Raw genomic sequence first — 576,716 nt, forward strand, 5'->3', positions numbered from 1 at the left:
TGTGTTGCTCTGTCAGGTCACAGGTTCAAACATGATTCCCAGAAGTTTGAATTGAGATATATACTATAACTCAAAACAATTCAACATTCCATCTCTTACAGTGGACTTTGTTTTGATGTAGAGTCTCCTTTCTTTTACCCAAATAACCCAAATAAGGACCCCTGAACCTATATGAATTTGTCAAAAAAGAAAGAAAATAAGAAGAACAGATTGCTCCACTCAAGACTTGTAAGAAACATGTTTAGCTCAAGCACACTTGGGTGTCATCCCAGACTGTGGCAAAAGCTTGAGAAATGTTCATACAGAAGTAAGTGGAATTTTTTCCTTTAACTATTACCTTTAAATGGAAAAAATATATTTGCAATAAAATAAGCAACATGAAATATCTTTACTATGAGGCACAGCTGTTTTAGATATGGGTCAGAAAGACAGATATTGTCCAAATTGCCTGATATTGTTAACAATTCAAATTGTACAAATCAGACTCTGTGAGCAAGAAGTTCTAAATAATCTATAACCAGAACTGAAGAATCTACTGCTGCTGTAGGTGAAGACATAGCAATACATTACAAAGATTTTTTTAAGTTGCTTTAAATATAGTTCTCAAACGATAGTGTCACTGGAGTAATGCTTAAACCCCAGACTATGGAAGGCATACTCTAAAAGGTTAATGACAACATTAACATCATTGACCATCTGTATTCCCAGTGCATAATACAATGACCACCATACAAAAGTTCTCAATAAATGTTTGAGGGATAGATGGGTAAAGAAACAAGCAGAACACTATTATCTGTGATTTAAATTAAAAGAGACCTCAGCCACTTTTTATTCTAATAAAACATATAAGAAACTTATTAGTGTATTCTGTGTCTCTTATATTTACTTGGTTATTATAAGAATGGTTCATGGAGAAAAAATAAGGATTTTGAGTAAAACACAAAATATGAAAAGCACTCCAACAAATCTTTTGAAAAGAGTAGTTACAAATGTTCAATATAGATAAATTTTCCTTTTCTTTAACATACAATAGGATCATTTTAATATGTAGAATATATATAAGAAGCCTGAAGCCATATCAAGGAACTAAATTTTCTCAGCGTTCTGAAAGTGAATACCATGCCAGCTTCTGATTTTTGCCAATTTGAGATTAATCACTATCCTCTTTTCTAATATTATCATTAGATATGCCCATTTTCTCTATATTAATTATGTACAGAAAAGCAGAGAGCTTTTCCAACTCTATAACTTTGCAAATCACCCATTGGCCAAGTGGTACAGGTATCACCTTACGAGACCTGGATAGAGGTGGGCAGTCCTTGGGCTTCCCACAGGTCAGGGAACCCTGATTGCTCTTCGAGCAGATGAGGGGGGGGGGGACTTGATCGGGGGAGGGGGAGGGAAATGCGAAGCGGTTGTGGGGACGAGGCAGAAATCCTTAATAAATAAATAAATTAAAAAAAACATGAACAAATATGTAACAAAAGAAAATGAGAACACAAAAAGTATAAAAATGAACTTAATGATTATATAGTATGAAGATTTAAGATTTATGTGTTGAAGTGACCTATGTTCTATTCAATTTACTAGGCCTTTTGTGCCTTCTCTATCATTGTTTCTCAAATTCCAATGATAGAGCTTACAAATATCTGCCCCTGGGAAAATTACTTAGTGAACAACAGATCGTCTATCTCTTGTACTGAGAAAAATAATCTTTTGAACCTGTGTTCTCTCCCTGAGGTGTGTCAGTAGTGCTATTTCTTTTTACCTGAGGCAGCATTTAATTATTGATTCTCCATGCATATGTCCTGAAAGTGTTTATTAAACTGAGGTTAGGGACATAGTTCTTTCCACCTCAATGCACAAAGTTATAAGACGACCTACTAGGGAGGGGTAATGAAAAAAGTGATTAAGTTTCTGGACTGTTACATAGAAATAGATAAAAATAGTATGGTATGCATGATTTAAAATTGGTGAGGGTAGGCTTTCAGTGTGAAGAAATCGTTTCAAGTTATTAATCATATTTGTGTGACAGTGAAAGTGAAAGGCTTTAATTAAACACAATTAATAATATGCCCTTAGAAAACTCTTTCTAAAATAAATCTGGTATCAAATAATCTATGGGAGGTGTGATGTGATTCTTCTATATTCCTCCATCATAAGAAAGTACTTGTGGACAGAAAAGGTTGCCAGGCACTTGTACAAATTACTAAAGTAGACTGGGGACTCAGTGACCATCTTTTCAACATGGTTCTCATGCAAGTGTGCTTGTAACCAACAGACTAGATGACATGAACTTTTAGAAGGAGAAAGTTTTTTTTTATTTTCATTTGATGATTATCAAGTTTGTTTCAACCAAAACAAACAAATAAACAAACAAAGAACAAAAACAGCAACAACAAAACCAAAACCAAACCAAACAAAATGTGCTCAAAAACAGAAATAAAATGAATTGTTCCTTCGATTGAAGAAATTTGTATGTCTCTTTCTAAAACATTTCAAACTTTATTCCAAAAAACACTCAGAGATAAAAGCCACTCTTTCTCTCACTGCTTCTGCTTCTAGCACTGCACATTTCAAAAAAGAGAAAATAAAATGGATATTGCACTGTTGCTTCAGTAAAGAGCTATTATTTACTGGTGCTCGTTTTAAAATGTTTTTATTGCTTTTTAAAGTGGTCAAGATGACACTTTTAAAACCCGCAATTCTGTTTGACCTGAATATTGAACCATTCCAGACACTACTTGAAAGGTCTCTGTAGGCCACTGTGGCTCCATGCACAGTAATAATCAATACCACTTAGACAATGTATTGGGTGCATACTAGGTGCCAGGAACTGCTAGGCAATTTATATATGTTATCTCATTTAATTCTCTCAGTAACCTACAAAGTTATTACATATATTGCACTGGTAAATGAGTGCACTGACTAAAAGAAGTATATGAAACTTAGTCCCATAACTAATTTTTCCTAGCACTGAATTATGAATTTGGGCCTGATGGAGGAAGGTCATTGGCTAATAAAGGAACTGCGTTGGCCCATTTTATTGGTTAGAGGATAGGTGGGAGGAGTAAACAGAACAGAACGCTGGGAGGAAGAGGAAGTGAGCTCAGATGCCACAGCTCTCCTCTCTGGAGCAGACGCCAGACAGAGACGCCATGCCCCAATGGGCTGGTATCTCAGCGGGGATAGGCTGGAGGAGTGGGAGGACCTCCCGTAACATGGGCCTGTCAACTTTCTGCCTCTGCACTATACTTTTCTAATTTTTGAGAAATCTGACTGAGTTCAAATAAGAGTATGAAACTTACATGTCTTTTGAAAGGAATACATTTCCTCTTTTCATCCGATTGATAAATTTTGACATAGTGCAAAGTTTGGGGACGAGAATTGCTTAGACCTAGATTTGGACTTTACCTTTGAAACTTGGGCGCTATGTGAACAAGTCAACTTACCAACCACCCCTGAATTTCAGTTTTGTGTCTAATTTTGTACTTCCCTGACAAATACTTGAGAGGAACAATTTGATTTTTTTTTAAAGTATATGGTTCCCAGTTTTAGAGGTTTCAACCTGTGTTTGGTGGCTTCCATTGTTTCTGAGACTGTACTGAAACAGAATATCATAGGAGAAGAGTATGGAGTAGAAATATTAGTTACCTGTGGTGGTTAGGAAACAGAAAGAGGAAAGAACTAATGGCAAAATGCAATTTCCAAGAACATGCTCCCTGTGACCCCTTCATCATAAAGCGATTAACATCTCAAACATAATAATACCAGCTGTGTACCAATTCTTCAACACAGGAGCACTTAATGGTATAATAGTTGCAAAGTCCCTCTTCTATGAAGTACTTTAGAAGTGTTGTGAAGATAAAGGAGATCAGGAGAGTTAAAACATATATCAAGGAACTGGGGAGGTAGTCAGAAGTTAAATGTACTTGTAGATCTTTCAGCAGACATAGGCATGGTTCTCAGTATGCTCACAGTGTTTTGTAACCATTTGTAACTCTAGCTTCAAATAGTCCCACACACTCAAATGGCATCATTTTGTACATCATGCTTATGGTGCACAGACATGCATGTAAACAAAACAGCCATACATAGGAAATTTTAAAAGGTCAAAAAATCAAAATGATAAATAATGTGTAGAAGATATTCAAGAAATATTAGCAGCATTATTAATAGGGTTTTCCAAGTTTATTCACACATACATATATAGATATAAATATGACTCCTGATTACATGTAATCTGATTCACATGGTAATGAATATGGAGACTTCCCAACATAATTCTTTAAAGACTCTGAAAGAACAATACTCCACTTCATATGAAACAACAAAACAAAACAAAACAAAAAAAACAGGACAGCTTAAACAATTTTGTAAAGTAAAGGAATTTCCAGTGGTACCATCATCTCTGATTTCAAGCTCTATTACAGAGCAATAGTAATAAAACCACATGTTATTGGCATAAAAACAGACAGGTGAATCATGGGAATTGCATTGGATATCTAGATGTAAATTCATATCACCTGATTTTTGACAAAGAAATTAAAATTATGCAATGGAAAAAAGAAGGCATCTTCAACAAATGGTGCTGGCACAACTGGATGTCAGCATGTAGAAGAGTGAAAATACATCGATATCTGTCACCTCACAAAATTCAAATACAAGTGAATTAAAGACCACAACATAAATCTAAATACACTAGACGTGATAGAAGACAATGTGGTAAATATCTTTGAAAGCATTGGCACAGGAGAAAACTTCCTGAAAAGAACAATAGCATAGGAACTAAGATTAACAACTAAGAAATGGAACCTCAAGAAATTAAAAAGCTCTGAAGGCAGAGGACACCTTCATTATGATAAAATAGCAGCTTACAATGGGAAAAATATTCATCAATCCCACATGTGACAAAGAACTCATTTCCAAAGTATATAAGAAAGTTAAGAATTTAGAGATCAAAAAAAAAAGAACAAACCAATTAAAAAATGGGGTGCAGAACTAAACAGAGAATTCTCAACATAGGAATGTTAAAGGGCTGAGAAACAAAGAAATGTTCAACATCATTAGCCATCAGGGAAATGCAATTCAAAGCAATCCTAAGATTCCATCATACACTTGTCAGAACGGGTAAGACCAAAAACACAAGTAGTTACTCCTTGAGAAGGAGTGGATCTCCTTAGTACAAAGCTAAGTCAATAAAAGCATATGCTTTATATATTTTGATGTCAGTTAAAGTGATGCATATTTAGAAATGGGTAAAGATTATCAGCCCCATGCTTGGTACAATTCATTTGACAATAATTCCCTTGATATGAAATTCCACATATAACAAATGGCCATTATAATGAGAAATTTAACTTCTAAGCTCCTCTTAAATTTGTTTCAATCTTTGTCACACAATGTTTGAAAGCTAGTACTGTAAAATATGCTTCATAGTTTTATTTTAGAAATGGTTATATTCCCAGCAAAATTGCAGGTAAATGCACATATCTTTATTTTCTTTAATTTAAGGTTAGCTTTTGATCAGGAATTGTGGTTAGGAGAAATATCAACAACTTGTAATGATTTTAAAAAGATTTTTTTTAACCAGTGTTCATGGAATAGTAGCCACATGCACCTTTTTTCCTCTGATGTTTAGAAAGAATCCTACTTGATATGAATTTGGATAAAGGAATTTGAAGTTAGTAAATGTTAATAAAATTCCCTTTGAGATTGAGTGCTTTTCTTTGGTTATTGTTTTGTTGGTTTTTCCTTCCCAATATACATTCTTCTACCTGTTCTTAAAGAGACTGCATTGTTAGTTGAAAATGATTAATTTCTACTAGTGGCAAAAAAAAATGCATTTCAATCTACCACTATGTCTTGGGTTAATTTGCTAAACTTTCATAAACTTCATTGTGAAAGAACTTAATTTGTTTCCCTTATGAGAACATTTAATCACATTAACTTATCATAAACCAAAAGCACTTAAATGCATGTGTGCTATGCCAAGAGAATTATGGAGAGGTATTTTTCTGCCACCTGAGTGTTCACACTTAAAGAGTAAATACAACAATATGTGGATTGCTGCAAGTGATAGGATGATTCAAGATCCCAAACTGTGATGATAGAATCTGAGTATCAGACTAAAACAAAAATACCTCTGTCACACTATAAAGGTTTTACACTTGAAAACTTTATAGTGTTTATGAGTTACAGAAGTTGCTTCGTAGAACTTTTGGGGTCGCTTATGTAAATTATCACATCATCAGCAAATAGTGAGAGTTTGACTTTTTTTCCTATTTGTATCTTCTTGATCTCCCTTTGGGGTCTTATTCCTCTAGCTAAGACCTCAAGAAGTATATTGAAAAAAAATATAGAGAGTATGTTTCTTGTATCCCTCCTCTGTCCAATATTTTATCATGAAGGGATTTTGTATTTTGTTAAAAGCTTTTTCGGCATCTAATGAGATGTTTGTGTGGTTTGTATTTTTCAGTTTCTTTATGGTGGATTATGTTGACAGATTTTCATACGTTGAACCATCCTGTATCTCTGGGATGAATCCAACTTGATCATTGTGGATGATGTTTCTGATGTGTTCTTGGATTCAATTTTCCAGTATTTTATTTAGTATTTTTGCATCAATATTCATGAGTGAGATTGGTCTCTAATTCTCTTTCTTAGTAATGTCTTTCTCTGGTTTGAATATCAGTGTAATTGTAGCCAAATAAAAAGAGTTTGGCAATGTCCCTTCTGCTTCTATTGTGTGGAATAATTTGAGGAGTATTGGTATTAGTTCTTCTTTGAAAATCTTGTAGAAATCTAAGCTGAAACCATCTGGTCCTGGGCTTTTTTGGTTGGGAGACTTTAGATGACTGTTTCTATTTCTTCAGCAGTTATAGGTCTATTTAACTTGTTTATCTGGTCTTGATTTAATTTTAGTATGTGATATTTATCCAAAAAGTTGTCCATTTCCTTTAAGTTTTCCAATTGTGTGGAGTATAGGCTTTCAAAATATGACCTGATGATTCTCTGTATTTCTTCCATGTCTGTTATTATGTCCCTCTTTTCATTTCTGATTTTGTTAATTTGGATATTCTCTCTCTGCCTTTTGGTTAGTTTGGATAAAGGTTTGTCCATTTTGTTGTTTTTCTCAAAGAACCAACTCTTTGTCTCATTGATTCTTTGTATTGCTTTCTTTGCTTCTATTAATAGATTTCAGCTCTCAATTTGATTGTTTCTTGCAATCTAGTTCTCTTGAATTAGTTAATTTTATTGGACCTCTAAATAATCCCAGCTATCATGGCATGTGTGCCCAAATTTGCCCAAAGCAGGAAAATGCTGCATGGAAGCATTATGTCGGCCTACTTAAAGATTTTGGACTTTGATGTGTTCATAGGAACACGGAAAATGCTCAATTGTGTGTACCTATCAGAATAAAAATGATTGTAACACATCCACATATATACAAAAGCTAACTTCAAGACAGATCGAGCTAAATTAGCCTCATGTATTCATCTTCCCTGTGATTATTATTTCATCATTCATTTAAAAATAAAATAATAGTAAAATACTGCTTTTTCTTGTTTCATAGTAAATTTTCACCATTTGCACTGATTCATTCTCAGCTTCTCATTCACTCCTCCAAATGTAACTAACCAGATACTTTCTACCTGACAGATCTCTGATCTGAAATTTTAATAAGCTTCATGTTTATTGAAGTCCATACAAACAAAAATAGTTGAAAATCTTTAATGAGGATTTTAACCTTTTGAAACCTGGTAGGACCTTTAATTTCAGAACAGAAAAATCACAATTCTCAGACAGACATTTGACCTACAAGGTAGCTACATTAGTATGAAAACAGCAACCTCTTGCTTTCACTAGGTGTCAGGAACCCCTTCATATAAATATACGAGAGTACAACATGCACATGTTTAGACCAGTGTTTCAGTCAAGCTGCCCGGTAGAAAAAGGTGAATGCTTGAAAACATGAGCCATGAGTTGCTAAAACAGAACATGTGAGGAAATGAATCATTTGTGTTAAGCACAGCAATTTAGGATTTAATGGTACCAGAACAAGATAATTGTTTCATTAAATAATGACACTTAAGAGAAATGCCAATATTAGGTTAGCCAAAATGGAGAAAATTAAAAAAGTACTTTTCCCCCTCCATGTTTCACTCTAAAAGTTTACTTCCTTCAGATCTCTGCTGAGATGTCATCTCATCAATAAGTTTATACACTGTTTAATATGCTCTAATCCCCAATGATGTTGGTTTTGCCTTATGGCACCGATTATTTCATCACATTATATTTTACTGGTTTGTTTATTTATTGTATGTCTCTCTTTACCCTTATAGGATCAAAGACCCGTGGGAGCATGCTCTTTCCTCTACTTGTTTGTGCATACCTTATTTTCACAACACTGACAGTCACATAATGGATGCTTAATATATGTTTCTTGAATGATGTGATGAATGACCATCAAGAAATTACTGTAAACTTAAACTTGCTAAAAAGTTCAATTTGGAATTATTAATTAAAATCAATTTAAAATAAGTATAATATAAATCAAATATATTCAAAGTAAATTATTTTATAGTATTCATGTTCTAATATTATTTTCTTTATTTGAAAAAATATTCTTATTAGTTCATAAGGCACTGATTTTCAACTTGTGTGTAGCAACTTCTGGTGCGGGATAATTGTCTATATTATATCAATTATGTTTTAAATAAATGTTGATTGGCCAGGCAGGAAGTATAGGCAGGTCAACCAGACAGGAAGTAGAGGTGGAACAAAGATAACAGGAGTATTTTGGGAATCAGGAAGCACCCTCTGCACTCCTGCCCAGAGCACCAAAGAAGCAGGATGTGAGCTGCCACTCTGAGAAAGGTACCCAGCCATGTGGCTAACATAGATAAGAGCAATGGGTTAATATAAGCTACAAGAGCTACTAAGTAGCATAAGCTAATGGGTCAATCAGTTATAACCTAATGTAGACTCTCTGTGTGATTTTCTTTGGGGGCTTGCCAGCTGTGGGGTACCAGGCCAGACACAAACCCTAACAAGCAGGCCCTTCATGTTACAAAACTCCACAGGGACAAATATCCTGCATATCAAACATTTACATTCCTATTCATAACAATAGTGTAATTATAGTTATGAAGTAACAAGGAAATAGTTTTATGGTTGGTGATCAAAATAAAATGAAAAACTGTGTTAAAGGGTTGTAGCATTAGGAAAGTTGAGAATAATTGTCCTAAGAGACAAAGTCTTTATATTAACATTTAATGACATCTGAGATAATTAATTTTAAGTAATAATGCCAAATTTAATTCTCATATCATACATCAAGATAATGAAGTCTGTCATTGATAACACTACAACTTACTAGTATTTTGGTAATTAATTTCAGTTTTTGTTTCTGTTCTGAGAAGTTGTATAATAGTTAGGGGAAAATGGGTGAAAATACATCAGTGCTTCACTCAGTCATCATCAAATATGATTCATCATGTGGTAGACAGAAACTAATACCGAGACCCAAAACTGAGAATCTTCAGGCAATAAGAGATTTTGGACCACTTAGTCCTAAACGGGACGTCTTTATCAAGCCATACATCCTCATGCTTCAGGGAATTATGCAAAAGAAGGGGTAGAAAGATTGTAAGAACCACAGGGGATGGATGACACCAAGGAAACATTCTCTTCCAAACCCAACAGAAGTAATGCACATAAAAACCCACAGAGTCTATGACAGCAATTACAGAGCCTGCTCAGGTTCCATCCACATGGGGTTCCTGCACTGAGATCGGAAAATGGATATGAGCTCCCATCCCTAATTAAGAAGCTATCTCCAATTGACATCCACAGACAAAAAAATAATAATTTTCCCCAATGGAGTCTAATTGAGTATATTAACCCTACTTAAGGATAGGTCCCATGCCCAGCATTTTATAATCATGATTTGTTTGGTTTTTGTCTGGGAGAAAGAAAGGATTGATGGGGAGCTGATGAGGAGGGGTAGAGAGGGTCTGAAAAGAGATAGGGGAAGGGAAATGCAATTTTTTTCAATAAAAACTAAAATAAAATAATGATAAAATTGGACAAGTGAAGTTAGGGCATGGATATGCAGATATTTTTAAATATCCAAACTGCCTTTGGAAGTACATTTTAAAATTTTTATTTGAGTTATGATAGAATGTTATCAGAGATGAATTTCCTAAAGATAATCTCAGGGTAACATTTTCTTCCCTCTTCATTCCCAGGGTTAGTGTTATATATCAGAAATTCTTACAAAGGAAAACATTTAATTGAGGTGCAGCTTACAATTTCAGAGGTTCAGTCCATTATCATCATGATTGGGCATGGTGGTGTGCATGCAGACATGGTACTGGAGAGGTAGCTGAAAGTCCTACATCTTGCAGACAACAGGAAGTAATCTGTCTTTCTGGGCATGACTTGAGCATATAGAAGACCTTAAAACCGGCCTCCACAGTGACACACTTCCTCCAACAAGACTATACCTACGGTTGCCATGATGGGTCTGGAGAGATGACTCAGTGGTTAAGAGCACCGCCTGCTCTTCCAAAGGTCCTGAGTTCAATTCCCAGCAACCACATGGTGGCTCACAACCATCTGTATTGAGATCTGGTGCCCTCTTCCAGCCTGCCGGCAGAACACTGAGAATACTGTATACATAATAAATAAATAAATCTTAAAAAAAGAAAAAAAAAGAAATTCTTTGACAAATGCAATATATAATTTAAATACAAGAAGTCATATTATGCTAATAAATAGTTTTGCTTGTCTAATGATTTTGCTTTTAGAGCTAGAGGCTTTGCCTGAAAACATGCAGTATTGTCAAATAACCCTAAAGATGTAAAAATTAGTGAATGGTATATGTTAGTTTCAGAAGAAATTCTGTAGCAACGTAGGGGCTATATATTGGACATGCTTTCTAAGGATGTGGTCATCAATGTCAGCTGTTTTTGAGAGAATTAAAGAAATATGATGGTTAAAAAGACATTGGCCCTTTATATATTTTTCTTAGGGTTCACCTTGTTACTTAGCTTCTCTAGGATCATGAACTATAGGCTCAATATCCTTTGTTTATAGCTAGTATTCACTTATGAGTGAGTACATACCATATTCATCTTTTCGATTGGGGTTACCTCACTCAGGATAGTATTTTCTAGTTCCTTCCATTTGCATGCAAATTTCAAGATGTCATTGTTTTTTTTCTTCTGCTGAATAGCACTCTAATGTGTAAATGTGTCACATTTTCTTTATCTATTCTTCGGTTGAGGGGCATTTAGGTTCTTTCCAGGTTCTAGCTATGCAAATAATGTTGCTATAACCATAGTTGAACAAATCCATTTGTAGTATCATTGAGCATCTTTTGGGTATATGCCCAAGAATGGTATTGCTGGATCCTGAGGTAGGTTGATTCCCAATTTTCTGAGAAACCACCATACTGATTTCCAAAGTGGTTGTACAAATTTGTATTCCCAACAGCCATGGATGAGTGTTCCTCTTACTCCACATTCTCTTCAGCATAAGCTATCATTGCTGTTTTTGATCTTAGCCATTCTGACAGGCATAAGATGGTATCGCAGAGTTGTTTTGATTTGAATTTCCCTGAGAGCTAAGGATGATGAGTATTTCCTTAAGTGTCTTTTGGCCATTTGATGCAGAGAGGAGGAGCTTGGTCCTGCCTCAGCTTGATTCACACAGTAGGCCTTACCCTATCTGAATGGAGATGGAGAAGTAGATGAGGGGGATATAAGGAAGGCAAGTGGGGGCTGAGAAGGAGAGGAGGGAGGAGAAACTGTGGTTTGGTGTATAAAATTAAAGAAAAATGATAAAGAAATTAATCAATGACATGATGCAGTTGTCTATTCACATGTCCTTCCTTATAGTGCTGCATAATAGTAGTCCTAAGTATTACGAGATGCAATTAAGAGTATATCAGTACACGGAAATTCCATTATCATTAGTGTTACCTCTTGGGAAATAAATCAGAATAACATCTTACATGAAAAGTGCAACGGTGAATCAGCTGTTTAATTTGAATTCACTTTTAGTAATTGATGATCATCTCAGTGTCTGTTTTTATGAGTATATGAGTATAAACAATTTTCTCTTTGTACACTAACAACTTGTTCCTCAGAATATATATATATATATATATATATATATATATATATATATATATATATGGCGGGGTAGTGGGGGTGGGGTGAGTATGATGTGATTGTAGGATTTGTTGTTTAATCATTATTATCTTGAAATTTAATAAAATTTATTAATTTAGAACATTTACCATGCAATCATCACTATCTCATATGAGCCAGCCTTAAAATAGCTCAGTGTATATAAATGTACTTAGTTAAATACTTTCTCATGCTTTAAAATTGAAGTGGTGAATATTTCTAAGTCTTACAGTTTCATGTCCCTTGTAAAACAGCTTAGATGTCTCTGCCCTTTCAGCTTCACTGTCTACAAGCTACATCTCTCTCAGTCTGTTTCTCCTTCCTATGTACATATCTCCTTGGCATATACCCCATGTCTCTGACTTGTCCAAAATCTTGGGGTCTCCAATACAATTCAAGATTCAGTTTGATAGCATTACATAGTGGCTTCGCAAAGTCTCGTGCCCTTTCAGGGACTTCAATGTAGAGAATTCACTGACATACATTGCCTGATCTCAATGGTATCTTTAACCATAGAAGGAAATTCTGTAATTATTTTATTCAGGTAACCCCTAGGATTCCAATGCTAGAGCCACATGAAAGACACTTCAAGTTTAGCTGCCTGTTTGAGATGGAGATGGTCTCCCTTGAATCACATTAGCTGTAGCTCTCATATGTTATTGTGTTTTATGAACAGAAATTTCCTTAGAAGGAGAGGAGGGAGGAGAAACTATGGTTTGGTGTATAAAATTAAAGAAAAATGATAAAGAAATTAATCAAGGACATGATGCAGTTGTCTATTCACATGTCCTTCCATATAGAAATTTCCTTAGGCCTTTTTCTTTCACAAACTGGAAATTTAGTTGGGTAGGAACTGATCCAAATGGCCACCCTCCTTTTATTCTATTTTAGATCAGGCTTTTGCTTAGTGTCCATATCTTCTTCAGAGCAAACCTTGGTTCCAATGATATAATTTCTGGTGCTCCTTGACTCTTCAAACAATATGTTTTATATTTCTTCATCAGTTTCTTCTTTCATTATAGAATTGCATAAGAGTGATTATTATTAACCACCTGACAGAATCAATGTTAGGTGGTCATAAAATCTTCTACTAATGGTATTAGTCCGTTACTTTTTTGCAGGATAGTTATTCTTTATTTTACATCTAATATCCACTTATGGGTGAATACATATGTTTGTCTTTCTGGGTCTGGGTTAACTTAGGATAATTTTTTTTCTAGTTTCATCCATTTGCATTAAAATTTTCTAGTGTTTTTGTTTTTAACAGTTGACTAATATTCCATATGTAAATGTATCATACTTTTTTGGTGTTTTTGAGACAGGGTTTCTCTGTAGCTTTGGAGCCTGTCCTGGAACTAGCTCTGTAGACCAGGCTGGTCTCAAACTCACAGAGATCCGACTGCCTCTGCCTCCCAAGTGTTGGGATTAAAGGCATGCACCACCAACACCCAGCCTCATATTTTCTTTATGCATCCCTTAGTTGAGGGGCATCTATGTTTTTTCAGGGTTCTGGCTATTACAAATAAAACTACCATTAACACAGTTGATCCAGTGTTCTTATGGGAATTGAGCACCTTTGAGTGGTATAGCTAGGTCTTGTGGTAAGTTGATTCCTAGTTCTCTCAGGAACCTCCACACTGACTTCCAAAGTACAAGCTTCACACTCCCACCAGCAATGTAGGAGTGTACCCCTTCCTCCATATCCTCTCCAGCAAGAGTAGTCCCTTCTGATTTTGATCTTAGACATTCTGGCAGATGTATGATGGAATCTCAGAGTTGTTTGGATTTGCATTTCCCTCATGACAAAGTATAATGAACATTTCTTTAAGTGTTTCTCTGCCATTTGAGATTCTTTTGTTGAGAATACTGTATAGAACTGTACCCCCATTTTAATTGGATTATTTGGTTTGTTGATATCTAATTTCTTGAATTCATTATGTTTTAGAAATCAGCCCTTGATTAGATGTTGAGTTGGTAAAGATTCTATCCAATTCTGTAGATTAACATTTTGTCCTATTGATAGTGCCCTTTACCATACAGAAACTTTCAGTTCCATGAAGTCCCATTTATTAATTGTTGATCTTAGCATCTGTGCTATTGGTGTTCCATTCATAAAGTAGTTACATTGCCAATGCATTCAAGGCTACTCCCCACTTTCTTTCCCACCATGTTCATTGTAACTGGATTTACATATGGGTTTTCTATTCAATTTCATTGATCCACCTGTCTGTTTTTATGCCAATACCATGCAGTTTTTATTACTGTAACTCTATAGTAGAGCTTAAAATCAGGGAAGGTGATTCCTCTGAAAGTTCTCTTCTTGCACAGAGCTGTTTAAAGATATCTTCGGATTTTTCTTTTTCCATATGAAGTTGAGTATTTTTCCTTCAAGGTCTGTAAAGAACTATGTTGGGATTTTGATGGGTATTACATTGAGTCTGTAGACTGCTTTTGGCAAAATTACCACTTTTACTAATTTAATCCTACCTATCAATGTGAATGAGAGAGCTTTCCACCTTCTGGTATCTTCTTCAAATTCTTTCTTCAAAGACATGAAGCTCCTGTTATTTAGGTCTTTTGCTTGCTTGGTTAGAGTTACACCAATATGCTTTATATTATTTGAAGCTATTGCAGAGGTTGTTGATTTTCTGATTTCTTTCTCAGCAAATTTATTATTTGTATAAAGGATGGATATTAAATTTTAAGTTAATCTTGTATCCAGCCATTTGACTAAATTTTTTTTATCAGCTATAGGAGTTCCCTAGTAGGGTTTTTTAAATTGTTTATCCTTTTATATTATCTATCAATAATAATACTTTCACTTCCTCCTTTCCAATTTATAACACCTCAATTTCCGTTAGTCGTTTTATTATCCTTGCTCAAACTTCAAGTTCTATACTGAATAGATAAGTAGAAAGTGGACAACCATGACTTATAACTGATTTTAGTGGAATTGCTTTGAGTTTCTTTCAATTTAATATGATGTTGGCAACTGGCTTGCTGTATATTGTCTTTATTATGTTTAAGTATGTCTCTTGTATATCTGATCTCTCCAAGACTTTTATCAAGAAAGGGTGTTAAATTTTCTCAAAGGCTTTTTCGCCATCTAATGAAATAATCTCTTACACAGTGCCTATATTGTAGAATGCATTGACAGATTTTATATGATGAACCATCTCTGCATGTCAGGGATAAAATTACTTGGTCATGGTGGATGATATTTTTGATGTGTTCTTGAATTTAGTTCGCCAGTATCTTATTGATTATTTTTGTGTCAAAGTTAATGAGGGAGAATGATCTGTAATTCTCTTTCTTAGTTGCATCTTTGTGTGGATTGGGTATCTTGGTAACTGTAGCTTCATAAAAAGAATTTGGCAATATCCCTTCTATTTTTATTGTGTGGATCAATTTGAGTAGTATTAGTACTACATTTTCTTTGAAATATTGGTAAAATTCTGCACTGAAACCATTTGGTACTGGGCTTCTTTTGGTTGAAAGTCATTTGATGACTGCTTCTATTTTTCTAGGAGTTATAGGTCTATTTAAATTGCTTATCAGGTCTTATCCAAATTTTGGAATGTGGTACCTATCCAGAAAATTGTCTATTTCTTTTACATTATCTATTTTCTGGAGTACAAGTTTTCAAAGTATGTCATAATGACTTTTTTAGAGTCTGCTGAACTGTCCCCTTTTTTATTTCTGACTTTGTTGATTTGGATATTCTCCCTTGTAGCAGCAGGATGCTTGTTCATCCTGGCTGCCCAGAACTAAAATAATCACACAGAAACTGTATTATTTAAATCACCATCTCTATCTTCTTATTGGCAAACTTTTACATATTAATTTAATCAATCTCCATTAACCTGTGTATCACAAGGTCGAAGCATATGAGCAAATTTTCAGCACATCTGTTTCCAGTGGCAGCTTCATGGCTTCTCTCTGACTCTGCCTCCTTTCTCCCAGCATTCAGTTTAGTTTTCCCCACCTCGTTCTTTTCCCCTATACCTCTGCTATAGGACCAAATCAGTTCCTTTATTAATCAATGGTATTCACAGCATACAGAGGAAAATCCCACAGCTCTTCCCCTTTTCTGTTTAAATTTAAAAAAAAAGGTTTTGAAATTTAATCACGGTAAAATTACATATACAAAACAAATATCAAGCAAGAATTACAGCTACAATATTTATATATACTTTATCTTTTATCATAACTAAGGAAAACTATAACTATAAATTCTTTAACTCCATCAAAGACTCCAGAAAGATATAATATTACCCAAGTAAACAATAAGTACATTGTAAGCAACGTCCAAAACTTTAGAATTGACAGAGACATCTTACTGCCTAGAGAGTGACCCAAAGTTCTTCTGTACCATTGGGGCATCCATCTTCAGCCTACAGACCCATAATATCCAGAAAAGTTTTCCACAAAGCAGGAAATTTCAAAGAGAGTTCCTTCTATATTGGCAGTTTTTCAGTCACTTTTTTCTGTATCCTGCTGAATGTCTAGCAGACTCTTACATGAAACAGGAATCTCAAAGGATCATCTCATCTTTAGGCAAGTTCAGCAGTCATTTATCTGTGGGTCCTGCATTTCCAGTTCCTCAAGCAGTGCAGAGAAGAGCAGTTTCTTGCCCAAATGACTAAATAACTCCATGAGGAGCCTCTTTGATCCCCATCTTCCTCTTGAAGTAGCTTGGTGCTGCCAGGAGCAGATGTGTCTCATAGTGATGAAAAGCCTAATTGCTTAAAACACTTTAAATACCATATTCTGTAGTCTTTGGAAGATTTAAAGAATATCCATCCATCTGAAATACATCTCTGTACATCTAGAAAATCTAACTAACATGACTACAAACTTGACTATAATAGATGACTCTCTATTTACCTTATTTCTTAATTATACATTACATTTTTAAGTGAGCTGCACAAACACAATACCTTAATCACGAGCAGAAATATGTATGCACACTTTAACAAAACTGACCTTAAATTTGTATCAATAAACCAACATCCATGTCAATGAAAATATTTATATCATACCCCCCTTTAAATGTAAATAAACATTTATGGACAATATTTGGGAATATGGGCATATATTAGGTGAAACGATTTTTGATGCGTGTTCAAGGCAATCTTTCAGAGGGTCCTTGTCTATCAAAATAAATTAATCTAGAAACGATCCACAAGTTTTCATCTTATTTGGAAACAAAAGAAGAAATTCTTTGTCAAAGCAACATTTTCTTAGACTCAAATTTTGAATTAAAGATACCTTTGAAATATATATATATATATATATATATATATATATATATATATATATATATGTTGGCTTAGCTTTGCAGTGCCTGGATTCAAATGTCTCTCTGCAGTCAAAAAATTCAAAGAAAATACAATAATATAAATAATCCAGATTCTGTGAATTTACCATCTTTATGTGGCTTGTTTTACTCTGTTACTTTTTCTACAAGTTTAATATTTACTTTAATCTATGACTATCTGTTTTCTCTCTCTCTCTCTCTCTGTCTCTCTCTCTCCCCAAAGACTTTATTTTATTTTTTAAAAAAGCAACATTTACTTCTTTTTATAACTTTCTGTACTTTTTTCTTCTCTCTCTCAAGCCCAGGTACATTTATCCAACACTGTGACCCATTTAGAGGTCTTTTATATCTGAATCTGTCCTATTGTGTATCTGAAATTCTTTTCCGTCTTGAAGAGCTTTTAAAATGGTAAGCAACTTGGTTAAAGGGGCTCTGGATGCTGGCTTCAATTCTCTCTCCACTTTTAAAATGATGGAGGTACCATTATTGGCAGCTCTGGGAACACCAGATAGGAGCCGTGCTCAGCATTTTAACTCTGGGAATGAGCATGCAGCACATAAACCCTTTTCATCTGAGTAATAACTAGATATACCATGCAGAGCATTGTATGACCTGGAAATATCTCTGTGTGTATGATCTCCAGCCTGTACACTCCCAGCAGTTCTGATTCTGCTGCGTGCCCACATGGGGTGGGCACTGAGCTGTGGCCATGGTCTCAGCTACTTTCCCATGCAGGCATACAAGCATTCAGGCCCAAAAACTCCATTCAAATGCTCCATAATGGACCTACAGAAAGAGTCAGAGCTCACACTCCCAGCATGGCCAAGAAAGCAGGCATTTCAAAACCAACACTTTTTTTTATTATTATTATTTTGCTACCGTTGAATCAGGAGAATCTCTCTTAAAGGAGCTGTGTAACACATCCAGCAAACAGTAAGAAGCTTTGTACTTTGTGTCTAGAGTTCTTTTTAAGTTCTCTCAGGTTTTAAGTGGATTTTAGTCAGCCATGTTGGCACCTATTTGCAACAGCAGGCCTCTTGTTCTTCCCTGCCACCTAGAACCAAAATCATTACACAAAACTGTGCTGTTTAAATCATTGGTTGGACCATTATCTCTAGTTTCTTGTTGGATAAATCATATATTAATTTAACCCATCTCTATTAATCTGCGCATCACCACGAGGTTGTGGCCTACCGGCAAAGTTTCAACGCATCTGTCTCCAGCAGCAGCTCCATGGTTTCTCTCTGACTCTGTCTCCTTTCTCCCAGTATTCAGTTTAGTTTTCCACCACCTAGCTCTCTTCCCCTATAGCCCTGCTATAGGCCCAAAGCAGTTCCATTATTAACCAATGATATTTACAACATACAGAGGGGAATCCCACATCAATTCCTCTGTCTTCTTTTAGTTAGTTTGAAATAGGGTTATCTACTTTCTTGATATTTTCAAGGAACTATCTCTTTGTTTCATTGATTCTTTGTATTGTTCTCTTTGTTTCTATTTTAGTGATTTAAATCCTCAGTTTAATTATTTCCTGCCATCTATACCTCTTAGGTATGTCTGCTTTTTTTTTTTTTTTTTTTTTTTTTTGTTCTAGAGCTTTCAGGTATGCTGTTAAGTCACTAGTATTGGATCTCTCCAAATTTTTCATGAAGGCCTTTAGTTCTATAAAGTTTCTTCTTAGCTCTGATTTTCTTGTGTCCCACGAATTTGTGTATGTTATAAATTAATTTTCATTGAATTTCATGAACTCTTTAAATTCTGTTATTATTTTTTTCTTTGACCCAGTGGTCACTCAGTAGAGAATTATTAAATTGCCAAGAGTTTGTAGGTTTTCTATTGTTTCTTTTTTATTTAAATCCAGCATTAATCCATGGCTTTCTGATAAGATACAGGGGGTTGTTTCAAATTTTTGTATCTGTTGAGACTTGCTTTGTGGCTGAGTGTATGTTCAAGTTTTGAAGAAGGTTCCCTGAGGTGTTGAAAAGAATATGTCTTCTTTCAAGTTGGTTAAAATGTTTTGTAAATATCTGCTAGGTCCATTGAGTAATAATATCTGTTAGTTCTTTATTTCTCTGTCTAGTTTCTGTCTGGATGATCTGTCCATTGATGAGAGTCTCCTATTATTATTGTGTGGGTTTCTATGTGTGATTTAAGATTTAGTTATATTCTTTTCCAAATACGTGTATCCTTGCAATTGTCATGTTGATGCTCAGAATTGAGACATCAACTTAGAGGATTTTTTTCCTTAGATGAATATGAAATGTCCTTTTCAATTTATTTTGATTAATTTCATTTGGAAATCTATTTTGTTAGATATTAGAATAGACAAGTTGGCTTGTTTCTTAGGTCTATTTGATTGGAAAATCTTTTTCAAATCCTTCACACTGAGGTAATGTTTATCTTTGATGTTGAGGTGTATTTCCTGTATGCAGCACAATGATGGTTCCTGTTTTCCTATTCATTTTATTAGCCCTTATCTTTTATTAACAAATTTATTTTGATGCATATGAATTATCAGTGATTGTTAATTCCTGCTATTTTGGTGGTTGTGGTGGTGGTGGTGGTGGTGTGTGTATGTGTGTATGTGTGTGTGTGTGTGTGTGTGTGTGTGTGATTCCCTTATTTGGATTTTGATGTTGTAGGATTATCTATGTTCTTTGTTTTAGTAGGTGTATTTAGCTTCCTGGGGCTGGAGAATTTCCTTTTAGTACCTTCTATAGGGGTTGATTTTTGGGTAAATATTGTTTAAATTTGACTTTGTCATGAAATATCTAGTTTTCTCGATATATAGTGATTGACAGTTTTGCTGGACATAATAGTCTATAGTCTGTGCTGGCATCAATGATCTTAGAGGATGTAAAACATCAGTCAAGGCCCTTGTGTATTTTAGCATCCCATTGAGAAGTCATTCCGATTCTAATAGGTATGCCTTGATATGTTACTTGGTCATGTTCTCTTGCTGCTTTTAATAGTCCATTGTTTTGTATGTTTGGCATTTTGTTTATTAGGTGATAAGGGGTTTTTCTTTCCTGAGTCAATTCATTTTGTGTTCTGTGAGCTTCCTGTACCTTTATTAGCATGTCTTTATTTAGGTCGGAAAAGTTTTCTTCTATGATTTTATTAAGTGTATTCTCTTGGGTTTGGAGCTAGATTTCTTCTTATATTCCTATTATTTTATGTTTGATCTTTTCATGTTGTCCCAGATTTTCTGGATGTTCTATATTAGGATTGGTTTTTTAGATTTAACATTTTCTTTAACTGATAGAAATATTTCCTTTCTTATGTCTTCAGCACCTGAGATTCTCTCTTCCATGTCTTGAGTTCTTTTGGTGGTACTTGTAACTGAAGTTCATGCTCACTTACCCAGATTTTCTATTTCTAGGATTACATCCATTTGTGTTTTCATTATTGTTTTTATTTACATTTTCAGGTCAAATTGTTTCCTTTATCTGATTGTTTCATTTATTTATTTATTTATTTGCTTTTTTTCATGGACTTATTGTTTTCTTCCAATTTTTGCTTGTCTTTTCCTCAATTACTTCAAGGAATTTATTTATATTCTCTATAAAACACCTGTACAATCTTTATAAAGCAATTTTAAGCTCAATTTCTTTGGCTTCAGCTGTGTCAGGTTGTTCAGATCTTGATGATATAGAATTGCTGGGTTCTAAAGATGCCATATATCTCTTTGTTATTGATTCTTTTCTTAAACCAAGACAACTTATAAAATATTTATTTATGTTTATTGCTCCAGAGGGATAAGAGTCCATTATCACCAACATGACAGCATTCAGGAATGGTACTGAAGTCAAAGCTAAGATTCACATATAGAAAATGGAGAAAATGGAATATATACACATTAGAGTACTACTCAGCAGTAAAAAACAATGACTTCTCAAATTTTGCATGCAAATGGATGGAAATAGAAAATACTATCCTGAGTGAGGTAACCCAGACCCAAAAAGATGAACATGGGATGTACTCACTCATAATTGGTTTCTAGCCATAAATAAAGGTCAGTGAGTCTATAATTTGATATCCTAAAGAAGCTAAATAAGAAGGTGAACCCAAAGAAAACCATGTAGCTATCCTCCTGGTTATGGGAAGTAGACAAGATTGCCAGGCAAAAAATCGGGATCTTAAGGGTGGGGTGGGAGGGGGGTAAGGGGAGATGGGGAGAGAAAAGTGAGAAGGGTAGGATGGGGAGAACTTGGGGCAACGGGATGATTGGGATAAAGGAAGGTTGGATAGGGGAGCAGGGAAGCACATATCTTAATTAAGGGAGCCATCTTAGGGTTGGGAAGAGACTTGGACCTAGAGGGGCTTCCAGGTGCCCAAGACGAGGTCCCCAGTTAGTTCCTGGGACAGCTGAAGATAGGGAATCTGAAATGATCCTATCCTATAGCCATACTGATGAATATTTTGCATATCACCATAGAACATTCATCTGGCGATGGATGGAGATAGAGACAGAGACCCACACTGGAGCACTGGACTGAACTCCCAAAGTCCCAATGAGGAACAGAAGGAGGAAGAAGATGAGCAAGGAAGTCAGGACCAAGAGGGGTGCACCCACCCACGGAGACAGTGGGGCTGATCTATTGGGAGCTCACCAAGGCCAGCTGGACTGTGACTGAAAAAGCAGGGGATAAAACCGGACTCTCTGAATATGGCGGACAATGAGGGCTGCTGAGAAGCCAAGGATAATGGCACCGGGTTTTGATCCTATTTCATGTTCTGGCTTTGTGGGAGCCGAGCCAGTTTGGATGTTCACCTTCCTAGGCCAGGATGGAGGGGGGAGGACTTTGGACTTTCCACAGGGCAGGGAACCCTGACTGCTCTTCAGACTTGAGAGGGAGGGGGAGAGGAGTGGGGGAAGGGGGAGAGGAGTGGGAGGCTGGGAGGAGGCGGAAATTTTTTTTTCTCAATAAAAATAAATAAATAAATAAAAGAGAAAATTCACTGTGGATGAGCAGTTTTTGAATCCTTAAGAATGGAGCGAGTAACATACATCATTCAACTGGACTAACTCTCTTATATCTTTCCAAACAGCCACCAACTAAATATCAAATCCTTAAATGACCCACTAATGTGGGAGTATTTTATTTAAACTATCACACAGTGTAATAATAAATAACCTATTTATAGTTAAGTATTCCAGTTTCTTATTCTTGGTATGTGGCCATTATTTGTATTCTGTACTGTGAGCAGTAAATCATATGGAAGATGGCTAGATGTAGAATTCCAGGATCCAAAATAATTTTATACTTTATTGTTTCTCAAGGACTTAAAAGAAATTTATTATACATCTACCTCTGGAAAATAAACATATTACCATGATAATCCCTCATTGATCTATCACTTTCAAGTACATCTAATGATATCATCCCAGGTCTTTTTACTCTGGTGAGTCACCAAAAAGGAGTTTGTATATGTACAGATATCTTGCTAGAGGTCAGGAGTAAATCTGGAAAACACTAAAGGGATTTTATTATTTGAGTCCCATCTCTGGAAGCTCTTCTCATTTGCTTACGAAATGGTCTTGATCACTTGTACTTAATGCCTGTCTCATAGTAGTATGAAGTTATATTAAAAGTAATCATTTAAAAAATTATTTTCTATAAAAATAAGAAATTTTTGTTGTTGAGCGTTAAAACATAGCAAATATAGCATGTTCCCTTCTCTTCTGCTTGCCAGCCAGAGACTATGGCATATTCTACAGTGGCATATAACATTTAAAAACATATGATTCTAAATCAGATAGACATGGTTTGAATTCTAGCTTTCCAACTATAGGCTTATGTCCTTAGGCAGTGTTTTCAATAGGGGTGAATGTGTTCCTTGCACCATCCTGGAAGTATATAGAAATACCTGACATATTTTAGGTTAAAATAGCAGGTGGGTACCAGTATTTCTACAGAGTAGAATTATAATTAGAGTATATCCTGCAGGTAGCAGGATACCAGGGCACTTAAGCTTCGGGGCTTCCGAAGCTGAGATAGAGAGCCTTGACAAAGTTTGCGATGGGTCTTTGGGAGTGCTTATTGATAGACTGTCTGCAGTGTTTGATTTGGCTGTGATTGAAGCTTCAAAGTAATCCATTCAAATCCATGGCCCAATTTCTCAGTGTCCAAAAAGAGTATGAGTTGTTCTTCAAGGTGTTCTATAGAATTGAACCTGAGGTGAACTATTAGGATATAGGCAACACCACTCTTGGCTTGTTTGCATGTACGTGCCCTGGGAATTCTTGTGTATTCTAAGGGCCCCAATGACCCTCTTCAGTATAAGCTCCCAGATGCCTTAGTTTAGGTTCAATCAGAACCTCTTCTGTCTCTTGGCAAAAGTATAGAACAAAAAAGAAACATTGCCACGAAGGCAAGAGGGTCATAGGAATAAAAGACAGTATGATCCCTGCTTTCCATAGGCCTGTAAATTCAAGGATTCTTTGACAAAGGAAAGTAATGACTGTGGGCAGATTGCTATGATCCTTACAGTTTTTAAACTAAAATTAATCAAATTGCAAGATGTTTTATTTTATGAAGTCACACTGATGAAGACAGCATGATACTGATACAAAGACAGAGATGTGGATGAATAGAATGGAAAGAAACATGGGATGAAGTCTACACAATAGGAATAATTGCTGATTTTCATCAAATGTGTTAGTAAACAAAAATTTTAAAGACATAAATAGGTCCCAAAAACATAAAATTTAATTGTTTAATATCATTTTTCTTGAGGGAAATGCAAATAAAAACAACAGAGATAGCATTTACTCAAGCTATGATGAGCATTATGAATTTTAAAAAATAACACATGATAGCAAAAAAGTGGAGCAAGGAAAACATCTGTACAATATTGGTGGTAGTATAAATCTGCTTGGCTATTATGGAGAAATATAACTTTCCTTCAACTCTAAACTAAAACTGGAAGTTCTATATGGTCCTGATAATTTATGTCTGGCATCTACTTAAAGAAAATTAAAACTAAATACCAAAAATGTTATACATTGTCATTATTACTTCATTATTATTCACAGTAACTGTAATATGAAACCAGCACTTATGTCCAATGGCAGATGAAGAGATAACATAAATGAGGTATACATGTACAATGGTTTGTTATTTAGCTATAGAGAAGAATGAAAAGCCTATTACTATCTTAACTCCCAATTAAATTCCCTAGCTAAGATAGTATTATCTGCAATATTTTCAAGCTGACAACTCTGTACCCTAGCTTTACTTTATGTACACCTTGTGGTGACATTAGACCCACCCTGATAGGACAAAGCAATCTCTTTGGTTAAAAATGGTTTATTTGGAATTTTAATTCCATTCAAAACAACTTTTTGGCATCTAACAATAAATATACATGTCTATGTTTGAGAATATTGATATTTTCATGGACAATTACTATTACTACTACATCTTCTTCTAACAATCATGTAAGTGACAATTAAAGTGTTTCATTCCAGAGTAGATTCAAGTGAGCAACCATCATTGGATGACAAATTCATTTTCTAAATTTTTTTTTTTTTTTGATTTTTCGAGACAAGGTTTCTATGTGGTTTTGGAGCCTGTCCTGGAACTAGCTCTTGTAGACCAGGCTGGTCTCGAACTCACAGAGATCCGCCTGCCTCTGCCTCCCGAGTGCTAAAGAATTTATTGTAATTATTTCATTATGTGTATGTGGGGTAGGCATAAGTACAGGTCACTATGAATTCACAAGGAGGCCAGAGGCATTAGATCCTGTAGATCTGGAGTTACAGACAACTTGAGAGTGATTATGGGTCTTGGGATGTTATGTGAGGCCACTTGTTCATTTACTGGCTGCCCAGACTCCTGTAATAATCACACAGAAATTATATTGTTTGCAATACTGTTTGGACAATAGCTTAACCATATTGTTAGCTAGCTCTTCCACCTAGAATTAACCCATTTCCATTATCTTCTATTTTACTGCAAGCTTCATCGCCTACCAGCAAGGTTCCAGCTGGCAGCTTGCATCTTTCCCCTCTGGCAGCTACATGGAGTCTCTGACTCTGCCTTCTTTCTCTAAGCATTCAGTTTAATTTTCCCTACCTAGCTCTACTGTGCCCTATCACAATCAATAAAAGCAACACATATACAGAAGGATCTTTCCAAACAATTTCTACTTTTCTGTTTAAATAAAAACGGTTTTAATTTTAACATAGTAAAATTACATATAACAAAACAGGTAGCAAGCAAGAATTACAGTTACAATATTTATATGTACTTTATCTTTTATCATTACTAAGGAAAACTTTAACTAAAACCGTCTATTCTTCAACTCTATCAAAGACTCCAGAAGGATATAATATTACTTAAGTAAATGGGAAGCATATTGTAAGCAACTTCCTGTTGGCATATTTGGTTGGTACGATAAATAACCAGAAGAGCCCAAGAACAACAGTTATAATTTAATAATTGAAAAGGGGGGAACTCAATGCTACAAGAATGGGAGGTCTGAAATCCAAAATGGTCCGGCAAGCACGGCATAGGGAGAGAGAGAGAGAGAGAGAGAGAGAGAGAGAGAGAGAGAGAGAGCTTGTGCCTGCATCTCCTGTTTTTCTACCTGGGCTCCAGGAAGCCACACTCTAACCAGATGTGATTGGTTGAGCTTGCCCATCATCTCCCCCTTTTGTCTAAACAAGATGGATCCAAACCCAATGCAACTACATAAATAGGAACAGATGCTAAATATAAAATTAAAGGAATAAACAACATTAAGCAAAGAACACATAACAAAACTTTTACTAAGCAGTCTATTTCAAGGAGTCTAAATAATGTATTGAAATTAAATTTAGCTAAATCATGAAGAGGCTAACTACAATTATCTAATCTTCAACTCCATCAAGGGAAGCAATATTACTTGAGAAAACAGGAAGCACCATCAAGAAACTTCTAAAATGGGCAACAAATGACAGAGACAACCGACTACCTGGGCAATCACCCAAAGTCTCATTGGCAACGTTGAGGCAACCAACTTTGACTAAGGCCTAATGTAAGTGACATACCACTTTTAAAGGCAAGAAACTTTTTAAAACTATCTTACCCAGTCTTGGCAGGATATGACAGTCCTGTTTTATCCATTCATGGATAATCTGTATCTCTGTTAGCAGTTGAGGTATGGGCATTTCTTTGCCCACAGGCCAGCTCTGCCAAGAAGAAAGGCTCCAGGTGGAGTGTCTTTGGTGCACAACATTCTCTCAGCAGTAGATTGTTGTTGCCAGGAGTGATTGTATCTCACTACCACAGAGCTCTAGGTTATATTAAAGGCCATTTTCTACAGCTCTTTGAAGAGGTTGACGATTATACTATCTATACTGAATATAATCTCTATGTATCTAAAGAACCTGATTAGCCTAAATATAAATATGACAAACATATATGGCGATTGATCTATAATTCTCAATACCGATCTTACTTAAAGACTAAGACAGTAAACAACTGTGTAATAAATAAGAACAATGACCTTCCAATGTAAACAATGTTTAAGTATTTTGATCATAGGTAGTAGTGTACACTGCAATATGGCAAATATATATGTCAATACACAAACAATGTTTCAAACAGAGATAGAAGCATACATGCATACCATATTTAATATAATTTAACTTTGTATCAAAATACAAGAATTGATACCAACATAATTGTCTAAAAACAATAACTTACAAATACCAATCTATTATCCCATCATACAATCATCCCTCTTCTTTTTAGAAGACCCCTGAGCCTATAAAATTCCTGCCCCTACCCTCAACTATATAACAATTATAACCAACCCCTATTTGATGTCCCTAAACCTGACTGCAAACTTTGCTGGGAGAGGGAACATCGTCCTCTACATTCATTGTATGCAAAACCCACTCCTCCAAGTGTGCTGATCTGATCTTTAAAGGCCCCAGGATCCTTTTTCACTCTGTGCTGGCATTCTCATAAGCTAAAGATTCAATTATTATACGTCTAGCTTCTAGGTCAGTTATCCCTATTTGTATGGCCCTAGTTAGTCTTTGCAAAAATTCACTAAAGGGTTCTCTCTGACCCTGCTTAACCCTGAGATATGATTCCATTCGCTTTCCTTGGTCCTGAATCCTGTCCCAAGCCTTTAAAGCTGCTGTGTATATACATATAGGGAGTGGTCAACCTAAAGAGCTTGGTCCTGAGGATCAGAGTAAAGTCTGTCACCTAGAATTTGATCTAGGGAAATCTCAGTTCCTTTTGCTCTTTCCTTTTGTTCTAAAATTCTCACTTCCTCTTTAAGAGGTCATCTCCAATGCAATTGTGGCCCACTTTCTAGGAAAGCTGAAATTAACTGAGCCCAATCATGCAATGTGGTTTTGTTACTGAAAGCCCAGGTTTTGACCATCTCTCTAACAAAGGACAAATGTATTCTGTAAGTCACAATAGCTTGTTTAATTTCTTTTAAATCACTCATACGTATGGACTCCCGTGTATATTCCTTGATAACCTTAGGGTATTTGGAGACAGCTACTTTTTCTGACATTATTACTGGAAAGGCAGGTAGAACTCTGGGGAAGCTATCCCAGAGAGTTTTACGCACTGATGAAGTTAAATTTTGCCTTCTTGTTGTTTGTTCCTGATCATCAAATTCAATAATTTCCCCAAACATTACAAATCTGTTTACCATTGCCTTCTGCAAGGGCTGGATCTCCTGTCCAGTATTCTATTCTAATGCCCTCACTGAGGATTTTAAGGTATGAAGTCTGTCCATTAGAGATAATATCTCATCCTTGGACATAATCCTCATGGCATGTATATTACCTTCTTGGAGGGACATTCTATCAGTCAATCTGCCATACCCCTTTGACAGAGTCCAGTTAATACATTCAGCGGTGTGAATCCTCTCAAATAATGTTTCAGCAGCCATTTCATGCACTGGATTTTATGTGCCAAATCAGGCATTTCCTTCTGCAGAGCACTGAATCTTTCCTTAAATTAATTACTATTAGACTACCTTTTCCAAAATTAGCTCAGTTGACCAAGTCATATTAAACAAAGATCTAGTCTCCTCCTTGAGAACTCCAATCTCGTTCTTGAAGAGGTTGGCATCAATCTGAATTGTTTTTAAAATTGCCTCAGCCGAATGAAAATTGTTAGTTAAGATGGTCGTGCCCTTCCTTAGATTTTCAACTTCTTTTCTAAGAATCCCAGATTCAGTCTGTAAAGACTGCATCATTTTTCTATTGTCAAGCCATATTATGAAAAAACTATAGAATACAAGAAAAAGGGTGAATCCTAGAAATAGCCATGTAAAATGGATGTCATATGCATCTTGTAAGACCTCACACACGGTATAAGTGAAAAGGCTATGGAAACCTTGGATAGTTAGATTGTCTGACATATTTCCCTTTTTAAATTTAAAATAATCTTACCTGTGGTTCAATCAGGCTCCAGAGCCTCAGGCCATTTATGCGTACTGCAGCCGCAGATGTAGACTACCCCTTCGGCGGCTTCCCTCAGCTCACTCCTGGCAGCTGCTGAATCCAAGTCCTTAGTTTTATATGGCTGAATGAAAACGAAAAAAACTGAAAAATATACTCAAATCAAGAAGTTAAAATCACAGACTGTGTGCTCTATGAATATGTTCGGCTGTTCAATAGTTTTTCGCTTTGGCGGAGCAGCAGCGGTGGCTGGACCCAAAGCCTATGGTATGGTGTGGGACAGGGCACATGCACCTGGAAGTGCTTGGGGTCCGGTGCTTGCAGAGGCTGCCAGGAGTGAGCTGGAGGGAAGCCGCAGTGGCCCCAAGTTCAGGCAACAAGGTGTTGGCATATTCGGTTGGTACAATAAAAAAACAGACCAGCTCAAGAACAACAGTTATAATTTAATAATTGAAAAAGGAGGGAACTCATGCTATAAGAGTGGGAGGTCCAAAATCCAAAATGGTCCAGCGAGCACCGCAGGGGTTGGGGGAGGGAGAGAAAGAGCCTACATCTCCGGGTTTTTCTACCTGGGCTTTTGGCAGCCACAGCCAAACCAGATGTGATTAGTTAAGCTTCCCCATCAACTTCCTGATGTGGGAGTCCCCTTTGTGTGTAGTGATTTCCATTAAGGAATAAAGAAACTGCCTTAGTGTTGAAGGAGCTGCGGGTTGCATTCCTGCTGCCCTGCTCCCAGCCGCCTGGCTAGTTTATGCCCCGAAATAACAACACACAAACTGTATTCATGTAAACACTGCCTGGCCCATTTCTATTAATGTGTGTAGCACTGAGGTGTGCTTACTGGAAAGATTCTAGCCTATGTCTTTCCTGGGTTGGAGCTTCATCGTTTCTGCCCCAGAGAGGAGAGGAAATAGCATCTGAGCTCACTTCCTCTTCCTCCCAGCATTCTGTTCTGTTTACTCCGCCTACCTAATTTTCTGTCCTATCAGGTCCAAGGCAGTTTCTTTATTTAACCAATGACCTTCCTCCATCACCTTAGCCTGTTGATAGATAGAACAGAACATATTCAGGGAAGACAGAGCTGAATTCTGTGAGGAAGAAGGTAGATTCAGGGAGATGCCATGGATCTGCCACCAGAGATAGACATTCCAAATCTTTACCAGTAAGCCACTGCCATGTGGGGTTATACAAATTAATAGAAATTGGTAATATTAAGATGTAAGAATTAGCCAATAAGAAGCTGGGGCTAATGGGCCAAGCAGTGATTTAATTAAAACAGTTTCTGTGTGATAATTTCTGTTCTGGGAGGCCAGGACTAACAAGCAGGCCTAGTGATGTGGGAGTTCCCTCCATGTGTGGTGATTTCCATTAATGAATAAAGAAACTTCATTGGCCTATTGATAGGGCAGAACTTAGGTAGGTGGAGAAGACAGAACTGAATTATGGAAGGAAGAAGGCAGAGTAAGGGAGATGCCATGGATCCACCGCCAGAGATAGATGTGCTGAAACTTGCTGATAGACCATGATCTTATGGTGGTTTAAAGATTAATATAAATGGGTTAAATTAAGCTGTAAGAGTTAGCCAATAAGAAGCTAGAGTGAATGGGCCAAGCAGTGATTTAATTAATACAGTTACTGTGTGGTTATTTTGGGGCTAAGCTAGCTGAGTGGGGAGACGAACAAGCGGGCCTTCCTCCTACAACTTCAAAAACTCTAGAAACATCTCTCTGCCTGAACAATCATCCAAAGTTCGTCTGTAGCATTTCAGATACCCATCTTCAAACTACTGGCCAATAGTATCTGGCAGTCTTTTCCATGAAGTAGGAAATTTAAAAGAGTTCTGCCTATATTGGCATTTGTTAGTCACCTTTATTTGTGTCTTGCAGAATGTCTGGAAGATTATTTCATGAAGTAATAACCCCAAAGGACTGTCTCACCTTCTTTAGGCAACTTCAACAGTTATTTTTTTTTCTGGGTCATGAATACCAAGTTCATAAAGCATAACATCATACAGTCCAAACAAGAGCAGTTGCTTGCCCAAATGTCTAACAAACTCCATAAGGAGTCTTTTACAAGTCCATCATCCTCTTGAAGTAGATTGGTACTGCCAGGAACAAATCTGTCTCACTTTCATAAAAAGAATAAATTCTTAAAACAGTTTAATACCATATTCTGTAGTCTTTGAAAGGTTTGAAGAATGCTTATCCATCTGAAACACATATCTGTACATATAGAAAGTCTAACATGACTACAAGCTAAACTATCTATTAACCTGTATTTCTTAATTATACATTTCATTTTTAAAGGAGCTGAAAAACACAATACATGAAGGAAGAGCAGAAATATACATATGATAAAAGTGACCTAAAATTTCTATCAATAGACCAAAACTATCCATCCCAATGCAAATCTCAATAGCATAACCCCCTTTAAATGTAAACAAACTTTTATAAACAGTCATTTAGGGAATTTTGGCATAGTATTCTTCAAACTGTTTCCTGCTTTTTGTTGGGCAAAGTAACTTTTTAAGATGTTTATAATGACCTTTCAGGGGTTTTCGATCCATCAAACCAAATTAGTAAGGAAGGATTCTGTAATGGCGTAAACAAATGCAGACAGATTGTAACTATATATATATATATATATATATATATATATATATATATATAGTTTTAATGTAGAAATAGACTTACAGAACCACCGTTCCCGCGGAGACCAGGAAAGCAGAAGAGACAGCTCGGAGCTTGCTCGCCAAATTTATAGGCAGACATTAGCCCTAGGCGAACACGGCCCTTACGGGGCGGGACTTATGCCTACAGGATTCCACAGGTCCTCATGCTCTGTGGAAACAAAAGAAGAACCACTTTTCCAAAGCAACGTATCATTAGACCCAAATTTTGAAATAAAGATATTAAAATATAAAGGTGGGTTTAGCTTCCAGTCCATACAATGAAGTGTCTCTTTTTGTTTAGCTCCGTCATAGACAAAAATTTCAAAGTAAATATAATAAAATACATGATATAGACTTTTTGTGTATTTTCAATCTTTATATGGCTTATTTTTCTTTACTCCTTTTAATCTATGACTGACTGTACTCTGTCTCTTTAAAGACTTCATTTTATTTTGTTAAGAAACTATTTGCTTCTTTTTATAACTATACTCTTTTTCTTCTCTCTCTCAAGTCTACATACATTTATCCAACACTATGAACCATTTAGAAGTCTTTTTTCATCTAAATCTCCATTATTGTGTCTTATTGTGTATCTATAATCATTTTCTGACCAGTATCACCTTGTTATGCCAAGTGGTAGTGACTAGAGCTAACAAGGCCCTGCTTGCTTGCTCCACCTAGTCCAACATGATGGAAGCATGTTTGCTGCCTCGGAGAGCCATGCACATTGCCTCATTTTTAGGCACTCAGAGGGTCTATGTTGCCATTAAGTAAGCTGTAGCACTCTGCTCACAAAACCTTTTTAAATTCCCCATTACTAGACCCCCTGAAAGAATAATTGCTGTTTGCGCAAGCAAACTAGGATGCCACCATTTTGAAACCACACATCATTTTGTTTTATTTTTTACTTTTCTGCTATCACTGAATCAGAAAGACCTCTCTTAAGGAAGCTTCTGCATGCTTCCAGCCAAAACCAAAAATGCAGCTAAACATTGTTTTGTGTGTGTGTGTGTGAGTGTGTGTGTGTGTGTGTGTGTGTCCACAATAACTTTCCAAGCTTTCTCAGGTTTTACGGGGATGTAGTCAGACATATTGGTGTGTCAATCTGTTGGGAAACCCCTTTGGATCCTTAGACAGATAACTATTGAGACTTCTCCCTAAAATAACATAGTTCATGGAGTTATTTGAAAGAACATCAGACAAAAAAACATCACAATTGTACATAGATTTCTGAGCCACTAAAATTGTCCTCTAACTAACTATTCACATCTCACAACTGTTAAATGGTGGACAATTTGTTATACAATAATAGATAATCTACAATATTGTATAATATAGTATAATAAGGTTCTTGAAATTATTGTCTTTGTTTGAATATTTTGCCAACTTTTTTTTGGCTACAGTTCATTAAAAACAGACACTCCATGAATTTGAAGATGTGCAAATTGCAGATTATATTCATGTTATCTAAATCAATAGCTAAAATGAGCTTTTTGTTGCTTTTATAATAAAAAACTCTAATGGGCTACATTCACAGTATTCCTATTCCTATTATAATAAAAAAGCCACTCTTTTTTATTATAAACAGATACTCAAATATGATTACAGTATATAAAGTTTATTAGTCAGAAGAAAAGACATGTTAGCCCAACTATACCACAATGACTCTAATTTTATTGAAATTATGTACAATGAACTGAAATTTTAGTTCTTAGAATCAAATTAATGTGTTGTTAGTTATACTTCTATTTTTTATAAACTAATTTTTTGTATGAAACACAGAGTGATAGGTGAAATTACTATAATAAATTAAGAGATGAATTATCATTTAATGCTTTTGATATATTGAAACATATATTTATAGATTATTTGATTTTAGCTAAAAAACATTTTAATTTGTTAAACTGTAGAGATAATGAGTGACGCTAATTGTCCTGGATAAATCCCAAATCAAGACTATGGGATAAATGTTTGAAATATCACCACTTCAATAAACCTGTGATTTATTCCATGACTTTTTCAGGCCAAATTCTTCTTAAAAGTTTTTCAAGTTTTTCTGGTTACATTTGAGGAGAAAATATTTTGATTAATAAATGGAAACTTGTATTCTTGAATTGTGTTTTGAATGTTCTTCCATGCAATAATTATAGCATCTATATACCTACATTTACTAGGTATTATATTTCCACTTTGTAGAAGGAAAAGAAACAAGCAATTGGTTATTTTTTTTTTAATTTATTTATTTATTAAGGATTTCTGCCTCGTCCCCACAACCGCTTCCCATTTCCCTCCCCCTCCCCCCGATCAAGTCCCCCTCCCTCATCTGCTCGAAGAGCAATCAGGGTTCCCTGACCTGTGGGAAGCCCAAGGACTGCCCACCTCTATCCAGGTCTCGTACGGTGAGCATTCAAACTGCCTAGGCTCCCACAAAGCCAGTACGTGCAGTAGGATCAAAAACCCACTGCAATTGTTCTTGAATTCTCAGTATTCCTCATTGTCCGCTATGTTCAGCTAGTCCGGATTTATCCCATGCTTTTTCAGACCTAGGCCAGCTGGCCTATCATACAACAAAAGTATATGCTCAACTGTGTTCATGGCAGCATTGTTTGTAATAGCCAGAACCTGGAAACAACCTAGATGCCCTTCAACGGAAGAATGGATGAAGAAAGTATGCAATATATACATATTAGAGTATTACTCAGCAGTAAAAAACAAGGACTTCTTGAATTTTGCATACAAATGGATGGAAATAGAAAACACTATCCTGAGTGAGGTAAGCCAGACCCAAAAAGAGGAACATGGGATGTACTCACTCATATTGGGTTTCTAGCCATAAATAAAGGACATTGAGCTTATAATTCATGTTCCTAGAGAAGCTAAATAAGGCGAATCCAAAGACAAACACATAGGCATCCTCAGGAATATTAACCTTCATCAGGCGATGAAAGGAGACAGAGACAGAGACCCACACGGGAGCACCGGACAGAAATCTCAAGGTCCAAATCAGGAGCAGAAGGAGACGGAGCACGAGCAAGGAACTCAGGACCACAAGGGGTGCACCCACACACTAAGCAATTGGTTATTTAAGACAATTGGTAATGTCCAGTCCTAGGAATCAAATCCTTTAGTACAATATATTAGATAAAATTTACAAAGTGAGGTAGTCTTAATCCAAAGATTTAGCACTTCAAGTAGCAAGTAAGATACATATCTATATCCATGCATATATTGAGAGATACACAGAATTGATAGATATTGATTGATGATAGATACATACAGATATATATATATATATATATATATACATAGATAGATAGATAGATAGATAGATAGATAGATAGATAGATGAATTATAGAGATATAAAGATATGCATGATAGGTATAGATATTTAGAAGTGCTATGGATTGAATTATGTATATATTCTCACCCTAAATTCCAGAATTCTAATAGGTCTGAATTGGAAATTGATTGCTATGTTAGTCACATTTTTCATCTCTGAAACAAAATATATAAAGAATCATTTAAAGGGATATGGGATTTACTTCCAATTATAGTTTGAAAGTACATAATGCATCATAGCAGGCAATAAACATGGATATCATGACAGTTAGATGCTTCTTGCATCTCAAACTTTCCTAATGTGCACAATCTGAAAAAAACAGCACTAACAACTATGGACCAACTATTAAGACACAAAACTTGTGGGGAATATTTTCCATTGAAACTATAACATTTAGAAGTACTTATTTCTGCCAGGCGATGGTGGCGCACACCTTTATTCCCAGCACCCGGGAGGCAGAGGCAGGCGGATCTCTGTGAGTTCGAGGTCAGCCTGGTCTACAAAGGGAGTTCCAGGACAGGCTCCAAAGCTACAGAGAAACCCTGTCTCGAAAAACCAAAAAAAAAAAAAAAAAAAAAAGAAGTACTTATTTCTGATGTAGCTCATTAGGATGAATCCATTAGCATAAGTAGTAGTCCAATATTACTGTTGTACCTATAAAGACAGAAAATTTGAAGACAGAAACATAATTCAGTGAAAAAATATGTCAATAGACAAGCGAAACACAAACTATAGAAAAACCTAAGAGAAAGATATGAAATAGGTGTTTCTTTCTTAGTCATTAGAAATAACCAACTATTTCAATGTAAAGTTTTACCTAAACAGTGGTTCGATCCATCTGATAGAATCAAAATTTGAAGAGGGTGGTAGGTTTATATATTCAATTTATCCAGTGTCACCCTCCATTTTCTCACCACCATAAATTAAATAGCTCTAATTCATAATGATGTTTGGCCTCATCACAAACCCAGAACAGTGTTGCCAACTGACCATAGACTAAAACTGTTACTACAATAAAGCTTTAAACGATTGCACTGTTTTTCTCATTTACGCTGTCACAAAAGTATGCGAGAAAAATTTACACAACTGTTTTCCATGGCATAAGAAGGTTTATTCAAATTAGTGGTTCTTTGTATTACTTATCAAATACAAAGGAAAAGTAATTTAATTATGCAAATGATTATGTAGTATTTATGAAAAGTTGCTCAAATTCCATGAATTTTTCTAATTCAAAGCAGAAACTATTACTTCAGAATAACACATAAAGGTAATATTAGAGGACCCCCAATCTAGTCACACTTTACCAAGTGTTTTATGCTTTTTTTTATTTGTAAACTCATTTGAACAAAGTCTTATAAAGTTATGTATTGTAACAGAGGTTTACTTCTTTAGTTGTGATTATCTCAAACTCATTGAACCTCAAGTATCCATTCATAAGATTCATTTCCTTATTGAGAAAAGCCAATTTAACAGTGACCATAGCCTTCTACTTGCAGCTCCTACTAAGGATAAAACCTTCTTAATCCTTACTTCCCCCCCCCCTACAGTATCAGAAAAAAAGATAAAACCATTCAATTTAATATACATTCTACAATTTGTTCTTTCTATAATTCACATGCTTTTAGTCACTCAAGGTGGTGTAGTTATTTAACATTTTTTTCCCTTTTTAGGGACCTACCATACAGCTCCCAAATAAATACACAGAGACATATTCTTATGAATGCCTGGCCTTATCTTGGTTTATTTCTAGCCAGTTTTTTATCTTAAATTATCTTTAAATTAAACTTGAATAACTGAGCTTTTTCCTTTCTCTATTTGTGCATATCTTCTATATCTTTCTTATGTTGTATCTAGTTGTGTGGCTGTGTGATTGGCCTACAGCATTCTCCTCTCCTTCTTTTCTTACTCCTCCTTTTTTTCATTTTCCATTGTATTTATTCTGTCTGCCTGTCAGCTCCAGCTTTCCCTCTTCTGCCTAGAATATTGGGCATACAGTTATTTATTAGACCAATCAGGTGTTTCAAACAGGAAAATTAATACATTTTTAGAGAATTAAACAATTCAACACACAAGAATTCAACACATCTTTGTATCATTAAACATGTTTCATAGCATAAACAAATATACCATATCCTTATCTAATATTCCATACCAAGGCTATCTTCCATCTTTGATGTCTATGTCTTCTTACCATAATAAATGATTCTACTTAATTTGAAAGTTCAAATATTTTCCAGCCTGAGAGAAAATTTACTTGATTTTATATATTTTATTTTCAGTACAATTGAACTTAATTTCCTACCATAATCAAATACTTTATTAATAGTTCATAATCAGAGTATATAATATCATGTTTCTTATGCTTTACTCAGTATAAAGTGTTAAGGTACTAACTAGGAATAGACATATAAAAATCAAAGTATGTGGTCTTTCTATTCTACTGAACAATTGATGAATTTGGCCCTGCCAATCAATACCATTTTTCTTCAAAATCTCTGGTCTGGCCTCAAATTCACAGAGATCCGCCTGTTTCTTCCTCCTGAGTGCTGGGATTAAAGGCTTTCGCCACCACCGCCCGGCTCAAAATCTCTGGTCTGATATACAGTAAAAGAAAAGTAGATATTCTCATATACCAGTAGTGAAAAATGAAGAAAAAATATAAAAGCAACTGAAATTTCCATGAATAGGTGTTTGAGTAAAACTAATTTCTAGTATATAAAGAAACCAATCATTGAAAGCTGTGTATAGCAGAAATAGTACACTGAAGTTTTGTGTACACCATTATATACAAAAGGCATTGATCAAATACCAAAGAGAGAAATTAGAGATATCTATTTTACATATGGTGATGGCATAATTGAAGCACCTTTTAATTTCACTTTTTTCTTTAAATGGATCATGCAGGCAATTCCCTTAAAACATATAACACTAGTCCCTTTTCTTATATATATTCCTATAATCTCTCCATGGTGTTGGATGCCATTTTGTATACAATGAATATGTTTTATTACCATTGGTCAATAACGAAGCTACTTTGGCCTATGGCAAGATAGAATATAGTCATGGTGGAAATCAAAACAGATACAAGGAAAAAGAAAACAGAATATGGGAGACATCCGAGGCCACTGGGGAAGCAAGATGTGAAGGAAAAAACCATAACCCTCATGGTAAAATATAGAAAAACAGAAATAGGTTAATTTAAATTGTAAGAGCTAGTTAATAATATTCTGAACTAATAGGTCAAACAGTTAATAATTGATATTAAGCCTCAGAGTGGTTATTTTGGAGCTGGTAGGTGGGATAGAACCCTCTAGTTACAAATGGTGTACCAATGTGAGACTTTGGAGTTATGCAAATGATTATGCAGTATCTACGTAAAGTTGCTCAGATTTCATGAATTTTCCTGACTCTTAGGATACAAACAAATGCAAAGCAGAAACAATTACTTCAGAAGAACATATAAAGGTAATACTAGAGGAATCCCCAATATAGTCATACTTTACTATGGAAATAGGGCCTAAGAAAGCTTTTAAAAGTTCTAAATGCACGTAAATGGAGCTGTACTGGGCTTCCTAGTTTCATGGTCTCACGCCAGCAGCAGCACAGTGACATGTTGTCAAACAGCTACCTATAAGATGGTGTTAGGCAGCAGCCACCAAGAGCTAGGTGGCATGGCAGGTTTTTACAGTCTCACATAAGCATTGGTACAGAGAGGTTAATCAGCCAAGAGCTGTGTGGTGGATTTAACTTTTGTTCATATAGACAAAAAACTTCTGTGGACCGACTGCATTCTACCTGATGACAGTATGGACAGGTGGCTAAGCATGATGCTCATTGCTACCTCCACCATTTTGAAAAGTCATAAAGGGCAGAACCAGCAGTCAAAGTAGCTGCTTTAGTCCTAGTCATTTACCTAGCCCACTTACCAGTTTAAAATAGTGATCAAAAAATTACAAATACATAATAAAGACAAATTCAGACAAAATAACCCTATTCAGGTAACAGTGTGTTTTAAAAAATGTACGTAGGCTTAGGAGAGAGAGGAAAAGTGGTATAAATCATTATGAAAAGGAGTAGTTTTAACAAATAAAACAAAATCTTTAAAGATAAAGTAAAAGTAATATTAAAAGCCATATGGAAAATACCCAGAGTCTGAATTATGTATACTATTCTGTTTTCTTTGATTTTTGACTGTTAATAAAGTAACTGCAGAGAAACATTTGATTGTAGGAGCTGCTAAGCTAAACGAAGATAATGGTATCTTGACATAAAAAAAAAAATTGGGACTAAGTATATATTACTTTGGAAAAGAGGTTTTGCTTTTGTTTACACCAAAGATGAAAAGCTACAGATTTCTTACAGGCTAATATGGTTTGATCAAGTAAAAGGCTCTGAGAGTTCTCTATGGGTATAAAGGTCCAGGGGATCCAATATTCAGAACAGCTTAAAGACAGCTGACTGATATGACACAGGATTTAATTGTAATTATAAATTTTCTCAGGATTCTCATAAGAGTACCAACACCTCTAATCAGCAAGAAGTAGTATAGAAAACTATGTCCAAATTACTCAGTATTTATATTTTTGTTCCCATTTAAAGGGGGCATTGTTATAAATGACTAATGGTCATAGTCAATCTCCTTCTAAAGGAAAAAGAGGGATATGATACAAAAATGATGAAAAAAAGGTAGATTATTAAATCTACTTTAATACAAAAATACATCTGTTGATCTCAAAATACATTACATTGATATGGATTTTGATTTATTGATACAAATTTAAGGTAAATTTTGTTATTATATATATATATATATATATATATATATATATATACTTGTTTAAGGTATTATGGTTGTACAGCTCATTTAAAAAATTGACATATATTTAAGAAATACAAATTAATAGTCATCTATAATAGTTAAAATTATAGACATGCTAGTTAGGTTTTCTTAATATGCAAAGATATATTTCAAATAAATAGGTAATCTTCAAAAATTTCAAAGACCTTCAAATTATTGCATTTAAAATGCTTTAAGAACTTAGACTTGTCTTGAAAGTGAGACAAATCTGTTTCTAGCAGTGCCAAATTAGTTCAAGAGGATTATGGGTATTGAAAAAGCTGGTTATGTAGTTTGTATAGTTTGTTGCAAGGCTTGCCATTTAGCCGAGAACCTGCTCTTGCCTAGAAAGCTTGATTGTATGCAGCATAAACTGCAGATGCAGGACCCACTGAAAAATGACTGTGAAACTTGCCTAAACAAGATGGGACAGTCCTTCAGGGTTCCTGCTTCATGGAAGATTCTGCCAGATATTCTACATGATATAGACAGAAATGACTGACAAACTGCCAATATAGGTCAGACAGTCTTTAAAATTTCCTGCTTCATTGAAAAGTCTGCCATATAACATGGCCTTATCTATAGGCAGAAGATGGATGCCCCAACATTACAGAAGAACTTTGCATGACTGTCTCAACAGTCAGATGTCTCTGTAATTCCTAGAGTTTTGGAAATTCCTTGTAATGCACTTCATGTTTACTTAGGTAACATACCCTTCTGGGGTCTTGAATAGAGTTGAAGACTAGATAGTTATAATTATAGTTTTCTTTATTTATAATTATTGACTAATTAAATATAAAACTTTACTCACACAAATATAGGATAGATGATAGAATATTTTCTTTAGTTTTGTTAAATACAAATAAAATAACTATAATTGTTGCAGGATATATGTTTTGTTGTATGCAATTTTATAAAGATAAAGTTTGAACCTTCCTTTTTAATTAGACAAAAAATGGGGATGATATGGGAAGTCTCTCTGTATGCTGTCAATATGTTTTATTAGAATTGGTGAATAAAACAGTTCTTTGGTCTATGGCAGGACAGAATATAGCTAGGTGGGAAAAAACGATAAAGGCAAAAGAAAGCAGAATCTGATAGATGCAAGCAGCCACTGGGACTTGAATAACTAAATGCTTCTACAGTAGGGAATTTTCTCAACCCTTGATGGAGAAGAAAATAAAGTCCAGTTTCTGTTTCCAGCACGGGACTCATCATCAAGTTGGTATAAACTATGCACAGGTCAGAGAAACCACAAGGCACCTGCCAATGTAAACAAGTTTCTCATGTAAAGAACCTCCTCAGGTTAGACTAAAGTTTCATCTGGGCCATGAATAAGGTAAAAGGTGTACTCCATGAGGCACACAGTCAAAACCCACCTTTGGGCCATATTAGTCACTAGGGTAGCGAAACACAATTAAGATGACTGCTCTTAAAACATTACGCTCTTAAATAATAATGAAGAATTTAACATATTATTTCAATATGTAAATTAATAATATATCCATATATACAACTTCAATAGTGTCATATGACAGAGTTCTAGATTTTTGCTGTATGTTATATTGATATTTAAGTATACTGAACTGTGTACTTAATAATTGAGCTTGCAAAAAATGTAACATTCCATGTAAGGGTACTTGGAAAAGCCCCAAGACCCCAAAAGACAAATATTGCTTGGCTTATCTCATAGAGTAAATGTACATTTTTAAAGCAGAGAAAGACATGAGAGTATAAGGAGACCAATGAGAGCATAAAACAAATAAATGAGAGAGTGATTATAATCAGTGTACATTGTATGTAGAAGAGCAAGGTCATAACAAAATTCATTATTTTTGAATAATCAATATACTAATAAAATTTTTAAAGTGGGCTATTAAAGTCATATGTATCATCTGTGCTTCTATAGGTATATGCATAGTATTTAAGAAATGATTTATACCAAAATGGTAAAATAATGTCATAGTTTTGTGCATTCATATATATGAAACTAAATGGACATATAAACAATAAGATTTCTTGAAATTTTCTTGAAGTTTATTTATCTTTTACTATGTTTCCAAATTTTTATTTTAATTTTTATTAATTTTTTATTTTATTTTATATATCAATCACAGTTTATCCCCACTCTTCTCCAGTTCCATACCCCTACCTCCTTTCTACCCCCATCCAATTCTCAGAGAGGGCAAGGCCTCACATAAGAGTCAGCAAAGCCTGGTAGATCAAGTTGAGGCACTACTAAGCTTCTCCCCTTCCTAATTTTTCTGAAGTGGAATTATGCTACATTTAAAACAAACAACAAAATTGATTTGACATCAGAATTTGCATCATGTCACCTTTGTTCTCAAATATAAGAAATCAAAGAAAACAGCCCTCATCAGAAGACAAAACTACTACAGTTGAGAATCAGACTTCATTTAAAGCATGGATTTATCAAAAAACTGCACATATTTTTGAATTACTTTCACTGTTCTTTGTTTTTGTAAGCACAACTTCTACTAGAGTTGAGGATCAGACTTCATTTAAAGCATGGATTTATCAAAAACTTGCACATATTTTAAAATTACTTCTACACTTCTTTCTTTGTTTATGTAAACACAATTTTCTCATCTATAAGGGATCTCAAAACACAAAGAGCTTTATTGTTTTTCTCTGGTTTTGCTCAAAGGCAACTGAGAAGCATTTTCCACACCCATACATCAAACAGCACACTACAGATGCCTCACAAAATCTGCCCCTATTAAAGACACTTCCTTTGATACTGATTTTACTAGATATAGAAATATAATTAGACATTATATACTAATAGTTTTAATGGTTATCAACTTAATAAAATTTAAAATTCCCTATGGGAACAGATGGTTGTGCATGTCTGTGGTAGAATATCTATGTATGTTAGGTCAATTCTATGGAAAAATTGTAGTATTAGGAGTGGTGGGCTACGTCTCCACCAGCCAGCTAGTTTATACCCAAAATAACCACACAGAAATTGTATTAATTAAACACTGTCTGTCCCATTATTTCTAGCCTCTTATCGGCTAACTCTCACATCCTGCTTTTACTCATTTCTGTTAATTTGTGTGTCACCATGGGATCGTGGCTTACCGGGAAAGATTCAGTATGTCTGACCTGGTGGCTGGCTCCATGGAGGCTCTCTCTGTCTGACTTCTTCCCAGAATCATGTTCTGTCTACTCTGCCCACCTAATTTTCTGTCCTATCAAAAGGCCAAGGGAGTCTCTTTATTTAAACAATGAAAGTAACACATATACAGAAGTTTTTTTTTCTGTTTAAACATTTCCCCTTTTTCTGTTTAAACACAAAAGAAAGGCTTTCATTTTAACATAGTAAAATTACATATAACAAAACAGTTATAAAGCAAGAATTACAGTTACAATATTTATACCTATTTTATCTTTTATCATAACTAAGGAAAACTATAACTATCCATTCTTCAACTCCATCAGATACTCCAGAAGGATATAATATTACCCAAGTAAACAACTTGCAAAACTCTAAAAATGACAGAGACATTTCACCAAAGATGATCCTAAATTCTGGAGATGTCATTATACAGATAGAGTTCCAGGGAGAATGTAAGCTAAGAACAAGCATTGTTTGCTCTCTACTTTCTGATTTTGAGTGTAATATATGTAATATAGACAACTCCTGGTTTTCTTTCCTTGTCTTCTTTGCTCTGATGGACTATATCCCTAGAACTGTTATCTAAAATAGATCCACAATTAGAAGAGCAAATTAGGTACATTTATTTTGCTAAACCTGACCATGTGCTTCTCAGGCCTTTGGGCCTGGTTTTCAGCAGAATGCAAAGGACTTTAAAACATTGATGTATTAGTTATGGCTAACGTTGTGACGAACCATCATACTAAAAATCAATCTGGGCATTCAATTCTGCTTACATTTTCAAGTAACACTCTGTTTTAGGGCTTTCTATTGCTATGAATTGACATCATAATCATAGCAACATTTAATTGGGGCTGGCTTACAATTGTCCAGAATTGTCATGGTGGCATGCTGTGAGATGGTTCTGAAGAGTCAGTGAGAGTTCTATTTCCCAGTCCTCAGGCAGCAAAAAGAGAGAGTAAGCCAATGAGCCTGGGCTAAGCTTCTGAAGCCTCATAACCTGCTCACAGTGACACACTTCCTCCAACAAGGCCATACCTATTTTAACCAGGACATATTTCCTAATATTTTCAAATAATGTCATTTCCTGTGAGCCTATAGGAGCCATTTTCATGCAAAACACCATCACTGAAAGAAGTTGTGATAAGAATTCATATAGTATAGAAATGTAGAGGCAGGAGCTGGTGCAGAAGCCATGGAGAACTGCTTCTTATTGACTTGCTCTTAGTGGCTTGGTCGGCCTGCTTTCTTATAGAACTTAAGACCAGTAGCCCGTGATCAGAACTCAGGACTACCAACATTAATCACTAATTAAGGAAAGGACCTATAGTCTTGCCTAGATGAAAATTTTATGGAGTTATTTTCTCAGTTGAGGTTCCCTTCTCTCAGATGACTCTGGATTGTGTCAAATTGACATAAAAACAAGCCACAATCCTTTCTTTTAAAACCCTAGCATGGTGGAGAGAATGCTTTTTTGGTGGTTTGGTCTTGATTTGGTTTACTATTTTCTTGTTCTAGCTTGATTTTTCTTCCTTGGACTAGTAAAGTTATTTGTGCCATTGTATATTGGATCTATGTAACTAGTTTTTTAAAGTTATAGTAGTTCACAGTTAGGAGATTGCCTAAGTCTCAAAAGCTGCTCTCTACATACACTTTTAACAGTGCTGAAAGTGTTAAAAATAATGGGTACTTTTGAAGATGGAGTGAATAGTTTTGCATTGTGATATGACAATGAAACTTGGAACAAGGGATGTTGCAATGTTATGTCTTAAAGATCATTATATTTTTGTGTCAAGTTGATGGGAGGCATCATTGTGATGATTAATCTCAGGACCTATTGTAATAATATATAGAATCACCCAGGAGGTGGGCCTTTGGTCATGACTGGTGTAGGGTTGTTATGTTTAGGTTAATTAATGTGAGAATAAAAGCCCAATGTGGGTAGTGTCATTTTATAAGTTGTGGCCCACACTGAAAAAAAAATAAAAGTGAGAACATCACTAATGTAATAGTAGCATATAGAGGTTATGAGGTCCTTGTGATCACATATAGCACTGGGGGAAACAGGAATAATAAATATACATTCTTTTCTCTTCAATAAAAGACATGTATACATGTTTCTGCCTGGAAAGATGGGAATGGATATAATTAATAACTTTGTGATTTTTGCTATCTGTAGGGCCAAGGTATCACCTGAATCCCTCAGAGGTTCCAGATATTCCCTAGACTCCTGAGCATTGTTTCCCAGTCAGTAGAACCTATTCTTATGAAAGAAGTAACAGGTACTTTGCAAAAGACATGTGCATTGCAAAGGAGTTTTGACATAGTTATGCCTTAAGCTTCATTGTGATAAATTGTCACAGGAAACTTTTTTGAGAGATTGTACTATGTTTAAATATGTTAAAAATAAACTGTTCAGGGAGGAAATTTGAACCAATACCAGCTAATAAAGTCATGTTGAACTTTATTTCCTTTTTGCCTCATGAGGATTATTTCATTGCCAGCCATGGTGTTTGCAGGTATTCTTTCCCAACACACACACACACACACACACACAGAGAGAGAGAGAGAGAGAGAGAGAGAGAGAGAGAGAGAGAGAGAACTGTTTCATGAGGCATAGTCCCAGACTGTAAAATGAAAATAGAAAAAGGGAAAAAGCAAGCTATCTACAAGAATCTACTGTTTTCTGCTTCCTGAGTATAAGTGTGCTATTATGAGTCATTTGTTGGTTGTACCACCATGCCTTTCCAATTTTATGTACTGGAAATGTAGCCTCCTTATGTTGATCTTGTCAACATTTTTAATCACAGCAATGAGACAAATGTTAACGGTGAAAATTTAAATGACAGCTTTAAAGTGATGCCACACCTGCCTAGACTGCAATAGAAGGCATGTACGTGACATGAAACAGTGAAGAAATGAGTAAGGGGATAGAATGGGGACAAATGTTGCTCATTTTTCTCCACTTTTACACAACAGAGAATTTTATGTCCTTAGTTGTGAAGCTACCAAAGCATTCCCACTTGTGTCTAGCCTCTTCACCTTTACAATCTTGCTCAGAGAAATACTAATATTCCTCTTCATCCCTGTCATCTTTTTAAATGCCTTTATAACAACAGTTCCTTTTTATTTTAATTTTTTTTATTTTACTTACCAACCTCAGTTTCCCTACCTCCCCTTCTCCCGCTCTCCCACTCTTCTCCCCTTCCCAGCCCCTTCCACTCCTCAGAGGGCATAAGGCCTCTTTGGGGAATCAAGAAAGTCTGGCATACCAAGTTGACGCATGACCAAGCCCTTCCCCACTGTATCAAGGTTGAGCAAGGCATCCCACCATAGGGAATGGGCTCCAAAAAGCCAGTTTTTGGATCTGGGATAAATTCTGGTCCCACAGTCAGGGACTTCTGCAACAGATCAAGCCGTATAATGTCACCCACATTCAGAGGGTTTAGTTCAATCCTATGAAGGCTCCTCAACTGTCAGACCAGAGGACGTGAGCTCCCTCTAGCTTAGATTAGCTGTCTTTGCAGTTTCCCCATCATGATCTTCACCTCCCTTGCTCATGTGATACCTCTTCCTTCTCTTCAACTGAACTCCAGGAGTCAATCCCAGTGCTTGGTTTGGGTAACTGCATCTGCTTCCTTCAATTACTGGATGTAGGCTCTATGGTGACAATTAGGGTACTCACTAATCTGATTATAGTGGAAGGCCAGATCAGACAGCCTCTCCAACATTGCTATGAGTCTTAGCTGGGGTTTCAATTTGTTCCTTATGGAAATGATCATTCCACAATCTAATTCTTTTTCATCTTTCTCTTCCACCATTTCTACCCTTTAAACTCCATTTAAACATTTTAAATCATCATCATTTTTAAAGACAATAAAAGCATGGGCATGTGTGTATATTTGAAAATGCAGGGGACATTAAGTAAAGTGGGCAATATATGACAATGTCTACACTGCTGCTTCAAAAATTAGTGATTGTTTCCCATTAGAACACCTCCTTTTCCTATTTATCATACCTCAGATGCTAAACATATCTTTGAGAAAATTTAAAATTTTAAACTGACAGAATCATTTTCATTGTTTATCATCTCATACTTATTGGAAGAATGTAAATAAAAATTTCCTTTGTGTGAAGTGAGATCTATGCTACCAGCCTACATTTGGCTTTCTATAGTTTTGAACCTGTTGAAGGAATAATTATAGAAGTATAATAGCATAAAAGAATATTGAAAAAGATAAATTATGAGTCATGATACCTAATTTACCCATTACTCCATGCCAGAAACCTAGGAAAAGGCAAGTCTAAGAGAAGAATGTCTATTTGACATATGTAGGAATGACATCAAGGGTTTCAGGAAGTCCAGTATTATCAGTCACTCCTTTCTTCCTTTTTCTCAGAAACAGCAGTTTCCCACCTCCAAATTATTATGATTTGGACAGTGAGAAATATCAGAGAAAATAGTTGTTGATTGTACTCAAGCACCACAACCCATTTGATTCTTATATTTTCTAAAAGGACTATCTAATAGTGAATAAGATTGAAACTAGGCAACCATGCATGCTATTTACTAGTAATTAGCATCAGAAAACACCTTGACATTAGATCTTAGTAAACATTGAAGGATGACACTAAAAAGAAATCCCACACTAGCTCAGAACTGAGTAAAATAAAGGGTTATTTATGTAGGGGTAGACTGACAGTGCACAGTCCTCTGCACAAATCTCGCAGCCTGAAGAGAGAAGAGGAATGAACACTTTACATGGCATTTATAGTATAAGAGACCATCCTCAAGTGGGCTGGTAACTGAAAGGCTGCTGGGTGAAGGATCTTCTACAGCAAAACTTGATGGAATCCTTCAGGGAACTTAAGGATACCATCGGTTTGGACTTAGCAAGAGATAAACTCCCATTGCTAGCTATATTCTGACTTTTACTTTCCTGGAAGCCTTTATCTTTTGGGAGCAAAGTATCTGTTGATGGGATCCAAGAAGAATGGTTCTCCATACACTAGTTCTATTTTTCATTCAATTAACCCCGACCAGAGAGGCGCCATCCATGTAAAGCAGCATGGTGTTCCTATGATGCTTTCCATCCACTGTTAACTGGAGAGAGATTTAAGATAGGGGCAGTTGTTGAATTAAGGGCAGACTATATATATTGAGGTACTTTTTTTCAGGTCAACCCATGCCGGCAGGCAAGTGAGTAGCCAGGAAAATATCTGTGACTGATGTGAGAGGTCCTTCTGTCTTGGTTAATGAATAAAGAAACTGCCTTGGACTGTTATTAGGGCAGAACTTTGGTAGGCAGGGGGAAGACAGATCTGAATGCTGGGAGGAAGAAAGGCAGAATCAGAGCGAGATTCCATGAATCTGCCACTAGAGAAAGACATGTTGCCAAGTCATAGCCAGTAAGCCACTGTCACATGGTGATACACAGATTAATAGAAATGGGTTAAAAAAAAGATGTAAGAGTTAGCCAATAGGAAGTTAGAGCTAAAGGGCCAAGCAGTAATTTAATTAATACAGTTTTGTGTGGTTATTTCAAGGCTAAGCTGCAGCCTCTCCCTGCAACATGTGACTGGAGAGAGAAGAAATGGACAGAAGTCCAAAAAGCATCACCTGTATTTTTGTGAGGACACTTTTATGATGTTGTTTCTGATTATATGTTGCACTTGGGGCCAAGAAAAAGAACCGAGGTAAGTCCATTCATTAAAGACTTTTGAATTTTGACCCTAGAAATGACTGCAAATATGGACCTGGGCTTTTTTTTTATAAGCAAAAAATGCATGCCAGTCTATTTTTTCTAAACAATACTCTCACCTGTCATCTAAGCAAGCTCACCACAAACAATCATGATGTACTGACCAGAAAATACCATAAAGGTCATTTCCTAGCAAAGACTAAACACTGGCAAGTGTTTCATGAATTGCATGAAATTTATCAAATTTGTTATTAGTACTACATCTCTGCCTCTCTCAACAAGTTCATTCTTTATGATCAAAAAATATTTCATTCTCCATCTCCCATCATAATAAGCACCAAAGAATTTCCTCTTTCTCGATTGATCATGCTTCTTGACTTAAGCCAATGTGAGTCACATTCCATTATAATAAGGTGTTTCATTGTTTGTTTTTTCTCTTAGGGAACATTCTAAAGGAATATGTTCACCTTCTTGAGCAACAAAAAATTTAGTAGTCCTGAGACAAAATAAACAGGACCTTCCCATTAAATGTAGAATGCAAAAAGAAGCAAGCATAAACACAGCAATTGTTTAAGATGTCTTCATTTTCAAGGAAAAGCGGTATTACAAATTTAACAGTGTTTTTAATTGTGCTATCATATGGCTGCCTCCAGTCAAATGTATGCTTTTTTTAAGAAAAGAAAATTAATAAGAGAAAAGAATAGTTTAAAAAAGCTTCATGAGTTGAGCTGCTTAGGGATGTCATATAATCGGGAACAGCTGTACCAACTCCACCATCTCATCTGCAAAATAGTGAAAAATAAAAAAAAAATCACAATTTAAAAGGTGGATGTGACACTTCAAAATAGTTCTTTTTATCTCAAGTAAGTTAATATAATAAAATATAAACATTGCCATATTTGTATGCATGTGTGCCTTCCCATAATGAGGAAAAGTAGTTAATTAGGAAAATAGGAAAATGGACTTTACATTTTACTCTATACATTTTTACATTTAACTTTTCTGGAAGGTGTAGTTGGATCAGAAGAGGGAGTGAATGTTAAGAAATTGGTTTTCTCTTTGGAGTGTTTCTATTACTCACCTTTCTGAAATCAATACGGTGGTTTTGGGTGAAAATCTTTCCTCTCAAGTTGAGCACACACCTTTGCACATTTAAAGCAGCCTTTGCACCATGAGCGATTCACAGCTTTACATAATGAGCAGACCCAATTCGCTGGAGTATATGAGAGGGGTTTCTCCTGTTGTTTGGTTTCAAAGGATTTTTCCCCTTGAGCTTGCTTGAATTCAAAGGCCTTTACCCCTTGAGGTTGCTTGAATTCCAAGGCCATTACTCCTTGGGGTTGCATGGATTCAAAGGTCATTACTTCTTGAGGTTGGGTGGAATCAAAGGCCATTACTCTTTGAGGTTGCATGGATTCAAAGGCCTGTACCCCTTGAGGTTGAATGGATTCAAAGACTCTTACCCATTGAGGTTGCATGTATTCTTGAGGTTGCTTGATATTTTGCTTTGGAGGCAGTTGTTTGGAGGGGCATTTATTCATAGAATAACTTTTACTTTTTCTCAGGGGGCTGGCTTGGAAACTATTTGGCTCTTCTTTCTGGCCCTGGCTCTTGCCAGTCCCCTCACCTTTCTCCAAACTAGGGCTTGCGTCAGTAGCCAGGGTTGTCATCTGCTGAAATGTGTTTATGTTATCTTCTCCCAGGGCAGCTGTGCCCTGGGATGTCTTTGGGTCCTCTTTATGTTCACTGATAAGACAGCTTACCAAGTCTGGCCTCTTCAGAAGAATTCCTGGATATTTTTTCAGGGTTGGGCTTGTTTTGTTCACCTGAGTAACTGTTTCCTGAAGAGTTACTGAATCTTCTTTAGTGCTATGGCTGACGCTATCTTTTAAGCCACCCACCTTCTTGGGATTCCCTGGATATTTCTTCTTGGTGCAGCTAGTTTCATTTTTCTGGGAAGTCATCCCCTGAAGCATTACTTGTTCTTCCTTTATGCTGTGATTACTGTTGACCTCGAGTGCAGTGGTTACCTGCTCCTTCACTGGATTTTTCTTTTCAGTGGCAACCTTCATCTGGGATGTGACATGACTTTCCTTGTGGTTGTTGTTGCTGCTGTCCCCATGGGGTGGTGTGCCATGGGGTTTCTTTGAACCTTCTTCCCAGTGGCTTACACTGTTTCCCAGATGACTTACATCCTGGAGGTTCTCAGGATATTCGTTATGCCTATGGAAAGTTTGGCCACAAGTAGAAGCTGTTGCTTCCCGTGACCCCATTGAAACCCACATGCCAGGTGGGTAGATTGCTGCAGGAGCTATCTGAGGTACAACTGTAGCCATGGCTGCTGTTGTTGCTCCTGATTCCATCACTAATGGGTGTGGCACAGGTGTTGAATATGGGAATGGCAAGGGAATTCTAGTATTGAGTGGTAGTGGATGTGGCACAGGCATTCGAAGAAAGAGTGGCACTGATGGACCAGGAAGTCCTGGCAAATAAGACAAGACCGGTGGGACAGGCATCTGGGCCTCCAAACTGGGCATGTTTTGGGCCTCTCTAGATCGCCACTCTTCCTGCTCTTCTTCCTCAAAAGACCACACTGATGCACTACCCTGTTGCATTTTAGGTTCAGGCACATCAGGCAAGGCAGACCTCTCTGCTTGGAGCAGCCTCCCACGCAGTATTTCACGCTCATCCATTGCCTCTTGTAACGCAGTCTGTGTAGAAACAAGTTGAGATGCTGCCTGGTCCCTCTCCTCTCGCAACCTCTGTAGTTCAGAGGCCAGAGTCCAGGAAGCTGTTTCACGCTCTCCCACCTGTTCCTGTAGCCTCCCAACTCTACGTGCCTGCTGCTCACGTTGCCTAGCACCTACTCTCACACTCAATGCCAAAGCACTCCAGGTACAAGCCCTCTTTAGGGAACGTGGCACTTTCGGGTCAACAAGGATAGTATGAAGGTGGTCTTCTATCTCATTCCAAGACCGAGATCGAAAGGACATATAGAATTCTGGACCCCCTCCATTCATAAGGACTTCATTGTTAATGAATCTGATTACTTCAGTATGGTGGAAGCCACTGTTGTGGTCTCCAAATTCAAGTGCCATGACTTTTGCAGTTTAGCCAATTAATACTCTCATGTACCTCCACTATGGTTACTGACACAGCTGCCACACATGTGGCTTAACTGCTTCCCCCTCCCCTCCAGTTTCAGTCCTACTTCAGTCCATGTCGAATCTTTGTTTCCTCGTTTACTTCCTTCCTCCTCTTCTTACTTCTCCATAAAACAGAGAAGCTGATCCTCTCACAAAGTCCTCTGTACTCAGCTGTGACTGCCTACTGCCGGGTAGTTAAGGAACATTCCACAGGATACCTCACAAAGGGTAAACAACTAAGTCATGCCACATGGCATGCTGGGAAATGTCATTCATCCTTAAACTACCTAAAAGAAGCGCAGGGAAGGCAGATACTGTGAGTACTGTAGTGAACGCAGAAAAGAAGGCATGAAAGAAGGTCTTCTAGAAGACCATAAGCTAGTGAATAAAATGAGGTCTTCAGTAACATACCTGTTGCTGATAAGCAAGACAGAATTTCTATACTGGGTAACAGATGAGGAAAGAGCTAGAGGAACTGGGCTATAGGCATAGCTAGGTAACAATTTCAAGTCTTCTTGTATCATGACAATGATACAATATGGGCTTTCCCCTTTCTTTTTTTTTAATGTGTATTGTTTTTGTTTTGTTAAACCAAAATTGGTATAGGAGAGAAGGTTCAGGGATGCATTGTCAGAGATATGAAACAGAGAACTGGGCTTGCAAAGGTGGCATCAAGACTAGAAAATGTGGGAGTAGTGGGAACCAGATTATTACATAAGAAGAATTGGGAAGAAGTTTGGGGACACTAAAAATCCCAAAAAGGGTTCAAGATTTTTAAAGGGACTGCTGATGAACACCATTTCCCATACTGAGTAGGTAAGGAAGAGAAAGCAAGGAGGAAGTAGTCTAGGAAGACTAAAGACAGAAAGCTACAACCAAGGTACATGTCCATATTCCATGAAAGGGAAGAGGAAATTTCAGAGCTTCTCCTTTCAAAATTAAAATTCTCTTATGCAACATTTGCATCTAAAGTGAAGAACATTGGGTATCTGAAGTTTCTTTTTTTTAATTTATTTATTTATTAAAGATTTCTGTCTCTTCCCAGCCACCGCCTCCCATTTCACTCCCCCTCCCCTAATTAAGCCCCCCCCCTCAGCCCGAAAAGCAATCAGGGTTCCCTGTCCTGTGGGAAGTCCAAGGAACCCCCCACCTCCATCCAGGTCTAGTAAGGTGAGCATCCAAACTGCCTAGGCTCCCACAAAGCCAGTACGTGCAGTAGGATCAGAAACCCAGTGCCATTGTTCTTGAGTTCTCAGTAGTCCTCATTGTCCGTTATGTTCAGAGAGTCCGGTTTTATCCCATGCTTTTCCAGACCCAGGCCAGCTGGTCTTGGTGAGTTCCCAGTAGAACATCCCCATTGTCTCAGTGTGTGGGTGCACCCCTCATGGTCCTGAGTTCCTTGCTCGTGCTCTCTCTCCTTCTGCTCCTGATTTGGACCTTGAGAATTCAGTCCTGTGCTCCAATGTGGGTCTCTGTCTCTGTCTCCTTTCGTCGCTTGCTGAAGGTTAATATTCAGGAGGATGCCTATATGTTTTTCTTTGGGTTCTCCTTATTTAGCTTCTCTAGGATCACTAATTATAGGCTCAATGTCCTTGGTTTATGGCTAGAAACCAAATATGAGTGAGTACATCCCATGTTCCTCTTTCTGAAACCTTCTGTGGGCAATTAAAAACTAAGGATAAGAGCTTTTCTATTTTCGAGTGGAAGGATGGAGTCATTCCTTGGTCAACTCTTGTGTAGTTCATATATCAGTCCCTCTCATGAAAAAAAAAAAGAATCTTCTGTTTTCCAATTTAATACTAATTTCTCCATCTGCAATTTTAATACCTGGCTTTCCCACTTCTCAAACTCAAACCATATATTATATCTCTACTGATAATATCTTTTTCACTCTCTTTCATTCTACCAGCCTCTTTCACAATATCATTTGAGCGTACATAAGTTTATCATATACTATTATAATATTCTAGGCTTCATTTTTCTGTTCCTAAATTTCCTACTATATAACCACAGAGAATATCAAAAAGGTATATCAGTGGCTTTTCCTGCACAATAATCAAAGGTTCCCAATATTCAGTTCTTCCAATGTGATCTTTCTGAAGCATTGATAAAGAGAAAGAAAAAAGACTAAAAATGAGCTGCCAGGAAGAATGAAAATCAATAGAACCTACTACTCCCTTATTAAAATCACTGTTTACCACATTTTTCTAAAACAGGGACTCTATTAATTAAAATAAAGTTCATTTGAATCAATGACTTGATAACTGGACTACTACTAAGTAACTGTTAGTCAGGTAATATATACTGTATTTATATTTTAGACAAAGGGGTGATTCATGTCCCCAGTAGAATGATGCAGAATGGTTTGGGATTTCATCACATTGTTCAGAAGAAAGCGGAAATTTTTACAAGATTCCCGGGCAAAAGTTGGGAGCATGGGGGTGAGGGTAGGGGTGAGGGTGGGGAAAGGGGGGAGGGGTAGAGAGAAGGGAAAAGGGAAATACTGGAGAGTGCTTGGGGGAGTGGGAGGATGGAGATGAAGGAAGGACAGATATAGGAGTAGGGAAGAAGATATTTATATTAAGGGAACCATTTTAAGGTTGGCAAGAGACTTAGCTCTAGAGGGGATCCCAGGTGTCCATGGGGATATCCCCAGCTAGGTCCTTGGGCAGCAGAGTAGAGGGTGCTTGAACTGGCCTTGCCCCACTATCACACTGATGATTATTTTGAATATCATCATAGAGTCTTCATCCGGCAACAGATGGAGATATAGACAAAGTCCCTCATCAGAACAATGGACTGAGCCCCCAAGGTCCAGTTGAAGAGCAGAAGGAGGGAGAAGATAAACGAGGAAGTCTTGACTGTGAGGGGTCGGTTCACCCATTGAAACATTGTGTCTGTTGTAATGGGAACTCATCAGATCCAGCTGGACCAGGACTGAATGAGCATGAGATCAAATCGGACTCTCTGAAAGTGGCTTTAAATGGGAGATGACTGAGAAGCCATTGATAAAGGCACTGCGACTTCTTTCTACTGCATGGATTGGCTTTTTGGGACTCTAGTCTATTTGTCTATTTGGATGCAAATCTTCCTGGGACTGGAAGTGGAGGGGTTATGGACTTCCCACAGGGCAGGGTTCCCCATCCTCTCTTAAGTAGGGAGGGGGAGGGAGGAGGGGGAGTGGGTGAGCGGGAGGGGAATGGGAGGAGGGGAGGAAGTGAAAATTTTTTGAATGGAAAAATAAATTTAAAAAAAAGGAAAAAAAATTAAAAAATGTCATTACATGAAATACTTTTGTAGGTGGAGGCTGTTCGTTAATTCCTGACTGCTAAGCCACAAAATAATTACACAAAACTGTATTAATTAATTCACTGTTTGTCCAGTCACTTAGCTGTATTGCTAGCTAGCTCTTATATCTTAAATTAAGCCATTTTTATTAATCTGTGTATCGCCATGTGGCTGTGATTTACTGTGTAAAATTCTGTCTGGCATCTATCTCCAGTGGGGCTACATGGCTTCTCACTGTCTCTGCATTTTCTCTCTCTCTCTCTCTCTCTCTCTCTCTCTCTCTCTATATATATATATATATATATATATATATATATATATATATATATCTTTTCCAGCCTGGTTACACTCTGTTAAGCCATTGGCTTAAAGCAGCTTCTTTATTAACCAATGGTATACATAGGGGAATTCCACATCACCTCCACTTTTCTGTCTAAATAGCAAAGGAAGGTTTTAACTTGTCATAATAAAATTACATATTACAAAACAGGTATCAAGCAAGAATTACAGTTACAATATTTATATCTACTTTATCTTTTATTATAACTAAGGAAAACTACAACTATATCTATACTTCAACTTCATCAAAGACTTCAGAAGGATATAATATTACCTAAATTACAGCTGTAAGCAGCTTCCAAAACTCTAAAATTGACAGAGACATCTCACTGCCTGGACAGTCACCCAACATTCTTCTGTAATATTGGGTCATCCAATATTCACCCTACATGCCTATACTATCTGGCAGACTTTTCCAAGAAGCAGGAACCCCAAAGATCTGTTCTGCCTTGTAATGGCAAAGTCCATCAGTTTCTTTCTTCTGTAACCTGAAGAATGTCTGGTAGGCTCTTTTATGAAGCAGGAACACTGAAAAATTGTCTCACCTTTAGGAAAGTTCACTTATCATTTTTCTATGGGTCCTTCATGACCACTCTATACAACATAACATCAAGCAGTCCAGGCAATTGTAGTTTCTTGCCTGAATAGCTAGCAAATTTCATAAGGAGCATCTTCAATTCCCATTATCTTCTTGAAGTAGATTGGTGCTCCCAGGAAATGTGTCTCATTATTATGAAAAGTCCTCAGTTCTTAAACATTTTAAATGTCATATTCTGTAGATCTTTGAAAGGTTTGAAGAATAACTATCCTTGTAAAATTTATTTCTGTACATTTAGAAAACTTAACTAACATGACTACAAGCTTGACAATTACAGATGACTAACCAGTAATCTATTTCTAAATTGTACATCACAGTTTTAAATGAGCTGCACAAATACAAAACCTTAAGAGCAGAAACGTGCATATATGTATATATATACAACAACATTGATATTAAATTTTATCAATAAGCCAATGCAAAGTATCCATCTTTATAGCATATCCCTCTTTAAATGTAAAGAAACGCTTATGAACAATCATTTAGGGAATTTGGGTGTAGTTCCTTCCAAACTACTTTCTGCTTTTTGTTGGGTGAGGTAATTTGGGGGGGGGGTTCATAGAAACCTTTTGGGGGTTCTTAGTCCATCAAACCACATTATCCTGGAAGTAATACACAGGTTCTCATTTTCTGTGGAAATGAAATAACCTCATTTCCAAAGCAACTAATCCTTAGACTCACATTTTGAAGTCAAGATACCTTTGAAAATATATGTTGATTTAGCTTAGCAGCCCATGCAATGAAATGTCTCTCTGTACTTAGCTCCTTCACAGTCAAAAAATTTAAAGAAAACACAATAACATACATAATGCAAACTTTTGTGTGTATTACATTTTTATGTGACATATATTTATTATTCTTTTACTTTTTCTACAAGTTTACTTTGTATTTTTAAGGCCTTTGTTTATTTTTTTAAAAACCATTTATTTCTTTTTATAACTCTCTATACTTTTTTCCTCTCTCTTTCAAACCTACACACTGTAATTCACTTAGAGATATTTTTCAACTGAATTTGTCTTTATTGTGTATCAGTAATCCTTTTCTTACCAGGACCACTTTTTAAAGCATAAGCAGCATGGCTAGAACTAAGGCAGCTTTGCTTTGTGGCTCTACCCGGTCCATCATGGCAGAGGCATATTCACATGCTTCTGAGACAACTTGGTGGGATCTGTCCTCACCACCTTAGCTCTGGGAAGCACTGTGCAGCATATTCTGTTAAGCCATTGGCTGAAAGCAGCCTTTCTATTAATCAATGGTATACAGAAGGGAATCCTACATCATAGTTCTGGTGACATAACATTAAGTAACTATCATGATAGTCTACTTGAAGGATTCAAGATGTATATGCTGTGGGATTATGCTCTTCTACACAGTAAAGATATGCCACTCATTTTGGATTAATTAAACTCTGATTGGCTAGCAACAAGGCAGGAGGTATAAGCAGGGCAATAAAACTAGGAGTATTCTGGGAAGAGAAAAGACAGAAATGCAGTAGCATGCCAGATGCAGAGGAAGAAATGTGAGAATGCCTTATTGAGAAAAGGTACCAAGCCACATGGCTAAGGTAAGAATTATAGGTTAACTTAAGTTGTAAGAATTAGTTAGAAATAAGCCAAACAATAAGACAAACAGTTTATAATTAATAAAATCCTCTGTGTGTTTATTGGGGACTGAAGAGCTATGGGGCTGGGCAGGACAGAAACTTCTTTTTATATGTATATATAGTAAAGGCTATATACAATAATGAATATACCTAATAGACTACTACTGCCTTAAAGCCACCTATTTTAATGACCATTCTTCATAGTTCTAGTGTATTGTGTTTTGCAAAGAGTCATTTTCTAATCTACTACTTCTTATTCTGTTGATTCTCAATATTCATTATCAATGAGATAGAAATATTACAGTCATCTTCATTAGGTATACTTTAATTGACAGAAAATTAGGATACAGCCATGTTTCCTATCTATGGTCTTATACTTGTTCTTTACAATGACAAAAATTATGAGCTCTATTGATGCATTTAATTAACTTAATTTATTTGTTTTGATATTGATTGATTAATTTAATATTAGTCCATTAATCAAGATAGGCCATTGTACAAATGGTCACATGAGTAAATGTTGCCATTAATACAATGGAAATAATATTCTGTCTATCCATTATATAAATTAGTAATGCCCATAAGAAATCTTCAATTAATAAATGTTAAATATGTGCAACTGAAAAAATTATCTAAATTGCCTTAGCTTTTCAACTAGTATAAAAGTATGAAACTTAGAAATGCCAATGCTTGTCATTCTTTATTCATGCCTTATTACCTCTTGAATTGCTACTCAATGTTTAATTTACTGAACTATACATACTTTATCCAGTAGTCTAGCTGAATTAATCTTGCTGCATTCATACAATTCTGCCTAAGTATAAGTTTAAAGATGAATTGTCAACATTTTAATACTGAACATCTACACTGTATTTGGTATTGAAAATCACACTCCATTGCCTGAAATTCTCTACTCTTTACTTTATGAGCATTTAATATTTTGACTATTATTTTTTATTTTGGTAAGAGCTATTTTTCTTGCTTTAGTTAAATAGATATTGGTGCTCCCTGGATTTTATATTTTCCACTCTTTATTTTATATCTTTTATCAGGTGGTCAAATTTACATTAAAGCTTCCTAATATTGCTCCTGCAATGCTTACTCAAATACTGTGTCTCTAAACTCAGTCTCTTATGCAAGTTTAAGATTTGTATTATATAATGAATTTTCTAAATGCCTCACAAAACCTTAATGAATAAAACTGAACTTATAACATCTTCCTCTCTTCTTGGGGTTATTTACTATTCCTTGTCATCATCTGTTCAGTTATCCAAACTAGAAATTTTAAAGCAAATGAAATTGTTCTGTCCTTCCTTTCCCCTCTGTCTACTTGGGCACTATGTCATTTGTCAATTTGGCCTTTCATTGATTTTTTATTTAGGCTACAATTTCCTAAAAGCAACTGTCATAATTTCTTAGTACCATAAATTCATGGTTATTCTACCAACTTCATTTATTTCCTTTTGAAATTATTTTATAAAAAATGTCTAGATTAACCTATTTTCAAAATTTTATGTAAGTGTTATGCTTAAAATTTCCATTGCTCTTTATGTAATAATACCTAAACTCTTTATTTCAATAGGATGTCCTAATAGCACTGACAATCTCATTTTTATCCATTCCTCTACCTTTATTCAAGAAATTTCGAGCTATTTCTAGTCCCTCTCATATATTTTATTGTTTCTCGTTTATTTAGCTACCTTTACACTTTCTCTTTTGCCTGGATCTAAGAACTCTTCACAGAGTTATTTTTTAAAGATTTTTATTTGCAAAACAAAAGATTTAAAGCTAAGATCTAAATATGAAAGGGAACATAAGGTGTTTATCTTTCTGGGCATGAGTTATTTCACTCAGCAGTTTTTTCTACTTCCATTGTTTACCTGAAAATGTCATGATTTAATTTTATTTCTTTTTTTTATTGAAAAGAAAAAATAATTCTGCCTCCTCCCAGCCTCCCATTTCCCTCCCCCTCCTACCACCCCTCTCCCCCTCCCCACATTATTCTTCTCCTCCCTCTGCAGTCCAAAGAGCAGTCAGGGTTCCCTGCCCCATGGAAAATCCAAGGTCCTCCCCCCTCCATCCAGGTCTAGGAAGGTGAACATCCAAACTGGTTAGACTCCCACAAAGCCAGAACATGAAGTAGGATCAAAACCCAGTGCCATTGTCCTTGGCTTCTCAGCAGCACTCATTGTCCGCCATGTTCAAAGGGTCCGGTTTTATCCCTTGCTTTTTCAGTCACAGACCAGCTGGCCTTGGTGAGCTCCCAATAGATCAGCCCCACTGTCTCAGTGGGTGGGTGCACCCCTTGTGGTCCTGACTTCCTTGCTCATGTTTTCCCTCCTTCTGCTCCTCATTGGGACCTTGGGAGCTCAGTCTGGTGCTCCAGTGTGGGTCTCTGTCTCTATTTCCATCCATTGCCAGATGAAAGTTCTATGGGGATATGCAAGATATTCATCAGTAAGGCTATAGGATAGGTTCATTTCAGGTTCCCTATCCTCAGCTTCCCGGATAACTAACTGGGGATATCGCACGGAGCACCTGGGAGCCACTCTAGGTTCAAGTCTCTTGCCAACCCTAATGTGGCTCCCTTAACTAAGATATGTGCTTCCCTGCTCCCCTATCCAACCCTCCTATATCCCAATCATCCCGTTTCCCCAAGTTCCTCCCATCCTCCCCTTCTCACTTTTCTCTCCCCCTCTCCCCTTAACCCCATCCTGCCTCTGGTCGACTTCTCTGCTTTTATGCCAGTACCATGCTGGGATCATTACTGTAGCTCTGTAATAGAGTTTGAAGTCAGGGATGGTAATGCCTCCAGAAGTTCCTTTATTGTATAGGATTGTTTTGGCTATCCTGGGTTTTTTGTTTTTCCATGTAAAGTTGATTATTGTCCTCTCAAGATCTGTGAAGAATTTTGATGGGCCCTTGATGGGGATTGCATTGAATCTAAAAATTGCCTTTGGTGGAATTGCCATTTTTACTATGTTGATCCTCACAATTCAAGAGCAAGGTAGATCCTTCCATTTTCTCGTATCTTCTTCAATTTCTTTCTTCAATGCCTTAAAGTTCTTGTCAAATAGATCTTTCACTTCCTTGGTTAGAGTTACCCCAAGATATTTTATGCTGTTTGTGGCTATTGTGAAAGGTGATGCTTCTCTGATTTCCCTCTCTGCTTCCATATTATTTGTGTATAAGAGGGCGACTGATTTTTTGGAGTTGATCTTGTATCCTACCACATTACTAAAGGTGTTTATCAGCTGTAGGAGTTCTTTGGTGGAGCTTTTGGGGTTGCTTATGTGCACTCTGATATCATCTGCAAATAACAAAATTTTAACTTCTTCCTTTCCAATTCGGATCCCGTTGATCCCCTTATGTTGTCTTATTGCTATTGCTAAAACATTAAGTACTATAATAAAGAGGTATGGAGAGAGTGGACAGCCTTGTCGTGTTCCTTATTTTAGTGGGATGGCTTTGAGTTTCTCTCTGTTTAATTTGATGTTAGCTGTTGGCTTGCTGTAAATAGCTTTTATTATATTTAGGTATGACCATTGTATCCCTAATCTCTCCAAAACTTTTATCATAAAGGGATGTTGAATTTTGTCAAATGCTTTTTCAGCATCTAATGAAATGATCATATGGATTTTTTCTTTCAGTTTATTTATATGATGAATTACATTGATAGATTTTTGTATGTTGAACCAGCCCTGCATCTCTGGGATGAAGCTTACTTGGTCATAATGGATAATTTTTCTAATGTGTTCTTGGATACGGTTTGCCAGTATTTTGTTGAAGATTTTGTCAACGATGTTCATGAGTGAGATTGGCCTGTAATTCTCTTTCTTGGTGGAGTCTTTGTGTGGTATTGGTATCAGAGTAACTGTAGCTTCATAAAAGGAATTTGGCAATGACTCTTCAGTTTCTATATTGTGAAAAACTTTAAGGAGTATAGGTATTAGGTCTTCTTGGAAGATCTGGTAGAATTCCGCATTGAAACTATCTGGTCCTGGGCTTTTTTTTGGTGGGGAGGTTTTTGATAACAGCTTCTAATTCTTTGCGATTAACAGGTCTATTTAGATTGGTCACCTGGTCCTGGTTTAACTTTGTTAAATGGTATTTATCTAAAAAAAGCATGTATTTCTTTTACATTTTCCAGTTTTGTGGCATACAGGCTTTTGTAGTAAGATCTAATGATTCTCTGAATTTCCTCTGTGTCTGTGGTAATGTCCCCCTTTTCATTTCTGATCTTATTAAATTGCATATTCTCTCTCTGCCGTTTGATTAGCTTGGATAGGGGTTTATCAATCTTGTTGATTTTCTCCAGGAACCAGATTTTTGTTTCATTGATCCTTTGGACTGTTTTCTGTGTTTCTATTTTGTTGATTTCAGCCCTCAGTTTGATTATTTCCAGTCTTCTACTCCTCCTAGGTGAGTCTGCTTCTTTTTTTCTAGAGCTTTCAGGTGTGCTGTTAAGTCTCCTATGTGTGCTTTCTCTGTTTTCTGTAAGTGGGCACTTAGGACTGCTTTCTTAGTGTCCCATAAGTTTGAGTAGGTTGTTTCTTTATTTTCATTGCATTCAAGGAAGACTTTAATTTCTTTATTTGTTCCTTAATCCAGCTATGGTTCAGTAGTTGACTGTTCAGTTTCCATGAGTTTGTAGGCTATCTAGAGGTAGGATTGTTGTTGAGTTCTAACTTTAATTCATGGTGATCTGATAAGACACAAGTGATTACTAATATTTTTTTGTAACTGTAGAAGTTTGCGTTGTTACCAAGCATGTGGTCAATTTTCAAGAGGGTTCCATGATCTGCAGAGAAGAAGGTATCTTCTTTCTTATTTGGGACGAATGTTCTATAGATATCTGTTAATTCCATTTGATTCATTACCTTCATTAATTCTCCGGTTTGTCTGTTAGGTTTCTGTCTGATTGATCTGTCCATTGGTGATAGAGGAGTGTTGAAGTCTCCTACTATTAGTGTGTGTGGTTTGATGGCTCCCTTGAGTTTTAGTTATGTTTCTTTTACGTATGTGGGTTATTTTATATTAATGGCATAGATATTCCTGATTGAGACTTCATCCTGATGAATTGTTCTTGTTATGAGTATAAAATGTCCCCCTCCATCTCATCTGATTGATTTAAGTTTCAAGTCAACTTTGTTAAAAATTAGTATGGCCACACCTGCTTTTTTCTTGGGTTCATTTGCTTGATAAGTCTTTTCCCAGCCCTTTACTCTGAGTAGGTGCCTGTCTGAGTTATTGTGGTCATTGTTGGACTCTTTGGTTAGTGATTTTGCTTCTATTACTTTCTGTAAGGCTGGATTTGTGGCCTCGTATTGTTTAAATCTGTTTTTATCCTGGAAAATTTTGTTTTCTCCTTTTATAGTGAACGAAAGCTTGGCTGGGTATAGTAGTCTGGGCTTGCATCCATGGTCACTTAGTTTTTGCAGTACATCTATCCAGGACCTTCGTGCTTTCATGGTTTCCAAAGAGAAGTCAGGTGTAAGTCTGATAGGTTTACCTTTATAAGTAACTTGGCCTTTTTCCTTTGCAGCTCTTAATATTCTTTCCTTATTCTGTATGCTTTGTGTTTTGATTATTATGTGGCGAGGGGATTTCTTTTTTTTTTTATTCAGCCTATTCGGTGTTCTGCATGCTTCTTGAATCTTCATAGGTGTATCTTTCTTTAGGTTGGGAAAGTTTTCTACTATAATTTAATTAAATATATTTTCTGGACCGTTGAGCTGCACTTCTTCTCCTTCTTCTACTCCTATAATTCTTAGGTTTGGTCTTTTTTTTTGTGTCCCGTATTTCCTGAAAATTTTGTGATGAGAGTTTGTTGGACTTGCTGTTTTCTTTGATCAGTGTGTTTATTTTCTCTATGGTGTCTTCAGAATCTGAGATTCTTTCTTCTATCTCTTGTATTCTGTTGGTTTTGCTTGTTTTTGTAGTCTTTATTCATTTATCTAGAGTTTCCATGTCCAGCCGGCCCTCCGTTTGTGTTTTCTTCTTTGCCTCCATTTCAGTTTTCAAGTCTTGAACTGTTTCCAGTATCTGTTTGTTTGTTTTTCCTTGGTTGATAAGGGTATCATTCACTGATTTATTCAAGTCTTCAAACTTTCTGTTATACTTCTCATCCATTTCTTTAAGGGCATTATTTACATGCTGTTTAAGGGCATCAATCACTTTCATAAAGTCAGTTTTTTCTACTTCATCTTGATTAAGGTGTTCATGTCCACATGTTGTGAGGTCGCTGGTTTCTGGTGGTTTCATGTTGTTTTTGAGATTTTGGGTGAATTCCTGCATTGGTGCCTGCTCAAATATCTTCCTCTGAATGCTCCCCTATGGATCTTCTTTTAGAGGATCAGGTCTCCTTGCCTAATGATGTATCTTCCCAGTGATGGCAGTCCCCAGTGATCGCTCTCCGGGCGCTCCAGTGATTTCTTTCCTGGTGCCAAGATCAGATCTCCTTGCTGGTTGGGTAGCTCGTAAACAAAGCACCTCCCTTGCTTGCTGCAGGCAGGCTATTGAAACAAAGGACCCCACCCCTCCCCCCCGTGCATGCTCGGTTGCCCAAAGGATTCGGTCCCAGCGCCCAGAGAGACTGAGCTGGGAGAAGTTATGTGCCCAAAGAGTGAAGAGAGGCCGAAGGGGGGAGGGTTCTGGATGCAAGCTGGGTGGAATAGGAAGAGAGAGGCAGAATGGGGGGGGGGCGTATAAGCACTGCAGGAAGGCCAGGAAGTATAGGGGGAATGAGGACCATCTCAGTTCCGAGACCCTGGGCTCCTGCCGCGGGTCAGAAACTAACCCCACTGATGGCTCTACTGGTGCCGAGGATTTAATTTTCTTTTATAACTGAATAATCGTCTATTATATATGTATGCTACATTTTTCTTCTCTGTGCATCTTTTGATGGATATATAGACTGATTTGATTTTCTAGTTATTGTGAATAAAGCAACACTGAACATAGATGTAAAAGTGATTCGGTAGGAGGATGTAAATTCCATTGTGTATATGCCCAGGTATAAGATACATGAGTCATATGGCAGCTCTAATTATGGATTTTGAGAAACTTACTGACTGATTCTCAAAGTGAATTTTCCTGTTTACATTCCAGAAAAACAATTTATATATGAGTTCCCTTCCCCCAATGTCAGCATTTATGTTATTTGTATTGTCAAATATGGTTATTCTGAGTGGAGTGAGATATCTTAAGGTAGTTTTAATTTGCATTTTCCTGATAAATAAAAGGCTATTGAGCACTTTTTAAATTGTTTCCTAACCATGTACAATTTTTCTTTTGAGAATTTTTTGTTCCCTTCCATAACTCATTTTAATTGTTTATTTTATTTTTTACTTTTACTAAAGATAAATTCTTCTCTCACATAATGTATCATGATGACAGTTTCCCTTCTCTCTAATGCTCTCACTTCTTCCTCAATTTCTCTCCTATCCAGATTCACTGCCTTTCTTTCCCTTCTTAGAAAAGAACAGGCTTCTAAGTGATACCAACAAAATATTACAAGTAACATATAAAATTAAACAGAGCCATCACATGTGATTTTGGCAAGCCAAACCAACAGAGAGAAAGAACCTAAGAACAAGTACATGAATCCTAGACCAACTCATTCACACACATTCAGTAGTCCCATAAAAATACTAAACTGAATGCCATTATGTATATTTATACCTATTTACATATGCATATGTGTGTATATATAATATAAAATGCAGAGGACATGTTGCAGACATGTGTCAGCCCTCTGTGTGTTACTTTAGTCTCTGTAAGTTCATATGATTGATCAGTTCTTATACTCTTTCTCCTTCCTTTTCAGTAGGTTTCCCTGACCACTGACTGGGCAAATTTTATGGAGATATCTTATTTACTCCTGTGTATTTCAAGGCATATCTATCTATCTATCTATCTATCTAGCTAGCTAGCTAGCTATCTAGCTATCATCTATCTACCTATCTCTATCTCTATCTCTATCTCTCTCATCCGAATGTCCGGCTCTTTGTTTCTGTATGTATTCCCATCTGCGACAGGAAGAAATTTCTTGATTCTGTCTGAATAAGGCACAGGTATAACAGTATATTTTTAGGAGTCATGGTTTTTTTTTTTTTACATTTTTTAGAACAGATTTGATGTTTATGCTAGTTTTCTGAGCTGTTTGCTTTCTAATTCTTGGTCATCTAAGCTGTATTAGGTATGTGTTCTATCTTTCTTATGGAATGGGTCTTAAGTCATGTCAGATATTGATTGGTTTTATCTGCAAGTTTTGTTCCAACATTACCCTAGCATATTTTTCAGGCAGAACAGATTGTATATCAAAGGTTTTGATACTAGGTGGGAGTTTATGTTTATCTTTTGGTAGCCTGAATAGTAATTCCCATACCAAATAAAGTAGAACATAGTAATGAAGGTTCTGTGTAGGCACCAGCTTACCCTCTCCATATTCAATGAGTTGTGTGGGTGTTGTCTTCAGAATGGCTAAGATCAATATCACAAGTGACAGCTTGTGCTGTGAGGATCTGGAATAAGGGAATACTTCTCTATTCCTTGTGGGAGTGCAAACTTGTACAGCCACTATGGAAATCAGTGTAGCAGTTCCTCAGAAAGTTGAGAATCAATCTACCTTAATACCCGAGCTATACCTCTCCTGGGTATATACCCAAAGAGCACTTCATTCTACTGCAACAAGTATACTTGTTCAATCATGTTCATTGCTGTTCTATTCATAATAGCCAGAAAGTGGAAATAGCCTAGATGTTCCTCAACAAAAGAATATATTAAGAGAATGTGATAAATTTACACAATGATATGTACTCACTCATAAGTAGAGTCTAGCCATAAACAAAGGACACTGAGCCTATAGTTCACGATCACAGAGAAACTAAATAAGAAGGTGAACCCAAAGAAAAAAATGTATATATATTTATCCTCCTGGGTATTGGAAGCAGACAAGATCACCCAGCAGAAGTTGGGAACACGGGGGTGAGGGTGAGTTTGTGAGAAGGGGAGAGAGATGGGAGAAGGGGAGGATTTGTGAGAGCTTGGGGGAATGGGATGGTTGAGATGGAAGAAGGGTGGATATGGGAGCAGGGAAGAAGATATCTTAACTAAGGGAGCCATTTTAGGGTTGGCTCTAGAGGGGTTCCCAGGTGTTCAAGGGGATTTCCCCAGCTAGGTCCTTGGGTAGCAGAGGAGAGGATGCCTGAACTGGCCTCTTCCCATAGCCACACTGATGAATATCTTGCATATCACCATTGCTCATTATTCTTAGCCATCAAGGAAATACAAATGAAAATAACTTTCAGATAACCATGTTATCCAATCAGAATGACTAAGAACAAAAACACCAAATGGCAAATTATACTGGGGAGGATGTAGAGTAAGGGGAGCAATCCTCCATTGTTGGTGAGAGTACAAACTTGTACAGCCATTTTTGAAATCAAAATGGTGGTTTCTCCTAAATTTGGGAATCATTCTACCTCAAGAACCAGCAATATGACTCTTGAGCATATACCCAAAAGATGCATACTCATACCACAAGGACACCTGCTCAACTATGTTTTTAGCAGCTCTATTCATAATAGCCATAACCTGGAAAAATGTGGATTTCCACTCAACCAAAAAAAGATAGATAAAGAAAATGTAGTACATTTACACAATTGTCTATTGCTCCTCAGTAAAAAATATCCAATGACACCTTCAAATGGATGAAACTAGAAAAACCATCCCGAGTGAGGTAAGTCAGACCTATGTAAACAAACATGGTATGTTTGACATTAGACATGGATATTAGACATTAAAAAAAATGATAACCATACTACAATCCACAACCCCAGAGAAGCAAGATAACAAGGAGAAACCTAAGAAGGACACACATGGAGGACCCCAGGAAGGGGAAATAGTTAAGATATCCTGGGTAAACTAGGAAGGGGGTAGAATGCAGGGATGGGGGATGGGAACATGAGGGATCTAGAAGGCCGAGTTGGGGAGGTATGGAAGGGGAAAGAAGTGAAAGAGATATCTTGATAGAGAAAGTCATTAAAGAGTTAAGGTAAACCTGGTGCTAGAAAAACTCCCAGAAGCACAGAACGATGACCCCAGCTAAAACTTTTAGCAATATTGAAGAGGGTAACTGAACTGGCCTTCCCCTATAATGATATTAGTGACTACCCTGATTATCATCATAGAACCTACATCCAGTAGTGGATAGAAGGAGATACAATGATTCATAACCAAGCATTGGGCTAAGCTCCTTAAATTGAAGAGAGGAAGGAGAGATCATATGAGCAAAAGAGGTCAAGATCAATGGGGAAAACCACAGAAACAGTTGGTCCCAACTAGTGGGCACTCACAGACTCTGGACTGACAGCTGGGGAACCTGTATTAGACTAAAATGGGCCATCCAAATGTGGATGGCAGTTATGTGGCTTGATTTGCTGTAGGAGAACCATGGAAGTAGGACTAGGACTTATCCTGGATGCACAAACTGGATTTTTGGAGCCTATTCCTTATGGTGGGATACCTTGCTCAGCCTTGATACAAGGGCAAGGGACTTGGTCCTTCCTCAACTTGGTGTGCCAGACTTTGTTGATTCCACAAGGGAAGTGGCTATACCTCCTTTGAAGAGTGGATGTAGGTGGGAAAGAGGTTATGTAGGGGTCAGGAGAAGGGAAGAAAGGGGGAACTTTTGTTGGTATGTAAAATGGAAAAACATAAATAAAAAATTAAAACCCACTAGTTGGTAAACAAATATCAAAATTAAATAAAATACTTTAAAAAATAGAGTCCAAATCAAATTATATTGCATGGAAAAACAATGTTGCTCATAAGAGACATGGATTATTAAGTAAAAACTCACAGTATAAGGTTGCAGAATCCTCCAAAATCACACAAGTTATTGGGTTTGTCCCTGGTTATCCACCATGATTACAAAATAAATCCCTATTGCTAGTGATATCAAATAAACTAGCTCTAGGACATGGCAAAAATAGTCTCAGACCAAGCTGGAAGTAACATGACTATTACCTAACTTTCAAAGTTTGAGAAGGTGCTATGCAGGATACTGGGATAGAAAAGACATCAGTGGGTTTATCCAGTCCTGGATCTTGTATGATGTAATACGGGTCTACTTAGAAAGATGTGCTTACTATTGCAATAGTGATGCAACTGTTTTTCAGTAAATTCCACTTTCTGATTGGGTTTGAAGTAACTTCCTGCCTAGTACTGTAAATAATCTTGGCCAAAACATGAGACTATCATAAACCCTAGGGTAAAACCTCATATTCAGTCTTATTAAATGGTCATGCTACCAATAAATTTATGTTTACTATAAAGTTTATACTCATAGAGCTAAAATGCCTTAAGCCTTGATGGGAGAAGCATCATTTTGCAAAGGACAGCAGTCCATGAAGAGATGCATTTCTGATCAAATGCTAAGAATAAGAGAATGAGCACATAGCCTTAAAGAAGGACAACTATATTAACAACAACAACAGCAATAAACCTTTGAAAATACCATGTAAGAGTAAGCAGAAAGAATATAAGGGGCAGAAATGGGAAGGAATGACATTTAACTCGTCTCCCCACATTATAGACAATTAGAGTGATGATTGTGTCTGTCATTGTCCCTTCATACTTTTAATTTGGAATTTTTCTATCACAAAGACTTTAGTATTAATAATCAACTTGGAAGATGTATCATGAGTTAAATATACTGAACATATATTTAGGAAACATTCTATATCTATGTCACATTTAGTCTCAGCATTTATCTGTATGATACACCAAAATTTTCATATGCCTATCTAGAGATATTTTTACCCATCATCATGATATTTTCAATCTTTTTATAGAATTTATGTGTTCAAGAATCATTTTGGAAACAACAAAACGTTGATTTCTTTGTGAATTAACCCAGGCCTGGCTGTAGTGGCACACGCCTTTAATCCCAACACTGGGAAGGCAGAGACACGTGGATTTCTGTGAGTTTGAGATTAGTCTGGTCTACAAGAGCTAGTTCCAGGACAGACTTCAAAACTAGAGAGAAACCCTATCCTGAAAATATATATAAAAAAAAAAAAACTAAGCAAAACATTGTAATCATATTGCTAGTGTCGAGGTGGCAAAGAGACAAAGAATAGAAAGATACAAGAAAATAATGACTGACTCCTAGACAGTGTTATTTGTCTTATTTAAAATGTTCATATTCTCTGGATATATACTGGTAATATTTAATATATTTTTTAAATTGATTAATATGTGGAATATCTGGTTAAAACAAAAACTAGAAATTTCCAGGATATCCAATTTGGAAAACTGTAATTTGGGGAATGAACTGAGACAGGATATGTCTTTTATTACCATTTTCTCATAAGAATATAATAATATCATTGGGCTTAGGAAACACTGGTAGATAACACCTTTGAAATAGGATATACTACATGCAAAATAGATTATGAAGAGTATCACAAATAAGTGATACTGAAAAAATATCCTTATTCCTTTACTCAAATTCTGATATCTAATTAGTTTTGTGTATATTTTTTCTAAAACTCATCTATGTGAAAGAATATAAATTTTATGACATGATGTGACCTTATCCCACAAATTTTCTCAGATAATCCAAGCACATGTGCCACTTTCCCATTATGTAGCAACTATCATAGTAAATATTCTTCATAATTGATTTTTCCTTAGACATTTGATTTCATTCCTTCATCAGAAACTTTTGACACTTATTTCTTTTCTTTCTGATGTTATAGACAGAGCACAGAGATTTGCACTTGCCAGAAATAATTTAAGCCACTAAGCTAAATCGTCACCACTAAATTTACTTTTCTATTTAAGGAGGTTTCAAATCTCAAAATTTTCTTTGAATAATGATTGTTTTATTCATTTATCCTTTTGTAGGTATAGGTCAATATTTACAGAACAGTATTTGAATGTAAAGAGTCATAAAACTAATTAGAGGAGTGAGTAGAGTAAGTGCTGAGTAAGAGTAAATGGGAAAAAAATCTTATTCATGCTAGAACTTTGTTCATTTATTTTACATAGCGACCACAGTTTCTCCTCTCTCCTCTACTCCTATTCCCTTCCCCTGCCTCCAATTGTCTCCCCTCCAGATTCAGTCCTCCTCAGTCTCCAATCCGAAAACAATACAAAGAAACAATGTGACAAAGAGTTGGTTCTTTAATAAAGTCAACAAAATATACACACTTTTATTCAATCTAATCAAAAGAGAGAGAATATGAAAATTAACAAAATCAGAAACAAAAAGGGGAACATAACAACAGACATGAAGGAAATCTATACTTTGAAAATCTATCCTTCACAAAATTGGAAAACTTAAAGGAATGGACGATTTTCTGATTAATTATCACTTACCAAAATTAAATCAAGACCAGATAAACATATTAAATGAATAAAGAAGGTTTGATACATTTATACAATAGAGTACAAAGCAGAAAAAAATGACATCTTTAAATTTGCAGGCAAATAGATGGATCTAGAATATATAATATTGAGTGAGGTAACCCAGACTCAAAAAGACAAACATGATATATACTCACTCATATTGGTTTTAACACATAAAGCAAAGCAAAGCAAGCCTATAATTCACAATCCCAGAAAACCTAGACCTCAAAGATTATCCTAAGAGATACATACAAATATCTAATCTATAAAGCAAGTATAAAAAGACAGGACGTCCTGAGTAAATTGGGAGCATGGGGACTATGGGAGAAGGTAGAAATGCTACAACTCCTAAGCCTTCCCAAACTGTTCAAATGTGAATTAACCCAGCATTCAAATATATGAGCATATGAGGGCCTTTCTCATTCAGACCACCAAATTCAATTCCATAGCTACCACTGGCATGTATCTATATATTAATACAAAATGCACTTGGCTTAGCTTTAGAAGTTCCCCATCTTTCACAGTCTCAATACTGTTGAGACTCAACATCCAAAATCTCTTCTGACATTCAAAGCAAATTTTAATTGTAACCTCTATGAATGTAAAACACAAGTTACATACTTGCAGTATGCAATAGCACAGATTATACATTATAATTCCAAAATGAAAAAAATAATGTGAGCATACTGAGGAAATACAGGATGAAAGGAAAATCAAAACCCAGCAGGGCAATTTCCAAATCCCTCATCTCCATGTCACATAGATGACTGTATCATCCCAGCTTTTCTGTCTGCAAAAATTAGTTTTCTCCTGGTTTTGTTCAATACCACATATACTTCTCTCCCTGGCAGACATTCTATGGTTCTGCCACCCCAACATTTTTGGTGCTCCAAAACAATCAAGGCTTCACTTTCATAGCTTCATGAAATAAATGGTTTATGGGTCACCATGCAGACATTCCCCTACTATAGACCTGGCCTCAAACTGGCTTTGTTTAATCAGGAAGGATGGTTTCACAACCATTTTGTTCCTGTGTTCTTTCTGACCCTAAAGACATAATACTATGGCTTAGGCTGCAAGTTCTGCTGTTTGCTTAGGATGATTCTTAGCTTCTTCCTTGAATAACATTTTAATAACCTTTGATTTATTATTGTTTTTTAGAAAAAGATAATGCCTTTGGCCTTTTCCTTTTATAAGTTGCATGATAGTCCTGTAGTCAGATTGATGAATATCTTAAATGTCTCCACAGAAACTTCATCCAGCAACTGATGGAAACAGAGGAAGAGACCCTCAGCAGAGCACTGGGCTCAGCTCCCAAAGTCCAGTTGAAGAATGGGAGGAGTGAAAATATGAGCAAAGATGTCAAGATCATGATGGAGACACCTACTAAAACAGTCTACCTGAACTAATGAGAGTTCACCAACTCCAGCTGAACAAGGAAGGAACCAGCATAGGTTCAAACTAGTCCCTCTGAATGTGGGTGAGAGTTGTATGGCTGGGTCAGACTGTAGGGCCACTGGCAGTGGCAGCAAGACTTATCCCTACTGCTTGTAATGGGCTTTAGGGAACCTATTCTCTTTGGATAGATACATTGCTCAGCCTAGATATAGTGGGGGTGGGGCTTGGACCTTTCCCTAAGCAATGTGCCTTACCCACTCTGAGGATCGGTTGTGGGTTGTTGTTGAGCTTCGGGCCGCTTTCCTGCCGCCTGGCTCCTGGCCGCCAGCTAGCTTATGCCCCCAAATAATTACACGGAAACTGTATTCTTTTAAACACTGCCTGGCTCATTAGTTCCAGTCTCTTATTGGCTAGCTCTTACATATTGATCTAACCCATTTCTAATATTCTGTGTAGCACCACGAGCTGGCTTACCAGAAAAGATCTGAACCGTGTCTATCTAGAGTGGGAGAATCATGGTGACTCCCTGACTCGGCTTCTTTCTCCAAGCGTTCTGTTCTGTCTACTCTGCCTACCTAATTTTCTGTCCTATAGAGGGCCAAGCAGTTTTCTTTATTAATTAACCAATGAAAACAAAAGATAAATACAAGATCCACCTCCATCAGTGGGTGGGTGTGATAGATAGAGGGAATGGGAGGAAGAGAGGGAGAGGAAACTGGGATTGGTATGTAAAATGAAAAAAATAAGATAGTTTGTTTTCTTTTTTAAAAAATAAAATAAATTTAAAGGAGAGTAAATAAGATTTCATGATTGTCTTATCTTAGGGCACCCCTCTTTTTATTACATTTCACTCCAGGCCTCTTCTTATCACTTTCAGCCTAATCCTGGCTCTAATATTACATTTCTTTGTGTTCTTTTTCTCTTCAAAATGTACCTTTTTTATTTCTTTTTTCCCTACTTGCTATTTTTCATTATAGATTTATATAAGGGTGATCACTAATAACCACAAAACAGAATCAATATTAGGCTAGCTTGAAATACCCTCTCTCAAAGAAATAGGCCCAAAACACTTCAGTTTAGTCTCACTCAGATTGTCAAAGAAATTAGTAAAAAAGTTCTTCAATTCATTCTTATATGGCTTCTTAGAAAACAGTAAAAGACATTCTTTGCAAAAGTATCACCAGAACGATCTTTAGCATAGTTTCTAAAATTGTTCCTCTTTGAAACCTCCTGATCTGGGCCTCCATATTCTCAGCACTACTGTCTTCCAAGGTCCTACTAAGATGGCCTGTTGAACCTTACTTACAATATTCAACAGATTTCCTGGTTCAAAATTCTCAAACTCTTCCATAATTCTTCAAATAATAATACAGTCAGGTCTGTCAGAGAAATATGCCATTCCCTGATACTGGCTTCTCTATTAGTTACTTTTGTTGTGCTGTTAAGAGACACCATGACACTGACTGCATAATGTCTAGTGATGGTTGTTCCCTGGGGAAAGGGAAGCCCATGAGGCAGAGAAGTTTAGGTGAGTGGGAAGGATGAGAAGAGCTGCAGGTACTTAGTGAACCTGGAAGTCAGCAGACATTTTACTAAGCTAATAGGCACCAGAGTTAACCATTTGTACTGAGTTTCTTTTGGATGACATTAAAGATGTTTTCTTGATGATAATGGGAAAATAATTTCTGTAAGTGCTTTTTAGCTGAAATTGGGGTGTGAATGTCAGGTCCAATGAAGACTGGAAGAGTAGAGAGGAATGTAGGCTGAGGAACATCTGTTCAGGTTCTGCAGGAAAATGTGGGCCTGGTGAAATACAGGCAGCTTAAAGCAGTCTGGAAGTACTGTTACAAGTCAGAGGTTCAGTCTGGTTGGGAATTCCTTAAGCTTTCAATTAAATGAAATACAGTGTAATAGAAGGATATTGGACTTTGCTACTATTTGAATATGAAGACACACCCCCAGCTCTAAAAGCTCATATTTTGACCTTTTGGTACTAAACTGTTGTTGCTACTTGGGGAGAGCTGGAAACTATAGGAAATGAGCCCTAGCTGATATCGATAGGTCACTGTTTGGAGGTCTTGGGTTTACCTCATTCTCAGCCTCTTTCTGTTTAATTCTCTATTTTATGTTTCAATTTTTAGCTTCTTGTCAGACATGAGCAAAAGCATTTCCGGTTTATTATGCTGATAAAAATTCTATATTGCTTGAGCATGTTGACTCCTAAATACTAGATTTATAGTTAATTACAACAAATTAATAATCTATTAAATTATACATTTCAGTACAGAAAGCAGAATTTCTTGGTGTAAAGCAAAAATTCACTATTCACTATTTTTCTTTTTTCTGAATACCAAAACTTTCCAAGATATGAACATTTTCATCATAGCAAATGCATTGACTACAGGTCAAGATTAAATACTAAATTTCAACACCAAACTTCATTTCACTTTACTGAGTCTAAATTTAACTCATCTCTGAATTATAAATTTGTCGTGGGGAAATTTTCTCCTGGGTTAGGAAGGTAAACTAGGCAATATCTTCCCTCCTCCTAAGTTCCCAAACACAAAGTTAAACTTCATCTAAACTATCTTGAGAAAGAAATCAATGTGGTTATGAATAGAGAATTTTCAACAAGATCATTTGTGATCCCAAAGCAGCCTTACTACAACATCTTCATTTGGTTTTCCGTATAGCAGCATGAATTGCCACTCTCCAGTTTTTGTTAGTCTATAAATTATAGCCTCTCCCTAATACCATGAGGTTATAAGTACTTAGGTTGGGAGAAGTGGCTGAATACTCAGGTGATGGTGCCATAACCCTCTTTCTCTTTCTGCAATGAAACATAAATACCAACAAGCTCAGATATGATAATCTTTAACAAGCAGGCAGAGGTAATCTCCCCAAAATGAAGACTCAGAGAATAATGCTGTGCAACACTAATGAATTGTGAAGTTCTCAGAGAAAAAGGGCACACATATTAAAACTTCTACAAAATTTATGGACATCAACAAACACACCTCATACAGACTTCAAATTGCTTAAACACATTGGGTAAATATGTGATATTTATATTAAAATACTGAATTTCCTTTAACACTAAAGTTCTACAGTTGTGTCTGTCCTGTGATATTGAAACCTCTTATCAAAACAAAATAAGGATTTTTGTTTTGTTGAACATTATGGGTTTCCTGTGTCTACTTTAAAAAAAACACATCTTGTAGGTAAAAGGTTAGGATAAAATAATGAGATTACTAAATGAGGAATTAGTAGAATTTACCACCAACATTTAGAAAGCAGTTCGATTTGTGTAGTGTTTCAGAAGTAATCTAAGGCTATCCAATGCGATTTTCTATCAAAGTGAAGTATTATTGACCATTGGTGCTTAGCTCATTTTTCCAACCCTCACGACAAAAAGTAGTTGTAGATTTAATGCTTCATTCATCTTTATAATAAATGTTATTGATTACTCATTACATACCTAGCACTGTGTTAGGCACTAAAAGAAAACAGACATAATAAAACACATTCAAGTTCCCAAGGGGCTCTTGCCTAATGGGAGAAATAACCTCAGAAGCAGATAATTAAAATACAATGTACTAAATTCTGTACAAGTGATTTCTTTAATATTCTATTGGAGCAGTGGTGTAGGATTACTTAATTCTACTCAAGAGTGTCATAAAAAGATTAATGGAGAAGTACTAAGGCTAAATATTCAAGCCAGATTTTCCAAAGAAGTCAAGACAAAGAAGGGAACTTATAAGCACAAGATGTATAAGTGAAAATAGTTTTTCCCCTGCTTTTCAGGAAATTACTAACTTTCCTGTGTTACATTTAACATTACAAATAAGAAATTAGTATGGAAACAAGGAATTTTAGATTTTCTTAATGGATTCTAGAAACAGCATTTATATATTTTCTCTCTTTCTGCATCTCTTACTACTCTCTATATCTGTATCTAGTCTCTCCCTCACTTTCTCTTTTATTAAAAGTGCTGCGATACAACCCAAGGTCATGTATTCAATGGGTACGTACCCTGCCACTAAGTGATTATTTCATAATATTTTTATTATTTCATAATTTTTTATTCTATTAATGTATACTTGGTATATAAAACTACTCACAAATGAAAGACAAATCAGGTTGTTTCTCTGGAATGATTTCAACATTCAATGGTTTTGTTGATTGTTTTCTTGCTTACTTTTTATCCAATACTTTTTTAAAGAATAAACAGGGATCTTTTATCCTAAGTGAATATAACTTATAAATAGAACAAACTTCAGGGAATTGATTTACTTCTTCATTGGTTCTGTAAAAAGACTTCCCATTGAGTTTCTTTAATAATTTTTGTTTATTTTTTTGCATAGAACATATTTTGACCATATGCTTTTCTTTCCTAAAAGAATTTAATTTGGGGCCTGCCTGATGCAAGAGTACTTATTTGATCAAATAAGCCCTATAAAATTGTGTGCTTAGTTTTTATTTTTTCATTCTTAACTTTTTAAAAATTAGGTTTCTTTAATTACCATACATAGTAATGAGTTTCATTATATCTTTATTGATCAATCTCCCCCAGCTTCTCTCTTTTGTCATTCTTCCTACTTCCCCATAGTCTTGCTTCATGGATTCTCTTTTTAATTGCCCCCCCCCCCGTTGTTCGTCCCAGCTGCCCAAAACCAAAATAATCACACAGAAACTGTATTAATTAAAACACTGTTTGGCCCATTATCTCTAGCTACTTATTGGCTAACTCTTACATCTTAATTTAACCCATTTTTATTTATCTCTCTATATATCACCATGAGGTCATGGCCTACCAGCAAAGTTTCTGCATGTCTAGATCTGGTGGAGGACCCAGGGAATCTCTCTTACTCTGCTCTTCTTTCTCCCAGCATTCAGTGTAGTCTTCCCCACCTACTTAAATTCTGCCTTATCAGCAGGCCAAGGCAGTTGTTTCTTTATTCACTAATGGTAATCACAGCACACAGACAGTGCTCCCACATCACCTTCCCTTTTCTGTTTAAATAAAAAGGAAGGTTTTAACTATAACATAGTAAAATTACATATAACAGGTATCAAGCAATAATTACAGTTACAATATTTATATATACTTTATTTTTTATCATAACTAAGGAAAGCTATAACTATAGCTATCTATCTGTTCTTTAAATCCATCGAAGACTCCAGAAAGATATAATGTTGTCTAAGTAAACAGGAAGCACATTGTAAGCAACTTCCAAAACTCTAGAAATGACAGAGACATCTTGCTGCCTGAATAGTCACCCAAAGTTCTTCTGTATTGTTGGGGTATCTATCTTTAGCCTACATGCCCATAGTATTCAGTAGACATTTTGCTATGAAGCAGGAAGTTTCAAAGACAGTTCAGCCACTTTCTTCTGTATCCTGCAGAATGTCTAGCAGACTTTTTCATAAAGCAAGAACCCCAAAGTATCATCTCACCTTTAGGAAAGTTCAGCAGTCATTTCTCTGTGGGTCCTGCATGTCCAGTGAAGCAATCCAGACAAGGGCAGTTTCTTGTCAAAATAACTAACCAATTCCATAAGGAGCCTCTTCAATGCCCACCATCCTTTTGAAGTAGTTTGGTGCTGCCAAGAACAGATGTGTCTCACTATCACAAAAAGCCTTAAGTTCTTAAACATTTTAAATGCCATATTCTATAGTTTTTGAAAGATTTGATGAATGCCTATCCATCTGAAATTGATCTCTATACATCTAGAAAATCGAACTAACATGACTACAAGCTTGACTATTATAGGTAATTATCTATTAACTTATATATCTGAATTATACACTACATTTTAAATAAACTACACAATCACAATACCTTAATCAAGAGCAGAAATATACAAATAACAAAATGACCTTAAATTTGTATCAAGAAACCAAGATTTATACCAATGCAAATCTCTATAGCTTATCCCCCTTTAAATATAAACAAACAATTATAAATAATATTTTGGAATATAGGCATAGTTCTGTCCATACTACTTTACTTGTTTCAGGGCACTATTAATCAAGTCTTTCATGGTGTATCTTGTGTGTTTGGTTCTTCTCGTTCAGCAGCTGGGCAAAGTATTCTCTTTGGGAGGTGTTTACAGCCTCCTTTCAGGGAGTCTTGTTCCATAAAACCATATTAGTCTGGAAGCAATCCACAGGTTCTCATCTTCTGTGGAAACATGAGAAGAACCTCTTTTCCAAAGCAACATATTCTTAGACCTAAATTTGGAAATCATGATACCTTTATAATATGCAAGCTGGTTTAGAATAGCAGCCCATGCAATGGCATGTCTCTCTGTACTTAGCTCCTTCACAGTCAAAAAATTAAAAAAAAAAACACAATAATATACATAATCCAGATTCTCTGTGAATTTTCTATTTTTACATCGCTTTGTTTTCTTATTCCTTTTAATCTATGACTATCTGTACTCTGTCTCTTTGAAGACACTAACATTTTTTTTTAAAGTGTTAACTTTATTTTATGATTGTCTATACTCTTTTTCTTCCTTCTTCCAAGCCTAAATATATTTATCCAACACTATGACTCATCTGGATTTGTCTTAATTCCATATCTGTAATTCTTTACTCTCTTGAAGAGCTTTTGAAATGGTAAGCAGCTTGGTTGCAGCCACTCTGGATGCTGGATCCACTTCTCTCCACTTTTAATAGATTTACTGCTAGCTATAGGGCTGCCAGGGAGGAGCTGTGCTCAACACTCCAACCCCAAGAATGAGCATGCTCTGCATAAACACTTTTTATCTGAGTAACAGCCGAATCTTCTATGCAGAACACTGTGCAGCCTGGATACATCTCTGTGTATGGCAGCAGGTATCTGCCATGGTCTCCTGCCTGAAAAAGCATAGTAGACCTGAACAGAATGCTGGGAGGAAGAAGGCAGAGTCATGGAGATGCCATGGATCTGCTGCCATGCTGAAACTTTCCTGGTAGTCCACTACCTCAGGCTGATATACAGCTTAATAGAAATGTGTGAAATTAATATGTAAGAATTAGCCAATAAGAAGTTAGAGCTAATGGGCCAAGCAATGATTTAATTAATACAATTTCTGGGATTATTTTAGGTATAAGCTAGCTGGGTGGCCGGGAAGAACAAGCAGCCCCCTCTCTTGGGAGACCGTCCCTCTTCTCAAACTTCTCCTCCTTTAACTGTCTTTTTTTCTAATTTTATGACTTATACACACATATACATACACACATATATGTATGTATGTATGTGTGTATATATATATATATATATTTGCCAGGTTTCTTTCCTGCCCAATCCTTGTTCTGCTCAGTTTCTGCAGTCATTAAGTCCCAAAGAAATCACACAGAGGTATACATTAAATATAAACTGATTGGCCCATTAGCTCAGGCTTTTTATTAACTCTTATAACTTACATTAGCCCATTATTCTTGTCTAAGCTATCCACAAGTTTCAGTACCTTTTTTTCAGCTAGGCAATCATATCTTGCTTCTTCTGTAGTGAGCTGAGCAATGGGCTTCCTTCTTCTCAAAACTCTCCTGTTCTCCTTGACCCACCTCTACTTCCTGTCTAGTTGTCCTGCCTATACATCTTGCCTGGCTACTGGCCTATCAGCGTTTATTTAAAATACATTTGACAGAATATAGACAATGGTCCCACACCATATATATGTCCATGTGCATGTATAAACATACAGAACATACACACATATATATTTAGTATGTAAACAAAAATTAAAATATCATATCTACATTTGAGAGAAAATGTGATACTTAACTTTCTGAGTTTAGGATAACCTAACTTACTATTTCCAAGTTCTCATCATTTTCTTAAAAGTACAATGACTTTTTTTCAAGGTTATATAAAATATCATTTGTTAAGCATATGCAGTACATTTCCTTTATCTCTCCATAGATATGTAGACTAATTCCATGTCTTTGCTTTTGTGAATAATATACCATTAAACACAGATATGCAGGTACCACCGTGGTAGTATTTAGAGTTCTTTAAGTATACTCTTGGGAATGATTTATCTGAATTATCTAGTAATTCGATTTTTAGTTGTTGATTTTTTTATATATAGCCGTCTGTTTAGTTACAGAGTAACTGAGTCAGGTTATATTTGCTCCAGCAATGAATAAGACTATATATTTTTCTATTACCTTCACTAAATTTGTTGCCAATTAGTTCAACATTCTTTGTTAGGATATCAGTTCTGAGTGGGAGGAGATGAAATAATCGAGGATTCTCTTCTGTATATGTGCTGCTTTTGTTATTAATGAAAAAAAAGAAGCTTCTTTGGCCTGAGATAGGGCAGAAAAGAGTGAGGCAGGGAAACTAAACTGTTTGTTTGGAGAATGAAGGTGAAGTCAGTGAGACACCATGTAACCATAGGAGAAGACAGACTGGCCCTGGAAACTTATCGGTAAACCATGAGCTTCATAGTAAAATATAAAATAATAGAAATAGGCTAATTTAAGATGTAAGACTTAGCTAGAAATATTCATATGCTAATAGGCCAAGCACTATTGTAATTAATATAGTTTCTAAGTGGTTATTTCAGATCTGGGCAGCCAGGAAACTAACAAGCACTCTCTGCCTAAAATGAAATACCCAAGTAATTTTAATTTTATTTTTTCAGACGGCAAAGGATGTTGTATACTATTACAGTTGTTCTGTGGACAGATTTTTCTTTTCTGTTTCTTTTATAATTTTATTTTTAAATCTATCTTTTTATTTTACCTACCAATCATACTTCCTACTCCTTTCCCTCTTCCCATTTCCTACAAATTTCCCCCTACCCAAACCCCTATCCACTGCTTAGAGAAGGTAAGCCTCATTGCTTTGAGGAAGGACCAAGTCCCACCCTAATATGTTTAGGCTGAGCAAGGAATCCCTCCAAAGAGAATGAGTTCCAAAAAGCTAGTACAAGCAGTAGGGATATATCCTGTTCCCAATGCCAGTGTTCCTGCAGTCTGATCTAGCCATAAAATGTCACCAACATTCAGAAGGCCTAGTTTGGTCATATGCTTGTTCCTTACCTGTCCAGCCAGAGTTGGTAAACTCCCATTAGCTTACATAAGCTATTTCAGCGAGACAATCACATCTTGCTTCTTCTGTGGTGGGCTCACAACTGCTGAGCAATGGGCTTCCTTCTTCCCAGAATTCTCCTGTTCTCCTTGACCCACCTCTACTTCCTATCTGGTTGTCCTAAGTATACTTCCTGCCTGGCTACTTACTGGACAATCAGCATTTATTTAAAATATAATTGACAGAAAATAAACAATTTTCTTAATCTCTCTGCTCATATTCTCACTCCTCTCATGATTCAACTACACTTTGGGAGCTCAGCCCAGTGCTCTGCTGCTGGTCTCTGTCTCTGCTGCCACTAATTGCTGGATGAAGGTTCTGTTCTGACATTTAAGATAGTCATCAGTCTTTCTAAAGAGGAAGGTCAGTTCAGGCCTCTCTATAAGTGCTTGGATTCTTATCTGGAGGCATCCTTGTAGAATCCTGGGAATTTCTCAACTGCCAGATTTCTTTTTTTTTTTTTAATTTTTTTTATTGAAAAGAAATTTCTGCCTCCTCCCAGCCTCCCATTTCCCTCCCGCTCCTCCCACTTCTCTCCCACTCCCCCCACTCCTCTCCCCCTCCCTCTCCAGTCAGAAGAGCAGTCAGAGTTCCCTGCCCTGTGGAAAGTCCAAGGTCCTCCCTCCTCCATCCAGGTCTAAGAAGGTGAGCATCCAAACTGGCTTGTCTCCCACAAAGCCAGAACATAAAGTAGGATCAAAACCCAGTGCCTTTGCTAGCCTCAAAATGGCTCCCTCAATCAAGATTTCTCTTTCATTGCTCTACTTTTCTGTCCTTCTCTCATCTTGACTATTCAATTCAGTTCCCTCAAGTTCTTCTCCCACCTCCTGTTCTCCCCTCCTCCCCCCTTCTGCCCTCCATTTTCCTCCACCACATACTGCTGATTTTCTCAGGATATCATGTCTATTTATTCTTTTCAGGGGATCTATATATGTTTCTCTTAGGGCTCTTCATGTTAATAGCTTCTCTGAGCTCATGGATTATGGGCTCATTATCCTTTGCTTTACAGTTAGTATCCAGTTATGAGTGAGAGGGTACCATGCTCATTTTTCTGGGTCTGGGTTACCACACTCAGGGTGTTTTTTTTTCTAGTTCCACCCATTTACATGCAAATTTCCAGATGCCATTGCTTTTTACCACTGAGTAGTACCCTGTTGTGTAAATATACCTAATTTTCTTTATTCATTCTTCCGTAGAGGGGCATATAGGTTTTTGCCAGGTTCTGGCTATTACAAATAATGTGCTATGAACATAATTGAACAAATGTCCTTGTATAAGGATTGAGGATACTTTGGGTATATGCCCATGAGTGGTTTTTCTGGGTTGTGAGGTAGGATGACACCCAATTTTCTGAGAAACCTGCATTCCATTTTCCAGAGTGGTTGTACAGGTTTACATTCCCATCAGCATTGAAGGAGTGTTTTCCTTACTCCATATCCTCTTCAGCATAAGCTATTATTGATGTTGTTGATCTTAGCCATTCTGAAAAGTGTAAGATGGTATATCAGAGTTGTGTTTTGATTTGCATTTTCCCAATGGCTAAGGATCTTGAACATTCCTTTAAGTGTCTTTTGGCCATTTGAGGTTTTTCTGTTGAGAATTCTCTCTTTAGATTTATACCCAATTTTTAATAGTATTATTTGATATTTTGTTGTCTAATTTCTTGATTTCTTTATATATTTTGGAGATCAGTCCTTTGTCTGATAAAGGGTTGGTGAAGATATATTCCCATTTAGTAGGCTAGCTTTTTTTGTCTTATAGACTGTGTCCTTTGTTTTACTGAAGCTTCTCAGTTTCACGAGGTCCAATTTACTTATCACTGCTCTCACTGTCTGAGCTACTGATTTTATATTTAGAAAATGGTCTTCTGTGCCCATGCATTAAAGTCTATTTCCCACCTCAGATTCAGTTTTCTCTGTCATATTGAGGGCTTTAACTCATTTGGAATTGAGTTTTGTACATGGGGATAGATATAGATCTGTTTTCATTCTTCTACATGTTGACATCCTGTTATGTCAGCACCATTTGTTGAAGATGCTTTCTTTTTTCCATTGTATAATTTTAGCTTCTTTGTCAAAAAATGGGCGCCCATAGGTGTGTGTGAATTAATATCCAGGCTCTTCAATTTTATTCCATTGGTCAACCTTTCTGTTTTTATACCAATACCAGGCTGTTTTCATTACTGTAGCTCTATAATAGAGCTTAATGTCAGAGATGTTGATATCTCCAGAAGTTTCTTTACTATCCATGATTGTTTTGGCTATCCTGTAATTATTGTTTTTCTATATGAAGCTAAGTATTTTTATTTCACGTATTCTGTAGAATTGTTTTGGGATTTTGATGGGGATTGCATTCAATCTATAGATTGCTACTGGTAGGGTTGTCATTTTTGTTATGTTGATCTTACCTATCCAAGAGCATGGGAGATTTTTCCGTCTTGTTATCTTCTTCAAATTATTTCTTCAGAGGCTCAAAGTTATGGTCATACAGGTTTTTAAAAAATATTTTTTTATTAAAATTTCCACCTCCTCCCCTCCTCCCATGTCCCTGTCCCTCCCACTACTCCCCTTTCCCCTTCCTATCCAGTCCAAAGAGCAGTCAGGGTTCCCTGCCCTGTGGGAAGTCCAAGGTCCTCCCCCTTCCATCCAGGTCTAGGAAAGTGAGCATTCAAACAGACTAGGCTCCCATAAAGCCAGTACATATGGTAGAATCAAAACTCATTGCCACTGTCCTTGGCTTCTCAGTTAGCCGTCATTATCAGCCACGTTCAGAGAATCCAGTTTGATCACATGCTCCATCAGTCCCAGTCCAGCTGGCCTTGGTGAGCTCCCATTAGATCAGCCCCATTGTCTCAGTGGGTGGGCACACCCCTCACAGTCCTGACTTCCATGCTCATTTTCTCCCTCCTTCTGCTGGTCATTTGGACCTTGGGAGCTCAGTCCAGTGGTCCAGTGTGGGTCTCTGTCTCTATCTCCTTCCATAGCCAGATGAAGTTTTTATGGTGATATGCAAGATATTCATCAGTGTGGCTGTAGGATAGGGCCAGTTCAGCTGCCCTCTTCTCAGCTGCCCAAGGAACAAGCTGGGGACATCTCCTTGGACACCTGGGAACCTCTCTAGAGTCAAGTCTCTTGCAAACCCTAAAATGGCTCCCCTAATTAATATATATACTTCCCTGCTCCCATATCCAACCTTCCTCCATCCCAACCATCCCATTCCCCCAAGCTCCCCCCAGCCTCCCCTTCTCACTTCTCTCTCCCCATCTCCTCTTACTCCCACCCCACCCCCACTGCCATAATTTTTTTGCCTGGCAGTCTTGTCTACTTCCAATATCCTGGAGGATACCTATATGTTTTTCTTTGGGTTCACCTTCTTATTTAGCTTCTCTAGGATCACAAATTATAGGCTCAAGGTCTTTTATTTATGGCTAGAATCCACTTATGAGCGAGTACATACCATATTCATATTTTTGGGTCTGGGTTACCTCACTCAGGATAGTGTTTTCTATTTCCATCATTTGCATGCAAAATTCAAAATAGCATTGTTTTTTTTTTTAACCACTGAGTAGTACTCTAATGTGTATATATTCCACACTTTCTTCATCCATTCTTCCATTGAGGGGCATCTAGGTTGTTGCTAGGTTCTGGCTATTACAAATAATGCTGCTATGAACATATTGAACAAATGCTTTTGTAGTATGATAGGGCATCTCTTTTATATATTTGCAAGAGTGGTATTGCTGTATCCTGGGGTAGGTTAATCCCGAATTCCCTGAGAAACCGCCACACTGATTTCCAAAGTAGTTGTACATGTTTGCATTCCCACCAGCAATGGATGAGTGTTCCCTTTCTTCTACATCCTCTCCAGCAAAGGCTATCATTGGTGTTTTTGATTTTAGACATATGGTCAGTTTACAACAAAGTTCTTCCTTTCACCCTGTTTCCAGGTACAGGGCTGTACTTTCAGGGCTGAAGCCTCGGTTAATTCTTCATTGTGCTCAGGGATCAACCGGCATCAGAACTGTTGGCTGAATTAGTTTGTTGATTTTGTTAGGCACATGACTAGCCTTTTAGAAAGGGCTAATGGCTCCAAAAATAGTTTCTGGGCATTGGATCATTTTTCCCTTTAAGCATTTTTATTTGTGCTTTTTTTAATTTACCTCACTGTAATTTTCCAAATTTAAAGCAATATTAATAGTTCAGTAGAAGGAAAACTGTAAAATATGTAGTCACAATGATCCAAGTAGATTTGGAAACTAAATTTCCATTTTTCCAGATATGTTTTCACTTGTCAGCAGCTCACATGACGTCATATATATAAATACTTCATTTACTTCAGTAGATACTCCTTTTGTCTGATAACTTGGAAATTTGCTAATTAAATAAACAATCTAACTAAATTTGATGTTAAAAAAACAAAAAATTCTTTTAAGAACTTTCTATAAACATCATTAGTTTACTTTTATATTTGGGCATTTCATTTTTTATTTTTATTGGAATATTTTGTACATGTCAATGGTAATTACATCATTTGCACTCTGCACTCTTCTCTCTCTTCATCCAAATTCTCCATTATCTTCCAATCTCTCTTTAATTCATGACCTCCTCTTTTTTTTTTTTTTTTGGTTTTTCAAGACTGGGTTTCTCTGTGGCTTTGGAGCCTGTCCTGGAACTAGCTTTTTAGACCAGGCTGGTCTCGAACTCACAGAGATCTGCCTGCCTTTGCCACCCGAGTGCTGGGATTAAAGGCGTGCACCACCATCGCCCGGCTTGATGACCTCTTCTTTTAAAATTATTATTGATTCTAACACACAGAGAGAGGCACACATACATACATACACCAATACACACACATGCTAGATAACCCCTTTAGTGTTACTCATATATCTGCAATATCTGCATATAGGGCTGACTATCTAAGATTGGATAATATATCACAGGTTTCAGCCCTAGAAAAGATTCCTGTATGTTGACCTAGTTTTCTGATCCTACCCAGTTCCCAAAGTTGTTAAGTCTCAAAGAATCACACAGAGGTCTACATTAGTTATAAACTGATTGACCTAGTAGCTTAGATTTCTTATTAACTCTTATAACTTATATTAGCCCATTATTCTTGTCTTTGTTAGTTACGTGGATCAGTACCTTATTCAACATGGCAGTCACATCTTGCTTCTTCTATGGCTGGGTCAGTACTGCAGACTAGGACTTCATTCTTCCCAGAATTCTCCTGTTCTCATTGACCTGCCTTTACCTCCTGTCTGGTTTTCCTGCCTATACTGCCTGCCTGGCTACTGGCCAATCAGTGTTTATTTAAAGTATAATTGACAGAATACCGACCATTGTCCACATCACCTGTAACTCTTCAATTATAGGTGTTGTCATGTGAAATGTCCTCATAACATGTTAATATGTCAACTGGTGTCATTTTTATGCAGTTGAATTTCATGTTTATAACTCTCCTATCATGTCTAAAAGACACTATCATGTCTAAAAGATATTATCTTGAAAAAATCCTCTTTATTATCTTCTGAAATTCTTTCAGTGTCCTCTTCTAAAATTTTCCTTGAATCTTGGGTGAAGGGATGGCATTGCAGACCAGTCAGTTGAGATTATACCCACAACAGGAATCAACAGCAGAAGTTCAACAGTATTACTTTTTATCAACAAAAATGCTAATATGTAGTTTGGATCACTCAGAGTACTATAACATTTTTTCTAATATATTGAATCTCTATTACTCTAATGGAAGAAAGCATCACAAGTTCGTTTGCATGGTTTTTATGTTATTTTGATTTATTACAGATATATTGGGAACAATTAATATCCAAATATGCACTCCATATCTTTCTGTAATCCTTGTTTCCTAAACTTCTTTTAAACAAATTTAAGAGTCTCATATTATTTACTCTAAAATTCTCATATATGAAATTATAATCATACACTAAAAAAATGACCTCTCACATTTCTTGACTGGGAGATATGATAATATCAGACTGTTTTCTGAGAATGATTTCTTTCTTTCTTTCTTTCTTTCTTTCTTTCTTTCTTTCTTTCTTTTGGTTTCTCCAGACAGGGTTTCTCTATAGCTTTGGAGCCTGTCCTGGTACTAGCTCTTATAGACCAGGCTGGCCTCAAACTCACAGAGATCCACCTGTCTCTGTCTCCCAAGTGCTGAAATTAAAGGGCATGCACCACCACCACCTGACATTTTCTTTCTTGATTTTACTCCTTAGCTGTACTCTAGTCACATATTCATTCACAAATATTAACATAATTTCTTCAACTTAACTATCATTTCTTTATTTTACTCTAAAAAAAAAAACTACCAAAATAACCAATTGAGAAAATAAATCTGAACACTGTACTTGAAGTAATGATACTAGATATTGATTCAGGTTGTGGTTTCACATTAAGGAATGATTTTAATGCCTGCATGTATCTATATAGACATACAAAAGATGTAGTATTGTTTTTATACAAGTGAACACGTTAACACTATTTTTAAAATGTTTCATTGAGAATCCAAAGATAAAGAATAGGACGAAAGCTCGCGGCACCAGCCTGGGACGGGGAGCTCAGAGGTTCCTTGACCCCCTCTCCTTCTTGGGCTCTCTGCAGGGCCTCTACTCCCTGCATACTGCCTCTTTCTTCCTAGCCCACCCAGTTTCCATCCAGAACCCTCCCCACTTCGGCCCCACCACCCTCTTTTGGCACATAACATCATCCAGCCCAGCCTGTCTGGGCCCTGGGTCCGAATCCTCGGGGCAACCAAGCAGGCGGGAGTTCCTTTGTTTCTATGGCCTGCCTGCACCAAGCAGGGTAGGCGCTTTGTTTGCGAGCTGCCCAACCAGCACGGAGACCTTATCTCTCGGCGCCAGGAGAGTCAACGTTGGGGAGAGCCAGCGTTGGGTAGGCAAGGAGACCTGAGCCAGTAAAAGAAGATACATAAGGGATCATTTGGAAGAAGAGATGGGCAGACACCAAGGCAAGAATTTGCCCAACAAGCTGAAAAGCAACATGAAGCCAGAAGAAACCATCGACCTCACAACGGGAGGACATGAACACCTTAATCAAGAAGAAGTAGAAAAGATTGACTTCATGAAAGTGATTGACACCTTAATGAGCATGCAAAAAACACCCTTATAGAAATGGATGAGAAATATAACTGAAATTTTGAAGAATTGAATAAATCAGTGAATGATACCGTAGAAAACCAAGGAAATACAATCAAACAGATAATGGAAAAAGTTCAAGACTTAAAACTGAAATGGAGGCAAAGAAGAAAACACAAACAGAGGGCCAGCTGGACATGGAAAATTTAAGTAAACAGAGTCTACAGAAACAAGCATAACCAACAGAATACAAGAGTTAGAAAAAAGAATCTCAGATTCGGAAGATACCATAGAAAAAATAAACACACTGATCAAAGAAAACAGCAAGTCCAACAAACTCTCATCACAAAACATTGAGGAAATATGGGACACAATAAAAAGACCAAACCTAAGAATAATAGGAGTAGAAGAAGGAGAAGAAGTGCAGCTCAATGGTCCAGAAAATGTATTTAATAAAATTATAGAAGAAAACTTTCCCAACCTAAAGAAAGATATACCTATGAAGGTTTAAGAAGCATACAGAACACCGAATAGGCTGGATCAAAAAAAAAAAATCCCCTCGCCATATAATTATTAAAACACAAAGCATACGGAATAAGGAAAGAATATTAAGAGCTGCAAAGGAAAAAGGCCAAATTACTTTTAAAGGTAAACCTATCAGACTTACACCTGACTTCTGCATGGAAACCATGAAAGCCAGAAGGTCCTGGATAGATATACTGCAGAAACTGAGAGACCATGGATGCAAGCCCAGATTACTATACCCAGCCAAGCTTTCATTCACTATAAATGGAGAAAATAAAATTTTCCAGGATAAAAACAAATTTAAACAATATGCAGCCACAAATACAGCCTTACAGAAAGTAATAGAAGGAAAATCACTAACCAAGGAGTCCAACAATGACCACAATAACTCAGACATCTAGTGATGGAGGAAGGTCATTGGTTAAATAAAAAGAAACTGCTTGGCTCTCATTGGTTAGAGATAGATGGGAAGAGTAAACAGAACAGAATGCTGGAAGGAAGAGGAAGTGAGCTCAGACTCCACAGCTCTCCTCTCAGGAGCAGACGCCTCAGAGAAATGCCATGCTCCACTTTCCCGGGCAGACACACACGATGAAGCAAGCCACCAGGTTAGACATGCTGAACCTTTCCTGGTAAGATCGGTGCTCACAGATTATTAGAGATGGGTTGATTGGGATGTGAGAATTAGCCTGTAAGGGCTAGAGCTAAAGGGCCAAGCAGTGTCTAAAAGAATACAGTTTGTGTGTTGTTATTTCGGGGCGTAAGCTAGCCGAGCAGGCGGCTGGGGTGCTGGGAATGCAGCCCCGTCGCTCCTATTTCAACAAATGACGCCCACGTGGAGAACTGAATCCACTGAAAGCCTGAGAAAGCTTGGGAAAGAGAAGAGCATATTGTCTTGGTAGCTGCAATTTAATAGAGGCTTCCAGACTCAGCTTTAGCTGCAAAACCCTGCAGCTCATTAAGAGGTCCTGCCACGAAACACTTAAAAGGTGTTGACGAAAAGCTGAACACATGCTTTTCGGTTTTCAGCCGTAGCAGGAAAAAAGCTGTGCCATTTAAAAATGCCGGATTTCTGGGCTGTCCTGCCAGGGCAAACTCTGACTCTTTGGGGCAGGAGGGCCGGCAACGGAGAGAGGACTTGAGTGTTGTCTGTTGTAGCTCACTTGCTGGCAGGGACCTTGAAATGCCATAGAGTTGTGGCAGTAAACATGGCTACAGTGTGTATATCCGCCATGAGGCTGGAAAGCTAAGGAATGGACTGGATCTAGCTGGCAAAGCCACGCCTTTAATCCTACTGATATTGCTTGGTAAATTAAAGACTCATGTGGTCAGAAAAAGAGAGACATACAGTAAAGAGAGATTCAAAGACAAAGAAAATTTTTAAATGGTTTACAGTGTGTTAAAAGTATATGCAGACTAAAAGTTGAAGTTCTTAAAGTAAAAAACAAAAAAAAGGAAGAGAGTTGTTGTGTGTGGTACACACCTTTAATCCCAACACTTGGGAGGCACAGGGAGATAGACCTCTGTGACTTCAAGGTGTGGTAGCACACGCCTTTAATCCCAGTGCCTAGAAGGCAGAGGCAAACAGATCTCTGTGATTTCAAGCTGTAGTAGTTTACACCTTTAATCCCAATGCCTGGGAGGCAGAGACAGGCAGATCTCTGAGTGTTTAAGGACAGCCTGGTCTACAGAGTTATTCCAGGTCAATGATATAGGCTCAAAAAGCAAAAAGTTAACCTAGGAAGGTCACAGCTTAGATTCTTAAGTGCCTAGTGATTTAAAGGCGCAAATCAAAAGTGCTCCTGGATAATAAAAAATTGCAGATTCACAATAGGACAGATTCAGACCACTAAATGAGTCACACTGTTGGATGAATGTACGTAGGCTTGGGAGAGAGAAGGAAAAGAATATAGAGAATAAACTTAATGGTTTAAAAAAAAGGTAAAGTTTTTAAAGAGACAGAGTACAGATAGTTAAGAGATTAAAAGAAATAAAGAAAAATAAGCCACGTAAAAATGGAAAATTCACAGAGAGTCTGGATTATGTACATTGTGTTTTCTTTAAAATTATTGACTATGAAGGTGCTAAGTACAGAGAGACATTTCATTATATGGGCTGCCAAGTGGAACCAGAACGGATATCATGAGGGTATGATTTCAGAATTTGGGTCTAAGGATATCATGCTTTGGAGAGGGTCTTCTTTTGTTTTCACAGAGGACCAGACCCTGTGGATTGCATCTATCCCGATTTGGTATGATGGACCACGCCCTCCTGAAGGGTTGCAGTGAACATCTTCAGAAAATTGCTTCGCTCAACTGCCAACTGAGATGAAACTAGCACACAGGTTATACCATGAAAGACCTAATTAATGATGCCCCCATCCAGCAGGAAGCAGTTTGGAGAGAAAAAACTGCGCCCATGTTCCCAAATATGGTTTATAAATGTTCTTTTACATTTAAAGGGGGATATGATAGAGATATGAATAATTTACATTGATATGGATTTTGTTTTAGTGATTTAAATTTAAGGTCAATTTTGTTATATGTATATGTGTTTCTGATCTTGATTAAGGAACTGTGATTGTGTAGTTCATTTAAAAATGTAATGTATAATTAGAAATATAGATTGTTAATAGGTAATCATAATAGTCAAGTTTGTAGTCATGTTAGTTACGATTTTCTAGATGTACAAAGATATATTTTAGATAGGCATTCTTCATATCTTTCAAAGATTATAGAATATGGCATTTTAAATGTTTTAATGACTTAGGACTTTTCATGACAATGAGACACTCTGCTCCTGGCAGCACCAATCTACTTCAAGAGGAAGATGGGCATCGAAGAGGCTCGTTATGGAGTTTGATAGCCATTTGGGAAAGAAACTGCTCTTGCCTGGACTATTGCATAAACTGGACGCAGAGAACCCACAGAGAGAGGACTACTGAACTTGCCTAAGGTGAGATGATCTTTCGGGATTCCTGATTCATGAAAGAGTCTGCGAGACATTCTGCAGGACACAACAGATAGTGACTGAACTGACTTTGAATTTTCCTGCTTTATGGAAATGTCTGCTGGATAGCAGGGGCCTGAAGGCTGAAGATGGATGCCCCAACAATACAGAGGAACTTTGGGTGACTGTCCAGGCAGCGAGATGTCTCTGTCATTTCTAGAGTTTTAAAAGTTGCTTTTTTCTTGTTTGCTTAGGTAGTATTGTATCTTTCTGGAGTCTTTGATGGAGTTAAAAATAGTTAGTTATAGTTATAGTTTTCCTTAGTTATGATAAAGATTATTGTAACTTTTACTAGATAACTGTTTTGTTATATGTAATTTTGCTATGTTAAAGTTAAAGCTTTTTGTTTTTGTTTAAACTGAAAAAGGGGAAATGATGGAGGAAGGTCATTGGCTAATAAAGGAACTGCCTTGGCCCATTTTATTGGTTAGAAGATAGGTGGGAGGTGTAAACAGAACAGAACACTGGGAGGAAGAGGAAGTGAGGTCAGAGTCTCGACAGCTCTCCTCTCGGGAGCAGACGCCTGAGAGAGACGCCATGCCCCGCTCCCGGTATGAAGCTCTGAACCAGGATGGACATAGGCTAGAATCTTCCCGGTAAGCGCACCTTGGGGTGCTACACACAGATGATTTGAAATGGGCTAAATTAATACATGAGAATTAGCCTAGAAGAGAATGGGCCAAGCAGTGTTTAAATGAATACAGTTTTTGTGTTGTTATTTCGGGGCATAAGCTAGGCAGGTGGCCGGGGTGCTGGGAACGCAGCCCTGCCGCCTCCCTTATTACTACAATGGAGAGAGTCGACAACCTTGTCTTGTTCCTGATTTCAGTTGGATTGCTTGGAGTTTGTCTCCATATAGTTTGCTGTTGGCAGTTGACTTGCTATACATTGCCTTTATTATATTTAGGTATGTTCCTTATATCCCTGCTCTCTCCAAACCTTTATCATGAAGGGATGTTTTATTTCATTGAAAGATTTTTTAAGCATTGAATGAGATGATCTTGTATTTATTATTTTACAGTTTGTTTATATGGTGGATTATGTTGACAGATTTTATATGTTGAACCATCCTTGCATCTCTGGGATGAATCCAACTTTATCATTATGGATGATGTTTGTGATGTGTTCTTGGATACAATTTGCCAGTATTTTATTGAGTATTTTTGCATCAATCTTCATGAGTGAAATTGGTTTGTAATTCTTTTTCTTTATAATATCTTTATGTGGTATCAGTATCAGGGTAATTGTAGCCTCATAAAAAGATTTTTGCAATGTTCTTTCTATTTCTATTGTATGGAACAATTTGAGGATTATTGGAATTAGTTCTTCTTTAAAAATCTTGTGGAATTCTGAGCTGAAGCTGTCTGGTCTTATGCTTTTTTGTTTGGAAGGCTTTTGATGACTATTTCTATTGCTTTCACAGTTATTGGTCTGTTTAATTTCCTTCTCTGGTCTTGATTTGAGTAAGTAATATTTATCCAGAAACTTGTTAATTTATTTTAAGTTTTCCAATTTTGTGGAATACAGGTTTTCAAATATGACTTAATGAGTCTCTGGATTTCCTCCATGTCTATTGTTATGTCCCCCTTTTCTTTTCTGATTTTGTTACTTTGAATATTCTCTCTATGCCTTTGGTTAGTTTGGATAAAGATTTGCCTATTTTGTTGATTATCTTAAAGAACCAACTCTTTGTCTCATTGATTCTTTGTATTGTCTGCTTTGTTTCTATTTTGTTGATTTCAGCTCTCAATTTGATTATTTCCTGCCATCTATTTCTCTCGAGTTAGTTTGCTTCTTTTTGTTCTAGAGTTTTCACATATTCTCTAAATTCACTAATGTGGGATTTTCCCAGCATCCCAGCTTATTTATGTAGCCATTTAGTACTATGAACTTTCCTGTTAACACTGCTTTTATTGTATCCCAAAAATTTGGGTTAGTTGTGTGGTCATTTTCATTGAATTTTAGGAAGTCTTTAATTTATTTCTCTTTTTCTTCCTTGACCCATTGGTGATTCAGGTGAGCATTGTTTAGTTTCCATGTGTTTGTAGGCTCTCTTAAATTAGTGTTGCTATTGAATTCTAGTTTTAAGCCATGGTGATCCTATAAGCTGCAAGGGGTTATTCCAATTCTTTTGCATCTGTTGAGGTTTGTTTTGTTACCTAGTATGTGGTCAATTTTTAGAAAGTTACATGAGGTGCTGAGGAGAAGATATACTCTTTTAAATTTGGTTGAAATATTCTATACATTCTGTGAAGTCCATTTGATTCATAACATCTGTTAGTTCACTTACGTCTCTGCTAAATTTTTGTCTGAAAAACCTGTCCAGTGGTGAGTGTAGAGTGTTAAAGTCTCCCACTGTACGTGTCTTTGGTTTAATGATGTGGGATTCCCCTCTGTATGCTGTGAATACCATTGGCTAATAAAGAAACTTGCTTGCTCTGATAGGATAGAACAGAGCTATGTGGGAAAAACTTAACTGAATGCTGGTAGAAAGGAGGCAGATTCAGAGAGAAGCCATGGAGCCCTCCTAGACACAAATACCAGATGGAATTTTACCTGATAAGCCACAACCGCATGGTTACTAGAAGTAGGTTAAATAAGAAGTTAGAGTTAATGGGCCAAGTAATGATTTAATTAATACAGTTTCTTTGTGGTTATTTCAGGAGTCTGGGCAGCTGGGAAATAAACAAGTGGCCTCCTTACAGCAAATTGGTGCCAATGCGGCCAACTAAATCACAGTTGAAACCTGAGAGAGTTTGGGAAAAAAAATAGGCAAAAAACAAATCAAAGCAAAAAAGTTAAGCATGGCTTAATGCCATGGGTTTTTTTTAAGAGAGGTTTTCCTGATTCAGCAGTAGCAGAAAAAAAAATCCATGCTTCTTTGAAACTGCAGCTTGATGGGCCTGGGCCATGCTGCCAGCACAAACTTTAGCTCTTTCAGGAGACAGAGTATTTACATGGGGTTTGTGGGCAGACTGCTGCAACTTGCTTAGTGGCAACATAGACACACTTTGTGTCTGAAAATGGGGCAATGTACATGGCTCTCAAAGGCAATAAATATCTACAACATTCTGGACAATGTGGAGCAAGCAGTCACGGCTGTATTTCCCTTGGCAATTCTGCCATTTAAGTTCATAAGAAGGGCTTAGCATTTTAAGAAGCACTTCCGGACAGAAAGGGCTTACAGATACACAATAGGACAGATTCAGACATAAAAAAACTCTAAACAAGTCACAGTGTGTTTAAAAATATACATAGACCTGGGAGAGAGAAAAATAGAGTCTAGAGAGTTATAAAAAGAAGTAAATATTTTTTGAAAAAGATAAATGTCTTTAATGAGACTGAGTACAGACAGTCATAAATTAAAGGAATAAAGAAAATGAAATAAATATTGAAAAGTAATAGAATTAAAATGCTTAAGCCACAAAAGTTGGAATATACACAGAGTGTCTGGATTGTATATATTGTTGTGTTTTCTTTGAATTTTTTGACTGTGAAGGAGCTAAGTAACCAACATGTATACTTCCTGTCTTCAAAATTTGAGTCTAAGGTTATCTTGCTTTGGAAAAGAGTTTTTCTTTTGTTTCCAGAGACGATGAGAACCTGTGGATTGTTTCCAGAATAATGTGGTTTGATTGACCAATATCCCCTGAAAGGTCACTGTGAACACCCCCAAGAATTACTTTGCCCAATAGAAAGCAGGAAGCAGTTTGGAGAGAGCTATGTCCACATTCCCAAATAATGCTTATAAATATTTGTTAACAATTAAAGGAGGATATGCTATAGAAGTTTGCATTAGTATGGATCTTGGTTTATTGAAACAAATTTAATGTTAATTTTTTAAACTGTACATATGTATTTCTGATTTTAATTCAGGTATTATCATTGCCCAGCTCATTTAAAATGTAATGTATAATTAAGAAATATAGGTTAATAGAAAATCATATATAACAGTCAATCTTCTAGCCACACTAGTCAGGTTTTCTAGATATATAGGGATATATTTCAATTAGATAAGTGTTCTTCAAACCTTTCAAAGACCTATGGAATAAAGCATTTAAATGTTTTAAGAACTTGGGACTTTTTATGACAGCAAGACAGAACAGCTCCTGGAAGCACCAAACTATTACAAGAAGAAAATGGGAACTAAAGATGTTCTTTATGGCATTGGTTAGCCATTTGGGTAAGAAACTGCTCTTGTATGGACTGCTTGTTGCTGTGCTGTATGAACTGGAAGTGCAGGACCTGCAGGGAAATGATGGCTGAACTTGTTTGTGGTGAGATGATCTTTCAAGGTTCCTGCTTCATGAAAGAGTCTGCTAGATATTCTGCAGGACACAGAAAAAAAAGGTACTGACAAAGTATCAATATAGATGGAACTTTCTTTGAATTTTCCTGCTTCATAGGAAATTCTACCAGATGCTATGGGCCTATAGGCTAAAGAAGGATGCCACAATGATACAGAAGAAATTTGGGTGACTTTCCAGGCAGTGAGATGTCTCTGTCAACTCCAGAGTTTTGGAAGTTGCTTACAATGTAATTCCTGTTTACTTAGTTAATATCATATCCTTCTGAAGTCTTTGATGGAGTTGAGGAATAGTTACAATTATAGTTTTCCTTAGTTATAATGAAAGATAAAGTAGATATAAATATTGTAAATGTAATTCCTGCTTGATATCTGTTTTGTTATATGTAATTTTACTATGTTAAAGATAAAACCTTACTTTTTATTTAAACAGGAAAGGGGAGGTGATGTGGGATCCCCCTCTGTATTCTGTGAATACCTTTAGTTAACAAAGAAACTGGCATGGTATGATAGGGTAAAACAGAGTTAGGTGGGGAAAGCTAAACCGAATGCTGAAAAAAATGAGGTAGAGTCAGATAGAAGCCATGTACCTCTGTCAGAGATGGACAATATAACTTTACCTGGTAAGCCACAGCCACATGGTAATATCCAGATTACTAGAAATGAGTAAAATTAATATGTAAGTGTTAGCCAATAAGTTATGGCTAATGGGCCAAGCAGTGATTTAATTAATACAGTTTGTTTGTGGTTATTTTTGGAGTATGGGTAGTCAGGAAACAAACAAGCTGTATCCTTACTACAGTTAAATGTATGATTTAAGCTTTAGAAATGTTTCTTTTACATATGAGGGAGCCCTTGTATTTGGGGCATAGATGTTCAGTATTGAGATTTCCTCTTGATGGATTTTTACTGTGACTAATATGAAATGTCCTACTTTGTCACTTTTGATTGATTTTAGTTTGAAGTCTATTTTGTTAAATATTAAAATAGCTACACCAGCTTGTTTCTTGGGTCCTGTGAATTGGAATAATTTTTCAACTCTTTACTCTGGGGCTGTCTGTCTTTGAGGTTACAATATTTATATCTACTTTACCTTTTATCATTACAAAGAAAAACTATAACTATAACTATAAATTCTTCAACTCCATCAAAGATTCCAGAACGATATATAACATTACCTAAGTAAACAGGAAGTACATTGTAAGTAACTTCTAAAACTCTAGAATTGACAAAACATGTCACACAATGTTCTTCTCTACCATTGGGGCATCCAATCTTCAGCCCATAAGCCCATAGGATTCAGCAGACTTTTGCATGAAGGAGGAAATTTCAAAGATAGTCCAGTCACTTTCTTCTGTATCCTCCAGAATGTCTCACAGAATCATTCATGAAGCAGGAACCCCAAAGAACTATCTCACCTTTAGGCATGTTCAGCAGTCATTTCTCTGTGGATCCTGCACAGGTTTTCTGCTGCTTTTAAAGCATAAGAGACCACATCCAAGTGGGCTGGTATCTTAAAGGCTATTGGCTGTAGGAACTGACTATGCTCCCATAGCACCTCTCCTTTTTTTTTAAATAAGAGAGTTCCAAATCTAATACAAAACAATATACACCAGGAACAGATATTGAGTATAATTAGAATTACAACAAGCATAAACAATATTAGCAAGGAACATATGATAAATGTTTTAATAAATACTCTATCCTATGTAGTCTAAGTCTTGTATGGGAAATGGCTTGGCTAGATCATAAGAGTACAGTAACTATGACTATCTAATCTTCAGTCCCATTGAAGGCCTGAGAAGGGAGACAATATTACTTGAGCAGACAGGAAGTACAAATAAGTAGCCTCCAAAGTGAGTAATATATGACAGTGACAATTAGCTACCTGAGCAATCACCCAAAATCTTGTTTTGCAACATTGAAGGAAACAACATTGGCTAAGGCCTAACATAACTGACAGATCATTTTTCAAAGGCAGGAAAATATTAAAAACTGTCTTACCCTGTCTTGGCAAGAATTGTATACTATGTAACTTGTCAGTGGTTGAGGCATTGTGAATTTCTTGGGCAAAACCCTGTTTTGCCAAGAAGAAAACATGCTCTAAGTGGAGTGTGTTTGGTACTCAACATTCTCTCAGCAATAGATTGGTGCTGTCACTATTACAATTACCCCCCTTTTTTTGAAGAAACATAGTTTCACCCCAACCTTCTATCTAGTACAAGTAATAATCAAGAGCCCCTAAACAGTGTTCCGAACCATATGGGAAAACTTTTTTGGGATGGGGGCATCGTCTTCTAGATTGCTTCCCACTGTCATGGAGGTGATGTTCTCTTAATGGGATTCTGAAAAAAATTAAGTGGTGGTTAAGTTACAAGATTACTGTCTAGTATCTTTGCAAACAATTTCCAAGCAGTCAGTAGGGATTTTATTTTCAAAGTTCTCATTTGGTACCATTTCAGCAGCTGGCACCCAAAATTAGCAGTCTTATAGTAGTGTTGTCAGCATAACAATGTCGTCTCAACTAAGTGGAATTGTTGCTGTGGGGCCCCATCTTCTTCTGGAAACTTCAATGATTACTGCAGGAAAAGGATCTGTAGGGAAATCTATAGTTTGTCATGGAAAACTTAAACATCATTCATATAAACATACATACAATGAAAAATATGATATTGACCAAAATAGGCATAGAGAAAGTAAATTCCCTGCAAGTCTGGTTGGTCAGTCACTAAAACCCTACTTATCCAATTAACCAGGAAGAAAGAATATAGGAGACAACTGGTAGAAGAATAACTCTGTTCCTTAATGGTCTTGTGAGTATGTGTGTCTATTGCTCTTAAAAGAAGTTTAGATACAAAAGTCTTGTTCTCTTCTATTCTAAATTCTAACTTCATTTTAAAGATATATTATGAAACAGATATGGTAAGGTCTCCTGTGTCTTGGTTATTGTCCTACTCATGGCTGACAGAATAGTTACTGATGACTGGTAGAATAAATGAATGAATAAAATGAGTCATCTCAGGCTATTATTTAAATCACAAGGCCCCTAAAATTTCCTTATGTAAAAAAGTAGGAATAATATGTACTTTACATTACTAACTTGACATCCTTATCTCAAGTGTACTTTATGTGGCACTACCACATTAATTTTCTAATGCACATTATATACAACCCTATCACTGACTACATTTATTTCACTGTTGTATAATTATCTCTTTTCTTGTCTAATTTTTCTCAGTGGATTATGGATTTGTAGAAGACTGATACTTGACATTTAAATTGTATCCCCAGAGCAAGTAATGTGAAAAACATATAGCAGGCCTCAATGCATGCTTAGTGAATGAATAAATCTGCCTAGGTCATTGAAATGGTTAAAATGAAAGTAGCTATTACAGCTATTAAGTATCTGAGTATCAAATTTGCTATCTTTATATTTAAGGTTGGCCCACTGAGAAGGGTCTTACTCTGTTATTAAACTGCATAATGTTAAAAGTTAGCTTTTCATAGAAAATTAATTCTTCAGAGTATGTTAATTGTGTCAGTAGATTTGGGGCACAAGCAAAAGAAATAGAAAGCTAAGTAACTGTTCTATCAATTTAGTCAATATTGACAGCTATTCTATAGCACCCATGCAGTTTATTTTTTTATTTAAATAGTATAGACAATTGTTTCAAATCTGAAAAGAAATAATAGACCTGCATTTGTTCCCCATGTGACATAAAATTGGTTGTTGTGACAAGCAAGATTAGAGCTTATATAAAATACTAGTTCCAAAGTACTAGTTTTTTAAGCATCATGAGGACCTATTTATAAGTCATTTTACCTGTGTAAAAGCTACATGCCATGCAGCTTGAAGGGAACACTATTGAAGATTATAGCTATCAATGGAGGACAGTAAATAATTTAAAATTTTCTTTCACCAGTAAACATTATTGACAGTTGTACATCAACAAATTTAAAACTTTCTGGGTTACATTTATCCTACTAATAAAAAGCCAAAATTGTTAGAGACAGTATGTGATGTGGTATGCCATACTGTATACTGTAAATATACTTTATTACCATTGGTTAATAAAGAAACTGAATGGTTCTGAGTCTATGCATTAATCCCTACCTTCTGCAATTAGAAATATCTCTGACAAAGGTTGAGAGCAGCACATATTTATTATTATAAACATAAATATATAGACCTCGCTTTAAGAACATTACTATTTAGCAAAACAACATCAATAGACTTTCTTCTAAGACCTATGTTTTCTATAGCCATGGATTTTAACCATGTTTACAGGACTAGGAATAGATTTTTCTTGATGAGATGACCACAAATTAAGTAAAGAAAGAAGTATATTGTCCCAATAAACATACTTGACACTATTATATTAGTGCATATACCTTACCTAGCAGATCCTTAGTGTAGCATGCTAGGTCCATCTTAAGGAAAGTTTACTTATGTCATTTTTTCCACCAATAGTCAGTTATAGCACCTCCCATCACTAATGAATTAGTTGTCAGGGAAGAAGCTTCGACTTTAATTACAAATTGATTTCTCTAAGTCCTGCTATAAAAATTCATGGTGTAGTTATGAACTTACCACCTATTTATGGTGGGAAACTAACAACAATGTCAATGATAAAAGTGGGGTGTCTCTGACTAGCCTGGTCAGTGACTAGTCAAGAAGTTACCGGTGCTTGATTGAGATTTTAGTTAATAATCAATGTCTTCTTCTGGGAACAGCATTGTTTAACCATGAGGGATACCTCTGTTCAGTCTTTTTTAAAAGGAACTTTAAAATTACCTAAAAAGGTTAATAGACTTTATAATTCTTTTTATAAATCCTTAATTTTGTTTGACCAACTTTTACCCTTTCCTTCCTCTATCACTGTTTCCTACCCCACTAAAACTCTTAGATCCCAGTATTACCTCCTCTATTATTTCATGTTATATGATGTGCTCTATTGTCATTTTATTATTTTTTTCCTGGGGCTTCAAGATCTTAAGTTCTCATGTAGCTTCTTCATGGATACTTCTTTCTGATTATGGTGGAGCACAATGATAATATATTCTAAATAGGCAGAGACAAAATAACCAGTAGACTATTTTTAATCTGACAAAAGGAAATAACTATATCTTAGCATACACCAGTGTTACCATTGTTAAAATCTTATATCAGTGCTTTGAAGAACATAAAATAGAGCTTTGAGGAATATGATAGTTATCAAGCTACATTTTCATAAATGTGGTCATTATCTGTGGCAAAATTGATAAAGACTCAAAAGTAAAATTTAGTGGTATGACAGTAAGTTTTGATACAGATGATATTGGTATTAAGACAAAAAGAGAATTGAAAGTCCATTCTCAATCACATTCTGCAATTTAACTGGCCACTCAGTCACAAGAGATCTATTACATTCTTCTTCAGCCTGCTAAGAAAAGAATGAAAACATCTTTATGTTGTTTTCTTCAGAGACATTTGGTCTTGAATAACTTGAAATAAATTTATTTTGGAGTAGAAGAAAACTACTGGAGTATGATTTGCAAAAAAGAAATAACCATTAGGGTTCAAATAATTGTGATGGAAATATACAACTTTGTCAGAAGTGAGCATATGACCCTAGAATTTCATTTATGACCTGACAGTAAGGGGCTTAGAAGACTTCACTCTATCTTAAAGAATGAAATATCTCAATTAACTGAAAGACAAATTATTGTTTCACTTGGCAGAAAAGTGGTATCATGGAGAAAATAGTAAAATAAGTAAGGAAATGTAGTAATATGAGTGGCAATGCTGCGTCCCTGGCACCCCGGCCACCCACATGGCTACCTCTAGCTTATGCCCCGAAATAATTACACAGACACTATATTCTTTTAATCACTGCTTGGCCCTTTAGCCCTAACCCTTACTGGCTAATTCTGATATTCCAATCAACCCATCTCTAATAATCTGTGAGCACCGGTCTTAGGACCAGTCTTACCGGGAAGATTCTAGCCTAAGTCCATCCTGGGTTGGAGCTTAATCGCATGCATCTTCCCTGGAGCGGGGAGCATGGCATCTCTCTGAGGTATCTGCTCCCGAGAGGAGAGCTGTGGAGTCTGAGCTCACTTCCTCTTCCTCCCAGCGTTCTGTTCTGTTCTGTTTACTCCTCCCACCTATCTTCTAACCAATGAGGGCCAAGCAGTTTCTTTTTATTTAACCAATGACCTTCCTCCATCAAAGAAATGGAAATCTATCTCTCTGTGCCTCCCAAGTGTTGGGATTAAAGGTGTGTACCACACACAACAACTCTCTTCCTTTTTTTTGTTTTTTACTTTAAGAACTTCAACTTTTAGTCTGCATATACTTTTAACACACTGTAAACCATTTAAAATTTTTCTTTGTCTTTGAATCTCTCTTTACTGTATATCTCTCTTTTTCTGACCACATGAGTCTTTAATTTACCAAGCAATTTCAGTAGGATTAAAGGCGTGGCTTTGCCAGCTAGATCCAGTCCATTCCTTGGCTTTCCAGCCTCATGGCGGATATACACGCTGTAGCCATGTTTACTGCCACAACTCTATGGCATTTCAAGGTCCCTGCCAGCAAGTGAGCTACAACAGACAACACTCAAGTCCTCTCTCCGTAGCTGGCCCTCCTGCCCCAAAGAGTCAGAGTTTGCCCTGGCAGGACAGCCCAGAAAGCCGGCATTTTAAATGGCGCAGCTTTTTTCCTGCTACGGCTGAAAACCGAAAAGCATGCTTTCAGCTTTTCGTCAACACCATTTAAGTGTTTCGTGGCAGGACCTCTTAATGAGCTGCAGGGTTTTGCAGCTAAAGCTGAGTCATCTCTTAGATGAGAGAAGCTTGCTTGCCTCTAGCAAGGAGAGTGCCACAAATGCTTTAAAGCCAGAGTTCACGCTGGCAGCACAGCCCCAAGAAGCTGTGCTTTAAAATGACACAGCGTTTTTTCTGCTGCTGTTGCCGAATCAGGAAATCTCTCTACAGCACGCCACCAACAAACAGCAAAAATCTGTGTTAAACTCTCTCTCCCTTATTTTTAAGCCTTCTCAGGTTTTTTAAGTGGGTTTAGTCCATCATGTCGGGTGCCATTTGTTGAAATAAGAGCGGCAGGGCTGTGTTCGCAGCACCCCGGCCGCCTACTAGCTTATGCCCTGAAATAACAACATACAAATTGTACTCATTTAAACACTGCTTGGCCCATTTCTATCTAGCCTCTTCTAGGCTAATTCTCACATATTAATTTAGCCCATTTCTAATCATCTGCATAGCACAGCTAGGGGCGCTTACCGGGAAGATTCTAGCCTAAGTCCATCCTGGGTCAGAGCTTCATCATGTGCATCTTCCCTGGAGCAGGGAGCATGGCATCTCTCTGAGGCATCTGCTCCCAAGAGGAGAGCTGTGGAGTCTGAGCTCACTTCCTCTTCCTCCCAGCGTTCTGTTCTGTTCTGTTTACTCCTCCCACCTATCTTCTAACCAATGAGGGCCAAGCAGTTTCTTTTTATTTAACCAATGACCTTCCTCCATCAAAGAAATGGAAATCTGGGGAAAAACGGAAAGTAAACTACATATCAAGAAAAATAGAAAGGAAGCTTGCTTTTGGTATATTTTTGAATTAACAAGTGTCTGAATTTGTGTAATAATTGGCAAAGAACCCTCATTTTTTAGACAGACCTAGTCTAGCTTTGAAATACTATATCAACCAATACCTTTGTCATAGCCCTCCAATCAGCAGGGGCACTAAAGATATAGCACCATCCAAACTGACGGTAGAAATGTCTAAGACTGAAAATAACTGAGGGAAGAGAAGTATCTGTTTTGAAAAGGTCAATTGGACACAATCTTTCCTTCCGGTATATTGATTTTATTATATTTAGGTGTGTTCCTTGTGTCCCTGATATCTCCAATACTTTTATCATGAAGGGATATTGGATTTTGTCAAGGGATTTTTCAGGATCTCATGAGATGATCATGTGGTTCTTCTTTTTTATTTTGTTTAATTGGAGGGTTACACTGAGATATTTTCATATGTGAAACAACCACTGATTCTCTGGAGTAAAATCCTCTTGATTATGGTAGATAATCTTTTAGATATGTTCTTGGATTCAGTTTGCCAGTATTTTATTGCATATTTTTGCATTAATGTTCATGAATGAAATTGGTATGTAATTCTCTCTTTTTGTTGAGTTCTTGTGAGATTTATATATCAGAATAACTGTGGCCACAGAAGAAGCATTTGGGAATGTTCCTTTTGTTCTATCTTCTGGAGTAATTTGATAAATACCCATATTAGTTCTTCTTTGAATGTGTGGTAAAATTCTGACCTAAAACAATATGGTCCTGGGCATTTATTGATTAGCAGATTTTAATAATTACCTTTATTTTCTTAGGGCTTATATGTCTGTTTAAATTGTTTATCTGATCTTGGTTTAATTTTAGTATGTGGTATATAAATATAATAAAAGCAATATACAGCAAATAATAGTCAACATCAAATTAAATGTAGAGAAAACTCAAAGAATTCCACAAAAATCAGGAATAAGGCCAGACTGTCTAATCACTCATGTATATGCAATATAGTACTCAAATTTCTAGCTAGAGAAATACTACAATAAAAGGAGATTAAGAGGATATAAATTTGAAGGGACGAAGTCAAAGTATCACTATTTGCAGATGACATGATAATATGCATAACTGAACCAAAATTTCTACTTGTGAACTCTTAAGGCTGATAACCACCTTTAGTGAAGTAGAAATACATAAGATTGACAAAAAATCAGTAATTCTCTTAAATACAAATGATAAAGGTGCTGAGAAAAAATCATGGAAATATCAACCTTCACAATAGCCACACAAACGTTAATATCTTGGGGTGACTCAAATCAAGCAAGTAAAAGACTTGTATGACAAGAGATTCAAATCTTTGAAGAAATAAATTGGAGAAGATAGCAGAAGAAATGATCTTCCATGTTCATGGATAAGTAGTATTAACATAGTAAAAATGGCTATTTTACCAAAAGCAATCTATAGATTCAGTGCAATCCCCAAAATTCAATACAATTCTTTACAGACCTTGAAAGAACAATACTCAATTTTATATGGAAAAAATGAGGATAGCTAAAACAATCCTCTACAATAAAAGAACTTCTGTAGGTATTACCATCTCTGATCTCAAGTTCTTTTACAGAACAATAGTAATTAAAACAGCATGGTATTGACATAAAGACAGAGAATTTGATCACAAGAATCAAATCAATGACCCAGATATAAACTCATACAGCTAGATACTTGATTTTTGACAAAGAAGCCAAAATTATACAATTGGGAAAGAGCATCTTCAACATAATGGTACTGATACAATTGGGTGTTAGCATGAGGAAGATGCAAATATATCCATATCTATTACCTTGCACAAAACTCAAGTCTAAATGCAACAAAAATACATTAATCCAGTTATGCTGAACTGGATTCAAGAGAAAGTGGAAAATAATCTTGAACATATTGTCACAGGAGACAACTTCTTGAAAAGAACACAAGCAGCACAGACACTGAGATAGACAATAAATGTAATGTCATGAAACTGAAAAGTTTCTGTAAGCCAAAACACACTGTCAATAGGACCAAATGGTAGCTTACACATTGAGAAAATATTTTCACCAACCCCACATATAACCAAGGGCTGATCTCCAAAATATGTAAAGAACTCAAGAAACTAGATATCAAAAACAAATAATCCAATTAAAAATGGAGTACAAATCTAAACAGAAAATTCTCAACAGAGGAATCTCAAATGGCTGTGAAGCACATAAAGAAATATTCAACATTCTTAGTCATCAGCGAAATGCTAATCAAAATGACTCTGAGAATCCATCTTATACCAGTCAGAATGACTAAGATCAACAACACAAATGACAGCTTATGCTGGAGAAAATGTGGAACAAGGGCAATATTCCTCCATTGTTAGTGGTAGTGCAAACTTGTATAGCCACTTTGAAAATCAATATGGCAGTTTTCCAAAAGAATTGGATTCCATATACCTCATGAAAGTCTTTAAAGAGACAGAGTACAGACAGTCATAGATTAAAGTAGGAAAGATAATAAATATTAAGAAGGAATAGAGTAAAAACTAATAAGCCATTAAAGATGTAGAATACACAGAGAATCTGAATTATGTATAATTTGTGTCTTCACTGACCCTGAAGGAGCTAAGTACATGGAAACATTTGATAGCATGGGCTGCTAAGCTAAATCAGCATAGATATTCTAAAGCTTTCTTGACATCAAAATGTTGGAAAAGGTCACTTGTTAGTTCCTGGCTGCCCAGCTAGCTTAGACTCGAATAATAACACAGAAGCTGCATTTCAGTGGGACCTCCAGGTGGGAGCCATGCTCAGTACTTTAACTCTGATAATGAGCATGTAGCACATAAACACTTTTTATCTGAGTAATAGCTAAATCTGCCATGCAGAGCACTGTTACGCCTGGATATATCTCTGTGTATGACAGCCATAATCTGCCATGTTTTCCTATCTGTGAATGCCTAGTAGACCTGATTCCGCTGCCTGCCCAGGCGGGGAGCACTGAGCCCCGGGCATGTTCTCAGCTATTTTCCTCCTGACCCTGAGTGGGCATACAAACACCTAGGCCCACAAATGCCATTTAAATGCTCCATAGCCAGAATTTGAGCTGGCAGCATGGCCCAGGAAGCTGCAATTTATTTTTTATTTTTTTTTTAATTTATTTATTTATTAAGTATTTCTGCCTCCTCCCCGCCACCGCCTCCCATTTCCCTCCCCCGATCAAGTCCCCCTCCCTCGTCAGCTCGAAGAGCAATCAGGGTTCCCTGACTTGTGGTGGAGAGGTTTAATGAGGCTGCACTTTAAAACCATGCAGCTTTTTTTTTGCCACTGCTGAATAAGAAAAACCTCTCTTAAAGGAGCCATGCCTCTGCTTGCTACAAGCAAACTGAGCCCACCCAAGAAAATGCTAACACCAAACCATGCTTAACTCTGTTCTTTTGTGTCTAGAATTACTTTTTTAGTTTTTTTTAGGTTTTTATGTGGATGTAGTTCCCCACATTAAGTGCCAATCTGTTGGAGGAGGTTGCTTGTTCGTCCCAACCACCGAGAACCAAAATAACCACACAGAAACAATATTAATTAAAACACTGCTTGTCCCATTGGCTCTAACATTTTTATTGGCTAACTATTACATCTTAATTTAACACTTTTCTAGTAATGTGTGCATCACCACGAGTTTGTGGCTTACCATCAAAGTTTCAGCACTCTGTCTCCAGTGGCAGCTCCATGGCTTCTCTCTGACACTGCCTCCTTTCTCCTAGCACTCAGCTTAATTTTCCCCACCTATCTCTGTTTTCCTATAGCTCTGCTATAGGCCCAAAGCAGTTTCTATATTTATTAATGGTATTCAAGCATACAGAGTGAAATCCCACATCATCAAAATTTGAGTATAAGGATATGTTGGTTTAGAAAAGAGGTTCTTCTTTTGTTTTACAGAGGATGAGAACCTGTGGCTTAATTCCAGGTTAATGTGGTTTGATGACCCAAGATGCCCTGAGACATCACTGTGAACACTCTCAAAAAATTACTTTGCCCAATAAACAGCAGGAAAAGGTTGAGCATAACTACACCCATATTCCCAAATATTGTTTGTAAAGGTTTCTTTACATTTTAAAGGGGGATATGCTATAGAGATGGATATTTTGCATTGATCTAGATCTTAGTTCATTGAGAAAAATTTTAGGTCAATTGTGTTATATGTATATTTCTGCTCTTGATTAAGTTATTATGTTTGTGCAGTTCATTTAAAAATGTAATGTATAATTAAGAAATATAGGTTAATAGATAATCATCTATAATAGTCAATATTGTAGTCTTATTAGGTTTTCTAGATACATCAAGATATATTTATGTTAGGTATTGTTCAAATCTTTCAGAGACCTTCAGAATATGGCATTTAAACATTTTAAAAACTTAGGACTTATTATGACAATGAGACATATCTGCTCCTGGCAGCACCAATTACTTCAAGAGAAAGATGGGCATCAAAGAGTCTTATGGTATTGGTTAGCCATTTGAGCAAGAAATTGCTCTTGACTGGACTGCTTGATGAACTAGACATACATGAACCACCGAGAAATGAATGCTGAACTTGCCTAAAAGTGAGACAATCTTTCAGGGTTCCTACTTTATGAAAGAGTCTTCTAATCATTTTGCAGGACATAGAATAAAGTTACTAATAAACTTCCAGTAAAGGGGGAACTGTCTTTGAAATTTCCTGATTGATGGAAAAGTCTTCTGGATACTATGAGCCTGTAGGCTGAAGATGGATGCCTCCCAACGTACAGAATAATGTTGGGTTACTGTCCAGACAGCAAGATGTCTCTGTCAATTCTCCAGTTTTGAAAGTTGTTTACAATGCATTTCCTGTTTACTTAGGTTATATTATATCCTTCTGGAGTCTTTGATGGAGTTGAAGAATAGATACAGTTTTCCTTAGTTATGATAAAGATAAAGTAAATATAAATATTGTAACTGCAATTCTTGCTTGATACCAATTTTGTTATATGTAATTTTACTGTTAAAGTTAAATCTTTCCTATTTGTTTAAAGAGAAATGGGGAAATGGTGTGGGAGGTCCATCTGTCTATGTATTGCTTTTAATGGTTAATGAATAAAGAACTGCTTTGAGCCTATGGCAAGGGCAGAATAGAACTAGGCTGGAAAACTAACTGAATGCTGCGTGAAAGAAAAGCAAAGTCAGGGAAAATACATGGAGCCTCTGAAGACAGGTGCTGAGAACTTTTCCCATCAAGCCACAGCCTTGTGACAATACACAGATTGATAGAAATGGGTCAAATTAATATGTAAGTTAGCCAATAAGAAGCTACAGCTAATGGGCCAAGCAGTAATTTAATTAATACAGGTTCTCTGTGATTATTTCTGGGCTAAGTGGCTAGGAACTAACTAGCAGCCTCCTTACAAAAACCCAGAGGTTCCACACCTGCGAATATACCCAAAGAATTTTCAGTCATACTACAAGGACACTTGATTAACTACGTTCATAGCAGTTTCATTTATAATAGTGTGATGGAAGAGGGTCATCTGTCTGTGTGTTACTTTCATTGGTTAATAAAGAAACTGCCTTGGCCCTTTGATAGGACAGAAAATTAGATAGGTGGAATAGACAGAACAGAATGCTGGGAAGAAGGCAATGAGGCAGATGCCATAGCTCTCCTCTAAGAGATGGATGAAGTTAAGATCCTTCCCGGTAAGCCACCACCTCGTGGTGCTACACAGATTACTAAATATGGGTTAATCAAGATGTGAGAGCTAGCCAGTAAGATGCTAGAGCTAATGGACCAAGCAATGTTTAAAAGAATGCAGTTTCTGTGTAGTTATTTTGCCTAAAGCTAGCCAGTGGCTGGGAGCCAGGCAGTGGGAAGTGGCCCGCTGCTCCTTCTACAATGGTCAGAACCCGGAAATAACCTAGATGGTCCTCAATGAAGATTGGATAAGTAAAATGAGGTACATTTACACAATAGTTTATTGTTCAGATTTTAAAAACAAAGGATGACATCAGGAAATTAAAAGGCAAATATATGGAACTAGAAAAGAATCATTCTGAAAAAAAAAATAACCAAGACCCAGAAAGACAAACATGGTATGTACTCACTCATAAGTGGATACCAACTGTAAAAAATAATCATGCTACAATGCATAGGCCCTGAGAGGTTAAGCAATAAGGAGAAAGGGGGAGGGGAGGGGACCACATGGATCTCCCTGAATAAGGAAAATAGAAAAAAAAAACCTGCGTCAACTGGGGGTGGATGGGAATGAGACTTTGAGGGATCACGTTGGAGGTGGGTGGAGGGGTACTATAAGAAATGACTGGAAAGGTGGAAGGAACTTTTCAGGGTCAGCCTGATACAAGGAAACTCCCACAAATCTACAAGGGTGTCCTCAGATAAGAATTCTTTGCTGCATGGTGGTTGCACACACCTTTAATCCCAGTACTCTGGAGGCAAAAGCAGGCAGATCACTATGAGTTCGATGCCAGCCTGATCTACAAAAGCTACTTCCAGGACAGACTCCAGAGCTGCAGAGAAACTCCATCTTGAAAAAACACAAAAAAAGAATCTTAGCAAAACTGGATATGTAGCCAGAAATGGTCATTTTCTATAATCAGATTGGTGGCTACATCAACTCTCATCAGAGAGCATTCACTGAGTAACGGATGGAAACAAATGTAGAGATCCAAAGTCATACATTAGACTGAGTTTGGAAGGAAGGAAGGAAGGAAGGAAGGAAGGAAGGAAGGAAGGAAGGGAGGGATGAAGGAAGGAAGAAAGGATTGCAGGATCCAGAGTGGTCAAAAACATCAAAAGAAAACTCACAGAAGCAGCTAACACGGCTCATAGGAATTCAGAGTCTTAATTAATGATCAGTCTGCATGGAATTGACCTAATCCCTTACATATATGTGACAGCTCCATACCTTGGTCATTTTTGGTACACCTAACAAGGGAAATAGAGGCTGTCCCTAATACTTTGACTGACCCTTGAGAAGCTATTCCTGATATTTGATTATCTTGCCCAGCCTAAATACAAGGGGAGATGCTTAGTCCTATCTCAACTTGATATGCCATATGTTGCTAATACCACTTTCTGAATAGTAACAGAAGCGGAGTGAATGGGGAGAACAGGCATGAGGTAAGGTGAAGAACTGGGAGGAAAAGAGGGATGGGAAACTGGTTTGGATGTGAACTAATTAAATTAAAAATACATTATCCAAAATAAAGACAAAATATCTTTTGATGTTCATTTAATTTTGAACTTTAACTTATAGGATGCAATATTTTTAGCAGATTATTTTTATTACTTTATAAATAATACCATTCAAAATTTCCACGTCCTCCCATCCTCCCACTTCTCTCCTGCTCCTCCACTTAACCTCTCCCCACACCCCCCAGTCCTAAGAAAGGGCAGGGTACCCTGCCCTGTGGGAAGTCCAAGGCCTTCCCCCTCCATTCAGGCTTAAGTGGGTGTGCATCCAAATAGAATAGAATCCCTAAAAAGCCAGTACATGCAGTAGGGACAAATTCCAGTGCCATTATCATTGGCTTCTCAGTCTGCCCCAATTGTTAGCCACAATCAGAGGGTCCAGTTTGAACCCATGTTCTTTCAGTACCAGTCCAGGTGGATTTGGTGAGCTCCCATTAGCTCAGGGACACTGTCTCAGTGGGTGGACCAACTCCTCCTGTTCCTGACTTTATTGTTCATATTCTCCCTCCTTCTGCTCTTCAACTGGACCTTGGGAGCTAAGTGAAGTGCTCCAATGTGGGTCTCTGTCTCTATCGCCATCTGTTGCCCAAAGAAGTTTCTATAGTGATATTCAAGGTCGTCATCAGTCTGACTATAGGACAAGGCCAGTTCAGGCACCCTCTCCTCCAGGGTCCAAGATGGGGACATCCCCAAGGACACCTGGGAACCCCTCTAGAGTCAGGCCATTGCTAATCTTCTGGCTCCCTTAATTAAGATATCTTCTTCCCTGCTCCCATATTTGTCCTTCTTCCAAATCAACCATCCCACTCCCCCAAGATCTCCCCCAAACTTCCTTTCCCCCCTCTCCCCCTCTCGCCTTCCCCCTAGCCCACCCACACCCCATGCTCCCAACTTTTGCCTGGTGATCTTGTCTGCTTCCAATTTCCAAGAGGATCTATGTATGTTTTTCTTTGGGTTCACCTTATTACTTAGCTTCTCGAGGATTGCGAACTATAGGCTCAATGTCCTTTGTTTATGGATAGAATCCACTAATGAGTGAGTACATAACATATTCATATTTTTGGGTCTGAGTTCTTTCACTCAGAATAGTGTTTTCTATTTCCATCCATTTGCATGCAAAATTCAAGATGGCATTGTTTTTTACCACTGAGTGTAGATGTGCCACACTTTCTTTATTCATTCTTCCATTGAAGGGCATCTAGGTTGTTTCCAGGTTCTGGCTATTACAAATAATGCTGCTATGAACATAGTTGAACAAATCCTTTTGTAGTATGATTGGATATCTCTTGGGTATATTCCCAAAAGCGGTGTTGCTGGATTCTGAAATAAATTGACTCCCAATTTTCTGAGAAACCACCACAATGATTTCAAAAGTGGTTGCACAAGTTTGCATTCCCACCATCAATATATGAGTGTTCCCAATACTTAGTATCTTCTTCAGTATAGGCTATCATTGATATTTTTGATTTTAGCCATTCTGACAGATGTAAGATAGTATCTCAAAGTTGTTTTGATTTGCATTTCCCTGATAGCTAAGGAAGTTGAACATGTCCTTAAGTATATTTTGCCCATTTGAAATTCTTCTGTTGAGAATTTTCTGACCAATTCAGTACCCCATTTTTAAATTGGGTAAATTTGAATTTTAATGTCTAGTTTCTTGAGTTCTTTATATATTTTGGAGATCAGACTTTTGTCTGATGTGGGGTTGGTGAAGATCTTCTCCCATGCAGTAGGTTGCCTTTTGGTCTTAATGACTGTATCCTTTGCTTTACAAAAGTTTCTCAGTTTCAAAAGGTCCCATTTATTCATGGTTGCTCTTATTGTCTGTGCTGCTGGAGTTATATGTAGGAAGTGGTCTCCTGTGCCAATGTGTTGCAGACTACTTCCCACTTTCTCTTCTATAAGGGTCAGTGTGGTCAGATTTATATGGAGGTCTTTAATCCATTTGGACTTGAGTTTAGTGCATGGTGATAGATATGGATCTATTTTCATTCTTCTAAGGATTGACATCCAGTTATGCCAGCACACATATTAAAGATGTTTTCTTTCTTCCATTGTATAATTTTAGTATCTTTGTCAAAAATCAGGTGGTCATAGGTTTGTGGATTAATATCCAGGTCTTCAATTTGATTCCATTGATCAACATCGCTGTTTTTAAGCCAAAAACAAGCTGTGTTCATTACTGTTGCTCTGTAATAGGGTTTGATGTCAGGGATGGCAATGTCTTTGGAAGTTCCTTTATTGTATAGAATTGTTTTGGCTATCCTGAGATTTTTGTTTTTCCATATAAGGTTGATTATTGTTCTCTCAAGTTATGTGAAGAATTTTGTTGGGATTTTGATGGGGATTGTATTGAATCTATAGATTGCCTTTGGGAGAACTGCCATTTTTACTGTTTATCCTACCAATCCCAGAGCATGGGAGATGCTTCCAGTTTCTGATATCCTCTTCAATTTCTTTTTTTTTCTTTTTTTAATTTATTTTTTATTGAAAATTTCCACCTCCTCCCCTCCTCCCACTTCCCTCACTTACCCCTACCCATCCCTCTCCATTCCAAGGAGCAATCAGGGTTCCCTACCCTATGAGAAGTCCAAGGTCCTCCCTGCTTTCCCCAGGTCCAGGAAGGTGAGCATCCAAACAAACTAGGCTCCAACAAAGGCCGTCCATGCAGTAGAATCCAAACCCAGTGCCATTGTCCTTGGCATCTCAGTCAGCCTCCACCATCAGCCACATTCAGAAAGTCCAGTTTGATCTCATGCTCCATCAGTTCCAGTCCAACTTGCCTTGATGATCTCCCATTAGATCAGTCCCACTGTCTCAGTGGGTGGAAACACCCCTTGGGGTCCTGACTTCCTTGCTCATGTTCTCCCTCCTTTTTCTCATCATATGAACCTTGGGAGCTCAGTCCAGTGCTCCAATGTGGGTCTCTGTCTCTATCTCCATCCATCGCCATATGAAGATTCTATGGCAATATGGAAGATATTCATCAGTGTGGCTATAGGATAAGGCCAGTTCAGGCACCCTCTCCTCTGCTGCCCAAGGAACATCTCCTTGGACACTTGGGAACCCCTCCAGAGTCAAGTCTCTTGCTTACTCTAAAATGGCTTTCTTAATTAAGATATCTACTTCCCTTTATTCAAAGATTTAAAGTTCTTTTCAAATAGATCTTTAACTTCCTTGGTTCGAGTTACCCCAAGATACATTATGCAATTTGTGGCTACATGAAAGGTTATGTTTCCCTGATTTCCTTCTCTGCTTCTTTATCCTTTGTGTATAGGAGTGCTACTGATTTTTTTGAGTTGATCTCGTATCCTGCCACTTCACTGAAGGTATTTGTAAGCTATAGGAGTTCTCTGGTAGAAGTTTTGGGGTCACTTATGTACACCATTAGATCATCTGCAAATAATAAAAGTTTGACTTCTTTCTTTCCAATTTGAATCCCCTTGATGCTATTATGTTGTCTCATTGTGATGGAGGAAGGTCATTGGTTAAAAAATAAAGAAACTGCTTGACCCTGATAGGTTAGAACATAGATGGGTGGAGTAAACAGAACAGAATGCTGGGAGGAAGAGGAAGTGAGCTCAGACGCCATGCTCCCCTCTCCCGGGCAGACACGATGAAGCTCCGACCCAGAATGGACTTAGGCTAGAATCTTCCCGGTCAGCGCACCTTGGGGTGCTAAACACATTATTAGAAATGGGCTAGTCCAGGTGCGAGAGTTAGCCGAGAAGAAGCTAGATATAATGGGCCAAGCAGTGTTTAAAAGAATACAGTGTCCGTGTAATTATTTCGGGGCATAAGCTAGCAGGCGGCCAGGATCCAAGCTGTGGGAAGAGGCCCACAGCTCTTACTACATCATTGCTAATGCTAGATCTTCAAGCATTATATTGAAGAGATACGGAGAGAGTGGACAGCCTGGTCTTGTTCTAGATTTTAGGGGAATGGCTTTGAGTTTTGAGTTTCACTTTATCTAATTTGATGTTAGCTTTCAGCTTGCTGTTTATTGCTTTTATTATATTTATGTATGAGCCTTGTATCCCTAATCTCTCCAAGACCTTTATCATAAAGCAGTGTTGAATTTTGTCAAATGATTTTTCAGCATCTAATGAAATGATCTTTTTTTTTCTTTCAGTTTATTTATATGATGGATTACATTGATAGATTTCATATGTTGAACCAGCCCTGCATCTCAGGGATGAAGCCTACTTGATCATAATGGATAATTTTTTTATGTGTTCTTGGATTCAGTTTGCCAGTATTTTATGGAGAAATTTTGCATTGATGTTCATGAGTGAGACTGGTCTGTAATTCTCTTTCTTGGTTGAGTCTTTGTGTGGTTTTGGTGTCAGGGTAACTGTAACCTCATAAAAAGAGTTTGACAATGATTCTTCTCCTTCTATTATGTGGAACACACTAAGCAATATAGGTATTAACTCTTCTTGGAAGTTTTGGTAGCATTCTGTACTAAAAGCATCTGCTTTTTTTTAATATGGTATTGATCCAAAAAGTCCATTTCTTTTTCATTTTTCAATTTTGTTGCATACAGGCTTTTGTAGTAAGACCTAATGATTCTCTGAATTTCTTCAGTATCTGTTTTTATGTCCCCCTTTTCATTTCTGATCTTGTTAATTTCTGTGCCTTTTGATTAGTTTGGATGGGGGTTTGTCAATCTTGTTGATTTTCTCGAAGAACCAGCACTTTGTTTTATTGATTTTTGGATTGCTTTCTGTGTTTCCATTTTGTTGATTTCAGCTCTCGGTTTGATTATTTCCAGTCTTCTACTCCTCCTGGGTATGTCTACTACTTTTTTTTTCTAGAGATTTCAGGTGTGCTGTTAAGTCTCTAATGTGAACTTTCTCTGTTTTCTTTATGAGGGCACTTAGTGCTATGAACTTTCCTCTTAGCACTACTTTCATAGTGTCCCATAGGTTTGGGTGTGTTGTATCTTTATTTTCATAGGACTCAAGGAAGACTTTAATTTCTTTCTTTTTTTATTGATAAAAGGAAAAAAAAGTTTCTCCCTCCTCCCAGCCTCCCATTTCCCTCCCCCTCCTCCCATCCTTCTTCCTCTCCCCCCACGTCTCTCCCCCTCCCTCTCCAGTTCAAAGAACAGTCTGGGTTCCCTGCCTTGACCCAGGGATGGTTCAGTAGTTGACTGTTCAGTTTCCATGAGTTTGTAGGCTTTCTGGGGGTAGAATTATTGTTAAATTCTAACTTTATTCCATGGTGATCCAATAAGACACAGGTGGTTACTACAATTTTTTATATATGTGGAGGTTTGCTTTGTTACTGAGTATGTGGTCAATTTTCAAGAAGGTTCCATGAGATTCTGAGAAGAAGATATATTCTTTCCTGTTTGTCTGGAATGTTCAATAGATGTCTGTTAAGTCCATTTGATTCATTACATCTATTAGTTCTCTTACTTCTATGTTAAGTTTCTGTCTGGTTGACCTGTCCATTGTGAAAGAGGAGTGTGGAAATTTCCTACTATTAGTGTGTAGTGTTTGATGTGTGATTTGAGTTCTAGTAATATTTCTTTTACATATCTGGGTGCTTTTATATTAGGGAAATAGATATTCAGGATTGAGACTTCATCTTGGTGAACTGTTCCTGTTATGAGTATAAAGTGTCCTTCTCCATCTCTTCTGATTGCTTTTAGTTTGAAATCAATTTTGTTACATATCTACATACCACAACAGCTTGTTTCTTAGGTCTGTTTGTTTGGAAAACCTATTCCCAACCCTTTACTCTGAGGTAGTATCTGTCTGTGAGGTTGATGTGTGTTTGTTGTAAAGAGCAGAATTTTGGATCCTGTTTCCATATCCATTCTCTTAATCTGTGCCTTTTTATAGGTAAATTGAGTCCATTTATATTGTGATATTAATGACTAATGGTTGTTAACTCTGGTTATTTTTGGCTAGTAGTGTTTGTGTGTTTCGCTTCTTTGTGATGTGTTGGTGTAGGGTTGCCAGATGTCTGAGCTATTGTGGGTGCTGTTGACTTCCTTGAGTTGAGGATTTCCTTCTAGTACTTTCTGTAAGGCTGGGTTTGTGAATACATATTGTTTAAATCTGTTTTTGTCATGGAATATCTTGTTTTTTCCCTTGATGGTAAAAGAAAGCTTTGCTGGGTATAGTAGTCTGGGCTTGCATCCATGGTCTCTTAACATCTGCAGTACATCTATTTAAGACCTTCTATGCCCAATCATACTATAAAAGCATTTGTTGAACTATGTTCATAGCAGCATTATTTGTAATTGCTAGATCCTGGAAACAACCTAGATGACCCTCAATGGAAGAATGGATAAAGAAAGTGTGGAATATATATACATTAGAGTACTACTCAGTGGTAAAAATTAATGACATCTTGAATTTTGCATGCAAATGGATGGAAATAGAAAACACTATCCTGAGTGAGATTACCCAGACCCAAAAAGATGAATATGGTATGTACTCATTCATTAGTGGACTTTAGTCACATACAAAGGACATTAAGCCTATATTTTGCAAGCCTAGAGAAGTCAAATAACATGGTGAGGTCAAAGAAAAACATATATAGATCCTCCTGGAAATTGGAAGCAAACAAGATTGCTGGACAAAAGTTTTGAGCATGGTGGTGGGGGTGGGGATAGTGTTGGAGCAGGGAAGAAGATATCTACATTAGAGGAACCATTTTAGGGTTTGCAGGAGACTTGGCTCTAGAGGGGATCGCAGGTGTTCATGGGGATTTAACCAGATAGGTCCTTGGGCAGCAGAGGGGAAGGTGCCAGAAATGGCCTTACCCCACTACCACACTGATGATTATCTTGAATATCACCACAGAATCTTCATCTGGAGACGGATGGAGATAGAGACCCTCATCAGAGGAACAGACTAAGCCCCCAAGGTCCAGTTGTAGAGCAGAAGGAGGGAAAGATGAGCAAGGAAGTCTGGACCTTGTGAGGGGTTGAGTGAGATAGACACTGAGACAGTGTTCTCAGTGAGACAGATACTGAGACGGTGTTCTAAAGGGAGCTCATTAAATCCAAATGGACTGGGACTGAATGAGCATGCAAACAAACCAGACTCTCTGAGTGTGGCTGAAAATAGGGGTTGGCAGAGAAGCCATTGATAAAGGTACTGGGACTTGGTTCTACTGCATGTACTGCCTTTTTGGGACCCTAGTCTATTTGGGTGCAATGCTTCCTAGGCCTGAATATAGGGGGGGAGGGCCATGGACTTCCCACAGGGCAGTGTTCCCTGCCCTCTCTTAAGGAGGGAGGGGGAGGGAGGATGGGGAGTGGGGGAGTGGGAGGTGAAGGGGAGGAGGGGAGGAAGTATACATTTTTTAATTTATTTATTTATTAAGGATTTCTGCCTCCTCCCCGCAACCGCTTCCCATTTCCCTCCCCCTCCCCCGATCAAGTCCCCCTCCCTCATCTGCTTGAAGATCAATCAGGGTTCCCTGACCTGTGGGAAGCCCAAGGACTGCCCACCTCTATCCAGGTCTCGTAAGGTGAGCATCCAAATTGCCTAGGCTCCCACAAAGCCAGTACGTGCAGTAGGATCAAAAACCCACTGCGATTGTTCTTGAGTTCTCAGTATTCCTCATTGTCCGCTATGTTCAGCTAGTCCGGATTTATCCCATGCTTTTTCAGACCTAGGCCAGCTGGCCTTGGTGAGTTCCCGATAGAACATCCCCATTGTCTCAGTGTGTGGGTGCACCCCTCGTGGTCCTGAGTTCCTTCCTCGTGCTCCGTCTCCTTCTGCTCCTGATTTGGACCTTGAGATTTCTGTCCGGTGCTCCCATGTGGGTCTCTGTCTCTGTCTCCTTTCATCGCCTGATGAAGGTTAATATTCATGAGGATGCCTATGTGTTTGTCTTTGGATTCACCTTCTTATTTAGCTTCTCTAGGAACATGAATTATAAGCTCAATGTCCTTTTTGAATGGAAAAATAAATTAAAAAAAAGACCTTCTGGCTTTCATGCTTTCCATTGAGAAGTCAGGTGTAATTCTAATAGGTTTACCTTTATATGTTACTTGACCTCTTTTCTTTGCAGCTTTTCATATTATTTCTTTATTCTGTATGTTTTGTGTTTTGATTATTATATAGTGAGGTTTTTTTTTTGATCCAATATATTTGGTGTTTTTTATGCTTCTCGTACCTTCATAGGAATAGCCTTCTTTTAGATGGGACTTCTATAATTTTGTTGAATATATTTTCTGGGACATTAAGCTGGAATTCTTCTCCTTCTTCTACCCCTATTATTCTTAGATTTCATTTTTTTCATGGTGTCCCATAATTCATGGATGTTCGTGTTAAGAATTGGTTGGATTTACTTTTTTCTTTGATCAATGGATCTATTTCCTCTATAGTATCTTCAGCACCCGAGATTCTTTCTTCTCTCTCTTGCATTCTGTTGGTTATATTTGTCTCTGTAGTTCCTATTTGTTTACCCAGATTTTCCCTTTCCAGCCATCCCTTAGTTTGTGGGTTTTTTTATTGCCTCCATTTCGGTCTTGAACTGTTTCCTTTACCTGTTTGATTGCTTTTTCTTGGTTTTCTTGAGTATCTTTGAGGAATTTATTATTTTCTTCTTACTTATTGTTTGTCTTCACTTCCATTTCTTTTAGGGAGTTTTTCACTTCCTATTTATGGGTCACCATCATTTTCATAGGGTTACATTTAAAGTCAATTTCTTCTACTTTTTCTGGGCTAGGATGTGTTCAAGTCTTTCTGTTGCATGTTCACTGGATTCTGGTGTTATCATGTTGCTTTTCAGGATGTTTGAGGAATTATTGCATTGGAGACTGCCCATCTCTTCCTTCAAATGAGGCCAGCAGAGTCTTGGCTTCTTGGTCCAATCTTGGCTGTGGCTGATTGTGTACTTGGGAGTTTTTCTTGGTCTGCCCTCTTTTAGGTCCCCTAAGCACTGGAGGAGGTTCTCAGATCCCCTCTGCCCTGAAGCCGGCTGTTGGGAGATTCAAGGACCTTGCAAATGAAAAGGCAGCCAAGCTTGGGTGGTAGGGTGAAATGGTACAAAGAGGCCCCAGCAGCAGGAACATGCCCATCTGGTCCTCCCAACCCATCAGCCATGAAACAGGCTGTGTTTGGGGATCCAAGGTCATTGCAGATGAAAAAAGACAGGCTTGAGGGGCAGGGTGAAATAGGGTAAAGAAAGCCAGCAGCAGGGAACTCACTCTGCTGGATGGTCAGAAAAGCTTAGGGAATTGGAAGGGGGGTGGATTCAGTACCCCTGGGACTGTCTGACTGTGTGGCCACTTACTCACCTCCCCGTATTCCCTCAGTGATGCAATAATTTTGAATAAATGTGTCTAATAAGTACAATAAAAACCATACCATCAACTCTCAGATTTATTTTAGTTTTATGGAAGTAGAAGTAGATTTTAATACAGACTTTTCTCAAATGATAATGATAACTTCTAGCAAAAATGATGTAAACCTACAATATTCAAATAATCACCCATATAATTTTTTACACCTTACTTTATGTATTCTACAATTAAGGAACTCATTATTTTAAGGTTTGAAATAAATATCTGGCATTGGTTCCCCAAACTTAGGAAAGTGTTCATTTTTTTTTAAGGAAGCATCTATTCTGAAATGGTCCCAACCATCTTTTAAATTGTTATGAAGAAGACTGTAGCAAAGTAGTGGCTTGTCTCTCTGTGAACCTGTGCAGAATCTCTACAAATAACTAGGGAAAAAAGTATTATACTTGGCTCTTGGAAAAATTCCCTTGTAATAGTCAAAATTGTGAGATTATTTTTAACAAAACTGTGTTTTTTAGATGGAAAAGAGAACAGGTGGCTTAAAGAGGAAAGTATTTTAGCTTATGAAAGGGACGAAGCCTCTCTAAATCTGTAAATAGCATCTTGTCTTCTAGTTGTTCATTTCTAAAAATTTGAATGCTTTTGGCTATAAAAATATTATACTTAACAATTTTGAAATATGCTTTCAGGAATGCATATTTGATTTTAAAATATCTTAACACTGAGAATATCATTGTGAATTATACGATTTTCCCTATTTAATTTCATTTGTTGCTGTGGGCTCTGAAGAAAAAGATTTTAGTGAAATAAAGGTTAATAATAACTTCACTTTAACCTTGATTATTTTTCTTTCTTTTTTCCTTTTACTCATTTTTAAACTGGTTAATTGTACTTCATGCCCCTTAAATTAGGACACCAATGACACTTTTTTTCCAATTAGGAGTAAAAACCTTTTTTGATCCTTTGACTCTTTATGAGATGAAATTATATTTTTCAGACTAACATGCATGACAACATAATTCTCTATACTTATTAATATTCAAATTTGCTGCTTTAATGTGATGAACCAGAAGAGGTGTAATGTCATCTGCTTATCTAACACATTAATAACTGTCATTAATATGAAGAGTCCAAAAATAGCTTGGAGACATATTCTGGACCCTTTTACATTAAGTGAGCACTTACTAAAATTTTGACACTTTCAATTATCAAATGCATATTAATTGATTTAATACTAAAAAGAGTTCAATGATTTGGAAATTATGTATATAATGACTATTTTAATTATTAATTATTAATAAAAACATGGGAGTCAGATATGGGGTTAAAACTTGATTGATCAGAGAAGCAAGCAGTGATAATCTCTCTCCTTCCTTTCTCCATCCAAACTGGCCATGAATCTTTCTAACCCCTTCTTACTACTTCCTGGGTTTCCCTATATATGTCCTGGGTACTCCAACTCTATGGTTGATTCTGCTCGGTTAGTAGCCGCCTCTGCGCTCTCATTCATTGGCAGTCTCAGGAGGGTCAGAATGTGATCAAAATATCCCACAGCATTCCCCCCATTTTGTCTAAAATATAAACCAGAAATGCTTCAACTCTAACACAGTAAAACCATATACAATAAGAACAATTACCAGGTTAGAATTCCAGTCACAATTCCCAATCTATTTGCATTTGATAAATTCAGAGAAAATACTTCATAATCTATTCTATCTTGGTGAGTCATAAGTTTTATATGTAATTTATTTTCTCTCCTAACTTTTATTACCAACTCAAAGCTCTCTTTAGATCTCAAAGTATTTTATTAGATAAACATATTGATCTTTTATGTTTCTCACCCTTATATATTTTAAACTTCTTTTGGGAGATTCTTTTTCAAATTTGGTAACAAGGAAAACTGTAACTATAGTTGGGTTACTTTTACTTTAGCCCCATACTGGAATACCAAAATGTTGTTGGTTTTTTATTCTTTTACTCTTTGCTCTTTGGGGGCTGGCCATTCAGCTCCCAAATAGATGCACACAGAGTCTTATTCTGTTTTATAAATGTCCAGTATTAGATTGGCTTATTTCTAGCCCAATTCTTAGCATAAATTATCTCATCTACCTTTTGCTTCTGGGTTTTTCCTTTTTTTTAAATTTTTGTATGCCTTTCTTTACTTCTTTCTCTGTGGCTTGGTGTACAGTTGGGTGGCCAGACCTTGATGTTCTCCTATCCATGTTCTCTTGTTCCTCCTTTTCTTCTTCTAGATTTCTCCTTTCATTTATATGCTGTGCCTGCCATCCCTGACTATTCTTTCTCCTGCCTTGTTATTGGCTGTTCAGTTCTTTATAAGATCATCAAGTGTTGAGGCAGGCAAAGAGTCACAGCTTCACAGAGTTAAACAAATGCAACATTAACAAAAGCAACACATTTTACATTGTTGAACAAATGTTCTACAGCATAAATAAATGTAACACACATTAAAATAATATTCTACATTTTCTTCATTTTTCTCTAAATAAAAAGAAAGGTTTTAAATTTAACATAGTAAAACTATATACAACAGAACATTTATCAAGTAAGAATTAATTTACAGACTGAGGAGTTCCATCTGGATGGAACCAGAGAGGATCTCGCTCCGCCTGCCAGGTTTGTTCCTTTTGTCCCCAGATCATCGGGCTACCAGGCAGCCCTGTTTAGGTACTGAGGAGTTCCATCTGGACGGGTGAGTGTGTGCTTTCCAGGGGCAGACTGTCCCGGAAGAGAGCACAGGCCCCCCTCCCCCAGCTACTTCTGCAGGGCTGTCTTTCTTACACACGACCCCCCCCCCCCCAAGCCTGCGTTTTCTGCTAGGTCCTCTGCTCAGGAACAGTTTTCTGCTCCTACACTAAGGCTACCCGCCCAGAGCGGGGAGTGCCTGCCTACCGAGCAGGCCTCAAGGACCCCCCGAAAGGGAGCCCGGGCACCTTTAGTTTGTGCTCCAGGGGTGCCTCTGCACTCCTGGATCTCGTCCCGCCTGCCCGTTTTTTTCCTTTTGTCCCCGGATCATCGGGCTACCAGGTGGCCCTGTTTAGGTACTGAGGAGTTCCATCTGGACGGGTGAGTGTGTGCAATCCAGGGGAGGATTGACCAGGAAGAAAGCACAGGCCCCCCTCCCCCAGCTACTTCTGCAGGGCTGTCTTTCTAACACCCCCCCCACACACACACACAAGCCTGCATTATCTGCTAGGTCCTTTGCTTAGGAACAGTTTTCTGCTCCTACACTAAGGCTACCCACCCAGAGAGGTGAGTGCCTGCCTACCGAGCAGGCCTCAAGGAGCCACCCCCCCCCCAGAAAGGGAGCACAGGCACCTTCAGCTTGCGCAGCAGGGTGTCCTGTGTTCTACTTGTCCCCTCCATACCTCCCAAGTTCCCCCTTTTGTCCTCAAGTCATTGGACTACCAAGCGTCCATGTTTTGGTGCTGAGGAGTTCCATCTAGACTAGACGGAAACGGTTCCTCCTTCTACACTGACGAGATACACTCAGAGATTCACTCACAGCAAAGACTGGACCAAGACACCAGGCCTCTGCTGGCTCCATTTGAAGGAAGATATGGGAAGGCGCCAAGGCAAGAATTCCTCCAACAATCTGTAAGGCAACATGACATCACCAAAATCTAGAGATCCCGAAATAAGAAAAATTATACACCCTATTCTAGAAGAATTAGAAGAAATCGACTCAAAAGTGAATTATATGAAAATAATAGAAGACCTTAAACAGGAGTTGAAAAACTGCCATAAACAATTAGAGATCACAAACAAAAAGGTAGAGGAAATGAATACATCACTCAAAGATACCGAAGAAAACCAAGAGAAACAAAAAAAAGCAATCAAACAGGTAAGGGAAGTGGTTCAAGACATGAAGAATGAAATGGAAGTAATGAAGAAAACACAAACCAAGGGAAGGATGGAGATGGAAAATCTGGGTAAATAAACAGGAACTACAGAGACAAGTACTACCAACAGATTACAAGAGATAGAAGAAAGAATATCAGAAACTGAAGATACCATAGAGAAAATAAACACACTGATCAAAGAAAACAGCAAAGCCATCAAATTCTCATCACAAAACATTCAGGAAATCTGGGACACAATAAAAAGACCAAACCAAAGAATAATTGGTATAGAAGAAGGAGAAGAAGTGCAGCTCAATGGTCCAGAAAACATATTTAATAAAATTATGGAAGAAAACTTTCCCAACCTAAAGAAGCATATTCCTTTGAAGGTTCAAGAAGCACACAGAACACCAAATAGACTGGACCAAAAAAAAAAAAAAATCTCCTCGCCATATAATAATCAAAACACAAAACATACAGAATAAAGAAAGAATATTAAGAGCTGCAAAAGAAAAAGGCCAAGTTACTTATAAAGGTAAACCTATCAGACTTACACCTGATTTCCCTATGGCAACAATGAATGCCAGAAGGTCCTGGATAGATGTACTGCAGAAACTAAGAGACCATGGATGCAAGCCCAGACTACTATACCCAGCCAAGCTTTCATTCAATATAAATGGAGAAAACAAAATTTTCCAGGATAAAAACAAATTTAAACAGTACATAGCCACAAATCCAGCCTTACAGAAAGTAATAGAAGGAAAATCACAAACCAAGGAATCCAACAATGACCACAATAACTCAAACATCTAGAGACACTTCACCAGCACAACTCAAAGAAAGGAAACACACAAACTCGACTACTAAAAAAGTGACCAGATTTAAAACCACTGGTCATTAGTATCACTTAATGTCAATGGGCTCAACTCACCTATAAAAAGGCACAGGCTAACAGATTGGATACGAAAACAGGATCCAACATTCTGCTGTTTACAAGGAACACACCTTAACCACAAAGACAGGTACCTACTCAGAGTAAAGGGATGGGAAAAGGCTTATCAAGCAAATGGATCTAAGAAACAAGCAGGTGTGGCCATACTAATTTCTAACAAAGTTAACTTCAAACTCAAATGAATCATAAGAGATGGAGAGGGACATTTTATACTCATAACAGGAACAATTCATCAGAACAAAGTCTCAATCCTGAATATCTATGCCTCTAATATAAAAGCACCCACGTACGTAAAAAAAACTTTAATAAAACTCAAGACTGCCATCAAACCGCACACAATAATAGTAGGAGACTTCAACACTCCTCTCTCACCAATGGACAGACCAATCCGACAAAAACCTAACAGAGAAATAAGAGAATTAATGGAGGAAATGAATCAAATTGAATTAACAGACATCTATAGAACATTCCTGCCAAATAGGAAAGAATATACGTTCTTCTCTGCAGCTCATGGAACCTTCTCGAAAATTGACCACATACTCGGTAACAAAGCAAACTTCCACGGTTAAAAAAAAATATTCATAACCTCCTGTGTCTTATCAGATCACCATGGATTAAAGTTAGAATTCAACAACAATGCTACCCCAAGAAAGCCTACAAACTCATGGAAACTGAACAGTCAACTACTAAATCACACCTGAATCAAAGAAGAAATAAAGAAAGAAATTAAAGGCTTCCGGGAATTCAATGAAAATAAAGAAACAACCTACTCGAACTTATGGGACACTATGAAAGCAGTGCTAAGAGGAATGTTCATCGCACTAAGTGCCCACTTAAAGAAAACAGAAAAAGCACACATTGGAGACTTAACAGCACACCTGAAAGCTCTAGAAAAAAAAAAGAAACAGACTCACCTAGGAGGAGTAGAAGACTGGAAATAATCAAACTGAGGGCTGAAATCAACAAAATAGAAACACAGAAAATAATCCAAAGAATCAATGAAACAAAAAGCTGGTTCCTGGAGAATATCAACAAGATTGATAAACCCCTATCCAAACAAGTCAAAAGGCAGAGAGAGAATATGCAAATTAATAGGATCGGAAATGAAAAGGGGACATAACCAAAGACACAGAGGAAATTCAGAGAATCATTAGATCTTACTAAAAAAATCCTGCATGCCACAAAACTGGAAAATGTAAAAGAAATGGACACTTTTTTAGATAAATACCATATACCAAAGTTAAAGCAGGGCCAGGTGAATGACCTAAATAGATCTGTTAGTTGCGAAGAATTAGAAGCTGTTATCAAAAACCTCCCTACTAAAAAAAGCCCAGGACCAGATGGTTTCAATGCGGAATTCTACCAGAACATCCGAGAAGAGCTAATACCTATACTCCTTAATGTATATTACAATATAAAAACAGAAGAGTCATTGCCAAATTACTTTTATGAAGCTACAGTCACTCTGATACCAAAACCGCACAAAGACTCAACCAAGAAAGAGAATTACAGGCCAATCTCACTCATGAACATCAATGCAAAAATCCTCAACAAAATACTGGCAAACCGTATCCAAGAACACATTAGGAAAATTATCCATTATGACCAAGTAGGCTTTATCCCAGAGATGCAGGGCTGGTTCAACATACGAAAATCTATCAATGTAATCCAGCATATAAATAAACTGAAAGAAAAAAAATCATATGATCATTTCATTAGATGCTGAAAAAGCATTTGAAAAAATCCAACATCCCTTTATGATAAAAGTATTGGAGAGATTAGGGATACAATGGTCATACCTAAATATAATAAAAGCAATATACAGCAAGCCAACAGCTAACATCAAATTAAATGGAGAGAAACTCAAAGCCATCCCACTAAACTCAGGAACACAACAAGGCTGTCAACTCTCTCCATACCTCTTCAATATAGTGCTTGAAGTTCTAGCAATAGCAATAAGACAACATAATGGGATCAAGGGGATTCAAATTGGAAAGGAAGAAGTTAAACATTCATTATTTGCAGATGATATGATAGTCTACATAAGCGACACCCAAAACTCCACCAAAGAACATTTACATCTGATAAACACCTTTAGTAATGTGGCAGGATACAAGATCAACTCCAAAAAATCAGTCGCCCTCTTATACACAAAGGATATGGAAGCAGAGAGGGAAATCAGAGAAGCTTCACCTTTCATGATAGCCACAAACAGCATAAAATATCTTGGGGTAACTCTAACCAAGGAAATAAAAGATCAATTTGACAAGAACTTTAAGGCATTGAAGAAAGAAATTGAAGAGGATACCAGAAATTGGATGGACCTCCCCTGCTCTTAGATTGGGTGATCAACATAGTAAAAATGGCAATTCTGCCAAAGGAAATTTATAGATTCAATACAATCCCCATCAAGGTCCCATCAAACTTCTTCACAGATCTTGAGAGGACAATAATCAACTTTATATGGAAAAACAAAAAACCCAGGATAGCCAAAACAATCCTATTCAATGAAGGATCTTCTGGAGGCATTACCATCCCTGACTTCAAACTCTATTACAGAGCTACAGTAATGAAAACAGTGTGGTACTGGCATAAAAACAGAGAACTCAACCAATGGAATCGTAGAGAAGACCCGGATTTTAACCCACAAACCTATGAACACCTCATTTTTGATAAAGGAGCTAAAAGTATACAATGGAAGAAAGAAAGCGTCTTCAACAAATGGTGCTGGCACAACTAGATGTCAACCTGTAGAAGAATGAAAATAGACCCATATCTATCACCATGCACAAAACTCAAGTCCAAATGGATTAAAGACCTCACTATCAGTCCGAACACACTGAACCTGACAGAAGAGAAAGTGGGAAATACCCTACAACAGATGGGCACAGGAGATCGCTTTCTAGGTATAACCCCAGCAGCGCAGACATTAAGGGCAACATTGAATAAATGGGACCTACTAAAACTGAGAAGCTTCTGTAAAGCAAAGGACACTGTCACTAAGACAAGAAGAAAACCTACTGACTGGGAGAAGATCTTTACCAACCCCGCAACAGACAAAGGTCTGATCTCCAAAATATATAGAGAACTCAAGAAACTAGACTTTAAAATGCTAAGTAACCCAATTAAAAAATGGGGCACTGAACTGAACAGAGAATTCTCATCAGAAGAAGTTCAATTGGCTAAAATACACTTAAGGTCATGCTCAACCTCCTTAGCTATCAGGGAAATGCAAATCAAAACAACTTTGAGATATCATCTTACACCTGTCAGAATGGCTAAAATCAAAAACCCCAATGATAGCCTTTACTGGAGAGGTTGTGGAGGAAGGGGTACACTCATCCATTGCTAGTGGGAATGCAATCTTGTGCAACCACTTTGTAAATCAGTGTTTCAGTTTCTCAGTAAATTTGGGATCAACCTACCCCTGGACCCAGCCATACCACCTTGAGAATATACCCAAGAGATGCCCGATCATATGACAAAAGCATTTGTTCAACTATTTTCATAGCAGTATTATTTGTAATAGCCAAATCCTGGAAACAACCTAGATGTCCTTCAATGGAAGAATGGATGAAGAAAGTGTGGAATATATACACAGTAGAGTACTACGCTGTGGTAAAAACCAATGACTTCTCGAATTTTGCATGCAAATGGATGGAAATAGAAAACACTATCCTGTGTGAGGTAATCCAGACCCCAAAAGATGAACATGGGATGTACTCACTCATAATTGGTTTCTAGCCATAAATAAGGGTCATGAAGTCTACAATTGGTGAACCTAAAGAAGCTTAATAAGAAGGTGAACCCAATAAAAAACATATAGTTATCCTCTTGCCTATGGGAATTAGACAAAATTACCGGGGAGAAAAGTGGGTTCTTGGGGGTGGTGTGGGTTGGGGGTAAGGGGAGATGGGGAGAGAAAAGTGAGAAAGGGAGGATGGGGGGAACTTGGGGAAACAGGATGATTGGGATAAAGGAAGGCTGGATAGGGGAGCACGGAAGCACAATTCTTAGTTAAGAGAGCCACCTTAGGGTTGGCAAGAGACTTGAACCTAGAGTGGCTCCCAGGAGCCCAAGGCAATGTCCCATGTTAGTTCCTTGGGCAGCTGAGGATAGGGAACCTGAAATGACCCTATCCTATAGCAATACTGATGAATATCATGCATATCACCCTAGAACCTTCATCTGGTGATGAATGGAGATAGAGACAGAGACCCACACTGGAGCACCGGACTGAGCTCCCAAGGTCCCAATGAGTAGCAGGATGGAGAACATGAGCAAGGAAGTCAGGACCACGAGGGGTGCACCCACCCACTGAGACAGTGGGGCTGATCTATTGGGAGCTCACCAAGGCCAGCTGGTCTATGACTGAAAAAGCATAGGATAAAACTGGACTCTCTGAACATGGCGAACAATGAGTGCTGATGAAAAGCCAAGGACAATGGCACGGGGTTTTGATCCTACTTCATGTTCTGGCTTTGTGGGAGCCTAGCCAGTTTTGATGTTCACCTTGCTAGACATGGACGGAGGGGGGAGGACCTTGAACTTTCCACAGGGCAGGGAACCCTGACTGCTCTTTGCACTGGAGAGGGAGGCGGACAGGAGTGTGGGGAGGGCGAGAAGAGTGGGAGGAGTGGGAGGCAAATGGGAGGATGGGGAAACTTTTTTTTCCTTTTCTCTATAAAAAATGTTAAAAAATGTTTTAAAAAGAATTAATTTACAATATTCAGTCCATTTACATTTAGCAAATTCAGAGAAAATACTACATTCCCTATCTTAGATTAGTGAATACAAAGTTTTATACCTAACTTACTTTTTTTTTCATAATTAAAGAAAACTGAAAGTGTAACTATCTAGAATTCAACTCCATCCAAGACCTCAGAAGTAGTTAATATTAACCAGGTAAACAAGAAGTACATAACAAGCAACTTCCAAAAGTCTAGAAATGACAGGGACATCTAGCTGCCTGGACAGTCACCCAAAGTTTCTCTGCAACATTGGGACATTAGTCTTCAGACCACCAGCCTAAACTCTCTGGCAGACTTTTCCCTGAAGCAAGAAATTTGCAGAACTATCCTGTCTTGTATTGGCTAGGTTCATTAGTCACTTACCCTTCTATATTGCATGCCCAGTTTTGATAGTATACTGTTAGCAGTTGAGGCAAGGACAATTTCTTGCCCAAATGGCTAGCTTTACAAGAATGAAAGCAAATTTTATACAGAGGTTCTTATATGACCTTCATCCTTTTTTGAAGTTGTTCAGTGCTGTTATGAGTAGAGACATGTCATACAAGGCTTTATGTTATTAAACCATTTTACATATCATATCCTCTAGGTCTCTGAATGTTTGAAGATCATCTACCTATTTAAAATATATGTCTGCTTAACTTTGGCAACACCTTACATGACTATATGTTTAGTTGTAATAGACGACCTTTCTTTCTGTATTTATTTCTGTTGTCTGAGGTGATGACATATTTAGCAGACCCTAAGAAAACCGAGATAATCGGTCAAGTACTGGAAGCGTAACTGTTGTCTAATCTCAGTGTTATGGGAAAGTAGAGAATTTACCTGAGGTCCTGAGTAAAGTAGTCTACCTATAAGGCTGTACTATCTTAGCAGTTCACTTTGAAGTTGTCCTGAGTAGTTTGTAATCCAAAGCTAATCTTTAGGTAATATTTCTTGGCTTATTGGCATTATCATCATCCAGGTGGATTCATCATTGTGGGACCCCATCATTCTTTTGGATACTTCAAAGGTCATTGCTAGGAAGCACATGATTTAGTGAAAAAAGCAGGTGGATTCATCATTGTGGGACCTCATCATTCTTTTGGATACTTCAAAGGTCATTGTTAGAAATGGACATGATTCACTGAAAAAAGCTTAAATATTTTAAATGTTATATGCAGTAGATCTTAGAGAGGCTAAAAGACATCTCTTATAGAACATAATATTTGTTTAACTAAGTAAAGATATGTTACTTTACTTGTATTGAAGTACAATTATTTAACTAGGTAAAGCTATGTTGTATCTATTTAGTTATACAAATGTGTGTTGATTTTTGTTTAATATTATATTTGTATAACTAGGTAAAGTTTGTTGCTGTTTCACCTTGCCTTTCTAAAACACCTGATTGGACTAATAAAATGCTATGTGGCCAAAAGATAGGCACAGGAAGTATAGGCAGACCTGCCAAGCAGAGAGAAAGTGGAGCTAGCCAGCAATCCAGAGGCCAGTCAACCTGGTCCCAGCCAGCAGGAGGCCAGACATCCAAATGTGGAGGAAGTAGGTAAGCTGGATGGATAGCATGTAGATAAGATAAACAAGCCTTGAAACATAAATGAATCGAAATGTGTTCATTTCAGTTTTTAAAAAGTCTAACTACAAAAGAAAAGCCTAAATTAAGGCCAAGCATTTATAATGAACAAGTCTGTGTATTGTTATTTGGGAGCCTATGGTCCAAGAAAGCCTACTACTGACCACAATTGACTAAATACACCCGTGATAAACAAGCCTAATTTGTAGTTGACTGTTTCTGACTCAAGCCTAAAATCATGTACAGGAAATTAGATGAAGCCTATTTCTAGAATGAATTAGTACTCTATACTATCATAAATATCCCAACAGAAAGTGTAAATTCCTATATAATAAAAATGTTATGAAATAGTATTTATACCTTACAAAAAGTTTTAAAGAGTCAAAATAAAACAAAAAGATTATGAGATTTGTGGCAGTAGAATAGTCCCTGAATCTTAGTTTTTCTTCTGTCCCACACCAGGTGGTTCTTTTGACATGAGACAGAGATTTTGGATTTTCTTTTAACAAGCTTGCTTGGGTTTAGACAAGGAGAGAACTATAATCTAACTCCAAAGCCATGTTTCGATTTTAATTGAATTGGTGCTACAAAAGACTATTTGCCATACATATGTGTAAAGAAAACAGAAAAAAAATATTTGTGAAGATTTATTAAATTTTATCCTGTTGTAAATGATATATAACATTAGGCCATTTACTCTTGGAGGGATATGATATTTTTTTCTTGATGAATCATCCTTCTTTTAATATCCTTAGTTGGCTGCTTTTATTTTCCTGGAAAGACAAAAACAAATTCCTGGCACAATCCTAACTTTGGGGACTTTCCTACTTTGTAGATTGTATCTGATCAAATGAAGGGCATTTGGTATTTTTATAAATTAGTTCAGCTTGCAGGGTCATGTTGTTTGATCAACTATCACCTCTCCTAATCAAGGGAGTCTTTCCTGTTCAAATCTAATCTTTGTCGATCTTGATGTTGTTCATAGCTTTTCTTCTCCTGTGGGATAAAAGCAAAACCTTTCCCCAATATAACACCTATCCTGCTTTCCATTATGAGATAAATACAGCTTTTAAATATACAGACTGATGTGATTCAGCAGTTTTTTCTACTATCAAATATCTCTCCACATATTTCATTCCTTTTTCATTAACATTTAAAACTTTTAAAATTTAAAGTTAATAAAAGATTGTGTAATCTTTCTCTGGGGTCTTTAGTACCCAATTCTGCTTATTAATCATACCATTTAAGATATGGTTGGAAATTCTATAACAGCTTGTCCTGTAAGTTTTTTGTAGCATACTATAATATATGCTTTATATTGTAAAACATATTATATAAACCATATATGTGAATATATATACATATACATATATGTAAAACATATATGTAGGAGAACTACCTGCTTGTTCATCCTGGCTGCCCAGCTAGCTTAGCCCTGAAATAATCACACAGAAATAGTATTCATTAAAACATTGCTTGGCTTGTCAGCTCTAACATCTTATTGGCTAACACTTATATTAATTTAACCCATTTCTGTTAATCTCTATATTGCCACGTGGCTATGACCTACCCGGTAAAATTCCCAGCATCTGTTTCCTGCAGCTCCACAGCTTCTTCATAACTTTCCCCCAGCATGCCATTTAGTGTCCCCAGCCTACCTAAGTTCTTCCCTATAAACAGGCTAAGGCAGTTTCTCTGTTCATTGACTATTGACAGTAACACATAGACAGAAGGACCTCCCACACCACATATATGAAAAAAAACTTCTCCATTTTACTAGTGACATATACATTGTGAGTCTTAATTTGTACCTGTATACCCATTATGACCATAACTTCTAATAAATATGGGATTACATAATCAGCCTTTTCAGAACTCAAAGCAGTTGCACATTGAAATCCTTTATTTGTGGTATGGTGCACATCCTTTACTTTTCCAAACATTGCAAAATGAAACATATCCATTTGTTGAATTTCATTTCTTTGAGTGCTCTTTGGGAGACTTCTTGCAGGTAGTGGATTTTTATTATCCAAAAAATAGGTAGTACACTTTCTTATAATTTTCTTGACTTTTTGTGAAGTGATAGAAAAACTTTTCTTCAAGCCTTTGCTAATAACGTGGTGTTTTCTATGAAAATTTGAGTCTTCCAGCACATTTTCTGACAATAGCTGATCAATTTCATCATTACCTGGTACTTGAAGACCTGCATACTCAAGAAGAGTGGGGGAGTCTTCTGTTTAGGTTAGCTCTAGAAAAAAACTTGTTTCCAGGAAAAGCTTGCCTACATTCACTTTTCAAATGACCTTGTTTACCACAATTAAAACATGAACATTTTGAATTTTTCTTAAAATTTCAAATAATTACTTCTCCTATCAAAGCAGCATCAAAAATATAAGATTTGATATCAGCTGTATTTCTAACCCATTCATCTATTGATGCTGACCTTGCCTTTAAAAGCCTAATCAGCCTTTTGCATTCTGAATTAGATTTTCAAAAGCCAAAATTTCAACTAATACTTGTCTAACTTCTGCTTCTGATATCATTCATTTTACAACTGAGGTCAGTCTTCATTTAAAAAAAATCAGTGAATGTTTCCTTAGGGCTTTGTATAATTTTAGTAAATGACTCAATCCTCTTTCTGGATTCTTCAACCCTGCCCCAAATGCTCAAAGCTGCAATATGACATAGTGCCAAGGTATGATCATCAAATCTAAACTGTCTTTGCAAATCAGCATACTTGTTTTCAATGAGAGATTGATATTGGGAAGATTTTATACTCTAGCCGTATCTCATTCTATGATCTTAGCTTCCTCTTTCCACCATATTTACGATTGTAACTGAGGATTAGGCTCCAATATTGCTGTTGCTAAATCTTTGCAGGCTTGTAGAAAAATTTTGTTCTCAGTTGCCCATAAATTTAACATCTGTTTCACATAAAGTGAATGTGTACAATATGAAATGACTGATTCTTTAAATCATTTCAAATCTAAAACTTCAACATGATTCCAGTTAAATTTTAAATAGCCATGGGGATGTCTATCATTGGTCTTTATTCCTGTGTTGTAACTGCATAAACTAAAGTTGTTTTTCTAACAAACTTTGAGCTACTCTTCTTTAATTTTGTAATGTGATGATGTGGTAGATATTACTCTAAATTCCTCTCCTAGTATATTAATATTTTTCTTATTTTCAATAGTAGGTCTTCCTTAGGTTTGCATCTTATCAGTCATTTTTTTATTATTTTCACCAAGAAGTCTTTCTAGGGAACATATTTTATCAGTAGCAAGTCTTCTAAGGCTTCTATCTTAGCAATAATATGTCTTTCTTAAGTTTGTATCTTATCAGCCAAATTTTCACATTTAGGACTGGTATCAAACCACTTTTTTAAATGAAGAAATATTATTTACCAAACTTACAGTAATTATAATCAGTACTATTATGTCAATAACAGCTAAGTGGTTTTTTCCTTTATTTATTTGTTTCTATTTTCAAGCCATCCACAGTAGCACTAAACTTCCTGCATTGTAATTTTTATGATTAACATGAGAAAGATTTCCCATTTTTTAAAAAAAAACTAATTTCACCTTTAAGAATTCCCAAGTATCTCACATTGACAGCGATGGCAAAGCTTTGCAAGGGTAATCAGCTATGTTTGTGGCACTTGACTATGGGTGGAGGGTAGGGATGCCAGGCTAACTGTGACTGCTCAACATGGCTGGGAAGAGGACCTAAGTTGTGCATAGCTGTGCCACTCAGGAACTTGCAGTATTGGCATCAACAAGAAAAGCATGATTCCTGAACAAGTGTGAGTAGGTGTCAAGTCAGCCAAGCTGGCTTGGGTTGGTGACCCAGGGAAGGGGCTTCAGGGAATGCCCATGTGGCAGGAAGTGGTACATGGGTGGCTAACCCCAGCAGTTTGGGACCAGAGGTAGGCAGCACCTGGGGGCTTCTGTCCTGTGGAGGACCTGTGCAAAGGAAGACAAAACCCACCACAGTGGTGGCTGCAGAAAAGTTGTGGGATAACTGCCTTTACATACTTTAAGAATGTCATGCATTGGACACCAGATGTACTGATTATCTAAATTATTTTGCTATTAATGAAAATTTGGGAATCAGATAAGGGGTTTAAACGTGATTGATCAGAGGAGTGAAGTAGACCTGACCAGTGATGATCTTTCTCTCTTCTTCCTCTATTCAAACTGGCCATGAATCTTTCTAACCCTTTCTTGCTATTCCTGTGTCTCTGTATGTGTCCTGGGTCCTCCAAAACCTCTGTCTGATTCTGGTAAAATAGTAGTTAAAATTGCCTTCTGATTCAATATAAAATTTATTGTTGGTTTCAGTAGTAGAGTGTCAGAGTGTGATCAAAGTATTCCACAGCATATTTATAGTAAACAACATGACTAAATATGCTCAACCTACTTTATGATTTCAAACTTCTGTTTGTCCTATGGATATATGTTGCCATGAAAATGGAAATCTGTAAATGATGCTTTATAACTTAATTATTATACTATGTACACAGTTACTTAGTATCTTTTTTGCATATATATACATTTAAATATTAATATATATATATAATTCATTCAAATATCAAAAGTTTTCTCTTGATAACAATATTATATGTGGTTTCCACTTTGATTGTTACACATTGTGTTATGGCTTGAACCTAAGTCTGACATTACAATATTAAGAATTTCGTTAAAGTCTTGATAAGTATATACTTCCTCAAAATATAATATTTCAAAAATAGAAAAATACAAGGCTAGATGAGTTATTGATATGGTTTCAATTAGTGCTCAGATTATCTCTAAGGTACATTTATTTCATAGTCAAATGTTTAGGAGATAAGTCAAAGTTTCTTTTCTTTGAATAAGCCAAATGATCATATACACAATCCACTTCTTTTGGTTTATTTCTACTCTTTTAAAATAAGCTTAACATAGTCAAACCATTTATACAAAAATAGAATCTGCCAACTCTTTTCTAGAACATGTCCTCACAAGATACAATAAAACTACAGGTGTATATCATATCAAGGCTCAATGAGGCAAAACAGAAAGAGAAAAAAAAGTTCCAAGCACAGTTAAAAGAGTCAGAGACAGCCCCTCTCTCATTGTCAGAATCTTTTGTATGTTAGAGACTAATTTAAATAAAGAAACCAAACAAGGTAATCAAAATTTTTTGGAGCAAGATAATATACATAATTTTTAACAGGCATCCCAATGATTCTAATTACCATTGTCTTTTGTGTAGGGTTGAGGCCTTGTGGACTTCCTATGTTCATTATGGCATGCCTACTGTTGGTGTCCTTGTTCAGCTCATGTTTAGACAGTCTTGTTGGTGATACTTTATGGGATTAGGTTCTGACATTCCTGGGAACCTAATCTCACAGAAAAACTCCCTGATTCGTTGACTCTCAAAATTTTTCTGTTCTGTCTTCACAATGATACCCAAGCCTTAGGTATGGGAGAGGTTTTGTAGGTTTAGCTTTTGAAACTGGACTCTGAAAGTCTGCATTCTTTGAATATGTATTTATTCATTTTAATTGGCAAATAATATTATGCATATTTATTTAAAATATTTGGTGATTCAATCTATGTTGTTATTATAGAAAGATTCAATCAGGCTAATTAACCTAACTTTTACCTTACCAATTTAGAATTACAGATAAATTATATGAGAAGTAATAGGTTTCTGAAATAAAGGAAATAAAAAACTAATTACATAAGAAACATTTTCCCTTTCATTTTGCATTGATTTACAATGATAGTTATTCTAAAATTGTGCTTTGTAATAAAATAAACGTATCTCCATGGGAAAAAAAAAGAAACATTTTCCCAGGAATAATGAAAGACACCTAAATTTTCTGCTTTTCAAGAGAATGAGATAGGACAACCACTTGAGCCCAAGAATTCAAAGTCATCTTGGATAACAAAGTAAGATCCCTTTGCAATAACATCAGCAAAAATGAATTGTTTTAATAAATACATCTAAAATCTATCCAGTGTTTTTGGAGATTCTAATTTTAAAATTTTTTTTGACAGTGAATTTTAGCTATGTCTCATACACACTTTCTTGAACTAAAACCTTCCATTTAGGCAATCCCCCATCCTACTTTGATTGTGTATAGTTTACAAAAACCATTTAATATTAAAGTGGATTTTGCTAGATAAGAATATTAAAGGCACCTGTACACTATTTTTTAATAACTTGTTACATGATTGATAAAATCCTTAGGCTGAAAATGAAATGAAGTTTTCTATTTTCCTCTGTGATGTGAAATTAAGTCCTTTAAAAGAACCCACTTGCCAGGCAGTGATGGCACACATCTTTAAACCCAGCTCTTAGGAGGCAGAGAAAGGTAGGTCTCTATGAGTTTGAGGCCATCCTGGTTTACAGAGTGAATTCTAGAACAGCCAAGGCTGTTATCAGACAAAAAGAACCCACTCAATTGGAAAATTCTAAACAGGTTTATCTGAAGCTAATATGAATAATGAGTAGTAGCCATGGTATAGCCTAAATCATGTGTTGTCTTGAAATTGTCTCTGCTATAGAGATTGTTGCATTAATCTTGTATTCAGTCTTACTCAAGTTCACAGGACATGGAATGCATGCAAATTATTGCTATGCTAAATACATAGACATGAGCTTACTAAAGGGTGCATTTCCAGCACCTGGTTCTCAAAACCAGCATCATAAAATAAATAAAATATAAAAACAAAGTTTGGGGCTGGAGAGATGGCTCATTAGTTAAGAGCATTGCGTGCTCTTCCAAAAGACACGAGTTCGATTCCCAGCAACCACATGGTGGTCTGGTGGCCTCTTCTGGCCTAAAGGCATATATGCAAACAGAATAGTGTATCCATAATAAATAAATAAATATTAAAAAAAAACAAAGTTAGATCTCTTTTATGAATTTTTTCTAACATTCTTCTCAGTGAATGATGTCTGAATGTAGCAATTCATTTTCCAAAGACTTTTATTCTATTAAAGAGTACAGAATTTCTACAGTTGAACACTCAGAGTATTAAAATATGGAGAATAATCATATTTATATTGACTGTCAATTTGAAAAAAAATATAGAATCAACTACTAGATGAGCAACTGGATACTCCTGTTAAGGATTATCTAGATTAGGTTAATTGAAATGAGAGGATCCCACCCTAACTGCACAAACAAAAACAAAATGGTAAAAGGGAACTAAGCAACAGCATTTATCTCTCATTGCTTCCTGACTTGGATACAGTGTAACAAGCTACCTCAAGTTCCTGCCTCCAGTATTGTTGTGTGATATTTTGATTGTGATACTTTGATTGAAAAAGTTTGCTTGGAGTCAGAGGTTTGGAGGACTACAGGGAGAGGAGACAGGAAGTACTAAGCTGTGGTTGAGAGAGGATCTTAACCCTGTTTGAACTGAGGAATGTGAAGAGACACAAAACAACTAGTTTCCTCTAATCTTTCAAGTTCTTACCCCAATATTTGGCTCCTACTTTGTTAGGAAATTAGATTAATACTTCACAGGATTTCCCTATCATGTTGGAAATATGACACCCTTGAACTGAAAATCCCCCCCGAAACTTACTTTCCTTTAGTTTCTTTGGTCATGTATTTTGACATAAAATTTATTAAAGTAACTAATACAAGAACAGAAAAGGTTGTGTATGACTCCAGTTCAGACATTTAATTTGTAAAAGCCATAGAATCACAAAGAGTTCAAGGCTATATAGCTAATTCAAGGCCAGCTCAGGATACTTACGACTCTATCAAAAACAAAACAAATCCATATATTATAATCTTAATAAACAGAGTTTTAGGTCATAATTCATTTCTCCATTCCTGGTAGTCACATTCAAAGATGGCTTTTAAAATAGAACACCAAATTACCATGATATTAGTAATCACAAATGAATATAACGAGCAAAGCATTAACAATCAGAATCAACAAGCTGAAGACAGAAGATCACAATGATGTTAATAAGAAGTTAAAAACTTAGTTAACTCTACTCTCAAGAAGATAGAAGTTTTTTGGCTTTGAAAATGGAGAGGTTTTTGCAAAGAAAAAAAGATAACTATTTTGACACTGCCTACTTTATGACACATTTTGTGCCACTAAAGACTTAAATACAAGATCAACATTTCTGTACCCAAAATAATCCTACTAATAGAATAGAGAGAGGTGCATTGGTAGAATTTGGAGAAGTTCATTCCATTCAAATAAAAGACATATTGGACATTAAAAATCACTTCAATTGTTGAAGAACAAGCAAGACTTTTATCTCATTCTGTTATTGTCATCCCTTTGCTCATGATAGTGCAGTAGAGGTTTTCAAATAGAAGGGCTAGATTTCAACAAGAATTATAAGCAATTTTTAAACTTATCAGCAAATCTTTCCTTGACCAAAACTTACTTCGTCCAAACTAGATTTTGCTTAGTATTTATGTGTGCCTAGAGGGTAATAAGCACTATAAGTGCAATGAATAAAATAAAATACATTTGGCCATATATTCTGACACCTAAGTCTTTCCAAGGGATCTGGAGAAAAAAACGTTGTTAAGCAGGTGCTTTGATGTTTTTAGTCTACTAACTGCATAACTGCTAAAACAGGTTAGTACCTTAGTGGCCTCCCTAAGCTTCTAATGCACTCTGAAGGAGAAACTTCTTGGGAATATTAACCTCTAAATCACATGCAATGTTTGATCCAGTGCTAAAGAAATAGTGGAAGTATATGTTAGATATAGAATGAATAGTGTCATACAAAAAATACCAGAAACTATACAAAGTCACATTTCCAAAAACAAGGCACAGAATGTAAGGTGTATGAAATATTTATTTTCTTCACAGTAAAAATTAATAGATCTATTAAGGATGTGTTTCTTTTCCTCTGCTGTATGTCATATTGAAGGTAGAAGTTACAAAATAATCCAACACTAGCTCAGAATTGCATATAATAAAGGGTTATTTATTTAGGGGTAGACTCACAGATCACACCATTCTGCATGAACAGGGAACAGAAACCTAAACTAGAAGCCAGGAGAGAGAACAAAAGCACACTTTACAATAGCATTTATAGTATAAGAGGCCATGCCCAAGTGACTGGTATTGTAAAGGCTACTAGCTGAAGAAATCCCTGCAGCACATCCCACTTTAGTTTAAATAAAAATGTTCTAAGCTGAATACAAAAGTATATGTAATAAGAACAAATATCAAGCATAAAATTTAAAATTACAACAAGAATAAACAATATAAAGCAAGGAACATATGCTAAATGTTTCAATAATCACACTATCCTTAAGAGTCTAAGTCTTGTATTAAAATTATGTGTCTAAATAATAAGAGAAAAATAACTACAACTATCTAATTTGCAAGCCCATTGAAGGTCTGAGAAAGGAGATAATATTACTTGTGTTGGAAGGAAGTGCAATTAAGCAGTATCTAAAATGTGTGCAGTAGAGGACAGAGACAACTGTCTACCTAAGAATTCACCCAGTCTCATTTGCAATGTTGAAGCAACCTTGACTAATGCCTAGAGTAACTGACCAACTATTTTTGAGACAAGAAAAAATTCAGAATTCTATTACCTTGTCTTGGCAAGGTTTGGCAGTATTTTTTCTTGTATTCTTGTATCCTACTTGTCCTGTCCAGACCTTGTGCATTTTGTCAATGGTCAATGCATGGACAGATCCTTGCACAAAGGCCAGTTTTGCCAAGAAGAAAATAAGCTCCAAGTGAAATGTCTTCAATGCTCAACATTCTCTCTGGACTACATCAGTGCTGCCATGAGCAATCATGTCTTAAGTCAACAGAACTCTAAGTTACTTAAATGCCTGTAGTAATAGGAACGGACGGGCTGCGTCCCCAACACCACAGCCACCTGATAGCTTATGCCCGAAATAACAATACACAAACTGTATTCATTTAAACACTGCTGGGCCCATTTCTATCTAGCCTCTTCTAGGCTAACTCTCGCACCTGGAATAGCCCATTTCTAATATTCTATGTAGCACAGCTAGGTGCGTTTACCGGGAAGATTCTAGCCTACATCCATCCTACCACTCCTCTCCACCTCCCCCAAATCCTCGCCCCCTCCCTCTCCAGTCTGAAGAGCAGTCAGGGTTCCCTGCCCTGTGGAAAGTCCAAAGCCCCCAACCCCAAATTATAGACTCCCTGACCATTATTTATAGCTAGAAGCCAATGATGAGTGAGTACATCCCATGTTCATCATTTTGGGTCTGGGTTACCTCACTCAGGATAGAGTTTTCTATCTCCATCCATTTGAATGCAAAATTCTAGATGTCATTGTTTTTAACCGCTGAGTAGTACTCTAATTTGTATATATTCCACACTTTCTTCATCCATTTTTCCATTGAAGGACATCTAAGTTGTTTCCAGGATTTGGCTATTACACATAATACTGCTATGAAAATAGTTGAACAAATGCCCTTGTCATATGACCAGGAATCTGTTGGGTATATTCCCAAGATTGGTATTGCTGGGTCCAGGGGTAGGTTGATCCCAAATTTACTGAGAAACCGCCACATTGCTATCCAAAGTGGTTGCAAGACTTTGCATTCCCACCAGCAATGGATGAGGGTACCCCTTCCTCCACAACCTCTCCAGTAAAGGCTATCATTGGGGTTTTTGATTTTAGCCATTCTGACAGGTGTAAGATGATATCTCAAAGTTGTTTTGATTTGCATTTCCCTGATAGCTAAGGAGGTTGAGCATGACCTTAAGTGTCTTTTGGCCATTTGAACTTCTGTTGAGAATTCTCTGTTCAGTTCAGTGCCCCATTTTTTAATTGGGTTACTTAGCATTTTAAAGTCTAGTTTCTGTAGTTCTTTAAATATTTTGGAGATAAGAACATTGTCTGTTGCGGGGTTGATGAAGATCTTCTCCCAGTCAGTGGGCTTAATTTTTGTTTTAGTGACAGTGTCCTTTGCTTTACAGAAGCTTCTCAGTTTCAGTAGGTCCCATTTATTCAATGTTGCCCATAATGTCTGTGCTTCTGGGGTTATACATAGGAAGCGATTGCCTGTGCCCATCTGTTGAAGGGTACTTCCCACTTTCTCTTCTATCAGGTTCAGTGTGTTCAGATTGATATTGAGGTCTTTGATCCATTTAGACTTGAGTTTGGGCATGATGATAGATATGGGTCTATTTTCATTCTTCTACAAGTTGACATCCAGTTGTACCAGCACCATTTGTTGAAGATGCTTTCTTTTTCCCATTGTATACTTTTAGCTCCTTTATCGAAAATGAGGTGTTCATAGGTTTGTGGGTTAAATCCGGGTCTTCTATACGATTCCATTGGTCGACTTCTCTGCTTTTATGCCAGTACCACACTGTTTTCATTACTGTCACTCTGTAATAGAGTTTGAAGTCAGGGATGGTAATGCCTCTAGAAGTTCCTTTATTGTATAAGTTTGTTTTGGCTATCCTGGGTTTTCTGTTTTTCCATATAAAGTTGATTATAATCCTCTCAAGATCTTTGAAGAATTTTGATGGGACCTTGAGGGGGATTGCATTGAATCTATAAATTGCCATTGGTAGAATTGCTATTTTTACTAAGTTGATCCTCCCAATCCAAGACCAAGAGAAGTCCTTCCATTTTCTGGTATCCTCTTCAATTTCTTTCTTCAATGCCTTAAAGTTCTTGTCAAATAGATCTTTTATTTCCTTGGTTAGAGTTACCCCAAGATGTTTTATGCTATTTGTGGCTATCATGAAAGGTGATGCTTCTCTGATTTCCTTCTATGCTTCCATATCCTTTGTGTATAGGAGGGCTACTGCTTTTTTGGAGTTGATCTTGTATCCTGCCACATTACTAAAGGTGTTTATCAGCTGTAGGAGTTCTTTGGTGGAGTTTTTGAGGTCACTTATGTACACTATCATATCATCTGCAAGTAATGAAAGTTTAAACTCTTCCTTTCCAATTTGAATCCCCTTGTTCCCCTTATGTTGTCTAATGGCTATTGCTAAAACTTCAAGCACTATATTGAAGAGGTATGGAGAGAGTGGACAGCCTTGTTGTGTTCCTGATTTTAGAGGGATGGCTTTTAGTTTCTCTCCGTTTAGTTTGATGTTAGCTGTAGGTTTGCTGTAAATAGTTTTATTATATTTAGGTATGACCCTTGTATCCCTAACCTCTCCAAGACTTTTATCATAAAGGGATGTTAAATTTTTTCAAAAGATTTTTCAGCATCTAATTTAATGATCATATGTTATTTTTCTTTCAGTTTATTTATATGATGGATTACATTGATAGATTTTCGTATGTTGAACCAGCCCTGCATCTCTGGGATGAAGCCTACTTGATCATAATGGTAATTTTTCTAATGTGTTCTTGGATACGGTTTGCCAGTAATTTGTTGAGGATTTTTGCATCAATGTTCATGATTGAGATTGGCCTGTAATTCTCTTTCTTAGTGGAGTCGTTGTGTGGTTCTGGTATTAGAGTGACTGTAGCTTCATAAAAGTAATTTGGCAATAACTCTTCTGTTTCTATATTGTGAAATATATTAAGGAGAATAGGTATTAGGTCTTCTCGGAAGTTCTGGTAGAATTCCACATTGAAACCATCTGGTCCTGGGCTTTTTTTTTTGGTAGGGAGTTTTTTGATAACAGCTTCTAATTCTTCATGACTAACAGGTCTATTTAGATTGTTCACCTGGTCCTGGTTTAACTTTGGTATATGGTATTTCTCTAAAAACGTGTACATTTCTTTTACATTTTCCAGTTTTTTTGCATACAGGCTTTTGTAGAAAGATCTAATGATTCTTTGAATTTCCTCTGTGTCTGTGGTTATGTCCCCCTTTTCATTTCTGATCCTATTAATTTGCATATTCTCTTTCTGGTGTTTGATTAGTTTGGATAGGGGTTTATCAATCTTGTTGATTTTCTCCAGGATCCAGCCTTTTGTTTCATTGATTTTTGGACTGTTTTCTGTGTTTCTATTTTGTTGATTTTACCCCTCAGTTTGAATATTTCCAGTCTTCTACTTCTCCTAGGCGAGTCTGCTTCTTTTTTTTTCTAGAGCTTTCTGGTGGGCTGTTAAGTCTCCAATTTGTGCTTTATCTGTTTTCTTTAAGTGGGCACTTTGTGCTATGAACTTTCCTCTCAGGACTGCTTTCATAGTGTCCCATAAGTTTGAGTAGGTTGTTTCTTTATTTTCATTGAATTCCAGGAAGCCTTTAATTTCTTTCTTTATTTCTTCTTTGATTCAGGTGTGGTTCAGTAGTTGACTTTCAGTTTCCATGAGTTTGTAGGCTTTCTGGGGGTAGCATTGTTGTTGAATTCTAACTTTAATCCATGGTGATCTGATAAGACACAGGAGGTTACGAATATTTTTTTGTAACTGTGGAAGTTTGCTTTGTTACCAAGTATGTGGTCAATTTTCGAGAAGGTTCCATGAGCTGCAGAGAAAAAGGTATATTCTTTCCTATTTGGGTGGAATGTTCTATAGATGTCTTTTAAGTCCTTTTGATTCAATACCTCCATTAATTCTCTTATTTCTGTGTTAGATTTCTGACTGATTGACCTGTCCATTGGTGAGAGAGGAGTGTTGAAGTCTCCTACTATTAGTGTGTGCAGTTTGATGGCAGCCTTGAGTTTTAGTAATGTTTATTTACGTACGTGGGTGCTTTTATTTTAGGGGCATAGATATTCAGGATTGAGACTTCATCCTGATGAATTGTTCTTGTTATGAGTATAAAATGTCCCTCTCCATCTCTTCTGATTCATTTAAGTTTGAAGTCAACTTTGTTAGAAATTAGTATGGCCACACCTGCTTGTTTCTTAGGTCCATTTGCTTGATAAACCTTTTCCCATCCCTTTACTCTGAGTAGGTGCCTCTCTTTGTGGTTCAGGTTTGTTTCTTGTAAACAGCAGAATGTTGGATCCTGTTTTCGTATCCAATCTCTTAGCCTATTCCTTTTTATAGGTGAGTTGAGTCCATTGACATTAAGTGATATTAATGACCAGTGGTTGTTAACTCAGGTCACTGTTTTTGTAGTCGATTTTATGTGTTTCCCTTCTTTGAGTTTTGCTGGTGAAGGGTCTCTAGATATTTGAGTTATTGTGGTCATTGTTGGACTCCTTGGTTTGTGATTTTCCTTCTATTACTTTTTGTAAGGTTGGATTTGTGGCTACGTACTGTTTAAATTTGTTTTTATCCTGGAAAATTTTGTTTTCTCCATTTATAGTGAACAAAAGCTTGGCTGGATATAGTAGTCTGGGCTTGCATCTATGTTCTCTTAGTTTCTGCAGTACATCTATCTAGGACCTTCTGGATTTCATGGTTTCCATAGAGAAGTCAGGTATAAGTCTGATAGGTTTACCTTTATATGTAACTTGACCTTTTTCTTTCAGCTCTTAATAGTCTTTCTTTATTCTGTATGTTTTGTGTTTTGATTATTATATAGCGAGGAGATTTTTTTTTTGGTCCAGGCTATTCAGTGTTCTGTATGCTTCTTGAACCTTCAAAGGAATATTTTTTTTTCTTTTGGTTGGGTATGTTTTCTTCTATAATTTTATTAAATAATATTTTCTGGACTGTTGAGCTGTACTTCCTCTCCTTCTATCCCAATTATTCTTAATTTTGTTCTTTTTATTGTGTCCCAGATTTCCTATACCTATATAACTTAAAGACTAAGATTTCATATTAGAATATTAAATAATATTTAAACATTTGTACAGCAATTGAAGACAAAGATCTCAAAATGTATACAAATATCTTGTTCAGATGTAGAATTGTATAATGCATTATGATAGATTTATTTTAAAATTGTTTCAATATGCAAAATGTCTTAAACACAGGTAGCAACATGCATGCATACAATCTGACATAATAACTTTACATAGGCATACAAATATTGTAAACAAAAACATGAGTTTACTCAATGTAACAAATATAATTTGGACTTACATCAATATATAAGAATCTATACCTATATAATTTTCCCATAAATAATAACTCCCAAGTATTCACTCTATTACTATTATTATTAATGTGAGTAATCTCACACTAATAGACCTATTATCCCATCTAATTTCCCTTTTTTCAAAAAGAGATCCCTGAGCCAACATTATTTCTACCCTAAGCCCTAACCCTATATCAATTATAATCAACCCCTAATTGATATACCTAACCCTGAGGACAAACTTTGTTGGGAGAGGGGATGTCATCTTCTAGAATTACTTCCAGCTGTCCCGGGAGCAATGTTCTTTTTTGTGGGATCCTGTAAAAGTAAAATAATAGGTAAGTTTTAAGATTATTATCTGGTATGATTTCAAATAATCTCTGAATACTTGATAGGGTTTTTCTGAGGTTCCTACTTGGAGTCCTTGCTAGAATAATGTAAAAAAAAGTGCACCATTTCTGCTAACTAAGTTGGAACCATCTTGACCAGCTGGACTTTTATGAGGTTCCTATTTGGAGTCAAAACCTTGTAAGTAGTAGTACCATTTCAGCTAATCAAGTTGGAAACATCTTGAGCAGCAGGTACCCAAAACTGGTCTTATTGTAGTGTTATCAGCATCATGACATCGTATCAACCCAGTGGAGTCATTGTTGTGGGGCCCCATCTTCTTTCTGGGAACATCAAAGATTACTGCAGGAAAATCTATTCTTCATTGTGGAAAACTTAAACATTATTCATATAGACTTGTATTCAATGAAAGATACAATATATACAAAATAGGTACGGAGAAAAGTAAAATTTTCTTAAGATCTTTCTTCTTTCTGTCCAGTATCAGATGGCTCCTGATATGAGATAAAAACCCTAAATTTTTTAACAACGTGCTTGGATTTAGAGAAGGGTAACCATTGTCCACTCCAAAGCTACCATTGAAATCAAGTGATTTTATATTTTTACTGGGTATTAGGTATTTTTATATGTGTACAGAGAATTTACATATTTTACCATGCAGATGACCTGTCCTTATAATTCATATTCCTCTTTGTTCAGTGATCCTTTCTGGGTAGTTATCTTTTCCAATTAGGCATCCAAAATCCCAGGGTCGCTTGACTTTTCAAAGATGTGTATTTTCCTGCAATGACAATAATACAACCCTGCCCCCACCCTCATCAGGTTTCCATACCATCTGTATGATTTTTACCTCTGTGAATGAGCTGTTATTTCTCTATCTCAAGAAGTTTCTCCTTTTCCAATCAAATCTTTATTAGTTTGATGGTATCCATATCTTTTCTTCTTCTGTAGAAACAATAACAAAGCCCCCTCCTCAACATAGCACATCTCCTAGTCTCCATTCTGAGGTCAACACATCCTTGAAACACACAGCCTGATTTAATTCAGAAGTGTTTTCTATTATCCAATGTCTCTCTACTGTAGTTTCCTTTCTCATTAGCATTAAGAAAATTCAAGGTTAAAAAAGCATTATGAAATCTATTTCTCATGGTATTTTTTATGCCTTTCTGTTTGTTTAACATGTCCTTTATAGTTCAGTTTGTTCTTTCTATTACTGCCTGACCTGTAGGATTGTTTGTATACCTGTAATATGTTTTATATTATAATAAGCAAAAACTGATTCATTTTCTTAGACACATATGCTGGACCATTGTCTGTCATTATTTATGCAGGTATGTCCATGATGGTCATATCTTCTAATAAATATATGATTACTTAATCAGCCTTTTCTGGGTTCAAGACAGTTGACAATTGAAAACCTGAATAAGTGTCAATGGCGTGGCTTATATATTTTAATTTTCCAAATTCTGCAAAGTGGAACACATTCACCTGTCATATTTCATTCCTTTTAGTACCCTTTGGGTTACTCCCTGCAGGTAAAGGTAGTTGGTCATAGAAAGATCAAGTAGGACATTTCTTTATAATCTCCTAAGCTTGTTTCCATGTAATTGAAAACTCTTTAAAACTTTGCTACTGATATGATGTTTCTTATGAAATCTTGTAGCCTTTAGCACACTTACAATCAATAACAGGTCAATTTCTGTAATATCTTGAGCTAGATGACCTGACAGACGCAGATGGGTTCAGATGTCTGTTATGTATATAAGAGAAAGCCTGTTTCTGATTATATCCTGTACCTGGGTGAATAACGAGGTCAATTCTGTATCATCTGGTATAAATCCAGTGGTTTCAATATGCAAGAAAACTTTGTATATTGAGAATTAGTAACTATATTGAGAAGTTCTTCAAAACCCCTTAGTACCATGAAAATAGTATATAGTTCTACCTTTTTGGACAGAATTAAATCTTCTGTTTTGTATCCTGTCTTTCCTGATTTATTTGTATTAGTATAAGTTGTACAGGATCATCATGTACAATTTGTGGAAGAATTCAAGTAGTTCTCTTTATAAGTTCTGTTGCTTTTGGGATAGTTGCTGTTAATCTGCCCTAAAAAAATTATCACATGCTCTTTTCCATGGTTCATTGTCTTCCCATAATTTTTTAATTTCATCAGTAGTAAACAGCACTATAATCTCTGCTGGGTCTATAACTGCTAGTTAGTGAAATCTCAATCTTCCTTTTATAATTAATTCAGAGAACTTTTCCACATAAGTTTTTAAATTTTTAACTGGTTTATGTGTTTAAAAGATCCATTCTAAGATAATATATTTCCTCTGCATTAAAATTCCTGTAGGGGATATTCTGGAAGGCAATATGACCAGAATGCAATTAAGATTTGAATTCACTTGATCCACATGTGCATCCTGTTAATTCTCTGGGACTATTTAAGTCTCTGTCACCATCTAAGGTTTTGTTTAAATAAATTATTAGATCAGGTGTTATCCCAACAGCCAGTCATAGATTGGAAATGTTTCTTAACAATCTTTGAAAGTAATTAAGAGTCCTTAATCAGTCTTTTTTAATTTGTGTTTTTTGGTGTGTCCTAATTTTCTGCAAACCCATTTTATAACCTCAGAATTTGACTGAATCTCCTTTTGTAAATTTTCAGGAGCAATTTGTAATCCCCATTTAGTCAAAAAAAACAAGTTTACTTCTTTAAATGTTCTTTTGAATGTACCTGCATTTGAATCAGATGAGAAAATGTCATCCATGTAATGGTAAATTATAGACTCAGAAAATTGATTACCTATTATTTCCAATGACTGACTTACAAAGTATTGGCACAGGGTGGGGCTATCGAGCATTTCTTGTGGTAGGATAGTCCATTGGTATCTCCTAGTAAGCTAAAATTTATTATAAGTAGGCACTGTGAAGGCAAATTTTTCTCTCTCCTTTTCTTGTAAAGGTATAGTAAAAAAAAAACAATCTTTTATATCAATAACTATAAGAGGTCATCCTTTTGATAATAGAGAAGGCAGAGGAGTTCCCATTTGCAGAGGGCCCAGAGGTTGAATTAGCTTATTGACAGCTCTTAGACCTGTCAACACTCTACATTTATCCCAGCTAGCTCAGTCTATAGATCTTGAGACACTTAATCTCAAGATCACGGGTTCAACCCCACATTGGGTGCCAGATGAAGATGGAAGTTACAAAATAATTCACACTAGCTCAGAATTGCATATAATAAATGATTTTTATTTAGGGATAGACTCACAGATTACAGTCCTCTGCATAAATGGGGGAAAGGAAACAAACCCAGAAAACATGAAAGAAAGAGAGAGAGAGAAATAGCACAATTTACATCACATTTATAGTATAAGAGGCCATGCCCAAGTGTTGTGGGTAAGGGCTACTGGCTGAAAGAATTTCTAAAGCATCATATAATAGCTTATGTCATTGCAGATCAATATTCTTGTTAGATTGTAAATATATATATATATATATATATATATATATATACATGTATATATATATATATATTTACAATATAAATATATATCATCCAATTTTATCTTAGGGGAAATAGTAGGTGTTTAGATTTTATTCACTTACCTTTGATAGGTTTTATTCTTATAGCAACATGGCTTTTATTTAGATAAAATAAGGAAAAAAGAAATCAACAATTTTGCCAGGTAGAATGACCACTGTTAACATTAATTTCACTTCTAGTTCTATTTATTTTTCAGTACAGAAAAATGATATTTTAATGCATGTTTTATTGTTATGAACAGGCATTAATTGGGATGTGTCATGATAGTTGATATAGATTGTTCCATTTAATACTTTCACGTGTTCTCCAGCCCTCATGTATAAACAAATCATCTCTCCATTTGATTGCATGGAAATATGCTAATATAAATATTTATGTATATGGTAAAACAAATCTCTCTTCATGCTATGGTAAAATCTGAAGTTTGTATTTAAATCATGCATTAGTTAATAAAATGATAAATAAAATAAAATGATCTCTAATGTGCACTCATCTTGTTCAAAAAGCAGTAGTGCTATAAATGGGTTTTCATAAAAAAGACTCATTGCTCATCTTACATAGGCCATTGAGTCTGAATTTTAGCTCTCAGTGTTTAAATAATTGAATACTTTGCTTAGGAAAGAATAAATAAATAAAAGGTAAAAGAAAGAAGGAAAGAGGAAAGTGAATGGAGAGGAGGTTGTTTTACTTTTAGCAAGAGAAAATATATATTATTTCTAATATACAAAAAGTATTTGGTTCAAACTATATTCTGATTTATAAAATAGTTTTAGATGCATACATGACACATTAAATCAGTGGGGCAATTCAAAAGATATATTTGAGTGGAGATGACTTTTAATTAAGGGAGGAAAATAACTAGGCATAATATTCAACAAAAAATGTACTTTCAGTTTTCTATTCTATAAATATTTTTACTATCTTTTCATATACAAGCATTGTATTTTATTTGCTAATTTTTTAAAAGATTCTAAAAATCTATTATTCATTGACACATGAGGAAATTATACAAGGAAGAAACTCTCAAATGAATAAAGGAATGACCAAAGTATTTTGCATTTCATCATAATCTTTACCCAGCCATTCCATTTCTCTAGTGAATATAGCCCAAACCTCAGAACCATAATCTATAAAGTTACAACCTATGATATCTTCTACTTTTCCAGAAAAGTTCTATGTGTGAGCACTCTGTGCATCTAGATCTATTTATGTTTTTGATTTTGGAATTTTAAAAATCCATTATCCCTATGAACTATCCTTTTTGAGTTACCCACATTGAAAATTTTTTTAAACAATGCTTCTACCACATTCTACATTCTTCATTTAAAGGACACACTGTTCTTCCCCAATGCATTTTTCAGGGCTTTTACTGGCAAAGAATTTCTCACTGATTTCATATTTTAGAAAGCAATTTACAGGAAATTCATACACCATCAGAGTATTCTGGGAATGTGTCATATCAATTTGTTCAAATGTTTCTATATCATGTATATAATTGTAGATATAGATATAGATATCATAGACGTTTAATATGTAATATAATTCTGTGTTAACATAAAATATTTTCCAATGTATTTTTCAACCATACTTGGTTTTCATCATACCCCTTCCTTCTCTTACCTTCTGTAGGATCCTTATTTCTTCCCATTAAATGCTCCCTTTATATTTTTCATTCTTCTCCCACCCCTTCATCCTCCCTTTTTATTTTCTTGGTTTCCTCATTTACTGCAGATGATATAGTCACATCTTTAGAGCCACAAGTAAGAAAGAAAATATAATTTATATCTTTCTCAGTATTGTTTAATTCAATCACTGTTGTAGTTTCTATTTCTAGCCATTTTCTTGAAAATTTATAATTTAGTTTTTCTTTACTATGAAATAGAATTTCACTGTTTACATGTACTACATTTTCAATATCTACTCAACAATTGGTAAACATTTACTTCCTTCCTTTTTCCGAGCTATTATTAGTAGAACAGAAATTAATGTGTTAGATCAAGCATTCATGGAGTACCATGCAAAGTAATTTGTGTACATGACAAAGAATAGTATAGCTGAGTCATATATGTTACATGTGTTTTTGAATTTTTGAGAATTAACCACACTTATTTCCAGATTAGCTAAACCAGTTTGCAATTCTACCACATCGTTCTGTGGTTTTAGTTGTTTTTTTTTTCTATGTTTTCTTAGCTTTCTCACTGGGGCTTGACAAAATCTTAAAGTATTATTGATTTAATTCTCCCTAAATGCTAAAAGAGCTAAATCATTTTTATTATTGCAAATTCTATGTTAATATTTATTTTGTTTTGTTTTCTTAAGTCTGGGTTTTGAATTCTAAATATATTCTAGTTATTGATACTTAAAATATTAAATTAAAAAGCATATTTAAATAAATCAATAATTAAAATTAAATACTAATTTACCCAGCGTCAGTACTGGAAAATAAGATATCATTTAATTTTTTTTGGCTATCAAAGGCCTTATCCTTTATTTTTTTTTTAGTTTTTTATTAAAAATTTCCACCTCCTCCCTGCCTCCCATTTCCCTCCCCCTCCCCTGACTCCTCTCCCCTTCCCTTTCCAGTCCAAAGAGCAGTCAGCGTTCCCTGCCCTGTGGGAAGTCCAAGGTCCCCCCCTCCATCCAGGTCTAGGAAGGTGAGCATCCAAACAGGCTAGGCTCCCACAAAGCCAGTACATGCAGTGGAATCAAAACCCAGTGCCATTGTCCTTGGGTTCTCTTCAGCCCTCATGAAGCAGTGCTAAGAGGAAAGTTCATAGCACTAAGTGCCCACTTAAAGAACATGGAGGAAGCACACATTGGAGACTTAACAGCCCACCTGAAAGCTCTAGAAAAAAAAAAGAAGCAGACTCACCTAGGAGGAGTAGAAGACTGGAAATAATCAAACTGAGGGCTGAAATCAACAAAATAGAAACACAGAAAACAAACCAAAGAATCAAAGAAACAAAAAGCTGGTTCCTGGAGAAAATCAACAAGATAGATAAATCCCTATCCAAACTAATCAAGTGGCAGAGAGAGAACACACAAATTAATAGGATCAGAAATGAAAAGGGGGACATAACCACAGACACAGAGGAAATTCAGAGAATTATTAGATCTTACTACAAAAGCCTGTATACCACAAAATTGGAAAATGTAAAAGAAATGTGATGGAGGAAGGTCATAGGTTCAAAAAATGAAGAAACTGTTTGGCCCTGATAGGTTAGAACATAGGTAGGTGGAGTAAACAGAACAGATTGCTGGGAGGAAGAGGAAGTGAGCTCAGATGCGATGAAGCTCTGTCCCAGGAAGGACTTAGGCTAGAATCTTTCCAGTAAGTGCACCTTGGTGCTACACAGGCAGTGTTTAAAAGAATACCGTTTGTGTGTTGTCATTTTGGGGCATAAGTTAGCCAGGTGGCTGGGAGCCGGGCTGTGGGAAGAGGCCTGAAGCTCACTCAACAGAAATGGACATTTATTTATTTATTTATTTATTTAGGATTTCTGCCTCCTCCCCGCAACCACTTCCCATTTCCCTCCCCCACCCCCGATCAAGTCCCCCTCCCTCATCTGCTACTGCACATACTGGCTTTGGGGGAGCCTAGGCAGTTTGGATGCTCACCTTACGATACCTGGATAGAGGTGGGCCGTCCTTAGAAATGGACATTTTTTTTTAGATAAGTACCATATACCAAATTTAAACCAGGACCAGGTGAACAATCTAAATAGACCTGTTAGTCACGAAGAATTAAAAGCTGTTATTTAAAACCTCCCTACAAAAAAAAAAAATAACAGGACCAGATAGTTTCAATGTAGAATTCTACCAGAACTTCCAAGAAGACCTAATACCTATACTCCTTAATGTATTTCACAATATAGAAACAGAAGAGTTATTGCCAAATTCCTTTTATGAAACCACAGTTACCTTGATACCAGAACCACACAAGGACTCAACCAAGAAAGAGAATTATAGGCCAATCTCACTCATGAACATCGATGCAAAAAACATCTCAATAAAATACTGGCAAACTGAATCCAAGAACACATTAGAAAAATTATCCATTCTGATCAAGTAGGCTTCATTCCTGAGATGCAGGGCTGATTCAACATACAAAATTCTATCAATGTAATCCATCATATAAATAAACTGAAGGAAAAAAAATTATGACTATTTCATTAGATGCTGAAAAAGCATTTGACAAAATTGAACACCCCTTAATGATAAAGGTCTTGGATAGATTAGGGATACAAGGGTCATACCTAAATATAATAAAAACTATTTACAGCAAGCCGGCAGCTAACATCAAATTAAATGGAGAGAAACTCAAAGCCATCCCACTAAACTCAGGAACAAGACAAGGCTGTCGACTCTCTCCATTCCTCTTCAATATAGTGCTTGGAGTTCTAGCAGTAGCAATAAGACAACATAAAGAGATCAAGGGGATTCAAATTGGAAAGGAAGAAGCCATTTAAATTTTCTGATGGTGCTTAAGACCAGTTGTTTTAGGGTTTAAATATCAGACAGAATTAAGTTCCAAGGACAAGTTCAAAGATATTACAATCTCATGTTGAACAAAAAGGCTGGACTATGTTATAATGAAAGAGAATTCATACATTTATCCTTTAATAGAAGCATTATATCTTCATTTATCTGGAAATGAAAAATTCAAATTTTTGTAAATCAACCTGGAATATGGAATATTTCTGTGTTCCTGAGGATTTCAATCACATAACAGCGGAAATATTGTGCAATAAAGACACATATTCATTTCAAGTACTATCAGATAGTGACTAATTATTTATTTCTCCATCATATGAAACTTACACAAGTTTGTGAAAAAACTACCAACATAGAAGAAAATAAAACTCACCATAATCTCATAAGCCAAAGGTAAGTATTACTGAGATTGTACACAAAAATCTATCAAATTTCTACAAAAGGGATAAACAAGATTTCAGTAGTAAGTACTTTACATATTATATTGCATTTTTCTCTTGTTTTATTTTAACAATGCAAATTCAAAGAAACATTTTTAACTCATAAACCATGTAAAAGTAGACTTTGGGTTAAGCTTTGTCCATAGTCTGTCAGCTGTTAATGCTTATTTAGTGAATATATCTAACAACATTTTTATTTCAAATACTACTTTCCATACAAGCTTATTAAATATATAAAAAACATTCAAATAGCAGTATTTTATAATTTTTTCATTATCAAAGTTTACCAAGTTTTATTTTGACTCATTTTTTTAAACTGTTCCAATGCTAGACACATTTAAACTCTGCCTCTTCTCAGCAAACCAATTTCAGAAAGTTATTTTTATGATTTTATATTTATGTAATTTATACACATAATTTTAGTATTTATTCACCTAATTAGCCTATAATTATGTTATGTTTGTCATTTTTAAGTATACATATAATAATCTTACTACATTCAGCACAATTTTCATTCAGTGGTTTATTTTTAAAATATCTCAAAAACTTACCCCTTCCTTTGGCAATGACAGTTCTAGATATATAAATTGTGATAAGATATTCTAAACTATTTCAGAAAGCCTTTGTTTGACCATACTCCATCTAAAATTAGTATAAAATGAGTATATGTTACCAAGTACATTATCTTTTCATATTGTTTGTCATATTTTATATCAGAAAAAATTTTCAGACTATAGTATATATTCTTCAATTTAGAAGGTTTATATGGTGGCACATGTATATAAGTCAAGTACTTTTGAAACCATAACAGAGGTACATTCTGAAGTTCGAGGCCATCCTTGGAAAATTAGCACATTCCAGTCTAGTCTGTGCTAGAGAGTGAGAGTGTGTCTTAAATAAACAATCAATAGACCAAATCTTTTTTCTTTCATAAGAACAACATGGCCTGCTAAAAATCACATTATAAATTTGTATCATATTCAGATACAAAATATTTTTTCTGTTAATCACTAAATAAAAAGTAGTGTACCTATAATGAGTTATGGGCACCCAAGTTGTGCTTTATAAAAATAATAAATAATTATAAACTTTCATGCAGTTTTATATTGTAGGAACCCCTGTCCCTTCAATTTTCTCCAATTCAGTGTTGCCTTATGGAATATTTAGTATGAGTTTGAATATGTTCATTAACATATTGTATTAATCATGTTGTCAGATTACTCTGGATTATAGCTCTCTAGAACATATACTATACCATTTTTTTTCTTCAGACTGTGATAACTGATAGAAATCTTTATTCATTATAGTTATTTAAATAATATCCCCTTTGCACTCTTTACTCTTTATTTCCTCTATATACAGGTCTGGCATATTCATCAGCACAATGTATGCATTTTGTATTCTAACAGTGATCAGAAGTGAAAAGTATATTGGCTATTTATGATAGTGATTCAACAATTTTTTAACCCTTTCTTGTATCTCCTTTCCCAAGAAGATTAATGAAAGAAAATGGGGTTGAAAAATGGGATACAAAAGCTTAAGAAGTCGTTCTTCAGGCATGAAACTAACAATGGTGCTTCATTGTGTTGTTTCCTTTAACTAATGACAAATCTCCCTCAATGTTGACTACTCCATGATCCTCACAAAAAGTATTTAGAAATATAGTTATCCAGATTTTCAGAAAAATTCCCAGACTGCATCTCCAAGGATAATTGGATGGTTCTCATTGACATGATCTGGTATACCACATTATAAAATAATAAATAATTTTCAACATTTAATACATTTTCCTCATTCTAGTATTATATTGTATATATATAACATATTCTTTTCTTAATATTTTTAATATATATTTTAATTGTTAAGTTAGCATTGTATATATTTGTGAAGGGCAGCATAGTATGCTTTCTATTCTGTTGAGTATTTTATTGGAATACATTCAGTGTATACAGTAATTCTTGATTCACAAAAAAAAATTTCTGTGAGGTTTCAGTATTTAACAGTTACTCTTAATAGGAATTTAGTGCTTTTTTTAAATAAATATTTTTCTTTTCCCACTCTCCCAGTCAGTATTAATGTGACAGGCATGATAATGATCCTAGAAAGATGTCCATATTGTAACTTTTAGAGGCTATAAATACATTACTTTATTATCTGAGGAACTTTATAGACTTCTTTAATATTAAGAAAAAGGGGATGACATTAAAGATGCTTTTAAAATCCATATGGAAACCTACTACATATGAGATTCATTGGAATTTGTCTGCATAGGTAATAATGTTCCTTAGAGAAGCATATGTGTTTTAAATGAACAAAGTATCAAACGGCCATCTAAATCCTTATCTTTATGTTGATACGTTAGTCTAACTTCCAGATCTTATGAGAAAAGTTTCTTTATCTAGTGGATTGAAGTTAACACAGAACCTGATAATTGTTCTGTATACATAGAATAAGTGTCTGTTGTAGTAGGAGGAAGACACTTGTTTGTCCCAGCCACCCAGAACACAGAAGCTATATTAATTAAATCAATGCTTGGCCCATTAGCTCTAACTTCTTATTGGCTAACTCTTACATATTAATTTAACCATTTCTATTAATCTGTATATTGCCACGTGGCAGTGGCTTACTGGGTAAAGTTCTATCTGGCTCCGGTGGGACTACACGGTTTCTCTCTGACTCCACCTCCTTTCTCCCAGCATTCAGCCTAGTTTTCCCCATCTAACCAAGTTCTGCCCTGCGATAGGTCCTATAGGGATTCACCTCTGTATGCTGTGATTACCATTAATGAATAAAAAAACTGCTTTGGACCTAAAGCAATGTTACTCATTCTCCATGATATTCTCCCCCACTTGTGTCCCAAAGGCACTATAATCTTTATAGCCATAAGCCAAAATAGATATTTTCTTCTTATGCTTATTGAGATATTTTTCTTAGCACAGCAAAAAGCTAACCTAGCACATTTAATTAACATCTGTATTTGACCTCTCTTCTACAAGTCTAAGTTTTTGTTGTTGTTGTTGTTGTTCAAGCCATTACTAAAATCTATTATACATTTGATATAATATCAATAAAAACCCAATTCTGCTCATCTATTTCCAAATTATTTTTTACTCTATTGTCTAATTTTTCCCTCAAGGACTAATGCAACACAAAACCATAAAAATTATAAAACAGGAAATAAGTTAATACATATGTAATAGGAGAAAAACATATCAAGAATAGGAATATATAATTAAATATAAAGGAGAGAATAATTCAAGCAAACATCCTGTTAGTGTATATGTTACAGTTTGCTCTTAACTTTGTAGAACCTAATGAGAAAAGGAAATATCATCACTTATATAACCCATCCTTTCTTTACTTTCAATGTCTAATAGTTCTTTACTGTCTCAGAAGAAATTAAATTTCAGTTGAAACTGGCACAACTTGAGAATCTCCCACAAATGGGTTAATATGTATTATGGAATGCTACCATCCACAAATCCAAAGCCTACACTAAATTATATGATTTGTGTTATATTTCAATGAATATAGCTTTGTTTATGGCTTTCCAAATCAATACACCTGTAACCTAAGTTATAGACTATCATAATTACTTTTGAACCATAGGATCTTGTGTTTGACATTGTCAAAGTTGCCAGTCTTAATTGCAGAACGAAATTTGTTCATTTAGTAAATTTATTTTCCCATAAATAGCTAGATTCTTTTAGTCTCCCCAGAATAAAATTCCTTTCTTTCTGTGTACTATCAAAGGTAGAAAATTCTTTATAGTATTGTAAAAGAGATTCTAGGTAAGGGAAAATACAGATGAGATTAAGACTAAAGAAATGTGTGTTAACTGTTCATTGGAAAAACTATTTTTATGTCAGAAGAATCATACTGTGTTCTCAGCCAGGTACATAATTCTGTCCTATGCTCTTCTGTTAAAAGACTGACAACAGATTGGCTTCAGATTCCAAAAGATCTTTGATTCTATATCATATTTATCTCCCCTCTGAATACACAAATCCTTACATAAAATAAGATATTAAGACAGCAGAATAGGAATTCATGATAGTGCAACTGAAAAATGGTTTAGGTGTTTTCTTTTAATTTATAATACTAGGCATGATTTCTTTGTTTTTGATTGTACTGTTTGATAGCAGAAAATGCATAGTCTTTATTGAATACTTAAATTGTAGTGATATGCTGTCTGTTTCAATGCTGTAAACCAATGAAATATTTAAATGTTGGAAATTGATAAAAAAAAGTTATAAGTTATCTTTTAGAATGTGAAGTTAAATTTTCATATGCAGGGAGTTCCTTTATTCTCTAATTAAAACAATACATTCTATTGTTTAATATTCTGGATGACAAATAGCACATCATCCAAACATATGGAGAAATCACTAGGCTTTACAATGAGATTTTAAAAGAAAAATAAGTTACCAAAAGTCAAAGAGATGAAGTCAAACAGATGGGACAAAACATTACAGATCAGAATAGAAAAAAATGTTGAAAATAAAGCTGAGCAATAGTAGTAAAGCAATATTCATTTTCAATATTTTAAGTCATATTTGTATTATTAGACTCTGACATGTGTTACATACATATTTCATCATGTTATGTGCTAAGTAATAAAGAAAAATAGAGTTTCATATAGGTTGACCTGATTGTCAAATAGCAATTGAAACAAACACATAGACAAGAAGAGAACTTTGAAAATTTGAATCCACAACAATGATTTCAGGAGGAAAACTGAAAGAAAATGTACCATGCAGACTCTTGTAACCCTGTAGCCTATGCCAATGCCCTCCACCTTCTAGAGATACCCTAGGTTATTTGTATAAAATGCAATAGAATTCTTTTTATTCCCTTTGTTTTGTAGTCAATGTTTTTAGCCTTGCCTTAGTAGAATCACATACTTTTGGATTGCTTAATGTATAAGGAAATCTGTGTGAGGCCTGAATAATGAAAATATACATGATTTGTTTTAAAAATATGATTCTTAAGTTTCCTGAAATGCTCTATAATGATATGTGACTCTACATTTATCTTTTTCTTTTCTTCAAAAATTTTATGAATGAATACAGTGTATGACAATAACATTCACCTTAGCTCCAGCCATAATTCCCAGAACATCTCTATCCCAACTTCCATATATATAATGTATATATGTTTGTATATTCACATACTCGTGTGTTTGTGTGTGTGTGTGTGTGTGTGTGTGTGTGTGTGTGTGTGTGTGTGTTTGTAGGTTTACTTTAGTCATGACCATACATGCAAGGTCTGTGGTGGTCATTTACTGGAGAATAAGCAACCTACCAGTGGCCATCTTCCTAAAGAAAAGTGACTCATTCTCCCCCATGAGTCCTTCTGTCATCCATACTGGAAACTTGAACTGGCTTGATTATATGCAGTTCTTGAGGCAATAAGCTACAGTGAGTGATTTTATGTGTGCCAAAGCAATGGCATACCCAGAGTACAGAATTTCAATGAGCTCCTCCCCATTTTCTGGCTCCTACATTCCTTCTACCCCCTTGTGTTCTCTGAGCCTTTGGTGGGAAATGGGGAGCAAGTTGATAGAGATGTTACATATAATGCTAAGTACTCAGAGTCAATTAGTCTCAGTATTTTGAGCACTTATGATTCTCTGTATTAACCATTATCAACTGCTTTAAGAAGTTTCTCTTACCAAGGTTGAGAGCAGTACAAAATTACATATATAAACATAAATATTTAGAAAGCAGTTTGACAACATGGTCATTTAGAATATCAACATTAAGTTTCTTCCCAAGGGCCTAGGACCTCTGTAGCAATGGGTTTTAGACATGCTTACAGAAGTATGCATCCATTTATTCCTGTGGAACAAGCTGTAATCTAATCAAGATTGTAGTTAGATTATCTTTATCACCATAAACAGTACTGTCACTGCTGAACCTGTGGACAGGTATATACTATATCGTGTAGTTCCAATGTTGAGTCATATCACTGGTCTTTTCTCCCATCACATTCCACATAAACCTTCAAGCATGATGAAAGCTAGCCAACCGGGATAACGTTCCTTATTAAGTTCAGGTTAGATTTATCTGTGTCCTAAAACAAAAGGTGGTGGCGTTTTCATAAATAGTTGACCATATTCTTATAATGAGCAACCCAGAGCAATGTCAGTGTCAATGATTTGTTTCAGGTGCCTCAAACGTCTCTCTGATCAATAACAAGTAAGAAGGTTAAACTGTTCACAGCAATAAAATTTTCATATAATAAGTCATTTTTTCTAAGCGTACCATCATTCATGCATGTGAGATTCCTTTGTTCAAACACACTTCTTAAAATTGTATTTTAATTACCTTATAAACTATTATGTTTTCATAAGGATTTTACATATTTATAGTTTTAATTTACCTGCTCCCCTCCCTTCCTCTTTCTACCATTCCCTCTATCTCTCCCAAAACCTTAAAAACCAATATTTCTCCAGATTCTTTCATATTACAAGAGATGCACTACTCCTATTATTTTTGTTATTACTTTGGTAGTGAGATCAAAGGTTTCTACACAGCTTTTCAAACACACTTCAGTTTTCTCTACTTTCACTTCACCTATATTTTTCCACTTCCCCTTATTTAATGGATACCCTCAATGGCTAATTTCTGATTTTTATTAGCTTCCACATGTACTCCAGATTAAATACACAAGACATTAAATTTTAAACCCAAATATAATATATATGTATACACACAAGCATATATATATATGCATATCTATATATGTATGCATATATATGTATATATATGCATATATATATGTGTGTGTGTGATATATATATATCAGTGTATGCATATATATATGCATATATATATATATTTCCAGCTATTTACCTAAAATTTTCATCATATTTCAACCTCCATTGAAAGTTGAAAGTCTCAGACCTTTCTTCACAGATAGCAAAAAACAATCTCAAATTTTCAGTCGAGATTTAAATTGACTGAGGGTTGCTTAAACAACACTGAACAAAAAGAATACTGAATGGCATAACACTATAGCAGATTTCAAATGACACTATAGTACTCATATAATATATTAACATAGTATGAGTACAAAATAGAGAAAAAGATTAGTAGAACAGAGGACTTAAATATAATGGCATAACTATAACTATCTAATTCTTGACAATTATGTCAAAAGTATTCATTGGAGAGAAGATAGCATCTTTCACAAATGGATCTTGGAGTCATGGAGTTCAGAGTTCCGTATGTCTAAATAAACCTTAAAATTAGATCCTTGTCTTTCACATAAGACCTGATAACCTCACACTGCTAGAGGAAAAACTAAGGAGTATACTTCAATTTATACTTATGAATAAGGACTTTCTGAGTAAGATTCCAATAACATAGAAAATAGAACCAACAATTCCCAAACAGGATCTCACAAAGCTAAAAGTCTTCTGTACACAAAGGAAATTGTCAATTTTGTGACACAATAAAAAAGACAACTAAAAATCCCTAAATATCCAGAAAACAGATCTGTTTAGGAAAAATGGATGAAACATAACAGAAAATTCTCAAAATAAAAAATAAAAATACCTAGTAAACATGTAGAAAAATTCAATATCCTTAGCTATCAAGGAAATTGAAGTTAAAACAATTCTGAGATTTTACCTTATCATAGTCAAAATGATGAGGTTCAAGAAAACAACCAACAACCTCTGCTGACAAGGGTGTGGAAAAAAGGAAACCCTCATTCTCTGTTGGTAGGATTATAAGCTGGATGAGACATGCTGGATATCAGTGCAGAAAATTCTAGAAAAGCTAAATATAATTTTGTCATATGACCCAGAGAAACTACTCCATGATATATGCCAAATAGATTCAACATCCTACTACAAAGATACTTGCTCAGTCATGTCTGTTACTACTCTTTTCATATTAAGTAGGTACTGGAAACAACATAAATGTCCTTCAAGTGAAAAATCAGTAATAAAAATGTCACACATATACACAATGCAATATTGCCCAGCTATCAAGAACTATGGGTACATTTCTAGGATTAAGGAACACAAGTCTTTCTTATATTCCTGAAAGAATATGATGCCCTATAGCTTTTAATATTATTAAATATCCACAGACTGCAGGAGCTCCTTCTGATCCTTCAGCCAGTAGCCTTTAAGATACCATCCTACTTGAGCATGGTCTCTTTTGCTTTAAAAAAACTTCAGGCTATTAGACTCTGTTCCTGGTCACATAGAGAGCTGTTGTCTAGGACAATGATATGTAAGTTTTCCCCTTAAATAAATAACCCTTTTATTAATCATAATTCCAAACGGGTGTGGGATTGTTTTGTGACTTATGTCTACATCCACATATTCATAAATTTCATTTGGTTTTAATATAGAATTATTATGATTCTCACACTGGCAAAAAATTGAAGGCCATCATAACATATATGTATATATACATACATAAATATAATGTGATATATTGCATTACTTTTATATAAGCATCTATCCTTGTAAAACTTACAATTCTCATGACTATATATATATACATATATATATACATATGCATATATATATATATATATGCAATATTAAGTTTCCACTAGTTGAAATTCCTGTTATACCTACTTTTTTAAAAAAATCCACACAAAAATCCAGAAAATATAGGACATTATGAAAAGACCAAGTGTATGAATAAAATAGATAGAGGAAGGAGAAGAAATCCTTTAAAGACACGGAAAATATTTTTAAAATACCATAGAAGAAAATTTCCTCAATCTAAAGAAAGAGATTTCTATCAAGTTACAAAAAAATGCAAACAGAGCACCAAATAGAAAGGACCACACAAGAAATTCTCCAGTCACATTCTATTCTAAATATTTAATCTAGAGAACAAAGACATTGTATGTAAAAAGCTGCAGTAGATAAAAGAACAAGTCACATATACAGGCCATTAGAACAGCAACTGAATTTTTAATGGAGTTTCTAAAAGCCAGAATGCCCTGGATGTATGTTCTACAACAACCACAGATGCCATTCCAAAATATTACACTTAGTAGAACTATCAGTCACATCACAATCGATGGAAAAAAAAAATCCGTGATTGGATGGGTTTTGGGAGCAACAAACAATAAATGGGACCGAAACTGAAAATCTTCTATAAAGCAAAGGATATAGTAAATAAGAGAAAACAACAGTCTACAAAATTGGAAAATATCTTCTCCGACACCACATCTGACAGGGGACTGATCTTCAAAATATATAGAGAACTCAAGAAATTAGACATCAAAATAGAAAATAATCCAATTAAAAAATTGGGTACAGAGCTAAACAGAGAATTCTCAGAAGAATCTCAAATGACTAAAAGATATTTAAGGAATTTCTCAACATCCTCTGACATCAGGGAAATGCAATTTAAAATGATTCTGAGATACCATCTTACAACTGTCAGAATAGCTAAAATAAAAAGTACTGAGGGCAGCTTATGTTGGAGAGAATGTATAGTCAGGGCATCACACCTCCACTGCTGGTGGGATTGCAAACTTGCACAACCACTTTGGAAATCTGTATGATGGTTTCTCAGAAAACAGGGAATCGATCTACCTTAAGACTCAGCATTACCATTCCTGGACATATACCCAAAGGATGCTCAATCATACCAACAAGAACACTTGCTCAACAATATTCACAGTAGCATTATTCATAATAGCCAGAACCTGGAAACAACCTATATGCCACTTTACAGAAGAATAGATAGAGAAAATGTGGTACATTTACACAATGGAATATTACTCAGCTGAAAAATCCTATAATATCATGAAATTTGCAGGCAAATGGATGGAACTAGAAAAAAAAACATCCTGAGTAAAGTAGCCCTGAATCAGAAAAACAAATATGCTATGTACTCACTCATAAGTGGATATTAGATGTGAGGCAAATGATAACCAGAATACAACTCACAGCTCCAGAAAAGCTATATAACAAGGAATATCCTAAGAGGGACACATAGATTTCCCAGAGAAGGGGAAATAGATGAAATCTCCTGAGTAAACTTGAGGCAAGGAGGGAGATAAAAGGGAGGAGATAAGAGATGAGAACATGAGGGAATGGGATGGTCAAGGGGGGTGAGGGATGGAATGGGAGTACAATGAAAGAGAGATCTTGATAGAGACAGCCACTATAGGGTTAGTGTGAAACTGTATTCATTTATACACTGCCTGGCCCATTATATTTAACCTCTCCTTGGCTAATTCTCACTTCTTGATTAACCCATTTCTAATAATCCGTGTAGCACCACGAGATGGTGGCTTACTGGGAAAGATCCTAACCTATGTCAATCTCAGGCCAGAGCTTCATGGCGTCTGCTTGACTGCTTCTTTCTCCCAGAATTCTGTTCTGTCTACTCCATCCACCTAAGGGCTGGCCTATCAAAAGGCCAAGGCAGTTTCTTTATTAACCAATGAAAGTAACACATATACGGATGACCCTCCTACACCAATGGTTCTAGGAAAAATCCCATGAATCCACAAGGATTACGCTAGATAAGACTTTTAGTAATAGTGGGGAGGGAGCCCAAACTGGCTTCTTCTGTAATCAGATTGGTGAATATTCCAACTATCATCATAGAGCCTTCATCCAACAACTGACTTGAAGAGATCTGCAACCAAGTACCAGGCCAAACACTGGGAATTCAATCAAATAAAGGATGGAGGGAATATATGAGCAAGGGAGGTTAGGATCAGGATGGAGAAATCTACAGAGACTGCTGAACCAAGCTTGTGAAAACTCAGGAACTCTAGACCGACAGATATGAAACCTCCATAGAACCAAACTATGCCCTCCATATGTGGGAGACAGTGGTGAAGCTTAGACTATCTGTGAGGCACCAGGCAGTAGGAAAAGAATCTATCCCTGGTACATTAGCTAACTTATTGTGGCCCATTCCATATGGCAGGATGCCATGCTCAGCCTTAATGCAGGGTGAGGAGGGGTTTGGCCCTGCCCTAACTTAATGTGCCAGACATTGTTGACTTCCCATGAGAACTCTTACCCTTTGGGAAAAGTGAATGGCAGATGGGCTGGAGAGAAGTGGAGAAGGGAAAAGGAGAGGTAAGGAGAGAACTGTAGATGGAAAATAAATGAAATTAAAAGGGGGGAAATATTCCAAGATAAATTCACATTTAAAAAAAAAATCTGTCCACCAATCCAGTTCAGAAGAACATACCAGAAGCAAAACTTTAGTCTGAAGGAAAGTTTAACTACACCTAAGAGGACACAAGTAATAAATCAAAGAATAACAAATCAAAACAGAGGAAATCCTACGCCATGACAATAAAATAACAGCAATCAATAAACACTTCTCATAATAACTCAACATTAACGGTCTCAATTTCCCCAATAAAAGGACATGGTCTAACAGATTAGATTATGAAATGGGATCCATATTTCTGATGATTCTGAGACAATCCCTTTACCTTCGAGAAAAGACATCACTCTAAGGTATAAAAATAGATAAATATTCCAAATAAATTGACCAAGAAGCAATTAGGTGGATCAGTTTTAGTATCTGACAAAATAGATTTCAATCCAAAATTAATCCGAACAGATAGAGAAGGATACTGCATAGTCATCCAAGGGAAAAAAAAAACCAAAAGGATATTTCAATTTTAAGTATTTATGTACCAAAGGACACCCAAATTCATAAAGAAAACTACTGCAGCTAAAACCACATATTGACCCTCACACAGTAATAAAGGAATAGTCAGTCAAAACAAAGCAGATGTTACATTTTTGGTTTTCTGTAAGCTTTTTATTTTATTTTTGTATTTTCTCTACTATTATTTGATTTGATTTCTTGTTGCTTTGTTTTTGTTTGTGTTTTTGGAGACAGAATGAGCAGAAGAATATGAAGCTATGTAAGTAGGGATGTGGGGCAGAGATGGGAGAAGTTACATAAGGGGAAACACAAGATAGAAATGCACTGTAAAATAAAAACTTAAATAAAAGGTAGTCATTGTTTAAATTTTGGTGTTGATTTTTTCTTGGTATCACTGAAAACTCAAATCAATTTTTATATATATTTTGTGCTCCTAAATGTAGATTGCTATTTATTTTTTTTAATATTTAATTATTAGATTATTATTATTAATTGGAAAGTAAAATGATGCTCTGTTGTTTTCAATGTGTTTCATGTAAGTTGAAAAACAGCACAGCATCATTTTGCTTTCCAATTAATAATAATAATTTATTTTCAATAAAAAGAAGCAAGAAATTAATTATTAAGAATATAAATTTGAATGATATTTATTAAGCAAAGTGTATGTGATTTTAGTCAAACACATTAAGTACACAATATACAGTTTCTTAAAAGAAATTTATGCTAAAATGAGAAAAGTTGATATGTTGAAATTTTATTATAATACTTAATTTTAAATACTCATTAAACATAGTCATTCTATTCTTTCTGATGATGGTTTATATTTCGCTCTAAATTTTTTACTGCAACTTATGCAAGGTTCAAAAAACTGGCAGTTTATATGTTTATCAGTTCATTTAAGTTAATCGTAATCTTTATGTCTCCTGTCCCTTCCCTCAAGCAACACTGCTTATGAGTATTCAAACATAGGTGCTTACCAGAATGTGGTGAGCTCAGAGCAAAGTATCCTCTGTTCTGAGGGAAATAACAGTATGAATAATTAGCATGAGTAACATCTTCGCATTAAAAAGGCAGTACACATAGTCTTTGATCATACTCATTATTTTAGAATTGGCAGAACTTTTCCAATTTTAATCTTCCTGCCACCCCTCTTGTATATAGAAGATATAATCATTTATCTCTTTATTCTTAATTCTTGACATCACATAAGGTGTTAATATTTTCTTCAAGGGTCATAATAGTTTCTGGTAAATCATAAAACTGATGTTCTGGGAAGAATTGCTGTAATTGCTGTTCTAACAGTTTTCTTTGTGCCGTTGTATCTGTGGAATAAAGAAAAGGAAATTTCCCTTTACTAATTGTCTTTCCTTCTCCTTTGAGTGCCAATTTCATTTTGTGTAACTATTTTAAAACTATTCTTTAGAAAATGATTTCTGTCATTCTTTACAATATCAAATTCTTGTGGGATTCATTATACATTATTTCTACTGCTGCCTTTTTTATTTGACACACAAATGTTTTCTTTTCCAATCTCTATGTATTTGCAATGTTTATACTCTCTACTGAAGAATACATATGCTTATCTTTTAATCCTAAACTCCTTATAAACTCACTTCAATTCCAAAGAATAAAAACTAATTTTAAACATGCTCCATGCTCATAGAAATGCTATTATTGGGGAAGTAGCTATTAGAACCAACCTAACTTGACCTTGAGACACCTCAGCCAGCCTGCACCAGAAGAGCTAGAGGTAAAAGCCCTCCCCCCAACTCAGCACTTGAGATGAGATCACCATCATAATCATTTATGTGTTTGGCTTCTCTCCAACCGCTTAGGCTCATGGATTGTGGGCTTATAGTAGTCCCCTCCACTGCCATAGCAATATACCACAGACTGGATGGCTTCAGCAGTCTACATTTGTTTTTTACATTTCTATAAACTAGCGGTCCATGTTGAATGTGCAAATTCTGCTTTTTGGTGACAGCTGTCAAACACACAAATGATTTTTCTTATATAGTCCTTATATAGCTATTCCTCAGCACATGCAAACATGCATATGCACAGAGAGAGACAGACAGAGAGATAGAGACAGAGAGAGACAGAGAGAACAACTCAAAAAGACACCAGTCAGGAGGAGATGGGGGAAGTAAAATGCATGATCAGAATATTTTGTATTAGTTTTTCTATAAAATTAATAAGAAATATGAAAATAATATTAGATTATAAACTCACCCTTGTGACCTCATTTAACTTTTATAGTACTGTTAATTGTAAGATTTATTTCTTTTCAGGTATTTATGTATTTGTGTATGTGTATGTGTGTGTGCATGTGTGTGTGTGTTAGTATGGGATATGGATGCCCACATAGGAGGTCAGAAAAGGGTGTAAAATCTCCTTGAACTAGAGTTCCAGAACTTGTTAGCTGCCACATGTGAATGCTGAAGACTGAACTCTGGCCCTTTCTACAGCAAGAACTTTTAACTGCTTAGTCTTCTCTCAAGTCACTTCAAAACATCCTAAAAGCCTGTATCTCCAAATTCATTCATTTTGAGGGCTAAAACTTCAATATATGAATTTTGGGAAATGTAATTCAGTCCACACCAAATAAATCCATTCTAATTGCCATTTCTCTAATTTGTGGATAGTGGCTAATGTTGGTTATTCATAATTGTCACCTTGATGAGATTTAGAAACACCATGGTAACTATGGTGGTTTGAATGAAAATGGTCCTCATAGGTTCACAGAAAGTGACACTCTTAGGAAGTGTGGCCTTGTTGGAGGAAGTGTGCCAATGGAGTTGGGCTTTGAGCTTTCAAGAGTTTAAGCTAGGCCCAGTGTTTCTGTCTCTCTCTCTTCCTGATGCCTGTCTATGCAGATGTAGAACTCTCAGCTCTTTCTTTGGCATCATATGTGCCTGTGGGCCACAAATGATGCTTCCTTCTGTGACAACAATTAACTCAACCTCTGAACCTGTGAACATCTCCAATTAAATGTTTTCCTTTATAAGAGATGCTGTGCTTATGCTGTCTCTTCACAACAATAGAAGCCCTAACTAAGACAGTAACAAACTTGTAGACATATCTGTTACAGATTTCTTACTGGATTGAGGTAGGAAGATCCATCCTAAAAGTGAGTGATGTCATTCAGTGGTATGGGACCTTGACCTGATAAAACAAGGAAATGACAAGTAGTTCATTGTTATATATTACCTTTAAATATGTAAAATTCTTCCATAATATCATATTTTGCACACTTAGTCTGGAGCTACTGGTGTTTTATGGGGAAAGAAATAAAAACTTTTGGATGCATGACCTAGCTAGAGGAAATTGATCACATTGGATGTGTTCTTAAAAGTTATGCCCAGGCGTCGGTCCCTTAATCTCTCCCTATTTCATGTCTGCCATTAAGTGAACAGTTTCTACCACATGTGCAAACCAGCATAATGTACTGACTTCACTACAGGCATAGATATATTAATACAAGAAACCATGGGCAGAACCTTCTCAAACAGTGATCTAAGTCCTCCCTCCATTTCAATGATTCTATGAGGTATTATATAACCCCACATTGAAAACAAGGACTAACACATTCAATTTATTAAATAAAATGAAGTGCTTTTATCATTGAAAGTGAATAAACATGAAGAACAGAAGTCGGTCACTCAAAAAACCATCACCAGATTTTTAAAAATTATTTTTCATGACTCTCACTGCTTTAATATATTATTCTTCCAAAGTCATCACTTGGGTGACTTTTAAGTCACCTAAATGTACCATATGGTACATTTCCTTGCACTAAACTTTTATGTAACAAAATAAACATCTCCCAGTTTTTATGATATATTTTTTCAAGTCAATATTTGAATTCTTTTAACTATAAAGTTTTATAAAAACTTAGAATTTTTGAGGGACAGTGAGTAGACTATGTAAGAAAATCTATTTGTTGTGGGGATAAAAGAATCCTCTAAAGAATGCTGTATACCAGTGAATCCCACAGACAGAATTGAAATTGTTATCTCTGGGGCAGAACAGCTCACATAGCCATAGGCAAAATTCTGTGGATCCATCTGAGCAGCCTTATTTGATGAGATTGTATGTTGCTGGAGATTTGTCTTTACTTCCAAATGTGCCTAACTTATCTTTCCCTTGTGCTTTCAGTGGAAATTCTCCAGAGGGAATAGCAGTGACTTAAAAATACGTACCAGCCACATTCTCTTTTCCAGATTTTGTGGCAATTTGCTGTAATTAATAGAAGAGCTCAATTTTCAAAATACCCTAAATTTACATTCAAAATAAACTAAAAACTTTTAGTTTTGTGAGTTTGTAACTAATGTAACCTTCTGAAACCCAGAATCTGATATCTGTCACAAAATCTAAAATGAAGTCTCAGTGCTAAGTGCTGCAATCAAATCGCTGTTTAATACTGAAAGATGAAAATAATTACTTTCCAGATAATTGTGTCTTGTCCTTTATAATTTATTCTGAGACAGAGTCTCAAACATTCTAGACAAACCATTGATACACTATGTAATAGATGATAACTTAAACTTCTCATTCTTCTGTCTCCAGCACCCAGGTTTGGGGATGAGAATTATGAGACATTATACCCGGTATGTGCTATATAGAAAATGAAACTCAAGGCCTTGTGCATACTAAGTAAGCTCATTACTAATCAAGCTAAATCTCCAGCCCCTGAATCCTTTATTTTATACATTTTTGAATAAAATAAAGAATATATATGAAATATACATTATTTGTCAATATATAAAGACTACTATACCAAATACTTAGTATGTAAGGATTTATTTTGCTTTTTAATATTTTCAATATTTATTTTAAAATAATGCATAATTCCATATTTGTAAAAATTGACAACATAGATGAAATCATATCTTTATAATCCTAAAATCTTAAGAAGATTACTGTTAATATTTTAGAAATTGTTTCAAATATTTTGATAAATTTTCATGCAGTTGAAATTATACTTATATAAGTTTTATCACTTTATTTATATTATACTATAATCACCACTTGGGTTATTTAAAAATATTTCTAAACAATATTAAATGTCTAAATAATATCTTTATATGCTTTAAGTATAGCTTTAGAATTATCTTGGTGTTGGGTCTGTGTAATGTTGATGTGTGATGTTTTTATTTTTGTTTATAATAATGTTAATATTTTAAGGAAAATAAATTCTAAAAATGACATCATACTTTTTTATTTGTTACAGTAGATAACACTGCAACAATCATCTTTCTTTAAAAATATATTTTGTAGATTTTTATGTGTAGGAGTGTTTTCTTACATGAATGTAAGCACACCATTGTTGTGCCTAGGACACTCAAGGTCAAAAAGGATTTTAACCAACCTAGAACTGGAGTTACAGATAGCTCTGAGCCATTATGTGAGTGGTGGAAGCCAAACCTGTGTTCCCTGGAAAAGCAAAAGTATCTGAACCAGTGAGTCATATTTTCAGCCCCTAACATCTTTATACTAAAATTATTGAACAAATATCTCACCATTTCTAAAACTAAGTTTATGTATAGTTTGTAGATTAATAAATTATTTTGAGAAACAAGAAAACATTTATTGATACTGGACATGAGATCTACCGTTGAAATATGTTGACATCTTGCAAACAAAAAAAAAAAAATAAAAGGTTATTAAATCATCCTTGGTTTGATGAAAGACTCTGAGAATCTGATACATATCCTTTCTTTCAAAACCTGTGATAGTATTTGCCCCTAATATAAGATAAAATGATATTTTAAAAATAAACTCAAATTGTGAAAAGAAAAAAAAATGTCTCCAGGAAAAGAAATTACTAAAAGATATACCTTTGAATACTTTAAATTTTATATAGTAATGAAATCACATGATATTTGATGGGCACAAACCCAGAAAACAGTCACAAAATTATGTAGTATAGAAATTTGAATCTGAATTTATATGGCTTTTCCATATAAACTTGTGCCTCAGACTTCTCCAAGATTCTTCCAACTAAAATCATTTCACAACAAAAATAAAATTATCCTTTCTCAGAAATCCCAGTTCCTCCACTTCAAAGTCATGTGAGCAAAATCCCAAAAGTAACCTAGTAATGTTTATAAGTAAACAAAAATTCTATCTGTACATAAATGAAATCATGTTTATACTTCTTTAGTAAGCAGAGAAGTTTCTCTGAAAGGTTGCAAATTATATAGAGTTGCTGTTATTTATTATCCTATTTCAAAAAACAAGATGAAAAAGAAAAAAAAAAAACTTTAGTTACATGTCATCCACGCCTCCAAAATAACAGAAGCTCCTACATATCACAATGACTATGAACGAAAACAAAGACAAGCATGGCATAAAATGTCTAAGAGTGGAGTAGTGCCACAAAGAGCTTAGCAGTAACCCAACAGCACTCTAATTGGATTCAAGATACATTCAACAAGAGGGGAAATATGACTGGGACTAGAAACCTAGCCAATACTCTGCACTAGTGAAGCTGTGGATCCCAGAGGACGAATCACAAATCACCATATTACCAAACTAGGACAATCCCTAACAACAATCTAAACATTTGTTCACAGATAAGTGTTGTTTTCATTTCTTATAGAGATAATTTCTCTTTGCAGCAGATGGAGACCATAAGAGAAAACCACAATCAAATGAAATATGGAGTTGTGGAACCCAGTCTCAGTTTATGCTTCTACAAATCACATTACACCTACAGCTCAGGGAACATTGCAGATAGGGGGAATAAAAGATTACAAGAGTTACAGGCCCAGGAAGTTTGCCCTGAGAATGTGTCTACTATGAATATTAGAAACTCCAGCCACAAAGTCTCACAAACCTGGCTGTCAAAACATGGCCTGCATAAAGATGACACCCAATCAACATGACAAAGAGAATGAGGCAAAACCCATAAGGCCTCAGACTTACACATAGAACTATGGGAAACTAATAAATGGTAAATGGGAGAAATAATCTTCTCCATGGAAGAGTATGGCAATTGGTTATCCAATACCAAATAGGCAACCTTGAAAACGTACATACAGGTAACATTACATAGAGCAGGCAATATTTTGAAATACATATGCATGTACATACATGTACGTATATATTTATATTGTACATCTTAAGTATTTAAGTACATAGATACTTTTTTATTTATTTTACATTCCAACTCATCCTCAAGTAGAAAAGTATACAATATAACTTATTTAAGCTAACTCTAACTTGAAGCAATTTTAAACTATATTAAAACTCAGAGCATTGTGATATTACTCAATATCAATATTTTATTTTACCCCATAGTTAATAAAAAATTTTGTTGTTTTTATTAATTATTGTCAAAGTAAAGAACAATATTGATGTAAACATAATATACATAAAAGTGTCCAAGTTTATATGTATCAACATACATGTATCATCACTTTATATTTGATCATATTACTTTATGTTTTCTATTTTCAAAGTAGTAGAAAAAATTTTGAAGCATTGACTATATTGATATTTATAACTACATGTTTATGTATATATAAATATGATATAATTTTGAGCATAATAACCATTATATATTTTAATATAACCTATTAGCATGACCGTAGCAAATAATATAACATGGGTTTTCATAATGCCAATGAGAACATAGAATCATTTCCAGAATCATAGATTACAGGATGACTCTATCTATAAAACTATAAAGTCTGAGAATGAGTAATCTCTTTTATAAATGATTCCATCTAAAGAAAAGTAATTTTCAAAATGTCCAGATCAGTTCCTCCAACTTCCATTAAAAGGAACCCTGTCTCATTAAAAGTTCCACGGTGTTCATATTAAGTCATGTGCAGCAGTGAAAGGAAATCAATGGCTACTTAGACATTACAATGTTTTCTTTCTTTTGAAGTTTTGTAGCTTAACCTCAAACTTATGGTAAATAAAAGGCATGCCCCATGGGAAAATAATGATAGATGCTTTAATATGGCAATAAGGATCACAAGTAAAAGTAAAAAGAGCCATGTCTTAGTAAGTGAACACATCGAAGTTTTAATTTTCATACCAACATTTAGTACATTCTATCTCAACTCTACTGAGTATTTTCCTCTACATAAAGAGATTCATGTAATACTTTTGAGTATATTCCTGCAACTGTATCAATCATCTTAACACAGACTTCTTATACATTTGTCAAAAAAAGACATAAGATCTGAAGAAATGAAATTAGTGTTTTAGGCAGAGAGGGTATACACCATATCTGTTCCACCTTTTTTGAGAGAGATATGTAGCTCAACCTTCATGTTAGGGAGAAGAAAATTATAACCTACTAGTTATAAGTAAAAGGAACTTGTGTGGTTAATTAGAATTAATATGTACTAAACTGTCCTAAACTTAGAATGAAATAGTGCCTTAACACATTCTTCAAAGAAAAAGAGAAGGAATTTAAATTCACCAAGGAGGTCATTACTTTGTTTTTTAAGAGCTCTTGCTTACATTCCAAAATGAAAGATATCAAATTTTTACTCAACTTTGGTGCAGCAGAATTGTCTGTATTCTGTCAGTCGTGTTTTAAATAAATGCTGTCTGGCCAGGTAGGAAGTATAGGTGGGTCAACCAGACAGGAAGTAGAGGCAGAGCAATGAGAACAGGAGAATTCTGGGAAGAAGGAAGCCCATTCCTCCCAGTCCGGCCCAGACTACTGAAGAAGCAGGATGTGATCTGCCTTGCTGAAAAAGGTGGCTAACACCATGTGGCTAACATAGATAAGAATAATGGGTTGATAAAGGTTATAAGAGCTAATAAGAAGATTGAACTAATGGGCCAATCAGTTTATAACTTATGGAGACCTCTGTGTGATTTTTTGTGGACTTGCTGGCATGGGAACAGGGCAGGACAGAAACCCCCACAAGCAGCAACTTCTCCAGTTACAGAATGGTGCCCAAATGGACATCTGCATGAAAAAAAAGTATGACACAGCTTGGGAAGTAATTCTAGAACAAAATAACAGCATTAAACATGGCTTCTTGGTAGCAGCAATTTCTCGGGTCTCCAATGCTTGCTAGAGGCAAGCAAGAACTCTCGTTTAAGAGAGGCTTTTAGGAGGTCCTACCACAAAATATTTACATTCTGTTGATGACAAGCTGACTGCATGCTTTTTGGTTTTCAGCTGTAGCAGGAAATAACTCACGCTGTTTTAAAATTCTGGTTTTGTGGGCTGTCCTGCCAGGGCAAACTCTGACTCTTTCAGGCAGGCCCTCCAACTATGGAGAATTTAAGGGTGGTTTGTGAGCACACTGCTGCAACTTGCTTGCTGGCAGCGACCTTGAAATGCTGTAGATTTGTGGCAATAAACATGTCTCTGGCCAGTACATCCACCATGAGGCTAAAATCACAGAAAGCTAAGAAATAGGCTGGAGCCAGCCATCAAAGCCATAGCTTTAATCATCTCCATATTGCTCAGTAAATTAAAGACTCATGTAGTCAGAAAAAGAGAGATATACAATAAAGAGAGATTCAAAGGAAAAAAAAACTCTAAATGGTTTACTGTGTGTTAAATATATATGCAGGGTAAAGGTTAAAGTACTTAAAATAAAAAAGAAAAAAGAGAGTAGTTGAGTGTGGTGGTAGACGTCTTTAATCCCAACGCTTGTGAGGCAGAGGCAGAGGCAGAGAGACTTCTTTGAATTCAAGGTGGGGTGGTGCACACCTTTAATCCCAGCACTTGGGAGGGAGAGATAGCCAGATCTCTGTGAGTTCAAAGACAGCCTGGTCTACAGAGTGAGTTCTAGGACAAAGATACACAGAGAACCTGTCTTAAAAGCTAAAAGTACAATCCTATACAATAAAAGTACTTCTGGAGACATTACTATCCTGACTTCAAACTCTATTATAGAGCTATAATAATAAAAAAACAGCTCGGTATTGGCATAAAAACAGATATGTTGACCAACAGAATTAAATTGAAGACCTGGATAATAATCCACAAACCTATGAACACCTGATTTTCAACAAAGGAGATAAAATTTTACAATGGAAAAAATAAAATATCTTTAACAAATGTTGCTGGCATAACTGGATGTCAACCTGTAGAATGAAAATATATCCATATCTATCACCATGCAGAAAACTCAAGTCCAAATGGATTAAAGACCTCAATATAAATCTGGCCACACTGAACCTGATAGAAGAGAAAGTGAGAAGTAGTCTGCAACACATTGGCACAGGAGACCACTTTCTACGTATAACCCCAGTAGCACAGACAATAAGAGCAACAATGAATAAATGGGACCTCCTGAAACTGAGAAGCTTCTGTAAAGCAAAAGACACTGTCACTAAGACAAAAAGGCAATCTACTGAATGGGAGAAGATTTTTACCTACTCCACATCAGACAAAGGTCTGATCTCCAAAATATATAAAGAACTCAAGAAACTAGACATTAAAATTCTGAATAACCCAATTAAAAAATGTGGTACTAAACTGAACAGAGAATTCTCAACAGAAGTTCAAATGGCCAAAAGATACTTAAGGTCATGTTCAATGTTCTTAGCAATCAGGGAAATGCAAATCAAAACAACTTTGAGATACCATCTTATACCTGTCAAAATGGCTAAAATCAAAAACACCAATGCTGGACAGGATGTGGAGTAAGGGGAACACTCATTCATTACTGGTGGGAATGCAAACTTGTGCAACCACTTTGGAAATCAATGTGGCAGTTTCTCAGAAAACTGGGAGTCAACCTACCTCAGGATCCAGCAATTTCACTCTTGGGAATATACCCAAGAGATGCCCAATCATACTACAAAACCATTTGTTCAACTATGTTCATAGCAGCATTATTTGTAATAGCCAGGACCTGGAAACAACCTAGATGCCCCTCAATGGAAGAATAGATAAAGAAAGTTTGGCACATATACACATTAGAGTTTTACTCAATGGTGTAAAACCATGACATCTTGAATTTTACATGCAAATGGATGGAAATAGAAAACACTTTACTGAGTGGGAAAACCCAGACCCCTAAATATGAATATGGCGTGCACTCACTCTTTAGTTGATTCTAGCCATAAACAAAGGACATTAAGCCTATAGGTCATGATCCAGGAAGAGCTAAATAAGAAGGTGAACCCAAAGAAAAACATATATTTATCCTCCTTGATATTGGAAGTAGACAAGATCACCAGGAAAAAGTTGGGAGCACTGGGGTGTGGGTGGGGTGGGAGGAAAGGAGGGTGAGAAGAGAAAAGTAAGAAGGGAAGGATTGGGAAGAGCTTGGGGGAATTGGGAGGTTGAGATGGAGGAAGGGTGGATATGGGAGCAGGGAGGAAGATATCTACATTAAGGGAGCCATTTTAGGTTTGGCAAGAAACTTGGCTCTAAAGGGGTTCCCAGGTGTCCAAGGGGATGTCCCCAGCTAGGTCCTTGGGCAGCAGAATAGAAGGTTACTGAATTGGTCTTGTCCTATAGGCACACCGATGAATATCTTGCATATCACCATAGAACCTTCATCCAACAATGGATGGAGATAGAGACAGAGACCCTCACTGGAGCACTGGACTGAGCTCCCAAGGTCCAGATGAAGAGCAGAAGGATAACATGTGCAAAAAAGTCAGGACTGTGAGGGGTGTGTCCACTCACTGAGACAGTGTGACAGATCTAATTGGAGCTCACCAAGGCCAGCTGGACTATAACTGAACGAGCATGTGATCAGACTGAACTCTCTGAATGTGGCTGACAATGAGGGCTGACTGAGAAGCCAATGATAATGGCACTGTGTTTTGATTCTACTGCATGTACTGGCCTTTTGGGAGCCTAGCCTGTTTGGATGCACGCCTTCCTAGACCTGGATGGAGGGGGGAGGGCCTTGGACTTCTCACAGGACAAGATACCCTGACTTCTCTTAGGACTGGAGAGGGAGGGGGAGGGCATTTGGGAGGAGTTGGAGGAGTTAGAAATTTTTGATAAATTAATAAACTAAAATAAAAATAAATGAAATAAAAGAAATTGAGTTTAAAGTAAAGCCACATAAAGATTGAAAACACACAGAGAATCTGGATACTGTATGTTGTTATTCTCTCTTTCAATTGTTTGTATGCTGAGGTAGGAACAACAGCTGCTAAAGATACTTGCTTATAAGTGCTGCTTATCCAAGATAGGTATTTTGGTATTTTGAAAATACCTTGACATCAAAATTGAAGTCATAAGGTGTGTTTACTGTAGAGAAGAGATTTTGCTTTTGTTTCCACAGGAAATGAGAGGCTGTGCATTCATTCAGAGTTAAGAAAGAAAAATCAGATTTGATCAAGGAAGACCACCTGAGAAATCTCCAGTAGGAACAGATGGCCAGGATGTCAGAGTTCTACATCCAGAACAGATTCAAGATGCTGCCTGAAATGATCAAGCCTCACAGGATACTCCAGTCAGGACTTGATCATAAGTCTGAATTTTCTTTAGGTACCTATAAGATTATAAGCACCCCCAAACACCCGGAAGTAGCCTGGAATATTATGCCCATATTCCCCCAAAATGGACTATGGATATTTTTCTTTGTTTAAAAAAATAGGGAAAGTGGTGTGGGAGAATTATCTGTACTCTGCCAATCATGTTTTTAATAAACGCTGATTGGCCAGGCAGAGAGTATAGTCAGATCAATCAGACAGAAAGTAGAGGCTAGGGGATGAGAACAGGAGAATTCTGGGAAGAAGGAAGTCCATTACTCCCAGTCCTGCCCAGATCACCAAAGAAGCAGGATGTGATCTACCCCACTGAAAAAGGTACTGAGCTATGTGGCTAACATAGATAAGAATAATTTGTTGATATAAGCTATAAGAGTTAATAATGTAGACCTCTGTGTGATTCTTTTGGGGATAAATGGCTGTGGGAACAGGGCAGGAAAGAAACCCCAGCAAGCAGGACCTAATCCTACACAACTTTATAGTAATATTTAACATGAGTATTTTGTTTAACTCCCATATCTTCCAGTTGGTAATTTGTATTAGGGACTCAAGATCTTGCATATTTGATTGCCTCTTCTTTAGAAGGAAAACAGTAGTGCTGACTTCTATGGTAATATAAAAAAGTAAATAAAATTACCTAAAATTAAAAATACACTTATAGGATAATATCAACTTTCAATTTTGGTCTTTAAATGTAGCCCAGGCTGATCTTCAATATGTAATATTCTGCTTCAACTTGTTGAGATTTTGAGCAATATCACAATGCCAGTTCCACTAGGTTTTTTAATAAATAATACTTCCCTTATATGTCTCCTTTTTTCTCTTTACATTTCCTTTTACCTTTCTAAGTACTGACACTTTCCAGAGAAATTTTTAAAAAGGTTGAAGAATAACATATTGAACTTATCCACAGGGAGAGTGATAGTGAATTTGCAGATTAGTTCAGTTACTCTCAAGCACATAATCTTTGGAAAATTAATAAAATTGCCCTGAGCTTCAATGTTCACATTCGTATAATGAGGGTCAAATCATACCCCTTTGGATTTTTTAGAAAATTTGGTTGAATTGTATATTCTTTATATAGTTATCACCTTTCTCAAAAAATGTTACCAATTATTATTTTCAACAATGCATCATGCTCATATTTTCAATAATGAATCATGCTCATATTTTTATGTCAGAAATTTGATCTGCTCAATATAAGTTTCAGAGAATATTTTAATAACTATTGAAAATATGGACTAACAGAGATTGCCTAACCTAGAAACACAATAGAAAGAGATTCTAATGATGCTCTTTCAAATTGAAATGAGAGCCAAACTCTCCACTACTTAAAAAATTATATATGTATATATATATATATATATATATATATATATATATATATATATATAGTGATGAGTTGATTTAGTGTTGTTCATATATATATATATACTTAGGGGGTGTAGAACCTGATATTAGATAACCCAAGTAGTGAGTTCATCCATGAGGGAGATTAATTCCCCCTCTCTCAGGAGTCACCTTCTATAACTCTTAATCTATGGATGAGACCTTGTGGGATTTCCCTCAATGGTATTTGTATACCAACTGTTCTAATCTTGTTTAGACAATTACATGGTTCAGAATTCACTTATGCAGCCTTCCTGACATATCTAGACAATACAAACACACAGCAGACTTTCTGGTCCTCATTTTTAAGTATATCTTCCCCTTCTGTGATGTTTCCTGAGTTTTATGTGTGTTAGTTATTGGTAATAGATTTATCAACTGGAGTTTGGCATCCTATGGTCAGTATAGCTCTCTGCATTTTGACCAGTTCTGATTTTCTGTAATGATCTATGTATGTTGCAAAATGAAGCTTCTCTTTTGACAGTTGGGAGCCTGTCTTTGTTATGGTTTCTATTGCTGTGATAAAACACTATGACCCTAAGCACTTTGGGGAGGAAAGGATTTAATTACTTACAATTCCACATCACTGTCTATGATCAAAGGAATCCATAGCAGGAAGTCAGAAGTGAAAACCTCGAAGCAGGAACTAATTCAGAAGCCATGGGACAATGCTGATTGCAAATTTGTTCTCATGTCTTAATAATTTTGTTTTCTTACATTCCCCAACACTACTTACCCAGCGCTAGTGATACTCCCACATTAATCACTAGTTAAGAAAAGGCACGACAGTTTTCCTCCTGGCCAACCATTTGAATGCATTTTCTCAACTGTGGGTTCCTCTTCTTTAGTAACTCTATTGTGTATCGAGTTGACCAAAAACGAACAAGCAAACAAAAATAATAAAAGCAGACAGTTATACCTGCCTGTGTATAAAGTCTATATATAGGCGGTGTTGCTATATGCCTTTAATCCCAGCACTTGGAAGGCAGAGGCAGGCAGATTTCTGAATTAGAGGCCAACCTGGTTTACAAGAGCTAGTTCCAGGACAGTTAGGGCTGTTACACATAGAAACATGTCTCAAAAAAAGTCTATTTAGAAGACAATTATGAATTATGCTAGTTTAAAAATTTGCAGAAGTAGATTTTTCTTTTACTCTTAACAACTAGTGGTAGGCTCATAGGGAGAAGGCCTTGGGTCCAATTAAATAGTCACTGGTTATCACCAAAATCAGAGTACCATGATTGCATCTTTGAGAAAGTATTTGTGGGTTGTTCATTATTGTTGCATTAAATCTTAGCAGTAGGTAGATTTGATTGATTTTTCTCCATTGGCAAATTGCATAGCATATTTCAGTATTAAGTCATTTAGTTTTCAGGTAAGAGGCTTCCAAGTTACATCCAGCTTGATTCTACCAAGACCTCACAATGCATGCTGTCTTCAGCAATAGGAATTTACCTTAAACTACCTGGATGGGAACAAGGGCAAAAACAATAACTAATATGGAAGGTACGGCTTAAAGAAAGCATTGAAGGAATCATGTTGGAAAAGGCTGCTAGTTAGTTCCCAGCCACTTAACCCCAAAACAGTCACACAGAAACTATATAAATCACTGCGTGGCCCATTAGCTTTAGCTTCTTATTGACTAACTCTTACATATAAATTTATCCCATCTTCATTAATCTGTGTATTGTCACATGGCAGTGGGCTTACTGGGTAAAGTTCAGGTGTCTGTCTCCAGCGAGGCTACATGGTTTCTCTCTGACTCTGCCTCCTTTCTCCCAACATTCAGTTTAGTTGTCCCTACCCATCTACATTCTGCCCTATCAGGCAAAGCCAGTTTCTTTATTCATTAATAGTAATCATAGCACATAGAGAGAAATCCCACATCAGAATAGAGCTTATTAAACAGTAGGACCTACTTTATTAAAAGGACAGAAAAACGATGCCAGGACATCAGGAATGCTAGAGTGGAAGTGTTTGCATAACCTGGTGATTCTTTGTTATTCTATTAGGAGCCAGAATTGCTTAGGCTCTAGTCGTTAGTTTTGTCTCTCTGCAAATAGAACTCATCCTTGTGAAAGAGACTTTATGTACTTTGTGTCCTCCCTCAGTAGAATCCATTCTTGTGCTCACTACAAATGCTTCCTCTGTAGGCCCAAGCCTAAGCTCTGTTTCCCAGTCAATAAAACTCATTCTTTTTTTTTATTCATTCAGGATTTTTTTATTTATTTTACATACCAACCACAGTCCCCCTCTTCCTGCTCCTTCCCTCTGCCTCCTTTCTTCTCCCCCCCATCCATTCACCCTCAGTCTCCATTCAGATGGGCTAAGGCCTCCCATGACAAAGATCTCAGGAACTTTGCTCTAGTGAGGTATTTTGCCAGAAAATTTCAATATAGACATCCCTGGAGCTTTGTTATAAGAATCGTCACTCAGATATCTTACCCCCAAAGTTGTACTATGTTTATATGTGCAATAAAATTAAACCATGGGATGATCCTTTCTCAGAATTTTGATCCAGTCTGACTGGCCCAAGTCAAGCTATATTGAGTTTTCACTGTTACATATTCATGATTTGTTTCCCTGCCGACTGTGATACCTGCAGGGATACCCACCACCCCCAGCAAATTTATATAGCCACAGGGGATTGTATTATTTTGTGTTTGCCTAAATTTAAATTCATTTATGACTGTTGGTGTGATAAACCACAAGAGCTATAAACAATCAAACAGAACCTCCATTTTTCTCAAGTACAACATTAAAACACACCTTTGAACATGATAGAAGAGAAAGTGGGAAGTACTCTACAACCTATGGACACAGGAGATCACTTCCTACGTATAACCCCAGCAGCACAGACATTAAGGGCAACGTTGAATAAATAGAACCTCCTGAAACTGAGAAGCTTCTGTAAAGCAAAGGATACTGTCACTAAGACAAAAAGCAACCCACTGATTGAGATCATTTTTAAAAAGTCCCTATGCTTGTGAAAGTTTTTGAAATTTAGTAAGTTATACAATGTGGAATTGTTGAGTGTTTTTTAAATGTAATATGAACATATTTATTAGGATGCTCAAGAATGAACAACATTATTTTCACTCTCTTCAAGTAACAGAGAATACATTTGACCCATGTTGAGGGAGGAAAGGGATAGGGCTCTCAAACTGGGTGTCAAACAGCCCCACAAGAAATCCCCATTCAACGAAGGGCAGAATGTCCCTGATAGCATTGTCTCTGCTCTAAGTTCCAGCCCCGGTATTCTTTATTCCAACTATCTGTCCTTGTCACTCTTCAAGATCCAGGCAGTCAAACTCAGGCTGCCTATGAGTCTGCAGACCATCCCTTTGAATTGTTACTGCCTTGATACCCTCAGTAGGGAATGGGGTGAGAGTAGAAGGTTACGCATATCAAAAACACAACATTAATAAATGGCACTTGGATGTAGGTTTAACATTATCAGATTTTCTCTTCAAATGACTGTGGGCGGCGGGGGGGGGGGGGGGCTGCCTCCCAAAGAAAAATCTTCAGTCATGATAGCATATATGGATGTCTCCTATGCATAGGCGTGAAGGACCAGTGTTACTGTCATCTTGTCCTGCACAGAGGAGTGAGTTTTCAGATGAAAGTAGACACTATCCTTGGCTTAGGTGTTTCCTGGTTCTTCCCACTGTTAAACTGTGATGTTCTGTCTCTCACCTGCCTTAGATATCATTCCACTTAGATTAAGTGAAACAGATTTAAAAAATGGTAGGAGAGGATGGAGAGATGGGACAGAACAACCCTGTAAGATTATAAAAAAAATACAAAAACCAGATGTAGTACAACATTTATAATGGAAACTCGCTGAAAACACTACATGCTAACAGATGGTATGATACAGAGTAGGGTGGGAGCAGACAGGAAGGGCAGAGCCACAGGCCTACACCAGGAGCCTTTCAATAGACTGCTGGATGGACTGGATCTGCTGCTTCAGCTGAGAGCCTTCTTTGATGGTAACTGAACAGACGATGACAGGTCTGGAGACCCCACAGGCCCGTCCTAGGGCCTGCTTGGAGCACACAAATACATAGGGGACAGTCTTGTCTTCACACAGCAGTGGGAGGTGCAGGATGATCTCCAAGGGCTTAGTGTCTGCTGCCATCACGATGAACTCAGAGATGCCTTTGTTGAGGGTTTTGGTGGCTTCATTGGCTCCTTTCCAAAGCTGCTTGTAGTTGCACGACTGCTGAACAAGGTCCAGCAGCTTCTTGGTGAGGTGGGCATCTGCAAGGGGATAGGCCTTCGGGTTCACATCAGCCTCTGTCATGGCTGTGGTGCGCCGGCCTCGCCGCTGGTCGAGAACAGCCAAGCTCCAACAGACCAAAAGCACCGCATGGAAAGACTTGTTGAGTGTTTTGAATGGATATAATTACATCATCAAATTCTAAAATTTTAGATACCTAATAAGATAGAACATCAATGTGAAAAAGATATAGAGCCAAAGAATCAGCATTTAAATTCTAACTTTTTTCCAACAAGCTAGTAAATTTTATATTAAAATTAATTAATTTTTATCTTTTTCCTCATTTACTGAGAAATTTTCAAGGTCAACACAATCATTTTCAGATGTGACATAGACATCAAAATGACCAGAGTGAGGTTTTGAAAAATATTTTTCCAGTTTGAGACCTATGAATGATGGCTTTTATTTACCAAGTTCTATGAGAGTCAAAACAAGAGGTATTGCCATTTGAAAATCTTCACGGGTGGGAGAAATGGAGATTGGCTTGGCCATTTATAAGATAATTTAAGAATACAGCATAGAGTTGACCCAAATAATGGCAACTGTTCTAGTGAAAGGATCAAAATCACATGAATATGTTAGGCTAGAAAACTGCTATATTCAGTACTATTGTGGGAATAAAACACAAGTAGATCCTGGTATGTATCATTTACCCCTGGTAAATTATTGAATTTTCTCATATTACTCCTTCAGAAAATGATCACTTAAATTCAGAATAATCTAACTGATCTCAAAGTGGAACATCCTGCTACAATTTGTTTAAACCCAACAAACTTTATAATTACTAAAAACAGCAAAAGCCTCTGGTGACTAATCTTCAGAAAACAAAAACAATCTAGTAAATGTAATATTTTATATTTTTCTTTGTAAAGAAATAGCATTTTTACATTATACTATGAAGACTCCAGAGCAGCAACGTAATTTTCAGAACACCATGAGACAGAAAGCTATGTAGGAGCGAGACAGAGACTGCTGAGGGTTCAGATATGAATCTGGCACCTTCAAGGGAGTAGACCTAAGTCAGGACCCCTATGGGTCTGGGCATGAGTCTAGGAACTCCCAGGAACTAGGCCTGAGCCAGGACCTTTATGGGTCTGGGAAACCAAAGGGAACAGGCAGGAACCTGGAACCTCTGTGGGTCCAAGCATGAGTCTGGGACATCTGGGGGACTAAGCCTGAACCAGGTCCTGTGGGGTTCTGGGTGAACCTGAGCCTGGGAACTCCGAGGCAGTAAACCAGAGCCAGAAACCTTTGCAGGATCAACTCTAAGCCAGGGACATCTGCGGGAGGGGATCCAGATGAGTATTTACAGAAACAGGTCAAAGTGGGTAACCTAGGCCAAAGTAGGCCTTGGACTCCAAGGAAGCAGAGCAAAGCACAGGAGAGTACTGTGCTATCTCCAGGAACAAGGAGTAACCAATAAAGTAACTAGAACTGTGGCATTGACTGTACCATAAGGAACAACAATCTGAGCTTTGGATTCACTGCACCTACAAGATTAATCAACAGGATCTCAGACAGCCCCAAGCAAACCTATTAGAGGAAAAGATGAGTGGAAAAGGTAATAACGAACACTTGCAGCCCCACGAAGAGCAACACAACACCAGTAAAACCCAAAGACCCTACAACAGTAAGACCTGAACAACCAAATACGGATGAAGCAGAAAAAAAATTACCTAAAAAATAACTTCAAGAGAATGTTTGAAACTCTTAAAGAGGAAATGAGAATTTCCCTTAAAGAAATGAAGGAAAAGACAAAGAAAAAAATTGTAAGACAGCAAATCACTCAAAGAAAACCAAGAAAAGAGGAATCAAACATATGAAAGAAACTATTTAGGACTTGAAAACTGAAACAGAGACAATAATGAAAACACAAGCCAAAAGAATTATAGAAACAGAAATCATGAGAAAATGGTCAGAAACCACAAATGCAGGCATGAACAGCAGAATTCAAGAGATAGAAGAGAAAATCTCAAGCTCTGAAAATACAATAGAGGAAATAGACTCATCAGTTAAAAAAAAACACAAAATCTAACAAAAGCTTAACCTAAACTATCCAGAAAATATGTGACACAATGAAAAGGCAAATTTAAGAAAAATAGGTATAGAAGAAGGAGAAGTTCAATTCAAAAGCTCAGAAAATAAATTTGACAAAATCAACCTAAAGAAAAATAAGCCTATGAAGATACAATAAGCTTACAGAACACCAAATAGACTGGATCCAAAAATGTCCTCTCACCACATGATAATCAAAACACTAAACATACAGAGTAAGAAAGTATATTAAGAGCTGCAAAGGAAAAAGGCCAGATAACATATAAAGGTAGACCTATCAGAATTACACCTGGTTTCTCATTGGAGACAATGAAAGCCAGAAGGTCGTGGTCAAGCATTATGCAAATATTAAGAGACCCCAGATGCCAGCCCAGACCACTATACACAGCAAAACTTTCAATCACCATAGAAGGACAAAACAAGATATTCTATGACAAAATTAGATTTCACCAATACCTAGTCACAATCCCAGCTCTACACAAAACACTAGAAGGGAAACCCCAACCCAGAAGTGAAAAGGGGGAAGTAACAACAGACATGGAGAAAATATAAAGAATCATCAGGTTATATTTTGAAAACCTGTACTCTACAAAATTGGAAAACTTAAAGGAAATGGACAACTTTCTGGATAAATATAACTTACCAAAATTAAATCAAGACTAGATAAGCAAATTAAACAGACCTATAACTGCTGAAGAAATAGAATCAGTCATCAAAAGTCTCCCAACCAAAATAAGCCCAGGACCAGATGGCTTCAGCTCAGAATTCTATAAGACTTTCAAAGTAGAACCAATAACAATACTCCTCAAATTATTCTACACAATAGAAACAGAAGGGATATTGCCAAACTCTTTTTATGAGACTACAATTACCCTGATAACCAAATAACAGAAAGACAATACTAAGAAAGAGAATTACAGACCAATTTGACTCATGAAGATTGATGCAAAATTACTAAATAAAATATTGGCAAATTTAATCAAAGAATACATCAGAACCACCATTCACCATGATCAAGTCAGCTTCATCCCTGAGATGCAGGGATGGTTCAACATACAAACATCTGTCAACGTAATCCATCATATAAACCAACTGAAAAATAAAAACCACATGATTATCTCATTAGTGCCAAAAAATGCTTGTGACAAAATGCAACATCCCTTCATGATAAAGGTCTTGGAGAGAGCAGGGTTACAAGGAACATACCTAAACATAGTAAAGCCAATATACAGCAAGCCAACAGCCAACATCAAACTACACAGAGAGAAACTCCCTGTGATTCCACTGAAATCAGGAACAAGACAAGGTTGTCTACCCTCTCCATTCTATTCAATATATTTCTTGAGGTCCTAGCTAGAGCAATAAAACACCAAATGAGATCAAGGGGATACAAATTGGAAAGGAAGAAGTCAAAATCTCACTGTTTTGCTAATGATATGATAGTTTACATTAGCGACCCCCAAAATTCTACCAAGGAACTTCTACAACTCATAAACACTTTCAGTAATGTAGCAGGATACAAGATTAACTCAAAAAAATCAGTAGCCCTCCTGTACACAGATGATAAAAGGGCTGGGAAAGAAATCAGAGAAACAACACTCTCCACAATAGCCACAAATAGCATAAAACATCTCAGAGTAACTCTAATCAAACAAGTGAAAGACTTGTTTGACAAGAACTTTAAATCTTTGAAGAAAGAAATTGAAGAAGACACCAGAAAGTGAAAAGATCTCCCATGCTCTTGGGCAAAATTTTTTTATTTATTTATTTATTCCTCCTCCTCCCAGCCTCCCATTTCCCTCCCCCTCCTCCCACCCTCTCCCCCTCCTCCCACCCTTCTCCCCCTCCCCCCACTCCTCTCCCACTCCCTCTCCAGTCCATAGAGCAGTCAGGGTTTTCTGCCCTGTGGTAAGTCCTAGGTCCTCTGATGGAGGAAGGTCATTGACTAATAAAGGCACTGCCCTGGCCCATTTTATTGGTTAGAGGATAGGTGGGAGGAGTAAACAGAACAAAATGCTGGGAGGAAGAGGAAGTGAGCTCGGAGACTCGACCGCTCCTCGCGGGAGCAGACGCCTGAGAGAGACGCCATGCCCTGCTCCCGGGATGAAGCTCGGACCCAGGATGGACTAGGCTAGAATCTCCCCGGTAAGCACACCTTGGGGTGCTACACACAGATGATAAGGAATGGGCTAAATTAATATGTGAGAATTAGCCTAGAAGAGAATGGGCCAAGCAGTGATTAAAAGAATACAGTTTGTGTGTTGTTATTTCGGAGCATAAGCTAGCCATGTGGGCGGCCGGGTGGGGGGACGCAGCCGTGCCGCCCCATATTACTACAGTCCTCCCCCCTCCATCCATATCTAGGAAGGTGAACATCCAAACTGGCTAGGCTCCCACCAAGCCAGCACATTAAGCAGGATCAAAACCCCGTGCCATTGTCCTTTGCATTTCATCAGCCCTCATTGTTCGCCATGTTCAGAGAGTCCAGTTTTTTTTCTTCTTTTAATTTATTTATTTATTAAAGATTTCTGTCTCTTACCCGCCACCGCCTCCCATTTCCCTCCCCTCTCCCAATTAAGTCCCCCCCCCTCAGCCTGAAAAGCAATCAGGGTTCCCTGTCCTGTGGGAAGTTCAAGGAACCCCCACCTCCATCCAGGTCTAGTAAGTTGAGCATCCAAACTGCCTAGGCTCACACAAAGCCAGTGCGAGAGTCCAATTTTATCCCATGCTTTTTCAGTCACAGTCCAGCTGGCCTTGCTGAGCTCCCAATAGATCGGCTCCACTGTCTCAGTGGGTGGGTGCACCCCTCGTGGTCCCGAATTCTTTGCTCATGTTCTCCCTCCTTCTACTCCTCATTGGGACCTTGGGAGCTCAGTCCAGTGCTCCAGTGTGGGTCTCTGTCTCTATCTCCATCCATCACCAGATGAAGGTTCTATGATGATATGCAAGATATTCTTCAGTATTAATATAGGATAGGGTCATTTCATGTTCCCTATCCTCAGGTGCCCAAGGAACTAACTGGGGACATTGCCTTGGGCTCCTGGGAGCCACTCTAGGTTCAAGTCTCTTGCCAACTCTACCGTGGCTCCCTTTACTAAGAATTGTGGTTCCATGCTCCCCTGTCCAACCTTCCTTTATCCCAATCCTCCTGTTTCCCCAAGACCCCCCCCTCCTTCCCTTCTAACTTTTCTCTCCCATCTCCCCTTACCCACATCCCACCCCACCCCCAAGATTCCAATTTTCTCCCCCGTAATTTTGTCTACTTCCCTTAGCCAAGAGGAAAACTATATGTTTTTCCTTGGGTTCACCGTCTTATTTAGCTTCTTTAGATTCACCTATTGTAGACTCTGTGACCCTTCTTTATGGCTAGAAGCCAATTATGAGTGAGTACATCCCATGTTCATCTTTTTGGGTCTGGGATACATCACTCAAGATAGTGTTTTCTATTTCCATCCTTTTGCATGCAAAATTCGAGAAGTCGTTGTTTTTTACCGCAGTGTAGTACTCTAATGTGTAGATATCCCATACTTTCTTCATTCATTCTTCCATTGAAGGGCATCTAGGTTGTTTCCAGGTTCTGGCTATTACAAATAATACTGCTATGAACATAGTTGAACAAATGCCTTTGTCATATGATAGGGCACCTCTTGGGTATATTCCCAAGAGTGGTATTGCTGGGTCCAGGGGTAGGTTGATCCGGAATTTCCTGAGAAACCGAAACAATGACTTCCACAGTGGTTGCACAAGATTGCATTCCCACCAGCAATGGATGAGGGTACCCCTTCCTCCACAGCCTCTCCAGCAAAGGCTATCCTTGGTGATTTTGATTTTAGCCATTCTGACAGGTGTAAGATGATATCTCAAAGTTGTTTTGATTTGCGTTTCCCTGATCGCTAAGGAAGTTGAGCACGACCTTAAGTGTCTTTTGGCCATTTGAACTTCTTCTGTTGAGAATTCTCTGTTCAGTTCAGTGCCCCATTTTTTTTAATTGGGTTACTTAGCATTTTAAAGTCTAGTTTCTTGAGTTCTCTATATATTTTGGAGATCAGACCTTTGTCTGTTGCGGGGTTGGTGAAGATCTTCTCCCAGTCAGTAGGTTGCCTTTGTGTCTTAGTGACAGTGTCCTTTGCTTTACAGAAGCTTCTCAGTTTTAGTAGGTCCCATTTATTCAATGTTGCCCTTAATGTCTGTGCTTCTGGGGTTATACATAGGAAGCGATCTCCTGCGTCCATCTGTGGTAGGGTATTTTCCACTTTCTCAGAAGAGTTCATTGTGTTCGGGCTGATATTGAGGTCTTTAATCCACTTGGACTTGAGTTTTGTGCACGGTGATAGATATGGGTCTATTTTCATTCTTCTACAGGTTGACATCCAGTTGTGCCAGCACCATTTGTTGAAGATGCTTTCTTTCTTCCATTGTATACTTTTAGCTCCTTTATCAAAAACGAGGTGTTCATAGGTTTGTGGGATAAAATCTGGGTCTTCTATAAGATTCCATTGGTCGACTTCTCTGTTTTTATGCCAGTACCACACTGTTTTCATTACTGTAGCTCTGTAATAGAGTTTGAAGTCAGGGATGTTAATGCCTCCAGAAGATACTTTATTGTATAGGAATGTTTTGGCTATCCTGGGTTTTTTGTTTTTCCATATAAAGTTGATTATTGTCCACTCCAGATCTGTGAAGAATTTTGATGGGTTCTTGATGGGGATTGCATTGAATCTATAAATTGCCTTTGGTAGAATTGCCATTTTTACTATGTTGATCCTCCAATCCAAGAGCAAGGGAGGTCCATCCATTTTTTGGTATCCTCTTCAATTTCTTTCTTCAATGCCTTAAAGTTCTTGTCAAATAGATCTTTCACTTCCTTGGTTTGATTTACCCCAAGATATTTTATGCTGTTTGTGGCTCTTGTGAATGGTGAAGCTTCTCTGATTTCCCTCTCTGCTTCCATATCCTTTGTGTATAAGAGGGCGACTGATTTTTTGGAGTTGATCTTGTATCCTGCCACATTACCAAAGCTGTTTATCAGCTGTAAAAGTTCTTTGGTGGAGTTTTGGGGGTCGCTTAAGTACACTATCATATCATCTGCAAATAACGAAAGTTTAACTTCTTCGTTTCCAATTCAAATCCCCTTGATCCCATTATGTTGTCTTATTGCTATTGCTAGAACTTCAAGCACTATATTGAAGAGGTATGGCGAGAGTGGACAGGCTTGTCGTGTTCCTGAGTTTATTGGGATGGCTTTGAGTTTCTCTCCGTTTAATTTGATGTTAGCTGTCGGTTTGCTCTATATAGTTTTATTATATTTAGGTATGACCCTTGTATCCCTAACCTCTCCAAGACTTTTAACATAAATGGATGTTGAATTTTGTCGAATGCTTTTTCAGCATCTAATGAAATGATCATATGATTTTTTTTCTTTCAGTTTATTTATATGCTGGATTACATTGATAGATTTTCTTATGTTGAACCAGCCCTGCATCTCAGGAATGAAGCCTACTTGATCATAATGGATAATTTTTCAGATGTGTTCTTGGATTCGGTTTGCCAGTGTTTTGTTGAGGATTTTTGCGTCGATGTTCCTGAGTGAGATTGGCCTGTAATTCTTTTTCCTGGTTGAGTCTTTGTGTGGTTTTGGTATAAGAGTAACTGTAGCTTCATAAAAGGAATTAAGTAATGACCCTTCTGTTTCTCTATTGTGGAATACATTAAGGAGTATAGGTATTAGCTCTTCTTGGAAGTTCTGGTAGAATTCCGCATTGAAACCATCTGGTTCTGGGCTTTTTTTAGTAGCGAGGTTTTTGAAAACAGCTTCTAATTCTTCGTGACCAACAGGTCTATTTAGATTGTTCACCTGGTCCTGGTGTAACTTTTGCATATGGTATTTCTCTAAAAAAGTGTCCATTTCTTTTACATTTTCCAGTTTTGTGTTATACAGGCTTTTGTAATAAGATCTAATGATTCTCTGAATTTCCTCTGTGTCTGTGGTTATGTCCCCCTTTTCATTTCTGATCTTATTAATTTGCGTATTCTCTCTCTGCCGTTTGATTAGTTTGGATATTGGTTTATCAATCTTGTTGATTTTCTCCATGAACCTGCTTTTTGTTTCATTGATTCTTTGGATTGCTTTCTGTGTTTCTATTTTGTTGATTTCAGCCCTCAGTTTGATTATTTCCAGTCTTCTACTCCCCCTAGGTGAGTCTGCTTCTTTTTTTTTTCTAGAGCTTTCAGGTGGGCTGTTAAGTCTCCAATATGTGCTTTCTCTGTTTTCTTTAAGTGGGCACTTAGTGCGATGAACTTTCCTCTTAGCACTGCTTTCAAAGTGTCCCATAAGTTCGAGTATGTTGTTTCTTTATTTTCATTGAATTCCAGGAAGACTATAATTTCTTTCTTTATTTCTTCTTTGATTCAGGTGTGGTTCAGTAGTTGACTGTTCAGTTTCCTTGAGTTTGTAGGCTTTCTGGGGGTAGCATTGTTGTTGAATTTTAACTTTAATCCATGGTGATCTGATAAGACACAGGAGGTTATGAATATTTTTTTTGTAACTGTGGAAGTTTGCTTTGTTACCGAGTATGTGGTCAATTTTCGAGAAGGTTCCATGAGCTGCAGAGAAGAAGGTATTTTCTCTCCTATTTGGGTGGAATAATCTATAGATGTCTGTTAAGTCCATTTGCTTCATTACCTCCATTAATTCTCTAATTTCTCTGTTAGGTTACTGTTTTATTTACCTGTCCATTGGTGAGAGAGGAGTGTTGAAGTCTCCTACTATTAGTGTATGTGGTTTGATGGCTGCCTTGAGTTTTAGTAATGTTTCTTTTACGTACGTGGGCGCTTTTATATTAGGGGCGTAGATATTCAGGATTGAGACTTCTTCCTGATGAATTGTTCCTGTTATGAGTATAAAATGTCCTTCTCCATCTCTTCTGATTGATTTAAGTTTGAAGTCAACTTTGTTAGAAATTAGTATGGCCACACCTGCTTGTTTCTTAGGTCCATTTGCTTGATAAGCCTTTTCCCAGCCCTTTACTCTGAGTAGGTGCCTGTCTTTGTGGTTGAGGTGTGTTTCTTGTAAACAGCAGAATGTTGGATCCGGTTTTTGTATCCAATCTCTTAGCCTGTGCCTTTTTATAGGTGAGTTGAGCCCATTAACATTAAGTGATATTAATGATCAGTGGTTGTTAACTCTGATCACTTTTTTAGTAGTAGGCGGTATCCAGGAGTGCACAGGAAGCCTGGTGCCGGAGCTGAAGGTGCCCAGGCTCCCTTACAGGGGACCCTGAGGCCTGCCAGGTAGGCAGGCACTCACCACTCTGGGTGGGTATCCTTAGTGTAGGAGCTTAAAACTGTACTTGAGCACTGGTCCTAGCATGCAGCAGGGGAGGGTTGGGGAGGGGTGCTGGGGAGGCTGGGTCGTGTGAAAGAAAGACAGCCCTGCAGAAGGAGCTGGGGGAGGCTGGTTTGTTCTCTCTTCCGGGACAGTCAGCCCCTGGATAGCACACACTCACCCGTCCAGATGGGATTCCTCAGCAACTCCCCAGCAAAATTTTTCACAGACCTTGAAAGAACAGTATTCAAATTCATATGGAAAAGAAAAAAAAAAACTCAGGATAGCCAAAAACAATCTTGCACAATAAAAGAACTTCTGGAGGCATCACAATCTCTGACTTCAAACTCTACTACAGAGCTACCATACTGAAAACAGCCTGGTATTGCCATAAGAACAGACAGGAGGACAAATGAGCCAAATAAAGGACCCAGATATTAATCCACACTCCTTCGAGCACCTGATTTTTGACAAAGAAACAACAAATATCAAATGGAAAAAAACATATTTAACAAATGGTGCAGGCATAACTTGATATCAATATGTAGAAGAATGAAAATAGACCTATATCTATCACCATGCACAAAACTCAAGTCCAAATGGATCAAGACCTCAACATAAAGCTAGCTACAATGAACCTTATAGAAGAGGAAGTGGGAAGTAAACTTAAATGCATTGGCATAGAAGACCACTTCCTAAATATAATCCCAGCAGCACAGACACTGGGAGAAACAATTAATTATTGGGACCTCCTGAAACTGAAGATCTTCTATAAAGCAAAGGATACAGTCAACAAGACAAAATGGCATCCTACAGAATGGGAAAAGATCTTCACTAACACCACATCAGACAGAAATCTGATCTCCAAAATATATAAAGAACTCACAAAATTTTTCATCAAAAGAATTCATAATCCAATTTAAAAATGAAGTACAGACAGAGAGAAAGAAAAAAGGAAGGAAGGAAAGAAAGAAGAAAGAGAGAGAGAGAGAGAGAGAGAGAGGTGGAAAGAAAGTAAATTCGAGCTATGTAGACACACATATAGACACACACACACACACACACACACACACACAGAGAGAGAGAGAGAGAGAGAGAGAGAGAGAGAGAGAGAGAGAGAGAGAGGTTGTTTCAATATAGTAAAATTGGGCCATTAAAAGAAAGTACGTATATTTCCTGTGCACTTAGCCTTATTTGAATGCTTTACATATCATGTAATTTTAAGGAACCCACAAACTGGAAGTCTGAATGCATAGATACTATTCTAATATTATTACATTCTACATCTGAATTCAATCACCTACCACCTATCACCTACCATCTACTTCTCTAAGCCTGAATTTCACAACTGAGCATAGAACACTGACATTCTACGATTTAATAGCAGATCCCATAGTTTCTCTGGAACAATGGTGTTTAAATTTTCATTCAATGTCATAATATGCAAGACATTGATTCAGTGAAACAAATTATGATTTTTGTTTGCTACTCTCCCTTGCTTTTTTTCATGCTTTCTACCCACTATAGCAGCAAAAATTATAAGGATAATAAAACTAATAAAAATTGGAAGTATTTTTGTTCAGTATCTAAACTCAGATAATCCAGATTTTCAAATTAATTAATTAATCTGTATTATTGAGAGTACACATGTGAACAGTCAGTGATTCCAAGTTTCCACTGAGAAGAAGGTGTTTAGTTACATGCAGAAGTAGCACAAACACCATGGTCTAATGATAACAGGTTTACACTTGGAGACTCTCCCCCAAAATATGAAATACTTATTCTCATTAACAGAAATAGCTTGTTTCCCAGTATATTCAACTCACCACCTGTTACAACATGGATTACTTAAAAAATACAAAGCTATGTGAAGATTTCTTTTTCCTCATTATCAAAGACCTCCATTCAGCGGGCTAATCAAAGAGAAGAGTATGGAAAAGCACCATTGAGACATAAACTTAGTAAGTGTAACCAAGATTTATTCAAAGTTACTACCAGAGAGACAGGAAAGAAGTAAATTAATCTGCACCCCTGCAAGAGATTTTAAAAATGAGCAAAATGATTGATTAAAAAAAAATCTCCCACTCAAAAAGACTATTTGAACAAAAGCAGCACTCGAACAAGATGAAACAGAATACCCCAGGCAGAATAGAAATGGTTTTCCTAGGAAAGCTGATGTTCCCCAAAGAAGGAAACTCCCCAGAAACAAATAACAAAGATAAAGGCATAAAGAATCAAAGTGAACATTAAGAATATTAAATTCTACTACATGAACAAAGTGTTTGATGCATAAACAAGCACCATAAGAAAGCACTCTATCAAGCAGAGTATTTTCCCTGGAAACACTTACAATGAGCAGTCAAAGAGACACACATGCCCACTCAGAATTCAACACTCTGCTGTTTTATTATTATTTGGATACATACCATAGGACTATATTGCAAGTAAAACAAAGTCTCCAAAAATATTTGCACATGTGTATACAAACACACACACACACACACACACACACACACACACACATACATATATTAGTATGTAGTACTGGGATTAGTGGAATATAATTAAATATTTGCATACAAAAGATGTACTTTGCATATATACTGCATGTTCATCTACTATCCATCCCCATTGACATTTTATCCCACTCTTGTTGCCTTAGCTATCTTTTTGGTTTACTTTCATGTCATATATACATACATGACTTTAGGCCTCTCTAAATTTTATTATTAAAAGACTTACAAATAAATAAAAGCATTACATACCAAAATTAATCAAACCCAAATAATATGCATGTCAACAAACTTCTATACAGTTAAGATGGGCATTAAGAGTAGAAGCTAAAGAGTTTATATCATTTTCCATGACTGTAAAATTTAGGAACCACAAAGGGAAGAAAATACATTATATTGTCTTTCTGACATTGCTTTAATTCACTTGCTATCTCCAGTTATATTGATTTTCTTGAAATAATATTGTCTTTTTTAGTGAGACAAAAAGTACTATATATATATAAAATTTAAAATAATATATTATATATATAAATATATATATATTAAAATAATATATATAAAATATAAAATAATTAAGAAAATTATATATATATATATAATTTTCTTAATTATTTTACTATTTTTCTGTTGTTGGATATGTAGAGATTTTTTACATGAGTCAGTATTGCAAATAGAGTTGTAATAAACACTGATGTGCATGTACCTCTGTCATACTTTGGCATGGAATCTTTGGAGTAAACATCTTAAAGTGGTGGAGCTAGACCTTGTTGAAGGTTTCCTGTTAAACTTTCCAGAAAATCTGCATCGATTTTCATAGTGTCAGGGCAAATTTGTATCTAATCAGTAATATATAAAGGCTACTTTTTATCTATATATTCCCTTGCATTTGTTTCTGGTTTTTTATAATGGATAATCTGACCAGTGTGAAATTTCCATATCACTGGGATTTCAATTTGTGTTTCTTGGATGGCTGGTGAATGTAACATGAGGGCCTGCTTGTTGGGGTTTCTGTCCTATCCAGTTCCCAGAATCCATAAATCCCAACAAAAATCACACAGAGGTCTATATAAGTCATAAATTGATTGGCCCATTAGCTCAGGTTTCTTATTAACTCTTATACCTTATATTAGCCCATTATGCCAGTATATGTTAGCCACATGGCTTGGTACCTTTCTCAGCAGGGTAGGTCACATCTTCCTTTTTCTGTGTCTGGGCAGGACTGTGGAGAAAGCGTCCCTCTTCCCAGAATTATCTGGTTCTCACTGACCCACCCCTAGTTACTGTCTGGTTGTCCTTCCTATATTTCCTGCCTAGCTACTGGCCAATCAGCATTTATTTAAAGTATAATTGACAAAATATAGAAAATTGTCCCATACGACTTAAAAAAAAGAGGGGGAAGTGGTGCGGGACAATTGTCTATATTCTAGAAGAATTAATATTGTAAAAGTATTTAACATACCAGAGACAAGCTACATATTTGATGTTATTTCAATCAAAACCTTTGTATCATTATTATAAAAGTTAAATATATGCAAAAATATATATTGTGTTAATCAGGTTCTCTAAGGGAACAAAACTGAAAGAATGAATATAAATATATGATTTGTTAGGAGAGAGAGATGACAGCAGGAGGCAGATTACAATAATCAGAATATAGTAATATATCATATATGAAATTGCAAATAACAAGTTATTAAGATGTAGAATATGCACAAGACAAGCACATTGATCAATATAATAGAATAGAGTACCCAGATACAAACCCACAAATGTATAGCCACTTGATATCCAAATAAGATGCCGAAATTTGTATTCCAGAAAACAGTCTCTTCAACAAATGCTTTTGAGAATACTGAATTATCAGCATAAAGAACAAAATAAATGTTTGTATTATTCACTCTTTACAAATCAACTTCAATTTGATCCAATGCATTAATGTAAGACATGAAACTGAATTTGTTAAAGAATAAGCATGGGGAAACACTTCAAAGTATCATCAGAAGAAAGAAATTCCTAAATAAGACCCTGGTCCCTCAAGGAGTAATGTTAATTATTGGTAATTCAAATCTCACAAATTAAAAAAGCTTATACACAACAATGGAAATACCTAATTGAATGATGATAAAAAATGGCTGTTTTATTATTCTTAGAAATAACATATCTCCCAATAGCTGTTATGAAAATATTCCTCAAAATTGTGAATTATGTTTCATATTATGTGAATATATATTAATGATTTCATATTATAGCATTGCATTGTAAAAACATAAAGGGGAAACTAGAAAAGGAGGACTAAATGTAAAGGGGCACAGGAAAGCAGGGTAAAAGAGAGAATATGATGAGGAACAACTAACACTAAGTTCTTTTGAAAAGAATACAAAAAAAACCTAAGATATGTTTATATTTGAAAAGATTTTAAATGGATTTACCATATATGTGTGTATACATATATATGAAAAATTCTATAAAGACAAATACTCAAATATAATAATGACCATATTTAGATAATAAGACTATGAATGGTGTACTTTTGCAACTTTTTATCTTCATTTTTTAGTTTTTCTACAATGGATCAATAATTATTTTAATATTTATTTCAAAATATGCATAAATCATTTTTTTAAAAATCATTCTTATGTTTTAAGAAAAAGATCTAACTTAAGGTAGATTTTTATAATGTTTTCCTATATCCAAAAGACTCTATATCATACTACAGTGAGACTTGCTTACCTATGCTCATTGTTATTCCATTTCAAACAGCCAGAAAATAAAAACAACCTAAGTGTTTACCAACAGATGAATACATAATAAATGCATGCTACACTTCTTTAATAGAATGTTACTCGGCAGCTAAACAATGAAAGTATAAAAATTTCATGTAAATGGATTGAGCTAGGAATAATCATCCCGAATGACATAACCCAGATCTCCTCCCCTGAAAAAAGAGAGATATATTGCATGTTTGGTCTTAAATGTGAACATGAGCTCTTAAGCTTTAAATATGTGTATTTTGATCTGAATAACCACAGAGTATATGTAGCTAGTAAGTGAACATAGGAAAGGCAACTTCTAAGGAAAGGAAAATAGAAAATTGCATTGTAAAATCATAAAGGAGAAACTAGAATAGGAGGATTAAATGGGAAGGAGGAAAAAAGAGCACAGTAAAAGAGGGAATATGATAAGGAACAACTCACACTAAGGCATTTTGAAAAAAAAATAAAAAAACTTAAGATATGTACATATTTGAAAGGATTTTAAATGGAGTTACCAGATAATGTGCGAGACAAAGATGTTCCATTTAGACATCTTTGCAACTAACTAAAACCTCCAGTGCCAACAATGGGTTACATTTTGTTGAGTCATTAATCAAAAGGGTTCTAAGACACACCTGCAAACATTATAGGCCATTGCCAAGGCTATTTATTGCTTTCCCCAAGCTGTAAACAAGGACATATTGTTGGAGAGGATACTGACTGATACTAAATCTGTCATTATTGCATATTTGTAATTATTTTCTGACCAGGAACACCATTTTTTTAAATGCTAAGTAATCAAGGCTAGGCCCAACTCTTCAGCCTTATCTTTTGGCTCCCACTTGTTAAACATGGTGGAGGTATTTTCAGCTCTGTGAGCCATGTTTATTGCCCCAGCTCAAGGAATGCAGTGTGCTTTATATCATCACTAAGCAATTTGTAACAAGCTTCTCACATTCCCCATTTAAGTACTCCATAGCACTATCTCCCAAAAGAGCCAGACGCAGTCATGCTGTAAGCATGGACCAAGAAGCCTTTTCTTAAAGAAGCTGTGCAGTTTTAGCTGCTAACACTGTCAAGGAGCCCTCTCTTAAAGGATTTGTGCCTCTACTCACCAACCGCAAACATAGCCTATCTGAAAAAAGTGCAGCTACCAAGAAGTTGTATTTGTTTTGGGGGTCTAGAAGCCCTTTTCTTAAATATCTCTCTTAGATCTTCTGTAAATCTATGGTGGGTGCCATTTTGTAAACAGAGACTACTCACTTGTTTCCAGGTCACCCAGACATAAGTAATCACACAGAAGCTATATTAATTAAAACAGTTTGAATAATAGCTTAGGTGTATTCTGCTGTAGAACATCTTACAGGTAGTGGTTATCCGCCCACTGGGGTGTGGCCTCTTATACTATATAAGCCCATACAGAGCATTCATCTGCTCTCTTTTCTGCCCACTCTGTTCTGGTTGTGGATTTTGGTTTGTGATCTTCGTTAAAGCAGAGGATTCAGATTTGTGAGTCTACCCCTAAATAAATAACCATTTATTTCTCAATTCTGAGCTAGTGTGGGATTTCTTTTAAGCATCATTTTTCATTTGGTGCCCATACGGATTCGGATTCCTTGCCTACCAGGAGTCCATGGCCCAGACATTCTCCCAAACCTGCCTGCTTGGCTTTTTTTTTTTTTATAAGAATCTCCACCAGAGCAGAGTTTACTGTGTGTGACAACTTGGAAATTTCCCAAGCACGGGCAAGACTGCTACATTCCCTGGAGCGGTTCCTTTCTGTGTGGTGACTTGTACAGCTTCTTGATTCTGTTCCCTGCCTGTAAGTTTTGAGTTTCTTGCTCCGTGTATGGAAATGACTTAATTGCTTTTAATTTGTTAAGCAAAGCATATTTCTCAGTATGTAACCAGGACCAAGGCAGAAAACTAAAGTGGCTCAGAAACTAAAGCAGCCCAGGATCATGCCTGTCACCATTGCTTCTAGTCTCAACTCTGCAGCCACAACTTCTGCTGGAAAATAATGATTGCAGTTTACAGGATCACATAACAGGTAATTAATAAATCAATATGGCAGACTTCATTAATATTGCAACTTTTAGTAACTTTTTTGCTAATACTATGGATTGTATTTTGCAAGTTGTATATGGGTATGGTGATACTTCAATTTATTGGATATTGAGATTCAGTTTTCTTCTCCATATTCTATCATTACAAAAGAATATGGCACTTTTAGGAATGATACAATATTTTCAGACTAATAAGGAACAGCTAGTTGACAGGATTAACACCAACGAAAATCAAAAGTTACCTAAAAAAATAATACTATAACAGACAAATTTGACTCCATATCCAAAGGTACTAAGAAGTTAACTAAAAGAATTTATACTGTTGAATTTGACAATCAAAATTTGTTAAAAAAAAAAAAGTTCTGATAATAGGCAGAAAGACTGTCTATCCAGGATGGCAATCTGCACACTAATCAAGTAATGTCCAAGGATGATATGTTATCTTTAAAGGATAAACTTTAGACCTTGAAATCACATGTGCAGAATGAGGACCAAAGGCTAGGTGCCTCAATAAAATCACTAGAAATATATACAAGCCAGGATATTCAAGTTTTACAAAAGACAATAGTAAAAAGATTTGAAATAGGGCTGGAGAGATGGCTCAGAGGTTAAGAGCACTGGCTGCTCTTCCAGAGGTCCTGAGTTCAATTCCCAGCAACCACATGGTAGCTCACAACCATCTGTACTGAGATCTGGCGCCCTCCTCTGGCGTGTGGGAATACATCGAGGCAGAATGTTGTATACATAATAAATAAATCTTTAAAAAAATTTGAAATAATTGAGGAAATTATTAGAGATGATGAACAGGGAAAGAAGGCACAAGGACAGGATTCAACATTGCCAGTAGCTGTCAGAGATGACTTACCAGGGTTTTAGCATCCTACCCTGTAATCTACTCTGACAAAGCAGCAATCTCTAAAGGCCCAAAAGGATCCAAAGAAGGTAGATGGATACCTATAGGAATGAATGTTCTAAAAAAAATTAAGCAAGCTGTTGTAACTTATGGCTTACATTCTGTATTTGTTAAGGAGATGATAAAGACTTGGGCTTCTAGCATCAAAGCAACACCACATGATTTTTCTTCACTATACCTTTGAAAGAAAAGGATAGAGAAAAATATGCCTTCAAAGTGCCTACTTATAATAATTCTCAACCTACTAGGAGATATGAATGGACTATCCTCTCACAGGGAATGCTCAATAACCTCTGATTGTGTCAATGCTTTGTCAGCCAACCATTGGAAATAATACATAAGCAATTTCCTAAGTCTATAATTTATCATTACATGGTTGACATTTTGCTATCTGATTCAAACATGGATACTTTAGAAAGAATGTTTGAGGAAGTAAAGAAAGTTTTGCCAAAATGAGGATTACAAATTGCTCCTGAAAAATGCAGAGAGGAGAATCTGTCAATTACCTAGGTTATAAAATACATTTGCAGAAAATTAGGACACAAAAGGCACAAATTATGAAAGGATGGTGGAGAACTCTTAATGACTTTCAAAGATTGTCACGAGATATTTCCAGTCTTCAACTGGCTGTTGTGATAATGTCTAATCTAATAATTCATTTAAAATTAAACCTTAGATGGCGATAAAGACATGAATAGTCCCAGAGAATTAACAGCTGAAACAGAAACGGAATTGACAATTGTTGAGAAAAAAAATTACAGGAGGCACAAGTGGATAGGTTGAATCCAAATCTTAATTGTATTCTAGTTATATTGTTTTCCAGAATTTCATCTACAGGAATTTTAATGCAGAGGGATGATATTATATTAGAATGGATCTTTTTACCACAAACCAAGTAAAAATTTAAAACTTATGTGGAAAAGGTCTCTGAATTAATTATAAAAGGTAAATTGAGACTTCATCGATTAGACCCAGCAGAGATTATAGTCCATTTCACTACTGATGAAATAAAAATGTTATGGGAAAACAATAAACCATGGCAAAGAGCTTGTGATAAATTTTTGGGAGAAATTAATAGCGACTCTTCCAAAAGTAATAGACTTAACCTTATTAAGAGTATTTCTTGGATTCTTCCCTGAACTGTATGTGATGATCCAATAAATGTATTCTGTACACTTTATACTGATGCAAACAAATCAGGGAAGGCAGAATAATAAATCAGAAGAATTAAGTAAGGTGGAACAAAGCCCTTATAATTCTGCCAAAAGGCAGAATTATATGCTATCCTCACGGTGCTAAGGGATTTAAAACAATCTCTTAATATAGTTACTGATTCACAATATGCAGAAAGTTATCTTACATATTGAAACTGCTGAATTTATACCAAATGATACAGAATTGACTTCATTATTTATTCAGGTGCAAGACAAAATAAGGAATAGACTTTGTCTTATATACATAACACACATTAGATTCCATACAGGTCTGCCAGGTCCTCTATCACAATGTAATGTAGAAATTGACCAATTATTGATTGGAAGCATGTTACAGGCCTCAGAATTTCATAAAAAAAATCATGTCAAGAGCAAAGGTTTAAAGAAAGTTTTCTATTACATGGCAGTAAGCTAAGGAGATTATAAAGAGATGCCCTACTTGCTCTTTCTATAACCAAATACTGATACCTGCAGGAAGTAATCCAAAGGGTACTCAAAGGAATGAAATATGGCAGATGGAGGTGTTCGATTTTACAGAATTTGGAAAATTAAAATATGTACACCACACCATTCACACTTATTCAGGTTTTCAGTCAGCAACTGCTTTAAGCTCAGAAAAGGCTGATTCAGTAATCACACATTTATTAAAAGTTATGGCCATCACAAGTATACCTACACAAATAAAGGCAGATAATGGTCCATCATATGTCTTTAGAAAAATGAAATGCATTTTTGCTTATTATAATATTAAGTATATTACAGGTATACCACACAATCCTACAGGTCAGGCAGTCATAGAAAGATCAAAGTGGACTATAAAGAATATGTTAAACAAACAGGGGTAGAAAATACCCCCCATAATGGATTACGTGATGCTTTATTAACCTTAAATTTTCTTAACGCTAATGGGAAAGGGACAACAGCAACAGAGAGACATTGGATAATAGAAAAGTCTTCTGAATTAAATCAGCCAGTTTGCTTCAAGGATGTGTTTATCTCACAATGGAAGCCAGGAGATGTGCTACATTGGGTAAGGGGTTTTGCTCTTGTTTCCACAGGAAAAGAAAAACTATGGCTACAATCAAAATTATTATTAATAAAGGTTCAGTTTGAAAAAGAGAATCCTCTTGAAAAAGAGAAATGACAGTTCATCCATAACAGTGACAATCAAACAGGTGGTAGGGAAACCTCAAAAGCATTGGGGCAGGGTTCTGTTCTTTACAGCAAAATACACATCTTCAAAAAATCAAGAGACCCTGGATTTTGGATGTTGACAGAAGGAAAAATAACTGTACAATAAGGATCATCAAGAAAAAGAAATATAACTTGTAAGGACAGGTAATCTATCTACATATCTATCTATATCTATATATATATATATATATATATATATATATATATATATATAGAGAGAGAGAGAGAGAGAGAGAGAGAGAGAGCTGCTTTTATATTTGGACAATTGCTCTGTCTATCTCTACATCCAAGCATGTTGTTCTAAGAAATATTCAAAGTTTCTGTCTCATGTCAAGAGCTGTCTGCTATGGGACAGAAAGAAAAAAGAATTATGAAAATATTTTACTTTTCTTCATACTTATTTTTGTCTCTATTGTATCTTTCATTGAATATACATGTCTCCATATGTCTATATAAATAATGTTTAAGTTTTCTACAATGATCAATGAATTTTCTTGCAGTGATCTTTGAAGATTCTGGGAAAAAGATGGCATCCCAAAACAACAAATCCACCTGGATGATATGATGTGATGCTGAGAGCACTACTGTAAGACCTGTTTTGGGTACCAACTCCTCAAGATGGTTCCACTTGGTTATCTGAAATGGGGCACTTTTTTACAACATTCTGTCAAGAACTCCAAATAGGAACCTCAGCAAATCCCTACCAAATACTCAGAGACTATTTGCAATTACACCAGACAGCAATCTTGAAACTTAACCATCATTTTACTTTTACAGGATCCTATAGAAAGGACATTGCCCCCATAACAGCTAGAAGTAATTCTAGAAGATGATGTCCCCTCTCCCCATGAAGTTTGACCTCATGGCTAGGTGTTGATGAAGTGAGTGGGGCTGCTTTTTGCTGCCCTGCTAGCTTACACCCGAAATAATCATACAGAAATTGTATTAAGTTATTGCCTGGCCCATTATCTCTAGCCTCTTATTCGCTAACATATTAGTTTAACATATTAGTTTATTGGATAACATATTAATTTAACCAATTTCCGTTAATGTGTATCGCCACTTGATTGTTGCTTACCAGCATGAGTCTAACCAGTGTCCGTCTCAGGCAGGAGAACTATGGTTTCTGCCACTTTGCCCTTCTTCCCAGAATTCTGTTCTGTCTACTCTGCCCACCTAAGTACTACCCTAACAAAATGCCAAGGCAGTTTCTTTATTCAACCAATGAATGCAATACATAAACAGAAGAACTTCCTACATCAGTTAGGGACATCATTTAGGAGTTGATGATAATTTGTATAGAATTGAGGGTTTGGGGGGAATTTTGTAGGCTCAGGGATCTCTTTGAAAAAAAGGAAAAATTGGATCAATAGTAGATTAGTGTGAGCTTAGAGACACTAATAATAATAATGAGCAATAGAGTGAATACTTGTGAGTTATTATTTATAGGTAATTTATATTGATATAGATTCTTGTATATTAATACAAAAATATATTTGCTCATCCTTAATGAGAACATGTATATCAAACCATTCACCCTAAAACTAGGAATCATCAGAAAATATGAATCAGGATATAGGAGCTAGAAGTGATCAATAGCACCAAGTAAACAGTGTCTTCCAGATATAACACAGCAGCTACAAATATGAGTTTTTAGTGATTAAAACAGCATATGCAAGGTATGTATCAGCTATAGTCAGATTAAATTCTAGCATATGGTGCAGGGCACAAAATACTACTACTATCAGAGGGGTAATTAACATCTGATAACTGTTGGGAGAAGGAGAGTCCATTTTATTTGATGATGATAACAGTAACCTGATGACACATTGAGTCAGTCCCTATTCCCAAAACAAGCTTAACAACAAAAATTGGACTCAAAGAAGAAAGAGAAATTAAATAAAAATAAGGAACCTACATATGGGCTTGAAAATGTGGGAGCTGAAGGATATGGTTATCACAGAGAGGGAGAGAAGAATATGTTCAAAATATATTTTATATAATTCTCAAAGATTAATAAAATATTATTTAACATAAATAAATTATTCATCCCTATTTAAAAATATACATATGATATTTGTCATTGTTTCTATTTATAAAATTTACATCATTTATGGTTGCACATATATTGAACCATGCCTGCATTGCTCATAAAAGGAAACCTTGTTCTATTGAAGGCTTTTGTTCATTCCCAGTTGACCATAGCAAAAATAACCACAGAGAAACTGTATTAATTCAATCACTGCTTGACCTATTAGCTCTAATTTCTTATTGGCTAGCTCTTACATCTTAATTTAACCCATATCTATTAATCTGTGTATCCACGTAGCTGTGGCTTACCAATAAGTTTTGGGTACATCTGTTCCTGGCAGCAGCTACAAGGCATCTCTTGAAACTGTTACCTTTCTCATAGCATTCAGTTTAGTTTTCACCACTTACCCTATTCTGCCTTGACAGGCCCAAGACAGATTCTTTATTAACCAAAAGTATTCACAGCAAATAGAGGAAAATCCCACATCACCTCTCCTTTTCTGTTTAAATAAAAAGGAAGGTTTTAACTTTAACATAGTAAATTTCCATATAACAAAAACAGGTATCAAACAAGACTTACATTATCAATATTTATATCTACTTTATCTATTATTATATGTAAGGAAAAATTATAACTATCTATTCTTCAACTCTATCAGAGACTCCAGAGGAATATGTTAAGTAAGTAATATGAAGTGCGTTGTAAGCAACTTCCAAAACTGGAGAATTGATAGAGATATCTTGCTGTCTGGACAATCACCCAAAGTTCTTTTGTATCTTTGGAGCATCCATCTTCAGCTACAGTCCCATAGTATCTAACAAACTTTTCCACAAAGCAAGAAATTTGAAGATCTGTTCTGTCTTGTAATGGCAAAGTCCCTCAATTGCTTTCTTATGTGTCATGCAGAATGTCTGGCAGACCCTTTCATGTAGCAGGAGCCCTGAAGGACCTTCTCAGTTTTAGGCAAATTCAGTAGTCATTTCTCTGTCAGCCTTGCATGTCTACTTCATACAGCATAGCATCAAGCAGTCCAGGCAAGTTTCTTCCCCAAATGGCTAACCAGTGCCATAAGGAGCCTCTTTGGTGCCCATCATCCTCTTTATATAATTGGTGCCTCTAGGAGCAGATGTGTCTCATTGCCATGAAAAGTCCTAAGTTCTCAAACATTTTAAATGCCATATTCTGTAGTCTTTGAAAGATTTGAAGAATACCTATCTAACTGAAATATATCTTTATAAATCTAGAAAACCTACCTAATATGACTATAAACCTGAATATTATAGATGATTATCTATTAACCTGTATTTCTTAACTGTCCATTACATTTTTAAATGAGCTGTACAGAACACAATTTCATAATTAAAAGCAGAAATATAATTATAACAAAATTAACCTAAAATTTGTATCATTAAAACAAGATCCATATCAATACAAAGTATTCATCTGTATAGCATATCTTCCTTTAAATGTAAACAAATGCTTTTAAACAGTATTTGGCAATTTGGGCATAGTTCTCTCCAAACTGCTTCCTGCTTTTTGTTGGGAGAATTAAGTTTGGGGGTGTTCACAGTGACCTTTCGGTGGGTCTTGGTCCATCAAACCACATTAGTCTGGAAGAATTCACAGGTTCTCATCCTCTGTGGAAACAAAAGAAGAACCACTTTTTTAAAACAACATATCCTTAGACTCAAATTTTGAAGTCAAGAAACCTTTAAAATATATATGTTGGTTACTTAGTTCCTTCACAGTCAAAAAATTCAAAGAAAATACAGTAATATACATAATCCAGACTCTGTATATTCCATCTTTATGTGGTTTATTTTTCTTATTTTATTACTTTTTCTGAAAGTTTAATATTTACTTTATTATCTTTAATCCTTTAATCTATGACTCTCTATACTCTTTATTTTACATTTCTTGTCCTTTTACTCTTTTTCTTCTTTCTCCCAAGCCTACGTACATTTTTAAAACACACTATGACTCTTTGAGAGGTTTTTTTATGTCAGAATCTGTCATGTTGTATATCTGAAATTCTTTTCTGACCAAAAGTACCCTTTTTAAAATCCTAAATGGGCATATCTAACGCCAACACAACCCTGCCTGCTTGATCTGCCCAGTTCAACCTGGCAAAGACATATTTTTGCCTCTGAGAGCCATTCTCTCTGTCTCAGATCCAGGGTCTGGTCACAGCTGGTGTGTGCTGCCATTAAACAAGTTGTAGCACTCTGCTCACAAATCCCATTTAAATGCTCCATATCCAGACCTTCTGAAAGAGTCAGAGTTTGTACTGGTGAACCAGGAAGCTGCTGTTTTTTAAAGAAGCCACACAGGTTTTACTGTACCTCACTTGCAAACAAAGCTTATCTGAAAAAAAAAATGCTATTACCAAGAAGCTGCCCTTGGCGCCTGTTTTTGTGGGTCTAGAAGCCTTTTAAAAAAAAAAAACTTTCTTAGACTTTACATGGAAATTCTTGCCCCATTCTGGAATGCCAATCTGTTATTGGAGGCTGTTTGTTCATTTCCAACCACACAGACCAGAAATAACCACACAGAACCTGTATTAATTAAATCACTGCTTGGCCTATCAGTTCTAATTTCTTAATGGCTAGGTCTTATATTTTAATTTAACCTATTTCTATTAATTTCTGTCTTGTCACATAGGTGTGGCTTACTGGCAAGATCCTGGCATGCTTGTTCCTGGCAGTGACTACATGGCATCTCCTGAATCTGCCTTCTTTTTCCCAGCATTCACTTTAGTTTTCCCCACCTAACTCTATTCTGCCATGCCTGGCTCAAGACAGATTCTTCATTAACCAATGTTATTCACAGCATACAGAAGGGAATCCCACATCAACCTTGATCAATCAATAAATCAATATCCATCAATCAATCAATAAAAAGCAAAATTTATATGGCAATCAAAATGAATAAATAATACATATCCCCATAGAGTAATGCAAAATCCAGTCAAGGAGAGTTTTGACAGAGAACAACACTATTTGATACCAATGTTATGACAGGTGATTAATACCAGAAACCGAGGTAAAACATATATTTTCTCCATATGTAATTCAGATACAACCTCTTCATTCTGTTATCAGTTTAATGTCTTTAATTTTGGTATTTTTCAGCCTTTCTATACTATGGCAAAATACCTAAAAAGGCCAATTTATTGGAGGAAAGATTTATTTTGGCTATATATTCCAGATGATTCAATCTATGACTATTCAAGCTCATATCTTTGATTCTGATATAAATCCAAACATAACTACAAGGACTGAATATTTGAGCAAAAACAGTTTCCTTTATGCCAGCTTGAATGGTTTCCCACATTTCAACTTGGAAACTGTATGAGGAAGGAGTTCAGAACAAAATATGCATACTTGGAAGACAAACCCCCAGTTACTTATTCCTTCTAACCAGTTCTGTTGGTGAAGTTAGTATTTCAACAACAAATCACACTTCAGTGATTGTCTGCACCAGCAAAAGACCAACCTTGTAACACCTTGAGCTTTTGAGGAAGATGCTTCATATAAAGAAAAAAAAAAAACCTGTCTTACCCATGCTTAGCTTTTCCTCTTGGACCATGTTTACTCATTGGGTAAACCATCCTGTCTATGTGAATATAAGATATAAATATATGTACATACTCAAAACTGACAGTCAAGCAAAGTTACTTAGTTGGTGAAACTAATACAATATTAATATTCATATTAACAGTTGACTGTTAATCTGTTCATAGATAAGCTTGACTTCAGGTAATATTCCAAGCCAGTGACATTTTCTTTGATACCTTCTTTCTGTTTTCACATTTAACCTTTGAGACTTTCAAAAATACCCCCAGGGCAAAATATTTCTTCAAGAGTTCCCATGTCTTCCTTTACCCTGTATCTTTTTAAAAGCAGATACATTTTGTTGACTGTTGAAATGATATTTAGACTTGCTATTTATTGATCCATTAAATATGATTAGGATGCTTGACATTTTTATATAATATGTCACTTAATGTTCATACTCTTGAAAAATTTTTATTTCCTTCCATCTTTTCAGATAAGGAAAATAAAACTCAATAAAATGAACCTGAATGATATACCTCAGCGAGTAAAGGTAAAGGTTTTACTTAAGAAAACTTTTGTCTCCCCTTATTTTATTTTGTTTTGTCATGTTTGACTGTGGTCTCTTCAAGACTTGTTTTTTTTCAGAAGAAGAAATGTAGGAGTAGTGAGCCTAAGGAACTGGGGGCATGTTGTGGGGAAGCTGGGAGGAATGGCAGAGGGAAAACTGTGCTCCAGATGTATTGAATGAGAGCAGAGTCTATTTTCAATAAAAGATATAAAAATTCAAAATGTTATAAAACATCTTGGCATATATTTTTCATAATGGATTATTGGAAAATGCAAACTGCTTATTTTATTTATTGGATTTCTAGCACTAAAAATGAGTGAACATGGGACTTTTTATAATTCTAAGATCACATTGAGTGGATGACTATTGTCCCTTTCTATATGTGTAAACAGGGTGCTTTCTTGATGTCTGATGCCCCTCTGTATGCTGTGAATATGTTTTATTATGATTAGTTAATAATTAAGCTTCTTTGGCCTATGGTAGGGCAGAATATAGCTAATTAGAAAATCCAAACAGATACAAGGGTAAAGAAGACTGCTGAAGAGACACCAGCATTCACCAGAGAAGTAACATGCCAGAAAATTACAAGGAAGCCACGGGCCACATGGCAGTACACAGAGAAATAGAAATGAGTTAATTTCAATAGGTAGAACTAGCCAGTAAGAAGTCTGAACCATTATCGAAACCGTTTCTAATTAATATTAAGCCTCATAGTGTTTATTCAGGAACTGGGTTGGAGAGAAACCTCCAGTTATACTGTCCATTTTTTTTACCTGTTATATCTTTTCACTACACCTTTCAGTTTCTTTTATGGTACACTTGTTGATTGCTTAGATTATTCATTCATTCATTTATATTCTTGGACTCAATAAATATTAAAAGCCAAATGCTATGGAATGCAACATTCAAAAAGAAATATTTTTTAACCTCAGTACTAGAAGACACTTAGAAATGATTTCTCTTAGTACCTGGAAAATTCAGAAAGAGCTATTCCTTTCATATATATGTACAGGAAAATGATATAAAATTAGATATATATATATATATATATGACATAAATCTATTTATAACATTTTGCTGTAAAATAATTTAAATCATATGAGAATAATGCTTTGTTTTCAAAAAGACATATGAATTGATATTTTTTAAAAAAGTCTACAAGCAAAGACTATAACTTAGAATGTATTCTTCTGCAAAGAATTACATTTGGAACTGCAGAAAATGTTCATACCAATATGATTTATTGAGTTCTAAACATTTGGAAAAGAAAATTGATGAGATTGCATTAGAAAATAAAGGAACAACTCCCTCACTTCTTCATAAACTTTAAAACACACATCTCTTTACTTAAAGATGAGCAACGGGACTGCTATTTTCCAAGTCATTCAGCCTTTAAACAAATCAATCTCACTGAAAACCATTGAGACTCAAAGATATTGAATGTTACAGCAAAGATACCAATGAATGCAGAGTTTACAGTAACAGATCTGCAGGAACACATTAAGACTATTTCTTTGACATATCACTTTTAGTAAATGCCCTATTCAGAAAATCACTTAACTCTGTCCATTTAACAATCCATTCCCTGTCTTTCCTTTTGAAAAAGCATTGACATATGCCCTTATTTCGGTAAGTGGTGTCATAAAGCTTAATTTCAATCACTAGATTCAGCAGCTTACAAAATTTGTACCCTTTCAATTTTGTAGTGAGAAAAAATATATTTGCATATGTATTTTTTTGCTAACAGGGAAAGGGGTGATGAGGTAAAGGTTTAAGTTCAGAATTGTGGTTGTTTTGCAAGGTTAATTATCTTAATCATTTTTTCCGTTTATTTATTTATTAAAGATTTCTGTCTCTTCCCTGCCACCGCCTCCCATTTCCCTCCCCCTCCCCCAATCAAGTTCCCTTCCCTTGTCTGCCCATAGAGCTATCAGGGTCCCTGCCCTGTCGGAAGTCCAAGGACCACCCACCTTCATCCAGGTCTAGTAAGGTGAGCATCCAAAGTGCCTAGGCTCCCACAAAGCCAGTACGTACAGTAGGATCAAAAACCCATTGCCATTGTTCTTGACAATTTTTAAAAAAGTGATTTTGGCTACATTTTGTAGATATAATAGATGGTTCACAGCATATTTTATGTTAATGTTTTTGATAATATGTAATCCTAAATTATTAGAATAACAAAATATGTTATATACATTCAAGTATAATTCATCTTTATTTTAAGAATAATTTGACATTTTGCTTTATTTAAATAGTGTAGTGTTTTACTAGATCCTCAACATACACTATCTAGATATATAATTTATTTTAAGTATAAGACAGAAAGTTGTCTTTCACGAATATGAAACTCAAATGTGAATATTTTTTGCATTAATTGATTTGGTGCTATAACAAACAACCACAAGTACATAGACATGAAACAATAAACTTTTATTCTCTTACAGTCCTAGAAAATTCTGAGAATACCTTTATGAAATTTTATATAAGGATGCTGTAATGTCATGCTCCTGTCAGATCTGTAATAATAAAAATCCCTTGCCATGTACTTCTCATGGACTTCAATTTTCATTACCCTGAACTGTGTCATAGCCATATGACACATAGCCATAATCTCTGTCTCCATAGCCATAATGGTTTCTGATGATCCATGTGTCATATTTTTTCTGCTACTCTCTTATAAAACTACGTATGTGTGCTTCATCAGGTAAACCCCACCTCAAGATCTTTTCAGAAAAAGTCTTTTATTAACATATTAGGTAATATTCGTAGGCTCCAGAAACTAGGTCATGAATATCTATTGACTTTATCATTCAGTCTGAGCTACCTTTTTAAGGTACATAGAAAGCTAAATTATGACTTCTATAAGCCATAAGCACTTTTACTTTTGTATCTCTTCCATAAAAATGAATTTACAAATATATTTTATGTGTTGGATTAAAAGTTCAACAGTTAAGAGCATATACTTCTCTCTTTTTATTGAATGTTTTTCATACAAGATATTCTGATTAGAGTTTTCCCTCCTTCATCAGCTCCCACATTCTCCTCGCCTTCACCCAACTCCATACTTTCTTTTTCTTTCTCTTTATAAAACAGGAAACAAAATCAAACAGGAAAAAAAATCAAAACAAAATTTAATAAACACACACACACACAAAACCTTAAAAACACAAATTCAGAAACTATAATATACAAGCAAAAGATCAGTAAGGTAAAAAAAATGCTCAAACAAAGCATTATAAGGAAAAATATCCCCAGAAACTATCATTAAATCCATTTTGTATTGGCCATGTATTGCTGGACATGGGGCATGCCCTTAGATGTGAGATGTATACCCAGTGAGACTCCACTAAGGAAAACTATTTTTTTTTCCTTTGTGAGCAGTTGACACTTGGAGATAAATTCTTGGTTAAGGAGAATAGACACTTATGTATACTTCCCTTCTCAATGTTGTTACCTGAATCTTGTTCAGGCCCTATGCATACTTCAACCCCCTCTGTGATTTCATATGTGCATCAGTCCTTTTTTTTTCTAAAAGTCACTCTTTCTACCTCCCTCTCTCTTACATACACACACACTGAGTTTTCAAAGGACATGAGTTCAATTCCCAGGTCCTAAATATCTAAATTTGTGGACTCACAACTGCCTTTTTACTCCAGGGCCAGAAGATCCATCATCTTCTTCTGACCTATTCAGGCATCTGCATTCATGGCCAATTATCCACAAACAGATCATGTGTACTTATTCTCATACAGACACACATGCAGATACATAATTTATAAGATAAAATTTCATTAGAGATGGGACTCCATATCCACTTCCCTTTCTCAGTGCTGGCATCCTATTTGGCTTGAACCTGTGCTGGTCTTGTATGTAATACAGCCATAATTTCTACAAGTTCATGTGTGCAATATTCCTCTTGTGTCAGGAAAACAGGTTCCTTGCAGTAGTTTAAGTGTAATTGACCCTAATAGGGAGTGGCACTACTGGAAGGTATAGCTTTATTAGAGTGGTTATAGCCTTGTTGGAGGAAATTTGTCTCTCTGGGGTCAGGCTTTGAGTTTTCCTATGCTCCTGTTCTCAGGATACCACCCAATGTCTCAGCCAACTTCCTGTTGCCTGCAAGATGTAGGACTCTCAGTTGCTCCTCTACCATGTCTACCTGCATGTTGCCATGTTCCCTGCCATGATGATAATGGACTGAACTTCTGAAACTGTACGCATGCCTCCCCCAATTAAATGTTTTTATTTTTTAAAGTTGCCAGGGTCAAGGTGTCTTCACACAACAATAGAAATGCTAATTAAGACAGAAGTTTGTACCAGGGACATAGGTATTGCAGTGATAGGTCTGACCATGCTTTTGTTTGGTGTATGATGGACTTAGGGTTAGGAAAGCTGTGAAATTCTTTAAGTGCTGCTTAATGGGACATACTAGTAGGAGCATGGAAGACTGAGACTCACTATGGTTCAGAGAAGAATGTTACTACATAGCCTAAAAGTTGGTCTAATGATATTTTGGTGAAGAAATTGACTGCTTAATGCCCTTGTCAAAAGAGACTGCCTGAGGCTAAAGTGGAGAGTTTTGGATTAATTCCTGTGGCAAAAGAAATCTCAAAACAGCCTAGTATAGACTCTGTTGTGTAGGTATTAGACTTAACTCAAATAAAAATTTTAAAGAAAAGGAGCAAGTCATGAAAGTAAAATACAAAATGCACAAGTTGTGGAGAAAAGGAGCACCAGGAAGTAGAATGGATCTAAATCATGTGTTCAAGGAAATAAACAGATTAGGAAAACAACTAAAGGGAGTGGTGATCCTAGAACAAGATCTCACCCAGCTTAGTTTCCAGCTTGTAAAAGGTGACTAAAAGAATGTTTAGAGCCAGGTGTGAGGTGTGGTAGTGAACCCTTCTAATCTTCGTAACTGGAAGACAGAGGCTGAGACTGACCTGTTCTAGAGATACGGTTTCCGGATAGTCAAGAATAGGCAGTGAAGGACAGAAAATTGGCAAAGACATAATTGAATTGAGGTGCCATGTTACAGGCCCAGTAAACAACACAACTTGGCAGCATTGTCCATTGGTTTTGGCTTTACAGTTAAGGTAGAAGAAATGGGTTTAAAAATACCACCAGGGCATGGGCATGGGGATCACAATTGTTAGTAAAGAATAGGAAGACATGAATAAAATAGCAAAACAGAAACATAGGATAGTATTGGGAGGAAGTTCCAGTGAATAATGAAATTTTCTGCATTTAATTTTTCATATACTTTTATACCCCAACACAAAAGGGGGAAGAAGCCAACAAAAAATGACAATTCAAGGACAGATAATTGCTTCAACACTTTGAGCCATCAAGCCATTAATCCATTCTATAGCATTCTGTTGTTTAGGCAGGCAGTGAACCCACCTTAGACCAAATAACCTGAAGGCAGCCACTCCCTCAGTCAAATCTCCTGTTACAAAAGAAGAAGCACGAATGCTTATGTATCTTGACGTTCTGTCAGGATGGAGTGGATATACCTGTATGTGCCATTTTAATGTCAAAAGAACCAAGTAACCACATCCTGGGTCAAAATGTGTAGTCACACTTACTGTAAACAATTTTAACCAACCACAGACTCTGTTACCATAAGGCAAGGTGGAGCTAGGCTCACAGTTTTGGGCTTCCACAGGTTATCGAATTTGCCTCTGTGCTTAATGAAAGACAGTGAGGTCAAACGTGTCAATGGTGTCCTTAAATGGAGGCCTAATAGAGAGGCTGTTGAATGAAGCTGTGAAGTTGAAACCTGGATTGCCTTGGAGAACCAAGATATGAGAGATGCAGATGTAACATGCCTTCCACGGAAAGCTGCTCACAGGGAGTGGAAGCAGTTCAAGAGAAAGAAATGTGTTGTAGTCAATAAAGCTGAATAGAATTGGAGGAGATCTGAAGGTTGTTTTGACATCAGATATAGAGATGCAGAGGTTTGAGTTTGCTCAACTGGTTTTCAGTCTTGCTTTTGTCCAGTATTTCCTCACTATGCTTACTTTCCTGTGTTTTGCAATGGTATTGTATATCTTGTGACATTATATGTTGGAAATATATATATATTAATTTTGACTTCACAGGGGATTACATTTAAGATAATTCATGAATCTCAAAAGAGACTTTGAATTTTGGAGTTTTAAACATTGTTGAGATTGTAGACTATGGGAAATTTTGAGGTTGAGGAAAATCCACTTTGCATTATGGTATTGTTCTAAGATTATGGGGACCAGGAAGTGGAATGTGGTAGTTTGGGTTTTATTGAACCTCATAAACTCATAAGGATTGGTACTATTAGAAGTGACTGCCCTGTTGGAGGAAATGTACCACTATGATGGCACAGTGATTTCCTATCCTCAGGATAATACTAAGTACCTTAGTTGACTTTCACTTGCCTGCAAATATAGGACCCTCAGCTACTCGTCTACCACTATGTATGCCTGCATACTCTCTGGGCTCCTGCTATGATGATAATGGACTGAACCTCTGAAACTGTGAGCAAGCCCCCCAATTAATTGTGTTCTTTATAAGACTTTCTGTGGTCATCATGCCTTTGCACATGAATAGACACCCTAACAGATATCATTCATTACCTCTTGCTCTTATAATCTTTCTGCCTCCTCTTCTACATAGATATCCTAAGTCTTAAAATAAGGAATTTGATAAAAACATCTTTTTTTAGGACTGGCTACTTCAAAAGTCTTTTCTGAACGTTGTCCAGTTGTTGGTCTCTGTGTTCATTCCTATTTACATCAAGAAGTAGCTTCTCTGGTAAGGTTTGGGAACGGTACTGATCTATGAGAATATGAGTACATTAATAGGAACTATTTTATTGCTATGTTATTTTAGCAGAATTAGAGTAAAATGCTTTCCCCTTCACCTATAACCTATCTAGTCTCATGTTCTTGCCCCCTTTAGCAGTATTATGTATGAGTTCCATCTCACTGAGTGAGCCTTAAATCTATTTTTTAAAAAAGGTAGTTGGTTATACTTCTGTGACATTTATTCCACTATTTCACTCATACATCTTTCAGGTAAGTTGGTATTGTAAGTCAAAAATTTGTAGCTTGGTGATATTGATTACCTCTCTTTCTACCCTGGCAATATGCTAATTAACTTCTAGTACCATGAATCAGTTCTCTCTAGTGGAGAATCACTGGATTTATAAACCACACCCAATGACAGGCCCCCATGCCCAAGAGTATTTGGTCAATACAAAACAAATACGTTTTTTGTGGAGTGTTTTTTAAAACTTATTTTGACATCGTTTGTCCTATTGATATTTTCTCTATTGTAATTTTCATTTTGAGGTTTTGTGAGTTTTTTTTTTATTTCTTGCTTTGTTGTGTTTCTTCTTGTGAGAGATGAAAGAGAGAGGGAGACAGAACATGAAATTGGGTAATAGAGAGGTGTGTAAGTTCTGAGAAGAGTTGATGGAGTGGGATAAACATGATCAAAACAAATTATATGCAAAATGCTAAATGAAATTATTAAATAGTTAAAATAAAATCTTAGTAATATGCATCTTATACTTGCATTTATATCAAATTAATTATTATATACTCGTTGTTATCTAGAATATTTATTCATTGTTACCACATTCATTATTCTTTTGGTTTTAAAATGATAACACTTTCATGAATTGCAAATTATTATAGACAATAGCTGCTGTGTTTAAGGACCAAGTTAGTTCTACATATAAAAAATGAATAAAGGTTAGTATCATCAAAGCAATGTATAAAATTTAGAAACTACACAAGCACAAGAGAGAATTAAAATTTCTACATATAATTCTTAATTTTTCTTAGACTTTCAAAAATCTGGGCTCTATGATTTCCTATAACAGAGCCTTTAAAATGGGAAAAACGAATGTCTTCATTGTGGTCTATGCCTTCAAAAGCTCCTAAAAGAGAAATAATTTTCAAGATCTTTTGAAATGTGGTAAAATGGTTGCATTATGTCATCTCCCTGTAGACTCTGTGAGTAGTAACTCACAGTTGAAGGTTGGGGCTAAGACATAAGTAAGACTAATAATTTTGAACTAAATCACACAGCTTCTGTGTGGCCTGGTCAGACATCAATTTATGTATTTCAAATTATGCTTCTCAACAATAATGCAATTCTACTGTCAAGCAGCTTATAATTGTTAGCACAGTCCATTTGTGGTTTACAAAACTATATTTCCTTTGGCAATATTAGAAGATTGAAAAATAGGACAAATTTTTATTGTCAGTGTTATGAAAGATTATAGTAATCAAAAATAAATTACAGCTAGGGTAGCTAAGAGCAAATCAAAATTTTGTTTCTCTCCTTTAGTAAGGAAATTGTTTATGTTTGTTTACTGTTTTCCAACTAGGAATTCTATAGCCATCTATTTTCTGAAACATACTTTATTTAACAAACTAAATTTAATTGTTTTAATAATTTATATTATACAACAGATGATATTTGGTGCAACATTTTATTAATTTTAAGACAGTTTTACATATACATAGAGTTAAATGGTTATTTTTTATATTATTTCATTTATTTTTCAGAGATAAGAATGCATAATTTTGGAAATGTGCAATTAGAGAAACAAATATATTTTAAAGTGTACTTATGATTATTAATATGTTATTTGGAGCACTGGACTGAGCTCCCAAAGTCCCAATGAGGAACAGAAGGAGGGAGAACATGAGCAAAGAAGTCAGGACCACAAGGGGTGCACCCACCCACTGAGACAGTGGGGCTGATCTATTGGGAGCTCACCAAGGCCAGCTGGACTGTGACTGAAAAAGCATGGGATAAAACCGGACTCTCTGAATATGGCAGACAATGAGGGCTGCTGAGAAGCCAAGGACAATGGCACTGGGTTTTGATCCTACTACATGTTCTGGCTTTGTGGGAGCCTAGCCGGTTTGGATGTTCACCTTCCTAGACCAGGACGGAGGGGGGAGGACTTTGGACTTTCCACAGGGCAGGGAACCCTGACTGCTCTTCAGACTTGAGAGGGAGGGGTAGAGGAGTGGGGGGAGAGGGAGAGGAGTGGGGGGATGGGGAGAGGAGTGGGGGGAGGGGGGGAGGAGGGGGAGGCTGGGAGGAGGCGGAAATTTTTTTTTCTCAATAAAAAAAGGAAAAAAAAGAAAAAAAATAAATAAAATGTGCAGTTAGATAGGCAAATGTATTTTAAAGTGTACTTATGATTATTAATATGTTATTTTGAAAGTTGAATTAAATATTTCAGTGTTTTAAGTTTCACATATTTCTGAAACTATAGTAATAACAGCAGTGGTTAAATTATTGAACTTATACACATTATTTCATTGATTGCTCATGCAAAAACACTTACATAGGTATTTTTATTATTTTACAGATAAAGGCACTGATATACATACAACATTTGAAAATTTTCTCCATGATAGCACAGCTAGTAATTAATAAACATTTTAAATTTAAATTATTTATATGTAATCAGAGTCCAATTGTGTAATAACTACCATACCATCTATTTCTCCATTCTTTCATCTACTCTAAAATCTGATTTTGAAGTAAATACCAACAGGTGTAAAATACATTTGATGACTAAAAGCTATCGTTCAAATTCAATTCTTGACAGAAGTGTGTGACATGAATTAATTATAGAAAACACTGGCCACATTAACTAGTTTTCAGTTCGATAGTGTGTTCATTTCAGTATACTGAAGAACATGGTGAAAAAAATGTCAATATGTTAATATCATTGTGGATAAAGCTAGTACTTTTTCTTGGTATGAATCCATATATTTAGTCATTGGCATTAGTTACCTTAAAAATACTGGAAGGTGAGAGATATTGGTCTATTTTCATTCTCCTACACGTTGACATCCAGTTATGCCAGCACCACTTGTTAAATATGCTTTCTTTTATTTTCCCATTTGCTATTTGTTGCTTCTTTATCAAAAATCAGGTGCCTGGAGGAGTGTGGATTGATATCCATGTCTTCTAATCAGTTCCATTGGTCCTCCTGTCTGTTCTAATGACAATACCAGGCTGTTTTCAGTACTGTACCTCTGTAGTAGAGTTTGAAGTCAGAGATTGTGATGCCTCCAGAAGTTCTTTTATTGTACAGGATTGTTTTGGCTATCCTGGGTTTTTTTTTTTTTTTTTTGCTTTTCCATATGAAGTTAAGTATCATTCTTTCAAGGTCTTTGAAAAATTTTCCTGGGATTTTGATGGGCAATGCATTGAATCTGTAGATTGCTATTGGTAAGATTGCCATTTTTACTATATTAATTCTGCCTACCAAAGAGCATGGGAGATCTTTCCACTCTCTGGTGTTTTCTTCAATTTCTTTCTTCAAAGATTTAAAGTTCTTGTCATATAAGTCTTCCACTTGTTTGATTAGAGTTACTCTGAGATATTTTATGCTATTTGTGGCTATTGTGAAGGGTGTTGTTTCTCTGATTTCTTTCCCAGCCCTTTTATCATCTGTGTACAGGAAGGTTACTGATTTTTTTTTTAGTTAATCTTGTATCCTGCTACATTACTGAAAGTGTTAATGAGTTGTAGAAGTTCCTTGGTAGAACTTTTGGGATCACTAGAGTAAACTATCATATAATCAGCAAACAGTGAGAGTTTGACTTATTTTTTTTTTCCAATTTGTATCCCCTTGATCTCTTTTTGGTGTTTTATTGCTCTAGCTAGGACTTCAAGAACTATATTAAATAGATATGGAGAGAGTGGACAACCTTGTCTTGGTCCTGATTTCAGTAGAATCACAGGGAGTGCCTCTCCATTTAGTTTGATGTTGGCTGTTGGCTTGCTGTATATTGGCTTTATTATGTTTAGGTATGTTCCTTGTATCCCTGCTCTCTCCAATACCTTTATCCTGAAAGGATGTTGTATTTTGTCAAAAGCTTTTTTGGCATCTAATGAGATGATCATACTATTTTTTTTCAGAAAAATAATATGGGAAGATATCAAGAGTGGTTGGGCAGGAAGATTGAATAACCTATAACAAAATCATTGAGTATACAATGAAGAGAATAAAACACTCTGTCCCTCACAAGAGGGGAGAGTGATGTCCCATTGTAGTCAAAGAATAATATTAACAGGCAAATGAGCTATAAGTTTAATGGTAAGCAGTGTGATTTTTGTTGCTATTTTACAGAAGCAGATTTATGCTACTACATCATACCTGGAACAGCAAGTTACTACCGATATTATATCAAAATTAACACTATGTACATGGACATTTGAAACAATCCAGACATTCATCAACTTATCCTCTTCCACTCTTTTACTCTGCCCAAACTAACAAATCATATCCATAGTATAAAATCTTTGAATTTGACTTTGTCTCATGCATGGATTTAGATGCTTCCATTAATATGATAGAATACCTAAGACAAATGATTTTAGGAGAAAAGACTTTCTTCTGCCTCACAGTTGTCAAGGTTTCAACTATTGGCAGTTGATTCCTCTGCTTTAGAACCTCTAACAAGATAGTTTAAACATAGTGAAGACATGAGAGAGAGAAAATTGCTTATTTAATCTTATCTAGCAGACAAAGAGGAAATGCTTAGGTACCCAATACCCATTTCGAAGACATTGGCTCTGTGGCTTAATATTTTCCACTCTTCTCTATCTCCTAGTGGGATCATATACTTCAGACCAAGCCTGAATTTAGCACATGATCTTTGAGGTACATTTAAAAACAATCACATAAAAGTTTTGTGAAAAGAACAAAAACCTCTTGTTGGATATTTCAATATGTGTCTCAGCAATTGTATCAGTCATGAAGCAGAGGCAGAAGGAGGGTGAGTTCTATGGTAGTCCGGGATGTATATTAAGAATCTATATAATACAAGGAGGGGTTGAGTTATGACTTTGCAGAAAAGCACTTGCAACACAAGTTTGAGGACCAGAGTTAAGATAAATAATATGCAGAAAAAAAGCTGGGTGGGCCTGCCAATTAACCTATAAATCTGTTGTACAGAAACTAGAAACAGGGAATTCATAGGAAGAAGCTGGTTAGTTAGACTAGCCAAATTGACAACTGTCAGATATAAGTGAGAGACCTTGTCTCAATATATAAAGTAGGAGAAATTAAGGAAGATGTCTGACATCAACTTCTCGTGCCCATATACTGGTGTGGGACAATGGTCTGTATTCTGTCAATTATGTTTTGAATAAACACTGATTGGCCAGTAGCCAGGAAGGAAGGAGAGGTGGGTCAGTGAGAACAGAAGAATTCTTTTTTTGTTGTTCTATTTATTTATTTATTAAAGATTTCTGCCTGCCACCGCCTCTCATTTCCCTCCCCCTCCCCCAATCAAGTCTCCCTCCCTCGTCAGCCCAAAGAGCAATCAGGGTTCCCTGCCTTGTGGGAAGTCCAAGGACCACCTACCTCCATCCAGGTCTAGTAAGGTGAGCATCCAAAGTGCCTAGGCTCCCACAAAGCCAGTACGTGCAGTAGGATCAAAACCCAGTGCCATTGTTCTTGAGTTCTCAGTAGTGATCATTGTCCGCTATGTTCAGCGAGTCCGGTTTTATCCCATGCTTTTTCAGACCCAGGCCAACTGGCCTTGGTGATTTCCAGATAGAACATCCCCATTGTCTCAGTGTGTGGGTGCACTCCTCGCAGTCCTGAGTTCCTTGCTCGTGCTCTCTCTCCTTCGGAATCAGGAGATTTGGACCTTGGGATTTCAGTCCAGTGTTCCAGTGTGGGTCTCTGTCTCTGTCTCCTTTCATCGCCTGATGAAGGTTAATATTCAGGAGGATGCCTATATGTTTTTCTTTGGGTTCACCTTCTTATTTAGCTTCTCTAGGATCATGAATTATAGGCTCAATGTCCTTTATTTATGGCTAAGAAGAAGGAAATCCTAGTCTGCAGGTGTGACCCAGCCACAGAAGAAGCAAGATGTGCCTGTTTCACCCAATAAGGAACCAAGCCATGTGGATAACTCTGAAAGAATCATGGGCTAATGTAAGTTATTAGAATTAGTTAATACACCCCCTGTCTCCCTCCCTCCCTCCCTTCTTGGGTGGCATAGTGCCTCCCTGCTCAGCCTGCTAGGGCGCTGGGACCAAACCCGAACCGGGAGGACAAAGGGGTGGCCAGTAGCTCCTTTGTTCCCATAGACTGCCCGCAGCGAGCAGGGTGGGCCCTTTGTTCGTGAGCCAACCAAGCAGCGCTGAAGTTTCGATCTGGGCACTGAGTGAAACATCATTTTGGTGAGTGAGTGCTCCAGCAGCTGGGAACATACCTCAGCCCGCCCACACTTCCTGCCCATCCTACAGGGGCTATACTGCCCTTACCTGCTCTCTCTTCCTATCCCATTCAGCTTACATCCAGATCCCCCCACCCCCTGTCTCCCTCCCTCCCTCCCTTCTTGGGTGGCACAGCACCTCCCTGCTCAGCCTGCTAGGGCGCTGGGACCGAACCCGAACCTGGAGGACAAAGGGGTGGCCAGTAGCTCCTTTGTTCCCATAGCCTGCCCGCAGCGAGCAGGGTGGGCCCTTTGTTCGCGAGCTAACCAAGCAGCACGAAGTTTCGATCTGGGCACCGAGTGAAACATCATTGTGGTACATCAGTGGGCAAGAAGACCTGATCCTGTAAAAGAAGATCCAAAGGGGAGTATTGGGAGGAAGAGATGGGCAGACACCAATGCAGGAATTCTCCCAACAATCTGAAAAACAACACGAAAACACCAGAAGCCAGTGACTTCACAACAGAAGGACATGAACACCTTAATCAAGAAGAAGTAGAAAAAACTGACTTCATGAAAGTGACTGACACCCTGAAACAGCATATAAAAAACACCCTTATAGAAATGGATGAGAAATATAACAGAAAGTTCGAGGAATTGAGTAAATCAGTGAATGATACCCTAGGAAACCAAGGAAAAACAATCAAGCAGAAAATGGAAACAGTTCATGACTTGAAAACTGAAATGGAGGCAAAGAAGAAAACACAAACAAAGGGCCGGCTGGACATGGAAAATCTAGGTAAACGATTAGAGACTACAGAATCAAGCATAACCAGCAGAATACAAGAGATAGAAGAAAGAATCTCAGATTCTGAGGATAACATAGAGAAAATAAACGCTCTGATCAAAGAAAACAGCAAGTCCAACAAACTCTCATCACAAAACATTCAGGAAATATGGGACACAATAAAAAGACCAAACCTAAGAATAATTGGAGTAGAAGAAGGAGAAGAAGTGCAGCTCAACGGTACAGAAAATATACTTAATAAAATTATAGAAGAAAACTTTCCCAACCTGAAGACAGATGTACCTATGAAAGTTCAAGAAGCATACAGAACACCAAATAGGCTGGATCAAAAGAAAACATCCCCTCTCCATATAATAATCAAAACACAAAATATACATAATAAAGAAAGAATATTAAGAGCCGCAAAGGAAAAAGGCCAAGTTACTTATAAAGGTAAACCTATCAGATTTACACCTGACTTCTCTATGGAAACCATGAAAGCCAGAAGGTCCTGGATAGATGTACTCCAAAAACTAAGAGACCACGGATGCAAGCCCAGACTACTACATCCAGCCAAACTTTCGTTCACTATAAATGGAGAAAACAGTTTTCCAGGATAAAAACAAATTTAAACAATACGTAGCCACAAATCCAGCATTACAGAAAATAATAGAAGGAAAATCACTAACCAAGGGGTCCAACAATGACCACAATAACTCAGACATCTAGAGACCCTTCACCAGCGCAAATCAAAGAAGGAAAACACACAAACCCTACTACTAAAAAAGTGACCGGAGTTAACAACCACTGGTCATTAATATCACTTAATATCAATGGGCTCAACTCACCTATAAAAAGGCACAGGCTAAGAGATTGGATAAGAAAACAGGATCCAACATTCTGCTGTCTACAAGAAACACACCTCAACCACAAAGACAGGCACCTACTCAGAGTAAAGGGCTGGGAAAAGGCTTATCAAGCAAATGGACCTAAGAAACAAGCAGGTGTGGCCATACTAATTTCTAACAAAGTTGACTTCAAACTTAAATCAATCAGAAGATCTGGAGAGGGACATTTTATACTCATAACAGGAACAATTCATCAGGAAGAAGTCTCAATCCTGAATATCTATGCCCCTAATATAAAAGCGCCCACGTACGTAAAAGAAACATTACTAAAACTCAAGGCAGCCATCAAACCACATACACTAATAGTAGGAGACTTCAACACTCCTCTCTCACCAATGGACAGGTCAATCAGACAGAAACCTAACCGAGAAATTAGAGGATTAATGGAGGTAATGAAGCAAATGGACTTAACAGACATCTATAGATTATTCCACCCAAAGAGGAAAGAATATACCTTCTTCTCTGCAGCTCATGGAACCTTCTCGAAAATAGACCACATACTCGTTAACAAAGCTAAATTACACAGTTACAAAAAAATATTAGTAAGCCCCTGTGTCTTATCAGATCACCATGGATTAAAGTTAGAATTCAACAACAATGCTACCCCCAGAAAGCCTACAAACTCATGGAAACTGAACAGTCAACTACTGAACCATACCTGGATTAAGGAAGAAATAAAGAAAGAAATTAAAGTCTTCCTTGAATTCAATGAAAATAAAGAAACAACATCCTCGAACTTATGGGACACTATGAAAGCAGTCCTGAGAGGAAAGTTCATAGCACTAAGTGCCCACCTAAAGAAAACAGAGAAAGCACATATTGGAGACTTAACAGCCCACTTGAAAGCTCTAGAAAAAAAAAAAAGAAGCAGACTCACCTAGGAGGAGTAGAAGACTGGAAATAATCAAACCGAGGGCTGAAATCAACAAAATAGAAACACAGAAAACAATCCAAAGAATCAATGAAACAAAAAGTTGGTTCCTGGAGAAAATCAACAAGATTGATAAACCCCTATCCAAACTAATCAAACGACAGAGAGAGAACACGCAAATTAATAAGATCAGAAATGAAAAGGGGGACATAACCACAGACACAGAGGAAATTCAGAGAGTCATTAGATCTTACTACAAAAGCCTGTATGCCACAAAACTGGAAAATGTAAAAGAAATGGACGCTTTTTTAGATAAATACCATTTATGAAAACTAAACCAGGAACAGGTGAACAATCTAAACACACCTGTCAGTCGCGAAGAATTAGAAGCTGTTATCAAAAACCTCCCTACCAAAAAAAGCCCAGGACCAGATGGTTTCAATGCAGAATTCTACCAGAACTTCCAAGAAGACCTAATACCTATACTCCTTAATGTATTTCACAATATTGAAACAGAAGGGTCATTACCAAATTCCTTTTATGAAGCCACAATTACTCTGATACCAAAACCACTCAAAGACTCAACCAGGAAAGAGAACTACAGGCCAATCTCACTCATGAATATCAACACAAAAATCCTCAACAAAATACTGGCAAATCGAATCCAAGAACACATCTGAAAAATTATCCATTATGATCAAGTAGGCTTCATTCCTGAGATGCAGGGATGGTTCAACATACGAAAATCTATCAATGTATTCCAGCATATAAATAAACTGAAAGAAAAAAACCATATGATCATTTCATTAGATGCTGAAAAAGCATTTGACAAAATTCAACATCCATTTATGTTAAAAGTCTTGGAGAGATTAGGGATACAAGGGTCATACCTAAATATAATAAAAGCTATATACAGCAAGCCGACAGCTAACATCAAATTAAACGGAGAGAAACTCAAAGCCATCCCACTTAACTCAGGAACACGACAAGCCTGTCAACTCTCACCATACCTCTTCAATATAGTGCTTGAAGTTCTAGCAATAGCAATAAGACAACATAATGGGATCAAGGGGATTCGAATTGGAAAGGAAGAAGTTAAACTTTCATTATTTGCAGATGATATGATAGTGTACATAAGCGACCCCCAAAACTCCACCAAAGAACTTTTACAGCTGATAAACAGCTTTAGTAATGTGGCAGGATACAAGATCAACTCCAAAAAATCATTCGCCCTCTTATACACAAAGGATATGGAAGCAGAGAGGGAAATCAGAGAAGCTTCACCATTCACAAGAGCCACAAACAGCATAAAATATCTTGGGGTAACTCTAACCAAGGAAGTGAAAGATCTATTTGACAAGAACTTTAAGGCATTGAAGAAAGAAATTGAAGAGGATACCAAAAAAATGGATGGACCTCCCTTACTCTTGGATTGGGAGGATCAACACAGTAAAAATGGCAATTCTACCAAAGGCAATTTATAGATTCAATGCAATCCCCATCAAGATCCCATCAAAATTATTCACAGATCTGGAGAGGACAACAATCAACTTTATATGGAAAAACAAAAAACCCAGGATAGCCATAACAATCCTATACAATAAAGGATCTTCTGGAGGCATTAACATCCCTGACTTCAAACTCTATTACAGAGCTACAGTAATGAAAACAGTGTGGTACTGAAATAAAAACAGAGAAGTCGACCAATGGAATCGTATAGAAGACCCGGATTTTATCCCACAAACCTATGAACACCTCATTTTCGATAAAGGAGCTAAAAATATACAATGGAAGAAAGAAAGCATCTTCAACAAATGGTGCTGGCACAACTGGATGTCAACCTGTAGAAGAATGAAAATAGACCCATATCTATCACCGTGCACAAAACTCAAGTCCAAATGGATTAAAGACCTCAATATCAGCCCGAACACACTGAACCTGATAGAAGAGAAAGTGGGAAATACCCTACAACAGATGGGCACAGGAGATCGCTTCCTATGTATAACCCCAGAAGCACAGACATTAAGGGCAACATTGAATAAATGGGACCTACTAAAACTGAGAAGCTTGTGTAAAGCAAAGGACATTGTCACTAAGACACAAAGGCAACCTAGTGACTGGGAGAAGATCTTCACCAACCCCGCAACAGACAAAGGTCTGATCTCCAAAATATATAGAGAACTCAAGAAACTAGACTTTAAAATGCTAAGTAACCCAATTAAAAAAAATGGGGCACTGAACTGAACAGAGAATTCTCAACAGAAGTTCAAATGGCCAAAAGACACTTAAGGTCGTGCTCAACTTCCTTAGCAATCAGGGAAATGCAAATCAAAACAACTTTGAGATATCATCTTACACCTGTCAGAATGGCTAAAGTCAAAAACACCAAGGATAACCTTTGCTGGAGAGGCTGTGGAGGAATGGGTACCCTCATCCATTGCTGGTGGGAATGCAATCTTGTGCAACCACTGTGGAAGTCAGTGTTTCGGTTTATCAGGAAATTCGGGATCATCTTACCCCTGGACCCAGCAATACCACTCTTGGGAATATACCCAAGAGATGCTCTATCATATAACAAAAGCATTTGTTCAACTATGTTCATAGCAGTATTATTTGTAATAGCCAGAACCTGGAAACAACCTAGATGCCCTTCAATGGAAGAATGGATGAAGAAAGTATGGGATATCTACACATTAGAGTACTGCGCTGCGGTAAAAAACAATGACGTCTCGAATTTTGCATTCAAATGGATGGAAATAGAAAACACTATCCTGAGTGAGGTGTCCCAGACCCAAAAAGATGAACATGGGATGTACTCACTCATAATTGGTTTCTAGCCATAAATAAGGGCCACGGAGTCTACAATAGGTGAACCTAAAGAAGCTAAGTAAGAAGGTGAACCCATGGAAAAACATACAGTTATCCTCTTGGCTAAGGGTAGTAGACCAAATTGCCGGGGAGAAAATGGGATCTTGGGGGTGGGGTGGGATGGGGGTAAGGGGAGATAGGGAGAAAAAAGTTAGAAGGGAAGGAGGGGGGACCTGGAGAAACAGGAGAATTGGGATAAAGGAAAGGTGGATAGGGGAGCACGGAACCACAATTCTTAGTTAAGGGAGCCACTTTAGGGTGGGCAAAAGACTTGACCCTAGAGGGGCTCCCAAGTGCCCAAGATGAGGTTCCCAGTTAGTTCCTTGGGCAGCTGAGGATTGGGAACCTGAAATGACCCTATCCTAGAGCAATACTGACGAAAATCTTGCATATCATCATAGAATCTTCATCTGTTGATGGATAGAGATAGAGACAGAGACCCACACAGGAGCACTGGACTGAGCTCCCAAGGTCCCAATGAGGAGCAGAAGGAGGGAGAACATGAGCAAAGAAGTCGGGACCACGAGGCGTGCATCCACCCACTGAGACAGTGGAGCTGATCTACACGGAGTTCACCAAGGCCAGCTGGACGGTGACCGAAAAAGCATCGGATAAAACCGGACTCTCTTAACATGGCGAACAATGAGGGCTGATGAGACACCAAGGACAATCGCACAGGGTTTTGATCCTACTTAATGTGCTGGCTTTGTGGGAGCCTAGCCAGTTTGGATGTTCACCTTCCTAGGGAACCCGGACTGCTCTGTGAACTGGAGAGGGAGGGGGAGAGGAGTGGGGGGAGGGGGAGAAGGGTGGGAGGAGGGAGAGAAGGGTGGGAGGAGGGGGAGGGAAATGGGAGGCTGGGAGTATTTGGAAACTTGTTTTTTTGTTTATGTTTTTTTTTCTTCTTTTCTCAATAAAAAAAAAGAAAAAAAAAGAATTAGTTAATAGAAGCCTGAGCTACTGGGCCAATTAGTTTATGATTAATGTAGACCTTGTGTGCTTTCTTTTGGACTTAACAACTGTGGGAACTGGGCAGGACAGCAACCTCAGTCAACAGAATAGCGCCCATGTGAACAACTGTATCCACATAAAGACTGAGAGAGCTTGGGAAGTAATTCTAGAAAGAAAAGAACAGAGTTAAACACAGCTTATTGATAGCAGCATTTTCTCAGGTGGGCTCTGGTTGCTAGAGGCAAGTGCTCTCATTTAAGAGAGGCTTCCTGACTCAACTTTAGATGTAAAACATTGCAGCTCTTTTAAAAGATCCTGCCACAAAGCACTTTCATAATGTTGATGAGAAGCTCACCACATGCTTTTGGTTTTCAGCCATAGCAGGAAAAAAGCTGCAACGTTTTAAAGTGCCAGCTTTCTGGGTCAGCCTGCCAGTAGAAATTCTGACTCTTTCAGGCAGGAGATCTGACTACAGAACATTTGAATGTGGTTTTTGAGCAGACTGCTTGGTGGCAGGGACCTTGAAATGCCATAGAGTTGTGGGAATAAACAATACTACATTCTCCACAATAAAAGCAAGATGTGACTGCCTCATTGAATATGGTACCAAGCCATGTGGCTAACCCAGACAATAATTATGGGCTATTGTAAGTTATAAGAATTAGTTATAAGAAGCCTGAGCTACTGGGCCAATCAGTTTTTAATTAATGTAGACCTCTGTGTGATTTCCTTGGGACTTAACAACTGTGGAAACTGGGCAGAAGAGAGACCTCAGTCAACAATATACCAGTACATACCAGAACAAATATATGCATACACCCATATATCTGTGCCTATATAAATGCAAGATACACACATACACACACACACATTCTAAATATATACATACAACACACACACACACACACATAAAACAGATAGAGAAACAAAATTCTATTTACTAATTTATCTCAAGCCCCAAATCAGAAGATAAGCCTTGTACATGAAAGTATACCAGGAGATTCATCACTGCATATTTTCCTTATTTATTATTATTCTGTACTAGTGAGAAAAATATCCTCCCCAGATGCATCAGTAGGTTTGAAAAGAGAATGCATTTGATAAAAGTGTAACTTATTTCAGGATTTTAATTTGTTATATTTGATTGTGAATCTGTGCAATCACAAGTTTTACTATTCATTCTTCAGTCCACCATATTTTCTTTCCATCCTTGATTTTATTGGTCTGTCAATGATATGTACTAGCATTAGTCATAGTAATAATAATAGGTGAATATCATAAGAGTGAGGTTTTGTTTATATTGTGTAAATCTTGCTCTAACAAAGGTATGGTGAAGTCTTCAAATATCAATGACTAAAAAGTTAAGAATACTCTACATTTTATCTTCATATTTCTAAGATTAATATTGAAATATCCGAGACAAAAATGATTCACTTTAGGAACACAATGTCATAGTTTTAGCTTATTTCTAATATTTTCCTCACATACTTTCTTGAATTTTCAAGTCACTTTTATCTTGAATTTCCTCTTCTGTTGATTTTTTAATGTGTATATTCTCAGAAGTGTTATAATCTGCATCAAGATGTTCTATTATATCCATTAAATGTTCATAAAAGCTAGATTAAATGAGAAGTGTTTAATTATTGTTTTTTACAACATCTTCACTGGGCACATATTGGTCTATGTCATGCTTCTTAACACGTCTTACAAACTGCTGTCTCTAGAAATATTTACATTATGATGTATAACATAAGCAAAATTACATTTACGAAATAAGAGTAAAAATAATTTTATGGTTGGGCTCGCAACAACATGAGGAACAGAACTGAAGTTTCTTAGCATTAGAAAGTTTGAGAATAACTGGTCTATCTTAACATTATAAGAACCATGGGAACTGAGGCAAATGGAATGCACTTTTCATTGGCAAAAAATGTTCCACAAAGTGTCTATTCTGCTTATTTCTCTTTTATTAATTGGATTTTTTGAGGGTTTTTTGGTATACACAAAAGCTGCAATAAAAGTAAAATATCTTAACAAAAACTTAACTAATAATATTAAACATTGTTGTAATGCCTTTTTAAAATGCGAAGAAAGAATTATTTTTAAAAAATAAATAATCAAAGGACTTGCCATATCAAAGCATTGGCAAATTCAATACTGTCAATATAACCATACAACCAAAAGTATCATGACGGTTTAATGCAAACTTCTTCAAAAAATTTAATTCTATTATTTAGAAAATTAGAAAATTAGCCTAAAATTAATGTAGAAACATAAAAGACCTTAAAGAGTCAAAACAAAAATGCTGGTAGTATCAAAATGCCTGACTCAAAGATATAGTATATACCCACAGAAAAAAAATGTCCTTGTACTGGCACAAAAACAGATAAATAGATCAATGAAATAATTTTTAAAACAAGTTCTAAGGCCATTGATTTACAGAAACTTGAATCTAGACAAACTGGATATAAGTCTTCTTAGCAGGTGATAATGTAGATTAATTGTATCTCTATCTCTCTCATTATAAAAATTCACCTAAAAATGAAACAGTGGCCTTAATGTAAGATTCAATATTCTGAATTTTTAGAAAACAAACAATTATATCCATACACAATGTCTATCCATATGCGTATCTATTGATACACAATGTCCTCCTGAAAAGACCTCCAATAACAATGGAAATAAAGGCAAAAAATTGACTAATGAAATTTCTTTTTTTTTGAAAACAGATTCTTCTTTTATATAGTACATCCTGATCACCACTTCCTCTACCTCTACTCCTCCTAGTTCTCCGCTCCAGATCCACTCCCAATCTATTTCCTCTTCAAAAAAAGCAGGCCTCCAAAAGACAACTAAGTGTGACAAAACAAACACAATAAGACAAGACAAAAGCACTCATATTGAGTATGGACAAGGCAACCCAATAGAAGGAAAAGAGTCCCAAGAGGAGGCAAATGAGTCAGAGAAACACCAGCTCCCACACTTATGAGTCCCATGAAAACACCAAGGTAACAACAGTCCTAGCATTTACACAGAGGACCTAGTGCAGACCAATGTAGATCCCATGCTTGCCTCTTCAGTCTATGTGAGCCCATATGAGCCCCTTTATTTAATTCAGTGAGACATGTTCTCCAGGTGTTCTTCATTATCTCTAATCATTACTATCTTTCCTCTCACTGTTTCACGGGAATCCTCAGTCTCCAAGAGGAAGGATGCAAAAGAGACATCCAATTTAGATTCTGCAAAATGTCTGGGTGGGTCTCAGTACTCTCTCCCATCTGCCATCAGTAGAAACCTCTCTGATGACAACTATGGCACCAATCTATTAGTATAACAGAGGATCCTTAGGAATCATTTTATTTATTTGTTTGTTTGTTTGTTTATTGTTAGCAGTTGTGTTTGGTGCTACCCTAGGTCTCTGGGCTATCCAGTCTCCAGTTTCTTGCCATCCAGGCAGTGTAGGACATGGGCCTCAAGTTAAATATTGATTGGCCTCTTGCATAAGTTCTGATTCACTATTGTTCCACCACATCTTGCATGGACCACAGATTGTAGGTGGAGGGTTTTGTGGATAAGATTGTGTCTAGGTTTCCCTTTCAGTAGCCTTCAGAGTACCTTCTCACACCAAAGAGACTGAAGAGTACTGGTGAAGATTCCATGCATGTACCTGCTTGATCTCTCTTCCTTCAATGAGCTGTGTGGATGTTGTCATCAGCCTTGGAACCCTGTAGTCAGTTTTCAGAGCACAATCTTCTCTACTAGCATTAGCTGGGGTTGTTTAGGGACTTCCACAGTAACCTCATGGCCAGCAAGTCAAAGGAATATAACCAAGTTCCACCACTTACCTGACTAAAAAATACAGACAGTTCAGACTTTCAATACACTATTGCTAGGACTTTTAGCATTCTTCATCCTTGTAGATTCATGGGAGTTTCCTTTGCACCAGGTTTCTACCTGTCATGATGTCATTTTAAACAGCTGATTAATACTTCATTCTGTCAATGTTTTTTCCCACATTTTCTTTACTCATTCTTCAGTTAAGGTGCATCTATGTTGTTTCCATTTTATCTCTATTATGAATAAAAACAAAATAAACATAGTTCAGAAAATGTCTTTGAGGTAGGATGAAATGGCTTTTTTTTCCATTTTTTTATTGAGAAAAGGAGAAAAAAAAACAAGTTTCCACCTCCTCCCAGCCTCCCATTTCTCTCCCCCTCCTCCCACCCTTCTCCCCCTCGCCCCATTCCTCTCCCCCTCCCTCTCCAGTCCAAAGAGCAGTCAGGGTTCCCTGCCCTGTGGTAGCCTAGCCAGTTTGGAAATGGCTTTTGAGTATATGAAATTACCAATTTTCTGATGATTTGCCATATTGGTTTCCATAGTGAATATACCAGTTTGCAGTCCCATCAGCAATGGAGGAGTGTTTCCCTTGTTCCATATCCTCTCCATCATGAATTGTCACTTTTGGTATTGATCTTAGCCATTCTGACAGGTGTAAGATGAAATCTCAAATCTCAAAGTCATTTGATTTGCATTTCCCTGATTGCTAAGGATGTTATAAATTTCTGCAAGTGTTTCTCAGACACTAGAGAGATTCCTCTATTTAGAATTCTCTATTTAGATCTGAGTCCCATTTTTAATTGGATTATGTTTTCTGATATCTAAATTCTTGAGTTCTTTATATATTTTTGTATATTAGACCTCTATTGGATGTTGAGTTGAAAAAATATTTGTTCCATTTAGTAGGTTGTCCATTTGTCTAATTGAGAGTTTCCTTCAACTTACAGAAGCTTTTTGGCTTCATAAGGTCCCATTTCCTGTCTATCTTAGTGTTTGTGCTATCACTGTTCTGTTCAAATGTTGTGTCCTGTACCAATACATTCAAAGTTGTTCCCCACTTTCTCTTCTCTCAAGTTCAGTGTGTCTGGATTTATGTCGAGGTCTTTGATCCACTTGGACTTGAGTTTTGTGCAGGATGTTAAATGTGGATCTATTTGCATTTTCTACATTCTTCAGACATTCAGTTTGACCAGCATGAGTTCTCAAAGATAATTTATTGTTTTCAGTGTATATTTCTGACTTCTTGCTCAAAATTCAAGTGTCCATAGGTGTGTGGATTTATGTGTTGGTCTTCAATTCAATTTCATTGATCAATGTGTTTGTTTCTATGCCAATATCATACAATTTTAATCGCCATAACTCTGTAGTATGACTATAAATCAGGAATGGTGAGACCTCCTTTAGTTATTTTATTACTCAGAATTGTTTTAGCCATCCTGGGATTTTTGTTTTACCATATGTAATGCACCATATAATAAACTTAAAGTATAAAAAAATTATGATAATCTCATTAGAAGCTGAAAATGCCTTTGACAAAATTAAATACCTCTTTTGAAAAAGTTCTGGAGATACTAGGGATTAAAGGGACATACCTAAAAATAATAAAGGCAATTTACAGCAAGCTGATGATTGCCAATAGCAAATTAAATGGAGAGAAGCCCAAAGCAATTCCACTAAAATTAGGAACAAAACATGTTTGTCTACTCTCCCCATAGCTATTCAATATAGTATTCAAAGTTTTAGCTTGAAAAATAATGCAAGAAAGGAATGCAAATTTGGAAGGGAGAATTCAAAGGATTGTTATGTGTAGATGATATGATAGTATACATAAGTGATGCTAAAAATTCCAGCATAGAACTCCTACAGCTGATAAACAACTTAGCCAATTGGTGGGGTAAAAGCATAACTCAAATAAGTCAGTAGACCTCCTATATACAAATGACAAATATACTGAAATAGTAACCAGTGAAACAAAGCTCTTCAAACAACATCAAATAATATTAAATATCTTGAGGTAACTCTAATCAAAGAAGTGAAAGACTTGTATAATAAAAACACCAAGTCTTTGAAGAAAGAAATTGAAAAATATATCAGAATATTGAAAAATCTGCTATTCTCATGATGGATTGGTAGTGTTAACATAGGGAAAGTGGCCATCCTACCAAGTACTACAGATCTTCATCAAAATTCCAACACAATTCTTTGCAGGTCTTGAAAGTACACATGGGATTTCATTAATTCAAATTTGTCCAACATGACAACTAGCCAACAGAACAAATGACATAAGAAGGAAAATCTTTGTCAACTGTTCATCTTACAGGGGATTTATATCCACAGCATGCAAGGTCAGATTATCTCAGTTATTCCTAAATCACAAAATTCAAATAGAAAGAAATGGGAAATTCTGTCTGGGCCTCAATTCCTTACATTTCACATGGAAAATTTCAGAATGAGTATTGATTTTCTGTTTTCAAATTCTAATAACAAAGCATGACATTAGCTACATTATTATATTTCAATTGCCTTCCCTGTGGACCTTTGTTGAGAGAGGGACTTTAGGATTGTGTGTCTGGTTGGAAGAACATAAATGAGTTCTGATGGTAGAGTGGATAACATAAAAACAGCTACATCTTTCAAAAGTTTACCCTAGTCAGTGGCTGACATATGACCTTACATCCCTGAAACTTCCTTAAAACCTTGCAGTTGGCTTAGTAGCTTTGGGTGTCTCTTCCAGGCAGGTCAAGTAGGGTGGGGAGACTCTTTTCTCTCCAACAGTTATTTACTGCTTATATAACCTTGATGAGTGATCTTGTGAATTTTGTAAATTTCACCATTCCAAGACATGTAAGATTGTAAGGTAGGTTCATGGATTCCTACATGAATGCATTAACTTCTAAAATATCAAAATCATAAAATAATTCATGGGAAAATTACTAAACTGTCATAAAGTGAGTTTAAGTTGTTTTTTAAAATAATTAATTTTAAATGCACATACAATCTGGAAACTTTTTTAAAGTCACAAATATATTTACTTCCTTTCAACTTAAGTGTCCTGTGACATTTGCTGCCTAAAAGAAGATATTTTTCCTTGCCAAATCTCTATAGCCTTGAGAGCTGTCCCTGAGTGTATTGGTAGTGATAGAAGCTGTTTTATACCTGTCATTGTCCCTTCCTATTCAGGCCTTTTCCTTTCCCCCTCTTCTTTCTTACTGATATTTAAAGTTAATGAGATTTATAGGAGATACCTCAGTTGAAAAAATTTTTAAAAATCAGTAAGGTAACATCTTTTTATATCAAAATTCTTATGACTTAGAGTCATGATACGGTTTATGATGAAAGTATTAAGAGTTGTCGAACCTCTTGGGATGCATGTAATTCTAAGACATCATTGACAGTAATCTGGGGAGTAGTCTAATCAAAATTATCATAGTGAGGATTAAGAACAGGTTTAAAGATTTACTCCTGTTAAGGGATTCTTCAATGTTAGATATTTGCCTTTTTAAAAACTTCCTCAATACATGTAACCATTACTTACTATATGTTTATATTCTATTTATATTTCATAAAAAGGAACAAAAGTTTATCTGAGACAAGGTGGACAATGGTAATGTTTGATTGGTGTTCCTATTCTTAGGGAAATAAAATAAACAGGACTAGGACATCATATTTACAATTGAGAAAAAAAACTAAATGAAAAACTTAACTCTAGTGAGGTGAACTTCGAACCTCAGGGTGTGCAGTAATATGAAGCATCATGTATGTCAATGTAATTATTGCAGTTATGAAACATGATCCAGTTTAATTCACATTTATTCAGAATGGACAATGGTTCGGAAATGTAAAGTTTCCACTTTAAAGATGTTAAAAAATCATTACTATATTAGATTCATGTTTCTGAAACATTTTGGACATTGGGTTCAGGCCCAGAGGAATTTTGAAATCAAAATTGACAGTACATGTTTAAGTATCATAACCACTCTGCAATTATGCTTAGCTGCTATATTCTTATCCAATAACTCCACAATCTAGGAACTTGTGTGTGTATTGAGATTCCTATGGAAGTTATAGCATTAATGAAATTGGTTTTTAAATTTCCCTAGGCTCAACCTAGACATTAAGAATATAAATTTAAATTAAGAGAGAAGAACTAGTAGCTCTGAATGCTAACACTCAAATCACATCCATATTCATTTACATTTTACACAGACATCAGCGAAACAATTTCTCTTCCTTTCCTCCAAAGAAATTATATTGATAATTTTGGCACGCTCCCTGTGCTGGATCAACATGGAATGCAGTATCCATACATTACTTAGAATACAAGTCTATCGAAGGTTAATGCTTTATAGTTTGTTTGTTTACAAGGCAATTTTATAAAATGAATTTAAGATGTCTATTTGTGGGTTTAAGAAGATTTGAGGGTTTAATATATATTTAATGAACAATCACTTGTTAGTGATACATATGTAAATATCATATATAACAAAGGATTTAGAAAGTATATAGTAAAAGTAACTATACATAGTAATGTAGCTAGTAGAAACTTGCCAACCCCCACACTATTCTAGGATGTTCTGCAATGACCAGAAATAAGGATTATGCATTTCTTAATGTGAGCTTACTCTATGTTCTTCCTTCCTTCCTTCCTTCCTTCCTTCCTACCTTCCTTCCTACTACCTTCCTTCAAACTGCCAACTATTTAGTGGTTTTTTATATACATTTTATTTTTTTTAAAAAAAAAAAAAACAACTATCTTTTGGATTTCAGTCTGATGTTCCAATTTGGGTCTCTGTCTCTGCTTTCATCGACCGATGAAAGTTAATCTCTAGGAGGATGACTCTATGTCTTTCTTTGGGTTCACCATCTTATTTAGCTTCTCTAGGATTACGAATTATAGGCTGTCCTTTATTTATGGCTAGAAACCAAATATGAGTGAGTACATCCCAAGGTCCAAATCAGGAGCAGAAGGCGAGAGAGCAGGAGCAAGGAACTCAGGACCGCGAGGGGTGCACCCACATACTGAGACAATGGGGATGATCTATGGGGAACTCAACAAGGCCAGCTGGACTGGGTCTGAAAAAGCATGGGACAAAACTGGACTCGCTGAACATAGCAGACAATGAGGACTGCTGAGAAGTCAAAATCAATGACACTGGTTTTTGATCCTACTTCACGTATTGGCTTTGTTGGAGCCTAGGCACTTTGGATGCTCACCTTACTAGACCTGGAAGGAGGTGGGAGGTCCTTGGACTTCCCACAAGGCAGGGAACCCAGACTGCTCTTCTAGCTGATGAGGGAGGGGACTTGATTGGGGGAGGGGGAGGGATATGGGAGGCGGTGGAAGGGAGGAGGCAGAAATCTTTAATAAATAAATTAAAAAATTAAAAAAAATAAAAAACCTATCTTTTCTCATTTTATATACCAATCTGGTTCTCACTCCCTCCCCTCCTCTCGTTCTCTCCACCTTCCCCTACCTCACTCCGACATCCTCTCCTTAAAGAGGGTAAGGCTTGCCATGGGGAGTTAACAGAGTCTAGCACATTGCTTTGAGGCAGGCCCTTGCCACTATATCTAGTCTGAGAAAGGTATCCCTCCAAAGATAATGGGTTTCAAAAAGCCAGTACAAGCAGTAGGGATAAATCCTGGTCTCTCTGACAGTGACCCTACAGTCTGCCCCAGCAACACAACTGTCACCCACATTCAGAAGTGCTAATTTGGTCCTACGCTGGTTCACTAGCTGTCAGGCCAGAGTTGGTGGACTCCCACTAGCTCAGGTAAGCTGTTTCAGTGGGTAAGTCCTATCATGGTCTTGACCTCTTTGCTCATATTCTCACTCCTCCCACTCTTCGACTGGACTTTGGGAGCTCAGCCCACTGTGGATTTCTGCCTCTGCTTCAATCAGTTTTTGGATGAAGGTTCTGTGATGACATTTAAGATAGTCATCAATCTGACTTCAGGGCAAGGCCAGTTCAGACACCCTCTCCATTATTACTTAGGGTCTTAACTGGGGTCATCCTTGTGGATTCCTGGGAATTTCTCTACTGCCAGATTTCTTGCTAGCCCCATAATGGCTCCCACAATCAAGAAAGATATCTTTTTCCTTTCTGTCTGCCTCTGTCCTTACCCACCTCAACCATCCTGTTACCTCAAGTTCTCCTCTCACTTCCTCTTCTTCACTTCTCCTCCCCTGCTACTCTGTCTTTTTCCCCCACCCCCATGCTCCCAATTTTCTCAGGAAATCTTGTTATATATGTTCTATATATGTTTCTCTAGGGTTATTCTTGTTACTTAGCTTCTCTGGGCTTATAGAATATGGGCTTATTATCCTTTGCTTTACATTTAGTATTCACTTATGAATGAGTACATACCATGCTCATCTTTCAGGGTCTGGGTTACCTCACTCAGGATAGTTTTTCTTTTAACCCACCCACTACCTCCTTTTCTCCCCATCCCCCACCTCCATCTTTCTAAACCTTGCAACCATTGGATTTCTCTTATTTATTTTCACTTTTTGTACCATCCCTCAACTAGCTTTTTAAAGTTTGGGTGTGAGATAGTGGAATTCCCTACAACTTTTAATACTGCCTTTCTTTTTTCAAAGATTCTCAAATCATTGTATTTGGTTTTAAAATGATTGTATATGAAACATGGACTCCCTATGTAATTCAAGGTGTTGTCTCACAATCTGCCTCCCAAGTGCTGGAAATTCAGGCCTGAAATACTGTGACTTTAATTTATCAGTTTAATTTGCAGGATGTTATTTCTCAGCAATCATTTTCTTTTTTATTAAGATTTTTTAATATAATCTTTATCATTTTGCATAGCTATCCCCTTTCCCATTCTGTCCCCTCTTCCTGCTTCCTCCACCTTTCTCCCCACCCCACCTACCCATCCATCTACTCCTCAGAAAGAATAAGACTTCCCATGGGGAGTCAATAAAGTCTGACACTTCATTCAAGGCCCTCCTTCCTATATCTAGGCTGAACAAGGCAACTCTCCAAAAAGAATGGGCTCCTAGATATCAGGTCAAAAACTGGGGATAAATCTTGGTCACACAGCCAGTGGTCCCACAGACTGTGCAAGCCTCAAAACTCTTCCACACATTCAATGGGCCTTATTTGGTCCTATTACCCACTTATGAGTGAATGAATACCATATTTGTCTATCTGTGTCTGAGTTACTTTACTCAGGATGTTTTTTCCCTAGTTCTATCCATTTTCATGCAAATTTCAAGATGTCATTGTTTTTTTTTACCTCTGGGTAGTACTCCATTGTGAAAATGTACCACATTTTCTTTATTCATTCTTCAGTTGAGGGACATCTAGGTTGTTTCCAGGTTCTGGCTGTTATGAATAATGCTGCTATGGACACAGTTGTTCAGCATCCTTAGCCATCAAGGAAATACAAATCGAAAAGACTCTTGAGATACTATCCTACACTGGTGAATGACTAAGATCCAAAACACCAATGAAAGCTTATAATTAGAGAGGTTGTGGAGAAAGAGGAACACTCCCCAACTGATGGCAAGAGTGCAAACTTGTACAGCTACTTTGGAAATCAGTATGGTGGTTTCTGACAAAATTGGGATCCATCTATCTCAGGACCCAACAATACTATTCTTAGGTATATGCCCAAAGGATGCACACTCATACCACAAGGACATTTGCTCACTTAATTTTTTGGGAGTTAGCTTTCTCCATCCTCCTTGCTTTTCGCCACACTGGCATACCCTTCCCAGATTAAGCATTTCTGACCTGTCTATTCTGACTCACTATTTTCAACTTACCTATAATCTATTATTGCTTCCACCCTGATTGTGTCCCCCATCACCCTCTTTGCTGTTTCCCACTTTTCCTCCAAGTTAAGTAACAAAACAATAGTTTCAAGTGTAGAATCTAAATAGGAGACAGAGAGAAAATGTGGTGTCTTCTTATTTTTATATTAAAATAAGGGCCAGAGTTATCTTACTAAGCATCATTTTCCCAGTTCTGTCACACATAGACAAGATTTTGTACCATTGTGTACTTTTAGCTCCTTTGTCGAAAATCAGGTGTTCATAAGTTTGTGGGTTAATAACCTGGTCTTCTATTTGATTCCATTGGTTGACTTCTGTGTTTTATGCCAATACCACACTGTTTTCATTATTGTAGCTCTGTAATAGAGTTTAAAGTCAAGGGTGGTAATGTCTCCAGAAGTTCCTTTAATGTATAGGGTTGTTTTGGCTATCCTGGGTTTTTTTTTTTTTTGGTTTTTCCATATAAAGTTGATTAGTGTACTCTCAAGGTATGTGATGAATTTTGTTGGGATTTTAATGGAGATTGCATTGAATTTATAGATTGCCTTTGGTAGAATTGCCATTTTTACCATGTGGATCCTACCCTTCCAAGAGCATGGGAGATCCTTCCATTTTCTGGTGTCATCTTCAATTCCTTTTTTCAATGCCTTAAAGTTCTTGCCAAATAAATCTTTCACTTCCTTGGTTAGAGTTACACCAAGATACTTTATGCTATCTGTGGCTATCATAAAAGGTGAATTCTCGCTGCTTCTCTGTCTTTTGTGTATAGGAGGGCTACTGGTTTTTGAGTTGATCTTGCAACCTGCCACATCACTGAAGGTATTTATCAGCTGTAGGAGTTCTTTGTTAGAGTTTTTGGGGTCACTAACATACACTATCATATCATCTGCAAATAACGAAAGTTTGACTTCTTCCTTTCCTATTCGAATCCCCTTGATCTCCTTATGTTGTCTTATTGCTTTTGCTAGAACTTCAAGCACTATGTTGAAGAGATATGGTGAGAGCCTTGTCTTGTTCTTCAATATAAAACCGACCACATTGAACCTGATAGAAGAGAAAGTGGGAAGTAGACTACAACACATGGGCACAGGAGACTACTTTCTATAGATAATCCCAGTAGCACAGACAATAAGGGCAACATTGAATAAATGGGACCTCCTATAACTGAGAGGCTTCTGTAAAGCAAAGGACACTGTAATTAAGAGAAAAAGGCATCCTACGGAATGGGAGGGGATCTTCACCAACCCCGCAACAGACAAAGGTCTGACCTTCAAAATATATAAAGAACTCAAGAAACTAGACTTTAAAATGCTAATTAACCCAATTAAAAAAAATGGGGCACTGAACTGAACAAAGAATTCTCAACAGAAGAAGTTCAAATGGCCAAGAGACTTAAGGTCATGTTTAACTTCCTAAGCAATCAGGGAAATGCAAATCAAAACAACTTTGAGATACCATCGTACACCTGTCAAAATGGCTAAAATCATAAACACCAAGGATAGCCTTTGCTGGAGAGGCTGTGGAGGAAGGGGTACCCTCATCCATTGCTGGTGGGAATGCAATCTTGTGCAACCACTTTGGAAATCAGTGTTTCGGTTTCTCAGGAAATTCTGGATCAACCTACCCCTGGACCCAGCAATACCACTCTTGGGAATATACCCAAGAGATGCCCTATCATATGATAAAAGCATTTGTTCAGCTTTGCTGGAGAGGATGTGGAATAAGGGGAACACTCATCCATTGCTGGTGGTAATGCAAACTTGTGAAACCACTTTGGAAATCAGTGTGGCTATTTATCCGAAAATCCTGGATCAACTTACCTCAGGATCCAGCAATACCACTCTTGGGAATATACCCAAGAGATGCCCTATCATAGTACAAAAGCATTTGTTCAACTATGTTCATAGTAGCATTATTTGTAATAGCCAGAACCTGGAAACAACCTAGATGCCCCTCAATGGAAGAATGAATAAAGAAAGTGTGGAATATATATGCATTAGGGTACTACTCAGCAGTAAAAAACAATGGCATCTTGAATTTTGCATGCAAATGGATGGAAATAGAAAACACTATCCTGAGCGAGATAACCCAGACTCAAAAAGATGAATATAGTATGTACTCACTCATTTGTGGACTCTAGCCTTTAACCAAGGTCATTAAGCCTATAGTTCACAAGCCCAGAGAAGCCAAATAACAAGGTGAACCCAAAGAAAAATATTTATAGATACTCCTGGAAATTGGAAGCAAACAAGATTGCAGGGCAAAAGTTGTGAGCATGAGGGTCGGGACAGGGATGAGGGTAATGTTGGGGGAAATGGGAGAGGAGGAGAGGGAAGGGAGAAAGGAAGGACTGACAACAGCTTGGGGGAGTGGGAGGGTGGAGATGGAGGACGGGTGGATATAGGAGCAGGGAAGAAGGTACCTACATTAAGAGATCCATTTTAGGGTTGGCATGAGACTTGGCTCTAGAGGGAATCCCAGGTGTTCATGGGGATGTCCCCAGCTAGGTCTTTGGACAGCAAAGGAAAGGTTACCTGAACGGTCCTTGCCCCACTATCACGCTGATTTTCTTAAATATTACCATAGAACCTTAGTCTGGATGGAGATAGAGACAGAGACCCTCATCAGAGCAACAGACTGAGCTCCCAAGGTCCAGTTGAAAGGCAGAAGGAGGGAGAAGACAAGCAATGAAGTCAGGACAGTGAGGGGTTGATCCACCAACTGAAGCAGTGTGCCTGTTCTAATGGGAGCTCACCAAATCTAGCTAGACAGGGTCTGAATGAGCATGTGATCAAATCGGACTCACTGATTGTGGATGACAATGGGGCCTGACTGAGAAGCCATTGACAAAGACACTATTACTTGTTTTTTGGCATGTCCTGGCTTTTTGGACCCTAGTGTATATGGATTCACAGCTCCCTAGGCCTAGATGTAGGAGGGAGAGCCTAGGATTTCCCATAGGGCAGGGTTCCTGCCCTCTCTCAAGCAGGGTTGGAGAGGGAAGAGGGGGTGTGGGGGAGTGGGAGGGAATTGAGAGGAGGGAAGGAAGTGTAAATAATTGAATGGAAAAAAAGATATGAATTTGTCTTTCTTTATAGATAGCTAATATTCCATTTTGAATATATGCCACATATTTTATCCATTTATCCATTAATGAGCATCTAGACTGATTATATTTCTTTGCTATAGTGAATAAAGCGACAATTAATGTGAATGTGCAAGTATCTCTGTATCAGGTTGTAGACAAGTGGGTATGTGCTCAAGTGAAAAACCTTATTATAATTCAGCTAATACAAAAATTCAACCTTTACAAAAGAGTTCTAATGTGATTACCCTGCATAGGTGGACAATGTGACTCTTAAAAGACTCAATTTATTGAATGAAACTCACAATACTGTAACACGGAGGGTCCTGTTTTTTGGGGGTTTTTGTCCTGTCCTGTCCTGTCCTGTCCAGTTCCCACAGCTGTTTAGCCCCAAAGAAAATCACACAGAGATCTCCATAAGTTATAAAACTGATTGGCCCATTAGCTCAGGCTTTTTATTAGCTCTTATGACTTATATTAACCCATTATTTTGATTTATGTTAGCTATGTGGCTCAGTACCTTTTTCAGTTGAGCAGATCACATCCTGCTTCTTCAGAGTCTGGGCAAGAGTGGGAGATATCAACTTCCTTCTTCCCAAAATTTTCCTGTTCTCATTGCATCATTTTTACTTTCTGTCTGGTTTTTTCACCTATACTTTCTGCCTGGCCAATAAGTGTTTATTTAAAACATGATTGAAGGAATATAGACAATTCTTTAGCTCCCAGAGTTTATTGGCCAAAGAAACCTATGAGGTTTTTCAATCAACACAAAGTATTGGTGTTGCCCTTGGTTACCCATCATGACTACACAGTAAGATCTTATTGCTGAAAATATCACTCAGTTTAGATGTAGAACATTTAAATAAAAATCTTAAATCAACTGGGAAACTTCCTTCCTGCTAACTAGGTTTCATAGTGCTACAAAGAATTATTTAGGCTGGTAGGGGAAAAATTATATCAATGGTCTTACTCAAAACTGGACCATTCATTATTTAATACCTACCTAGCAGGCAAACTATGCCTACTGAGGCACTAGTGGCATAACTGTTATAAGGTGACTACTTACTTATCAGATTTGAGGACTGTTGTGCAGCAAGCAATTTTTTTAACCTGCTTTTGTAATATTGATCAAAAGTCCATGGCAGAGGAGATTATAGGAACTAAGGTGGAACCTGCTAGTGATTTTGGCTTTTCTTCTTAATGCTCATGCTGTTATATTATATTATAATTATGTTTATAACTGCACACCTAGTTTGTTCTCGGTCACATTCAGAAAGCTTTTTACAGTGGATAGCAGTGGTAGAGAGATGCATAACTTGTCAAAATGCTGAGACAGGGTACTCAGCCCTAATCGAGACTAATACATTAACTCCCACATTAGCAATGTTCAGGAAACATCAAGGAAGACAAGGTAGAAAGAACCTGAGAGCTGGAGAATGGGGAGGACTGCTGTTGAACGTTACCTTTTGGACATGCTATGTCTATAGCAATCATGAACACAGAGCAACTGTGGTTACCTGCCCAAGACCTACACAAGATCAAAACAGTCTTATCCTGGCACAGATGAGGCAGATAATCTCCAGGCACTAGTCCATACTGAGGAGATATTTATAGTTGATATTTGGGGAGGGAACATCATTCTTATTGAAGATGTGGTTTCCCTTGCTCCAATGAATGGCCCCACATCTATGCACACTTAAGCAACAATAACTGGAGTTAGTAGGTTATAAAGAAAAAGACAGAAAGCTGTGAGAATTTTCAAGATAAATCACAGCTTGATATGATTATGTTTTATTATATATGCATGGAATCCCACAAAATAAGTAAAAATGTAATTGCAGATTAGAGCACTTTGGGGCTCCTTGGTCAAGAAGATAGTCTGTAGTTGTTCCTTCTCTCCTTGCTCTTTGGGGGTCCACAACCCACCTTCAAATAAATACATGAAGAGTTATTCTTACTTATGAATGACCAGACTTAGCTTGGCTTGTTCTAGCCATATTTTCTAAAATTATCCCATCTACTTTTTGCCTCTGGGCATTTACCATTCTCTATTCTATATACCTTTTTCCTTCTTATTCTGTGTCGGGTTATGTGATTGGGTGTGTTGCTGAGTGGCTGGCCTCTAGTATACTCCTTTGCTTTTTCCTCTCTCTTTCTTCTCTTCCTTCTTCTCTTAATCATTGTCTCAGTCTGCCAGCCCCATCTACTTCTCTCTCCTGCTGAGTTATTTGCCATTCAGCTCTTTGGCAAAATAACACAACCTTACAGAATTAAAAAAGTATGCAACATAAAATAAGGCAACACATCTTCACATCAGTAAGTAAATATTCCATGACATAAATGAATATAACAAATCTTTAACTGATATTCCACAACAGTAATCAGTATAGAACTGTAATAGAAAATAGAAGTAAAATTTATCTAGCAATTGGCTACATTTCAAGGATGTTTCAATTAAAAAAAACATTTTATTCAATAGAAGAAGGTTGTTTAGGTCAATGAGAAGCAGCATATCATATGTGTCTTAGTTCAGGGTCTTTCGTTCAAAATAAGGATAATAATTCCTCATTTTCCACATAAAAGTTTCCTACCTAATTTTCTGTGACATGCTTTTATAGACTCTCTTGTCAGACATAAATTTTAATCCCTAGTATTACACACACACACACACACACACACACACACAGAGAGAGAGAGAGAGAGAGAGAGAGAGAGAGAGAGAGAGAGAGAGAAAGAGAGAGGGGGAGAGAGAGAAAGAGGAAGACAGAGAGACAGTCAGACAGACACACACACACACAAACACACACACACACACACACACACACACCTTTATTCTGTGAAATGCAAGCTCATCCCTAAATTTGACTTATCTCATAAAACAACCTAAATCCATAAGTCATTTTTCTTTAGCGGTTCTGAAAGAAAAGCAAAGGCCTTTATAGCATTCTAAATGCTAAGACAATTTTATATAAAGTTCATATAGGTAAAAGAAGTAACAAAATATCTTTTTTCATTTTTTTAAATAAAGGGAGGTGAGAAAGAAAGATTTCATATCTGAGATATACCAAAAACTTCATGAATTCTGGTATTTTATCTCACATCTGTAATCCTAGCCTATGAGGAAAGAGGATTTCTGAGAGTTTGTGACTATCCTTGGTTATGTAGAAAAATCATATCTTAAAAAGTAACAGAGAAAGAACAATGGGTAGCAATATCATGAAGCAATATAACACAGCTTTGTATTACTTCAAGAAAACTCACACAAACCAGTATAACAGAACTGAAAATATAATGAAAAATGAGATACATAAAATTATGGTAACTTTGCTCATGAAAATGTGCTTATAACTGAGGAAAGTATCTACGTTTCATAAAATACAATAAGCAAATCAAATGTAGGAAAATACTCTGAACATAAAATTGATACAATTAAGGGAAATAAACTTTAAATTATGATTTCTAATAGTATTAAAGATAATGGAAGAAACATAAATATTGTAAAGGAATTATGGGGTAGTAAGTTATCATTCTAAAAATTACCAAACCCATTTTCCAAGTTGGAAAATATTGGCAGATTTGAAAATAGTGATTCATTGACTGAGAAAATATCTGCAACACATGAAAATAAAGGGATAATATACCAAATATCAAACTTCTGTAAAATCTATAAGAAAATAGTAGATCCTTAAGTAAAGACAAACTAAGTAGATACAACATTTCAAAATTACTAGCAATCAAGTTAATAATGTACATTAAAGCACCAATGAAAATTTTTATCAGTTTAATTTAGCATGTATGATGCAATATGTTCTATATGGAGTAAGTAGACAGTGGATAGCCTCTTAATGAAGTTTATTTAAAGTGATACGTAATAATATCTAGTGTATAATATTTAATCTACCAAATCAAATCTCAGAAAGTATTCTAAAATGTGCAAGTAAATGCACAAGGATTTATATTGAAATATGTTATTTTTTTACAATATTCTGGTTATTTATGTCACCATTATCTCTAATAGAAAATAAATGAAAATATGCTTCACCTGAATCTGAAGATAAAAGAATTTCATTACAGCCATAGGGAAAAATATTATGCAGCTCTTTGTAAAGTAAGGCAGATCTAAAGTTATTTGTGCATCATTTTGGTATATATTTAAGTAGAAAGGTTTGAGATCATGTATATAACCAGATTTATTGTAATTAAGGATATTTGTGAGACAAAAATATACAATACGTGCATAGAACTGAATTTACAGAAATATACACTACCCTGTTATAAGGACACAAAACTAAGAATTGAAGAATTGTACCACTGTAGGAAAGAGAATGACTTAATTATTCTATGAGTCCATTACTTTTTGTCTGAAAAATGGTGGTGATATTACTCCTTTCAAAAACTTACTGTGAGGAATTAATAAAATAATGGGTATAAGGTACTTAGAAGGAAACCTGTCAGGAGATCTGAGATTACTATGTAACAGCTTGTAATTGGTATTTGTTTAAATACTTTTTTAATTTTATTTTTTTAAAAACAAAAAATCGTTGTCCATTTTACATACCAATCCCAGTTTCCGATCCCTCCCCTCTTCCAATTCCATCCACTTTTCCCTCCAGCCCAACCCCCATCCACTCCTCAGAGAGGGTAAGGCTTTGTGGAAGGTCCAAATCCTTCCCTACTATATCTAGGCTGAGCAAAGTATTCATTGAATTTCTATGTCATAAACAAGAAAAGGATGAGAAACTAAAATAAGTAGGGAACTAAAATGCATCAAAATTCAAAAAGGTTGAAAAGATGAAAATTTTGCTGTTGTTGAATTTATATCATAAGCTGATGTAGGTGAGTCTTCTTCTTGTGTTGCTTTCATTGGTTAATTAATAAAGAAACTGCTTGACCTGATAGGTCAGAACATAGGTGGGTGGAGTAGACAGAACAGAATGCTGGGAAGAAGGGAAGTGAGTCAGTCGCCATGCTTCTCCTACCAAAGACAGACAGTGGTTAGAATCTTCCCAGTAAGCCACCACTTTGTGGTGCTACACAGATTATTAGCAATGGGTTAACCAAGATGTGAGAGTTAGCCAATAAGAGGCTAGAACTAATGGGCCAGGAAGTGTTTAAATGAATACAGTTTCTGTGCAATTATTCTGGGGTTAAGCTTTCTGTGAAGGAGCCAACCTGGACGAAAAGCGGGCCCGCTCGCCTCTTCACTACAATAAGCCACTTAAACAGTAATTCAGAATACATAAATTGTGGCATTGGTAAAAAGTAAAACACCACTTTAGTGTTTTGTTGCTTGTCTTCCAAAGAATTAAAATAACTTTTTTTCATTTAAATCTGAGTAAGTCCTGTAATAATATTTCACCAAGTAAATATGGCAGAAAAAAAACACTGTATTATGAAGATTAGGACTTCAGAGGCCATGTGGCTTCTATATTTGCTCATTTGTTATAATACCCTGATGACATCATATTGGGAAATTTTATGTAACTTACAAATTATAAAGGACCATGTAGATCATAACCAAAGCAAAGAAAACTAATAACTAGAGGCTATTTTCAGACATGACTGTGAGGGCACCTTGTGCCTTTCAATCTGGCTAATCATATAACATACATAATTTTATCAAGGAAATAATGGAATAAATGCTAGCATAACTCACACAGGCATGAAAACTAATAAATTGATGTTGCATAATCAGAAATTGTCAGGGTTATTTTATATACAATAGTCAATAGTTGATGCAGAAGATATGCAACCTCATGGATAAAGACCACAAGGAGAGAGTGGTCTACTACCCCAGTGTTACAATCACTGCATTTGACATATTAGGTACCATGAGGCCCTGGGGGGAGAATGCACATCTACTTGACCCTTAAACTGAATGTTAGTACTTTTGTGAGCCCAGACAATAGTAATAGAAATAACTTACATGTAACTCATAGTAGTTTGAGAAATGGCAGAATGTTGATTGAAGCTTCTTACCCGTGAAGAAATGTGTTGAGTAGCAATACGTAATTGGTATCATATAAAACAATCCTAGAAGTTGGTCACTGGTGGTGTATACCTCTAATCCCAAATACTCAGGAGGCAGAGGCAGGCTGTGAGGTGATCTCTGTGAGTTCCCAGCCAGCCCAGTTTACAATATGAGTTCCAGGACAGGTTCCAAAGCTACACAGAGAAGCATTGTCTCAAAAACAAAACAAAACCAATCCTAGAGACAAAATTGCTTATATGTGTTTTGTGCTTCAAAGTTTCATGAACTGCAATCTTGATCTGCAGAGTAGATCTGTTGGAAAGTAATTAGGAACCTTTATCCAGTGAAGTTTAATATGTGTATTTAGGTCATTATGTATATTGCTCTTGGAAGGAACTGCTGCAGTTGTCTTGGGATGCTGGTTAGGTCTCTTCTCTAGAAAGATTGCAATAAAAGAGCCTCTTCTCCCTGAGTGGTATTCTGTTTTCCTGTATTGACATGAGATCTCTCCTCTCTTGTATATACTTCCATTAGGATACCATGAGGTCTTCAGTATATATGTTTTCAGTGTCCAAAACTGTGGGTAATAAGAAGCTTGAGCTAATAATCCAACCATTTTATAATAAATGTAGGCCTCTGTGTGTTTCTTTGGGATTGAGTCTGCTGAGGGACTGGATAGGACAGAAACCTCTGTCAACAAGTTTTATCTTTTATGTAGTCTTTCCCTTGGCATTGACTAAATGTTAAATCAAGGCATACTATTTTATAGAAAATTTGCAATGTAGTGCAGGCAACGTAGATATTTTATTCATTCAAATTTAACTCAACTGTATATATATATATATATATATATATATATATATATATATATATATACATAATGTGTACATATATTTCCCAATTATAAATATTGTTCATATTATTTCATATTCATATGAAATATTCATATTCATATTATTTGCTCTTTTGCATATTAAATAAAGTGTTTCATCCAAAACTTTTCTTCATCTATTTCTACACACCCTACCATGTATAACCACAACAGTTATAAGCACATATCTCTGACTTCCTGATGTTATATGTACAATAAAGAGAAATAAAGATTTAAATATGACACAAAACAGAATGGGAAAATGTCCCAGAATGGAAAAATTGCTTCAGTAGTTCAGAGGAGAGTGATTATAGAGAAACCTAAAGGGACTCTAAGAGAATCTGAAAGATCATATTTTGAGACCATAGAGAGATGTTGAAGGAGCTGTGGGCTGCATTCCTGCCAACCGGCTCCCGGCCACCTGGCTAGTTTATGCCCAGAAATAATTACATGGAAACTGTATTATTTTAAACACTGCTTGACCCATTAGTTCTAGCCTCCTAATGGCTAATTCTCACATCTTGCCTAACCCATATTTAGTAATCTGTGTAGCACCAGTCTTACCTGGAAAGATTCAGCATGTCTGACCTGGCGGCTTGCTTCATCGCATCTGCCCTGGAGAGGAGTGGCATAGAGTCTGCCTCACTTCCTCCCAGCATTATGTTCTGTTTACTCCACCTACCTATGTTCTAACCTATCAGGCCAAGCAGTTTCTTTATTGATTAACCAATGAAATCAACAGATTGATATATGACACTCCCACAGCAGAGAGAGGTTTGAAACAAGAATTATAGAAAATGTTCAATTGAAATTGAGCATGACTTGATTGACTTTTGGAAAGATAATATCATGTCTACCTTTATTCCCCATTATTCTTTGGGAAAATTCAAAAATCTTTTTCATGATCCCTAAAGCTTAAGTGGGATGCTTTCTTTCTAAATCTCTTGGCTCATGTTATGTTATTTGTTCTTATATACTATTTACACACTCATTATACTATAAATATACAAGCTGTTATTGTAATCTGTGGTGGTGTCCTAGTAGTTTTATATGAATTAAAACTGATCTACATTTTTTTTTTGGTTTCTTGAGACAGGGTTTCTCTGTAGCTTTGGAGCCTGTAGTGGAACTAGCTCTTGTAGACCAGGCTGTCCTAGAACTCACAGAGATCCACCTGCTTTTGCCTCCTGAGTGCTGGGATTAAAGGCATACACCACCACCTCCCAGCTAAAACTGACCTACTTTTTCAGAATGATAACAATAATGTTTAGAATTAACTGTACTATAGAATTAATTGTGCCAACCTGTTGCCAGTAGACAATAATATAAACAAGGGTAGGGATATATATACTTTGATTACAACCATCCCTTTCTTAGTACATAGGACTCAATAGGCCCACACTAGGTTTTATGTAATTTTCTGCTTGGTGAAAAATATAATGAGAGAATGAAGACATATATGGGGAGTCTATTGTCTTATTATGAAAAAAATTATTCATGTTTACTGTGCTGTGTAGAAAGTGTAAGGACATACTTCTAATTTTTCATGTAAAATGCCTTTTTCCATTGCTAGGATTGAATTTAGGGCTTCACATATGGTAGGCAAATGGTCTAGAATTGAACTGTAATTCCAGTCCTAAAATGCCTCTTTTTAATTGTGTTTATAATAGGCTGTTCCGATAATTGTTAACATGCAATAGCAACTACTAATGTGTATGACTGTAAAATCTTCTTATGGCCATATTAAGAATGTGTTTCCGAAGCACTAAATGCTTTAGATACTTCAATATAAATTAATAGTTTCCTGTAAGTCAATCATGGTAATAACTTACTTAAAAGGTTATGATGATGAGGTCACAAAGTTAGAGAGAAGTTCAAGTGCATTTAAATGCCAAGAGAACAATCCTAATTGTTCTGAACTCTTTTAAGATTCTTTTTTTCAAGAGTAATTTCATCTCTCAAACAGAAATCATTGTACATTTTGAATTTATTTTCCTTTTTCATTAACTATGATAGTCAAAAAGTGCCAGAGTAATATTTCTAAAAGTATTTCCAATATAAAGACAAACACTAGCAGTTCTGAAAGGGAAGGCACTACATTATATTTATGAGGGAACAAATTACTGTTACAGCTATATTTGTTTACATACATCAACTTAAAATGCAAGTGGATTTCATATAAAATAGAGACCAGAGAAAATTCTCTCAACTGTCTATAATTTTTAATTTAAGCAGTTATTTGAATCCATTATAGTAATAATACAAAAGAATTGCTATTGCACCCTGTTGGGAAGACTTGGTGTCTGAAAGTTATGATTAATCTGCATTAGGCCTACATTTTATTTTCAGAATAAGGTCCAGCAACATTGGTAGATCTTTTATAATGAAGGATATTTTGTATGAATATATACTTCATTGAGAAGGGCTTGTTATATGGAATATAATGTAACTTTCTGCAGCCCTCTATTTTTCATGCATTTTGCTTCTCATTGCCCTACTGACCAGAAAAGTGACTACACAGGTTCCATTTAGATGCTAAGTAGAAATAGGTATGGAGATGACATTAATTGGCTTTCCAATTGTTCTCCTCAGCCTTACTACAGTGTGTGAAAAGTATCTTTATTTGACTGTTGTGAACAGTTGTATCCAGAATTTTGGCTCTCAACTGCTAACATTCAGATTCTAGTGAGCTTCCTCCAATCTGGAATGTGGCTGCTTTTCCCAGTAGAGACCAAAGCTGACCACAAATGGGCAATCTCTAGCAACAAGTTGGTGCCTTACAATTTTTGAGACCTGTTTATGGTAGCTCTTTGGGAGAAGCCTTCAGCTACCATTCCTATTTCCAGGCATTTCAGTAATAAGTTAAATTCTAGCAGCACTCCTAACCTCTGGAAACTGATCTCTGCATGGTATGGTTATCAACAGCAATAATGGTTCACCACAACAAATATATATTGAAAGTACACCTTTGAAAATATCTTCCCATTAGCCAAGCAACCAAATAAAACTCCTTCATTTCAGATGGCACACATTGATTTTCTTTATGTAATTGTTATTGACTTAAGTCTTCTAATATTATTGTACTTATGCTCTTACTTATGAGGGTACTTAGAAACAAGATTGAAATAAGTGAAATTTCCATTGTGCAGTCTTTTCACAGAATGAAACCTATAGATTAAATGTACATTTTAAAAATCAAAGCCAAAATATCTATATTATACTCAAAAACACTGTTCTTCTAGGTATGTGGTAATAACCACTGAAATATGCATGTTGATTAGTGAATTTGTGAATTTACTCCTCTGTGAACACCTCTTAGCTTCTTTAAGTCAGTGTCTTTGTTATTCATAGTGCTGTCACAGTACCTGAGTTTCTGTAGATGCTACATAATCACAAGAGAAATTAAAATTATGTTGTTGTTCTCTTGCAATACTACAACTCCCAGCGTTCCCCTGGGGACACATTTCCCAGAAGCCTTTGCATCCTCCGTTAAAAGCAAGGACAAGCCACGAGTTCGCCCCTTTTTTGCCCCTTCCTTCCGCTTTCCCTAGTGTGTCTGCACGGTTTCCCTTACCTTGTTATCCTTCCCCCTCCCATTAAAAGTGTACCACGTGGGACCGCTGCGTGTCTGTGTCTTTTCCTCGCGTAACCCTCGTCTAACCCGCAGGAATTAAGAACAACATTTTGGTGCCGTGACTCGGAATTAAGAACAACATTGTGGTGCTGCCGCCTCGACCCGGAGACCTCTCCGTCCGGTGCCCGAGGCTTTTGCCTCTAGGTTTCACCGACAAGGTCTAAAGAACCGACAGCCTTCGCTCACCGCCACATGTTCCCCACGGCCATTTCCACCGCTTCATCCTGATCCGTGAGTTACCCTGGGTTGACTTCCTTCCCCCTGGGGCGTTCAAAGACTGTCCGGCCGGCTTTCTTTGTGCACCCCGGGCTAGGGTTAGGTTGCTAACCTGCCTCCCCCGGTTTTTTGCCCTCGGCTGAAACGCTCAGTCCACGCACCCGGAGTTTGGTGCTCTGGGCTTTTTCTCTTTTTTTCTTTTCTTCCTTTTTTTCTAACTTTTTCCTGTCCCCTTCGGGCCGCTCCTTGCGGCGCCTTCAGGCCATACGCAGGCCCTAAAGAGTTAGCACGCCCCAAGAACGCCCGGGACGCCAGCGCTCTTGGCTTGCCGTGTTCACGGTAATTGTCTCCTCCCAGCCGGGGCTTTTTCTCCCCCCATATGGTAGCTGGGTTTGGGCCAGTTACCTTTTGCGGACAGACTTCATTTCAGTCATGGGCTCTGTAACCAACCCCCACATCTGGAAGGCTGGTGCAATGCCATCCCTCCAGGGACCCTCTGCTCCCGCCGCTGCTATGGATCCCGCGGACAAACCTCAAACCCCCTGCCTCCACACACCCCCCACCGCGCCTCGAGGGGCCACTCGCTCTCGCTCCGCCCAGCTGAGCGACAGCGGCAGCTCACCCATTACCGTTCCTTCTCCGAACCAGCCTCACCCCACTTCTCCCGCAACAGGTCGTGCGTGTCTTCTGATTCTTCCCTGTCTCCTCTCCGCCACAGGCCACACAGGCAGCTTAAAGCGTCTCCTCCCTGTCCTATGCCTCCCCCTCGATCTTCCAAAGCCCCTCTAGGCTCCCATTGTCACTAACCACCACTCTCCCTTTGTTACACCTAAGGATATCAGGCTCCTAAAAGCTACAGCAGCCTCCTGTCAGATCTGCCAAAAGTCAGATCCCAGGACCAAATATTCACTTAACCGTTTATCTCCACAGCTCAAGATAATCCTTCATACACGGTGACTCAAACCGGACCCTGTACTCTTAAGTTCCAAAGGACGCCGGATTCAGCCCCCCCCCCACTACAGTCTAAGGAAAACAATGGTCCCGATCCGTCGCTGTGTTAACATACCCTCCCTTCTTTAAATTCATAAATAACCGTCTAGCTGTCGTTACAGGTACCCCCATCAAATACGGAGTCAAGTGGTAAGCAGATTCTCCTCTACAAAGCTCTTTAACGTAACAGGCCAGCCGCTGACTGCAGCAGTGGCCCCTGAAATGTTAAGAGATGTATGGTTAGAATCTATTTCTTTTAAGACAGTTTCCTTAAGCTCCGGGATGCCAGCCCAATGGATCAAACACAAAGGAATAAGTATCACTTAATTTTTTTTTATCATTCTTAACCCCGGACATCCTAAGACCCCCTCACCTGGATCTCCTCCCCCCCTCACCCCAGCTCCCCCCCAAAAAATCCCCCCCTTCTTTTAATTTTTTTCTTTTACTAATGCAACTTTTGCCTTCCAGCATCTTAATGATGATCCAGCTACTCAGGAAAATCCACACAGATTTCTTCAATCAGCCGCCTCAGACGACAGCCAGGACTTCAAACATCAGTGACCAACTACACCAGCCAGCAACCCTGGACATCATTGACCAACTACACCAGCCAGCAACCCTGGACATCAGTGACCAACTACACCAGCGACCACAAACGCCAATGGGACATTGCCAAGGTAATCGGACATTCCCTGGACCCCTCAATGCCCAAAGCCAGCAGGAAGCAGCCATGAGAGACTGGACTACGCCCCTATTCCCTACCCTTTAAGGTCCCCCAAATTTTTTTAATCAAACCAAAAGGGTGAAATGTTGTTCTCTTGCAACACTACAACTCCCAGTGTTCCCCTGGGGACACATTTCCCAGAAGCCTTTGCATCCTCCGTTAAAAGCAAGGACAAGCCACGAGTTCGCCCCTTTTTTTGCCCCTTCCTTCCGCTTCCCCTAGTGTGTCTGCACGGTTTCCCTTACCTTGTTATCCTTCCCCCTCCCATTAAAAGTGTACCACGTGGGACCGCCACTTGTCTGTGTCTTTTCCTCGCGTAACCCTCGTCTAACCCGCAGGAATTAAGAACAACATATGTAATTACAATAGTTTCAGGAATAAACATAAAGGTGAATGAGTACATGAGTATTGCCTTTGTTCAATCCATATTTTTTTAATGAAAATAAGCTCTTTTCTCATACAATATATTCTGATTATAATTTCCCCTACCTTTGCACCTCCCTATTCCTTCCAAACTCCTCTCTCCTTTAGATCCATATCTTGTCTCTCTTTTTAAAAAAGAATAGCCTTCTAAGAGATAATGACCAAAAATGACAAAATAAAATAAAATTAGATGAATGGAAACAATATCATAACCAAGTAGGACATGGCAACTCAACAGGAGAAAAAGAATCCCAAGAGCAGAGCGGGCACAAGAGTCAGAGACACACTCGTTTACACAGCCAAGAGTCCCATTAGCATATTAAGTTAATAGAAATAATATATACACAGAAGATGTGTCATGTTCCCTTGATGGCTGCTTCAGTTTTTGTGAGCTCATTTGCATCTTTCTTAGTTGATTCAGAGGACTTTGTTCTCCTTCCTGGTGTCCTCCATCACCTCTGTGTCTTATAAATTTTCTGACTCCCTGTGGGATTCACTGAGTTCTGAAGGAAGGGATTTGATGGAGACATTCAATTTAGATTCTCTATGCGTAATGTATGGTGGTTGGTCTCTGCATCTGTTCCCATCTACTGCCAGTGGAAACATCTCTGGTGATGACTAGATAAGAGACTGATCTATGAGTAGAGCAGAGTATTATTAGGAATCATTTTATTGATTTTTCCAGATCAGTAGTATTTGGTTTTACCCTAGGTCTCTGTGATATCTAGTCTCTGGTTCTTGGTTACCCAAGCAGCATCAGGTATGGGTTTCTTCTCATGGAATGAGCTTTAAGTCAATAAGACATTGGTTGGCTACTACCACAAGTTTTGTGCCACCATTGCTTTTGCATATTTTGCAGAAAGGACAGATTATATATCAAAGGTTTTATGGCTGGATTAATGTTTATGTTTCTCTTTCAGTAGCCTGTAGAGTACCATCACACACCAAAAAGACAAAACATAAAGGTGAAGACTTTGTTTAGGCACTGCCTTGACATCTCCATGCTTAATTTGTTGTGTGGGTATTGTCCTTGGCAATGGACTCTGCTGTCAGTGTGTGGACAGCAACTATTTGTTTTAGCAACAGCGTGGGTTCTTTGGGGATTTCCACGGGATGCCCTTGCCCAAAAACGGTTGTAGAATATTATGCTAACTATGTGAAGATGTGTTACATCTCTTTATGCTGCAGAATATTACTTTGTGTAAAAGCATATTATTTGTTTATGCTGCATTTGTTTAATGATCTGAGAATATGTGTTTAATTATGAAAAGATAGGCTACATTGCCTAATGCACTTGATTGGTCTACTAAAGAGCTGAAAAGCCATTATCTAGGCAGGAGAAAGGATACCTGGGACTGGCAGGGAAAAAGAATAAATGAGAGAAAAAGGAATGAATGAGAGAAGGAGGAGGACAGAATGAGAGATACATCTCGGGCCAGAAGCCAGGAAGATGCCAGCCAGCCAGCCAGAGAGAAGCAGTGCAAGTAAGATATACAGAAGTAAGAAAGGTAATAAGTTCTGAGGCAAAAGCTAGATGAAGAGAAACAGGTTAATTTAATTTAAATAGCTAGCCAAAAACATGCCTAAATTAGGCCAAATATTCAAAACTAATAATAAGTCTCTGTGTTAATTTGGGAGTTTGTCAATGGACCAAAAGAAAAGGTTTGGTACAAACAACCTAGTCTCTAGTCAATCTAGTCTTGAACGGGAAACCTTGCCAGTCTCTAAGATATAGCAAGTTGGAACTCCATATCCCCCATTACTAGGAGTCCTCATTAGGATCACCTTCACAGATTCCAGGAAGTTTCCACTGTACTAGCTTTCCACAAAAAACACAAATGCTTCCACACACAATTCCAGCCATCTCTCCTGTCAGTCTCTTCTTTCACCACATTCCCCCAAACTGGATCCCCAAATCCAGTCCCTGCCTGCCCCGAGTCTGCCCATGAAATTTATTCTATTTTGCCCTCCAAGACAGATCCATGAGTCCTCCTTGTCACCTCTTCTTTACCTAAGTTGCCTGGGACTATGGATTGTATGTTGTTTACAATTTTTTTAACAGTTAATATCCCCTTATAAGTGAATACATACCATATTTATCTTTCTGGATCTGTGCTACCTCACCAAGGATGAATTTTTCTCAGTCCATTGATGGACCTGCAAACTCCATGATGTTATTTTTTTTGAATAGCTGAGTAACACTCCATTGTGTATTTATACCACAATTTGTTTATCCATTCTTCTGTTGAGAGACATCTCGGTTGTTTCTACACTCTGGATATTATGAATCGAGCCACTGTGAACATAACTGAACAACTGTCCCTGTTGTAGGATGGAGAGTCCTTTCAAGAAACCAAAAGTGATATACCGGGTTCTTGAGGTAGATTCATTCCCACCTTTCTAAGGAACAACCATATTGATTTTCATAGTGGTTATACATGTCACTTCCACCAGCAATGGAGGAGTGTTTCCCTTGTTCCTCATTCTCATCAGCATGCACTGTCACTTGTGTATTTTATCTTAACCATTTTGACAGATGTAAGATGGAATCTCAAAATAGCCTTGTTTTGTATGTCCCTGATGGCTAAGGATATTGAACATTTCTGTGTTTCTTAGCTATTGGATATTCTGCTATTAAGAATTCTCTAGTTAGATCTATACACTAATTTTAATTGAGTTATTTGTTTTTCTGATATCTAATTTATTGAGTTCATTATATATGTTGGATATCAGTCTTCTATTGGGTATAGAGTTAGTAAAATCTTTTACCATTCTGTAGGTTGACACTTTGTTCAACTGACAGTGTCTTTTGATTTATGGAAACTTTTCAGTTTCATGTGATGCCATTTATTAATTATTGATTTTAGTTCCTACTCTATCAGTGTCCTGTTCAGAATGTTGCCTCCTGTGCCAAGGTGTTCAAGGCTGTAACTCACTAGCTTATCAAAATCAGTGTGTCTGCTTTTATGTTAAGTTCTTTGATCCACCTGAAGTTGAGTTTTGTGCAAGCGATAGATAAGGACCTATTTGTGTTCTCCACATACTGATATTCAGTTATACAAGCACCATTTCTAATAGATGTTTTTTTTTTACTTTTTATTTAAATTTTTTAATTGTATTTCTGGCTTCTTCTTCAAAAATCAGGTGTCCATAGGTGTGTGGTGTTAGGTCAAGGTCTTCACTTCATTTTCATTGATCAGCATGTCAATTTTTATGTCAAAGCCATGCAGGTTTTATTATTATATCTCTGTAGTCATTGAAATTGGGAATGATGAGAACTTCTGCAGTTCTTTTACTGCTCAGTGGCAAATTTAAATTTAGGAAGTAGCAACAAAAACAATTTTATAATGGGGGTCATCACAACATGAGAAAATTATAGAGTTGCAACTTTAGGAATATTGAGAACCACTCTTTAAAGTCATAGGTTTTATGGATGGGTTTCTATCCCAGTCCTACCTCTGACAGTTGCTGTGGAATATTTCTTTACACTGTGGGAAGATATGTCCTCATGATTGGCTTAACAAAAAGATCAATGGCCAATAGCCATGCAGGAGATATAGCAGGGAGAACTCTGGGAAGAAGAAGGATAGAGTCACCAGCAAGACAGAAAGAAAGCAGGATGGGGAAAACAGAGTAAAAATTACTGAACTACATAAAATAACATATATTAAAATATATGGGCAATTTAATTTGTAAAAACTGGTTAGGAGCAAGCCTGAACTATTGGCCGAACTTTCATAATTAATAATAAAGTTCTCTGTTGTTGCCTATCCTCCTGAAACTTTGGTGAAACTCTGAAACACAGCTTGCTCCAATACTGAGGGGAATTAAAATTTAAGTGAACAGCCACATGGTGAGATGCCCCACTCTCTAGGACCTCCACAGTGGGCAAAAACCCCAGGTCCTCCCCAAACTCCCTTGGCTTTTCTAGCCAGCCAGCAAGGAGTTTCTTGCAGCTAGGCTCCCCCAAAACCCAAACCCATTTACTGGACCCTGCAAGCTACTAGCCACACCCTGCCTAAGTGCTATAATACTAAGAGGACCAAGAAATTGCTAAAACATTGAGGGGATTAAGAGAGAGCACCAGGACAGCAAACCAGGAGAGAAGACCAAGAAAGGAGGCTTAGAGAGACCTCAGAGGATTTCTGAGACAGATATTGACAGTACAGAACAGATCAAGAAAGACTCCCAAGCACTCAGACAGCCACTACAAGAATTGAACCAAGACATTTGACAAAATCCAACACCCTTTCATGATAGAGGTCTTGGAGAGATCAGGGATACAAGGAACATATCTAAACGTAATGAAAGCAATATATAGCAGATGACAACCAACATCAAATTAAATGGATAGAAATTCAAAGAGATTCCACTAAAATCAGGAGCAAGACAAGGCTGTCCACTCTCTCCATATCTTTTCAACAAAGTTTTTGAAGTTTTAGCAATAGCAGTAAGAAAAAAAAAAGATCAAAAGGATTCAAATATCAAACTTTTGTTATTTGCAGATGATATGATAGTGTATAGCTGATAAATACCTTCAGTGATGTGGCAGGATACAAGATCAACTCAAAAAAAAAAAATCAGTAGTCCTTCTATACACAAATGGTAAAGACGCTGAGAGGGAAATCAGAGAAACATCACCTTTCAAAATAGCCATAATAACATGAAATATCTTGGAGTAACACTAACTAACGAAGTGAAAGGCCTATTTGACAAGAGCGTTAAGTCTTTGAAGAAAGAAATTGAAGAAGATACCCCAAAATGGAAATATTCTCCATTCTCTTGAATAGGTAGGGTCAACATAGTGTAAAAATGGCAATCCTACCAAAAGCAATCTATAGATACAATGCAATCCCCATCAAAACTCCAACTCAATTCTTCAAAGACCTTAAAAGAACAATAATCAACTTCATATGGAAAAACAAAAATCCTAGGATAGCTAAAACAATCCTGTACAGTAAAGGAACTTCTAGAGGCATCAACATCCCTGACATTAAGCTCTATTACAGAGCTATAGTCACAAAAACAGCTTGTTATTGTCATAAAAACAGAGAGGTTAACCAATGGAATTAAATCAAAGACCCAGATATTAATCCACACACTTCTAAACACCTGATTTTGGACAAAGAAGCTAAAATTATACAATGGAAAAAAGAAAGCATCTTTAAAAAATGATGCTGGCATAACTGGATGTCAACATGTAGAACAATGAAAATGATCAATATATATCCATGTGCAAAACTCAAATCCAAATACGCTGAACCTGATAGAAGAGAAAGTGGGAAGTAGACTTCAATGCATGGGCACAGGAGACCACTTTCTAAATATAACCCCAATAGCACAGACACTGAGAGCAACAATAAGTAAACGGGACCTCCTGAAACTGAGAAGCATTTGTAAAGCAAAAGGCACAGTCAATAATACAAAAAAGTAGCCTACTGAATGGGAAAAGATGTTCAACAACCAAACATCAGACAAAGGTCTGATCTCCAAAATATATAAAGTACTCAAGAAATTTGACATTAAAATTCTAAATAACTCAATTAAAAAAATGAGTTACGGAACTAAAAGAATTTTCTCAATAGAAAATATCAAATGGCCAAAATATACTAGAATTGTTCAACATCCTTAGGTATCAAGGAAATGCAAATCAAAACCACTCTGAGATACCATTTTACACATTTCAGAATGGCTAAGATCAAAAACACTAATGATAGCTTATGTTGGAGAAGATGTGGAATAAGGGGAACACTCATCCATTGCTAGTGGAAATGTAAATTTGTACAACCACTTTGTAAATCAGTATGGCAGTTTCTCAGAAAATTGGGAATCAACCTACTTCAGGATCCAGCAATAACACTCTTGGGCATATTCCCAAAAGATGCTCAATCATACTACAAATGCATTTGTTCATTATTTGTAATAGCCAGAACCTGGAAACAACCTAGATGCCCCTCAACCAAAAAATGAATAAAAAAAGTGGCACATTTACACATTATAGTACTACTTAGGAGTAAAAATAATGACATTTTGGATTTTGCATGCAAATGAATGGAATTAGAAAACAGTATCCTGAGTGAGGTAATCCGGACCCAAATATATGAATATGGTATATACTCACTCATAAGTAGATTCTAGCTACAAACAAAGGACATTGAGTCTATAGTTCATGATCCTAGAGAAGCTAAGTTATAAGGTGAACCCAAAGAAAAACATATAGACCCACCTGGAAATTGGAAATAGACTAGATTGCCTGAGAAAATTGGGAGCAAGAGGGTGGGAGGATAAGGGAGGATAGAATGGGAAGAGGAAGGGAGAAGGAGAGGGTTGAGGAGAATTTGGGGAAATGGGCTAGTGGAGATGGGAGGAAGGATAGAGATGAGAGCAAAGGAAGCGATATCTTGTTTGAGGGAGCCATTATAAGATTAACAGAAACCAGGCTCTAGAGAAATTCCCAGGAATCCACAAGGATGACCCTGCCTAAGACCCTAACCAATAGAGAAGAGGGGGCCTGATCTTGACTTTCCCTGTAATCAGACTGATGATTATCTTAAATATCACCATAGTACGTTCATCCAGCAACTAATGGAAACAGAGGGAGAGACCCACATCGGAACACTGGACTGAGCTCCCAATGTCCAGTTGAAGAGTGGACATAATGAGAATATGATCAAAGAGGTCAAGACCATGATGGGTACACCCACTGAAACAGTTTACCTGAGCTAATAGAAGCTCACCAACTCCAGCCAGACTGGGAAGGAACAAGAATAGGACCAAACTAGTTCCTCTGAATATGGTTGACAGTTGCATGGTTGGGGCAGACTGAGAGGCCACTAGCAGTGGCACCAGGATTTATTACTACTGCGTGTACTGGCTTTTTGAGGTCCTATTGTCTTTGGATGGATACTTTGCTCAGCCTAGATATAGTAGGAAGGGCCTTAGACCTTCCACAAAGCAATGTTCCTTACCCTCTCTGAGGATTAGATGGGGGTGGGGTGGGAAGTTTGTGGAGGGAATGAAAGGAGGGGAGGAAGTGGAAACTTGGATTGCTATTTTTTTAAAAATATCTAATACATTTTCAAAAATTAGTGGAATCTAGGACATTGACCTTGTTGCTAAGAAAGAAAATAAAAATAGTTTGGTGAGAAAAAAAAAAAAAACAACAAACAAAATCTCCATGTCATTTTTTGTGTGCTGGCCGCCCAAAGAAAAATCTACTTATAGAAAGGCTTGCCTGGTTACAGAAGACAGTTCAGTTTCCATATCCTCCATTACCAGGAGTTTATCAGTCAACCTTATAGATCCCAGAGAGTTTCCACTACACTAAGTTTCCACATAGCCCTCCCCTAATGCCCTCTAATTTCACTCTTCTCTCCCTACACTCTCTTCCTCTATCTCCTCACACCTGCTCCCTCCTATTCTCATCTTGACATGCCTGCAGTTCACCTGCAAAATCTATTCTATTTCCCCTTTCTAGGGAGATCCATGCATATTCCCTTGAGACCTCCTTGAGTGTGTGGATTGTAGGATGATTATCCTTTACTTTATAGCTAACATTCACTTGTGAGTCCATAACATGTTTGTCTTTCTAATTTTGGATTACTTCACTCAAGATGATGTTTTGCCTGAAATTTTTATGGTATCATCCTTTAAACGATTAAGTAATCCTCCATTATCAAAATGTACCACATTTTCTCTACTCATTCTTTGACTGAGGGGTATCTCGGCTGTTTCTAGTTACTGGATATTATGAATAAAGCCACTAGGAAAATAGCTGAACAACTGTACTTGAGGTAGAATGTATTATCATTTGGGTATATGTCCAAGAGTAGTATAACTGGGTCTTGTGATAGATTGCCACCTTTTTAAGTAAGCACCATACTGATTTCCTTTGAGGCTAAACAAGTTTTCACTCCCACCAGCAATGGAGGAGTGTTTCCTTTGATCCACATTCTTACCACTAAGAACTGGTATTTGTGTTATTTATCTTAGTTATTCTGACAGGTGTGCGATGGAATCTCAAAGTAGTTTTGCATTTCCCTGATGGCTAAAGATGTTGAACATTTCTATAAATGTTTGTCAGCCATTGGTGATCCCTTAATTGAGAATTTTCTGCTTAGATCTGTAGCCCATTTTTTAAATTCTATTATTTTGTTAGATATTCTATTATGAACTGCCATCTATGGTCTCCTAGAATCTGCCCCACATCTGTCCAGACCCTCTGGCTTTTAGGGTCTCCATTGAGAAATTAGATATAATTCTAATAGGTCTGCCTTTATATGTTACTTGGTTTTTTCCCCTTGCAGCTTTTAATAGTATTTCTTTGTTCTGTATTTTGTGAAGCCATATATATTTTTTTTTAATTCCAATCAAATTATTTGAATAATATAAATTAAACAAATAGAAATTATGTGCTTTATTGTAGTTGCTTATGTTTCCCTTTAGATTGGCCATTCTGAAACTAGAAAATTAGTGTTTCCTTGTCATAATTTCCACATTTGAAGTGTAAATGCATGGTCTTATGTGCAAAACTACCTGAATATTCTATGATTTCTAGTGGTATAAATGTATGTAGAGGATCTCTAACATTGGAGAAATGCTTTGTGAAATATACCTACAATATCAAGATATCGAACTATAAAATCAATGTATCAGTTCTTAGGATAAGGGAGAATTGTGGCATAGTCCTTTGTACTCTGTTAGAATAGAAAACAATGCTTTGAAGTTAGCACAGGAAAAGATGTGCACATCAAGTAAAGGAAGGAACAAAGTACAAAAATGAGAGGAAAATGTAAAAGAAAAGGCAATAGAGATGAAATACTTTATTGGTTAAATACGCACCTAAAAGGCCAGGAACTTGAATCTCCAGGTATTAAATCTTTAGGTATTCACTGGCTCTCCTCCAGTGTCTTGAAAAAAACTAACAGCCAGAGAAAGAGTGAGATATTCATAGTTTTAAATCCAATATTCCATTCCCATGATTGGCAGGGGTTTCCAATTTTCTGTTTTGTTACAATTTCCTCTCTGTTAATGGGGAACTCTTTCAAAACTTAATCACTGATTACACAATTTCCTTAAATTCAGCAATATTTCCAGTCGATAAATTCACTGACAAGATGGTTCTCTTTCCCGTTTGAGAAACACACACACAGAGACAGTCAGACAGACAGACAGATATTCTCTCTCTCTCTCTCTCTCTCTCTCTCTCTCATGTTCTAATGTGAGGGTTGAGGATGTGTCCTATAAGTTTTATTTGAATTGTTTTCCCTTCCATAGTTAAGGGTTTGGGTAGCTAGAAATGTAGAATCTTTACTTTTCTAAGTTTTATAAAATTATCTGTTTTTATATGAACAACTTGTTTGTCTTGAAGTAAGGTAGTGGCTTTTAGAAGTATTATTTATTTGCTGATGGCAAGACAGGTTTGTACTCACTCTTCTTTACAGTTTTAAACATCCCAACAGAGAGACCACAGAGAAAGCAGTTGCCCCTTGTTTTTCATCTTTTTTTTTCTTTGTTGGAAAGGTAATAGGGCAGGACTGGAGGTGCCTGTATTTTGAGCAGCAACGATCCAAATGATTGCTTGTAGCTGAAGGTAGCTTTGGAAAGAGAGCGATGGGAATAGGTGCTTTTATTATTACTCTCCCCATCCCAAAATGTTCAGATCCCAATACTACCAACCCTCTCTGGTGTGATGGGCCACCGATGCTCCCTCTGCAAAAACCTGTATCAAAAGCAGGAAAGATGGAACGATATGGTGCTAACATCTCCCCCTGGCGTCACCCTATACTAACTCTTTTTTTTCTTTTCTCTTTTTCTTTCTTTCTTTTTTATTTGGAAACTGAAAGCTGTCCCTTTGCTCTGGAGTGCAGGGATCATACATTCCGGAAGCTGTCCGCTGGCAGCTGTTGCCACCCTGGGAGGAGAACAGCTGGAAGCTTTGATGCGCTGCAAGATCAACTCTTCCGGTTAATTAGCGCCAGCCACAGCTCCAAACGTGCCTTACTACAACCCCTAGTGGGCTCCCAAGGCAGCAATAGCTGGTCGTTCTTGCAGAGGAAAATTAAAAAGTATGCGTGCACACAAGCGTATTTACACGCAACCTTCTTTTGCACTCAAGAAAAACATCAGTAAATGTCTTTAGGTCAAAGACACCGTGACTCCTGGCGATAATCATTTCTTTAGCTTGAGGTAGAAAGACCCCAGGAACACAAACCGGGCTTGCAAGCCCTGATGCGCTCCCAGTGCCTGGATGTTTCAGGGGTTGAGCTGTAAGGTTAGCGCTCGGGAGTCTGCAAAGACTCATGTTCTTTTTCCAGTTGATGTTGCTCCCCTAGCTAAGCATTTGGTATCTCCCATGGTCTCTTGCTTTCCCTTGAAAGCCTGGCAGAAGGCAGTTATGGGCGTCGCCGGCGCCCTTCCCGGAACAGTAAAGGCTTGTTGGAGATGGCGCCAAAGCCTCCCCACTTCAGTCACATCTGGTCCAGCCATGCAGATGTTAGCGGTTGGAGAGTGCCTCCTTGCGAGGCACCCCAAAGTCTCCAGCATGCCTAGTGAGTCTCCTAAAGCTCCCCAAGCCAGTTTCTGGGTGTGCAGATTCCACTTCTCCGCTTTTTCGAGGAAGCTGAAGTGGGTGGGAAGGGAGGGATCCCAGGCTTGGGGCAGGGGAGTAGGTTTGCTTGGGTTAGTGCCCTCCTGCCCAGCTAGGTGAGGGATAAAGCTGTTTGGGGAACCCGGGGGCCAGAATGGCCAAGCACAGTAGGATTAAGAGAGCCTTCTTCACACACACACACACACACACACACACACACACACACACACCCTGTTCTTTGAGGATATTGTTAGGTCTGACCTGTCTTGTGGTCCCTTGGTGCACTGGGGTCATACTGTCAATGGATGACAGTTTGGAGTTGCTCTCTACACAACACCAGTGAGAGCTTTTGGGTACCCTAGTACCACATTCACCTGCTTGGCTTTTCTGAAGAGCAAGAAGAATAGGACATTAAGAGGAACCCATAAACAACCCCCCCTTTGGGGTTTATCCCATACACACTAAAGTTATACTGGCAAGAGACTTCTCAAATTTCTAAGCTGGTCCTGAAGCTTTACGCAATGAAGCTGCAATGGAGAGTTTTAGCGCGTATGTTCGTGTGTGTGTGTGTGTGTGTGTGTGTGTTCGCGCGCACGCATGCTTGTCTGCTTATACATATCATGAATGGCAAATATTGTCCCGGGTTGATTCTGAGATTAACAAATATTCCTTCGAAGTCTCCATTCCACCTCATCTTCGAGAGAAAATAATGATAAATGCTGGTCATGTGAGAAGAGAAATTGTCCTAGTGTGGTCTGAAATCAAAATTTTGTTTGTCCATATTGCCTTTTGCTCTGGTACCGAGCTTTTTCCTGCTCTCTCCACCCTCAAACACTCCTGATCATTCTCAGTTCCACTTCCCTTCCTCTGCTTGTTACCTGCTCCTTCAGCCCTCCTCCTCCAGCTCCTCCCAGCTCAACCCCCACCTCCCGGGGCTCAGCTGCGGCTAAAACCTGGAGTCTTGGGGAAAAGAAAAAAGAAAAAAAAAAAAAAAGCCTAGGCTGTGAAGCTGTCAAACCGGGCATGCTCAGTAGACAGGGCGGGTTTTTTGGTCTCGAGTAGCGGAGAAACATTTTTTGCACAAGCGCGGCGAGCTCCGGCTCAGCCTGGAGTTTATCTCCCAGTGCCCCGAGGCTTAGCTTACCTCTTTTGATCTCCCTTTTCTCCTCTTCTCTCTCTCTCTCTCTCTCTCTCTCTCTCTCTCTCTCTCTCTCTCTCTCACACACACACACACACACACACACAAATTTCATTTCGCATACACATATGTATACACACTAGCTTGAAGAAAAGAATAACAACAAAAACAAAAGAAAAAAAAAAAGCGACCCGGGAGCGAACACCCTCCTGGCAGCGATCGTCCGCTGGCAAAGATAGTAGCCAGGTTCGGTTCTTGCCCCCAAGCGACCGCGGGCTGAGAGCGCCGCCGCAGCCAGCTGGAGGAGAGCGATGCGGGGGCCCGAGCGGCAGCTCGAACAGTAATGTGGATTTACAGTCATTTCCCGCAGGAACCAGCAAAGACGCCCAAAGTCCAGGGCACTTTCAGCACGGAGCGGAGCTGAGCACCTGGCGAGGAGGCGGGGGACCGCACCTGAGGACACCACTGAAACTTGCGCCTGGACTCGGTAGGTCCTTTTCTTTTGGATCTTACTTCCTTCCCTCTTTATCCTGCCTATCTTCCACCCCAAGGACTCCTGGCGAACTTCCCTTCTAGGACGCGGTTGCGGATGGTGACTTCTGGTCAGGAAAAGCTGGTTGCGCCGGTTCTGGGACTCCTGATGGAGGAAACAGAGCCTATGCAACCTTTTCACCAGATCTAGTTTTGCCCCAGGGATCTGGACCACTAAGGAGAGATGGGAGGTTGGCCTTGTTGTCAGTTCAAGCTTCCAACAGGCCCTAGGGACACTGTCCTTCCAAGGTTTGGTGGGTTTCCCAGGTGGCACTTTTGCCAACCAACTCCTTCAGTACTGTTAAGAGGGCTGCTAGCCTCCGCTTTCGCGCAGACCAAGGCACTCTAACAAGTGGACCAAGATGCTTGGAGTGGCAGGTGGGAAGGGTCTATCCAAAAAGAAAGGAGACGATCACCTCCTGCATTCCTTCCACCTGGAGCATCCACCAGGGTTCTGCCACTCTGGGTCACCTCCTAACGTCTCTGTAGGAGAAGATACCCAGGGGCAAGAATGCACTATAAAACCTGTTTGCTTCTGAATTGGTATTCCAACCTCACTCAGGGAGTTCGAGTTCTAGGGGATTGCCAGGACCCTCATTGAGGCCCCACCCAATGTGTCTTCTTACACCCCATTCTGTGTCAAAGGAAATAATCATTACTGGGCATTGAGTGCTTCAATAGCCGTCGGTGTTGGCTTTAACTATGCGCTCATCTGTGCGGGATTGTGTGTTTTTGCGTTTCTTACTGAAAACGTGGTGTCTGGAATCCAGCCACGGCTAGTACATCTGCCTGCCGAGAGCCAAGCACCCGCTAGGCATGCCTGGGGAAATGTAACCTCAGCTTCTCCCATTCCAGGAACAGGCGTGTTGCCAATTCAGTTTTAAGATGCTTTGCCTAGAGGTGCGGAAGGCAGCCCTAATGCTACTTGGTGAGTGGATGAGCTCGCAGTCAGTAACCTATTTAAACATTTCTGCAAACTGGGTGCAGCTGATGTTTACAATTGCAGAGACAGCCGATCTCACTCCACTAGTGGATGTCCTCTCCACGTCCGTTTCACCACTGGGAGAGTAGGGGCGGGGGCCTGAGCTGGCTTGTAGCTAGTACTTGCCATAGGCAGCTTTGGGTTTAGCAGATCTGCATCACTGCTACTGGAGATATGCTAATATGGTAGAAAAACTCTACCCCTTCGGTACAAAGCAATTGTTCAGAATATGCCTCAAAGTTCACAGGCTTTTCTGAGCACAATAACCCAGTTGTGTATTTATAGTGGTCCAAAGAAACATGAAGAGAAGTTCTCTGTGTCACAGAAGAGAAATTAGATGTCATTTGAATGTAGAGACCAAAAGGAAATGAAATGCCCCAGTGAACTTTAATAGGTATCATTAGATAAACATTTAATTGATCGTATTTGCGGTAAGGATTGCAGGCAGTTTCCTTGAATTTGAGATTGTTGTTCTATGATTATAATTAGCAAGCCAAGTACTCTGCACTGAAAGCATCAATTGCTACTTTAGTTTGTTTCATGAAGACATTGTATCTTTGGCTGAAAGAAAACCACTACCTCTCTTCCTCCTCTCAAATCTTCTGACCTGTAGCAGAGGGTACTGGAACAGTGACAAGCAACAGTACAACCTAAAAGGAGAAAGCTCCTTTTAAATGAAAAGACTATCCACAGCTTTAAGTTCCACTCAGTAATTATTCTGCACTTGTTTACTTGCCTACCCCTGCACTGCACATTTCCAAATATCTGGGGTGGGGTGCAGAAGGATTCATATGACCTCTAAAGTAGGTATTGGAATATTAAAATCCAAGTTTTGACATTTTTATCCCAATTTTCAAGACTTTTTCAATGTTCTATAAAAGAATTTACCATTGCAAAGTTCTTAAAGGATAGTTAAAAGGTTTCAGGTATGCTACAATAAGGTTGCAAACTTTTGATACAAATAAAATAAAGTCATGATGTGCATTTGCAAAGGGGTTCTGGTCATTTATAAAATGAGCCCATGATCTAGATGTTAATTAAAACTTTGCAGGTTGTCCAACATAATTTTAAAAATCAGGTGTCTCTGCAAAAGAACTACATAAAGGAATACTTAACAGTTTCATAATGACAATAACAAAATTCACTCTCTAGAACAATGACAAAAATTAGGGATAAACACTTGGGATTAGATGATATGGTATTTGCTTTTACATCTAAGATTCAATTATGGATTAAGAATAGATAGGCATATCATTTGATAATTATAGAGAGAGGCGTAAAAGAAAACATTGTTTTGCAGAATCATGGTGCTGTACTGATTGTTAACTGAGTGTCCAAATATTCAACATGTAGGTGTATTAAAAAGGAAAATCATAGTGTATGGAATTATCAGCTCCCTCAACAACCCAATTCAAAGTTTGGATGTTCTAAAAGTCTCAGTGTTTGAGTTCAGCTATCATATGTGTAAATAGCATTGACATACTCACAGCTTCCTTTATGATCATTGTGTCTTTCTTCCGCCCTTTATACAGTTTCTTGATGAAAGAGAACTATATAGCAGTCACATTTATTCTGTATGATACTATCCTAAATGATGAAACTGAAAGTTATTATTTGATGTTGCTGTTGAAAATAAAAGCCTATTGGAAATTTATTTTCTGTGACAATCTTAAAAACCTTGTAAGTGAGAAATTTTAGTGACAATTAACATAACAAAATATTTTTTTACATTCTACATTGGAGATATGCTTTCAGAATTCATGAGGGAAATTTTAGTGACAATTAACAAAATAATTTTTTTCATATTCTACTTTGGAGATAGGTGTTTAGAATTTATGTAATATTTTCATGAAGTTCGCTTTTGCTGAAAGTCTGTCAGCTTCAGATTTAAGTAAAGCTATTTAGTCTTCAGTGTACATTATGATTGATCAATTCCCTAAGGTTTCCTAAATATGTTAATCTGTTAGTTATGAATATATTTACTTATGTATGACTTGAGGTCAAGGTAAGACTGGTACTTTGAGTACCTGACTCAAAGATAGTTCTTTTTTAATTAAAATATTTTGTCACACTGTTGATATTTGTTCCCTACTCGCGTGCACTAGCTTGTTCGTGTGTGCTCGCGCGCGCACACACACACACACACACACACACACTCTTCCTTGGAAGGAATCTTGTGTGAACATCATTGGACATAAAACACAAAGGCTAATTTTATTAAAGTGTTTTATGTGTATGTGTGTGTATTTCTTAATTTTCTGTCAATTTTAAACCTGAACAATCATTTGTGACTACTTTACAAAGCTTCTCATCATGTATCATGAGGAAGGAAATCAGAATTGGATTACTAGGACAACTACAGGCAGATGAAATGATAAAATCTGTTATATCATGAAGAATTTTACAATTCTGATTACCGGCATATATTCATAACTTTGAAAGTGAATGCTATTATAAAAATTAAATAATTCAAATTTCACAATTGCTCACATAAACAACAACTGATTTCAGTTACCTGCAGATTCTACTAGACTAGATTATTTTATTTAATGGAGGTTGAAATTTTTTCCTACCTTAAGAAAATATCCTTCTCACCTAATATAATACTTAGCCGTTATTGGTAAAATTAAATTAATGCATGACTAACATGCCTTAATGTGTTATTTATATTTCTTTTGTTTCTTTTTTTCTGTTGATTCCTGTTAAAGCAGCAGAAAGTAAATACCAATCTGTGCCATGCAGTTAGAGCAGGTGAATGCTATTAAAGGCTGTGCACAGTTTTTGATTATTGCAAACAACATGGATGGTTCAACTACAACTGTCTCTTTAGTAACAGTGTTCTATTATGCAGTTTATATTATGTATAGTGATATTGTAGTTTTATACACATGATGTGGTATGGTTCAAAAAAGACAAAGATATTGCTTACATTTAAAACTCATGGAAAATAGGACAAAAAAATTGAAATATTGGTATAAACTGAAAATTATTACAAAACATTTATGTTAATTTATCTGTGAATATTGTCACATACAATTTGAATAAACTAGTTTTACTTAGTGATAGCAAACAAATTTACAGATGATGACCATCACTGATATTTTAAAAATACTAACATTCAAGAAAATTTAAAACTATTAAATTCTTATGTAACTTCAATACTTATTTCTAGACCTGAAAGTATAATCTTGGATAGTTTACAACTTTAAAAAATATTCTGAATTGAACTTCCTGCCCAAGCACCTACTTTTGGTAAACAATAGCATATGGTAAAATGTGCATATATGCCAAATAACCACTACCTCCTGGATGATGTTTTTAATGTGATGTAATGATTCTGAAATATTGGATTTTTTTCTGCTACCCTAATCTAGCTGTAAGAGTGAAGTTAATTAGAAAATTAACACATCAATATGTGTTTGGAATCTTTTTCCGGATTAATGGATCCTCTTTGTAAAGCTATTTTTATGGAACCTTCTTATTTTTGTTTCTCTCAGGTCTGCAACACATAATATGTTTTCTGGATATTTATGATTTTATCGGGGTCTCTATGTAAGACCCAAATGTGTGCAAGCAACATTCCAACAGCCAGGGGTTTGGGACAGTTTAAACTAACCTATGGTTGATTGAAACAATGTTTTACTCAGTGTCTGAATGTTTTGGAGTCATTTAACATGTTGATGACTATCAATGCCTTTGTAGAAAAAGAAAATAAGTAAAACTAAAAAATACGTATAAATTATCTTCAACACTTTTGAATTTCTATGAGACACTTAATAAACCAAATTTCATCCTAGAGCCTTCCACGAATTATATGAGATACCACTGACATTCCCAAACTATTACAAGATCAAAAGTAAACCAACTGGCCTTTACAAGAAGCCAGAAAATGCAAAACTTTTTAAATCTGCAATTCTTTACCTCTCGCCCCCGGAGATTTATCAGTTTCAAAGATAACAGGTTTGATATGTTAGCGTCTCATGATTTCCTATCCCTCATTTCCCAATAGTCTTTCTACTGCCAAGAAAACTAGATGGTACAGACATCTGGGAGTTACACATTTAGGGCAGGAACTTCCTTTTTAATTTTACGTTAGCTTGTTGGTTCCTGAAAGTAACTGTAAAGGTTGTAGTATTGAACTTGTCAGAAATAAGTGATTAAGCAGGACAAAATATCAGCCATTTTTCTTAAGATTTTACTTGCAAACTTCTTCTATACCTACTCAAGCAGTTTTAAAAAATAGTCACAGAAATAGAGGTTTGATTTGACATTCTTATTGGTATTTATGTAATCTACAAAACATTTTTGTTCTATTAGAACATTCACGGCTGTAAAATAGTTTTGTAATAGCTATTACATTGAAAAATATGGTTTTTTTCTAATTATGATTCTGTAGACTTTGAAGAACCCTATTTAGTGATAACAGTAAACTAAATACAAGTGGTGTTTGAATTTTTGGGTACAACTGGTTAGTTTTCCTTTTAAAATAGAAATACAATTCTGTTAAAATATCTATAATCTATTTCTCTTTTTATTAGATAACAAATGTATTTGAATTCGTTCATTTGAAATTCAGAAAGGAGTCATTTTACCCATCACTATAAAGCATACTAAATGTTTTAATTTTAATTAACTGTCACTTGATAAGTAGTCGACAATGAGGAAATTTCCTTTTAATGTTTCTCATATTTTGTTGTAACAATTTTGTGGCTGATTACAACTTATGAAATTGAATTTTGGAATCATAGTCTCTAATATGAGCTAAACTAAAGCCTATGCTGTCTTTTGCAATACCTGCTGTAGGTTCTGAAAATCGAATGGATTTTCTTATGAAATATTGTTTCAAACGAAATTTTTTTATATTATGGCTAAGAAAAAGCAGTTTTTTCAGTGAGGATTGTTGTAATGAAAAAGAAATGTTTGTTGTCTTATAAGGGTCAGAAGGTCTTTTATGTTTTAAATGCAGCTATTTAAAATGCAAATATTCTAGACAGAATTATGAATGATAGATTAGGACATTTATTTAATGTGTTAGAAAAGCAATTATTTGCATTTCTATCTCACAGACAATATTGGGAATATCAGTTTACTATTGCTGAATTTTGAATTGTATGTATTTTATTAGCTGTTTTGTTGGTGTTTGCTTGTTTGAGCTATAGCTGTATAATTACAAAAACAAAAATTAGGTCATTTGTCACTGATGAACTTGCAGAGTACCTAATACCTGAATCTATTAGATCCTGTTGGTTTCCTCTAAACTTTTTGTAAATACTTGACATTTGGGGGGATAATGAAATAATCAGTATATTAGCTGTATGACTCATAATATCTGATCAGTCGTTCTTTGTTGTATGCTCAGGTTTAAAGGAGTTATAGCTTTCATTTCTATTTTCAAAATATGATATACTTACTATTCAATTGTTTTCCTATTTAGGTGAAATATATTATAAGTATTTACTGTGCTGGTGCAGATATAGTCACTCTCAGTAGAATTCAAATATGGTTATATTCAAGGAAGTCCATTTTCATTTTTTTGGAATTAGTTTAGTGTTTTTAGCTGCCTATATGAAATGAAGATTTGTATATTGGCCAAAAGAAAAGTAAATGATTCTCCATTTGCATACTTCAGGGAAAATCTTATTACTGACTAAGGTCAAAGAGAAAAATTCCCAGTTGCATGATTTTGCATAATTGGTGGATCTTAAATGTGTCTATTTCATCGAATGTCTCTATCTGGTTTAGACACCTGTCAAAGAGAAGGTGCCAGATTAGGTGGGCAATTGGTTTATTAGATATCACCATCCCTGAATCCCAGCTGCATGCAGAAATTTAAAAAAATCTCTTCAGTTTTTCAGCTAAAATAGAAAAAAAATGATACTACAGATGGGCCATCTCAATAATCCAGATTTTTTTCAGGTACATTTAAAATTAAATGTCCTAAGAGATGATTAATTCAGGAAATTTATTGATAATGAACTCCTCTTATGCTACACATCCTTTGCACCCATGATGATGCCTTATTAAAGGTGTCTAAATCTTGCTAATTACCACCTGTGTTTAAATATAGAGGTGTATAAATATACTACAACCACACAGTTGCTGGAAGCATTCTAAACCTGAAATTTTGCCTCTATTCCTAGCTAACTTAGTTCCTAACAACAAAATGTTTCTGATCAACATTTTCAATTTATAGTCTGTGCATTATGTTCCCTACTTTTAATGCTAATGATTTCCTTTTCTAAAGCTGTTTTGCTTAATTGCAAATGTTTGAAAGATATTGATGTGAGATCTGCTCCGTTAAGTAGCCCCAAAATGTGTGTGCTGATGTGTAAGGATGAAATTGTATTCTGTGGAGAGTATTTATTAAACATATGTACATTTTCACATCAACTTTGAGAGCATTGTGTACAGAAATGTATCTCCTCTGTTTGCTTATTGTACAGCTTTAAAGAATATGCTTCTGTGACTGAGCCTCATTGCATTTGTAAAGATGTAAGCAACATAGGACAACGGCACAATTGCTAGGCAAGTTAAGTAAAGAAATTTATTTTGAGAAGATAGTTTTAATTTTACGAATGAGATCTAGTGAACTTAAAAATGAGAGCTATGCAGTTGAGTAAAAGTTGGATGACACACAAATTCTCTGAACTCATATTTTTTCTTTTTAAATGTATTTATGTTTATATTATGTACACATGTGTGCATACATATATGCCTACATGAAGGTCAGAAGACCAAGTACAATAGTCAGTTTTCTACTTCCACCATGTGGTTACTGGAAATTGAACTAAGATTGAGCATGATGACAAATGCCTTTACCCTTTAGCAATTTTACCAGCCCTAGATTTGTATTTTTATGGAAGGTTTACTTTGATCTACTTCAATATAGATATTATTTTTATTTCTCGTGTTTTGTGTAATAAAATCTCAATATTTAAATTTGGTTTGGAATTCGTGAAGTATTAACACAAGTTGCTTTTTATTGTTTTTTTTGTCATTTTCTCCTATTTGAGATATTACCTTGACAACTTGTGAAAGTGATATAATTTAAATATAAACAATTAGAATGCAGTGCAAGGGCAGTATTTTAATGGTTAATTTATCACAAAGTGGGAAATATTCACAATGTATTTTGTAAAATACAACATAGTTTTAAAAATGTATAAAATATAATGAAAGAACACTGATCTCACACACTCAGTAAAATACTTGGTTGCAGTATTTGGTTGCTGAAGAAGCATAACAATATAATCAATATTTACACAGAATTTAGGAACAATGGGTACACTTTCATGCATTTTCTCTAAATGCACTTTACATTTCATGTGGTGGCTTTTCTTTCAACAAACGCTACAATTTTTTGTAGATTTTGTCATACATCAAAAAAAACAACTTTTCATGTATAAAGCTTTTTGTCTGATCTTTTTTTTTTTTTTTTTGGTAAGGGATTCACCAAGAGAAATAATTTGAATTTTCTGGAAGCTCAAACATGATAAAACTTTATCAAAGATGTATTGCTTATATTAATTCTGTTGTAGATTTTCTAAAAATTATTAGTGTGAAATAAGTGTGTGGGTGCCCATTCCGGGCCCTAACGGGTGTCAGATACCCTGGAACTGAGGTATGAGTGGTTGTGAGGTGCCTAATAAAGATGCTGGAAACTATAATTGGGCCCTCTAGAGGAGCAACGTATGTTAATAATTGCTAAGCCATCTTTCCAGTATCCTTAAATTAATTCTTAATGGGTACCCCTGTAGGACTCACATTCTATATGGCATAAGGACAGTGAAAAGGGTACAAATTAAATTAGGCACAGAGAATACCTATCAAGAACTAAAGTGTTTCATATGCAGATCTGGAGATCAGGGATCGAACATAATATTTCATTTTGTGTGCCTGCATGTAACTGATATACAGACAGTATTTAGTACTTAAGTACTGAATGGAAGAATTTTCCTGCATAGAATGTTATTCCAGAAAATGGCAATGTTTCTGATGTTTCTTTAAACCCAGGAAATTTGTTATATTTAAATATATGAAACCTACCCTGAGACTCGTTATAAGGGTCACAAAAGAAAAAATTGTTTGAATGAATAATGAGGTCAGGTTTGGAATTATTTAATGTGCAATAGCATAAAGACATCCAGATGGAGTTAGATTTTTCATTGATACAAACTGAATAATTGATTATCAGTTCTGAAGGTATATATTTGGGAGCCATCAGTCAATCGATGCAGTCACTAAACTTAGAAGAATGGATAGTTAGGATCTCTTACAGACTGTAAAGAAAATACAAAGGAAAATATGACATTTGGAAAAACACTGCATTTAGGAAGTTAGAGATGTAAGAGGAAATATTCCGTAAGTAGTTATGATAAGAGTTGAGTTAGGGGAAAAACCAAATAATAAAATAAAAGCTAAAGACAAAGGATCTTGTAACGCCACTAGGAAATAGGCATCAAAAGTATAATTCATAGGGGAAAATACGAATGCAAATAAGTGTTGTTTAAAAAACTTCAATTTCAATAATCAAAAGAAATTCTATTAAGTAGGTATGAAATTTTAGTTATGCAAAGTGAATAATTTCTAACTATCTTCTGTAGATTATGACCATCAGTGCTAGAAACAATACAGAAAATATATATGAGGAATTTTTGATTAGATAGAGTAATTGTGAAAGTCCTAATTCTTAGAGTTATACTGGCAGGTAAAAGCTATAATCAAGCCAATTGACAAATGGTTAACTCAGTTGATTCCACCTGCAAACGCTATCATTTAACCTGAGTTATTTTTCACCCCACTAATCATTAACATCCTAGAGTAAACTATCATTGTTTTTTAATTGGGACTAGGTAATAATATTCACAAAGATTATTATATTTATTATTGCCCCCTCTATGGTTTTCTACACAGAAGCCAGTATGATTTTAAAATTTCATTAACATCCATGCTTTGTCTCATTCAGGCCTGTTAGTCAGAGCAATAAAACTTGTCACATATAAAATATAATTTAAAGATTGAAGGAAAAATTGAGGCCTACAAGACTCTACCTGATTTGGGTATCGGACTACATACTGTATTTCCTATCCAACCTTGGTAAATCTTTGTATGTACTTTGACTTTTGCTTTGCTGCTTAAACATACTATGATTTTTGTCATCCGGGACCTTTGTGCATAGATTTTGTTTTGTTTGTTTGAAATAATTTTTCCAGATTCCTATAGGTGTAACTTCTCATTTTATTCACTTGTTTAAAGAATTATTATTTCATCATAGCTACCTAGTCTATCTTTTACATTGATTTCTACTGCACTCCTTCATTATCCTCTCCCCTTTTCCATTTCTATTTTCTTCCATGTTAGCTAGAATTACTCGGCATCATACTGTGTTTTTCTGTATACATTATCACCTTCTTTAGCATATAGGCTCCATGTTGCCATTAGCTACTTGCCTTTTGTTTAGCACTACATCCATGTAATCTAGAACGTGCCCAACAAGTAGTAAGTGCTTACTAAATAACAGTTTAATAAGCAAAGAGATAATAAAAATCTGATAGAATTTTAATTGGTAGAGATTTTACAGTTTTCATCAAAACCATTAAGAATTTTGTACCTAGTGGCTATTCTTGTATATTAGTGGTGGAGCATTTGTCTACCATATGTAAGACCGACCCTGTGTTCTACCACTAGTACTGCAAAATAATATTTTATTTTTCATTTGTCAGAGTAACTCTACTTTTGAGAATTTGTTCTAAGGAAATCACATGAAATATAAAAGAAAATTTATTTGCAAAGGTTTTTTCACCAAATTTTTTAGAGGGTAGAACAAATATTCAACAAGGGGATTGCTAAATTATTTATGATATATTAAAAAAATAAAATATTTTATTATTACTAAAGATTATGTTTACAAATATTTTATATAAAAGGAAAATTTATATATTTTACTGGCAATTAACAAAGTTAGATAAGAAACTATATGTACTCAATATACATGCAAAAAAAGATTGAAAATCATTGTGCAAAATTATTAAAAACAAAAAGAACTGTGTTTGGAAGAGGTGGATAGGGATGGTATTTTTTATTTTTCTTTTCTATGCTTTTAGATGTTCTATAATAGATTATCTATCTTTCATTATCAGAGTATATGCACAAGAGAAAGCGGAAACACAAACACAAAATAATTATTGATACATTGCAGTAAGGTGTAGATGACAGATTAGAATAAACCATTCTCGAGTGGTGGAGCTAGAGGGAGAAAAATAAATCAGATTGAACGGTTCTCTGACTGTTCTGAGGTCCACAGGCAAGTGGAATTATTGAAAGCCACTAATGCAATTTAGTCTTCATTCATTAGAGAATCAGGGAGGTCTGAGTTTATCCTGAAGGGGATGTTAATGGAAGATTAGGCAAGTTAAGACTTCTTCATATTGCTGTGAAAAGCACTAGCAATTTGCTTTATGTAAAATAGAAGTGATTACTCACTATATTTCTTCATGTCATGTAGTAAAAACAATTAAGTAAAGTTAGACTACAGATTACTTGGCAATTCAGCCACAGTCACCTTTAATGGAAAAGAAGAAAAATAGCATTGACAAATTTTGGCAGGTCTCATCATTAGAAGTACCCATATTGCTAGAAAGAAAAGAAGCTGCAGCCAATAATATAAACCTTAAAGTTCGTAGGCCCAGAGGAGAAAAGTGACAATACAGAGTAGAGCAGCATTAATTGTCTAAGAGATCATTGTAATAGGGAAACTATCTCTGTTATTAACACAATTATTTTCTACAAGGTCTTTGAGTAAATGCTTCATTAGAAAAATAGCATTTGGGTTTTCAAAGCATGGGAAGCAACACAGAGAGATAAAGTCATGCCTAAAAGATAGTATAGTGACTTACATGCAACCTAAGGCCCTTGAAAAGAGAAATGGTGTTAATATAGCTGCTACAGCTAAAATGATTAAGTAATTGAATAATTATTTAAAAGAAATAAAATTGACCATTTTATTAATTTAATAGAAATTATACTTTTGAAATCCTTTGAAGATAGAAATTCTACACATATATATCTATATTTCATATATACATATCTATATTCATTATTTTTTTGCTTTTTTGAGACAAGGTTTCTCTGTAGCTTTGGAGCCTGTCCTGAAACTAGCTCTTGTAGACCAGGCTGGCGGTGAACTCACACACATCCGCCTGCCTCTGCCTCCCAAGTACTGGGATTAAAGGCATGCACCACCACTACTCAGCCTCTGTATTCATATTTTATATTAACATTTTGAATCAAGCTTTAATGTCTCATACGCTTACCATCAATTCACTTATGATTTTCCAATCATAGCTGGCAATTATTTAGAGATATTAAGCTACTTCTTTAGCTACTTCTTTATGAAGGCAGTAGAATATTATTCTTTCACAGAATCAAATAAGAGGTACTAGCAGTTCTGAAGACTGGACTAGATGGTGTTTTAATGAGCTATCTAGATTTGGAACCAGGGCTTGGCTGTCAATATGAAGCCCATTCCTAAAGCATAAGTCAGTTATGTGAGCTGTCCTTTTAATTTTGTATTAATTTAACCAATTAAACAATTTTTTTCAGCCTGATCACAGTTTCCCCTCCCTCCCTCCTTTCCTCCCAGTCTCTTTCTTTAATCTATTCATCCACTCCCTCTCTCTACGCTTCAGAAAAGTGCAGGCCTTCCAAGTATATCAGTCAGCCATGAGATATCATGTAGCAGAAAGACTAGGCACCTTGTAGCCTATTAAAGCTAGATGAAGCAACCCAGCAGGAGGAAAAGACACCAAGAGCAGACACCAGAGTAAATACAGCCCCCACAGCTCAGGAGTGTGGACTGTCTCTCTAACGTTTATAGCTTCTGCTATTTTGCCTCTGGTATACATTATTTGCCTCATTCAAAAGACAATATGCTCAAGCATTCCAACTTCTTTTTGTTAAATGACAGTTCTCACACAAAGTCATTCAACAGTTTCTTCAGTTTGGAAATGAACTCTTGGGTGAGATAAGAGAGTTGTAAAAGGTAAGGGAAGTGGAACATGTTGGAGGCTGGTAAGTAATGTCAAGTAACATGGGGTATGTGATATAGATCAACCTATACACTGGCCTTCTATAATCTTAACTGGTGCTATACACTTCTAAAGGCTGAAGCAGGAAAGCAATTCAGAAGTGAGCAGAGAAGAGCTATATCTTTTTAAAGCCAGTTTGCTTCCCATTTCTCTGTGTACCTCACCAAGCCAAAATGCTACATATAGGACAGTTTATTTTTTAAAGTACATTTTTTTTGCTAACTTCCTTGCAGAATCAGCCTTATGGGTATGAAGCCAATTTCTACAGACTTGCTCTGCTGTGTGCAACAGAAGAGACACGAATAATTTTTATAGTCTAGAAGTCAGTACTTTCTGAAGTGTCTTCCCCTGAAAGGTTCTAACTTAGCACTATTACGGAACTAGATCAACACTTGAGCAGAACTATGTCTTTTTTGAGCAGCATTAACACTGTTGAAAAATGCACATCGAGCAATTAGATTGCAACTAATCAAGAGCACTACTTCAGTCTATTGTGAAAGATTTATATATAGTACATTGGGCATGGAAATCATTAGTAATAATATCATACTCATTACAATGTCATTTTAGTGATTTCTTTGTCAGGTGACAATGATGTTATTGGCCTACATTTCTTTTAAAAATGCATTTAAATGTTGTCTTTTATCTTGATACACTCAACACTTTTTAGAAGACTTGTTCTCACTTTTGAGAATTTCCTCCAAATGTAAAAGTATTAGATTTGGGAATTAGATGATTGATAAATTGGTGCCACAAGATTAATTGAATGTCAGTCATAAAATATCAAAATGTTAAAGTTTAAAGTTGACATTTTCTTTTTCTTCTGCTTTGTTTCACAATACTACCTTTTCTATAGTGGAATTTTTAAAGAATGAAAATATATCTCTTGATACATGTCTATACATTCATTACAGAGAAGTTGGATAATGCAATATGCACAAATGAGAATTGTGTATTTTTAAACAGTTTTCGATAAAATTTGCATGACAAACTACTTTATCATGTGGCTTTTATTTACAAATATTTTGAGAAAACTTTCTATTAAAAAATGCATCACACACACACACACACACAAGCCTCTCTAAGCTCTTCAGAACATTATTTAGAAGCATAAGTAGGATTTAGATTAAGAAACAATTGACATGTCTTAAATATCCCTATACCATGCTTGTGGTTTACTTAGTAACCCATTATGTTACTATAACTTGATCTATTTAACAAAATTATAAATATTAGAATTGAGATAGTCTCTATTACTTTTCATGCAACTTATTATATACAGCTCCTTGTAGATAACTGTTATTATTTCTTTATTACTATAAAATTTAGAAAAAAATTCAAAAGAACTGCATTCTTAAACGTTTAAAAACTATTGACAAAATGCTTCCCATAAATGTGTCAATTTACATTGCTTATTTTTTAAGTTCATATGTTAACCATCATTAGACTATATATATTGAATATTATGTAAATCATGGGAAGACGTGTATCTTTAAAGTAGAGCATGTTAGGGTGGTTTATTTTATTAAACCAAAGCTTTTGTCCAAGTACTAGGCATAGTAATCAATAGACACATTTTACATCCATTTTTATAAATGTTATATGATGATAGCATTGTGAGGCATTAAATCAAACCATGAAGCAAAAAGGAAAAGCCATGTATCCTGATGCTGGCTCTGTCACATGCCATAGATATGACTCAGAGCAGTTAATGCTAACTATTGAAGTTCTCTGCACCCCAGCTTTCCAAATTTGCAGCACTTATTTGGAGAAATAGATGAAGTGTGTATATGAAGGCTGTGGGTATAATAAAGTGACTACTATACCTTAAGAAACTACAGTTACTATAAAGTTTATGTTGTTAATCTTTTTATGATATCGTATCATCTAAAATGCTGAATAAAAATTAAATGATGTTATATGTGGATAGACAAGAACTCTATATATTACTAGGTATATACTCTGCAATTAACAGTCTTCAGCCTGGAGTGTGACTCAATGGTAGAGTGCTTGTCTATATGCTTAAGAAGTTAAGTTCCATGCAATGCACAGTAAAATAATAAAATCAAGACTCCTTTTACTAGCAATGTAATTAATGTAGTTGAAGTTTCAAGCAAACCTTTAAACAAAAAACCTACTTCCCTTGTGAATGAGAAAATAAATTATGCTGGTATAGATAGTCCCATCTCCAGACTTACTTCTCATCATATATACATACATGTGTGTGTGTGTGGGTGTGGGTGTGTGTGTGTATCAACACCTCTCCCTCATAGAATTACTGCATTGGACCTTTTGTACATATTTCTGATAGATAATTTGACCTAATTTATTTGCAGGAATCACAAGGGTGACCTTTATTCTGCTTAACTTCTCTACTGGATCTAATAAGGTATGTTCAATCTAATTTAAAATTTTTGAATTAATAGAGTATATTTATTGAGGTTCATTTTAACTAAAATGCATACTTTAAATTTTCTGAAATATGTTCATTTTATGAATAAACATGTCTATGTACCCCATTACTAAGAGAATATTTGCTAAGCAAAATGTTCAAACTGTCCTACAAGTTTGAATTAATAATGTGACCTTTTTTATACACCGGAACTAAAGCCAAGCATTTCCATGACTAATGGGACTCTCTGTAGAGTGGGTGGGAATAGCACTTGCCAATGAGGATATTTGCAAATTTAATAGTTCTCATGGACTACAATAAATATGTCATTTCTATCAATGAAACAAATATTTCCATTCAAAACATGTACTACAGAACAAAATTTGCCTTCTGGAATACATGTTATGATTCTTTTAAAAGTCACAGGTGAAACATTTAAATATGAATTTTTGAATATTGACTAAATTATTGCATTTTTACCATTTCATTTTTCTTCTTTTCATCATCTCTCCATACACACATCCTAGGAGCATTCACTAAGAAACTACCATGAAAAATCATTGTACTCTCTCTTCTGATAAATAACTAATGTAGCTATTATTCAACTAGAGTACTGAGTAAGTGCTTTAGAGTCAGTTCTTTGCTTCTTAGAAAATATAAGAAAAGGTAGAAAGATTTGTGACATATCTTACAGTTCTTTTTTTAATGTCTCTCTTGTTTCCTTCATTTATAATGTTTTTAGCACTGCCATAAAATCTTCTGTATTTGCTTTTTTTCATCATTTTTATTGAGCCATACATGTTTCTCTGCTGCTCTCCCTCTCTCTCCCTCCCCTTCTATCCTCTCTCATGACTTTAATTGTGTTAAAATGTTAGTCATTATTCAGTTCTTAGTAACTGAGAAATAGATAACACTGCTTTTCAAAAAGCATTTGGTACCTATCTGTGGCAGTGCTATACGCCATAAATCGAATATGAATTCTTAGTCCAGGTGGTAAAAAAGAAAGGATGACCTGAATTTGTGGTGATCTGGTAAGTCTTTTACATCACTTGATCCTTTTAAAACTATATAAATATAGAAGTATAACAAAAACAGAGATTTTTAAAATCTTAGAATTTGTAAAATTTGAAAAATATATTAAAAATAAAAATATTGCGTTAAACATATTATTAATTGGAGTTCAACTAGTTATAATGAGCCTATAGCATGAACTTAAAATATATTGGCCAATTGTCATGAAATTACACATAATCCTATCTGCAATTTTTCTAAATGTACTATCTTTTGGGGACTAATAATATGAAAAGATTAAGATAATTATGCAACAAAAATTATGATTAGAAAATTAAGTAACAAATGTACAAGAAAGTTTCTATAGGGAGGAAATCAAGATTTTCACATATTATATCATTTGTGAAAGTAATTCTTTTAATTTGGAAGATTTATATGTACCTATTGTGTGATATTAGTATATTTTCCATAAGACAGAAGCTTTATAGCTCATGTGAAAAAAATAGACCATAATTAAAGGGAAATATCCCTGACAGACCTGAAGGATGCACACTTACAAAAATTATTTGCACCAAATAGATGGTTCAGAGTGCATCTAGGTTTCATTCTTTAGAAAGAAAACATGAAATAGTAGAAAAGTCCTTGTTGTTGACCAGAAAACCTGGACTCTACTCCTAGTCTTCTATTAATAATAATTTCTACTTGGGTTATTTCTCTTTAGTTTTCTCATCTATCCTAAAAACTTTGAGACAAATAATAACTTTCTTACTGCTCAAAAATCCTGTAGTTCAAAATTGGGGTGGGTCGTTGGGTCTAGAAAGATGGGTACCTTTGTAAATTTCTTGTAGCTTAATTATTAGGACCTATAAGGGTTTGATCTTTTGAACCCACTTTAAAAAAGCATGGTATATTGTAATACATAGAAAGTCACTTAGATGGATAATAGATTCTCCTTGAATCAGTAAGATAAAAGAGGTTCAGTGAGGGATCCTCTCTGAAAAAGTTTGAATGAGGTTGAGAAAATGCTGTGGTTTGCATGAGAATGGCCCCCATAGTCTCATATATTTGAATGCTTGATCCCCAGTTGATACAACTGTTAGTGAGCCATTGGAAGGTTTGGCTTTGTTTGGAGGAGGTAAATCAGTGGGAGTGGGCTTTGAGGTTTCAGAAAGTTATTCAGTTAGCTTTCTCTCTATCTATCTATCTATCTATCTATCTATCTATCTATCTATCTCTCTCCCTCAAGCTTATGCTGTTCTAACACGGTGCATGCTTGCTTGCTGCCATGCTCACTGACAGGATGATCATGGACTCACCCTCTGAAACCATGAGCTTTCCAATTAAATGCTTTTTTGGTTGTTTTTATTTATTTATTTATTTTAATTAAAAAGTTCTGCCTCTTCCCCGCCTCCCTTTCCCCCCTCCCCCCACTACCCAGGCCCCACTCCCCTCCCCCTCCCTCTCCAGTCCAAAGAGCAGTCAGGGTTCCCTGCCCTGTGGGAAGCCCAGGGTCCTCCCCCCTCCATCCAGGTCTAGGAAGGTGAGCATCCAAACAGGCTAGGCTCCCACAAAGCCAGTACTTGCAGTAGGATCAAAACTCAGCGCCATTGTCCTTGGCTTCTCAGCAGCCCTCATTGTTCACCATATTCAGAGAGTCCATTTTTATCCCATGCTTTTTCAGAACCAGTCCAGCTGGCCTTGGTGAGCTCCCAATAGATCAGCCCCACTGTTTCAGTGGGTGGGTGCACCCCTCGTGCTCCTGACTTCCTTGCTCATGTTCTCCCTCCTTCTGTTCCTCATTTCGACCTTGGGAGCTCAGTCCATTGCTCCAACGTGGGTCTCTGTCTCTGTCTCCATCAGGCTCAACCTCCTTAGCGATCAGGGAAATGCAAATCAAAACAACTTTGAGATACCATCTTACACCTCTCAGAATGGCTAAAATCAAAACCACCAATGATAGCCTTTGCCGGAGAGGATGTGGAGTAAGGGGTACACTCATCCATTGCTGGTGGGAATGCAAACTTGTGAAACCACTATGGAAAGCAGTGTGGCGGTTTCTCAGGAAATTTGGGATCAACCTACCCCAGGACCCAGCAATACCACTCTTGGGAATATATCCAAGAGATGCCCGATCATACTACAAAAGTATTTGTTCAACTATGTTCATAGCAGCATTATTTGTAATAGCCAGAACCTGGAAACAACCTAGATGCCCTTCAATGGAAGAATGGATGAAGAAAGTGTGGAATATATACATATTAGAGTACTACTCAGTGGTAAAAAACAATGACTTCTTGAATTAAATGCTTTGTTTTATAAGTTTTTTTGGTTATGGCGGTTTGTCACAACAATATAAAAGTCATTAAAACAGGAAGAAACCTGCCCACTATCCCTGGCTTCCCCATGAAAATGTGTATATAAGCACATACACCCATCCACAGATACATACCCCCACACAAAAACATGTACACACAAAAGATAAGCATTCTTTTTAGTTCTACATAAGGAGTCAAGAGTCTAAAATTTTTCTGGTAAGTGGTTCCAATGAATTGATAATAGTATATTTGTTTTTCTTTGAAATAAAGCAGTTGTGTATTCTTAAACCACTGTTACACATTTGCCCCACCCCGTACTTGCACTGGCCTTGTACTGATTAGACTGAAGTCTAAATTTAGCTAGTGGTTTCAAGATTTTCTTCTTGGTAAAAGCCTTAACTGTAGGATATTTCCATGCTGATTCTCTCTCTGTCTCTTAAAGTTCAGCAAGCTGTCTGTTTCTTCCCTTTTGCTAGGTGGTCATTCAAGGTCAAGCATTCTCTCTGTACCTTGAAATCAGCCGAGTGAATAACCCAATGACTTCAAACTCCAATGCTTTCAATCTGGCACCTTTCATGAGCATTGTGTTCACATTAAAGCATTCAAAATATATTTTCCTTCATCTACATATCACAGCAATACCATCCTGGGCACAGGACAGTGCCCAAGAGCAAATAACCACTTGGAGTTAATGATCTGAAGGGCAGCTGAAGGGCCATTGACTCTTCCTAGTCATTCCTTCATCCCTATAAAATGTCTATTCCTGAAGTGCCAAGCCTTCAATAATTTTTTCCATCTCACATCAGATTAAGTAGTGGCTATAAATAATAGTATTTAATACATAATAATGAGATGTGGCAATGCAATAAAATACCAAATATTCAGGTACTATATAAAGATGGCTATCTGATCACACCTAAAGAAGGAGCAGTAAATGAAGTTCATAAATCATAATGTTTTAGAAATGACTTTCACCTTGTTGATTTGAAATGAAATAGAAGAATTCATATAGTTTAAAAGAATAGTACACTTTTTTGTTCCATATTTCACTGATGAATGACTCAATTTAAAAATAACTTTAAAATGCCTCTGACATCTACATTAAATGGATTTTAAGTAGTATATGTTCATTTCCCCCACTTAACACTAGATTCACTTTTTGAAATATGTATAGCTGTAAACGAAGTACCAAATACAACTCTACAACTTTTCTTGTCCAAAGAAGGTCTTTCATTTATTTATGTATTACTATGACACATATTAAGTTTCCATAATTGTGAGAATGGTGCTAGGTTCCAGCAAAATAAGAATCAGCAAAGAGCAGGTTCTATACTCAGAATCATGTGGTATGTAGTTGAGGGCTGATATATGTGTGTGTGTGTGTGTGTGTGTGTGTGTGTGTGCATGTGTGTGTATGTGTGTGTGTGTGTGTGTATAAACTATACCAAATAGTGTTTTAGTATGTGTTATATAAATGTATGTTTTGGAGATTACACATTATTCTTACAAGTGAATGGATCATATATCAGTACTCACAAAGCAATAATATATATGATATAAAATAGCTCCACATTCAAAAAATTTTCAAGAGTCACATCTTATGTTAGACCGAATTCCCTGCCCAAAACTATCTTCTAGTCTGTAGAATTTATGACAATTCTATGCCATATGACAGGAAATATTAAGATTGCATACAGAATTAAAGATTTTAAACAAATTACATATGTTTTTCTGGACTGTCTGCATGGAAACAAAATAACTATATGCTCCTTAAAATAGAAAAAGGTGACAGAAAAGAGTCATAGCAAGCTTACAGCATGGGAAGAACTTGATCTGATATTGGCACCTTTAAAGATAGAGAAAAGCACCAAGAAATATTGAGCAGCCTCTGGAAACTGAGAGAGGCAAGGATGCATATTATACTCAGAAACCTAAAGGAAGAAATTCACCCTGCTGTTACCCTAATTTTAGCTTATCAAGAACCATTTAAGAGTTTTCACTGCAAGGACTCTAAGATAATTCTGTGGTCTTTCATATAATCACAATTTGACTAATTTATTAGACCACAGTGAAGTTCTTGAGAAAACTTGCAACTGTCTAGTTGTAATCCAATCATCATTTCTGATAGACACAGTTCATGTTATTTCTGATATTTCTTGTCCAGTGATCATCTCTTACTCCCCACCCCAACCCCCAGATATCCTTTAGGGCAATACTTCAGAGCTGCAACTATTTGCTAGGTGAGGGAGAAGTTAAACATATTCCCACTCCTACACATCACTTGAGAACATTCTTCCTATTTTTTTTGTCCTATAATCCTCTCCTTTTATGTTTAGTGTACAAAGATTACGGTTCAATGAGAAGTAGTCACTTTTCTTAATCGTTCGGGGGACACCTACAGCAGTTTAAAGTGTGGTGGTACTACATTCCTAATATGTTGTTCTGACATGAAATTTCTGAGAAATAAAAGGTGGAGATATGAACATAATGTGTAAAAGTAGTCTTGTTTTTGGACTGCAGCTTACAAGTGCTCAGAAATGTGTTTATAGTCAAGGATCATTCCTGCCCATCCTGAACTATGTCTTGCCCCATCCTCTTCTCTTATCTCCCCCTATAGAAAACTATTGGTAGTTTGTGTGTGCCAGCTTTAATAAAATACTGTTTGCAATACCTATTTTTATACCATATTTATTTTTGATATACAGATTAAGTGTATATGTTTAGGGTTTAAATACAAGCAATAAACCAATTCTGTCATATAATTCACTGTTTAACCTGGAAAAGTAGGTAAAAGGGAGTATTTCTAAGACTTGTTCTCTTTAGCTCTATAATAGAGATAATAACTCTGCCTGATAAATCACAAATGTGGGAAGTTTGTAGTGAAATACACAAAGTATATAAAGCAATTTGCACAATTGTATAGCATATAAAATAGTATATTTAATGCTCAGTGAATATTGGTTACTATTCACACTATTATTATTGATACATTAAGGAAACAGATTGGTGTCAATTTAATCTGGAGGGGAAATCAGCTTCTGCTGATTAGAAAGCACTGGGAAGTCTTTACAAATGAGATACTGCTGGCAATAGTAAATCTGTAAACATGGATGGTAGAATATTGAATGGTAATTTAATATTACCATAAGAACACAATGGTAGGGATGGGAAGATGCTTCAGCAAAAAATTGACCACCCCAAAAATGCCACTTCATGGCCTTTAAAAAAAAAACTGCAATGATTGTATATTACTAATGTTTAAAGTAAAATATGGGCACTAAGCAATGTAAAGACCTTTGCTTTAGACATTATACAAGGACATGTATAGCACATGTGCTATTAAGGAACACCTTAATAATTTTGATAAGAGGCAAATGTTCTAATGTTTATGAGATTTGAAATTTTTTTTTATTAATATTGATCATTTGTCTTGCAATAAGGTAGCCTTTAAAATAGGCCTGTCTGGGAACATAATTTAAAATTTACTACTATAGGTAAGAAGTAACTAGGGCAAGAATATAGTAATCACTTTCAGGACATAGAGTTCACCCTTCTGGTAATATAACATAGAGGAGTCAAAACTGGAGACTAGAAAACAAGTCAGAAGAAGATTTCCATACAAAGAAAAAAGAAATGTTAATGACAAGAATGAAATTAGCTATGGGGAAAATGCCAGAGGGACATACTTTATAATCGGTTTTCTAGCTTAAGTGTACATTGCAATTAGTTGGAAGACTTGTGATAACAACATTTTCTGATCCACACTTCTGAGTTTCTACATAACTTTAGGTAATGGCTAAGATTTTTCTATTTCTAACATGTTCTCAGGGAATACTAATGGCACAGACCTATGGAATACACTTTAAAGATTATGGGCTTTTAAACATGCTATGTGGAACTGATCAGCATGGGTTACTTGATAGATACAGGCTTTAAAAGAAAGGCTTAGAAGACCTAATAGATGATGTGTATGCCCAGTCTTTCTAACAGACAGTTTAGTCATAAATAAAAGAAAAAAAAAATATTCACATCCTTTGCAAGGAAGGGACAGCTGAAAATCTTTAAACAAGATTTATGATCAGGTTGTATTCTATATTCACAGACAATTTTACCTTGTATTTTGTGCTGGCTTCTACTACTACAACCTAACTTGTATTATCTGCATTTATGCTATTCAAAGGCAGGGCAGGAGATTGCAGATTGGGAGAACATGAAGGGGATAGATAATGGGCCCCATTTTATTTTTGTTGAATTTGGGGAATCAGAGAAACATTTAAGTGAGAGAACCTGAAAAGAAAAATTGGACTTTAGAATTTAATTTTAAATAAGCTTATCCCCTTGTGTTTAGTCATAAGCTTCTTACACAAAACCAAAAAGACCACATGGAGGTTGGACAACAGTTCTCCTAGCTACATCCCGATGTAAAGTTGTTGTTATTACTTTAGCTGCTTACTTTCTGAGTCCTTTGTTATACAGAATACATGCATACTCATCACTAACAAGTGACTTTCTGTAAGTATATTCAACTAATATTGTACATGTGTGCACACACGAGTGCTTGCACGTGTGTGTGTGTGACTAATGTAATCAGATCGCACTATAATCTAGTTACTTTTTTTCACATATACAAGCAAATCCATAAGATTTTCTGAATGCTAAATTTCCTCATAAGTAACAATTATCTTTAATGGTATAGATCAGCAAATTCAGTGCATGTTCACTTTTAAGTTCCCCATGAACACTCATGACCTATCTTTCTCTACATTACTGTTTAAAAAAGAGAAAAATCAATGGATATCAGAGTATCCATGCTATTAAGGAGAGAGTAAGGAAGCTCCATATAACTTGACCATTTTGTTTTTCTTTTTCTATAATGGCTTATTTTAGTATTGGTCAAATTTTTCATAACCTACAAACTGTCTCTTCAAGGTTGAAGGTACTTTGAAAAGGACCTGTCTTTTTTATTTTATTGATTTTTATTGAGCTCTACATTTTTCTCTACTCCCCTCCCTGCCTCTCCCCTCACTTTCAACCCTCACCCAAGGTCCCCATGCTCCCAATTTACTCAGGAGATCTTGTCTTTTTCTACTTCCTATGCAGATTAAATGTATGTATGTCTCTCTTAGTGTCTTTATTGTTGTCTAATTTATCTGGGATTGTGATTTTGGGGCTGGTTTTCCTTGATTTATGTTTAAAGACCACTTATAAGTGCATGCTTGTGATACTTGTCTTTTTGTGTCTAGGTTATCTCACTCAAAATGATGTTTTCTGGCTCCATCTATTTTTCTGCAAAATTCAAGATGTTATTTTTTTCTGCTTAGTAGTACTCCATTGTATAAATGTACCACATTTTGCTTATACCTTCTTCAGTTGAGGAACATTTAGGTTGTTTCGAGGTACTGGATATGACAAACAATGCTTCTATGAACATACTTGAGCATATGTCCTTGTGGCATGATTGAGCATCCTTTGGATATATCCCCAAAAGTGGCAATACTGGGTCTAGAGGAAAGTTGTTTCCTAATTTTCTGAGAAATTGCCACACTGACATCCAAAAGGGCTGTACTAACTTGCATTACCACCAGCAATGCAGAAGTGTTCCCTTTACCCCACAACCTCATAAGTTGCCATCAGTGTTTTTGACCATTCTTACAGGTGTAAGATGGAATCTCACAGTTGTTTTGGTTTGCATTTCTCTGATGATGTTGAACATTTCCTTAAGTGTCTTTCAGCCATTTTAGATTACTCTGATGAGAGTTCTCTGTTTCGGTCTGTACTCCATTTTTTTTTCATTGGATTAATTGTTCTTTTGTTGACCAATTTCTTCAGTTCTTTGTATATTTTGGAGATCAGTCTTTTGTCTGACGTGGGGTTAGTGAAGATCTTTTCCCATTCGTTAGGCTGTCATAACCTTTGCTTTACAAAAGCTTTTCAGTTTTAGAAGGTCCCATTTATTGTTTCTTTCAGTGTCTGTGCTGGTGGGGTAATATTTAGGATGTGGTCTCCTGTGCCAATGCGTTCAAGTGTACTCACTTTCTCTTCTGTAAGGTTCAGTGTGGCTGGCTTTATGTTGAGCTCTTTGATCCATTTGGACTTGAGTTTTGTGCATAGTGATAGATGTGGGTCTATTTTCACTCTTCTACATGTTGATATCCAGTTATGCCAGCATCATTTATTAAATATGCTTTCTTTTTTCCATTTGATATTTCTTGCTTCTTTGTCAAAAATAAGGTGTTCGAAGATGTGTGGATTAATATTCGAGTCTTCGATTCTGTTTCATTGGTCTTCCTGTCTGTTCTTATGCCAATACCAGGCTGTTTTCAGCACTGTACCTCTGTAGTAGAGTTTAAAGTGAGGGATTGTGATGCCTCCAGAAGTTCTTTTATTTTACTGGATTGTTTTGGCTATCCTGGGTTTTTTGTTTTTCCATATGAAGTTGAGTACCATTTTTTCGAGGTCTGTGAAGAGTTTTGCTGGGATTTTGATGGGCATTGAGTTGAATCTGTAGATTGCTTTTGGTAATATTGCCACTTTTACTATGTTAATTCTACCTACCCAAGAACATGGGAGATCTTTTCACTTTCTGGTGTCTTCTTCAATTTCTTTCTTCAAAGATTTAAAGTTCTTGTCATACAAGACTTCCACTTGATTGGTTAGAGTTACTCCGAGGTATCTTATGCTATTTGTGGCTATTGTGAAGAGTCATGTTTCTTTGATTTCTTTCCCAGCCCTTTTATCATCTGTGTACAGGAGGGTTACTGATTTTTTTTGAGTTAATCTTGTATCATGCTGAGAAGGACCTGTCCTTTTTTTTTTTTTTTGAGGGACCTGTCTTAAAGCAGGGTAGAACACCTAAGTGTTAAGCAAGCAAATGTTTAAATTAATGAAATTGATTTTGTTGCAAAGGTGAGTTGTTATTGGTAAGTTGACTGTTCAGGCATTATTGCCTTGCATGTATGTATGGACATGCGCACTATGACATACTGTATGTTTTAATTCTCTTTTAGTTTTTATTTATTTATTTTTATTTAAAAATTTCCACCTCCTCCCCTCCTCCCATTTCCCTCTCCCTCCTCCAGCCCCCTCCCCCTATCCCGTTCCCCTCCCTCTCCAGTCCAAAAAGCAGTCAGGGTTCCCCGCCCTGTGGAAAGTCCAAGGTCCTCCCCCCTCCATCCAGGTCTAGGAAGGTGAGCATCCAAACAGACTAGGCTTCCACAAAGCCTGTACATGCAGTAGAATCAAAACCCAGTGCCCCTGTCCTTGGCTTCTCAGTAAGCCCTCCTTGTCTGAAACGTTCAGAGAGTCCGGTTTGATCATATGCTCCATCAGTATCAGTCCAGCTTGCTTTGGTGATCTCCCATTGGATCAGCCCCACCGTTTCAGGGAGTGGGCACACCCCTTGCAGTCCTGACTTCCTTGCTCATGTTCTCCCTCCGTCTGCTCCTCATTTGGACCTTGGGAGCTCAGTCACGTTCTCCAATGTGGGTCTCTGTCTCTAGCTTCATCCATCGCCAGATGAATGTTCTATGGTGATGTGCAAGATATTCATCAGTATAACTATAGGATAGGGCCATTTCAGGCTCCCTCTCCCCAGCTGCCCAAGGAACTAACTGGGGACATCTCCATGGATACCTGGGGACACCTCTAAAGTCAAGTCTCTTGTCAATCCTAAAATGGCTCCCTTAATTAAGATATATATTTCCCTGCTCCCATATCCACCCTTCCTCCATCCCAACCATCCCATTTCCCCAAGCTCTCTCCATCCCCCCTACTCACTTTTTTTCTCCCCATATCCCCTTACCCCCCACCCCCACCCCCAAGTTTCCAATTTTTGCCTGGCAATCTTGTCTCCTTCCAATATCCAGGAGGATAACTATATGTTTTTCTTTGCGATCACCTTCTTATTTAGCTTCTCTAGGATCACGAATTATAGGCTCAATGTCCTTTATTTATGGCTAGAATCCATTTATGAGTGAGTACATACCATACTCATGTTTTTGGGTCTGGGTTGCCTCACTCATTTCCATCCATTTTCATGCAAAATTCAAGATGTCATTGTTTTTTACCACTGAGTAATACTCTAATGCTTACATATTCCACACTTTCTTTATCCATTCTTCCATTGAGGGGCATCTAGGTTGCTTCCAGGTTCTGGCTATTACAAATAATGCTGCTATGAACATAGTTGAACAAATGTTTTGTAGTATGATAGAGCATCTCTTGGGTATATTCCCGAGAGTGGTATTGCTGGATCCTGGTGTAGGTTGATCCTGAATTTCCTAAGAAACCGCTACACTGATTTCCAAATTGGTTGCACAAGTTAGTTTCTTGAATTGATAAAATCTTCTCAATGTGGAGGGGAGAAATATTATATGACTGCTAATTACAATCTTTCTTTACCAAAACTTTAATGAAAATATAGAACGAACGGTGCAATATCTTTTGAGACTAATTACATATTTGTAATTTGTGCATAGGCTAGAGAATTATCTACTTCTGTACACAAGGCTCATAATGAGTGTGTGTAACTTGTAGATTGAATTCAGTTTCTTGTAACAGTTATGCCCTTTCAAGGAAAATAGAAATATAACTTAGTTGGTATTTTTCTAGCCCAGAAAAAAAAATGGTAGAAAGAAAAAAAAAAAACACTGGAAGAGCAACTGCAAGATTGAATACAAAGTTTTCAGGATTTGGTAAATTGCTACAGATAAACCTAAACCATAATCTGAAAGCAATGCATGTTTACTGACAGTGTGCTTAAGTAATGGGGTGAAAGTTGATGGAGATGAAGCTTATGGTTTCTAGAAAACCACTCTGAGCAAAAGTTCTCCCATGAAACTATTATTATGTCACCTATCTGATATTGCTAATCTGACAGATGAGTACAACAATGTGCCTTTTCAGTAAAATAAAGAGTGTTTCATAGTTCACTATCTTACAATATAAAATTTAAAATGATTATTTCACCATCCTAAAGCACTTCCGATAAATATTGAGAATTGAAGTATTTTCCCCTTAAAAAGAAAGAAAACTAATGATAAAATTTCTAAAATAGGTACAAAAGGGAAATGTAAGCCTATAACATGTTACACATAATCTGCAAAAGTGATGGCATTTTCTATAGAATAGGTATTCAATTAGCGGGCAAATAGCATCCTGTTTTCACTAGGGATTTGACTGACTTCAAGTGAAACAATATAACTTGGATAATTAAATGATGTTTTCTGAAAACATATCAGCAACTTATTTTTGTTCCAGATTCATTTGTATATTTGCATATATATTCTAATTTAAAAATGCATTTTAAATGATACAACTGGCTAGATCTTTGGAATGTAAATGATACAAACTATTTCATTCAGCCTTTTCAATACAAGCTAATATATGTCACACACATTTCCACTGTCCTTAATTTTATCTAACTTTATAATTTTCTTTGTTCAAAAGAACCTTGATTGATGTTGCAATATTTTTACTAAGCTTACCACAACATCCTGTAGGATGTGTCATTATGTATTTGTTCTTTCTAATTTGTACCAAGATTATAGTTTTAATCATAAGAGTGCATTAAGTTAATGTTCATTTTACTGCCGACAGTAGTTTGAGGAGGTGGAAGAAAGAGCTGAAAGAAGATTCTTTGGTAATTCTAAGAAAGGATGATTTTCAGCTAAATACATTTTTGTAAGTCATTTTGTCATTTCATAAACATGCAATGATTATTCCTTCAGACAGATGAAATATTCATTAGAAAGAGAAGTGAGAAAATCATAGTACTATTAAAGAATAGCAAAGGAGTGGGAGGCCTGTCAAGAATACTCTGACCCTAGAGAAAGAAATCAGAATGCCATAAAGAGAGACTATGGAATGAAAACTCTTTTAAAGGTTATTTCCATAAAGTCTGAGGAAGTCTTGGCTTCCATTAAGATTTTTGTTCCTGAGAGCCAGAACTATAAGTATGGTATCTGCTTTGTCTGCAGAACAAAAAAAAAAAAAGCGATCTTGACTTAATCATTATCCTGGGAGCTGAACATCTTTCTATATTTGAATAAAAATGCCTCCTTCACTATTGATGGGAACACCAAGTTCCATGTATCAGTAATTTATGTAGAGATTACTAGCAGAGCTAACTTATAAATGAATGGTCAGTTTAAAGAATCTGCTAATGTATCTAGTATCAGGTGAAATATATTATGCTTCCAAGTTCTTGAAATCTATGAAGTAAGTATTGGCCAATTAAAAATTTTACTTTGCTTTCTATTTACAGTGAGACTTCATGGCCCATCATGTTTTTAAAAAAATTCATTTCTCTATTTTATTTTTTTTTACTTCTTTCCCTTCCACCTTATACAGTTTAACACTTTACTCATTAATATCTTTTTAAAACTTGCTATGTTACTTTGTTCATCCAGAGATTCAGTGTATTTTGGTTTTGTTGTTTATTGAAACACAGTTACGCTTTCAAGTTAGAAGGATGAAGTCACTTTTTAAGCAGATGTTTTTGAGTACAGCTTTCCTCCTGTGTGTCTATTTTCTCTTTGGGAAGTTGCTGCATATTTTTGGGAAAGAGGAGCTAGAGAGATGATTCAGTAGTTAAGAGCACTTGTTCTGGCTGAAGCCCCAGGTTCAGATGCAAGCACTCAAATGGTAGCACACAACCACCTGTAACTTTAGCCCTGGAGTTTCTGACATTCTCTTCTGGCCTTTATGGGCACTGCACACATGTGGTTCAAACCAAAATAGCAAACAATCATACAAAGAAAAAGTAAAGATGAATAAATATTTAACAAACAAAAGGAAAGGAATGAAACTGATACATTTTTTTACTGTTTTAGATGGACAATCAGAATGTTTTATATAAGAAAATGCTCCATGGAGGTGGTATCCATATATACTTTCTTTCTAATGACTAATTGGTGACTAGAAGAGCATCTCACATTTGTAGGTATGTTGACAGAGGTTTTAGTCCTGCCCAATCCCACGGCTCTTCAGTCTCGAAGAAACACACAGAGGCTTACATTAATTCATTAGTTATAAACTGGTTGGCCTATTACCTCAGGATTCTTATTAACTCTTATATCTTACATGAACCCATAATTCTTGTGTGTGTTAGCCACGTGGCTTGGTACCTTTTATCAGTGAAGCATTCTCATCTTGCTTCATCTTTGTTTCAGTGACGACTGCAAACTGAGCCTTTCCTCTTCCCAGAGTTCTCCAATTCTAGTTGACCTACCTATATTTCCTGCCTCACTACTGGCTAATCAGTGTTTTATTAAACTAATACAAGTGACAAATCTTCAGAGGGTACAAGACCATTGTCCCACAGCATAGGTATTTAGTAAAAACATATTAACTACATTAAAGAATGAATTTCAGAGACAGAACTATGCCAACTGAAAGAGGATAATAAAAAATCTCATATTGACTTGCCTTATTTACTTCAATATATTAGACTGTGCTGACCATGCTGAGATTTTCCCACAGTCATATATTTAGGTAATAATTGAATATCTAAGTGCAGTTTATGCCCATGATAAATTATGTTTATTGTTGAACAGCATGGCAGGATTCTGCTAGGAATACTACAAATTATATTGCTAGGGTGAAACGTGTTTGCAGATCTGTTCAGAAAATGTGAAATATTATCGAATTACTTTAAATGTCATATTTGAGATGAGTTTAGGCTGCTTTCTTTGGGCTTGACATGCTTCACTCTGTCATATTGTCCTTAGAGATGCTGAAAATTAAATGGGGATACTTAAATAATTGAATTTATAAGTTAGCTTATAGCTATGTGGTTTATCATGTCGGATGTCAGCACTCTGAGTTTCTTGCAGCTCAGATGTTGCTTGAACATAAATTAAAGCTGGTGCTGTGTATCAAGAATCAGCATGTAAAATAGCAAGAAATCATTATAATTGGTGATAAGAAATGTGTTTTATAAAACTATTAGATAATATAGAGGAGAAAAAGTGTCTAATTCATTCATAAAATAAGATAGCTTAAATTTCTTGGAAAATACTGTTCCTTGTATGTATGATGACGTAACTCAAATGTCTGGAACTGGAAGTCTATAATAGATATGTTATTCTGGTTTCACGCCTTCTTTTCCTGGAAGACATTTTTTCCTTGTTGTTTTTCATATGCAATAGTCCTGGTCGTGGTTTTATGATTATAGCATCAACATTTCCAGTTTCTGGTTAAAAAAAAAAAAAAACTGGTCTAGACGATGTTTTAACAGGGCATTTTTTTCTAGTGAGAAATTATGCATCTGAGCTCATCTTCCCTGACATAAATGGAAAACAAACAACAGCTTCTATGTAATTTAAGCAAGGTTGTGGGAGACGACTCAAAAAGATAGAAACAAAGCAGAATCACTCCCAGCACTGCATACATCCACAGTGGGATCTAGGGTAAGTTAGATGCTATGTCTGAGTTTGCTTCTCATATAAGGTGAGGAATTTAGGATGATCATCTCTACGTTTCCTTGCATGCCTCAGAATTATTTGAGAAGTAATAAAGTCTTAGTAACCTCTATTTTAATTCTCTTTGTTTTATAAAATTCTACCTGTGCTTTAAGGTCGATGACATATTTACAGGATCCTAACCCCTACAGGAGTTTCTTAGTTCTCCTACAGTAGGTATATAGTCAGGAGGCCATATTTATATGTTTATACCATCTTGATTATCTTTTTAAATTTAGGAATCTGGTACATTTTTCATGTTAAAAATGTCTCCCCAAAGAGCCGGGCAGTGGTGGCACATGCCTTTAATCCCAGCATTTGGGAGGCAGAGGCAGGCAGATCTCTGTGAGTTCGAGGCCAGCCTGGTCTGTAAGAGCTAATTCCAGGACAGGCTCCAAAACCACAGAGAAATCCTGTCTCAAAAAACCAAAAAAAAAAAAATGTCTCTCCCCAAATATACTGCATAAGTCTTTTAAATACAGAACTATGGCTTATCCTATTTCCTTCATGGAATCTTGGACATTATGAAGAATGAAAAGTTGTCAAATGCTTATTAAAATGAAATGCTAATCAGCTATCTTTAGAACTGAAAGGAGTTGGAGTATACAAAGGTAGCAACTTTTCATAAAAGGCCAAATTACTGGGTAGCTAAAAGAGTGTAAAGATTCATGTCTTTGTTAACTTGGACTTCTACAAACTAAACTGCCCTATTCATTGTACCTTATTGATAAAAATGAAATTTATTTCTCATAGTTCTGGATGCTAGGAAGTCCATGATTGTGGTGCTAGCAAATTCAGTGTCATGTAATGACTGGCCATCTGCTTCACAGATGGCACATTCTCACTGAGTCTTCACATAATGTAAAGGGTAAAAGATCTCTCTGGGACCTCATTTTAAGGGCATTTGTCCAACTCATGAGAGCAAATCCTCAAGTTCTAGTCAGTATCCAAGGCCATGTTTCCTTATATCCACCCTCGGAATTAGAATTTCAGCATATTAATTCAGTGTGTCTGGGAAGATACAAACATTTAGATCACATCACTTCCTCTGAAAATAATTGCTCTAGACTCATTCATTGAATGACTATTGTAATTAATATGACCTTTTCTGGATACATAAATCTGGAAATGTCATTTGTGAGAAATAAGTTTGTCTTTTTCAGAAAGGTGTAATTTTGGTCATTTTTCTTTTCTAGAATTCTAGTATCAAAAGTGCCTTAGCTATGATTTCTATTGCTGTGAAACAACACGATGACCTAGCACTTTGGTGAGGAAAGGGTTTATTTGGTTCACACTTCTATATCACAGTCCATATTTGAAGGAAGTCAAGGCAGGAATTCAAGGCAGGATCTGAAGCAGAGGTTATGGCCAAATGCTGCTTTACAGGTTTGCCCCTCAGATACCTGCTCAACCTGCTTTCTTTTTTTTCTTTTCTCTGTATAAAAGTTGCACCTGTCAACTTCTATCACCTTTATTCCAAACAGAATTTTATTCTCATTATATACAAGTGTACTGAATTTTGTCCTAAGATTTTTTTTTACTTTTTTTTTATTGAGAAAAGGAGAAAAAAAAACAAGTTTCCACCTCCTCCCAGCCTCCCATTTCCCTCCCTCTCCTCCCACCCTTCTCCCCCTCCCCCCACTCCTCTCCCCCTCTCTCTCCAATCCAAAGAGCAGTCAGGGTTCCATGCCCTGTGTTAAGTCCTAGGTCCTCAACCTGCTTTCTTAAATACCCCAGGATCACGTTCCCATAGGTGGCATATCCTACAATGGTCTTTCTTCCCGGATAAGTCACTAATTTGAAAAATAGCTCATAGGCCTGCCTCCAGGCCTTTTCTCAGAAAACTCTAGCTTGTGTGAAGTTGACAAGCAACAACTATAGAAACAGAAAATCAACTGACAAATCCAATCCACTCTACATGAAGAAAACAGACATTGTGAGCTATTACAATCGATAACTATAATGAATGAGAGGAAAGTTAGTGTGCATAAGTGATAATTTTTATACTCAGTGTGTTTCCAATGAAGAAGATGGGACATAAAACAAAACAATGACCTGTAGTATAGTGTAATAAAAGCATATTAAAAGTATTTATAAGTTGATTTGAAATCAGGGACAAGGAGACCTCTGGCTTTCTCTTGGTTCATATATGGAAAAGTACTTCCAAAATGTAACAATGATTTGAGCTGTAGGAAACAAATACACTCAAAGTTGATAGATTAAAATATGTAGAAACATAAAGACATGCAATTGGTATGTCTGACTGACAACTTGGTTTTGTAGATTATAGAAACTTTAGGAAAAACATTTCAGAAGATATGACTCAAATGACAGGAAAGCGTCCTGTACTCTTACTTGCCTTCCCGATTCATTTAATTCCCTCAAAGGAATATTTTTCTAAACTAAGAATGTCCATTGTTTTGAGCAGTAACTTAGCCCTTGAGAGAGTTGTATTTTGGGTAAGCAAGTTAAGATGGGCTGTGAATATAGAGATTTGAGATAAGACTAAAGCTGTTTAAAAATATCTGCGGGTCCAATATAAACTAGATATCCCAGTGTGTTTAAAGTAAAGCCAAAGCCTGCCTGTGAAGCAAATTAAGACAGGGGAAAATAACTCTGATTTATGCCAGCCAAGTGTGGCCACCATAGCCAGTTTGTTAGTCAGTTTGTTGTAATTGGATTTCCGAATTATTTTTTCTTCCTACATTATTGCCTTCTTTAGAAGGAATGTGGTCATTTTTCAGCTTCATGCATTGATAAGTAGGTACACAACTCCAACTGTTTTTCATGTGTGTCTAATTTTTGCCACTCCACTTAAAAATATGTGACAAAACAGAAGTCAGAATATTGCATTTTACATCCTTATTAGGAAACAGCTTCAGCAGGAGGTACACTATAATACGGAATACTCAAGTAGAAACAATTCATTTAAGTCTGCAAGCATTCCCGGGGTATAGTTGCCCAAGTATTAGCCACATATGGAAAGACAAAAGATTATGCAGTTTCACCCCTCAAACTGCTTTCTCTTAAGAATTATCTGAACACCTACATGCTGTATTTCTTTTCTCTGGCCAAATTAAGTACTCTTACAATATGAATAACTGATAATGAAACCACTTTTTTATTTCACAAATTCTTCAAGTCAAAAGTATGAACATGACTGAAACTGTTTCTTTTCCCTCTTAGCACTTCACAATATGGTAGTTATAGTATTGGCTGAACTTATCAACCTCCTCTGAAGTTTGATTAGGGGATAATCTACACCCAATTCTTGAAGAATAAATTTCTTTATAACTATAAGTACATCACAGCTTATTTTTTCAAATCAAGAATAGAAATAGTTTGTAAGTTTGTACTACTTAAGATTTATAACATCAGGGGTGACCTATATACCCCTTGAAAAGACTTCTCTAATAATATTAGGTCTACCCAGAATAAACTGTCTTTTGAATAAGCCAAAATTAACTAACTGGGACCTTAATTACTCCTGAAAAATCACTTTACATTGCCATATTCTATTTTCTAAAAATATTTTACATCTGCTCATATTCAAGTACAGGACATTAGTACATTAATAAAAGGGCATGACTTACTACATTCATTTGCTACCACAGCCATCACCAAGTACAAACAATGAAAATAAAAATTTCCTTTTATGAGCACAAATATCTGTGGAAATTATATATAATGACTGAGAAACACAAAGCAAAAGTATATGTAGAGGCAACTTACTCATTAAAGAAATACTATTACAAATTTATTCATGTACCCTGGGTCCTATGATGACCACTGAGGCTAAATAAAGTATCAAATACCCAGTGACTTAGGTAAGTCTTTACAACATTTCAAGTGCAGTCCCAGAAGACTTCAGAACTCGAAAAGATACTCTTGTCCCAAAAAATCTATAAAAATAGATGGCAATAAATGTATTTATTTATAGCCACAGAGTCCATATACTTAGTTGCTTGTATAACATGCTTTTGTTTGACAGATTGTTGCTCAAGAAATGCAATAGACGTGTTTAGTCATTTGAGAAAGGGAACCCTAAACAGACCAAACTCACGGTTGTACAAATGCCAAATTTGATGAATTAATGAGGGTTTATTTTGTTTTGTTTAATTGACTTTACTAACATATGGCTGAGGGGTTATTTACAAGGAGCATGGATAACCCAAAAGTGGCTGCATCCTCAAAAATTCCACCATAACAGTGATGGGGATTCCTGTAGCCCTACTTCCCTGGAGTTTTCTCTCTGCAGTGTGCAGATAGCTTGTAGTCTGAGTATCTCATTCTCGTGCTGTTTGGCTGCTCAGAGTCTGTCATGCCGAGCTCCTTTTTATACTGCTGAGTGGGGGCCATCAAGAATGTTCTCCTTCTTTTTTCAAGGACATGTGACCATTTGTTTACCTCCTGAGGCTCAAGAGTCTCCCCTTTCCTTCCAGGAACAAATGATTCAATTTGGAGGAAATGTTGCAATTCCAAGAAAATGTCTTACAACTGTGCACAAAAGCACACCAACAGAAATAATGAAAGTGTGTTTGAGTAGACAGAATAATCTTAACATAGATCCCTTGACACCAAATTGTGATGGATTTATTTGGCTTCTTTGGCTTCTCTATTTACTTTGGGTAGAGCTTAGAAAATTAGAATGCTCAAACTCTGGATTTGTAGATCTCGCCCTCTAGTGTATTCAGGTAATGAACATAGTGAGCAAAGCACCTTCTCAGTTTTTTTCCTGTGGTCGGATTGTTGAAATTTGGTTTGGATCCCTTTCTATTTATATGTGATTGGGTCTGAGAACCAATCCAATCACACATACAGAGCAAGGCTTACCATTCCTAGTTTACAAAATTACTTATATAGCTCTCAATAAGTAGAATGGCAGATAGCATGACCTTAAATATGGGTCTTATCCCTCCAAATGTAGAATTTCCTGTACAGCTTAAGAGTTAATGAGGAAGTGTGCGATGGAAGAACAAACAATATAGAAAACAGAAGCATCCAGTCTCCTTTGTTCTTCATTATCAAAGAAGATTCTGTGTTTGGTCGGCTCCTTTTCCATTGTTAATTTTAAGTTCCAAATAATAGATGATTATTGAGTCGAAGTATTTATACTACAAAGTTTATGAAAATATCTTATTGACCTTAAAAGGTACCATTAAATTCACATAGAGAGACAACTTATGAAGATTCTCTGTGCCCCATTAGTAAATTGATCCCTTAACTGAGAGTGGAATCAAGCATCCTTTTCCTACAGTGATTATAATGATGTGAACATTTGACCACTGAGAATGAGAATGTAATCACAAAATCATTTCATGTAGGCTATTGCCCAGCGGAGAGTTAGAATAATAATTTCAAGGCACTGTTGACTGTTCAAAACTACTTTGAAATGTTTTCTGTTCATTCAATTTCACCAGATACTTTTTTTATTATTTTTCTACTCAGAAAACTTTGGGATAAAGGTTAGACCAGCATATGTATATATGTATATATATATATATATATATATATATATATATATATATATATATGTGTGTGTGTGTGTGTGTGTGTGTGTGTGTGTGTGTGTGCGTGTACCAGTATGCATATATGTGTATGCATATACATACATATAATTATAAAATTATATATATATATATAATTTTAATGTTTAGTGCTTATATTTATGTTTTACATAGTATACCAAAAAGACTATTTTGTTATCTCAGGTTGCTCTATCTTTTGAATGAAATAATATATTAGGCATTCAAACTAAAAAGGAATGGATATTGCCTGCCAGGTTATTTGTAAATCTCCACTAAGATTATACTGCAGATGACTGAGTGATTAAGAGCACTTTCTGCTCTTCCAGAGAACTTGGGTTCAACTCCCTGCATCCACATAACAGCTCACAACTATATGTAACTCCAATTCCAGGAGATCTGACACCCTTACAAGATTTATATGCAAAACACCAATGCATATAAAATAAAAATGAATAAATCTTTGAAAAGTTGAGTAGTGGTGATACATGCTTTTAATCCCAACACTTGGGAGACAGAGACAGGAAGATCTCTGTGAGTTCAAGGCCACTCTGGTCTACAAAGCAAGTTCCAGTACCCTGCCTCGAAAAACCAAAAAAAAGAAAAAAGAAAAAAAAATTATACTGCATTTTTTTAAGGAAACATGAAGAGAAAACAATAGTGTTCTTTCAGACTAAAATATTACAGTACCCAGATGATAGGTATAGAAATTTCAATATGATGAATATAAAATTTGTGACTTTTTTTATATTATCATGTAATATGCAATTTTATCTACTTTTAATTATAAGTCATTTCACAAACATATTAAAGACATACAAACTTTCTTATCTATGATATATTTCTGTGATCTCTGTGCTCAATATGCTATAGCATGTATATCATGAGCTTCTTAATTTACTGTGTCAGTACATTACACTGACATTCCAGGGCCCTGATTGATAGTTACTGGCTTTATTACAGTTGAAATTAGTATAGTGGTGAGAAATTCATACACTGTCTTTAAGCCTCAATATTTCAGTTTAATTTTCAAAGATTTCCTGACAAAATAAAACAAATAAATTCAGATAATCATTTCACACACACACACACACACACACACACACACACGCACACACATATACACACAATGAGCTACAATGATCACAACTAATACTATGAAGAAATCTTAGCAACTTGGATGAGGTTGATATTTAAATTAATCATACGGCAAACGGTTATAAATAATTACCTCTGGAGCTGGGGAGATGCTTTAGTGGGTAAAGCACCTGCTACACAAGCTCTAAGATTTGAGTACAGACCCCATAGTACATCCTCCTAGCTCCAGCCGTGAGGAGCGATGGGAGATAAGAATAAGAGGAATCCCTGAAGCTCATCGGGCAGCCTATCAAAATGGATGTGCTTCAGAGTCAGTGAGACTATTTTGAAAATGAAAGGTGGATAGATATTTAAGAATGACACCTGATTTTAAAACCTCAGGTCTTCACACATGCATGCATACAACCGCCTACATATAGCCACGTACACACATGCTCCTACTGGACACATACATCAGAAAATAAATAAGAAGTCTGATCACCCCCTAGTGTAAATATGGACATTGTTAAGGAGTTTTATGTGAACTTAAATGTTGTTCTGTATGGTGGTCACAATATTTTCATAATTACAATGTTTAATTAAAAACAACCTAGGTTTTCAAAATTCCCAATGTGTTTTTAAATAAAGTACTGAATGTAATTAGTCTACTCTATACCAAATAACTTATAGAATAAGGAACACATACTGATATGTTTCTCTAGAAATGCTATTATATGTTTATATATTTTCAAAAAGCAACCTTCTACATGTCCAAAACTCAAGTGCCGTTGACACCAAATCATTTGAGATATTACTGATACAAATTGCCTTTCTATCTGATAGCAGGATCTATGACTTTTAAAAGCACTTAGAAAGTAGCTAGGACAACCATTTTCAGGCTTTTGAAATCTAGGTGTCTAAATTTTTCATTTCTGTTATCTTTTTCCATGCTCCATAATAAAATTAACTTGGAATTCTTATGCAGAAGGTGTCTTATAACTAAACCAATATCTCAGGTATTCCTTTACACGTCTTAATATTTGTGTATAATGATTTCTATATGAATCACAGGTATAATGACTACAGCCAGAACAAGTGGCAAAAAATTCAGCTTCCCCTACTTTTCTGTTTAACATAACAGATCAAGTTTTGTTCTTGTTCTTCTCTCCCAACTTCTCCTACTGTGTCTTTTCCATCCTCAAAATGATCATAAGAATTGGTATAATTTCATTAAGTAGAAGTTATGTAAATTGATGTAGAAGGTTTTCTGTGATGATCTAGATAAAATGAATGTGAATTACTTTATCACTGTAAACTAATCTGTCGTGATAGATACTCAGTGTCACTTGTGTCACTGATAGCTATTTATGACAGTTTTAACAACCCTGTCCTGCTGTACGTAGTTTGTTTTCCAGCCATAATCACAGTATTCCATCATGAATATCTTTGGACGCTGAAGGGAAGAGATTTTGGTTGTTGGGAGGAAGCCCAAAACTTTTTTTCTAGAAATATTCTGTAGTCAGGGTCAATAGAAATTGAATCCACTTTAGTGTGTTTATAGCAGCACCTATATTTACTGGTGGAAGTAGTATCCAAATTAATGGGTCAGTAGAGAAAGAAAGGGAAAGATGATCAGTATTTCCCTAATATCTAAACAATGAAATATTAGTCAGAAGGTATTAGTGTATTGAATATATACTCTCTGAGAAGTCTGGTGAGTCAATAAAGTGGTATTGATAAGTTAAGGGTCATATGCATCTAGGCAAGTGATACTAAGATATTTCGCCTTGCTAGATATTATCTAATACACAAACCAAAATAAATCCTTAAGCCAGAATGGGACAAAAATAATATGATATATTTTGCTATATTATTTTCAGTGGTTTAGAATTAGCTAACTTTTTAATAAAATATTAGAAAATGAACAATATTGATAAATAAAAGTACTTTTTTGAATTTCATATTTTAAATGATCCATATTGAGAAAAAAAAAGCCCTTTTGGGGGAGAAAAGTGTTTCTGAAGAGACAGCATGCATTTGTCAAAAATAATTCAGAAAGGTTAATATCAGGCATAACATTAAGCAGAACTAAATGTCATTTCAAACTTACATTTCCCAAAAGAATATAGATGCTTTTATCCTTAATGATGCTCCAGGGATACAGAAATTTTTGCTTCTTCATGCTAAGTCAAATAAAACTTATGCTGGCTTTTTCTGATCATTAGTTACTGACAGTTTCTAAATAGCTATTACAGCAACATTAGTGGTGCTGTGAAAACTACCTGGTTGTGACAAAGTTTAGCAAGGATGGCTCACTAGCCAATGACACCGGTGCTAGGGTGTAGAGGACAATGTGAGACAAGTAATTCCCTTTGGGAAAAGAACCACTTTTCAGTGGCAATTCTTGCCCAACAGCCACATACAGCCACTATTGATTTTTCTTCAGCTTCCAGTTTATAGCTGTAACAGTAACAACATCCAGAGAGACGGGAGGCAGAAATGCCATTTACTAGTCCTCTAGCACAGCCCTAGGAAATGTGGACAATAACTTGAATGAAAGTAATAGCCATAGGGATTGTAAGACATGGACACACGGAGTAGACAATATGGTAGTTCAAATTTGAAGTGATGGCAACTTTGGAAAGGTGGAATATTAAAAGTAAAAAGATGGAAACTCAGGCAGACTCTAAGGTTTCAATTGTGGGGATGGAAAGTGCAGGTGCTGATAAATGAACTTGAGCCTTCATGAGGTAGGGTAGGTGCTTAAAAGAGCAAAACCAACCATTCTCTATATATTGTCTCTAATATAGCAACAATGATAACTGCTGGGATGTTCAAGGTTAGGGTAAAAAAGGAATAGAGGCTGTGAATGTTACATATGAGAGTCATAGTTGTCTTCAAAAGTTAGATGTTAATTGAGGTGATAGGAATTAATAAAATTTCCCATAAAAGTAAAAAATAGAACCTAAATGAATAAATAAATCTATGAACAATCTATAAGCCAGCAGAGGTAACAAAAGTGATATAATTAGGCATAAGGAATATAACTCATAACCCACATAAAAAGCCAAGCATGACGGTGTAACCCTGCAGTCCCAGCACCACGGAAATAGAAACAGGTGAGGTGAATTCCTATGGCTTACTAGTCTGCCAGCCTAGTTTCCTTGGTGAGTTAAAAACCAATTCTCAAAAAAAGGTAGAAAAGACACAGAACACCAGAGGAATGACACCTCTCCCCCCCACACACACACTCACTCATATATGCACGCACATGTACACATGCACTTGCATACACACAAATATGTACATAATGCACACAAGTGATAGAAGGAAAGCAAGGATGGTATAATGTCTTGAAATGTAAAGGAAGAGAAAATCAAGAGGCGTGGTGATTTGACGTCACACATCAGATATTGCACAAATATTAAAGAGGAAATTGGAAGAAAAGACACTTACGTTTGGCACATTGCAGAACATTCTTGTAGAAAACAGAGCACATGAGATAACGATGAGTTACTGAGGAAGGAGACCTAGGAAAAATATTCTGGAGCACATACTGTTAATTGTAACAGCCACAGTGATAAAGCAAAAAATAAATATAAAAATTGCCATATGTTTATGTATTTTAATTCTGACTGTGCACAGATGCTTCATTTAGTGGGATCTCCAGTTGATGCTGTTTACCCACCATGATTTAAGCACAGCACTCTAATTCTGTCAACGAGAATTAGATGTTTAATAGCTGAGAAAGCAAGGGAGCAGTCCTGTGATAATTCCAGCATTATCACAATAGCCAAATTATTGAGTCCAGATAAGTTTCTGTCAATTCATTCATGAATTAAGAAAACAAGATATATATGCCCAATATGATAGTATTCAGCTTTGAAAGGGAAGAAATCTTGTCATTTTTGACAGCATGGGTAGATTTAAAGAGTATTATGCTAAAGGAAACAGTAAAATAGAGACATAAAAGTCATTATTGATATGAGGAATGCAAAATAATTGAAGTAATGAATCTGAAGAGCAAAATATTGTTATTTGAGAAGGGGGTGAGAAGAATGGAGCCATTTTAATTAAGCATTAGTTTTGTTTTCAGATCAATTGAATGATATTAGGATTATTGCTAGTAATAACCATGCACATGTCAATATTGCCAAGAGTAATGTTTAAATGCTTTCATCAAAAATGCTAAACATGTAAGGTGATGAATATGTTGGTTTGTTCAATCAGTTAAGATTTACATTAAAATTTTTTGCAAGTTTGTACTACCAAACTAGGACATCCAAACATACAATTACATTGTTATTATTTAATCAAAATGGAAACCACAGAGATGAAGTCTATTAAGTCATTCTTATTCAGTACTTTTCTGGGTTTCTCTGAGTCCTGCAGCACCTAGGAAGTACTAGGGATTCAGCAGCTATTAGTTGATTTGAATACAATTCCCAAAGACTCTAGGTTTTAACATGCTGATTGCCCGAGGAGAAAACAATTGCTAGCCAAGGCTACACATGCTACCATGTATTTCAGGGAAGAGGGGAAGAGGCAGACATTCAAGTTAATTTGCATCAAAAGAACAATTCCTGCCTAGTACCAAAACCCCCATGGTTTCTTCATTGTCTACTTTCAAATCAAATTCAGAACTAGGAATGTCATGTATGTTAGAAAATGGTCCTAACACAAGCACAAAGTTCCAGAAAATTCTTCACTTACACACACAAACACATACACAAATACACACACACACACACACACACACACACCACAGAGAGAGAGAGAGAGGGAGAGAGAGAGAGCCTTAAAATGTGAAATCCATTATTTCATGTCTGAAAACAAGGCTGTAAGTTTAGACTGTTTTTCATTAGACATTTGTGTTTTACTGACAACATATTGCTGACATTTCACCTAATTGGCTTATCATTTAGAATTATACACACATGTTCTATCTACTTAACTAGGCTGTTGTAATTATAACTGCTTGTAAGCTTAAAAGTTCCAAGCAGTTGTAGTGTATGAGCTTCAAACACTAAAGATATTTTTCTTATGTCTATATCATAATAAGGTTTCTTTATCTCAGACTCTATGAAAAAATAAAATTTTGGGGAGACCTGCTAAACAATGACAAGGTGATAAGATGCAGAAATGGAGAAAACTACGTTTCATTCCTTGAAGTTTAAATACTGTTTAAATAATCATTTTTTCCAGTAGTTGGGTACAAAGATTCATGGTTATATAGGGTGGGTGAAAGTAGAATATAACCTTAAAAAGAACTTTATAATTTTTAAATGATTATTAAGTCAGTTTAATTCATTTTGGAATAAGTTGTAACAATAAAATATATTTTATCATCTTGGATATGACTGAGTACAAGTTGAAGAAAAGAACACTAAAACAATACGGTTTGCCGGGCGGTGGTGGCGCACGCCTTTAATCCCAGCACTCTGAAGGCAGAGGCAGGCGGATCTCTGTGAGTTCGAGACCAGCCTGGTCTACAAGAGCTAGTTCCAGGACAGGCTCCAAAACCACAGAGAAACCCTGTCTCGAAAAACAAAAACAAAAAAAAAAAACAAAAAACAAACAAAAAAAAACAATAAGGTTTGTATTATCTTATATCCTATGAGAATAGAAAATCCTAAGGTGGAGTTGATCACTTCCATATCTCATGACATCATTCATTTCCTCCTCTTTCAGCCACAGTATTCAGGACAGGTTGCCACTTATATTGTCTGTATTGCTGGAAACTTTCCTGGTATGACATGTTCATATAACAATGTATAGTTGATTATTTCTGAATCTTCAATGCTAAGAAATAAATGTGATTTTAATTTTTTTGTCCAAGAAGCCTTCTCCTCATGTTTCCTTAGCTAAAAATTATGTCATATGAATCTTCTTTAGCCAATCTCTGGCCAAGAAAAAAAAAAAGAATAAAAGGAAAAGAAGAAAAAAAAAGTAATTCATATCATCCTTTAAAATTAAGACCTACTAACCCTTCTACTGGAAATAGGGCTGTAAACGACTAAAGAATTTTTCATATAACTTCATTGAGATGCAGTTTATACACAATAAAATTAGCCTTTTGAAATACATAATTTAGCATCACTGGTCTATTTATCAGGTTGTGTATCCGTTCCCAGATAATTATAAAGCATTTACTGAGTGCTAGAAGAAAGTCCATACCTGGTAAACACTCATATTCCACCCCTGCTTCTCACAGCCACTGACAAATGCTTTTATACATTTTATCTCTGTGGATTTTCCTCTGTTAGATATTTAATATGAAGGCAATTGTATAATACTTGGCTTTGATTACTGGCTTTTTCAGCTTAGCATAAACATTTCAATGTTCGTTACCTCTCTAGCAAATATTTCATTATTTTCTTACATCTCAATGATGCTCCATTTCACGGATGTACCACATTTTTAAATATATTTATCAGTTTATGAGGAATGGATTTGTATCTATCGTTTGACTATTGTAAAAATGCTACTGCAAGCAATTGTTTACAGTATATTTGTAAAAATCTGTTTTTTTTTCTTTTAATGCTGTAGATAGCTAGACATGGAATTTCTTCATTACTGGACAACTCTATGGTTAGCATTTTGAGGCACTACCAAAGGCTTTTCTAGAGTTCATGGATGATTTTACATTCCTATAAGCAATTTAGGGAGATCCTATGTCTACCCCAATAGGTATCAGCTACTATTTTATTATTATTTTATAGTCTTTCTTGAAGTGTTTAGACAAGTAGAAACACAATGAATCCACTAAAAATATGAGATGATGTTAATAATAAAGGAATGGATTTGGCTCTCAAAAACCAATAACACAGTTTCCCTATAAGCAAATACAAAAAGCATCCTTATTTAATAAAATTTAACAGCACTATTCTATTTCAACTTTACATTTTACATTATAGTTTTGAGTTCTAAGAATTTATTATTTGCTCACTAAGGAAATATTTAATATTGTGAATAAAAATTTCTAAATATAATAAGCAATTTTAACATTTAGATGTAGTACTTAAATACTACAATGTTTATGTTCAAATTCATTTCAATAAATATATTAATTATATTAAAAGACAATATAGATGATACAATATGTGACCCACAGTATTATATCTATTCTCAGAAAACTACAGTATTTCTCAATATCATTTAACCCCAAGCCTACAAGTTGGTTTTTAATTTTTTTTATTTCGCTGGGTGGTTGTGGTGCATGCCTTTAATCCCAGCACTCAGGAGGCAGAGGCAGACGAATCTCTGTGATTCGTCAGTCTGGTCTATAAGAGCTAGTTTCAGAACAGGCTCCAAAGCTACAGAAAAACCCTGTCTCAAAACAAACAAACAAGTCATGGGTGCCTTGTTCCTATGGAGGCCAGAAGAGCATTTCATATCCCCTGGGACTGGAGGTACAGACAGTTATGAACTGCCATGTGAGTGTAGGGAATCAAATCCAGATCCTCTGGAAGAGAAGCAAGTGCCTTGAACCACTGAACCATCTTTACAGTCCAAAGCATAGAAACTGGTTTTGAGAAGGAGTTACAATAAACAAAAAAATTTAAAAACATGTCACAATATGTAAAAGTATACACAAAAAAATCAAAAATGAAAGCTAAGTTTAACGTGCCCAGGTAGGAAGATTTCACTGCTTCTTTCTAAGCAGCATTGGGACTCATAGAATTTTGTGAATCTCTTTGATCAATTGTGGAACCCTATACCCATCTTTTCTTTCTTCTGAATGCAGTTGCCTACTTATTTTGCAATTTGGCAGTCTCGAAATCATGTTATTTTTTTTTGTTTAAATATTTTTTTATTGAGAAAATGAGAAAAAAAAACAAGTTTCCACCTCCTCCCAGCCTCCCATTTCCCTCCCCCTCCTCCCACCCTTCTCCCCCTCCTCCCACCCTTCTCCCCCTCCCCCCACTCCTTTCCCCCTCCCTCTCCAGTCCAAAGAGCAGTCAGGGTTCCCTGCCTTGTGGTAAGTCCTAGGTCCTCCCTCCTCCGACCATATCTAGGAAGGTGAATATCCAAACTGGCTAGGCTCCCGCAAAGCCAGCACATTACGTAGGATCAAAACCCCTTGCCATTGTCCTTGGCGTCTCATCAGCTCTCATTGTTCGCCATGTTCAGAGAGTCCAGTTTTATCCCATGCTTTTTCAGTCACAGTCCAGCTGGCCTTGGTGAGCTCCAAATAGATCAGCTCCACTGTCTCAGTGGGTGGGTGCACCCCTCGTGGTCCTGACTTCTTTGCTCATGTTCTCCCTCCTATTGCTCCTGATTAGGACCTTGGGAGCTCAGTCCAGTGCTCCAGTGTGGATCTCTGTCTCTATCTCCATCCATCACCAGATGAAGGTTCTATGATGATATGCAAGATATTCGTCAGTATTGCTATAGGATAGGGTCATTTCAGGTTGCCTATCCCCAGCTGCCCAAGGAACTAACTGGGGACATCGCCTTGGGCACCTGGGAGCCACTCTAGGTTCAAGTCTCTTGCCAACCCTAAGGTGGCTCCCTTAACTAAGAATTGTGCTTCCATGCTCCCCTATCCAACCTTCCTTTATCCCAAGGGAGAGAAACGGGAGAAGGGGAGGAAGGGGGGAACTTGGGGAAATAGACTTACTTTTTAAGGCTTCCAGATAGCATTCTCTACTTTTTTTTTATTACAATATTCAGGGGCCTGAGGAGGGTCCCATATAGTATTTTACAAAAACCTTCCCTAATAAACTGTAAGCCTTCATAACTAGTGGCAAATTATACTTGCTTAATGGTGAAAATATAAAAATATCCAAAAGAAAATAATATGCATATTCTAAACTCAAGGTGTTTGTAATATACATGCGCTAAATGTTCTTTCTTCTCCTGTGATCTTTCTCTTGCTTGTCACATTAAGTAGTCATAGAAAGTCACATACCATGCAACTCATTCAAATGTAATACCATAGAAAATTTGATCTATTGAAAGCTGAGAATAAAATGGTTGTTGTTAGAAGACTGAGTGGTGAGAAGATGATTAACATGTTAAGTTATAGTGAATAGGAGGTTGTAGGACTGATGTTCTATTGCACAGTAAAGTGAGTATAGGTAACTGTAATATACTTTATATATTAAAACTAGAAAAATAAAAATTCTATATAAGAAAACATTTCCTGTGGTAAATGATTCCAGAGGGTGAGAATCCATGATCATCATGGTAGAGATTATGATTGCAGGCAGGCAGACAGGCATGGCACAGAAGCAGTAGCTGAGATCTAACATCTGAGTCACAAGTAAAAGACAAGAAAGAAAGAGCTAGCTGGCAACGGTGTGGGTTTTTTGAAACCTCAAAGCCCACCCTCAATGACACACCTCCTCCAACAAGGCCACATCTTCTAATCTTCACCAAATACTACTACCAACTGGAGGGAAAACATTCATGATCCTGGTGGGGCCATTCTCATTCAGACCACCACAAAAGCACTAATTAATTGAAGTCTGAAAGTCTCAGCATATGATTCTTATTTCAGAGTGCCACATTCTCTCCCAGTTTATGCTATATAAGTATCATTAAAATGTTCTTTAATTACAGCCATCATTTTAGCTACAAAAGAAGACCTGTAAAAATACTGAATTCTGCCCTTTCTCCTGAAATGCTCCCTAAGCCTTAGGTGAAGGAGTGTTCTGTAGATGTATCCAATGGGACTGAGCTCCACAACTCTTCTTTTGTTGGTTATGGTTTCTGTAATGGTCTTTCTTGATGAGGGGTGGGGACTACACTTATATGTGGGTATAAAGATGAATATTTAGAATGTAGTTATTGATTCTGCTGCTTTAGTAAAGTGGTGGTCATAGTTTCCTCTCCAAGATTCATGACTTCAAGCCTACACAAAGAGATACAGGTAACTATGAAATGTTGAGTGCTAGAGAAATAGTCTGCCTAAGGGAAATGTACAACAAATGGTTATCCAATATCAAATCATCATACATACATACATACAATTAATATTATGCAGACTGAAACATAAATAAATACAAACTGCATTATATGGACTGAGTAGCTTATATTTAGAAATATATAACCATATATATGCATATAACAAAAATTAGTAAAAAAAAAGAGAGACCAGATATTTTTCAAAAAGAGCACAAAGTATAGGAAAAGGTTTTAGAGAGAGGAAAGAGAAACAGGGATGTTATAGTTATATTATAATCTCAAAAGTAAAACAAATTAAAAACAAGTTAATTAACACACACACACACACACACACACACACACACACCACTGATATCAAGGATCTGCTTAACATTTGCAATGGCTCAGAGCCATTCTCTCTCACCTACTCTGAGAGTCTTGAGTAGCCACCTGTTTCCCTGATCATCCTGTCCAATCCTGAGCCTGCTATTCCATTTCAAACATCATGCATGGGAGTTTATTTTAAGGCAAGGAGAATGGATTTAGGGAGAGGTGTAATGATCCATGAAGCCAAGTGGGAGAGTCCAAGCAGGTGTACAGAAGTTGGAGATGCAGAGCTCAATGCAGCACAGAAATACCCTTGAGGTAACCTCCTTTGCAAGGCTCAATTCTTAGATATACCTTCTCTTTGCATACTTTCAATACATAGATGACCATTGCCATCTATACTAAACTTTTCCCCTGAAATCACCCTAACTTCATATATATATATATATGTATATATATATATATATATGTATATATATATACATATATATATATATAAAACAATTATTTTAAAAGGTTCCACACAAAGATCAAGAAATGTGGAAATATATGTACATTTACCATACACATACACACACACACACAAACACACTCCTTTCTTTAAACATATCAGAGCATCAAATAGTACCACATAAATTTAACTACAAATTTATATTTTCATCTATCAGTTAAAAATAAATTTTATTTAAATAAGGTAAAATGGTAATGTGGACGAATACTATGTCAGGTGAGTTTGATTTTTCTTTTCATGTTATGTATAAGGAGACGGCAAAAAAATGTGTTGCAGAGCAAAATACCTTTGTGGAATTTACAAAAAATTTCTAAGCCTATTTGCACAGTGCTGTCTCTCAAGTATACTTCTTGTAGCTTACCATTCTGAGATCCAGTACACTCTTAATTGGGCTTAAAAATTTTTTCCAAACACAGAACTACCATACTAGTTTCTATCACTTACCCTTTGTCATGACTTCAATGACTTCAGAGTCTTCTGTTAAACCCCAGGGTTATGACTCCAATTTAAATATGTAAATTTAGGAATTGTAATGCCAGTGTCCTTTCTTTTTAGTGTAGGTTGGCTCCAAACAGTGGTGTAGCTGGAATTTGATAATTACTTGGACAGATTGTAAATCTTGCTGAGTAGTGAATCAGGTAGCATTTAACTGATTGTATTTTCCTTCTTATTAATTCCATGTTTGCATCTGAGTTGAGTTATGGATAAAGCAGTAAAAACATTGAAATGCTTTTAGAAAATACTGTTACATTTTACCACATAGTATCTTAAGAATGCTAATGTTTAGAGTTGATTTGAGAATTAAAATGCAGCTTTAGCTGATGCAAGAAATACTCCTTGATAACAGTTGATCCAACATACATGTAGTGAAAATGACAATCAAGTGTTCTGTTAAGTGAAGAAACAGATGCCCTACATAAAAGAGTCTGTGTCATGGCAAGGGAGCGTGTGTGTGCATTATTCATCTCTGCTCAGGCACAACATTCAAATCATTTCCAAGTGTTCTACTGATTTCTGTCTCCGAGTTTGTACTTTACATTTAACACTCAATTTGACTCTTCACAGAAGCACAGTAGCAAAGTAGCATAGACACTAAGGGTCAAGGAATAGCTTAATCAGAAAATCCCAGCTCTACACAGTGGGTCTAAGAACACTGCAGTCAGTGCTCTGTGAAAGTAAAAGCTCTACAGATGTTATATGGGGTTATTTTTACTCATGGAAGCTGGGCATTAAAAATGCCTTAGCTTTGCTGGTTATTACACTTTCTCTAATTACTCATCCAAAAATATTAAAATAGAATAAAATGACAAAAATTAACTTTTGTTGTATTAGTTTCACCTATGGAAGCTCAGCTAGATAGGGTTTTTGTTGTTTGCTTGAATTCCTTTTACTCTGAGGAATTAATTCAGTCCACACCTATGTATAAGAGTGAAAGACTCCTTTCTGAAGGTCTGAACTAGTGGAGAAAGATTTTTAATTAATACAGTAAGTGATTTCAGAAATTTCTCTTGAATAGAATTACCCCATCCCTACTAACAGTCATCCACACCAAGGGCATTGCAATAGTATAAGATCAAGATCTTTCACTTTTTTTCTATTTTAGAAAAGAACACTTGGTGGCAGTCCTCTTTAAGCCCCAGTTTTTCCTGATTAAGCTCTTTCTTGGGGGGAAAAACAAAACAATTTCCTGATGCTTCCTTTCTCCTTGAAGCAGCAAGTATCTTTCACTAAGATGTTTGCTTCAGTGAGGAAACAGCAGCTGGGGGAGAGTGTCCGTCACTCTGATAAGTTTTTTTTTTTCCTTTGGAGGTACAGCTTGCTCAGGAAGGAACTTTATCTTTGGGATTTCAAGACACAACTCATTTGCACTATCATTGATTTTATTGTTTGTTCTCCATCCCCTTTCTCCCTGCTCTGGAGTCACTGTCCCAAGCAACGTGACTTGGATCCAGTGTGTCATACTCCTCTTGTGAGTGCATAATACTTTTTGAATGCAGGTGACATTTTGCAGGACTTCTTCTCTTCACAGTGAAACAATTTGTTTCACTTGGTCAGGCAAATCTAATTTTGTTTGTTCTGGCAATTATTTGGTTGTGGTAGTTGCTTTCCTCTTAAACGTGTTCTTATAGGAGTGTATTAGTTAAGTGTTTCTTCATTGTAACTAAATGCTAGATGAGAAACAACACGTGCAAAGAAGGAATCATTTCAGATCACCATCATCATGACAAGTAAAGTGTGGTCGTTGGGATTTGACCTTAGTTTGGGAATTTGAGACTCCTCACATCTTGACAGCAGAAATGGCGAGGTACATAATGCAGACAAGGGTAAAGGGACAGAGAAAGGGAAAAAGAGAGGGAGGGAGAAGGAGAGAAAGTTGGAGAGAAAGTGACTTTAAGCACAAAAATGGTCTTTTCCTGTAATTAAAATCCTCATCTTCCATAGTAAATAAACAGTATCCCATACATGTGACGTTCCCTTCAGTTTCACCTGTAGTGACTATCTCTTCCCTTTAAAACCTACAGGCACTCTTCTAAGCTCCTCTGAATGTTCACACTTTGTAACTCTCACTTCCTCTCACAGCATAGATAAAATGCATACAGTAATTTTATTATAATGTGTTCCAAGAAAACCCTCAAAATAAAACTAAAATCAACTTATAGGCAAAACTGCCTTTTAATATTTTAAAAGTACTCGACATATGCTCTAAGATGCTTGAGCATGATATCCAAGATGACATTCTTTATGGTTATTGTCATTTGAGATTACACTAAGATCTTAGTAGATTCACTTAGACCAGAGTTCTTCTACCTCAGCAATATTGTCATTTGAGGCAAGATAAATGTTGCTGTGGACAGGCTGATCTTTGCCTTATAGAACATTTAGCAACATCCCTGGCCTGTAACTGCTGCATGCAAGTCATGTTCCTTTTCCAAAAGTATGAGAGTCAAAAACTTCTTTACTGTTGAAAATATCACAAAATAAAGATGAGAGACCCAAACTGCTCCCTATTAAGAAATATTGGCTTAGAATATCTTTGATTTGGTTTTTCATTAAAATGTTTCGATCATTTTTCAATATACATTATTGAGCCAATTTTTCAATACATCTAGGTATATTATTTGTGTTATTCTCCTGACCTTTAATAACCTTCCAATACCTAAATTCTTAAAAAGAGTGTCACCTATTTTCTATTGTTGTGATCTCATTAGACAGGATTCCATAATATCCTTGCCCAAACTCTTTTCATTCATAAACCTTATCTCTTTCAAGATGGTAACTGATTGGGTATCAACAATACTCTCTGTGCTTTCTTATACATCTGTTTTTGCTCTGATCCAGCTATGCTTTGCTGACCCTCAATTTTAAAGCTGCTTAAATATTTTGGCTACATTCACTGCTTTGTAACTTTGATGGAAAGACTGAAGATCATTTATTTTAATGCTTGGGGTAACTTTCTAAGAATTTTTACCTAGCCCTGCTTCTAAATATATTATGTTCTATTTATTTATTTATTTATTCATTTATTTATTTATTAAGTCTACTGTTTCAACATAGCTGCTAATGTGAGATCCAGATGCAGCACAAATTTTAAAACTTATGGGGCCACTGAAATTTTGAACCCCTTGGCTATGCCAGGAATAGTACACAGACATATTTATATTTAAATATAACTTTGATTGTTTTTCATAAACGTTGTTGTGCCATATAAGCAATAAATATTGGAGCATGAACAAATTTGACTTTCTGCTGAGAGGTGCTAAAAGCCTTTTAATATAAAACAATAGGAATTGTCAAACATTGACTCACAATCTCGCCGAAACAATTTCTCTTAGAAAAACTTTCATCACATAGAAAATTTATCCTTGCTCAAATTGGGCCAGAAAGCATGTCTGGTTAAAATCGCTTATTGTGCCTTATGGAGATTATTTCTCTTTATTTTATGAATTAAATGCATATTTTTAATGTGCTACTAGCTTCAAACTTAGTTTATTTTGTCTACATATATATTTGAAGGCAAGACGGAAAAGATTTTTCATTTCAGGTCAGGCATTCACTAAACGATGTCATTTCTTTGGGAAGAGTGTCCATTGGTAAGTTGCCCCCACAAACCCTCATTTGGGAGAACTAACTGAACTCAGTGTTTATTTACAAAGAGAGAGAAAGAGGAAGGCCATGAAGTTGCTAGGGAGATTGAAGAATATTTAGGGGAAGCAGGGGAAGCTGAAATGAGAGACGTGAGTACTATGGATAAGATCAATGTACATTGTATACATTTATAAAAATAGAACGTGATTACTTGCATTGAAGGAAGAAAGTGAAAGTGCTCTACAATAAGACAGTAATTCGCTCTCATACTGCCACTATGTGCCTTCTACCCCAAGCCAGTTGTCTTAAAACAAATGCCATGTGGAAGTAGTAAAAGCTTGTCAGAGTCCATACAATGGAATGGAACATTTAGAATTATATCAACTACCAGATTTTTTTCTTGAATATTTTTAGTCATAATATGCTATTCTCATTGAGTTTTCGCTAAGTGTTAATTCTTATAATGTGTATGGAGCTCTTTAGGACAGTTGAGAAAGAAAAATCAAAATCAAAACCAGACAATAACTCATATCACTCATTCTAGTGATATGTGTTCAGATCAACACAGTTGGCATGTGTTAAACATGAAACTACCTTTAAACAGCTTACCACTATTTTAAATATCCCCTTAACTTTCTTTTGTTTCTTCCATAATATTATCATTCCTTGAATGATTTAGTTGATGATGATGATTCTCATTCATTATTTTACCCTTCAGTGTTTTGATTAGATTTTGGACTACTAGTGTAGCTGTTACAAACATGTATTCCTTGGTGGCATAATAATCTACTAAAAATAATGTAATGTCATCTATGTTAGACCACAAAGAAAGTTAGATAAAAGCTGCATTTAATTGCATTTACTCATTGTAAACTTGAATCTGAATTCACTGCCCAAGTATTGAAGGTGGTTAATTTTAGTGTTTCTTTGAGTAGGATATGCTAACAATTGGAGTAAAAAAATGATTTTGTCTTTTATTATACATTGTTTTCTTAAATAAAAATAGTTTCTCTGTGTTCCTATACACTGTAGTTTCTTAATTAAACATTTAACTCCAAAGCATTTACAATGTATTAGACATTAGTTTTTTGTTACATGGAAGTTTGTTTCCTTAATAAATGAATATATTATTAATGCATCTGCTATCTATGTATTCATGCTGAACTAAATATTTACCATGCTGGGCACTATATGTGCAAATGGACAAGATGTCTTTACTGTAGCAGTTTAGTAGGACAGAAAAGAACGCAAATGAGTATGACTTCTGAAATAAGGGCTACAGTATAAATATGTACATTATGCCACAGCAGTCAGAATGAATTGATTTTGTAAATAAGGACATAAAATGGGCTATTGAAGAAGATGGTGACATTTAATCTGGTCTTTAAAGGATACATGTTTCCCAGTTAAGGAAATTGGAGTATACATTGAGAGAGAAGATCAGATTTGTTTCAAGCGGCTGCATATGTATTTCCTGTATGACTTGTTTATTCTAACAAGAAGCAGCTGAGAACAATAGAAAATTCCTATCTCCTTGCTGATCACTCCTACTGCATGTTTAGTGTGCTTTTGCACTCAGGGATATCAAACCCCTATTATTGAAATGTATTTTAATATAAAAATGTGTATAATAAACACTTTACTCATTAAATCCATTTAAAATAGTACAAATATAAAAACAAATATGGACAAATTTGTGTTTACGTGAATGACTGGACCTATGAGACATTACTGTTAGTTATTTGGTGCTACTGTAAGATTCATTACAAGTGATCAAAGAATTGAAGTTGACTTTATATTATGCAAGTAATGATTAGTAACAAACCAAATTCAGCTGGGTGTCATACCTCACACTAATAATGTGAATTTTTATGTGGGGCAAAATGTGACCAAATGTTTTTCCACCCCCAGTAATAGTAGTAAATGACAGAACAAAAGAATGGTTCTACTCAATACAGCTTGGTGACTATGCTAGTTTGTTTTTGTCAACGTAACACAGCTAGAATTATCTGAGAAGAGGGAACTACATTGAGAAAATCCTTCAACAAGATTGACCTGTAGGAGAGCTTATGGGTCAATTTTATATTGAGTTAATTGATACGGTGGACAATGAGGGCTGCTGAGAAGCCAAGGAAAATGGCACTGGGTTTTGATCCTACTTCATGTTCTGGCTTTGTGGGAGCCTAGCCAGTTTGGATGTTCACCTTCCTAGACCAGGATGGAGGGGGAAGGACTTTGGACTTTCCACAGGGCAGGGAACCCTGACTGTTCTTCAGCCCAGTTCTTAGATGAATCTCTGTACTGCTTCCATAAGTTACAGGATGAGGGTTCTATGACAACAATAAGGGTTGTCATCAATCAATTATTGGGGAAGGCCAGTTAAGGTACCCTCTCTACTATTGTTTGGAGTCTTAGCTGTGGTTATCCTTGTTGATTCCTGTGAATTTTCCTAGCACCAGGTTTCTTCCTAGCCCCATAATAGCTCCCTCTATCAAGGTATTTTTTTTCCTTGCTCTTCCTCACTGTCCTTCCCCCATCTCAACCATCCCATTCCCTCATTTTCTTTTCCCCTTTTCCCCATACTACCAATTTACTCAGGAGTTCTTATCTATTTACTCTTTCCAGGGACATCCAGGCATGTCTCTTTTAGGGTCCTCCTTATTACCTAATTTCTTAGGGGTTGTGAATTGTAGCCTGGTTATCCTTTTCTTTATGTCTAATATCCACATATGAATAAGTACAGACCATATTTGTTTCTCTGGGTAGAGGTTACCTCACTCAGTATGACTTTTTCCTAATTTCATTATTTGCCTTCCAATTTCAAGGTGTCATTGTTTTTTTTTCTGCTGAATAATGCACCATTGTGCAAATCTACCACAATTTCTTTATTCTTACTTTGGTTGATGGGCATTTAGGTTGTTTCAAAGTTCTGGCTATTACGAATAATGCCACTATGAATATTGTTGAGAAAATATCCTTGTCATATGAATATGCAACCATTGGGTATATGCCCAAGAGTGGTATCGCTAGGTCTTGAGGTAAATTGCTTCCCAATTTTCTGAGAAACTACCATACTGATGTCCACAGTGACTGTAAAAGTTTGTACTCCCACCAGCAGTGGAGTAGTGGTTCCCTTACTCCATATCCTCTCCAACATAGGCTGTCATTATCATTTTTGAACTTAGCCATTTTGATATGAGATGGTATCTCAGACTTGATTTGACTTGTTTTCCATTATGACTAAGGTTGTTGAACAATTCTTTAAGTGTATTTCAGTCATTTGATATTCTTCTGCTGAGAATTCTCATTTTTAAATTGGATTATTTGATATTTTGCTGTCTTAAGTATACATATATATATATATATATATACATACACACACACACACACACACATATATATATATATATATATATATGTATATATATATATATATATATATACACACACATACATATCCTCTGTCAGATGTGAGGTTGGAGAGATCTTTTCACATTATGTAGCCTGCCATTTTCCCTTTTCGTTAGCAGAAACTGCTCATTAGTTCCCACCTGCCCAGATCCAAAAAATCACTTAGAAACTATATTAATTGCAAAACTGTTTGGCCAATGACTCTAGCATATTTCTGGCTAGCTCTTAAATTTTAAATTAACCCATTTCTATTAATCTGTGTATTGCCATAAAGTTGTGACCTACCGGGAAGGTTCCTAAGGTACCTGAAAGTCCTTCGCCTTTGGCAGCTACATGGCATCTCCCTCACTCTGCCTACTCACACTCTGTATCTCTTCCAGCCTGACTATATTCTGCCCTGTTATAGGCTGAAGCAGCTTCTTTATTAACCAGTGGTAATAAAACATATCATAGCATACAGAGGGGAATCTCACATCAAACTTTTCTAATGTTTCTTTTGCAAATGAGGGTGCCCTTGTACTTGGGGCAAAAATATTCAGAATTGAGACTTTATCTTGATGGATTTCCCTCTTAGGAATATGAAATGTTCTTCATTTCTTTTGATTAATTTTAGTTTTAAATCTATTTTGTTAGATATTGGGATAGCTACACAAGCTTGTTTCTTAGGTTCTTTTGATTGAAAAATCTTTTTCCCAATCCTTTACACTGATGTAATGTCTGTCTTTGAAGTTGAGGTGTGTTTCTTGTATAAATCAGAAGAATGGGCCTGTTTTCCTATCTATGATGTTAGCCTGTGTCTTTTTTTGGGTGAGCAAAATCCACTGATATTAAAGGATATTAATGACCATTGATTGCTAATTCCTGTTTTTTTCTGGTTTTCTTGGTGGTATTGGTAGTATGTTTTTGTTTCCATTCTGCAGATTTTTCTGGTGTGAGATTATCTATTGTGTGTGATTTCATAGGTGTAGCTAACTTCCTTTGGTAGGAGTTTTCCTTATAGTATTTTTTGGGGGCTGGATTTGTGGTTAAGTATTATTTAAATCTGGATTTGTCCTGGAATATCTTGTTTTCTCTGTCTATGGTGATTGAAAGCTTTACTGGGTATAGTAGTCTGGGATGGCATCAATTATTTTAGTGTCTGCAAAATTTGTGTCCAGGACCTTCTGGCCTTCAGAGTCTCTATTGAAAAGTTGGGTGCAATTCTGATAGGTCTGCCTTTATATGTTTCCTGGCCTTTTTCATCTCTTAATACTCTTCCTCTATTCTGTATGTTTGGCGTTTTGCTTATTATGTCGCAAGGGCATTTTCTTTGATTCAGTCTATTTGGCGTTCTGTAAACTTATTGTACCTTTACAGGCAGGCCCTTCTTTAGGTGGGTAAAGTTTTACGGTATGATTTTATTGAATATATTTTCTGTGCCTTTGAGCTTCAGTTTGTAGTGACATTTCACATGTATTTTAATAAATAAGACTTGCCTGAGGACCAGAGAAATAAAACAGCCACACTGGTCAACCTTTTATATCAGGAAGCAATAACACACACATTTAATCTCTGGAGACACACTAGCTTGCCATAAAAACCAGGCAGTAGTGGTGCATTACTTTAATCCCAGAGTTGAGAGGATTATAGAACAGGAGGAGACAGCTCTCAGTCACAGTCTCATCTGAGATTCCTGGAGGCAGGATCGCCATTCGAGATTGAGGTTGAGGTAAGAACCAGTGGCTGGCTATTTTGCTTTTCTGACCTTCAGGTTGAAACCCAACTTCTCTCTGTGATTTTTTTATTAATTATGTTTCAAGATCTATCCTTCTTTTATCCCTATTATTCTTATGTTTGGTCTTTTCATGGTTTCCCAGGTTTTCTGGATGTTTTGTGGGAAGAATTTGTTGGATTTGATATGTCCTTTGACTACTGAATCTAGCTACTCTATTGTGTCTTCAGGACATGAAATTCTCTCTTCCATCTCTCGATTTCTGTGAGTTATGCTTGCATATGTGGCTTCTGTTCATTTACCCAGATTTTCCATTTCCTTTTTCCCTCAGATTGTGTTTGTTCATTGACTCTATTTCAATTTTCAGGCCTTGTGCTGTTTTTTTCACCAGTATGATTGGTTTTTGTTCTTGACTTTCTTGATGTCCTTAGGGATTTATTGATTTCTTGCAATTTTTTGTTTGTCTTTTTCTCTACTTCTTTAAGGGAATTGTATGTTTCCTCTTTAAGAACCTCTATCATCTTCATAAAATTATGTTAAGGTCATTTTCTTCTGCTTCATTTGTGTTGGGATGTTAAGGTCTTGTGGCTGTAGAACCACTAGTTTCTGGTGGTATCACATTTTTCTTTATGTTGTTGTATGAATGCCTTCAACCCATCTGGGTTTGGGATAATTATAAGTATTAGGTGTTGACTCTTCTTCCAGCTGATACAGGAGAAGTCTGTGCCTTTGGTTGGCCTTTGATGCCACTGGAACTGGTGGTGGAGTGGCCTGACCCCAATCAACTTGCTTGCTGACTGGCTGTTTGGGCTCTTCCTTCAATTGGTGCAAGTAGGGGCTATGCCTCCAGGGGCCTTTGATGCAGATGGGGATGGTGGTAAGGTGGCTTCTTCCTCCAATCACGGCAAGTGGGGGCTTTGCCTCCATGGTGCTTCGATACTCTTCCTCCAGTGAGTGTAGGTGGGAGCTGTTTTGATTCCCTATCTTGGCAGCTTGTGCTATATACCAAGTACCTTCTGGTACTATGGGATCAAGGCTAAGCAAATGAGGCTTTCAGGTTAACAATATCATTAATAATAAAATGATAACAATAGTAATAACAATCATAATAATTACCTGATAATAACCCAAGTACCTTCAACCACTGAGAGGCAACCAAAACAACAATAATAACTTCTGTTTGGCAGTCACTTGGACTACCCTGACCAACAACTTGAAAGGAAGTTTCTTATACTTAGTACTGGGGTTTTTGTTATGTAGTCTAGCATTACTGTGAGTACTTTCGGCCTAAGTGGCATTCATATATATATATATATATATATATATATATATATATATATATATGCACAATATGCATATATTGTTGTATTTATTATATATAATTTAACTAGATATAAAATATAAAATAATGATCCCCTTAAAATTTGTTAAATAAATTTGGTATTGTTTGTCCCTTTTTCTTCCTTTTATATAGACTTTCCTTCCTCTTCCCCAATTATAGCCAGCCTCCCTAATTTTCCCATTTCCACTTTCTTATTGCCTATATCCTGCTAGTTCCCTCTCAAGCTTCACAACCATTGTCCTTTGTAGATTTCTGAATTTTTGTAGTTACTCTGCATTATATATTTACATCTGAAGATTTGGGTTTAGAAACCACAGATAAGGAAGAACATGTGATTGTCTTTCTGGGTCTGGGTTACCTCACTCTATATGATCCATTCATTTATATGTAGATTTCATTTGTTTCATTAAAGCTATATAGTATTCCATTGTGTATATGTATCATATTTTCATTATCCATTAATCAAAGGATATTTAGGTTGTTTTCATTTCTTAGCTATTTTGACTGGATTAGCCATAAACATGGCTGAACAAGTATATGTGGATTAGGATGTTGAGTTCTTTGGACATAGGCTGAGGAGTGTAATAGCTGGTGGATTTATTTTCATCATATGATAGATTTCTTTTTATTTTTTGAAAGTTTTCTATACTGATTTCTGTAGTGACTGTACCAGTCTGTAACCCCCCAACATTTAATGAGGGCTCTCTTCTCCCCACACCCCCTTCAGTGTTTACTGTTAATTATTTTGTTAATATTCTCCATTTTGACTGTGGTAGGAAGAAATCACAAAGTTGTTTAAATTCCATTTTGCTAATTTCTAAGGCTGATGAACATTTTTTGAGATTGTATTTCTTAGCCATTTTCTTATCTTCTCTTGACTGTATTTTCAGTCCTCACAGGCCCATTTTTAATAGAACTATTTGTTTTCTTGACATTTTAGATTTTTAGTGATTATATATCTTGGGATATTAGTCTTTTGTCAAATGTATAGCTAGCAAAGATTCTTTTTTACTTTGTCGGTCCCACTTATCAATTGTTGAATTAATTCCTGGGCAATCAAAGTCATCCTATCCAGTAAGTCATATCCTAACTTTTTCTTTTAGGGTAGTACTTATGTTTCATCTATCACTTTTAGCATTTCAGGTTTTAAATTGAAGTGTTTTTTCCACTTTGAGTTTATTTTTGTCTGAGGAGATAAATAAATAAATTCATTCTTTTGAATGTGGACATTCAGTTTTCTCAACAGCATATGTCAAAGTTATAGTTTTTCATTAAATAGGAAACATTGCCATGATATGGCAAAGATATGTGAGCTAGATAGCGTGTTACTTTATTGACAGGCATCTTCTAAGAGATCATTTCAATCGAAAGAGATGGTACAAGGAATACAAATTTAGATATGATGAACATATTGGAAATCATTGTGTGACATTTAGGGGGAGACATGAACAAACATCAATTGTCTTAAGACAGACCAAAAAAAAATTCCACTTAACTCTAACTTCTGGAGGAGGATGTCCTATGGAAATATGAAAAAACCTTTATTCACACTATCTATGTACTTCTGAAACTATATCTCAAAACTGTCCTACTCTGGTACTGGAAACAACCCAGGGAAACTGTGGCTCTGGAGTTCCCTATACAGTTTGCAGGCAGCTATTTCATGGGAAGGACAGCTTCTCCACTAACCATTTCTCTTTTTACTAGTAGTATTTTATTAATGTTTTTCAATAGATTTTAATTTTGCTGTCTCTTCCAAATGTTTTCTACCTGTTTACTCCCCCAACTCTGCTTTTTTTTTATCTCTCTCACTTTCAAAATACCCATAAAATAAAAGCAAAACAAACAAAACATAATAAAAATGACAAAACAAAAATCCCACAAAAAATGGCGTCCTTCTTGTTCTGTTTAAGTATTACTGGACATGGCACCTGCCCTGCATTGTAAATAATATAGCCGGTGATACTCCATTGGTGAAAACTGAATTTTCATTTGCCAGCTGTTATCAATCAGAAAGAGCTTCTTGGTTAAGGGTGGGACTTGGTGTTTATTTCCTCCTGTCCTGCCACACAGCAATTATTCATTACTTTTTTTTTTTTTTTTTTTTTTTTTTTTTTTTTTTTTTTTGGTTTTTCGAGACAGGGTTTCTCTGTGGTTTTGGAGCCTGTCCTGGAACTAGCTCTTGTAGACCAGGCTGGTCTCGAACTCACAGAAATCCGCCTGCCTCTGCCTCATTATTCATTACTTTTATAAGCATTAAATGTTAGATAGTTCTCTTAAGTTTGTGAGTTTACCCAGTCTTTGTCTTCTCTTCTCTTCCTCCAGGATGTAACTTATTTTTTAAAATTATATTTTGTTTTTGAGACCATAATAAAAAGTCACATCATTTTCCCCTTCCTTTTCCTACTTCTAAAATTTACCATATACCACCTTTGCTCTCTTTCAAATCTATGACCTCTTATTTCTATAACTGTTATATACAACAAAAGCTATAGTCCTACTAACAGAACTATAAACCCATACATGAGAAGACCTCTGTTGAGTTGTCAAGATAGAACATAATAATCCAGGAGAAGCAAGAAATATCTCCTTTGTGCAGTCACATTTTCTAATCCCTTTGTCTACTTATGAGTGGGAGTAACTTTGAGTTTGTACATAATTTTCATGTAAGTAAAATGTTGTAGCTATTTTATGTCAATTAAAAGCTAATATTCCTTACTAAGTATGATGTTTTTTAGCTCCATCCATTTGCCTGGAAATTTCAAGATGTCATTATTTTTTCTGCTGTGTAGTCCTCCACTGTGTAAATGTCCCACATTTTCCTTATCAATTCTTCAGTTGAGGGGCATTAAGGTTGTTTCCAGACAATTATTATATGTACTCACTCATAAGTGGGTTTTAAACGTACAGCAAAGAACACCAGCCTACAAATCATAATCCCAGAGAACCTAGACAACAATGAGGACCCTAAGAGAGACATACATGGATCTACTTGAGAAGTAGAGAAAGACAAGGTCTCCTGAGTAAATTGGAAGTATGGGAACCTTGGGAGAGAATGATGGGGAGGGGAGAGAAAGGGAGGGAAGCAAAGAAAAATGTAAAGCTCAATAAAATCAATAAAAAAGCTAATATTCCAGATATGAAAGTTCTCTCTATGAGGTCACAATGATTTGCTTAACTATAATAATTTCCTGAATTAATATGATTTTCATGATTCAAAAAGTTAGAAAGTAAGTTGTAATATTAACAGTGTCCTATGCTAGTGATCCCAACCTGAGTCAAACTTATTTAAAGTTCCAAGAGGATACTTTTTCTTATTATTTTTTCTGCTTGATTTCCCTAAGTTGAAGTGAAGTGGATGAAGAATTTTAATTTATCATTTTTGCATTCAAATATAAAAAGTCACTGGGTGCTAGTTGAAAATTTATGAAGTGACAGTCTTGTTAATAAAGATAAATGAGAATTCCTGTTTTATTAATATTAATGTCGCACATAATGTAGCTTCGCTGAGTAAATATAGGGTTACATTTTGCAAACTTTGCAGATTAACTATCTACAGCAATAAAAATAGCTTAAGCCCAAGTTGCATTTTCAGGTGCTATCTTAATTGCAGGCAGTCTTTTAAACAGAGAATAACTAATATGCATTTGAAACATTTGGGAGGCATTTAATAACAACCTTTTGGATTTCCAGGATTTGTAGCCACATCTCAATCACCATACTTGTAAGAGTGAGAACTAATGGTGTTTGAGAAGCCTAAATTTCTCTGGTTTATTACAATTTAGTCCTATCACTATGAATTCTAAAACAGAGCCACTTTGGGGGGGGGATACAGTAAAATACATGCTGTCGTCATAAAGAAAGCAAACCCTGTTTTTTTCTGTGGGATATGGGAATTAAATTGATACAGGGAAATGAAAAATAAACAAGTAGAAGGACTCAGACACGTCATTATTTCAATCATTCATTCACTTATTAATTATGTGTAAGCATCTACTATATACCAAACCCTTTGTTAATTTGTATAAATAATAAAGATGAGACAGATGAAGTCCTTTCCCCCACAGATATTCAAAACTATCTCTCAGGTTTAGAAGCTTTAATGGTCCTATAGTATTCTCTTAGTTGTTGGGAGAATATTGTACATTTGTTGTCTATGTATTAACTTAATTGATGATTAAAATATTGAGATGGAGAAGGGAGATTATTGTTGTAGTTGAACAGGAGTGTTAGATAATGCAGTCATTAATTTTTTACAGCTGAATAATATTATATATAATATATTGTTAGTAATAATAATATATAGCTAATCCATCACTTGTTGGGCTTGTTCCATTTCCTATTTATTATGAATAGAGCATCAATGAACATAGATATTAAGTATCTGTGTGGTAAGATGTTGAGTCCTAAGGTTGTATGGCCAGTAGTATCATAGATATGTCATGTGGTAGTTCCAATTTTAGTTATCTATTAACTTTCTTACTGAGTTCCAGAGTGCTACATAAACTGGTACAGTCACATTTTGGGGGGGGGGAGTATTGCATGGGATTTTAATATCCAAAATAATTTAGAAAATAGTGTTTACTGGTTTAAGAGGAATTGATGCTCAAACTGTTATCTGTTTGATCTCTTCCCCATGTCATTTCTCAGTCCTTCATGAACTTCTTTGAATTCTTAAGGATATAGGTAATATACAAATTCAACATGTTTATACTAATATTTTCTTGCTGTCTGATCACTTATCATGGCTTATATTTTATTTTACATTTCAAAACTGTTATTATTTGGCAAAAATGTTAATTTAAGTAGAAATCACTTTACCTTACAAAAACAGAATTAGAAAGAATTAAAAACCTATTCATTTCTAATTGTATTAACTGATATTAGATATGCATAACATAAATAGAATTTTAAAGAAATTGAAAACTTTATTCCATGCTCTATACATGTAACTCCAAAGCTGACTGGAAGAAAACTAGTTTTTGAGGAGCTTCTGTTATTTCTCAGGGTACCAGTTCAACCATTCTAGTCTTTTCATTTTTTCCTCAAAGATCTCAAAACGGACCGTGAAAGTAAAGGTTACTCCTGTATTGCATATAATGAAGATTTCACTCACTAGAGGGGATAAAGACATTAGTATCGCATGCTAGGGAATTGGAGGATCTGGAATCTTAGTGCAAATTTAGTTGTCCTCAGTGCATATTTTCTTTCTCCCATGATGTATTAACTTTTTCAGCAATTTATTGTGTGTAGGTAGAGATATCATCAAAGGTTATCATAAGGTAACTCTGAGAAACATGTTTAAAAATATATTTGTTCACACAGTAGTATGCTTGGGGTTCTCTAATTTTCTGAGTCTAGAGACTTCTCAGAGTATTTCCTTTGCCATCTGTATACCACTATTTTTCATCTTCCTTTGATTTATTTGTAATATATCTTAAATACTCGTTTTTCTCACTCAAGTTCTTTCATGCTTTTCTCTTCTTTCTTCTGTCTCCATATTGTCATTTTCACAGTTGACGTTTCTTAAGGGATCAGAGTCCTCCCACCCTCTAGTCGGATCATTTAGATAAAATAAATGAAAATTCAGTTAAGATAGTAAACTGGAAGGTTATTAAAAGAATATAGAGATTTCACATAAGATGCAAATGCAGGATATAAGTGTCATGGCAGGAAGTGAGGTGGCTTTTTCCAAGTCTCTGGAAATACATAGCTTTTTGTGTCTGGTGCTCTATCACGGCTTCTCTGCACATCTGCTCTAAATCCCTCTTATTTTCTCCTCTTACATCACTGCTTCACTTAGAATTCCTTCACTCAGTTACCCTCAGTAATGCTCAATATGAATTTCTATGTCCTAATTCTAAATGAACCTTCAGACCTAGTACTTGAATATTTGTCCAGATATCTAGCTTCCTATCCTATGAGCATATAATTGGCACATCTATTCATACATGGCTTTGGTTTAGAACACCATCTCTGAGTAAGTAATCTGTGTTGCTCTGTCAGGTCACAGGTTCAAACATGATTCCCAGAAGTTTGAATTGAGATATATACTATAACTCAAAACAATTCAACATTCCATCTCTTACAGTGGACTTTGTTTTGATGTAGAGTCTCCTTTCTTTTACCCAAATAACCCAAATAAGGACCCCTGAACCTATATGAATTTGTCAAAAAAGAAAGAAAATAAGAAGAACAGATTGCTCCACTCAAGACTTGTAAGAAACATGTTTAGCTCAAGCACACTTGGGTGTCATCCCAGACTGTGGCAAAAGCTTGAGAAATGTTCATACAGAAGTAAGTGGAATTTTTTCCTTTAACTATTACCTTTAAATGGAAAAAATATATTTGCAATAAAATAAGCAACATGAAATATCTTTACTATGAGGCACAGCTGTTTTAGATATGGGTCAGAAAGACAGATATTGTCCAAATTGCCTGATATTGTTAACAATTCAAATTGTACAAATCAGACTCTGTGAGCAAGAAGTTCTAAATAATCTATAACCAGAACTGAAGAATCTACTGCTGCTGTAGGTGAAGACATAGCAATACATTACAAAGATTTTTTTAAGTTGCTTTAAATATAGTTCTCAAACGATAGTGTCACTGGAGTAATGCTTAAACCCCAGACTATGGAAGGCATACTCTAAAAGGTTAATGACAACATTAACATCATTGACCATCTGTATTCCCAGTGCATAATACAATGACCACCATACAAAAGTTCTCAATAAATGTTTGAGGGATAGATGGGTAAAGAAACAAGCAGAACACTATTATCTGTGATTTAAATTAAAAGAGACCTCAGCCACTTTTTATTCTAATAAAACATATAAGAAACTTATTAGTGTATTCTGTGTCTCTTATATTTACTTGGTTATTATAAGAATGGTTCATGGAGAAAAAATAAGGATTTTGAGTAAAACACAAAATATGAAAAGCACTCCAACAAATCTTTTGAAAAGAGTAGTTACAAATGTTCAATATAGATAAATTTTCCTTTTCTTTAACATACAATAGGATCATTTTAATATGTAGAATATATATAAGAAGCCTGAAGCCATATCAAGGAACTAAATTTTCTCAGCGTTCTGAAAGTGAATACCATGCCAGCTTCTGATTTTTGCCAATTTGAGATTAATCACTATCCTCTTTTCTAATATTATCATTAGATATGCCCATTTTCTCTATATTAATTATGTACAGAAAAGCAGAGAGCTTTTCCAACTCTATAACTTTGCAAATCACCCATTGGCCAAGTGGTACAGGTATCACCTTACGAGACCTGGATAGAGGTGGGCAGTCCTTGGGCTTCCCACAGGTCAGGGAACCCTGATTGCTCTTCGAGCAGATGAGGGGGGGGGGGGACTTGATCGGGGGAGGGGGAGGGAAATGGGAAGCGGTTGTGGGGACGAGGCAGAAATCCTTAATAAATAAATAAATTAAAAAAAAACATGAACAAATATGTAACAAAAGAAAATGAGAACACAAAAAGTATAAAAATGAACTTAATGATTATATAGTATGAAGATTTAAGATTTATGTGTTGAAGTGACCTATGTTCTATTCAATTTACTAGGCCTTTTGTGCCTTCTCTATCATTGTTTCTCAAATTCCAATGATAGAGCTTACAAATATCTGCCCCTGGGAAAATTACTTAGTGAACAACAGATCGTCTATCTCTTGTACTGAGAAAAATAATCTTTTGAACCTGTGTTCTCTCCCTGAGGTGTGTCAGTAGTGCTATTTCTTTTTACCTGAGGCAGCATTTAATTATTGATTCTCCATGCATATGTCCTGAAAGTGTTTATTAAACTGAGGTTAGGGACATAGTTCTTTCCACCTCAATGCACAAAGTTATAAGACGACCTACTAGGGAGGGGTAATGAAAAAAGTGATTAAGTTTCTGGACTGTTACATAGAAATAGATAAAAATAGTATGGTATGCATGATTTAAAATTGGTGAGGGTAGGCTTTCAGTGTGAAGAAATCGTTTCAAGTTATTAATCATATTTGTGTGACAGTGAAAGTGAAAGGCTTTAATTAAACACAATTAATAATATGCCCTTAGAAAACTCTTTCTAAAATAAATCTGGTATCAAATAATCTATGGGAGGTGTGATGTGATTCTTCTATATTCCTCCATCATAAGAAAGTACTTGTGGACAGAAAAGGTTGCCAGGCACTTGTACAAATTACTAAAGTAGACTGGGGACTCAGTGACCATCTTTTCAACATGGTTCTCATGCAAGTGTGCTTGTAACCAACAGACTAGATGACATGAACTTTTAGAAGGAGAAAGTTTTTTTTTATTTTCATTTGATGATTATCAAGTTTGTTTCAACCAAAACAAACAAATAAACAAACAAAGAACAAAAACAGCAACAACAAAACCAAAACCAAACCAAACAAAATGTGCTCAAAAACAGAAATAAAATGAATTGTTCCTTCGATTGAAGAAATTTGTATGTCTCTTTCTAAAACATTTCAAACTTTATTCCAAAAAACACTCAGAGATAAAAGCCACTCTTTCTCTCACTGCTTCTGCTTCTAGCACTGCACATTTCAAAAAAGAGAAAATAAAATGGATATTGCACTGTTGCTTCAGTAAAGAGCTATTATTTACTGGTGCTCGTTTTAAAATGTTTTTATTGCTTTTTAAAGTGGTCAAGATGACACTTTTAAAACCCGCAATTCTGTTTGACCTGAATATTGAACCATTCCAGACACTACTTGAAAGGTCTCTGTAGGCCACTGTGGCTCCATGCACAGTAATAATCAATACCACTTAGACAATGTATTGGGTGCATACTAGGTGCCAGGAACTGCTAGGCAATTTATATATGTTATCTCATTTAATTCTCTCAGTAACCTACAAAGTTATTACATATATTGCACTGGTAAATGAGTGCACTGACTAAAAGAAGTATATGAAACTTAGTCCCATAACTAATTTTTCCTAGCACTGAATTATGAATTTGGGCCTGATGGAGGAAGGTCATTGGCTAATAAAGGAACTGCGTTGGCCCATTTTATTGGTTAGAGGATAGGTGGGAGGAGTAAACAGAACAGAACGCTGGGAGGAAGAGGAAGTGAGCTCAGATGCCACAGCTCTCCTCTCTGGAGCAGACGCCAGACAGAGACGCCATGCCCCAATGGGCTGGTATCTCAGCGGGGATAGGCTGGAGGAGTGGGAGGACCTCCCGTAACATGGGCCTGTCAACTTTCTGCCTCTGCACTATACTTTTCTAATTTTTGAGAAATCTGACTGAGTTCAAATAAGAGTATGAAACTTACATGTCTTTTGAAAGGAATACATTTCCTCTTTTCATCCGATTGATAAATTTTGACATAGTGCAAAGTTTGGGGACGAGAATTGCTTAGACCTAGATTTGGACTTTACCTTTGAAACTTGGGCGCTATGTGAACAAGTCAACTTACCAACCACCCCTGAATTTCAGTTTTGTGTCTAATTTTGTACTTCCCTGACAAATACTTGAGAGGAACAATTTGATTTTTTTTTAAAGTATATGGTTCCCAGTTTTAGAGGTTTCAACCTGTGTTTGGTGGCTTCCATTGTTTCTGAGACTGTACTGAAACAGAATATCATAGGAGAAGAGTATGGAGTAGAAATATTAGTTACCTGTGGTGGTTAGGAAACAGAAAGAGGAAAGAACTAATGGCAAAATGCAATTTCCAAGAACATGCTCCCTGTGACCCCTTCATCATAAAGCGATTAACATCTCAAACATAATAATACCAGCTGTGTACCAATTCTTCAACACAGGAGCACTTAATGGTATAATAGTTGCAAAGTCCCTCTTCTATGAAGTACTTTAGAAGTGTTGTGAAGATAAAGGAGATCAGGAGAGTTAAAACATATATCAAGGAACTGGGGAGGTAGTCAGAAGTTAAATGTACTTGTAGATCTTTCAGCAGACATAGGCATGGTTCTCAGTATGCTCACAGTGTTTTGTAACCATTTGTAACTCTAGCTTCAAATAGTCCCACACACTCAAATGGCATCATTTTGTACATCATGCTTATGGTGCACAGACATGCATGTAAACAAAACAGCCATACATAGGAAATTTTAAAAGGTCAAAAAATCAAAATGATAAATAATGTGTAGAAGATATTCAAGAAATATTAGCAGCATTATTAATAGGGTTTTCCAAGTTTATTCACACATACATATATAGATATAAATATGACTCCTGATTACATGTAATCTGATTCACATGGTAATGAATATGGAGACTTCCCAACATAATTCTTTAAAGACTCTGAAAGAACAATACTCCACTTCATATGAAACAACAAAACAAAACAAAACAAAAAAAACAGGACAGCTTAAACAATTTTGTAAAGTAAAGGAATTTCCAGTGGTACCATCATCTCTGATTTCAAGCTCTATTACAGAGCAATAGTAATAAAACCACATGTTATTGGCATAAAAACAGACAGGTGAATCATGGGAATTGCATTGGATATCTAGATGTAAATTCATATCACCTGATTTTTGACAAAGAAATTAAAATTATGCAATGGAAAAAAGAAGGCATCTTCAACAAATGGTGCTGGCACAACTGGATGTCAGCATGTAGAAGAGTGAAAATACATCGATATCTGTCACCTCACAAAATTCAAATACAAGTGAATTAAAGACCACAACATAAATCTAAATACACTAGACGTGATAGAAGACAATGTGGTAAATATCTTTGAAAGCATTGGCACAGGAGAAAACTTCCTGAAAAGAACAATAGCATAGGAACTAAGATTAACAACTAAGAAATGGAACCTCAAGAAATTAAAAAGCTCTGAAGGCAGAGGACACCTTCATTATGATAAAATAGCAGCTTACAATGGGAAAAATATTCATCAATCCCACATGTGACAAAGAACTCATTTCCAAAGTATATAAGAAAGTTAAGAATTTAGAGATCAAAAAAAAAAGAACAAACCAATTAAAAAATGGGGTGCAGAACTAAACAGAGAATTCTCAACATAGGAATGTTAAAGGGCTGAGAAACAAAGAAATGTTCAACATCATTAGCCATCAGGGAAATGCAATTCAAAGCAATCCTAAGATTCCATCATACACTTGTCAGAACGGGTAAGACCAAAAACACAAGTAGTTACTCCTTGAGAAGGAGTGGATCTCCTTAGTACAAAGCTAAGTCAATAAAAGCATATGCTTTATATATTTTGATGTCAGTTAAAGTGATGCATATTTAGAAATGGGTAAAGATTATCAGCCCCATGCTTGGTACAATTCATTTGACAATAATTCCCTTGATATGAAATTCCACATATAACAAATGGCCATTATAATGAGAAATTTAACTTCTAAGCTCCTCTTAAATTTGTTTCAATCTTTGTCACACAATGTTTGAAAGCTAGTACTGTAAAATATGCTTCATAGTTTTATTTTAGAAATGGTTATATTCCCAGCAAAATTGCAGGTAAATGCACATATCTTTATTTTCTTTAATTTAAGGTTAGCTTTTGATCAGGAATTGTGGTTAGGAGAAATATCAACAACTTGTAATGATTTTAAAAAGATTTTTTTTAACCAGTGTTCATGGAATAGTAGCCACATGCACCTTTTTTCCTCTGATGTTTAGAAAGAATCCTACTTGATATGAATTTGGATAAAGGAATTTGAAGTTAGTAAATGTTAATAAAATTCCCTTTGAGATTGAGTGCTTTTCTTTGGTTATTGTTTTGTTGGTTTTTCCTTCCCAATATACATTCTTCTACCTGTTCTTAAAGAGACTGCATTGTTAGTTGAAAATGATTAATTTCTACTAGTGGCAAAAAAAAATGCATTTCAATCTACCACTATGTCTTGGGTTAATTTGCTAAACTTTCATAAACTTCATTGTGAAAGAACTTAATTTGTTTCCCTTATGAGAACATTTAATCACATTAACTTATCATAAACCAAAAGCACTTAAATGCATGTGTGCTATGCCAAGAGAATTATGGAGAGGTATTTTTCTGCCACCTGAGTGTTCACACTTAAAGAGTAAATACAACAATATGTGGATTGCTGCAAGTGATAGGATGATTCAAGATCCCAAACTGTGATGATAGAATCTGAGTATCAGACTAAAACAAAAATACCTCTGTCACACTATAAAGGTTTTACACTTGAAAACTTTATAGTGTTTATGAGTTACAGAAGTTGCTTCGTAGAACTTTTGGGGTCGCTTATGTAAATTATCACATCATCAGCAAATAGTGAGAGTTTGACTTTTTTTCCTATTTGTATCTTCTTGATCTCCCTTTGGGGTCTTATTCCTCTAGCTAAGACCTCAAGAAGTATATTGAAAAAAAATATAGAGAGTATGTTTCTTGTATCCCTCCTCTGTCCAATATTTTATCATGAAGGGATTTTGTATTTTGTTAAAAGCTTTTTCGGCATCTAATGAGATGTTTGTGTGGTTTGTATTTTTCAGTTTCTTTATGGTGGATTATGTTGACAGATTTTCATACGTTGAACCATCCTGTATCTCTGGGATGAATCCAACTTGATCATTGTGGATGATGTTTCTGATGTGTTCTTGGATTCAATTTTCCAGTATTTTATTTAGTATTTTTGCATCAATATTCATGAGTGAGATTGGTCTCTAATTCTCTTTCTTAGTAATGTCTTTCTCTGGTTTGAATATCAGTGTAATTGTAGCCAAATAAAAAGAGTTTGGCAATGTCCCTTCTGCTTCTATTGTGTGGAATAATTTGAGGAGTATTGGTATTAGTTCTTCTTTGAAAATCTTGTAGAAATCTAAGCTGAAACCATCTGGTCCTGGGCTTTTTTGGTTGGGAGACTTTAGATGACTGTTTCTATTTCTTCAGCAGTTATAGGTCTATTTAACTTGTTTATCTGGTCTTGATTTAATTTTAGTATGTGATATTTATCCAAAAAGTTGTCCATTTCCTTTAAGTTTTCCAATTGTGTGGAGTATAGGCTTTCAAAATATGACCTGATGATTCTCTGTATTTCTTCCATGTCTGTTATTATGTCCCTCTTTTCATTTCTGATTTTGTTAATTTGGATATTCTCTCTCTGCCTTTTGGTTAGTTTGGATAAAGGTTTGTCCATTTTGTTGTTTTTCTCAAAGAACCAACTCTTTGTCTCATTGATTCTTTGTATTGCTTTCTTTGCTTCTATTAATAGATTTCAGCTCTCAATTTGATTGTTTCTTGCAATCTAGTTCTCTTGAATTAGTTAATTTTATTGGACCTCTAAATAATCCCAGCTATCATGGCATGTGTGCCCAAATTTGCCCAAAGCAGGAAAATGCTGCATGGAAGCATTATGTCGGCCTACTTAAAGATTTTGGACTTTGATGTGTTCATAGGAACACGGAAAATGCTCAATTGTGTGTACCTATCAGAATAAAAATGATTGTAACACATCCACATATATACAAAAGCTAACTTCAAGACAGATCGAGCTAAATTAGCCTCATGTATTCATCTTCCCTGTGATTATTATTTCATCATTCATTTAAAAATAAAATAATAGTAAAATACTGCTTTTTCTTGTTTCATAGTAAATTTTCACCATTTGCACTGATTCATTCTCAGCTTCTCATTCACTCCTCCAAATGTAACTAACCAGATACTTTCTACCTGACAGATCTCTGATCTGAAATTTTAATAAGCTTCATGTTTATTGAAGTCCATACAAACAAAAATAGTTGAAAATCTTTAATGAGGATTTTAACCTTTTGAAACCTGGTAGGACCTTTAATTTCAGAACAGAAAAATCACAATTCTCAGACAGACATTTGACCTACAAGGTAGCTACATTAGTATGAAAACAGCAACCTCTTGCTTTCACTAGGTGTCAGGAACCCCTTCATATAAATATACGAGAGTACAACATGCACATGTTTAGACCAGTGTTTCAGTCAAGCTGCCCGGTAGAAAAAGGTGAATGCTTGAAAACATGAGCCATGAGTTGCTAAAACAGAACATGTGAGGAAATGAATCATTTGTGTTAAGCACAGCAATTTAGGATTTAATGGTACCAGAACAAGATAATTGTTTCATTAAATAATGACACTTAAGAGAAATGCCAATATTAGGTTAGCCAAAATGGAGAAAATTAAAAAAGTACTTTTCCCCCTCCATGTTTCACTCTAAAAGTTTACTTCCTTCAGATCTCTGCTGAGATGTCATCTCATCAATAAGTTTATACACTGTTTAATATGCTCTAATCCCCAATGATGTTGGTTTTGCCTTATGGCACCGATTATTTCATCACATTATATTTTACTGGTTTGTTTATTTATTGTATGTCTCTCTTTACCCTTATAGGATCAAAGACCCGTGGGAGCATGCTCTTTCCTCTACTTGTTTGTGCATACCTTATTTTCACAACACTGACAGTCACATAATGGATGCTTAATATATGTTTCTTGAATGATGTGATGAATGACCATCAAGAAATTACTGTAAACTTAAACTTGCTAAAAAGTTCAATTTGGAATTATTAATTAAAATCAATTTAAAATAAGTATAATATAAATCAAATATATTCAAAGTAAATTATTTTATAGTATTCATGTTCTAATATTATTTTCTTTATTTGAAAAAATATTCTTATTAGTTCATAAGGCACTGATTTTCAACTTGTGTGTAGCAACTTCTGGTGCGGGATAATTGTCTATATTATATCAATTATGTTTTAAATAAATGTTGATTGGCCAGGCAGGAAGTATAGGCAGGTCAACCAGACAGGAAGTAGAGGTGGAACAAAGATAACAGGAGTATTTTGGGAATCAGGAAGCACCCTCTGCACTCCTGCCCAGAGCACCAAAGAAGCAGGATGTGAGCTGCCACTCTGAGAAAGGTACCCAGCCATGTGGCTAACATAGATAAGAGCAATGGGTTAATATAAGCTACAAGAGCTACTAAGTAGCATAAGCTAATGGGTCAATCAGTTATAACCTAATGTAGACTCTCTGTGTGATTTTCTTTGGGGGCTTGCCAGCTGTGGGGTACCAGGCCAGACACAAACCCTAACAAGCAGGCCCTTCATGTTACAAAACTCCACAGGGACAAATATCCTGCATATCAAACATTTACATTCCTATTCATAACAATAGTGTAATTATAGTTATGAAGTAACAAGGAAATAGTTTTATGGTTGGTGATCAAAATAAAATGAAAAACTGTGTTAAAGGGTTGTAGCATTAGGAAAGTTGAGAATAATTGTCCTAAGAGACAAAGTCTTTATATTAACATTTAATGACATCTGAGATAATTAATTTTAAGTAATAATGCCAAATTTAATTCTCATATCATACATCAAGATAATGAAGTCTGTCATTGATAACACTACAACTTACTAGTATTTTGGTAATTAATTTCAGTTTTTGTTTCTGTTCTGAGAAGTTGTATAATAGTTAGGGGAAAATGGGTGAAAATACATCAGTGCTTCACTCAGTCATCATCAAATATGATTCATCATGTGGTAGACAGAAACTAATACCGAGACCCAAAACTGAGAATCTTCAGGCAATAAGAGATTTTGGACCACTTAGTCCTAAACGGGACGTCTTTATCAAGCCATACATCCTCATGCTTCAGGGAATTATGCAAAAGAAGGGGTAGAAAGATTGTAAGAACCACAGGGGATGGATGACACCAAGGAAACATTCTCTTCCAAACCCAACAGAAGTAATGCACATAAAAACCCACAGAGTCTATGACAGCAATTACAGAGCCTGCTCAGGTTCCATCCACATGGGGTTCCTGCACTGAGATCGGAAAATGGATATGAGCTCCCATCCCTAATTAAGAAGCTATCTCCAATTGACATCCACAGACAAAAAAATAATAATTTTCCCCAATGGAGTCTAATTGAGTATATTAACCCTACTTAAGGATAGGTCCCATGCCCAGCATTTTATAATCATGATTTGTTTGGTTTTTGTCTGGGAGAAAGAAAGGATTGATGGGGAGCTGATGAGGAGGGGTAGAGAGGGTCTGAAAAGAGATAGGGGAAGGGAAATGCAATTTTTTTCAATAAAAACTAAAATAAAATAATGATAAAATTGGACAAGTGAAGTTAGGGCATGGATATGCAGATATTTTTAAATATCCAAACTGCCTTTGGAAGTACATTTTAAAATTTTTATTTGAGTTATGATAGAATGTTATCAGAGATGAATTTCCTAAAGATAATCTCAGGGTAACATTTTCTTCCCTCTTCATTCCCAGGGTTAGTGTTATATATCAGAAATTCTTACAAAGGAAAACATTTAATTGAGGTGCAGCTTACAATTTCAGAGGTTCAGTCCATTATCATCATGATTGGGCATGGTGGTGTGCATGCAGACATGGTACTGGAGAGGTAGCTGAAAGTCCTACATCTTGCAGACAACAGGAAGTAATCTGTCTTTCTGGGCATGACTTGAGCATATAGAAGACCTTAAAACCGGCCTCCACAGTGACACACTTCCTCCAACAAGACTATACCTACGGTTGCCATGATGGGTCTGGAGAGATGACTCAGTGGTTAAGAGCACCGCCTGCTCTTCCAAAGGTCCTGAGTTCAATTCCCAGCAACCACATGGTGGCTCACAACCATCTGTATTGAGATCTGGTGCCCTCTTCCAGCCTGCCGGCAGAACACTGAGAATACTGTATACATAATAAATAAATAAATCTTAAAAAAAGAAAAAAAAAGAAATTCTTTGACAAATGCAATATATAATTTAAATACAAGAAGTCATATTATGCTAATAAATAGTTTTGCTTGTCTAATGATTTTGCTTTTAGAGCTAGAGGCTTTGCCTGAAAACATGCAGTATTGTCAAATAACCCTAAAGATGTAAAAATTAGTGAATGGTATATGTTAGTTTCAGAAGAAATTCTGTAGCAACGTAGGGGCTATATATTGGACATGCTTTCTAAGGATGTGGTCATCAATGTCAGCTGTTTTTGAGAGAATTAAAGAAATATGATGGTTAAAAAGACATTGGCCCTTTATATATTTTTCTTAGGGTTCACCTTGTTACTTAGCTTCTCTAGGATCATGAACTATAGGCTCAATATCCTTTGTTTATAGCTAGTATTCACTTATGAGTGAGTACATACCATATTCATCTTTTCGATTGGGGTTACCTCACTCAGGATAGTATTTTCTAGTTCCTTCCATTTGCATGCAAATTTCAAGATGTCATTGTTTTTTTTCTTCTGCTGAATAGCACTCTAATGTGTAAATGTGTCACATTTTCTTTATCTATTCTTCGGTTGAGGGGCATTTAGGTTCTTTCCAGGTTCTAGCTATGCAAATAATGTTGCTATAACCATAGTTGAACAAATCCATTTGTAGTATCATTGAGCATCTTTTGGGTATATGCCCAAGAATGGTATTGCTGGATCCTGAGGTAGGTTGATTCCCAATTTTCTGAGAAACCACCATACTGATTTCCAAAGTGGTTGTACAAATTTGTATTCCCAACAGCCATGGATGAGTGTTCCTCTTACTCCACATTCTCTTCAGCATAAGCTATCATTGCTGTTTTTGATCTTAGCCATTCTGACAGGCATAAGATGGTATCGCAGAGTTGTTTTGATTTGAATTTCCCTGAGAGCTAAGGATGATGAGTATTTCCTTAAGTGTCTTTTGGCCATTTGATGCAGAGAGGAGGAGCTTGGTCCTGCCTCAGCTTGATTCACACAGTAGGCCTTACCCTATCTGAATGGAGATGGAGAAGTAGATGAGGGGGATATAAGGAAGGCAAGTGGGGGCTGAGAAGGAGAGGAGGGAGGAGAAACTGTGGTTTGGTGTATAAAATTAAAGAAAAATGATAAAGAAATTAATCAATGACATGATGCAGTTGTCTATTCACATGTCCTTCCTTATAGTGCTGCATAATAGTAGTCCTAAGTATTACGAGATGCAATTAAGAGTATATCAGTACACGGAAATTCCATTATCATTAGTGTTACCTCTTGGGAAATAAATCAGAATAACATCTTACATGAAAAGTGCAACGGTGAATCAGCTGTTTAATTTGAATTCACTTTTAGTAATTGATGATCATCTCAGTGTCTGTTTTTATGAGTATATGAGTATAAACAATTTTCTCTTTGTACACTAACAACTTGTTCCTCAGAATATATATATATATATATATATATATATATATATATATATATATATATATATATGGCGGGGTAGTGGGGGTGGGGTGAGTATGATGTGATTGTAGGATTTGTTGTTTAATCATTATTATCTTGAAATTTAATAAAATTTATTAATTTAGAACATTTACCATGCAATCATCACTATCTCATATGAGCCAGCCTTAAAATAGCTCAGTGTATATAAATGTACTTAGTTAAATACTTTCTCATGCTTTAAAATTGAAGTGGTGAATATTTCTAAGTCTTACAGTTTCATGTCCCTTGTAAAACAGCTTAGATGTCTCTGCCCTTTCAGCTTCACTGTCTACAAGCTACATCTCTCTCAGTCTGTTTCTCCTTCCTATGTACATATCTCCTTGGCATATACCCCATGTCTCTGACTTGTCCAAAATCTTGGGGTCTCCAATACAATTCAAGATTCAGTTTGATAGCATTACATAGTGGCTTCGCAAAGTCTCGTGCCCTTTCAGGGACTTCAATGTAGAGAATTCACTGACATACATTGCCTGATCTCAATGGTATCTTTAACCATAGAAGGAAATTCTGTAATTATTTTATTCAGGTAACCCCTAGGATTCCAATGCTAGAGCCACATGAAAGACACTTCAAGTTTAGCTGCCTGTTTGAGATGGAGATGGTCTCCCTTGAATCACATTAGCTGTAGCTCTCATATGTTATTGTGTTTTATGAACAGAAATTTCCTTAGAAGGAGAGGAGGGAGGAGAAACTATGGTTTGGTGTATAAAATTAAAGAAAAATGATAAAGAAATTAATCAAGGACATGATGCAGTTGTCTATTCACATGTCCTTCCATATAGAAATTTCCTTAGGCCTTTTTCTTTCACAAACTGGAAATTTAGTTGGGTAGGAACTGATCCAAATGGCCACCCTCCTTTTATTCTATTTTAGATCAGGCTTTTGCTTAGTGTCCATATCTTCTTCAGAGCAAACCTTGGTTCCAATGATATAATTTCTGGTGCTCCTTGACTCTTCAAACAATATGTTTTATATTTCTTCATCAGTTTCTTCTTTCATTATAGAATTGCATAAGAGTGATTATTATTAACCACCTGACAGAATCAATGTTAGGTGGTCATAAAATCTTCTACTAATGGTATTAGTCCGTTACTTTTTTGCAGGATAGTTATTCTTTATTTTACATCTAATATCCACTTATGGGTGAATACATATGTTTGTCTTTCTGGGTCTGGGTTAACTTAGGATAATTTTTTTTCTAGTTTCATCCATTTGCATTAAAATTTTCTAGTGTTTTTGTTTTTAACAGTTGACTAATATTCCATATGTAAATGTATCATACTTTTTTGGTGTTTTTGAGACAGGGTTTCTCTGTAGCTTTGGAGCCTGTCCTGGAACTAGCTCTGTAGACCAGGCTGGTCTCAAACTCACAGAGATCCGACTGCCTCTGCCTCCCAAGTGTTGGGATTAAAGGCATGCACCACCAACACCCAGCCTCATATTTTCTTTATGCATCCCTTAGTTGAGGGGCATCTATGTTTTTTCAGGGTTCTGGCTATTACAAATAAAACTACCATTAACACAGTTGATCCAGTGTTCTTATGGGAATTGAGCACCTTTGGTTATATGCTCAAGAGTGGTATAGCTAGGTCTTGTGGTAAGTTGATTCCTAGTTCTCTCAGGAACCTCCACACTGACTTCCAAAGTACAAGCTTCACACTCCCACCAGCAATGTAGGAGTGTACCCCTTCCTCCATATCCTCTCCAGCAAGAGTAGTCCCTTCTGATTTTGATCTTAGACATTCTGGCAGATGTATGATGGAATCTCAGAGTTGTTTGGATTTGCATTTCCCTCATGACAAAGTATAATGAACATTTCTTTAAGTGTTTCTCTGCCATTTGAGATTCTTTTGTTGAGAATACTGTATAGAACTGTACCCCCATTTTAATTGGATTATTTGGTTTGTTGATATCTAATTTCTTGAATTCATTATGTTTTAGAAATCAGCCCTTGATTAGATGTTGAGTTGGTAAAGATTCTATCCAATTCTGTAGATTAACATTTTGTCCTATTGATAGTGCCCTTTACCATACAGAAACTTTCAGTTCCATGAAGTCCCATTTATTAATTGTTGATCTTAGCATCTGTGCTATTGGTGTTCCATTCATAAAGTAGTTACATTGCCAATGCATTCAAGGCTACTCCCCACTTTCTTTCCCACCATGTTCATTGTAACTGGATTTACATATGGGTTTTCTATTCAATTTCATTGATCCACCTGTCTGTTTTTATGCCAATACCATGCAGTTTTTATTACTGTAACTCTATAGTAGAGCTTAAAATCAGGGAAGGTGATTCCTCTGAAAGTTCTCTTCTTGCACAGAGCTGTTTAAAGATATCTTCGGATTTTTCTTTTTCCATATGAAGTTGAGTATTTTTCCTTCAAGGTCTGTAAAGAACTATGTTGGGATTTTGATGGGTATTACATTGAGTCTGTAGACTGCTTTTGGCAAAATTACCACTTTTACTAATTTAATCCTACCTATCAATGTGAATGAGAGAGCTTTCCACCTTCTGGTATCTTCTTCAAATTCTTTCTTCAAAGACATGAAGCTCCTGTTATTTAGGTCTTTTGCTTGCTTGGTTAGAGTTACACCAATATGCTTTATATTATTTGAAGCTATTGCAGAGGTTGTTGATTTTCTGATTTCTTTCTCAGCAAATTTATTATTTGTATAAAGGATGGATATTAAATTTTAAGTTAATCTTGTATCCAGCCATTTGACTAAATTTTTTTTATCAGCTATAGGAGTTCCCTAGTAGGGTTTTTTAAATTGTTTATCCTTTTATATTATCTATCAATAATAATACTTTCACTTCCTCCTTTCCAATTTATAACACCTCAATTTCCGTTAGTCGTTTTATTATCCTTGCTCAAACTTCAAGTTCTATACTGAATAGATAAGTAGAAAGTGGACAACCATGACTTATAACTGATTTTAGTGGAATTGCTTTGAGTTTCTTTCAATTTAATATGATGTTGGCAACTGGCTTGCTGTATATTGTCTTTATTATGTTTAAGTATGTCTCTTGTATATCTGATCTCTCCAAGACTTTTATCAAGAAAGGGTGTTAAATTTTCTCAAAGGCTTTTTCGCCATCTAATGAAATAATCTCTTACACAGTGCCTATATTGTAGAATGCATTGACAGATTTTATATGATGAACCATCTCTGCATGTCAGGGATAAAATTACTTGGTCATGGTGGATGATATTTTTGATGTGTTCTTGAATTTAGTTCGCCAGTATCTTATTGATTATTTTTGTGTCAAAGTTAATGAGGGAGAATGATCTGTAATTCTCTTTCTTAGTTGCATCTTTGTGTGGATTGGGTATCTTGGTAACTGTAGCTTCATAAAAAGAATTTGGCAATATCCCTTCTATTTTTATTGTGTGGATCAATTTGAGTAGTATTAGTACTACATTTTCTTTGAAATATTGGTAAAATTCTGCACTGAAACCATTTGGTACTGGGCTTCTTTTGGTTGAAAGTCATTTGATGACTGCTTCTATTTTTCTAGGAGTTATAGGTCTATTTAAATTGCTTATCAGGTCTTATCCAAATTTTGGAATGTGGTACCTATCCAGAAAATTGTCTATTTCTTTTACATTATCTATTTTCTGGAGTACAAGTTTTCAAAGTATGTCATAATGACTTTTTTAGAGTCTGCTGAACTGTCCCCTTTTTTATTTCTGACTTTGTTGATTTGGATATTCTCCCTTGTAGCAGCAGGATGCTTGTTCATCCTGGCTGCCCAGAACTAAAATAATCACACAGAAACTGTATTATTTAAATCACCATCTCTATCTTCTTATTGGCAAACTTTTACATATTAATTTAATCAATCTCCATTAACCTGTGTATCACAAGGTCGAAGCATATGAGCAAATTTTCAGCACATCTGTTTCCAGTGGCAGCTTCATGGCTTCTCTCTGACTCTGCCTCCTTTCTCCCAGCATTCAGTTTAGTTTTCCCCACCTCGTTCTTTTCCCCTATACCTCTGCTATAGGACCAAATCAGTTCCTTTATTAATCAATGGTATTCACAGCATACAGAGGAAAATCCCACAGCTCTTCCCCTTTTCTGTTTAAATTTAAAAAAAAAGGTTTTGAAATTTAATCACGGTAAAATTACATATACAAAACAAATATCAAGCAAGAATTACAGCTACAATATTTATATATACTTTATCTTTTATCATAACTAAGGAAAACTATAACTATAAATTCTTTAACTCCATCAAAGACTCCAGAAAGATATAATATTACCCAAGTAAACAATAAGTACATTGTAAGCAACGTCCAAAACTTTAGAATTGACAGAGACATCTTACTGCCTAGAGAGTGACCCAAAGTTCTTCTGTACCATTGGGGCATCCATCTTCAGCCTACAGACCCATAATATCCAGAAAAGTTTTCCACAAAGCAGGAAATTTCAAAGAGAGTTCCTTCTATATTGGCAGTTTTTCAGTCACTTTTTTCTGTATCCTGCTGAATGTCTAGCAGACTCTTACATGAAACAGGAATCTCAAAGGATCATCTCATCTTTAGGCAAGTTCAGCAGTCATTTATCTGTGGGTCCTGCATTTCCAGTTCCTCAAGCAGTGCAGAGAAGAGCAGTTTCTTGCCCAAATGACTAAATAACTCCATGAGGAGCCTCTTTGATCCCCATCTTCCTCTTGAAGTAGCTTGGTGCTGCCAGGAGCAGATGTGTCTCATAGTGATGAAAAGCCTAATTGCTTAAAACACTTTAAATACCATATTCTGTAGTCTTTGGAAGATTTAAAGAATATCCATCCATCTGAAATACATCTCTGTACATCTAGAAAATCTAACTAACATGACTACAAACTTGACTATAATAGATGACTCTCTATTTACCTTATTTCTTAATTATACATTACATTTTTAAGTGAGCTGCACAAACACAATACCTTAATCACGAGCAGAAATATGTATGCACACTTTAACAAAACTGACCTTAAATTTGTATCAATAAACCAACATCCATGTCAATGAAAATATTTATATCATACCCCCCTTTAAATGTAAATAAACATTTATGGACAATATTTGGGAATATGGGCATATATTAGGTGAAACGATTTTTGATGCGTGTTCAAGGCAATCTTTCAGAGGGTCCTTGTCTATCAAAATAAATTAATCTAGAAACGATCCACAAGTTTTCATCTTATTTGGAAACAAAAGAAGAAATTCTTTGTCAAAGCAACATTTTCTTAGACTCAAATTTTGAATTAAAGATACCTTTGAAATATATATATATATATATATATATATATATATATATATATATATATATATATATATATATATATATGTTGGCTTAGCTTTGCAGTGCCTGGATTCAAATGTCTCTCTGCAGTCAAAAAATTCAAAGAAAATACAATAATATAAATAATCCAGATTCTGTGAATTTACCATCTTTATGTGGCTTGTTTTACTCTGTTACTTTTTCTACAAGTTTAATATTTACTTTAATCTATGACTATCTGTTTTCTCTCTCTCTCTCTCTCTCTCTCTCTCTCTCTCTCTCTCTCCCCAAAGACTTTATTTTATTTTTTAAAAAAGCAACATTTACTTCTTTTTATAACTTTCTGTACTTTTTTCTTCTCTCTCTCAAGCCCAGGTACATTTATCCAACACTGTGACCCATTTAGAGGTCTTTTATATCTGAATCTGTCCTATTGTGTATCTGAAATTCTTTTCCGTCTTGAAGAGCTTTTAAAATGGTAAGCAACTTGGTTAAAGGGGCTCTGGATGCTGGCTTCAATTCTCTCTCCACTTTTAAAATGATGGAGGTACCATTATTGGCAGCTCTGGGAACACCAGATAGGAGCCGTGCTCAGCATTTTAACTCTGGGAATGAGCATGCAGCACATAAACCCTTTTCATCTGAGTAATAACTAGATATACCATGCAGAGCATTGTATGACCTGGAAATATCTCTGTGTGTATGATCTCCAGCCTGTACACTCCCAGCAGTTCTGATTCTGCTGCGTGCCCACATGGGGTGGGCACTGAGCTGTGGCCATGGTCTCAGCTACTTTCCCATGCAGGCATACAAGCATTCAGGCCCAAAAACTCCATTCAAATGCTCCATAATGGACCTACAGAAAGAGTCAGAGCTCACACTCCCAGCATGGCCAAGAAAGCAGGCATTTCAAAACCAACACTTTTTTTTATTATTATTATTTTGCTACCGTTGAATCAGGAGAATCTCTCTTAAAGGAGCTGTGTAACACATCCAGCAAACAGTAAGAAGCTTTGTACTTTGTGTCTAGAGTTCTTTTTAAGTTCTCTCAGGTTTTAAGTGGATTTTAGTCAGCCATGTTGGCACCTATTTGCAACAGCAGGCCTCTTGTTCTTCCCTGCCACCTAGAACCAAAATCATTACACAAAACTGTGCTGTTTAAATCATTGGTTGGACCATTATCTCTAGTTTCTTGTTGGATAAATCATATATTAATTTAACCCATCTCTATTAATCTGCGCATCACCACGAGGTTGTGGCCTACCGGCAAAGTTTCAACGCATCTGTCTCCAGCAGCAGCTCCATGGTTTCTCTCTGACTCTGTCTCCTTTCTCCCAGTATTCAGTTTAGTTTTCCACCACCTAGCTCTCTTCCCCTATAGCCCTGCTATAGGCCCAAAGCAGTTCCATTATTAACCAATGATATTTACAACATACAGAGGGGAATCCCACATCAATTCCTCTGTCTTCTTTTAGTTAGTTTGAAATAGGGTTATCTACTTTCTTGATATTTTCAAGGAACTATCTCTTTGTTTCATTGATTCTTTGTATTGTTCTCTTTGTTTCTATTTTAGTGATTTAAATCCTCAGTTTAATTATTTCCTGCCATCTATACCTCTTAGGTATGTCTGCTTTTTTTTTTTTTTTTTTTTTTTTTTGTTCTAGAGCTTTCAGGTATGCTGTTAAGTCACTAGTATTGGATCTCTCCAAATTTTTCATGAAGGCCTTTAGTTCTATAAAGTTTCTTCTTAGCTCTGATTTTCTTGTGTCCCACGAATTTGTGTATGTTATAAATTAATTTTCATTGAATTTCATGAACTCTTTAAATTCTGTTATTATTTTTTTCTTTGACCCAGTGGTCACTCAGTAGAGAATTATTAAATTGCCAAGAGTTTGTAGGTTTTCTATTGTTTCTTTTTTATTTAAATCCAGCATTAATCCATGGCTTTCTGATAAGATACAGGGGGTTGTTTCAAATTTTTGTATCTGTTGAGACTTGCTTTGTGGCTGAGTGTATGTTCAAGTTTTGAAGAAGGTTCCCTGAGGTGTTGAAAAGAATATGTCTTCTTTCAAGTTGGTTAAAATGTTTTGTAAATATCTGCTAGGTCCATTGAGTAATAATATCTGTTAGTTCTTTATTTCTCTGTCTAGTTTCTGTCTGGATGATCTGTCCATTGATGAGAGTCTCCTATTATTATTGTGTGGGTTTCTATGTGTGATTTAAGATTTAGTTATATTCTTTTCCAAATACGTGTATCCTTGCAATTGTCATGTTGATGCTCAGAATTGAGACATCAACTTAGAGGATTTTTTTCCTTAGATGAATATGAAATGTCCTTTTCAATTTATTTTGATTAATTTCATTTGGAAATCTATTTTGTTAGATATTAGAATAGACAAGTTGGCTTGTTTCTTAGGTCTATTTGATTGGAAAATCTTTTTCAAATCCTTCACACTGAGGTAATGTTTATCTTTGATGTTGAGGTGTATTTCCTGTATGCAGCACAATGATGGTTCCTGTTTTCCTATTCATTTTATTAGCCCTTATCTTTTATTAACAAATTTATTTTGATGCATATGAATTATCAGTGATTGTTAATTCCTGCTATTTTGGTGGTTGTGGTGGTGGTGGTGGTGGTGTGTGTATGTGTGTATGTGTGTGTGTGTGTGTGTGTGTGTGTGTGATTCCCTTATTTGGATTTTGATGTTGTAGGATTATCTATGTTCTTTGTTTTAGTAGGTGTATTTAGCTTCCTGGGGCTGGAGAATTTCCTTTTAGTACCTTCTATAGGGGTTGATTTTTGGGTAAATATTGTTTAAATTTGACTTTGTCATGAAATATCTAGTTTTCTCGATATATAGTGATTGACAGTTTTGCTGGACATAATAGTCTATAGTCTGTGCTGGCATCAATGATCTTAGAGGATGTAAAACATCAGTCAAGGCCCTTGTGTATTTTAGCATCCCATTGAGAAGTCATTCCGATTCTAATAGGTATGCCTTGATATGTTACTTGGTCATGTTCTCTTGCTGCTTTTAATAGTCCATTGTTTTGTATGTTTGGCATTTTGTTTATTAGGTGATAAGGGGTTTTTCTTTCCTGAGTCAATTCATTTTGTGTTCTGTGAGCTTCCTGTACCTTTATTAGCATGTCTTTATTTAGGTCGGAAAAGTTTTCTTCTATGATTTTATTAAGTGTATTCTCTTGGGTTTGGAGCTAGATTTCTTCTTATATTCCTATTATTTTATGTTTGATCTTTTCATGTTGTCCCAGATTTTCTGGATGTTCTATATTAGGATTGGTTTTTTAGATTTAACATTTTCTTTAACTGATAGAAATATTTCCTTTCTTATGTCTTCAGCACCTGAGATTCTCTCTTCCATGTCTTGAGTTCTTTTGGTGGTACTTGTAACTGAAGTTCATGCTCACTTACCCAGATTTTCTATTTCTAGGATTACATCCATTTGTGTTTTCATTATTGTTTTTATTTACATTTTCAGGTCAAATTGTTTCCTTTATCTGATTGTTTCATTTATTTATTTATTTATTTGCTTTTTTTCATGGACTTATTGTTTTCTTCCAATTTTTGCTTGTCTTTTCCTCAATTACTTCAAGGAATTTATTTATATTCTCTATAAAACACCTGTACAATCTTTATAAAGCAATTTTAAGCTCAATTTCTTTGGCTTCAGCTGTGTCAGGTTGTTCAGATCTTGATGATATAGAATTGCTGGGTTCTAAAGATGCCATATATCTCTTTGTTATTGATTCTTTTCTTAAACCAAGACAACTTATAAAATATTTATTTATGTTTATTGCTCCAGAGGGATAAGAGTCCATTATCACCAACATGACAGCATTCAGGAATGGTACTGAAGTCAAAGCTAAGATTCACATATAGAAAATGGAGAAAATGGAATATATACACATTAGAGTACTACTCAGCAGTAAAAAACAATGACTTCTCAAATTTTGCATGCAAATGGATGGAAATAGAAAATACTATCCTGAGTGAGGTAACCCAGACCCAAAAAGATGAACATGGGATGTACTCACTCATAATTGGTTTCTAGCCATAAATAAAGGTCAGTGAGTCTATAATTTGATATCCTAAAGAAGCTAAATAAGAAGGTGAACCCAAAGAAAACCATATAGCTATCCTCCTGGTTATGGGAAGTAGACAAGATTGCCAGGCAAAAAATCGGGATCTTAAGGGTGGAGTGGGAGGGGGGTAAGGGGAGATGGGGAGAGAAAAGTGAGAAGGGTAGGATGGGGAGAACTTGGGGCAACGGGATGATTGGGATAAAGGAAGGTTGGATAGGGGAGCAGGGAAGCACATATCTTAATTAAGGGAGCCATCTTAGGGTTGGGAAGAGACTTGGACCTAGAGGGGCTTCCAGGTGCCCAAGACGAGGTCCCCAGTTAGTTCCTGGGACAGCTGAAGATAGGGAATCTGAAATGATCCTATCCTATAGCCATACTGATGAATATTTTGCATATCACCATAGAACATTCATCTGGCGATGGATGGAGATAGAGACAGAGACCCACACTGGAGCACTGGACTGAACTCCCAAAGTCCCAATGAGGAACAGAAGGAGGAAGAAGATGAGCAAGGAAGTCAGGACCAAGAGGGGTGCACCCACCCACGGAGACAGTGGGGCTGATCTATTGGGAGCTCACCAAGGCCAGCTGGACTGTGACTGAAAAAGCAGGGGATAAAACCGGACTCTCTGAATATGGCGGACAATGAGGGCTGCTGAGAAGCCAAGGATAATGGCACCGGGTTTTGATCCTATTTCATGTTCTGGCTTTGTGGGAGCCGAGCCAGTTTGGATGTTCACCTTCCTAGGCCAGGATGGAGGGGGGAGGACTTTGGACTTTCCACAGGGCAGGGAACCCTGACTGCTCTTCAGACTTGAGAGGGAGGGGGAGAGGAGTGGGGGAAGGGGGAGAGGAGTGGGAGGCTGGGAGGAGGCGGAAATTTTTTTTTCTCAATAAAAATAAATAAATAAATAAAAGAGAAAATTCACTGTGGATGAGCAGTTTTTGAATCCTTAAGAATGGAGCGAGTAACATACATCATTCAACTGGACTAACTCTCTTATATCTTTCCAAACAGCCACCAACTAAATATCAAATCCTTAAATGACCCACTAATGTGGGAGTATTTTATTTAAACTATCACACAGTGTAATAATAAATAACCTATTTATAGTTAAGTATTCCAGTTTCTTATTCTTGGTATGTGGCCATTATTTGTATTCTGTACTGTGAGCAGTAAATCATATGGAAGATGGCTAGATGTAGAATTCCAGGATCCAAAATAATTTTATACTTTATTGTTTCTCAAGGACTTAAAAGAAATTTATTATACATCTACCTCTGGAAAATAAACATATTACCATGATAATCCCTCATTGATCTATCACTTTCAAGTACATCTAATGATATCATCCCAGGTCTTTTTACTCTGGTGAGTCACCAAAAAGGAGTTTGTATATGTACAGATATCTTGCTAGAGGTCAGGAGTAAATCTGGAAAACACTAAAGGGATTTTATTATTTGAGTCCCATCTCTGGAAGCTCTTCTCATTTGCTTACGAAATGGTCTTGATCACTTGTACTTAATGCCTGTCTCATAGTAGTATGAAGTTATATTAAAAGTAATCATTTAAAAAATTATTTTCTATAAAAATAAGAAATTTTTGTTGTTGAGCGTTAAAACATAGCAAATATAGCATGTTCCCTTCTCTTCTGCTTGCCAGCCAGAGACTATGGCATATTCTACAGTGGCATATAACATTTAAAAACATATGATTCTAAATCAGATAGACATGGTTTGAATTCTAGCTTTCCAACTATAGGCTTATGTCCTTAGGCAGTGTTTTCAATAGGGGTGAATGTGTTCCTTGCACCATCCTGGAAGTATATAGAAATACCTGACATATTTTAGGTTAAAATAGCAGGTGGGTACCAGTATTTCTACAGAGTAGAATTATAATTAGAGTATATCCTGCAGGTAGCAGGATACCAGGGCACTTAAGCTTCGGGGCTTCCGAAGCTGAGATAGAGAGCCTTGACAAAGTTTGCGATGGGTCTTTGGGAGTGCTTATTGATAGACTGTCTGCAGTGTTTGATCTGGCTGTGATTGAAGCTTCAAAGTAATCCATTCAAATCCATGGCCCAATTTCTCAGTGTCCAAAAAGAGTATGAGTTGTTCTTCAAGGTGTTCTATAGAATTGAACCTGAGGTGAACTATTAGGATATAGGCAACACCACTCTTGGCTTGTTTGCATGTACGTGCCCTGGGAATTCTTGTGTATTCTAAGGGCCCCAATGACCCTCTTCAGTATAAGCTCCCAGATGCCTTAGTTTAGGTTCAATCAGAACCTCTTCTGTCTCTTGGCAAAAGTATAGAACAAAAAAGAAACATTGCCACGAAGGCAAGAGGGTCATAGGAATAAAAGACAGTATGATCCCTGCTTTCCATAGGCCTGTAAATTCAAGGATTCTTTGACAAAGGAAAGTAATGACTGTGGGCAGATTGCTATGATCCTTACAGTTTTTAAACTAAAATTAATCAAATTGCAAGATGTTTTATTTTATGAAGTCACACTGATGAAGACAGCATGATACTGATACAAAGACAGAGATGTGGATGAATAGAATGGAAAGAAACATGGGATGAAGTCTACACAATAGGAATAATTGCTGATTTTCATCAAATGTGTTAGTAAACAAAAATTTTAAAGACATAAATAGGTCCCAAAAACATAAAATTTAATTGTTCAATATCATTTTTCTTGAGGGAAATGCAAATAAAAACAACAGAGATAGCATTTACTCAAGCTATGATGAGCATTATGAATTTTAAAAAATAACACATGATAGCAAAAAAGTGGAGCAAGGAAAACATCTGTACAATATTGGTGGTAGTATAAATCTGCTTGGCTATTATGGAGAAATATAACTTTCCTTCAACTCTAAACTAAAACTGGAAGTTCTATATGGTCCTGATAATTTATGTCTGGCATCTACTTAAAGAAAATTAAAACTAAATACCAAAAATGTTATACATTGTCATTATTACTTCATTATTATTCACAGTAACTGTAATATGAAACCAGCACTTATGTCCAATGGCAGATGAAGAGATAACATAAATGAGGTATACATGTACAATGGTTTGTTATTTAGCTATAGAGAAGAATGAAAAGCCTATTACTATCTTAACTCCCAATTAAATTCCCTAGCTAAGATAGTATTATCTGCATTATTTTCAAGCTGACAACTCTGTACCCTAGCTTTACTTTATGTACACCTTGTGGTGACATTAGACCCACCCTGATAGGACAAAGCAATCTCTTTGGTTAAAAATGGTTTATTTGGAATTTTAATTCCATTCAAAACAACTTTTTGGCATCTAACAATAAATATACATGTCTATGTTTGAGAATATTGATATTTTCATGGACAATTACTATTACTACTACACCTTCTTCTAACAATCATGTAAGTGACAATTAAAGTGTTTCATTCCAGAGTAGATTCAAGTGAGCAACCATCATTGGATGACAAATTCATTTTCTAAATTTTTTTTTTTTTTTTGATTTTTCGAGACAAGGTTTCTATGTGGTTTTGGAGCCTGTCCTGGAACTAGCTCTTGTAGACCAGGCTGGTCTCGAACTCACAGAGATCCGCCTGCCTCTGCCTCCCGAGTGCTAAAGAATTTATTGTAATTATTTCATTATGTGTATGTGGGGTAGGCATAAGTACAGGTCACTATGAATTCACAAGGAGGCCAGAGGCATTAGATCCTGTAGATCTGGAGTTACAGACAACTTGAGAGTGATTATGGGTCTTGGGATGTTATGTGAGGCCACTTGTTCATTTACTGGCTGCCCAGACTCCTGTAATAATCACACAGAAATTATATTGTTTGCAATACTGTTTGGACAATAGCTTAACCATATTGTTAGCTAGCTCTTCCACCTAGAATTAACCCATTTCCATTATCTTCTATTTTACTGCAAGCTTCATCGCCTACCAGCAAGGTTCCAGCTGGCAGCTTGCATCTTTCCCCTCTGGCAGCTACATGGAGTCTCTGACTCTGCCTTCTTTCTCTAAGCATTCAGTTTAATTTTCCCTACCTAGCTCTACTGTGCCCTATCACAATCAATAAAAGCAACACATATACAGAAGGATCTTTCCAAACAATTTCTACTTTTCTGTTTAAATAAAAACGGTTTTAATTTTAACATAGTAAAATTACATATAACAAAACAGGTAGCAAGCAAGAATTACAGTTACAATATTTATATGTACTTTATCTTTTATCATTACTAAGGAAAACTTTAACTAAAACCGTCTATTCTTCAACTCTATCAAAGACTCCAGAAGGATATAATATTACTTAAGTAAATGGGAAGCATATTGTAAGCAACTTCCTGTTGGCATATTTGGTTGGTACGATAAATAACCAGAAGAGCCCAAGAACAACAGTTATAATTTAATAATTGAAAAGGGGGGAACTCAATGCTACAAGAATGGGAGGTCTGAAATCCAAAATGGTCCGGCAAGCACGGCATAGGGAGAGAGAGAGAGAGAGAGAGAGAGAGAGAGAGAGAGAGAGAGAGAGAGCTTGTGCCTGCATCTCCTGTTTTTCTACCTGGGCTCCAGGAAGCCACACTCTAACCAGATGTGATTGGTTGAGCTTGCCCATCATCTCCCCCTTTTGTCTAAACAAGATGGATCCAAACCCAATGCAACTACATAAATAGGAACAGATGCTAAATATAAAATTAAAGGAATAAACAACATTAAGCAAAGAACACATAACAAAACTTTTACTAAGCAGTCTATTTCAAGGAGTCTAAATAATGTATTGAAATTAAATTTAGCTAAATCATGAAGAGGCTAACTACAATTATCTAATCTTCAACTCCATCAAGGGAAGCAATATTACTTGAGAAAACAGGAAGCACCATCAAGAAACTTCTAAAATGGGCAACAAATGACAGAGACAACCGACTACCTGGGCAATCACCCAAAGTCTCATTGGCAACGTTGAGGCAACCAACTTTGACTAAGGCCTAATGTAAGTGACATACCACTTTTAAAGGCAAGAAACTTTTTAAAACTATCTTACCCAGTCTTGGCAGGATATGACAGTCCTGTTTTATCCATTCATGGATAATCTGTATCTCTGTTAGCAGTTGAGGTATGGGCATTTCTTTGCCCACAGGCCAGCTCTGCCAAGAAGAAAGGCTCCAGGTGGAGTGTCTTTGGTGCACAACATTCTCTCAGCAGTAGATTGTTGTTGCCAGGAGTGATTGTATCTCACTACCACAGAGCTCTAGGTTATATTAAAGGCCATTTTCTACAGCTCTTTGAAGAGGTTGACGATTATACTATCTATACTGAATATAATCTCTATGTATCTAAAGAACCTGATTAGCCTAAATATAAATATGACAAACATATATGGCGATTGATCTATAATTCTCAATACCGATCTTACTTAAAGACTAAGACAGTAAACAACTGTGTAATAAATAAGAACAATGACCTTCCAATGTAAACAATGTTTAAGTATTTTGATCATAGGTAGTAGTGTACACTGCAATATGGCAAATATATATGTCAATACACAAACAATGTTTCAAACAGAGATAGAAGCATACATGCATACCATATTTAATATAATTTAACTTTGTATCAATATACAAGAATTGATACCAACATAATTGTCTAAAAACAATAACTTACAAATACCAATCTATTATCCCATCATACAATCATCCCTCTTCTTTTTAGAAGACCCCTAAGCCTATAAAATTCCTGCCCCTACCCTCAACTATATAACAATTATAACCAACCCCTATTTGATGTCCCTAAACCTGACTGCAAACTTTGCTGGGAGAGGGAACATCGTCCTCTACATTCATTGTATGCAAAACCCACTCCTCCAAGTGTGCTGATCTGATCTTTAAAGGCCCCAGGATCCTTTTTCACTCTGTGCTGGCATTCTCATAAGCTAAAGATTCAATTATTATACGTCTAGCTTCTAGGTCAGTTATCCCTATTTGTATGGCCCTAGTTAGTCTTTGCAAAAATTCACTAAAGGGTTCTCTCTGACCCTGCTTAACCCTGAGATATGATTCCATTCTCTTTCCTTGGTCCTGAATCCTGTCCCAAGCCTTTAAAGCTGCTGTGTATATACATATAGGGAGTGGTCAACCTAAAGAGCTTGGTCCTGAGGATCAGAGTAAAGTCTGTCACCTAGAATTTGATCTAGGGAAATCTCAGTTCCTTTTGCTCTTTCCTTTTGTTCTAAAATTCTCACTTCCTCTTTAAGAGGTCATCTCCAATGCAATTGTGGCCCACTTTCTAGGAAAGCTGAAATTAACTGAGCCCAATCATGCAATGTGGTTTTGTTACTGAAAGCCCAGGTTTTGACCATCTCTCTAACAAAGGACAAATGTATTCTGTAAGTCACAATAGCTTGTTTAATTTCTTTTAAATCACTCATACGTATGGACTCCCGTGTATATTCCTTGATAACCTTAGGGTATTTGGAGACAGCTACTTTTTCTGACATTATTACTGGAAAGGCAGGTAGAACTCTGGGGAAGCTATCCCAGAGAGTTTTACGCACTGATGAAGTTAAATTTTGCCTTCTTGTTGTTTGTTCCTGATCATCAAATTCAATAATTTCCCCAAACATTACAAATCTGTTTACCATTGCCTTCTGCAAGGGCTGGATCTCCTGTCCAGTATTCTATTCTAATGCCCTCACTGAGGATTTTAAGGTATGAAGTCTGTCCATTAGAGATAATATCTCATCCTTGGACATAATCCTCATGGCATGTATATTACCTTCTTGGAGGGACATTCTATCAGTCAATCTGCCATACCCCTTTGACAGAGTCCAGTTAATACATTCAGCGGTGTGAATCCTCTCAAATAATGTTTCAGCAGCCATTTCATGCACTGGATTTTATGTGCCAAATCAGGCATTTCCTTCTGCAGAGCACTGAATCTTTCCTTAAATTAATTACTATTAGACTACCTTTTCCAAAATTAGCTCAGTTGACCAAGTCATATTAAACAAAGATCTAGTCTCCTCCTTGAGAACTCCAATCTCGTTCTTGAAGAGGTTGGCATCAATCTGAATTGTTTTTAAAATTGCCTCAGCCGAATGAAAATTGTTAGTTAAGATGGTCGTGCCCTTCCTTAGATTTTCAACTTCTTTTCTAAGAATCCCAGATTCAGTCTGTAAAGACTGCATCATTTTTCTATTGTCAAGCCATATTATGAAAAAACTATAGAATACAAGAAAAAGGGTGAATCCTAGAAATAGCCATGTAAAATGGATGTCATATGCATCTTGTAAGACCTCACACACGGTATAAGTGAAAAGGCTATGGAAACCTTGGATAGTTAGATTGTCTGACATATTTCCCTTTTTAAATTTAAAATAATCTTACCTGTGGTTCAATCAGGCTCCAGAGCCTCAGGCCATTTATGCGTACTGCAGCCGCAGATGTAGACTACCCCTTCGGCGGCTTCCCTCAGCTCACTCCTGGCAGCTGCTGAATCCAAGTCCTTAGTTTTATATGGCTGAATGAAAACGAAAAAAACTGAAAAATATACTCAAATCAAGAAGTTAAAATCACAGACTGTGTGCTCTATGAATATGTTCGGCTGTTCAATAGTTTTTCGCTTTGGCGGAGCAGCAGCGGTGGCTGGACCCAAAGCCTATGGTATGGTGTGGGACAGGGCACATGCACCTGGAAGTGCTTGGGGTCCGGTGCTTGCAGAGGCTGCCAGGAGTGAGCTGGAGGGAAGCCGCAGTGGCCCCAAGTTCAGGCAACAAGGTGTTGGCATATTCGGTTGGTACAATAAAAAAACAGACCAGCTCAAGAACAACAGTTATAATTTAATAATTGAAAAAGGAGGGAACTCATGCTATAAGAGTGGGAGGTCCAAAATCCAAAATGGTCCAGCGAGCACCGCAGGGGTTGGGGGAGGGAGAGAAAGAGCCTACATCTCCGGGTTTTTCTACCTGGGCTTTTGGCAGCCACAGCCAAACCAGATGTGATTAGTTAAGCTTCCCCATCAACTTCCTGATGTGGGAGTCCCCTTTGTGTGTAGTGATTTCCATTAAGGAATAAAGAAACTGCCTTAGTGTTGAAGGAGCTGCGGGTTGCATTCCTGCTGCCCTGCTCCCAGCCGCCTGGCTAGTTTATGCCCCGAAATAACAACACACAAACTGTATTCATGTAAACACTGCCTGGCCCATTTCTATTAATGTGTGTAGCACTGAGGTGTGCTTACTGGAAAGATTCTAGCCTATGTCTTTCCTGGGTTGGAGCTTCATCGTTTCTGCCCCAGAGAGGAGAGGAAATAGCATCTGAGCTCACTTCCTCTTCCTCCCAGCATTCTGTTCTGTTTACTCCGCCTACCTAATTTTCTGTCCTATCAGGTCCAAGGCAGTTTCTTTATTTAACCAATGACCTTCCTCCATCACCTTAGCCTGTTGATAGATAGAACAGAACATATTCAGGGAAGACAGAGCTGAATTCTGTGAGGAAGAAGGTAGATTCAGGGAGATGCCATGGATCTGCCACCAGAGATAGACATTCCAAATCTTTACCAGTAAGCCACTGCCATGTGGGGTTATACAAATTAATAGAAATTGGTAATATTAAGATGTAAGAATTAGCCAATAAGAAGCTGGGGCTAATGGGCCAAGCAGTGATTTAATTAAAACAGTTTCTGTGTGATAATTTCTGTTCTGGGAGGCCAGGACTAACAAGCAGGCCTAGTGATGTGGGAGTCCCCTCCATGTGTGGTGATTTCCATTAATGAATAAAGAAACTTCATTGGCCTATTGATAGGGCAGAACTTAGGTAGGTGGAGAAGACAGAACTGAATTATGGAAGGAAGAAGGCAGAGTAAGGGAGATGCCATGGATCCACCGCCAGAGATAGATGTGCTGAAACTTGCTGATAGACCATGATCTTATGGTGGTTTAAAGATTAATATAAATGGGTTAAATTAAGCTGTAAGAGTTAGCCAATAAGAAGCTAGAGTGAATGGGCCAAGCAGTGATTTAATTAATACAGTTACTGTGTGGTAATTTTGGGGCTAAGCTAGCTGAGTGGGGAGACGAACAAGCGGGCCTTCCTCCTACAACTTCAAAAACTCTAGAAACATCTCTCTGCCTGAACAATCATCCAAAGTTCGTCTGTAGCATTTCAGATACCCATCTTCAAACTACTGGCCAATAGTATCTGGCAGTCTTTTCCATGAAATAGGAAATTTAAAAGAGTTCTGCCTATATTGGCATTTGTTAGTCACCTTTATTTGTGTCTTGCAGAATGTCTGGAAGATTATTTCATGAAGTAATAACCCCAAAGGACTGTCTCACCTTCTTTAGGCAACTTCAACAGTTATTTTTTTTTTCTGGGTCATGAATACCAAGTTCATAAAGCATAACATCATACAGTCCAAACAAGAGCAGTTGCTTGCCCAAATGTCTAACAAACTCCATAAGGAGTCTTTTACAAGTCCATCATCCTCTTGAAGTAGATTGGTACTGCCAGGAACAAATCTGTCTCACTTTCATAAAAAGAATAAATTCTTAAAACAGTTTAATACCATATTCTGTAGTCTTTGAAAGGTTTGAAGAATGCTTATCGATCTGAAACACATATCTGTACATATAGAAAGTCTAACATGACTACAAGCTAAACTATCTATTAACCTGTATTTCTTAATTATACATTTCATTTTTAAAGGAGCTGAAAAACACAATACATGAAGGAAGAGCAGAAATATACATATGATAAAAGTGACCTAAAATTTCTATCAATAGACCAAAACTATCCATCCCAATGCAAATCTCAATAGCATAACCCCCTTTAAATGTAAACAAACTTTTATAAACAGTCATTTAGGGAATTTTGGCATAGTATTCTTCAAACTGTTTCCTGCTTTTTGTTGGGCAAAGTAACTTTTTAAGATGTTTATAATGACCTTTCAGGGGTTTTCGATCCATCAAACCAAATTAGTAAGGAAGGATTCTGTAATGGCGTAAACAAATGCAGACAGATTGTAACTATATATATATATATATATATATATATATATATATAGTTTTAATGTAGAAATAGACTTACAGAACCACCGTTCCCGCGGAGACCAGGAAAGCAGAAGAGACAGCTCGGAGCTTGCTCGCCAAATTTATAGGCAGACATTAGCCCTAGGCGAACACGGCCCTTACGGGGCGGGACTTATGCCTACAGGATTCCACAGGTCCTCATGCTCTGTGGAAACAAAAGAAGAACCACTTTTCCAAAGCAACGTATCATTAGACCCAAATTTTGAAATAAAGATATTAAAATATAAAGGTGGGTTTAGCTTCCAGTCCATACAATGAAGTGTCTCTTTTTGCTTAGCTCCGTCATAGACAAAAATTTCAAAGTAAATATAATAATATACATGATATAGACTTTTTGTGTATTTTCAATCTTTATATGGCTTATTTTTCTTTACTCCTTTTAATCTATGACTGACTGTACTCTGTCTCTTTAAAGACTTCATTTTATTTTGTTAAGAAACTATTTGCTTCTTTTTATAACTATACTCTTTTTCTTCTCTCTCTCAAGTCTACATACATTTATCCAACACTATGAACCATTTAGAAGTCTTTTTTCATCTAAATCTCCATTATTGTGTCTTATTGTGTATCTATAATCATTTTCTGACCAGTATCACCTTGTTATGCTAAGTGGTAGTGACTAGAGCTAACAAGGCCCTGCTTGCTTGCTCCACCTAGTCCAACATGATGGAAGCATGTTTGCTGCCTCGGAGAGCCATGCACATTGCCTCATTTTTAGGCACTCAGAGGGTCTATGTTGCCATTAAGTAAGCTGTAGCACTCTGCTCACAAAACCTTTTTAAATTCCCCATTACTAGACCCCCTGAAAGAATAATTGCTGTTTGCGCAAGCAAACTAGGATGCCACCATTTTGAAACCACACATCATTTTGTTTTATTTTTTACTTTTCTGCTATCACTGAATCAGAAAGACCTCTCTTAAGGAAGCTTCTGCATGCTTCCAGCCAAAACCAAAAATGCAGCTAAACATTGTTTTGTGTGTGTGTGTGTGAGTGTGTGTGTGTGTGTGTGTGTGTGTGTGTGTCCACAATAACTTTCCAAGCTTTCTCAGGTTTTACGGGGATGTAATCAGACATATTGGTGTGTCAATCTGTTGGGAAACCCCTTTGGATCCTTAGACAGAGCAGTATGCAGATAACTATTGAGACTTCTCCCTAAAATAACATAGTTCATGGAGTTATTTGAAAGAACATCAGACAAAAAAACATCACAATTGTACATAGATTTCTGAGCCACTAAAATTGTCCTCTAACTAACTATTCACATCTCACAACTGTTAAATGGTGGACAATTTGTTATACAATAATAGATAATCTACAATATTGTATAATATAGTATAATAAGGTTCTTGAAATTATTGTCTTTGTTTGAATATTTTGCCAACTTTTTTTTGCCTACAGTTCATTAAAAACAGACACTCCATGAATTTGAAGATGTGCAAATTGCAGATTATATTCATGTTATCTAAATCAATAGCTAAAATGAGCTTTTTGTTGCTTTTATAATAAAAAACTCTAATGGGCTACATTCACAGTATTCCTATTCCTATTATAATAAAAAAGCCACTCTTTTTTATTATAAACAGATACTCAAATATGATTACAGTATATAAAGTTTATTAGTCAGAAGAAAAGACATGTTAGCCCAACTATACCACAATGACCCTAATTTTATTGAAATTATGTACAATGAACTGAAATTTTAGTTCTTGGAATCAAATTAATGTGTTGTTAGTTATACTTCTATTTTTTATAAACTAATTTTTTTGTATGAAACACAGAGTGATAGGTGAAATTACTATAATAAATTAAGAGATGAATTATCATTTAATGCTTTTAATATATTGAAACATATATTTATAGATTATTTGATTTTAGCTAAAAAACATTTTAATTTGTTAAACTGTAGAGATAATGAGTGACGCTAATTGTCCTGGATAAATCCCAAATCAAGACTATGGGATAAATGTTTGAAATATCACCACTTCAATAAACCTGTGATTTATTCCATGACTTTTTCAGGCCAACTTCTTCTTAAAAGTTTTTCAAGTTTTTCTGGTTACATTTGAGGAGAAAATATTTTGATTAATAAATGGAAACTTGTATTCTTGAATTGTGTTTTGAATGTTCTTCCATGCAATAATTATAGCATCTATATACCTACATTTACTAGGTATTATATTTCCACTTTGTAGAAGGAAAAGAAACAAGCAATTGGTTATTTAAGACAATTGGTAATGTCCAGTCCTAGGAATCAAATCCTTTAGTACAATATATTAGATAAAATTTACAAAGTGAGGTAGTCTTAATCCAAAGATTTAGCACTTCAAGTAGCAAGTAAGATACATATCTATATCCATGCATATATTGAGAGATACACAGAATTGATAGATATTGATTGATGATAGATACATACAGATATATATATATATATATATATATATATATATATATACATACATACATAGATAGATAGATAGATGAATTATAGAGATATAAAGATATGCATGATAGGTATAGATATTTAGAAGTGCTATGGATTGAATTATGTATATATTCTCACCCTAAATTCCAGAATTCTAATAGGTCTGAATTGGAAATTGATTGCTATGTTAGTCACATTTTTCATCTCTGAAACAAAATATATAAAGAATCATTTAAAGGGATATGGGATTTACTTCCAATTATAGTTTGAAAGTACATAATGCATCATAGCAGGCAATAAACAATGGATATCATGACAGTTAGATGCTTCTTGCATCTCAAACTTTCCTAATGTGCACAATCTGAAAAAAACAGCACTAACAACTATGGACCAACTATTAAGACACAAAACCTGTGGGGAATATTTTCCATTGAAACTATAACATTTAGAAGTACTTATTTCTGCCAGGCGATGGTGGCGCACACCTTTAATCCCAGCACCCGGGAGGCAGAGGCAGGCGGATCTCTGTGAGTTCGAGGTCAGCCTGGTCTACAAAGGGAGTTCCAGGACAGGCTCCAAAGCTACAGAGAAACCCTGTCTCGAAAAACCAAAAAAAAAAAAAAAAAAAAAAGAAGTACTTATTTCTGATGTAGCTCATTAGGATGAATCCATTAGCATAAGTAGTAGTCCAATATTACTGTTGTACCTATAAAGACAGAAAATTTGAAGACAGAAACATAATTCAGTGAAAAAATATGTCAATAGACAAGCGAAACACAAACTATAGAAAAACCTAAGGGAAAGATATGAAATAGGTGTTTCTTTCTTAGTCATTAGAAATAACCAACTATTTCAATGTAAAGTTTTACCTAAACAGTGGTTCGATCCATCTGATAGAATCAAAATTTGAAGAGGGAGGTAGGTTTATATATTCAATTTATCCAGTGTCACCCTCCATTTTCTCACCACCATAAATTAAATAGCTCTAATTCATAATGATGTTTGGCCTCATCACAAACCCAGAACAGTGTTGCCAACTGACCATAGACTAAAACTGTTACTACAATAAAGCTTTAAACGATTGCACTGTTTTTCTCATTTACGCTGTCACAAAAGTATGCGAGAAAAATTTACACAACTGTTTTCCATGGCATAAGAAGGTTTATTCAAATTAGTGGTTCTTTGTATTACTTATCAAATACAAAGGAAAAGTAATTTAATTATGCAAATGATTATGTAGTATTTATGAAAAGTTGCTCAAATTCCATGAATTTTTCTAATTCAAAGCAGAAACTATTACTTCAGAATAACACATAAAGGTAATATTAGAGGACCCCCAATCTAGTCACACTTTACCAAGTGTTTTATCCTTTTTTTTATTTGTAAACTCATTTGAACAAAGTCTTATAAAGTTATGTATTGTAACAGAGGTTTACTTCTTTAGTTGTGATTATCTCAAACTCATTGAACCTCAAGTATCCATTCATAAGATTCATTTCCTTATTGAGAAAAGCCAATTTAACAGTGACCATAGCCTTCTACTTGCAGCTCCTACTAAGGATAAAACCTTCTTAATCCTTACTTTCCCCCCCCCCCTACAGTATCAGAAAAAAAGATAAAACCATTCAATTTAATATACATTCTACAATTTGTTCTTTCTATAATTCACATGCTTTTAGTCACTCAAGGTGGTGTAGTTATTTAACATTTTTTTCCCTTTTTAGGGACCTACCATACAGCTCCCAAATAAATACACAGAGACATATTCTTATGAATGCCTGGCCTTATCTTGGTTTATTTCTAGCCAGTTTTTTAACTTAAATTATCTTTAAATTAAACTTTAATAACTGAGCTTTTTCCTTTCTCTATTTGTGCATATCTTCTATATCTTTCTTATGTTGTATCTAGTTGTGTGGCTGTGTGATTGGCCTACAGCATTCTCCTCTCCTTCTTTTCTTACTCCTCCCTTTTTTCATTTTCCATTGTATTTATTCTGTCTGCCTGTCAGCTCCAGCTTTCCCTCTTCTGCCTAGAATATTGGGCATACAGTTATTTATTAGACCAATCAGGTGTTTCAAACAGGAAAATTAATACATTTTTAGAGAATTAAACAATTCAACACACAAGAATTCAACACATCTTTGTATCATTAAACATGTTTCATAGCATAAACAAATATACCATATCCTTATCTAATATTCCATACCAAGGCTATCTTCCATCTTTGATGTCTATGTCTTCTTACCATAATAAATGATTCTACTTAATTTGAAAGTTCAAATATTTTCCAGCCTGAGAGAAAATTTACTTGATTTTATATATTTTATTTTCAGTACAATTGAACTTAATTTCCTACCATAATCAAATACTTTATAAATAGTTCATAATCAGAGTATATAATATCATGTTTCTTATGCTTTACTCAGTATAAAGTGTTAAGGTACTAACTAGGAATAGACATATAAAAATCAATGTATGTGGTCTTTCTATTCTACTGAACAATTGATGAATTTGGCCCTGCCAATCAATACCATTTTTCTTCAAAATCTCTGGTCTGGCCTCAAATTCACAGAGATCCCCCTGTTTCTTCCTCCTGAGTGCTGGGATTAAAGGCTTTCGCCACCACCGCCCGGCTCAAAATCTCTGGTCTGATATACAGTAAAAGAAAAGTAGAGGCCCCCTGTCCTGCTTGGGCTCTCTGCAGGGCCTCTACTCCGCGGGTGCTGCCTCTTTCTTCCTGGCCCACACAGCTTCCGTCCAGAGCCCTCCCCACTTCGCCCCCACTGCCCTCTTTAGGCGCGTGGCATCGCCCAGCCCAGCCTATCTGGGCGCTGGGTCCGAGTACCCGGGGCTCCCGGGCGGGCAGCAGTTCCTTTGTTTCTGTGGCCTGCCTGCACCAAGCGGGGTAGGCGCTTTGTCTGCGAGCTGCCCAACCAGCACGGAGGCCTGATCTTTTGGCGCCAGGAGACCCAGCATTGGGAGAGCCAACATTGGGGAGAGACAGCGTTTGGTAGGCAAGGAGACCTAATCCGGTAAAAGAAGATCCATAGGGAGCATTTGGAAGAAGAGATGGGCCGACGTCAAGGCAAGAATTCGCCCAACAAGCTGAAAAGCAACATGAAGCTACCAGAAACAAGCGACCTCACAAGGGGAGGACAAGAACCCCTTAATCAAGAGGAAGGAGAAAAGATTGACTTCATGAAAGTGATTGACACCCTTAAACAGCATGTAAAAAACGCCCTTATAGAAATGGATGAGAAATACAACAGAAAGTTTGAAGAATTGAATAAATCAGTGAATGATACCATAGAAAACCAAGGAAAAACAATCAAACAGATAATGGAAACAGTTCAAGACCTGAAAACTGAAATGGAGGCAAAGAAGAAAACATATACAGAGGGCCGTCTGGACATGGAAAATCTAGGTAAATGAATAGAGACTACAGAAACAAGCATAACCAACAGAATACAAGAGATAGAAGAAAGACTCTCGGATTCTGAAGATACCATAGAGAAAATAAACACACTGATCAAAGAAAACAGCAAGTCCAACAAACTCTCATCACAAAACATTCAGGAAATATGGGACACAATAAAAAGACCAAACCTAAGAATAATAGGAGTAGAAGAAGGAGAAGAAGGGCAGCTCAATGGTCCAGAAAATCTATTTAATAAAATTATAGAAGAAAACTTTCCCAACCTAAGGAAAGATTTTCCTATGAAGGTGCAAGAAGCATACAGAACACCGAACAGGCTGGATCAAAAAAAAACATCCCCTCACCATATAATTATCAAAACACAAAGCATACAGAATAAGGAAAGAATATTAAGAGCTGCAAAGGAAAAAGGCCAAATTACTTATAAAGGTAAACCTATCAGACTTACACCTGACTTCTCCATGGAAACCATGAAAGCCAGAAGGTCCTGGATAGATGTACTGCAGAAACTGAGAGACCATGGATGCAAGCCCAGATTACTATACCCAGCCAAGCTTTCATTCACTATAAATGGAGAAAATAAAATCTTCCAGGATAAAAACAAATTTAAACAATACGCAGCCACAAATCCAGCCTTACAGATACTAATTGAAGGAAAATCACTAACCAAGGAGTCCAACAATGACCACAATAACTCAGACATCTAGAGACCCTTCACCAGCGCAAATCAAAGAAGGAAAACACACAAACACTACGACTAAAGAAAAATGACCGGAGTTAACAACCACTGGTCATTAATATCACTTAATGTCAATGGACTCAACTCACCTATAAAAAGGCACAGGCTAAGAGATTGGATAAGAAAACAGGATCCAACATTCTGTTGTTTACAAGAAACACACCTCAACCACAAAGACAGGCACCTACTCAGAGTAAAGGGCTGGGAAAAGGCCTATCAAGCAAATGGACCTAAGAAACAGGCAGGTGTGGCCATACTAATCTCTAACAAAGTTGACTTTAAACTTAAATCAATCAGAAGAGATGGAGAGGGGCACTTTATACTCATAACAGGAACAGTTCATCAGGATGAAGTCTCAATCCTGAACATCTATGCCCCTAATATAAAAGCACCCACGTACATAAAAGAAACATTGCTAAAATTCAAGGCAGCCATCAAACCGCACACACTAATAGTAGGAGACTTCAACACTCCTCTCTCACCAATGGACAGGTCAATCAGACAGGAACCTAACAGAGAAATAAGAGAATTAGTGGAGGTAATGAATCAAATGGACTTAACAGACATCTATAGAACATTCCATCCAAATAGGAAAGAATATACCTTCTTCTCTGCAGCTCATGGAACCTTCTCGAAAATCGACCACATTGTCGGTAACAAAGCAAACATCCACAGTTACAAAAAAATATTAGTAACCACCTGTGTCTTATCAGATCACCATGGATTAAAGTTAGAATTCAACAATAATGCTACCCCCAGAAAGCATACAAAGTCATGGAAACTGAACAGTCAACTATTGAACCATAGCTGGATTAAGGAAGAAATAAAGAAAGAAATTAAAGTCTTCCTGGAATTCAATGAAAATAAAGAAACAACATACTCAAACTTATGGGACACTATGAAAGCAGTCCTAAGAGGAAAGTTCATAGCACTAAGTGCCCACTTAAAGAAAACAGAGAAAGCTCACATTGGAGACTTAACAGCCCACCTGAAAGCTCTAGAAAAAAAAGAAGCAGATTCAAATAGGAGGAGTAGAAGACTGGAAATAATCAAAATGAGGGCTGAAATCAACAAAATAGAAACACAGAAAACAATACAAAAAATCAATGAAACAAAAAGCTGGTTCCTGGAGAAAATCAACAAGATTGACAAACCACTATCCAAGCTAATCAAACGGCAGAGAGAGAATTTGCAAATTAATAAGATCAGAAATGAAAAGGGGGACATAACCACAGACACAGAGGAAATTCAGAGAATCATTACATCTTACTACAAAAGCCTATATGCCACAAAATTGGAAAATGTAAAGGAAATGGATACTTTTTTAGATAAATATCATATACCAAAGTTAAATCAGGACCTGGTGAACAGTCTAAATAGACCTGTTAGTCGCGAAGAATTAGAAGAGGTTATCAAAAATCTCCCTACCAAAAAAAGCCCAGGACCAGATGGTTTCAATGCGGAATTCTACCAGATCTTCCAAGAAGATCTAATACCTATACTCCTTAATGTATTCCACAAGATAGAAACAGAAGGGTGATTACCAAACTCCTTTTATGAAGCCACAATTACTCTGATACCAAAACCTCTCAAAGACTCAACCAGGAAAGAGAACTACAGGCCAATCTCACTCATGAATATCGACGCAAAAATCCTCAACAAATACTGGCAAATCGAATCCAAGAACACATCCGAAAAATTATCCATTATTATCAAGTAGGCTTCATTCCTGAGATGCAGGGCTGGTTCAACATACGAAAATCTATCAATGTAATCCAGCATATAAATAAACTGAAAGAAAAAAACCATATGATCATTTCATTAGATGCTGAAAAAGCATTTGACAAAATTCAACATCCATTTATGTTAAAAGTCTTGGAGAGATTAGGGATACAAGGGTCATACCTAAATATAATAAAAGCTATATACAGCAAGCCGACAGCTAACATCAAATTAAACGGAGAGAAACTCAAAGCCATCCCACTTAACTCAGGAACAAGACAAGGCTGTCCACTCTCCCCATACCTCTTCAATATAGTGCTTGAAGTTCTAGCAATAGCAATAAGACAACATAATGGGATCAAGGGGATTCGAATTGGAAAGGAAGAAGTGAAACTTTCGTTATTTGCAGATGATATGATGGTGTACATAAGCGACCCCAAAAACTCCACCAAAGAACTCCTACAGCTGATAAACAGCTTTAGTAATGTGGCAGGATACAAGATCAACTCCAAAAAATCAGTCGCCCTCTTATACACAAAGGATATGGAAGCAGAGAGGGAAATCAGAGAAGCTTCACCATTCACAATAGCCAAAAACAGCATAAAATATCTTGGGGTACATCTAACCAAGGAAGTGAAAGATCTATTTGACAAGAACTTTAAGACATTGAAGAAAGAAATTGAAGAGGATACCAAAAAATGGATGGACCTCCCTTGTTCTTGGATTGGGAGGATCAACATAGTAAAAATGGCAATTCTACCAAAGGCAATTTATAGATTCAATGCAATCCCCATCAAGATCCCATCAAAATTCTTCACAGATCTGGAGAGGACAATAATCAACTTTATATGGAAAAACAAAAAACCCAGGATAGCCAAAACAATCCTATACAATAAAGGATCTTCTGGAGGCATTACCATCCCTGACTTCAAACTCTATTACAGAGCTACAGTAATGAAAACAGTGTGGTACTGGCATAAAAACAGAGAAGTCGACCAATGGAATCGTATAGAAGACCCGGATTTTATCCCACAAACCTATGAACACCTGATTTTCGATAAAGGAGCTAAAAGTATAAAATGGAAGAAAGAAAGCATCTTCAACAAATGGTGCTGGCACAACTGGATGTCATCTTGTAGAAGAATGAAAATAGACCCTTATCTATCACCGTGCACAAAACTCAAGTCCAAATGGATTAAAGACCTCAATATCAGCCCGAACACACTGAACCTGATAGAAGAGAAAGTGGGAAGTACCCTACAGGAGCTGGGCACAGGAGATCGCTTCCTATGTATAACCCCAGAAGCACAGACATTAAGGGCAACATTGAATAAATGGGACCTACTTAAACTGAGAAGCTTCTGTAAAGCAAAGGACATAGTCAATAAGACACAAAGGCAACCTACTGATTGGGAGAAGATCTTCACCAACCCCACAACAGACAAAGGTCTGATCTCCAAAATATATAAAGAACTCAAGAAACTAGACTTTAAAATGCTAATTAACCCAATTAAAAAATGGGGCACTGAACTGAACAGAGAAATCTCAGCAGAGGAAGTTCAAATGGCCAAAAGACACTTAAAGTCGTGCTCAACTTCCTTAGCAATCAGGGAAATGCAAATCAAAACAACTTTGAGATATCATCTTACACCTGTCAGAATGGCTAAAGTCAAAAACACCAAGGATAACCTTTGCTGGAGAGGCTTTGGAGGAACGGGTACCCTCATCCATTGCTGGTGGGAATGCCATCTTGTGCAACCACTGTGGAAGTCAGTGTTTCGGTTTCTCAGGAAATTCGGGATCAACTTACCCCTGGACCCAGCAATACCACTCCTGGGAATATACCCAAGAGATGCTCTATCATATGACAAAAGCATTTGTTCAACTATGTTCATAGCAGTATTATTTGTAATAGCCAGAACCTGGAAACAACCTAGATGCCCTTCAATGGAAGAATGGATGAAGAAAGTATGGAATATATACACGCTAGAGTACTATGCTGCGGTAAAAAACAATGACTTCTCGAATTTTGCAGGCAAATGGATGGAAATAGAAAACACTATCCTGAGTGAGGTGTCCCAGACCCAAAAAGATGAACTTGGGATGTACTCGCTCATAATTGGTTTCTAGCCATAAATTAGGGCCACGGAGTCTACAATAGGTGAACCTAAAGAAGCTAAGTAAGAAGGTGAACCCAAGGAAAAACATATAGTTATCCTCTTGGCTAAGGGAAGTAGACCCAATCGCCGGGGAGAAAATTAGGATCTTGGGGGTGGGGTGGGATGGGGGTAAGGGGAGATGGGGAGAGAAAAGGTAGAAGGGAAGGAGGGGGGATTTAGGGAATCAGGAGAATTGGGATAAAGGAAAGGTGGATAGGGGAGCACGGAACCACAATTCTTAGTTAAGGGAACCACTTTAGGGTGAGCAAGAGATTTGACCCTAGAGGGGCTCCCAAGTGCCCAACATGAGGTTCCCAGTTAGTTCCTTGGGTAGCTGAGGATTGGGAACCTGAAATGACCCTATCTGAGAGCAATACTGACGAATATCTTGCATATCATCATAGAACCTTCATCTGGTGATGGATGGAGACAGAGACAGAGACACACACTGGAGCACTGGACTGAGCTCCCAAGGTCCCAATGAGGAGCAGAAGGAGGGAGAACATGAGCAAAGAAGTCGGGACCACGAGGCGTGCACCCACCCACTGAGACAGTGGAGCTGATCTACTGGGAGCTCACCAAGGCCAGGTGGACTGTGACTGAAAAACCATGGGATAAAACCGGACTCTCTGAACATGGCGAACAATGAGGGCTAATGAGACGCCAAGGACAATGGCACGGGGTTTTGATCCTACTTAATGTGCTGGCTTTGTGGAAGCCTAGCCAGTTTGGATGTTCACCTTCCTAGATATGGACGGAGGGGGGAGGACCTAGGACTTACCACAGGGCAGGGAACCTGGACTGCTCTGTGGACTGGAGAGGGAGGGGGAGAGGAGTGGGGGGAGGGGTAGAAGGGTGGGAGGAGGGGGAGAAGGGTGGGAGGAGGGGGAGGGAAATGGGAGGCTGGGAGGAGGTGGAAACTTGTTTTTTGTTTATGTTTTTTTTTCTTCTTTTCTTAATAAAAAAATTATTAAAAAAAAAAAGAAAAGTAGATATTCTCATATACCAGTATTGAAAAATGAAGAAAAAATATAAAAGCAACTGAAATTTCCATGAATAGGTGTTTGAGTAAAACTAATTTCTAGTATATAAAGAAACCAATCATTGAAAGCTGTGTATAGCAGAAATAGTACACTGAAGTTTTGTGTACACCATTATATACAAAAGGCATTTTCAAATACCAAAGAGAGAAATTAGAGATATCTATTTTACATATGGTGATGGCATAATTGAAGCACCTTTTAATTTCACTTTTTTCTTTAAATGGATCATGCAGGCAATTCCCTTAAAACATATAACACTAGTCCCTTTTCTTATATATATTCCTATAATCTCTCCATGGTGTTGGATGCCATTCTGTATACAATGAATATGTTTTATTACCATTGGTCAATAACGAAGCTACTTTGGCCTATGGCAAGATAGAATATAGTCATGGTGGAAATCAAAACAGATACAAGGAAAAAGAAAACAGAATATGGGAGACATCCGAGGCCACTGGGGAAGCAAGATGTGAAGGAAAAAACCATAACCCTCATGGTAAAATATAGAAAAACAGAAATAGGTTAATTTAAATTGTAAGAGCTAGTTAATAATATTCTGAACTAATAGGTCAAACAGTTAATAATTGATATTAAGCCTCAGAGTGGTTATTTTGGAGCTGGTAGGTGGGATAGAACCCTCTAGTTACAAATGGTGTACCAATGTGAGACTTTGGAGTCATGCAAATGATTATGCAGTATCTACGTAAAGTTGCTCAGATTTCATGAATTTTCCTGACTCTTAGGATACAAACAAATGCAAAGCAGAAACAATTACTTCAGAAGAACATATAAAGGTAATACTAGAGGAATCCCCAATATAGTCATACTTTACTATGGAAATAGGGCCTAAGAAAGCTTTTAAAAGTTCTAAATGCACGTAAATGGAGCTGTACTGGGCTTCCTAGTTTCATGGTCTCACGCCAGCAGCAGCACAGTGACATGTTGTCAAACAGCTACCTATAAGATGGTGTTAGGCAGCAGCCACCAAGAGCTAGGTGGCATGGCAGGTTTTTACAGTCTCACATAAGCATTGGTACAGAGAGGTTAATCAGCCAAGAGCTGTGTGGTGGATTTAACTTTTGTTCATATAGACAAAAAACTTCTGTGGACCGACTGCATTCTACCTGATGACAGTATGGACAGGTGGCTAAGCATGATGCTCATTGCTACCTCCACCATTTTGAAAAGTCATAAAGGGCAGAACCAGCAGTCAAAGTAGCTGCTTTAGGCCTAGTCATTTACCTAGCCCACTTACCAGTTTAAAATAGTGATCAAAAAATTACAAATACATAATAAAGACAAATTCAGACAAAATAACCCTATTCAGGTAACAGTGTGTTTTAAAAAATGTACGTAGGCTTAGGAGAGAGAGGAAAAGTGGTATAAATCATTATGAAAAGGAGTAGTTTTAACAAATAAAACAAAATCTTTAAAGATAAAGTAAAAGTAATATTAAAAGCCATATGGAAAATACCCAGAGTCTGAATTATGTATACTATTCTGTTTTCTTTGATTTTTGACTGTTAATAAAGTAACTGCAGAGAAACATTTGATTGTAGGAGCTGCTAAGCTAAACGAAGATAATGGTATCTTGACATAAAAAAAAAATTGGGACTAAGTATATATTACTTTGGAAAAGAGGTTTTGCTTTTGTTTACACCAAAGATGAAAAGCTACAGATTTCTTACAGGCTAATATGGTTTGATCAAGTAAAAGGCTCTGAGAGTTCTCTATGGGTATAAAGGTCCAGGGGATCCAATATTCAGAACAGCTTAAAGACAGCTGACTGATATGACACAGGATTTAATTGTAATTATAAATTTTCTCAGGATTCTCATAAGAGTACCAACACCTCTAATCAGCAAGAAGTAGTATAGAAAACTATGTCCAAATTACTCAGTATTTATATTTTTGTTCCCATTTAAAGGGGGCATTGTTATAAATGACTAATGGTCATAGTCAATCTCCTTCTAAAGGAAAAAGAGGGATATGATACAAAAATGATGAAAAAAAGGTAGATTATTAAATCTACTTTAATACAAAAAAACATCTGTTGATCTCAAAATACATTACATTGATATGGATTTTGATTTATTGATACAAATTTAAGGTAAATTTTGTTATTATATATATATATATATATATATACTTGTTTAAGGTATTATGGTTGTACAGCTCATTTAAAAAATTGACATATATTTAAGAGATACAAATTAATAGTCATCTATAATAGTTAAAATTATAGACATGCTAGTTAGGTTTTCTTAATATGCAAAGATATATTTCAAATAAATAGGTAATCTTCAAAAATTTCAAAGACCTTCAAATTATTGCATTTAAAATGCTTTAAGAACTTAGACTTGTCTTGAAAGTGAGACAAATCTGTTTCTAGCAGTGCCAAATTAGTTCAAGAGGATTATGGGTATTGAAACAGCTGGTTATGTAGTTTGTATAGTTTGTTGCAAGGCTTGCCATTTAGCCGAGAACCTGCTCTTGCCTAGAAAGCTTGATTGTATGCAGCATAAACTTTAGATGCAGGACCCACTGAAAAATGACTGTGAAACTTGCCTAAACAAGATGGGACAGTCCTTCAGGGTTCCTGCTTCATGGAAGATTCTGCCAGATATTCTACATGATATAGACAGAAATGACTGACAAACTGCCAATATAGGTCAGACAGTCTTTAAAATTTCCTGCTTCATTGAAAAGTCTGCCATATAACATGGCCTTATCTATAGGCAGAAGATGGATGCCCCAACATTACAGAAGAACTTTGCATGACTGTCTCAACAGTCAGATGTCTCTGTAATTCCTAGAGTTTTGGAAATTCCTTGTAATGCACTTCATGTTTACTTAGGTAACATACCCTTCTGGGGTCTTGAATAGAGTTGAAGACTAGATAGTTATAATTATAGTTTTCTTTATTTATAATTATTGACTAATTAAATATAAAACTTTACTCACACAAATATAGGATAGATGATAGAATATTTTCTTTAGTTTTGTTAAATACAAATAAAATAAATATAACTATAATTGTTGCAGGATATATGTTTTGTTGTATGCAATTTTATAAAGATAAAGTTTGAACCTTCCTTTTTAATTAGACAAAAAATGGGGATGATATGGGAAGTCTCTCTGTATGCTGTCAATATGTTTTATTAGAATTGGTGAATAAAAAAGTTCTTTGGTCTATGGCAGGACAGAATATAGCTAGGTGGGAAAAAACGATAAAGGCAAAAGAAAGCAGAATCTGATAGATGCAAGCAGCCACTGGGACTTGAATAACTAAATGCTTCTACAGTAGGGAATTTTCTCAACCCTTGATGGAGAAGAAAATAAAGTCCAGTTTCTGTTTCCAGCACGGGACTCATCATCAAGTTGGTATAAACTATGCACAGGTCAGAGAAACCACAAGGCACCTGCCAATGTAAACAAGTTTCTCATGTAAATAACCTCCTCAGGTTAGACTAAAGTTTCATCTGGGCCATGAATAAGGTAAAAGGTGTACTCCATGAGGCACACAGTCAAAACCCACCTTTGGGCCATATTAGTCACTAGGGTAGCGAAACACAATTAAGATGACTGCTCTTAAAACATTACGCTCTTAAATAATAATGAAGAATTTAACATATTATTTCAATATGTAAATTAATAATATATCCATATATACAACTTCAATAGTGTCATATGACAGAGTTCTAGATTTTTGCTGTATGTTATATTGATATTTAAGTATACTGAACTGTGTACTTAATAATTGAGCTTGCAAAAAATGTAACATTCCATGTAAGGGTACTTGGAAAAGCCCCAAGACCCCAAAAGACAAATATTGCTTGGCTTATCTCATAGAGTAAATGTACATTTTTAAAGCAGAGAAAGACATGAGAGTATAAGGAGACCAATGAGAGCATAAAACAAATAAATGAGAGAGTAATTATAATCAGTGTACATTGTATGTAGAAGAGCAAGGTCATAACAAAATTCATTATTTTTGAATAATCAATATACTAATAAAATTTTTAAAGTGGGCTATTAAAGTCATATGTATCATCTGTGCTTCTATAGGTATATGCATAGTATTTAAGAAATGATTTATACCAAAATGGTAAAATAATGTCATAGTTTTGTGCATTCATATATATGAAACTAAATGGACATATAAACAATAAGATTTCTTGAAATTTTCTTGAAGTTTATTTATCTTTTACTATGTTTCCAAATTTTTATTTTAATTTTTATTAATTTTTTATTTTATTTTATATATCAATCACAGTTTATCCCCACTCTTCTCCAGTTCCATACCCCTACCTCCTTTCTACCCCCATCCAATTCTCAGAGAGGGCAAGGCCTCACATAAGAGTCAGCAAAGCCTGGTAGATCAAGTTGAGGCACTACTAAGCTTCTCCCCTTCCTAATTTTTCTGAAGTGGAATTATGCTACATTTAAAACAAACAACAAAATTGATTTGACATCAGAATTTGCATCATGTCACCTTTGTTCTCAAATATATGAAATCAAAGAAAACAGTCCTCATCAGAAGACAAACTTACTACAGTTGAGAATCAGACTTCATTTAAAGCATGGATTTATCAAAAAACTGCACATATTTTTGAATTACTTTCACTGTTCTTTGTTTTTGTAAGCACAACTTCTACTAGAGTTGAGGATCAGACTTCATTTAAAGCATGGATTTATCAAAAACTTGCACATATTTTAAAATTACTTCTACACTTCTTTCTTTGTTTATGTAAACACAATTTTCTCATCTATAAGGGATCTCAAAACACAAAGAGCTTTATTGTTTTTCTCTGGTTTTGCTCAAAGGCAACTGAGAAGCATTTTCCACACCCATACATCAAACAGCACACTACAGATGCCTCACAAAATCTGCCCCTATTAAAGACACTTCCTTTGATACTGATTTTACTAGATATAGAAATATAATTAGACATTATATACTAATAGTTTTAATGGTTATCAACTTAATAAAATTTAAAATTCCCTATGGGAACAGATGGTTGTGCATGTCTGTGGTAGAATATCTATGTATGTTAGGTCAATTCTATGGAAAAATTGTAGTATTAGGAGTGGTGGGCTACGTCTCCACCAGCCAGCTAGTTTATACCCAAAATAACCACACAGAAATTGTATTAATTAAACACTGCCTGTCCCATTATTTCTAGCCTCTTATCGGCTAACTCTCACATCCTGCTTTTACTCATTTCTGTTAATTTGTGTGTCACCATGGGATCGTGGCTTACCGGGAAAGATTCAGTATGTCTGACCTGGTGGCTGGCTCCATGGAGGCTCTCTCTGTCTGACTTCTTCCCAGAATCATGTTCTGTCTACTCTGCCCACCTAATTTTCTGTCCTATCAAAAGGCCAAGGGAGTCTCTTTATTTAAACAATGAAAGTAACACATATACAGAAGTTTTTTTTTCTGTTTAAACATTTCCCCTTTTTCTGTTTAAACAAAAAAGAAAGGCTTTCATTTTAACATAGTAAAATTACATATAACAAAACAGTTATAAAGCAAGAATTACAGTTACAATATTTATACCTATTTTATCTTTTATCATAACTAAGGAAAACTATAACTATCCATTCTTCAACTCCATCAGATACTCCAGAAGGATATAATATTACCCAAGTAAACAACTTGCAAAACTCTAAAAATGACAGAGACATTTCACCAAAGATGATCCTAAATTCTGGAGATGTCATTATACAGATAGAGTTCCAGGGAGAATGTAAGCTAAGAACAAGCATTGTTTGCTCTCTACTTTCTGATTTTGAGTGTAATATATGTAATATAGACAACTCCTGGTTTTCTTTCCTTGTCTTCTTTGCTCTGATGGACTATATCCCTAGAACTGTTATCTAAAATAGATCCACAATTAGAAGAGCAAATTAGGTACATTTATTTTGCTAAACCTGACCATGTGCTTCTCAGGCCTTTGGGCCTGGTTTTCAGCAGAATGCAAAGGACTTTAAAACATTGATGTATTAGTTATGGCTAACGTTGTGACGAACCATCATACTAAAAATCAATCTGGGCATTCAATTCTGCTTACATTTTCAAGTAACACTCTGTTTTAGGGCTTTCTATTGCTATGAATTGACATCATAATCATAGCAACATTTAATTGGGGCTGGCTTACAATTGTCCAGAATTGTCATGGTGGCATGCTGTGAGATGGTTCTGAAGAGTCAGTGAGAGTTCTATTTCCCAGTCCTCAGGCAGCAAAAAGAGAGAGTAAGCCAATGAGCCTGGCCTAAGCTTCTGAAGCCTCATAACCTGCTCACAGTGACACACTTCCTCCAACAAGGCCATACCTATTTTAACCAGGCCATATTTCCTAATATTTTCAAATAATGTCATTTCCTGTGAGCCTATAGGAGCCATTTTCATGCAAAACGCCATCACTGAAAGAAGTTGTGATAAGAATTCATATAGTATAGAAATGTAGAGGCAGGAGCTGGTGCAGAAGCCATGGAGAACTGCTTCTTATTGACTTGCTCTTAGTGGCTTGGTCGGCCTGCTTTCTTATAGAACTTAAGACCAGTAGCCCGTGATCAGAACTCAGGACTACCAACATTAATCACTAATTAAGGAAAGGACATATAGTCTTGCCTAGATGAAAATTTTATGGAGTTATTTTCTCAGTTGAGGTTCCCTTCTCTCAGATGACTCTGGATTGTGTCAAATTGACATAAAAACAAGCCACAATCCTTTCTTTTAAAACCCTAGCATGGTGGAGAGAATGCTTTTTTGGTGGTTTGGTCTTGATTTGGTTTACTATTTTCTTGTTCTAGCTTGATTCTTCTTCCTTGGACTAGTAAAGTTATTTGTGCCATTGTATATTGGATCTATGTAACTAGTTTTTTAAAGTTATAGTAGTTCACAGTTAGGAGATTGCCTAAGTCTCAAAAGCTGCTCTCTACATACACTTTTAACAGTGCTGAAAGTGTTAAAAATAATGGGTACTTTTGAAGATGGAGTGAATAGTTTTGCATTGTGATATGACAATGAAACTTGGAACAAGGGATGTTGCAATGTTATGTCTTAAAGATCATTATATTTTTGTGTCAAGTTGATGGGAGGCATCATTGTGATGATTAATCTCAGGACCTATTGTAATAATATATAGAATCACCCAGGAGGTGGGCCTTTGGTCATGACTGGTGTAGGGTTGTTATGTTTAGGTTAATTAATGTGAGAATAAAAGCCCAATGTGGGTAGTGTCTTTTTATAAGTTGTGGCCCACACTGAAAAAAAAATAAAAGTGAGAACATCACTAATGTAATAGTAGCATATAGAGGTTATGAGGTCCTTGTGATCACATATAGCACTGGGGGAAACAGGAATAATAAATATACATTCTTTTCTCTTCAATAAAAGACATGTATACATGTTTCTGCCTGGAAAGATGGAAATGGATATAATTAATAACTTTGTGATTTTTGCTATCTGTAGGGCCAAGGTATCACCTGAATCCCTCAGAGGTTCCAGATATTCCCTAGACTCCTGAGCATTGTTTCCCAGTCAGTAGAACCTATTCTTATGAAAGAAGTAACAGGTACTTTGCAAAAGACATGTGCATTGCAAAGGAGTTTTGACATAGTTATGCCTTAAGCTTCATTGTGATAAATTGTCACAGGAAACTTTTTTGAGAGATTGTACTATGTTTAAATATGTTAAAAATAAACTGTTCAGGGAGGAAATTTGAACCAATACCAGCTAATAAAGTCATGTTGAACTTTATTTCCTTTTTGCCTCATGAGGATTATTTCATTGCCAGCCATGGTGTTTGCAGGTATTCTTTCCCAACACACACACACACACACACACACAGAGAGAGAGAGAGAGAGAGAGAGAGAGAGAGAGAGAGAGAGAGAGAGAGAACTGTTTCATGAGGCATAGTCCCAGACTGTAAAATGAAAATAGAAAAAGGGAAAAAGCAAGCTATCTACAAGAATCTACTGTTTTCTGCTTCCTGAGTATAAGTGTGCTATTATGAGTCATTTGTTGGTTGTACCACCATGCCTTTCCAATTTTATGTACTGGAAATGTAGCCTCCTTATGTTGATCTTGTCAACATTTTTAATCACAGCAATGAGACAAATGTTAACGGTGAAAATTTAAATGACAGCTTTAAAGTGATGCCACACCTGCCTAGACTGCAATAGAAGGCATGTACGTGACATGAAACAGTGAAGAAATGAGTAAGGGGATAGAATGGGGACAAATGTTGCTCATTTTTCTCCACTTTTACACAACAGAGAATTTTATGTCCTTAGTTGTGAAGCTACCAAAGCATTCCCACTTGTGTCTAGCCTCTTCACCTTTACAATCTTGCTCAGAGAAATACTAATATTCCTCTTCATCCCTGTCATCTTTTTAAATGCCTTTATAACAACAGTTCCTTTTTATTTTAATTTTTTTTATTTTACTTACCAACCTCAGTTTCCCTACCTCCCCTTCTCCCGCTCTCCCACTCTTCTCCCCTTCCCAACCCCTTCCACTCCTCAGAGGGCATAAGGCCTCTTTGGGGAATCAAGAAAGTCTGGCATACCAAGTTGACGCATGACCAAGCCCTTCCCCGCTGTATCAAGGTTGAGCAAGGCATCCCACCATAGGGAATGGGCTCCAAAAAGCCAGTTTTTGGATCTGGGATAAATTCTGGTCCCACAGTCAGGGACTTCTGCAACAGATCAAGCCATATAATGTCACCCACATTCAGAGGGTTTAGTTCAATCCTATGAAGGCTCCTCAACTGTCAGACCAGAGGACGTGAGCTCCCTCTAGCTTAGATTAGCTGTCTTTGCAGTTTCCCCATCATGATCTTCACCTCCCTTGCTCATGTGATACCTCTTCCTTCTCTTCAACTGAACTCCAGGAGTCAATCCCAGTGCTTGGTTTGGGTAACTGCATCTGCTTCCTTCAATTACTGGATGTAGGCTCTATGGTGACAATTAGGGTACTCACTAATCTGATTATAGTGGAAGGCCAGATCAGACAGCCTCTCCAACATTGCTATGAGTCTTAGCTGGGGTTTCAATTTGTTCCTTATGGAAATGATCATTCCACAATCTAATTCTTTTTCATCTTTCTCTTCCACCATTTCTACCCTTTAAACTCCATTTAAACATTTTAAATCATCATCATTTTTAAAGACAATAAAAGCATGGGCATGTGTGTATATTTGAAAATGCAGGGGACATTAAGTAAAGTGGGCAATATATGACAATGTCTACACTGCTGCTTCAAAAATTAGTGATTGTTTCCCATTAGAACACCTCCTTTTCCTATTTATCATACCTCAGATGCTAAACATATCTTTGAGAAAATTTAAAATTTTAAACTGACAGAATCATTTTCATTGTTTATCATCTCATACTTATTGGAAGAATGTAAATAAAAATTTCCTTTGTGTGAAGTGAGATCTATGCTACCAGCCTACATTTGGCTTTCTATAGTTTTGAACCTGTTGAAGGAATAATTATAGAAGTATAATAGCATAAAAGAATATTGAAAAAGATAAATTATGAGTCATGATACCTAATTTACCCATTACTCCATGCCAGAAACCTAGGAAAAGGCAAGTCTAAGAGAAGAATGTCTATTTGACATATGTAGGAATGACATCAAGGGTTTCAGGAAGTCCAGTATTATCAGTCACTCCTTTCTTCCTTTTTCTCAGAAACAGCAGTTTCCCACCTCCAAATTATTATGATTTGGACAGTGAGAAATATCAGAGAAAATAGTTGTTGATTGTACTCAAGCACCACAACCCATTTGATTCTTATATTTTCTAAAAGGACTATCTAATAGTGAATAAGATTGAAACTAGGCAACCATGCATGCTATTAACTAGTAATTAGCATCAGAAAACACCTTGACATTAGATCTTAGTAAACATTGAAGGAGGACACTAAAAAGAAATCCCACACTAGCTCAGAACTGAGTAAAATAAAGGGTTATTTATGTAGGGGTAGACTGACAGTGCACAGTCCTCTGCACAAATCTCGCAGCCTGAAGAGAGAAGAGGAATGAACACTTTACATGGCATTTATAGTATAAGAGACCATCCTCAAGTGGGCTGGTAACTGAAAGGCTGCTGGGTGAAGGATCTTCTACAGCAAAACTTGATGGAATCCTTCAGGGAACTTAAGGATACCATCGGTTTGGACTTAGCAAGAGATAAACTCCCATTGCTAGCTATATTCTGACTTTTACTTTCCTGGAAGCCTTTATCTTTTGGGAGCAAAGTATCTGTTGATGGGATCCAAGAAGAATGGTTCTCCATACACTAGTTCTATTTTTCATTCAATTAACCCCGACCAGAGAGGCGCCATCCATGTAAAGCAGCATGGTGTTCCTATGATGCTTTCCATCCACTGTTAACTGGAGAGAGATTTAAGATAGGGGCAGTTGTTGAATTAAGGGCAGACTATATATATTGAGGTACTTTTTTTCAGGTCAACCCATGCCGGCAGGCAAGTGAGTAGCCAGGAAAATATCTGTGACTGATGTGAGAGGTCCTTCTGTCTTGGTTAATGAATAAAGAAACTGCCTTGGACTGTTATTAGGGCAGAACTTTGGTAGGCAGGGGGAAGACAGATCTGAATGCTGGGAGGAAGAAAGGCAGAATCAGAGCGAGATTCCATGAATCTGCCACTAGAGAAAGACATGTTGCCAAGTCATAGCCAGTAAGCCACATGGTGATACACAGATTAATAGAAATGGGTTAAAAAAAAGATGTAAGAGTTAGCCAATAGGAAGTTAGAGCTAAAGGGCCAAGCAGTAATTTAATTAATACAGTTTTGTGTGGTTATTTCAAGGCTAAGCTGCAGCCTCTCCCTGCAACATGTGACTGGAGAGAGAAGAAATGGACAGAAGTCCAAAAAGCATCACCTGTATTTTTGTGAGGACACTTTTATGATGTTGTTTCTGATTATATGTTGCACTTGGGGCCAAGAAAAAGAACCGAGGTAAGTCCATTCATTAAAGACTTTTGAATTTTGACCCTAGAAATGACTGCAAATATGGACCTGGGCTTTTTTTTTATAAGCAAAAAATGCATGCCAGTCTATTTTTTCTAAACAATACTCTCACCTGTCATCTAAGCAAGCTCACCACAAACAATCATGATGTACTGACCAGAAAATACCATAAAGGTCATTTCCTAGCAAAGACTAAACACTGGCAAGTGTTTCATGAATTGCATGAAATTTATCAAATTTGTTATTAGTACTACATCTCTGCCTCTCTCAACAAGTTCATTCTTTATGATCAAAAAATATTTCATTCTCCATCTCCCATCATAATAAGCACCAAAGAATTTCCTCTTTCTCGATTGATCATGCTTCTTGACTTAAGCCAATGTGAGTCACATTCCATTATAATAAGGTGTTTCATTGTTTGTTTTTTCTCTTAGGGAACATTCTAAAGGAATATGTTCACCTTCTTGAGCAACAAAAAATTTAGTAGTCCTGAGACAAAATAAACAGGACCTTCCCATTAAATGTAGAATGCAAAAAGAAGCAAGCATAAACACAGCAATTGTTTAAGATGTCTTCATTTTCAAGGAAAAGCGGTATTACAAATTTAACAGTGTTTTTAATTGTGCTATCATATGGCTGCCTCCAGTCAAATGTATGCTTTTTTTTAAGAAAAGAAAATTAATAAGAGAAAAGAATAGTTTAAAAAAGCTTCATGAGTTGAGCTGCTTAGGGATGTCATATAATCGGGAACAGCTGTACCAACTCCACCATCTCATCTGCAAAATAGTGAAAAATAAAAAAAAAATCACAATTTAAAAGGTGGATGTGACACTTCAAAATAGTTCTTTTTATCTCAAGTAAGTTAATATAATAAAATATAAACATTGCCATATTTGTATGCATGTGTGCCTTCCCATAATGAGGAAAAGTAGTTAATTGGGAAAATAGGAAAATGGACTTTACATTTTACTCTATACATTTTTACATTTAACTTTCCTGGAAGGTTTAGTTGGATCAGAAGAGGGAGTGAATGTTAAGAAATTGGTTTTCTCTTTGGAGTGTTTCCATTACTCACCTTTCTGAAATCAATACGGTGGTTTTGGGTGAAAATCTTTCCTCTCAAGTTGAGCACACACCTTTGCACATTTAAAGCAGCCTTTGCACCATGAGCGATTCACAGCTTTACATAATGAGCAGACCCAATTCGCTGGAGTATATGAGAGGGGTTTCTCCTGTTGTTTGGTTTCAAAGGATTTTTCCCCTTGAGCTTGCTTGAATTCAAAGGCCTTTACCCCTTGAGGTTGCTTGAATTCCAAGGCCATTACTCCTTGGGGTTGCATGGATTCAAAGGTCATTACTTCTTGAGGTTGGGTGGAATCAAAGGCCATTACTCTTTGAGGTTGCATGGATTCAAAGGCCTGTACCCCTTGAGGTTGAATGGATTCAAAGACTCTTACCCATTGAGGTTGCATGTATTCTTGAGGTTGCTTGATATTTTGCTTTGGAGGCAGTTGTTTGGAGGGGCATTTATTCATAGAATAACTTTTACTTTTTCTCAGGGGGCTGGCTTGGAAACTATTTGGCTCTTCTTTCTGGCCCTGGCTCTTGCCAGTCCCCTCACCTTTCTCCAAACTAGGGCTTGCGTCAGTAGCCAGGGTTGTCATCTGCTGAAATGTGTTTATGTTATCTTCTCCCAGGGCAGCTGTGCCCTGGGATGTCTTTGGGTCCTCTTTATGTTCACTGATAAGACAGCTTACCAAGTCTGGCCTCTTCAGAAGAATTCCTGGATATTTTTTCAGGGTTGGGCTTGTTTTGTTCACCTGAGTAACTGTTTCCTGAAGAGTTACTGAATCTTCTTTAGTGCTATGGCTGACGCTATCTTTTAAGCCACCCACCTTCTTGGGATTCCCTGGATATTTCTTCTTGGTGCAGCTAGTTTCATTTTTCTGGGAAGTCATCCCCTGAAGCATTACTTGTTCTTCCTTTATGCTGTGATTACTGTTGACCTCGAGTGCAGTGGTTACCTGCTCCTTCACTGGATTTTTCTTTTCAGTGGCAACCTTCATCTGGGATGTGACATGACTTTCCTTGTGGTTGTTGTTGCTGCTGTCCCCATGGGGTGGTGTGCCTTGGGGTTTCTTTGAACCTTCTTCCCAGTGGCTTACACTGTTTCCCAGATGACTTACATCCTGGAGGTTCTCAGGATATTCGTTATGCCTATGGAAAGTTTGGCCACAAGTAGAAGCTGTTGCTTCCCGTGACCCCATTGAAACCCACATGCCAGGTGGGTAGATTGCTGCAGGAGCTATCTGAGGTACAACTGTAGCCATGGCTGCTGTTGTTGCTCCTGATTCCATCACTAATGGGTGTGGCACAGGTGTTGAATATGGGAATGGCAAGGGAATTCTAGTATTGAGTGGTAGTGGATGTGGCACAGGCATTCGAAGAAAGAGTGGCACTGATGGACCAGGAAGTCCTGGCAAATAAGACAAGACCGGTGGGACAGGCATCTGGGCCTCCAAACTGGGCATGTTTTGGGCCTCTCTAGATCGCCACTCTTCCTGCTCTTCTTCTTCAAAAGACCACACTGATGCACTACCCTGTTGCATTTTAGGTTCAGGCACATCAGGCAAGGCAGACCTCTCTGCTTGGAGCAGCCTCCCACGCAGTATTTCACGCTCATCCATTGCCTCTTGTAACGCAGTCTGTGTAGAAACAAGTTGAGCTGCTGCCTGGTCCCTCTCCTCTCGCAACCTCTGTAGTTCAGAGGCCAGAGTCCAGGAAGCTGTTTCACGCTCTCCCACCTGTTCCTGTAGCCTCCCAACTCTACGTGCCTGCTGCTCACGTTGCCTAGCACCTACTCTCACACTCAATGCCAAAGCACTCCAGGTACAAGCCCTCTTTAGGGAACGTGGCACTTTCGGGTCAACAAGGATAGTATGAAGGTGGTCTTCTATCTCATTCCAAGACCGAGATCGAAAGGACATATAGAATTCTGGACCCCCTCCATTCATAAGGACTTCATTGTTAATGAATCTGATTACTTCAGTATGGTGGAAGCCACTGTTGTGGTCTCCAAATTCAAGTGCCATGACTTTTGCAGTTTAGCCAATTAATACTCTCATGTACCTCCACTATGGTTACTGACACAGCTGCCACACATGTGGCTTAACTGCTTCCCCCTCCCCTCCAGTTTCAGTCCTACTTCAGTCCATGTCGAATCTTTGTTTCCTCGTTTACTTCCTTCCTCCTCTTCTTACTTCTCCATAAAACAGAGAAGCTGATCCTCTCACAAAGTCCTCTGTACTCAGCTGTGACTGCCTACTGCCGGGTAGTTAAGGAACATTCCACAGGATACCTCACAAAGGGTAAACAACTAAGTCATGCCACATGGCATGCTGGGAAATGTCATTCATCCTTAAACTACCTAAAAGAAGCGCAGGGAAGGCAGATACTGTGAGTACTGTAGTGAACGCAGAAAAGAAGGCATGAAAGAAGGTCTTCTAGAAGACCATAAGCTAGTGAATAAAATGAGGTCTTCAGTAACATACCTGTTGCTGATAAGCAAGACAGAATTTCTATACTGGGTAACAGATGAGGAAAGAGCTAGAGGAACAGGGCTATAGGCATAGCTAGGTAACAATTTCAAGTCTTCTTGTATCATGACAATGATACAATATGGGCTTTCCCCTTTTTTTTTTAATGTGTATTGTTTTTGTTTTGTTAAACCAAAATTGGTATAGGAGAGAAGGTTCAGGGATGCATTGTCAGAGATATGAAACAGAGAACTGGGCTTGCAAAGGTGGCATCAAGACTAGAAAATGTGGGAGTAGTGGGAACCAGATTATTACATAAGAAGAATTGGGAAGAAGTTTGGGGACACTAAAAATCCCAAAAAGGGTTCAAGATTTTTAAAGGGACTGCTGATGAACACCATTTCCCATACTGAGTAGGTAAGGAAGAGAAAGCAAGGAGGAAGTAGTCTAGGAAGACTAAAGACAGAAAGCTACAACCAAGGTACATGTCCATATTCCATGAAAGGGAAGAGGAAATTTCAGAGCTTCTCCTCTCAAAATTAAAATTCTCTTATGCAACATTTGCATCTAAAGTGAAGAACATTGGGTATCTGAAGTTTCTTTTTTTTAATTTATTTATTTATTAAAGATTTCTGTCTCTTCCCAGCCACCGCCTCCCATTTCACTCCCCCTCCCCTAATTAAGCCCCCCCCCCCCTCAGCCCGAAAAGCAATCAGGGTTCCCTGTCCTGTGGGAAGTCCAAGGAACCCCCCACCTCCATCCAGGTCTAGTAAGGTGAGCATCCAAACTGCCTAGGCTCCCACAAAGCCAGTACGTGCAGTAGGATCAGAAACCCAGTGCCATTGTTCTTGAGTTCTCAGTAGTCCTCATTGTCCGTTATGTTCAGAGAGTCCGGTTTTATCCCATGCTTTTCCAGACCCAGGCCAGCTGGTCTTGGTGAGTTCCCAGTAGAACATCCCCATTGTCTCAGTGTGTGGGTGCACCCCTCATGGTCCTGAGTTCCTTGCTCCTGCTCTCTCTCCTTCTGCTCCTGATTTGGACCTTGAGAATTCAGTCCTGTGCTCCAATGTGGGTCTCTGTCTCTGTCTCCTTTCGTCGCTTGCTGAAGGTTAATATTCAGGAGGATGCCTATATGTTTTTCTTTGGGTTCTCCTTATTTAGCTTCTCTAGGATCACTAATTATAGGCTCAATGTCCTTGGTTTATGGCTAGAAACCAAATATGAGTGAGTACATCCCATGTTCCTCTTTCTGAAACCTTCTGTGGGCAATTAAAAACTAAGGATAAGAGCTTTTCTATTTTCGAGTGGAAGGATGGAGTCATTCCTTGGTCAACTCTTGTGTAGTTCATATATCAGTCCCTCTCATGAAAAAAAAAGAATCTTCTGTTTTCCAATTTAATACTAATTTCTCCATCTGCAATTTTAATACCTGGCTTTCCCACTTCTCAAACTCAAACCATATATTATATCTCTACTGATTATATCTTTTTCACTCTCTTTCATTCTACCAGCCTCTTTCACAATATCATTTGAGCGTACATAAGTTTATCATATACTATTATAATATTCTAGGCTTCATTTTTCTGTTCCTAAATTTCCTACTATATAACCACAGAGAATATCAAAAAGGTATATCAGTGGCTTTTCCTGCACAATAATCAAAGGTTCCCAATATTCAGTTCTTCCAATGTGATCTTTCTGAAGCATTGATAAAGAGAAAGAAAAAAGACTAAAAATGAGCTGCCAGGAAGAATGAAAATCAATAGAACCTACTACTCCCTTATTAAAATCACTGTTTACCACATTTTTCTAAAACAGGGACTCTATTAATTAAAATAAAGTTCATTTGAATCAATGACTTGATAACTGGACTACTACTAAGTAACTGTTAGTCAGGTAATATATACTGTATTTATATTTTAGACAAAGGGGTGATTCATGTCCCCAGTAGAATGATGCAGAATGGTTTGGGATTTCATCACATTGTTCAGAAGAAAGCGGAAATTTTTACAAGATTCCCGGGCAAAAGTTGGGAGCATGGGGGTGAGGGTAGGGGTGAGGGTGGGGAAAGGGGGGAGGGGTAGAGAGAAGGGAAAAGGGAAATACTGGAGAGTGCTTGGGGGAGTGGGAGGATGGAGATGAAGGAAGGACAGATATAGGAGTAGGGAAGAAGATATTTATATTAAGGGAACCATTTTAAGGTTGGCAAGAGACTTAGCTCTAGAGGGGATCCCAGGTGTCCATGGGGATATCCCCAGCTAGGTCCTTGGGCAGCAGAGTAGAGGGTGCTTGAACTGGCCTTGCCCCACTATCACACTGATAATTATTTTGAATATCATCATAGAGTCTTCATCCGGCAACAGATGGAGATATAGACAAAGTCCCTCATCAGAACAATGGACTGAGCCCCCAAGGTCCAGTTGAAGAGCAGAAGGAGGGAGAAGATAAACAAGGAAGTCTTGACTGTGAGGGGTCGGTTCACCCATTGAAACATTGTGTCTGTTGTAATGGGAACTCATCAGATCCAGCTGGACCAGGACTGAATGAGCATGAGATCAAATCGGACTCTCTGAAAGTGGCTGTAAATGGGAGATGACTGAGAAGCCATTGATAAAGGCACTGCGACTTCTTTCTACTGCATGGATTGGCTTTTTGGGACTCTAGTCTATTTGTCTATTTGGATGCAAATCTTCCTGGGACTGGAAGTGGAGGGGTTATGGACTTCCCACAGGGCAGGGTTCCCCATCCTCTCTTAAGTAGGGAGGGGGAGGGAGGAGGGGGAGTGGGTGAGCAGGAGGGGAATGGGAGGAGGGGAGGAAGTGAAAATTTTTTGAATGGAAAAATAAATTTAAAAAAAAGGAAAAAAAATTAAAAAATGTCATTACATGAAATACTTTTGTAGGTGGAGGCTGTTCGTTAATTCCTGACTGCTAAGCCACAAAATAATTACACAAAACTGTATTAATTAATTCACTGTTTGTCCAGTCACTTAGCTGTATTGCTAGCTAGCTCTTATATCTTAAATTAAGCCATTTTTATTAATCTGTGTATCGCCATGTGGCTGTGATTTACTGTGTAAAATTCTGTCTGGCATCTATCTCCAGTGGGGCTACATGGCTTCTCACTGTCTCTGCATTTTCTCTCTCTCTCTCTCTCTCTCTCTCTCTCTCTCTATATATATATATATATATATATATATATATATATATATATATATATCTTTTCCAGCCTGGTTACACTCTGTTAAGCCATTGGCTTAAAGCAGCTTCTTTATTAACCAATGGTATACATAGGGGAATTCCACATCACCTCCACTTTTCTGTCTAAATAGCAAAGGAAGGTTTTAACTTGTCATAATAAAATTACATATTACAAAACAGGTATCAAGCAAGAATTACAGTTACAATATTTATATCTACTTTATCTTTTATTATAACTAAGGAAAACTACAACTATATCTATACTTCAACTTCATCAAAGACTTCAGAAGGATATAATATTACCTAAATTACAGCTGTAAGCAGCTTCCAAAACTCTAAAATTGACAGAGACATCTCACTGCCTGGACAGTCACCCAACATTCTTCTGTAATATTGGGTCATCCAATATTCACCCTACATGCCTATACTATCTGGCAGACTTTTCCAAGAAGCAGGAACCCCAAAGATCTGTTCTGCCTTGTAATGGCAAAGTCCATCAGTTTCTTTCTTCTGTAACCTGAAGAATGTCTGGTAGGCTCTTTTATGAAGCAGGAACACTGAAAAATTGTCTCACCTTTAGGAAAGTTCACTTATCATTTTTCTATGGGTCCTTCATGACCACTCTATACAACATAACATCAAGCAGTCCAGGCAATTGTAGTTTCTTGCCTGAATAGCTAGCAAATTTCATAAGGAGCATCTTCAATTCCCATTATCTTCTTGAAGTAGATTGGTGCTCCCAGGAAATGTGTCTCATTATTATGAAAAGTCCTCAGTTCTTAAACATTTTAAATGTCATATTCTGTAGATCTTTGAAAGGTTTGAAGAATAACTATCCTTGTAAAATTTATTTCTGTACATTTAGAAAACTTAACTAACATGACTACAAGCTTGACAATTACAGATGACTAACCAGTAATCTATTTCTAAATTGTACATCACAGTTTTAAATGAGCTGCACAAATACAAAACCTTAAGAGCAGAAACGTGCATATATGTATATATATACAACAACATTGATATTAAATTTTATCAATAAGCCAATGCAAAGTATCCATCTTTATAGCATATCCCTCTTTAAATGTAAAGAAACGCTTATGAACAATCATTTAGGGAATTTGGGTGTAGTTCCTTCCAAACTACTTTCTGCTTTTTGTTGGGTGAGGTAATTTGGGGGGGGGGGGGGTTCATAGAAACCTTTTGGGGGTTCTTAGTCCATCAAACCACATTATCCTGGAAGTAATACACAGGTTCTCATTTTCTGTGGAAATGAAATAACCTCATTTCCAAAGCAACTAATCCTTAGACTCACATTTTGAAGTCAAGATACCTTTGAAAATATATGTTGATTTAGCTTAGCAGCCCATGCAATGAAATGTCTCTCTGTACTTAGCTCCTTCACAGTCAAAAAATTTAAAGAAAACACAATAACATACATAATGCAAACTTTTGTGTGTATTACATTTTTATGTGACATATATTTATTATTCTTTTACTTTTTCTACAAGTTTACTTTGTATTTTTAAGGCCTTTGTTTATTTTTTTAAAAACCATTTATTTCTTTTTATAACTCTCTATACTTTTTTCCTCTCTCTTTCAAACCTACACACTGTAATTCACTTAGAGATATTTTTCAACTGAATTTGTCTTTATTGTGTATCAGTAATCCTTTTCTTACCAGGACCACTTTTTAAAGCATAAGCAGCATGGCTAGAACTAAGGCAGCTTTGCTTTGTGGCTCTACCCGGTCCATCATGGCAGAGGCATATTCACATGCTTCTGAGACAACTTGGTGGGATCTGTCCTCACCACCTTAGCTCTGGGAAGCACTGTGCAGCATATTCTGTTAAGCCATTGGCTGAAAGCAGCCTTTCTATTAATCAATGGTATACAGAAGGGAATCCTACATCATAGTTCTGGTGACATAACATTAAGTAACTATCATGATAGTCTACTTGAAGGATTCAAGATGTATATGCTGTGGGATTATGCTCTTCTACACAGTAAAGATATGCCACTCATTTTGGATTAATTAAACTCTGATTGGCTAGCAACAAGGCAGGAGGTATAAGCAGGGCAATAAAACTAGGAGTATTCTGGGAAGAGAAAAGACAGAAATGCAGTAGCATGCCAGATGCAGAGGAAGAAATGTGAGAATGCCTTATTGAGAAAAGGTACCAAGCCACATGGCTAAGGTAAGAATTATAGGTTAACTTAAGTTGTAAGAATTAGTTAGAAATAAGCCAAACAATAAGACAAACAGTTTATAATTAATAAAATCCTCTGTGTGTTTATTGGGGACTGAAGAGCTATGGGGCTGGGCAGGACAGAAACTTCTTTTTATATGTATATATAGTAAAGGCTATATACAATAATGAATATACCTAATAGACTACTACTGCCTTAAAGCCACCTATTTTAATGACCATTCTTCATAGTTCTAGTGTATTGTGTTTTGCAAAGAGTCATTTTCTAATCTACTACTTCTTATTCTGTTGATTCTCAATATTCATTATCAATGAGATAGAAATATTACAGTCATCTTCATTAGGTATACTTTAATTGACAGAAAATTAGGATACAGCCATGTTTCCTATCTATGGTCTTATACTTGTTCTTTACAATGACAAAAATTATGAGCTCTATTGATGCATTTAATTAACTTAATTTATTTGTTTTGATATTGATTGATTAATTTAATATTAGTCCATTAATCAAGATAGGCCATTGTACAAATGGTCACATGAGTAAATGTTGCCATTAATACAATGGAAATAATATTCTGTCTATCCATTATATAAATTAGTAATGCCCATAAGAAATCTTCAATTAATAAATGTTAAATATGTGCAACTGAAAAAATTATCTAAATTGCCTTAGCTTTTCAACTAGTATAAAAGTATGAAACTTAGAAATGCCAATGCTTGTCATTCTTTATTCATGCCTTATTACCTCTTGAATTGCTACTCAATGTTTAATTTACTGAACTATACATACTTTATCCAGTAGTCTAGCTGAATTAATCTTGCTGCATTCATACAATTCTGCCTAAGTATAAGTTTAAAGATGAATTGTCAACATTTTAATACTGAACATCTACACTGTATTTGGTATTGAAAATCACACTCCATTGCCTGAAATTCTCTACTCTTTACTTTATGAGCATTTAATATTTTGACTATTATTTTTTATTTTGGTAAGAGCTATTTTTCTTGCTTTAGTTAAATAGATATTGGTGCTCCCTGGATTTTATATTTTCCACTCTTTATTTTATATCTTTTATCAGGTGGTCAAATTTACATTAAAGCTTCCTAATATTGCTCCTGCAATGCTTACTCAAATACTGTGTCTCTAAACTCAGTCTCTTATGCAAGTTTAAGATTTGTATTATATAATGAATTTTCTAAATGCCTCACAAAACCTTAATGAATAAAACTGAACTTATAACATCTTCCTCTCTTCTTGGGGTTATTTACTATTCCTTGTCATCATCTGTTCAGTTATCCAAACTAGAAATTTTAAAGCAAATGAAATTGTTCTGTCCTTCCTTTCCCCTCTGTCTACTTGGGCACTATGTCATTTGTCAATTTGGCCTTTCATTGATTTTTTATTTAGGCTACAATTTCCTAAAAGCAACTGTCATAATTTCTTAGTACCATAAATTCATGGTTATTCTACCAACTTCATTTATTTCCTTTTGAAATTATTTTATAAAAATGTCTAGATTAACCTATTTTCAAAATTTTATGTAAGTGTTATGCTTAAAATTTCCATTGCTCTTTATGTAATAATACCTAAACTCTTTATTTCAATAGGATGTCCTAATAGCACTGACAATCTCATTTTTATCCATTCCTCTACCTTTATTCAAGAAATTTCGAACTATTTCTAGTCCCTCTCATATATTTTATTGTTTCTCGTTTATTTAGCTACCTTTACACTTTCTCTTTTGCCTGGATCTAAGAACTCTTCACAGAGTTATTTTTTAAAGATTTTTATTTGCAAAACAAAAGATTTAAAGCTAAGATCTAAATATGAAAGGGAACATAAGGTGTTTATCTTTCTGGGCATGAGTTACTTCACTCAGCAGTTTTTTCTACTTCCATTGTTTACCTGAAAATGTCATGATTTAATTTTCTTTCTTTTTTTTATTGAAAAGAAAAAAATAATTCTGCCTCCTCCCAGCCTCCCATTTCCCTCCCCCTCCTACCACCCCTCTCCCCCTCCCCACATTATTCTTCTCCTCCCTCTGCAGTCCAAAGAGCAGTCAGGGTTCCCTGCCCCATGGAAAATCCAAGGTCCTCCCCCCTCCATCCAGGTCTAGGAAGGTGAACATCCAAACTGGTTAGACTCCCACAAAGCCAGAACATGAAGTAGGATCAAAACCCAGTGCCATTGTCTTTGGCTTCTCAGCAGCACTCATTGTCCGCCATGTTCAGAGGGTCCGGTTTTATCCCTTGCTTTTTCAGTCACAGACCAGCTGGCCTTGGTGAGCTCCCAATAGATCAGCCCCACTGTCTCAGTGGGTGGGTGCACCCCTTGTGGTCCTGACTTCCTTGCTCATGTTTTCCCTCCTTCTGCTCCTCATTGGGACCTTGGGAGCTCAGTCTGGTGCTCCAGTGTGGGTCTCTGTCTCTATTTCCATCCATTGCCAGATGAAAGTTCTATGGGGATATGCAAGATATTCATCAGTAAGGCTATAGGATAGGTTCATTTCAGGTTCCCTATCCTCAGCTGCCCGGTAAACTAACTGGGGATATCGCACGGAGCACCTGGGAGCCACTCTAGGTTCAAGTCTCTTGCCAACCCTAATGTGGCTCCCTTAACTAAGATATGTGCTTCCCTGCTCCCCTATCCAACCCTCCTATATCCCAATCATCCCGTTTCCCCAAGTTCCTCCCATCCTCCCCTTCTGACTTTTCTCTCCCCCTCTCCCCTTAACCCCATCCTGCCTCTGGTCAACTTCTCTGCTTTTATGCCAGTACCATGCTGGGATCATTACTGTAGCTCTGTAATAGAGTTTGAAGTCAGGGATGGTAATGCCTCCAGAAGTTCCTTTATTGTATAGGATTGTTTTGGCTATCCTGGATTTTTGTTTTTCCATGTAAAGTTGATTATTGTCCTCTCAAGATCTGTGAAGAATTTTGATGGGACCTTGATGGGGATTGCATTGAATCTAAAAATTGCCTTTGGTGGAATTGCCATTTTTACTATGTTGATCCTCCCAATTCAAGAGCAAGGGAGATCCTTCCATTTTCTCGTATCTTCTTCAATTTCTTTCTTCAATGCCTTAAAGTTCTTGTCAAATAGATCTTTCACTTCCTTGGTTAGAGTTACCCCAAGATATTTTATGCTGTTTGTGGCTATTGTGAAAGGTGATGCTTCTCTGATTTCCCTCTCTGCTTCCATATTATTTGTGTATAAGAGGGCGACTGATTTTTTGGAGTTGATCTTGTATCCTACCACATTACTAAAGGTGTTTATCAGCTGTAGGAGTTCTTTGGTGGAGCTTTTGGGGTTGCTTATGTACACTCTGATATCATCTGCAAATAACAAAAGTTTAACTTCTTCCTTTCCAATTCGGATCCCCTTGATCCCCTTATGTTGTCTTATTGCTATTGCTAAAACATTAAGCACTATAATAAAGAGGTATGGAGAGAGTGGACAGCCTTGTCGTGTTCCTTATTTTAGTGGGATGGCTTTGAGTTTCTCTCTGTTTAATTTGATGTTAGCTGTTGGCTTGCTGTAAATAGCTTTTATTATATTTAGGTATGACCATTGTATCCCTAATCTCTCCAAAACTTTTATCATAAAGGGATGTTGAATTTTGTCAAATGCTTTTTCAGCATCTAATGAAATGATCATATGGATTTTTTTCTTTCAGTTTATTTATATGATGAATTACATTGATAGATTTTTGTATGTTGAACCAGCCCTGCATCTCTGGGATGAAGCTTACTTGGTCATAATGGATAATTTTTCTAATGTGTTCTTGGATACGGTTTGCCAGTATTTTGTTGAAGATTTTGTCAACGATGTTCATGAGTGAGATTGGCCTGTAATTCTCTTTCTTGGTGGAGTCTTTGTGTGGTATTGGTATCAGAGTAACTGTAGCTTCATAAAAGGAATTTGGCAATGCCTCTTCAGTTTCTATATTGTGAAAAACTTTAAGGAGTATAGGTATTAGGTCTTCTTGGAAGATCTGGTAGAAATCCGCATTGAAACTATCTGGTCCTGGGCTTTTTTTTGGTTGGGAGGTTTTTGATAACAGCTTCTAATTCTTTGCGATTAACAGGTCTATTTAGATTGGTCACCTGGTCCTGGTTTAACTTTGTTAAATGGTATTTATCTAAAAAAAGCATGTATTTCTTTTACATTTTCCAGTTTTGTGGCATACAGGCTTTTGTAGTAAGATCTAATGATTCTCTGAATTTCCTCTGTGTCTGTGGTAATGTCCCCCTTTTCATTTCTGATCTTATTAAATTGCATATTCTCTCTCTGCCGTTTGATTAGCTTGGATAGGGGTTTATCAATCTTGTTGATTTTCTCCAGGAACCAGATTTTTGTTTCATTGATCCTTTGGACTGTTTTCTGTGTTTCTATTTTGTTGATTTCAGCCCTCAGTTTGATTATTTCCAGTCTTCTACTCCTCCTAGGTGAGTCTGCTTCTTTTTTTCTAGAGCTTTCAGGTGTGCTGTTAAGTCTCCAATGTGTGCTTTCTCTGTTTTCTGTAAGTGGGCACTTAGGACTGCTTTCTTAGTGTCCCATAAGTTTGAGTAGGTTGTTTCTTTATTTTCATTGCCTTCAAGGAAGACTTTAATTTCTTTATTTGTTCCTTAATCCAGGTATGGTTCAGTAGTTGACTGTTCAGTTTCCATGAGTTTGTAGGCTATCTAGAGGTAGGATTGTTGTTGAGTTCTAACTTTAATTCATGGTGATCTGATAAGACACAAGTGATTACTAATATTTTTTTGTAACTGTAGAAGTTTACGTTGTTACCAAGCATGTGGTCAATTTTCAAGAGGGTTCCATGATCTGCAGAGAAGAAGGTATATTCTTTCTTATTTGGGTCGAATGTTCTATAGATATCTGTTAATTCCATTTGATTCATTACCTTCATTAATTCTCCGGTTTCTCTGTTAGGTTTCTGTCTGATTGATCTGTCCATTGGTGATAGAGGAGTGTTGAAGTCTCCTACTATTAGTGTGTGTGGTTTGATGGCTGCCTTGAGTTTTAGTTATGTTTCTTTTACGTATGTGGGTTCTTTTATATTAAGGGCATAGATATTCCTGATTGAGACTTCATCCTGATGAATTGTTCTTGTTATGAGTATAAAATGTCCCCCTCCATCTCTTCTGATTGATTTAAGTTTCAAGTCAACTTTGTTAAAAATTAGTATGGCCACACCTGCTTTTTTCTTGGGTTCATTTGCTTGGGTTCATAAGTCTTTTCCCAGCCCTTTACTCTGAGTAGGTGCCTGTCTGAGTTATTGTGGTCATTGTTGGACTCTTTGGTTAGTGATTTTGCTTCTATTACTTTCTGTAAGGCTGGATTTGTGGCCTCGTATTGTTTAAATATGTTTTTATCCTGGAAAATTTTGTTTTCTCCTTTTATAGTGAACGAAAGCTTGGCTGGGTATAGTAGTCTGGGCTTGCATCCATGGTCACTTAGTTTTTGCAGTACATCTATCCAGGACCTTCGTGCTTTCATGGTTTCCAAAGAGAAGTCAGGTGTAAGTCTGATAGGTTTACCTTTATAAGTAACTTGGCCTTTTTCCTTTGCAGCTCTTAATATTCTTTCCTTATTCTGTATGCTTTGTGTTTTGATTATTATGTGGCGAGGGGATTTCTTTTTTTTTTTTTTTATTCAGCCTATTCGGTGTTCTGCATGATTCTTGAATCTTCATAGGTGTATCTTTCTTTAGGTTGGGAAAGTTTTCTACTATAATTTAATTAAATATATTTTCTGGACCGTTGAGCTGCACTTCTTCTCCTTCTTCTACTCCTATAATTCTTAGGTTTGGTCTTTTTTTTTGTGTCCCGTATTTCCTGAATGTTTTGTGATGAGAGTTTGTTGGACTTGCTGTTTTCTTTGATCAGTGTGTTTATTTTCTCTATGGTGTCTTCAGAATCTGAGATTCTTTCTTCTATCTCTTGTATTCTGTTGGTTTTGCTTGTTTTTGTAGTCTTTATTCATTTATCTAGAGTTTCCATGTCCAGCCGGCCCTCCGTTTGTGTTTTCTTCTTTGCCTCCATTTCAGTTTTCAAGTCTTGAACTGTTTCCAGTATCTGTTTGTTTGTTTTTCCTTGGTTGATAAGGGTATCATTCACTGATTTATTCAAGTCTTCAAACTTTCTGTTATACTTCTCATCCATTTCTTTAAGGGCATTATTTACATGCTGTTTAAGGGCATCAATCACTTTCATAAAGTCAGTTTTTTCTACTTCATCTTGATTAAGGTGTTCATGTCCACATGTTGTGAGGTCTCTGGTTTCTGGTGGTTTCATGTTGTTTTTGAGATTTTGGGTGAATTCCTGCATTGGTGCCTGCTCAAATATCTTCCTCTGAATGCTCCCCTATGGATCTTCTTTTAGAGGATCAGGTCTCCTTGCCTAATGATGTATCTTCCCAGTGATGGCAGTCCCCAGTGATCGCTCTCCGGGCGCTCCAGTGATTTCTTTCCTGGTGCCAAAATCAGATCTCCTTGCTGGTTGGGTAGCTCGTAAACAAAGCACCTCCCTTGCTTGCTGCAGGCAGGCTATTGAAACAAAGGACCCCCCCCACGCATGCTCGGTTGCCCAAAGGATTCGGTCCCAGCGCCCAGAGAGACTGAGCTGGGAGAAGTTATGTGCCCAAAGAGTGAAGAGAGGCCGAAGGGGGGAGGGTTCTGGATGCAAGCTGGGTGGAATAGGAAGAGAGAGGCAGTATGGGGGGGTATAAGCACTGCAGGAAGGCCAGGAAGTATAGGGGGAATGAGGACCATCTCAGTTCCGAGACCCTGGGCTCCTGCCGCGGGTCAGAAACTAACCCCACTGATGGCTCTACTGGTGCCGAGGATTTAATTTTCTTTTATAACTGAATAATCGTCTATTATATATGTATGCTACATTTTTCTTCTCTGTGCATCTTTTGATGGATATATAGACTGATTTGATTTTCTAGTTATTGTGAATAAAGCAACACTGAACATAGATGTAAAAGTGATTCGGTAGGAGGATGTAAATTCCATTGTGTATATGCCCAGGTATAAGATACATGAGTCATATGGCAGCTCTAATTATGGATTTTGAGAAACTTACTGACTGATTCTCAAAGTGAATTTTCCTGTTTACATTCCAGAAAAACAATTTATATATGAGTTCCCTTCCCCCAATGTCAGCATTTATGTTATTTGTATTGTCAAATATGGTTATTCTGAGTGGAGTGAGATATCTTAAGGTAGTTTTAATTTGCATTTTCCTGATAAATAAAAGGCTATTGAGCACTTTTTAAATTGTTTCCTAACCATGTACAATTTTTCTTTTGAGAATTTTTTGTTCCCTTCCATAACTCATTTTAATTGTTTATTTTATTTTTTACTTTTACTAAAGATAAATTCTTCTCTCACATAATGTATCATGATGACAGTTTCCCTTCTCTCTAATGCTCTCACTTCTTCCTCAATTTCTCTCCTATCCAGATTCACTGCCTTTCTTTCCCTTCTTAGAAAAGAACAGGCTTCTAAGTGATACCAACAAAATATTACAAGTAACATATAAAATTAAACAGAGCCATCACATGTGATTTTGGCAAGCCAAACCAACAGAGAGAAAGAACCTAAGAACAAGTACATGAATCCTAGACCAACTCATTCACACACATTCAGTAGTCCCATAAAAATACTAAACTGAATGCCATTATGTATATTTATACCTATTTACATATGCATATGTGTGTATATATAATATAAAATGCAGAGGACATGTTGCAGACATGTGTCAGCCCTCTGTGTGTTACTTTAGTCTCTGTAAGTTCATATGATTGATCAGTTCTTATACTCTTTCTCCTTCCTTTTCAGTAGGTTTCCCTGACCACTGACTGGGCAGATTTTATGGAGATATCTTATTTACTCCTGTGTATTTCAAGGCATATCTATCTATCTATCTATCTAGATATCATCTATCTACCTATCTCTATCTCTATCTCTATCTCTATCTCTATCTCTCTCATCCGAATGTCCGGCTCTTTGTTTCTGTATGTATTCCCATCTGCGACAGGAAGAAATTTCTTGATTCTGTCTGAATAAGGCACAGGTATAACAGTATATTTTTAGGAGTCATGGTTTTTTTTTTTTACATTTTTTAGAACAGATTTGATGTTTATGCTAGTTTTCTGAGCTGTTTGCTTTCTAATTCTTGGTCATCTAAGCAGTATTAGGTATGTGTTCTATCTTTCTTATGGAATGGGTCTTAAGTCATGTCAGATATTGATTGGTTTTATCTGCAAGTTTTGTTCCAACATTACCCTAGCATATTTTTCAGGCAGAACAGATTGTATATCAAAGGTTTTGATACTAGGTGGGAGTTTATGTTTATCTTTTGGTAGCCTGAATAGTAATTCCCATACCAAATAAAGTAGAACATAGTAATGAAGGTTCTGTGTAGGCACCAGCTTACCCTCTCCATATTCAATGAGTTGTGTGGGTGTTGTCTTCAGAATGGCTAAGATCAATATCACAAGTGACAGCTTGTGCTGTGAGGATCTGGAATAAGGGAATACTTCTCTATTCCTTGTGGGAGTGCAAACTTGTACAGCCACTATGGAAATCAGTGTAGCAGTTCCTCAGAAAGTTGAGAATCAATCTACCTTAATACCCGAGCTATACCTCTCCTGGGTATATACCCAAAGAGCACTTCATTCTACTGCAACAAGTATACTTGTTCAATCATGTTCATTGCTGTTCTATTCATAATAGCCAGAAAGTGGAAATAGCCTAGATGTTCCTCAACAAAAGAATATATTAAGAGAATGTGATAAATTTACACAATGATATGTACTCACTCATAAGTAGAGTCTAGCCATAAACAAAGGACATTGAGCCTATAGTTCACGATCATAGAGAAGCTAAATAAGAAGGTGAACCCAAAGAAAAAAATGTATATATATTTATCCTCCTGGGTATTGGAAGCAGACAAGATCACCCAGCAGAAGTTGGGAACACGGGGGTGAGGGTGAGTTTGTGAGAAGGGGAGAGAGATGGGAGAAGGGGAGGATTTGTGAGAGCTTGGGGGAATGGGATGGTTGAGATGGAAGAAGGGTGGATATGGGAGCAGGGAAGAAGATATCTTAACTAAGGGAGCCATTTTAGGGTTGGCTCTAGAGGGGTTCCCAGGTGTTCAAGGGGATTTCCCCAGCTAGGTCCTTGGGTAGCAGAGGAGAGGATGCCTGAACTGGCCTCTTCCCATAGCCACACTGATGAATATCTTGCATATCACCATTGCTCATTATTCTTAGCCATCAAGGAAATACAAATGAAAATAACTTTCAGATAACCATGTTATCCAATCAGAATGACTAAGAACAAAAACACCAAATGGCAAATTATACTGGGGAGGATGTAGAGTAAGGGGAGCAATCCTCCATTGTTGGTGAGAGTACAAACTTGTACAGCCATTTTTGAAATCAATATGGTGGTTTCTCCTAAATTTGGGAATCATTCTACCTCAAGAACCAGCAATATGACTCTTGAGCATATACCCAAAAGATGCATACTCATACCACAAGGACACCTGCTCAACTATGTTTTTAGCAGCTCTATTCATAATAGCCATAACCTGGAAAAATGTGGATTTCCCTCAACCAAAAAAAGATAGATAAAGAAAATGTAGTACATTTACACAATTGTCTATTGCTCCTCAGTAAAAAATATCCAATGACACCTTCAAATGGATGAAACTAGAAAAACCATCCCGAGTGAGGTAAGTCAGACCTATGTAAACAAACATGGTATGTTTGACATTAGACATGGATATTAGACATTAAAAAAAATGATAACCATACTACAATCCACAACCCCAGAGAAGCAAGATAACAAGGAGAAACCTAAGAAGGACACACATGGAGGACCCCAGGAAGGGGAAATAGTTAAGATATCCTGGGTAAACTAGGAAGGGGGTAGAATGCAGGGATGGGGGATGGGAACATGAGGGATCTAGAAGGCCGAGTTGGGGAGGTATGGAAGGGGAAAGAAGTGAAAGAGATATCTTGATAGAGAAAGTCATTAAAGAGTTAAGGTAAACCTGGTGCTAGAAAAACTCCCAGAAGCACAGAACGATGACCCCAGCTAAAACTTTTAGCAATATTGAAGAGGGTAACTGAACTGGCCTTCCCCTATAATGATATTAGTGACTACCCTGATTATCATCATAGAACCTACATCCAGTAGTGGATAGAAGGAGATACAATGATTCATAACCAAGCATTGGGCTAAGCTCCTTAAATTGAAGAGAGGAAGGAGAGATCATATGAGCAAAAGAGGTCAAGATCAATGGGGAAAACCACAGAAACAGTTGGTCCCAACTAGTGGGCACTCACAGACTCTGGACTGACAGCTGGGGAACCTGTATTAGACTAAAATGGGCCATCCAAATGTGGATGGCAGTTATGTGGCTTGATTTGCTGTAGGAGAACCATGGAAGTAGGACTAGGACTTATCCTGGATGCACAAACTGGATTTTTGGAGCCTATTCCTTATGGTGGGATACCTTGCTCAGCCTTGATACAAGGGCAAGGGACTTGGTCCTTCCTCAACTTGGTGTGCCAGACTTTGTTGATTCCACAAGGGAAGTGGCTATACCTCCTTTGAAGAGTGGATGTAGGTGGGAAAGAGGTTATGTAGGGGTCAGGAGAAGGGAAGAAAGGGGGAACTTTTGTTGGTATGTAAAATGGAAAAACATAAATAAAAAATTAAAACCCACTAGTTGGTAAACAAATATCAAAATTAAATAAAATACTTTAAAAAATAGAGTCCAAATCAAATTATATTGCATGGAAAAACAATGTTGCTCATAAGAGACATGGATTATTAAGTAAAAACTCACAGTATAAGGTTGCAGAATCCTCCAAAATCACACAAGTTATTGGGTTTGTCCCTGGTTATCCACCATGATTACAAAATAAATCCCTATTGCTAGTGATATCAAATAAACTAGCTCTAGGACATGGCAAAAATAGTCTCAGACCAAGCTGGAAGTAACATGACTATTACCTAACTTTCAAAGTTTGAGAAGGTGCTATGCAGGATACTGGGATAGAAAAGACATCAGTGGGTTTATCCAGTCCTGGATCTTGTATGATGTAATACGGGTCTACTTAGAAAGATGTGCTTACTATTGCAATAGTGATGCAACTGTTTTTCAGTAAATTCCACTTTCTGATTGGGTTTGAAGTAACTTCCTGCCTAGTACTGTAAATAATCTTGGCCAAAACATGAGACTATCATAAACCCTAGGGTAAAACCTCATATTCAGTCTTATTAAATGGTCATGCTACCAATAAATTTATGTTTACTATAAAGTTTATACTCATAGAGCTAAAATGCCTTAAGCCTTGATGGGAGAAGCATCATTTTGCAAAGGACAGCAGTCCATGAAGAGATGCATTTCTGATCAAATGCTAAGAATAAGAGAATGAGCACATAGCCTTAAAGAAGGACAACTATATTAACAACAACAACAGCAATAAACCTTTGAAAATACCATGTAAGAGTAAGCAGAAAGAATATAAGGGGCAGAAATGGGAAGGAATGACATTTAACTCGTCTCCCCACATTATAGACAATTAGAGTGATGATTGTGTCTGTCATTGTCCCTTCATACTTTTAATTTGGAATTTTTCTATCACAAAGACTTTAGTATTAATAATCAACTTGGAAGATGTATCATGAGTTAAATATACTGAACATATATTTAGGAAACATTCTATATCTATGTCACATTTAGTCTCAGCATTTATCTGTATGATACACCAAAATTTTCATATGCCTATCTAGAGATATTTTTACCCATCATCATGATATTTTCAATCTTTTTATAGAATTTATGTGTTCAAGAATCATTTTGGAAACAACAAAACGTTGATTTCTTTGTGAATTAACCCAGGCCTGGCTGTAGTGGCACACGCCTTTAATCCCAACACTGGGAAGGCAGAGACACGTGGATTTCTGTGAGTTTGAGATTAGTCTGGTCTACAAGAGCTAGTTCCAGGACAGACTTCAAAACTAGAGAGAAACCCTATCCTGAAAATATATATAAAAAAAAAAAAACTAAGCAAAACATTGTAATCATATTGCTAGTGTCGAGGTGGCAAAGAGACAAAGAATAGAAAGATACAAGAAAATAATGACTGACTCCTAGACAGTGTTATTTGTCTTATTTAAAATGTTCATATTCTCTGGATATATACTGGTAATATTTAATATATTTTTTAAATTGATTAATATGTGGAATATCTGGTTAAAACAAAAACTAGAAATTTCCAGGATATCCAATTTGGAAAACTGTAATTTGGGGAATGAACTGAGACAGGATATGTCTTTTATTACCATTTTCTCATAAGAATATAATAATATCATTGGGCTTAGGAAACACTGGTAGATAACACCTTTGAAATAGGATATACTACATGCAAAATAGATTATGAAGAGTATCACAAATAAGTGATACTGAAAAAATATCCTTATTCCTTTACTCAAATTCTGATATCTAATTAGTTTTGTGTATATTTTTTCTAAAACTCATCTATGTGAAAGAATATAAATTTTATGACATGATGTGACCTTATCCCACAAATTTTCTCAGATAATCCAAGCACATGTGCCACTTTCCCATTATGTAGCAAATATCATAGTAAATATTCTTCATAATTGATTTTTCCTTAGACATTTGATTTCATTCCTTCATCAGAAACTTTTGACACTTATTTCTTTTCTTTCTGATGTTATAGACAGAGCACAGAGATTTGCACTTGCCAGAAATAATTTAAGCCACTAAGCTAAATCGTCACCACTAAATTTACTTTTCTATTTAAGGAGGTTTCAAATCTCAAAATTTTCTTTGAATAATGATTGTTTTATTCATTTATCCTTTTGTAGGTATAGGTCAATATTTACAGAACAGTATTTGAATGTAAAGAGTCATAAAACTAATTAGAGGAGTGAGTAGAGTAAGTGCTGAGTAAGAGTAAATGGGAAAAAAAATCTTATTCATGCTAGAACTTTGTTCATTTATTTTACATAGCGACCACAGTTTCTCCTCTCTCCTCTACTCCTATTCCCTTCCCCTGCCTCCAATTGTCTCCCCTCCAGATTCAGTCCTCCTCAGTCTCCAATCAGAAAACAATACAAAGAAACAATGTGACAAAGAGTTGGTTCTTTAATAAAGTCAACAAAATATACACACTTTTATTCAATCTAATCAAAAGAGAGAGAATATGAAAATTAACAAAATCAGAAACAAAAAGGGGAACATAACAACAGACATGAAGGAAATCTATACTTTGAAAATCTATCCTTCACAAAATTGGAAAACTTAAAGGAATGGACGATTTTCTGATTAATTATCACTTACCAAAATTAAATCAAGACCAGATAAACATATTAAATGAATAAAGAAGGTTTGATACATTTATACAATAGAGTACAAAGCAGAAAAAAATGACATCTTTAAATTTGCAGGCAAATAGATGGATCTAGAATATATAATATTGAGTGAGGTAACCCAGACTCAAAAAGACAAACATGATATATACTCACTCATATTGGTTTTAACACATAAAGCAAAGCAAAGCAAGCCTATAATTCACAATCCCAGAAAACCTAGACCTCAAAGATTATCCTAAGAGATACATACAAATATCTAATCTATAAAGCAAGTATAAAAAGACAGGACGTCCTGAGTAAATTGGGAGCATGGGGACTATGGGAGAAGGTAGAAATGCTACAACTCCTAAGCCTTCCCAAACTGTTCAAATGTGAATTAACCCAGCATTCAAATATATGAGCATATGAGGGCCTTTCTCATTCAGACCACCAAATTCAATTCCATAGCTACCACTGGCATGTATCTATATATTAATACAAAATGCACTTGGCTTAGCTTTAGAAGTTCCCCATCTTTCACAGTCTCAATACTGTTGAGACTCAACATCCAAAATCTCTTCTGACATTCAAAGCAAATTTTAATTGTAACCTCTATGAATGTAAAACACAAGTTACATACTTGCAGTATGCAATAGCACAGATTATACATTATAATTCCAAAATGAAAAAAATAATGTGAGCATACTGAGGAAATACAGGATGAAAGGAAAATCAAAACCCAGCAGGGCAATTTCCAAATCCCTCATCTCCATGTCACATAGATGACTGTATCATCCCAGCTTTTCTGTCTGCAAAAATTAGTTTTCTCCTGGTTTTGTTCAATACCACATATACTTCTCTCCCTGGCAGACATTCTATGGTTCTGCCACCCCAACATTTTTGGTGCTCCAAAACAATCAAGGCTTCACTTTCATAGCTTCATGAAATAAATGGTTTATGGGTCACCATGCAGACATTCCCCTACTATAGACCTGGCCTCAAACTGGCTTTGTTTAATCAGGAAGGATGGTTTCACAACCATTTTGTTCCTGTGTTCTTTCTGACCCTAAAGACATAATACTATGGCTTAGGCTGCAAGTTCTGCTGTTTGCTTAGGATGATTCTTAGCTTCTTCCTTGAATAACATTTTAATAACCTTTGATTTATTATTGTTTTTTAGAAAAAGATAATGCCTTTGGCCTTTTCCTTTTATAAGTTGCATGATAGTCCTGTAGTCAGATTGATGAATATCTTAAATGTCTCCACAGAAACTTCATCCAGCAACTGATGGAAACAGAGGAAGAGACCCTCAGCAGAGCACTGGGCTCAGCTCCCAAAGTCCAGTTGAAGAATGGGAGGAGTGAAAATATGAGCAAAGATGTCAAGATCATGATGGAGACACCTACTAAAACAGTCTACCTGAACTAATGAGAGTTCACCAACTCCAGCTGAACAAGGAAGGAACCAGCATAGGTTCAAACTAGTCCCTCTGAATGTGGGTGAGAGTTGTATGGCTGGGTCAGACTGTAGGGCCACTGGCAGTGGCAGCAAGACTTATCCCTACTGCTTGTAATGGGCTTTAGGGAACCTATTCTCTTTGGATAGATACATTGCTCAGCCTAGATATAGTGGGGGTGGGGCTTGGACCTTTCCCTAAGCAATGTGCCTTACCCACTCTGAGGATCGGTTGTGGGTTGTTGTTGAGCTTCGGGCCGCTTTCCTGCCGCCTGGCTCCTGGCCGCCAGCTAGCTTATGCCCCCAAATAATTACACGGAAACTGTATTCTTTTAAACACTGCCTGGCTCATTAGTTCCAGTCTCTTATTGGCTAGCTCTTACATATTGATCTAACCCATTTCTAATATTCTGTGTAGCACCACGAGCTGGCTTACCAGAAAAGATCTGAACCGTGTCTATCTAGAGTGGGAGAATCATGGTGACTCCCTGACTCGGCTTCTTTCTCCAAGCGTTCTGTTCTGTCTACTCTGCCTACCTAATTTTCTGTCCTATAGAGGGCCAAGCAGTTTTCTTTATTAATTAACCAATGAAAACAAAAGATAAATACAAGATCCACCTTCATCAGTGGGTGGGTGTGATAGGTAGAGGGAATGGGAGGAAGAGAGGGAGAGGAAACTGGGATTGGTATGTAAAATGAAAAAAATAAGATAGTTTGTTTTCTTTTTTAAAAAATAAAATAAATTTAAAGGAGAGTAAATAAGATTTCATGATTGTCTTATCTTAGGGCACCCCTCTTTTTATTACATTTCACTCCAGGCCTCTTCTTATCACTTTCAGCCTAATCCTGGCTCTAATATTACATTTCTTTGTGTTCTTTTTCTCTTCAAAATGTACCTTTTTTATTTCTTTTTTCCCTACTTGCTATTTTTCATTATAGATTTATATAAGGGTGATCACTAATAACCACAAAACAGAATCAATATTAGGCTAGCTTGAAATACCCTCTCTCAAAGAAATAGGCCCAAAACACTTCAGTTTAGTCTCACTCAGATTGTCAAAGAAATTAGTAAAAAAGTTCTTCAATTCATTCTTATATGGCTTCTTAGAAAACAGTAAAAGACATTCTTTGCAAAAGTATCACCAGAACGATCTTTAGCATAGTTTCTAAAATTGTTCCTCTTTGAAACCTCCTGATCTGGGCCTCCATATTCTCAGCACTACTGTCTTCCAAGGTCCTACTAAGATGGCCTGTTGAACCTTACTTACAATATTCAACAGATTTCCTGGTTCAAAATTCTCAAACTCTTCCATAATTCTTCAAATAATAATACAGTCAGGTCTGTCAGAGAAATATGCCATTCCCTGATACTGGCTTCTCTATTAGTTACTTTTGTTGTGCTGTTAAGAGACACCATGACACTGACTGCATAATGTCTAGTGATGGTTGTTCCCTGGGGAAAGGGAAGCCCATGAGGCAGAGAAGTTTAGGTGAGTGGGAAGGATGAGAAGAGCTGCAGGTACTTAGTGAACCTGGAAGTCAGCAGACATTTTACTAAGCTAATAGGCACCAGAGTTAACCATTTGTACTGAGTTTCTTTTGGATGACATTAAAGATGTTTTCTTGATGATAATGGGAAAATAATTTCTGTAAGTGCTTTTTAGCTGAAATTGGGGTGTGAATGTCAGGTCCAATGAAGACTGGAAGAGTAGAGAGGAATGTAGGCTGAGGAACATCTGTTCAGGTTCTGCAGGAAAATGTGGGCCTGGTGAAATACAGGCAGCTTAAAGCAGTCTGGAAGTACTGTTACAAGTCAGAGGTTCAGTCTGGTTGGGAATTCCTTAAGCTTTCAATTAAATGAAATACAGTGTAATAGAAGGATATTGGACTTTGCTACTATTTGAATATGAAGACACACCCCCAGCTCTAAAAGCTCATATTTTGACCTTTTGGTACTAAACTGTTGTTGCTACTTGGGGAGAGCTGGAAACTATAGGAAATGAGCCCTAGCTGATATCGATAGGTCACTGTTTGGAGGTCTTGGGTTTACCTCATTCTCAGCCTCTTTCTGTTTAATTCTCTATTTTATGTTTCAATTTTTAGCTTCTTGTCAGACATGAGCAAAAGCATTTCCGGTTTATTATGCTGATAAAAATTCTATATTGCTTGAGCATGTTGACTCCTAAATACTAGATTTATAGTTAATTACAACAAATTAATAATCTATTAAATTATACATTTCAGTACAGAAAGCAGAATTTCTTGGTGTAAAGCAAAAATTCACTATTCACTATTTTTCTTTTTTCTGAATACCAAAACTTTCCAAGATATGAACATTTTCATCATAGCAAATGCATTGACTACAGGTCAAGATTAAATACTAAATTTCAACACCAAACTTCATTTCACTTTACTGAGTCTAAATTTAACTCATCTCTGAATTATAAATTTGTCGTGGGGAAATTTTCTCCTGGGTTAGGAAGGTAAACTAGGCAATATCTTCCCTCCTCCTAAGTTCCCAAACACAAAGTTAAACTTCATCTAAACTATCTTGAGAAAGAAATCAATGTGGTTATGAATAGAGAATTTTCAACAAGATCATTTGTGATCCCAAAGCAGCCTTACTACAACATCTTCATTTGGTTTTCCGTATAGCAGCATGAATTGCCACTCTCCAGTTTTTGTTAGTCTATAAATTATAGCCTCTCCCTAATACCATGAGGTTATAAGTACTTAGGTTGGGAGAAGTGGCTGAATACTCAGGTGATGGTGCCATAACCCTCTTTCTCTTTCTGCAATGAAACATAAATACCAACAAGCTCAGATATGATAATCTTTAACAAGCAGGCAGAGGTAATCTCCCCAAAATGAAGACTCAGAGAATAATGCTGTGCAACACTAATGAATTGTGAAGTTCTCAGAGAAAAAGGGCACACATATTAAAACTTCTACAAAATTTATGGACATCAACAAACACACCTCATACAGACTTCAAATTGCTTAAACACATTGGGTAAATATGTGATATTTATATTAAAATACTGAATTTCCTTTAACACTAAAGTTCTACAGTTGTGTCTGTCCTGTGATATTGAAACCTCTTATCAAAACAAAATAAGGATTTTTGTTTTGTTGAACATTATGGGTTTCCTGTGTCTACTTTAAAAAAAACACATCTTGTAGGTAAAAGGTTAGGATAAAATAATGAGATTACTAAATGAGGAATTAGTAGAATTTACCACCAACATTTAGAAAGCAGTTCGATTTGTGTAGTGTTTCAGAAGTAATCTAAGGCTATCCAATGTGATTTTCTATCAAAGTGAAGTATTATTGACCATTGGTGCTTAGCTCATTTTTCCAACCCTCACGACAAAAAGTAGTTGTAGATTTAATGCTTCATTCATCTTTATAATAAATGTTATTGATTACTCATTACATACCTAGCACTGTGTTAGGCACTAAAAGAAAACAGACATAATAAAACACATTCAAGTTCCCAAGGGGCTCTTGCCTAATGGGAGAAATAACCTCAGAAGCAGATAATTAAAATACAATGTACTAAATTCTGTACAAGTGATTTCTTTAATATTCTATTGGAGCAGTGGTGTAGGATTACTTAATTCTACTCAAGAGTGTCATAAAAAGATTAATGGAGAAGTACTAAGGCTAAATATTCAAGCCAGATTTTCCAAAGAAGTCAAGACAAAGAAGGGAACTTATAAGCACAAGATGTATAAGTGAAAATAGTTTTTCCCCTGCTTTTCAGGAAATTACTAACTTTCCTGTGTTACATTTAACATTACAAATAAGAAATTAGTATGGAAACAAGGAATTTTAGATTTTCTTAATGGATTCTAGAAACAGCATTTATATATTTTCTCTCTTTCTGCATCTCTTACTACTCTCTATATCTGTATCTAGTCTCTCCCTCACTTTCTCTTTTATTAAAAGTGCTGCGATACAACCCAAGGTCATGTATTCAATGGGTACGTACCCTGCCACTAAGTGATTATTTCATAATATTTTTATTATTTCATAATTTTTTATTCTATTAATGTATACTTGGTATATAAAACTACTCACAAATGAAAGACAAATCAGGTTGTTTCTCTGGAATGATTTCAACATTCAATGGTTTTGTTGATTGTTTTCTTGCTTACTTTTTATCCAATACTTTTTTAAAGAATAAACAGGGATCTTTTATCCTAAGTGAATATAACTTATAAATAGAACAAACTTCAGGGAATTGATTTACTTCTTCATTGGTTCTGTAAAAAGACTTCCCATTGAGTTTCTTTAATAATTTTTGTTTATTTTTTTGCATAGAACATATTTTGACCATATGCTTTTCTTTCCTAAAAGAATTTAATTTGGGGCCTGCCTGATGCAAGAGTACTTATTTGATCAAATAAGCCCTATAAAATTGTGTGCTTAGTTTTTATTTTTTCATTCTTAACTTTTTAAAAATTAGGTTTCTTTAATTACCATACATAGTAATGAGTTTCATTATATCTTTATTGATCAATCTCCCCCAGCTTCTCTCTTTTGTCATTCTTCCTACTTCCCCATAGTCTTGCTTCATGGATTCTCTTTTTAATTGCCCCCCCCCCGTTGTTCGTCCCAGCTGCCCAAAACCAAAATAATCACACAGAAACTGTATTAATTAAAACACTGTTTGGCCCATTATCTCTAGCTACTTATTGGCTAACTCTTACATCTTAATTTAACCCATTTTTATTTATCTCTCTATATATCACCATGAGGTCATGGCCTACCAGCAAAGTTTCTGCATGTCTAGATCTGGTGGAGGACCCAGGGAATCTCTCTTACTCTGCTCTTCTTTCTCCCAGCATTCAGTGTAGTCTTCCCCACCTACTTAAATTCTGCCTTATCAGCAGGCCAAGGCAGTTGTTTCTTTATTCACTAATGGTAATCACAGCACACAGACAGTGCTCCCACATCACCTTCCCTTTTCTGTTTAAATAAAAAGGAAGGTTTTAACTATAACATAGTAAAATTACATATAACAGGTATCAAGCAATAATTACAGTTACAATATTTATATATACTTTATTTTTTATCATAACTAAGGAAAGCTATAACTATAGCTATCTATCTGTTCTTTAAATCCATCGAAGACTCCAGAAAGATATAATGTTGTCTAAGTAAACAGGAAGCACATTGTAAGCAACTTCCAAAACTCTAGAAATGACAGAGACATCTTGCTGCCTGAATAGTCACCCAAAGTTCTTCTGTATTGTTGGGGTATCTATCTTTAGCCTACATGCCCATAGTATTCAGTAGACATTTTGCTATGAAGCAGGAAGTTTCAAAGACAGTTCAGCCACTTTCTTCTGTATCCTGCAGAATGTCTAGCAGACTTTTTCATAAAGCAAGAACCCCAAAGTATCATCTCACCTTTAGGAAAGTTCAGCAGTCATTTCTCTGTGGGTCCTGCATGTCCAGTGAAGCAATCCAGACAAGGGCAGTTTCTTGTCAAAATAACTAACCAATTCCATAAGGAGCCTCTTCAATGCCCACCATCCTTTTGAAGTAGTTTGGTGCTGCCAAGAACAGATGTGTCTCACTATCACAAAAAGCCTTAAGTTCTTAAACATTTTAAATGCCATATTCTATAGTTTTTGAAAGATTTGATGAATGCCTATCCATCTGAAATTGATCTCTATACATCTAGAAAATCGAACTAACATGACTACAAGCTTGACTATTATAGGTAATTATCTATTAACTTATATATCTGAATTATACACTACATTTTAAATAAACTACACAATCACAATACCTTAATCAAGAGCAGAAATATACAAATAACAAAATGACCTTAAATTTGTATCAAGAAACCAAGATTTATACCAATGCAAATCTCTATAGCTTATCCCCCTTTAAATATAAACAAACAATTATAAATAATATTTTGGAATATAGGCATAGTTCTGTCCATACTACTTTACTTGTTTCAGGGCACTATTAATCAAGTCTTTCATGGTGTATCTTGTGTGTTTGGTTCTTCTCGTTCAGCAGCTGGGCAAAGTATTCTCTTTGGGAGGTGTTTACAGCCTCCTTTCAGGGAGTCTTGTTCCATAAAACCATATTAGTCTGGAAGCAATCCACAGGTTCTCATCTTCTGTGGAAACATGAGAAGAACCTCTTTTCCAAAGCAACATATTCTTAGACCTAAATTTGGAAATCATGATACCTTTATAATATGCAAGCTGGTTTAGAATAGCAGCCCATGCAATGGCATGTCTCTCTGTACTTAGCTCCTTCACAGTCAAAAAATTAAAAAAAAAAACACAATAATATACATAATCCAGATTCTCTGTGAATTTTCTATTTTTACATCGCTTTGTTTTCTTATTCCTTTTAATCTATGACTATCTGTACTCTGTCTCTTTGAAGACACTAACATTTTTTTTTAAAGTGTTAACTTTATTTTATGATTGTCTATACTCTTTTTCTTCCTTCTTCCAAGCCTAAATATATTTATCCAACACTATGACTCATCTGGATTTGTCTTAATTCCATATCTGTAATTCTTTACTCTCTTGAAGAGCTTTTGAAATGGTAAGCAGCTTGGTTGCAGCCACTCTGGATGCTGGATCCACTTCTCTCCACTTTTAATAGATTTACTGCTAGCTATAGGGCTGCCAGGGAGGAGCTGTGCTCAACACTCCAACCCCAAGAATGAGCATGCTCTGCATAAACACTTTTTATCTGAGTAACAGCCGAATCTTCTATGCAGAACACTGTGCAGCCTGGATACATCTCTGTGTATGGCAGCAGGTATCTGCCATGGTCTCCTGCCTGAAAAAGCATAGTAGACCTGAACAGAATGCTGGGAGGAAGAAGGCAGAGTCATGGAGATGCCATGGATCTGCTGCCATGCTGAAACTTTCCTGGTAGTCCACTACCTCAGGCTGATATACAGCTTAATAGAAATGTGTGAAATTAATATGTAAGAATTAGCCAATAAGAAGTTAGAGCTAATGGGCCAAGCAATGATTTAATTAATACAATTTCTGGGATTATTTTAGGTATAAGCTAGCTGGGTGGCCGGGAAGAACAAGCAGCCCCCTCTCTTGGGAGACCGTCCCTCTTCTCAAACTTCTCCTCCTTCAACTGTCTTTTTTTCTAATTTTATGACTTATACACACATATACATACACACATATATGTATGTATGAATGTGTATATATATATATATATATATATATATATATATATATATATTTGCCAGGTTTCTTTCCTGCCCAATCCTTGTTCTGCTCAGTTTCTGCAGTCATTAAGTCCCAAAGAAATCACACAGAGGTATACATTAAATATAAACTGATTGGCCCATTAGCTCAGGCTTTTTATTAACTCTTATAACTTATATTAGCCCATTATTCTTGTCTAAGCTATCCACAAGTTTCAGTACCTTTTTTTCAGCTAGGCAATCATATCTTGCTTCTTCTGTAGTGAGCTGAGCAATGGGCTTCCTTCTTCTCAAAACTCTCCTGTTCTCCTTGACCCACCTCTACTTCCTGTCTAGTTGTCCTGCCTATACATCTTGCCTGGCTACTGGCCTATCAGCGTTTATTTAAAATACATTTGACAGAATATAGACAATGGTCCCACACCATATATATGTCCATGTGCATGTATAAACATACAGAACATACACACATATATATTTAGTATGTAAACAAAAATTAAAATATCATATCTACATTTGAGAGAAAATGTGATACTTAACTTTCTGAGTTTAGGATAACCTAACTTACTATTTCCAAGTTCTCATCATTTTCCTAAAAGTACAATGACTTTTTTTCAAGGTTATATAAAATATCATTTGTTAAGCATATGCAGTACATTTCCTTTATCTCTCCATAGATATGTAGACTAATTCCATGTCTTTGCTTTTGTGAATAATATACCATTAAACACAGATATGCAGGTACCACCGTGGTAGTATTTAGAGTTCTTTAAGTATACTCTTGGGAATGATTTATCTGAATTATCTAGTAATTCAATTTTTAGTTGTTGATTTTTTTATATATAGCCGTCTGTTTAGTTACAGAGTAACTGAGTCAGGTTATATTTGCTCCAGCAATGAATAAGACTATATATTTTTCTATTACCTTCACTAAATTTGTTGCCAATTAGTTCAACATTCTTTGTTAGGATATCAGTTCTGAGTGGGAGGAGATGAAATAATCTAGGATTCTCTTCTGTATATGTGCTGCTTTTGTTGATTAATGAAAAAAAAGAAGCTTCTTTGGCCTGAGATAGGGCAGAAAAGAGTGAGGCAGGGAAACTAAACTGTTTGTTTGGAGAATGAAGGTGAAGTCAGTGAGACACCATGTAACCATAGGAGAAGACAGACTGGCCCTGGAAACTTATCGGTAAACCATGAGCTTCATAGTAAAATATAAAATAATAGAAATAGGCTAATTTAAGATGTAAGACTTAGCTAGAAATATTCATATGCTAATAGGCCAAGCACTATTGTAATTAATATAGTTTCTAAGTGGTTATTTCAGATCTGGGCAGCCAGGAAACTAACAAGCACTCTCTGCCTAAAATGAAATACCTAAGTAATTTTAATTTTATTTTTTCAGACGGCAAAGGATGTTGTATACTATTACAGTTGTTCTGTGGACAGATTTTTCTTTTCTGTTTCTTTTATAATTTTATTTTTAAATCTATCTTTTTATTTTACCTACCAATCATACTTCCTACTCCTTTCCCTCTTCCCATTTCCTACAAATTTCCCCCTACCCAAACCCCTATCCACTGCTTAGAGAAGGTAAGCCTCATTGCTTTGAGGAAGGACCAAGTCCCACCCTAATATGTTTAGGCTGAGCAAGGAATCCCTCCAAAGAGAATGAGTTCCAAAAAGCTAGTACAAGCAGTAGGGATATATCCTGTTCCCAATGCCAGTGTTCCTGCAGTCTGATCTAGCCATAAAATGTCACCAACATTCAGAAGGCCTAGTTTGGTCATATGCTTGTTCCTTACCTGTCCAGCCAGAGTTGGTAAACTCCCATTAGCTTACATAAGCTATTTCAGCGAGACAATCACATCTTGCTTCTTCTGTGGTGGGCTCACAACTGCTGAGCAATGGGCTTCCTTCTTCCCAGAATTCTCCTGTTCTCCTTGACCCACCTCTACTTCCTATCTGGTTGTCCTAAGTATACTTCCTGCCTGGCTACTTACTGGACAATCAGCATTTATTTAAAATATAATTGACAGAAAATAAACAATTTTCTTAATCTCTCTGCTCATATTCTCACTCCTCTCATGATTCAACTACACTTTGGGAGCTCAGCCCAGTGCTCTGCTGCTGGTCTCTGTCTCTGCTGCCACTAATTGCTGGATGAAGGTTCTGTTCTGACATTTAAGATAGTCATCAGTCTTTCTAAAGAGGAAGGTCAGTTCAGGCCTCTCTACAAGTGCTTGGATTCTTATCTGGAGGCATCCTTGTAGATTCCTGGGAATTTCTCAACTGCCAGATTTCTTTTTTTTTTAATTTTTTTTATTGAAAAGAAATTTCTGCCTCCTCCCAGCCTCCCATTTCCCTCCCGCTCCTCCCACTTCTCTCCCACTCCCCCCACTCCTCTCCCCCTCCCTCTCCAGTCAGAAGAGCAGTCAGAGTTCCCTGCCCTGTGGAAAGTCCAAGGTCCTCCCTCCTCCATCCAGGTCTAAGAAGGTGAGCATCCAAACTGGCTTGTCTCCCACAAAGCCAGAACATAAAGTAGGATCAAAACCCAGTGCCTTTGCTAGCCTCAAAATGGCTCCCTCAATCAAGATTTCTCTTTCATTGCTCTACTTTTCTGTCCTTCTCTCATCTTGACTATTCAATTCAGTTCCCTCAAGTTCTTCTCCCACCTCCTGTTCTCCCCTCCTCCCCCCTTCTGCCCTCCATTTTCCTCCACCACATACTGCTGATTTTCTCAGGATATCGTGTCTATTTATTCTTTTCAGGGGATCTATATATGTTTCTCTTAGGGCTCTTCATGTTAATAGCTTCTCTGAGCTCATGGATTATGGGCTCATTATCCTTTGCTTTACAGTTAGTATCCAGTTATGAGTGAGAGGGTACCATGCTCATTTTTCTGGGTCTGGGTTACCACACTCAGGGTGTTTTTTTTCTAGTTCCACCCATTTACATGCAAATTTCCAGATGCCATTGCTTTTTACCACTGAGTAGTACCCTGTTGTGTAAATATACCTAATTTTCTTTATTCATTCTTCCGTAGAGGGGCATATAGGTTTTTGCCAGGTTCTGGCTATTACAAATAATGTGCTATGAACATAATTGAACAAATGTCCTTGTATAAGGATTGAGGATACTTTGGGTATATGCCCATGAGTGGTTTTTCTGGGTTGTGAGGTAGGTTGACACCCAATTTTCTGAGAAACCTGCATTCCATTTTCCAGAGTGGTTGTACAGGTTTACATTCCCATCAGCATTGAAGGAGTGTTTTCCTTACTCCATATCCTCTTCAGCATAAGCTATTATTGATGTTGTTGATCTTAGCCATTCTGAAAAGTGTAAGATGGTATATCAGAGTTGTGTTTTGATTTGCATTTTCCCAATGGCTAAGGATCTTGAACATTCCTTTAAGTGTCTTTTGGCCATTTGAGGTTTTTCTGTTGAGAATTCTCTCTTTAGATTTATACCCAATTTTTAATAGTATTATTTGATATTTTGTTGTCTAATTTCTTGATTTCTTTATATATTTTGGAGATCAGTCCTTTGTCTGATAAAGGGTTGGTGAAGATATATTCCCATTTAGTAGGCTAGCTTTTTTTGTCTTATAGACTGTGTCCTTTGTTTTACTGAAGCTTCTCAGTTTCACGAGGTCCAATTTACTTATCACTGCTCTCACTGTCTGAGCTACTGATTTTATATTTAGAAAATGGTCTTCTGTGCCCATGCATTAAAGTCTATTTCCCACCTCAGATTCAGTTTTCTCTGTCATATTGAGGGCTTTAACTCATTTGGAATTGAGTTTTGTACATGGGGATAGATATAGATCTGTTTTCATTCTTCTACATGTTGACATCCTGTTATGTCAGCACCATTTGTTGAAGATGCTTTCTTTTTTCCATTGTATAATTTTAGCTTCTTTGTCAAAAAATGGGCGCCCATAGGTGTGTGTGAATTAATATCCAGGCTCTTCAATTTTATTTCATTGGTCAACCTTTCTGTTTTTATACCAATACCAGGCTGTTTTCATTACTGTAGCTCTATAATAGAGCTTAATGTCAGAGATGTTGATATCTCCAGAAGTTTCTTTACTATCCATGATTGTTTTGGCTATCCTGTAATTATTGTTTTTCTATATGAAGCTAAGTATTTTTATTTCACGTATTCTGTAGAATTGTTTTGGGATTTTGATGGGGATTGCATTCAATCTATAGATTGCTACTGGTAGGGTTGTCATTTTTGTTATGTTGATCTTACCTATCCAAGAGCATGGGAGATTTTTCCGTCTTGTTATCTTCTTCAAATTATTTCTTCAGAGGCTCAAAGTTATGGTCATACAGGTTTTTAAAAAATATTTTTTTATTAAAATTTCCACCTCCTCCCCTCCTCCCATGTCCCTGTCCCTCCCACTACTCCCCTTTCCCCTTCCTATCCAGTCCAAAGAGCAGTCAGGGTTCCCTGCCCTGTGGGAAGTCCAAGGTCCTCCCCCCTCCATCCAGGTCTAGGAAAGTGAGCATTCAAACAGACTAGGCTCCCATAAAGCCAGTACATATGGTAGAATCAAAACTCATTGCCACTGTCCTTGGCTTCTCAGTTAGCCGTCATTATCAGCCACATTCAGAGAATCCAGTTTGATCACATGCTCCATCAGTCCCAGTCCAGCTGGCCTTGGTGAGCTCCCATTAGATCAGCCCCATTGTCTCAGTGGGTGGGCACACCCCTCACAGTCCTGACTTCCATGCTCATTTTCTCCCTCCTTCTGCTGGTCATTTGGACCTTGGGAGCTCAGTCCAGTGGTCCAGTGTGGGTCTCTGTCTCTATCTCCTTCCATAGCCAGATGAAGGTTTTATGGTGATATGCAAGATATTCATCAGTGTGGCTGTAGGATAGGGCCAGTTCAGCTGCCCTCTTCTCAGCTGCCCAAGGAACAAGCTGGGGACATCTCCTTGGACACCTGGGAACCTCTCTAGAGTCAAGTCTCTTGCAAACCCTAAAATGGCTCCCCTAATTAATATATATACTTCCCTGCTCCCATATCCAACCTTCCTCCATCCCAACCATCCCATTCCACCAAGCTCCCCCCAGCCTCCCCTTCTCACTTCTCTCTCCCCATCTCCTCTTACTCCCACCCAACCCCCACTGCCATAATTTTTTTGCCTGGCAGTCTTGTCTACTTCCAATATCCTGGAGGATAACTATATGTTTTTCTTTGGGTTCACCTTCTTATTTAGCTTCTCTAGGATCACAAATTATAGGCTCAATGTCTTTTATTTATGGCTAGAATCCACTTATGAGCGAGTACATACAATATTCATATTTTTGGGTCTGGGTTACCTCACTCAGGATAGTGTTTTCTATTTCCATCATTTGCATGCAAAATTCAAAATAGCATTGTTTTTTTTTTTAACCACTGAGTAGTACTCTAATGTGTATATATTCCACACTTTCTTCATCCATTCTTCCATTGAGGGGCATCTAGGTTGTTTCTAGGTTCTGGCTATTACAAATAATGCTGCTATGAACATATTGAACAAATGCTTTTGTAGTATGATAGGGCATCTCTTTTATATATTTGCAAGAGTGGTATTGCTGTATCCTGGGGTAGGTTAATCCCGAATTCGCTGAGAAACCGCCACACTGATTTCCAAAGTAGTTGTACAAGTTTGCATTCCCACCAGCAATGGATGAGTGTTCCCTTTATTCTACATCCTCTCCAGCAAAGGCTATCATTGGTGTTTTTGATTTTAGACATATGGTCAGTTTACAACAAAGTTCTTCCTTTCACCCTTTTTCCAGGTACAGGGCTGTACTTTCAGGGCTGAAGCCTCGGTTAATTCTTCATTGTGCTCAGGGATCAACCGGCATCAGAACTGTTGGCTGAATTAGTTTGTTGATTTTGTTAGGCACATGACTAGCCTTTTAGAAAGGGCTAATGGCTCCAAAAATAGTTTCTGGGCATTGGATCATTTTTCCCTTTAAGCATTTTTATTTGTGCTTTTTTTAATTTACCTCACTGTAATTTTCCAAATTTAAAGCAATATTAATAGTTCAGTAGAAGGAAAACTGTAAAATATGTAGTCACAATGATCCAAGTAGATTTGGAAACTAAATTTCCATTTTTCCAGATATGTTTTCACTTGTCAGCAGCTCACATGATGTCATATATATAAATACTTCATTTACTTCAGTAGATACTCCTTTTGTCTGATAACTTGGAAATTTGCTAATTAAATAAACAATCTAACTAAATTTGATGTTAAAAAAACAAAAAATTCTTTTAAGAACTTTCTATAAACATCATTAGTTTACTTTTATATTTGGGCATTTCATTTTTTATATTTATTGGAAAATTTTGTACATGTCAATGGTAATTACATCATTTGCACTCTGCACTCTTCTCTCTCTTCATCCAAATTCTCCATTATCTTCCAATCTCTCTTTAATTCATGACCTCCTCTTTTTTTTTTTTTGGTTTTTCAAGACTGGGTTTCTCTGTGGCTTTGGAGCCTATCCTGGAACTAGCTCTTTAGACCAGGCTGGCCTTGAACTCACAGAGATCTGCCTGCCTTTGCCACCCGAGTGCTGGGATTAAAGGCGTGCACCACCATCGCCCGGCTTGATGACCTCTTCTTTTAAAATTATTATTGATTCTAACACACAGAGAGAGGCACACATACATACATACACCAATACACACACATGCTAGATAACCCCTTTAGTGTTACTCATATATCTGCAATATCTGCATATAGGGCTGACTATCTAAGATTGGATAATATATCACAGGTTTCAGCCCTAGAAAAGATTCCTGTATGTTGACCTAGTTTTCTGATCCTACCCAGTTCCCAAAGTTGTTAAGTCTCAAAGAATCACACAGGGGTCTACATTAGTTATAAACTGATTGACCTAGTAGCTTAGATTTCTTATTAACTCTTATAACTTATATTAGCCCATTATTCTTGTCTTTGTTAGTTACGTGGATCAGTACCTTATTCAACATGGCAGTCACATCTTGCTTCTTCTATGGCTGGGTCAGTACTGCAGACTAGGACTTCATTCTTCCCAGAATTCTCCTGTTCTCATTGACCTGCCTTTACCTCCTGTCTGGTTTTCCTGCCTATACTGCCTGCCTGGCTACTGGCCAATCAGTGTTTATTTAAAGTATAATTGACAGAATACAGACCATTGTCCACATCACCTGTAACTCTTCAATTATAGGTGTTGTCATGTGAAATGTCCTCATAACATGTTAATATGTCAACTGGTGTCATTTTTATGCAGTTGAATTTCATGTTTATAACTCTCCTATCATGTCTAAAAGACACTATCATGTCTAAAAGATATTATCTTGAAAAAATCCTCTTTATTATCTTCTGAAATTCTTTCAGTGTCCTCTTCTAAAATTTTCCTTGAATCTTGGGTGAAGGGATGGCATTGCAGACCAGTCAGTTGAGATTATACCCACAACAGGAATCAACAGCAGAAGTTCAACAGTATTACTTTTTATCAACAAAAATGCTAATATGTAGTTTGGATCACTCAGAGTACTATAACATTTTTTCTAATATATTGAATCTCTATTACTCTAATGGAAGAAAGCATCACAAGTTCGTTTGCATGGTTTTTATGTTATTTTGATTTATTACAGATATATTGGGAACAATTAATATCCAAATATGCACTCCATATCTTTCTGTAATCCTTGTTTCCTAAACTTCTTTTAAACAAATTTAAGAGTCTCATATTATTTACTCTAAAATTCTCATATATGAAATTATAATCATACACTAAAAAAATGACCTCTCACATTTCTTGACTGGGAGATATGATAATATCATACTGTTTTCTGAGAATGATTTCTTTCTTTCTTTCTTTCTTTCTTTCTTTCTTTCTTTCTTTTGGTTTCTCCAGACAGGGTTTCTCTATAGCTTTGGAGCCTGTCCTGGTACTAGCTCTTATAGACCAGGCTGGCCTCAAACTCACAGAGATCCACCTGTCTCTGTCTCCCAAGTGCTGAAATTAAAGGGCATGCACCACCACCACCTGACATTTTCTTTCTTGATTTTACTCCTTAGCTGTACTCTAGTCACATATTCATTCACAAATATTAACATAATTTCTTCAACTTAACTATCATTTCTTTATTTTACTCTAAAAAAAAAACTACCAAAATAACCAATTGAGAAAATAAATCTGAACACTGTACTTGAAGTAATGATACTAGATATTGATTCAGGTTGTGGTTTCACATTAAGGAATGATTTTAATGCCTGCATGTATCTATATAGACATACAAAAGATGTAGTATTGTTTTTATACAAGTGAACACGTTAACACTATTTTTAAAATGTTTCATTGAGAATCCAAAGATAAAGAATAGGACGAAATCTCGCGGCACCAGCCTGGGACGGGGAGCTCAGAGGTTCCTTGACCCCCTCTCCTTCTTGGGCTCTCTGCAGGGCCTCTACTCCCTGCATACTGCCTCTTTCTTCCTAGCCCACCCAGTTTCCATCCAGAACCCTCCCCACTTCGGCCCCACCACCCTCTTTTGGCACATAACATCATCCAGCCCAGCCTGTCTGGGCCCTGGGTCCGAATCCTCGGGGCAACCAAGCAGGCGGGAGTTCCTTTGTTTCTATGGCCTGCCTGCACCAAGCAGGGTAGGCGCTTTGTTTGCGAGCTGCCCAACCAGCACGGAGACCTTATCTCTCGGCGCCAGGAGAGTCAACGTTGGGGAGAGCCAGCGTTGGGTAGGCAAGGAGACCTGAGCCAGTAAAAGAAGATACATAAGGGATCATTTGGAAGAAGAGATGGGCAGACACCAAGGCAAGAATTTGCCCAACAAGCTGAAAAGCAACATGAAGCCAGAAGAAACCATCGACCTCACAACGGGAGGACATGAACACCTTAATCAAGAATAAGTAGAAAAGATTGACTTCATGAAAGTGATTGACACCTTAATGAGCATGCAAAAAACACCCTTATAGAAATGGATGAGAAATATAACCGAAATTTTGAAGAATTGAATAAATCAGTGAATGATACCGTAGAAAACCAAGGAAATACAATCAAACAGATAATGGAAAATGTTCAAGACTTAAAACTGAAATGGAGGCAAAGAAGAAAACACAAACAGAGGGCCAGCTGGACATGGAAAATTTAAGTAAACAGAGTCTACAGAAACAAGCATAACCAACAGAATACAAGAGTTAGAAAAAAGAATCTCAGATTCGGAAGATACCATAGAAAAAATAAACACACTGATCAAAGAAAACAGCAAGTCCAACAAACTCTCATCACAAAACATTCAGGAAATATGGGACACAATAAAAAGACCAAACCTAAGAATAATAGGAGTAGAAGAAGGAGAAGAAGTGCAGCTCAATGGTCCAGAAAATGTATTTAATAAAATTATAGAAGAAAACTTTCCCAACCTAAAGAAAGATATACCTATGAAGGTTTAAGAAGCATACAGAACACCGAATAGGCTGGATCAAAAAAAAAAATCCCCTCGCCATATAATTATCAAAACACAAAGCATACGGAATAAGGAAAGAATATTAAGAGCTGCAAAGGAAAAAGGCCAAATTACTTTTAAAGGTAAACCTATCAGACTTACACCTGACTTCTGCATGGAAACCATGAAAGCCAGAAGGTCCTGGATAGATATACTGCAGAAACTGAGAGACCATGGATGCAAGCCCAGATTACTATACCCAGCCAAGCTTTCATTCACTATAAATGGAGAAAATAAAATTTTCCAGGATAAAAACAAATTTAAACAATATGCAGCCACAAATACAGCCTTACAGAAAGTAATAGAAGGAAAATCACTAACCAAGGAGTCCAACAATGACCACAATAACTCAGACATCTAGTGATGGAGGAAGGTCATTGGTTAAATAAAAAGAAACTGCTTGGCTCTCATTGGTTAGAGATAGATGGGAAGAGTAAACAGAACAGAATGCTGGAAGGAAGAGGAAGTGAGCTCAGACTCCACAGCTCTCCTCTCAGGAGCAGACGCCTCAGAGAAATGCCATGCTCCGCTTTCCCGGGCAGACACACACGATGAAGCAAGCCACCAGGTTAGACATGCTGAACCTTTCCTGGTAAGATCGGTGCTCACAGATTATTAGAGATGGGTTGATTGGGATGTGAGAATTAGCCTGTAAGGGCTAGAGCTAAAGGGCCAAGCAGTGTCTAAAAGAATACAGTTTGTGTGTTGTTATTTCGGGGCATAAGCTAGCCGAGCAGGCGGCTGGGGTGCTGGGAATGCAGCCCCGTCGCTCCTATTTCAACAAATGACGCCCACGTGGAGAACTGAATCCACTGAAAGCCTGAGAAAGCTTGGGAAAGAGAAGAGCATATTGTAGCTGCAATTTAATAGAGGCTTCCAGACTCAGCTTTAGCTGCAAAACCCTGCAGCTCATTAAGAGGTCCTGCCACGAAACACTTAAATGGTGTTGACGAAAAGCTGAACACATGCTTTTTGGTTTTCAGCCGTAGCAGGAAAAAAGCTGTGCCATTTAAAAATGCCGGCTTTCTGGGCTGTCCTGCCAGGGCAAACTCTGACTCTTTGGGGCAGGAGGGCCGGCTACGGAGAGAGGACTTGAGTGTTGTCTGTTGTAGCTCACTTGCTGGCAGGGACCTTGAAATGCCATAGAGTTGTGGCAGTAAACATGGCTACAGCGTGTATATCCGCCATGAGGCTGGAAAGCTAAGGAATGGACTGGATCTAGCTGGCAAAGCCACGCCTTTAATCCTACTGATATTGCTTGGTAAATTAAAGACTCATGTGGTCAGAAAAAGAGAGATATACAGTAAAGAGAGATTCAAAGACAAAGAAAATTTTTAAATGGTTTACAGTGTGTTAAAAGTATATGCAGACTAAAAGTTCAAGTTCTTAAAGTAAAAAACAAAAAAAAAGGAAGAGAGTTGTTGTGTGTGGTACACAGCTTTAATCCCAACACTTGGGAGGCACAGGGAGATAGACCTCTGTGACTTCAAGGTGTGGTAGCACACGCCTTTAATCCCAGTGCCTAGAAGGCAGAGGCAAACAGATCTCTGTGAGTTCAAGCTGTAGTAGTTTACACCTTTAATCCCAATGCCTGGGAGGCAGAGACAGGCAGATCTCTGAGAGTTTAAGGACAGCCTGGTCTACAGAGTTATTCCAGGTCAATGATATACGCTCAAAAAGCAAAAAGTTAACCTAGGGAGGTCACAGCTTAGATTCTTAAGTGCCTAGTGATTTAAAGGCGCAAATCAAAAGTGCTCCTGGATAATAAAAAATTGCAGATTCACAATAGGACAGATTCAGACCACTAAATGAGTCACACTGTTGGATGAATGTACGTAGGCTTGGGAGAGAGAAGGAAAAGAATATAGAGAATAAACTTAATGGTTTAAAAAAAAGGTAAAGTTTTTAAAGAGACAGAGTACAGATAGTTAAGAGATTAAAAGAAATAAAGAAAAATAAGCCACGTAAAAATGGAAAATTCACAGAGAGTCTGGATTATGTACATTGTGTTTTCTTTAAAATTATTGACTATGAAGGTGCTAAGTACAGAGAGTCATTTCATTATATGGGCTGCCAAGTGGAACCAGAACGGATATCATGAGGGTATGATTTCAGAATTTGGGTCTAAGGATATCATGCTTTGGAGAGGGTCTTCTTTTGTTTTCACAGAGGACCAGACCCTGTGGATTGCATCTATCCCGATTTGGTATGATGGACCACGCCCTCCTGAAGGGTTGGTGTGAACATCTTCAGAAAATTGCTTAGCTCAACTGCCAACTGAGATGAAACTAGCACACAGGTTATACCATGAAAGACCTAATTAATGATGCCCCCATTCAGCAGGAAGCAGTTTGGAGAGAAAAAACTGCACCCATGTTCCCAAATATGGTTTATAAATGTTCTTTTACATTTAAAGTGGGATATGATAGAGATATGAATAATTTACATTGATATGGATTTTGTTTTAGTGATTTAAATTTAAGGTCAATTTTGTTATATGTATATGTGTTTCTGATCTTGATTAAGGAACTGTGATTGTGTAGTTCATTTAAAAATGTAATGTATAATTAGAAATATAGATTGTTAATAGATAATCATAATAGTCAAGATTGTAGTCATGTTAGTTAAGATTTTCTAGATGTACAAAGATATATTTTAGATAGGCATTCTTCATATCTTTCAAAGATTATAGAATATGGCATTTTAAATGTTTTAATAACTTAGGACTTTTCATGACAATGAGACACTTTGCTCCTGGCAGCACCAATCTACTTCAAGAGGAAGATGGGCATCGAAGAGGCTCGTTATGGAGTTTGATAGCCATTTGGGAAAGAAACTGCTCTTGCCTGGACTATTGCATAAACTGGACACAGAGAACCCACAGAGAGAGGACTACTGAACTTGTCTAAGGTGAGATGATCTTTCGGGATTCCTGATTCATGAAAGAGTCTGCGAGACATTCTGCAGGACACAACAGATAGTGACTGAACTGACTTTGAATTTTCCTGCTTTATGGAAATGTCTGCTGGATAGCAGGGGCCTGAAGGCTGAAGATGGATGCCCCAACAATACAGAGGAACTTTGGGTGACTGTCCAGGCAGCGAGATGTCTCTGTCATTTCTAGAGTTTTAAAAGTTGCTTTTTTCTTGTTTGCTTAGGTAGTATTGTATCTTTCTGGAGTCTTTGATGGAGTTAAAAATAGTTAGTTATAGTTATAGTTTTCCTTAGTTATGATAAAGATTATTGTAACTTTTACTAGATAACTGTTTTGTTATATGTAATTTTGCTATGTTAAAGTTAAAGCTTTTTGTTTGTGTTTAAACTGAAAAAGGGGAAATGATGGAGGAAGGTCATTGGCTAATAAAGGAACTGCCTTGGCCCATTTTATTGGTTAGAAGATAGGTGGGACGTGTAAACAGAACAGAACGCTGGGAGGAAGAGGAAGTGAGGTCAGAGTCTCGACAGCTCTCCTCTCGGGAGCAGACGCCTGAGAGAGACGCCATGCCCCGCTCCCGGTATGAAGCTCCGAACCAGGATGGACATAGGCTAGAATCTTCCCGGTAAGCGCACCTTGGGGTGCTACACACAGATGATTAGAAATGGGCTAAATTAATACATGAGAATTAGCCTAGAAGAGAATGGGCCAAGCAGTGTTTAAATGAATACAGTTTTTGTGTTGTTATTTCGGGGCATAAGCTAGGCAGGTGGCCGGGGTGCTGGGAACGCAGCCCCGCCGCCTCCCTTATTACTACAATGGAGAGAGTCGACAACCTTGTCTTGTTCCTGATTTCAGTTGGATTGCTTGGAGTTTGTCTCCATATAGTTTGCTGTTGGCAGTTGACTTGCTATACATTGCCTTTATTATATTTAGGTATGTTCCTTATATCCCTGCTCTCTCCAAACCTTTATCATGAAGGGATGTTTTATTTCATTGAAAGATTTTTTAAGCATTGAATGAGATGATCTTGTATTTATTATTTTACAGTTTGTTTATATGGTGGATTATGTTGACAGATTTTATATGTTGAACCATCCTTGCATCTCTGGGATGAATCCAACTTTATCATTATGGATGATGTTTGTGATGTGTTCTTGGATACAATTTGCCAGTATTTTATTGAGTATTTTTGCATCAATCTTCATGAGTGAAATTGGTTTGTAATTCTTTTTCTTTATAATATCTTTATGTGGTATCAGTATCAGGGTAATTGTAGCCTCATAAAAAGATTTTTGCAATGTTCTTTCTATTTCTATTGTATGGAACAATTTGAGGATTATTGGAATTAGTTCTTCTTTAAAAATCTTGTGGAATTCTGAGCTGAAGCTGTCTGGTCTTATGCTTTTTTGTTTGGAAGGCTTTTGATGACTATTTCTATTGCTTTCACAGTTATTGGTCTGTTTAATTTCCTTCTCTGGTCTTGATTTGAGTAAGTAATATTTATCCAGAAACTTGTTAATTTATTTTAAGTTTTCCAATTTTGTGGAATACAGGTTTTCATATATGACTTAATGAGTCTCTGGATTTCCTCCATGTCTATTGTTATGTCCCCCTTTTCTTTTCTGATTTTGTTACTTTGAATATTCTCTCTATGCCTTTGGTTAGTTTGGATAAAGATTTGCCTATTTTGTTGATTATCTTAAAGAACCAACTCTTTGTCTCATTGATTCTTTGTATTGTCTGCTTTGTTTCTATTTTGTTGATTTCAGCTCTCAATTTGATTATTTCCTTCCATCTATTTCTCTCGAGTTAGTTTGCTTCTTTTTGTTCTAGAGTTTTCACATATTCTCTAAATTCACTAATGTGGGATTTTCCCAGCATCCCAGCTTATTTATGTAGCCATTTAGTACTATGAACTTTCCTGTTAACACTGCTTTTATTGTATCCCAAAAATTTGGGTTAGTTGTGTGGTCATTTTCATTGAATTTTAGGAAGTCTTTAATTTATTTCTCTTTTTCTTCCTTGACCCATTGGTGATTCAGGTGAGCATTGTTTAGTTTCCATGTGTTTGTAGGCTCTCTTAAATTAGTGTTGCTATTGAATTCTAGTTTTAAGCCATGGTGATCCTATAAGCTGCAAGGGGTTATTCCAATTCTTTTGCATCTGTTGAGGTTTGTTTTGTTACCTAGTATGTGGTCAATTTTTAGAAAGTTACATGAGGTGCTGAGGAGAAGATATACTCTTTTAAATTTGGTTGAAATGTTCTATACATTCTGTGAAGTCCATTTGATTCATAACATCTGTTAGTTCCCTTACGTCTCTGCTAAATTTTTGTCTGAAAAACCTGTCCAGTGGTGAGTGTAGAGTGTTAAAGTCTCCCACTGTACGTGTCTTTGGTTTAATGATGTGGGATTCCCCTCTGTATGCTGTGAATACCATTGGCTAATAAAGAAACTTGCTTGCTCTGATAGGATAGAACAGAGCTATGTGGGAAAAACTTAACTGAATGCTGGTAGAAAGGAGGCAGATTCAGAGAGAAGCCATGGAGCCCTCCTAGAGACAAATACCAGATGGAATTTTACCTGATAAGCCACAACCGCATGGTTACTAGAAGTAGGTTAAATAAGAAGTTAGAGTTAATGGGCCAAGTAATGATTTAATTAATACAGTTTCTTTGTGGTTATTTCAGGAGTCTGGGCAGCTGGGAAATAAACAAGTGGCCTCCTTACAGCAAATTGGTGCCAATGCGGCCAACTAAATCACAGTTGAAACCTGAGAGAGTTTGGGAAAAAAAATAGGCAAAAAACAAATCAAAGCAAAAAAGTTAAGCATGGCTTAATGCCATGGGTTTTTTTTAAGAGAGGTTTTCCTGATTCAGCAGTAGCAGAAAAAAAAATCCATGCTTCTTTGAAACTGCAGCTTGATGGGCCTGGGCCATGCTGCCAGCACAAACTTTAGCTCTTTCAGGAGACAGAGTATTTACATGGGGTTTGTGGGCAGACTGCTGCAACTTGCTTAGTGGCAACATAGACACACTTTGTGTCTGAAAATGGGGCAATGTACATGGCTCTCAGAGGCAATAAAGATCTCCAACATTCTGGACAAGGTGGAGCAAGCAGTCACAGCTGTATTTCCCCTGGCAATTCTGCCATTTAAGTTCATAAGAAGGGCTTAGCATTTTAAGAAGCACTTCCGGACAGAAAGGGCTTACAGATACACAATAGGACAGATTCAGACATAAAAAAACTCTAAACAAGTCACAGTGTGTTTAAAAATATACATAGACCTGGGAGAGAGAAAAATAGAGTCTAGAGAGTTATAAAAAGAAGTAAATATTTTTTGAAAAAGATAAATGTCTTTAATGAGACTGAGTACAGACAGTCATAAATTAAAGGAATAAAGAAAATGAAATAAATATTGAAAAGTAATAGAATTAAAATGCTTAAGCCACAAAAGTTGGAATATACACAGAGTGTCTGGATTGTATATATTGTTGTGTTTTCTTTGAATTTTTTGACTGTGAAGGAGCTAAGTAACCAACATGTATACTTCCTGTCTTCAAAATTTGAGTCTAAGGTTATCTTGCTTTGGAAAAGAGTTTTTCTTTTGTTTCCAGAGACGATGAGAACCTGTGGATTGTTTCCAGAATAATGTGGTTTGATTGACCAATATCCCCTGAAAGGTCACTGTGAACACCCCCAAGAATTACTTTGCCCAATAGAAAGCAGCAAGCAGTTTGGAGAGAGCTATGTCCACATTCCCAAATAATGCTTATAAATATTTGTTAACAATTAAAGGAGGATATGCTATAGAAGTTTGCATTAGTATGGATCTTGGTTTATTGAAACAAATTTAATGTTAATTTTTTAAACTGTACATATGTATTTCTGATTTTAATTCAGGTATTATCATTGCCCAGCTCATTTAAAATGTAATGTATAATTAAGAAATATAGGTTAATAGAAAATCATATATAACAGTCAATCTTCTAGCCACACTAGTCAGGTTTTCTAGATATATAGGGATATATTTCAATTAGATAAGTGTTCTTCAAACCTTTCAAAGACCTATGGAATAAAGCATTTAAATGTTTTAAGAACTTGGGACTTTTTATGACAGCAAGACAGAACAGCTCCTGGAAGCACCAAACTATTACAAGAAGAAAATGGGAACTAAAGATGTTCTTTATGGCATTGGTTAGCCATTTGGGTAAGAAACTGCTCTTGTCTGGACTGCTTGTTGCTGTGCTCTATGAACTGGAAGTGCAGGACCTGCAGGGAAATGATGGCTGAACTTGTTTGTGGTGAGATGATCTTTCAAGGTTCCTGCTTCATGAAAGAGTCTGCTAGATATTCTGCAGGACACAGAAAAAAAAGTTACTGACAAAGTATCAATATAGATGGAACTTTCTTTGAATTTTCCTGCTTCATAGGAAATTCTACCAGATGCTATGGGCCTATAGGCTAAAGAAGGATGCCACAATGATACAGAAGAAATTTGGGTGACTTTCCAGGCAGTGAGATGTCTCTGTCAACTCCAGAGTTTTGGAAGTTGCTTACAATGTAATTCCTGTTTACTTAGTTAATATTATATCCTTCTGAAGTCTTTCATGGAGTTGAGGAATAGTTACAATTATAGTTTTCCTTAGTTATAATGAAAGATAAAGTAGATATAAATATTGTAAATGTAATTCCTGCTTGATATCTGTTTTGTTATATGTAATTTTACTATGTTAAAGATAAAACCTTACTTTTTATTTAAACAGGAAAGGGGAGGTGATGTGGGATCCCCCTCTGTATGCTGTGAATACCTTTAGTTAACAAAGAAACTGGCATGGTATGATAGGGTAAAACAGAGTTAGGTGGGGAAAGCTAAACCGAATGCTGAAAAAAATGAGGTAGAGTCAGATAGAAGCCATGTAGCTCTGTCAGAGATGGACAATATAACTTTACCTGGTAAGCCACAGCCACATGCTAATATCCAGATTACTAGAAATGAGTAAAATTAATATGTAAGTGTTAGCCAATAAGTTATGGCTAATGGGCCAAGCAGTGATTTAATTAATACAGTTTGTTTGTGGTTATTTTGGGAGTATGGGTAGTCAGGAAACAAACAAGCTGTATCCTTACTACAGTTAAATGTATGATTTAAGCTTTAGAAATGTTTCTTTTACATATGAGGGAGCCCTTGTATTTGGGGCATAGATGTTCAGTATTGAGATTTCCTCTTGATGGATTTTTACTGTGACTAATATGAAATGTCCTACTTTGTCACTTTTGATTGATTTTAGTTTGAAGTCTATTTTGTTAAATATTAAAATAGCTACACCAGCTTGTTTCTTGGGTCCTCTGAATTGGAATAATTTTTCAACTCTTTACTCTGGGGCTGTCTGTCTTTGAGGTTACAATATTTATATCTACTTTACCTTTTATCATTACAAAGAAAAACTATAACTATAACTATAAATTCTTCAACTCCATCAAAGATTCCAGAACGATATATAACATTACCTAAGTAAACAGGAAGTACATTGTAAGTAACTTCTAAAACTCTAGAATTGACAAAACATGTCACACAATTTTCTTTTCTACCATTGGGGCATCCAATCTTCAGCCCATAAGCCCATAGGATTCAGCAGACTTTTGCATGAAGGAGGAAATTTCAAAGATAGTCCAGTCACTTTCTTCTGTATCCTCCAGAATGTCTCACAGAATCATTCATGAAGCAGGAACCCCAAAGAACTATCTCACCTTTAGGCATGTTCAGCAGTCATTTCTCTGTGGATCCTGCACAGGTTTTCTGCTGCTTTTAAAGCATAAGAGACCACATCCAAGTGGGCTGGTATCTTAAAGGCTATTGGCTGTAGGAACTGACTATGCTCCCATAGCACCTCTCCTTTTTTTTTTAAATAAGAGAGTTCCAAATCTAATACAAAACAATATACACCAGGAACAGATATTGAGTATAATTAGAATTACAACAAGCATAAACAATATTAGCAAGGAACATATGATAAATGTTTTAATAAATACTCTATCCTATGTAGTCTAAGTCTTGTATGGGAAATGGCTTGGCTAGATCATAAGAGTACAGTAACTATGACTATCTAATCTTCAGTCCCATTGAAGGCCTGAGAAGGGAGACAATATTACTTGAGCAGACAGGAAGTACAAATAAGTAGCCTCCAAAGTGAGTAATATATGACAGTGACAATTAGCTACCTGAGCAATCACCCAAAGTCTTGTTTTGCAACATTGAAGGAAACAACATTGGCTAAGGCCTAACATAACTGACAGATCATTTTTCAAAGGCAGGAAAATATTAAAAACTGTCTTACCCTGTCTTGGCAAGAATTGTATACTATGTAACTTGTCAGTGGTTGAGGCATTGTGAATTTCTTGGGCAAAACTCTGTTTTGCCAAGAAGAAAACATGCTCTAAGTGGAGTGTGTTTGGTACTCAACATTCTCTCAGGAATAGATTGGTGCTGTCACTATTACAATTACCCCCCTTTTTTTGAAGAAACATAGTTTCACCCCAACCTTCTATCTAGTACAAGTAATAATCAAGAGCCCCTAAACAGTGTTCCGAACCATATGGGAAAACTTTTTTGGGATGGGGGCATCGTCTTCTAGATTGCTTCCCACTGTCATGGAGGTGATGTTCTCTTAATGGGATTCTGAAAAAAATTAAGTGGTGGTTAAGTTACAAGATTACTGTCTAGTATCTTTGCAAACAATTTCCAAGCAGTCAGTAGGGATTTTATTTTCAAAGTTCTCATTTGGTACCATTTCAGCAGCTGGCACCCAAAATTAGCAGTCTTATAGTAGTGTTGTCAGCATAACAATGTCGTCTCAACTAAGTGGAATTGTTGCTGTGGGGCCCCATCTTCTTCTGGAAACTTCAATGATTACTGCAGGAAAAGGATCTGTAGGGAAATCTATAGTTTGTCATGGAAAACTTAAACATCATTCATATAAACATACATACAATGAAAAATATGATATTGACCAAAATAGGCATAGAGAAAGTAAATTCCCTGCAAGTCTGGTTGGTCAGTCACTAAAATCCTACTTATCCAATTAACCAGGAAGAAAGAATATAGGAGACAACTGGTAGAAGAATAACTCTGTTCCTTAATGGTCTTGTGAGTATGTGTGTCTATTGCTCTTAAAAGAAGTTTAGATACAAAAGTCTTGTTCTCTTCTATTCTAAATTCTAACTTCATTTTAAAGATATATTATGAAACAGATATGGTAAGGTCTCCTGTGTCTTGGTTATTGTCCTACTCATGGCTGACAGAATAGTTACTGATGACTGGTAGAATAAATGAATGAATAAAATGAGTCATCTCAGGCTATTATTTAAATCACAAGGCCCCTAAAATTTCCTTATGTAAAAAAGTAGGAATAATATGTACTTTACATTACTAACTTGACATCCTTATCTCAAGTGTACTTTATGTGGCACTACCACATTAATTTTCTAATGCACATTATATACAACCCTATCACTGACTACATTTATTTCACTGTTGTATAATTATCTCTTTTCTTGTCTAATTTTTCTCAGTGGATTATGGATTTGTAGAAGACTGATACTTGACATTTAAATTGTATCCCCAGAGCAAGTAATGTGAAAAATATATAGCAGGCCTCAATGCATGCTTAGTGAATGAATAAATCTGCCTAGGTCATTGAAATGGTTAAAATGAAAGTAGCTATTACAGCTATTAAGTATCTGAGTATCAAATTTGCTATCTTTATATTTAAGGTTGGCCCACTGAGAAGGGTCTTACTCTGTTATTAAACTGCATAATGTTAAAAGTTAGCTTTTCATAGAAAATTAATTCTTCAGAGTATGTTAATTGTGTCAGTAGATTTGGGGCACAAGCAAAAGAAATAGAAAGCTAAGTAACTGTTCTATCAATTTAGTCAATATTGACAGCTATTCTATAGCACCCATGCAGTTTATTTTTTTATTTAAATAGTATAGACAATTGTTTCAAATCTAAAAAGAAATAATAGACCTGCATTTGTTCCCCATGTGACATAAAATTGGTTGTTGTGACAAGCAAGATTAGAGCTTATATAAAATACTAGTTCCAAAGTACTAGTTTTTTAAGCATCATGAGGACCTATTTATAAGTCATTTTACCTGTGTAAAAGCTACATGCCATGCAGCTTGAAGGGAACACTATTGAAGATTATAGCTATCAATGGAGGACAGTAAATAATTTAAAATTTTCTTTCACCAGTAAACATAATTGACAGTTTTACATCAACAAATTTAAAACTTTCTGGGTTACATTTATCCTACTAATAAAAAGCCAAAATTGTTAGAGACAGTATGTGATGTGGTATGCCATACTGTATACTGTAAATATACTTTATTACCATTGGTTAATAAAGAAACTGAATGGTTCTGAGTCTATGCATTAATCCCTACCTTCTGCAATTAGAAATATCTCTGACAAAGGTTGAGAGCAGCACATATTTATTATTATAAACATAAATATATAGACCTCGCTTTAAGAACATTACTATTTAGCAAAACAACATCAATAGACTTTCTTCTAAGACCTATGTTTTCTATAGCCATGGATTTTAACCATGTTTACAGGACTAGGAATAGATTTTTCTTGATGAGATGACCACAAATTAAGTAAAGAAAGAAGTATATTGTCCCAATAAACATACTTGACACTATTATATTAGTGCATATACCTTACCTAGCAGATCCTTAGTGTAGCATGCTAGGTCCATCTTAAGGAAAGTTTACTTATGTCATTTTTTCCACCAATAGTCAGTTATAGCACCTCCCATCACTAATGAATTAGTTGTCAGGGAAGAAGCTTCGACTTTAATTACAAATTGATTTCTCTAAGTCCTGCTATAAAAATTCATGGTGTAGTTATGAACTTACCACCTATTTATGGTGGGAAACTAACAACAATGTCAATGATAAAAGTGGGGTGTCTCTGACTAGCCTGGTCAGTGACTAGTCAAGAAGTTACCGGTGCTTGATTGAGATTTTAGTTAATAATCAATGTCTTCTTCTGGGAACAGCATTGTTTAACCATGAGGGATACCTCTGTTCAGTCTTTTTTAAAAGGAACTTTAAAATTACCTAAAAAGGTTAATAGACTTTATAATTCTTTTTATATATCCTTAATTTTGTTTGACCAACTTTTACCCTTTCCTTCCTCTATCACTGTTTCCTACCCCACTAAAACTCTTAGATCCCAGTATTACCTCCTCTATTATTTCATGTTATATGATGTGCTCTATTGTCATTTTATTATTTTTTTCCTGGGGCTTCAAGATCTTAAGTTCTCATGTAGCTTCTTCATGGATACTTCTTTCTGATTATGGTGGAGCACAATGATAATATATTCTAAATAGGCAGAGACAAAATAACCAGTAGACTATTTTTAATCTGACAAAAGGAAATAACTATATCTTAGCATACACCAGTGTTACCATTGTTAAAATCTTATATCAGTGCTTTGAAGAACATAAAATAGAGCTTTGAGGAATATGATAGTTATCAAGCTACATTTTCATAAATGTGGTCATTATCTGTGGCAAAATTGATAAAGACTCAAAAGTAAAATTTAGTGGTATGACAGTAAGTTTTGATACAGATGATATTGGTATTAAGACAAAAAGAGAATTGAAAGTCCATTCTCAATCACATTCTGCAATTTAACTGGCCACTCAGTCACAAGAGATCTATTACATTCTTCTTCAGCCTGCTAAGAAAAGAATGAAAACATCTTTATATTGTTTTCTTCAGAGACATTTGGTCTTGAATAACTTGAAATAAATTTATTTTGGAGTAGAAGAAAACTACTGGAGTATGATTTGCAAAAAAGAAATAACCATTAGGGTTCAAATAATTGTGATGGAAATATACAACTTTGTCAGAAGTGAGCATATGACCCTAGAATTTCATTTATGACCTGACAGTAAGGGGCTTAGAAGACTTCACTCTATCTTAAAGAATGAAATATCTCAATTAACTGAAAGACAAATTATTGTTTCACTTGGCAGAAAAGTGGTATCATGGAGAAAATAGTAAAATAAGTAAAGAAATGTAGTAATATGAGTGGCAATGCTGCGTCCCTGGCACCCCGGCCACCCACATGGCTACCTCTAGCTTATGCCCCGAAATAATTACACAGACACTATATTCTTTTAATCACTGCTTGGCCCTTTAGCCCTAACCCTTACTGGCTAATTCTGATATTCCAATCAACCCATCTCTAATAATCTGTGAGCACCGGTCTTAGTGAGGACCAGTCTTACCGGGAAGATTCTAGCCTAAGTCCATCCTGGGTTGGAGCTTAATCACATGCATCTTCCCTGGAGCGGGGAGCATGGCATCTCTCTGAGGTATCTGCTCCCGAGAGGAGAGCTGTGGAGTCTGAGCTCACTTCCTCTTCCTCCCAGCGTTCTGTTCTGTTCTGTTTACTCCTCCCACCTATCTTCTAACCAATGAGGGCCAAGCAGTTTCTTTTTATTTAACCAATGACCTTCCTCCATCAAAGAAATGGAAATCTATCTCTCTGTGCCTCCCAAGTGTTGGGATTAAAGGTGTGTACCACACACAACAACTCTCTTCCTTTTTTTTGTTTTTTACTTTAAGAACTTCAACTTTTAGTCTGCATATACTTTTAACACACTGTAAACCATTTAAAATTTTTCTTTGTCTTTGAATCTCTCTTTACTGTATATCTCTCTTTTTCTGACCACATGAGTCTTTAATTTACCAAGCAATATCAGTAGGATTAAAGGCGTGGCTTTGCCAGCTAGATCCAGTCCATTCCTTAGCTTTCCAGCCTCATGGCGGATATACACGCTGTAGCCATGTTTACTGCCACAACTCTAAGGCATTTCAAGGTCCCTGCCAGCAAGTGAGCTACAACAGACAACACTCAAGTCCTCTCTCCGTAGCTGGCCCTCCTGCCCCAAAGAGTCAGAGTTTGCTCTGGCAGGACAGCCCAGAAAGCCGGCATTTTTAAATGGCGCAGCTTTTTTCCTGCTACGGCTGAAAACCGAAAAGCATGCGTTCAGCTTTTCGTCAACACCATTTAAGTGTTTCGTGGCAGGACCTCTTAATGAGCTGCAGGGTTTTGCAGCTAAAGCTGAGTCATCTCTTAGATGAGAGAAGCTTGCTTGCCTCTAGCAAGGAGAGTGCCACAAATGCTTTAAAGCCAGAGTTCACGCTGGCAGCACAGCCCCAAGAAGCTGTGCTTTAAAATGACACAGCGTTTTTTCTGCTGCTGTTGCCGAATCAGGAAATCTCTCTACAGCACGCCACCAACAAACAGCAAAAATCTGTGTTAAACTCTCTCTCCCTTATTTTTAAGCCTTCTCAGGTTTTTTAAGTGGGTTTAGTCCATCATGTCGGGTGCCATTTGTTGAAATAAGAGCGGCAGGGCTGTGTTCGCAGCACCCCGGCCGCCTACTAGCTTATGCCCTGAAATAACAACATACAAATTGTACTCATTTAAACACTGCTTGGCCCATTTCTATCTAGCCTCTTCTAGGCTAATTCTCACATATTAATTTAGCCCATTTCTAATCATCTGCATAGCACAGCTAGGGGCGCTTACCGGGAAGATTCTAGCCTAAGTCCATCCTGGGTCAGAGCTTCATCATGTGCATCTTCCCTGGAGCAGGGAGCATGGCATCTCTCTGAGGCATCTGCTCCCAAGAGGAGAGCTGTGGAGTCTGAGCTCACTTCCTCTTCCTCCCAGCGTTCTGTTCTGTTCTGTTTACTCCTCCCACCTATCTTCTAACCAATGAGGGCCAAGCAGTTTCTTTTTATTTAACCAATGACCTTCCTCCATCAAAGAAATGGAAATCTGGGGAAAAACGGAAAGTAAACTACATATCAAGAAAAATAGAAAGGAAGCTTGCTTTTGGTATATTTTTGAATTAACAAGTGTCTGAATTTGTGTAATAATTGGCAAAGAACCCTCATTTTTTAGACAGACCTAGTCTAGCTTTGAAATACTATATCAACCAATACCTTTGTCATAGCCCTCCAATCAGCAGGGGCACTAAAGATATAGCACCATCCAAACTGACGGTAGAAATGTCTAAGACTGAAAATAACTGAGGGAAGAGAAGTATCTGTTTTGAAAAGGTCAATTGGACACAATCTTTCCTTCCGGTATATTGATTTTATTATATTTAGGTGTGTTCCTTGTGTCCCTGATATCTCCAATACTTTTATCATGAAGGGATATTGGATTTTGTCAAGGGATTTTTCAGGATCTCATGAGATGATCATGTGGTTCTTCTTTTTTATTTTGTTTAATTGGAGGGTTACACTGAGATATTTTCATATGTGAAACAACCACTGATTCTCTGGAGTAAAATCCTCTTGATTATGGTAGATAATCTTTTAGATATGTTCTTGGATTCAGTTTGCCAGTATTTTATTGCATATTTTTGCATTAATGTTCATGAATGAAATTGGTATGTAATTCTCTCTTTTTGTTGAGTTCTTGTGAGATTTATATATCAGAATAACTGTGGCCACAGAAGAAGCATTTGGGAATGTTCCTTTTGTTCTATCTTCTGGAGTAATTTGATAAATACCCATATTAGTTCTTCTTTGAATGTGTGGTAAAATTCTGACCTAAAACAATAAGGTCCTGGGCATTTATTGATTAGCAGATTTTAATAATTACCTTTATTTTCTTAGGGCTTATATGTCTGTTTAAATTGTTTATCTGATCTTGGTTTAATTTTAGTATGTGGTATATAAATATAATAAAAGCAATATACAGCAAATAATAGTCAACATCAAATTAAATGTAGAGAAAACTCAAAGAATTCCACAAAAATCAGGAATAAGGCCAGACTGTCTAATCACTCATGTATATGCAATATAGTACTCAAATTTCTAGCTAGAGAAATACTACAATAAAAGGAGATTAAGAGGATATAAATTTGAAGGGACGAAGTCAAAGTATCACTATTTGCAGATGACATGATAATATGCATAACTGAACCAAAATTTCTACTTGTGAACTCTTAAGGCTGATAACCACCTTTAGTGAAGTAGAAATACATAAGATTGACAAAAAATCAGTAATTCTCTTAAATACAAATGATAAAGGTGCTGAGAAAAAATCATGGAAATATCAACCTTCACAATAGCCACACAAACGTTAATATCTTGGGGTGACTCAAATCAAGCAAGTAAAAGACTTGTATGACAAGAGATTCAAATCTTTGAAGAAAGAAATTGGAGAAGATAGCAGAAGAAATGATCTTCCATGTTCATGGATAAGTAGTATTAACATAGTAAAAATGGCTATTTTACCAAAAGCAATCTATAGATTCAGTGCAATCCCCAAAATTCAATACAATTCTTTACAGACCTTGAAAGAACAATACTCAATTTTATATGGAAAAAATGAGGATAGCTAAAACAATCCTCTACAATAAAAGAACTTCTGTAGGTATTACCATCTCTGATCTCAAGTTCTTTTACAGAACAATAGTAATTAAAACAGCATGGTATTGACATAAAGACAGAGAATTTGATCACAAGAATCAAATCAATGACCCAGATATAAACTCATACAGCTAGATACTTGATTTTTGACAAAGAAGCCAAAATTATACAATTGGGAAAGAGCATCTTCAACATAATGGTACTGATACAATTGGGTGTTAACATGAGGAAGATGCAAATATATCCATATCTATTACCTTGCACAAAACTCAAGTCTAAATGCAACAAAAAAACATTAATCCAGTTATGCTGAACTGGATTCAAGAGAAAGTGGAAAATAATCTTGAACATATTGTCACAGGAGACAACTTCTTGAAAAGAACACAAGCAGCACAGACACTGAGATAGACAATAAATGTAATGTCATGAAACTGAAAAGTTTCTGTAAGCCAAAACACACTGTCAATAGGACCAAATGGTAGCTTACACATTGAGAAAATATTTTCACCAACCCCACATATAACCAAGGGCTGATCTCCAAAATATGTAAAGAACTCAAGAAACTAGATATCAAAAACAAATAATCCAATTAAAAATGGAGTACAAATCTAAACAGAAAATTCTCAACAGAGGAATCTCAAATGGCTGTGAAGCACATAAAGAAATATTCAACATTCTTAGTCATCAGCGAAATGCTAATCAAAATGACTCTGAGAATCCATCTTATACCAGTCAGAATGACTAAGATCAACAACACAAATGACAGCTTATGCTGGAGAAAATGTGGAACAAGGGCAATATTCCTCCATTGTTAGTGGTAGTGCAAACTTGTATAGCCACTTTGAAAATCAATATGGCAGTTTTCCAAAAGAATTGGATTCCATATACCTCATGAAAGTCTTTAAAGAGACAGAGTACAGACAGTCATAGATTAAAGTAGGAAAGATAATAAATATTAAGAAGGAATAGAGTAAAAACTAATAAGCCATTAAAGATGTAGAATACACAGAGAATCTGAATTATGTATAATTTGTGTCTTCACTGACCCTGAAGGAGCTAAGTACATGGAAACATTTGATAGCATGGGCTGCTAAGCTAAATCAGCATAGATATTCTAAAGCTTTCTTGACATCAAAATGTTGGAAAAGGTCACTTGTTAGTTCCTGGCTGCCCAGCTAGCTTAGACTCGAATAATAACACAGAAGCTGCATTTCAGTGGGACCTCCAGGTGGGAGCCATGCTCAGTACTTTAACTCTGATAATGAGCATGTAGCACATAAACACTTTTTATCTGAGTAATAGCTAAATCTGCCATGCAGAGCACTGTTACGCCTGGATATATCTCTGTGTATGACAGCCATAATCTGCCATGTTTTCCTATCTGTGAATGCCTAGTAGACCTGATTCCGCTGCCTGCCCAGGCGGGGAGCACTGAGCCCCGGGCATGTTCTCAGCTATTTTCCTCCTGACCCTGAGTGGGCATACAAACACCTAGGCCCACAAATGCCATTTAAATGCTCCATAGCCAGAATTTGAGCTGGCAGCATGGCCCAGGAAGCTGCAATTTATTTTTTATTTTTTTTTAATTTATTTATTTATTAAGTATTTCTGCCTCCTCCCCGCCACCGCCTCCCATTTCCCTCCCCCGATCAAGTCCCCCTCCCTCGTCAGCTCGAAGAGCAATCAGGGTTCCCTGACTTGTGGTGGAGAGGTTTAATGAGGCTGCACTTTAAAACCATGCAGCTTTTTTTTTGCCACTGCTGAATAAGAAAAACCTCTCTTAAAGGAGCCATGCCTCTGCTTGCTACAAGCAAACTGAGCCCACCCAAGAAAATGCTAACACCAAACCATGCTTAACTCTGTTCTTTTGTGTCTAGAATTACTTTTTTAGTTTTTTTTAGGTTTTTATGTGGATGTAGTTCCCCACATTAAGTGCCAATCTGTTGGAGGAGGTTGCTTGTTCGTCCCAACCACCGAGAACCAAAATAACCACACAGAAACAATATTAATTAAAACACTGCTTGTCCCATTGGCTCTAACATTTTTATTGGCTAACTATTACATCTTAATTTAACACTTTTCTAGTAATGTGTGCATCACCACGAGTTTGTGGCTTACCATCAAAGTTTCAGCACTCTGTCTCCAGTGGCAGCTCCATGGCTTCTCTCTGACACTGCCTCCTTTCTCCTAGCACTCAGCTTAATTTTCCCCACCTATCTCTGTTTTCCTATAGCTCTGCTATAGGCCCAAAGCAATTTCTATATTTATTAATGGTATTCAAGCATACAGAGTGAAATCCCACATCATCAAAATTTGAGTATAAGGATATGTTGGTTTAGAAAAGAGGTTCTTCTTTTGTTTTACAGAGGATGAGAACCTGTGGCTTAATTCCAGGTTAATGTGGTTTGATGACCCAAGATGCCCTGAGACATCACTGTGAACACTCTCAAAAAATTACTTTGCCCAATAAACAGCAGGAAAAGGTTGAGCATAACTACACCCATATTCCCAAATATTGTTTGTAAAGGTTTCTTTACATTTTAAAGGGGGATATGCTATAGAGATGGATATTTTGCATTGATCTAGATCTTAGTTCATTGAGAAAAATTTTAGGTCAATTGTGTTATATGTATATTTCTGCTCTTGATTAAGTTATTATGTTTGTGCAGTTCATTTAAAAATGTAATGTATAATTAAGAAATATAGGTTAATAGATAATCATCTATAATAGTCAATATTGTAGTCTTATTAGGTTTTCTAGATACATCAAGATATATTTATGTTAGGTATTGTTCAAATCTTTCAGAGACCTTCAGAATATGGCATTTAAACATTTTAAAAACTTAGGACTTATTATGACAATGAGACATATCTGCTCCTGGCAGCACCAATTACTTCAAGAGAAAGATGGGCATCAAAGAGTCTTATGGTATTGGTTAGCCATTTGAGCAAGAAATTGCTCTTGACTGGACTGCTTGATGAACTAGACATACATGAACCACCGAGAAATGAATGCTGAACTTGCCTAAAAGTGAGACAATCTTTCAGGGTTCCTACTTTATGAAAGAGTCTTCTAATCATTTTGCAGGACATAGAATAAAGTTACTAATAAACTTCCAGTAAAGGGGGAACTGTCTTTGAAATTTCCTGATTGATGGAAAAGTCTTCTGGATACTATGAGCCTGTAGGCTGAAGATGGATGCCTCCCAACGTACAGAATAATGTTGGGTTACTGTCCAGACAGCAAGATGTCTCTGTCAATTCTCCAGTTTTGAAAGTTGTTTACAATGCATTTCCTGTTTACTTAGGTTATATTATATCCTTCTGGAGTCTTTGATGGAGTTGAAGAATAGATACAGTTTTCCTTAGTTATGATAAAGATAAAGTAAATATAAATATTGTAACTGCAATTCTTGCTTGATACCAATTTTGTTATATGTAATTTTACTGTTAAAGTTAAATCTTTCCTATTTGTTTAAAGAGAAATGGGGAAATGGTGTGGGAGGTCCATCTGTCTATGTATTGCTTTTAATGGTTAATGAATAAAGAACTGCTTTGAGCCTATGGCAAGGGCAGAATAGAACTAGGCTGGAAAACTAACTGAATGCTGCGTGAAAGAAAAGCAAAGTCAGGGAAAATACATGGAGCCTCTGAAGACAGGTGCTGAGAACTTTTCCCATCAAGCCACAGCCTTGTGACAATACACAGATTGATAGAAATGGGTCAAATTAATATGTAAGTTAGCCAATAAGAAGCTACAGCTAATGGGCCAAGCAGTAATTTAATTAATACAGGTTCTCTGTGATTATTTCTGGGCTAAGTGGCTAGGAACTAACTAGCAGCCTCCTTACAAAAACCCAGAGGTTCCACACCTGCGAATATACCCAAAGAATTTTCAGTCATACTACAAGGACACTTGATTAACTACGTTCATAGCAGTTTCATTTATAATAGTGTGATGGAAGAGGGTCATCTGTCTGTGTGTTACTTTCATTGGTTAATAAAGAAACTGCCTTGGCCCTTTGATAGGACAGAAAATTAGATAGGTGGAATAGACAGAACAGAATGCTGGGAAGAAGGCAATGAGGCAGATGCCATAGCTCTCCTCTAAGAGATGGATGAAGTTAAGATCCTTCCCGGTAAGCCACCACCTCGTGGTGCTACACAGATTACTAAATATGGGTTAATCAAGATGTGAGAGCTAGCCAGTAAGATGCTAGAGCTAATGGACCAAGCAATGTTTAAAAGAATGCAGTTTCTGTGTAGTTATTTTGCCTAAAGCTAGCCAGTGGCTGGGAGCCAGGCAGTGGGAAGTGGCCCGCTGCTCCTTCTACAATGGTCAGAACCCGGAAATAACCTAGATGGTCCTCAATGAAGATTGGATAAGTAAAATGAGGTACATTTACACAATAGTTTATTGTTCAGATTTTAAAAACAAAGGATGACATCAGGAAATTAAAAGGCAAATATATGGAACTAGAAAAGAATCATTCTGAAAAAAAAATAACCAAGACCCAGAAAGACAAACATGGTATGTACTCACTCATAAGTGGATACCAACTGTAAAAAATAATCATGCTACAATGCATAGGCCCTGAGAGGTTAAGCAATAAGGAGAAAGGGGGAGGGGAGGGGACCACATGGATCTCCCTGAATAAGGAAAATAGAAAAAAAAAAAAAAACCTGCGTCAACTGGGGGTGGATGGGAATGAGACTTTGAGGGATCACGTTGGAGGTGGGTGGAGGGGTACTATAAGAAATGACTGGAAAGGTGGAAGGAACTTTTCAGGGTCAGCCTGATACAAGGAAACTCCCACAAATCTACAAGGGTGTCCTCAGATAAGAATTCTTTGCTGCATGGTGGTTGCACACACCTTTAATCCCAGTACTCTGGAGGCAAAAGCAGGCAGATCACTATGAGTTCGATGCCAGCCTGATCTACAAAAGCTACTTCCAGGACAGACTCCAGAGCTGCAGAGAAACTCCATCTTGAAAAAACACAAAAAAAGAATCTTAGCAAAACTGGATATGTAGCCAGAAATGGTCATTTTCTATAATCAGATTGGTGGCTACATCAACTCTCATCAGAGAGCATTCACTGAGTAACGGATGGAAACAAATGTAGAGATCCAAAGTCATACATTAGACTGAGTTTGGAAGGAAGGAAGGAAGGAAGGAAGGAAGGAAGGAAGGAAGGAAGGGAGGGATGAAGGAAGGAAGAAAGGATTGCAGGATCCAGAGTGGTCAAAAACATCAAAAGAAAACTCACAGAAGCAGCTAACACGGCTCATAGGAATTCAGAGTCTTAATTAATGATCAGTCTGCATGGAATTGACCTAATCCCTTACATATATGTGACAGCTCCATACCTTGGTCATTTTTGGTACACCTAACAAGGGAAATAGAGGCTGTCCCTAATACTTTGACTGACCCTTGAGAAGCTATTCCTGATATTTGATTATCTTGCCCAGCCTAAATACAAGGGGAGATGCTTAGTCCTATCTCAACTTGATATGCCATATGTTGCTAATACCACTTTCTGAATAGTAACAGAAGCGGAGTGAATGGGGAGAACAGGCATGAGGTAAGGTGAAGAACTGGGAGGAAAAGAGGGATGGGAAACTGGTTTGGATGTGAACTAATTAAATTAAAAATACATTATCCAAAATAAAGACAAAATATCTTTTGATGTTCATTTAATTTTGAACTTTAACTTATAGGATGCAATATTTTTAGCAGATTATTTTTATTACTTTATAAATAATACCATTCAAAATTTCCACGTCCTCCCATCCTCCCACTTCTCTCCTGCTCCTCCACTTAACCTCTCCCCACACCCCCCAGTCCTAAGAAAGGGCAGGGTACCCTGCCCTGTGGGAAGTCCAAGGCCTTCCCCCTCCATTCAGGCTTAAGTGGGTGTGCATCCAAATAGAATAGAATCCCTAAAAAGCCAGTACATGCAGTAGGGACAAATTCCAGTGCCATTATCATTGGCTTCTCAGTCTGCCCCAATTGTTAGCCACAATCAGAGGGTCCAGTTTGAACCCATGTTCTTTCAGTACCAGTCCAGGTGGATTTGGTGAGCTCCCATTAGCTCAGGGACACTGTCTCAGTGGGTGGACCAACTCCTCCTGTTCCTGACTTTATTGTTCATATTCTCCCTCCTTCTGCTCTTCAACTGGACCTTGGGAGCTAAGTGAAGTGCTCCAATGTGGGTCTCTGTCTCTATCGCCATCTGTTGCCCAAAGAAGTTTCTATAGTGATATTCAAGGTCGTCATCAGTCTGACTATAGGACAAGGCCAGTTCAGGCACACTCTCCTCCAGGGTCCTAGATGGGGACATCCCCAAGGACACCTGGGAACCCCTCTAGAGTCAGGCCATTGCTAATCTTCTGGCTCCCTTAATTAAGATATCTTCTTCCCTGCTCCCATATTTGTCCTTCTTCCAAATCAACCATCCCACTCCCCCAAGATCTCCCCCAAACTTCCTTTCCCCCCTCTCCCCTCTCGCCTTCCCCCTAGCCCACCCACACCCCATGCTCCCAACTTTTGCCTGGTGATCTTGTCTGCTTCCAATTTCCAAGAGGATCTATGTATGTTTTTCTTTGGGTTCACCTTATTACTTAGCTTCTCGAGGATTGCGAACTATAGGCTCAATGTCCTTTGTTTATGGATAGAATCCACTAATGAGTGAGTACATAACATATTCATATTTTTGGGTCTGAGTTCTTTCACTCAGAATAGTGTTTTCTATTTCCATCCATTTGCATGCAAAATTCAAGATGGCATTGTTTTTTACCACTGAGTGTAGATGTGCCACACTTTCTTTATTCATTCTTCCATTGAAGGGCATCTAGGTTGTTTCCAGGTTCTGGCTATTACAAATAATGCTGCTATGAACATAGTTGAACAAATCCTTTTGTAGTATGATTGGATATCTCTTGGGTATATTCCCAAAAGCGGTGTTGCTGGATCCTGAAATAAATTGACTCCCAATTTTCTGAGAAACCACCACAATGATTTCAAAAGTGGTTGCACAAGTTTGCATTCCCACCATCAATATATGAGTGTTCCCAATACTTAGTATCTTCTTCAGTATAGGCTATCATTGGTATTTTTGATTTTAGCCATTCTGACAGATGTAAGATAGTATCTCAAAGTTGTTTTGATTTGCATTTCCCTGATAGCTAAGGAAGTTGAACATGTCCTTAAGTATATTTTGCCCATTTGAAATTCTTCTGTTGAGAATTTTCTGACCAATTCAGTACCCCATTTTTAAATTGGGTAAATTTGAATTTTAATGTCTAGTTTCTTGAGTTCTTTATATATTTTGGAGATCAGACTTTTGTCTGATGTGGGGTTGGTGAAGATCTTCTCCCATGCAGTAGGTTGCCTTTTGGTCTTAATGACTGTATCCTTTGCTTTACAAAAGTTTCTCAGTTTCAAAAGGTCCCATTTATTCATGGTTGCTCTTATTGTCTGTGCTGCTGGAGTTATATGTAGGAAGTGGTCTCCTGTGCCAATGTGTTGCAGACTACTTCCCACTTTCTCTTCTATAAGGGTCAGTGTGGTCAGATTTATATGGAGGTCTTTAATCCATTTGGACTTGAGTTTAGTGCATGGTGATAGATATGGATCTATTTTCATTCTTCTAAGGATTGACATCCAGTTATGCCAGCACACATATTAAAGATGTTTTCTTTCTTCCATTGTATAATTTTAGTATCTTTGTCAAAAATCAGGTGGTCATAGGTTTGTGGATTAATATCCAGGTCTTCAATTTGATTCCATTGATCAACATCGCTGTTTTTAAGCCAAAAACAAGCTGTGTTCATTACTGTTGCTCTGTAATAGGGTTTGATGTCAGGGATGGCAATGCCTTTGGAAGTTCCTTTATTGTATAGAATTGTTTTGGCTATCCTGAGATTTTTGTTTTTCCATATAAGGTTGATTATTGTTCTCTCAAGTTATGTGAAGAATTTTGTTGGGATTTTGATGGGGATTGTATTGAATCTATAGATTGCCTTTGGGAGAACTGCCATTTTTACTGTTTATCCTACCAATCCAAGAGCATGGGAGATGCTTCCAGTTTCTGATATCCTCTTCAATTTCTTTTTTTTTCTTTTTTTAATTTATTTTTTATTGAAAATTTCCACCTCCTCCCCTCCTCCCACTTCCCTCACTTACCCCTACCCATCCCTCTCCATTCCAAGGAGCAATCAGGGTTCCCTACCCTATGAGAAGTCCAAGATCCTCCCTGCTTTCCCCAGGTCCAGGAAGGTGAGCATCCAAACAAACTAGGCTCCAACAAAGGCCGTCCATGCAGTAGAATCCAAACCCAGTGCCATTGTCCTTGGCATCTCAGTCAGCCTCCACCATCAGCCACATTCAGAAAGTCCAGTTTGATCTCATGCTCCATCAGTTCCAGTCCAACTTGCCTTGATGATCTCCCATTAGATCAGTCCCACTGTCTCAGTGGGTGGAAACACCCCTCGGGGTCCTGACTTCCTTGCTCATGTTCTCCCTCCTTCTTCTCATCATATGAACCTTGGGAGCTCAGTCCAGTGCTCCAATGTGGGTCTCTGTCTCTATCTCCATCCATCACCATATGAAGATTCTATGGCAATATGGAAGATATTCATCAGTGTGGCTATAGGATAAGGCCAGTTCAGGCACCCTCTCCTCTGCTGCCCAAGGAACATCTCCTTGGACACTTGGGAACCCCTCCAGAGTCAAGTCTCTTGCTTACTCTAAAATGGCTTTCTTAATTAAGATATCTACTTCCCTTTATTCAAAGATTTAAAGTTCTTTTCAAATAGATCTTTAACTTCCTTGGTTCGAGTTACCCCAAAATACATTATGCAATTTGTGGCTACATGAAAGGTTATGTTTCCCTGATTTCCTTCTCTGCTTCTTTATCCTTTGTGTATAGGAGTGCTACTGATTTTTTTGAGTTGATCTCGTATCCTGCCACTTCACTGAAGGTATTTGTAAGCTATAGGAGTTCTCTGGTAGAAGTTTTGGGGTCACTTATGTACACCATTAGATCATCTGCAAATAATAAAAGTTTGACTTCTTTCTTTCCAATTTGAATCCCCTTGATGCTATTATGTTGTCTCATTGTGATGGAGGAAGGTCATTGGTTAAAAAATAAAGAAACTGCTTGACCCTGATAGGTTAGAACATAGATGGGTGGAGTAAACAGAACAGAATGCTGGGAGGAAGAGGAAGTGAGCTCAGACGCCATGCTCCCCTCTCCCGGGCAGACACGATGAAGCTCCGACCCAGAATGGACTTAGGCTAGAATCTTCCCGGTCAGCGCACCTTGGGGTGCTAAACACATTATTAGAAATGGGCTAGTTCAGGTGCGAGAGTTAGCCGAGAAGAAGCTAGATATAATGGGCCAAGCAGTGTTTAAAAGAATACAGTGTCCGTGTAATTATTTCGGGGCATAAGCTAGCAGGCGGCCAGGATCCAAGCTGTGGGAAGAGGCCCACAGCTCTTACTACATCATTGCCAATGCTAGAACTTCAAGCATTATATTGAAGAGATACGGAGAGAGTGGACAGCCTGGTCTTGTTCTAGATTTTAGGGGAATGGCTTTGAGTTTTGAGTTTCACTTTATCTAATTTGATGTTAGCTTTCAGCTTGCTGTTTATTGCTTTTATTATATTTATGTATGAGCCTTGTATCCCTAATCTCTCCAAGACCTTTATCATAAAGCAGTGTTGAATTTTGTCAAATGATTTTTCAGCATCTAATGAAATGATCTTTTTTTTTTCTTTCAGTTTATTTATATGATGGATTACATTGATAGATTTCATATGTTGAACCAGCCCTGCATCTCAGGGATGAAGCCTACTTGATCATAATGGATAATTTTTTTATGTGTTCTTGGATTCAGTTTGCCAGTATTTTATGGAGAAATTTTGCATTGATGTTCATGAGTGAGACTGGTCTGTAATTCTCTTTCTTGGTTGAGTCTTTGTGTGGTTTTGGTGTCAGGGTAACTGTAACCTCATAAAAAGAGTTTGACAATGATTCTTCTCCTTCTATTATGTGGAACACACTAAGGAATATAGGTATTAACTCTTCTTGGAAGTTTTGGTAGCATTCTGCACTAAAAGCATCTGCTTTTTTTTAATATGGTATTGATCCAAAAAGTCCATTTCTTTTTCATTTTTCAATTTTGTTGCATACAGGCTTTTGTAGTAAGACCTAATGATTCTCTGAATTTCTTCAGTATCTGTTTTTATGTCCCCCTTTTCATTTCTGATCTTGTTAATTTCTGTGCCTTTTGATTAGTTTGGATGGGGGTTTGTCAATCTTGTTGATTTTCTCGAAGAACCAGCACTTTGTTTTATTGATTTTTGGATTGCTTTCTGTGTTTCCATTTTGTTGATTTCAGCTCTCGGTTTGATTATTTCCAGTCTTCTACTCCTCCTGGGTATGTCTACTACTTTTTTTTTCTAGAGCTTTCAGGTGTGCTGTTAAGTCTCTAATGTGAACTTTCTCTGTTTTCTTTATGAGGGCACTTAGTGCTATGAACTTTCCTCTTAGCACTACTTTCATAGTGTCCCATAGGTTTGGGTGTGTTGTATCTTTATTTTCATAGGACTCAAGGAAGACTTTAATTTCTTTCTTTTTTTATTGATAAAAGGAAAAAAAAGTTTCTCCCTCCTCCCAGCCTCCCATTTCCCTCCCCCTCCTCCCATCCTTCTTCCTCTCCCCCCACGTCTCTCCCCCTCCCTCTCCAGTTCAAAGAACAGTCTGGGTTCTCTGCCTTGACCCAGGGATGGTTCAGTAGTTGACTGTTCAGTTTCCATGAGTTTGTAGGCTTTCTGGGGGTAGAATTATTGTTAAATTCTAACTTTATTCCATGGTGATCCAATAAGACACAGGTGGTTACTACAATTTTTTTATATATGTGGAGGTTTGCTTTGTTACTGAGTATGTGGTCAATTTTCAAGAAGGTTCCATGAGATTCTGAGAAGAAGATATATTCTTTCCTGTTTGTCTGGAATGTTCAATAGATGTCTGTTAAGTCCATTTGATTCATTACATCTATTAGTTCTCTTACTTCTATGTTAAGTTTCTGTCTGGTTGACCTGTCCATTGTGAAAGAGGAGTGTGGAAATTTCCTACTATTAGTGTGTAGTGTTTGATGTGTGATTTGAGTTCTAGTAATATTTCTTTTACATATCTGGGTGCTTTTATATTAGGGAAATAGATATTCAGGATTGAGACTTCATCTTGGTGAACTGTTCCTGTTATGAGTATAAAGTGTCCTTCTCCATCTCTTCTGATTGCTTTTAGTTTGAAATCAATTTTGTTACATATCTACATACCACAACAGCTTGTTTCTTAGGTCTGTTTGTTTGGAAAACCTATTCCCAACCCTTTACTCTGAGGTAGTATCTGTCTGTGAGGTTGATGTGTGTTTGTTGTAAAGAGCAGAATTTTGGATCCTGTTTCCATATCCATTCTCTTAATCTGTGCCTTTTTATAGGTAAATTGAGTCCATTTATATTGTGATATTAATGACTAATGGTTGTTAACTCTGGTTATTTTTGGCTAGTAGTGTTTGTGTGTTTCGCTTCTTTGTGATGTGTTGGTGTAGGGTTGCCAGATGTCTGAGCTATTGTGGGTGCTGTTGACTTCCTTGAGTTGAGGATTTCCTTCTAGTACTTTCTGTAAGGCTGGGTTTGTGAATACATATTGTTTAAATCTGTTTTTGTCATGGAATATCTTGTTTTTTCCCTTGATGGTAAAAGAAAGCTTTGCTGGGTATAGTAGTCTGGGCTTGCATCCATGGTCTCTTAACATCTGCAGTACATCTATTTAAGACCTTCTATGCCCAATCATACTATAAAAGCATTTGTTGAACTATGTTCATAGCAGCATTATTTGTAATTGCTAGATCCTGGAAACAACCTAGATGACCCTCAATGGAAGAATGGATAAAGAAAGTGTGGAATATATACACATTAGAGTACTACTCAGTGGTAAAAATTAATGACATCTTGAATTTTGCATGCAAATGGATGGAAATAGAAAACACTATCCTGAGTGAGATTACCCAGACCCAAAAGATGAATATGGTATGTACTCATTCATTAGTGGACTTTAGTCACATACAAAGGACATTAAGCCTATATTTTGCAAGCCTAGAGAAGTTAAATAACATGGTGAGGTCAAAGAAAAACATATATAGATCCTCCTGGAAATTGGAAGCAAACAAGATTGCTGGACAAAAGTTTTGAGCATGGTGGTGGGGGTGGGGATAGTGTTGGAGCAGGGAAGAAGATATCTACATTAGAGGAACCATTTTAGGGTTTGCAGGAGACTTGGCTCTAGAGGGGATCGCAGGTGTTCATGGGGATTTAACCAGATAGGTCCTTGGGCAGCAGAGGGGAAGGTGCCAGAAATGGCCTTACCCCACTACCACACTGATGATTATCTTGAATATCACCACAGAATCTTCATCTGGAGACGGATGGAGATAGAGACCCTCATCAGAGGAACAGACTAAGCCCCCAAGGTCCAGTTGTAGAGCAGAAGGAGGGAAAGATGAGCAAGGAAGTCTGGACCTTGTGAGGGGTTGAGTGAGATAGACACTGAGACAGTGTTCTCAGTGAGACAGATACTGAGACGGTGTTCTAAAGGGAGCTCATTAAATCCAAATGGACTGGGACTGAATGAGCATGCAAACAAACCAGACTCTCTGAGTGTGGCTGAAAATAGGGGTTGGCAGAGAAGCCATTGATAAAGGCACTGGGACTTGGTTCTACTGCATGTACTGCCTTTTTGGGACCCTAGTCTATTTGGGTGCAATGCTTCCTAGGCCTGAATATAGGGGGGGAGGGCCATGGACTTCCCACAGGGCAGTGTTCCCTGCCCTCTCTTAAGGAGGGAGGGGGAGGGAGGATGGGGAGTGGGGGAGTGGGAGGTGAAGGGGAGGAGGGGAGGAAGTATACATTTTTTAATTTATTTATTTATTAAGGATTTCTGCCTCCTCCCCGCAACCGCTTCCCATTTCCCTCCCCCTCCCCCGATCAAGTCCCCCTCCCTCATCTGCTTGAAGATCAATCAGGGTTCCCTGACCTGTGGGAAGCCCAAGGACTGCCCACCTCTATCCAGGTCTCGTAAGGTGAGCATCCAAATTGCCTAGGCTCCCACAAAGCCAGTACGTGCAGTAGGATCAAAAACCCACTGCGATTGTTCTTGAGTTCTCAGTATTCCTCATTGTCCGCTATGTTCAGCTAGTCCGGATTTATCCCATGCTTTTTCAGACCTAGGCCAGCTGGCCTTGGTGAGTTCCCGATAGAACATCCCCATTGTCTCAGTGTGTGGGTGCACCCCTCGTGGTCCTGAGTTCCTTCCTCGTGCTCCGTCTCCTTCTGCTCCTGATTTGGACCTTGAGATTTCTGTCCGGTGCTCCCATGTGGGTCTCTGTCTCTGTCTCCTTTCATCGCCTGATGAAGGTTAATATTCATGAGGATGCCTATGTGTTTGTCTTTGGATTCACCTTCTTATTTAGCTTCTCTAGGAACATGAATTATAAGCTCAATGTCCTTTTTGAATGGAAAAATAAATTAAAAAAAAGACCTTCTGGCTTTCATGCTTTCCATTGAGAAGTCAGGTGTAATTCTAATAGGTTTACCTTTATATGTTACTTGACCTCTTTTATTTGCAGCTTTTCATATTATTTCTTTATTCTGTATGTTTTGTGTTTTGATTATTATATAGTGAGGTTTTTTTTTTTTGATCCAGTATATTTGGTGTTTTTTATGCTTCTCGTACCTTCATAGGAATAGCCTTCTTTTAGATGGGACTTCTATAATTTTGTTGAATATATTTTCTGGGACATTAAGCTGGAATTCTTCTCCTTCTTCTACCCCTATTATTCTTAGATTTCATTTTTTTCATGGTGTCCAATAATTCATGGATGTTCGTGTTAAGAATTGGTTGGATTTACTTTTTTCTTTGATCAATGGATCTATTTCCTCTATAGTATCTTCAGCACCCGAGATTCTTTCTTCTCTCTCTTGCATTCTGGTTGGTTATATTTGTCTCTGTAGTTCCTATTTGTTTACCCAGATTTTCCCTTTCCAGCCATCCCTTAGTTTGTGGGTTTTTTTATTGCCTCCATTTCGGTCTTGAACTGTTTCCTTTACCTGTTTGATTGCTTTTTCTTGGTTTTCTTGAGTATCTTTGAGGAATTTATTATTTTCTTCTTACTTATTGTTTGTCTTCACTTCCATTTCTTTTAGGGAGTTTTTCACTTCCTATATATGGGTCACCATCATTTTCATAGGGTTACGTTTAAAGTCAATTTCTTCTACTTTTTCTGGGCTAGGATGTGTTCAAGTCTTTCTGTTGCATGTTCACTGGATTCTGGTGTTATCATGTTGCTTTTCAGGATGTTTGAGGAATTATTGCATTGGAGACTGCCCATCTCTTCCTTCAAATGAGGCCAGCAGAGTCTTGGCTTCTTGGTCCAATCTTGGCTGTGGCTGATTGTGTACTTGGGAGTTTTTCTTGGTCTGCCCTCTTTTAGGTCCCCTAAGCACTGGAGGAGGTTCTCAGATCCCCTCTGCCCTGAAGCCGGCTGTTGGGAGATTCAAGGACCTTGCAAATGAAAAGGCAGCCAAGCTTGGGTGGTAGGGTGAAATGGTACAAAGAAGCCCCAGCAGCAGGAACATGCCCATCTGGTCCTCCCAACCCATCAGCCATGAAACAGGCTGTGTTTGGGGATCCAAGGTCATTGCAGATGAAAAAAGACAGGCTTGAGGGGCAGGGTGAAATAGGGTAAAGAAAGCCAGCAGCAGGGAACTCACTCTGCTGGATGGTCAGAAAAGCTTAGGGAATTGGAAGGGGGGTGGATTCAGTACCCCTGGGACTGTCTGACTGTGTGGCCACTTACTCACCTCCCCGTATTCCCTCAGTGATGCAATAATTTTGAATAAATGTGTCTAATAAGTACAATAAAAACCATACCATCAACTCTCAGATTTATTTTAGTTTTATGGAAGTAGAAGTAGATTTTAATACAGACTTTTCTCAAATGATAATGATAACTTCTAGCAAAAATGATGTAAACCTACAATATTCAAATAATCACCCATATAATTTTTTACACCTTACTTTATGTATTCTACAATTAAGGAACTCATTATTTTAAGGTTTGAAATAAATATCTGGCATTGGTTCCCCAAACTTAGGAAAGTGTTCAATTTTTTTTAAGGAAGCATCTATTCTGAAATGGTCCCAACCATCTTTTAAATTGTTATGAAGAAGACTGTAGCAAAGTAGTGGCTTGTCTCTCTGTGAACCTGTGCAGATTCTCTACAAATAACTAGGGAAAAAAGTATTATACTTGGCTCTTGGAAAAATTCCCTTGTAATAGTCAAAATTGTGAGATTATTTTTAACAAAACTGTGTTTTTTAGATGGAAAAGAGAACAGGTGGCTTAAAGAGGAAAGTATTTTAGCTTATGAAAGGGACGAAGCCTCTCTAAATCTGTAAATAGCATCTTGTCTTCTAGTTGTTCATTTCTAAAAATTTGAATGCTTTTGGCTATAAAAATATTATACTTAACAATTTTGAAATATGCTTTCAGGAATGCATATTTGATTTTAAAATATCTTAACACTGAGAATATCATTGTGAATTATACGATTTTCCCTATTTAATTTCATTTGTTGCTGTGGGCTCTGAAGAAAAAGATTTTAGTGAAATAAAGGTTAATAATAACTTCACTTTAACCTTGATTATTTTTCTTTCTTTTTTCCTTTTACTCATTTTTAAACTGGTTAATTGTACTTCATGCCCCTTAAATTAGGACACCAATGACACTTTTTTTCCAATTAGGAGTAAAAACCTTTTTTGATCCTTTGACTCTTTATGAGATGAAATTATATTTTTCAGACTAACATGCATGACAACATAATTCTCTATACTTATTAATATTCAAATTTGCTGCTTTAATGTGATGAACCAGAAGAGGTGTAATGTCATCTGCTTATCTAACACATTAATAACTGTCATTAATATGAAGAGTCCAAAAATAGCTTGGAGACATATTCTGGGCCCTTTTACATTAAGTGAGCACTTACTAAAATTTTGACACTTTCAATTATCAAATGCATATTAATTGATTTAATACTAAAAAGAGTTCAATGATTTGGAAATTATGTATATAATGACTATTTTAATTATTAATTATTAATAAAAACATGGGAGTCAGATATGGGGTTAAAACTTGATTGATCAGAGAAGCAAGCAGTGATAATCTCTCTCCTTCCTTTCTCCATCCAAACTGGCCATGAATCTTTCTAACCCCTTCTTACTACTTCCTGGGTTTCCCTATATATGTCCTGGGTACTCCAACTCTATGGTTGATTCTGCTCGGTTAGTAGCCGCCTCTGCGCTCTCATTCATTGGCAGTCTCAGGAGGGTCAGAATGTGATCAAAATATCCCACAGCATTCCCCCCATTTTGTCTAAAATATAAACCAGAAATGCTTCAACTCTAACACAGTAAAACCATATACAATAAGAACAATTACCAGGTTAGAATTCCAGTCACAATTCCCAATCTATTTGCATTTGATAAATTCAGAGAAAATACTTCATAATCTATTCTATCTTGGTGAGTCATAAGTTTTATATGTAATTTATTTTCTCTCCTAACTTTTATTACCAACTCAAAGCTCTCTTTAGATCTCAAAGTATTTTATTAGATAAACATATTGATCTTTTATGTTTCTCACCCTTATATATTTTAAACTTCTTTTGGGAGATTCTTTTTCAAATTTGGTAACAAGGAAAACTGTAACTATAGTTGGGTTACTTTTACTTTAGCCCCATACTGGAATACCAAAATGTTGTTGGTTTTTTATTCTTTTACTCTTTGCTCTTTGGGGGCTGGCCATTCAGCTCCCAAATAGATGCACACAGAGTCTTATTCTGTTTTATAAATGTCCAGCATTAGATTGGCTTATTTCTAGCCCAATTCTTAGCATAAATTATCTCATCTACCTTTTGCTTCTGGGTTTTTCCTTTTTTTTAAATTTTTGTATGCCTTTCTTTACTTCTTTCTCTGTGGCTTGGTGTACAGTTGGGTGGCCAGACCTTGATGTTCTCCTATCCATGTTCTCTTGTTCCTCCTTTTCTTCTTCTAGATTTCTCCTTTCATTTATATGCTGTGCCTGCCATCCCTGACTATTCTTTCTCCTGCCTTGTTATTGGCTGTTCAGTTCTTTATAAGATCATCAAGTGTTGAGGCAGGGAAAGAGTCACAGCTTCACAGAGTTAAACAAATGCAACATTAACAAAAGCAACACATTTTACATTGTTGAACAAATGTTCTACAGCATAAATAAATGTAACACACATTAAAATAATATTCTACATTTTCTTCATTTTTCTCTAAATAAAAAGAAAGGTTTTAAATTTAACATAGTAAAACTATATACAACAGAACATTTATCAAGTAAGAATTAATTTACAGACTGAGGAGTTCCATCTGGATGGAACCAGAGAGGATCTCGCTCTGCCTGCCAGGTTTTTTCCTTTTGTCCCCGGATCATCGGGCTACCAGGCAGCCCTGTTTAGGTACTGAGGAGTTCCATCTGGACGGGTGAGTGTGTGCTTTCCAGGGGCAGACTGTCCCGGAAGAGAGCACAGGCCCCCCTCCCCCAGCTACTTCTGCAGGGCTGTCTTTCTTACACACGACCCCCCCCCCCCAAGCCTGCGTTTTCTGCTAGGTCCTCTGCTCAGGAACAGTTTTCTGCTCCTACACTAAGGCTACCCGCGCAGAGCGGGGAGTGCCTGCCTACCGAGCAGGCCTCAAGGACCCCCCAAAAGGGAGCCCGGGCACCTTTAGTTTGTGCTCCAGGGGTGCCTCTGCACTCCTGGATCTCGTCCCGCCTGCCCGTTTTTTTCCTTTTGTCCCCGGATCATCGGGCTACCAGGTGGCCCTGTTTAGGTACTGAGGAGTTCCATCTGGACGGGTGAGTGTGTGCAATCCAGGGGAGGATTGACCAGGAAGAAAGCACAGGCCCCCCTCCCCCAGCTACTTCTGCAGGGCTGTCTTTCTTACACCCCCCCCCCCACACACACACAAGCCTGCATTATCTGCTAGGTCCTTTGCTTAGGAACAGTTTTCTGCTCCTACACTAAGGCTACCCACCCAGAGAGGTGAGTGCCTGCCTACCGAGCAGGCCTCAAGGAGCCACCCCCCCCCCCAGAAAGGGAGCACAGGCACCTTCAGCTTGCGCAGCAGGGTGTCCTGTGTTCTACTTGTCCCCTCCATACCTCCCAAGTTCCCCCTTTTGTCCTCAAGTCATTGGACTACCAAACGTCCATGTTTTGGTGCTGAGGAGTTCCATCTAGACTAGACGGAAATGGTTCCTCCTTCTACACTGACGAGATACACTCAGAGATTCACTCACAGCAAAGACTGGACCAAGACACCAGGCCTCTGCTGGCTCCATTTGAAGGAAGATATGGGAAGGCGCCAAGGCAAGAATTCCTCCAACAATCTGTAAGGCAACATGACATCACCAAAATCTAGAGATCCCGAAATAAGAAAAATTATACACCCTATTCTAGAAGAATTAGAAGAAATCGACTCAAAAGTGAATTATATGAAAATAATAGAAGACCTTAAACAGGAGGTGAAAAACTGCCATAAACAATTAGAGATCACAAACAAAAAGGTAGAGGAAATGAATACATCACTCAAAGATACCCAAGAAAACCAAGAGAAACAAAAAAAAGCAATCAAACAGGTAAGGGAAGTGGTTCAAGACATGAAGAATGAAATGGAAGTAATGAAGAAAACACAAACCAAGGGAAGGATGGAGATGGAAAATCTGGGTAAATAAACAGGAACTACAGAGACAAGTACTACCAACAGATTACAAGAGATAGAAGAAAGAATTTCAGAAACTGAAGATACCATAGAGAAAATAAACACACTGATCAAAGAAAACAGCAAAGCCATCAAATTCTCATCACAAAACATTCAGGAAATCTGGGACACAATAAAAAGACCAAACCAAAGAATAATTGGTATAGAAGAAGGAGAAGAAGTGCAGCTCAATGGTCCAGAAAACATATTTAATAAAATTATGGAAGAAAACTTTCCCAACCTAAAGAAGCATATTCCTTTGAAGGTTCAAGAAGCACACAGAACACCAAATAGACTGGACCAAAAAAAAAATCTCCTCGCCATATAATAATCAAAACACAAAACATACAGAATAAAGAAAGAATATTAAGAGCTGCAAAAGAAAAAGGCCAAGTTACTTATAAAGGTAAACCTATCAGACTTACACCTGATTTCCCTATGGCAACAATGAATGCCAGAAGGTCCTGGATAGATGTACTGCAGAAACTAAGAGACCAAGGATGCAAGCCCAGACTACTATACCCAGCCAAGCTTTCATTCAATATAAATGGAGAAAACAAAATTTTCCAGGATAAAAACAAATTTAAACAGTACATAGCCACAAATCCAGCCTTACAGAAAGTAATAGAAGGAAAATCACAAACCAAGGAATCCAACAATGACCACAATAACTCAAACATCTAGAGACACTTCACCAGCACACCTCAAAGAAAGGAAACACACAAACTCGACTACTAAAAAAGTGACCAGATTTAAAACCACTGGTCATTAGTATCACTTAATGTCAATGGGCTCAACTCACCTATAAAAAGGCACAGGCTAACAGATTGGATACGAAAACAGGATCCAACATTCTGCTGTTTACAAGGAACACACCTTAACCACAAAGACAGGTACCTACTCAGAGTAAAGGGATGGGAAAAGGCTTATCAAGCAAATGGATCTAAGAAACAAGCAGGTGTGGCCATACTAATTTCTAACAAAGTTAACTTCAAACTCAAATGAATCATAAGAGATGGAGAGGGACATTTTATACTCATAACAGGAACAATTCATCAGAACAAAGTCTCAATCCTGAATATCTATGCCTCTAATATAAAGGCACCCACGTACGTAAAAGAAACTTTAATAAAACTCAAGACTGCCATCAAACTGCACACAATAATAGTAGGAGACTTCAACACTCCTCTCTCACCAATGGACAGATCAATCAGACAAAAACCTAGCAGAGAAATAAGAGAATTAATGGAGGAAATGAATCAAATGGAATTAACAGACATCTATAGAACATTCCTGCCAAATAGGAAAGAATATACGTTCTTCTCTGCAGCTCATGGAACCTTCTCGAAAATTGACCACATACTCGATAACAAAGCAAACTTCCACAGTTACAAAAAAAATATTCATAACCTCCTGTGTCTTATCAGATCACCATGGATTAAAGTTAGAATTCAACAACAATGCTACCCCAAGAAAGCCTACAAACTCATGGAAACTGAACAGTCAACTACTGAATCACACCTGAATCAAAGAAGAAATAAAGAAAGAAATTAAAGGCTTCCGGGAATTCAATGAAAATAAAGAAACAACCTACTCAAACTTATGGGACACTATGAAAGCAGTGCTAAGAGGAATGTTCATCGCACTAAGTGCCCACTTAAAGAAAACAGAAAAAGCACACATTGGAGACTTAACAGCACACCTGAAAGCTCTAGAAAAAAAAAAAGAAGCAGACTCACCTAGGAGGAGTAGAAGACTGGAAATAATCAAACTGAGGGCTGAAATCAACAAAATAGAAACACAGAAAATAATCCAAAGAATCAATGAAACAAAAAGCTGGTTCCTGGAGAATATCAACAAGATTGATAAACCCCTATCCAAACAAGTCAAAAGGCAGAGAGAGAATATGCAAATTAATAGGATCGGAAATGAAAAGGGGACATAACCACAGACACAGAGGAAATTCAGAGAATCATTAGATCTTACTAAAAAAAGCCTGCATGCCACAAAACTGGAAAATGTAAAAGAAATGGACACTTTTTTAGATAAATACCATATACCAAAGTTAAAGCAGGGCCAGGTGAATGACCTAAATAGATCTGTTAGTTGCGAAGAATTAGAAGCTGTTATCAAAAACCTCCCTACTAAAAAAAGCCCAGGACCAGATGGTTTCAATGCAGAATTCTACCAGAACATCCGAGAAGAGCTAATACCTATACTCCTTAATGTATATTACAATATAGAAACAGAAGAGTCATTGCCAAATTCCTTTTATGAAGCTACAGTCACTCTGATACCAAAACCGCACAAAGACTCAACCAAGAAAGAGAATTACAGGCCAATCTCAGTCATGAACATCAATGCAAAAATCCTCAACAAAATACTGGCAAACCGTATCCAAGAACACATTAGGAAAATTATCCATTATGACCAAGTAGGCTTTATCCCAGAGATGCAGGGCTGGTTCAACATACGAAAATCTATCAATGTAATCCAGCATATAAATAAACTGAAAGAAAAAAAATCATATGATCATTTCATTAGATGCTGAAAAAGCATTTGAAAAAATCCAACATCCCTTTATGATAAAAGTATTGGAGAGATTAGGGATACAATGGTCATACCTAAATATAATAAAAGCAATATACAGCAAGCCAACAGCTAACATCAAATTAAATGGAGAGAAACTCAAAGCCATCCCACTAAACTCAGGAACACAACAAGGCTGTCAACTCTCTCCATACCTCTTCAATATAGTGCTTGAAGTTCTAGCAATAGCAATAAGACAACATAATGGGATCAAGGGGATTCGAATTGGAAAGGAAGAAGTTAAACATTCATTATTTGCAGATGATATGATAGTCTACATAAGCGACACCCAAAACTCCACCAAAGAACATTTACATCTGATAAACACCTTTAGTAATGTGGCAGGATACAAGATCAACTCCAAAAAATCAGTCGCCCTCTTATACACAAAGGATATGGAAGCAGAGAGGGAAATCAGAGAAGCTTCACCTTTCATGATAGCCACAAACAGCATAAAATATCTTGGGGTAACTCTAACCAAGGAAATAAAAGATCAATTTGACAAGAACTTTAAGGCATTGAAGAAAGAAATTGAAGAGGATACCAGAAATTGGATGGACCTCCCCTGCTCTTAGATTGGGTGATCAACATAGTAAAAATGGCAATTCTGCCAAAGGAAATTTATAGATTCAATGCAATCCCCATCAAGGTCCCATCAAACTTCTTCACAGATCTTGAGAGGACAATAATCAACTTTATATGGAAAAACAAAAAACCCAGGATAGCCAAAACAATCCTATTCAATGAAGGATCTTCTGGAGGCATTACCATCCCTGACTTCAAACTCTATTACAGAGCTACAGTAATGAAAACAGTGTGGTACTGGCATAAAAACAGAGAACTCAACCAATGGAATCGTAGAGAAGACCCGGATTTTAACCCACAAACCTATGAACACCTCATTTTTGATAAAGGAGCTAAAAGTATACAATGGAAGAAAGAAAGCGTCTTCAACAAATGGTGCTGGCACAACTGGATGTCAACCTGTAGAAGAATGAAAATAGACCCATATCTATCACCATGCACAAAACTCAAGTCCAAATGGATTAAAGACCTCACTATCAGTCCAAACACACTGAACCTGATAGAAGAGAAAGTGGGAAATACCCTACAACAGATGGGCACAGGAGATCGCTTTCTAGGTATAACCCCAGCAGCGCAGACATTAAGGGCAACATTGAATAAATGGGACCTACTAAAACTGAGAAGCTTCTGTAAAGCAAAGGACACTGTCACTAAGACAAGAAGGAAACCTACTGACTGGGAGAAGATCTTTACCAACCCCGCAACAGACAAAGGTCTGATCTCCAAAATATATAGAGAACTCAAGAAACTAGACTTTAAAATACTAAGTAACCCAATTAAAAAATGGGGCACTGAACTGAACAGAGAATTCTCATCAGAAGAAGTTCAAATGGCTAAAATACACTTAAGGTCATGCTCAACCTCCTTAGCTATCAGGGAAATGCAAATCAAAACAACTTTGAGATATCATCTTACACCTGTCAGAATGGCTAAAATCAAAAACCCCAATGATAGCCTTTACTGGAGAGGCTGTTGAGGAAGGGGTACACTCATCCATTGCTAGTGGGAATGAAATCTTGTGCAACCACTTTGTAAATCAGTGTTTCGGTTTCTCAGGAAATTCGGGATCAACCTACCCCTGGACCCAGCCATACCACCTTGAGAATATACCCAAGAGATGCCCGATCATATGACAAAAGCATTTGTTCAACTATGTTCATAGCAGTATTATTTGTAATAGCCAAATCCTGGAAACAACCTAGATGTCCTTCAATGGAAGAATGGATGAAGAAAGTGTGGAATATATACACAGTAGAGTACTACGCTGTGGTAAAAACCAATGACTTCTCGAATTTTGCATGCAAATGGATGGAAATAGAAAACACTATCCTGTGTGAGGTAATCCAGACCCCAAAAGATGAACATGGGATGTACTCACTCATAATTGTTTTCTAGCCATAAATAAGGGTCATGAAGTCTACAATTGGTGAACCTAAAGAAGCTTAATAAGAAGGTGAACCCAATAAAAAACATATAGTTATCCTCTTGCCTATGGGAATTAGACAAAATTACCGGGGAGAAAAGTGGGTTCTTGGGGGTGGTGTGGGTTGGGGGTAAGGGGAGATGGGGAGAGAAAAGTGAGAAAGGGAGGATGGGAGGAACTTGTGGAAACAGGATGATTGGGATAAAGGAAGGCTGGATAGGGGAGCACGGAAGCACAATTCTTAGTTAAGAGAGCCACCTTAGGGTTGGCAAGAGACTTGAACCTAGAGTGGCTCCCAGGAGCCCAAGGCAATGTCCCATGTTAGTTCCTTGGGCAGCTGAGGATAGGGAACCTGAAATGACCCTATCCTATAGCAATACTGATGAATATCATGCATATCACCCTAGAACCTTCATCTGGTGATGAATGGAGATAGAGACAGAGACCCACACTGGAGCACCGGACTGAGCTCCCAAGGTCCCAATGAGGAGCAGGATGGAGAACATGAGCAAGGAAGTCAGGACCACGAGGGGTGCACCCACCCACTGAGACAGTGGGGCTGATCTATTGGGAGCTCACCAAGGCCAGCTGGTCTATGACTGAAAAAGCATAGGATAAAACTGGACTCTCTGAACATGGCGAACAATGAGTGCTGATGAAAAGCCAAGGACAATGGCACGGGGTTTTGATCCTACTTCATGTTCTGGCTTTGTGGGAGCCTAGCCAGTTTTGATGTTCACCTTGCTAGACATGGACGGAGGGGGGAGGACCTTGAACTTTCCACAGGGCAGGGAACCCTGACTGCTCTTTGCACTGGAGAGGGAGGCGGACAGGAGTGTGGGGAGGGCGAGAAGAGTGGGAGGAGTGGGAGGCAAATGGGAGGATGGGGAAACTTTTTTTTCCTTTTCTCTATAAAAAATGTTAAAAAATGTTTTAAAAAGAATTAATTTACAATATTCAGTCCATTTACATTTAGCAAATTCAGAGAAAATACTACATTCCCTATCTTAGATTAGTGAATACAAAGTTTTATACCTAACTTACTTTTTTTTCATAATTAAAGAAAACTGAAAGTGTAACTATCTAGAATTCAACTCCATCCAAGACCTCAGAAGTAGTTAATATTACCCAGGTAAACAAGAAGTACATAACAAGCAACTTCCAAAAGTCTAGAAATGACAGGGACATCTAGCTGCCTGGACAGTCACCCAAAGTTTCTCTGCAACATTGGGACATTAGTCTTCAGACCACCAGCCTAAACTCTCTGGCAGACTTTTCCCTGAAGCAAGAAATTTGCAGAACTATCCTGTCTTGTATTGGCTAGGTTCATTAGTCACTTACCCTTCTATCTTGCATGCCCAGTTTTGATAGTATACTGTTAGCAGTTGAGGCAAGGACAATTTCTTGCCCAAATGGCTAGCTTTACAAGAATGAAAGCAAATTTTATACAGAGGTTCTTATATGACCTTCATCCTTTTTTGAAGTTGTTCAGTGCTGTTATGAGTAGAGACATGTCATACAAGGCTTTATGTTATTAAACCATTTTACATATCATATCCTCTAGGTCTCTGAATGTTTGAAGATCATCTACCTATTTAAAATATATGTCTGCTTAACTTTGGCAACACCTTACATGACTATATGTTTAGTTGTAATAGACGACCTTTCTTTCTGTATTTATTTCTGTTGTCTGAGGTGATGACATATTTAGCAGACCCTAAGAAAACCGAGATAATCGGTCAAGTACTGGAAGCGTAACTGTTGTCTAATCTCAGTGTTATGGGAAAGTAGAGAATTTACCTGAGGTCCTGAGTAAAGTAGTCTACCTATAAGGCTGTACTATCTTAGCAGTTCACTTTGAAGTTGTCCTGAGTAGTTTGTAATCCAAAGCTAATCTTTAGGTAATATTTCTTGGCTTATTGGCATTATCATCATCCAGGTGGATTCATCATTGTGGGACCCCATCATTCTTTTGGATACTTCAAAGGTCATTGCTAGGAAGCACATGATTTAGTGAAAAAAGCAGGTGGATTCATCATTGTGGGACCTCATCATTCTTTTGGATACTTCAAAGGTCATTGTTAGAAATGGACATGATTCACTGAAAAAAGCTTAAATATTTTAAATGTTATATGCAGTAGATCTTAGAGAGGCTAAAAGACATCTCTTATAGAACATAATATTTGTTTAACTAAGTAAAGATATGTTACTTTACTTGTATTGAAGTACAATTATTTAACTAGGTAAAGCTATGTTGTATCTATTTAGTTATACAAATGTGTGTTGATTTTTGTTTAATATTATATTTGTATAACTAGGTAAAGTTTGTTGCTGTTTCACCTTGCCTTTCTAAAACACCTGATTGGACTAATAAAATGCTATGTGGCCAAAAGATAGGCACAGGAAGCATAGGCAGACCTGCCAAGCAGAGAGAAAGTGGAGCTAGCCAGCAATCCAGAGGCCAGTCGACCTGGGCCCAGCCAGCGGGAGGCCAGACATCCAAATGTGGAGGAAGTAGGTAAGCTGGATGGATGGCATGTAGATAAGATAAACAAGCCTTGAAACATAAATGAATCGAAATGTGTTCATTTCAGTTTTTAAAAAGTCTAGCTAGAAAAGAAAAGCCTAAATTAAGGCCAAGCATTTATAATGAACAAGTCTGTGTATTGTTATTTGGGAGCCTATGGTCCAAGGAAGCCTACTACTGACCACAATTGACTAAATACACCCGTGATAAACAAGCCTAATTTGTAGTTGACTGTTTCTGACTCAAGCCTAAAATCATGTACAGGAAATTAGATGAAGCCTATTTCTAGAATGAATTAGTACTCTATACTATCATAAATATCCCAACAGAAAGTGTAAATTCCTATATAATAAAAATGTTATGAAATAGTATTTATACCTTACAAAAAGTTTTAAAGAGTCAAAATAAAACAAAAAGATTATGAGATTTGTGGCAGTAGAATAGTCCCTGAATCTTAGTTTTTCTTCTGTCCCACACCAGGTGGTTCTTTTGACATGAGACAGAGATTTTGGATTTTCTTTTAACAAGCTTGCTTGGGTTTAGACAAGGAGAGAACTATAATCTAACTCCAAAGCCAGGTTTGGATTTTAATTGAATTGGTACTACAAAAGACTATTTGCCATACATATGTGTAAAGAAAACAGAAAAAAAAATATTTGTGAAGATTTATTAAATTTTATCCTGTTGTAAATGATATATAACATTAGGCCATTTACTCTTGGAGGGATATGATATTTTTTTCTTGATGAATCATCCTTCTTTTAATATCCTTAGTTGGCTGCTTTTATTTTCCTGGAAAGACAAAAACAAATTCCTGGCACAATCCTAACTTTGGGGACTTTCCTACTTTGTAGATTGTATCTGATCAAATGAAGGGCATTTGGTATTTTTATAAATTAGTTCAGCTTGCAGGGTCATGTTGTTTGATCAACTATCACCTCTCCTAATCAAGGGAGTCTTTCCTGTTCAAATCTAATCTTTGTCGATCCTGATGTTGTTCATAGCTTTTCTTCTCCTGTGGGATAAAAGCAAAACCTTTCCCCAATATAACACCTATCCTGCTTTCCATTATGAGATAAATACAGCTTTTAAATATACAGACTGATGTGATTCAGCAGTTTTTTCTACTATCAAATATCTCTCCACATATTTCATTCCTTTTTCATTAACATTTAAAACTTTTAAAATTTAAAGTTAATAAAAGATTGTGTAATCTTTCTCTGGGGTCTTTAGTACCCAATTCTGCTTATTAATCATACCATTTAAGATATGGTTGGAAATTCTATAACAGCTTGTCCTGTAAGTTTTTTGTAGCATACTATAATATATGCTTTATATTGTAAAACATATTATATAAACCATATATGTGAATATATATACATATACATATATGTAAAACATATATGTAGGAGAACTACCTGCTTGTTCATCCTGGCTGCCCAGCTAGCTTAGCCCTGAAATAATCACACAGAAATAGTATTCATTAAAACATTGCTTGGCTTGTCAGCTCTAACATCTTATTGGCTAACACTTATATTAATTTAACCCATTTCTATTAATCTCTATATTGCCACGTGGCTATGACCTACCCAGTAAAATTCCCAGCATCTGTTTCCTGCAGCTCCACAGCTTCTTCATAACTTTCCCCCAGCATGCCATTTAGTGTCCCCAGCCTAACTAAGTTCTTCCCTATAAACAGGCTAAGGCAGTTTCTCTGTTCATTGACTATTGACAGTAACACATAGACAGAAGGACCTCCCACACCACATATATGAAAAAAAAACTTCTCCATTTTACTAGTGACATATACAATGTGAGTCTTAATTTGTACCTGTATACCCATTATGACCATAACTTCTAATAAATATGGGATTACATAATCAGCCTTTTCAGAACTCAAAGCAGTTGCACATTGAAATCCTTTATTTGTGGTATGGTGCACATCCTTTACTTTTCCAAACATTGCAAAATGAAACATATCCATTTGTTGAATTTCATTTCTTTGAGTGCTCTTTGGGAGACTTCTTGCAGGTAGTGGATTTTTATTATCCAAAAAATAGGTAGTACACTTTCTTATAATTTTCTTGACTTTTTGTGAAGTGATAGAAAAACTTTTCTTCAAGCCTTTGCTAATAACGTGGTGTTTTCTATGAAAATTTGAGTCTTCCAGCACATTTTCTGACAATAGCTGATCAATTTCATCATTACCTGGTACTTGAAGACCTGCATACTCAAGAAGAGTGGGGGAGTCTTCTGTTTAGGTTAGCTCTAGAAAAAAACTTGTTTCCAGGAAAAGCTTGCCTACATTCACTTTTCAAATGACCTTGTTTACCACAATTAAAACATGAACATTTTGAATTTTTCTTAAAATTTCAAATAATTACTTCTCCTATCAAAGCAGCATCAAAAATATAAGATTTGATATCAGCTGTATTTCTAACCCATTCATCTATTGATGCTGACCTTGCCTTTAAAAGCCTAATCAGCCTTTTGCATTCTGAATTAGATTTTCAAAAGCCAAAATTTCAACTAATACTTGTCTAACTTCTGCTTCTGATATCATTCATTTTACAACTGAGGTCAATCTTCATTTAAAAAAAAATCAGTGAATGTTTCCTTAGGGCCTTGTATAATTTTAGTAAATGACTCAATCCTCTTTCTGGATTCTTCAACCCTGCCCCAAATGCTCAAAGCTGCAATATGACATAGTGCCAAGGTATGATCATCAAATCTAAACTGTCTTTGCAAATCAGCATACTTGTTTTCAATGAGAGATTAATATTGGGAAGATTTTATACTCTAGCCGTATCTCATTCTATGATCTTAGCTTCCTCTTTCCACCATATTTACGATTGTAACTGAGGATTAGGCTCCAATATTGCTGTTGCTAAATCTTTGCAGGCTTGTAGAAAAATTTTGTTCTCAGTTGCCCATAAATTTAACATCTGTTTCACATAAAGTGAATGTGTACAATATGAAATGACTGATTCTTTAAATCATTTCAAATCTAAAACTTCAACATGATTCCAGTTAAATTTTAAATAGCCATGGGGATGTCTATCATTGGTCTTTATTCCTGTGTTGTAACTGCATAAACTAAAGTTGTTTTTCTAACAAACTTTGAGCTACTCTTCTTTAATTTTGTAATGTGATGATGTGGTAGATATTACTCTAAATTCCTCTCCTAGTATATTAATATTTTTCTTATTTTCAATAGTAGGTCTTCCTTAGGTTTGCATCTTATCAGTCATTTTTTTATTATTTTCACCAAGAAGTCTTTCTAGGGAACATATTTTATCAGTAGCAAGTCTTCTAAGGCTTCTATCTTAGCAATAATATGTCTTTCTTAAGTTTGTATCTTATCAGCCAAATTTTCACATTTAGGACTGGTATCAAACCACTTTTTTAAATGAAGAAATATTATTTACCAAACTTACAGTAATTATAATCAGTACTATTATGTCAATAACAGCTAAGTGGTTTTTTCCTTTATTTATTTGTTTCTATTTTCAAGCCATTCACAGTAGCACTAAACTTCCTGCATTGTAATTTTTATGATTAACATGAGAAAGATTTCCCATTTAAAAAAAAAACTAATTTCACCTTTAAGAATTCCCAAGTATCTCACATTGACAGCGATGGCAAAGCTTTGCAAGGGTAATCAGCTATGTTTGTGGCACTTGACTATGGGTGGAGGGTAGGGATGCCAGGCTAACTGTGACTGCTCAACATGGCTGGGAAGAGGACCTAAGTTGTGCATAGCTGTGCCACTCAGGAACTTGCAGTATTGGCATCAACAAGAAAAGCATGATTCCTGAACAAGTGTGAGTAGGTGTCAAGTCAGCCAAGCTGGCTTGGGTTGGTGACCCAGGGAAGGGGCTTCAGGGAATGCCCATGTGGCAGGAAGTGGTACATGGGTGGCTAACCCCAGCAGTTTGGGACCAGAGGTAGGCAGCACCTGGGGGCTTCTGTCCTGTGGAGGACCTGTGCAAAGGAAGACAAAACCCACCACAGTGGTGGCTGCAGAAAAGTTGTGGGATAACTGCCTTTACATACTTTAAGAATGTCATGCATTGGACACCAGATGTACTGATTATCAAAATTATTTTGCTATTAATGAAAACTTGGGAATCAGATAAGGGGTTTAAACGTGTTTGATCAGAGGAGTGAAGTAGACCTGACCAGTGATGATCTTTCTCTCTTCTTCCTCTATTCAAACTGGCCATGAATCTTTCTAACCCTTTCTTGCTATTCCTGTGTCTCTGTATGTGTCCTGGGTCCTCCAAAACCTCTGTCTGATTCTGGTAAAATAGTAGTTAAAATTGCCTTCTGATTCAATATAAAATTTATTGTTGGTTTCAGTAGTAGAGTGTCAGAGTGTGATCAAAGTATTCCACAGCATATTTATAGTAAACAACATGACTAAATATGCTCAACCTACTTTATGATTTCAAACTTCTGTTTGTCCTATGGATATATGTTGCCATGAAAATGGAAATCTGTAAATGATGCTTTATAACTTAATTATTATACTATGTACACAGTTACTTAGTATCTTTTTTTGCATATATATACATTTAAATATTAATATATATATAATTCATTCAAATATCAAAAGTTTTCTCTTGATAACAATATTATATGTGGTTTCCACTTTGATTGTTACACATTGTGTTATGGCTTGAACCTAGTCTGACATTACAATATTAAGAATTTCGTTAAAGTCTTGATAAGTATATACTTCCTCAAAATATAATATTTCAAAAATAGAAAAATACAATGCTAGATGAGTTATTGATATGGTTTCAATTAGTGCTCAGATTATCTCTAAGGTACATTTATTTCATAGTCAAATGTTTAGGAGATAAGTCAAAGTTTCTTTTCTTTGAATAAGCCAAATGATCATATACACAATCCACTTCTTTTGGTTTATTTCTACTCTTTTAAAATAAGCTTAACATAGTCAAACCATTTATACAAAAATAGAATCTGCCAACTCTTTTCTAGAACATGTCCTCACAAGATACAATAAAACTACAGGTGTATATCATATCAAGGCTCAATGAGGCAAAACAGTAAGAGAAAAAAAGTTCCAAGCACAGTTAAAAGAGTCAGAGACAGCCCCTCTCTCATTGTCAGAATCTTTTGTATGTTAGAGACTAATTTAAATAAAGAAACCAAACAAGGTAATCAAAATTTTTTGGAGTAAGACAATATACATAATTTTTAACAGGCATCCCAATGATTCTAATTACCATTGTCTTTTGTGTAGGGTTGAGGCCTTGTGGACTTCCTATGTTCATTATGGCATGCCTACTGTTGGTGTCCTTGTTCAGCTCATGTTTAGACAGTCTTGTTGGTGATACTTTATGGGATTAGGTTCTGACATTCCTGGGAACCTAATCTCACAGAAAAACTCCCTGATTCGTTGACTCTCAAAATTTTTCTGTACTGTCTTCACAATGATTCCCAAGCCTTAGGTATGGGAGAGGTTTTGTAGGTTTAGCTTTTGAAACTGGACTCTGAAAGTCTGCATTCTTTGAATATGTATTTATTCATTTTAATTGGCAAATAATATTATGCATATTTATTTAAAATATTTGGTGATTCAATCTATGTTGTTATTATAGAAAGATTCAATCAGGCTAATTAACCTAACTTTTACCTTACCAATTTAGAATTACAGATAAATTATATGAGAAGTAATAGGTTTCTGAAATAAAGGAAATAAAAAACTAATTACATAAGAAACATTTTCCCAGGAATAAAGAAAGACACCTAAATTTTCTGCTTTTCAAGAGAATGAGATAGGACAACCACTTGAGCCCAAGAATTCAAAGTCATCTTGGATAACAAAGTAAGATCCCTTTGCAATAACATCAGCAAAAATGAATTGTTTTAATAAATACATCTAAAATCTATCCAGTGTTTTTGGAGATTCTAATTTTAAAATTTTTTTTGACAGTGAATTTTAGCTATGTTTCATACACACTTTCTTGAACTAAAACCTTCCATTTAGGCAATCCCCCATCCTATTTTGATTGTGTATAGTTTACAAAAACCATTTAATATTAAAGTGGATTTTGCTAGATAAGAATATTAAAGGCACCTGTACACTATTTTTTAATAACTTGTTACATGTTTGATAAAATCCTTAGGCTGAAAATGAAATGAAGTTTTCTATTTTCCTCTGTGATGTGAAATTAAGTCCTTTAAAAGAACCCACTTGCCAGGCAGTGATGGCACACATCTTTAAACCCAGCTCTTAGGAGGCAGAGAAAGGTAGGTCTCTATGAGTTTGAGGCCATCCTGGTTTACAGAGTGAATTCTAGAACAGCCAAGGCTGTTATCAGACAAAAAGAACCCACTCAATTGGAAAATTCTAAACAGGTTTATCTGAAGCTAATATGAATAATGAGTAGTAGCCATGGTATAGCCTAAATCATGTGTTGTCTTGAAATTGTCTCTGCTATAGAGATTGTTGCATTAATCTTGTATTCAGTCTTACTCAAGTTCACAGGACATGGAATGCATGCAAATTATTGCTATGCTAAATACATAGACATGAGCTTACTAAAGGGTGCATTTCCAGCACCTGGTTCTCAAAACTAGCATCATAAAATAAATAAAATATAAAAACAAAGTTTGGGGCTGGGGAGATGGCTCAGTAGTTAAGAGCATTGCGTGCTCTTCTAAAAGACCCGAGTTCGATTCCCAGCAACCACATGGTGGTCTGGTGGCCTCTTCTGGCCTATAGGCATATATGCAAACAGAATAGTGTATCCATAATAAATAAATAAATATTAAAAAAAAACAAAGTTAGATCTCTTTTATGAATTTTTTCTAACATTCTTCTCAGTGAATGATGTCTGAATGTAGCAATTCATTTTCCAAAGACTTTTATTCTATTAAAGAGTACAGAATTTCTACAGTTGAACACTCAGAGTATTAAAATATGGAGAATAATCATATTTATATTGACTGTCAATTTGAAAAAAATATAGAATCAACTACTAGATGAGCAACTGGATACTCCTGTTAAGGATTATCTAGATTAGGTTAATTGAAATGAGAGGATCCCACCCTAACTGCACAAACAAAAACAAAATGGTAAAAGGGAACTAAGCAACAGCATTTATCTCTCATTGCTTCCTGACTTGGATACAGTGTAACAAGCTACCTCAAGTTCCTGCCTCCAGTATTGTTGTGTGATATTTTGATTGTGATACTTTGATTGAAAAAGTTTGCTTGGAGTCAGAGGTTTGGAGGACTACAGGGAGAGGAGACAGGAAGTACTAAGCTGTGGTTGAGAGAGGATCTTAACCCTGTTTGAACTGAGGAATGTGAAGAGACACAAAACAACTAGTTTCCTCTAATCTTTCAAGTTCTTACCCCAATATTTGGCTCCTACTTTGTTAGGAAATTAGATTAATACTTCACAGGATTTCCCTATCATGTTGGAAATATGACACCCTTGAACTGAAAATCCCCCCCGAAACTTACTTTCCTTTAGTTTCTTTGGTCATGTATTTTGACATAAAATTTATTAAAGTAACTAATACAAGAACAGAAAAGGTTGTGTATGACTCCAGTTCAGACATTTAATTTGTAAAAGCCATAGAATCACAAAGAGTTCAAGGCTATATAGCTAATTCAAGGCCAGCTCAGGATACTTACGACTCTATCAAAAACAAAACAAATCCATATATTATAATCTTAATAAACAGAGTTTTAGGTCATAATTCATTTCTCCATTCCTGGTAGTCACATTCAAAGATGGCTTTTAAAATAGAACACCAAATTACCATGATATTAGTAATCACAAATGAATATAACGAGCAAAGCATTAACAATCAGAATCAACAAGCTGAAGACAGAAGATCACAATGATGTTAATAAGAAGTTAAAAACTTAGTTAACTCTACTCTCAAGAAGATAGAAGTTTTTTGGCTTTGAAAATGGAGAGGTTTTTGCAAAGAAAAAAAGATAACTATTTTGACACTGCCTACTTTATGACACATTTTGTGCCACTAAAGACTTAAATACAAGATCAACATTTCTGTACCCAAAATAATCCTACTAATAGAATAGAGAGAGGTGCATTGGTAGAATTTGGAGAAGTTCATTCCATTCAAATAAAAGACATATTGGACATTAAAAATCACTTCAATTGTTGAAGAACAAGCAAGACTTTTATCTCATTCTGTTATTGTCATCCCTTTGCTCATGATAGTGCAGTAGAGGTTTTCAAATAGAAGGGCTAGATCTCAACAAGAATTATAAGCAATTTTTAAACTTATCAGCAAATCTTTCCTTGACCAAAACTTACTTCGTCCAAACTAGATTTTGCTTAGTATTTATGTGTGCCTAGAGGGTAATAAGCACTATAAGTGCAATGAATAAAATAAAATACATTTGGCCATATATTCTGACACCTAAGTCTTTCCAAGGGATCTGGAGAAAAAAACGTTGTTAAGCAGGTGCTTTGATGTTTTTAGTCTACTAACTGCATAACTGCTAAAACAGGTTAGTACCTTAGTGGCCTCCCTAAGCTTCTAATGCACTCTGAAGGAGAAACTTCTTGGGAATATTAACCTCTAAATCACATGCAATGTTTGATCCAGTGCTAAAGAAATAGTGGAAGTATATGTTAGATATAGAATGAATAGTGTCATACAAAAAATACCAGAAACTATACAAAGTCACATTTCCAAAAACAAGGCACAGAATGTAAGGTGTATGAAATATTTATTTTCTTCACAGTAAAAATTAATAGATCTATTAAGGATGTGTTTCTTTTCCTCTGCTGTATGTCATATTGAAGGTAGAAGTTACAAAATAATCCAACACTAGCTCAGAATTGCATATAATAAAGGGTTATTTATTTAGGGGTAGACTCACAGATCACACCATTCTGCATGAACAGGGAACAGAAACCTAAACTAGAAGCCAGGAGAGAGAACAAAAGCACACTTTACAATAGCATTTATAGTATAAGAGGCCATGCCCAAGTGACTGGTATTGTAAAGGCTACTAGCTGAAGAAATCCCTGCAGCACATCCCACTTTAGTTTAAATAAAAATGTTCTAAGCTGAATACAAAAGTATATGTAATAAGAACAAATATCAAGCATAAAATTTAAAATTACAACAAGAATAAACAATATAAAGCAAGGAACATATGCTAAATGTTTCAATAATCACACTATCCTTAAGAGTCTAAGTCTTGTATTAAAATTATGTGTCTAAATAATAAGAGAAAAATAACTACAACTATCTAATTTGCAACCCCATTGAAGGTCTGAGAAAGGAGATAATATTACTTGTGTTGGAAGGAAGTGCAATTAAGCAGTATCTAAAATGTGTGCAGTAGAGGACAGAGACAACTGTCTACCTAAGAATTCACCCAGTCTCATTTGCAATGTTGAAGCAAACTTGACTAATGCCTAGAGTAACTGACCAACTATTTTTGAGACAAGAAAAAATTCAGAATTCTATTACCTTGTCTTGGCAAGGTTTGGCAGTATTTTTTCTTGTATTCTTGTATCCTACTTGTCCTGTCCAGACCTTGTGCATTTTGTCAATGGTCAATGCATGGACAGATCCTTGCACAAAGGCCAGTTTTGCCAAGAAGAAAATAAGCTCCAAGTGAAATGTCTTCAATGCTCAACATTCTCTCTGGACTACATCAGTGCTGCCATGAGCAATCATGTCTTAAGTCAACAGAACTCTAAGTTACTTAAATGCCTGTAGTAATAGGAGCGGAAGGGCTGCGTCCCCAACACCACAGCCACCTGATAGCTTATGCCCGAAATAACAATACACAAACTGTATTCATTTAAACACTGCTGGGCCCATTTCTATCTACCCTCTTCTAGGCTAACTCTCGCACCTGGAATAGCACATTTCTAATATTCTATGTAGCACAGCTAGGTGCGTTTACCGGGAAGATTCTAGCCTACATCCATCCTACCACTCCTCTCCACCTCCCCCAAATCCTCGCCCCCTCCCTCTCCAGTCTGAAGAGCAGTCAGGGTTCCCTGCCCTGTGGAAAGTCCAAAGCCCCCAACCCCAAATTATAGACTCCCTGACCATTATTTATAGCTAGAAGCCAATGATGAGTGAGTACATCCCATGTTCATCATTTTGGGTCTGGGTTACCTCACTCAGGATAGAGTTTTCTATCTCCATCCATTTGAATGCAAAATTCTAGATGTCATTGTTTTTAACCGCTGAGTAGTACTCTAAATTGTATATATTCCACACTTTCTTCATCCATTTTTCCATTGAAGGACATCTAAGTTGTTTCCAGGATTTGGCTATTACAAATAATACTGCTATGAAAATAGTTGAACAAATGCCCTTGTCATATGACCAGGAATCTGTTGGGTATATTCCCAAGATTGGTATTGCTGGGTCCAGGGGTAGGTTGATCCCAAATTTACTGAGAAACCGCCACATTGCTATCCAAAGTGGTTGCACGACTTTGCATTCCCACCAGCAATGGATGAGGGTACCCCTTCCTCCAAAACCTCTCCAGGAAAGGCTATCATTGGTGTTTTTGATTTTAGCCATTCTGACAGGTGTAAGATGATATCTCAAAGTTGTTTTGATTTGCATTTCCCTGATAGCTAAGGAGGTTGAGCATGACCTTAAGTGTCTTTTGGCCATTTGAACTTCTGTTGAGAATTCTCTGTTCAGTTCAGTGCCCCATTTTTTAATTGGGTTACTTAGCATTTTAAAGTCTAGTTTCTGTAGTTCTTTAAATATTTTGGAGATAAGAACATTGTCTGTTGCGGGGTTGATGAAGATCTTCTCCCAGTCAGTGGGCTTAATTTTTGTTTTAGTGACAGTGTCCTTTGCTTTACAGAAGCTTCTCAGTTTCAGTAGGTCCCATTTATTCAATGTTGCCCATAATGTCTGTGCTTCTGGGGTTATACATAGGAAGCGATTGCCTGTGCCCATCTGTTGAAGGGTACTTCCCACTTTCTCTTCTATCAGGTTCAGTGTGTTCAGATTGATATTGAGGTCTTTGATCCATTTAGACTTGAGTTTGGGCATGATGATAGATATGGGTCTATTTTCATTCTTCTACAAGTTGACATCCAGTTGTACCAGCACCATTTGTTGAAGATGCTTTCTTTTTCCCATTGTATACTTTTAGCTCCTTTATCGAAAATGAGGTGTTCATAGGTTTGTGGGTTAAATTCCGGGTCTTCTATACGATTCCATTGGTCGACTTCTCTGCTTTTATGCCAGTACCACACTGTTTTCATTACTGTCACTCTGTAATAGAGTTTGAAGTCAGGGATGGTAATGCCTCTAGAAGTTCCTTTATTGAAAAAGTTTGTTTTGGTTATCCTGGGTTTTCTGTTTTTCCATATAAAGTTGATTATAATCCTCTCAAGATCTGTGAAGAATTTTGATGGGACCTTGAGGGGGATTGCATTGAATCTATAAATTGCCATTGGTAGAATTGCTATTTTTACTAAGTTGATCCTCCCAATCCAAGACCAAGAGAAGTCCTTCCATTTTCTGGTATCCTCTTCAATTTCTTTCTTCAATGCCTTAAAGTTCTTGTCAAATAGATCTTTTATTTCCTTGGTTAGAGTTACCCCAAGATGTTTTATGCTATTTGTGGCTATCATGAAAGGTGATGCTTCTCTGATTTCCTTCTATGCTTCCATATCCTTTGTGTATAGGAGGGCTACTGCTTTTTTGGAGTTGATCTTGTATCCTGCCACATTACAAAAGGTGTTTATCAGCTGTAGGAGTTCTTTGGTGGAGTTTTTGAGGTCACTTATGTACACTATCATATCATCTGCAAGTAATGAAAGTTTAAACTCTTCCTTTCCAATTTGAATCCCCTTGTTCCCCTTATGTTGTCTAATGGCTATTGCTAAAATTTCAAGCACTATATTGAAGAGGTATGGAGAGAGTGGACAGCCTTGTTGTGTTCCTGATTTTAGAGGGATGGCTTTTAGTTTCTCTCCGTTTAGTTTGATGTTAGCTGTAGGTTTGCTGTAAATAGTTTTATTATATTTAGGTATGACCCTTGTATCCCTAACCTCTCCAAGACTTTTATCATAAAGGGATGTTAAATTTTTTCAAAAGATTTTTCAGCATCTAATTTAATGATCATATGTTATTTTTCTTTCAGTTTATTTATATGATGGATTACATTGATAGATTTTCGTATGTTGAACCAGCCCTGCATCTCTGGGATGAAGCCTACTTGATCATAATGGTAATTTTTCTAATGTGTTCTTGGATACGGTTTGCCAGTAATTTGTTGAGGATTTTTGCATCAATGTTCATGATTGAGATTGGCCTGTAATTCTCTTTCTTAGTGGAGTCGTTGTGTGGTTCTGGTATTAGAGTGACTGTAGCTTCACAAAAGTAATTTGGCAATAACTCTTCTGTTTCTATATTGTGAAATATATTAAGGAGTATAGGTATTAGGTCTTCTCGGAAGTTCTGGTAGAATTCCACATTGAAACCATCTGGTCCTGGGCTTTTTTTTTTGGTAGGGAGATTTTTGATAACAGCTTCTAATTCTTCATGACTAACAGGTCTATTTAGATTGTTCACCTGGTCCTGGTTTAACTTTGGTATATGGTATTTCTCTAAAAACGTGTACATTTCTTTTACATTTTCCAGTTTTGTTGCATACAGGCTTTTGTAGAAAGATCTAATGATTCTTTGAATTTCCTCTGTGTCTGTGTTTATGTTCCCCTTTTCATTTCTGATCCTATTAATTTGCATATTCTCTTTCTGGTGTTTGATTAGTTTGGATAGGGGTTTATCAATCTTGTTGATTTTCTCCAGGATCCAGCTTTTTGTTTCATTGATTTTTGGACTGTTTTCTGTGTTTCTATTTTGTTGATTTTACCCCTCAGTTTGAATATTTCCAGTCTTCTACTTCTCCTAGGCGAGTCTGCTTCTTTTTTTTTTTCTAGAGCTTTCTGGTGGGCTGTTAAGTCTCCAATGTGTGCTTTATCTGTTTTCTTTAAGTGGGCACTTAGTGCGATGAACTTTCCTCTCAGGACTGCTTTCATAGTGTCCCATAAGTTTGAGTAGGTTGTTTCTTTATTTTCATTGAATTCCAGGAAGCCTTTAATTTCTTTCTTTATTTCTTCTTTGATTCAGGTGTGGTTCAGTAGTTGACTTTCAGTTTCCATGAGTTTGTAGGCTTTCTGGGGGTAGCATTGTTGTTGAATTCTAACTTTAATCCATGGTGATCTGATAAGACACAGGAGGTTACGAATATTTTTTTGTAACTGTGGAAGTTTGCTTTGTTACCAAGTATGTGGTCAATTTTCGAGAAGGTTCCATGAGCTGCAGAGAAAAAGGTATATTCTTTCCTATTTGGCAGGAATGTTCTATAGATGTCTTTTAAGTCCTTTTGCTTCAATACCTCCATTAATTCTCTTATTTCTGTGTTAGGTTTCTGACTGATTGACCTGTCCATTGGTGAGAGAGGAGTGTTGAAGTCTCCTACTATTAGTGTGTGCAGTTTGATGGCAGCCTTGAGTTTTAGTAATGTTTATTTACGTACGTGGGTGCTTTTATTTTAGGGGCATAGATATTCAGGATTGAGACTTCATCCTGATGAATTGTTCTTGTTATGAGTATAAAATGTCCCTCTCCATCTCTTCTGATTCATTTAAGTTTGAAGTCAACTTTGTTAGAAATTAGTATGGCCACACCTGCTTGTTTCTTAGGTCCATTTGCTTGATAAACCTTTTCCCATCCCTTTACTCTGAGTAGGTGCCTCTCTTTGTGGTTGAGGTTTGTTTCTTGTAAACAGCAGAATGTTGGATCCTGTTTTCGTATCCAATCTCTTAGCCTATATCTTTTTATAGGTGAGTTGAGTCCATTGACATTAAGTGATATTAATGACCAGTGGTTGTTAACTCAGGTCACTTTTTTTGTAGTCGATTTTATGTGTTTCCCTTCTTTGAGTTTTGCTGGTGAAGGGTCTCTAGATATTTGAGTTATTGTGGTCATTGTTGGACTCCTTGGTTAGTGATTTTCCTTCTATTACTTTTTGTAAGGCTGGATTTGTGGCTACGTACTGTTTAAATTTGTTTTTATCCTGGAAAATTTTGTTTTCTCCATTTATAGTGAACAAAAGCTTGGCTGGATATAGTAGTCTGGGCTTGCATCTATGTTCTCTTAGTTTCTGCAGTACATCTATCTAGGACCTTCTGGATTCCATGGTTTCCATAGAGAAGTCAGGTATAAGTCTGATAGGTTTACCTTTATATGTAACTTGACCTTTTTCTTTCAGCTCTTAATAGTCTTTCTTTATTCTGTATGTTTTGTGTTTTGATTATTATATAGCGAGGAGATTTTTTTTTTGGTCCATTCTATTCAGTGTTCTGTATGCTTCTTGAACCTTCAAAGGAATATTTTTTTTTCTTTTGGTTGGGTATGTTTTCTTCTATAATTTTATTAAATAATATTTTCTGGACTGTTGAGCTGTACTTCCTCTCCTTCTATCCCAATTATTCTTAATTTTGTTCTTTTTATTGTGTCCCAGATTTCCTATACCTATATAACTTAAAGACTAAGATTTCATATTAGAATATTAAATAATATTTAAACATTTGTGCAGCAATTGAAGACAAAGATCTCAAAATGTATACAAATATCTTGTTCAGATGTAGAAATGTATAATGCATTATGATAGATTTATTTTAAAATTGTTTCAATATGCAAAATGTCTTAAACACAGGTAGCAACATGCATGCATACAATCTGACATAATAACTTTACATAGGCATACAAATATTGTAAACAAAAACATGAGTTTACTCAATGTAACAAATATAATTTGGACTTACATCAATATATAAGAATCTATACCTATATAATTTTCCCATAAATAATAACTCCCAAGTATTCACTCTATTACTATTATTATTAATGTGAGTAATCTCACACTAATAGACCTATTATCCCATCTAATTTCCCTTTTTTCAAAAAGAGATCCCTGAGCCAACATTATTTCTACCCTAAGCCCTAACCCTATATCAATTATAATCAACCCCTAATTGATATACCTAACCCTGAGGACAAACTTTGTTGGGAGAGGGGACGTCATCTTCTAGAATTACTTCCAGCTGTCCCGGGAGCAATGTTCTTTTTTGTGGGATCCTGTAAAAGTAAAATAATAGGTAAGTTTTAAGATTATTATCTGGTATGATATCAAATAATCTCTGAATACTTGATAGGGTTTTTCTGAGGTTCCTACTTGGAGTCCTTGCTAGAATAATGTAAAAAAAGTGCACCATTTCTGCTAACTAAGTTGGAACCATCTTGACCAGCTGGACTTTTATGAGGTTCCTATTTGGAGTCAAAACCTTGTAAGTAGTAGTACCATTTCAGCTAATCAAGTTGGAAACATCTTGAGCAGCAGGTACCCAAAACTGGTCTTATTGTAGTGTTATCAGCATCATGACATCGTATCAACCCAGTGGAGTCATTGTTGTGGGGCCCCATCTTCTTTCTGGGAACATCAAAGATTACTGCAGGAAAATCTATTCTTCATTGTGGAAAACTTAAACATTATTCATATAGACTTGTATTCAATGAAAGATACAATATATACAAAATAGGTACAGAGAAAAGTAAAATTTTCTTAAGATCTTTCTTCTTTCTGTCCAGTATCAGATGGCTCCTGATTTGAGATAAAAACCCTAAATTTTTTAACAACGTGCTTGGATTTAGAGAAGGGTAACCATTGTCCACTCCAAAGCTACCATTGAAATCAAGTGATTTTATATTTTTACTGGGTATTAGGTATTTTTATATGTGTACAGAGAATTTACATATTTTACCATGCAGATGACCTGTCCTTATAATTCACATTCCTCTTTGTTCAGTGATCCTTTCTGGGTAGTTATCTTTTCCAATTAGGCATCCAAAAATCCAGGGTCGCTTGACTTTTCAAAGATGTGTATTTTTCTGCAATGACAATAATACAACCCTGCCCCCACCCTCATCAGGTTTCCATATCATCTGTATGATTTTTACCTCTGTGAATGAGCTGTTATTTCTCTATCTCAAGAAGTTTCTCCTTTTCCAATCAAATCTTTATTAGTTTGATGGTATCCATATCTTTTCTTCTTCTGTAGAAACAATAACAAAGCCCCCTCCTCAACATAGCACATCTCCTAGTCTCCATTCTGAGGTCAACACATCCTTGAAACACACAGCCTGATTTAATTCAGAAGTGTTTTCTATTTTCCAATGTCTCTCTACTGTAGTTTCCTTTCTCATTAGCATTAAGAAAATTCAAGGTTAAAACAGCATTATGAAATCTATTTCTCATGGTATTTTTTATGCCTTTCTGTTTGTTTAACATGTCCTTTATAGTTCAGTTTGTTCTTTCTATTACTGCCTGACCTGTAGGATTGTTTGTATACCTGTAATATGTTTTATATTATAATAAGCAAAAACTGATTCATTTTCTTAGACACATATGCTGGACCATTGTCTGTCATTATTTATGCAGGTATGTCCATGATGGTCATATCTTCTAATAAATATATGATTACTTAATCAGCCTTTTCTGGGTTCAAGACAGTTGACAATTGAAAACCTGAATAAGTGTCAATGGTGTGGCTTATATATTTTAATTTTCCAAATTCTGCAAAGTGGAACACATTCACCTGTCATATTTCATTCCTTTTAGTACACTTTGGGTTACTCCCTGCAGGTAAAGGTAGTTGGTCATAGAAAGATCAAGTAGGACATTTCTTTATAATCTCCTAAGCTTGTTTCCATGTAATTGAAAACTCTTTAAAACTTTGCTACTGATATGATGTTTCTTATGAAATCCTGTAGCCTTTAGCACACTTACAATCAATAACAGGTCAATTTCTGTAATATCTTGAGCTAGATGACCTGACAGACGCAGATGGGTTCAGATGTCTGTTATGTATATAAGAGAAAGCCTGTTTCTGATTATATCCTGTACCTGGGTGAATAACGAGGTCAATTCTGTATCATCTGGTATAAATCCAGTGGTTTCAATATGCAAGAAAACTTTTTATATTGAGAATTAGTAACTATATTGAGAAGTTCTTCAAAACCCCTTAGTACCATGAAAATAGTATATAGTTCTACCTTTTTGGACAGAATTAAATCTTCTGTTTTGTATCCTGTCTTTCCTGACTTATTTGTGTTAGTATAAGTTGTACAGGATCATCATGTACAATTTGTGGAAGAATTCAAGTAGTTCTCTTTATAAGTTCTGTTGCTTTTGGGATAGTTGCTGTTAATCTGCCCTAAAAAAATTATCACATGCTCTTTTCCATGGTTCATTGTCTTCCCATAATTTTTTAATTTCATCAGTAGTAAACGGCACTATAATCTCTGCTGGGTCTATAACTGCTAGTTAGTGAAATCTCAATCTTCCTTTTATAATTAATTCAGAGAACTTTTCCACATAAGTTTTTAAATTTTTAACTGGTTTATGTGTTTAAAAGATCCATTCTAAGATAATATATTTCCTCTGCATTAAAATTCCTGTAGGGGATATTCTGGAAGGCAATATGACCAGAATGCAATTAAGATTTGAATTCACTTGATCCACATGTGCATCCTGTAATTTCTATTCAATGACTGTCAACTCTTTTTCCACTTCAGCTGTTAATTCTCTGGGACTATTTAAGTCTCTGTCACCATCTAAGGTTTTGTTTAAATAAATTATTAGATCAGGTGTTATCCCAACAGCCAGTCATAGATTGGAAATGTTTCTTAACAATCTTTGAAAGTAATTAAGAGTCCTTAATCAGTCTTTTTTAATTTGTGTTTTTTGGTGTGTCCTAATTTTCTGCAAACCCATTTTATAACCTAAGGATTTGACTGAATCTCCTTTTGTAAATTTTCAGGAGCAATTTGTAATCCCCATTTAGTCAAAAAAACAAGTTTACTTCTTTAAATGTTCTTTTGAATGTACCTGCATTTGAATCAGATGAGAAAATGTCATCCATGTAATGGTAAATTATAGACTCAGAAAATTGATTACCTATTATTTCCAATGACTGACTTACAAAGTATTGGCACAGGGTGGGGCTATCGAGCATTTCTTGTGGTAGGATAGTCCATTGGTATCTCCTAGTAAGCTAAAATTTATTATAAGTAGGCACTGTGAAGGCAAATTTTTCTCTCTCCTTTTCTTGTAAAGGTATAGTAAAAAAAAAAAACAATCTTTTATATCAATAACTATAAGAGGTCATCCTTTTGATAATAGAGAAGGCAGAGGAGTTCCCATTTGCAGAGGGCCCAGAGGTTGAATTAGCTTATTGACAGCTCTTAGACCTGTCAACACTCTACATTTATCCCAGCTAGCTCAGTCTATAGATCTTGAGACACTTAATCTCAAGATCACGGGTTCAACCCCACATTGGGTGCCAGATGAAGATGGAAGTTACAAAATAATTCACACTAGCTCAGAATTGCATATAATAAATGATTTTTATTTAGGGATAGACTCACAGATTACAGTCCTCTGCATAAATGGGGGAAAGGAAACAAACCCAGAAAACATGAAAGAAAGAGAGAGAGAGAAATAGCACAATTTACATCACATTTATAGTATAAGAGGCCATGCCCAAGTGTTGTGGGTAAGGGCTACTGGCTGAAAGAATTTCTAAAGCATCATATAATAGCTTATGTCATTGCAGATCAATATTCTTGTTAGATTGTAAATATATATATATATATATGTATATATATATACATGTATATATATATATATATTTACAATATAAATATATATCATCCAATTTTATCTTAGGGGAAATAGTAGGTGTTTAGATTTTATTCACTTACCTTTGATAGGTTTTATTCTTATAGCAACATGGCTTTTATTTAGATAAAATAAGGAAAAAAGAAATCAACAATTTTGCCAGGTAGAATGACCACTGTTAACATTAATTTCACTTCTAGTTCTATTTATTTTTCAGTACAGAAAAATGATATTTTAATGCATGTTTTATTGTTATGAACAGGCATTAATTGGGATGTGTCATGATAGTTGATATAGATTGTTCCATTTAATACTTTCACGTGTTCTCCAGCCCTCATGTATAAACAAATCATCTCTCCATTTGATTGCATGGAAATATGCTAATATAAATATTTATGTATATGGTAGAACAAATCTCTCTTCATGCTATGGTAAAATCTGAAGTTTGTATTTAAAACATGCATTAGTTAATAAAATAATGATCTCTAATGTGCACTCATCTTGTTCAAAAAGCAGTAGTGCTATAAATGGGTTTTCATAAAAAAGACTCATTGCTCATCTTACATAGGCCATTGAGTCTGAATTTTAGCTCTCAGTATTTAAATAATTGAATACTTTGCTTAGGAAAGAATAAATAAATAAAAGGTAAAAGAAAGAAGGAAAGAGGAAAGTGAATGGAGAGGAGTTTGTTTTACTTTTAGCAAGAGAAAATATATATTATTTCTAATATACAAAAAGTATTTGGTTCAAACTATATTCTGATTTATAAAATAGTTTTAGATGCATACATGACACATTAAATCAGTGGGGCATTTCAAAAGATATATTTGAGTGGAGATGACTTTTAATTAAGGGAGGAAAATAACTAGGCATTGATATTCAACAAAAAATGTACTTTCAGTTTTGTATTCTATAAATATTTTTTACTATCTTTTCATATACAAGCATTGTATATTATTTGCTAATTTTTTAAAAGATTCTAAAAATCTATTATTCATTGACACATGAGGAAATTATACAAGGAAGAAACTCTCAAATGAATAAAGGAATGACCAAAGTATTTTGCATTTCATCATAATCTTTACCCAGCCATTCCATTTCTCTAGTGAATATAGCCCAAACCTCAGAACCATAATCTATAAAGTTACAACCTATGATATCTTCTACTTTTCCAGAAAAGTTCTATGTGTGAGCACTCTGTGCATCTAGATCTATTTATGTTTTTGATTTTGGAATTTTAAAAATCCATTATCCCTATGAACTATCCTTTTTGAGTTACCCACATTGAAAATTTTTTTTAAACAATGCTTCTACCACATTCTACATTCTTCATTTAAAGGACACACTGTTCTTCCCCAATGCATTTTTCAGGGCTTTTACTGGCAAAGAATTTCTCACTGATTTCATATTTTAGAAAGCAATTTACAGGAAATTCATACACCATCAGAGTATTCTGGGAATGTGTCATATCAATTTGTTCAAATGTTTCTATATCATGTATATAATTGTAGATATAGATATAGATATCATAGACGTTTAATATGTAATATAATTCTGTGTTAACATAAAATATTTTCCAATGTATTTTTCAACCATACTTGGTTTTCATCATACCCCTTCCTTCTCTTACCTTCTGTAGGATCCTTATTTCTTCCCATTAAATGCTCCCTTTATATTTTTCATTCTTCTCCCACCCCTTCATTCTCCCTTTTTATTTTCTTGGTTTCCTCATTTACTGCAGATGATATAGTCACATCTTTAGAGCCACAAGTAAGAAAGAAAATATAATTTATATCTTTCTCAGTATTGTTTAATTCAATCACTGTTGTAGTTTCTATTTCTAGCCATTTTCTTGAAAATTTATAATTTAGTTTTTCTTTACTATGAAATAGAATTTCACTGTTTACATGTACTACATTTTCAATATCTACTCAACAATTGGTAAACATTTACTTTCTTCCTTTTTCCGAGCTATTATTAGTAGAACAGAAATTAATGTGTTAGATCAAGCATTCATGGAGTACCATGCAAAGTAATTTGTGTACATGACAAAGAATAGTATAGCTGAGTCATATATGTTACATGTGTTTTTGAATTTTTGAGAATTAACCACACTTATTTTCAGATTAGCTAAACCAGTTTGCAATTGTACCACATCGTTCTGTGGTTTTAGTTGTTTTTTTTTTTTCTATGTTTTCTTAGCTTTCTCACTGGGGCTTGACAAAATCTTAAAGTATTATTGATTTAATTCTCCCTAAATGCTAAAAAAGCTAAATCATTTTTATTATTGCAAATTCTATGTTAATATTTATTTTGTTTTGTTTTCTTAAGTCTGGGTTTTGAATTCTAAATATATTCTAGTTATTGATACTTAAAATATTAAATTAAAAAGCATATTTAAATAAATCAATAATTAAAATTAAATACTAATTTACCCAGCGTCAGTACTGGAAAATAAGATATCATTTATTTTTTTTGGCTATCAAAGGCCTTATCCTTTATTTTTTTTTTAGTTTTTTATTAAAAATTTCCACCTCCTCCCTGCCTCCCATTTCCCTCCCCCTCCCCTGACTCCTCTCCCCCTCCCTTTCCAGTCCAAAGAGCAGTCAGGGTTCCCTGCCCTGTGGGAAGTCCAAGGTCCCCCCCTCCATCCAGGTCTAGGAAGGTGAGCATCCAAACAGGCTAGGCTCCCACAAAGCCAGTACATGCAGTGGAATCAAAACCCAGTGCCATTGTCCTTGGGTTCTCTTCAGCCCTCATGAAGCAGTGCTAAGAGGAAAGTTCATAGCACTAAGTGCCCACTTAAAGAACATGGAGGAAGCACACATTGGAGACTTAACAGCCCACCTGAAAGCTCTAGAAAAAAAAAGAAGCAGACTCACCTAGGAGGAGTAGAAGACTGGAAATAATCAAACTGAGGGCTGAAATCAACAAAATAGAAACACAGAAATCAAACCAAAGAATCAAAGAAACAAAAAGCTGGTTCCTGGAGAAAATCAACAAGATAGATAAATCCCTATCCAAACTAATCAAGTGGCAGAGAGAGAACACACAAATTAATAGGATCAGAAATGAAAAGGGGGACATAACCACAGACACAGAGGAAATTCAGAGAATTATTAGATCTTACTACAAAAGCCTGTATACCACAAAATTGGAAAATGTAAAAGAAATGTGATGGAGGAAGGTCATAGGTTCAAAAAATGAAGAAACTGTTTGGCCCTGATAAGTTAGAACATAGGTAGGTGGAGTAAACAGAACAGATTGCTGGGAGGAAGAGGAAGTGAGCTCAGACGCCATGCTCACCTCTCCTGGGCAGATGCGATGAAGCTCTGACCCAGGAAGGACTTATGCTAGAATCTTTCCAGTAAGTGCACCTTGGTGCTACACAGGCAGTGTTTAAAAGAATACCGTTTGTGTGTTGTCATTTTGGGGCATAAGTTAGCCAGGTGGCTGGGAGCCGGGCTGTGGGAAGAGGCCTGAAGCTCACTCAACAGAAATGGACATTTATTTATTTATTTATTTATTTATTTATTTATTTATTTAGGATTTCTGCCTCCTCCCCGCAACCGCTTCCCATTTCCCTCCCCCACCCCCGATCATGTCCCCCTCCCTCATCTGCTACTGCACATACTGGCTTTGGGGGAGCCTAGGCAGTTTGGATGCTCACCTTACGATACCTGGATAGAGGTGGGCCGTCCTTAGAAATGGACATTTTTTTTAGATAAGTACCATATACCAAATTTAAACCAGGACCAGGTGAACAATCTAAATAGACCTGTTAGTCACGAAGAATTAAAAGCTGTTATTTAAAACCTCCCTACAAAAAAAAAAAATAACAGGACCAGATAGTTTCAATGTAGAATTCTACCAGAACTTCCAAGAAGACCTAATACCTATACTCCTTAATGTATTTCACAATATAGAAACAGAAGAGTTATTGCCAAATTCCTTTTATGAAACCACAGTTACCTTGATACAAGAACCACACAAGGACTCAACCAAGAAAGAGAATTATAGGCCAATCTCACTCATGAACATCGATGCAAAAAACATCTCAATAAAATACTGGCAAACTGAATCCAAGAACACATTAGAAAAATTATCCATTCTGATCAAGTAGGCTTCATTCCTGAGATGCAGGGCTGATTCAACATACAAAATTCTATCAATGTAATCCATCATATAAATAAACTGAAGGAAAAAAAAATTATGACTATTTCATTAGATGCTGAAAAAGCATTTGACAAAATTGAACACCCCTTAATGATAAAGGTCTTGGATAGATTAGGGATACAAGGGTCATACCTAAATATAATAAAAACTATTTACAGCAAGCCGGCAGCTAACATCAAATTAAATGGAGAGAAACTCAAAGCCATCCCACTAAACTCAGGAACAAGACAAGGCTGTCGACTCTCTCCATTCCTCTTCAATATAGTGCTTGGAGTTCTAGCAGTAGCAATAAGACAACATAAAGAGATCAAGGGGATTCAAATTGGAAAGGAAGAAGTCATTTAAATTTTCTGATGGTGCTTAAGACCAGTTGTTTTAGGGTTTAAATATCAGACAGAATTAAGTACCAAGGACAAGTTCAAAGATATTACAATCTCATGTTGAACAAAAAGGCTGGACTATGTTATAATGAAAGAGAATTCATACATTCATCCTTTAATAGAAGCATTATATCTTCATTTATCTGGAAATGAAAAATTCAAATTTTTGTAAATCAACCTGGAATATGGAATATTTCTGTGTTCCTGAGGATTTCAATCACATAACAGTGGAAATATTGTGCAATAAAGACACATATTCATTTCAAGTACTATCAGATAGTGACTAATTATTTATTTCTCCATCATATGAAACTTACACAAGTTTGTGAAAAAACTACCAACATAGAAGAAAATAAAACTCACCATAATCTCATAAGCCAAAGGTAAGTATTACTGAGATTGTACACAAAAATCTATCAAATTTCTACAAAAGGGATAAAAAAGATTTCAGTAGTAAGTTCTTTACATATTATATTGCATTTTTCTCTTGTTTTATTTTAACAATGCAAATTCAAAGAAACATTTTTAACTCATAAACCATGTAAAAGTAGACTTTGGGTTGAGCTTTGTCCATAGTCTGTCAGCTGTTAATGCTTATTTAGTGAATATATCTAACAACATTTTTATTTCAAATACTACTTTCCATACAAGCTTATTAAATATATAAAAAACATTCAAATAGCAGTATTTTATAATTTTTTCATTATCAAAGTTTACCAAGTTTTATTTTGACTCATTTTTTTAAACTGTTCCAATGCTAGACGCATTTAAACTCTGCCTCTTCTCAGCAAACCAATTTCAGAAAGTTATTTTTATGATTTTATATTTATGTAATTTATACACATAATTTTAGTATTTATTCACCTAATTAGCCTATAATTATGTTATGTTTGTCATTTTTAAGTATACATATAATAATCTTACTACATTCAGCACAATTTTCATTCAGTGGTTTATTTTTAAAATATCTCAAAAACTTAGCCCTTCCTTTGGCAATGACAGTTCTAGATATATAAATTGTGATAAGATATTCTAAACTATTTCAGAAAGCCTTTGTTTGACCATACTCCATCTAAAATTAGTATAAAATGAGTATATGTTACCAAGTACATTATCTTTTCATATTGTTTGTCATATTTTATATCAGAAAAAATTTTCAGACTATAGTATATATTCTTCAATTTAGAAGGTTTATATGGTGGCACATGTATATAAGTCAAGTACTTTTGAAACCATAACAGAGGTACATTCTGAAGTTCGAGGCCATCCTTGGAAAATTAGCACATTCCAGTCTAGTCTGTGCTAGAGAGTGAGAGTGTGTCTTAAATAAACAATCAATAGACCAAATCTTTTTTCTTTCATAAGAACAACATGGCCTGCTAAAAATCACATTATAAATTTGTATCATATTCAGATACAAAATATTTTTTCTGTTAATCACTAATTAAAAAGTAGTGTACCTATAATGAGTTATGGGCACCCAAGTTGTGCTTTATAAAAATAATAAATAATTATAAACTTTCATGCAGTTTTATATTGTAGGAACCCCTGTCCCTTCAATTTTCTCCAATTCAGTGTTGCCTTATGGAATATTTAGTATGAGTTTGAATATGTTCATTAACACATTGTATTAATCATGTTGTCAGATTACTCTGGATTATAGCTCTCTAGAACATATACTATGCCATTTTTTTTCTTCAGACTGTGATAACTGATAGAAATCTTTATTCATTATAGTTATTTAAATAATATCCCCTTTGCACTCTTTACTCTTTATTTCCTCTATATACAGGTCTGGCATATTCATCAGCACAATGTATGCATTTTGTATTCTAACAGTGATCAGAAGTGAAAAGTATATTGGCTATTTATGATAGTGATTCAACAATTTTTTAACCCTTTCTTGTATCTCCTTTCCCAAGAAGATTAATGAAAGAAAATGGGGTTGAAAAATGGGATACAAAAGCTTAAGAAGTCGTTCTTCAGGCATGAAACTAACAATGGTGCTTCATTGTGTTGTTTCCTTTAACTAATGACAAATCTCCCTCAATGTTGACTACTCCATGATCCTCACAAAAAGTATTTAGAAATATAGTTATCCAGATTTTCAGAAAAATTCCCAGACTGCATCTCCAAGGATAATTGGATGGTTCTCATTGACATGATCTGGTATACCACATTATAAAATAATAAATAATTTTCAACATTTAATACATTTTCCTCATTCTAGTATTATATTGTATATATATATAACATATTCTTTTCTTAATATTTTTAATATATATTTTAATTGTTAAGTTAGCATTGTATATATTTGTGAAGGGCAGCATAGTATGCTTTTCTATTCTGTTGAGTATTTTATTGGAATACATTCAGTGTATACAGTAATTCTTGATTCACAAAAAAAAATTTCTGTGAGGTTTCAGTATTTAACAGTTACTCTTAATAGGAATTTAGTGCTTTTTTTAAATAAATATTTTTCTTTTCCCACTCTCCCAGTCAGTATTAATGTGACAGGCATGATAATGATCCTAGAAAGATGTCCATATTGTAACTTTTAGAGGCTATAAATACATTACTTTATTATCTGAGGAACTTTATAGACTTCTTTAATATTAAGAAAAAGGGGATGACATTAAAGATGCTTTTAAAATCCATATGGAAACCTACTACATATGAGATTCATTGGAATTTGTCTGCATAGGTAATAATGTTCCTTAGAGAAGCATATGTGTTTTAAATGAACAAAGTATCAAACGGCCATCTAAATCCTTATCTTTATGTTGATACGTTAGTCTAACTTCCAGATCTTATGAGAAAAGTTTCTTTATCTAGTGGATTGAAGTTAACACAGAACCTGATAATTGTTCTGTATACATAGAATAAGTGTCTGTTGTAGTAGGAGGAAGACACTTGTTTGTCCCAGCCACCCAGAACACAGAAGCTATATTAATTAAATCAATGCTTGGCCCATTAGCTCTAACTTCTTATTGGCTAACTCTTACATATTAATTTAACCATTTCTATTAATCTGTATATTGCCACGTGGCAGTGGCTTACTGGGTAAAGTTCTATCTGGCTCCGGTGGGACTACACGGTTTCTCTCTGACTCCACCTCCTTTCTCCCAGCATTCAGCCTAGTTTTCCCCATCTAACCAAGTTCTGCCCTGCGATAGGTCCTATAGGGATTCACCTCTGTATGCTGTGATTACCATTAATGAATAAAAAAACTGCTTTGGACCTAAAGCAATGTTACTCATTCTCCATGATATTCTCCCCCACTTGTGTCCCAAAGGCACTATAATCTTTATAGCCATAAGCCAAAATAGATATTTTCTTCTTATGCTTATTGAGATATTTTTCTTAGCACAGCAAAAAGCTAACCTAGCACATTTAATTAACATCTGTATTTGACCTCTCTTCTACAAGTCTAAGTTTTTGTTGTTGTTGTTGTTGTTCAAGCCATTACTAAAATCTATTATACATTTGATATAATATCAATAAAAACCCAATTCTGCTCATCTATTTCCAAATTATTTTTTACTCTATTGTCTAATTTTTCCCTCAAGGACTAATGCAACACAAAACCATAAAAATTATAAAACAGGAAATAAGTTAATACATATGTAATAGGAGAAAAACATATCAAGAATAGGAATATATAATTAAATATAAAGGAGAGAATAATTCAAGCAAACATCCTGTTAGTGTATATGTTACAGTTTGCTCTTAACTTTGTAGAACCTAATGAGAAAAGGAAATATCATCACTTATATAACCCATCCTTTCTTTACTTTCAATGTCTAATAGTTCTTTACTGTCTCAGAAGAAATTAAATTTCAGTTGAAACTGGCACAACTTGAGAATCTCCCACAAATGGGTTAATATGTATTATGGAATGCTACCATCCACAAATCCAAAGCCTACACTAAATTATATGATTTGTGTTATATTTCAATGAATATAGCTTTGTTTATGGCTTTCCAAATCAATACACCTGTAACCTAAGTTATAGACTATCATAATTACTTTTGAACCATAGGATCTTGTGTTTGACATTGTCAAAGTTGCCAGTCTTAATTGCAGAACGAAATTTGTTCATTTAGTAAATTTATTTTCCCATAAATAGCTAGATTCTTTTAGTCTCCCCAGAATAAAATTCCTTTCTTTCTGTGTACTATCAAAGGTAGAAAATTCTTTATAGTATTGTAAAAGAGATTCTAGGTAAGGGAAAATACAGATGAGATTAAGACTAAAGAAATGTGTGTTAACTGTTCATTGGAAAAACTATTTTTATGTCAGAAGAATCATACTGTGTTCTCAGCCAGGTACATAATTCTGTCCTATGCTCTTCTGTTAAAAGACTGACAACAGATTGGCTTCAGATTCCAAAAGATCTTTGATTCTATATCATATTTATCTCCCCTCTGAATACACAAATCCTTACATAAAATAAGATATTAAGACAGCAGAATAGGAATTCATGATAGTGCAACTGAAAAATGGTTTAGGTGTTTTCTTTTAATTTATAATACTAGGCATGATTTCTTTGTTTTTGATTGTACTGTTTGATAGCAGAAAATGCATAGTCTTTATTGAATACTTAAATTGTAGTGATATGCTGTCTGTTTCAATGCTGTAAACCAATGAAATATTTAAATGTTGGAAATTGATAAAAAAAGTTATAAGTTATCTTTTAGAATGTGAAGTTAAATTTTCATATGCAGGGAGTTCCTTTATTCTCTAATTAAAACAATACATTCTATTGTTTAATATTCTGGATGACAAATAGCACATCATCCAAACATATGGAGAAATCACTAGGCTTTACAATGAGATTTTAAAAGAAAAATAAGTTACCAAAAGTCAAAGAGATGAAGTCAAACAGATGGGACAAAACATTACAGATCAGAATAGAAAAAAATGTTGAAAATAAAGCTGAGCAATAGTAGTAAAGCAATATTCATTTTCAATATTTTAAGTCATATTTGTATTATTAGACTCTGACATGTGTTACATACATATTTCATCATGTTATGTGCTAAGTAATAAAGAAAAATAGAGTTTCATATAGGTTGACCTGATTGTCAAATATCAATTGAAACAAACGCATAGACAAGAAGAGAACTTTGAAAATTTGAATCCACAACAATGATTTCAGGAGGAAAACTGAAAGAAAATGTACCATGCAGACTCTTGTAACCCTGTAGCCTATGCCAATGCCCTCCACATTCTAGAGATACCCTAGGTTATTTGTATAAAATGCAATAGAATTCTTTTTATTCCCTTTGTTTTGTAGTCAATGTTTTTAGCCTTGCCTTAGTAGAATCACATACTTTTGGATTGCTTAATGTATAAGGAAATCTGTGTGAGGCCTGAATAATGAAAATATACATGATTTGTTTTAAAAATATGATTCTTAAGTTTCCTGAAAGGCTCTATAATGATATGTGACTCTACATTTATCTTTTTGTTTTCTTCAAAAATTTTATGAATGAATACAGTGTATGACAATAACATTCACCTTAGCTCCAGCCATAATTCCCAGAACATCTCTATCCCAACTTCCATATATATAATGTATATATGTTTGTATATTCACATACTCGTGTGTGTGTGTGTGTGTGTGTGTGTGTGTGTGTGTGTGTGTGTGTTTGTAGGTTTACTTTAGTCATGACCATACATGCAAGGTCTGTGGTGGTCATTTACTGGAGAATAAGCAACCTACCAGTGGCCATCTTCCTAAAGAAAAGTGACTCATTCTCCCCCATGAGTCCTTCTGTCATCCATACTGGAAACTTGAACTGGCTTGATTATATGCAGTTCTTGAGCCAATAAGCTACAGTGAGTGATTTTATGTGTGCCAAAGCAATGGCATACCCAGAGTACAGAATTTCAATGAGCTCCTCCCCATTTTCTGGCTCCTACATTCCTTCTACCCCCTTGTGTTCTCTGAGCCTTTGGTGGGAAATGGGGAGCAAGTTGATAGAGATGTTACATATAATGCTAAGTACTCAGAGTCAATTAGTCTCAGTATTTTGAGCACTTATGATTCTCTGTATTAACCATTATCAACTGCTTTAAGAAGTTTCTCTTACCAAGGTTGAGAGCAGTACAAAATTACATATATAAACATAAATATTTAGAAAGCAGTTTGACAACATGGTCATTTAGAATATCAACATTAAGTTTCTTCCCAAGGGCCTAGGACCTCTGTAGCAATGGGTTTTAGACATGCTTACAGAAGTATGCATCCATTTATTCCTGTGGAACAAGCTGTAATCTAATCAAGATTGTAGTTAGATTATCTTTATCACCATAAACAGTACTGTCACTGCTGAACCTGTGGACAGGTATATACTATATCGTGTAGTTCCAATGTTGAGTCATATCACTGGTCTTTTCTCCCATCACATTCCACATAAACCTTCAAGCATGATGAAAGCTAGCCAACCGGGATAACGTTCCTTATTAAGTTCAGGTTAGATTTATCTGTGTCCTAAAACAAAAGGTGGTGGCGTTTTCATAAATAGTTGACCATATTCTTATAATGAGCAACCCAGAGCAATGTCAGTGTCAATGATTTGTTTCAGGTGCCTCAAACGTCTCTCTGATCAATAACAAGTAAGAAGGTTAAACTGTTCACAGCAATAAAATTTTCATATAATAAGTCATGTTTTCTAAGCGTACCATCATTCATGCATGTGAGATTCCTTTGTTCAAACACACTTCTTAAAATTGTATTTTAATTACCTTATAAACTATTATGTTTTCATAAGGATTTTACATATTTATAGTTTTAATTTACCTGCTCCCCTCCCTTCCTCTTTCTACCATTCCCTCTATCTCTCCCAAAACCTTAAAAACCAATATTTCTCTAGATTCTTTCATATTACAAGAGATGCACTACTCCTATTATTTTTGTTATTACTTTGGTAGTGAGATCAAAGGTTTCTACACAGCTTTTCAAACACACTTCAGTTTTCTCTACTTTCACTTCACCTATATTTTTCCACTTCCCCTTATTTAATGGATACCCTCAATGGCTAATTTCTGATTTTTATTAGCTTCCACATGTACTCCAGATTAAATACACAAGACATTAAATTTTAAACCCACATATAATATATATGTATACACACATGCATATATATATATGCATATCTATATATGTATGCATATATATGTATATATATGCATACATATATATATATATGTGTGATATATATATCAGTGTATGCATATATATATGCATATATGTATGCATATATATATATATATATATATATTTCCAGCTATTTACCTAAAATTTTCATCATATTTCAACCTCCATTGAAAGTTGAAAGTCTCAGACCTTTCTTCACAGATAGCAAAAAACAATCTCAAATTTTCAGTCGAGATTTAAATTGACTGAGGGTAGCTTAAACAACACTGAACAAAAAGAATACTGAATGGCATAACACTATAGCAGATTTCAAATGACACTATAGTACTCATATAATATATTAACATAGTATGAGTACAAAATAGAGAAAAAGATTAGTAGAACAGAGGACTTAAATATAATGGCATAACTATAACTATCTAATTCTTGACAATTATGTCAAAAGTATTCATTGGAGAGAAGATAGCATCTTTCACAAATGGATCTTGGAGTCATGGAGTTCAGAGTTCCGTATGTCTAAATAAACCTTAAAATTAGATCCTTGTCTTTCACATAAGACCTGATAACCTCACACTGCTAGAGGAAAAACTAAGGAGTATACTTCAATTTATACTTATGAATAAGGACTTTCTGAGTAAGATTCCAATAACATAGAAAATAGAACCAACAATTCCCAAACAGGATCTCACAAAGCTAAAAGTCTTCTGTACACAAAGGAAATTGTCAATTTTGTGACACAATAAAAAAGACAACTAAAAATCCCTAAATATCCAGAAAACAGATCTGTTTAGGAAAAATGGATGAAACATAACAGAAAATTCTCAAAATAAAAAATAAAAATACCTAGTAAACATGTAGAAAAATTCAATATCCTTAGCTATCAAGGAAATTGAAGTTAAAACAATTCTGAGATTTTACCTTATCATAGTCAAAATGATGAGGTTCAAGAAAACAACCAACAACCTCTGCTGACAAGGGTGTGGAAAAAAGGAAACCCTCATTCTCTGTTGGTAGGATTATAAGCTGGATGAGACATGCTGGATATCAGTGCAGAAAATTCTAGAAAAGCTAAATATAATTTTGTCATATGACCCAGAGAAACTACTCCATGATATATGCCAAATAGATTCAACATCCTACTACAAAGATACTTGCTCAGTCATGTCTGTTACTACTCTTTTCATATTAAGTAGGTACTGGAAACAACATAAATGTCCTTCAAGTGAAAAATCAGTAATAAAAATGTCACACATATACACAATGCAATATTGCCCAGCTATCAAGAACTATGGGTACATTTCTAGGATTAAGGAACACAAGTCTTTCTTATATTCCTGAAAGAATATGATGCCCTATAGCTTTTAATATTATTAAATATCCACAGACTGCAGGAGCTCCTTCTGATCCTTCAGCCAGTAGCCTTTAAGATACCATCCTACTTGAGCATGGTCTCTTTTGCTTTAAAAAAAACTTCAGGCTATTAGACTCTGTTCCTGGTCACATAGAGAGCTGTTGTCTAGGACAATGATATGTAAGTTTTCCCCTTAAATAAATAACCCTTTTATTAATCATAATTCCAAACGGGTGTGGGATTGTTTTGTGACTTATGTCTACATCCACATATTCATAAATTTCATTTGGTTTTAATATAGAATTATTATGATTCTCACACTGGCAAAAAATTGAAGGCCATCATAACATATATGTATATATACATACATAAATATAATGTGATATATTGCATTACTTTTATATAAGCATCTATCCTTGTAAAACTTACAATTCTCATGACTATATATATATACATATATATACATATGCATATATATATATATATATATATATATATATATGCAATATTAAGTTTCCACTAGTTGAAATTCCTGTTATACCTACTTTTTTAAAAAAATCCACACAAAAATCCAGAAAATATAGGACATTATGAAAAGACCAAGTGTATGAATAAAATAGATAGAGGAAGGAGAAGAAATCCTTTAAAGACACGGAAAATATTTTTAAAATACCATAGAAGAAAATTTCCTCAATCTAAAGAAAGAGATTTCTATCAAGTTACAAAAAAAATGCAAACAGAGCACCAAATAGAAAGGACCACACAAGAAATTCTCCAGTCACATTCTATTCTAAATATTTAATCTAGAGAACAAAGACATTGTATGTAAAAAGCTGCAGTAGATAAAAGAACAAGTCACATATACAGGCCATTAGAACAGCAACTGAATTTTTAATGGAGTTTCTAAAAGCCAGAATGCCCTGGATGTATGTTCTACAACAACCACAGATGCCATTCCAAAATATTACACTTAGTAGAACTATCAGTCACATCACAATCGATGGAAAAAAAAAATCCGTGATTGGATGGGTTTTGGGAGCAACAAACAATAAATGGGACCGAAACTGAAAATCTTCTATAAAGCAAAGGATATAGTAAATAAGAGAAAACAACAGTCTACAAAATTGGAAAATATCTTCTCCGACACCACATCTGACAGGGGACTGATCTTCAAAATATATAGAGAACTCAAGAAATTAGACATCAAAATAGAAAATAATCCAATTAAAAAATTGGGTACAGAGCTAAACAGAGAATTCTCAGAAGAATCTCAAATGACTAAAAGATATTTAAGGAATTTCTCAACATCCTCTGACATCAGGGAAATGCAATTTAAAATGATTCTGAGATACCATCTTACACCTGTCAGAATAGCTAAAATAAAAAGTACTGAGGGCAGCTTATGTTGGAGAGAATGTATAGTCAGGGCATCACACCTCCACTGCTGGTGGGATTGCAAACTTGCACAACCACTTTGGAAATCTGTATGATGGTTTCTCAGAAAACAGGGAATCGATCTACCTTAAGACTCAGCATTACCATTCCTGGACATATACCCAAAGGATGCTCAATCATACCAACAAGAACACTTGCTCAACAATATTCACAGTAGCATTATTCATAATAGCCAGAACCTGGAAACAACCTATATGCCACTTTACAGAAGAATAGATAGAGAAAATGTGGTACATTTACACAATGGAATATTACTCAGCTGAAAAATCCTATAATATCATGAAATTTGCAGGCAAATGGATGGAACTAGAAAAAAAAAACATCCTGAGTAAAGTAGCCCTGAATCAGAAAAACAAATATGCTATGTACTCACTCATAAGTGGATATTAGATGTGAGGCAAATGATAACCAGAATACAACTCACAGCTCCAGAAAAGCTATATAACAAGGAATATCCTAAGAGGGACACATAGATTTCCCAGAGAAGGGGAAATAGATGAAATCTCCTGAGTAAACTTGAGGCAAGGAGGGAGATAAAAGGGAGGAGATAAGAGATGAGAACATGAGGGAATGGGATGGTCAAGGGGGGTGAGGGATGGAATGGGAGTACAATGAAAGAGAGATCTTGATAGAGACAGCCACTATAGGGTTAGTGTGAAACTGTATTCATTTATACACTGCCTGGCCCATTATATTTAACCTCTCCTTGGCTAATTCTCACTTCTTGATTAACCCATTTCTAATAATCCGTGTAGCACCACGAGATGGTGGCTTACTGGGAAAGATCCTAACCTATGTCAATCTCAGGCCAGAGCTTCATGGCGTCTGCTTGACTGCTTCTTTCTCCCAGAATTCTGTTCTGTCTACTCCATCCACCTAAGGGCTGGCCTATCAAAAGGCCAAGGCAGTTTCTTTATTAACCAATGAAAGTAACACATATACGGATGACCCTCCTACACCAATGGTTCTAGGAAAAATCCCATGAATCCACAAGGATTACGCTAGATAAGACTTTTAGTAATAGTGGGGAGGGAGCCCAAACTGGCTTCTTCTGTAATCAGATTGGTGAATATTCCAACTATCATCATAGAGCCTTCATCCAACAACTGACTTGAAGAGATCTGCAACCAAGTACCAGGCCAAACACTGGGAATTCAATCAAATAAAGGATGGAGGGAATATATGAGCAAGGGAGGTTAGGATCAGGATGGAGAAATCTACAGAGACTGCTGAACCAAGCTTGTGAAAACTCAGGAACTCTAGACCGACAGATATGAAACCTCCATAGAACCAAACTATGCCCTCCATATGTGGGAGACAGTGGTGAAGCTTAGACTATCTGTGAGGCACCAGGCAGTAGGAAAAGAATCTATCCCTGGTACATTAGCTAACTTATTGTGGCCCATTCCATATGGCAGGATGCCATGCTCAGCCTTAATGCAGGGTGAGGAGGGGTTTGGCCCTGCCCTAACTTAATGTGCCAGACATTGTTGACTTCCCATGAGAACTCTTACCCTTTGGGAAAAGTGAATGGCAGATGGGCTGGAGAGAAGTGGAGAAGGGAAAAGGAGAGGTAAGGAGAGAACTGTAGATGGAAAATAAATGAAATTAAAAGGGGGGAAATATTCCAAGATAAATTCACATTTAAAAAAAAAATCTGTCCACCAATCCAGTTCAGAAGAACATACCAGAAGCAAAACTTTAGTCTGAAGGAAAGTTTAACTACACCTAAGAGGACACAAGTAATAAATCAAAGAATAACAAATCAAAACAGAGGAAATCCTACGCCATGACAATAAAGTAACAGCAATCAATAAACACTTCTCATAATAACTCAACATTAACGGTCTCAATTTCCCCAATAAAAGGACATGGTCTAACAGATTAGATTATGAAATGGGATCCATATTTCTGATGATTCTGAGACAATCCCTTTACCTTCGAGAAAAGACATCACTCTAAGGTATAAAAATAGATAAATATTCCAAATAAATTGACCAAGAAGCAATTAGGTGGATCAGTTTTAGTATCTGACAAAATAGATTTCAATCCAAAATTAATCCGAACAGATAGAGAAGGATACTGCATAGTCATCCAAGGGAAAAAAAAAACCAAAAGGATATTTCAATTTTAAGTATTTATGTACCAAAGGACACCCAAATTCATAAAGAAAACTACTGCAGCTAAAACCACATATTGACCCTCACACAGTAATAAAGGAATAGTCAGTCAAAACAAAGCAGATGTTACATTTTTGGTTTTCTGTAAGCTTTTTATTTTATTTTTGTATTTTCTCTACTATTATTTGATTTGATTTCTTGTTGCTTTGTTTTTGTTTGTGTTTTTGGAGACAGAATGAGCAGAAGAATATGAAGCTATATAAGTAGGGATGTGGGGCAGAGATGGGAGAAGTTACATAAGGGGAAACACAAGATAGAAATGCACTGTAAAATAAAAACTTAAATAAAAGGTAGTCATTGTTTAAATTTTGGTGTTGATTTTTTTCTTGGTATCACTGAAAACTCAAATCAATTTTTATATATATTTTGTGCTCCTAAATGTAGATTGCTATTTATTTTTTTTAATATTTAATTATTAGATTATTATTATTAATTGGAAAGTAAAATGATGCTCTGTTGTTTTCAATGTGTTTCATGTAAGTTGAAAAACAGCACAGCATCATTTTGCTTTCCAATTAATAATAATAATTTATTTTCAATAAAAAGAAGCAAGAAATTAATTATTAAGAATATAAATTTGAATGATATTTATTAAGCAAAGTGTATGTGATTTTAGTCAAACACATTAAGTACACAATATACAGTTTCTTAAAAGAAATTTATGCTAAAATGAGAAAAGTTGATATGTTGAAATTTTATTATAATACTTAATTTTAAATACTCATTAAACATAGTCATTCTATTCTTTCTGATGATGGTTTATATTTCGCTCTAAATTTTTTACTGCAACTTATGCAAGGTTCAAAAAACTGGCAGTTTATATGTTTATCAGTTCATTTAAGTTAATCGTAATCTTTATGTCTCCTGTCCCTTCCCTCAAGCAACACTGCTTATGAGTATTCAAACATAGGTGCTTACCAGAATGTGGTGAGCTCAGAGCAAAGTATCCTCTGTTCTGAGGGAAATAACAGTATGAATAATTAGCATGAGTAACATCTTCGCATTAAAAAGGCAGTACACATAGTCTTTGATCATACTCATTATTTTAGAATTGGCAGAACTTTTCCAATTTTAATCTTCCTGCCACCCCTCTTGTATATAGAAGATATAATCATTTATCTCTTTATTCTTAATTCTTGACATCACATAAGGTGTTAATATTTTCTTCAAGGGTCATAATAGTTTCTGGTAAATCATAAAACTGATGTTCTGGGAAGAATTGCTGTAATTGCTGTTCTAACAGTTTTCTTTGTGCCGTTGTATCTGTGGAATAAAGAAAAGGAAATTTCCCTTTACTAATTGTCTTTCCTTCTCCTTTGAGTGCCAATTTCATTTTGTGTAACTATTTTAAAACTATTCTTTAGAAAATGATTTCTGTCATTCTTTACAATATCAAATTCTTGTGGGATTCATTATACATTATTTCTACTGCTGCCTTTTTTATTTGACACACAAATGTTTTCTTTTCCAATCTCTATGTATTTGCAATGTTTATACTCTCTACTGAAGAATACATATGCTTATCTTTTAATCCTAAACTCCTTATAAACTCACTTCAATTCCAAAGAATAAAAACTAATTTTAAACATGCTCCATGCTCATAGAAATGCTATTATTGGGGAAGTAGCTATTAGAACCAACCTAACTTGACCTTGAGACACCTCAGCCAGCCTGCACCAGAAGAGCTAGAGGTAAAAGCCCTCCCCCCAACTCAGCACTTGAGATGAGATCACCATCATAATCATTTATGTGTTTGGCTTCTCTCCAACCGCTTAGGCTCATGGATTGTGGGCTTATAGTAGTCCCCTCCACTGCCATAGCAATATACCACAGACTGGATGGCTTCAGCAGTCTACATTTGTTTTTTACATTTCTATAAACTAGCGGTCCATGTTGAATGTGCAAATTCTGCTTTTTGGTGACAGCTGTCAAACACACAAATGATTTTTCTTATATAGTCCTTATATAGCTATTCCTCAGCACATGCAAACATGCATATGCACAGAGAGAGACAGACAGAGAGATAGAGACAGAGAGAGACAGAGAGAACAACTCAAAAAGACACCAGTCAGGAGGAGATGGGGGAAGTAAAATGCATGATCAGAATATTTTGTATTAGTTTTTCTATAAAATTAATAAGAAATATGAAAATAATATTAGATTATAAACTCACCCTTGTGACCTCATTTAACTTTTATAGTACTGTTAATTGTAAGATTTATTTCTTTTCAGGTATTTATGTATTTGTGTATGTGTATGTGTGTGTGCATGTGTGTGTGTGTTAGTATGGGATATGGATGCCCACATAGGAGGTCAGAAAAGGGTGTAAAATCTCCTTGAACTAGAGTTCCAGAACTTGTTAGCTGCCACATGTGAATGCTGAAGACTGAACTCTGGCCCTTTCTACAGCAAGAACTTTTAACTGCTTAGTCTTCTCTCAAGTCACTTCAAAACATCCTAAAAGCCTGTATCTCCAAATTCATTCATTTTGAGGGCTAAAACTTCAATATATGAATTTTGGGAAATGTAATTCAGTCCACACCAAATAAATCCATTCTAATTGCCATTTCTCTAATTTGTGGATAGTGGCTAATGTTGGTTATTCATAATTGTCACCTTGATGAGATTTAGAAACACCATGGTAACTATGGTGGTTTGAATGAAAATGGTCCTCATAGGTTCAGAGAAAGTGACACTCTTAGGAAGTGTGGCCTTGTTGGAGGAAGTGTGCCAATGGAGTTGGGCTTTGAGCTTTCAAGAGTTTAAGCTAGGCCCAGTGTTTCTGTCTCTCTCTCTTCCTGATGCCTGTCTATGCAGATGTAGAACTCTCAGCTCTTTCTTTGGCATCATATGTGCCTGTGGGCCACAAATGATGCTTCCTTCTGTGACAACAATTAACTCAACCTCTGAACCTGTGAACATCTCCAATTAAATGTTTTCCTTTATAAGAGATGCTGTGCTTATGCTGTCTCTTCACAACAATAGAAGCCCTAACTAAGACAGTAACAAACTTGTAGACATATCTGTTACAGATTTCTTACTGGATTGAGGTAGGAAGATCCATCCTAAAAGTGAGTGATGTCATTCAGTGGTATGGGACCTTGACCTGATAAAACAAGGAAATGACAAGTAGTTCATTGTTATATATTACCTTTAAATATGTAAAATTCTTCCATAATATCATATTTTGCACACTTAGTCTGGAGCTACTGGTGTTTTATGGGGAAAGAAATAAAAACTTTTGGATGCATGACCTAGCTAGAGGAAATTGATCACATTGGATGTGTTCTTAAAAGTTATGCCCAGGCGTCGGTCCCTTAATCTCTCCCTATTTCATGTCTGCCATTAAGTGAACAGTTTCTACCACATGTGCAAACCAGCATAATGTACTGACTTCACTACAGGCATAGATATATTAATACAAGAAACCATGGGCAGAACCTTCTCAAACAGTGATCTAAGTCCTCCCTCCATTTCAATGATTCTATGAGGTATTATATAACCCCACATTGAAAACAAGGACTAACACATTCAATTTATTAAATAAAATGAAGTGCTTTTATCATTGAAAGTGAATAAACATGAAGAACAGAAGTCGGTCACTCAAAAAACCATCACCAGATTTTTAAAAATTATTTTTCATGACTCTCACTGCTTTAATATATTATTCTTCCAAAGTCATCACTTGGGTGACTTTTAAGTCACCTAAATGTACCATATGGTACATTTCCTTGCACTAAACTTTTATGTAACAAAATAAACATCTCCCAGTTTTTATGATATATTTTTTCAAGTCAATATTTGAATTCTTTTAACTATAAAGTTTTATAAAAACTTAGAATTTTTGAGGGACAGTGAGTAGACTATGTAAGAAAATCTATTTGTTGTGGGGATAAAAGAATCCTCTAAAGAATGCTGTATACCAGTGAATCCCACAGACAGAATTGAAATTGTTATCTCTGGGGCAGAACAGCTCACATAGCCATAGGCAAAATTCTGTGGATCCATCTGAGCAGCCTTATTTGATGAGATTGTATGTTGCTGGAGATTTGTCTTTACTTCCAAATGTGCCTAACTTATCTTTCCCTTGTGCTTTCAGTGGAAATTCTCCAGAGGGAATAGCAGTGACTTAAAAATACGTACCAGCCACATTCTCTTTTCCAGATTTTGTGGCAATTTGCTGTAATTAATAGAAGAGCTCAATTTTCAAAATACCCTAAATTTACATTCAAAATAAACTAAAAACTTTTAGTTTTGTGAGTTTGTAACTAATGTAACCTTCTGAAACCCAGAATCTGATATCTGTCACAAAATCTAAAATGAAGTCTCAGTGCTAAGTGCTGCAATCAAATCGCTGTTTAATACTGAAAGATGAAAATAATTACTTTCCAGATAATTGTGTCTTGTCCTTTATAATTTATTCTGAGACAGAGTCTCAAACATTCTAGACAAACCATTGATACACTATGTAATAGATGATAACTTAAACTTCTCATTCTTCTGTCTCCAGCACCCAGGTTTGGGGATGAGAATTATGAGACATTATACCCGGTATGTGCTATATAGAAAATGAAACTCAAGGCCTTGTGCATACTAAGTAAGCTCATTACCAATCAAACTAAATCTCCAGCCCCTGAATCCTTTATTTTATACATTTTTGAATAAAATAAAGAATATATATGAAATATACATTATTTGTCAATATATAAAGACTACTATACCAAATACTTAGTATGTAAGGATTTATTTTGCTTTTTAATATTTTCAATATTTATTTTAAAATAATGCATAATTCCATATTTGTAAAAATTGACAACATAGATGAAATCATATCTTTATAATCCTAAAATCTTAAGAAGATTACTGTTAATATTTTAGAAATTGTTTCAAATATTTTGATAAATTTTCATGCAGTTGAAATTATACTTATATAAGTTTTATCACTTTATTTATATTATACTATAATCACCACTTGGGTTATTTAAAAATATTTCTAAACAATATTAAATGTCTAAATAATATCTTTATATGCTTTAAGTATAGCTTTAGAATTATCTTGGTGTTGGGTCTGTGTAATGTTGATGTGTGATGTTTTTATTTTTGTTTATAATAATGTTAATATTTTAAGGAAAATAAATTCTAAAAATGACATCATACTTTTTTATTTGTTACAGTAGATAACACTGCAACAATCATCTTTCTTTAAAAATATATTTTGTAGATTTTTATGTGTAGGAGTGTTTTCTTACATGAATGTAAGCACACCATTGTTTGTGCCTAGGACACTCAAGGTCAAAAAGGATTTTAACCAACCTAGAACTGGAGTTACAGATAGCTCTGAGCCATTATGTGAGTGGTGGAAGCCAAACCTGTGTTCCCTGGAAAAGCAAAAGTATCTGAACCAGTGAGTCATATTTTCAGCCCCTAACATCTTTATACTAAAATTATTGAACAAATATCTCACCATTTCTAAAACTAAGTTTATGTATAGTTTGTAGATTAATAAATTATTTTGAGAAACAAGAAAACATTTATTGATACTGGACATGAGATCTACCGTTGAAATATGTTCACATCTTGCAAACAAAAAAAAAAAAATAAAAGGTTATTAAATCATCCTTGGTTTGATGAAAGACTCTGAGAATCTGATACATATCCTTTCTTTCAAAACCTGTGATAGTATTTGCCCCTAATATAAGATAAAATGATATTTTAAAAATAAACTCAAATTGTGAAAAGAAAAAAAATGTCTCCAGGAAAAGAAATTACTAAAAGATATACCTTTGAATACTTTAAATTTTATATAGTAATGAAATCACATGATATTTGATGGGCACAAACCCAGAAAACAGTCACAAAATTATGTAGTATAGAAATTTGAATCTGAATTTAAATGGCTTTTCCATATAAACTTGTGCCTCAGACTTCTCCAAGATTCTTCCAACTAAAATCATTTCACAACAAAAATAAAATTATCCTTTCTCAGAAATCCCAGTTCCTCCACTTCAAAGTCATGTGAGCAAAATCCCAAAAGTAACCTAGTAATGTTTATAAGTAAACAAAAATTCTATCTGTACATAAATGAAATCATGTTTATACTTCTTTAGTAAGCAGAGAAGTTTCTCTGAAAGGTTGCAAATTATATAGAGTTGCTGTTATTTATTATCCTATTTCAAAAAACAAGATGAAAAAGAAAAAAAAAACTTTAGTTACATGTCATCCACGCCTCCAAAATAACGGAAGCTCCTACATATCACAATGACTATGAACGAAAACAAAGACAAGCATGGCATAAAATGTCTAAGAGTGGAGTAGTGCCACAAAGAGCTTAGCAGTAACCCAACAGCACTCTAATTGGATTCAAGATACATTCAACAAGAGGGGAAATATGACTGGGACTAGAAACCTAGCCAATACTCTGCACTAGTGAAGCTGTGGATCCCAGAGGATGAATCACAAATCACCAAATTACCAAACTAGGACAATCCCTAACAACAATCTAAACATTTGTTCACAGATAAGTGTTGTTTTCATTTCTTATAGAGATAATTTCTCTTTGCAGCAGATGGAGACCATAAGAGAAAACCGCAATCAAATGAAATATGGAGTTGTGGAACCCAGTCTCAGTTTATGCTTCTACAAATCACATTACACCTACAGCTCAGGGAACATTGCAGATAGGGGGAATAAAAGATTACAAGAGTTACAGGCCCAGGAAGTTTGCCCTGAGAATGTGTCTACTATGAATATTAGAAACTCCAGCCACAAAGTCTCACAAACCTGGCTGTCAAAACATGGCCTGCATAAAGATGACACCCAATCAACATGACAAAGAGAATGAGGCAAAACCCATAAGGCCTCAGACTTACACATAGAACTATGGGAAACTAATAAATGGTAAATGGGAGAAATAATCTTCTCCATGGAAGAGTATGGCAATTGGTTATCCAATACCAAATAGGCAACCTTGAAAACGTACATACAGGTAACATTACATAGAGCAGGCAATATTTTGAAATACATATGCATGTACATACATGTACGTATATATTTATATTGTACATCTTAAGTATTTAAGTACATAGATACTTTTTTATTTATTTTACTTTCCAACTCATCCTCAAGTAGAAAAGTATACAATATAACTTATTTAAGCTAACTCTAACTTGAAGCAATTTTAAACTATATTAAAACTCAGAGCATTGTGATATTACTCAATATCAATATTTTATTTTACCCCATAGTTAATAAAAAAATTTGTTGTTTTATTAATTATTGTCAAAGTAAAGAACAATATTGATGTAAACATAATATACATAAAAGTGTCCAAGTTTATATGTATCAACATACATGTATCATCACTTTATATTTGATCATATTACTTTATGTTTTCTATTTTCAAAGTAGTAGAAAAAATTTTGAAGCATTGACTATATTGATATTTATAACTACATGTTTATGTATATATAAATATGATATAATTTTGAGCATAATAACCGTTATATATTTTAATATAACCTATTAGCATGACCGTAGCAAATAATATAACATGGGTTTTCATAATGCCAATGAGAACATAGAATCATTTCCAGAATCATAGTTTACAGGATGACTCTATCTATAAAACTATAAAGTCTGAGAATGAGTAATCTCTTTTATAAATGATTCCATCTAAAGGAAAGTAATTTTCAAAATGTACAGATCAGTTCCTCCAACTTCCATTAAAAGGAACCCTGTCTCATTAAAAGTTCCACGGTGTTCATATTAAGTCATGTGCAGCAGTGAAAGGAAATCAATGGCTACTTAGACATTACAATGTTTTCTTTCTTTTGAAGTTTTGTAGCTTTACCTCAAACTTATGGTAAATAAAAGGCATGCCCCATGGGAAAATAATGATAGATGCTTTAATATGGCAATAAGGATCACAAGTAAAAGTAAAAAGAGCCATGTCTTAGTAAGTGAACAAACATTTAGTACATTCTATCTCAACTCTACTGAGTATTTTCCTCTACATAAAGAGATTCATGTAATACTTTTGAGTATATTCCTGCAACTGTATCAATCATCTTAACACAGACTTCTTATACATTTGCCAAAAAAAGACATAAGATCTGAAGAAATGAAATTAGTGTTTTAGGCAGAGAGGGTATACACCATATCTGTTCCACCTTTTTTGAGAGAGATATGTAGCTCAACCTTCATGTTAGGGAGAAGAAAATTATAACCTACTAGTTATAAGTAAAAGGAACTTGTGTGGTTAATTAGAATTAATATCTACTAAACTGTCCTAAACTTAGAATGAAATAGTGCCTTAACACATTCTTCAAAGAAAAAGAGAAGGAATTTAAATTCACCAAGGAGGTCATTACTTTGTTTTTTAAGAGCTCTTGCTTACATTCCAAAATGAAAGATATCAAATTTTTACTCAACTTTGGTGCAGCAGAATTGTCTGTATTCTGTCAGTCGTGTTTTAAATAAATGCTGTCTGGCCAGGTAGGAAGTATAGGTGGGTCAACCAGACAGGAAGTAGAGGCAGAGCAATGAGAACAGGAGAATTCTGGGAAGAAGGAAGCCCATTCCTCCCAGTCCGGCCCAGACTACTGAAGAAGCAGGATGTGATCTGCCTTGCTGAAAAAGGTGGCTAACACCATGTGGCTAACATAGATAAGAATAATGGGTTGATAAAGGTTATAAGAGCTAATAAGAAGATTGAATTAATGGGCCAATCAGTTTATAACTTATGGAGACCTCTGTGTGATTTTTTGGGGACTTGCTGGCATGGGAACAGGGCAGGACAGAAACCCCCACAAGCAGCAACTTCTCCAGTTACAGAATGGTGCCCACATGGACATCTGCATGAAAAAAAGTATGACACAGCTTGGGAAGTAATTCTAGAACAAAATAACAGCATTAAACATGGCTTCTTGGTAGCAGCAATTTGTCGGGTCTCCTATGCTTGCTAGAGGCAAGCAAGAACTCTCGTTTAAGAGAGGCTTTTAGGAGGTCCTACCACAAAATATTTACATTCTGTTGATGACAAGCTGACTGCATGCTTTTTGGTTTTCAGCTGTAGCAGGAAATAACTCACGCTGCTTTAAAATTCTGGTTTTGTGGGCCGTCCTGCCAGGGCAAACTCTGACTCTTTCAGGCAGGCCCTCCAACTATGGAGAATTTAAGGGTGGTTTGTGAGCACACTGCTGCAACTTGCTTGCTGGCAGAGACCTTGAAATGCTTTAGATTTGTGGCAATAAACATGTCTCTGGCCAGTACATCCACCATGAGGCTAAAATCACAGAAAGCTAAGAAATAGGCTGGAGCCAGCCATCAAAGCCATAGCTTTAATCATCTCCATATTGCTCAGTAAATTAAAGACTCATGTAGTCAGAAAAAGAGAGATATACAATAAAGAGAGATTCAAAGGAAAAAAAAACTCTAAATGGTTTACTGTGTGTTAAAAATATATGCAGGGTAAAGGTTAAAGTACTTAAAATAAAAAAGAAAAAAGAGAGTAGTTGAGTGTGGTGGTAGACGTCTTTAATCCCAACGCTTGTGAGGCAGAGGCAGAGGCAGAGAGACTTCTTTGAATTCAAGGTGGGGTGGTGCACACCTTTAATCCCAGCACTTGGGAGGGAGAGATAGCCAGATCTCTGTGAGTTCAAAGACAGCCTGGTCTACAGAGTGAGTTCTAGGACAAAGATACACAGAGAACCTGTCTTAAAAGCTAAAAGTACAATCCTATACAATAAAAGTACTTCTGGAGACATTACTATCCTGACTTCAAACTCTATTATAGAGCTATAATAATAAAAAAACAGCTCGGTATTGGGATAAAAACAGATATGTTGACCAACAGAATTAAATTGAAGACCTGGATAATAATCCACAAACCTATGAACACCTGATTTTCTACAAAGGAGATAAAATTTTACAATGGAAAAAATAAAATATCTTTAACAAATGTTGCTGGCATAACTGGATGTCAACCTGTAGAATGAAAATATATCCATATCTATCACCATGCAGAAAACTCAAGTCCAAATGGATTAAAGACCTCAATATAAATCTGACCACACTGAACCTGATAGAAGAGAAAGTGAGAAGTAGTCTGCAACACATTGGCACAGGAGACCACTTTCTACGTATAACCCCAGTAGCACAGACAATAAGGGCAACAATGAATAAATGGGACCTCCTGAAACTGAGAAGCTTCTGTAAAGCAAAAGACACTGTCACTAAGACAAAAAGGCAATCTACTGAATGGGAGAAGATTTTTACCTACTCCACTTCAGACAAAGGTCTGATCTCCAAAATATATAAAGAACTCAAGAAACTAGACATTAAAATTCTGAATAACCCAATTAAAAAATGTGGTACTAAACTGAACAGAGAATTCTCAACAGAAGTTCAAATGGCCAAAAGATACTTAAGGTCATGTTCAATGTTCTTAGCAATCAGGGAAATGCAAATCAAAACAACTTTGAGATACCATCTTATACCTGTCAAAACGGCTAAAATCAAAAACACCAATGCTGGACAGGATGTGGAGTAAGGGGAACACTCATTCATTACTGGTGGGAATGCAAACTTGTGCAACCACTTTGGAAATCAATGTGGCAGTTTCTCAGAAAACTGGGAGTCAACCTACCTCAGGATCCAGCAATTTCACTCTTGGGAATATACCCAAGAGATGCCCAATCATACTACAAAACCATTTGTTCAACTATGTTCATAGCAACATTATTTGTAATAGCCAGGACCTGGAAACAACCTAGATGCCCCTCAATGGAAGAATAGATAAAGAAAGTTTGGCACATATACACATTAGAGTTTTACTCAATGGTGTAAAACCATGACATCTTGAATTTTACATGCAAATGGATGGAAATAGAAAACACTTTACTGAGTGGGAAAACCCAGACCCCTAAATATGAATATGGCATGCACTCACTCTTTAGTTGATTCTAGCCTTAAACAAAGGACATTAAGCCTATAGTTCATGATCCAGGAAGAGCTAAATAAGAAGGTGAACCCAAAGAAAAACATATATTTATCCTCCTTGATATTGGAAGTAGACAAGATCACCAGGAAAAAGTTGGGAGCACTGGGGTGTGGGTGGGGTGGGAGGAAAGGAGGGTGGGAAGAGAAAAGTAAGAAGGGAAGGATTGGGAAGAGCTTGGGGGAATTGGGAGGTTGAGATGGAGGAAGGGTGGATATGGGAGCAGGGAGGAAGATATCTACATTAAGGGAGCCATTTTAGGTTTGGCAAGAAACTTGGCTCTAAAGGGGTTCCCAGGTGTCCAAGGGGATGTCCCCAGCTAGGTCCTTGGGCAGCAGAATAGAAGGTTACTGAATTGGTCTTGTCCTATAGGCACACCGATGAATATCTTGCATATCACCATAGAACCTTCATCCAACAATGGATGGAGATAGAGACAGAGACCCTCACTGGAGCACTGGACTGAGCTCCCAAGGTCCAGATGAAGAGCAGAAGGATAACATGTGCAAAAAAGTCAGGACTGTGATGGGTGTGTCCACTCACTGAGACAGTGTGACAGATCTAATTGGAGCTCACCAAGGCCAGCTGGACTACAACTGAACGAGCATGTGATCAGACTGAACTCTCTGAATGTGTCTGACAATGAGGGCTGACTGAGAAGCCAATGATAATGGCACTGTGTTTTGATTCTACTGCATGTACTGGCCTTTTGGGAGCCTAGCCTGTTTGGATGCACGCCTTCCTAGACCTGGATGGAGGGGGGAGGGCCTTGGACTTCTCACAGGACAAGATACCCTGACTTCTCTTAGGACTGGAGAGGGAGGGGGAGGGGGTTTGGGAGGAGTTGGAGGAGTTAGAAATTTTTGATAAATTAATAAACTAAAATAAAAATAAATGAAATAAAAGAAATTGAGTTTAAAGTAAAGCCACATAAAGATTGAAAACACACAGAGAATCTGGATACTGTATGTTGTTATTCTCTCTTTCAATTGTTTGTATGCTGAGGAAGGAACAACAGCTGCTAAAGATACTTGCTTATAAGTGCTGCTTATCCAAGATAGGTATTTTGGTATTTTGAAAATACCTTGACATCAAAATTGAAGTCATAAGGTGTGTTTACTGTAGAGAAGAGATTTTGCTTTTGTTTCCACAGGAAATGAGAGGCTGTGGATTCATTCAGAGTTAAGAAAGAAAAATCAGATTTGATCAAGGAAGACCACCTGAGAAATCTCCAGTAGGAACAGATGGCCAGGATGTCAGAGTTCTACATCCAGAACAGATTCAAGATGCTGCCTGAAATGATCAAGCCTCACAGGATACTCCAGTCAGGACTTGATCATAAGTCTGAATTTTCTTTAGGTACCTATAAGATTATAAGCACCCCCAAATACCCGGAAGTAGCCTGGAATACTATGCCCATATTCCCCCAAAATGGACTATGGATATTTTTCTTTGTTTAAAAAAATAGGGAAAGTGGTGTGGGAGAATTATCTGTACTCTGCCAATCATGTTTTTAATAAACGCTGATTGGCCAGGCAGAGAGTGTAGTCAGATCAATCAGACAGAAAGTAGAGGCTAGGGGATGAGAACAGGAGAATTCTGGGAAGAAGGAAGTCCATTACTCCCAGTCCTGCCCAGATCACCAAAGAAGCAGGATGTGATCTACCCCACTGAAAAAGGTACTGAGCTATGTGGCTAACATAGATAAGAATAATTTGTTGATATAAGCTATAAGAGTTAATAATGTAGACCTCTGTGTGATTCTTTTGGGGATAAATGGCTGTGGGAACAGGGCAGGAAAGAAACCCCAGCAAGCAGGACCTAATCCTACACAACTTTATAGTAATATTTAACATGAGTATTTTGTTTAACTCCCATATCTTCCAGTTGGTAATTTGTATTAGGGACTCAAGATCTTGCATATTTGATTGCCTCTTCTTTAGAAGGAAAACAGTAGTGCTGACATCTATGGTAATATAAAAAAGTAAATAAAATTACCTAAAATTAAAAATACACTTATAGGATAATATCAACTTTCAATTTTGGTCTTTAAATGTAGCCCAGGCTGATCTTCAATATGTAATATTCTGCTTCAACTTGTTGAGATTTTGAGCAATATCACAATGCCAGTTCCACTAGGTTTTTTAATAAATAATATTTCCCTTATATGTCTCCTTTTTTCTCTTTACATTTCCTTTTACCTTTCTAAGTACTGACACTTTCCAGAGAAATTTTTAAAAAGGTTGAAGAATAACAGATTGAACTTATCCACAGGGAGAGTGATAGTGAATTTGCAGATTAGTTCAGTTACTCTCAAGCACATAATCTTTGGAAAATTAATAAAATTGCCCTGAGCTTCAATGTTCACATTCATATAATGAGGGTCAAATCATACCCCTTTGGATTTTTTAGAAAATTTGGTTGAATTGTATATTCTTTATATAGTTATCACCTTTCTCAAAAAATGTTACCAATTATTATTTTCAACAATGCATCATGCTCATATTTTCAATAATGAATCATGCTCATATTTTTATGTCAGAAATTTGATCTGCTCAATATAAGTTTCAGAGAATATTTTAATAACTATTGAAAATATGGACTAACAGAGATTGCCTAACCTAGAAACACAATAGAAAGAGATTCTAATGATGCTCTTTCAAATTGAAATGAGAGCCAAACTCTCCACTACTTAAAAAATTATATATATATATATATATATATATATATATATATATATACTGATGAGTTGATTTAGTGTATATATATATATATATATATATATATATATATATATATATATACTTAGGGGGTGTAGAACCTGATATTAGATAACCCAAGTAGTGAGTTCATCCATGAGGGAGATTAATTCCCCCTCTCTCAGGAGTCACCTTCTATAACTCTTAATCTATGGATGAGACCTTGTGGGATTTCCCTCAATGGTATTTGTATACCAACTGTTCTAATCTTGTTTAGACAATTACATGGTTCAGAATTCACTTATGCAGCCTTCCTGACATATCTAGACAATACAAACACACAGCAGACTTTCTGGTCCTCATTTTTAAGTATATCTTCCCCTTCTGTGATGTTTCCTGAGTTTTATGTGTGTTAGTTATTGGTAATAGATTTATCAACTGGAGTTTGGCATCCTATGGTCAGTATAGCTCTCTGCATTTTGACCAGTTCTGATTTTCTGTAATGATCTATGTATGTTGCAAAATGAAGCTTCTCTTTTGACAGTTGGGAGCCTGTCTTTGTTATGGTTTCTATTGCTGTGATAAAACACTATGACCCTAAGCACTTTGGGGAGGAAAGGATTTAATTACTTACAATTCCACATCACTGTCTTTGATCAAAGGAATCCATAGCAGGAAGTCAGAAGTGAAAACCTCGAAGCAGGAACTAATTCAGAAGCCATGGGACAATGCTGATTGCAAATTTGTTCTCATGTCTTAATAATTTTGTTTTCTTACATTCCCCAACACTACTTACCCAGCGCTAGTGATACTCCCACATTAATCACTAGTTAAGAAAAGGCACGACAGTTTTCCTCCTGGCCAACCATTTGAATGCATTTTCTCAACTGTGGGTTCCTCTTCTTTAGTAACTCTATTGTGTATCGAGTTGACCAAAAACGAACAAGCAAACAAAAATTATAAAAGCAGACAGTTATACCTGCCTGTGTATAAAGTCTATATATAGGCGGTGTTGCTATATGCCTTTAATCCCAGCACTTGGAAGGCAGAGGCAGGCAGATTTCTGAATTAGAGGCCAACCTGGTTTACAAGAGCTAGTTCCAGGACAGTTAGGGCTGTTACACATAGAAACATGTCTCAAAAAAAGTCTATTTAGAAGACAATTATGAATTATGCTAGTTTAAAAATTTGCAGAAGTAGATTTTTCTTTTACTCTTAACAACTAGTGGTAGGCTCATAGGGAGAAGGCCTTGGGTCCAATTAAATAGTCACTGGTTATCACCAAAATCAGAGTACCATGATTGCATCTTTGAGAAAGTATTTGTGGGTTGTTCATTATTGTTGCATTAAATCTTAGCAGTAGGTAGATTTGATTGATTTTTCTCCATTGGCAAATTGCATAGCATATTTCAGTATTAAGTCATTTAGTTTTCAGGTAAGAGGCTTCCAAGTTACATCCAGCTTGATTCTACCAAGACCTCACAATGCATGCTGTCTTCAGCAATAGGAATTTACCTTAAACTACCTGGATGGGAACAAGGGCAAAAACAATAACTAATATGGAAGGTACGGCTTAAAGAAAGCATTGAAGGAATCATGTTGGAAAAGGCTGCTAGTTAGTTCCCAGCCACTTAACCCCAAAACAGTCACACAGAAACTATATAAATCACTGCGTGGCCCATTAGCTTTAGCTTCTTATTGACTAACTCTTACATATAAATTTATCCCATCTTCATTAATCTGTGTATTGTCACATGGCAGTGGGCTTACTGGGTAAAGTTCAGGTGTCTGTCTCCAGCGAGGCTACATGGTTTCTCTCTGACTCTGCCTCCTTTCTCCCAACATTCAGTTTAGTTGTCCCTACCCATCTACGTTCTGCCCTATGAGGCAAAGCCAGTTTCTTTATTCATTAATAGTAATCATAGCACATAGAGAGAAATCCCACATCAGAATAGAGCTTATTAAACAGTAGGACCTACTTTATTAAAAGGACAGAAAAACGATGCCAGGACATCAGGAATGCTAGAGTGGAAGTGTTTGCATAACCTGGTGATTCTTTGTTATTCTATTAGGAGCCAGAATTGCTTAGGCTCTAGTCGTTAGTTTTGTCTCTCTGCAAATAGAACTCATCCTTGTGAAAGAGACTTTATGTACTTTGTGTCCTCCCTCAGTAGAATCCATTCTTGTGCTCACTACAAATGCTTTCTCTGTAGGCCCAAGCCTAAGCTCTGTTTCCCAGTCAATAAAACTCATTCTTTTTTTTTATTCATTCAGGATTTTTTAATTTATTTTACATACCAACCACAGTCCCCCTCTTCCTGCTCCTTCCCTCTGCCTCTTTTCTTCTCCCCCCCATCCATTCACCCTCAGTCTCCATTCAGATGGGCTAAGGCCTCCCATGACAAAGATCTCAGGAACTTTGCTCTAGTGAGGTATTTTGCCAGAAAATTTCAATATAGACATCCCTGGAGCTTTGTTATAAGAATCGTCACTCAGATATCTTACCCCCAAAGTTGTACTATGTTTATATGTGCAATAAAATTAAACCATGGGATGATCCTTTCTCAGAATTTTGATCCAGTCTGACTGGCCCAAGTCAAGCTATATTGAGTTTTCACTGTTACATATTCATGATTTGTTTCCCTGCCGACTGTGATACCTGCAGGGATACCCACCACCCCCAGCAAATTTATATAGCCACAGGGGATTGTATTATTTTGTGTTTGCCTAAATTTAAATTCATTTATGACTGTTGGTGTGATAAACCACAAGAGCTATAAACAATCAAACAGAACCTCCATTTTTCTCAAGTACAACATTAAAACACACCTTTGAACATGATAGAAGAGAAAGTGGGAAGTACTCTACAACCTATGGACACAGGAGATCACTTCCTACGTATAACCCCAGCAGCACAGACATTAAGGGCAACGTTGAATAAATAGAACCTCCTGAAACTGAGAAGCTTCTGTAAAGCAAAGGATACTGTCACTAAGACAAAAAGCAACCCACTGATTGAGATCATTTTTAAAAAGTCCCTATGCTTGTGAAAGTTTTTGAAATTTAGTAAGTTATACAATGTGGAATTGTTGAGTGTTTTTTAAATGTAATATGAACATATTTATTAGGATGCTCAAGAATGAACAACATTATTTTCACTCTCTTCAAGTAACAGAGAATACATTTGACCCATGTTGAGGGAGGAAAGGGATAGGGATCTCAAACTGGGTGTCAAACAGCCCCACAAGAAATCCCCATTCAACGAAGGGCAGAATGTCCCTGATAGCATTGTCTCTGCTCTAAGTTCCAGCCCCGGTATTCTTTATTCCAACTATCTGTCCTTGTCACTCTTCAAGATCCAGGCAGTCAAACTCAGGCTGCCTATGAGTCTGCAGACCATCCCTTTGAATTGTTACTGCCTTGATACCCTCAGTAGGGAATGGGGTGAGAGTAGAAGGTTACGCATATCAAAAACACAACATTAATAAATGGCACTTGGATGTAGGTTTAACATTATCAGATTTTCTCTTCAAATGACTGTGGGCGGCGGGGGGGGGGGCTGCCTCCCAAAGAAAAATCTTCAGTCATGATAGCATATATGGATGTCTCCTATGCATAGGCGTAAAGGACCAGTGTTACTGTCATCTTGTCCTGCACAGAGGAGTGAGTTTTCAGATGAAAGTAGACACTATCCTTGGCTTAGGTGTTTCCTGGTTCTTCCCACTGTTAAACTGTGATGTTCTGTCTCTCACCTGCCTTAGATATCATTCCACTTAGATTAAGTGAAACAGATTTAAAAAATGGTAGGAGAGGATGGAGAGATGGGACAGAACAACCCTGTAAGATTATAAAAAAAATACAAAAACCAGATGTAGTACAACATTTATAATGGAAACTCGCTGAAAACACTACATGCTAACAGATGGTATGATGCAGAGTAGGGTGGGAGCAGACAGGAAGGGCAGAGCCACAGGCCTACACCAGGAGCCTTTCAATAGACTGCTGGATGGACTGGATCTGCTGCTTTAGCTGAGAGCCTTCTTTGATGGTAACAGAACAGACGATGACAGGTCTGGAGACCCCACAGGCCCGTCCTAGGGCCTGCTTGGAGCACACAAATACACAGGGGACAGTCTTGTCTTCACACAGCAGTGGGAGGTGCAGGATGATCTCCAAGGGCTTAGTGTCTGCTGCCATCACGATGAACTCAGAGATGCCTTTGTTGAGGGTTTTGGTGGCTTCATTGGCTCCTTTCCAAAGCTGCTTGTAGTTGCACGACTGCTGAACAAGGTCCAGCAGCTTCTTGGTGAGGTGGGCATCTGCAAGGGGATAGGCCTTCGGGTTCACATCAGCCTCTGTCATGGCTGTGGTGCGCCGGCCTCGCCGCTGGTCGAGAACAGCCAAGCTCCAACAGACCAAAAGCGCCGCATGGAAAGACTTGTTGAGTGTTTTGAATGGATATAATTACATCATCAAATTCTAAAATTTTAGATACCTAATAAGATAGAACATCAATGTGAAAAAGATATAGAGCCAAAGAATCAGCATTTAAATTCTAACTTTTTTCCAACAAGCTAGTAAATTTTATATTAAAATTAATTAATTTTTATCTTTTTCCTCATTTACTGAGAAATTTTCAAGGTCAACACAATCATTTTCAGATGTGACATAGACATCAAAATGACCAGAGTGAGGTTTTGAAAAATATTTTTCCAGTTTGAGACCTATGAATGATGGCTTTTATTTACCAAGTTCTATGAGAGTCAAAACAAGAGGTATTGCCATTTGAAAATCTTCACGGGTGGGAGAAATGGAGATTGGCTTGGCCATTTATAAGATAATTTAAGAATACAGCATAGAGTTGACCCAAATAATGGCAACTGTTCTAGTGAAAGGATCAAAATCACATGAATATGTTAGGCTAGAAAACTGCTATATTCAGTACTATTGTGGGAATAAAACACAAGTAGATCCTGGTATGTATCATTTACCCCTGGTAAATTATTGAATTTTCTCATATTACTCCTTCAGAAAATGATCACTTAAATTCAGAATAATCTAACTGATCTCAAAGTGGAACATCCTGCTACAATTTGTTTAAACCCAACAAACTTTATAATTACTAAAAACAGCAAAAGCCTCTGGTGACTAATCTTCAGAAAACAAAAACAATCTAGTAAATGTAATATTTTATATTTTTCTTTGTAAAGAAATAGCATTTTTACATTATACTATGAAGACTCCAGAGCAGCAACGTAATTTTCAGAACACCATGAGACAGAAAGCTATGTAGGAGCGAGACAGAGACTGCTGAGGGTTCAGATATGAATCTGGCACCTTCAAGGGAGTAGACCTAAGTCAGGACCCCTATGGGTCTGGGCATGAGTCTAGGAACTCCCAGGAACTAGGCCTGAGCCAGGACCTTTATGGGTCTGGGAAACCAAAGGGAACAGGCAGGAACCTGGAACCTCTGTGGGTCCAAGCATGAGTCTGGGACATCTGGGGGACTAAGCCTGAACCAGGTCCTGTGGGGTTCTGGGTGAACCTGAGCCTGGGAACTCCGAGGCAGTAAACCAGAGCCAGAAACCTTTGCAGGATCAACTCCAAGCCAGGGACGTCTGCGGGAGGGGATCCAGATCAGTATTTACAGAAACAGGTCAAAGTGGGTAACCTAGGCCAAAGTAGGCCTTGGACTCCAAGGAAGCAGAGCAAAGCACAGGAGAGTACTGTGCTATCTCCAGGAACAAGGAGTAACCAATAAAGTAACTAGAACTGCGGCATTGACTGTACCATAAGGAACAACAATCTGAGCTTTGGATTCACTGCACCTACAAGATTAATCAACAGGATCTCAGACAACCCCAAGCAAACCTATTAGAGGAAAAGATGAGTGGAAAAGGTAATAACGAACACTTGCAGCCCCACGAAGAGCAACACAACACCAGTAAAACCCAAAGACCCTACAACAGTAAGACCTGAACAACCAAATACGGATGAAGCAGAAAAAAAATTACCTAAAAAATAACTTCAAGAGAATGTTTGAAACTCTTAAAGAGGAAATGAGAATTTCCCTTAAAGAAATGAAGGAAAAGACAAAGAAAAAAATTGTAAGACAGCAAATCACTCAAAGAAAACCAAGAAAAGAGGAATCAAACATATGAAAGAAACTATTTAGGACTTGAAAACTGAAACAGAGACAATAATGAAAACACAAGCCAAAAGAATTATAGAAACAGAAATCATGAGAAAATGGTCAGAAACCACAAATGCAGGCATGAACAGCAGAATTCAAGAGATAGAAGAGAAAATCTCAAGCTATGAAAATACAATAGAGGAAATAGACTCATCAGTTAAAAAAAAACACAAAATCTAACAAAAGCTTAACCTAAACTATCCAGAAAATATGTGACACAATGAAAAGGCAAATTTAAGAAAAATAGGTATAGAAGAAGGAGAAGTTCAATTCAAAAGCTCAGAAAATAAATTTGACAAAATCAACCTAAAGAAAAATAAGCCTATGAAGATACAATAAGCTTACAGAACACCAAATAGACTGGATCCAAAAATGTCCTCTCACCACATGATAATCAAAACACTAAACATACAGAGTAAGAAAGTATATTAAGAGCTGCAAAGGAAAAAGGCCAGATAACATATAAAGGTAGACCTATCAGAATTACACCTGATTTCTCATTGGAGACAATGAAAGCCAGAAGGTCGTGGTCAAGCATTATGCAAATATTAAGAGACCCCAGATGCCAGCCCAGACCACTATACACAGCAAAACTTTCAATCACCATAGAAGGACAAAACAAGATATTCTATGACAAAATTAGATTTCACCAATACCTAGTCACAATCCCAGCTCTACACAAAACACTAGAAGGGAAACCCCAACCCAGAAGTGAAAAGGGGGAAATAACAACAGACATGGAGAAAATATAAAGAATCATAAGGTTATATTTTGAAAACCTGTACTCTACAAAATTGGAAAACTTAAAGGAAATGGACAACTTTCTGGATAAATATAACTTACCAAAATTAAATCAAGACTAGATAAGCAAATTAAACAGACCTATAACTGCTGAAGAAATAGAATCAGTCATCAAAAGTCTCCCAACCAAAAAAAGCCCAGGACCAGATGGCTTCAGCTCAGAATTCTATAAGACTTTCAAAGAAGAACCAATAACAATACTCCTCAAATTATTCTACACAATAGAAACAGAAGGAATATTGCCAAACTCTTTTTATGAGACTACAATTACCCTGATAACCAAATAACAGAAAGACAATACTAAGAAGGAGAATTACAGACCAATTTGACTCATGAAGATTGATGCAAAATTACTAAATAAAATATTGGCAAATTTAATCAAAGAATACATCAGAACCACCATTCACCATGATCAAGTCAGCTTCATCCCTGAGATGCAGGGATGGTCCAACATACAAACATCTGTCAACGTAATCCATCATATAAACCAACTGAAAAATAAAAACCACATGATTATCTCATTAGTGCCAAAAAATGCTTTTGACAAAATGCAACATCCCTTCATGATAAAGGTCTTGGAGAGAGCAGGGTTACAAGGAACATACCTAAACATAGTAAAGCCAATATACAGCAAGCCAACAGCCAACATCAAACTACACAGAGAGAAACTCCCTGTGATTCCACTGAAATCAGGAACAAGACAAGGTTGTCTACCCTCTCCATTCTATTCAATATATTTCTTGAGGTCCTAGCTAGAGCAATAAAACACCAAAAAGAGATCAAGGGGATACAAATTGGAAAGGAAGAAGTCAAAATCTCACTGTTTTGCTAATGATATGATAGTTTACATTAGCGACCCCCAAAATTCTACCAAGGAACTTCTACAACTCATAAACACTTTCAGTAATGTAGCAGGATACAAGATTAACTCAAAAAAATCAGTAGCCCTCCTGTACACAGATGATAAAAGGGCTGGGAAAGAAATCAGAGAAACAACACTCTCCACAATAGCCACAAATAGCATAAAACATCTCAGAGTAACTCTAATCAAACAAGTGAAAGACTTGTTTGACAAGAACTTTAAATCTTTGAAGAAAGAAATTGAAGAAGACACCAGAAAGTGAAAAGATCTCCTATGCTCTTGGGCAAAATTTTTTTATTTATTTATTTATTCCACCTCCTCCCAGCCTCCCATTTCCCTCCCCCTCCTCCCACCCTCTCCCCCTCCTCCCACCCTTCTCCCCCTCCCCCCACTCCTCTCCCACTCCCTCTCCAGTCCATAGAGCAGTCAGGGTTTTCTGCCCTGTGGTAAGTCCTAGGTCCTCTGATGGAGGAAGGTCATTGGCTAATAAAGGCACTGCCCTGGCCCATTTTATTGGTTAGAGGATAGGTGGGAGGAGTAAACAGAACAAAATGCTGGGAGGAAGAGGAAGTGAGCTCGGAGACTCGACCGCTTTCCTCGCGGGAGCAGACGCCTGAGAGAGACACCATGCCCTGCTCCCGGGATGAAGCTCGGACCCAGGATGGACTAGGCTAGAATCTCCCCGGTAAGCACACCTTGGGGTGCTACACACAGATGATAAGGAATGGGCTAAATTAATATGTGAGAATTAGCCTAGAAGAGAATGGGCCAAGCAGTGATTAAAAGAATACAGTTTGTGTGTTGTTATTTCGGAGCATAAGCTAGCCATGTGGGCGGCCGGGTGTGGGGGACGCAGCCCTGCCGCCCCATATTACTACAGTCCTCCCCCCTCCATCCATATCTAGGAAGGTGAACATCCAAACTCGCTAGGCTCCCACCAAGCCAGCACATTAAGCAGGATCAAAACCCCGTGCCATTGTCCTTTGCATTTCATCAGCCCTCATTGTTCGCCATGTTCAGAGAGTCCAGTTTTTTTTCTTTTTTTAATTTATTTATTTATTAAAGATTTCTGTCTCTTACCCGCCACCGCCTCCCATTTCCCTCCCCTCTCCCAATTAAGTCCCCCCTCCCTCAGCCCGAAAAGCAATCAGGGTTCCCTGTCCTGTGGGAAGTTCAAGGAACCCCCACCTCCATCCAGGTCTAGTAAGTTGAGCATCCAAACTGCCTAGGCTCACACAAAGCCAGTGCGAGAGTCCAATTTTATCCCATGCTTTTTCAGTCACAGTCCAGCTGGCCTTGCTGAGCTCCCAATAGATCGGCTCCACTGTCTCAGTGGGTGGGTGCACCCCTCATGGTCCCGAATTCTTTGCTCATGTTCTCCCTCCTTCTACTCCTCATTGGGACCTTGGGAGCTCAGTCCAGTGCTCCAGTGTGGGTCTCTGTCTCTATCTCCATCCATCACCAGATGAAGGTTCTATGATGATATGCAAGATATTCTTCAGTATTAATATAGGATAGGGTCATTTCATGTTCCCTATCCTCAGGTGCCCAAGGAACTAACTGGGGACATTGCCTTGGGCTCCTGGGAGCCACTCTAGGTTCAAGTCTCTTGCCAACTCTACAGTGGCTCCCTTTACTAAGAATTGTGGTTCCGTGCTCCCCTGTCCAACCTTCCTTTATCCCAATCCTCCTGTTTCCCCAAGACCCCCCCCCCTCCTTCCCTTCTAACTTTTCTCTCCCATCTCCCCTTACCCACATCCCACCCCACCCCCAAGATTCCAATTTTCTCCCCCGTAATTTTGTCTACTTCCCTTAGCCAAGAGGAAAACTATATGTTTTTCCTTGGGTTCACCGTCTTATTTAGCTTCTTTAGATTCACCTATTGTAGACTCTGTGACCCTTCTTTATGGCTAGAAGCCAATTATGAGTGAGTACATCCCATGTTCATCTTTTTGGGTCTGGGATACATCACTCAAGATAGTGTTTTCTATTTCCATCCTTTTGCATGCAAAATTCGAGAAGTCGTTGTTTTTTACCGCAGTGTAGTACTCTAATGTGTAGATATCCCATACTTTCTTCATTCATTCTTCCATTGAAGGGCATCTAGGTTGTTTCCAGGTTCTGGCTATTACAAATAATACTGCTATGAACATAGTTGAACAAATGCCTTTGTCATATGATAGGGCACCTCTTGGGTATATTCCCAAGAGTGGTATTGCTGGGTCCAGGGGTAGGTTGATCCGGAATTTCCTGAGAAACCGAAACAATGACTTCCACAGTGGTTGCACAAGATTGCATTCCCACCAGCAATGGATGAGGGTACCCCTTCCTCCACAGCCTCTCCAGCAAAGGCTATCCTTGGTGATTTTGATTTTAGCCACTCTGACAGGTGTAAGATGATATCTCAAAGTTGTTTTGATTTGCATTTCCCTGATCGCTAAGGAAGTTGAGCATGACCTTAAGTGTCTTTTGGCCATTTGAACTTCTTCTGTTGAGAATTCTCTGTTCAGTTCAGTGCCCCATTTTTTTAATTGGGTTACTTAGCATTTTAAAGTCTAGTTTCTTGAGTTCTCTATATATTTTGGAGATCAGACCTTTGTCTGTTGCGGGGTTGGTGAAGATCTTCTCCCAGTCAGTAGGTTGCCTTTGTGTCTTAGTGACAGTGTCCTTTGCTTTACAGAAGCTTCTCAGTTTTAGTAGGTCCCATTTATTCAATGTTGCCCTTAATGTCTGTGCTTCTGGGGTTATACATAGGAAGCGATCTCCTGCGTCCATCTGTGGTAGGGTATTTTCCACTTTCTCAGAAGAGTTCATTGTGTTCGGGCTGATATTGAGGTCTTTAATCCATTTGGACTTGAGTTTTGTGCACGGTGATAGATATGGGTCTATTTTCATTCTTCTACAGGTTGACATCCAGTTGTGCCAGCACCATTTGTTGAAGATGCTTTCTTTCTTCCATTGTATACTTTTAGCTCCTTTATCAAAAACGAGGTGTTCATAGGTTTGTGGGATAAAATCTGGGTCTTCTATAAGATTCCATTGGTCGACTTCTCTGTTTTTATGCCAGTACCACACTGTTTTCATTACTGTAGCTCTGTAATAGAGTTTGAAGTCAGGGATGTTAATGCCTCCAGAAGATACTTTATTGTATAGGATTGTTTTGGCTATCCTGGGTTTTTTGTTTTTCCATATAAAGTTGATTATTGTCCACTCCAGATCTGTGAAGAATTTTGATGGGTTCTTGATGGGGATTGCATTGAATCTATAAATTGCCTTTGGTAGAATTGCCATTTTTACTATGTTGATCCTCCAATCCAAGAGCAAGGGAGGTCCATCCATTTTTTGGTATCCTCTTCAATTTCTTTCTTCAATGCCTTAAAGTTCTTGTCAAATAGATCTTTCACTTCCTTGGTTTGATTTACCCCAAGATATTTTATGCTGTTTGTGGCTCTTGTGAATGGTGAAGCTTCTCTGATTTCCCTCTCTGCTTCCATATCCTTTGTGTATAAGAGGGCGACTGATTTTTTGGAGTTGATCTTGTATCCTGCCACATTACCAAAGCTGTTTATCAGCTGTAAAAGTTCTTTGGTGGAGTTTTGGGGGTCGCTTAAGTACACTATCATATCATCTGCAAATAACGAAAGTTTAACTTCTTCGTTTCCAATTCAAATCCCCTTGATCCCATTATGTTGTCTTATTGCTATTGCTAGAACTTCAAGCACTATATTGAAGAGGTATGGCGAGAGTGGACAGGCTTGTCGTGTTCCTGAGTTAAGTGGGATGGCTTTGAGTTTCTCTCCGTTTAATTTGATGTTAGCTGTCGGTTTGCTCTATATAGTTTTATTATATTTAGGTATGACCCTTGTATCCCTAACCTCTCCAAGACTTTTAACATAAATGGATGTTGAATTTTGTCGAATGCTTTTTCAGCATCTAATGAAATGATCATATGATTTTTTTTCTTTCAGTTTATTTATATGCTGGATTACATTGATAGATTTTCTTATGTTGAACCAGCCCTGCATCTCAGGAATGAAGCCTACTTGATCATAATGGATAATTTTTCAGATGTGTTCTTGGATTCGGTTTGCCAGTGTTTTGTTGAGGATTTTTGCGTCGATGTTCCTGAGTGAGATTGGCCTGTAATTCTTTTTCCTGGTTGAGTCTTTGTGTGGTTTTGGTATAAGAGTAACTGTAGCTTCATAAAAGGAATTAAGTAATGACCCTTCTGTTTCTCTATTGTGGAATACATTAAGGAGTATAGGTATTAGCTCTTCTTGGAAGTTCTGGTAGAATTCCGCATTGAAACCATCTGGTTCTGGGCTTTTTTTAGTAGCGAGGTTTTTGAAAACAGCTTCTAATTCTTCGTGACCAACAGGTCTATTTAGATTGTTCACCTGGTCCTGGTGTAACTTTTGCATATGGTATTTCTCTAAAAAAGTGTCCATTTCTTTTACATTTTCCAGTTTTGTGTTATACAGGCTTTTGTAATAAGATCTAATGATTCTCTGAATTTCCTCTGTGTCTGTGGTTATGTCCCCCTTTTCATTTCTGATCTTATTAATTTGCGTATTCTCTCTCTGCCGTTTGATTAGTTTGGATATTGGTTTATCAATCTTGTTGATTTTCTCCATGAACCTGCTTTTTGTTTCATTGATTCTTTGGATTGCTTTCTGTGTTTCTATTTTGTTGATTTCAGCCCTCAGTTTGATTATTTCCAGTCTTCTACTCCCCCTAGGTGAGTCTGCTTCTTTTTTTTTCTAGAGCTTTCAGGTGGGCTGTTAAGTCTCCAATATGTGCTTTCTCTGTTTTCTTTAAGTGGGCACTTAGTGCGATGAACTTTCCTCTTAGCACTGCTTTCAAAGTGTCCCATAAGTTCGAGTATGTTGTTTCTTTATTTTCATTGAATTCCAGGAAGACTATAATTTCTTTCTTTATTTCTTCTTTGATTCAGGTGTGGTTCAGTAGTTGACTGTTCAGTTTCCATGAGTTTGTAGGCTTTCTGGGGGTAGCATTGTTGTTGAATTTTAACTTTAATCCATGGTGATCTGATAAGACACAGGAGGTTATGAATATTTTTTTTGTAACTGTGGAAGTTTGCTTTGTTACCGAGTATGTGGTCAATTTTCGAGAAGGTTCCATGAGCTGCAGAGAAGAAGGTATTTTCTCTCCTATTTGGGTGGAATAATCTATAGATGTCTGTTAAGTCCATTTGCTTCATTACCTCCATTAATTCTCTAATTTCTCTGTTAGGTTACTGTTTTATTTACCTGTCCATTGGTGAGAGAGGAGTGTTGAAGTCTCCTACTATTAGTGTATGTGGTTTGATGGCTGCCTTGAGTTTTAGTAATGTTTCTTTTACGTACGTGGGCGCTTTTATATTAGGGGCGTAGATATTCAGGATTGAGACTTCTTCCTGATGAATTGTTCCTGTTATGAGTATAAAATGTCCTTCTCCATCTCTTCTGATTGATTTAAGTTTGAAGTCAACTTTGTTAGAAATTAGTATGGCCACACCTGCTTGTTTCTTAGGTCCATTTGCTTGATAAGCCTTTTCCCAGCCCTTTACTCTGAGTAGGTGCCTGTCTTTGTGGTTGAGGTGTGTTTCTTGTAAACAGCAGAATGTTGGATCCGGTTTTTGTATCCAATCTCTTAGCCTGTGCCTTTTTATAGGTGAGTTGAGCCCATTAACATTAAGTGATATTAATGATCAGTGGTTGTTAACTCTGATCACTTTTTTAGTAGTAGGCGGTATCCAGGAGTGCACAGGAAGCCTGGTGCCGGAGCTGAAGGTGCCCAGGCTCCCTTACAGGGGACCCTGAGGCCTGCCAGGTAGGCAGGCACTCACCACTCTGGGTGGGTATCCTTAGTGTAGGAGCTTAAAACTGTACTTGAGCACTGGTCCTAGCATGCAGCAGGGGAGGGTTGGGGAGGGGTGCTGGGGAGGCTGGGTCGTGTGAAAGAAAGACAGCCCTGCAGAAGGAGCTGGGGGAGGCTGGTTTGTTCTCTCTTCCGGGACAGTCAGCCCCTGGATAGCACACACTCACCCGTCCAGATGGGATTCCTCAGCAACTCCCCAGCAAAATTTTTCACAGACCTTGAAAGAACAGTATTCAAATTCATATGGAAAAGAAAAAAAAAAACTCAGGATAGCCAAAAACAATCTTGCACAATAAAAGAACTTCTGGAGGCATCACAATCTCTGACTTCAAACTCTACTACAGAGCTACCATACTGAAAACAGCCTGGTATTGCCATAAGAACAGACAGGAGGACAAATGAGCCAAATAAAGGACCCAGATATTAATCCACACTCCTTCGAGCACCTGATTTTTGACAAAGAAACAACAAATATCAAATGGAAAAAAACATATTTAACAAATGGTGCAGGCATAACTTGATATCAATATGTAGAAGAATGAAAATAGACCTATATCTATCACCATGCACAAAACTCAAGTCCAAATGGATCAAGACCTCAACATAAAGCTAGCTACAATGAACCTTATAGAAGAGGAAGTGGGAAGTAAACTTAAATGCATTGGCATAGAAGACCACTTCCTAAATATAATCCCAGCAGCACAGACACTGGGAGAAACAATTAATTATTGGGACCTCCTGAAACTGAAGATCTTCTATAAAGCAAAGGATACAGTCAACAAGACAAAATGGCATCCTACAGAATGGGAAAAGATCTTCACTAACACCACATCAGACAGAAATCTGATCTCCAAAATATATAAAGAACTCACAAAATTTTTCATCAAAAGAATTCATAATCCAATTTAAAAATGAAGTACAGACAGAGAGAAAGAAAAAAGGAAGGAAGGAAAGAAAGAAGAAAGAGAGAGAGAGAGAGAGAGAGAGAGGTGGAAAGAAAGTAAATTCGAGCTATGTAGACACACATATTGACACACACACACACACACACACACAGAGAGAGAGAGAGAGAGAGAGAGAGAGAGAGAGAGAGAGAGAGAAGGTTGTTTCAATATAGTAAAATTGGGCCATTAAAAGAAAGTACGTATATTTCCTGTGCACTTAGCCTTATTTGAATGCTTTACATATCATGTAATTTTAAGGAACCCACAAACTGGAAGTCTGAATGCATAGATACTATTCTAATATTATTACATTCTACATCTGAATTCAATCACCTACCACCTATCACCTACCATCTACTTCTCTAAGCCTGAATTTCACAACTGAGCATAGAACACTGACATTCTACGATTTAATAGCAGATCCCATAGTTTCTCTGGAACAATGGTGTTTAAATTTTCATTCAATGTCATAATATGCAAGACATTGATTCAGTGAAACAAATTATGATTTTTGTTTGCTACTCTCCCTTGCTTTTTTTCATGCTTTCTACCCACTATAGCAGCAAAAATTATAAGGATAATAAAACTAATAAAAATTGGAAGTATTTTTGTTCAATATCTAAACTCAGATAATCCAGATTTTCAAATTAATTAATTAATCTGTATTATTGAGAGTACACATGTGAACAGTCAGTGATTCCAAGTTTCCACTGAGAAGAAGGTGTTTAGTTACATGCAGAAGTAGCACAAACACCATGGTCTAATGATAACAGGTTTACACTTGGAGACTCTCCCCCAAAATATGAAATACTTATTCTCATTAACAGAAATAGCTTGTTTCCCAGTATATTCAACTCACCACCTGTTACAACATGGATTACTTAAAAAATACAAAGCTATGTGAAGATTTCTTTTTCCTCATTATCAAAGACCTCCATTCAGCGGGCTAATCAAAGAGAAGAGTATGGAAAAGCACCATTGAGACATAAACTTAGTAAGTGTAACCAAGATTTATTCAAAGTTACTACCAGAGAGACAGGAAAGAAGTAAATTAATCTGCACCCCTGCAAGAGATTTTAAAAATGAGCAAAATGATTGATTAAAAAAAAATCTCCCACTCAAAAAGACTATTTGAACAAAAGCAGCACTCGAACAAGATGAAACAGAATACCCCAGGCAGAATAGAAATGGTTTTCCTAGGAAAGCTGATGTTCCCCAAAGAAGGAAACTCCCCAGAAACAAATAACAAAGATAAAGGCATAAAGAATCAAAGTGAACATTAAGAATATTAAATTCTACTACATGAACAAAGTGTTTGATGCATAAACAAGCACCATAAGAAAGCACTCTATCAAGCAGAGTATTTTCCCTGGAAACACTTACAATGAGCAGTCAAAGAGACACACATGCCCACTCAGAATTCAACACTCTGCTGTTTTATTATTATTTGGATACATACCATAGGACTATATTGCAAGTAAAACAAAGTCTCCAAAAATATTTGCACATGTGTATACAAACACACACACACACACACACACACACACACACACATACATATATTAGTATGTAGTACTGGGATTAGTGGAATATAATTAAATATTTGCATACAAAAGATGTACTTTGCATATATACTGCATGTTCATCTACTATCCATCCCCATTGACATTTTATCCCACTCTTGTTGCCTTAGCTATCTTTTTGGTTTACTTTCATGTCATATATACATACATGACTTTAGGCCTCTCTAAATTTTATTATTAAAAGACTTACAAATAAATAAAAGCATTACATACCAAAATTAATCAAACCCAAATAATATGCATGTCAACAAACTTCTATACAGTTAAGATGGGCATTAAGAGTAGAAGCTAAAGAGTTTATATCATTTTCCATGACTGTAAAATTTAGGAACCACAAAGGGAAGAAAATACATTATATTGTCTTTCTGACATTGCTTTAATTCACTTGCTATCTCCAGTTATATTGATTTTCTTGAAATAATATTGTCTTTTTTAGTGAGACAAAAAGTACTATATATATATAAAATTTAAAATAATATATTATATATATAAATATATATATATTAAAATAATATATATAAAATATAAAATAATTAAGAAAATTATATATATATATATAATTTTCTTAATTATTTTACTATTTTTCTGTTGTTGGATATGTAGAGATTTTTTACATGAGTCAGTATTGCAAATAGAGTTGTAATAAACACTGATGTGCATGTACCTCTGTCATACTTTGGCATGGAATCTTTGGAGTAAACATCTTAAAGTGGTGGAGCTAGACCTTGTTGAAGGTTTCCTGTTAAACTTTCCAGAAAATCTGCATCGATTTTCATAGTGTCAGGGCAAATTTGTATCTAATCAGTAATATATAAAGGCTACTTTTTATCTATATATTCCCTTGCATTTGTTTCTGGTTTTTTATAATGGATAATCTGACCAGTGTGAAATTTCCATATCACTGGGATTTCAATTTGTGTTTCTTGGATGGCTGGTGAATGTAACATGAGGGCCTGCTTGTTGGGGTTTCTGTCCTATCCAGTTCCCAGAATCCATAAATCCCAACAAAAATCACACAGAGGTCTATATAAGTCATAAATTGATTGGCCCATTAGCTCAGGTTTCTTATTAACTCTTATACCTTATATTAGCCCATTATGCCAGTATATGTTAGCCACATGGCTTGGTACCTTTCTCAGCAGGGTAGGTCACATCTTCCTTTTTCTGTGTCTGGGCAGGACTGTGGAGAAAGCGTCCCTCTTCCCAGAATTATCTGGTTCTCACTGACCCACCCCTAGTTACTGTCTGGTTGTCCTTCCTATATTTCCTGCCTAGCTACTGGCCAATCAGCATTTATTTAAAGTATAATTGACAAAATATAGAAAATTGTCCCATACGACTTAAAAAAAAGAGGGGGAAGTGGTGCGGGACAATTGTCTATATTCTAGAAGAATTAATATTGTAAAAGTATTTAACATACCAGAGACAAGCTACATATTTGATGTTATTTCAATCAAAACCTTTGTATCATTATTATAAAAGTTAAATATATGCAAAAATATATATTGTGTTAATCAGGTTCTCTAAGGGAACAAAACTGAAAGAATGAATATAAATATATGATTTGTTAGGAGAGAGAGATGACAGCAGGAGGCAGATTACAATAATCAGAATATAGTAATATATCATATATGAAATTGCAAATAACAAGTTATTAAGATGTAGAATATGCACAAGACAAGCACATTGATCAATATAATAGAATAGAGTACCCAGATACAAACCCACAAATGTATAGCCACTTGATATCCAAATAAGATGCCGAAATTTGTATTCCAGAAAACAGTCTCTTCAACAAATGCTTTTGAGAATACTGAATTATCAGCATAAAGAACAAAATAAATGTTTGTATTATTCACTCTTTACAAATCAACTTCAATTTGATCCAATGCATTAATGTAAGACATGAAACTGAATTTGTTAAAGAATAAGCATGGGGAAACACTTCAAAGTATCATCAGAAGAAAGAAATTCCTAAATAAGACCCTGGTCCCTCAAGGAGTAATGTTAATTATTGGTAATTCAAATCTCACAAATTAAAAAAGCTTATACACAACAATGGAAATACCTAATTGAATGATGATAAAAAATGGCTGTTTTATTATTCTTAGAAATAACATATCTCCCAATAGCTGTTATGAAAATATTCCTCAAAATTGTGAATTATGTTTCATATTATGTGAATATATATTAATGATTTCATATTATAGCATTGCATTGTAAAAACATAAAGGGGAAACTAGAAAAGGAGGACTAAATGTAAAGGGGCACAGGAAAGCAGGGTAAAAGAGAGAATATGATGAGGAACAACTAACACTAAGTTCTTTTGAAAAGAATACAAAAAAAACCTAAGATATGTTTATATTTGAAAAGATTTTAAATGGATTTACCATATATGTGTGTATACATATATATGAAAAATTCTATAAAGACAAATACTCAAATATAATAATGACCATATTTAGATAATAAGACTATGAATGGTGTACTTTTGCAACTTTTTATCTTCATTTTTTAGTTTTTCTACAATGGATCAATAATTATTTTAATATTTATTTCAAAATATGCATAAATCATTTTTTTAAAAATCATTCTTATGTTTTAAGAAAAAGATCTAACTTAAGGTAGATTTTTATAATGTTTTCCTATATCCAAAAGACTCTATATCATACTACAGTGAGACTTGCTTACCTATGCTCATTGTTATTCCATTTCAAACAGCCAGAAAATAAAAACAACCTAAGTGTTTACCAACAGATGAATACATAATAAATGCATGCTACACTTCTTTAATAGAATGTTACTCGGCAGCTAAACAATGAAAGTATAAAAATTTCATGTAAATGGATTGAGCTAGGAATAATCATCCCGAATGACATAACCCAGATCTCCTCCCCTGAAAAAAGAGAGATATATTGCATGTTTGGTCTTAAATGTGAACATGAGCTCTTAAGCTTTAAATATGTGTATTTTGATCTGAATAACCACAGAGTATATGTAGCTAGTAAGTGAACATAGGAAAGGCAACTTCTAAGGAAAGGAAAATAGAAAATTGCATTGTAAAATCATAAAGGAGAAACTAGAATAGGAGGATTAAATGGGAAGGAGGAAAAAAGAGCACAGTAAAAGAGGGAATATGATAAGGAACAACTCACACTAAGGCATTTTGAAAAAAAAAATAAAAAAACTTAAGATATGTACATATTTGAAAGGATTTTAAATGGAGTTACCAGATAATGTGCGAGACAAAGATGTTCCATTTAGACATCTTTGCAACTAACTAAAACCTCCAGTGCCAACAATGGGTTACATTTTGTTGAGTCATTAATCAAAAGGGTTCTAAGACACACCTGCAAACATTATAGGCCATTGCCAAGGCTATTTATTGCTTTCCCCAAGCTGTAAACAAGGACATATTGTTGGAGAGGATACTGACTGATACTAAATCTGTCATTATTGCATATTTGTAATTATTTTCTGACCAGGAACACCATTTTTTTAAATGCTAAGTAATCAAGGCTAGGCCCAACTCTTCAGCCTTATCTTTTGGCTCCCACTTGTTAAACATGGTGGAGGTATTTTCAGCTCTGTGAGCCATGTTTATTGCCCCAGCTCAAGGAATGCAGTGTGCTTTATATCATCACTAAGCAATTTGTAACAAGCTTCTCACATTCCCCATTTAAGTACTCCATAGCACTATCTCCCAAAAGAGCCAGACGCAGTCATGCTGTAAGCATGGACCAAGAAGCCTTTTCTTAAAGAAGCTGTGCAGTTTTAGCTGCTAACACTGTCAAGGAGCCCTCTCTTAAAGGATTTGTGCCTCTACTCACCAACCGCAAACATAGCCTATCTGAAAAAAGTGCAGCTACCAAGAAGTTGTATTTGTTTTGGGGGTCTAGAAGCCCTTTTCTTAAATATCTCTCTTAGATCTTCTGTAAATCTATGGTGGGTGCCATTTTGTAAACAGAGACTACTCACTTGTTTCCAGGTCACCCAGACATAAGTAATCACACAGAAGCTATATTAATTAAAACAGTTTGAATAATAGCTTAGGTGTATTCTGCTGTAGAACATCTTACAGGTAGTGGTTATCCGCCCACTGGGGTGTGGCCTCTTATACTATATAAGCCCATACAGAGCATTCATCTGCTCTCTTTTCTGCCCACTCTGTTCTGGTTGTGGATTTTGGTTTGTGATCTTCGTTAAAGCAGAGGATTCAGATTTGTGAGTCTACCCCTAAATAAATAACCATTTATTTCTCAATTCTGAGCTAGTGTGGGATTTCTTTTAAGCATCATTTTTCATTTGGTGCCCATACGGATTCGGATTCCTTGCCTACCAGGAGTCCATGGCCCAGACATTCTCCCAAACCTGCCTGCTTGGCTTTTTTTTTTTTTATAAGAATCTCCACCAGAGCAGAGTTTACTGTGTGTGACAACTTGGAAATTTCCCAAGCACGGGCAAGACTGCTACATTCCCTGGAGCGGTTCCTTTCTGCGTGGTGACTTGTACAGCTTCTTGATTCTGTTCCCTGCCTGTAAGTTTTGAGTTTCTTGCTCCGTGTATGGAAATGACTTAATTGCTTTTAATTTGTTAAGCAAAGCATATTTCTCAGTATGTAACCAGGACCAAGGCAGAAAACTAAAGTGGCTCAGAAACTAAAGCAGCCCAGGATCATGCCTGTCACCATTGCTTCTAGTCTCAACTCTGCAGCCACAACTTCTGCTGGAAAATAATGATTGCAGTTTACAGGATCACATAACAGGTAATTAATAAATCAATATGGCAGACTTCATTAATATTGCAACTTTTAGTAACTTTTTTGCTAATACTATGGATTGTATTTTGCAAGTTGTATATGGGTATGGTGATACTTCAATTTATTGGATATTGAGATTCAGTTTTCTTCTCCATATTCTATCATTACAAAAGAATATGGCACTTTTAGGAATGATACAATATTTTCAGACTAATAAGGAACAGCTAGTTGACAGGATTAACACCATCGAAAATCAAAAGTTACCTAAAAAAATAATACTATAACAGACAAATTTGACTCCATATCCAAAGGTACTAAGAAGTTAACTAAAAGAATTTATACTGTTGAATTTGACAATCAAAATTTGTTAAAAAAAAAAAAAGTTCTGATAATAGGCAGAAAGACTGTCTATCCAGGATGGCAATCTGCACACTAATCAAGTAATGTCCAAGGATGATATGTTATCTTTAAAGGATAAACTTTAGACCTTGAAATCACATGTGCAGAATGAGGACCAAAGGCTAGGTGCCTCAATAAAATCACTAGAAATATATACAAGCCAGGATATTCAAGTTTTACAAAAGACAATAGTAAAAAGATTTGAAATAGGGCTGGAGAGATGGCTCAGAGGTTAAGAGCACTGGCTGCTCTTCCAGAGGTCCTGAGTTCAATTCCCAGCAACCACATGGTAGCTCACAACCATCTGTACTGAGATCTGGCGCCCTCCTCTGGCGTGTGGGAATACATCGAGGCAGAATGTTGTATACATAATAAATAAATCTTTAAAAAAATTTGAAATAATTGAGGAAATTATTAGAGATGATGAACAGGGAAAGAAGGCACAAGGACAGGATTCAACATTGCCAGTAGCTGTCAGAGATGACTTACCAGGGTTTTAGCATCCTACCCTGTAATCTACTCTGACAAAGCAGCAATCTCTAAAGGCCCAAAAGGATCCAAAGAAGGTAGATGGATACCTATAGGAATGAATGTTCTAAAAAAAATTAAGCAAGCTGTTGTAACTTATGGCTTACATTCTGTATTTGTTAAGGAGATGATAAAGACTTGGGCTTCTAGCATCAAAGCAACACCACATGATTTTTCTTCACTATACCTTTGAAAGAAAAGGATAGAGAAAAATATGCCTTCAAAGTGCCTACTTATAATAATTCTCAACCTACTAGGAGATATGAATGGACTATCCTCCCACAGGGAATGCTCAATAACCTCTGATTGTGTCAATGCTTTGTCAGCCAACCATTGGAAATAATACATAAGCAATTTCCTAAGTCTATAATTTATCATTACATGGTTGACATTTTGCTATCTGATTCAAACATGGATACTTTAGAAAGAATGTTTGAGGAAGTAAAGAAAGTTTTGCCAAAATGAGGATTACAAATTGCTCCTGAAAAATGCAGAGAGGAGAATCTGTCAATTACCTAGGTTATAAAATACATTTGCAGAAAATTAGGACACAAAAGGCACAAATTATGAAAGGATGGTGGAGAACTCTTAATGACTTTCAAAGATTGTCACGAGATATTTCCAGTCTTCAACTGGCTGTTGTGATAATGTCTAATCTAATAATTCATTTAAAATTAAACCTTAGATGGCGATAAAGACATGAATAGTCCCAGAGAATTAACAGCTGAAACAGAAACGGAATTGACAATTGTTGAGAAAAAAAATTACAGGAGGCACAAGTGGATAGGTTGAATCCAAATCTTAATTGTATTCTAGTTATATTGTTTTCCAGAATTTCATCTACAGGAATTTTAATGCAGAGGGATGATATTATATTAGAATGGATCTTTTTACCACAAACCAAGTAAAAATTTAAAACTTATGTGGAAAAGGTCTCTGAATTAATTATAAAAGGTAAATTGAGACTTCATCGATTAGACCCAGCAGAGATTATAGTCCATTTCACTACTGATGAAATAAAAATGTTATGGGAAAACAATAAACCATGGCAAAGAGCTTGTGATAAATTTTTGGGAGAAATTAATAGCGACTCTTCCAAAAGTAATAGACTTAACCTTATTAAGAGTATTTCTTGGATTCTTCCCTGAACTGTATGTGATGATCCAATAAATGTATTCTGTACACTTTATACTGATGCAAACAAATCAGGGAAGGCAGAATAATAAATCAGAAGAATTAAGTAAGGTGGAACAAAGCCCTTATAATTCTGCCAAAAGGCAGAATTATATGCTATCCTCACGGTGCTAAGGGATTTAAAACAATCTCTTAATATAGTTACTGATTCACAATATGCAGAAAGTTATCTTACATATTGAAACTGCTGAATTTATACCAAATGATACAGAATTGACTTCATTATTTATTCAGGTGCAAGACAAAATAAGGAATAGACTTTGTCTTATATACATAACACACATTAGATTCCATACAGGTCTGCCAGGTCCTCTATCACAATGTAATGTAGAAATTGACCAATTATTGATTGGAAGCATGTTACAGGCCTCAGAATTTCATAAAAAAAAATCATGTCAAGAGCAAAGGTTTAAAGAAAGTTTTCTATTACATGGCAGTAAGCTAAGGAGATTATAAAGAGATGCCCTACTTGCTCTTTCTATAACCAAATACTGATACCTGCAGGAAGTAATCCAAAGGGTACTCAAAGGAATGAAATATGGCAGATGGAGGTGTTCGATTTTACAGAATTTGGAAAATTAAAATATGTACACCACACCATTCACACTTATTCAGGTTTTCAGTCAGCAACTGCTTTAAGCTCAGAAAAGGCTGATTCAGTAATCACACATTTATTAAAAGTTATGGCCATCACAAGTATACCTACACAAATAAAGACAGATAATGGTCCATCATATGTCTTTAGAAAAATGAAATGCATTTTTGCTTATTATAATATTAAGTATATTACAGGTATACCACACAATCCTACAGGTCAGGCAGTCATAGAAAGATCAAAGTGGACTATAAAGAATATGTTAAACAAACAGGGGTAGAAAATACCCCCCATAATGGATTACGTGATGCTTTATTAACCTTAAATTTTCTTAACGCTAATGGGAAAGGGACAACAGCAACAGAGAGACATTGGATAATAGAAAAGTCTTCTGAATTAAATCAGCCAGTTTGCTTCAAGGATGTGTTTATCTCACAATGGAAGCCAGGAGATGTGCTACATTGGGTAAGGGGTTTTGCTCTTGTTTCCACAGGAAAAGAAAAACTATGGCTACAATCAAAATTATTATTAATAAAGGTTCAGTTTGAAAAAGAGAATCCTCTTGAAAAAGAGAAATGACAGTTCATCCATAACAGTGACAATCAAACAGGTGGTAGGGAAACCTCAAAAGCATTGGGGCAGGGTTCTGTTCTTTACAGCAAAATACACATCTTCAAAAAATCAAGAGACCCTGGATTTTGGATGTTGACAGAAGGAAAAATAACTGTACAATAAGGATCATCAAGAAAAAGAAATATAACTTGTAAGGACAGGTAATCTATCTACATATCTATCTATATCTATCTATCTATCTATATATATATATATATATATATATATATATATAGAGAGAGAGAGAGAGAGAGAGAGAGAGAGAGAGCTGCTTTTATATTTGGACAATTGCTCTGTCTATCTCTACATCCAAGCATGTTGTTCTAAGAAATATTCAAAGTTTCTGTCTCATGTCAAGAGCTGTCTGCTATGGGACAGAAAGAAAAAAGAATTATGAAAATATTTTACTTTTCTTCATACTTATTTTTGTCTCTATTGTATCTTTCATTGAATATACATGTCTCCATATGTCTATATAAATAATGTTTAAGTTTTCTACAATGATCAATGAATTTTCTTGCAGTGATCTTTGAAGATTCTGGGAAAAAGATGGCATCCCAAAACAACAAATCCACCTGGATGATATGATGTGATGCTGAGAGCACTACTGTAAGACCTGTTTTGGGTACCAACTCCTCAAGATGGTTCCACTTGGTTATCTGAAATGGGGCACTTTTTTACAACATTCTGTCAAGAACTCCAAATAGGAACCTCAGCAAATCCCTACCAAATACTCAGAGACTATTTGCAATTACACCAGACAGCAATCTTGAAACTTAACCATCATTTTACTTTTACAGGATCCTATAGAAAGGACATTGCCCCCATAACAGCTAGAAGTAATTCTAGAAGATGATGTCCCCTCTCCCCATGAAGTTTGACCTCATGGCTAGGTGTTGATGAAGTGAGTGGGGCTGCTTTTTGCTGCCCTGCTAGCTTACACCCGAAATAATCATACAGAAATTGTATTAAGTTATTGCCTGGCCCATTATCTCTAGCCTCTTATTCGCTAACATATTAGTTTAACATATTAGTTTATTGGATAACATATTAATTTAACCAATTTCCGTTAATGTGTATCGCCACTTGATTGTTGCTTACCAGCATGAGTCTAACCAGTGTCCGTCTCAGGCAGGAGAACTATGGTTTCTGCCACTTTGCCCTTCTTCCCAGAATTCTGTTCTGTCTACTCTGCCCACCTAAGTACTACCCTAACAAAATGCCAAGGCAGTTTCTTTATTCAACCAATGAATGCAATACATAAACAGAAGAACTTCCTACATCAGTTAGGGACATCATTTAGGAGTTGATGATAATTTGTATAGAATTGAGGGTTTGGGGGGAATTTTGTAGGCTCAGGGATCTCTTTGAAAAAAAGGAAAAATTGGATCAATAGTAGATTAGTGTGAGCTTAGAGACACTAATAATAATAATGAGCAATAGAGTGAATACTTGTGAGTTATTATTTATAGGTAATTTATATTGATATAGATTCTTGTATATTAATACAAAAATATATTTGCTCATCCTTAATGAGAACATGTATATCAAACCATTCACCCTAAAACTAGGAATCATCAGAAAATATGAATCAGGATATAGGAGCTAGAAGTGATCAATAGCACCAAGTAAACAGTGTCTTCCAGATATAACACAGCAGCTACAAATATGAGTTTTTAGTGATTAAAACAGCATATGCAAGGTATGTATCAGCTATAGTCAGATTAAATTCTAGCATATGGTGCAGGGCACAAAATACTACTACTATCAGAGGGGTAATTAACATCTGATAACTGTTGGGAGAAGGAGAGTCCATTTTATTTGATGATGATAACAGTAACCTGATGACACATTGAGTCAGTCCCTATTCCCAAAACAAGCTTAACAACAAAAATTGGACTCAAAGAAGAAAGAGAAATTAAATAAAAATAAGGAACCTACATATGGGCTTGAAAATGTGGGAGCTGAAGGATATGGTTATCACAGAGAGGGAGAGAAGAATATGTTCAAAATATATTTTATATAATTCTCAAAGATTAATAAAATATTATTTAACATAAATAAATTATTCATCCCTATTTAAAAATATACATATGATATTTGTCATTGTTTCTATTTATAAAATTTACATCATTTATGGTTGCACATATATTGAACCATGCCTGCATTGCTCATAAAAGGAAACCTTGTTCTATTGAAGGCTTTTGTTCATTCCCAGTTGACCATAGCAAAAATAACCACAGAGAAACTGTATTAATTCAATCACTGCTTGACCTATTAGCTCTAATTTCTTATTGGCTAGCTCTTACATCTTAATTTAACCCATATCTATTAATCTGTGTATCCACGTAGCTGTGGCTTACCAATAAGTTTTGGGTACATCTGTTCCTGGCAGCAGCTACAAGGCATCTCTTGAAACTGTTACCTTTCTCATAGCATTCAGTTTAGTTTTCACCACTTACCCTATTCTGCCTTGACAGGCCCAAGACAGATTCTTTATTAACCAAAAGTATTCACAGCAAATAGAGGAAAATCCCACATCACCTCTCCTTTTCTGTTTAAATAAAAAGGAAGGTTTTAACTTTAACATAGTAAATTTCCATATAACAAAAACAGGTATCAAACAAGACTTACATTATCAATATTTATATCTACTTTATCTATTATTATATGTAAGGAAAAATTATAACTATCTATTCTTCAACTCTATCAGAGACTCCAGAGGAATATGTTAAGTAAGTAATATGAAGTGCGTTGTAAGCAACTTCCAAAACTGGAGAATTGATAGAGATATCTTGCTGTCTGGACAATCACCCAAAGTTCTTTTGTATCTTTGGAGCATCCATCTTCAGCTACAGTCCCATAGTATCTAACAAACTTTTCCACAAAGCAAGAAATTTGAAGATCTGTTCTGTCTTGTAATGGCAAAGTCCCTCAATTGCTTTCTTATGTGTCATGCAGAATGTCTGGCAGACCCTTTCATGTAGCAGGAGCCCTGAAGGACCTTCTCAGTTTTAGGCAAATTCAGTAGTCATTTCTCTGTCAGCCTTGCATGTCTACTTCATACAGCATAGCATCAAGCAGTCCAGGCAAGTTTCTTCCCCAAATGGCTAACCAGTGCCATAAGGAGCCTCTTTGGTGCCCATCATCCTCTTTATATAATTGGTGCCTCTAGGAGCAGATGTGTCTCATTGCCATGAAAAGTCCTAAGTTCTCAAACATTTTAAATGCCATATTCTGTAGTCTTTGAAAGATTTGAAGAATACCTATCTAACTGAAATATATCTTTATAAATCTAGAAAACCTACCTAATATGACTATAAACCTGAATATTATAGATGATTATCTATTAACCTGTATTTCTTAACTGTCCATTACATTTTTAAATGAGCTGTACAGAACACAATTTCATAATTAAAAGCAGAAATATAATTATAACAAAATTAACCTAAAATTTGTATCATTAAAACAAGATCCATATCAATACAAAGTATTCATCTGTATAGCATATCTTCCTTTAAATGTAAACAAATGCTTTTAAACAGTATTTGGGAATTTGGGCATAGTTCTCTCCAAACTGCTTCCTGCTTTTTGTTGGGAGAATTAAGTTTGGGGGTGTTCACAGTGACCTTTCGGTGGGTCTTGGTCCATCAAACCACATTAGTCTGGAAGAATTCACAGGTTCTCATCCTCTGTGGAAACAAAAGAAGAACCACTTTTTTAAAACAACATATCCTTAGACTCAAATTTTGAAGTCAAGAAACCTTTAAAATATATATGTTGGTTACTTAGTTCCTTCACAGTCAAAAAATTCAAAGAAAATACAGTAATATACATAATCCAGACTCTGTATATTCCATCTTTATGTGGTTTATTTTTCTTATTTTATTACTTTTTCTGAAAGTTTAATATTTACTTTATTATCTTTAATCCTTTAATCTATGACTCTCTATACTCTTTATTTTACATTTCTTGTCCTTTTACTCTTTTTCTTCTTTCTCCCAAGCCTACGTACATTTTTAAAACACACTATGACTCTTTGAGAGGTTTTTTTATGTCAGAATCTGTCATGTTGTATATCTGAAATTCTTTTCTGACCAAAAGTACCCTTTTTAAAATCCTAAATGGGCATATCTAACGCCAACACAACCCTGCCTGCTTGATCTGCCCAGTTCAACCTGGCAAAGACATGTTTTTGCCTCTGAGAGCCATTCTCTCTGTCTCAGATCCAGGGTCTGGTCACAGCTGGTGTGTGCTGCCATTAAACAAGTTGTAGCACTCTGCTCACAAATCCCATTTAAATGCTCCATATCCAGACCTTCTGAAAGAGTCAGAGTTTGTACTGGTGAACCAGGAAGCTGCTGTTTTTTAAAGAAGCCACACAGGTTTTACTGTACCTCACTTGCAAACAAAGCTTATCTGAAAAAAAAAATGCTATTACCAAGAAGCTGCCCTTGGCGCCTGTTTTTGTGGGTCTAGAAGCCTTTTAAAAAAAAAAAACTTTCTTAGACTTTACATGGAAATTCTTGCCCCATTCTGGAATGCCAATCTGTTATTGGAGGCTGTTTGTTCATTTCCAACCACACAGACCAGAAATAACCACACAGAACCTGTATTAATTAAATCACTGCTTGGCCTATCAGTTCTAATTTCTTAATGGCTAGGTCTTATATTTTAATTTAACCTATTTCTATTAATTTCTGTTTTGTCACATAGGTGTGGCTTACTGGCAAGATCCTGGCATGCTTGTTCCTGGCAGTGACTACATGGCATCTCCTGAATCTGCCTTCTTTTTCCCAGCATTCACTTTAGTTTTCCCCACCTAACTCTATTCTGCCATGCCTGGCTCAAGACAGATTCTTCATTAACCAATGTTATTCACAGCATACAGAAGGGAATCCCACATCAACCTTGATCAATCAATAAATCAATATCCATCAATCAATCAATAAAAAGCAAAATTTATATGGCAATCAAAATGAATAAATAATACATATCCCCATAGAGTAATGCAAAATCCAGTCAAGGAGAGTTTTGACAGAGAACAACACTATTTGATACCAATGTTATGACAGGTGATTAATACCAGAAACCGAGGTAAAACATATATTTTCTCCATATGTAATTCAGATACAACCTCTTCATTCTGTTATCAGTTTAATGTCTTTAATTTTGGTATTTTTCAGCCTTTCTATACTATGGCAAAATACCTAAAAAGGCCAATTTATTGGAGGAAAGATTTATTTTGGCTATATATTCCAGATGATTCAATCTATGACTATTCAAGCTCATATCTTTGATTCTGATATAAATCCAAACATAACTACAAGGACTGAATATTTGAGCAAAAACAGTTTCCTTTATGCCAGCTTGAATGGTTTCCCACATTTCAACTTGGAAACTGTATGAGGAAGGAGTTCAGAACAAAATATGCATACTTGGAAGACAAACCCCCAGTTACTTATTCCTTCTAACCAGTTCTGTTGGTGAAGTTAGTATTTCAACAACAAATCACACTTCAGTGATTGTCTGCACCAGCAAAAGACCAACCTTGTAACACCTTGAGCTTTTGAGGAAGATGCTTCATATAAAGAAAAAAAAAAAACCTGTCTTACCCATGCTTAGCTTTTCCTCTTGGACCGTGTTTACTCATTGGGTAAACCATCCTGTCTATGTGAATATAAGATATAAATATATGTACATACTCAAAACTGACAGTCAAGCAAAGTTACTTAGTTGGTGAAACTAATACAATATTAATATTCATATTAACAGTTGACTGTTAATCTGTTCATAGATAAGCTTGACTTCAGGTAATATTCCAAGCCAGTGACATTTTCTTTGATACCTTCTTTCTGTTTTCACATTTAACCTTTGAGACTTTCAAAAATACCCCCAGGGCAAAATATTTCTTCAAGAGTTCCCATGTCTTCCTTTACCCTGTATCTTTTTAAAAGCAGATACATTTTGTTGACTGTTGAAATGATATTTAGACTTGCTATTTATTGATCCATTAAATATGATTAGGATGCTTGACATTTTTATATAATATGTCACTTAATGTTCATACTCTTGAAAAATTTTTATTTCCTTCCATCTTTTCAGATAAGGAAAATAAAACTCAATAAAATGAACCTGAATGATATACCTCAGCGAGTAAAGGTAAAGGTTTTACTTAAGAAAACTTTTGTCTCCCCTTATTTTATTTTGTTTTGTCATGTTTGACTGCTGTCTCTTCAAGACTTGTTTTTTTTCAGAAGAAGAAATGTAGGAGTAGTGAGCCTAAGGAACTGGGGGCATGTTGTGGGGAAGCTGGGAGGAATGGCAGAGGGAAAACTGTGCTCCAGATGTATTGAATGAGAGAAGAGTCTATTTTCAATAAAAGATATAAAAATTCAAAATGTTATAAAACATCTTGGCATATATTTTTCATAATGGATTATTGGAAAATGCAAACTGCTTATTTTATTTATTGGATTTCTAGCACTAAAAATGAGTGAACATGGGACTTTTTATAATTCTAAGATCACATTGAGTGGATGACTATTGTCCCTTTCTATATGTGTAAACAGGGTGCTTTCTTGATGTCTGATGCCCCTCTGTATGCTGTGAATATGTTTTATTATGATTAGTTAATAATTAAGCTTCTTTGGCCTATGGTAGGGCAGAATATAGCTAATTAGAAAATCCAAACAGATACAAGGGTAAAGAAGACTGCTGAAGAGACACCAGCAGTCACCAGAGAAGTAACATGCCAGAAAATTACAAGGAAGCCACGGGCCACATGGCAGTACACAGAGAAATAGAAATGAGTTAATTTCAATAGGTAGAACTAGCCAGTAGGAAGTCTGAACCATTATCGAAACCGTTTCTAATTAATATTAAGCCTCATAGTGTTTATTCAGGAACTGGGTTGGAGAGAAACCTCCAGTTATACTGTCCATTTTTTTTACCTGTTATATCTTTTCACTACACCTTTCAGTTTCTTTTATGGTACACTTGTTGATTGCTTAGATTATTCATTCATTCATTTATATTCTTGGACTCAATAAATATTAAAAGCCAAATGCTATGGAATGCAACATTCAAAAAGAAATATTTTTTAACCTCAGTACTAGAAGACACTTAGAAATGATTTCTCTTAGTACCTGGAAAATTCAGAAAGAGCTATTCCTTTCATATATATGTACAGGAAAATGATATAAAATTAGATATATATATATATATATGACATAAATCTATTTATAACATTTTGCTGTAAAATAATTTAAATCATATGAGAATAATGCTTTGTTTTCAAAAAGACATATGAATTGATATTTTTTAAAAAAGTCTACAAGCAAAGACTATAAGTTAGAATGTATTCTTCTGCAAAGAATTACATTTGGAACTGCAGAAAATGTTCATACCAATATGATTTATTGAGTTCTAAACATTTGGAAAAGAAAATTGATGAGATTGCATTAGAAAATAAAGGAACAACTCCCTCACTTCTTCATAAACTTTAAAACACACATCTCTTTACTTAAAGATGAGCAACGGGACTGCTATTTTCCAAGTCATTCAGCCTTTAAACAAATCAATCTCACTGAAAACCATTGAGACTCAAAGATATTGAATGTTACAGCAAAGATACCAATGAATGCAGAGTTTACAGTAACAGATCTGCAGGAACACATTAAGACTATTTCTTTGACATATCACTTTTAGTAAATGCCCTATTCAGAAAATCACTTAACTCTGTCCATTTAACAATCCATTCCCTGTCTTTCCTTTTGAAAAAGCATTGACATATGCCCTTATTTCGGTAAGTGGTGTCATAAAGCTTAATTTCAATCACTAGATTCAGCAGCTTACAAAATTTGTACCCTTTCAATTTTGTAGTGAGAAAAAATATATTTGCATATGTATTTTTTTGCTAACAGGGAAAGGGGTGATGAGGTAAAGGTTTAAGTTCAGAATTGTGGTTGTTTTGCAAGGTTAATTATCTTAATCATTTTTTCCGTTTATTTATTTATTAAAGATTTCTGTCTCTTCCCTGCCACCGCCTCCCATTTCCCTCCCCCTCCCCCAATCAAGTTCCCTTCCCTTGTCTGCCCATAGAGCTATCAGGGTCCCTGCCCTGTCGGAAGTCCAAGGACCACCCACCTTCATCCAGGTCTAGTAAGGTGAGCATCCAAAGTGCCTAGGCTCCCACAAAGCCAGTACGTACAGTAGGATCAAAAACCCATTGCCATTGTTCTTGACAATTTTTAAAAAAGTGATTTTGGCTACATTTTGTAGATATAATAGATGGTTCACAGCATATTTTATGTTAATGTTTTTGATAATATGTAATCCTAAATTATTAGAATAACAAAATATGTTATATACATTCAAGTATAATTCATCTTTATTTTAAGAATAATTTGACATTTTGCTTTATTTAAATAGTGTAGTGTTTTACTAGATCCTCAACATACACTATCTAGATATATAATTTATTTTAAGTATAAGACAGAAAGTTGTCTTTCACGAATATGAAACTCAAATGTGAATATTTTTTGCATTAATTGATTTGGTGCTATAACAAACAACCACAAGTACATAGACATGAAACAATAAACTTTTATTCTCTTACAGTCCTAGAAAATTCTGAGAATACCTTTATGAAATTTTATATAAGGATGCTGTAATGTCATGCTCCTGTCAGATCTGTAATAATAAAAATCCCTTGCCATGTACTTCTCATGGACTTCAATTTTCATTACCCTGAACTGTGTCATAGCCATATGACACATAGCCATAATCTCTGTCTCCATAGCCATAATGGTTTCTGATGATCCATGTGTCATATTTTGTCTGCTACTCTCTTATAAAACTACGTATGTGTGCTTCATCAGGTAAACCCCACCTCAAGATCTTTTCAGAAAAAGTCTTTTATTAACATATTAGGTAATATTCGTAGGCTCCAGAAACTAGGTCATGAATATCTATTGACTTTATCATTCAGTCTGAGCTACCTTTTTAAGGTACATAGAAAGCTAAATTATGACTTCTATAAGCCATAAGCACTTTTACTTTTGTATCTCTTCCATAAAAATGAATTTACAAATATATTTTATGTGTTGGATTAAAAGTTCAACAGTTAAGAGCATATACTTCTCTCTTTTTATTGAATGTTTTTCATACAAGATATTCTGATTAGAGTTTTCCCTCCTTCATCAGCTCCCACATTCTCCTCGCCTTCACCCAACTCCATACTTTCTTTTTCTTTCTCTTTATAAAACAGGAAACAAAATCAAACAGGAAAAAAAATCAAAACAAAATTTAATAAACACACACACACACAAAACCTTAAAAACACAAATTCAGAAACTATAATATACAAGCAAAAGATCAGTAAGGTAAAAAAAAATGCTCAAACAAAGCATTATAAGGAAAAATATCCCCAGAAACTATCATTAAATCCATTTTGTATTGGCCATGTATTGCTGGACATGGGGCATGCCCTTAGATGTGAGATGTATACCCAGTGAGACTCCACTAAGGAAAACTATTTTTTTTTCCTTTGTGAGCAGTTGACACTTGGAGATAAATTCTTGGTTAAGGAGAATAGACACTTATGTATACTTCCCTTCTCAATGTTGTTACCTGAATCTTGTTCAGGCCCTATGCATACTTCAACCCCCTCTGTGATTTCATATGTGCATCAGTCCTTTTTTTTTTCTAAAAGTCACTCTTTCTACCTCCCTCTCTCTTACATACACACACACTGAGTTTTCAAAGGACATGAGTTCAATTCCCAGGTCCTAAATATCTAAATTTGTGGACTCACAACTGCCTTTTTACTCCAGGGCCAGAAGATCCATCATCTTCTTCTGACCTATTCAGGCATCTGCATTCATGGCCAATTATCCACAAACAGATCATGTGTACTTATTCTCATACAGACACACATGCAGATACATAATTTATAAGATAAAATTTCATTAGAGATGGGACTCCATATCCACTTCCCTTTCTCAGTGCTGGCATCCTATTTGGCTTGAACCTGTGCTGGTCTTGTATGTAATACAGCCATAATTTCTACAAGTTCATGTGTGCAATATTCCTCTTGTGTCAGGAAAACAGGTTCCTTGCAGTAGTTTAAGTGTAATTGACCCTAATAGGGAGTGGCACTACTGGAAGGTATAGCTTTATTAGAGTGGTTATAGCCTTGTTGGAGGAAATTTGTCTCTCTGGGGTCAGGCTTTGAGTTTTCCTATGCTCCTGTTCTCAGGATACCACCCAATGTCTCAGCCAACTTCCTGTTGCCTGCAAGATGTAGGACTCTCAGTTGCTCCTCTACCATGTCTACCTGCATGTTGCCATGTTCCCTGCCATGATGATAATGGACTGAACTTCTGAAACTGTACGCATGCCTCCCCCAATTAAATGTTTTTATTTTTTAAAGTTGCCAGGGTCAAGGTGTCTTCACACAACAATAGAAATGCTAATTAAGACAGAAGTTTGTACCAGGGACATAGGTATTGCAGTGATAGGTCTGACCATGCTTTTGTTTGGTGTATGATGGACTTAGGGTTAGGAAAGCTGTGAAATTCTTTAAGTGCTGCTTAATGGGACATACTAGTAGGAGCATGGAAGACTGAGACTCACTATGGTTCAGAGAAGAATGTTACTACATAGCCTAAAAGTTGGTCTAATGATATTTTGGTGAAGAAATTGACTGCTTAATGCCCTTGTCAAAAGAGACTGCCTGAGGCTAAAGTGGAGAGTTTTGGATTAATTCCTGTGGCAAAAGAAATCTCAAAACAGCCTAGTATAGACTCTGTTGTGTAGGTATTAGACTTAACTCAAATAAAAATTTTAAAGAAAAGGAGCAAGTCATGAAAGTAAAATACAAAATGCACAAGTTGTGGAGAAAAGGAGCACCAGGAAGTAGAATGGATCTAAATCATGTGTTCAAGGAAATAAACAGATTAGGAAAACAACTAAAGGGAGTGGTGATCCTAGAACAAGATCTCACCCAGCTTAGTTTCCAGCTTGTAAAAGGTGACTAAAAGAATGTTTAGAGCCAGGTGTGAGGAGTGGTAGTGAACCCTTCTAATCTTCGTAACTGGAAGACAGAGGCTGAGACTGACCTGTTCTAGAGATACGGTTTCCGGATAGTCAAGAATAGGCAGTGAAGGACAGAAAATTGGCAAAGACATAATTGAATTGAGGTGCCATGTTACAGGCCCAGTAAACAACACAACTTGGCAGCATTGTCCATTGGTTTTGGCTTTACAGTTAAGGTAGAAGAAATGGGTTTAAAAATACCACCAGGGCATGGGCATGGGGATCACAATTGTTAGTAAAGAATAGGAAGACATGAATAAAATAGCAAAACAGAAACAAAGGATAGTATTGGGAGGAAGTTCCAGTGAATAATGAAATTTTCTGCATTTAATTTTTCATATACTTTTATACCCCAACACAAAAGGGGGAAGAAGCCAACAAAAAATGACAATTCAAGGACAGATAATTGCTTCAACACTTTGAGCCATCAAGCCATTAATCCATTCTATAGCATTCTGTTGTTTAGGCAGGCAGTGAACCCACCTTAGACCAAATAACCTGAAGGCAGCCACTCCCTCAGTCAAATCTCCTGTTACAAAAGAAGAAGCACGAATGCTTATGTATCTTGACGTTCTGTCAGGATGGAGTGGATATACCTGTATGTGCCATTTTAATGTCAAAAGAACCAAGTAACCACATCCTGGGTCAAAATGTGTAGTCACACTTACTGTAAACAATTTTAACCAACCACAGACTCTGTTACCATAAGGCAAGGTGGAGCTAGGCTCACAGTTTTGGGCTTCCACAGGTTATAGAATTTGCCTCTGTGCTTAATGAAAGACAGTGAGGTCAAACGTGTCAATGGTGTCCTTAAATGGAGGCCTAATAGAGAGGCTGTTGAATGAAGCTGTGAAGTTGAAACCTGGATTGCCTTGGAGAACCAAGATATGAGAGATGCAGATGTAACATGCCTTCCACGGAAAGCTGCTCACAGGGAGTGGAAGCAGTTCAAGAGAAAGAAATGTGTTGTAGTCAATAAAGCTGAATAGAATTGGAGGAGATCTGAAGGTTGTTTTGACATCAGATATAGAGATGCAGAGGTTTGAGTTTGCTCAACTGGTTTTCAGTCTTGCTTTTGTCCAGTATTTCCTCACTATGCTTACTTTCCTGTGTTTTGCAATGGTATTGTATATCTTGTGACAGTATATGTTGGAAATATATATATATATATATATATATATATATATATATATTAATTTTGACTTCACAGGGGATTACATTTAAGATAATTCATGAATCTCAAAAGAGACTTTGAATTTTGGAGTTTTAAACATTGTTGAGATTGTAGACTATGGGAAATTTTGAGGTTGAGGAAAATCCACTTTGCATTATGGTATTGTTCTAAGATTATGGGGACCAGGAAGTGGAATGTGGTAGTTTGGGTGTTATTGAACCTCATAAACTCATAAGGATTGGTACTATTAGAAGTGACTGCCCTGTTGGAGGAAATGTACCACTATGATGGCACAGTGATTTCCTATCCTCAGGATAATACTAAGTACCTTAGTTGACTTTCACTTGCCTGCAAATATAGGACCCTCAGCTACTCGTCTACCACTATGTATGCCTGCATACTCTCTGGGCTCCTGCTATGATGATAATGGACTGAACCTCTGAAACTGTGAGCAAGCCCCCCAATTAATTGTGTTCTTTATAAGACTTTCTGTGGTCATCATGCCTTTGCACATGAATAGACACCCTAACAGATATCATTCATTACCTCTTGCTCTTATAATCTTTCTGCCTCCTCTTCTACATAGATATCCTAAGTCTTAAAATAAGGAATTTGATAAAAACATCTTTTTTTAGGACTGGCTACTTCAAAAGTCTTTTCTGAACGTTGTCCAGTTGTTGGTCTCTGTGTTCATTCCTATTTACATCAAGAAGTAGCTTCTCTGGTAAGGTTTGGGAACGGTACTGATCTATGAGAATATGAGTACATTAATAGGAACTATTTTATTGCTATGTTATTTTAGCAGAATTAGAGTAAAATGCTTTCCCCTTCACCTATAACCTATCTAGTCTCATGTTCTTGCCCCCTTTAGCAGTATTATGTATGAGTTCCATCTCACTGAGTGAGCCTTAAATCTATTTTTTAAAAAAGGTAGTTGGTTATACTTCTGTGACATTTATTCCACTATTTCACTCATACATCTTTCAGGTAAGTTGGTATTGTAAGTCAAAAATTTGTAGCTTGGTGATATTGATTACCTCTCTTTCTACCCTGGCAATATGCTAATTAACTTCTAGTACCATGAATCAGTTCTCTCTAGTGGAGAATCACTGGATTTATAAACCACACCCAATGACAGGCCCCCATGCCCAAGAGTATTTGGTCAATACAAAACAAATACGTTTTTTGTGGAGTGTTTTTTAAAACTTATTTTGACATCGTTTGTCCTATTGATATTTTCTCTATTGTAATTTTCATTTTGAGGTTTTGTGAGTTTTTTTTTATTTCTTGCTTTGTTGTGTTTCTTCTTGTGAGAGATGAAAGAGAGAGGGAGACAGAACATGAAATTGGGTAATAGAGAGGTGTGGAAGTTCTGAGAAGAGTTGATGGAGTGGGATAAACATGATCAAAACAAATTATATGCAAAATGCTAAATGAAATTATTAAATAGTTAAAATAAAATCTTAGTAATATGCATCTTATACTTGCATTTATATCAAATTAATTATTATATACTCGTTGTTATCTAGAATATTTATTCATTGTTACCACATTCATTATTCTTTTGGTTTTAAAATGATAACACTTTCATGAATTGCAAATTATTATAGAAAATAGCTGCTGTGTTTAAGGACCAAGTTAGTTCTACATATAAAAAATGAATAAAGGTTAGTATCATCAAAGCAATGTATAAAATTTAGAAACTACACAAGCACAAGAGAGAATTAAAATTTCTACATATAATTCTTAATTTTTCTTAGACTTTCAAAAATCTGGGCTCTATGATTTCCTATAACAGAGCCTTTAAAATGGGAAAAACGAATGTCTTCATTGTGGTCTATGCCTTCAAAAGCTCCTAAAAGAGAAATAATTTTCAAGATCTTTTGAAATGTGGTAAAATGGTTGCATTATGTCATCTCCCTGTAGACTCTGTGAGTAGTAACTCACAGTTGAAGGTTGGGGCTAAGACATAAGTAAGACTAATAATTTTGAACTAAATCACACAGCTTCTGTGTGGCCTGGTCAGACATCAATTTATGTATTTCAAATTATGCTTCTCAACAATAATGCAATTCTACTGTCAAGCAGCTTATAATTGTTAGTACAGTCCATTTGTGGTTTACAAAACTATATTTCCTTTGGCAATATTAGAAGATTGAAAAATAGGACAAATTTTTATTGTCAGTGTTATGAAAGATTATAGTAATCAAAAATAAATTACAGCTAGGGTAGCTAAGAGCAAATCAAAATTTTGTTTCTCTCCTTTAGTAAGGAAATTGTTTATGTTTGTTTACTGTTTTCCAACTAGGAATTCTATAGCCATCTATTTTCTGAAACATACTTTATTTAACAAACTAAATTTAATTGTTTTAATAATTTATATTATACAACAGATGATATTTGGTGCAACATTTTATTAATTTTAAGACAGTTTTACATATACATAGAGTTAAATGGTTATTTTTTATATTATTTCATTTATTTTTCAGAGATAAGAATGCATAATTTTGGAAATGTGCAATTAGAGAAACAAATATATTTTAAAGTGTACTTATGATTATTAATATGTTATTTGGAGCACTGGACTGAGCTCCCAAAGTCCCAATGAGGAACAGAAGGAGGGAGAACATGAGCAAAGAAGTCAGGACCACAAGGGGTGCACCCACCCACTGAGACAGTGGGGCTGATCTATTGGGAGCTCACCAAGGCCAGCTGGACTGTGACTGAAAAAGCATGGGATAAAACCGGACTCTCTGAATATGGCAGACAATGAGGGCTGCTGAGAAGCCAAGGACAATGGCACTGGGTTTTGATCCTACTACATGTTCTGGCTTTGTGGGAGCCTAGCCGGTTTGGATGTTCACCTTCCTAGACCAGGACGGAGGGGGGAGGACTTTGGACTTTCCACAGGGCAGGGAACCCTGACTGCTCTTCAGACTTGAGAGGGAGGGGTAGAGGAGTGGGGGGAGAGGGAGAGGAGTGGGGGGACGGGGAGAGGAGTGGGGGGAGGGGGGGAGGAGGGGGAGGCTGGGAGGAGGCGGAAATTTTTTTTTCTCAATAAAAAAAGGAAAAAAAAGAAAAAAAATAAATAAAATGTGCAGTTAGATAGGCAAATGTATTTTAAAGTGTACTTATGATTATTAATATGTTATTTTGAAAGTTGAATTAAATATTTCAGTGTTTTAAGTTTCACATATTTCTGAAACTATAGTAATAACAGCAGTGGTTAAATTATTGAACTTATACACATTATTTCATTGATTGCTCATGCAAAAACACTTACATAGGTATTTTTATTATTTTACAGATAAAGGCACTGATATACATACAACATTTGAAAATTTTCTCCATGATAGCACAGCTAGTAATTAATAAACATTTTAAATTTAAATTATTTATATGTAATCAGAGTCCAATTGTGTAATAACTACCATACCATCTATTTCTCCATTCTTTCATCTACTCTAAAATCTGATTTTGAAGTAAATACCAACAGGTGTAAAATACATTTGATGACTAAAAGCTATCGTTCAAATTCAATTCTTGACAGAAGTGTGTGACATGAATTAATTATAGAAAACACTGGCCACATTAACTAGTTTTCAGTTTGATAGTGTGTTCATTTCAGTATACTGAAGAACATGGTGAAAAAAATGTCAATATGTTAATATCATTGTGGATAAAGCTAGTACTTTTTCTTGGTATGAATCCATATATTTAGTCATTGGCATTAGTTACCTTAAAAATACTGGAAGGTGAGAGATATTGGTCTATTTTCATTCTCCTACACGTTGACATCCAGTTATGCCAGCACCACTTGTTAAATATGGTTTCTTTTATTTTCCCATTTGCTATTTGTTGCTTCTTTATCAAAAATCAGGTGCCTGGAGGAGTGTGGATTGATATCCAGGTCTTCTAATCAGTTCCATTGGTCCTCCTGTCTGTTCTAATGACAATACCAGGCTGTTTTCAGTACTGTACCTCTGTAGTAGAGTTTGAAGTCAGAGATTGTGATGCCTCCAGAAGTTCTTTTATTGTACAGGATTGTTTTGGCTATCCTGGGTTTTTTTTTTTTTTTTGCTTTTCCATATGAAGTTAAGTATCATTCTTTCGAGGTCTTTGAAAAATTTTCCTGGGATTTTGATGGGCAATGCATTGAATCTGTAGATTGCTATTGGTAAGATTGCCATTTTTACTATATTAATTCTGCCTACCAAAGAGCATGGGAGATCTTTCCACTCTCTGGTGTTTTCTTCAATTTCTTTCTTCAAAGATTTAAAGTTCTTGTCATATAAGTCTTCCACTTGTTTGATTAGAGTTACTCTGAGATATTTTATGCTATTTGTGGCTATTGTGAAGGGTGTTGTTTCTCTGATTTCTTTCCCAGCCCTTTTATCATCTGTGTACAGGAAGGTTACTGATTTTTTTTTAGTTAATCTTGTATCCTGCTACATTACTGAAAGTGTTAATGAGTTGTAGAAGTTCCTTGGTAGAACTTTTGGGATCACTAGAGTAAACTATCATATAATCAGCAAACAGTGAGAGTTTGACTTATTTTTTTTTCCAATTTGTATCCCCTTGATCTCTTTTTGGTGTTTTATTGCTCTAGCTAGGACTTCAAGAACTATATTAAATAGATATGGAGAGAGTGGACAACCTTGTCTTGGTCCTGATTTCAGTAGAATCACAGGGAGTGCCTCTCCATTTAGTTTGATGTTGGCTGTTGGCTTGCTGTATATTGGCTTTATTATGTTTAGGTATGTTCCTTGTATCCCTGCTCTCTCCAATACCTTTATCCTGAAAGGATGTTGTATTTTGTCAAAAGCTTTTTTGGCATCTAATGAGATGATCATACTATTTTTTTTTCAGAAAAATAATATGGGAAGATATCAAGAGTGATTGGGCAGGAAGATTGAATAACCTATAACAAAATCATTGAGTATACAATGAAGAGAATAAAACACTCTGTCCCTCACAAGAGGGGAGAGTGATGTCCCATTGTAGTCAAAGAATAATATTAACAGGCAAATGAGCTATAAGTTTAATGGTAAGCAGTGTGATTTTTGTTGCTATTTTACAGAAGCAGATTTATGCTACTACATCATACCTGGAACAGCAAGTTACTTCCGATATTATATCAAAATTAACACTATGTACATGGACATTTGAAACAATCCAGACATTCATCAACTTATCCTCTTCCACTCTTTTACTCTGCCCAAACTAACAAATCATATCCATAGTATAAAATCTTTGAATTTGACTTTGTCTCATGCATGGATTTAGATGCTTCCATTAATATGATAGAATACCTAAGACAAATGATTTTAGGAGAAAAGACTTTCTTCTGCCTCACAGTTGTCAAGGTTTCAACTATTGGCAGTTGATTCCTCTGCTTTAGAACCTCTAACAAGATAGTTTAAACATAGTGAAGACATGAGAGAGAGAAAATTGCTTATTTAATCTTATCTAGCAGACAAAGAGGAAATGCTTAGGTACCCAATACCCATTTCGAAGACATTGGCTCTGTGGCTTAATATTTTCCACTCTTCTCTATCTCCTAGTGGGATCATATACTTCAGACCAAGCCTGAATTTAGCACATGATCTTTGAGGTACATTTAAAAACAATCACATAAAAGTTTTGTGAAAAGAACAAAAACCTCTTGTTGGATATTTCAATATGTGTCTCAGCAATTGTATCAGTCATGAAGCAGAGGCAGAAGGAGGGTGAGTTCTATGGTAGTCCGGGATGTATATTAAGAATCTATATAATACAAGGAGGGGTTGAGTTATGACTTTGCAGAAAAGCACTAGCAACACAAGTTTGAGGACCAGAGTTAAGATAAATAATATGCAGAAAAAAAGCTGGGTGGGCCTGCCAATTAACCTATAAATCTGTTGTACAGAAACTAGAAACAGGGAATTCATAGGAAGAAGCTGGTTAGTTAGACTAGCCAAATTGACAACTGTCAGATATAAGTGAGAGACCTTGTCTCAATATATAAAGTAGGAGAAATTAAGGAAGATGTCTGACATCAACTTCTCGTGCCCATATACTGGTGTGGGACAATGGTCTGTATTCTGTCAATTATGTTTTGAATAAACACTGATTGGCCAGTAGCCAGGAAGGAAGGAGAGGTGGGTCAGTGAGAACAGAAGAATTCTTTTTTTGTTGTTCTATTTATTTATTTATTAAAGATTTCTGCCTGCCACCGCCTCTCATTTCCCTCCCCCTCCCCCAATCAAGTCTCCCTCCCTCGTCAGCCCAAAGAGCAATCAGGGTTCCCTGCCTTGTGGGAAGTCCAAGGACCACCTACCTCCATCCAGGTCTAGTAAGGTGAGCATCCAAAGTGCCTAGGCTCCCACAAAGCCAGTACGTGCAGTAGGATCAAAACCCAGTGCCATTGTTCTTGAGTTCTCAGTAGTGATCATTGTCCGCTATGTTCAGCGAGTCCGGTTTTATCCCATGCTTTTTCAGACCCAGGCCAACTGGCCTTGGTGATTTCCAGATAGAACATCCCCATTGTCTCAGTGTGTGGGTGCACTCCTCGCAGTCCTGAGTTCCTTGCTCGTGCTCTCTCTCCTTCGGAATCAGGAGATTTGGACCTTGGGATTTCAGTCCAGTGTTCCAGTGTGGGTCTCTGTCTCTGTCTCCTTTCATCGCCTGATGAAGGTTAATATTCAGGAGGATGCCTATATGTTTTTCTTTGGGTTCACCTTCTTATTTAGCTTTTCTAGGATCACGAATTATAGGCTCAATGTCCTTTATTTATGGCTAAGAAGAAGGAAATCCTAGTCTGCAGGTGTGACCCAGCCACAGAAGAAGCAAGATGTGCCTGTTTCACCCAATAAGGAACCAAGCCATGTGGATAACTCTGAAAGAATCATGGGCTAATGTAAGTTATTAGAATTAGTTAATACACCCCCTGTCTCCCTCCCTCCCTCCCTTCTTGGGTGGCATAGTGACTCCCTGATCAGCCTGCTAGGGCGCTGGGACCGAACCCGAACCGGGAGGACAAAGGGGTGGCCAGTAGCTCCTTTGTTCCCATAGACTGCCCGCAGCGAGCAGGGTGGGCCCTTTGTTCGTGAGCCAACCAAGCAGCGCTGAAGTTTCGTTCTGGGCACCGAGTGAAACATCATTTTGGTGAGTGAGTGCTCCGGCAGCTGGGAACATACCTCAGCCCGCCCACACTTCCTGCCCATCCTACAGGGGCTATACTGCCCTTACCTGCTCTCTCTTCTTATCCCATTCAGCTTACATCCAGATCCCCCCACCCCCTGTCTCCCTCCCTCCCTCCCTTCTTGGGTGGCACAGCACCTCCCTGCTCAGCCTGCTAGGGCGCTGGGACCGAACCCGAACCTGGAGGACAAAAGGGTGGCCAGTAGCTCCTTTGTTCCCATAGCCTGCCCGCAGCGAGCAGGGTGGGCCCTTTGTTCGCGAGCTAACCAAGCAGCACGAAGTTTCGATCTGGGCACCGAGTGAAACATCATTGTGGTACATCAGTGGGCAAGAAGACCTGATCCTGTAAAAGAAGATCCAAAGGGGAGTATTGGGAGGAAGAGATGGGCAGACACCAATGCAGGAATTCTCCCAACAATCTGAAAAACAACACGAAAACACCAGAAGCCAGTGACTTCACAACAGAAGGACATGAACACCTTAATCAAGAAGAAGTAGAAAAAACTGACTTCATGAAAGTGACTGACACCCTGAAACAGCATATAAAAAACGCCCTTATAGAAATGGATGAGAAGTATAACAGAAAGTTCGAGGAATTGAGTAAATCAGTGAATGATACCCTAGGATACCAAGGAAAAACAATCAAGCAGAAAATGGAAACAGTTCATGACTTGAAAACTGAAATGGAGGCAAAGAAGAAAACACAAACAAAGGGCCGGCTGGACATGGAAAATCTAGGTAAACGATTAGAGACTACAGAATCAAGCATAACCAGCAGAATACAAGAGATAGAAGAAAGAATCTCAGATTCTGAGGATAACATAGAGAAAATAAACGCTCTGATCAAAGAAAACAGCAAGTCCAACAAACTCTCATCACAAAACATTCAGGAAATATGGGACACAATAAAAAGACCAAACCTAAGAATAATTGGAGTAGAAGAAGGAGAAGAAGTGCAGCTCAACGGTACAGAAAATATACTTAATAAAATTATAGAAGAAAACTTTCCCAACCTGAAGAAAGAGGTAACTATGAAGGTTCAAGAAGCATACAGAACACCGAATAGGCTGGATCAAAAGAAAACATCCCCTCGCCATATAATAATCAAAACACAAAATATACAGAATAAAGAAAGAATATTAAGAGCCGCAAAGGAAAAAGGCCAAGTTACTTATAAAGGTAAACCTATCAGATTTACACCTGACTTCTCTATGGAAACCATGAAAGCCAGAAGGTCCTGGATAGATGTACTCCAAAAACTAAGAGACCACGGATGCAAGCCCAGACTACTACATCCAGCCAAACTTTCGTTCACTATAAATGGAGAAAACAGTTTTCCAGGATAAAAACAAATTTAAACAATACGTAGCCACAAATCCAGCCTTACAGAAAATAATAGAAGGAAAATCACTAACCAAGGGGTCCAACAATGACCACAATAACTCAGACATCTAGAGACCCTTCACCAGCGCAAATCAAAGAAGGAAAACACACAAACCCTACTACTAAAAAAGTGACCGGAGTTAACAACCACTGGTCATTAATATCACTTAATATCAATGGGCTCAACTCACCTATAAAAAGGCACAGGCTAAGAGATTGGATAAGAAAACAGGATCCAACATTCTGCTGTCTACAAGAAACACACCTCAAACACAAAGACAGGCACCTACTCAGAGTAAAGGGCTGGGAAAAGGCTTATCAAGCAAATGGACCTAAGAAACAAGCAGGTGTGGCCATACTAATTTCTAACAAAGTTGACTTCGAACTTAAATCAATCAGAAGATCTGGAGAGGGACATTTTATACTCATAACAGGAACAATTCATCAGGAAGAAGTCTCAATCCTGAATATCTATGCCCCTAATATAAAAGCGCCCACGTACGTAAAAGAAACATTACTAAAACTCAAGGCAGCCATCAAACCACATACACTAATAGTAGGAGACTTCAACACTCCTCTCTCACCAATGGACAGGTCAATCAGACAGAAACCTAACAGAGAAATTAGAGAATTAATGGAGGTAATGAAGCAAATGGACTTAACAGACATCTATAGATTATTCCACCCAAAGAGGAAAGAATATACCTTCTTCTCTGCAGCTCATGGAACCTTCTCGAAAATTGACCACATACTCGTTAACAAAGCTAAATTACACAGTTACAAAAAAATATTAGTAACCCCCTGTGTCTTATCAGATCACCATGGATTAAAGTTAGAATTCAACAACAATGCTACCCCCAGAAAGCCTACAAACTCATGGAAACTGAACAGTCAACTACTGAACCATACCTGGATTAAGGAAGAAATAAAGAAAGAAATTAAAGTCTTCCTTGAATTCAATGAAAATAAAGAAACAACATACTCGAACTTATGGGACACTATGAAAGCAGTCCTGAGAGGAAAGTTCATAGCACTAAGTGCCCACCTAAAGAAAACAGAGAAAGCACATATTGGAGACTTAACAGCCCACCTGAAAGCTCTAGAAAAAAAAAAGAAGCAGACTCACCTAGGAGGAGTAGAAGACTGGAAATAATCAAACCGAGGGCTGAAATCAACAAAATAGAAACACAGAAAACAATCCAAAGAATCAATGAAACAAAAAGCTGGTTCCTGGAGAAAATCAACAAGATTGATAAACCCCTATCCAAACTAATCAAACGACAGAGAGAGAACACGCAAATTAATAAGATCAGAAATGAAAAGGGGGACATAACCACAGACACAGAGGAAATTCCGAGAGTCATTAGATCTTACTACAAAAGCCTGTATGCCACAAAACTGGAAAATGTAAAAGAAATGGACGCTTTTTTAGATAAATACCATTTATGAAAACTAAACCAGGACCAGGTGAACAATCTCAACACACCTGTCAGTCGCGAAGAATTAGAAGCTGTTATCAAAAACCTCCCTACCAAAAAAAGCCCAGGACCAGATGGTTTCAATGCAGAATTCTACCAGAACTTCCAAGAAGACCTAATACCTATACTCCTTAATGTATTTCACAATATAGAAACAGAAGGGTCATTACCAAATTCCTTTTATGAAGCCACAATTACTCTGATACCAAAACCACTCAAAGACTCAACCAGGAAAGAGAACTACAGGCCAATCTCACTCATGAATATCGACACAAAAATCCTCAACAAAATACTGGCAAATCGAATCCAGAACACATCTGAAAAATTATCCATTATGATCAAGTAGGCTTCATTCCTGAGATGCAGGGATGGTTCAACATACGAAAATCTATCAATGTATTACAGCATATAAATAAACTGAAAGAAAAAAACCATATGATCATTTCATTAGATGCTGAAAAAGCATTTGACAAAATTCAACATCCATTTATGTTAAAAGTCTTGGAGAGATTAGGGATACAAGGGTCATACCTAAATATAATAAAAGCTATATAGAGCAAGCCGACAGCTAACATCAAATTAAACGGAGAGAAACTCAAAGCCATCCCACTTAACTCAGGAACACGACAAGCCTGTCAACTCTCACCATACCTCTTCAATATAGTGCTTGAAGTTCTAGCAATAGCAATAAGACAACATAATGGGATCAAGGGGATTCGAATTGGAAAGGAAGAAGTTAAACTTTCATTATTTGCAGATGATATGATAGTGTACATAAGCGACCCCCAAAACTCCACCAAAGAACTTTTACAGCTGATAAACAGCTTTAGTAATGTGGCAGGATACAAGATCAACTCCAAAAAATCAGTCGCCCTCTTATACACAAAGGATATGGAAGCAGAGAGGGAAATCAGAGAAGCTTCACCATTCACAAGAGCCACAAACAGCATAAAATATCTTGGGGTAACTCTAACCAAGGAAGTGAAAGATCTATTTGACAAGAACTTTAAGACATTGAAGAAAGAAATTGAAGAGGATACCACAAAAATGGATGGACCTCCCTTGCTCTTGGATTGGGAGGATCAACATAGTAAAAATGGCAATTCTACCAAAGGCAATTTATAGATTCAATGCAATCCCCATCAAGATCCCATAAAAATTATTCACAGATCTGGAGAGGACAATAATCAACTTTATATGGAAAAACAAAAAACCCAGGATAGCCATAACAATCCTATACATTAAAGGATCTTCTGGAGGCATTAACATCCCTGACTTCAAACTCTATTACAGAGCTACAGTAATGAAAACAGTGTGGTACTGAAATAAAAACAGAGAAGTCGAACAATGGAATCGTATAGAAGACCCGGATTTTATCCCACAAACCTATGAACACCTCATTTTCGATAAAGGAGCTAAAAATATACAATGGAAGAAAGAAAGCATCTTCAACAAATGGTGCTGGCACAACTGGATGTCAACCTGTAGAAGAATGAAAATAGACCCATATATATCACCGTGCACAAAACTCAAGTCCAAATGGATTAAAGACCTCAATATCAGCCCGAACACACTGAACCTGATAGAAGAGAAAGTGGGAAATACCCTACAACAGATGGGCACAGGAGATCGCTTCCTATGTATAACCCCAGAAGCACAGACATTAAGGGCAACATTGAATAAATGGGACCTACTAAAACTGAGAAGCTTCTGTAAAGCAAAGGACATTGTCACTAAGACACAAAGGCAACCTAGTGACTGGGAGAAGATCTTCACCAACCCCGCAACAGACAAAGGTCTGATCTCCAAAATATATAGAGAACTCAAGAAACTAGACTTTAAAATGCTAAGTAACCCAATTAAAAAAAATGGGGCACTGAACTGAACAGAGAATTCTCAACAGAAGAAGTTCAAATGGCCAAAAGACACTTAAGGTCGTGCTCAACTTCCTTAGCAATCAGGGAAATGCAAATCAAAACAACTTTGAGATATCATCTTACACCTCTCAGAATGGCTAAAGTCAAAAACACCAAGGATAACCTTTGCTGGAGAGGCTGTGGAGGAATGGGTACCCTCATCCATTGCTGGTGGGAATGCAATCTTGTGCAACCACTGTGGAAGTCATTGTTTCGGTTTCTCAGGAAATTCGGGATCATCTTACCCCTGGACCCAGCAATACCACTCTTGGGAATATACCCAAGAGATGCTCTATCATATAACAAAAGCATTTGTTCAACTATGTTCATAGCAGTATTATTTGTAATAGCCACAACCTGGAAACAACCTAGATGCCCTTCAATGGAAGAATGGATGAAGAAAGTATGGGATATCTACACATTAGAGTACTGCGCTGCGGTAAAAAACAATGACGTCTCGAATTTTGCATGCAAATGGATGGAAATAGAAAACACTATCCTGAGTGAGGTGTCCCAGACCCAAAAAGATGAACATGGGATGTACTCACTCATAATTGGTTTCTAGCCATAAATAAGGGCCACGGAGTCTACAATAGGTGAACCTAAAGAAGCTAAGTAAGAAGGTGAACCCATGGAAAAACATACAGTTATCCTCTTGGCTAAGGGAAGTAGACCAAATTGCCGGGGAGAAAATGGGATCTTGGGGGTGGGGTGGGATGGGGGTAAGGGGAGATAGGGAGAGAAAAGTTAGAAGGGAAGGAGGGGGGACCTGGAGAAACAGGAGAATTGGGATAAAGGAGAGGTGGATAGGGGAGCACGGAACCACAATTCTTAGTTAAGGGAGCCACTTTAGGGTGGGCAAAAGACTTGACCCCAGAGGGGCTCCCAAGTGCCCAAGATGAGGTTCCCAGTTAGTTCCTTGGGCAGCTGAGGATTGGGAACCTGAAATGACCCTATCCTAGAGCAATACTGACGAATATCTTGCATATCATCATAGAATCTTCATCTGTTGATGGATAGAGATAGAGACAGAGACCCACACAGGAGCACTGGACTGAGCTCCCAAGGTCCCAATGAGGAGCAGAAGGAGGGAGAACATGAGCAAAGAAGTCGGGACCACGAGGCGTGCATCCACCCACTGAGACAGTGGAGCTGATCTACACGGAGTTCACCAAGGCCAGCTGGACTGTGACCGAAAAAGCATCGGATAAAGCCGGACTCTCTTAACATGGCGAACAATGAGGGCTGATGAGACACCAAGGACAATCGCACAGGGTTTTGATCCTACTTAATGTGCTGGCTTTGTGGGAGCCTAGCCAGTTTGGATGTTCACCTTCCTAGGGAACCCGGACTGCTCTGTGAACTGGAGAGGGAGGGGGAGAGGAGTGGGGGGAGGGGGAGAAGGGTGGGAGGAGGGAGAGAAGGGTGGGAGGAGGGGGAGGGAAATGGGAGGCTGGGAGTATTTGGAAACTTGTTTTTTTGTTTATGTTTTTTTTTCTTCTTTTCTCAATAAAAAAAAGAAAAAAAAGAATTAGTTAATAGAAGCCTGAGCTACTGGGCCAATTAGTTTATGATTAATGTAGACCTTGTGTGCTTTCTTTTGGACTTAACAACTGTGGGAACTGGGCAGGACAGCAACCTCAGTCAACAGAATAGCACCCATGTGAACAACTGTATCCACATAAAGACTGAGAGAGCTTGGGAAGTAATTCTAGAAAGAAAAGAACAGAGTTAAACACAGCTTATTGATAGCAGCATTTTCTCAGGTGGGCTCTGGTTGCTAGAGGCAAGTGCTCTCATTTAAGAGAGGCTTCCTGACTCAACTTTAGATGTAAAACATTGCAGCTCTTTTAAAAGATCCTGCCACAAAGAACTTACATAATGTTGATGAGAAGATCACCACATGCTTTTGGTTTTCAGCCATAGCAGGAAAAAAGCTGCAACGTTTTAAAGTGCCAGCTTTCTGGGTCAGCCTGCCAGTAGAAATTCTGACTCTTTCAGGCAGGAGATCTGACTACAGAACATTTGAATGTGGTTTGTGAGCAGACTGCTTGGTGGCAGGGACCTTGAAATGCCATAGAGTTGTGGGAATAAACAATACTACATTCTCCACAATAAAAGCAAGATGTGACTGCCTCATTGAATATGGTACCAAGCCATGTGGCTAACCCAGACAATAATTATGGGCTATTGTAAGTTATATGAATTAGTTATAAGAAGCCTGAGCTACTGGGCCAATCAGTTTTTAATTAATGTAGACCTCTGTGTGATTTCCTTGGGACTTAACAACTGTGGAAACTGGGCAGAAGAGAGACCTCAGTCAACAATATACCAGTACATACCAGAACAAATATATGCATACACCCATATATCTGTGCCTATACAAATGCAAGATACACACATACACACACACACACATTCTAAATATATACATACAACACACACACACACACACATAAAAGAGATAGAGAAACAAAATTCTATTTACTAATTTATCTCAAGCCCCAAATCAGAAGATAAGCCTTGTACATGAAAGTATACCAGGAGATTCATCACTGCATATTTTCCTTATTTATTATTATTCTGTACAAGTGAGAAAAATATCCTCCCCAGATGCATCAGTAGGTTTGAAAAGAGAATGCATTTGATAAAAGTGTAACTTATTTCAGGATTTTAATTTGTTATATTTGATTGTGAATCTGTGCAATCACAAGTTTTACTATTCATTCTTCAGTCCACCATATTTTCTTTCCATCCTTGATTTTATTGGTCTGTCAATGATATGTACTAGCATTAGTCATAGTAATAATAATAGGTGAATATCATAAGAGTGAGGTTTTGTTTATATTGTGTAAATCTTGCTCTAACAAAGGTATGGTGAAGTCTTCAAATATCAATGACTAAAAAGTTAAGAATACTCTACATTTTATCTTCATATTTCTAAGATTAATATTGAAATATCCGAGACAAAAATGATTCACTTTAGGAACACAATGTCATAGTTTTAGCTTATTTCTAATATTTTCCTCACATACTTTCTTTAATTTTCAAGTCACTTTTATCTTGAATTTCCTCTTCTGTTGATTTTTTAATGTGTATATTCTCAGAAGTGTTATAATCTGCATCAAGATGTTCTACTATATCCATTAAATGTTCATAAAAGCTAGATTAAATGAGAAGTGTTTAATTATTGTTTTTTACAACATCTTCACTGGGCACATATTGGTCTATGTCATGCTTCTTAACACGTCTTACAAACTGCTGTCTCTAGAAATATTTACATTATGATGTATAACATAAGCAAAATTACATTTACGAAATAAGAGTAAAAATAATTTTATGGATGGGCTCACAACAACATGAGGAACAGAACTGAAGTTTCTTAGCATTAGAAAGTTTGAGAATAACTGGTCTATCTTAACATTATAAGAACCATGGGAACTGAGGCAAATGGAATGCACTTTTCATTGGCAAAAAATGTTCCACAAAGTGTCTATTCTGCTTATTTCTCTTTTATTAATTGGATTTTTTGAGGGTTTTTTGGTATACACAAAAGCTGCAATAAAAGTAAAATATCTTAACAAAAACTTAACTAATAATATTAAACATTGTTGTAATGCCTTTTTAAAATGCGAAGAAAGAATTATTTTTAAAAAATAAATAATCAAAGGACTTGCCATATCAAAGCATTGGCAAATTCAATACTGTCAATATAACCATACAACCAAAAGTATCATGACGGTTTAATGCAAACTTCTTCAAAAAATTTAATTCTATTATTTAGAAAATTAGAAAATTAGCCTAAAATTAATGTAGAAACATAAAAGACCTTAAAGAGTCAAAACAAAAATGCTGGTAGTATCAAAATGCCTGACTCAAAGATATAGTATATACCCACAGAAAAAAAATGTCCTTGTACTGGCACAAAAACAGATAAATAGATCAATGAAATAATTTTTAAAACAAGTTCTAAGGCCATTGATTTACAGAAACTTGAATCTAGACAAACTGGATATAAGCCTTCTTAGCAGGTGATAATGTAGATTAATTGTATCTCTATCTCTCTCATTATAAAAATTCACCTAAAAATGAAACAGTGGCCTTAATGTAAGATTCAATATTCTGAATTTTTAGAAAACAAACAATTATATCCATACACAATGTCTATCCATATGCGTATCTATTGATACACAATGTCCTCCTGAAAAGACCTCCAATAACAATGGAAATAAAGGCAAAAAATTGACTAATGAAATTTCTTTTTTTTTGAAAACAGATTCTTCTTTTATATAGTACATCCTGATCACCACTTCCTCTACCTCTACTCCTCCTAGTTCTCCGCTCCAGATCCACTCCCAATCTATTTCCTCTTCAAAAAAAGCAGGCCTCCAAAAGACAACTAAGTGTGACAAAACAAACACAATAAGACAAGACAAAAGCACTCATATTGAGTATGGACAAGGCAACCCAATAGAAGGAAAAGAGTCCCAAGAGGAGGCAAATGAGTCAGAGAAACACCAGCTCCCACACTTATGAGTCCCATGAAAACACCAAGGTAACAACAGTCCTAGCATATACACAGAGGACCTAGTGCAGACCAATGTAGATCCCATGCTTGCCTCTTCAGTCTATGTGAGCCCATATGAGCCCCTTTATTTAATTCAGTGAGACATGTTCTCCAGGTGTTCTTCATACTCTCTAATCATTACTATTTTTCCTCTCACTGTTTCACGGGAATCCTCAGTCTCCAAGAGGAAGGATGCAAAAGAGACATCCAATTTAGATTCTGCAAAATGTCTGGGTGGGTCTCAGTACTCTCTCCCATCTGCCATCAGTAGAAACCTCTCTGATGACAACTATGGCACCAATCTATTAGTATAACAGAGGATCCTTAGGAATCATTTTATTTATTTGTTTGTTTGTTTGTTTATTGTTAGCAGTTGTGTTTGGTGCTACCCTAGGTCTCTGGGCTATCCAGTCTCCAGTTTCTTGCCATCCAGGCAGTGTAGGACATGGGCCTCAAGTTAAATATTGATTGGCCTCTTGCATAAGTTCTGATTCACTATTGTTCCACCACATCTTGCATGGACCACAGATTGTAGGTGGAGGGTTTTGTGGATAAGATTGTGTCTAGGTTTCCCTTTCAGTAGCCTTCAGAGTACCTTCTCACACCAAAGAGACTGAAGAGTACTGGTGAAGATTCCATGCATGTACCTGCTTGATCTCTCTTCCTTCAATGAGCTGTGTGGATGTTGTCATCAGCCTTGGAACCCTGTAGTCAGTTTTCAGAGCACAATCTTCTCTACTAGCATTAGCTGGGGTTGTTTAGGGACTTCCACAGTAACCTCATGGCCAGCAAGTCAAAGGAATATAACCAAGTTCCACCACTTACCTGACTAAAAAATACAGACAGTTCAGACTTTCAATACACTATTGCTAGGACTTTTAGCATTCTTCATCCTTGTAGATTCATGGGAGTTTCCTTTGCACCAGGTTTCTACCTGTCATGATGTCATTTTAAACAGCTGATTAATACTTCATTCTGTCAATGTTTTTTCCCACATTTTCTTTACTCATTCTTCAGTTAAGGTGCATCTATGTTGTTTCCATTTTATCTCTATTATGAATAAAAACAAAATAAACATAGTTCAGAAAATGTCTTTGAGGTAGGATGAAATGGCTTTTTTTTCCATTTTTTTTATTGAGAAAAGGAGAAAAAAAAACAAGTTTCCACCTCCTCCCAGCCTCCCATTTCTCTCCCCCTCCTCCCACCCTTCTCCCCCTCGCCCCATTCCTCTCCCCCTCCCTCTCCAGTCCAAAGAGCAGTCAGGGTTCCCTGCCCTGTGGTAGCCTAGCCAGTTTGGAAATGGCTTTTGAGTATATGAAATTACCAATT

At 36.4% G+C, this 576,716-nt stretch overlaps 4 protein-coding genes across 4 annotated transcripts; all 4 read right to left on the reverse strand.

Moving 5' to 3' along the window:
• Positions 1-49,729: 49,729 nt before the first annotated feature.
• Positions 49,730-51,736, reverse strand: LOC121444533 (testis-expressed protein 13C-1-like). Its single transcript, XM_041646355.1, has 2 exons — positions 50,137-51,736; positions 49,730-49,953 (listed from the first exon to the last, which is right to left on the reverse strand). The coding sequence occupies exons 1-2, from the start codon at positions 51,734-51,736 to the stop codon at positions 49,730-49,732; spliced, it is 1,824 nt and encodes a 607-aa protein (XP_041502289.1).
• Positions 51,737-184,802: 133,066 nt separating this feature from the next.
• LOC121444530 (NHP2-like protein 1) lies at positions 184,803-185,189 on the reverse strand. Its single transcript, XM_041646349.1, has one exon. The coding sequence runs from the start codon at positions 185,187-185,189 to the stop codon at positions 184,803-184,805; it is 387 nt and encodes a 128-aa protein (XP_041502283.1).
• Positions 185,190-391,160: 205,971 nt separating this feature from the next.
• Positions 391,161-393,167, reverse strand: LOC121444534 (testis-expressed protein 13C-1-like). Its single transcript, XM_041646356.1, has 2 exons — positions 391,568-393,167; positions 391,161-391,384 (listed from the first exon to the last, which is right to left on the reverse strand). Exons 1-2 carry the CDS (start codon positions 393,165-393,167, stop codon positions 391,161-391,163), a joined length of 1,824 nt encoding a protein of 607 aa, XP_041502290.1.
• A 133,045-nt stretch (positions 393,168-526,212) lies between these two features.
• Positions 526,213-526,599, reverse strand: LOC121444531 (NHP2-like protein 1). The gene has a single exon (XM_041646350.1). The coding sequence runs from the start codon at positions 526,597-526,599 to the stop codon at positions 526,213-526,215; it is 387 nt and encodes a 128-aa protein (XP_041502284.1).
• Between the last annotated feature and the right edge of the window lie 50,117 nt (positions 526,600-576,716).

Source organism: Microtus oregoni, unplaced genomic scaffold, assembly GCF_018167655.1.
Source record: "Microtus oregoni isolate MIOR12 unplaced genomic scaffold, Mior012 000130F_ref0000022, whole genome shotgun sequence".
NCBI classification, from domain to species: Eukaryota; Metazoa; Chordata; class Mammalia; order Rodentia; family Cricetidae; genus Microtus; species Microtus oregoni.

Bases quoted from the DNA above. Each gene is read 5' to 3' on its own strand.
- LOC121444533 (XM_041646355.1), bottom strand. From the start codon at position 51,736: ATGGCACTTGAATTTGGAGACCACAACAGTGGCTTCCACCATACTGAA. The intron at 49,954-50,136 runs TCAAGCAACCTC...TGGCCTTGGAAT, and splicing joins ACTGCCTCCAAAGCAAAATA to TCAAGCAACCTCAAGGGGTA.
- LOC121444530 (XM_041646349.1), bottom strand. From the start codon at position 185,189: ATGACAGAGGCTGATGTGAACCCGAAGGCCTATCCCCTTGCAGATGCC.
- LOC121444534 (XM_041646356.1), bottom strand. From the start codon at position 393,167: ATGGCACTTGAATTTGGAGACCACAACAGTGGCTTCCACCATACTGAA. The intron at 391,385-391,567 runs TCAAGCAACCTC...TGGCCTTGGAAT, and splicing joins ACTGCCTCCAAAGCAAAATA to TCAAGCAACCTCAAGGGGTA.
- LOC121444531 (XM_041646350.1), bottom strand. From the start codon at position 526,599: ATGACAGAGGCTGATGTGAACCCGAAGGCCTATCCCCTTGCAGATGCC.